At 39.0% G+C, this 576716-nt stretch overlaps 4 protein-coding genes and 1 long non-coding RNA gene across 12 annotated transcripts; 3 read left to right on the top strand and 2 right to left on the bottom strand.

The window, feature by feature from the left end:
• The first annotated feature begins 26717 nt into the window (after positions 1-26717).
• Positions 26718-32994, top strand: DLX6 (distal-less homeobox 6). Its single transcript, XM_037019904.2, has 3 exons — positions 26718-28437; positions 29677-29870; positions 31772-32994. The coding sequence occupies exons 1-3, from the start codon at positions 28050-28052 to the stop codon at positions 32021-32023; spliced, it is 834 nt and encodes a 277-aa protein (XP_036875799.1). The 5' UTR covers positions 26718-28049; the 3' UTR covers positions 32024-32994.
• A 9232-nt stretch (positions 32995-42226) lies between these two features.
• Positions 42227-46720, bottom strand: DLX5 (distal-less homeobox 5). The gene is made up of 3 exons (XM_017677467.3): positions 46156-46720; positions 43971-44155; positions 42227-42913 (listed from the first exon to the last, which is right to left on the bottom strand). Exons 1-3 carry the CDS (start codon positions 46505-46507, stop codon positions 42584-42586), a joined length of 867 nt encoding a protein of 288 aa, XP_017532956.1. The 5' UTR covers positions 46508-46720; the 3' UTR covers positions 42227-42583.
• A 61264-nt stretch (positions 46721-107984) lies between these two features.
• SDHAF3 (succinate dehydrogenase complex assembly factor 3) lies at positions 107985-185676 on the top strand. The gene is made up of 2 exons (XM_017668179.3): positions 107985-108289; positions 180575-185676. The coding sequence occupies exons 1-2, from the start codon at positions 108116-108118 to the stop codon at positions 180776-180778; spliced, it is 378 nt and encodes a 125-aa protein (XP_017523668.3). The 5' UTR covers positions 107985-108115; the 3' UTR covers positions 180779-185676.
• LOC118972647 (uncharacterized) lies at positions 146004-365381 on the bottom strand. 2 transcript variants are annotated; one of them, XR_012132286.1, is made up of 5 exons: positions 365297-365381; positions 355764-355834; positions 350766-350931; positions 185824-185885; positions 146004-147053 (listed from the first exon to the last, which is right to left on the bottom strand). It is a non-coding gene; the product is annotated as an uncharacterized lncRNA (long non-coding RNA). The 2 variants fall into 2 exon arrangements; XR_005061710.2 differs by lacking the exon at positions 146004-147053 and having other exon boundaries at positions 185681-185885.
• Positions 365382-567487: 202106 nt separating this feature from the next.
• Positions 567488-576376, top strand: TAC1 (tachykinin precursor 1). Of its 7 annotated transcripts, XM_017658511.3 has the most exons (8): positions 567488-568088; positions 568501-568632; positions 569594-569690; positions 570192-570236; positions 570929-570952; positions 572522-572575; positions 575107-575169; positions 575778-576376. In XM_017658511.3, the coding sequence occupies exons 2-7, from the start codon at positions 568510-568512 to the stop codon at positions 575139-575141; spliced, it is 378 nt and encodes a 125-aa protein (XP_017514000.1). In that variant the 5' UTR covers positions 567488-568088; positions 568501-568509; the 3' UTR covers positions 575142-575169; positions 575778-576376. The 7 variants fall into 7 exon arrangements, with proteins under 7 accessions (XP_017514000.1, XP_073094903.1, XP_017513982.1 ...); XM_073238802.1 differs by lacking the exon at positions 572522-572575 and having other exon boundaries at positions 567491-568088; XM_017658493.3 differs by lacking the exon at positions 575107-575169 and having other exon boundaries at positions 567493-568088.
• The last annotated feature ends 340 nt before the right edge of the window (positions 576377-576716 follow it).

The raw sequence follows: 576716 nt of genomic DNA, 5'->3' as shown, positions 1-576716 counted from the left end.
GAACATATGCTCTATCTCCTTCCTGTGCTCAGAGCCCTAAATAATTTCGAGGACAAGGCTCACTTCTCGCACTAAGCAAGTTCACAGTTTAGTGGGGGAGTTCTCCTTTTGCCAACATGTTGCAACTCGCATTCTCTTTAAATCTTTTCAGGACTGAGATGACAAGGGATCCTTGACAGTCTGTTGAGCATTTGGTAGTTGCCAGGTGACTCCTACAGGACTAAGGGGAGCTTGAGAGCTGAGACCAAATCTTATTCATCGTTATTGTCCCAGTGGTTAGCATAGTGCCTGGTATACAACCACAGGTTTAAAATAGTCATCAAATTCATGAAAGAATAAATACATGAATGAACAAACAAACAAGTCAAGTCTTGGAATAAAGCTTTAGAATCCAGGTCAGAATCTCAGCAGGAATCCTCCATCACTAAACAGATAAATGACTTGCTGACAAGTCCCAAGGGAAGAACCAGTCCATTAGACAGACACACCAAGCCAGACTATCAAGCCAGTGGAGTGCAGGGCAAGGAAAAAGAGAGGCAGAGTAGGATTTTAGATGATTTCCAGCACTGGTCCAGGTTTAGAGGGGAGACTCTGTGGGTGGGACAGTGACATCCAGGCAGAGTATTGAGATGGCTTCGCCTGGCCCCCTACAGTCCCAAACCTGCACCTGAGGCAGACCATACTCAGGAAGTAAGTAGAAAAATAGATCAATATAATGTGCACCCTACATTTTCACTAGCTAGTAAGAAAGCCCTTTAGTGACATTATTTAAAATGTATATTGGTAATCACCAATATGAGTAAATACCTAACTGAAACAAAGATGTTTGCTAGTTTCTATCCTTTTGAAGTTAATTTCTATAGTTTCAAAATTAGAACCGAAAATCGAAACAGAAACATTTATCTGAGCATCATCCTTTTCTCACACACACACACACACACACACACACACACACACACATTCCTGAAATCTTCCTGCTGCCAGCTTGGTAGTTATTTGAATAAACATTATTTCTGCCATATGCTTTAGCACCAAATAGTACCTTGTAGTCAGTTAAAAATCTTTGTCAAAGTTAGGGAACAGTATTATTTTGACACCAGACAGTCCTTTGCTTTTGTGTGGAATCACTGTGTTGCCTGAACAGCGTAGGATTTTGCTTTCGTGCAATCAGCAGGTCATTAGTGTGCAGTACAAATCGCCCTGGACTCTGGATGGAACCCTAGGGACCTGAAGCCGTAATAGACGGGAGGGAAGATATGGTGCTGCTGACAGTTACCTGTGATAGCAGTTGAAAAGGTATGATTGCAACCACATGACAGCGTAATTCAACAGATCCCTGAGCTGTTCACATGAAAAATTCTGATTAATGATATCAATAATCATTATGAATTTTTAAATTTTAGTGGAGCATTCCATTAAATCCCACTATTCCAGTATAGTCCTTTATGAAATTACCATGTTTTACCATTATTTAATTGTCACTTGTTTTACATATTGGTGAACATAATATAACCCATAATATATTCAGATGGGGCAGGGAGAAAGTCCTGCTGCATATTTAGAAGGATTGTGAAGAAATTTTTGCATAAGAAAGTGAGAGTGTGATAAACTATGAGAGTAAGATAAACTGAAACTTGGTGTATGAACCACACTTGCCACTTTTACACATGCACATATGCACATGTGCACACACACACACACACACATAGGATAAGGTCTAGTTCACTATATCCACATCTGGCAATGATGTAGGCATAGTGAAAAGATTTCAGATTCCCTCCAGAAAGCCCTTAGGCTATAAGAAAAATCATCTTACATCTAATAAACCCATCTGAGATCTCTCTCCCATATGGTAAAGCCCTGTTTTGCTTTATTCCAACAAATTGGTCCTTGGATTCCTCTCACAGCTGTTGCAGCTATTATTTGAGATGTGTTGAGCCCTAACAATAAGCAAGATGCTACATACAACAGTCTGTGTCCCCACAGCATTGGGCTGTGCTAGCTAGCATTAAGTGACATCACCTGTGATGAGTACTAAGCACCCAGGATATTTACAGACCTGAGACATAATAAGTGCTCAACAAATGGAGGCAAAAAAACCTTTTTTTAATTAGAATATTCTTGGTGTTTAGTCTCAGAAGAAAAAGGGGTGTAGATTTCTAAACCAGATTACCACCAAGACAATAAGAATGCTAAAATAAACAAACAATGACATGTTCTGTTCCTCAGAGCATGACTGCTCTTTAGAATTTCCCTTTCACTGTACTCCACCAGTCTGGTTTAGCTTGAGACACTGGTATGTGCCTAGCACTGTGCTAGCACCGGAGGCACAAAGATAAATGTGGCTACACCCAGGCTGTGGGTGGCTGCCCCTCTGCTGGGGAAATGAGATACTTAGAGTTCTTTCAAAGCAGGGTTTCTTTTACCATTGCTATAACATTTAGAAAGTTTGTTATGCAAATCCATATTAACAATAGAGTCCCGTGAAAGAAAAACACTCTTCTTAAATTTTTTTTAGCTTTTATTGAGGTTTAACTGGCAAAATTGTTAAGATATTTGAAGTGTACATCGTGATGATTTGATATATGTATACATTGTGAAAGGATTCCCAAGTTAATTAACACATCCATCACCTCATGTATTTATATATGTGCGTATGTGTGTGTGTGTGTGTGTGTGTGTGTGTGTGTATTTCCCCCACCTCCATCAAGATTAAGTTAGTTAGCTTTTTCATATTTTGGTGGCCTCCTTAATTTAAGGCTTACATAAGTGGAGGAATCATCTGTTTATTTTGCTCTGACTCTACCAGGACTGGTAGCTATTTTGAATATCCTAAAAATTAATTAAATACATGGCAACTAAATTTATGCTCAATAAAAAATAAAGCCTGTTCTAGCAAGCCTATAGTTGCAATTCTAACTGTATACATAAAATATATCACAGCTATCACCCCCCAGTAAAGCAAAAACAACATCAGGAGATAATACTAACCCTCTTGGTCTATCTAGATGGGTCATCACAGGCATATGTCCAGATTTCCTCAACAGTCTGAGCTGTTTAACATCATTGCTAGTCTTGTGGGGGGATTTTCTTCCCCACTGGATTTTCCTTTCCAGTTTTATCAAATTTCAGCAAGTTCCTTTCTGAAAGGACAAGAGGACTTGGCTGCTCCTTAGGAAATTTGGGACCATTTCCTGTGAACTTGGGATTGAGGGTCCCACCCTTCCTCTTCCTCCTCTCCATCTTCCTTACTTTACTAGCCTGCTTTCCCTCTACTTTGCTTTCTTCTGATGTTCTTCTGAAATGCTCCTTTTCATATGCTCTGAGAAGGAAAAACAGCAAAAAAAAAAAAAAGGATTAGAAGGGTGAACAAAGATGAAAAAACAAGAATTCTGAGGTTCCCTCAGCCCTTTAACTTCAGCTTCTATTTCGGTAGATGGCCAGAAATGGACATTCTTGAAAGACTAGAAGGGACAAAACACTAGGAGGAGAGAAAAGTTGGAGAGGTGCTCAAAGGGACACTGTTGAAGGGAGGAGCCCATTTCAACTTCCTTCTTCCTCCAGGCTTCTCTTCCCACAGTGGCCTTTACGCTCCTAGTGGGTTTGAAACCCTTTGAAATCTCAGAGTAGGGAGAAGGGACAAATGTCATGAAATAAAATTCCACTTACAAAAAAGAAAAACAAAAAAACAAAACGCGCCAGCTTTCCCAGGTCCTGTAGCTTCATTGCTCAAGTGTTTTCCACTGCACCCCACCCCCTGTCTCAGGCCAGCACACACCACCAGGCCACCCCACACCTGAACTTCTGGTTGAGCCAGAAGAGCATTGGGAGTTTGGGGGCAGGGCCAGAAACCCAGCACAGCCCCAGACAGTGGGCTCAGCCACCACCTCTACAGTACTGGAAATGCACTGTGCCCGAAAACAATCCCCAGAAAGTTGGGAAAGAGATGCAGCTGGGAATTTCAGAGGCAAACTGGACTGGTACCAGGGCTCACTCCCCTTCCCACAGGGCTCTAGTCTTGGCTATGTCAGAGGGTGCAGCAGTGTTCTGACCCTGCCTCCCAACTTCCAGTTAACCTAGAAGCTAGATATTCAGGGGATGGGCCAGGAATGTGGCCAGCCAGGTGAAGGGACATTACTGCCACAGTTTCCAGCATGGCCCACAGCGGAATCCTGGCTACACAGATGTGTTAGTTGAATAAAAACATTTTGACATTCTGCTTAGAAAATCTTCTGTTCCAAACTTTGAACAATAATGGCTGTCATTTGTTGATCACTTACTATATATGGGCTGGACTCTCCATTTAATTCTAACCACCCTATGCAGTAAGTACTATAATTATCACCACTTTATGTACTAGGAAACTAGTGTTTCAGAGAGTAAAGCAACTTGATTCAAGCTACTAAAGAGATAGTTCCAGGATTCCATTCTCAATAGATCTGACTCTGAAACCCACCTTTTTTAAACCATCGAGTATTAAAAAACCAAAATTCAACACCTTTAAGAGCATGCTTCCTGGATGGGACTTTAAGGCCTTTTGACCTTGTTTTGTTACAGGAACAGAATTCAGTAGCCAGGCGGCACATAGTTTTCCTCTATCTGTCAATGTGCCGGAGGCCAAAAGTAGATTCTAGAAATCAGATAAACAAGCATCAGAGATAATCCACTCAGAAACAGAATTTGAGGGAGCTTGTGGGTGGGAATGTGAATTCTGGGTTTAGGATGGCTCAGAATTGATTTATCTCAAGGTTAAAGTATCTCCCTTGTCTCTCAGGAGCAGCCAATTCTAGAAAATTAGTCTATTTTCAGTCACAGCTCTAACCAAGCCAGCAAAATGCTAATAGATGATGTATCCAGGAGGTCTATGAAGTATAAGCACCTTCACCAATTTCTTAACTTTCCAAGTCACATTTTTAGGAGAGATACTGACTAACCACAGCAAGTAGAATGTAAGAAATTACTGGGAAAGTTCTGGAGGCTTCCTGAGGAAAACAGTAGATGCAACAAATGAAGACAAAGTCAACACTGCCTTTATGTCCAAGGGCCCCTCAGTCTTTAGTAAGAGCATCCTTTTCATTTTACAGCAGTTTCAATAATAAATTTAATTGATAATTTACTATAAATTATAAAATAAACATGTTGAGATGGTTTTTCCCCTTCCACAGAGGTCGTGAAAGTTCTCATGATGATGACTTTAGGGGCATTTGAACTATTTATAAAAAATTGTAGTCAGTCCAAACTGCTATTACTTCCCCTTCCAGCACTGATGGACTCCAAGAAGTCTATTTCAATATTGGTGGTTATCAGGGGATCTCCTACTTCTGGTGGGGAAAGAATGACAGCAGGAAGTGATTAGGTAGCTTCCTCACTCTCTTAAGGCTTCCCAACCAAATTATCAGGACTGCTCTTCTCTTAGTGAACTATGACCCTACTGCAGATTCTCTCTTCTCATGCCCTTCTGTCCCACAGGCTCTTTAAAGGAAGAAGGATGCCCTTCTAGAACAATGGGCACAAAAAGAAAGCAGAATGAAGAAGGTCAAAACCATGCCTGCCCCAATCTCCATAAAAAATTCAGAGGTCTGGGATCATATGAAATAGGTCCAGGCCTACAGGGTAAGCCAGCTCCCTATGCAATACAATTTAGAGTGAATCAAAAGATTCCAAGATACATATCTCTCACTACTTTAATTTACTCATTCAGTCAACCAGTATCCCTTGAGCATCTGCTGTGTGGGGATTTCTAGAAGATGGAGATAAATGGACATGGAGTTGCCCATTTTGCAAAAAAAAATCTTGTATTTGATCTCACAAGTCTAAATAATTAGAAAAAGTCTGCCTTCCTACAACAAACTTATAATCTACCGCCCTACAAATTCTCTAAGGATTTAAAAATCCATTAACACCTTACCAAAAACTGATCTGATTTGCCTCAAAGTGCTCAGCCTGAGGGAATAATACACAGAAAAGGTAAGTTTTGAAGGGAAGAGAAAGGTCCAAGGCAAGGCAATCATCAGTAGAATGTCACAGAGGAAGTAGCAATGATTGACCCAGGACAATACAATGGCCCCATGTCCCTAATTGGGTGGCAGGCGTTCAAGTAAAGGGATGCAAATGAAGAAAACTAGTGCTAAGAACTCAGTTTGTTACACCTGCATTCCAGGTTAGTGACAAGTTAGCCAAAAATGTTGTCAAGGTTAGTAAACATTTCAGCTAGACCTGAGCAGAGCATCTAGTGGGATTCCATGCCCATTTATGGTTTGGGGTGGAAACCATACAAAATGTGGTGGTTTATAGGGTTTAAACCTGAAAGCAAGTAAAATGTGGTGGTTTGAGCTGTGTTTTTCTTGGACTACTTTAGGTACTCAGGCATTAAAAATTCACAGTCAGGCTTGGGAGGTCCGATCTGAAACAATAAAAAGTTTTCACACTATCTTTTACCAACCACAAGGAATAGGCAACCAAGAAACGCTGGAGACTCTGCTTTGAGTATCTTTTAAATATGGTTGATAGATGAACCAGTTAGACCATATTTATGTGGCAAAATTGATTTTGATATTTGGAGGGAGGAAAGAAGGCTGTCTTCTTCTGGACCAATATTATCTACATAGGAAAGAAAGCAAGGGTTTTTAATGCATGTCACTGTGTTAATCATCAAGCCAGTGAATGATTAGTTCCGTTGGCAGAAATTTCTTGGTCAGCCTGTTATGAACAACTCCAAGCTTGAATCTGGACTAAGAGTGTCAGGAGTAAAACATTTGTTTTGTTTTATGTATTAGTTATTAAAGCATTTCAAACCCTTCATGGAAAGATGTGTGACACAAATAAACAGGAAGTGCCACGAAGGAAGTGGCAGAAATGCAAAGACCTGTTCACACAGCAAACTTTACCATTTTCCTTAATAGTTATTTGCCATTTCCTAATTTTAGGATCTCATGCCCCATGTTGCCTTATGCCCAGTGCAAAATACAAATTCCTGTCTTTCCATTCCTTCCTTTTCTTTGATCTCCTTTGTCTGAGCAGGGAGCTGAAATGCCTCATGGGAATGTGTAACTGTTGGGTTCAGGCTCTCCCAGGTTTGGAGTAGCATTGACTCTATGATGGCGTAAGAATGCAAAAAAACAGACTGCATGACCTTTCCCAGCTTTCCTTGCAGCTTCTGTGAGGCCCATTTTCTGGACCTGCAACCAAATAAAAATATTTACTTCACTTTCAGGTTGAAGTGCCTAATACTCCTTCATCATCAGTGGAAATTCTATTTTCACAGTGGAGTGGAATTTCTTTTTTTCTTTTTAAATTTTGTATTGTCTCATTTTATTTTCAAGGGGGCTAGTGGAAAAATTATAAAAGCATTTATGGTTTATGTGATCGAACAGTAGGAATCACCATTATTATCACTTAACTTATATGTTTATTATGTTATTCCAGGAAAATCTAATTGATTTGGACTTTGTGCCTTTGAAACATTTGATAATTCCAAGATGGAGAATTGGCTTAACTTCACCTTTGGTGAAAGAGAGTTTAATCTAATTATATAAACTTCACAGGGGGTGATTAATCGTAAGAAAACAAACTGCTTCAACACACACTCCAGTAACAACTATTTCAGACAATTAATGAAATGATTAAAGCAGATCTAGTTATAAGGTCTTGGCCACAGAATATTCATCCCTGGCTTGTGTAAATATTTTCTGTACAGCAAGTTAGAATATTCTCTAATTCTGACATATCATAGTTTATACTGGTTTTCCCTCAAATTAGCTTGCCATAGTGAGGATTTCCCTGTAGTCTGTTTCAGAGTTGTATGAACCCAGAAACAAACCTAAATGGTCTTTTAAAGATGTTTATGATCCCTCTAGTCTCTATTAATGACTTTTACATACATATATGTTCTTTAAACCAAAGGCATAATTGGATTCATTGGAAGCCCACTTGGCCAGGATATGATGATAATTGAAACCTATTAACATGCATATAAATGTTCCAAATCACTATCCAAAGAATACACATAAGCTATATGCTGAATTGTACAGTCAAAGCCTAAGGACGAGACTATAACCCAACTTGTCCATGAGTTCTTCAATTAAAATGAGAAACTCACTAAAGATATTTTGTCCTGAAAATACCAACAATTCATTACAGAGACCACAATCAAAACTCTTCATGAAGTTACTTATAGGAATAATAGATTCCTTTGAGCACTGTCCTTGAGGAATAGTAAGTAGAGAAGACTAAATGTCTCCATTTACAACTTACTCCATTTCCAATTACAACTTACTTATAAATACAAGCAAAACAGAAAGATTAAATATTCATTCAACACATATATATTGAGTATTTACTATCCATTAAGTTTAGTTGTGGGCTCTGAGAAAGAAAACATTATATTGTGTTTGCCACAGTTTATAGTATAATTAGGGAGACAGATAAGTTAAGCAACAATGACAATAAAACCTACAAAATGCCTTAAAAGAAATAAGCAGTGGGTGCTATGGAGGCATAAAGACAAACAATTTCAAGCAGCACAGAAAACTTACCAGGGGTGGTATTACCTGAACCACTTGAGAGGTGAGAAGTTAAACCAGGTGGACAATGAGCCAGGGAGGACTTTCTAGAATAAGGGAGAACATATGCAGACGCAGAAACCAAAAGACCTTGTTAAGCGTTATATTAATGTTAATGTTAAGCATTAGCTAGTATTCTTTGAACATTTATTTTTCACAAAGCACCTTGCGAAGCACTTTACAGGCATTTATCTCATTTAATTTTATCATTACCAGATAAGTCAGCTCTATTATTATTCCAATTGTATGGGGAGGAAACTAAGACTCAGAGAAAAAAAATAGCTTGTTCAAGATTATCCAGCAGTCTGACTCCAGAACCCAAGGTCCTCACTCATAGGCAATAAATCTCCTCAGGTATGCCAAACTATGGAGCTTTTCTTTTCTCTGCAGGAAATGGGAGCCACTGAAAATTTTAGGTGAATCCCATAAAGGTAAGCATAACTTTTTTTTTTAAAGAGAAGAAGACCCCCATTCTTTGCCAAGTTGTTTTTTTCCCTTTCTAATCCTTTGGTTCAGTACCTTGATTACTTCCTGGATAAATTTTATTTCTGATTTGTTGAGAAAGAGAACAGTGACTTAAGAAGGTCCTTTTGTGCATTTGAATCATAACCACCAGAATCAGGAGGGAGAGAACTGTGATGATGTTTCCAACAAGCAGGGATGGCAACTTAGGTCTGTCACTCAGATATGCCGTAAAGAAAGCAACGTGAGTTATCACACCCTGCATCCATGCTGAAAACCCTCATCTATACCTACTCTCACAGAGGTGGGATCGGATTGCTAAACCCAAATACTTTAAATTCAGAATACTTTCAGTAGTCTTTGCCTTGTAATTGATGGCTTTTAAAGGGCAAGATTTGCTTAGAACTATGGTTAAGATAGAAGAGTAGAACTATAGTGATCTAAAATGATCTTAATTTTCTAGAAAATTACTACTTTCCACAAGCTGCAGAAACTTTAATTAGAAAGACAAGGAGGTCTGTTGTCCTAACACACATACCACGTGCTAGGCTCTTGGGATTCTGGTAAGAGGAAAAGAGCAGATTGAAGAGATTAGAATTTTAGTAAAACTCTCTCTATATATATAATTAGAATGTAATTCTTATTTCCACCCTTAAGGAACAAGTATCCAAAATGCATTGCTTTTCCAGAGAAAAAGTATTTTTGACTTGAAAATATGTGTAAAATTTGCTTATGAAATTAACTGTAGGCAGGTTAAGTTACTAAGACAATACACACATCACTGCCTATGAATACAACAATACAGTTTTCAGCTAAATATCATCAAAATGAGCACTACTGGGATGCTTAATGCAATGCTCTGAGTAATTGTATCAATAAAATAGTTCCAATATCCTATAAAAAATATTTTAGTAGCTCCCACCACAAATTCTCCACAAACTGATTTTAATGTTAGCAGACTTAAAGGAATGGATCAACGGAAAGAAAAGCCACTAAGGTGAGAACAGACACTGATCCTGAAAACAGCCTCAACAATTCACACGACACAATCTACAACTGCAAAAGGTTTCTCTCCCTAAATAATCACTTCCCTTCTCCCGCCTTCTCTCTTTGCCCTCTTCTTTCCTGAATTCTCTCTTTCCATTTTAGTCCTCCTTCCAAGCCGTGCTCTAAACCAGTTGCCTAAAATCACTTTCAAAGGATATATTTGATGCAAAGCAGCTTAATATGTTTTGTCCTATGCATAAAAGCATTTGGTAGCCTCAGTGTCAGCATGATTTGGGCTGACATGGAGGCTGGCCCATTGAGATTAAATGAAAATCAGCTTTAATAAGGGATGATTTGAAGCAGAATAGTGTTTTTAACAAATTCAGGTATCTGCATGTGTTCCTCCCATTCAAGTTCTGAAGGAAGCTGTGTGGCAGCCTTTTGCAATATAATGTTGATGCTCTGACAGAAAATTAAGAAATGAGGGGATGTGTATATAGCACAAATGTTTATGATTATGTACACATCACTTGTATTGAGTATGTAGTTCAGCTATACTAACTATACTGACTAACTGTATTTGTGAGAGGTGGTTTGAAAAGAACTGTAAAATTTATGTGTGTGTGTATATATGCAAGCAGAGTGAATTGCTGTATTGTGTGTATAAATATCAGGTAGCATAAAATAAAATACGCCTATAGTTGTTTGTTTAGGGACACATTTGGATTGAGTGAGCATTCTAACAATCATTTCTTTCAAAGGCACAAAAACATCACACTTTTTGGTTTTAATAAAGTCAGTTTTTGGCAGTTCTTTTATCACATCTGTCATCTCCTAAGCTTTGCTTAGCCAAAGCACTCAGAATTGAATTTGAAATTGTCAATATAGGCCTAATCTTTAAGTCTTAAATTATCTAAGCAGATTAACTACCATTATTCTTTGCCTACAGGAGGCAGAGGTGAAGAAAGCTGAGGAAATATAACTCTTTTTAGGCAATTAAGTTCCTCTGGAGGTTGCATCTGGGGCATGTATTTGGAAAATGGTCTGATGTATTTATGTAGATAATCAGGTACACAAGATGAGTACATGAGCTCCAGCATCTAGATCTATAAGAAAAAAACATGGCTCTAACTAAGAACTTTTATTACCCAGCTTTTAAGTAAAAAGTTTTTTATAGCTCATACTGACACTTTGTAGTTTACCAACTGGCAATGGATGTTCTGAAGCCAGGGGAAATATTATGAAGGAAAAAGAAAAGAAAAGAAAAAGGAAGAAAGGGGAGGGAGCTCATTTTCACAGTCCTGCCAATCTGTATGGTGACCTGATTTCTGCCATGATCTCCCTTGGGAGATCAAAGCAGGTTTAATGTGATTCTTTACTGTTTGCATTGCACATCTCAAAGCTCTGGAGACTTAAGAAATAAGTAAAATGCAGCCCTAGAACACAGGGGCAATGAAATTTGAATGGGGTGGGTTAGTAGCCCAAGGGCTAACTATGAAAAGTTATTTGGGCTTTGGGAGTCAATTCATAGTTTGAAGTACTTTGTATTTTTATGCACATTTGCTTTCTGTTTTCTCATTTTCTGGGGCAAGGCTTTGACTAGTTGATGAGGCCAGCACTGCATGTCAGATTAATAAGTCTCCACAATGACCTTCTAGCTCATTTGGAATGTTTTGCAGCTGCTAGTACACATGAAAAGGGAAGAGAAACCTGCAGCAGGTTTTCACAGGAAAGTACTTTCACGTTACATCCAGGCGTTTATGCAGAGAGATTTAAAAGAAAGGAAAATCTTTAAAAATAACGAAATGTTGAGCTTTTGTGTTTCCACCGCGTGTGACATTCCTGGACGCTGAAACCCCTTAAGAGTGTTTCTACAGTCTTTCAAAGGTGCTTGCTCTTTTGTTGAGGAAAAAGGCAAGTCCCACGTTCCTGGGATCTCAGGTGAAGGAAAAATGGCTTTCGGTTTTAATGCTTAGTGTATACACCTCTTGGTGAGGGAGAAAAAGCTCTCCTTCTCCAAACTTGACTGTGACTTTAGCTGCATTACCTAGAAGAGGGCGCGCCAGCGTGGAACTCAACCTGCAGTTTTGTATGGACTCAGTACTCCCTGGAAGAATCGGATTGTGGGGGTGCGGGAGGAGTTCTCGGTCGGGGATGTGACCCCACGATCTCACTCTTGGCTTATACAACTCCACCCAAAACTCACTTTTTCGCAACTCTGCACGCCCAGCCATATAGAGACACCCACACAAAAAGTCCCTACACCGACGGCCCATAGTCACCCAGCATAGCCCTGCTTTTTTGCCTTCGGGCAACTTGGTTGTGATCGCTCTTCGCAGTTCCTTGAAGACCTCGAAGACCGTTTCGTTTCTTTCACCACCTCCTCCCTCTTTCCCCTCCCGCCCCTGGCTGCTGGCCACTCTCCAAACCGGTCCACGCTGCGTAGCCAAAGCCCAGGAAGTGGCCCGAGATAAAAGACGACTCAAGATGGACCTGGTATAGAGGTCCGGATGCGACCCGTCCTCAGGGGCCGGTGGGCTGGGGTTCCGTCCCGCGCAGACCCCCGCCCTTGCACCCAAGGAGGTCCCACCTACTTTTGCGTAACGTCCATTGCGCAGGTCCCGCCGAATTGGCGGGGAGCTCGAGTCCCGTTCTTTTCAGGACGAAGGGTGAGGGGGGTCGCTCTGCTGCAGCCCCAGCAGCCCCTGCCGATGGCCCACACCTTAGCTTCTGCGTCCCGGCGGCGCCGGACTCCTGCTGCCCGCCCCGGGCTCGGAACTGGCGGGGGACTTCACCAAGAAGGAACCTAGTGAATTGTCTCAACCGGGAAAGCAGCCGGCCATTGAAGCCTTTTGCCTGGAACACAGTTTCCAGGGCCAAGGGTAAGGGAGGAGGAATCTCTTCCAGTGCCCAAACACGCTACACTCACCTTCACTTCTTTTAATGACCATAAACAAGGCAAATTGGACTTTATTAGGCCCTTGCCTTGCTTTATTTAGTTTCATCTCACAGTGTTGATAATTGTTTTCTCATTATCATGCTAATTTGTTAATAGGGAAATTTTCAGCTGAACAAGAATTGCTCTGGTATTGGTAACTAGGCATCCTGGCTGGCTGGAGAAAGTCGCCCAAAAATTCTATTAGAAAAGTTCGGAACATCAGTATTAACTCACCCTCTGATTTTACACTGTTACTCTCTAAGTAGCCCTCGTTTACCCAGCGGTGGCCTATCACTCAGAAACAGCCTTGTAGCTAAAAACATAATAGTTAGAGACCCATGATTCATTTTTTAAATGTTTTAAAATACTGTCGGGTGTTTTTGTTTGTTTAACAACTGAAATCTCACAATTAGTCGCTGTATTTTAAAGGCCTTTATATAACTGAAAAAATTTTAACCGCCAGTATCTGACTTGGAAACAAATAATTACAATTAGAATTTGTATAATTTATTTAATTATTAAAACACAGTGAGGACTCTGAAAGTTTTATGGTTTCGTCAAGACATGCTAATGTTGATATAGATACTAGTGGGTTGCGTCTTTTAAATTCTCATTTTTAAAATGTCTTATTTTGGACGTGATCCCTTAAGGTCCTATTAAAGATACGATCTTTTTAAACTAGCAGAGAATCGAAATTTTAATGGAAGCACAGGCTCCAGCCTCTCTTCCTTTTCATATCCTTTAGAGGCGCGACGCACCAACTCTTTTGACCTGTATTTGCTAACTTCGAAAACTTTAAAAGTACATTTAGAAAATTAATTTGAAAAAAATACATAACACAGGATGACTATTACCCTTTTTTCTTTTTTGGAAGTGACGGTGTTTAAATCAGCTAAGACCTACACGGTAACTACATTATGTAGCGAGCTATAACATGAGGGGAGGGCTTTTTAAGTAATCCCATCTAACAGTACTTACATACATACAACTAGTATTAAGTCCATTACCATCAACAGCTGGCATTGCTTGCAAATTATATTCAGTTGAAACTCTGCTGAAATAATTTATCTTTCATTGTAGTTTAGAATTGTGTGAAAGTATGTACGTATGGTATTCATGTATATATAATTCTTATACTTCATATATATTTAGACATGCATTCTCTTTAAATGTTTATGTGTTAGTCACTTTAAGAGCATCAAAATAAATTGTACGTTGGCTTACACTATCTTCCAGGTATTCCCAAACACTGATGAACAAAAATCTTTATATCTGAAATGAAGAACTACCCATTTAAAGGAAAGAATGGAAAGGGGAACTCGATTTATTCTCATTTGTTTATCGCTAGACGTCCCCCCCGCCTCCCGCCACCCCCGCCCGCAAATTCATTTGAATAGCTTTCAAGCCAGAAAATGGAAATGTGGCTCCTGCCCTCTATTTCAGCGGCAACGGCAGCGTCCTGGCAACAGCGCAATTTTCTATCATCAAGGATAAATGGCATCGAACAGAACATTCTGATAAAAAAAAAAAAAAAAAGAAAGAAAAAGAGGGGGGGGGAGCTTCAGCCCAAGGAGCCCATGATTGCTGGCCTTCCTGTCTGTCATCCCTTTACAAAATCCTCTCCGCCAACCTGAGCGGCATGCTGTCAGAGCTAATAACGTCTTCTGAAGGGGCTTGAGGGGGTGGGGGGATAGAGTCTTCCCTGCACAATGTTCCCATTTATTAAATCGAGTGCTTATTTTTAAATTGCAAATATCTTTGTTTGGTTCACTGCAAATTAAAACCAAGATGTAGAAAGTTACATGATGCAACAATTATTTGTGTCATATCAGTGAATCAAACCCCTGTCTCACCCTTCTCCTGGTTAAGGTCGGATGAGGGGGAAGGGGGAACCTGGGGGAATCCAGAGCAGGAGGCTTTTTGGAGGAAAAATACAAATCCGTGCGCCCTGCAGATAAGCTGAGAGCAACTCTTGAGAGCAACTGAAAGCCAGAGGCGCGATGCCTGTTTCTACCAGCTAGAGCAAGCCGACTGCGGTTCCGGGAGCGCGTGTGGGCGCGGTCCTCCAAGCGACGCCGCACGCGGGTCGGGCAGCGCTCCAAGCGCCACGAGCTTTCTCGCAGGAGGCTTTGAACGTAATGGTGGCTATTTCTCGTCTACTGAGATCCCTTTCTAGAAAAGGCCATTCTGCTCCAAGGATCTGGGTCACTGGAGACCCCGTCCCCTCATTGGGGGTCCTGGGGAGGTTTAGAAGACACTCCTGGAGCCGTTCCCTAAGTCGTGCGCTTCTCTCAGAGATGGGGACTCAGAGCCGAAGAGCAGGGCCCCACACACCCAGGCGGGCTTGCAGGTGCTGGCGTTGGGCTGCTTGGCAGCCTGTCGTCTGGCGGTAGGCGGTAGGGCTTGTCTGGTGCCCCGCGCTAGTGCCCAGAGTTCTCGGGCCATCCACACGCCTGCACTTTGGAGCGAAAGCCACCGGCCGTGGGGGCAGTGGGAGGTCGAGGCCGAGTGGAATGGGGGCAGCAGTCCTGGCACTTCTCCTCTTCGACCTACCGCTAGGAAATTTTTTCTCAGTGAGAGGGAAAGATGAGGAAGGGGACCTAAAATGAAGAGACAATCAGATCTTAATATCCTTCAAAGCAGGTCAAAAGAAAACAAAGGGAATAATGGAGAAGTATGTAAAGAACCCTGAAATGAGGAGACCCTAAGAAGTGGAAGCAGAAGTCCGAAGTCTGGATAGCAGATGGGGGGAGGGGAGGGGCGGGTAATCAGCTTGGTTTGGAAGGAACTCCGGCGGCCGAGAGCAGTAAGAGGGGAACGATGGGGAAACCTTTGTTTAATGAGGAAACTAATTATTGCGCATCTGGAAGTCTAGGTCCCAACTAAGAAACGAAGGCGGGCACCCAAACACCCCCGCCCCCCGGCACGCAGTGCGCATGCCCCAGCCGTGGTTTTGCCTGGTAAGATGCACACGTGAGCCGGCAGCCACGCGAGCCCGGCCCGGCCCCGGCGGCCAATGGAATCCTGCTCCTAACTGCGCCTCCGGGTCACACTGACATATCGGTTCACCAACAATAGGCCTTTAAAACGCGCTTTAAAAATAGAGTATTTTAGTGTTGCTTTCTCGCCTTGGCACGCTGCATTTCGGGGGGAAATAGACACATTTTGGAATTACAAATACATTTACTACAAGCAAGGGTTAAAGTATTCCAAATTTAAGTAAAGTTAGAAGGCAGGAGAGAGGAATCTGTTCAAAGAGCACTGGCGGGAAGTCAGGAAATCCTGGGACACTTGCCTTCAGAACCCTGAGACTTGCACTAGTGTTGAATCTCTGGAGCTTTATCTGTCACATGAAAATGACACCTACCTCACTGGCCAAATGAACCTCAGAAGCAGAAGGATTACGCCTACAGATCTGGCTTGGGAAAACAATCCCAAACCCGGTTCTCCCTCCACCCCCAGCCCCAGCTCCACCGTTGCCAGGGAGCTGGGAAGCCAGAAGGAACACCTGGGCTCTATCCCTCTCCCTTTCCCAGATAGCAAGGTGATGATCCGTGTGGTGAGGTCCAGGTGTCAGCACCCACATCTGTGAAATGGGCTAATTATAGAAGAGCAGAGGGAACTAGAAAGGTAGACAAGTGATGTCGATCTCCAGCCTATCTGGACTCCTCCCACCTCCACCCAAACATTGAGGTGGGAAAGATGAGGTTGATTCTCTGGGGGTGCAGAAGGGGTGGGTAGGTGGGCTGGGAAGTATTATCTATCATGCCCCTTCTGCACACCAACACTGCTGCCTGCCCTCCCGGCAGCTCCATCCTGACAGTTACCAACCACTCTGTTCTCTCCCCAACCAGAATTATTGCCCACCAATGGACCTCTAATGCCCTGAGAGGGCTGTGACAGGAAAACTGCTTGTTCATATCACTGAAATAAAACAGGTGGGGATTATTATTTGCAGTTCCTCTCCCCTTTTGTGTAATTCACTAGTCTTCTCTGTAGAATTAGGCTTCAAATGCATTTGGTCAGGTACATACTTTACAATGCTCAGCTCAAACAATGTGATGCTTACAACCATGCCAGCAATGCTTCTGTTTGTCTCTTTAGTCTTTCTTTCTTACTCTCCAGGTCTACAGTTATAATATGGCTTGCTTGCTTGCTTGCTTGCTTGCTTGCTTGCTTGCTTTTCTGAGAGCGTGAACCAGAGTCCCACCCTAACCCTCCAAAATTTAAAGCACTAAAGAGCAACTTCAAGGTCTTACCTGTTAATCTAAGATCAATATTATTTGACCAATAAGTATTAAGTTGATGTACTAGTAAGCATGTAGCTGCCAAAATGCATGTATATTTGTGAAGGAGATGCTCACTGAACCTTCAGAAATGCCAGCTGGTGGTCCCTATAGAGAGCAAAATTTTCCTAAACTGGCCTAATAATCTCAACAGAGGTTCAAGATGAGATGCCTGGTTCAAGATGAGATGCCTGTGTTGCTTAAAATCCTTCCTGATTTAGGCTTTAGGCTTTTTCTCATATAGGCTTTTTCTAATAATTGACCTCTCATTGTGCTTTACAGAAAATAATGGTGTATTTAAAAGAAAATAGAAACCTAAAAAAGAAATCCATCAGCCAATCAATAATTTTCACTGTCCCCAGATAAGTGAGGGGGGTTTCATACTGAGCATTTGGGGTCAAGTTGAACCAATATAAGCCTTAAATTCTTGAGGCAGGTTGAAGAGCACCCATGAGGCTAACTTTGATATGACTCACTGTCATCTCTGAGAGAAGTAAAGCCCAGCAGGCTAGGAGCCAAGACAGGAATACCGAGGTGCAGATCCAGGAGAGTGACCTGAACACAGTCTCCACCATAGCTTTAGCCTCTGGAGCTGCTGTACAGAGGCATTCTCAGTTCTAACCCAGACCACCCTGCAGTCTCTTTGTCTCCCATCTGTGTGGATCTTAGGGCAGCTACACGCCCCTGCCCATTCCAGCAGGCACTACTGGCCATTAGCTCCCTGAGCCAGCAGGGCTTTTAGTAAACCAGCTGAGCTGGGAGCATATTCTTCTTACATGGGGCTGTCTCCCTCTTACTTAAGTCAAAACTGGTGGGGTTTAGGGAAATGGTAAAGAGGACAAGGAGAAAGATTACTGGATGGCTTCAACAATGCAATGGACACTGCCTCCTTGGAGAAGACTGAGGGCTGGGCCCATAAATCAGCAAGGGCCAGACAAACCTCCTACCCTCTCATGTTCTGGGTCATCAGGAATGGAAGTAGTTGGAGAGAAGAGTCCCCTTTCCTCTAGCAGTATCAGCAGGGAACAAGGAGGAGAAAAGGAGGCTCCAGACTCTTGGTCCCACTGGCACTTCGTGAGGCACCTTGTGTGGGAGTCTGCACTTGTCAGCTCTTCCTGATTAGTCTCCAGTTCCCGGAGGCCCCTAGCCATACCGCAGGAGTTGTTCAAGGGCACTAAAAGTGCCCCAGGAAACCTTCCTCTATATTCTGAAGACCAGACAGCTAACCCAAGCCATTCCACAGGAGAGCAGCTGAACGTGAGGGGCTCTGGACCAAGCGCAGGGCTCTTTGGAGTCCCCGGGCCCTTGGGCGGGTAGCTAGCAGGGCCAGCACGCGTTGCCCAGGCTGGCGTTTTCAAACATGGATTACAGGCTGCATCTTGAATATGAATTAGCCTTCTGAGCTGGTGTGTGACTTCGCTTTGAAACTCAACTTGTCAAAGTATGGTTTTAATTAAACGTCTTTGGCCCCGAAAGATTACATGTTTTGTAAAATATATCCTAGCATGAAATTTACTTCCACGATCTGAAATTAGGTTCCTTGTAAATGTTTTCATAAAAAAGAAATAGGATGGGGGTGTGTGTGAGAATGGAAGTAGTTCATACTCGCTGCGTTCCTTTAAAACGTCCTGCCAAGCCGGCCCGGCGCCTAACAGGTCCCAGGCCAGCCTGCCAGCACCGGTCAGACAGGGAAGAGACCGCGCGCCCAGAACGCGCGAGTAACCCGAACCCGCCCGGGCAAGCACGGCCCGAGCAGCTTTTGCAGTTTGAGACAATTCAGCAGACCGACAAGTTAATCCCGCACTGATTTGTCTCGCATCCATCTGCAGGACGCCGGATACCCGCTTCGGCTGCTGCTACAGACACCTGCCTCCCTCCCCACCCCGGACGGCTGTGCTGGTCTCCTGAAAGACGCAGGGAAGAAACGATAAGGTGCAGATTGGCCCTCAGCATCACCCAAGACAACACTTCATTTCGAAATTTAAAAGTTCGCCTTTAAGAATTCTTGGTTAACATTAGAACAACAGCGATGTCGATAGGAAGCCCTCCTAACAGACTGTCCCAAACTGCTCCAAACCCATCTTAAAGCTTCCCTCGAGACAGAAGGATCCCTGGAGGCTCCCTATCTCCTACCGGCGGATGTCTATCACCCACATAGCCCTCGGAGAAAAAGGACCCTATTTCCCTGCACGGGGGTGGGGAAGGTGCCTGAACACGTTTCGTCTTTCTATTCAGTACAGAATTACCAGCTGTGACCCTGTGGAATTCTCTTTTCCTAACTACTCTCTGAGGTACCCGCCAATTCTGGCGGGATTTGCTGGATTCTAGTAAAAGTTGGCGCACATGGTTGTGGGGTGGGGGTGGGGGTGGGGATGCGATGAGGAGGATGAGGGAGGCGACGCATCTCCTTTCTTCCACATAATTGGGACCAAGGAAACAAGGAGGGGTGGTGCTGTAGAGTTATTTACCGCCCTCCACCTGAAATAAGCAAGACCAATAACGTGCCTCGCTTGTCGCCCTGTTTACTCCATCCCCATTCAGTGATTGGCAAAGCAGGCCCTGAAGGCAAAGGCAATAATTGCTCCACGCTCTCCTTACTAGGGAAGTGTGTAGGCATTTGAAGTGTACTAAAAATAAACGAAGGAGCGAGAAAATGAAAAGGGGACAGAGTGACAATTTGCGGCAATTAAAGCGTCTGCGCATGTTGCCGGAGGAGCAGGGACCCACAGCGGTTTTTGTTTTCCCAGGCCTGCTGATGTGACTAACTCGTTAGGGAATTTTTGTCCCAGGTTGCGCGCGCGCGCGCGTGTGTGTGTGTGTACGGTGCAGCCAGAGGCCGGGCCGTGGGGAAAGGGGGAGCCTCGGACCATTGCGGAGCCCCCTGAAAACCGGGTTGGCCTCCGGAAAGCCCGGGGGTCCAGCGCCCTCAGCCCTGCCGGTATCCCATAGCTGGTCTCAAGTGAGGGCCTCTCGGTTAGCGCCCAGCCGCCACCTCTTCCAGGAACTTTGAAGCTTTTCAAATCCAGGTTTTCAAATCTAAGGCGTCTAATCTTAAAGGGGGAAAACATAACACTAACGCTTGTTTCACAACCACCCGACGCAAAGGATCAGGGGTGGGGAGGGGGGAGGGGGCAATCAGCCAAATCAAAGCTTGGGAGGCATTTTGACGGCGAGCTTGAAATATTACTCCTAATTTTTGGAAGACTTTCAAGAATAGAAAGGGGAGCGGGGTGGGGGTGAGTAGAGAGAACCGCAACTTTCTCCTGTCCGTCTCTCCAGCGTCCGAACGGAGAGGGCTCCAACCTCAGCCACGCGCGAGAACACACGGTGGGAAATTGCTTCAACAGACGGTAGAGCTCTCCTTTCCCCAAACCCTACGTGAACTTGCCAATGGGTGGGAAGGGGGAGTCCTGGGTGTCAAAAACTGCAGAGCCTGGAACCCTGACGCCAGAAGGGTGACCTTGGCCGCGCGCTCCGCCCAGGCCTGGCTGGGGCGGCCCGCACGGCCGCGCGCCCAGCCGGGCGCCCCGGAAGACCGGCGCTGTCCCCACCTCCACCTTCCCCCAGCCCCTCCCTTCTCAAGGGGGAAGGGGCGTCACTGTGCGCCACCGCCAAAGTCCAGCTCGGGCTGGCTTCAATGAAAGCTGGCAAATCCGGCGAGTGTCGCAGAAATTTTCTTCGATCCTAATTCAATTTTAAAGCGGATTTTTATTATTAAAAACGCTGCCGAGCAACACATTGAATTAATCTGACTGTACGGTTTTAATTACGGTGAGGGTTTCTCTACAAATCTGTACAAGACAGTGGCTGGCTCTTGGAGGATCTCTGCCTCCTGAATTCCATTATCCGGCCCCAGTTCCCCGCAGACAGCGGCGCGTGGGAGCCAGCTGGGGCCTGTCACCGCCCCCCCAACCCCGCCCACCCTACCCCACTCCCGTCCCTTCTTTTTCACCCTAGCCCCAAGGCGAGCTCTGGACGCCTGCCTGTCTGTTTGGGACTGCAGCGCTGAAATCCCGAATCCTATGCTAGCTTTTAAATTCTTGGGCCCAAGACCTTGGAGTCTCCAGAGCCTCCTTCTTAAAAAGGCTCGCTTGCCCCGGGAGAGACCTCTTTTATAATTTTTAAAGGTCCCCCTGCTTTGACTTTGCAGCTGTTAGCGACATGATGCCCTGGGTGTGGGAGGGCAAAGCAGAGGTGGGATGGCGGGGTGTGGAGATTAGCAGGCAGGCTGCTAGGTATTAGGGTCCAGCCATCTCCCCTAGGTTCTGCAGTAAGTACTAGAGGGGCAGACCCGCTGGCCTACAGGGCTGCTTTTATCAGCCCTGGTTTTGTTCATTTGCAACTAACATTGTGGGGCAGTGGACCCTAGCAAACCGAATGGAGAAGAAAACTTGGAGGTTACTATAAAAAAGAAGCAGATTCACATATTTTTGTCTTGTTCACTCTCTTATATTCCTTGTGGCTCTTTCTATGCCCTCTGCTTCTCCATTCAATCTGCTTGCCTCTCCATAAAGCATGTGGGAAGAAAGAGAAAAAACTCAAATATAAACCCAAATATGTGTCCAAATGAACACATCTCTCAGTGACTATATGAAAAAGGAAAGGCTTTGAGCTCCATGTGGGGAAAGGGCCTCACTTGACAAATAGAGGGGCAGTATTTTGCTATCTGCATAAAATAAGTGAAACCTACAGAAAAATACTATTTTATCCCCCTGAGTAGGATGCGGGGTGGGCTTTCCTTCTCCTAGATTTGTGTAAAAAAGGATTTTGTTCTGAATGACAGAAAAGAAAAAAGGCAAAGTTGGGGGGAAATTTTTTGAAATAATCTCCACTTCTAAGGACTCTCAAATTGATTGCCCTGAAAAGAAAGCTTTGCTAAAAACCTAATAAATTAACCTTTTCAGTTATTGGAGTGTTACAGATAAGGAGTGCCTATGAACAGGTATGACTATGAAAAGCACCAAAGCATTTACCTGGTAAAGGTAGGTACAGCTCTCTCTTTCTAATGAAAAAACCATTGTCATTTCTTTTCCTTTTGTAAAAGAGAGCCATATAAGAGCTCCCATGATAGAAAGAGAATCTTTTCACCCCAGGTTTTCACAAAGAGCAGTCCCAAGCCTGGCTCTGCCTTAATGTTAAGGCATTTGCTGTGACTTTGTTATTGTTAATACTGATGAAGAGATGAAGGAATTAAAACGGAGGATGCTTCCAGGCATTTCAGAAGACACTTGGCCAGCTATATTAACTCCTTATTATCCTAAAAATAGTCTGCTGTTTCCTGTTGATGCTTGTTCCCTGCCACTCTAGGGCAGCATTTATCCTCCAGTGGTCAGGGGGTCTTAGTTTCCAAAGACTGGCTTGATTAAAGCTGATTTCCAGCTCCCTTTCCCTTCCCCCTTTGCCCTGCTACATTTCCCAGCAGGACAAATAGGGAAGGCTCACCCTTGGTTTAGCCAACAAATTGAAAAAACAAACGTCACTATTTATCTTGTTTTAATCTAAATGTTTAAACATTGTTGAGTTCCTTTTTTTTTTTTTTTAACTGAAAGAGGAGTATTTGTGTATTAGGGAGTAGAGTTCTATGCTTGGTAAAACAGAAAGAAAAGACAGACTTTCATGTACAATCCCAAAACTGGGAGAGGTAGAAAAATGTGTTATTTTCCTCCTGAATCCATTCTAGGCTCAGCTTACTGGCTCCCTCTGTTAGGAAAGCTCTGGATGTTCTCACAGCCTAGGAATGGGGTCAGGGAGAGGCAAAAGATATTGACTTGGAGAACTGGTTGGCTTCGTTTTCAGAACTCCACTGGACTCCAGGTTTGAAAAGACATAGAGCAAGAACCTCTAGCCTGGAACATAATTAATGTTCTCCAAACTGGGCAGTCTAGAAAAAGTCTGTGAAGTCCCCAGTAGGTATTACTGGCCCTACTGAGCCAGTGCCATCCAAGCTGAGGTTCCCTAGCTACCTATTCTTGGGACCCAGAACTGGAGAGATGAGGGGATGGTGCCCCCAGGCTTCAGTGAGCCTCTTCATGGGTGTGAGAAAACAGGGCCCACTTTCAAGCTAGATTTTGGGGAGCTTGGAGAGAAAGGTGGTAATGTGGCCATTATAATTTTATCAGTAGAGAAAACAATGTGGTAACCTCAGTGCTCTTTCGTAGCCGAATACTTTTGGCTGTTCCTGAAGGTACCGTCACTGACCTGGGCTAAGAAATGGAAAGAGGCAGCTCTCATGTTCCCCCCAAGCTTTCCCAGGTGTGTGTGGTGGGGAGAGGGGTGCCTGGGTATCCAGGATATCAAACACCCCTTCCCTACACACACACAAACAGAATTTTACATTGAATGGGAAAAGACTTGCAGGAATTTTTTTCTACCAGTGTCTCTGTTGAGAAGGGGGTTCTTAGCATGGCTATGTAAATCAATACCAAGTTATTTCTTTGAATTCAAAGGCTATTTATCCAGGTCTAATTTCCTTAGAATTAATGTGATAACTGAGCTCAACTTAGCAACCAGACCCAGCCAGGCCTAGCTCCTCTTGAATGTACTTCTTCAGCCCATAGAGGCTGCAGACCCCAGTCCAGCACCCAATCCATTCCCTAGGCTGAGCGTGGAGGAAACACAAATCCATATATGGCTAGAACCCAAAGAGCAAGCCCATTCCTCCCACAGTGGCCTTGGGCTCCAGGATACATGCACTCTTGTGTTGGCAATGGTTAAGTATTTCTCTCTAAATAGCATTGACAGTCGGAATACAAGCCCCAAACACCTCAACACCTTAAAAAGCAGAAAATAGTTGAGGCCTCAAATCACTACTAAAACTTCGTAGTGAATGCGACCCTCACCTACTACAGGCACTAAAGGAGCCTTAGGCCTCCGACTCCTGATGACTGCCAGCTTTACTTCTGTTTTAAATGATAAAGACTTGGCGGGCCTCACCAGCGCTCCTCCTCCTACCCCGAAGGGCTGGCTGGAGTTTCCCAGCTGTCAAGACAAAGAGGTAGAAGCCAGGGTGACCGCTAGCCGCGTGCCGCAGGGACCTGGAGCCCCTGAGATGTGCATCTTCGCAGAGAGACCCTGGAGAAACCGAGAGTTCTTTCCTCTTTCACAAGTTTTGGAGGTGCCGGCTGGACTAGAACAAACCAGGGGTTACTCGCCTCGGCTCGGCTCATTACCATCGCCCCTAACACTGGGCTAATGGCTCAGAAGCCGAGATGCCGAGGACCCCTGGAGAGAAATGACTGTGGTGGCGTCCCTCCTGCAGACAGCCCCACTGCACACCGAACTCCTCTTGCGGAGTCTGGTGGCAGAGGCCACACGTGGCAGCCACTCGCTGCAAGCCACCTTGGCGCACTGTGTGGGGCCAGACAGGATCTCTGGCCTACCGTTTCGGGGACAAGCAGGAAAGCCAGACGTCCACGCTTGCGATTTGGATTCTATCCCATAATCGCACACAGAGATCTCTATCAAGCCGGGAGGGACCCCTCGCGCTGCTCCGGAGCCCTTAACTCTCCGAACGCAATCTGAGTCGCTCAGTAGGTCTCAGCAGGACCTTTACCATAGGAAACAACTGCTACCTCGGTACAGCTGAACACTTCCTCCTCCGGAACACAGTTCTGGGATTTTTATTCTTTATCTAGGAGCGAGGGATGAGGGCCCTGCAGCTACAACCCGGCCAATTCCAGCCCTCCGGGCCTTGGGAATTAAGCAAACAAAAAAACACAAAACAAAACAACACCTCCCCCCACCAAAAGAAACTTTGCAAATAGAGGCTGCTGTGCCCCGAATCTGTTCTCAGCGCGGGGTCCACCACGGGTCCCACTACAAAGCGACTCGCTCCGCTCAGGGTGCTGCCAGAGTTTGGGGAGGCCGGCGAGGAAAGCAGTGCACCTGTGAGCATAGAGTGAGAAACATAGACATGCACAGTGGGGGAAACGCCTTCACCGTGTTAACAGCAAGCTGCAGGGTATAAAGCAATAAAACTGCCACGTCTACCTGCTGGCTTTGAGGACCTTACAAACAAGCTGGGCGCGCAGCCCGGGTGCGCCAAGAGCGCGCCAGGGGAGGGGGGACCTTCTCTTTTTCTGACCTCCCCTTCTGTCCTCCTCCTCATACACACATACACACCCGACACACATCTCCCCCTCACCCAGCCCCCCTTTCATTTTCCTTAAAGCTTTTTTGTTGTTGCTTTAATTCGCTGTCGATTTGTAAACGCGTGGATCGGGTTACTGGTTCGCGTGTAAAGTGCACCTCTTGTTAAAAGGAGGGGAACAGGGCACACCACTTAAAAATGAATTCAGAGTTACTGAACCGGCTCCCGAGGCTCAAGAAGTTAAGCGCAGAGGGCTGGAAAAGGGAAGGAGGGGGCGAGGACAGTAAACGCTGCTGCCCTGGGAACCGTGGCGAAAACCCACGGACGGCGAGCTTCAGGTCATCTGAAAAAATGGAGGAAGGAAGGAAAAAAAGAAAAAGAAAAGGGCAAAGTAGCCTGGCTGTGCCTGGAGACCCCGGGTTGGAAGCTGGATAAATGAATTAGCATAAGCGGCTGCCGCGGAGCTTCGCGCAATGTGTAAATGAGACTCCTAGAACTGCTGCTTCTGCAGCCACCTTTTCTGGAGTTACGGAGATAAACGGCACAACTGTATTGTCCATTCTGGGGTTCCCTGGGTCGCATGACTTATGGAATCCAAGCGAATAGGGTGTAAAGAAGCCCCCTGTAGTTTTCCCAAAGGGACACCCAGACTTATCCCCGCAACCATAGACACGGTGACCAGTTGTTATTAGATTGTACATTTCTCCGTGTGGCCAAAGGTTGGTGGCTTGGATCTACTGCACGCAGACTGAAAGCTGGTGCCGAGCCGGTGGGGGTCTGCACGTCTTCCCCATCCAGTATAGATCCATTGGCAATGAGGACCCGGCGCCTCCCCGCAGTCCCAGGGCCTGGCCCCACACAGCCCAGCCGGCCATTCTCCGCGACTGATCCCCAGTCCAGCTCTCCTACCTGGTGGCCGGGCCTGAGCTGGGCGCCGGCGCTCCGCTGGCTCTGCTGGGTTGCCTGGACCTGAGTGGGTCTGGGGACTAGACGAAGAAAGGCTAGATCCACAGCTCTGGGCTGCTCCGAACTTAGTCTTTCCCCAGTCCATCTTTGAAAGAGAAGTGGTTCTACCACCTGGATGTGCGGATATAAATCCCCTTGCAAATAATAAATGGATTAATAATAACAAGGTATGAAGTTCTTTTTATAGAAAAAAAGGAGAGAATTGAAACTAAATGCGGCAGTTAGACAACCATTTTGATAAGAGGATAATTGAGGCGACACTGGTGTATAATTAGAGGATAATTTATGCTATATCCACTTTTATTCCACCTCCCAAAATAAACCCAGTCCATAATCATTACAGGCAAATTGTTCTGAATTTTATAGCAGCAATTTGAACAAAGTACTGCAGTTAATCATGGGAGATTTTTGTGTATTCCTGATTAGAACTCTAATTGCCTCCTTCCAGAAAGTAAAAATAACTGTAAAACGACTCTATTTTTATCATTAACAATGTTGACAATAAAATAAAATCAATTGGAATTGTAATCGAGAGACAAATTTAGGACGAAGGCACTTTTACTTGGGTAGTTTATATTGTAATCAAGATTTGCCAAACCACTAACCGCATGTATCATTTGCATATATTTGAAAGCATTACAGTAGCTTCTGTTTTCAATAGGAAAAAATGCATTACTGTCAGTCCTCCAACGATTTGCTTTCAGAACAGGCTGCTGCGTTCTAGAAAAAAATATGTTTTCTCCCCCTTTTTTGTCCAATATATAGGAAATACAGCAGGAACCTCGCCAAAACAGGGTCTGATTTTTTTTATCCCCCTCCTTTTTTCTTTACCACCCCCCCCACGCACACACCCATGGGGTGGGGTCCAGGTGTGGGGGTTCTTCCCTGTGTGGTGTAGGTAAAGTACGTCTAAAAAATCAATGGTGACTGGGCGCTCCCGAGAGGACTGTGGTGGGACTGGGAGGACGGGGGTGTGGGAGGAGAGGAGGTCAAAGCAGGGGGCCTTGCTTTAAATGCAGAGGGCACTGCTTCTGATCACAGGAAGCCTGCCATAGTGTGAGGGGACTGCGAGGGAGCAGCCCCCGGCCAGGCTGTTGTAGGGTTGCGGTATCGGAACTGAGGCTTCGGGTGTGGGGGTGCGAGCGGCAGCTGGAGGCGTCGGCTGCCGGCCTAGCGGGGGCACCTCCCTCCCCGGCGGCCCCGAGCGCGGAGTCGCGCGGCCCCGGTCGCACAGCTCGCTGCTGGGATTGGCGTGGCGGAAGGTAGGCGAGGACCTCCGTGCGCCGCGCTCTCACCAGTAGAAGCCGTGCGCCTGTGACGTCAGGGGGCGACTGACCAATGGGGAGGCGCTGCCCTTTGGAGACAAACCATTCGACTCGTGGCGTCTGCATCAAGTCTGAAAGCAGACGCGCAACTTTCGCAGAATCCACCTTAAAATCTCTGCCTTAAACTGCACCAGCCCCCAAAAACTCCAAGGGGGGCAGGGGGGAGAGCTGATCCCCTCCCCCTCCTCTCCATCCCTCCCCTCCTCCCGTCGGGTTAGCGAGGCCCTGCTCACTGTATCTCTGTATTAAATATATGTGTATTAGAGACGAGCGAGGACAGGGGAGCCGCCTCCGCCCCCTCTTTTTAAATTTTTTTTATTTTTTTTGCAAGGATCCCAAGAGCTAAGGTGGCTGCAGAGGGGAGAGCGGCGTGAGCCGAGTGGGGGAGGGCGGAGGAACCCCGGGAGAAGGCTCTCTCCAGCCCCCAAAGTTTTGATGATGACCATGACTACGATGGCTGACGGCTCGGAAGGCCAGGACGCGTCCAAATCCGCCTTCATGGAGTTCGGGCAGCAGCCGCCGCAGCAGCAGCAGCCGCCACCGCCGCCGCCGCCGCAGCCACAGCCGCACTCGCAGCAGAGCTCCCCGGCCATGGCGGGCGCGCACTACCCATTGCACTGCCTGCACTCGGCGGCGGCCGGCTCGCACCACCACCACCACCAGCACCACCACCACGGCTCGCCCTACGCGTCGGGCGGCGGCAACTCCTACAACCACCGCTCGCTCGCCGCCTACCCCTACGTGAGCCACTCGCAGCACAGCCCTTACCTCCAGTCCTACCACAACAGCAGCGCGGCCGCCCAGACGCGAGGGGACGACACAGGTGAGAGGCCGCCTGGGCAGCTCGCTTCTCCCGCCTCCCGCCCGCCCCGCTCACTTCCTCAGCGCCCGGGCCTCCGCCGGCCCCCTCCCCCAGGCGGCCCGGCGCGCCCCCGGCCAGGCCTCGTGCGCGCCCGCTCTCCTGGCGCCCGCCTGCCGGCCTCGCCCAGCCGGGCCCCTTCCCGCCGCCGCGGACCCCCGGCTGCCTCGCGGGGCGGCCCGCCGTGTTCCCGTGTGTCGGCGCGTCTCTCGGGCTGCGCCTCCGGCTGGGCGCAGGCTTCGCTCTGCGAGAGGGTCCGCGCTGCGCTCTTCAGCTCGCTGGGTCTGTGCTCCCTGGGCCTCCCTCCTCCCCTCCCGGCTCCTACCAGCGTCCGGCAGCACTGGGGACATTTCTGGGCCGGAACTGGGGAGCGTGCCCTGCTCCTCAGACCAAACCGGGCAGCCAGTGGCCTACTTTCCGTGTGGTGCCCGGTGAGCTTCGGTGACCGCGAGAGAAACTGGCGTGGCCTCTGGCTCTGGTTAAGCTGGTGACAACTGAGCTCGTTCCCGCGGGCTTTTAGGTGTCCCCCACTCCCCACCCCTGACCAGGCCCTCTTCCTCTGGGTTTTCGATACAGTGTTGGCTGATCCTTTGTTCGTGGAGGAGAAGCAGAGGGCCTCGGGCGAATGGTTCTCAGCACCCAAGGGGGACAAAGTTGCCGTGCGAAGCTCAGCCTGCTCCGGAGCTGGTCTGAGCGTCTGGTTGTGTTTTTTGTTTGGGATTTTGGTTCCTCTCAGCAGAATCGTTTCCAACACGCCGAGAGGTCTTGATGCACCAGGCTTGGAGCTAGTGGCATCAGGACAACTGATCGCACAAACACCAGGGTGGCTCAACCACAGTTTAAGGGACTAGAAAGCCAGGCCGAGGGGCCCCGCTCTGCAGAGAGAGCAGCACCCCGCCGTGCTGCGCGTCCCAGTGAGAGGCCGGCGCCGACTCTGCTGCTGCAGAGCCAGGCTGGTTGCCGGAGGGCCGAGGGCGTCCCCACGGTCCAGCCCCCACGCATTATTAGAGCCAGAATCTAGGTCTGGGAAAAGCTTTCGCAGTCGCTGGGAACAGCCCGGCACCCAGAGAGGTCAGTGTGGCGTGGGGACGCTTCGAGAAAACCCTTATTGGGTTTTGGGGAGACCTGGAGCAGGCAGGCCCCGCTCAGGGAGACCAGCAGTAGTCTCACCGGTGACCGCTCCTCTGTATCCTTTGCTTGCAGATCAACAGAAAACCACAGTGATTGAAAACGGGGAAATCAGGTTCAATGGAAAAGGGAAAAAGATTCGGAAGCCTCGGACCATTTATTCCAGCCTGCAGCTCCAGGCTTTAAACCATCGCTTTCAGCAGACTCAGTACCTGGCCCTTCCCGAGAGAGCTGAACTGGCAGCTTCCTTAGGACTGACACAAACACAGGTAATTCTCGAGGAGCCTGAGTATCCCTGAAATGCTGATCCCGCTTGCAGATCGGGCTGGGAGCACATCAGGAGGAATTCTTGGCCTAGTCAACCAAGGATGGAAGGAGCTTAATGACAAATGCCTTTGGCTCCCCTTACGTATTTCCCGGGACACCACAGTTTGGAATAAATGACCTGGTATTGAATACTGGATTGGATTTGCACATCCTCCCAACCTTCAGCGACCCCACCCCCAGCCTAGTGTCCTTTGGTGACCAAATTTATAAATTTAATCGAGTCCTCTTCCAGAGCAAAACAACACAAAAGAGAACAAACATGTAGGAGAAAGAGAAAAAGATGTTCAGACCAGGAGGCAGAATATGACCCACATTTGTTAAGGATCCTTTTGTGGGCCCTACAACTTAACAAGGATTTCAAGTCATTGACATAGAAAGAAAGAATTATGAAGAGAAATGGGGTTGGGGGCAAGCAGATAGGCATAGACTCCCAACAAAATGTAGTAAAGGGACCAAGGTGCAAACTATTCTTCCTAGGATAGATGAAGTGGATTTTTCTGAAGATTGCCCTAAACTCAGTGGTTAAATCATCCTGGGTGACTGGCGCAGGCTGAGGTACCTCCCTGGAGCCCGGGACTTGGGAGCAATGGCAGAGTTGAAGATCAAAGAGAAATGCTCACCAAATTATAGCGGGGGGAAGCCTCAGTTAAGTACAGTGACTGAAGTCCTCCTGTCCTATTAATTTGAAAGACATATTGGGCATTTTTCCCAACTTCACAGGAAGGGGTTTAGGCAGGTATGTCAGAGCCCTGGTCATAAAGCCTGGCTGCAATCACTTGTGGATTTTGTCCTTGTCAATTAACTTAGCTGCATGGGGTGGTAGATCTTATCTGAGGTGGGTGATCTTCAGCAAGGGAACTTCAGGTTTCATGAAACTCTTGCTGGGGAATAACTGTGTGGTGCTTTGGAACAGATGCTCCTTAAGCTCTTCTTTTCAATTCAACCTACTTTCTCTTGCCATGTTTCCATGAAAAATATTTGGGGTTTGATATGAAGGGATTCCGGCTGCTTGGTAACTATATTCCTCTTGGAAAAGCAGATTCCTATGGCTGAAGAATTTTGAAGGTAAAGAGAGCTAACACCATAGAATTTCCTTCTTCAAACAAAGTAGATTTGGGATGAGAGTTTAGATATGCTCCCATCCCAGATTCCTAATTCACATTTAATTTTCAGGAGCCCTTTGACTTTTAGTGACTACACCAACAATCATGTGATGGTTGCTGGCCACAGTTGACTAAGCCACATACAAAGTGGGGAATGAGGGAGGTACAATTCCAAATCCCTGCAGGATTATGGGAATATAGTTATGTTAGGAGAAGATGCTCCATGCACAGCATATGACATGTGCAAAATATGATAGGTATATTCAAGGCATCTGTTTATAAATGTACAGGCTTTAATCTGTTCAGAGTCTTGCTTACAGTACATGCATAGAGATGGTTGGTTTAGGGGTTAGTAAATATGAAAACCGACTATCAGAGGAAGTGCTTCAATTGGGTTTGATCTGAAAAGTTCTTTTTAGAAATTTCCCTTAAGACTTGAAACCCAGCTATCTCATTTGTCTTCATTCTTATTTATGTTGTTGTTTGAAACCTAGGATTGCATCCAGCTTAAGAATTACAATGACTTTAGGTATCCAGACAAGATACACACCTAGAATGGGAGTTGCTAGGTGGAGGATAGAAAAAGGCGAAGGAAGGTAGGGGACTTGAGAGATTGGCAGCTGCGTCTTTTGTTTGCTGTTTGTTTGTTTGTTTGTTTGTTTTATTGCTTCAAAGCCTCCAATAGAGGCACCTGGTTCAATGTTGTTTGGACCTAATGATCGTTGTGCGCTTTGTTCTAGGTGAAGATATGGTTTCAAAACAAACGCTCTAAGTTTAAGAAACTGCTGAAGCAGGGCAGTAACCCCCACGAGAGCGACCCTCTCCCTGGCTCAGCGGCCCTGTCGCCACGCTCGCCGGCGCTGCCTCCGGTGTGGGACGTTTCTGCCTCTGCCAAGGGCGTCAGTATGCCCCCCAACAGCTACATGCCGGGCTATTCGCATTGGTACTCCTCTCCACACCAGGACACGATGCAGAGACCACAGATGATGTGAGTTGTCTGAGGGCAATCGATACCCTAGGGAAACGTCTGGACAAGGCAAGGAAGATCCGGGATCTGCTCGCATCTGCCAAACCCTGCCAACGGAGCAGGCTCGGGGAACTCTCATGCGTGGCCAGACCGTTTGGGCGCTTGCTGGCTCTCTCTCGCTCTCCCTCTCTTGTCTCACTCGTCCCTTCCTTTTCTTTCCACCTTGCTTCCTCACAACCTTTCTTTTTTCCTGTCCTCTCCTCATTTGCCTTTTCCCTTGAGCAGCCTCAGTATTTGATCTTGCATCTTAGGGAGAGAGAAAAAAAGAGAGAGAGAAACTGGTTTCTATGCCAGTGCTCCTGAAACCCCTCACTGTAAGGATATTTTTCCCTTATCCTTTGGGATCCAGGCTCTGAGCCTCTTCTTCTTTTTGGGAGTATCCATCAAAATGACTTTTTAAACAAAGATATTTTTCCCCCACCAGAAGAATATGTGCAAACATGGCAGCATTTTTACTTGTTTAATGAGCTTAAGACATTACATGATGGAAGAGAAGAATGTCGGAACTCCTGCGTTTTTATTTACCAATCTCAGACTGACAGAAAAAGAGAAATAAAAACCCCTCATCTAACAGCCCTTCTCTAAAGAAAAAGGAAGAATCGGCTGTAAGATTAGAACCTTGCTACAAAGGGAACGCTGCATGTTTTATCAAAATGCAATGAGCAAGAACGACGATTTAAAAAAACAAAACAAAACCACTCTTTCCCCCACTGCACCCCCAAACCCTGAAGTGGAAATCAGGAAAGACAGAGGAAACAACCAAAATCATCATTCTATTGCTTTGATACCTTTACTAGGTGAATTGGTGGCATTCACTAAGCTAATAGGGACGTTTATAACAAGAAACATTTCTGTATATATTGTTGAATTTTGGTTGTACATATACTTTGTATGTTTTTGTCTTCTTTCATATATGGAGTAAAAGCCACAAAATGCTGGGAGTGTCCTGTATATTTCTCTCTGTGTGTCTCTGTCTCACCACCCCCTTCACCCTCCCTCCCAGTATATTTTCTATCACTCTTAAAAGAATTCCTATTTCCTAATATGGGAAGCCCTATATATAAACATCGAGTGCCTGCAAAGATGTCAATTTGCGGCACTAACCTTCATCTTAACTACTTTAACGTTAACCATGCATGTTTTCTCAGCTTCCTTTATATATTTTATTGTAATTTTGACACATTTATCTTTCTTTTTAAACATTAGAATGATCTATTCTCAGGCTAACCTCTAGACATCCAGTAGTTCCCAGTGCTGAAACTGAGTGTTCTCCTTTCCCTTTCTTCAGCCAAAATAATGCAATTGTATTTGTCTTTGTTTAGAAGCAGGTTTTTTATAACAAAAAGGAAGAAATAATTTTTTTAAAAAAACAAGGTAAATGCATAATTATAACTACTTAATGTTTACAACCCTTTGCAAACTAACTAGGTAGGAAAATGCATAACCTTGGATGAAATACATCCTTCCGATCTTGTGGAAAGCACAGAAATAATGAAAATGAAGTCCTTTCGTCATACAAGCAGGAAGCCCCATACTGTGAGAATTAATGGCTACAGACCTGGGCATCCTTCAAATTATGAACCTTGAAACCACTGAGCCATTTATCAGAAGTCAATAGAGATACTCAGAGTGCTCCATATAATGACAGCGACATACAGTTGTGCAAAAGGACAGTCACTATAATTAGACACAAAGCAAAGACTACTTACCAATATACCCGTTCCTTTTTTTGTTGAGCAACTTCCACGCTCAGTCAGTCTCAGAATGGTTTAAAACCGATCAGTCTTGTCATTTTCTAGCATTCGCATTGTTACATTAGGAAAAATGTTTTCTTTTCTTTTTTCCCCCTTCCTACTGTGAAACTTTGGGTTCGTAGCTCCCCAGGATCAATTCTGAACAAAGCCTCCAGCTGCAGTGCCATCCAATTTGAAGCAGACATTGGGGACAATTTAAGGTTTTTATCCACAAGAAGGTTTTTTTCCATTCTCTTAAATGCAGCCATAATTAGAGTAATTTTTCATGTAGCCCGCTGATTACAGCGTTTTTACCGTCAAAGATAATTACCTGTAATTTTCTTCCACTTTTAATACTAAAAAGCCATCTTTATTTAGATTCAGGAACAGGAAAGGCGAAACAAAAGAGGGAAATTATTCTGTTATTCATACACAAATTGCAGAGATGTAGGACCTAAAATTGAAAATTAACCAAAATTATAATGCTGAAAAGAATGGAAGAGGCTGCAGAAGTACAGCTGGTAGAGGGGCTTTGCTGAATTATTCAAATTACGTTAGAGAGAAAGCTACCATACATCGAAACCAACACTAATTTATCTTTAAAAAAAAAATCCACCAGACACATGCCAAACCACTGTGAGCGCATGGAATTCTGAAACCCAGCAAGTGCATTTTAACACATTGGAGGTGGTGTCATGATGAGCCAATATCGATCTTTCTATCTCCTGATATGAGTTTAATTAAAGTCTGCCATGGGATTCTCCCCAGAATTGTCCTTGGGAACTAGTTTTCCTCTGGGTCTCTGAACCTCACGGGTTAGTATCTTCTCTCTTTGGAATGTATTGACCCCATAGTAAACTGATTCCCGAGAGTGGAATTTAGTAGGAGGGGCGTGGGCGACAGGCATCTCCCAGTCTTGGTGTCTACTACGCCTCCCCACGTTCGCACTTCCCCAGAACGGGAGTTCTAGAGCCTCCTTCTGACCATTTGTAGTTCCATGAGAAAAGAAAAAAAAAACAATAACTGCGGGGGGTGAGGGTGAAGGGGAAAATTTCTCCTCGACGCTAATAAGCATCTCATTATCTTTTGACCCAATTTAGCCCAAAGGTTCCCGCCGCTGAAGAAAGGCCGTATTGCACTGGGGTAAGGGAGCCAAAGATTTCTCAGGCTTCTGCACTTAACATCTCTAGCTGCTTCCAGTGTCTACAGGGTCAGGAAACAGCGTCATCTATAGATAGAACAGCACCGCTACTTGAAGAGTTTCTCCGCGCGTTCCTAAATCAGACTGGTTTTTTTGACTCCGCAAATCGGTTCTGCGTCTCAGCCAATCATGCCCCTCCAACCCCAAGGTCGCAACTTTTGGGCCCCGCGGGCAATAGCTCTCCCAGCAGCGGCCCGCCCCTCCCCCCTTCCCTCCCACCAGCTTGAGGCGAAGGTCTCGCAAAGCAGCCCGAAGGGTTTCAGAGGCCAGTTATTCTGGAAACTTTCTCCCCGAGTGGAGGAAGATGTCAAAGGCACTATACAGGCGAGAGATTCCGAGTACACCTGTTATTGCAAATGTCCGCAAACCTGTGATACTGAAAGAGCACCGTTCCGAGCTCCGTTTGCTCTCTTGACGCCCCAAATCTTAAAATCATCCCACATGTAAGCACCTCAAAGGATTCAACTAGGGCTAGCTTTGAGTAACAATTTTCAAATAGATTTTAGCTTGGAATCTCCAGCCGGCTCCCTCCGCACCTTACAGAAACCTGGTCCTTTTCGCAGTCTCCAGTCACAAATACATCAACAACATTGAAAGCAAGAAAGACAAATCCAGTTCTTAAGGATCCCATTCGAATCCGAATCCTTTTACTCACCAGAACGACAACGCTTTTACTGCTAAAGGGGGATAAAAGGTCAAAATTGAAAAACCTATAAAGCAAAGTTGCAGTCCATAGTGAATTACAAAAGCAACACATACAGCTTGGAAAGTGTGAGAAGAGAAACATGAACTGTTCCTTGAAGTATGCAAGAAATAAAAACTTACCCCCAGTGAATCTCTTAAGCAATGATCAGGGTCTAGAAATCTATACTGAACAGAAGCAGAAGAGAATATTTTTCTGAGTCTCAGGGCAGAAGCTCTTTCTCTATATTCTTGGTTGAGTGAGCACATCCAGGTGTGAAATTGTTTGCACACCCCAGCACCTCTTATATTGCCAGCAAAATTAGCTGTTATTACTGTCACTGTTTAGTGATGGTTAGCGTGATACAAAAAAAAAAAACTGCTGTAATCAAGACCTGGCGCATCTTTGCAAATTACAGATAATTGTAAACGTCCAGATTATGATAATAGCATCCTAATCCAGCCTGCAATATAATTATTACAGAGTGTTACATCTGAAACTGTCCAGTAGGGCTAATTCAGCCATTATTTAGACCCTATTTTTGCACTGCAAATGGGTTGCTGAGTTGAAAATGTACGATTGTAATTTCACAGGGCACTCAATGAGTAATGGTATAGGAAGAGGAAAATACAAAAGTGAAATGTGAACAGTAGCGATCAAATCAAACCCTGAAGGACAAAAGACTGTTTGATTCATATGGAAAAAGAAGAGCGGGAATTAAGAAAATAGCAAATCAGTGGTCTGAAGCATTACGTGTCCAAATCCTCAATATGTATAGGGCTGATGTATTTGTAAGGGCTGCTGCATCCGCTGCTGCCTGAAGTCTGAAATAATTTTTTTTAAACCTCCTCTTTCTTCTCTCTCTGAAAGCATTCCTTGCTCTAAAAAAAAAAAAAAGTGCTCCTCCCCCAAGCAAAGAACATTTGTCAGTTTCACCATTGTTTCCACCAAGGCATCCTCAGAGTGTGCCTGTCACTTGTTTATGAACATTTTCTTAAATGAATTTGCAATCTCTCTTGTCATCAGAACAAAATGCCCTGGGTGCTTTTACGTGTTCTGAGCTCCAACTCCACTCTTTTTCATAGCGAGCAACTCACTGAGACTCCTAAAGGATATTAGCAGAAAATGTTTTAATTGCTGCTAATTAAATAAAGCTGGCTGGGAAGCTATCTCTTCTACTGGGCTTGGCTGGCTATTGGCTTTAATCCTATCATTAACTTTTATTTATGAATCCCCTTCCCCCATATAAACCAGTCCAGCTGCTTCTTTAGCTACACGTCACTGATGTGCTTCTTTCCGGATTCCAGAAAGTCCAGTATTTTTGATAAAGGACTGTCCCTTTCCCCAGATACGTTTGTAAAAGAGCAAGGTCAGTCTTCTTAAAACATGGAATGACCAAAGAGAGGGAATTTGGAGAGTTAGAGCAAAAGGGTCTACAGAGGCTGGGGCACTGTGCTGGTCCCAGAGGGAAAGTGAACCTGGGGTTTCAGCTGTCATCTTTAGGAAGATGAATCCTGCCCTAGCTGAGATTTCTGAAGTCTACTTCTGGTTCCTGATGGGGACATCGTGGTCAGGGATACCTGAAACCCTTACACCCCCAGGAGCTCAATTTTCCCACTATGAGCACAGAGAATTTCCTGGGCATCTTTTTTAGCCTCTGGGACAATGTGTGATGATTCTTCCTCCTCCCATCACCTCACAGACTTGGGAGCTGCCCAGACAGGGCCTCCCTGCAGGGTGGCAAGCAGGCTTCCAAGCTCCTGTGAATCTAAGGGCAATAATGAAATGTCCCCTGTTTAGTGACCCCTGTTTATAGATGAAAGTTGAGTCCATATCCTGTCTCTTCCCCGCCCCTCTTATCCCACCTTGCAAATGGCAAATGGCAGAAATAGTCCTTGGATGACAATAAGCTTCCAGTAGCAGATTTCTGTCTTCTAGATTTTACGAGGGGAAAAAAATGTTTTAAAATAAATCATAGCTTGGGAATTGTTTACCGCCCTTCACCCCCAACCACGTCTTTAAAAAGAATATACTAGACTGTGTACGGTGGAGATTTGACAGAGAATCATTACTCAAACTCGGAGGGTGTGTGTGTGTGTGTAGAATGATGTTATGAAGCCATATTTTTCCCCTTCCTGTGGCGAAAGGTCGTAATGTGTGGTATTTCATGGTTTTATATAAATTTTGGTTTAGGATGTGGAACAGACTCAATAATACATGCACTTTTGGCAAAGAGCCTCCTTCGGATCCCCATATATTGGAAGTACATACGAAATCCCTACGAACAAAAGAGCAGAAATATTTAATTGCTACAGAACAGGACTCTCATTTGCTTTAAAGAGAGATTCATGTAAATTCCCCGTTCCTATATTCATGGTTAGAGCTCTACCTATAAAACAGGTATCATATTACAGCAAGCAACCCTGGATGATTGAAAAGGAAGCTCCCCCGTTACCCCCCGCCCCGGTAGATACAATGTACACTTTCTGCCCTTACCACAGGGGAATCTAAAGCTTGTCAGATGTAAAAGAAAATGCGGATTGCACCGGGGGTGTCTGACAGGGCTGCGTAGAACAGTATTTAGCCAATCCCACATGTGCTACCGCTATTTGGGCTGTTTTCTAGGCCCAAAGTTAGCTGTCATTCTGAAAAAACAAAACAAAAACTCCAAGTACAGTATGCAAGGACTGCGGGCAACCTGGGAACGCGAGAGGAGGGCAGGAGCAAGCTGCAGCGCCCTTCCCCAACCTCCTGGGAGGCAGGAGCCTCCATCCAGCACTGTGGGAGGGGGTGCCTAAGGGTGGAGGATAGGGGTGAACCGCAGGCGGATCCGCCGGCGTGGCGCGCTTCCCAGAGAGCCGGAGGGCGTCTGCCCTCAGGGCGTGACTCCAGAGAAGGCTGGAGAGCTCGCGGTTGGCGAGATCCCAGCGGCCAGTGGGAGGCGCGCAATCCCAGAGGTTGCGAGGATGGGGCGGGGAGAGGGGTGGTGGTTGGGTAGCCCTAAAGGTCCCTCTCGTCGAGTAAAAGGAAGCGCTGAGCGGGGTGGGCCAAGAGGCAGTGTTCCAGGAGGCATCCCTGGCTCTTCGGGCTGGGAGACCGAGTGGTGTCAAGGCTGGAGCAAAGATGTAGGGTGCACCGGGAGAAGGAGAGTGCGGCCTGGCCTTGGCACGGGTGGGAGACTCCCAGTACCGTGCGGCCAGGACGCCGCGAGCCGAGGGGCATCCGGTGGGATCAAAAGAGGCCAGCCGGCCCGTCTGGGACTGTGGGATAAAGGGCGGTAGAGAGAGGATTGGCGTGGGCGGGGAGATCCTGGCGTGGCCTGTCTCCAGGAGGGGTTATGAGCGTGTTTTGGTGTGCGGGTCACGCTCCTGCCCGAGGCCGAGACCTGGGTGGATCCGAGTGTGGGTGGACAGGCTCCCGGGTGGGTGTCCCAACGGTAGGGAGGGAGAGAGCGAGCGAGCAAGATCAAGGACAGCGAGGTCTGCGGGTTCCTGTGTGTGTGTCTCAGGCCCTGTGGCTCAGCACTGGAGCCGCCTGGCACCCACAGGAATGCGGCTTCACTCGGCTCCCCAGGCCATCCCCTGTTCCACAAGGAGGTGGCCGCCAGGAAAAAGGGGGGAAAAGGGTAGAAATCAGCCTAGCCCAACATGAGCTCAAACAAAGGCCAATTTATCTGATCTTTCACAGGAGGGCGCAGGAGGCGGGCAGAGCTCGGAGGAATCGCACTTGCCCTGCCAGCATGCCCCGTGTCTCCTGGGCTTTGAGAGGAGGTGGGAAGGTGGGAGTGGAGGCTTGGGAGTATGGAGTGGGGAGGAAGGTGACGAGGCCCACGGAAAAGAAAATCAAATCATGGGGTGGGGTTGACATATTAAAAGCACTAGACTGAGAGCTAGGCAAGTGGGGACCGGAAGGGGCAAGCAGAGGTCCTAGAGAGTGGGCAGATAAGGAATATGCTTGAAGTAGTACACATGTATATTAGACACAGGAATAAACAATGGAGAGAAGGAAGGCGGGTGGGAGGGAGAACAGTGGGGAGAAACATCACACAGATATTTTTAGACTTTGCTGAGGATCTGTTATTTTTACATCCTTGGGCGCAGGACTGCAGGGAGTTAAATTCCCCTGGGAGAAGCCCCACGGTGCCAGGGAAAACCCGCTGCAGACTGGTTTGTCAGAATATTTTTGTCCATGGCTCCCGGACGATATTTAAAAACAACAACAAAACCAACCGCGCAAGAGAAGAGACCATTGCGAGTGGAAGAAGTGAGCTTAGCACATGGGAAGGAATCCTCAAACCAAGTCTGCGGAGTTATGCTTATCGGTGTCTCAAGGAGACTTCAGAGTCCTTAACAACAAGCAGTGTCAAGGCTGGGGGAGGAAGGGCGGTCGTTACCAAAGAGCTTTCCTCCGTTTTCCCAGCAAGAGTTGAGTTCACCCTTACCGCGCCGGGTGATTGGGTGTGGTAGTGAGGGGATCCCCTTTTTGAAGTCAGGACTGTAGGTGGGGAGCTGACAGGAATGGCTGGAAAAATATCTGCCCTCTTCATGTGCAGAAAAGGAAAGAGCATGTTCCAAGCACACTCTTGCCACTCTCAGACAGACGGTGGGAAATGTGGGACCTGTAAAGTGGGTGTTCCCCCTCCAACATTCCCCCGCGGCCAGAGGTGCAGGGGAAAGCTGGCTCTGGCAAACACTGGCGTGGGGGTTCTCCCAGCCAGATCCACCAAATAGAAAGCTCTGGCTTTCCGTGTAATGGAAACTCCTGAAATCTTTACAAGCAAAGGAAGAAAAGCAGGAAATAAATCCGTACACCTCTTCCCCCCATCCTCCTATTCTCTGCCAACATGGAGAACAAGTGGAGCTTGATGTGGCTTTCCCCCAAGCGTGTCGCCACCCAGAACTTCTTCTGTGAAAGGAGAGCTGGAGAGGTATAAAGAGGGGGAAGCTGCGAGTAGAAGCGGCCTCTCCACCTTTGGGAGGGGAAGAGAAAGGGTCCACAGGCCCTGGCCGCCACCCGAATGCCGCCCCAGACCAGTGGGATGCTCATAAAGGCCCGCCAAACCAGAGTCCCCACAATGCCTAAGCCTTCCTTCACTGGTAGGGGAAAAGAAAAGAATCGTGAAGATGGGGAGGAGAGGAAAGGTGAGGGATCCAGAAAGAGGAGAGAAAGAAGAGAGAGAACACACAGGCAACTTCCCCTCCAAGCACACAGCGTGCCTTTTCAGGTCTTGTCTCCCAAATCTGGAGGAACCTTCTCAGAAATCCTCAGATGACAGGATGTAATTTTTTATGTCCTAATCTCCAACACTGCGAACCCATAAGAAAACTCTTGTCACATTTATTGCTGCCAACTTCCTAGCTGTGAAATATATCTCATGCATCTTTGCATTTTCCCACATAGAAGTTCCCTTGGTATCCCAAGGAGACAGTTGAACTAAATGACAGTCAAAAAGATACCTACAGTTCAGGCCTGGGAGCACAGCTCTAGACCCTGGGATGTAACTCTGGTCACACTGTTGATGTCTATTTGCAGGGGTGCCAGGAGAAGGACGGGACATAGGCCAAGGTTGCTGAAAGTCCTTCCTCTTTGCCCCAGAGAAGGCTTCACAAAGGAGAAATCCCTGCAAAGAGATTCAGTTTCCCATCGATCAGAACCTGCTTTGCCACTGTTTTATGTAAAAGGAAAGCAGAGAGAGCCCGTCTGAAAGAAACTGGAGAGTGGTAAAAAGACTGGAGGGAAAAAAATTAATATTTAGAATATTATCTCACATGAAATGAAATCAACAAAGGTCCACAATGATTTCCTTTCCTCTGCCCTACAATTCCCTCTCTTGGCAAAAGAATGCCCTCCATATGCCCTGCCTGGCCTACTGATTTAGGTCCATATTGTTCTCAAGTCCTGTGATCCTTTCCTGTCTCTGAATGAGCTCAGATAAATTGTTAGTCATACATCAAGGAGTCCAAGGCACTACCCTTTGCCATGCTGCAAACATTTTCAGATTTAAAAAAATGTAATAGGAGAGGACATTTCTTTTTCTTCTTCTTTTTTCGTTTTCTCATCTCTGGAAGCTCCCTTTGAAGGGAGTGTAATTTGTCTAATTGCTCTGGCAATACACAGAGGCTGATGTGTGTGTGTGTGTGTTGGGGGGTAGTGCTCCAGGATAATTGCTTTGAGCTTAGACTTCAGAGAAGTTATTGAGGGATTTCTGTTGCTTTCTTACTCACATACAGGGTGGAAGGACCATATTTAGACTCCAGCATTACTTTCTACCTGAAACAATTTGAAGTTAAACTTAAAATTATCTAAACGTTTTTGTGGTTAGGCCAAAAAAACACCTAAATATATATTATACACCACTACTATAAACAGGCCACGTATGTATATAGACATATAAAGCACAGCATCCAACATACACACATGTACAGTTCTGCATCCATGTGGACCCCAATTTCTGCTTTTCTTTTTGCCTTGTTGGATCTCTGCAGTTTGTCTTCCTTTAATCGCCTGCATAAAACACCACCAGCCCATTGTAAGGGGGGCAAAAGGAGGATTTTTTAGAAACATTTTGTTTTCGTGGTCGAAATAATTTTATTTATCCAGAATATACAGTTTAATTCCTCTATCTACACTTATTTACATGGTTAAAATAACATTGAAAAAAGTCTTGAAAAGTTGAGGTCATAGATTTCAAGGCACCATTGATAGTGTCCACAGTTGCGCAAAAAAGTTCGTCTGTAAAAAAAAAGGGGACGGGATCCTTTGAAATGCAATAACTTACATGCAAAAAAAGCTTTACACATAATCTTTTTTGTTTCCGTTTTCCAAACTTCCCCATGTGAATTCCTTTTATGATTTTCTAAAACAGCAAAACACAGTAGTCCCAAGAAGAGAGCAAGAGAAAGCGGCCGTCTAATAGAGTGTCCCGGAGGCCAGCGCTAGCGGGTGCTGCAAGGAGCCCGGCGGCGGCAGGTGGGAATTGATTGAGCTGGCTGCGCTCGGGTACCAGGAAGCCGAGTTCTCCAGGTAGCTGGACGCGGGGGACTGGTTGGAGTTCGGAGGGTGGGCATGAGGGTGGTGGCTGAGCGAGCGGGACGAGCCCTGGGGCTCCCACACCGCCGGAGACTGCGGCGAGTTACACGCCATAGGGTCGCTGGAGCTGGGGCTGTGCTCCGGGGGCATCTCCCCGTTTTTCATAATCTTCTTTATCTTGGATCTTTTGTTCTGAAACCAGATTTTCACCTGGGTGGGGGAACAAAGGCATACGTTACCGGGACACTCCGAGGCCGCCCGCGCCTTCCGCAGGCGGGCGACGGAAGGCATCTTCGGCCCCCAGGTGGCCCGGCCCTGGCGTCTCCGCGCTGCCCGAGGTCTGCGGCCAAGGGGCTGCGTCAGAGGCAAAGCCCGGCTCGCAGGCCCCAGAGGGCGCCCTGGACGGCTCAGCGCCCAGCGGCCGCGGCGAGGGCACGACCCTCGGCTTCTGTCTTTTGTCTGGGCTGGCGGCGGGGGGCGCGAGTGTCCGCGGCCGCGTGCGCCCAGGTGCAGGCGCGCGCGCGGCGCAGGGAAGGCAGTGCGGCGCGGGTGTCCGCAACAACGGCCGGAGTGCGCGCGCGCGACTGTGGAGGCAAAGGAGCGATCTATTTCCCGCCCGACTCCCTTCAGTCTCTCCTCGGCTCCGGGAGGTCAGAATGCGCCTGCAGCTCTGGGCGGCGACTCGCACATTTTTTTTCTCTCTATAGGCTCCAGCGGGGTTCGGGTGGGAGTGAAGGGAAGGGAAAGATCCAGGGAAGATTTCCCCATACAACAGCGCCCCCAGCTCGCGACCCTCCGGCTGCTGCGGCCTGAAGCTCCGCAGGAGCAGGGCGCGACCCTTCAGTTTTCCCCGCCCGAGGCGACGTTCCCGGCCTTCGCGCGGCGGGAGACCCCGTGAGGCCTCCCGGCCCAGCTCGCCCGAGAGACTCTGCATAGTGCGGAAAACCAGGCAATTTCTCCAGGCTGCGAGAGCGGCCTAAAGACAACCCTCCCCAGGTTTACAGTCTTGGAAATTGGTCCCTTACCCCGGATGCCCCAAGCTGGGCACATCTAAGGATGAGCGACGTTTCCAGCCCGTCCCCACCGTTGCACTGCGGCGCCCCGGGCCTGACTCGTGGAGGAATGTGCGCGGGGTAGGTGTCATTCTGCCTGTCTGAATTTCTCGCTGGTGCCATCCAGCCGGCTCCAGCCCGTCGGGACCGAACCGCGCAGCCCAGCCAGGCTGGCAGCCGAGGCGGGGCTCTGGCCTGGCCGCGGCCGGATTTACCTGTGTTTGCGTCAGTCCCAGCGAGGCGGCCAGCTCGGCGCGTTCGGGCAGGGCGAGGTACTGAGTCTTCTGAAACCTTCTCTGTAACGCGGCCAGCTGAAAGCTGGAATAAATAGTCCTGGGTTTACGAACTTTCTTTGGTTTGCCATTCACCATCCTCACCTCGGGCTCAGCCACTTCTTTCTCTAAATAATCAAAACAGAACTGGTTAGAGTTTGTCGGCAGATAACGGCCCTTTTGCAGAATCCTCAGATACAGTCCTTGAGTTTCTTACCCTGCAGTCTGCACGCTGTTTCCCCATATCACCACCTTTGCTTCACAAGACCCAGAGAAATATGCCCCTCCCTAAATCATGGCAAAGCCAGGTAGTCTCTGGTTAATTCCCTACTCTGTTCACTCAGCTTCTCTTGGGCTCGGGCAAAGCGCTTTGTAAAGTACAGCTCCCTTTTGGGCGTTCCAGATTTTGCCCCTGCAACGGTTCGTGCTTCACCCTGACTCGTTTCTACGCCCACCCCAGGCTTAACAGTATTCCTGGGGTGAGCATAGCTAGGCGGAGGCCCCGGCCGCCGTGACCCCCCTTCTGTCAGCGTCTGTTTGGGCGCCCGCAGAGGCCAGACGCTTGGGCAGGGAAGACGCTAACCGAGGTCTCCAAAGTTCAAAGACCCACAAGCAAACTATGCTCCTTCAATTCAGCAGCAAGCGGTCGGGACCTAGCAGACAGAGGGCCGATTATGCAGCCCCCATAATCTCCCTGCAGATCTGTGAGGGCACAGATGTGTCTGGTTTCTTTTATAAATAGACTTAATAAGTTGGCTAAAAGAAAAAAATCTTTCGCTTATGCACGAAATACAGAGACACTGAAAGGAACGAAGACACCCCACCCACCCTCGGGCTCTCTTTTAAAGTATAGCAAGAGTCACACACCGAAAAGGAATCCGTGGTGGGGTGTTTTCGTAGGAAAGGGGCGACAGGTCAGGACGAATTTCTCAAAGTCTTGAGTATAGACCACGGAAAAAGACTTTTCTGAACACATGTTTTACAAGAGTGCCCTGGGGCCACAAGTCCCCTTCCCAAAAGTACATCTTATCAAAAGTGCCCATCTCTGGAAGGGGTGGAGAACCTTCCCTGGTGTGTGTGTGTGTGTGTGTGTGTGTGTGTGTGTGTGTGTGTGTGTGTGTGTGTGTGTGTGTGTGTGTGTGTGTCGAGCTCCTTCCCTGGTGTGTGTGTGTGTGTGTGTGTGTGTGTGTGTGTGTGTGTGTGTGTGTGTGTGTGTGTGTGTGTCGAGCTCCTAACAGAGAAGGGTGGAGGATGAGGGCTGTGGTCTCCATTCTGCCACAGTAACAGTAGGGGATGCTAATATTAGCAGGATTATTAATGTGCTGGTGGGAAGAGATCAAACCGAACCAGCAAAACCTATCCAAGGAGACCTCATGACTCCCTCTTACTTCCCAAGCTCCAACTAAGTTTCAAGAGTGGGGGGTGGGGGAAGAGGAGGTGGGCAAGAGGAAGACAAATTTTAGGCGCCTATGGAGGAAGAAAGAAAAACATCGCTCTAATAACGTGACCCCTTAGCATCCCTGCTCCATCTTCACGTGGCTTTTTGTTTGGGGAGATGCCTTGGATAAACCTCAAGGCTCTCGGCGCTCTCCTCCTCTGGCGGGCTACATACAGCTTCCAACCCCCCACCCCAGCCTGCGCGCTCCGCGCCCTGACACCACACTGGCTCCTGCTGCTCTCAGACTGAAACCAACAGTCTTTGAGGCAGCCTTGCATTCCCACTCGCCCCAACCGAACACTCGCACGAAAAATCCCCAAACTAACCCCTCTTTGTTATGCAAACGCCACTTGGGCTGTTTGATTCTTCTTTCCACCCCCATGCCCTTTCCAGCCTAGTTGGCTTCCTGACCAGGCAAGCCAGGAATCCAGCGACTGAGGGGGTCCGCATCCCGAAGGTCCCGGAGCGAAGAGACGCTGGTTTAACCCGCAGGCTTCTTCTACTAAGAATTCCTAAAATTTTGGCCCGGGAACCTCTTTTGGTTGCAGAGTCCAGGCCCCCCACTCCCTTCTGCCGGGTGCGCCCCCACTGCAGCAGATGGGGTGGCTCCCAATCTCCCACACGAACTGGCCCCTCCGGAACCCGGGCTCCCCTGAATCTGCTCCCCCCTCTACACCCCCGCCCCTCTACCTGGCTGGCTGGTGGCGCTCGGGACGCGGTTGTAGGCGCCGCCGTACTGGTGGTAGGGGCTGGCGTAGCTGTAGTCGGCGTAAGCTTTGGCGGGGTAGCTGCCGGCGGAGCCATTCACGCCGTGGTACTGGTACTGGTAGGGGCTGAGCGCTTTGCCATAGGAAGCCGAGGTAGGAGAGCAGTAGCCGTGCGGGGCTCCCCCGCCGCTGTAGTAGTCGGAATCGGTGGCCGACGACTCGGGCAAAGTTGGCGATTCCTGAGACGGATGGTGCATGGCTGCAGACGTCTGGAACGCAGCTTGGAAGTCGCCGGATCGGATGCTGGGGACCCTTCTGTCAAACACTCCCGTCATCGCTCACCAGCGGTGGCGACTGTCCTTGCTGCTGTGGCGGCGGCTGCTGCCAGAGTTGGCTGTGGGGCCGCTCTGGTCTAAGCAGACATGGCTGTGGGAGCGAGGGAGGAGGAGGAAGAGGAGGAGGAGGAGAAAAGGAGGCGGCGGCGGCGGCGAGGAGGAGGCTGGGAGTCGTGGAGGCTCTGTCTCCGGCAGACTGACTGCTGGCTGAGGCGCAGCACAGCCGTGGTTAAATCCTTAATTGCGCGCTTACGCACAGCGGGGTGGATCGGGTTCCATTGGCCAGGGCCCCTGGAGCAGCGGCAACACCCTAACTCGTCCAACTAGTTTGAGCACAACAAAGCAACGCTTAAAAAAAGGGGAGGAAAAATGGAGGTGGGGGGGAGAGCGAGCGAGCGAGCGAGCGAGCTTGTTGGGGGTGGGGGACCCAGTCAATCTCTTTTCAGTGAGTACCAAAGACAACGCAGGAACCCCAACACTCAGCTCAGTAACATCTGGAGACACTGCGTTCCAATCAGCAGCCTTGGAACGTGTATGTGTTTGGGGGATGAGGTCGGGGATGATCTCTCCTTGCCCCTCACCTTCCTACTCCCTTGGGTTCACCAGGGGAAGTGTAGAAGTGAACACCGATATTGCAATAGGGAATCAAAGCGGGGATTGGGGGGTGGGAGGGAGGGAGCAGAGACGTGGAAGGAAGGCAAGAAGGAACTGAGAACAGTATTTTTAGTGGGGTGCTGGGAGCCACGTTATTACACGTGTTGAAAATTTGCAATTTGGGAAAAGATAAATTTGCAGAAAGTATTTCCTTTGCACAGATAAGTATTTCTCAGACAAGTGCTGGATAAAGATGCTTAAGAATGCATGCTGTCCATTCAGTGGTTAATGGTAGAGAAAGTTCCTGGGGCTGAAAATCCCTACAATGACTTTTAAAAAATCACTATCTTAAGTACACATAACAATGACACCCCATTTGCTGGTCTCCAAGAAGAGGGGCAGCGCAAAATTTTTTTCAATATTCTTATCTCTTTGGATGCCTTTGGACTAGAGGGTCTGTAACTCTGTTCAATGGCCAAAGACTCCTGCAAAAGTGAATGGTCCACTTATGACCTGTCATTCCATAGGAACTGAATGGGGACCCCAAGAGGACTGGGAAATAGAGATTAAAGCTCTTTGGGGAAGCTGGGAGAAGCACATGGCTTACCCCCTCCCAGGTCATGGACATGGCATCCGAGGGCCTTATCTTTCCATTCCCTAGGTCTGGGTTTCTCTACCATCCTTCCCTTTATATCCTGTAGCATCTTAGATCAAATGCAAAGGAAAAAAAGGAGCAGGAATCAAACACTTGGTACTTGAAGTCCAGAATTTTCTTCTCTTGACATGTCATTCTTACTCCAGTGGTGATCCTGTTGGAAGCTTTAAAAGCTTTAACATAAATTAATATACCACTCCTCTCAAAAGGCAACTCCAAAACTTGGATCCTGATTTGGGTCCTTCTTGCATCTTACTCCAGGTTGTGCCACTCCACCCCACCCCCTAGAAGAGTAAAGTGTCTACATTAGTTGTGTCTAGTGTTAATTTAGCCTTTGGCTGGGGAGCTACTCTGGCCCCAAATAGGAAGGCAAGAGGAGCCAGGGTCTGGAACTCTGAGCAGCTTGCCCCCCTAGCTCCAGAACTCCAAAGGCAAGCAGCCACACGTGCACCAGCTCACAGCTATTGTTGCACTGTCGCTCAAAGGGCAACTTCAGCACCAGTGTGCACCAGGCAGGGAAGGTTTGTGATGGGGTCCTGCAGTGCCCCACTTCCTCTCACTCCTCTTTCACTGACTTCAGACTGAATCTCCTGCTTGTGGCCTGTGCTGTCCTGAACTTCTCTCAGATAGACACTCGGGTAAACAGAGCTGATGCTGTCTGCCCATCCTCATCCCACAGTGTAGATTTTGGCACAACTGTTCACCCCTAGATGGAGGCTGTGAAGACTACACGGCGTTGGAGAAACACTGCCAATCCTGTCAGGCTTGCAGTCATCCCTGCTCTGGAGAAGTTCTCGGTGCCCATCCAGTCACCTACACACATCTTGCCATTTTAATTACATGAACTGCTTCCACCAAAGCAATGCTAGGGACGGTTCAAAGTGCCTCCCAGCAAAGGCAAGTGGCTACAGGGAGAGGGGCAGCTTTCACTGGTCCCCTGGCCCCTCATACTTTTTATTTACTACAGATTTAAAAGTTTAGCACATGGTCAAAATGCTTAACCTAAATAGGATGTTTCACCTTGTGAGGAGGCAGGTTCCGACAAGGATGGGATTGGAAGTTGCAGCATCTGAGCAAAATTTAAGAGTTTGGGATCCTGTGGAGAGCGTAATGTTACTATGCTAAGTTGCTACATTTCACTTCTTCCTCCATCAAAGAACAACAACATCTCCCCCATATTTCACAGAAGACAAAAAGGAGTGGAGTTGAGAGGGAAGGAATCAGCGTCTTTATTCCAATTTCTAACTGTTGGCCTTCAGGCCAGATTGGAGCCACTTTTGCGAAGGCTGCTGCTGGGCTGGACCTCCAAATCTGAGTGTGATTCTGAAAGTCCAGAACCTGAACTTTCCTGACTCAGTTCTGCTGCTTTTCGAGGTTGACCTCAGTCTCCCCTACACTTTCCTTAAAGGCAGTGGGAGCAAGAGGGAGGACTAATTAAAAGGAGCTTGGGTCTGATCACAATACAGTCCCATTTCATTTCACATTAGAGTCATTGTGGTTCACGCACGGTGGCGACCAGGCTGAGCGCCGCTTGGTACCCACACGCTCTGGGTATCCTGGCTCGCAGGGTAGCAACTTTTGCTAGAACTGTGGGTGGTTCTGACACCAAAGCTTGGAAATTTATCTTAAGGCCAGCTGGCACTACGCTGTTAGCTCTTTCAAATCCCACCGAGAGGCCCAGCCACAGAGAAACGGACCCACGTTATCAAACTTCCCAGGAAGTACGCTCGCTCCCCAATGCCACAGGTAGGAAGAATGTGAGTAACTTCGACTCCTGGTAGCCGAAATTTGCAAGGGGCGGAAGAGTGGGGCTGCGGGAGGGACAAGCACGCTAAAAGTGCAAGTCTTTATCACCAGCGCCACCAAGTGTCCCGAAGAGCACCTTGCAAATGGCAAACGTTTCCCAAGCTCAGAGTCACTGGGAGGACAATGCCGGTCGGTCCTCTGGGTTGGAGCCCACTGCCACGTGGCTTTCCTTATCTCTGCTTCCAGCAGATGTTCCTTTCCACTCCCATATCCTTTGGTTCCTTCCCTTTGCTCCTTACACGTTCATAGTCTTCTTCATCTTCCCACCTATCACCTTTTTGTGGTCAGCAAAAAATACGGGGATGTGGAGGAGTAACCCTCACCCTTTAGTCTCCTAAACTGTGGTGACTGGAAAGGGTTGAGGGTGACCCTTGTTTCTTAGGCAGTTCTGAAGAAGCAGGCCTTCCTCTAGATGAGGCCCTGGAGAGGCTCCTATAAACTGGAAAGATAGTGCCACTCTGAGTTTGTAAGAGAGTGCTGTAGAAAGAGGTGGCTCAGGTTATTTCAACAGCTGCATTAACTCAGTTTTCTGCCTCTGGACCATCTGGATATCTCTTTACTCACAGGCGTGCCAAAAGTAGAACATCCTTTCCTTTGGGCTTGAAGTTCAGACAAATCAGTGCACTTAAAAATCTTTAATTTATATACTCAAGATCTTTTTAGTATGAAAACTACTGCTTAATTTATTTAAAACATTGTATATACATCATTAGGATGCACGTAATTAAGGTAGACGAAGGACTCCATAGAGCCATACTACAATGTTTCTTGACTTTAGAACTTTCATCACTGGGCTACCTGTCTCTTAAAAGTCCTGGTCTGGTGCTGAAGTTTATTTTACTTTTATTTGGAATGCTATATCCATTTCTTTTCTTAATCTTTTTAGTGAAAAATTCTCTCAGATCAGTTCATTATTACTATGTCTTTATTGATCATGATCCATCTAAAGCACTTTTCATCCCAGAAATCTCAAACACAAACAAAGCTGGTCACATCATACATTTTTGTGAAGATAGATCTGAGTAATTTTTTTTAGAATGGAACTTCATTTTTCTTTGAGCTAAGATCATTTTGTAACTTAAGGTAACAACCTTGAAATACTCAATTTGATGTTTGTCTAGAAGAAACACATTTCCATAAATTGGGATGGGATGAAAAGACAGGAGTGATGGTTGCAAAATTGCTAAAGACTTTAAAAAATATCACCAGTTGTTGGCCACTGGTTTTGGCAACTCACCTGAAAGGACTGGGGTTTTCCAACAGTCAGCCAGACACACTGGCTTAGAACTGATATTCAGAGGTGGTTCATCTTCTGAGTTAGCAAAACTGTTTTAATTTACCATGTAGGCTTAAATTTCATTTAGATGCATTCCTATGCACTCAGGAGGCTGAACTAACTAGGCCCAAGCCAGAATTCCTTGAAGTCCATATGATTTGACAATGCCCTCACCCAGGGAGGGAGGTGGTGGAAAGGATAAATAGAAAGAAAGATTCTTCCCGTGCAGAAATTAATCACAGTACCCCCTTGCTCTCAAAAAAAAAAAAAATGTGTTTGGAGTTAAAGAGTGTCTCCAACAAAGTAATCTCAAAGGATTCACTAGCAGGCAATTATATAAATATTCTGAATAAATTAAAAATCCCCAAGGGGGAAACTATTTTCCACTTAATTCCAACCTAATAGGATTTTCCAGTTTATTTCCAAATGATAGTGCAGCTCATAGACTTCTGCATGTCTTGTTTTTATAATTAAGACATTAAAATGTGTTTATCTATTTAACTTAAACATAACTGGCTAGGCAAAGGCCTTAAGTATCCACTCAAATCTATTCTCTATTAGACGAATTTAACATACCACAGCTGAAAACACTTCAATTTCATCTAAGTAGGAAGTAAATGGGATTATATTATTATATTTCTTTGCAAACTGAAATTGAGTCATATTCTTCATCCTAAACTCAAGATTTCATTTTCTTGAAAGGGAGGTTTGGCTGTGATACTATTTATGAAATCTTTATTCTTCTGCAAGATGCATAAATATTCCAATTTAAAAAATACCCATTGTAGAGTTAAAAGAAAAGGAATAGGCAGGAATTCAGAGCAGTGTTCCAACTCTGGCAAGGAAATAGCAAGAGTGAAGCTTAACTCATCTTTAATAACATTCTTAATTCCAAGATCAACTTAGAATTTTAAAGTTTATTGACTCTAAGATACTGTATTTTTATGATTTGACAACACTGTATGCAAAGATGTAAAAAAAGCAACTATAGATTATTCAAATACTATGGTCAGATAAAACTTGGCTCACAACATATATGCACTTGAGCAGATAGTATAATTTTGTAGGCATTTTTGTTCTCTGCCTTCATTATATTATTTTAATAAATTAAAACAAACAGCAAGAAAATATAAAATATCTTTCTACAGCTGTGTTTACTACCTTTGACTTTGGTGAAGAAAAAGATTCTTAAACAGGCGAGCCCAGCCTGAGATAAGAGGTTTCCCTGCTGTGTTACAGAGCATAATCAGTCAAAGGCACAGTGCCCACCTGGACTTGCATCTCTCTGTGCTACTGCAGAAGAAAATTAAGGAGACAGAAAAGAGAAGTCAATAGCTTTCCAAGTGAAGCATAGCTGACACAGCAATGGAGTCACTTTTTAAAATTGTGGGCAGAAAAGATACATTATTCTGCTTGTACCCAGAATCTTAGCAATCATCAACTTGTATAGCCCTGTGGACAGTTAAGCCAAATTTTGCTTTGGCAACATTAAGTCTTCAGTTTTATTTCACTGTCTCAAACATACTGCATTTAGCAAAGTATTATAAACATATACATTGATATAATTTGTTGCTGCATCCTGGTTTATAATTTTGGGTATGTGACTTCATGTACCCAGTTGTGTGAGTGCATTTTCAGGTTTATCTTTAATCAATGTATGCAGTTCAATTGGTTCCTTAGGAAATCAGGGAACACTAAGGTTGCTGCTGTGACTTTTCAACAGTACCTCACTTTGTAGCCAACATATTATATGTAGGCACTATTATTAGTCTAAAATGGGGTTGGGGGTGGTTGAAATGGGTGAAGGGGATCAAAAGGTACAAACTTTCAGTTAAAAAATAAATAAGTCATGGGAAATGTAATGTACAGTATAATGCAACTACAGCTAATAATAGTCTACTGTGTATTTGAAAGTTGCTAAGAGAGTAGATCTTAAAAGTTCTCATCACAAGAAAAAATTTTGTAGCTGTGTAGCAATGGATGTTAACTAGACTTAGTGTGGTGATCACTTGCCCTATGTACAAATATTGAATCATTATGTTGCATACATGAAACTAATATAATGTTATATTCGATTATACTTCAATAGAAAAAAATAAAATGGGGGTTTATGGATATCTGGAATTCTTACAAGTTTCAGGAATCCTTGTAACTATAGAGAGAAGAGGTACTTCTTTTTATGAAACTTTGGACTTCAGCTAGCTACAGAATATATATGGCATTAAATCCTATCCTAGAAAAAAAAACCCTTAAAAGTGAAAACTAACAGATTAATAAACAAATAACAGATACAGGTGAGAGTAGCTCTATTCATCCATGGAACATACTATGGATGCACTATTCTTTCCTTACTCTTTTCCATTGCTTTTCCTTTGTTATTTGAGTCTCTCAATGCTTTAGGGATGTACTGTTTTACAGCTTTTTTCACACTTGCTGTTTAAGAGTTTTGTACACCTTCAGGGTCATGTTGTAGAGTAACCATGCTAGGTCTTGAGTGGTTAGCCTACACGTAAACTTGAAAAGGACAGGGAGAATATTTTAGCACTGAGAAAAAGAGATGAACCAAAAGATCATCTTTGCTACAATGACAATCCTTTTAGTAGAATGATTCCTGAAAGCAGTTAATTAGGTGTAAAGCTAGGGAAAAATGTTTTTAGTAATTAAAATCACCTGGTAAATTTTCCCTAATTTACACAGGAACAATGAAAAAGATTAGATGAGAAATAGGCACAAGAATAGAAAGCCAAAAGATAGAAACATCTCAGCATTAATAACCTCCCTGCTCTCTCTGAATTAGAAGGATAACTGGGATGGCATTGAGGAAAAAGCACCTGTCCACCCAGGGGCTGTCTTTTGGGAAATACTTGCCAGAGAACTTGGAGTGTATGGGGTAGAAGGTGCTAATGACAGGTGTCTTCTTTGTGACTTTCATTTACCAGGGTCATTAAAAATCCAACATGGTCTTAAGTATCACAGATTAGGAAATAATGTTCTCTAAGTTTTTCTGGTAGGTTATTGGGCTCCATTCCTCTTCATAGTCTTATAGTGAACATTTGGCATGTCTTTTGCACATTTTATAGACCTTTAAATGTTTTTTCTAAAGGGATTCCATACATAATTCATTTCTACTTTCACAGTAGCCTTGAGAAGTAGCTATGTCAGGCTATTATGGGTGGTCTTCTACTTTTATATATTTGCCTTTCATTTAATTTGAACTTGCCCATATTCCAAATTGGCACTCCTACCCCACCCTTTATTGGTGGGTGTGAACCATGATGTGGTGGCACTGCCTGCCAGCCACTACTGTTGGGGGTAAAGCACCTGGCCCTTGAGGGCTAGTGGGAACAGTGCCAAGTGAGTGTCCCTTTGATGCCACACTATGCCTAGGAATAGCCAGGCATGGAACTGCTGCCTCAGGTGGGGCTGCCTTCTCTCCCTGCTTGGCTTAATCCCTCTTTTCTTCCTGCTGCCATCCGTGCAATAGTCATTTTCCTCATGAGCAGGGGAGGCTGAACACTGGGGTTGTCTAATCTTCTTTCCAGGCCCCTGGAGGTTAGTGGACATCTGAGAAAGGAAGATGCCTGGCTCAGCTCTCCCATGCCCATGGGAGACAGGGTGCCACCTTCTCTGCACTCCAGGTGGCTGGGCCAGGGGGAGGTAGCACTGGGGGGAGCCATGCACAGTTAGGCACTCTGTATACATTGTTTGTCTCCTTAGAAAGGAATATCTACTTCTAAATACATTTATTTTGAATAAAAGGTGCTCCTTGAATGCCTCTTTGACAAATTAATAAACTGAGGATGCAAGAGTTCACTTTCATAATAATAATATCTTTAGAGTTTTAACCTCTAAAAAATCCCAACATGTACTCATATAATTTAATATTTGGCCTCATAATATTCTAGAGAGGATAGCAGGGCCATGAGAAACCTCACTTGCTAACTTCCTATTTGACATGCACTATATAAAACTATACTGTTACCTACAGTTAGTCAAAACTTCCCATGGTTAGATGTTATCTGTATACACACATACAAAAGGTTGGGCAGAGACTGAAGGAAGTTTGCTTCTTTCTTAATATAAAAAGTAACACCACTCATTTGGCTTTACTCTGTGCAGTTGGTTTGCATGTATTATTTCATTTCATCTTTGAAACAGCCTGTGAGGGGGTACCACCTTACCTCATTGACATTGAGGAATGTGAGGCAGAGAGGTTAAGATTCTTAATTACACTTCTGTGGCTAGTTAGTTTATAGCATGGAGAATCTCCCAAACCAGAAATCCCACACCCTGTAGAAAATAAAAGCAAAGAATTATGGCTTTAGATACCAGAATAACATTTCTGTTTTTCCTCTCCTTTATTTGTGTTCTTAGACTTAAAGACACAGACAATAAATCTTTTAGTTGTAATGGTTTGTTTATATCAACAATTGCCTTTTCCTTTAATGAATCTCACTCTTCTTTAGGATCCAACTGCTGAATATTGGTATCTATAACTTAGGAAATTGAATTGAGATATGATACATACCTGGAAGTTGGGGGAATCTTTAGCATTGGAGCCAGGAAAAATCAGGGAAAGTTGCTCAAATAGAAAGATTAATTTCATAATGGATGTGAAATGTCAATGAACAATTGGTCCCTGGAATTAAGTAATGGCAAGCCCAGATAAAACTGAGTTGGAGATCCTTCCATTTTCTCCACTCTTTCTTTTCTCTCCCCCACCTTTCACATTCACATATGTATCCCACACATCTATCTATAACTATTCTGGTAAAAATTTCAGTTTCTTATCAGATGTGGAGGGTGACCATATATGGTATCATTCAAACCAGAAAGCTTTTGAAAGTGAAAAGGGGATGCAGTAAGCACCCTAGGATGCCAGGAGTAAGCTAGAGTGCTCCCGGCCACACCTTGATTTTCTGGTACTTCCAACACTCCCCAAGTCTTTCGGGAGGCCTTGTTGGGAAGTTCTGTCCAATAGCCTGATACCACGTGAATTTGCATGGTAGGTGGAGCATAGTTTTCTTAGATGCCTTATGACTGAGCTACTTGGCTTATATCCAGGAGGTTAGGGATGGTCAAGACCACCACCTGTGGGGGGCAGGGTGTGCACTGCATGAGGGTGACACGATGAAGGGGATTGGGAGCTGAGATCCAGCCTGCACCATCCTTTCCCAGCCACGTGTCCAGGCGAGGCGCCGTATCTGCCACAAGAAAGGTATATTTGTTTCTAACTCGCACAAAGGCACCGCGAAGACTGGTAGAATCCCCAAGTACAACAAAGTTCAATCCTTTGTCTAACTTTTCCCAAATGTTGACTCTCTGGACCTTATTTCATTTGGATTATTATTTTTTTAATAGTCTTGGCAGAACTCACACCTCTATATTAAAAAAATCATTTTATCTGAATCCCCCACATAATAGAAAACTTCAGAGAACTGAAACCCGAGGCTCCCAAATGTGCAAAAGTATACTGAAAGGTTTTGTTTTCCTTTTCAGCTCTGAACTTCCTAAGACTTTTCAAAATCTGGTATATAGAGAGGATAAGTGCACTAAACTGACCATGCATTAAAGGGCTGTATTGCTTTTCTTCTTTGAGGTGTGCCATGTATAATAAAGATCTTTCTCTTATGAAGCTTTCTTCAAACAGTGAAACTTGGAGACTGTTACCTTTCACAAAACTTTTAAAATGTACTCTCTGCCCTTGCAGAAGAAATATCTATCTGGTGCAATTAATGTTGGACCATAGACCCAAAGAACAATGAATCTTTCAAACACAAATTGCTTTTGAGAATCATAGTCCTATTCTGGGCTTGAAGACATTCATGTAGGAAATTAACAGAGAATTTTAATAAAAACCCTTTGGATAAAGAAAATTAGATGAGGGATGCCAGTTTGTCTTTTAAGTTGCTTGAGCACATCTGTCATAACAGACATTGCCCCAGATTGTGGAACCCTTTCCTCCTAACATCTTTTAATGGTAGTAGAATTTACAATGCCATAATTTCCTTTCATTTTTGACAGTGTTATACTATCTTTATAGAGTTTCACTGACAGCATTTCATCTTGACATCATTAGATCATCTCACCTGACTTTTGCATGGTGCACATCATTACATTACAGTGATGGCCCTATACAATTACCACTGAAATGAATAGGGTATTAACATGATTACTGAAGAAAAAAAAAGTTAGCACATACAGATAGAGCATTCTGCATTTGAAAGCATTTTATAGCTATTAATTAGTCTGCCCAACGTTCCTGAGATCCAGTGAAACTTACTAGTCCTTTTTTTACCAAGTAGGATAATGAAAGAAAGTGACTTAGACAATATTACAGTACTGAGCAGCGGCTGAAGTTTCCATAACTTCTTTGACTTTTTTAAGCCAAAAAAATTGGATGTAAATACGTATAGTAACTAATGACTGTCTTGAAAGGCCATGTAAGTAAGAAAATTCCACTTCATTTGGAATTTCACTTTTCCTCTTTTCCATTCACATAATTATCAAGGAAATTAATGAGGATCAATTCTTCTAGGTTTTGAATGTTGGCTGATATATAATCTGGAATTATTTAAAGGTTCCATCTTAACAAAATGGGATTGATTTGATTTGAGAACAATTACTTAATTTTAAATCACTAATGAGGAAATCACGTGATCAAAGGATGATATGAACAATTTTAGGACTGTAGAAATCTTGGTAATTGAAAAGCCTTGATATTTCCTTCATATATTAAAAAAAAAAAATCTCATGAAGATGTTGCCTTATCAGTAACATCCCAGACTTGGGAGATTCTGTGTTGTCTGGGTAGGAGAGGATGGACTGATTGTCTTTTCCTAAATCCTAAGATTCACCCTGGTTTCCAGTTTTAAGATGACAAAATAAATTGGTTGTATGAATTGGTCAAAATTTTATAAACTTTCTGAGCTTGTTTTCTCACTGGTACAATTATGAAGAAAATATTTATTGTAAATATTATCAAGGTGCTAAAATGAAATGACAGATGTAAATCCCTTGTCTCAGTGCTTGGCTGCAGTAGACTCTCACCAAAGAGGAAGAAGTACTATAACTTGAAACATCTTGACTGGCCTGGGAACTAGGGCAGAAACGTTGGTGGCTTGGGAGCAGGACTTCTCAGGGGACATTTCTTCACTCTGGCCCTATTCTGCTAGGTTTACACTGCCAGGCAATATTCCAGAATCTCAGGGATTATTATTTTACTTGGCCACTCTCTGCAATGATTCAGCACTGCGAAGGAGCAGTGTCAGCAGATGGAGCCTGTAGATGGATCAGAACCAGACTGTCTAACTTTGACTAACATCGTTTTACCAACTCTTCCCCCGCCCATCTGCGAAAGAAAGAAACCAGAAGAGATGACTACAAATTTTCACTTAAATTGCATAGAGTAATAACTCCTGAGATTATACATGTATCCATACATATTGAACTATTTATATACATACCTATTTTGTGAAAGACCAGTATTTTTAATCAAATAAGCTTTTGAGGTTAGGAATATTGCCTCTTTATGTTTTACATATCTCATGCACAACTTTATTTTTCCTTAAATCTTTCAATTTGCTTTTTCTTTTTCATTTCCAGCCTCTGCCTTACCCTAGGCCCTCCTCCTCTTGAGCCCTGCTGTTACAATAGCCTTCAGCGGTCTTCCTGCTTCCAGTCTCTCCATGTTCCACTTGATGAACCTCACCGCTTTCTGCCTCACCAATGGTAGCCATTCCCAATGAGATCAAGTCTGAATTGCACATCATGGCACAAAAGGCTTCTGGATTCTGGCTTCAATCCCATCAGTCCAGTATATGTTTTTTCATTATTTCTAATTTTGATATCATTAATGCACAATTACATGAGAAACATTATGGTTACTAGACTCCCCCTATTATCAAGTCCTCACCACATACCCCATTACAGTCACTGTCCATTGGTGTAGTAAGATGCTGTAGAGTCACTACTTGTCTTCTCTGTGCTATACTGCCTTCCCTGTGACTCCCCCTACATTAAGTCTGCTAATCATAATGCCCCCTTTTCCCCCTTATCCCTCCCTTCCCACCCATCCTCCCCAGTCTCTTTCCCTTTGGTAACTGTTAGTCCATTCTTGGGTTCTGTGAGTCTGCTGCTGTTTTGTTACTTCAGTTTTTTCTTTGTTCTTATACTCCATCGATGAGTGAAATCATTTGGTACTTGTCTTTCTCCATCTGGCTTATTTCACTGAGCATAATACCCTCTAGCTCCACCCATGTTGTTGCAAATGGTAGGATTTTTTTTCTTCTTATGGCTGAATAATATTCCACTGTGTATATGTACCACATCTTCTTTATCCACTCATCTACTGAAGGACACTTAGGTTGCTTCCATTCCTTGGCTATTGTAAATAGTGCTGCAATAAACATAGGGGTGGATATGTCTTTTTCAAATTGGGCTGCTGCATTCTTAGGGTAAATTCCTAAGAGTGGAACTCCTGGGTCAAATGGTATTTCTATTTTTAGTTCTTTGAGGAACCTCCATACTGCTTTCCATAATGGTTGAACTAATTTACTTTCCTACCAGCAGTGTAGGAGGGTTCCCCTTTCTCTACATCCTTGCCAACATTTGTTGTTGTTTGTCTTTTGGATGGTGGCCCTCCTAACTGGTGTGAGGTGATATGTCATGGTTTTAGTTTTCATTTCTCTGATGATTAGCCACGTGGAGCATTTTTTCATGTGCCTGTTGGCCATCTGAACTGTCTGTTCAGCTCCTCTGCCCACTTTTTAATTGGCTTATTTGCTTTTTGTTTGTAGAGGTGCATGAGTTCTTTATATAATTTGGATGTCAACCCCTTATCAGATATGTCATTTATAAATATATTCTCCCATACTGTAGGATGCTTTTTTGTTCTATTGATGGTGTCCTTTGCTGTACAGAAGCTTTTTAATTTGATATGGTCCCATTTGTTCATTTTTGCTTTTGTTTCTCTTGCCTGGGGAGATATGTTCATGAAGAAGTTGCTCATGTTTAAGTCTAAGAGATTTTTGCCTATTTTTTTTCTAAGAGTTTTATGGTTTCATGACTTATTTTCAGGTCTTTGATCCATTTTGAGTTTACTTTTGTGTATGGGGTTAGACAATAATCCAGTTTTATTCTATTCCATGTAGCTGTCGTTTTGCCAATACCAGCTGTTGAAGAGGCTGTCATTTATCCCTTGTATATCCATGGCTCCTTTATTGTATATTAATTGACCACATATTCTTGGGTTTATATCTGGGCTCTCTATTCTGTTACACTGGTCTATGGGTCTGTTCTTGTGCCTTCATTACTGTGGCTTTGTAGTAGAGCTTGAAGTCAGGGAGCATAATTCTCCATGCTTTATTCTTCCTTCTCAGGATTGCTTAGGCTATTCGGGGTCTTTTCTGGTTCCATATGAATTTTAGAGTCCTGTATATGTTTATCTTCTTGAGCTCCTAACACAATCCCACTTCTTTAGCCAAGCTGATTTCCTCCTTGACACCTTATCATAGCATATACCTTTCCACTCTACATCTTTGACTATTCTGCCCTTATGCTGTGATAGAAAGCAGAAATCATTCTAGATATTTTAGGCACCAATGGATTTAATACAAGCAATAGGATGCTTACAGAAGTGTTGGAAGAGCTGGAGGCAGAATCTAGGCTGGGCCTCCGAGGACTCCTGGAGCACCACAGAGGCTGCCACTAGATAGATTTCATTCAAGAATACATTGCAACAATCTAGGGATCAGAAGCTCCTGCCATTACCATTGCTTCAATTTCCTTTCACCCAAAGAAGCTACAGAAAAAACACTAGAATGTAATTAAGAGGGAAAAAAAAACCTAATTTCGTTTCCAAAGCCTGTAGAGCCAAGGAGATGAAATGGCCTCTCCTTCACATCTACTTTCTGTATGGACTACAGTGCATGTTATTTTAGCTAGAATCTAGTTGCAAAGAAGTCTTGGTGTAGCTGAAGGCAGCTAGAAAGGTGAACAGAAGCTGAGAAAGCTAGTCCATGGTTTTAACTCTAGGTCTTGCTCACCTGCCCTATATATATGTGTGTGTGTGTGATATATGATATATATATATATGTGTGTGTGTGTGTGTGTGTGTGTGTGATATATGATATATATATATATAGTTCTATTTATATATCTTTATACTTCCTAATCATCCTTAAAATCCACATTGCAGATATATTAAATACATGTTTTGCACTGTCACACCTATCTCCTTATACCCTGTCAAACCACTTGTAATAAGATTAAAGCACAAGATTTACTCAGCCTGGAATTAGCCTCCAAATCCTTCCTATCACAGTACTCAAGTCAGTCTCAATCAACTGATAGACAATGATGCTTCAGATAAACCCTGTTTGCTATCCCTGACATCTAATGTGGACACATCTGGACAGCCTTTAGTTATGTCAGATTGCAGTTCTGACTTGATTGTCCCCTAATCTCAGAGTTTGATGGTCTGCAATAAGATGCCCATGGAAGTGTTGGAAAAGGTATGCAGTTACCAAATCATAGATTTTTGATATGGAAAGGGCTTCAAGAAATAACCTGGTGTATCTTTGTCTGTATACAAAAAAGTTACCCTATCTGGGTTTAAAAATGAATAAACTGAGGCCCAGAGAAGTTAAGTGAATTTCTGAGTTTATATAGATAAGTTACAGAATTTTATCTGGTAACAAAACATTCTACTTCAAGATGGTGTTATAAATGAAATCACTTCTCTGAATTTTTATACTTTTTAATTATTGATAATTAATCACCCTGTATAAAGTATAACTTTAGAAACTGAGTCTTTCTCTTTTTGCTATTTTTTTTTCTGCCAGGAAATAATCACAAATAGCAGAAAGAACACCTAGCATAAGATCAGAGGCTACAGAGTTTCTTTTTTTTTATCCTACCACATCCAACCTTCAGAAAAATTGCAAAATGTGTGGAATTTATCTAACTCAACTCCTGTCTTTAAGTGTCCCTTTCCCTTTCCCTTGCATTTCCAGGACTGTCTTATGGATACTTAAATTTTGCCACAAGCTTCTTTCCCTGGAAATTGCCCTACTCTAGAGCTTTTTCATTTACCATCTCTTCTATTCATCAGGGAACTAGTCACCTCTACAATGCTATTACCTCAAAACTGAAAAAGTGAGAGTTCTGTGTGCCCTTGCCTGATCATAATCTGTATCTTATTGACTTTTCCTTATTTACCTTAACCTTATATTACTGTTCTATTGCTGCCATAACAAATTCCACAAACCTAGTGGCATGAAATAATACAATTTATTGTTGTGTACTTCTGTAGGTTATAAGTCTGGTACAGGTTTCACTAGACTAAAATTAAGGTGTGAGCAGACTGCGGTCCTTTCCAGAGGCTCTTGCGAAGACTTTCCTACCTGTGGGGTTGTCGGTCAATTTCAGTTCCTTGCAGTTGTAGAGCCAAGGTCCCAGTTGTTCTGCTGGCTATCTGCTGAAAGCCGTTCTCAGCTTCTAGAGGCCGCTCCATTCCTTAGCTTGTTCCTTCTTTCCATCTGCAAAGCCAGCAACAGGGAATGAAGTCCTTCCTAGGTTCATCTCTCGGACCCACTCTTCTGCTTTAAAGAACTCATGTAATTAGACTGGGCTCACTCAGATAATCCAGGATATTCTTCCCATCTTCGGGTTATATAATCACACCTGCAAAGTGTCTTTTGCCATGTAAGGTAACATATTTACAGGTTCCAGGGACTAAGACACAGATATTTTTGGGTGGCCTTTATTCTGCCTGCCACACCCGACTTCCATGACATAACCCCACCAGATCCAGTCTTCCCTCTATTTACTGCCTTCTTTCCTTCTTTCCCTTTCTTAATCCCTTTCTTAATACACCTATTGCATCCACTACAATGGTAGGTACTTATACGTATTAGCAATACAAAGGTGATAGAGGCGTGGTTCCTGCACTCAAGTTACTATCTGGTGGTTCTCTTACCTTTCTGTTTGCTGTTTTATCATCTGTCTCGCTGAATTCCACCTCTCTGAATTTCGCTTATGAAGCCTGTCAGTGTCCTATTCCTAGGATAGCTCATTCTGTGCTGAGATTTTCAACATATGAGCCTATTAATTAGCATATGAGCCTTGATTCTACTTTTCTTTTGCAAACATCTTTCCTGAATTGCAGTTATACATTTTTAAGTGGATGTTTCAATTGATTCCATAATTACCTCCAACTCAGGCAGGAGGGACTTCATCATCAGGCTTCCGATTTTCCTCTTTTCTTTGATGTATCCAAATTCTACCAGTCACAAAGATGGAAAGCTTTCCAGTCAACCCTAATTATCTCTTCTCTCTTATTTCTGTGCAGGGATGATATTTGGGGGTTGGGAAGATATTAAATTGATGCACCTTATCCTTGGCAATCTCTAAGTCCTGGTTGGCACACTGCTCTCACAACCAAGTCTGGCCAACTTACACCATAGGGTTTTCTCCATAGTATAAGGAAGATTTACCTTCTGTCTCTGAAGGCCAAGCTGTGAAATTCTGCCCTAGGATGGAAGACAGGTATGACATAGAATAGTATGAACTGAGAGAAACAGGGAAGAGTTTTTAAAATGCTGAATAATGTTCCATTCATCTGTCAATGGGAATTTGGGTTGTTTCTGTATCCTGACTCCAAGTCCTTTCTACCCCATTGCCATGATGTCACATGAGCCTTGCTGACAATGAGATGCCATGCTAGGGAGGAACAGGTTGAGAGAGAGATCTGAAGGATTAAGAGTTACTTCAAAGTGACTTTGAAATGGAGAGACTAAGACTCTTGAAGTTTAACTTTCCTTGTCTCCAGATTCATACCTAAGGCATTGGGATAAAACTGGATATAAAAAAGCAAGAAACAAGATTTTTTTTTGCACATATAATTTATAAATTTGAAGCCCTGCTATGTTCCTCCTTCTTTGGAAAGATAGCTAGCGATAATGGCTCAAATTCTCCATCCCCTCCGTGTCCACAACACTTTGACTTATTTATTTTTATAACTGGAAGTTTGGACCTCTGATTTTCCATAGTTTAGTCATAAAAACTTACAAGAATAAGTCATTGTAGGAAATATGATGTTGCAGCTCCTCCCATCAAGAAGCGGAGTCTACTTTTTGAATCTGAGCTGGATTTGCAACTTTCTTCAAAGAACACAGTAGAAATTACAACATGCCAGTTTTAAACCTTGGCCTCAAGAGGCCTTTCATTGTTTCTGCTCACTCTCCTGGATCTTCATTGTCATCATGAGACTAAAACCTGGCTAGCTTTCTGGAGATGAAAACCACATGAAGACCTGTGTCATATCAGAAGATGCCATCCTAGACCCGCCAGCTCCCAGATGATGTAACAGATCACTCATGAGTGAACCCACTTGAGATCAGCCAAGCTTGGCCTACCTGAGCAGAATCATCTGGCCAACTCATAGATTCACAGGAAATGATACACAATTATTTTAAGCTCCTAAATTTTGGGGTGGTTTGTTATGCAACTGTAGCTAACTGATACACCTACAGAAGAAGTATGTTCTACTGTCCCTTTTCTTTCTGTCACTGTGTGACAGTAACCACCTTAGCTTCTTTTCAGTTCCTTCCTTCATTAGCCCATCTTGTAACTCTAAGCCAGATCAAGCCTTCCACACGCTTCTTCCTTTTCCTTCAAGTCCTGGGGATCAAAGTAACAATGGCTGCTCCCTCATTTTATTTCCAAGGATACAATTCCTTCCTTTTGCTGCAGCCCTCAGTATTTCTTGGCCCTCCATAGTCACTTGGTAGCAGCCACCTTGTAGCTCTTCAGGGAGCAGATCTCCCAGCTGAGGCCAGGATGCAGGCTGCTGGTCTGGTATACTTCGTGTGTTCTGCTCTGCATCACTTTCCCCCAAACCTGTCTCTAGAGAGGAGCTTTTCTGACAGTGTTTGTATCTGTCCTTGGTTAGAGGGTCCTTTAAGTGACTGCATCTCCAGTTGGAGTAATCTGGCTTACCGTAGCTGTAATACTCGAAGGTCTTTGAAGGCATGCCTGCACTTTCAGTCTTTCAGCTTCAATTCTCAATAAAGTTGGACCAAGAAGAAAGGGCTTGATACAATGGAATATTATTCAGCCTTAAAAAGGAATGAAATTCTGAGATAGGCTACACATGGATAAACCTTGAAGAATGAAATAAGCCAGACACAAAGGAATGATTCCACTTACATGAGGTACCTAGAAAAGTCAAATACATAGAGACAGAATGCAGAATAGTGGTTAGCAGGGGTTGGGAGAAGAGGCAGATGGATGGGCAGTTATTATTTAATGGACAGAGAGTTTCAGTATGGGATGGTGAAAACTCTTACATTCCAGCTCATTCCTTCTTTAACCTATTTTGTAATTCCAAGCCAGATTAAAAAAGAGCTGGAGACAGATAGTAGTGATGGTTGCACAACAATGTGAATACATGGAATGCCACTGTTCTGCTATACACTTAAAACGGTTAAAATGGTAAATTTTTTTTTGAGAGGGCATCTCTCATATTTATTGATCAAATGGTTGTTAACAACAATAAAATTCTGTATAGGGGACTCAATGCACAATCATTAATCAACCCCAAGCCTAATTCTCAACAGTCTCCAATCTTCTGAAGCATAACGAACAAGTTCTTACATGGTGAACAAATTCTTACATAGTGAATAAGTTCTTACATGGTGAACAGTGCAAGGGCAGTCATCACAGAAACTTTCGGTTTTGATCACTCATTATGAACTATAAACAATCAGGTCAAATATGAATATTCATTTGATTTTTATACTTGATTTATATATGAATCCCACATTTCTCCCTTATTATTATTATTATTATTTAAAATGGTAAATTTTATATGGATATTTTACTAAATAAGAATATGTAAAATTTAAAAAAACATAATAAGATACCACTTCACTCACATTAAGATTGCTGTCATAAGTAGTGACTCTGTGGCATCTTACTACACTGACAGACAGTGACTGCAATGGGGTGTGTGGGGGGACTTGATAATATGGGTGAATGTAGTAACCACTGTTTTTCATGTAAAACCTTCATAAGAGTGTATACCAATAATACCTTAATAAAAAAAATTGCTGTCAAAAAAAATTTTTTAATGGAAAAACAAAAAGAAGAAGGTCCCAGTGTGATTTGTAAACTGATCAAAACTTGGAGTTAGAGGTCTCTAAACTCTCTTCTAGATCCCCTGAGACTTTAGTTTCCTTCTGGGCTTGAAAGGCTTATTCTGTGTTCTGATGCAAGTCCTCAGTTCCAAAGCAACTCTCTTGTTTTGGTTCTTTCCCATCTCTTCTCTATTAAGTCTAATTCCTCCCATCTTTTAGGGTCTAGTTCAAATCCCATTTGCTATATGAAACCCTCCCTGATCACAACCCTCCTCTTTCTCTCCTTTGAGCTACCCTGGACCTTAATGTTTGTGCAATCATTTAGCTGTTTCATAAACTATTTTGCATTATTAAAATATTTTAGTAGTTCTTTATGTGTTCAGACGCTGATATCCATATCAGCACCTATTTATCCTGTGCTGGATTCTCACTGTCCAACTAATCTACACTTTACAAAAAGGAACCAAATTTTGTATCTCTTTGGTCCTCTTATAATAGATAATACAGAACATTGCATATACTGTTGCTCAATATTTGTTGGTCAGTCATTTGATTCTGTGTTATTCCTGCTCATGTAAGCTTGACAGAGCTTTTCTGAGGAAAATGCCTGAATCCAGGGTTTCTCAACCTGTTTTTCATCATTGCACCCTCCTTTCCCCAGGAGCCTTTGCAGACATCTTTTTCTAAACTCCTTCCCCATGAAATTTTAATACCACAGATAAACAGCATATCCCTTAATGGAATATCTGATACCCATACATAAAGAGTAAGATTTTTTTTTTCGGCCCCCAGGAACCAATTTTCACCCACTTGGGGGCAATATCACTTCCATTGAGAATGTATGTCTTAGCCCAAGGAGGAGACAGACTTTTAACGTTCTGCAGCAAGGCAGTGGGAAAGATGTTCAGGGGGTTATGCAGTCATTTCAGGTTCCTTGAAGCATCATGGAGAAGAAGGCTTACTTCACCCCCTGAACACCTAAAAACCCAGCTCTTGGTTTTATTTTTATTTTTTGCCTCTGTGATTATTGCCTTGGCGCTAGTCTCCTGCATTCACAGGTGAGGACAGAGCCTGAAAAGATCCTTTCTCGAATGTACCGATTTCTCTACATCTCATAGTTGTCAGTTATTAACTTATTCACTCATTTTTTGGGGGAAATAAGCTGTTGTAGTTGACACAAGGAAATGCACAACATTGCCTTCCCCTAACGTGCATGGGGCAAATTGGAAACAAAGGATACAGGACAATGCACAGGATGGAAGGCTGGTACACAGAGGGCCTTGTTTGAATTACAGCAACAAGCTCCTCCCTCCAGGTCCTACAGCTCTGGCCAGCATTCAGCCTGCTCACACCTGAGCACCCTTGTCTGCGTGTCTTTGTGGAGGGAGCCACCTGCATAGTCTCAGTTAACACCTGAAAGGATAAATGGATATAAATGTACAAATTAATATATTTAAAATACATCTTAAATGCTATGAAAGCATTTCTGAGATGTGCCTTGTGTTGCCACAAGCTCCTTCTCCCCTCTTACTGACTGTGCAGGGTTTGCATTGGGGGAAGCCAAGCCAAGCTCTCGATTTCACAGCCTTCCTCTTTGCTCGGATGTGGTGTGCAACTGGCACAGGTCCCACACTGGAGTGTGGGAGCATCCGGAGAGAGAGCATTTCCAAAGAGAACTCCAGACAAGTCATCATGTAGAACACATATCTCCTGGGACACTTTGCCCAGAGTTTTAATTGTGTTTTTCTTCTCTAATCTGGATTTTCCATCCGAACTATTAAATTTTAGTTCAGATTAAAACATTCCATCGACTTCACTACCAATAACAGATTGTCAATTTGCAAAGACATTTAATATAACTAAACACAAATATTTTTTTTCAAGTTACCAGTGATCAAAAAGTTCTGTTTCTTTAAGCTTAGACCTGGGATTTCTGCCAAATGTCTGATTTTTCTATTGTTACCACATTTTGACCTCAAGAGGAAATAGCATTACAAATATTGCATCATATAAATTAGGAAAAATTTGCATGGCCTCTGATAGAATAGGGGCATACTAGTAGTTTCTTTCTGGTTGCTCTGAAGTAGCCTACAAAGGAATTAACAACTCCCGAAAGTATTATTAACATTATTCCTAATGGAAAATATGGAAACTTTCTTTGTGGGTAAACATTTTGCCTTATAAAATATAGATTCCACAATATCAGTTGTTTCACACTGTTTAGACTTTCTGGCTGTTGCTACAGAAGAATTGATGAATACAACTGAATGCTTATGAGCTTAGTAGGAGATTTATAAGTCTCTGATTTATATATACTTCATGACAAACAGAACCATCCTATTTTCCTTTCAGGAAAAAGTTTTTTAAGAAGTTATCCATATTGTGTCAATGTTTCATTGTAATTTGCTAATATAAATATCTGTCTTATTTCCCCTTTTTTACTTAAAAAAAGAAGCGTTTTAATTCTTTGAAATTTAACCAATATATAAAAATCAACACAAGAACTCATCAGAGTGCATAGGATTTTGAAGAAGTAAGTTTCCAAAGGGTTTTAAAAGTAGGAATTGATAGACTTTTCACATCTTCTTGGTATATACAGAGAAGTCAACTTTTCTTGTCACTCAATTCCACATGGCATGGGTGCTGCTCAGGAATTTGTCAGCCTGAATCTGTCCCTTGTGTTGTGTTAGATTAGAAACAAAAGGAACATTTTCTTTGTAGGGGTTATGGGGAGGAGAATGAACCTCTTCCTCTCGTACATCCAAGTACCCTCAGAACTGGCTATTTGCACACTGCTGGACTCACACAGTATGTCTGGGATCTTAAAGATCTTGTCCTCAGAATCTTCTGAATTCTCTACATTGCCCTGAATCTGGGATGTCTGATGCACTGATATCACAGTGTGAGATGAATTAGAACAGGGTGTGAGGAGAGTCTCTTTGATTTTATGCTCTTACTAGTCTATCTGCAGAAGTGACCAGGCAGTTCTCCAGAGATGCAGATGCCTGGGAAAAAAAAGGTAATTTTGCCTATGAGGCATGGAGGCCTGTCTGCATATGCCTCACAAAGTTCCTGGAAAAAAAATTAAGAGAAAAACCTTTTAGAGAGAAAAATCTATATCCACTGCCATAAATTTGAAGAAAAAGTATGCATCTTTGTCTTTAATCACCTTAGTTCAATGAATGGCATTTTGTGATATCCCCATCTTTAGCTCCTTAATGGAATTACAATTAGAGAGAGAAACAGGAGCTGGAATCACATTTCTGGTACCCTCATGAAAACAGGAGATGGCAAAAAAAGATCCAGATGCTTAAGACAGCAGGCTTCTGATATCCTTGTTTCTACTTCAGTGTGTGGCTGTTTACACCATCTTAATTTCAACAGTATCATCAAAGAGTAGGAAAAATCCCCAAGAATTTGGGTTAGTATTCATTTACCATAGAGGATGGCCATTAAATATTTCATAAGGTATTTTATATAGTATTTATTTACAAAAGTTCATATATGCCCATAAGAGCCTTTATTAGGTACCTTAAAAACATTGTTATTCTAGGATGCTTTGTTCAGAACACAAGCTTTAACCTAAACATCTAGAATAATCAAAACATCCAAAATGTTTTCAATGGTTCAGTAATGAGGACTGTGTAAACATACAAGAAAGTATATCTTGAGCTTCTAAATTGCCCACTGTATTAAAAGCTACCTTATGAAACTGATACAGAGAACTCTGGGATTCCGTTGTAGCAATGGACCTGTGACACATGCAACTAAACTGAGCACGTGAGTCAGATATTAAGTGATCAATATTTAAAAAATTGCTTGAGAAAGAACTAACCCTGTAAGTCAGGATGGCTTGGTAAACTGCTTAAGAAGTGATAGCCCAGCCCTGCAAAAAGCACTGAAGAATGCCCTGTGCTAAGGAAGGAAGCCGTATTAAAAAGAAAAATGCCCCAACGGCAGCGGTTTATTTTAGGAATTATAATATGCCCTCAGATGGCTAGCCTGAATTTGCTTCTGGAGCAGACATTGCGTGTGGGGGAGAGCTGACTTAGGGAACATTTTGGCTGCAGGTATTGTGGATTTAAAATTTTTCTCTTGCATTGAAAACTCAAGTTTATTTTAAGGCCACTGAATACTATACTATCCTTCTAACCTGGAGGTAGGCTGGCAACAGTGACATCTAGTGGTTACACTGATCCCTCTTCTCTCTCTCTGTCCCCGCTGCCACTCTTTCCTCTCTCTCCAAAGAAGTGTTATCAGAGTTCAACACTTAAGGTTGAATTTCTTTATTAATAGCCACACTTAAATGGTCTTTCTAGGTCTCTAAGGTGCTTCAAACACATGTGTTGATGGATTAAGACTGAGATGTTTAACTCAGACTATTCCTTTGACTTGTATGAAAGTCACCTCGCAGTATAGCAAAGGGAGAATAATTAGGCTCAAATATTTAAAAGGACAAGTTTGACAGCCCAAAGCACTTGGTGATGGATAGAACACTCACAGGTGCTCTGTTTGCTTTAGTGCCGTCCCTGCCCCTTTCGTCCCATCCACACAGAGGCTGCCACCAGACTAATCTTCCTAAATAGAAACTCTTATCAATCCTTCAGTTGCCCCCAGTTGGCAGCCACATTGAATTCATATGTGCCTGCCTGGCTTTCAAACCACTTGTAAGAATATTCCACTTAGTTCTTATAGTTTCTCAGCTCATTTCTGGGCTCCAGTCAAGCTGGTGTCCTCTCTGTCATCTGCAGCCATCAGATTAATTTCCCCTTTCTTGCCTTTCTTTCTTCTCTGTCCTTTTCTTCTCTGCTGCTTATTTTTCAAGGCTCATTGTAAGCCCATCTCTCCTTATTCTTTAAGTCTACACTTATACAAAGTATAAAAAATACTATTTTATTTATACTTTGTACCACACTGTGAAGCATTCAACTGCTTTTCTAGTATTTCATGCGTCTTTGTCTTGTCTCATCTTGTAGAGTTTAAACCCTGCAAAATCAAGGTTGATGTCTTATGTATCTTTTTTGTATTTTCCTTAGTTTTTTTTGGGGGTGGTGGTGGTGGTGGGAGCATCAAATTACTGCATTTGAAGGAATGATGCAAATGGAAAAACTTTAGTAGATGTTTTGGTACAACCTGAGACTTTTGTAATGGTGTAAAATATATAAAATGTATCTTCTAAACCATGCCTTAATCCCTCCTAAATTTCAGTGGCAAAGCTCTATCTCCTTTTCTATAACCAGCTGATGGACGGTAGTTTTTGGTAACTACTAGTATACTGTTAAGATGTGATGCAAATCAATATAATAAGCCTAAAATCACCTTGAGTTGTGAAAATTTATTCCCAGGAGATCCTCAAGGCAACGTAAACATAGAATAAGTTCTTTTACAAACATTAGATTCCACGCAACAGAGCAGAATGACATACAATAGTGTGGAAATCTTTCTCAGCATTTGAAAAGCTCTATTTGTTTTTCATTAGGAAGATCATCTACTCTAAAAATGTTATCCTGTATCTCCAACTCAAGTTCTATTCACTATTGTTTGACACCTCACTGCTTTCAAATGCTGTGGTACACTATCATGTGTGCTATTTAAAGAACACTGAGTATCAAACTAAAATGCCTGATTTCTATTATTCTTTAAATAAGAGGAACTTCCATACCAGAATTTGGGTAAATAATATTTAAGATTCTATTACACATCCACTAAGCATTGGCCAGGTTAATACCATATTGGTTAAGATTCAGCTGAAGGATCGAATTCTCTCCTGGGCACCATGTTTTGAAAGAGACAGACAAATTGGAGAGAGTTCAGAGGGGAAGAACAAAAATGATCAAAGGTTTGGAAAATCAGCCCTGTGAGGAAAGGTTAAGAGAATCAGGTCTGGTCTGCCTAGAGAAGAGAGGGCTGGAAAGGGCCCTAATAACACTCCAAATGACATAAAAGGATGTTTTCAGGAGGAAAGGGACCAATTATCCTCATTAGTCAACAAGGACAGGGCCAGGAGTAATGGGACTTAAGCTCCAGCAAAGGAAGAAAAAAAGATTAAGTATTATGAAAACTTTCATTTCAAGGCTAAGCCTAGTGCTTTTTATGAGTTAGGGGTAAGGAAATCAGTCCTGCTGAGATGGTAGGGAGAGTAAAATTACCAGAGAAAACCGTGGCAACTCAATAATTGTAAGGGGAAGAAAAGGAGGGAATTTTGATATTACTTTTAAAATTTATATAATGTCTACTACCCCAGTCCAACGAGGAAGTTCTGTTCACCAAAAGTCGTACATGCATGTGTACACACATGAAAGATGCACAAAGACATAAATCACACAAGGAGACAATTAACTACCCATTCCGATGCCGTCTTGGCTCATTTATTCCACAGGATCAACTCATAAAAAATTGGTTTTATCTTAGAATAATATACTGTCAATGTCCTTGTCCCTGAGTTAATAATCATATTCAGTGGTGGTAGGACTGGCAGAGTAAGCACTGATAAGTCAAGCATGAATGCAATAAGGAGAAACTGAAAGAAAATATAATAGATCTGACAATAATCAGATTTTGTTTGCATGTGATCTTTTTTAACTGTTTGCCATATACTTACTGGTTTCTTCATCTCCTGCTTCACTGAGAAGGTCAGGGCTATCCAGATTGAATGGTTTATATACCTTCTGTTCCATTTCCATCTCCAGATATTTCCTTTCTGTACAACTCTGATTCTAAATCTCCATTTTTCCATTCCTTCCTTCTCTCAACATTCATGTATTGTATCTGCTGTTAGACCAGGAACTAGGATGGAACTGCTTCTACCCAGTTCCATTCAATCAATCATTCTGTTGTTTATTCATCAAATATTGACTGAATGCCTTCCATATCCTGGGCACTATGCTAAACACTGGCTACAGGTGAGGACAAGGCATATTTTGTTCCTGCCCTAGTGGAGCATACAATCTAGACCTAAGCACACCCAAGTAATGTGGGATAAGTTCTGAGAAAGGGAAGCAAAGAGGACTATGGGAGCACATAGCAGGAGAGCCTAATTTAGCCCAAGTCCCAAAGGACATGAGATCTGAAATACAAATAAAAGTTAGTACAGAAACTAAGGCAGGAGTTGAGGCATGTATTCCAGCTATAGGGAGTAGCATGTGCAAAGTTTCAGAAAGGAGCGAGAGTGAGCAGGGTATTTATGAATTTATGTATTTTATAGAACTACCTTAACAGCCTTTTTAAAAAGCTGGGATTAGGCAGTAACTGCTTTTACATTTTTTGCATGGGTGAGAGTCACCTATAGACACTTACAGACTTCCAAAAGAGAGATATCTATCTCTTCAGAAAAAAACAACTCATATCTACATCATCTTAAGTGTCAAATAGATAAGTGCTATCTGTGTCCTTTACAGACTTTAAATTATTATGTTATATCTATAATTGTAGAGAGATTGGTATGCATTCATCTCCTAGCTTCAATGATCATCAACGTATGTCCAATCTGTTTCATTTAGGTAGGCATCCCACTCCCCCAACGATGTCATCATTGTTTTAAAGTAAACAAATGGCTTTTTTTTTTTTTGGCGTGAAATAATATTTTGTGAGCCTGTTCTGGAGTGGGGGGGAAAGAGCGATTATGCTTCATAATATATATTAGAAATACTGAGTTCCTTCTAGGAACTGGGGAGGAAGGGTCTAAAGTGTCTTCCTAGGCCTGAAAGAGGAGGAAATTGGAAAAAGATGTAGGCATCAAGGAGAAAAAGATACCCCCCTGCAAAAAAGTATGGTGGAAAGTGGAGTCCAGGGAGAAACACTGATATTGAGAAATTGCCTAGGTCTGGGACGGGTGAGAATTTTTAAGATTAATAAAATTGTATTTAATATTATTTACTATTTGGTGCTGATCTGTCACATGTCTCTATTTTCCTCAAATTCTAGTACAAGTGTGAATATCCATGAAGGTTTGTGTTACAATGTTTGGGAAAAGATGATGGCTAACAGTATGGACAAGAAGGGTGAGATGATGAATATAGATACACAAATTTAGCTGTTGGAGCTATTTGGACCTAGAGATGATGATAGGGGTACTAAGGAATCCTGGACATTTTGGGGTAGATGCTAGATACTGTAGAGATTGAGTAGAAATTTGAGCCACATAATCTAAACATTAATAGAAAGGGATACTAAAGTAGGATGGAAGACTTGGGAACGTTTGGATTATCTATAATATTCTTCATTTCTCAGATGCCAATGATTACATGATGAACCATTATTTTAACAATAGCCCTGGGGATTGAAAAACACTCTACATTACATTTAAAAAGGGAAAGAAATGTGTCTTTAACATATCTGTAATTGTTTTACAAAATGAGATCTTACTATACACATTGTTCTGTAACACTGATTAGTTTTTGGAAAATGACCAGATTTTCTTTCTTTCGGGATGGACTTGATTTTTAGACACAAAAAGAAATTATTTGGCACTGCATCTTTTGATGGTCAAAAAGTAATGAGACCAGCTACAGAGGCTTACAAATATTTTTTTGCATTGTTCACAAAATGTATAGCATCTTAAAATGTCTATTTTAAACACTATTTTTTTGGATATATGCATCTGCTACTGCTTGCTTTTCAAATTCTCATTATTTTGTGGCTAAATTTTGATAATGCAAGTAAGGTGGGAAAAGAGATACATACCTGAAAGTCTCCAGTGCAGCTATAGGAATTTTATCTCTCAAAAGCTCATGAAAGGAGGATTGGTTGGGTTACAACTGGGCTGGATTTGGCCACTGCTTTATTAACCTCAAGTTCCCGTTGCCCTTCTCCATCTGAAGGCCCCATGGTGACTTCGCAGGAAGCATTCAGGCCCTTAGTTATGGGAAGAATTGCAAGAAGAAATGTCAGCACACTGGAAGTATGGGGGAGTGGCCAATCCTCAGTTGTAGATGCTCTTAACATCAGTGGGAAATGTGTGTTTGAGCTGCCTCATATTGGATTAATAGCAAGATCAATGGCTACCTAAATGGCATGTGTGCATGTACCATATACTGGATGGTGAAAAAAGACTTAGAATATTCTAAGCACCCATTTTCTATCTAAAAAGACACTAAAGATAAGGGTGACCAGAACTACATATGTTACAGATTTTCTCCTTTTTAATTATATTATTTTATAACTTTGCTGTGAAGTTAGGTTACAGTACTGTTTAGGTATAATTTAGGTAAATTAGTGTTTAAACTAAAAAGTTGTGATAGCTGTATTACGTAGAGTACTTTGGCTGCAAGCAGGAAACAAAAATCAGCTCTAGATAATGTAAACAAATAAGGAAATAACTAGAAGGAAATTGTTGACAGTACTCAAATAGCCTGGCCTCCAAAAGGGTGGGAATTAGGGTAGCTCCAGGAATGTAGGCAGCAAGAATCAGTGGACAGTTCTCGAGGCCATCGCCACCAGGATGGACAAACTTAAATTTACCTTTATGTTTGTTACTTGCTTGATATTCAGATTCCAGGAAGAGAGCTTCAGATGGGCCGAGCTGGGATCATATGGTCAATACCATGATTCAGGACCTCTGGAGGGCATCTCCAATGGGCGAGACTTGTTCTCCCAAAGATAGTTAGTGGATGCTGAGTAGGCAAAAACAACAGATGTGTGCTTCTCAAAAGCATTTTCTTTGGCAAAAATATGAAGTGTCGAGGGGCGGAACCAAGATGGCGGCGTGAGTAGAGCAGCAGAAATCTCACAAAACCACATATATCTATGAAAATATAACAAAGACAACTCTTCCTAGAATAAAGACCAGAGGACACAGGACGACATCCAGACCACATCCACACCTGCGAGAACCCAGCACCTCCCAAAGGGGGCAAGATACAAACCCCGGCCTGGCGTGTTCGAGCGCCCCTCCCCCCAGCTCCCGGCAGGAGGAGAGGAGACAGCAGGGAGGGAGAAGAAGCCCAGGACTGCTGAACACCCAGCCCTAGCCATCCAGACCAGACTGCAGACACAGTGTATGCGCGGGGACCTGGATACTAGGGAAACAGGGCAGCAAGAACAGTGAGCAGGTACCGGAGGCCGGCGCTGGAGGACAAAAGAAAAGCGAGCGGCCATCTTTTTTGTTGTTGTTGTTGTTGTTTTGTTGTGGTGAGTGCTTTTTGGAAGTCTTAAAGGGACAGGGACCCCAATACTAGGGAAACAGGGCAGCAAGACTGGAGAGCGGGTGCCTGAGGCTGGTGCCAGAGAATAAAGAAAAACGAACAGCCATTTTTTTTTTTTTTGTGGTCATTGTTTTGCTTTGGCGGGTGCTTTTTGGTAGTCTTAAAGGGGCAGGGCAGGACACTTAGTCCAGAGGTAGGGAATCCGGGGATCTCTGGGCACTCTAATCCCCTGGGCTGCAGGGAGCACGGAGGCCCCTTACGGAGATAAATAGCCTCCCGGCTGCACCCCCTCCAATGCAACTCCACCACTTTGGAGCAGCAGCCCGTGCCAGGTCATGCCCACAGCAACAGCGGAGATAAACTCCATAGCAGCCAGGCAGGAAGCAGAAGCCCTGTCTGTGCACAGCTACCCAGTACAAGCCACTAGAGGTTGCTATTCTCCCAGGAGAGGAGGGCCACAAACCAACAAGAAGGGAAGTTCTTCCAGTCACTAGTCCCAGCTCTGCAAATTATTCCTATCACCATGAAAAGACAAAATTACAGGCAAACCAAGATCACAGAGACACCAGAGAAGGAGACAGACCTAACCAGTCTTCCTGACAAAGAATTCAAAATAAAAATCATAAACATGCTGACAGAGATGCAGAGAAATATGCAAGAGAAATGGGATGAAGTCTGGAGGGAGATCACAGATGCCAGAAAGGAGATTACAGAAATGAAACAAACTCTGGAAGGATTTATAAGCAGAATGGATAAGATGCAAGAGGACATTGATGGAACTGAAACCAGAGAACAGGAACACATAAAAGGTGACATAGAGATAAAAGGATCTCCAGGAATGAAACAATATTAAGAGAACTGTGTGACCAATCCAAAAGGAACAATATCCGTATTATAGGGGTACCAGAAGAAGAAGAGAGAGGAAAAGGGATGGAAAGTATCTTGGCAGAAATAATTGCTTAAAAATTCCCCAAACTGGGGGAGGAAATAATCGAACAGACCATGGAAATACACAGAACCCCCAACAGAAAGGATCCAAGGAGGACAACACCAAGACACATAATAATTAAAATGGCAAAGATCAAGGACAAAGAAAGAGTTTTAAAGGCAGCTAGAGAGAAAAAGGTCACCTATAAAGGAAAACCCATCAGGCAAACATCAGACTTCTCGGCAGAAACCCTACAGGCCAGAAGAGAATGTCAATGATATATTTAATGCAATGAAACAGAAGGGCCTTGAACCAAGGATACTGTATCCAGCACGACTATCATTTAAATCTGATGGCGGGATTAAACAATTCCCAGACAAGCAAAAGCTGAGGGAATTTGCTTCCCACAAACCACCTCTACAGGGCATCTTACAGGGACTGCTCTAGATGGGAGCACTCCTAGAAAGAGCACAGAACAAAACACCCAACATATGAAGAATGGAGGAGGAGGAATAAGAAGGGAGAGAAGAAAAGAATCTCCAGACAGTATATATAACAGCTCAATAAGTGAGCTAAGTTAGGCAGTAAGATACTAAAGGGGCTAACCTTGAACCTTCGGTAGCCACGAATTTAAAGCCTGCAATGGCAATAAGTACATATCTTTCAATAGTCACCTTAAATGTCAATGCACTGAATGCACCAATCAAAAGACACAGAGTAATAGAATGGATAAAAAAGCAAGACCCATCTATATGCTGCTTACAAGAAACTCACCTCAAACCCAAAGACATATACAGACTAAAAGTCAAGGGATGGAAAAACATATTTCAGGCAAACAACAGCGAGAAGAAAGCAGGGGTTGCAGTACTAATATCAGACAAAATAGACTTCAAAACAAAGAAAGTAACAAGAGATAAAGAAGGATACTACATCATGATAAAGGACTCAGTCCAACAAGAGGATATAACCATTCTAAATATATATGCACCCAACACAGGTGCACCAGCATATGTGAAACAAATACTAACAGAACTAAAGGGGGAAATAGACTGCATTGCATTCATTTTAGGAGACTTCAACACACCAATCACCCCAAAGGATAGATCCACCGGGCAGAAAATAAGTAAGGACACGGAAGCACTGGACAACACAGTAGAGCAGATGGACCTAATAGACATCTATAGAACTCTACATCCAAAAGCAACAGGATATACATTCTTCTCAAGTGCACATGGAACATTCTCCAGAACAGACCACATACTAGCCCACAAAAAGAGCCTCAGCAAAATCCAAAATATTGAAATTCTACCAACCAATTTTTCAGACCACAAAGGTATAAAAGTAGAAATAAATTCTACAAAGAAAACAAAAAGGCTCACAAACACATGGAAGCTTAACATCATGCTCCTAAATAATCAATGGATTAATGAACAAATTAAAATAGAGATCAAGGAATATATAGAAACAAATGACAACAACAACACAAAGCCCCAACTTCTGTGGGACGCAGCAAAAGCAGTCCTAAGAGGAAAGTATATAGCGATCCAGGCACACCTGAAGAAGGAAGAACAATCCCAAATGAATAGTCTAACATTACAATTATCGAAATTGGAAAAAGAAGAACAAATGAGACCTAAAGTCAGCAGAAGGAGGGACATAATAAAGATCAGAGAAGAAATAAACAAAATTGAGAAGAATAAAACAATGGCAAAAATCAATGAAACCAAGAGCTGGTTCTTTGAGAAAATAAACAAAATAGATAAGCCTCTAGCCAAACTTATTAAGAGAAAAAGAGAATCAACACAAATCAACAGAATCAGAAATGAGAACGGAAAAATCACGACAGACTCCACAGAAATACAAAGAATTATTAAAGACTACTATGAAAACCTATATGCCAGCAAGCTGGAAAACCTAGAAGAAATGGACAACTTCCTAGAAAAATACAACCTTCCAAGGCTGACCAAGGAAGAAACACAAAAGTTAAACAAACCAATTACGAGCAAAGAAGTTGAAACGGTAATCAAAAAACTACCCAAGAACAAAGCACCCGGGCCGGACGGATTTACCTCAGAATTCTATCAGACACACAGAGAAGACATAATACCCATTCTCCTTAAGGTTTTCCAAAAAATAGAAGAGGAGGGAATACTCCCAAACTCATTCTATGGAGCCAACATCACCCTAATACCAAAACCAGGCAAAGACCCCACCAAAAAAGAAAATTACAGACCAATACCCCTGATGAATGTAGATGCAAAAATACTTAATAAAATATTAGCAAACTGAATTCAAAAGTATATCGAAAGGATCATACACCATGACCAAGTGGGATTCATCCCAGGGATGCAAGGATGGTACAACATTCGAGAATCCATCAACATCATCCACCACATCAACAAAAAGAAAGACAAAAACCAAAACCACATGATCATCTCCATAGATGCTGAAAAAGCATTTGACAAAATTCAACATCCATTCATGATAAAAACTCTCAGCTAAATGGGAATAGAGGGCAAGTACCTCAACATAATAAAGGCCATATATCATAAACCCACAGCCAACATTATACTGAACAGCAAGAAACTGAAAGCTTTTCCTTTGAGGTCCGGAACTAGACAAGGATGCCCACTCTCCCCACTGCTATTTAACATAGTACTGGAGGTCCTAGCCATGGAAATCAGACAAAACAAAAAAATACAAGGAATCCAGATTGGTAAAGAAGAAGTTAAACTGTCACTATTTGCAGATGACATGATATTGTACATAAAAATCCCTAAAGACTCCACCCCAAAACTACTAGAACTGATATCAAAATACAGCAACGTTGCAGGACACAAAATTAAGACACAGAAATCTGTAACTTTCCTATACACTAACAATGAACCAATAGAAAGAGAAATCAGGAAAATAATTCCATTCACGATTGCATCAAAAAGAATAAAATACCTAGGAATAAATCTAACCAAAGATGTGAATGACCTATACTCTGAAAACTACAAGTCACTCTTAAGAGAAATTAAAGGGGACACTAACAAATGGAAACTCATCCCATGCTCGTGGCTAGGAAGAATCAATATTGTCAAAATGGCCATCCTGCCCAAAGCAATATACAGGTTTGATGCAATCCCTCTCAAATTACCAGCAGCATTCTTCAATGAACTGAAACAAATAATTCAAAAATTCATATGGAAACACCAAAGACCCCGAATAGCCAAAGCAATCCTGAGAAAGAAGAATAAAGTAGGGGGGATCTCACTCCCCAACTTCAAGCTCTACTACAAAGCCATAGTAGTCAAGACAATTTGGTACTGGCACAAGAACAGAGCCACAGACCAGTGGAACAGACTCCAGACTCCAGACATTAACCCAAACATATATGGTCAATTAATATTTGATAAAGGAGCCATGGACATACAATGCTAAAATGACAGTCTCTTCAACAGATGGTGCTGGCAAAACTGGACAGCTACATGTGGGAGAATGAAACTGGACCATTTTCTAACCCCATATACAAAAGTAAATTCAAAATGGATCAAAGACCTGAATGTAAGTCATGAAACCATTAAACTCGTGGAAAAAAACATAGGCAAAAACCTCTTAGACATAAACATGAGTGACCTCTTCTTGAACATATCTCCCCGGGAAAGGAAAACAACAGCAAAAATGAACAAGTGGGACTATATTAAGCTGAAAAGCTTCTGTACAGCAAAAGACACCACCAATAGCAAAAAGGAACCCTACAGTATGGGAGAATATATTTGTAAATGATAGATACGATAAAGGCTTGACGTCCAAAATATATAAAGAGCTCACATGCCTCCACAAACAAAAATCAAATAATCCAATTAAAAAATGGGCAGAGGCACTGAACAGACAGCTCTCCAAAAAAGAAATTCAGATGGCCAACAGACATATGAAAAGATGCTCCACATCACTAATTATCAGAGAAATGCAAATTAAAACTACAATGAGGTATCACCTCACACCAGTAAGGATGGCTGCCATCCAAAAGACAAACAACAACAAATGTTGGCGAGGCTGTGGAGAAAGGGGAACCCTCCTACACTGCTGGTGGGAATGTAAATTAGTTCAACCATTGTGGAAAGCAGTATGGAGGTTCATCAAAATGCTCAAAACAGGCTTACCATTTGACCCAGGAATTCCACTCCTAGGAATTTACCCTAAGACCGCAGCAATCAAGTTTGAGAAAGACAGATGCACCCCTATGCTTATCGCAGCACTATTTACAGTAGCCAAGAATTGGAAGCAACCTAAATGTCCATCGGTAGATGAATGGATAAAGAAGATGTGGTACATATACACAATGGAATACTACTCAGCCATAAGAGGAGGGCAAATCCTACCATTTGCTGCAACATGGATGGACCTGGAGGGTATTATGCTCAGTGAAATAAGCCAAGCGGAGAAAGAGAAATACCTAATGATTTCACTCATGTGTGGAGTATAAGAACAAAGGAAAAACTGAAGGAACAAAACAGCAGCGGAATCACAGAACCCAAGAATGGACTAACAGGTACCAAAGGGAAAGGGACTGGGGAGGATGGGTAGGTAGGGAGGGATAAGGGGTGGGGAAGAAGAAGAGGGGTATTAAGATTAGCATGCATAGGGGAGGGTGGGAGAAAGGGGAGGGCTGAATAACACAGAGAAGACAAGTAGTGACTCTACAACATTTTGCTATGCTGATGGACAGTGACTGTAAAGGGGTTTATAGGGGGGACCTGGTATAGGGGAGAGCCTAGTAAACATAATTCTTCATGTAAGTGTAGATTAAAGATAACAAAAAAAAAAAAGAAAGAAAGAGAAGGGGGATTACTCCCTGATAGGATAAAACTAACTGAAAATTAACAATTAACGCATGCTTTAAATATCCTTAATTTTGATCACTTAAAGGGTGTCAGATGATTGGCTATGGAGGTACACTTTTCTGATAATATTCCTTTCTCTTAAAGAAAAAAAAAAGCAGTTCCTGTGTGGTGACCTCCAATGAGTTCTACATAATGGTATAAAGGGCATATCAAAATGTGGGCAAAGGGTCTGTTTGTGTTTATACAGAGGATCAAAGCCTAATTTGGCTGCCCAGAAAATGAACTAAGATACGATATGAAAAAGAACTTCCAACATCAGCACTCTCTGGAAGAGTCATACCAGAAGATGATCATCAAAAAACCTCAACAAAGATCCAGGCGATGCTGCAGTTGTAGCTGCATTCATCCCACTGGTTCCTGGACTTGCTATTGGAATGAAGAAGGAGATATCTAAGCTGGCCTGTGCATACAGTAAAACAACAAATTTGACTGGATCTATACTGTTGGAACTCAACCAAGAATTAGGAGAAGTACAAGTTGTAGCGCTCCAAAATCTTACAGCTACAGACTCTCTACTGTTAAAAGAACATATGGGATGTGAACAGTTCCCAGGAATGGGTTGTTTTAATTTGTCTGATTTCTCCCAGACTGTTCAAGTACAGTTGGACAATATCCATTATATCATAGACAAATTTTCACAAATGCCTAGGGTGCCTAACTGGTTTTCTTGGCTTCACTGGAGATGGCTGGTAATTATAGTTCTGCTCTGGTTATGTAACTGTATTCCTATTATGTTCATGTGTGTGTGCAATTTACTTAGTAGTTTAAAACCTATACATGCTTAAGTTACTCTACAAGAAGATGTGTCAAAGCAATAATCAATCTTCCCATGTTTTCTTCCATCTGCTACCTCTATAGCTTTTCTTCTTCCTTCCTAATTACAACCCTTAAATAGAATTCGTGCCTCATATCAAATTTACCGAGTATCATAATTCCTCCAAGTGGTAAAGATACCTCAAGACAAATGCTGGGCATAGAAGCCACAGGGCATAAATCTGCAAAGAAGTAAAAAGCTAACCTTTTCAAACAATATGGCTTCTCTCTCACTTACCAACTTTACATCTCCCTGTATGGCCCCGGAAGATGACTGGTTAGCCAGAGACGGGTAAGATTCCTCAAGGGAGGAACAACCTAAGACAGGCACAGTCGCAGGGGGGCCATCAGGTGAGAAATTGGGGATCAACAGAGGTGAGGCTTAGAACCTCACCCCCTCTGTTTTGAGAGAAATCTTCTGCATCCGTGGATGTTTTATTGCCCTTGTCTAGCTTGGATTAACACAGTCTACAGGCACACACCTGATCATCTACATTTGCTCTTTTACAACACTAAACTATGTTCTCTACCTTTATCTTGCATCTACCTACCACTTCAGCATTTTATTAAAAAAAATAATAATAATAAAGGGAGAAATGTGGGATTCACATATAAATCAAGTATAAAAATCAAACAAATATTCATATTTGATCTGATTGTTTATAGTTCATAATGAGTGATCAAAACTGAAAGTTTTTGTGATGACTGCCCTTGTACTGTTCACCATGTAAGAACTTATTCACTATGTAAGAATTGGTTCACCATGTAAGAACTTGTTCGTTATGCTTCAGAAGATTAGAGACTGATGAGAATTAGGCTGGGGGTCGATTAATGATTGTGCATTGAGCATTGACTCCCCTATACAGAATTTTATTGTTGTTAACAACCATTTGATCAATAAATATGACAGATGCCCTCTCAAAAATAAAAAAATGAAGTGTCACATAAGTATCATTTCTATTGTACTGTGCATAGTGATTCTTGAGCCCTTCCAATTTTGATTAAGGTTCATGACTCTGAAGCTATGCTCTTCATGGCTTTTTAAAAATCTGTCAGAACAGATTCTGCCCTGGAGTCTAATTAATATGGTCCAGAATGCAGACATCCAAACATATACTCTTTTGTATCATACAACAGTCTTATGTAAATATGAGTCACATGTTTACCTTAAAAGCCAGAAAAGATCGGTTTTCCAGAGTCATATGCTAAAATCTTAAAAAAAAAATAACTCAGTTTTAGTTAAATTGCATATGGAGTTGGGAAATGGAACCATAATCTCTTCAAGACTTTATAGAGTCAGCACTTAGCAAACAGGAGGTAGAGATAAGAGCTGGGAGAGGGTCGAAGCCATGGTGATATGATCATGTCATTTTAGATTAGGATAATGATGATGAAAATGAAGACAAATATGCATTCAAGAGATACTTGGAAGTGGGGTTACATGGCTCTACATTGTAAATGATTTAAGAAGTGAGAATCTGAAATGACTGTTTACTACTACTAAGTGTTTGCTTTTAAAATCCTCTTTCCTGGGAACCATAGCATATCCCTCTGAGTATCAGTAACATTTTTATTCCAACTCTGCAAATATATAAAGAAGACCTGCACATATTTAGTGATTTATCCAAGATGAAAAACGAATCCTGTCACTTTGTCGATCCCCACCTTGTTTTATAGCACATGGTGGCATTCTCATTTTTCTGCATTTTTGTTAACTATAGGCTTTCAAGGCACTTGCCAGTACCTTGATGTTTTCAAAATCAAGAGACATGTGTTCATCTATCTGTCTAGAAGCCCCCACTTTAAAAATGTTGTTCATTTTGGAATAGATGACAACTGTGTATGTGTTTTGAATGAGCATATGGACAGCATATCACAGAAATCAGGACCTTTTCAAAAACCTACTTGGAAATTCTACTCCTTTTATGTTTATTTTGTCATATTTTGTTCACTCTGACAGTAGTTAAGATGATGACAATTTTCATGAGAAATGTTTGTTAGGAAAGAAACCAATCATGATTTCTTTCTATCACATCTACTATATGGAGACTCTACAATTGCAAAAAAGACAGATGGCAAAAATCATGTCTGCTCTATTGAAAACATGAGGTTTCTTAGCATTTGTTTAATTAAATACGGCTGCTTCCACAGCTTCTGAGCTGATGTTTTGAAGAAATAAACTCTCTAAAAAGAAAAACTTATTCATTTCACTCTATTTGCACAGTTGATGCCAAGTAGTTACCCAACCAACTTTCTTTCCAGAGCTATAATAATATCCAGGAGAACTCAGGAAAATATGTGAAGAATGGATTGACTACAGAGTGTTTTGAGTAGGGATTTGGGTTCAGCTTTGGGTTCTCGCTCGTTCATATTTAGCACTTAGTGGTGGCATTTACAGTTTGCCTGATTGCTAGCCATTGGAATGCACACCCAGAAAAACCCAGTGGCTGAGCTTATGATGCTTGTTGGAGGGATTTAGTGGGTTAGACTAGAGGAAACAGGATTTTGGTTTCTGGCTCTGTTTGCGATTGTCTGTGTGACTGCAGACAAGTTAACTTCTTTGTGCACTCTTGCCCCCAGCCCCCACCTTTTTTTTTTTTTTTTTTTGTAGCGATGCAAGAAGCAATGAAAACTAGAGGGGAAGAAATATAATACTTAACATACACTTCAATTCATAAGGAAACCTGAATTGATGTTTCATGATACTTGGTCTCTTTGTAATCAAAATGTAAGTGGAAAAGAGTATGATTAAGAATACCATATAACTAGAGGTAATCTTTTTGTTTACACAAGGGTCCTTTTGCTTTTATCGTATACTTCCACGCATGTTGAACTTCACGATTTCAAAATTAATTTCAGTCGGCTTCTCATGGTTTATATCTATCTGAACCTGTAAGCTGAAAGTGTGTCTATTAAAAGAGATACTTTTCCATTATTATTTTTTTGAAAGGTTGTTTCAATTGTTCTATTTTGCTCCAGACAAGTTTCACTCAAAGGAAAAGAAGATAATGACCAATGTGTCAAGGGAAGGTTTGTTTTGACGTGCATTAGATACAACTTGATGTTTTCATAAAATACTGTGTGCAATAGAACTAGTCCAATACTTGCTTTTAGCAGAGTTCTAAAAGGGAGCTTCGTTTTTGTCTGTGGGAAGTTAAGTACTTGATAATTGATCACCTGAAAGTACCTTCTCTGCCTTTAAGCAATGATTGCTTTGTGATTATTTGTTCTGCAATTCCCTTTAGTCCAGGAACATTTTCACCAAATTGAAGGCATGGAGATGCACTTACACCATTGCCATGATATCTTAAGTTAGGGGCTGCATGGTTTTCCTTGGATGGCTCCGGGGCTTGCACTGGGCAATGGAATATATTTGCTCCTAGCTAAACCGGGCTGACTCCATCCCCTGGCATCGCTGCTGGTACATGACCTAGGCCCCCCATGCGAAGGTATTACTCTACCCCTTACCTATGGTGACTGGTTCAGGAATCAAAGTGATGTAAATTAAAACAAAGATGAAGTATGATTTACTTTTTGAATTTAAAATTGGCTGATTGGTTAGATTGTACATCTATGTGTTGGAAACAATGCTGTAAATGCTCAGGTTTGTAGGGGTAGAAAATTTCTGTAAGTTTTTTTGAAAGCAATTTGAATGTTGATCAGTATTCTTCATCAAAATCACATTCTTTGTTCCAATAACTAGGAATCTATTTTAAGGAAAAAATCCTTCATATAGAAGAGTTTGGGGAACAAAACCAGAAACAGCTAATATACAAAGGTAAGAAAATATTAAGTTAGTTATAGCAGATACATTTGGAGTGATACATTAAGGTCAACTGAAGAAAGCAGAATACAAAATTGTAATCATAGTCCCTCAATGCCAACTATAATATATTTAAAATTGATTTGTTGCTACAGCATTATCCTTTAAATATGTATATAAGCAATCACTACTGTGCACTTTTAATATCTTTTTTCCCATGCTCCAAGCACTATTGTACTCTCTTAGCCAGTGTTACCAAGTAGAGTATATATTAAGCCAAAGGCCGCTAGGCTCAGCTCTCCCAAACTGAGTGTATTGTGCCCGGATGCTGTTTCTTCTTCTAGGATCTTTCTTCTTGCTATTTCATTTGTACTTAGTGAATCGTTTTGAGTCAAAATGGTTGACAAAACATGTTCAAGTAGTAGTGGAGTAACTGTTTCCAAGCACCAGGTATTAAAACTCAAGTTTTCTGGGAGCTTGAGGAATCTTCAAGGAAATGGCAGAGGCAATACAAAATAACCAAAAATAAAACAAAACTAAAAAGGATCAGGAGATTAGGGATTGATGGAATCCTTCAGCCTTTTGAAAGCATATGCGCATCATTGCAAGTCAGGAAACTTTTTTAAGGATAGAATCTCTCTTTCTGTTTGTGGGGAAAACAACTCTTCCTGACCACCTAATGTGTAATACATAATAAAACCTTTTCATAATACATACATAGTACTCTATGTCATAAGAATTCTATCTGACTACATAATTTGTACGGTCTAGTGCAAAATAAAAATATGGGGTCCTTGTTTAAAAAGGAGGGAAAAACGTGCTAGGGAAGGTGAACATGAAGCTTTTTCCTTTTGCCATGGTCTCTCTCTTGACCTTGTCATGGTGTTTTTTTATTTTCTATTTAATGCCATTCTAAGTAAAGAAAAATACAGATATTAAATGTTTAGCATAAAATTTCCTCTTTAGTTTTATATTGTGCAATGCCAATTTTAGATGCAAATATAAGAACACAATATAAAAAGGAAGGGGAAATTTCCTGCCTCCAGGAGGCCAGAAGACACAGATGCAAGCCTTACTCAGGCAGGGTGGGAGAACAGAGGATTCCCCCGGACAGAGCAGAGAGTTACTTGTGGGGTGAATGGAGACCCTCACAGCTGCCTGGTGGCTTGCCAGCCTGCACCTCACGGTTACCAGCTGCTGCTCTGGCCAGCCACCCAACCCAGGGAAGAGGCTGCACCTGGATGGGGCCCAAGGAAGTTGAAGCTGCCACCCACATCCCCAGCAGATGGGGGACCTCCAAGGATCTGTAAGCCTCAGGGCTGGAATGTGCTCAGGATCTGGATGTGGGGTGAGAAAAGGCTCACCCTTTCTCTCGCTCAGATGCAGCGTCTGGTCGGCCGTCCAACAGATGAGCGGTGGTGCTAGTAGCCCAGGGCTGGGTGGTGCCCACAACTCATCTCTTCCCTCTCTGTGCTGTGCCCAAGCTCCTGCCAGCAGCAGAGGGTGGCAACCATTGTGGGGTAGGGGAGTGGGAGATTGGCTGGTGTGTGGGGTGCCTGGGAGTTGGGGAGAAGGCCCTTGAGAACCCATTTTAGGGAGATGGAAGGAGGTGGGGTCACTCAGGAGCTGAGGAACCAAGATCCTGGAGCATGCTCCATTGCTCCCCTGGACTTCACTCACAAAATGCAAATCCAAAGATAACATTATTAAGCATTTCATGGCAGCAGCCACAGAGCATTAAACCCCAATGGTGAAGCCCTTCTGGGCAGCTGGCCCTGTCTCTTTGAAGGAGGACGTGTGCTAGTTAACCTTGTTGCAGTCTATCATTTGCAGGACACGCAGCTCCAGTCTAGGTCACATTTCTCTCTCTTTGTATGCATATGAAGTTTAAGGTTATATAACTGAATTCAGTATACTTATTAAAAAACATTATGCAAGTAAAACCAACTGGACACCAATCAGATCTTTAGCATGGACAAGTAACATTACTTGTAGTCTTAGATGAGGGTTCTATCCCCCAGCTGGTTTGTTAAGGCCTTTGAGGGCAGACACCCAGAGATACTTCTTTAATGCTCTTGCTCCCCATCACCCCTCCTCAATGGCTAACACATGACTTGAGTCTTCTATTTATGATGATAATATGGTGTGTTAAGTGTGCTCTTTCCAAAAATGAGGTAATTACCTTCTTTAAAATGATAAACACATGCCTAGGCCTAGGTACTGTTCAATAAATATTTGTGAATTCAATAAGAAAGGCTATTGAATGATATGATTTTAAAGCTGGAAGGAGGATAGGGGATCACAGTGACTTTGCCCTACTGGTCTGAAGTCACACAGCTTATTACTGACAGGTGCAACCACACCTCTGATTCTCAGTTCAAATGCTCTTTATAATATTTGATACTTTGTTAAAATTTTAATTAGTAATCTGTTTTGAATTCTCACAAGCTCGGAGCTAGTTGTATTACACATAGAGGACTTAAGTTATATCCAAGATATAAGAACAAATTATGAGAGAGTTATACATGGTAGTATATGATTCATTGGCAAGTTAGAAGGATAATGGGAAAAGGGAATGGCTTATTCACGTAACACAAATAACACTGTTATTTGTGTTTTCCTGTTAAGTCTATACTGCCTCCTTGTGGTTTATTCTTTGTGGTGTAGAAATGTAAAATGTAAAATACAGACCAGATTCCCCCATCTTTCTCCACTTGGCTCGGCAGCCTTCCTTCACCATCCATCATGTTAATATTAACATTTATCTGCTGCTCCTCAAAAGATAGGTCAGTTGATTTCCCGCAATTATTCAGTGCATTTAGCTCAACACATTTTTGCTGAAAACTTCAGTTTGTGCTAGATACTGCAGAAAATACGAGGATAATTAAACAAATAACAAAACCAAACCACCCCATTCTCAAGGAGCCTAGGGGCAAGGAAAGAGGACACCAGGCCTATTTGCTATTTTTGTTTAATCCAGGTCTCTGCTGCCTCTTGTTATGACTAATCAAAAGCTGAGGTGTAATAGAAAAAACAAACACTAGATGAGGAAGCTGGAGACATGGAATCTAGTTTTTACTCGGCTTTTAACTTGCTGTATGACCTTGGGCAGGTCACTTAATCATACTGGATATCTTTTTTTTTTGTCATCTCTTAAATGAGAGGTTTTACATGGGAAATAATTTCAAAACTCCCTTCAAAATTAAAAATCCAAATTTATAATTACAATATATTTATGTGAATTAAGCAATCATCTAATTTATTCCAGATTATGCTAAAATTAACTTATAATCAACTGATGTTACCTTCACTTTAATTCAGAGCACTGAATAAAATCGAAAAGCAAATGAAACAAAGCTTTTAGTGCTGGCGATGTTGGCAAGAAAGTCAGTTGTTAAGGTTCAAATGATTACTATATATTCTTTTTTGTTTAGCTTTTGCCTAATCCACAGTTGCTGAGTGGCAAAGCCCTACTGTCTCAAGTCTTTTTATTCTGATTTAATGTACAAAGCACATGTGTGCACACATCCTATTTAAGGACTGAAGAAGGTAAAAGAAGGTATTTTGACTCAGGGCTCACAATCCACCTATTCTTTGCACCAAATGAGGGTTTCTTCTTTCAGCTGTGGTCAGTCTTGATTTCTGTGTGGAGCACTGCACAAACTGGTACACATGCATATACAGCTTTGCCTCAGATCATGCCCAGAAGACCTAACAGTTAAAAACTGTACATTGGTGGTCCTGTCCCTTAGGATCCCGGTTTGACAGAGTGCAGTATAGAAGAACTCACATTCTCGTATGTGTCCTCAAGGTTGTGTGTGTGCTTTTAATATTTAAGCATATCTTTGCTTTCCTTTGATTCTTCTGAGGGTTAAGGGTGGTCACTGGCAGAATTACACAAATAAAGTGTTCACAGCTCAGCAGTCCTTGGATCCACATTTGGAGTTCTACGTGGGTGGCAAGGGAGTAAATGCCAGTAAGAAGCCAGGACAGATCTGTTAACAAATTAAATGACTCAGGATACAGCTCTGAAGGCTTCCATTTGAAGGCCTGAAACACTTAAAAGTTATAATAGTAGAAAAAAAGTTGATTTAAAAATTGCTGGTAGTTTGAATCTTTTAATCTTTTCAGAAGTATATGCTGTTTCATATGTTCAAAAATTAGTACTTGTAATACTTTTAAATTAAGTGGCAAGATAGCCTTTAGAACTGAATTTTGCTTCACCTTAGATGTTAAAAAATTGAAGCCAGAAACAAACTTTCTTTGTGCTCCTGCTCCAGCAAAAACAGGGTTGTGGAAACAGATTGGAGTATAAGGAAAATATCACCCAAAACCTATGAAATACAACCAACTTTTCTAAATTTATATCTTTCTATTGTTATCAGTTATCTTGATGCAATCAAAATTTCACTGAATTCAACACAACTCTTAATTAAATTTCCAGAATCCTAATTAGTTGCAATATCAATGGTCTTTGCTCATCTTTCTTTTTAAAAAAATATTAAGCATGACTGGTCTTACTATTAATAAATAGCTTGCTCAAGGTTTTCACTCAGAAATTACAATGATTGAACAAGTCATTGTGTGTGTGTGTATATGTATATATATATATATATATATATATAAAAGTATAGACGTATTTTTTCAAAAATGGTCTCAATCTTAGCTTTTAGGATAACAGGTATTTCAGGTTCTGCTTCTGTCTGGTTAGAGGCAGGATACATATCTGAATATACAGGAGAATAATTAGTTTTCAATATTTTCCTTTAACTATTGAACATTAGAAGTAACTTAGGTTAAGATATGTCCCTATAGTTGTGCCCCACATGGTTGTTAGGCCACCCAGGCTGAGCAGCCACAGAGCCTGATTTCTATATCAAAGCAATATTTTCCTTCAGTAGTCACTGTACCGTGCTAGGATTGGCTTTAAATGATGGCCTCAGACAAGGCTTTCCTGGGACACAGTTATGTGTTCTTGCCTGCCTCATGCCAGGGTGATTATTCACAGGGAAAAGCTCTTTCTAGAGGGATTATAAGAGACTTGCTGGTTTGCCAAAGGTGCTTGGAGAAGCGATCCTCACCACATATGTTCCCTGAGAGTCACAGAGAGCAAAGCTCACAAAAAGAGGCCCTTTGGAGAGAAGAATTCTACTGTTTCTCCTATTGAACAGCAATGGGGCCTGCCGCTGTGGGGTTACAGAATAGAGATTTAGGCTGGGAAGGAGCATTCCTCTCTACAAATCATGAAAAGGCTAGTGCCATTCATCCTTAATTTAACAAGTCAGAAGGTAACTGACATTTGATTGGAGTCAGCTGACTCTATTGAGTCTGATGGAGTTATACTACAGGAAAGTCTATTCATTGGATTATTATCCATTTCATGCAGCTTTGGCTTCTTAAAAGACCTTCATGAAGATGGCAGGCATGAGGAACTCAAGCCACAGGGCAGGGGACATTTACTGAACACTTTCCTCAGGGTGGTTATTTCTACTGTGTCCTGTTGACTCTCACAGCCTTTCTAACAGCCACATAAAGATGTGGAATCTGAAAAGCTCAAGTGAATGCTTAAAGTCATCCTGTATAAGCAAGTTGGACCAATGGGTAAAGGTCAAGACTCTTGACTCCAGACCCTGTGGTCTGTATGCTAAAATTTTGAGGCCATAGGGCCTCTGGTCAGAAATACCCATTTTCCTTCATCCCCCTGGAAGATTGGGTAGTAAGCTCTGACTGTTCTAGTTATCTATGCTGTGTAACAAACTACCCCCAAATTTATTGGCTTAAAATAACAACATATTTAATAGTATTTCATGGTTTTTATGGGATAGCTATTCAAGAAGGGCTCTGCTAGGTAGTTCTGGCTCAAAATTTCTCATCTGATTATAGTCAGACAGTGGTAAGAGCAGGAACAGTAGATGGCTAGAATTTCTAGAAGCTGGCCAGCCCTCTCCTCTTTATATAGTGTATCAGAGGGCTCTTCCTATGGACTCTCTGTACAGGTTTAGTTTGGGCTTCCTCACAGCATGGAAGCTTCAGGGCAGAACTTCTTAACTTGACATCTCAAAAATCTATCACAAATGTTTCAGGTAGAACTGTATCTGAGATTGAGAGTTAAGAGATATGCAGCTTCTGGCTTCTCTGATTGGAATAATCCTTCTGGGCATTAGTTTTGATATAATGTGTTCCTGGAGAATGTGTCATATGGCAGAACTTTCATACAAAATTGGTACCTTGGACTATTGGGACATTGGTGAAAAACATCAAGTGTATACACTCATGTGGCAAAAAGTGACATTTACATCTGTGTTTGGCAAAAGAAAGACAAAAATGAGAAAAGGCTAGAATTTGGTGAAGCTTATCCTAGCAAAACCATACACTGTAACTCAAGTAAGGCAACAGTAGGTAAAGGTGAGGCACCATGTCTATATTGTTATTATAATAAGACCTATTTATCCATATTAATTAGGGTACAGGTCAAGTTACTCTTCGAGTAGTTCAAATATAGTAGTTGAAAATATGGTGGTCCAGATCGAGTTTTGTATTTCCCTCGTCTACCAGTCCGGTGCTAACTGACAATGCAGGGTGTGTAGGCTGCTCTGCTTCATGAAGTGATGGAGGGACTCAGGGGTCCTTCTTACTTGCTGCTATGCCATCCTTTAAGGTATTGTCACCTTCCAAACTGGCTCACTAGCTTTATGCTGTGCATTTAAGCTCGGACAAGAGGGAGAGAGACAGACTAGATAGAAAGGAATTCAAGTAAACTCCTTTTTAAAGGATTTGACTCAGAACTTGCACACATCACTTTTGTTCACACCGCACTGGCTGGAATTAGTCATAGGCCTCTGCCTAGATACCAGAAAGGCTGGACAGTATCATGTCAGCTTGGCAGCCATGCATTCAGTTAAAATGTGAGATTTTCTATTTCTAGAAGGGAGAATTGAGGATAGTATCAGGGGACAATAAACAGTCTCTGCAACAAAATTATCATGGAGTCACAGAGTCTACATAGAAATGCCAGTTGAAGGGATGATTATGCTGAAGACATTAGGCTCTCTTTGCTCTCACCTCTCTCTGATCCACTGCACCTATATTTACTTTGACTATCATTGAAGGATACCCAGACTATAAAAGGGTCCAAGAAGAATGGAGCCAGATCGTGGATCAGCTCCAGATTTACCAGGCAAATTTGTTACTTGTATTTCTGTGGAGGCACTTTGTCATTGATAGTGTCAAATAAGAAATACAGTATCTGTTGAGCATCTAATAACATATGCAAAGCATTGTCTTGGGAGCTCTGAGAGACAAAAGGAGTTAGAGATGATCCTTGCCTCCAAAGAGCACAAAGTTTATTGAGGTAGACTCAATCTTGAAAATTTAAAGAGCAATGAGGGCATAAAAGAATGATTTAATATTTCTTAGATACTCATTGTGTGCTCTATAACATAATAGGATCTGGTGGCCCACTGAAGATCCATCTAAGCTCTCTATTAGATGGGAGCCTTATGTGGACAGAAGAAAGCAAAGCCAAAACAGCAGTTCTGAATGGTGAGGAGACAGAGAGATGTAAGAGTATGGGGACTGGGGACTGACAGCCCCACCTAGTCCTAACCACCTACCCCTCACATACCCACTCACAACCTAGTGAGCCCTAACGAGAGAAGCCCTATGGAGTCCAAGGATGGAGGGCATCCTTTGGGTGGAAGTCCTCTTAGGGAATTTTCTGAAGAAGTAAGTGTCACCTATTATTGGAGAATAGAGAGATGTTATGCCCATAACATCAGGTGACAGTACTTTAAAGATCAAAACAAAGTGATAAAAAAGCTTGCTGAGAGTACTTCTACTCTCAGTGGCATTAAGGAAAGGTAGAGAAATTTTGTAGAGGAGCAGATGTAACTTGGAGCCTGCCTTTCTAGCACCTTTCCAGATAAAATGGGGAAAAGGAAGGAGGGCTTTTATGATAAAGAGACAAAACTGGGAAAGTGAGAGGCATGTTTTAGGACTAGCTAGTCACGCTAATTGTCTGGAATGAAAGGTTGTGCAGAAACAGTAGGAAGAACAAAGGCTGGGATCAGTGTATGAAGGACCTTGAATGCCCAGGCAAGAAATCTTTGTAATGTGCTTTCTATTATCGAAAACAACAGGGTGGGCTTGGCACCAGATGTTTCTAAATAACACGCTATACCTAGACAGTGAAGGAGCACCACTTAGCTACATTAGAATTTAAATGTTAACTGGAGGTTGCTAATCACAGTGGTTTCTTCTAGAACCTGGGGCATACAGAAAAGTTCCATTTTGAAGATCTATACTTAACTAGCCTAAGCATCTTTTTCAGACTTTGATCTTTGAGTGTTGGATCAGTTTTGTTTATTCTCTTTGATGAGCCTGGTCTCACAAAGCTTTCTCTGGGTTTTTCTAAATTTGAGTGTCTTCAGAAGGGAGAGTAGCCAGGGGTTGACTTATGCCTCCCCAGGCCTGCCCCTGCCTCAGAGGAGTGTGGGGGCTGCTGTACCATTACTAGTTCTTGGAACAGAGCCATGAAAACATGGACATGAGGCTTGTACATTTGCTTTCATGGCTGAACGCAGTTACGCCATAACATCAGGTGACATTAACAATCAAAACTAAGTAATAAGAAAGCTTGCTTAGTCAAAGTAATTCTACTGTCAGTGACATTAAGGAAAGGTATAGAACAACGAGTATAATTTTGTAGAGGAGCAGTTGGAACATGGAGCCTGCCTTTCTAGTACGTTCCAGAAACCAATGAAGAGCATTTGACTAGATATTTGTTTGATGTCTATGTATTAGTGCATTCCCAAGAGATTCTTAATATATTGTATTGAATGATTGAATTAAGTAATTATGTAAAAGAGGTGTGGAACAAATATCAACAAGAAAAATCATTAAGTATTCTTCTCCTTGTAGTATAGTCCTTTTTGTTTGTTTTTGTTTAAAAGCTCAGAAATTTGAAGGTGCCAGGAAAGGGGAAGAAAAGCATAAATATAAAATGAAAAATTACCCTTAATTTCACTTTTCAGAGATAATCACTTTTAACATTTATGTGTATTTCTTCCAGTCTTTTTTATATGTAAATTTTTGTTCATATATATACTCTAATTTATTGAAACCAAGTACATAACATGGAGAATGGAAGCATAAATTAAAGAATACTATGTGGACTTACTGAGTTTTCTTCCCTGCTGTAGTCTTCAGTCATAAAAAAATATGCAAATATATACTTATATTAGACATCATTAGCTTAATTACACATTTGGAGCCAGCTGTATCACACACACTTCATATTATGAATATGCTCCTATTTGCTCTCAGTTTGGGCAGTATTCAATTTAGGTCTAAGTAATATTAAACTAAAACAAAAAAGGCAGACAGAAACTCACAAGGTTTAGAGGCCATTTAGCTTTCTTATATTTAAATAACCCTTCAGCAGTGTATGCCCATTACTCACACCTTGCCCTCTTTGCTCAGGCTTTAACAAAAGGAGGAAAGTTAGAGGCCTGTATATTGATTGCCCCTATATTGGTTATTTTGCTAAGACATGATTATAGCCTCTGAAATGGGCTTTTAGAGGAGCCTCCAGTCCAGAGATCTGTGGTGAAGATAGCATTTGGGCCAGCAAGATATTTAATATGTTGACATTATATAACTGGACACTATCCTTGTTTTCCACCAGCCTGGGAAGGCTGTCCACATACTTGAAGTTAGGAATTTTGAGTAACCCCACTACTCCATCAACATGCTAGGAAAATAATGGGCTTTTAAATATGACACAAGGAGGGTTCTATGAAGGGCAGTTTTTGTACAGTTGGAATATTTTCCCCTCCTTTTCATTCTGCTTTTCTGTCTAGCTGCACAGGAGGTACGATTAAGTGCCCAGGCAAGGTAGGGGAGGCTGGTATGTGCTTTCCCAACCCTTCACCACAAAACCGCCTGCCTGAGCTGAAGCAGCCACACAGAGAGCTAAGGAAACTTTAAAAATTTAATTAAGGGAAAAAAGGTAAACAAAATAATACTATAGTGGATTTACTTAGGGCTGTAGCCTTGCCAGGGAAACCACAAAGTCTGCATTTCTGTTTCTTATATAAGACATATCTAATGAAAATGGGAGACGAGACAATAAGCTTTCTTCTAAGTTCATTTATATACATGTTTATGTTGTGTTTAGATTCCCTGTGGGGCAATGTAATGCTGATTCAAAGGCATAAAAGCAATTTGATTAAGCAACAATAAACCATCGTGAATACTTTTAGCCTTAAATACATAAGACTTAATCCCCCCATGCTCCAGACAAAAGCTATCTACTGAGGCTGTGCACACGTCAAACCTGAAGACAATACTTCCCCACTGAACTGATTCTCCTTCACCTTTGTTTTCTTTCTCTCCTACCTGGGCTTTTAAAATTTAAAGATTATTAAACTTCAGCCTTAATTTTGATCTTTGCTCTTGATGATTTATCTTATCCTTCCAAGGTTTTTGTTTTTTTTTTTACTAAAAAGAGTAATTCACTTTTCCTTCTACTTCCCATAGCATAGCACTTTTTTTGGAAGCAATGGAAATATTTTAAATTGTACTTCAATTTGGAGAAATTTAATGTTTACAAGTTCCCCAGAATATCCACATTATACTTATCTCAATCAGAAGATGAGGTTTGGAGAAGTAAAATGTCATTCTTTGTTAGTTTATGATACAGATTGTTTTAGGATCTCGCTTCTTAAAGTGTGGTCTCTGGTCTAGTAGCATCAGTATCTCCTGGGAACTTGTTAGAGATGCAGAATCTCAGGGCTCTCTCCTGACCAACTGAATCAGAATTTGCGTTTTAATAAGATACTCAGATGATTGTGAGCACATTACAGTTTGAAAAGCACTAGTTTAGAATAAATTTGCCTTCTGGACAAATCATTCTTCTCTCAGGCCCATCTTATTGAGACATACAGGTTCTCTGCTAGGAGGACTATGGAAAACATTGTGTGCTCAGGATATATTCTTGAGTACCTTGAGGGGTCCTTTATGGACTCATTAGAAGCCCGCCAAATGGAACAAAAATGAAGATCACTGCACAGATTTTTAAGGCCCCACTTTAATTATGTTTGAATTTATAATGTTTCTGGTCTATACCTAGATATCTTTAAAAATGATTTATTTTACATTTATGAGCATATTTAAACTGGGTACTTAGAACAAAAATTTTTATTTACTATCATACACTTATATGTGGCAAAGTAGCTTCTTTATAGAGTGTTTAATTTGTTCTCAAGAAAGGCTATAATTCACCCATAAACCCATAAAAGAAAACTAAACTTACATTCTTCCTTTCAAAAATTTTCTTAATAGAGATCTTATTTGACCTAACTTTGAAATGTATATTTTATTACTGGCTGCATATATTGTGGGATTCATGAAAAAGGTTATAATTCTATCACATATACACTTTTTTAATGATCTCCTGTGTTTGAGAACATTCTTGTACTATCCCAAAGGCATTGTGAAGTTCAATTCAATAAAGTAATTAAAATAAATTTATGATTTGTTCTCAGATTTGAGCCTAATTCTAAGGCCTCTGTGATATTTGCTGTTATAATTTTAAAGAACTAGTGTAGTCATTTATTGCCAGTCTTTGTGAAGGAAGAACATGTGCTTCTTTGCTTAAGCCTTTTTTTAATTAAAGATCATTGATACATGATGTTATATCAGTTTCCGGTATACAACATACTGACTCAATATCTATATACATTATGAAATGATCTCTGCTTAAACACTCTTGATGCTACCTTGAAAATAATTTTTAAGAAGTTACTGGTTCAAAGTAATGTAGTTTCCAGAATTAACCAGGTCCCACTCTTCATTCTGTACATAAATGATCCTCCTTCCTCATCATCATGACTGTAGAATGGTAGACAGAGACTAAACACCAATTTTCCCTTGGATTGTCAGTCATTCTTAACCAGCATGAGCAAGAGCAATTCAAGCGATTTCACAAGTCCAACACTAAAAAGTTCTGTTCCTGTCATTGATGGTGAGAGTCTATTAGGTATTGCAGGGTTTATCCTGATTCAGTAAACTGAGTCCAGATTTACAAGAGATTATCACTTTCAGATCAACTGTTTTTGTTGCTCATAGGAGAGTCATCCTGTCTGCATTTAGTAGGGGCTCAAGAAGGAACTCTGGCTTTAGAATTTAGGTGGTCACAGTGTAATTGCATTACATTGTTTCATCTCATATACGTTCAAACATCTTAGATTAATGTTATATTCTAAAGTGAGACAAAGTTAAAAAAAACTTCTTAAATTAAGAAGTGTAATTTCTACTGCCTACATCATTATCATTGCTAATCAGTACTTCCCATGTGCTATAGACTATTCTAAATCTTTTTTACATATTAAATCATTAAAATGCACAAAAGGCTTTTGGGGTACATAATATTATTCTCATTTTAAGAGGAAGAAACTGAGGTCTGGAGAGCTTAAAAAGCCAGTCCAAGATCACAGAGTTTAAAAATGGCAGAGCTGGAATCTAGCTGAATACAAACAAATATGATTTAATTTATAAATTAAATTGATGCTCACCTTAAGTTTGTGAGCATGAAGAACACATATTGTGAACTTGTTCTAATTTGAGGATGAAGAGGAATGACTTCCTTTGTTGTATAATTTAAGAAATATATTTACTTTTGCTTTTTGCATTATGAAGTTGAAATGTTTTATTAATTTATCATTTAGAATTTTCCCCCAACTTTAAGAAAATTATATAATATATAATTGCATATTATCATGAAAATATACTTTTATGCATGTATAATATCATGAAAAATTATATCACTAACAGCTCAGCTGTATGTCTTCCCTTTGGTTTCAGTGTAATTTTTTAAAATCCAAGTTTATCTCTTGGGGTCACAGCCTTTACCCTGAAGATAATGGGAAAGCTTTGGAGGCTTTGAAGAAAGGGAATCTGATTAGAAGACGGTTGTAATCACTTAAATGAGGGAAACAGTCTAGGCAGGTGGGTCACTGGCATGGGAAGAAAGTGGCTGATTTACAAAGTCCCAACCAGGATTCCTCAGTAACAAGATAGGTGAAGAGAGTGAAAGAGGTGACAGATGCCTCGCGAGTCTTGAGTCTAGGTAAATTGAAGAAGGGTGGAGAAAGAAAGGTTTCTGAAGAAAAATACGTTTAGTTTGGGACATAGACTATGAAGGGACATACAGTCTGAACTTACGCAGTTGTGAGGTTAGAGAGGAAGGCTGAAACTGCAGAGGTCAGGAGTGTGCGTGAGATTCGGTAAGATATCCTGGCACTTTCCCAGGTCAGGGTCCTGTGAGGGCCTACGAAGTGATTAGAACGGTCTGGGCCAGGTGGGGGCAGCAGAGCATCAGAGGATGGCAGTTTGAAGCAGAGGCCGAATAGATGTCTTTTGTTTTTTTATATGAAGTATTCTTGTGTTTACGAGCTAAATGGAATAATTTCATAAACAGAATAACTGGAGATGCCAGTGTGAGAAAGAACAAAGGGGCAATAATGAAGCCACCTCTCAGAAGTGTTGGGATATAACGAAGACTACTGGTAGAAGGCTGGATTAGAGGAGAGCAGGAAGGAAGAAGATTAGGATACTAGAGGTTTTGTGGATCTTTATTTAAGAGTGACGACTTTGTATAAGTAAGCTGTGTTCTGAATATTCAGTTATGTGGAAGGCTTAAACCATTTCCTCAGAGAGACACTGGTATTGTGGTTGTGGCACATGGGAAGTGGGATAGTTTTACTGTGAGCTCCTCAGACAGCTTTTCAGTTATTAATCACCTCCTGCTTTAACTGTGGCTCTAACCCAGTTATATCATTTCTCTTTTCACTCTTACATTCTCTTCCTCAACGGCAATTTTTACTTTTGTGGTTTAAAATATTGTTAGCTATATTAAATCTTTATCACCACTGTTGCAGGAACTCTTTAGTATTGAAGTACTAGATAGTAACCAGTTTTTAACCCAGTGTCTTAATATTGAGGGTACTTTTCCCAGAGCCCAGTGGTCTCCAAGTTGGAAATTTAGACCATTGGTTTTCAATACTGGCTACACATTAGAGTCACTTGGAGGAGCTTCTAAGCAATATCAATGCTGTGCCCCACTTGGAGATTCTGATTCAAGTGGTTTGGAGTGAGGCCTGATTATTATTTTTTTAGCCAGTTTCCCTGGTGATTGTAATATACAGCCAAAATTGAGAACCACTGACTTAAACCAATAGAGTCAAGGATAAAAATACGGAAAGTAGAGATGTTAGTGACTGATTTAAAGTTTCAGCATTCATCTAATATAAATTCCAGAAGGCAACTGTGGAGGGAAGGCTAATTTTAAAGAAATTAGAAAGTAAAATGTCTGTCACAGCAGAGGGTTTTAGCCTCTGGATTTGGTGAGACTGAATAACGACAATGGAGCATTGGGGGTGAAAAGTCTTATACCAAGCTTTATTCTTGCAGCGCAAGTCGAAAGCTAGAAGCACATCTGCATCCAGCAAGTCCACAATTCATAATTCGCCTGGGCACAGAGCGCTGGGTGGGGCTCTTTATATAGCAACACAGTCAATAATGGCTTATTTTCAACATGTGTGCAAGCATGTACCTGTGAACATTGCATATGCGCATTGGGCAAGTAGATAAGGGTCAGGTGGGCCTCCTGGCCGTGGGAAATTCCATTTTCCCTGAAATGTCCCAGACCTGAAGAAAGTCATATGCCCTTAGTTTGAAATGGTCAGAACCAAATAAACTCAAACTACTGAAAGCCTATTCTCAGATCCTAAAATGATCTGAGGAAGAAGAAATGGAATACAAAAGTAGCTGTCCAGCAAGAAATTAATAAAAATTAATGTTGAACTTAATTATGTATTGCTTGTTAAGAAAGAGCACTTTTAAGGAATCATCTGCTCCTACAACAACTGACACCAACACAGGATATTGCAGAGGGTAGGCAGGAGGGAAATAAGAGTCATGCTGATGTTCTTATCTTATTTGGAGGAGGATATAGGTACTGATCAACTTTAAATACTACTTGAACAATGTAACATTATGGATTCATATTAAAGTTGCAGGATTATAGCTAGAAGTGCAGAATAGAATGTAAATCCTTCTAATTAATTCAATAAAGGCAATAGAGTAGAAAAAAAATCTGAAAATCACAGTAAACAGAAAATGAAATGACAGCTGGGATTAGTCCAAAAGACCACATTTTCACTGTTCAAAAGATGAAACTATATAAAAATGTAAACTCAGAAACATCTCACTTTCATTCCTATCCTCTCCACCTTGCTGCCACTGTCACTCTTCCCCACAGATAACTTTAAAAAATAATCAGTTTTTGACTTTTTTGCACAATGAAAGAAATATTATATACATTCTTTTTCCATTCCCTTTTTACACAGAAGCTTGCCTACTTTGTCAGATGTTTTCCCATTGTGTTAAGGAATCCATTGATTTTTATTATTATTTTTAAAATCAGGAATGGGTGTTGAATTTGTCAAATGTTTTTCAGCTTCTGTAGCAATAGCAAGTTTTTTTTCTCCTTAGAAAAAAAACTAAGATCATTAGCACTTTAAATGACTAAACATGACAATTTATCTGGACTTGGGTTGATTTTCCATCCTCATTTATCAATAATTGTAAATATTTAAAACATCCCTTGCAATTGGATCTTTCTCTCTAGGTATAAACACATCTAGTCCCTCTTTGATATTTCTTTTGTAATGTTTCAGAAATTCAGAAATTTACTAAATGAAGTCTAATTTTTCTAAGCTGACTTTCAAAGAATAGTTTTTCCTTGAATTTATTTCATTTCTTGAACTGTTTTGGTTAAGCTTGAAATTTTGGCTCTCCAGACTACCTGCTTCGGTACCACTGCATTTCCATAATTGTAAATATTCTGATACCATGTAAAAGTCTTTAAAGAAGTCCTTCCTTCTTATATTTTTCACCTCCACATAATGACATTCCTATTTGCGACTTTCAGGTAAGATGGAAAATGAAAGACAATTTCTGGTGTTGTTTGGGGGGACTCTGGGTCGTTACCACCCAGAGTTTATGTCTCCCAGCCTCTAAGCATGTGAAGGTTGTTTGGGTGAACTGTATCTTGTCCAACGCTTTTTTAAAATAATATTTTTTGTTTTTATTAAGGTATCATTGATACACAATCTTATGAAGGTTTCACATAAGCAACATTGTGGTTACTACATTCACCCATATTATCAAGTCCCCCCCACATACCCCATTACAGTCACTGATTGTAAGATAGTAAGGTGCTACAGTTCACTACTTGTCTTCTCTGTGCTATACTGCCTTCCCCATGCCCCCACCCCACACACGTTGTGTGTGCTAATCATAAAACATTTTAATTCCCTTCTCCACCCTTCCTACCTGTCATTCCCATCTCCTTTTCCTTTGGTAACTGCTAGTCCCTTCTTGGAGTCTGTGAGTCTGCTGCTGTTTTATTCCTTCAGTTTTTGCTTTGTTCTTATAATCCACAGATGAGTGAAATCATTTGGTACTTGTCTTTCTCCACCTGGATTATTTCACTGAGCATAATACCCTCTAGCTTCATCCATGTTGTTGCAAATGGTAGGATTTGTTTTCTTCATATGGCTGAATAATATTCCATTGTGTATTTGTACCAAATCTTCTTTATCCATTCATCTACTGATGGACAGACACTTAGGTTAGCTGCTTCCAAGTCTTGGCTATTGTAAATAGTGCTGCAATAAACATAGGGGTGCATATGTCTTTTTAAATCTGAGAAGAAGTTTTCTTTGGGTAAATTCCTAGGAGTGGGATTCCTGGATCAAATGGTATTTCTATTTTGAGTTTTTTGAGGAACCTCCATATTGCTTTCCACAATGGTTGAACTAATTTACATTCCCACCAGTAGTGTGGTTTTCCCTTTTCTCTGCATCCTTGCCAGCATTCGTTGTTGTTTGTGTTTTGGATATTGGCCATCCTAACTGGTATGAGCTGATATCTCATTGTGGTTTTAATTTGCATTTCCCTGATGATTAGTGATGTGGAGTATCTTTTCGTGTGCCTGTTGGCTATCTGAATTTCTTCTTTGGAGAAGTGTCTGTTCAGATTGTCACCCATTTTTTTTTTTTTTTACCCATTTTTTAATAGGGTTATTTGTTTTTTGGGTGTTGAGGCATGTGAGTTTTTTATATATTTTGGATGTTAACCCCTTGTTGGATATGTCATTTATGAATATATTTTCCCATACTGTAGGATGCCTTTTTGTTCTACTGATGGTGTCCTTTGCTGTACAGAAGCCTTTCATTTGATGTAGTCCCATTTGTTCATTTTTGCTTTTGTTTCCCTTGCCTGAGGAGATGTGTTCAGGAAGAAGTTGCTCATGTTTATGTTCAAGAGATTTTTGCTAATGTTTTTTTCTAAGAGTCTTATGGTTTCATGACTTACATTCAGGTCTTTGATCCAGTTAGAGTTTACTTTTGTGTATGGCATTAGACAGTGATTCAGTTTCATTCTCTCACATGAAGCTGTTCAGTTTTGCCAACTCCAGCTGTTGAAGAGGCTATCATTTCCCCATTGTATATCCATGGCTTCTTTATTGTATATTAATTGGCCATATATGTGTGGGTTTGTATCTGGACTTTCTATTCCGTTCCACTGGTCTGTGGGTCTGTTCTTGTGTCAGTACCAAATTGTCTTGATTACTGTGGCTTTGTAGTAGAGCTTGAAGTTGGGGGGTGTAATCCCCCCAGCTTTGTTCTTTCTCAGGATTGCTTTGGCTATTCGGGGGTCTTTTTGTGGTTCCATATAAATTTTAGAACTATTTGTTCTAGTCCGTTGAAGAATGCTGTTGGTATTTTGATAGGGATTGCACTGAATCTGTAGATTGCTTTTGGCAGGATGGCTATTTTGACAATATTAATTATTCCTATTCATGAGCATGGGATGTATTTCCATTTATTGGTGTCTTTAATTTCTCTCAAGAGTGTCTTGTAGTTTTCAAAGTATAGGTCTTTCATCTCCTTGGTTAGGTTTATTCCTAGGTATTTTATTCTTTCTGATGCAATTGTGAATGGAGTTGTTTTCCTGATTTCTCTTTCTGCTAGTTCATCATTAGTATGTAGGAATGCAACAGATTTCTATAGATTAATACATAATGTATTAATTTTGTATCCTGCAACTTTGCTGAATTCAGTTATTAGATCTAGTAGTTTTGGAGTGGATTCTTTAGGGTTTTTTTAAATGTGCAATATCATGTCATCTGCAAACAGTTTGTCCCAGTCTTTTATTCTCAATGACTTAGGGTGTGGAATTTAGTAACAATAAACCCCAAACTGAGCCACTTTTGCAACCAGATCCAAGCCTGCACGTGTATTATTTCCATAGCTAATGACATAAGGCAGTTTCCAAATCTTTCACCACCAGCGTCTCCCATTCGGCAATCCCTTCTCACTCACTAGAGGAAAAGGCTTTACATTATTTGCAAGTAAGACTTATTTTCAACATATTAAGGTAAAGACTAGGGCATAATACTAAGTATTATGTGTAAATACAAAGTAACAAATTGAATGTGCTCCACAAAGGAGTTTCCTTTCTCCTTCTCTCAGTTTAGTTCTTATTCACTAATTTATTTCTTTTGACTTCAAAACTTCTCTGCTGTTCAGAAAGCTTCTCTAGCAGTTTCTTCCATCTCTATTTGTGTCGTTGTTAGTCTGCATAAGCAGCACACAGCATAGTGCAGTTGCTGCATTGATCTTCCCTCTGGGTGTGGGTACATTGTGGTTGTTACATTTTTGTGTGCCCTGAAAGGCTTAGATGATGTGTTCCACATAATGTTTTGAAGAGTTTCCCTTTGCTTCTTAAACAAAAATCTTTTCAAAGCAATTATTTCAGAGTGGTTATGTACCTACTTCTACAAAACATTTTGGAGGGCATCTGAGAGAAATCCTAACTAGACTAGTAGAGTTGGTATGTGCTGAGAAGTTCCTCACTGAGCTCATTTTACATGTGAGAAAATTGAGGCACAGAATGGTTGTGTGATTGCTGAATAACACACAGGAAGAAGAAACACATGGAGGAAGGATAAAGGAAAGGCCTGCATGAAGTGTACTGATCTGGATTCTTGGCCAAGAATATAACTCATCTTAATTTTAGTTTTTGGCTATTTTGACCACAAGAGGGAAGCTGGTCAGTCTAAATTAGAAGGCCAAGTAAACAGAGAAAGTTTTGTCCTCAAAACATAAGTCACTGTCCAGCCATTGCAAAAAAAAGAAGGGTCATTTATTATTATTCTCAACGTTTCTCCTTGATCCCTCTCCCCAAGGCCTAACTACACCACTACATCTTGGCTTTTCACTCATCATCATTTCCCATTGATTTCCCAATGTTCTATGAACATTATCTGCTCCCTTTAGACTGAATTAATTCTTTACTGTTATTTTTTATTAATTCATTGGCAGCATGTTTCTTCCACATTTTTATAAGAGCTTTGGCGCTGAAAGAAGTATTTATTGTACATGTACTTTAACCCCAAAGGAAACCAGAAAAGAAGTAAACTGAACAAGAAATTAATTTTCACTTTATTGGGATATTAACAGATGAAGTATGGTCAGAAGAAATTTCCTTAAGTAAAATAACCACACTGCCATTCAATCTTTGCCATTAATGTGGTTTGTCATAATACCAAATTAAATCCATTAAAAAATGTTCTGTGTTCTTTTAAATAAATATTTTTCCTAAGTTTAAGCAGAAGGAAAAAGTCCATTCAAGGTAATAAATATTAGAGTGTTTACTATTTGTAAGGCAGTGTGGTGGGTCCCGAAAAGGACACTAAAATGAGTAAGACCCTACGGTTGGTTGTGGGGTGTGTGTCTTCTTTATCTTTTAAAAAGTCTTTGCAAAGACATAAATCTGGGGTTTGTGAAGGAATCACAAATTCCCATACTCCTTCCCCTTCATTACCAGTGGCTCATATGGGTCACCTGACACCTGTAAAAATCACAAAATCCCTGCCTTTATGGAATTCTTATTTTAGGGTTGTGGGGGCAGACAATAAAAGGATAGGTAAAATATATAAGTGTTATAGAGAAAAATAAAGCAGAGAAGAGGTTTAGAAAGTTTCTGGCATGTGATGGTGCCATTTCAAATACAGTTCCCAGGGAGGGTCTCATCAGAAGGAGACCTGAAGTAATAAACTGGGTGAAATGAAAGTGTTAGCCAAGAAGACACATGTGGCAGAGCATTCCCATCAGAGGGAACAGCAAGTACCAAGACCCTCAGTTGGGAGAGTGCCTGGCCTGTTCAAAGATGAACTAGGAGGTAAAAGACCAGTGTAGTTGGAACTGGCCAACCAGGGCGAGAACAGTAGGAGAAAATATAGGGAGCTAAAAAGTGGAGAGACTTTGGGTTTTAATGGAGGATTTTGTTAAGCAGAGGAGTGACACGATTTGCTATGCAGTTTAGGAGGATCATGAGCAAAGCTGGTCATGGCTGGAAGCAGGACCTTGTTTTTTGGGTGTTGAGGCATGTGAGTTCTTTATATATTTTGGATGTTAACCCCTTGTCGGATATGTCATTTATGAATATATTCTCCCATACTGTAGGATGCCTTTTTGTTCTGCTGATGGTGTCCTTTGCTGTACAGAAGCCTTTTCATTTATGTAGTCCCATTTGTTCATTTTTGCTTTTGTTTCCTTGCCCGTAACAGTGAGTAAAGAGAGATGGTTGTGGTACAGCGCATGGCCAGAAATGATCAAAACCTGCATATACTTTCTTGGTGGAGCCATCAGGGTTTGCTGAAGGACCAAAGGTGTAATGAGAGAGAAAGAACCAGATCACTGCTGCCAGCTTTGGAAACAGGTCACACTCTTAATACCACCTTTGCAAAAGATGGAAATTTGTAAACATCCTAATTCTACATTTTCTTTTTAGACGGCTTATTCAGAGTTCCCAGGATCATGGCCCTGGAAACTGTACTTACAAAACGCCTCCCACGGACTCTGCTGCAGCCAATTTGACTTGAGCTAAGGAAACCTACTGGCTCAGGGCTCTAGTTACATGAAGGAGGCCACGCCTTCAGGGTACAGATGAGGAGCACAGCACTGTGCCAAGCATGTGGTTTGGTTGGCTTGCGGATGGAGAGATTAATCTCACTCTGATCGCCGTCGCAGAACGCAGGGAACACTTTAAGATGCCTGAAGTAGGTTCAGCTAATTATGGAAGGCTTCCTGGAGGAGACCGATTTTGACGAAGCTTTTTCAGTCCTTTAACAGGGGGGAAGAGGGTGGGAGGAATGGAAAAACTGCTGGTGAGGGGAGACAACTGGCCTGCGACAGACCTCTGGAGGGCGCCTCTCTGAGCAGCCTCGAGCAGGCCCCGCGCAGGCGCGACTCCATGAAAGCCAAGCCCCTCCAGGAGAGGGACCCGCCCCCGCCCCGCCCATTTCCCGCCCGCCGCCGCAGCCCGGGTTTCCGGAAGGTCCTGATTTTAGGGTCGGACCAAACCGGATGAAGATCGCACGGGCTCGCGGTCAGTAATAACCGGCTTCTAAGTGGGGCGGGCACGCTCGGATCCTTTGCGCAGGCGCAGCCTGGGGTCCCCGTGGCGGTATGCTGTTTCAGCACGTCTCGCGTGTCCGCTCCTTGTATCGGCGCATCTTGCTGCTGCACCGGGTCCTGCCCCCGGACCTCAAAGCTCTTGGTGATCAGTACGTGAAGGACGAATTTAGGAAACACAAGACCGTTGGTTCTGACGAGGCCCATCGTTTCTTGCAGGAGTGGGAGGCAAGTGACTGCCCAGTTTTCTTTGCTCCAGACCTTTGGTGTCCCTCAGATGTGTCCCGGTTTGTAGCTGTAGGAGACACGCATCCCCGGGCCCCACGCAGAGATACACGCCGCGGTAGCCTGTTCCGTCTGAGTTAAGCAGCGCAAAGCTGCTCAAGCCATACTTTGCAAAGTTACTTGCCGAACCTGTCTATTCCCATCGGTTCCCCGAGGAGAGCCGAACAAGTTACAGGAGCGTCTCCAGTTCACTTCAGCTTTTTGAGCTCCTGCCCATGCCGGGCGCTCGAGGGGCGAGGATGGGAGGTTACAGAATTGAATAAATCAGCGTCAGGTGCTCAAAGAGCTTACTGATTTAGCAGCTTTTTGTCCCGTCTAGTGCTTTGCAAGTAGCCCATTAATAAATTGATGTTTTTTTTTCATTACTTGGTTTTCAGCAAAGAGGCCGGTTTCCATAATTTATATTTATTTAATCTCATTGTTTTTAGTTGAGTCTTAATGTCCTCAGTTGACACAGAAATGACGTAAAACTGTGGCAGACGACCTGCGGTGAATGAGAAAAATGCCGGTCAATTAAGTCCAGTGAAAGTTGGTTTCTCTGGTGTCTCCAGTCTCCTTCCTTTTTGTTACATTGCTCAGCATCATTGCCCTAAATCTTAAGCAGACACATGTGTTAAGGCTTAGCCCTTTGACTTTTTCCCTTTTTTTTTTTTTTTGAGTGGAGGAAAAAGATATACAGAGTATTTCGTAGGGTTGGGGGCCCTGCGTGATTGCCCCTAGTTCTGATTTGCAAATACTGAGAAACGAATAGAATTGGAGATTAAAGCTAAGTCTCTAATATTTGAAAGCACCAAGGCAGTGTTGGTGTAAGAACAGAGGTAAGTAATTCTACAGCCTGCAAATTTGTTGGCTGAGGAGGAGATGACTGAAGTCTGTTTTTCAAAAAATCATAAAGGCCATGGTTAGGGTGAACAGAGAACTTTTTCACTGAATCTCAGAATTCTTGATTGTAGAATCACTGGAGAGTGACATTAGGACAATGGTAAAATTTTGAATTTCCTAGAAATTGTGTGTATTTATTGTAATTAGCCTGCAGGGAGCCTGGAAAGTTTAATTTTTTAAAATGCAGCCTGCATTCTTTTAATATGGTAACTTGGTGCTGGATCCAGAAGTGGATCCAAATTCAGATCCTAGCATTTATTAAATATCAGATCACTTAATTTGTCCTCATCTTACTTGCTTATCTGTAAAATAAAATAGTGCTTACCATATGCATCTCAAATTAGTGTATTTGTAAATGTATTTAAAAGCACTTTGTAAATTGTTAGCTGCAGTGAAACTAGCTCATTAGGGGAACAGAATGAACTCAGAGTAAATTGATAATGGGCTGGAGCCTACACAGAGGCATTAAAAAAAACCTGGGTAAATAAAAAAATGTGATGATCAGCCTAGAAAGCTTGATATTGGGAATTCATTTTTTAAAACTCTCTTGAAATTTAGACTTACAGAAGAATTACAGAGACAGTACAGAGTTCCCATACATCCTACACTCAGCTGTCCCAAGTGTTAACATTTTATATAAGCATGGTGCAATCAAAACTAAGAAATTAACATTGCTACAGTGCTATTAACTATAGACTTCAGTCACATTTTGCTAGTATTTCCATTCATGTTCTTATTTCCCAGGATCCAAGCCATAATTCCACATTGCATTTAGTCATCCCATCTATTTAATTTCCTCTTGTCTATGATAGTTCCTTAATCTTTTCTTATCACTCATGTCCTTGACATGTTAGTAAGTTATTTTGTGTTGGTAAGTTATTTTGTACACTGTCAGTTTGGGTTTGTCTGATGTCTTCTCATGATCAGATTGCTGCTGTGCATTATCAGGAAGGATACCACAGGGTGATGCACCGTTCTCACATCCTACAGAGGGCGTATGATACTGATGTGACTTATTACTGGTGCTTTTAGCTGTGATCACTTGGTTAAGGTGAAACCTGCCAGGTTTCTCCACTGTAAAGGTACTGTATCCCCTTTTGAAGTTATATTTTGGGGGAGTTGCAGTGAGGCTGTATAAATATCCTGTTCTCTATAAACTTGTGCCAGCTAATTTTCACACTCATTGATGCCTCTTGCCATTGTGTTCTGATGGTGATTTTCTATTTCCCTTATTCCTTCTGAATTTATTAGTTGGAGTATTTCTGTATAGAAGATTTGTCTCATCTCTCCCACTATTGATCTAGATTTTTACTCATTTCTTGGAATGAAGAAAAGGATATTTGGTGCGACGAGGACCCTGTAGTTAATGAGTGGGAGGCTGGGTAAAGAAGTTTAAACCTAGTGAGCTGACTATTTGGATAAAGTAAAACTTCTCATTGCAAGGAAGCTCAGTCTAAGTCTGGGAGTTAGAAGGAATAGGGTAGTTCTACCAAGAGAGCTAGTTTTCCCTATCCAAGAATGAGGGCAAGAGATTCTAATGGCTTGGAGGGGAGAAGAAGCTTGGCTAGCGCTGTGACAGTGGAGGGTGATGTCCTTCAGCCTTTGAAGTCTTTTTTCCCCCCATATGGTCTTCAGAACATCTAATTTATGGTTAGATAAATACTTGATGCTGCTAGTTATGGCATGGATTTCTATTTTTTGGTTAATGATGATTACATACTTGGCACATGGTATCTGAGTATTACTAGCTTGATGCTTATGTTTATACCAAGCTAATTGAGAGTAATACAATTGTGGACTTAACCATGTTATATGGAGTTTGGTCTCTGAGATTCTCACTTCTAAAATTACTTATGAACTTGAATGGAGTCTGAATTTGTTTTAATATAAAGGGCAAAGTTGAGTATGGGTACTACTGGAGAAAAAAAAGGGAACAAATGTCAGCGGCCCCAGTGAAAGGAGAGTGCTCTCTTCCCTCTGTGACCACCCAAAACTGTGGCAAATATTAGAGGGCATTCAGCTTGGGTAGTTTCTGTTGATTGATCATTTGGGGAAAGATAGGAGGAAAGTATTTCATTTTATCATGAGGATAAAAATGTGAAGGTGTATTTGCAGAGTAAATAGTGAATTTATGTAATTTCTTACCATTAGAGAAACTATGTAAGTTCAGGAAGAGATGTTGAGAATCTGTTAAGGGAGAATGTTCCATGACTGGTTGGTAAAATATCCATTGTAATCTTACTTCCAAGTCTTTTAGGAATCAACTGTTAGAAATGGAATTGAGGCTGGGTGTATCAGGGGTCTTACTTATTATGACATTTTTAAAAGTTCTAACTATGTTCAGTTTTGAGTTTCTTTAACAGTATAATTAGGGTAGGATGGTATTTTGTTGTTTTCATGATTGTAGTCTTATTTGGACTTCATTTTGTTGCTTTTGAACATCTGGTGTAGTTTGTATTTTAGCTTGCCGGAGAAAAGGACTGAGTTACTTCTGTGTTTAGCAAGTGATCGTATGTTCAGGGGATGCCTGAAGTAGGAGGAAGTCATTTGGGAACTTCTCAGTTGTACTGTTTATTCTGCATGTTACTCGATGTAGGTTTTCTTTTTTTTTTGATGGTTTGTTGAATGGCAGTGTATCCCACGAGTATGTTTTTTATATTAAGGTTTACCTTTTAGAAAATTTTAGCCATAGTGTGCTCCTTAATTAATGGCCGAAAAAGGGATAAAGGAAAGGATATGAAACTGTATTCTTGGAAAATAAAATGTTTCCTTTTTTCCATTTCTAAAGAATTTGGATATTTTTAGTGAAGCATTTTAATATTTTTATTTAGGAATATTTACATTTTATTGGCATCATGAGATGTGTTATAACAATACTTATGTTTTAAGGTAACTAAAGGTGCTTTAAAAAATCATAATTTGATCAGCATTTCATACTATATTATGGGAACATAGAGATATATTCCTTTTATTTAAATGATCTAAAATTTATTTGAATTTGTAGATTTAAAATAATGGTAATAGCATGACAATGTGCTAATGGTTATGGTTCTAAAACATCTGGATCTGTTTGTAGGGGTGTGTGTGTTGTATGTATACATGCACACCATCTTAAACATTTGAAGTTTTTGCAAAGAATTTAAGAAAAAGTGATTATATATGTGTAATATTAACTTACTGGTTTTACTTTTGTGAAATGCATTATCGTTGCTTAACAAGAACAAATGTCTAAAATGTTACACACAAAGGATTAGAAAGTGAGCTTCAAATTGCTTTAGTAATCTTAGTTAAGTAACTAAATGCATTTAAACTAAAAAATCAAAGTAATATATGCACATGGTTAAAAAATGAGATAGTGTATAAGAAGTTGCTCTTATAGAACAACACATAAATTCTTTTCCTTAATTTGTTCTTCTGGGACATTTTTCATTTTGTTTTGGTCTCTTCATGTTTCAAATGTCTTGTGAATTTTGGTTATCTGTGCATATTTACGAGTAAAGCAAGAAGGACCACCTGAGAATTCTGCATATAGGTAGGCTTGTTGATTGGAAAATTACTTTTAGGGTTACAGAATTTCAGTTTATCTCCCTTGGATTTGCTTCTCACTCTTGACTTGGTTACCTACCTGCTGCTTGTGTTGAGTTGGTCCTGGCAGTGTGGCTTTATCTACAGGTATATTCTCTGCCTTGTATTTGAGGTTGTGGCTCCCTCTGTCTATGCTGTTTTATAAGTTAACTCCTCTACTACCTGCTTTCCATCTTGAGAAATTTGTGGAAATCTCTCGGCAACTAATGGCTCCATTCGTGTTCTCTTAGTCACGATGGGTTACTCCTTTTTAGAATGCCTTGACTGTCAGTTCAGGGGAGTTTTAGAAGGGAGAGAAGTAAGAATAAATGCCTGTGATGTCTCCCATCTGTCATCTTGAACTGGAAATCCTCAGTTCTTTAATTTTAAAGAGGAAGAAACTCAGGCCTGCAGAAGTAAAATGACACACAGCTAGGTAGGATAAAAATCTTGTGCTCTTACCTCATGAAAGTCTAGTAAAGATTTTGGAAACTAAGGTTTGTAAAAAATGTTTAACTTTTGCAGTGTAAAATTACTATTGATTTTTTTTCTTTGAATTTTGCTTGTTTGCTTGCTACAATTTATTTGTATTATTTGCTTCCTACATTTTTTTTTCTTTACTTTCCCTAAGGGAAAGGGGAGCCTCTTAATTATGTTTTTATCATCTATACCTCTAGCACAAAAAACAAATATTTAAGTATGTTTAAGTAATGATTTATTGTTATGTTTATTAGCTAAAGATGCTAATCACCACACATTTCTCTCTGATTTTTTTCAGTAATGAAATGTACTAGTCAGGCACATGCATGTTTTCTGTGTAATTTTTGGAAGAGTTTTTTCGGCCTCAGTTGTTTATTAGGGAAGTAATGTTTTATCCTGGAAATTAGGGGTGGACCAAAAAGTTCTCTTTTACCTCTAAGATATGATAAGGAGATAAGCTTAAACTATATCAGATGGCTTAGTTTTTCATTGGCACCACTGATTTTTCTCTTTAGTCTTTTCTGTTATCTTTAGGGTTGTGTGTTACTGTAGTAACAGAATAGGTAATAGAAGTACAGTACATTTTATTTGTTATTGTAATAGTTACAATTAACATAAAATTAATAATTTCTGAATTAAAAAATAGTTAAAAAGGCCAATAGAATATATTTAGGATTAATATAATATGTGATTGGTTACATTAATATAAAAACTTATTTAGCTTGGATAAAAGTAAAAAGCATCCAGATTGGAAAGAAAGAAAACTATTCACATATATGATATGATTATCTATCTGATAGAATATAATAAAAAAAATTACTAAAATTAATGTCAGTTTAGCAAGGTTGTATGATACATGATCAATATACAGAAATTAACTTTTCCTTTTCTTTTAAGCTATCGTGGGTATACAATCATATTGATTTCAAATACACAACACAGTGGTTCAGCATCACCCGTATTATCACGTCTTCAGCCCCTCCAGTGTGCTCACTGTCCATCAATGTCATAAGATGTTACAGAATCATTAACTGTATTCTCTGTGCTGTATTATCGTCCTTGTGACCAGTCTATATTGTGATTGTGAATTATTGTGCCCCTTAGCCCCCTTCTTCCTTCCCCAAACCCTGCCCAACTTCCCCTTTGGGAACCACTAGTCCCTTCTTGGTGTCTATAAGTCTACTACTATTTTGTTCCTTCTGTTTTGTTTTGTTTTTTTATTCCATAAACAAGTGAAATCATTTGGTATTTATCTTTCTCCACCTGGCTTATTTCACTTAGCTTAATACTCTCTAGGTCCATCCATGTTGTCACAAATGGCAGGATTTCTTTTTTATGGCTGAATACTATTCCATGGCTTGTATGTATCACATCTTTATCCATTCATCTGTTGATAGACACCTTGGTTGCTTATATATCCTGGCTATTATAAATAATGTGGCAATAAATATAGGGGTGTATGTATCTTTTTTGAATCAGAGATTTTGTTTTCTTTGGGAAATTCCCAGAAGTGGAATTTTGGGACCATATGGTATTTCTATTTTTAGTTTTTTGAGGATTTAATATTTTTTTATTTTATTTTATTTCTGGCACCTTCTTTCTGTCAAAGCATTATTGTTGTACTCATTATTTTATTAATGTGTTAATAGATTAAGCTACCTAATTTGTCTTCTGGACCTTAGAGAATTCAGGTACTTCTCACTGTGTGTTGATTTAATTAGCTTAATTCCAAAGAGAGGATTATATTTATCTTATTTACAAGTTCTCCTAAATCACTAGAACTTGAAACATTTCTAAAATAAATTATATTTTGATTACTAAACTCTCGAACACTAAAACATTTGTGCTTTATTTCAGTAGATTTTAATTATATATATTATTTTCCTTCATAAAACATTTCATTCTTGTAAACACAAAAGAAATAGAATGTTGCCTATTATATGTTTAAGTAGCAAAAGTTTCTGGGCTTTGGTGCAGTGATTCTTCACTTTGCTGAAGATGAAGAGCTCTACAGTTTGTTTAAAAACTATCCTATTGAATAAAGAAAATCCATATACTTCCTCCCTTACAAACTAAGAATGGCAGCAGATGGTATGGCAGATACATAAGTCTATGCAGAAATAACTGCAACAATATAGGCATGCAGCATCAGTGAATCTAGCTGCATGGCACATACCCTAAACTATCTCCCTCCAAAAGGCATCTTATTCACTGCCTCACGCTTTCCAGCATGGGCCTCAATAGTTTACTTTATAAGCTACAGATATGTAAATTAATAACAGCATTCCTAGCCAATAACCATAGTTAACACCACTTTTTAAAAAATTCCATGGACATCTTAATGCCTTTACAAGGCTAAAAGCAAGATGCACAGAGTGAGAAAACCTCATTTAAAAATATTTGGAAATATGCACAATTTTGATACAGCTTCAGGGTGCTTATAATACCCTTGGATACTTGTAAATCACTTAAAATTTCTAGGGCATTTTTAGAGACTGCAGTATGATCATATTCCAATTTTGTGATTAGATCTGATGAGGACAGTGACTCCTCAGAGAGGTACATTATGGTGTTTTCCCTATTTGGGAGTTCACGTGGAGATAGAGATTCAGTTTATTTCTTCTTTCTCCTCTCTTCCTCAGACTACTTCTGTTCCTCCTTCTGTCTGCCATCCTCTTCGCCTTCCTCCTCTTCCTTTTCTTCAGGCAATAAGCTGTCTCCTTTGTTGCCTATTATATGTTTAAGAAGCATTTTGAGTAGCAATTTGAGCGTCAAAAAAAATGGTAATAAATTATATCACACTGAATTAAAAAAGCAATTTTTGAGCCTATGGGGATGAGAGAGCGGGGAAGAAGATGGAGGAGAAGGAGGAGGAAGATGAGGAGAAGCAGGAGGAGGCGGAGGCGGAGGAGACCAAATTTTCCTGAGTTGGCTAAATCCTTTCCCTATTTCTCCTTCAGCTTCACTACCTTACTGTAAATCCGCTTTTTTCCTGTCAGATTACTCCACACCTGTTTTGTCTTTAGGGGAGATACTGGGGTTTGATCTTAGGGTGGAACTCTGAGCAGAACAGGAAGTCAGCCAATAATAGCTATTTGAGGCTATTAGGATCCTTCCTACTTCCCTTAGTTGGTCCATAATGTTCCATTTCCAGATCATCAAATTTGGATTTCCTTTTCCCAGACATTGTCTTCTGCATTTCAGAACATTTCTTAGAAAACTGCATAAGAAAAACAAAACGAACTGTACGCCTATGGGGATCTCTGGATTTTTCTTCTTTCGTACTTCTGTCTTACTTGCACGCAACAGGCAAAGCAAACTCTGCCCTTTTGCTTATTGGATCACCTTTAGCCAAATTGATTTTACTGTTTGCTTGTCTCTGCGTATAATTTTAAAGAAGAATCTGGTGGTTTCATGACTATTATAGGATAGTTTTAAAAGTATATATTAGAGAACTATTAAGATATGCATTTCTGTGCCATATTCAGCTATTGTGTTTAATCTGTTAGTTTTACCTGCTAGATTTGTCAGTCTGTTGGGACAAAAATGGTAAGAATAGAAGTTTGTGAAGGTTTTTACATTTTTAACTACTTTTATACCATAGGTGTATTTCTGAAAAGTTTTTTTTCAAATTTTTATAAATTTGAAATTTCAAATTGATATAAAATTGGTATTTCAAATAAAATAAATTGCTTTTTTTTCAAAATTTTACTTTTAAGTACACTGGCAAATTTACTCTTAAAGGAATTCTTTTGTGAATCCTTTGCAAAGTGAATAGTCAGCCATAATCTGTTGCTTTGTGTGAACCTGTATTTGCATGCATCAGATTTTTTAAAAATAGGATATGTCTACAAATGTCAATACATGCATCTAAAAAGAAGAATTTAATTTCTATTTGATGCAAAGAACAAATTCAGATTTGGCATTTTTGGTAAGTAAGATGCACCAGATTATTTTAGTTCTATTATTTTCAACTAAATGCTATCAAAATATACTTGCTCTACATTTTAAATTAAGGGGGTGGCAAAAGGTTATGTATGAAGATTAAACTACAGTACATTTAAACTGTATTTTCTTAAATTACAGTATATATTTTAAAACTGTATTTTCTCAAATAGTTACAGGGCTAGTGTAAAGTTATACAAAGCTTTAAAGGTATTTATAGTTTTAACTTTTCTTTCTTAAAAGCATAACTAGAATTCCAAGTCTTAGTGATTTGTTTTTTTTTACAAATTTTGCTTTATCTAAGTCTGTTATAGAAGTTATAGAAGTAGATTTATTTGTTGCTTTTAATTATAATATATTTGTTAATTTTCTACATTAGTGTGATTATACTGAGCAGTTTATTGCTCTGCTTAATACTTTGAAGGTACTAATGATGATTCATTTTTCTTTTAGTTACTGCAGTGTTAACCAGAATTAACCATAAATATTTAGTCTATAATATAGCCTAAATACGGTAGGTTTATAGTGAAAAAATAGAATAAAATGTAATTGCCATTGTGTAATATTTTAACTATACTATGATTAAATAGACTTTTTCTGCAGGGCTGTTTGGGAGCCTAACTACTATTGTAACATTGTTTGTCTGGGAAAGTATATACAAATTAAAACTGAGAGCATTGGACACTTGGCCCCATGTCTCATATCCTCTGCACAGCTTACTAGATAGTCAAAGGAGAATTCTCATGATTCGACATGGGTACTCTAAGATCCCATGGAAAGTAAAGTCCTTCCTTGATAACTGAGGAAGAAATCAGTGGATTAGGGAACCTTGGAACATAATGTCCTAGGATCTAGAAGAAATACCTCTTCTAATATAAATAGAGCTAATAATTTGTTTTGTCCATGGCCTTAATAAGTTGAGTGTCAGGGATAATCCAGAGGACATAATTAAAGTCAAAAACTGGAAAGGAAGCTTAGTGTCAGGAGCAGAGGTTTCAGCAACAAGTTCCAGGTGGAACATGGAGAAATTGTTCCAAATGTAGGCCATGCACTGTGTGAGGATGCCAGGGACGATCCCAACTGAGTTCATTTGTTCACTCATTCATTCAGTGCCTACTATGTTTGAGGTGATACAGAAATTAATACATGGTCAGTGTTTTTAAAGAGTTTTAAGTTGCTGCAGGTGTCTGTTTAAGACAGTATGAGACTCATTGGGCCTAAAACAATAGTGGTTAAGTTTTTTGGTCTTTTTAGCAGTGGGGTAAATGATGAGCAATATGAACATAGTAGGACAACTTCTCTTTCCCTTAGCCATTAAATTTATGATTAGGCATTTCTCTTCCCAGTGTTGACTGTTCCTTCATAAGGCTCCATTCCATTGGGTTTTGAAGATCTTTCTATCTTTGAGGTTCTTTTTAAATTATAGTTACCCCTATGAGAGATTCTATTTTAAACTTGTCAGCTAACACTCTAATTATGACATTCATTAACCTGCAGCCACTTACTCTGTGACCTTTGATAATTTGATTAACAACTCCAAGCCTCAGATTCCTCATCAGTAAAATGGAGATTCCAACAGTACTTGTCTCTAAGGTTAAGGATTAAATAAGATATATATGCATAGTAGTTGTCTTGTACATAGTGAGTTCTCAATAAATGTTAGCTATTTTAGCTCTCTTTTGCTCTCTATTTTGGGTAAGAAGGGTATTGATAGGAAGGAGGCACGATTTCCAGGGAAGAGCCTTGGAGATGCTGAAAACAAATTTTGTTACTTCATTACTCTTAATTCTTCCATATCTGATTGGTTGCCAGATCCTCTTGATTCAGTTTCTTTTTTCCATATCAGAACTCTGACCGGTTGCCTCCATTTCCATTACCTCTGGATGTTTGTAGTAGTTTCATAAATAATCTTGCCTTATTCTCTTTTAACTGTCAGTTTATAAAACACAACTTTGATCATATCATTGCCCTTGTGAGAAACTATCACTGTTTTCCCACTGACCACCTCTCTTTAACCTGGAATTCAAAACTGCAAAATCTGGCTGGGCTATATTTCTCCTACCTTATGTCTCAATATTCTTTGCCTTGTATCCTATGTTCCAATCATATTCAGCTGAGCATTGTTCTCTGAATGTGGCCATAATTGTTTTAATTCTCACTATTCATTTGGATTGAATCTTTTTCTGTCTTTTTCTGCATGGCCAAATCCTAAAATATTTTCAAAACAGCTCCAGTCCTTTTCTGTCAACTCTCTTTTGATTAATTCTTCCAGTAAAAAGCAAAACTATGTCTTTTAATTTCCTAAAACATCATTTTGCGTTTTTGTTTTAGTACCTAGTGCTTTCTATATCATATTATAGTAATTGGTGTACATCCTTTTTGGCACTAGTAGATTAGTTCCTTGAGGACAAAAACTATTGTTTTACCTATCTTTATGTACTTTAAAGCCCTTATAACAGTATGTTACTTATAATAGATAGTAAATTTTGTGTATTATTTCCAAAAGAAAAATGTATGATTATTTTTTGGATGAAGACCAGACATGCTAATGTCCACAGCTGGATAGAAAGTTAACCAATAAAATGTGTAAATTGTAGCCTTTATAAGAATTAGTAATTTAAGCAAAGGCTTTTTTACTCTGATTATGGGAATTCTTACATTGTGTTTCATACATAGATGAGACTTCAGTGTTATATTTCATTGGGTGCTAGGCTTATTCCAATCACTTTAATTCACATTTTTATCTAAATATACTGTCAGGTCAATAGGCATGTGACTGTATGAATAGCTGGCTCGGTTTTTAATTACTATTATTATTGTTGCTAAAGCTTTTGGTCTTTATAAAACTTACATCAGGCAATTGTGGTTACTAATTATTCAGTATAAATTAAAGTAGCTTTATATTAGTTTCTTTTTCCATTTAATATAGTGCCTAAGTTTGGGGAGAGATAAGGAAAGAGTATTTAAGGAATTTATGATCACAAACCGGGAGAGACCTAGGATAGCCATAACTGCCAAGAGTTTTTACAAACAAAAAAGTTGAGTGTCTGTCATGTAGTTCCCTTAAGCTACAAGGAACAGCTTGGTTTTTCAGGAAGAAGAGGGAAGCTAAAAGCAACTGTGCATGATCATTTTTACTAGATTCTTAGAACATTTACCTTGTTTACAACTAGATTCATCCTTTGTAATATTAGGAAACAAAATACTCAAGATACTGCGATTTTTTGTGTGAGTGTAATTTCAGAAATTTCCACGTGATGGCAGAAGATCCTTATATCTGGAAAGACTAGACATTCAGAAAACTTCAATTTTATCTGAAAGAGTATTTGTCTTTTCCAATTTCAACTAGTAGTTTTCATGTTTGTATCATCTGATGCAGATATGTTGTTGCCATTTAAAAATTTTTAATGTTTTCACTAATTTTAAAATGGAATCAATATTTTTTCCTCTGTAATTTTAACCCATTTTAAAGGTTTTATGGGTTTCTCCTAAACAGTATTTTGAATAACTGTTTTGATAAGTGTCTTTTGTCTTAATAAATCAGTTTACAGGAAATTGAGTGCGGTTATTTGGTATTGATAAATGTATGAAAACCAGTAAGTATGCAGACTTTTTTTTGACACTCAGAAATTAAGAAATTGATTGAACATACATTCTTTATTTTTAAGTGAGTAATAGATATTGTTGACGTTTTGGGAAATCTAAAGGGACAAAATGAAATAAGATCATCCACAATTCTGATTACTACACATTCAGCTTACATTCTTTTGTGTTAATTTGCCTGGGATTTTGAGTGGCCATCTCATGCTCTCTTTACAGTTTTGTTTCTTGCCTCCTTTCTCTGTCACTGTGGAAATCCCAGAATTTCTCTGAAAATTTTCCTGTCTTAACTTAAGAAATTCATTCATTCTGTACATATTTATCAAATGCTTACCATGTTTCATATAACACCCTTGACACTGATAGTTCACAGTGGTAAAAAAAAAAAAAAATCACCAGCTATAATCTTTGTTTTCTGGAGTTCACCATCTTGCAGAGGAAATAGCTGCCAACTTACATTATTGTGTTTGTGATTCTAATTAAAACAGTATAGTTTTCATAACATTTTAAATAAGAGTATGTAACTTTTGTATTAAGTGGAGTAGATTCATTGTGCCAGTATGAATTATATTAATGAAAACCTAAAAAAGATCAAAGTAAAGGTTTGGAAATTTTGTGGAAACTTTAGTAGGCCAAGAATTTATTTTTTGAACACTAGATGGTAGAATATCTAGTTAAAAAAAGAGGGGAAATAACATGACATTTTTTACCTTTAGTTGGTAATATCTGGCCTTTTCCAATGTACAGATGTTTTCTCTTCCATTTTGTCAATTTGATTGTGTAATTTATTGTCGAAACTGGGACACTCGGGAGTAAAGCACTAAAATAAAATCAGACAACACACAAACATATATATTTGAAATGTATATCTATTGACTTATTATTCATTTGGTTTATTTATTGATAGAACTATAAAAGTTCTTTATGAAAAATTTTAAAAAATAAGTTTTCAAAATATACAAATTATAGATGTCTGTTTACTTCAAAGCAAAAAAAACCTTTTATAGTGATTATGTGAACATTACAAAACAAACAGAATAATTACTCTTGTGATATTTAATGTATTTTCTTTTTTTTGGTTGTTTCTCTCTGAATACTGTGCCACTTTTTTTCTGAAGAATATAGTTTTTGTAATACAGTTTTGTTATTTAAAGTTGTCTTAAAATTTTTTCAAAGTTCCATTTAATGATTAATAGATTTATTGACTTCTTTAATTGAGGAAACCATCTTTTGATAGATGTTGAGATATCAAAGGAGCTCAGGGTAAATTCTACTCAATGGAGGATATTCTCAAATTAGTATTTCTTGTACTGAAATATGTAAATAATATAAGCCTAAATATTCTAACTGGTACTATCTTTTAGTCTCCATCTAGAGTAACTTTCTTTGACAAATATTTTTATAAGATAAAGCTTGTGAGATAAATTGTCTTTTGAATGTTGTGCCAAATTCGAATGTTCTAAACTACTGGGCCTTTTCAATTATGTCTATGTTGGTATAAATATAAGTACATCCACTTATAAACAGGAGCTCCTTCAAAAGATTGTTCCCAAAAGTTTAGGTATGCAATGATAGAATTTCAGAATCAAATTTTATATACTATCTGTGCTCTTAAATTTTAATTTCTTGTTTCAGTAGCAGTAAATTTGTCTTGTTTATAAGCTTAGTTTTTAAAACATGCTATTTGTTGAGTTAAAAGCTTAAACTTTCTGTCTCTTTAATTAAGAATTCCTACTGATTTGAACAAAATGCAATCAAAATTTAAGGGATTCGTTTACAAGAGTTCAATATCATTGTTGGACACTCATATTGCTTTACAAGTTAGGTTTATTTTTTCTTTTTTTTATTAAGGTATCATTGATATACACTCTTATGAAAGTTTCACAAGAAAAACAATGTGGTTATTAGATTCACCCTTATTATCGAGTCCCCCCCCGCTGCATACCCCATTGCAGTCACTGTCCATCAGTGCAGTAAGATGCCACAGAGTCCCTCTTTGTCTTCTCTGAGCTACACTGTCTTCCTCGTGACCCCCCACACAACATGTGCACCAATCATGATACCCAACAATCCCCTTCTCCCTCCCTCCCCACCTGCCCTCCCTTACCCCTCCCCTTTGGTAAGCGCTAGTCCCTTCTTGGAGTCTGTGAGTCTGCTGCTATTTTGTTCCTTCAGTTTTGCTTCATTGTTATACTCCACAAATGAGGGAAATCATTTGGTATTTGTCTTTCCCCACCTGACTTATTTCACTGAGCATAATATCCTCCAGCTCCATCCATGTTGTTGCAAATGGTAGAATTTGTTTCTTTCTTATGGCTGAAGAGTAATCCATTGTGTACATGTACCACATCTTCTTTATTCATTCATCTATTGATGGACACTTAGGTTGCTTCCATATCTTGGCTATTGTAAATCATGCTGCAATAAACATAGGGGTGAATATGTCTTTGAATCTGAGAAGAAGTTTTCTTTGGGTAAATTCCTAGGAGTGGGATTCCCAGGTCAAATGGTATTTCTGTTTTTAGTTTTTTGAGGAACCTCCATATTGCTTTCCACAATGGTTAAACTAGTTTACATTCCCACCAGCAGTGTAGGAGGGTTCCTCTTTCTCCACATCCTCACCAGCATTTGTTGTTGTTTGTCTTTTCTATGTTGGCCATCCTAACTGGTGTGAGGTGCTATCTCATTGTGGTTTTAATTTGCATTTCCCTGATAATTAGTGATGTGGAGCATCTTTTCATATGCCTGTTGGCCATCTGAATGTCTTCTTTGGAAGAGTATCTGTTAAGATCCTCTGCCCATTTTTTAATTGGATTATTTGCATTTTGTTTGTTGAGATGTGTGAGCTCTTTATATATTTTGGATGTCAACCCCTTATCAGATATATCATTTATGAATATATTCTCCCATACTGTAAGTTGTCTTTTTGTTCTATTGATGGTATCCCTTGCTGTACAGAAACTTTTCGGCTTGATATAGTCCCACTTGTTCATTTTTGCTTTTGTTTCCCTTGCTGGGGAGATATGTTCATGAAGAAGTTGCTCATGTTTATGTCCAAGAGATTTTTGCCTATGTTTTTTTCTAAGAGTTCTTTGGTTTCACAACTTACATTCAGGTCTTTGATCCATTTTGAGTTTACTTTTGTATATGGGGTTAGATCCAGTTTCATTCTCTTACATGTATCTGTCCAGTTTTGTCAACACCAGCTGTTGAAGAGACTGTCATTTCCCCATTGTATATTCATGGCTCCTTTATCATATATTAATTGACCACGTATGTTTGGGTTAATATCTGGACTCTCTGTTCTGTTCCACTGGTCTGTGGGTCTGTTCTTGTGCCAGTACCAAATTGTCTTGATTACTGTGGCTTTGTAATAGAGCTTGAAGTTTGGAAATGAGGCCCCCCTGCTTTATTCTTCGTTCTCAGGATTGCTTTGGCTATTCAGGGTCTTTTATGGTTCCATATGAATTTTAGAACTATTTGTTCCAGTTGTAGAATGCTGTTCGTATTTTGATAGGGATTGCATTGAATCTGTAGATTGCTTTAGGCAGGATGGCCATTTTGACAATATTAATTCTTCCTATCCATGAACACAGGATGTGTTTCCATTTATTGGTATATTCTTTAATTTCTCTCATGAGTGTGTTGTAATTTTCAGAGTATATGTCTTTCACTTCCTTGGTTAGGTTTATTCCTAGGTATTTTATTCTTTTTGATGCAATTGTGAATGGAATTGTTTTCCTGATTTCTCTTTCTGCTAGTTCATCGTTAGTGTATAGGAATGCAACAGATTTCTGTCTATTAATTTTGTATCCTGCAACTTTGCTGAATTCAGATACTAGAGCTAGTAGTTTTGGAATGGATTCTTTAGGGCTTTTTATGTACAATATCATGTCATCTGCAAACAGGGACAGTTTAACTTCTTCCTTACCAATCTGGATGCCTTTTATTTCTTTGTGTTGTCTGCTTGCCATGCCTAGGACCTCCAGAATTATGTTGAACAAAAATGGGGAGAGTGGGCATCCTTGTCTTGTTCCCGATCTTAAAGGAAAAGCTTTCAGCTTCTTGCTGTTAAGTATAATGTTGGCTGTGGGTTTGTCATATATGGCCTTTATTATGTTGAGGTACTTGCCCTCTATACCCATTTTGTTGAGAGTTTTTATCATGAATGGATGTTGAATTTTGTTGAATGCTTTTTCAGCATCTATGGAGATGATCATGTGGTTTTTGTTCTTTTTGTTGATGTAGTGGATGATGTTGATGGATTTTCGAATATCGTACCATCCTTGCATCCCTAGAATAAGTCCTACTTGATCATGATGGATGATCTTTTGATGTATTTTTGAATTTTGTTTGCTAATATTTTGATGAGTATTTTTCCATCTATATTCATCAGGGATATTGGTCTGTAATTTTCTTTTTTTGTGGTGTCTTTGCTTTGTTTTGATATTAGAGTGATTGGCCTCACAGAATGAGTTTGGAAGTATTCCTTCTTTTTCAACTTTTTGGAAAACTTTTAGGAGGGTAGGTATTAGGTCCTCAGTAAATGTTTGATAAAATTCAGCAGTGAAACCATCTGGGACAGGAATTTTGTTTTTAGGTAGTATTTTGATTACCATTTCAATTTTGTTGCAGGTAATTGGTCTGTTCAGATTTTGTTTCTTCCTGGTTCAGCCTTGAAAGGTTGTATTTTTCTAGAAGGTTGTCCATTTCTTTTAGGTTATCCAGTTTGTTAGCATATAATTTTTCATAGTATTCTCTCATAATTCTTTGTATTTCTGTGGTGTCCATGGTGACTTTTCCTTTCTCACCTTTCTCATTTCTGATTCTGTTTATGTGTGTAGACTCCTTTTTTCTTGATAAGTCTAGCTTACAAGTTAGTTTTTAAAAAGCTCCAGTATTTCTAAAATCTGTAGATGATTGGTAGGACAGGGAAAGTTCATATACTCAAGTGGAAGTGTTGCATTCTGTGTCATCCTGGTCAAAAAAAATTTTTGGATTTTTCTTAATTGGGTAAACTTCAGATTTTTTAAAAAGTGTCAATCTTGACAATAGAGTCTGTTTTATTAGTAAACAGTCACAGTTTGGGCACAGTTATAAATTATGTACATACCACAACCAATTCCAATTACCTTTCTTCTCAGAAGAGTCTCTAAATTTAATACCTTGTTTCTTTGGCACTCAGTTTCACCAAAGTTTATAGTTGTTTTATTATAATAAAAACTTTTATCCCTAATGCTATATTTTTTAAAAAACAATTTATAGTGGCACTCACAATCATGTCACATGTTTCACTTTTAAGAGAGTATGAATTTCTAATAGCTTTACTTAGATTTTATCAGGAAGATACAGAAATCAAGCTATTGATTTTATGATTTCTATTTGAATTATCTGATATCACTGATAAAAAGCTAACATACTTAACTTTTTGCAAAGCTGGTCTTTTGCTAATAGTTTAACAACTATTGCTGTTTATATTGCATAAAATAATCTGGAGTAAAGAGGAGTAGAATTAATTCAGATGATTAATGATTTGATCTAATTGAAAAAAATGATTCTCAGTATAATGTAGAAACATTATCTGTAGCTATATATGTTAACTTGTCTCCATGTAAAGTCTTCTCAAAATGATTCAAAATAACTTTTAAAGTAGATATTGATGCTTAAGCAGTGAATTTGTGTCTTGCCATATGGCCAGTGATACTGATGATATAGTGTTGCTGTTAAATATTTATCAAATTTCTTTTAGAAATGGAAATTTTGTTTCATGTTTTATTCGAGATTTTCTTTCTTTTTTTTTTTTTTTAGCTTACTGGTGCCAAGAGAGTTTATGCCAAAATAAAAGAGCATTATCAAAAAATAAGTAGTTGTAGATTTATACCATATGTTAAATGACAAAACCCCTAGTAGGGTCAAACTCTATAACACTGTGTTTATTCTCTATATACTCTGTTTCTTTTATGTATTTTACATGTCTCTAACCTATAATTTTCCACATTTCCTACTGAGCTTGCTGAATGGCAGCTTTGTATATTTGGCTGAAGCACAGACCAAAGTACAACTGCCTGATAGACTAAGTTGCTGGTAAGAGAAGTAGAGTCAAGTACTTACTTGAGTGTTCTATTCTAGACTAGAAGGAATTGTACACCTGGAACCTCATGTCTGCTGCACTTGCTTTATCAGTCAGGCCTTGCATGCTGTCCTTAAAAGGAATTTGTTAGCTCTACTGTATCAGGAAGGTGGGTAGTAGAGACACAGGTTATTAATAGTCAACTTCCAGATTTAGCATCTGATTAAACTGAGAGCTTGTCTATGGTGCATCTCTCACACTACTAGGCCTAGACTATGGCAGAAGCTGGAAGTAAAAAATGGAGGTATGCCAGTACCATCCCAACTATCTTAATGCATCTTCTATTACTTTGGTATAAAGGGAAAAAATTCAGGACAAATTTTAAACTGGATGAAATGTCAAAACAGTAGTAATAAACCAAGGCAATTCTATACCAATCAGGATGTATGGTGGTTACACTTTTATACTTTTGTCCACTTTAAGTTTATCTTAAGCTTAAATATAAAAAAATATATATATATATTTGTGAATTTAAATACAAAATGTTCTGTAAATATAAAATGTAAACTTAAAAATATAGCAATAGTTTTGGTGGGGAAGTGGTGAATTATAGTTTTATGAATGAGATTGAATTTAGTCAAGATATTTAGTTCTTCAAAATAGCAGCAGACTCACAGACTCCAAGAAGGGACTAGTGGTTACCAAAGGGGAGGGGTGGGGGAGGGCACGGGGGGAGGGAAGGAGAAGGGGATTGTTGGGTATCATGATTGGTGCACATGGTGTGTGGGGGGTCATGGGGAAAACAGCGTAGCTCAGAGAAGACAGAGGGACTCTATGGCATCTTACTGCACTGATGGACAGTGACTGCAATGCGGTATGGGGAGGGACTCGATAATAAGGGTGAATGTAATAACCACATTGTTTTTCTTGTGAAACCTTCATAATAGTGTATATCAATGATACCTTAATAAAAAAAAAGACATTTAGTTCTTGACTCTATCCACTAATTTGCTTTATCACATTTGTCTTGTTTCATAGTTTATTTGTTCCTTAATTTTTCTTTCAAACAGAAATTTGCTTTGACCCATTTGGTAGGAAGTCCTAGATGAACGAATTAGACCTGGCAAGACATTTGGGTCTTACAGAAATAAATCTAAACCAAAAAGAATTATTGGCCATGTAAAGTAAAAACTTAGGACTGCCAACATAGCATTATTAAGATATACCAATGAAAATGTTCCACTGAGCTTAAGGGCACAACTGGCTTTGTGAAGGAACTTGTACCTGGGATGCTCAGTTTATATATATTTGTAGCTAATCTCGAAGTTCAAGTCTGTGCCAGGGTACAGACTCATGGGAGACTATATCTATATGGCCTGTAATTTGTGTTGACTGCAGTCGTCTTCTACCTAAAGACCTCTAGAAAATTGGCTCCCTTTATCCCTCTTCCCTTCATTTTTGAGTGTCTGTTCAAAGAAGTTCAATTTGGCCTTTGACAAAGATTCTCTCCTGGACCAAATTTTAGTCAAGTTCCCCTGAGCTCTACTGGACCCCATCCTTGGGCATGTCTTACAAAAACCCATGTTTAGCAAGAATCCTGGCAAGTTGGTTTAGCCAGAATCTCCACCATTGATATCTAGTCACCCTTGATAGGTGGATCAGGTTTCTATCCTCCACCGTCTCCCAGGTAGTATCTGATCACCCTGGCCTGCCTTTAGCAAGAATCCTATTAGGTCAATTTAGCAAAGAATTACCCTACTCTTAATAATTCTGTAGATTGACCTCTAGACCCTACTTCTTAGTTATAAATATCCACTTGTGTTCAGAATTGAGCCTTATCTTTTTTCCTACTGCAGAAATGTCCATTGTATTATCACAGAAGTTCTGAATATAGTCTACCTTACCACTTTAATGAGTGTCATGAATAATTTTTTCTTTAACACCTTGTTCTAACCCTTTACTTCTTGAAGGCATTTTGTGTTTCTGAGGCTGGCTATTTTGTTTTTTAGGATGGCTAGTTAACCTGGTTCACATCTAAATAGGTTGGATTTTCTGTGTGCGTGTGTGTGTTTAACTCGTCAATTAAAACTAAAATCACTATGAAAGTGCAAGGGGGAGAAAATACACTCATAATTGAAAGACATATCTTCAGCCACTATTTCCTTAGGGTATGTAGACTTGTATGTTTTAGGTTTTCTACCATACTATGGGTGCCAAATTCTAGTATTCTTTAATTTTGGTTTCTTTTGATTGCCTTACTAACTCCTATCTTGTTGAACTCTTCCAACAGCTTTTTGCATTTTAGTAGGCTTTAAATTTGCACATTTCCTGAAGTGTACCAGTTTTACTTAAATGAAGATCTCTTAACATGTCAATGTTTTTAAAATTCTGGTAACCCATTTATTCCTTTTCAACTGTAGTATCTTTTTGCATGATCAGTTTCTAATGATAATTTGTGTAAATGTTCATTTTAAAAGAGATATGTATGTATGTATGTATGTATGTATGTATGTATGTATGTATGGGGAGATTACTGGGAAGGAATTTCCTGCCGTCTTGTTATCCATTTTGACCCCCCTTTATGCCAGTGGACTATAATGGTTTATAGCTATCATTTATTAAAAAACATGTGTAATGGGTTTTAATAAAATTGATCATATGTTCTTTAACAAGTATTTATTTTATATGTATTAGGTTCATGGCTTTGTTTAATACATGATTTGGGTATCAGAAACGAGGATGTAGAATAGGTAAGAAAACTACAGCAATGATACAGGCACTTGTATTTGTTTAGTGTCAGGAGCTGTGTGGTCACAAGTCCAACCGCAGGCCCAGTGGGGTGATTTGCAGTGGGAAGGTGCTCAAGAGACCAAAGGAAAGACCTGGACAGGTCATATAACGCATGAGGGTTTACTGGGACTTACATACAGGGAGTCCAGAAGCAGCCAGCTGGACAAGGCTGTGAACTGTGACTGTGGACAGGCAGAGAACAGCTTATATGGAGGAGGAGACAAAGACTACGTGTGTGTGCCGGGGTGAGGGGACAATGACTACATGCTATGTTAGGAGGGATCTTTCTGGTGCCACTAGCTCCCCAAGGAACAAAACCTTGGTCAGGGGGGTCTGCCTACCGATAAGATGTTTCCGTAGATAAGGTGGGCCTGGATTTGGCCAGACGCAGGCCGTTAGCATACCCTATACTTAGCAAACTGCTGAAAGGAGGGGGCCCTGTGGACACATGGTTATTCTGGGACAAAAGGTTACAAGTAGGCAGTGCTTATCACCACCAGAGTATACATCTTAAGATCTGAAAGTGGAAGTTCAGAGTGATATGGTCAAAAATACGGTATTGTTAGGTCTTGTAGTTTATGGGCAGTTATTGGGTGACTTAATGTAAGATCTTTCACTTTTTGTAAAATATCTTTTTCCTCATACTTTTCTAACAAAATTTCCATAATAGAAATAATAATGTTTTCTGTCATCCCTCCATCTGAAAATGGTTTCTTTTTTTGTGCAAGAATCTAAGCTGTTTCATAGCTGGTTAAAGTTACAAGCTCAGATCCTGTTAAAAATTGTTTAAATTTTCTTTTATTAGGCATGTAATTCTGATTTTCAGAGACTAATCAGTTTTTTTAACTTCAGAGAAGAAATGTCTTGTCAAATGAACTAAAAATGTTTCTTAATATTGTCCATTTAATATTAACTTTAGAATATTTTTAAATGACTGGTACAATCAGGAGGGGAAACCACACAGTGAGTTGGAAAGTTTAACAAATAATTAGTAACTATAACAGGAAATTGGAACAGAACTCTGATGACCAGGAGTAACATAAAGGGAAGCAAAGGAGCAGCCACTGCCTGTGGCCCTGAGACAGGGTGCACAACATCAGGTCCCCATTGCCCAGACAAGCTCCAAGCTTTGTTCGGAGGGCATAGCCCTAGCTCATGGGATGGCAGGGAAGTTGCTGTGTGCCATGATGGTGGAACATGCCAGACATCTGCCATTTGGAACTTGCTAGAAATTAGCACCTAAGGGTGCTGAGGAAAGCTGTTTACAGGGAGGAATCTCACTGGAGACATCTGAGAGAGGGATGACTAGGGGAGCTGTTGGCCGATGGTTGTCACTGGCTACTGGGCAGTGCAGGAGCCAGGAGTGCTCCAGGTTTTGCTGTGTGGAGCAAAACCATCTCCTCCTGCAGTGTCTCTCCCCTATCCTCTACTGAAAAAACTTAACATTGTGCCAGCTGGCAAAGAAAAAATATTTAAAGGTCTCAGGTCCATTTCCTAGAGCAGGCTTTGGGTGAATTGGGAGCTGAAATTAACAGTCAGCTATAAATTAAAAGTCAGCCCCAAAACAGCCTTCTCATTTTGCTCTGCTCTAGTAAATTGCAATTGTCATTCATCATGAAATTTGTAATACCTTCTTCCAGTCATTTTTTTTTTTTTTTATGTTTTGGTCATAGGTTTTGCATCTACTCAATTCTACATCAATACTATGCCTTTCTTTTAAATTTAAAAAGTCTGTATTGTATTTTTGAGCTTAGAAAATAAATGTAGTTATAATTAAAAAAATAGGTATTTTGACCTAACTACTGGTTAATAGGTATTGCTGTAAGTCATGCTGTCTTGCATAATGTATTCTGATGCACATTACATAGTGCCTTGAAAACATCATTTGAGCTGAATCAATTTATTGACACTAGCAATATTGGTAATATGCTTGGTACAATACTAGAAGTAATGCTTGTACTCCCCTCTCCCTAGTACAGTACAGTAATGTCTTGCAAAATGCAGCAATTAAAGTGAAATGTTGCCTATTGAAACAGTTAAGTTGTATTTACTGGAAGATATTTTACCCTGGTTTAGTTTTTCTTTTTTAAACTTTGAATTCATTGTAGTTTCATAGGAAGTTGCAAAGAAATATACAGGGGGTCTTACTTTTTTCCCAATGTTACTGTCTTGTATAACTACAGTACAATATTAAAACCAAGTAATTGGCATTGTCTATAATCCAGAGAGCTTATTTGTATTTCACTAATTATAAATGCATGGGTAGTTTGTGTAAGCACAACCTCAGTAAAGATACAGATTTGTACCATCACTATCAGGCTTTCTTTTGTTACTCCTTTATAGCCACACTTACCTCACACTACCCCATCCCTAACCCCTAGTGGCCACTAATCTGATCTCTGTCCCTGAAATTTTGTTGTTCAAGGTGTTACATAAATGGACTCATATAGGATTTTTTTTTGAGATTTTTTTTTTTCCCCTTAGTATAATTCCCTTGAGATTCATCCAAATTGCTTTGGGTATCAGCAAAGCAATTTTTAAAACTCTGAGTAGTATTTCATGGTACAGATATACCACATTTGGTTTAGCCATTGTTAAACCACTGTCCATTGAAGGACATTTAGGTAGCTTTATTTTTTAATAAAACAGTTATGAACATTTGCATATAAGCTCCTATATGAAATGTCTTATTTTTTTCTGGAATCAATCTCTAAGAGTGCAGTTGCTGGGTTGTATGGTAAGTCCATTTGAAAAGAATTCCCAAACTATATTCCAGAATGACTGTGCCATTTTTACATAGCTACCTATATGTATAAAATAGACAGTTTTTCTACATCCTCACCAGCATTTTTGTCACTTTATTTTAGCCATTTTGATAGTTGTCCAGCAACATCTCATTGTGTCTTAATTTAGTGACTAATGATGGTGAAAGTATTTTCATGTGCTTACTTGCCATCTGCAAGTTGTCTTTGATGAAATGTCTGTTCATGCCTTTTGTCCTTTTCCTAATTGAATTTTTTCTATTGAGTTTTGAGAATTCTTTATATTTTCTAGATTAATCTTTTGTCAGATTTATGTGGTTTGCACATACTTCTTATGGTCTGTAGATTGTTTTTCTTCCTCTCCACAGGGTGTCTTTTTGAGCAACAGTGTTAAATTTTGATGAAATCCAATTTATCATTTTTTGCCTTCTATGGATCATGTATTTGGTGTCATGTCTTAAGAACTCTTTACCTACTCCTAGTTCCTGAAGATTTGCTCCTAGATTTTTTTTCTGGAGGTTTTATAGTTTTACATTTAACATTTCCAGTGATCCATTTTGAATTAACTTTTGCATATGGTGTGAGGTTTGGCTCACAGTTTATTTTTTCTTGGCCTATGGATATCTGTTGCTTAAGCACCATTTGTTGAAAAGCTATTTATCTTCTATTGAATTGCTTTTGCACCTTACTTAAAAAATCTGGTATGTTTATGTGAGTCTATTTCTGGGCTCTCTATTCTGTTCCACTGCTCTGTGTGTTCATAGACCCACCACACTATCTTGTTGGCTGTAGCTATATAGTTAAATCCTAACGTCAGTAAGAGTGATTCTTCTCACTTTATTGTTTTTTCCACATTGGCTGTTCTAGGGCTTTTCTTTTTCCATATACATTTTAGGATAAACTTGTCTATGTGTGTAAAAAAACTTCTGAGCTTTTGATAGGAATTGTTTTAAACTTGGGAAGATCAACTTGAAGATATTGATATCTTTATGCTGAACTGGTTCATTTTTTCAATTTAAATGAAATAAATTGAAGAATTCATATTCTCAGCTATCCTATTTCAAATGCTGAGTAGTCACCTTGGCTTGTGACTACTCCATTGGGCAGTGTAATTCTAGACTCCTATGCCTACTGGTCCCTTAGAACACCATCCTATTTAGCTCTACCAACTTCATGTTCTTTTAGACTCACTTGGATGGCACCTTTTCCTAGCTGCTGTCTCTGCCCTGTATGTCATTTCTCAGACCAGGTGCTCCCATTGAACTCTTGTGTTCATTTCTATTCATAGTAATTATTATGCACTCTTTCCTCTTCACATTACATTGTGTGAAGTACACAATTACCTTTTCACTTGTCTGCTTCATCACTAAATTACAAGCTGCTTTGAATCAGAAATTGTGTGATTATTCTTGTATGTCTAGCACCTGACATTTAGTGTGTGCTCAATAAATAACTGGTGATGTACGAACACTAGTGTCAAATCTAATTAATTATCTTATACAGTTGTGGTCACTAAACTCTTTGGGTATATATTGATTATGTGTGTGTACATATATATTTATATATATTTTATAAATTCTGAACAGGTCTTATCAGTAGCTAATATCTGGAGAATAACACATTTAGGGCAAAGCATTCATCATTAACAACAGTGGATATAAATTTGTATTTCAAGTGGACTTGATACTTTTACAAATTTTGGGCTGAGCATTTCTGGACCTGATTATATTGCCATTTTTTAAACATACAGTATGTTTGTTGCAGCTAGTGAACCAATATTGGCACACAGTTACTAACTAAAGTCCATTCTTTATCCATATTTGCTTAATTTTTGTCTAGAGACCTTTTTTTTGTTCTAGGATCCAATCTGGGAAACCACATTACATTTAGTTGTCTTCTTAACCTCTGCTATTTTCTTACATTTTCCTTGTTTTTGATGACCATATCAGTGTTAAGGAGTACAAGTCTGGTATATTGTAGAATGCACTCCAATTGGGATTTGTCTGATGTTTTCCTCATGAATAAACTGGGGTTATGGGTTTTGTGCAGGAAGACCACAGAAGTGAATGCTATTCCCATTGAATTACCTCAAGGGTACATTTTTGCCACTGTATTTACCTCATTAATGTGCTGGATGAACTTGTGCTAGTAATTGGAAAAGTGTCTATTCTCTATTATCGTTTTTGTGCTTGCATTATTGTATTCAACTGGAAGGTTGTTTGTTGGCTTTTAAAGCTCCCTGTCCATTTTGTAAGAGTGTAATTAAACCAGATAATATGTAAGTCCATTTAACTAGCCTGTCAAAATGTAGCACATCCAAGTACCCTACACCAGAAGCAGGTGTGGGGGAGTTAGGTGGCATGGGGGAACTGGGGAACTAACCTCATATTATTTACTGCCTGAATCCTGCATGACTTTGACTATGTCACACAGTTATGAGGACTAATATTTAATCTACAGTGACAACCTGTAGATTAAATATTAATAGAACAAAATTTCCCTCATTGTTTAAATAAAAAACTTAAGTACAAATTCTGACTTTTCATCCCTTACCCCAGTGGATTGCCTTACTGTAGTCCCTTATATCCCTGAGATGCTCACATCTGACCCTGGGGACTGATGGTCTAGGGAACTAAAAGAATTTCAAAGATCATTTTACAGCCACCCTAAATTGATTTTTTTCTATATTCTCCAGACTTCCTCAAGTTATTCCTTTGTGCATTATATCCTTGTTATGACAATTCCCTTCTGTTTTCTGATAACAAGACTGGATGTATACTGGTTCCTAAATTCCAGGTAGAACCCGGGAATCCTTATAGAAACCCCAGGCATTGCTAGATTATTTGTCTTAAAATTTTTCTTTTGGAAGGTAAGCTAATTAGGAGAGTACTTCTAAGAGGCTGATACTTATTCAAATTCTACATCCCTTCAGAATATGCTTTCACTCTTTTGCCTTTAAAAAAAAACTCCACTTCTTTTTCATTTTATAAACACTTTCCTACTTTCCTTATATTTATGAGTAATTCTTTGAATTGGAAAGTTACATGTGCTATAATGCTGGAAGAAAAAAATTAGAAAATAATATAGGCCAGGATCATTTTTTTTTTTGAGAGGGCATCTCTCATATTTATTGATCAAATGGTTGTTAAAAACAATAAAATTCAGTATAGGGGGGTCAATGCTCAATGTACAATCATTAATCCATCTCAAGCCTAATTCTCGTCAGTCTCCAATCTTCTGAAGCATAACGAACAAGTTCTTACATGGTGAACGAATTCTTACACAGTGAATAAATTCTTACAATGGTGAACAGTACAAGGGCATTCATCACAGAAACATTCGGTTTTGATCACGCATTATGAACTATAAACAATCAGGTCAAATATGAATATTCGTTTGATTTTTATACTTGATTTATATGTTGATCCCACATTTCTCCCTTTATTATTATTATTATTATTTTTATTTTTAATAAAATGCTGAAGTGGTAGGTAGATGCAAGATAAAGGTAGAAAACATAGTTTAGTGCTGTAAGAGGGCAAATGTAGATGATCAGGTGTGTGCCTATGGACTATGTATTAATCCAAGCTAGACAAGGGCAGCAAAACATCCACGGATGCAGAAGATTTCTCTCAAAGCAGGGGGGGTAAGGTTCTGAGCCTCACCTCTGTTGATCCCCAATTTCTCACCTGATGGCCCCCCTGCGGCTGTGCCTGTCTTAGGTTGTTCCTCCCTTGAGGAATCTTACCCGTCTCTGGCTAACCAGTCATCTTCCTGGGCCATACAGGGAAATGTAAAGTTGGTAAGTGAGAGAGAAGCCATATTGTTTGAAAAGGTTAGCTTTTTACTTCTTTGCAGATTTATGCCCTGTGGCTTCTATGCCCAGCACTTGTCTCGAGGTATCTTTACCACCTGGAGTAATTATGATACTTGGTAAATTCGATATGAGGCACGAATTCTACTTAAGGGTTGTAATTAGGAAGGAAGAAGAAAAGCTATAGAGGTAGCATATGGAAGGAAACATGGGAGGATTGATTATTTCTTTGACATATCTTCTTGTAGAGTACCTTAAGTATGTATAGGTTTTAAACTACTAATTTGCACACACATAATAACATAATAGGAATATGGCAACATAAACAAAGCAAATCTATAATTACCATCCATCTCCAGTGAAGCCAAGAAAACCATTTAGGCACCCTAGGCATTTGTGAAAATTTGTCTATGATATGATGGATATTGTCCTCCTGTATTTGAACAGTCTGAGAAAAATCAGACAAATTAAAGCAGCCCATTTCTGGGATCTGTTCACATCCCATATGTTCTTTTAACCGTAGATAGTCTATAGTCATAAGATTTTGGAGTGCTACAACTTGCACCCCTCCCAACTCCTGGTTGAGTTCCAACAGTACAGATCTGGTCAAATTCGTTGTCTCACTGTATGCACATGCCAGCCTAGACATCTCCCTCCTCATTCCAATGGCAAGTTCAGGAAACGGTGGGGTGGAAGCAGCCACAACCGCTGCATCGCCCGGATCCCTGTGGAGGCTTTTTGATGATCATCCCCCGGCACGAGTCCTCCAGAGAGTACTGATGCCGGAAGCTCCTCCTCATATGATATCTTAGTTCATTTTCTGGGTATCCAAGCTAGGCCTTGATCTTCTGCATAGAAACAAACAGAGCCTTTGCCCACACTTTGACATGCCCTCTATACCACTGTGCAGAACTCATTGGAGGTCAGCACACAGGGACTGCCTTTTTTTTTTTCTTTTTATTTAGAGAAAGGAATATTATCAGAAAAGAGTACCTCCATAGCTGATCATCTGACACCCTTTAAGTGATCAACATTAAGGATATTTAAAGCATGCGTTGATCCTTGATTTACCAATAGTTTTATCCTATCAAGGAGTAATCCCCCTTTTCTTTCTTTCTTCCCTTTTTTTTTTTTAATCTTTAATCTACACTTACATGAAGAGTACTATGTTTACTATGCTCTCCCCTATATCAGGTCCCCCCTAACAACCACATTACGGTTACTGTCCATCAGCTAAGCAAAGTGTTGTAGAATCCCTACTTGTCCTCTCTGTGTTTTGCAGCCCACCCTCCCCTTTCTCCCTCCCCCCCATGCATGCTAATCTTAATACCCCCTTCTTCTTCCCCCCCTTATCCCTCCCTGCCCACCCATCCTCCCCAGTTCCTTTCCCTTTGGTACCTGTTAGTCCATTTTTGGGTTCTGTAATTCTGCTGCTGTTTTGTTCCTTCAGTTTTTCCTTTGTTCTTATACTCCTCAGATGAGTGAAATCATTTGGTATTTCTCTTTCTCCGCTTGGCTTATTTCACTGAGCATAATACTCTCCAGCTCCATCTATGTTGCTGCAAATGGTTGGATTTTTCCACTTCTTATGGCTGAATAGTATTCCGTTGTGTATATGTACCACATCTTCTTTATCCATTCATCTACCGATGGACATTTAGGTTGCTTCCAATTCTTGGCTATTGTAAATAGTGCTGCGATAAACATAGGGGTGCATCTGTCTTTCTCAAACTTGATTGCTGTGTTCTTAGGGTAAATTCCTAGGAGTGGAATTCCTGGGTCAAATGGTAGGTCTGTTTTGAGCATTTTGATGTACCTCCAAACTGCTTTCCACAATGGTTGAACTAATTTACATTCCCACCAGCAGTGTAGGAGGGTTCCCCTTTCTCCACAGCCTCGCCAACATTTGTTGTTGTTTGTCTTTTGGATGGCAGCTATCCTTACTGGTGTGAGGTGATACCTCATTGTAGTTTTAATTTGCATTTCTCTGATAATTAGCGATGTGGAGCATCTTTTCATGTGTCTGTTGGCCATCTGTATTTCTTTTTTAGAGAACTGTCTGTTCAGTTCCTCTGCCCATTTTTTAATTGGGTTATTTGTTTTTTGTTTGTTGAGGCGTGTGAGCTCTTTATATATTCTGGACATCAAGATTTATCGGATCTGTCATTTTCAAATATATTCTCCCATACTGTAGGGTTCCTTTTTGTTCTATTGATGGTGTCTTTCGCTGTACAGAAGCTTTTCAGCTTAATGTATTCCCACTTGCTCATTTTTGCTGTTGTTTTCCTTGCCCGGGGAGATATGTTCAAGAAGAGGTCACTCATGTTTATGTCTAAGAGGTTTTTGCCTATGTTTTTTTCCAAGAGTTTAATGGTTTCATGACTTACATTCAGGTCTTTGATCCATTTTGAGTTTACCTTTGTATATGGGGTTAGAAAATGGTCCAGTTTCATTCTCCTACACGTAGCTGTCCAGTTTTGCCAGCACCATCTGTTGAAGAGACTGTCATTTCACCATTGTATGTCCATGACTCCTTTATCAAATATTAATTGACCATATTTGTTTGGGTTAATTTCTGGAGTCTCTAATCTGTTCCACTGGTCTGTGGCTCTGTTCTTGTGCCAGTACCAAATTGTCTTGATTACTATGGCTTTGTAGTAGAGCTTGAAGTTGGGGAGTGAGATCCCCCCTACTTTATTCTTCTTTCTCAGAATTGCTTTGGCTATTCGGGGTCTTTGGTGTTTCCATATGAATTTTTGAATTATTTGTTCCAATTCATTGAAGAATGTTGCTGGTAATTTGAGAGGGATTGCATCAAATCTGTATATTGCTTTGGGCAGGATGGCCATTTTGACTATATTGATTCTTCCTAGCCATGAGCATGGGATGACTTTCCATTTATTAGTGTCCCCTTTAATTTCTCTTAAGAGTGACTTGTAGTTTTCAGAGTATAAATCTTTCACTTCTTTGGTTAGGTTTATTCCTAGGTATTTTATTCTTTTTGATGCAATGGTGAATGGAATTGTTTTCCTGATTTCTCTTTCTATTGATTCATTGTTAGTGTATAGGAAAGCTACAGATTTCTGTGTGTTAATTTTGTATCCTGCAACTTTGCTGTATTCCGATATCAGTTCTAGTAGTTTTAGAGTGGAGTCTTCAGGGTTTTTTATGTACAGTATCATATCATCTGCAAATAGTGACAGTTTAACTTCTTCTTTACCAATCTGGATTCCTTGTATTTCTTTGTTTTGTCTGATTGCCGTGGCTAGGACCTGCAGTACTATGTTGAATAACAGTGGGGAGAGTGGGCATCCCTGTCTTGTTCCCGATCTCAGAGGAAATGCGTTCAGCTTCTCGCTGTTCAGTATAATGCTGGCTGTGGGTTTATCATATATTGGGCCAGGATCATTTTAAGGAAACCCAGTATACAGAATATGAAACTAAACTGTGATTAATTAGGAGTATTTTATTTCTAAAGGGATTTTTAAACATTAGCAATAATTTTACAAATAAACCTTTTCATTCTGTAGGTCATTTAATATAATTCAACTTACAAAACTTTGATAGTTACCTTTTCAAAATTGTCTGTTGTAAAGTGAGGCATATTATCTTTAGGCTTTTTGACTGATTCCTATTATGAGATTTCAGTTAACAGATTCTTTATAAAGCAAATCAGGACAATCTATGCTACTATATATTCTTACACTTCACAAATGTAATAGTTAATGATACATTTTTTGTTGTTTGGGGGTTTGGGTGGGTCACTATAATCTTTTTAAGGAAAACATGTACCTTACACATTTAGGCTATAGTATATTCTACTTTATCTGATATTTTATGTATATAATATTACTATGTTACTTTTACTTATTTTAGCATTTTTGGACTATAATAATCAGAAAATTGAATACATTAAGGAAGACTAAATGCTTTATCTCTTACTAGTAAGAGTGGTAAATTGCACAATTCAGTGACTGTAACTTTGATGCTGCCATAAGAAGAAATTCATGATACTTTTATGTGTGGCATATTACAATAAGCTCACAGAAGCTAATATTTTATGTCTATTTCACATTTTTTGAGATGCTGCTTTCTAGATTCTTTTTTTTCCTGCATATGTTTTAGACTATTTTGTGAAACTATTGTTAATCTTTTTGTTTAAGAGTAAAAATATGTATCCAAGATGAATGCAGGTTTAGGGCTTTGGTCATTCCAGGTAACCTATTAGCCAATTGCTTGCTTTTCAATTTGTTACATTGTCTTCCCATTGTTTCAAATTATTCTCTGTATGATTCAGAGTTATTGTCACATATCTCACATCTGAAGCATTACCATTCATGAGAATACTTGCATTAATTTGAATACAATTTGAATAGATTTGTATTGACTGGTTGCTCTTTGTTTTTAGGTTGAAACTAGTCCATAGGTGTTATTTTCAGTTACTGCTCCCAGATGTTATTGCTCCGGTGAAACTCACCTCATAAGACAGATGTATTCTAACCATGTTAAATTTGAATGTATGTAATTCTATTTACCTAATAATTTGCATTATGAAATTAAGATTTGGTGTGTGTGGCCAACCTGTACTGCTGTAAATAACTTATTGAGTATGTCTATATCCACATATGTAAACAGCCTATTTTTGTTTTTCTTTTTAATGTTTTTGTTAGTGACTCAACAATATAAAGAAAACATATTTGCTGAAAGCCTAATTGCACAGAACATAGTATAAAGAAGTCACTAATTTTTCTTTAAATAAGTTGTTCTTTATTTTATAGTGAAATAGCATGCCTGTCTTCTAGGTTCCTTAGATGCTAGGCTTGTATTATTCCTGTAATTAATGCCAATTTCTGTAACAAATAATCTCAAAGTCTCAGTGACTTATTGTAAAAATTTCTGTTTTGTTCTTGAAAAGTGTGTGATGTTCCTCTTCAAGCAGTTCTCCCAGAGGATCTCCTTCCTCTCCACAGTGCACTGGACTCTAGACTCATTCAACATTTTAGACCTGGGGCTGAGTGTGACCTTTTAAATCCCCAGAAATAACAACAAAGAAGCTCCATTCTTTGAGAAAAATGTCTGTCCTGTTTTCTCTCACACTGGGTACCTGTGCTGGAATGTGAGCTGTTGTCTCCAAGACCTCTGCCCATCTGGAGCACATGAGTGAGTTAAAGTACTGCAAAGCTCTCTGCCCAAGGTTCAGTTATTTTTCCTAACTGCATGTTTATGTGGCTGCTGCAAGCTTTCTGTTAGTTTTGAAAAAGTTACTGCCAGGGTATTTGTTGTTTTTGGGGGGGATGAGCCACTGGAGTTCCCTACACTGCTATTCTTGCTGACATCTGGTTCTGTGATTTTTAATGTTGCTGTGGTTCTATCCTGAGGACATTGGGAAAGAAGAGATGGTAATGACAAGGACATTGGATACTGATGGAAAAGTATACAAATGGAGATGCACTGTAGGCAACTGTAAATGGGACTGTAGTGAAAGACAGAGGTGTTAGTTTGAGATTAGACTTTGAGTTTCGTAGTGTTGAACTTCTGGAACTCAGAAGTGTATTTGCAGAAAGAATAGCGAAGGGCTGCTGGGGCCTAGTTTTGGAGAATACTCTACAGTTATTTTATAAAAGGAAACCTGTGAAATTGGTACAGTAGAACATTTTCTTTTTCAAATGGGAAAATTATTTTTAGAATTTGGTATAAACTAACACATTAATTTCTACTTGTGCTAGTTTCTTTGTCATCTCTTTTATTTTTTATTTTGTGAAGTATAACTGACATACAACAAGTTACTAGTTTAGGTTCAATATTTTTATACATTGTGAAATGATCCTCACAATAAGTACAATTGCCATCTGTCAACATAGTTACTACAATATTATTGACTGTATTCCTGTGCTGTACATTTTATCCCCATGAACTACTTATAAGTGGAAATTTGTATCTCTTAATCTCCTTCACCTACTTCTGCCTCCCTGCTGCTCCCACTCTGGTAACTAACATCCTCTGTCTATGAGGTTGTTTTTTACATTCCACATATAAGTGAAATCATACAGTATTTGTCTTTCTCTGTAAGATTTATTTCACTTAGCATAATGTAATAATACATTCTAGGTTGATGTTTCCATGAATGGCAAGATTTCATTCTTTTTTATTGCGAGTAGTTGGCACTGTAGAGGGGTGTGTGTGTGTGTGTGTGTGTGTGTGTGTACATCTTTATCCATTCATCTCCTTATGGAGACTTAGGTTGCTTCCATATCTTGGCTATTGTAAATAGTGCTGTAGTGAACATAGGGTATTTATCATCTAAAAAAACAATTGGTGTGTAATATTTTGACTCCACAACTAGCTGCTATTGGTTGAGATTGGAAGAAGGAATGACTATAATAGCAGTGTTTCTCTGCTTACATTTTATCAGAGAATCACTAATTTATACTAAAAGGAATAAGAAAGACCTGAATACTCTGTATGTGTTATTTATTTTTCTGTTACTTTTTCTCACTTGACCAGTTCCTTCCCCCTCCCTAAACTTACCTGGCTTATTTCTAGTTTACCACAGCTTTTTAATCTCTGCTGAATCTACATGAACAACCAATTTAAATACTATCTTCCTATTATGTTGCCTGTCCTTCAAGTAGTCAAACTGATCTTATCCCATACTCCATTACTTCTTATAATCCTTTCCCACCCAGTCTTCTCTCATATTTTTATTACATGTCTGTAGGCATTTCTGAAGTCGATAAAATGAAATTTATCAGAAATTCCAATATATGTTGCCAGTTTCCAGGGTGGAATACCAGAGGCTTTACTTATTTGGAACCAGCAAAAAAATCCCATTAAATTTCAAAAGTGTAGTTCATAATTACTATAGACTGAATCATAACCTCTTGGGAATTTAAAAATAGTTTCTCTCAAGTGATTTGTGAGTTGCCTTTTTAAAAAAAAACAATCCATAATTAGACTGGAAAAGAAAGGATATAATCATGAAAGTTTTAATTGTTCCCTAAGTGTAGTTTACCAAAGTAATAACTTTTTTTTTAATTGGAAAAGGAAGGTGGTATACTAAAACTGTGTTTACTGAAAGTAGAAATATCAAAAGCATTTCCCCTAGTCTGTTGGTTTAGATAATGTTAACAACCTGTGTGTCTACTAATTAGTATAGAGATTTTAAGAAAATTCTATTTAGAGGTGAATATTCAGTTACATGAATATGTATTCTTTAAAATTGTATTCAATTATTGTATGAGTATTGGTTAAACATACAGAACTTAAATTACCTATATTCAGTGGAGATTTTGTACGAGCCTTGGAAGTTGGTCTCATTGTAAGGTCCAGCCGGGCCCAACTCACTGAAATGGGGAAACTTGTTAAGGGATATAGGAGCATGAGGCTTAAGCAATGCAGCATTTCTGCTTCTCTGCATTTTCTTATTGTCTTAATATGACTTTACAAAACTGGGAAATGAGAAAGGTGAGAATTTGAACATGCTAGGAAGGTCTCCTTCACTCAGCAGGCAGTATGGAAAACAGGTGTCAGTCTATTCTATTCAGTCACCATCCCACTCTTTTTGAGACCTGTAGTGACTAAAGTTTTTAGTAGCTGCAGGGGTTCTGATTTGTAGTGTAGCAGGTTGCTGCCTTTGGAAAAGATCCTAAGATCCAGTTCAGCTGAGTGGCATCTAATCATGTGTGACCTGTATATCTGTCTCTACTTTGTTATGATAATTGAGAATTGTGTGTTATAGGAATGAATAATTTCTGTATTTTGTTGAGATTTTATAGTTTTATTTAAGAGACTTTTAAAGATAGATTCTTAATTGAGAAGTTATTTAAAAAGAATAGATAAGACTGTAGATGAAATGGTAAATTTATTTTATAAAATTATTCTTTGTTTTAGGCTGATTTTACTACAGTGTAATATGACATATATGAGAAATAAGCCAGAGCTTATAGTTGGGCTTGAGACCTGCTATGTACTTAGATGCATTTTAAATAACAATATGTACCTTTTGTTTCTAGTAAATCTAGGCTAACGTGTTTACATTAATGAATTTCCCAGAAACTTTACTCTGCTTAGTATGATATATATATATATATATATAAAACTATATGTTGTGGAAAATTTTTCTAAGTCAAGAATAAATTATAGGTTTATTATTTTCCTCCTGATATCGTATTGAATACATTGTTTCCATTTTAACATGTCATAATGAATAAACATTTTTTGAGGAATATAACCCTCCTCCTCCAAGCCCTTTATACCATCTAAATATGTTAATATTTTTGTGTTTATTTAAAAGTTTTTGATATTTAACATATATCAAAGTGGAATAAAATTACAAAAACTTCCTAGGTGAGACTCTGATCTTTATAGTCACTTTAATTTTATACTGGTAATTTTAGGAACTGAAACTATCACAAATTATAATTGCCTCTATTGAAATATTTACTTTGGTACTAAGCTAAGCTCCATTAAACTATATTACTTTCTTCTCCAACAGACATTCACTTGATTCCAGTAACGTTGCAGGCTCCATGTTAGCTTTTTATCTTTAGCATGGGAGTTGGTTTTTCCAAATATTTACTGGTGTGAAGTATTTAATATACATTATGATGTGACTTTTAAAAATATTAGTATTTTTATTTAAGTCCTTTATTAAATCTTAAGCTGGCTTCTTGGGCTATTAGTTATTTAAAATTTAGTTTGGTTTATTAGCAATTATTGACATGGGCTACAGAACACATTCTATGGTTCTATTTGATTGTAAGAATTAAAAGAGTTTAAGTGGTCCAAGGTATGTGATAAGTTCACCCAGTGGTTTTAATGTTTATAGTTGTTGTTGTATTGTTACTTACAGTTAGGAAAAATTACTTCTTTTGGTGAAAAGTCTATAGGTCATCCCTTCTGTACTATTTCTTTTCATTAAATACTTAAAACATTTCAACCACTAAACACCTATCAGTTCCTGGATATTAGAGGGCAAAATAAAGAGCAATATTTATGATAATTGGCCCCATCTCCCCAGGCATTTATGTTAAACAGAACCTATCTTCTGCATGAATTGTTCTTACATACATGTTTATGGAAATTGACAGGCTGAAACCTCTGTGCAGGAAGGAGTCAGGAAAAGAGAATGTTGAGCCATCATAGTAGTTAGTGATTCTCAACCTTTAGGGTACATGAGAATCTGGAGGGTTTCTTAAAGCAAAGAAAGCTGGATTCCACTTGATGTTTCTAGTTCTGAAGTTCTGGAATGAGACCTGAGAATTTTTTTTCTTTTTCTTTTAAATTGAAGTATAATAGATATACATTATATTAGTTTCAGGTATACAACATAATGATTCAATATTTGTATGTATTTCAAAATGATTACAATAGTAACATCCATTTACAGAATTGTTTTTCTTATAATGAGAAAGTTTTAAGATTTACTCTTTCATCAACTTTCAAATATGCAATATACTATTATTAAGTATAGTTGCCATCCCCTTGACTTATTTTATAACTGGAAGTTTGTACCTTCTGACTCCCTCTACTTCCACGAGTTCTTTTTCCCTCTGAATGCCCTTTAAAATTTTTTCTGCATTTGGCCTGTGTTTTGCTTTTTTTTTAATTGAAATATTGTTGATATGCAATCTTATATTGGTTTCAGATGTACAACACAGTGGTTCAACAGTTACCCATGTTAGTAGGTTCTCACCCCCTCTAGTGTGGTTACTATCTGTCACTGTAGAGCGATGTCACAGAATCATTGACTATATTCTCCATGATGGACTACTGTCCATGACCAACTTATATTGTGATTGTGAATTATTATGCCCCTTCATCTCCCTCCCAGCCCCTCCCCATTGGTAAACACTAGTTACTTCTCAGTATTTTTGAGTCTAATGCTATTTTGTTCCTTCTGTTTTGCTTTGTTTTATATTCCACAAATAAGTGAAATCATATGGTATATGTCTGTCTGCCTGGCTTATTTCACTGAACATAATATCCTCTAGATTCATCCATGTTGTTGCAAATGGTAGAATTTCTTTTCTTTTTTATGGCTGAATAATATTCCATTATGTATAGGTACCACATCTTCTTTATCCATTTATCTATTGATGGACACAGGTTGCTTCCATGTCTTGGCTATTGCAAATAGTATGGCAATAAACATAGGGGTGCATACATCTTTTTGAGTTAGGGATTTTGTTTTCTTCAGGTAGATTCCTAGAAGTGGAATTACTGGATCTAATAGTATTTCTATTTTTAGTTTTTGAAGAACCTCCATGCTGCATCCCATAGCAGTTGCACCAATTTGCATTCCCACCGACAGCATACGAGGGTTCCTCTTTCTCCTCATCCTTGCCAACATTTGTTATTCCCTGAGATCTGATAATTTGCATATTTAACAAATTCCTACATGATGCTGTATGTTTTCTGTCTTAGAAAAGACTGAAAAATCAGAAGGAGGGAAGGAACTCTTCACTTCAGGAAATGAAGGCAGACTGGAAATCTAAGAAGCAATTAGGGAATAGGGTCACTGGAAAATTGGATTTAGTTCAGGAAAACCTACATTACTTGCCAGAAAGATGTAATCATCAGACATTCTTTTTATTTTTTTCAAAGTTTTAAGTTTACATAATTTAAGAAGTCATGTAGTACCAAAACATTTATAATAGAAATCATCATTGCCCTCTCCCATCACTCCCATTTCTGCATTTTTGTATCCCAAAGACAGTCACTTTAATTCATAAGTCACATGATCAGATGATAGCTCTCACTCACAAACACAGGGTGCCTTTTTAGGAATATGCATGTTACCTATAACAAAGCAAAATAAATTTTTGTAATCATCTGATTGAAGTACAAAAAAGGGAAAGCATAAAAATCTCATATGCAAATCAGTAGAATTTAATAAATTGTTTTGGTTTAGTATATATAAAATATTGATAATGACCTTACTTAGTTTGCTAATATTGTTTTATTAAAATGTGAATCTCAAAATATAAAGGGCTTTTATAGCTGTTTCAATCTTGCTTTCATCTTCCCTGTAAGGTTTTAGACTGATTAACAAGAAAAAAGAGGAAATTTCAGGTGGGAGAGAACTGCTAGAGTAGAAGTTTAGAGGCAGGTTAAAGCAGATACAGAGATAGATGCAGTGAGAAAGGTGATTTGGTATTTATTTGGTTACCTACTTCATTCATTGATTGTTGTCTATTATGTGAACAGAATGTCTTTCCTGCCATGTAAGAGTTTTAGGTCTATTGATTGTGATAGATATTTAAAGAAAAAATTAGTAAAACTGGTAAATCTACTCCAGAGTAGAGGTGGAGATACTTACATATATACTCTATTATGTATGTGTATGTATTACTGTGGGAATTTAAATTTGATCTGGTGGGAAATAGGTCACCATTATAGTTGCTAACACATGAGAATGACTGTATTAATGTTATTTCCAAATGTATAGAAGAAACTGATGTGATAAATAGTTACTACAGAGACTCTTACTTTTAGTGATGCAGGTTTTACCGGTATGCAAAGGAAAGAAGAGAGGGAGGTATGGATATCCATAGAATGCTTATAGGTTGTATTTACATACTGGTAAAATACATTTCTTGACTTCAAACCAGGATGTGTGAATGAAATTTTCATTTTTGTTTGTTTTGTTGCTTGTTTCTGTTCATTTTGGTTACCATTTAGTGTTCCATTATGTTTTTTTATTGAAATATCATTGATAAACAATCATATCGGTTTTGAGTATACAACACAGTAGATCAACGGTATCCATATAATTGAATCCTTACCCCACTAGTGCAGTTACTGTCTGTCAACATAGAAAGATGTTACAGAATAATTGACTATCATTATTGTGTTTTAAAAAAGAATTTAATTTGAAAATTCACATTTGACTTTCAAATGTGGGATTAAAGAGATTTTGCTGTTTTTAAATAATTTTTTTGATTAAAAAGTTAAGATCTTCAGGGAGATTTATAAAACAGTCAAAAGAAAAAAACCACCTGCAAATAATTATGTTTATATTAATCTTCACTGAGTGTCCTCATTTTATTGGGATAAATAGGTCTGGATTCTGATATTTAGATTTATAAGCTCAGACATTCAGATTTGTCAAATTCTATATGTTCTTGTGAAATATGAAAGGTAATATACAGGACTGCAATGCTAAATTGGCAATTTCCCTTGTGAATCAAAATTTATCAGGTGAACTGAGATCATGGGTTTTGGTTGGCCAGCACATTGTACATTACACATTTTATTCTGTTTCCCATCCCATTTTCTCTTCAATAAGTATGTTGAAGCTCGATAATGCTAGACTCTGAAAGCATGTAAGTGTCTAGGCATGCTTCTTTGCCTGAAGGTCTTTGCCATCCAAGTCTACCATAAATAACCTAATTACATGAATAACCTGCTATAAGATGTCTGTTAAGAGAAATATGTACAGAGTGCTAGAGGAGCACCAGAGGCAAACTTGGGGTTGCGGGTACAGGTGTCATGGAGAAGAAAGTGACATTTGAGCTGAGATTAGAACTTTTAATACTGTGAAGTGAATAGGACATTTCAGATAGAGGGAATATATGCCTGTTGTTGATGAATGAATGAGAATGAGGTATATTTGGGAACTAGAGTATATGGACAGTTTGTAATGAGGCTGGTGACATAAGCCAGGTGTGAGATGATGAAGGATCTTAGAGAATAGTAGAAATAATTGTTACCACCCTTGCAATTAGAACCAAATGAGTGTCTGAAAGTTATTTATTAAGCATACTCAAGTGATATACAAGGGCTTTTATAACTAAGCTTTTATAGTAAATAACAGTCATTATAAGGTCATGCTTGGGAATCCGAATACTCAGTTGACTGATTCAGGCACTGTCTCCCTTGAAAAGGCTTGGTAACATTTTACAGTACTCACTGCCTTTTGGCACATTAAGGCAATTTAAGAGGAGTGTGTTGAGGGTGGCTTTGTTTTTGGCACTTTGGCTTTGTTTTCCTCATGCCTTTTTTTTTATTGTTTTGCTTTATGAACTAATTTTTGTTCTCCCTGTTACTTTTTGAAACCTATGAGTAAGTATTATAAGTTCATTTTTTATATGCTTAATCATATATTCTCCTTTAGTGATTGAGTTTTATTTTTTGTTTTTGGATTTGGTTATAGATAATGTCATTTCTAGATAACTGATGTAAATATCATTGTGTGAATGATAATGTACTTTATCACTTGGTTCATTAAAATAGTATTTAAATGCAGAAAGTAACTTAAGATAACATATTTTAATTTTTTGTTAAAATTTGTCTTTCTTAAACAGTAGTGTTTAGCTGAATACTACTATTTATGAAAGACAAATTAGATTATGGCACATGACCCCAAATTGAACTGTAACATTACTATCAATTTCATATGTGATTTTTAAAATACATTACTTAATTTGATATAGTAACAACTTGATCTTTTAATAGATTTCTTTGGAGAGTAAGAATTATATAGGTTGTTATGGATATTTTTTGATGCAAGACAATATGAATAGTGATTAGAAAACATACTGCTTAATTTATTTGCTTTATAATATCTTGATATAAAAATGGACTAACATTTTATCAGACTAAAAGTGGTAGAATAAGAAGGTAAGATGGAAACCTGCAAAAAATAAGAGGAAAATACAGCAAAATGCAACTAGACCTGAAAATGGCCTGAAGACTACAAAACAGACCCCCTACACCTGAGGAAAAAGAGAGGACCACACAGAATAAGGTAAGGGAGCAAAGCTGAGATTGAGTGGGACCCAAGTTCTCCTCCCACACCAGCCCACAGGTGGGAGAAAGAGGGAAGGAGCAGGGAGGGGACAGGAGCTGAGGAGTGCTCACACCTGGCCCTGGAGATCTGCTCTGGGAGCATGAGCCCACATTACATTGGGGTCTGGTGACTATTGGTTTTGGACATGAGAGGCAGGCAGAACACACTGGGAGCCTGAGACTCACGCCAGCCAGTGTGGATGGCAGGCATGTTCCACCAGTCCTGAGACCCAAAGCAGAGGCGGCAGTTGAAAGACTTGCCAGCATTGGGAGGGATACCAGACATAATGAGGGTTGGACTGGACTCCCTCCCCAGGAGCAAGGGCAGGTGGAAGGTACAGCCCCAGCCCTTCCTTGGCCCAACAGATTGAGAACTCTGAGGAGTTCCAGAAGCTCTATCTCCTTTGCTGGCTACACAGTCCCAAGACATCTCCCCTCCCTGTGCATTGCTGGAAAACAACCCACTTGGCCCAGCAGCAGCATCAGACTTTGCTGCCTGGCAGGCAAAGGGAGACTCTCTTGCTCAGCAACAGTTCAGCCAACTGGAGAGGTGCCTGGAGGAGTTGGCCCCAAGAGTGCCTTCCTCCCTGAAGGTGTCCAAATCTGGTCCTGTGCATCCATCTGGGGTATTAGTTCACCCACCCCATTAGCCTTGCAGCCTGGCCATTGCTGCAGGCCAGGCAGAGGACAGCGCTACCCACAGCAAGCTCAACAGAGATTCCTGAGCTGATCACAAAGGCAGCAGCTCAAACAAACTTCCCACTTAAACTTAGATGACTACAGAAGCCAAACAGAAAGGCACCCCACCCACAGCACCCAACAACGGTGGCCCTTGCAAAATAGAACTAGGCACCAGAGAGTAAAGAATCTTGAGCTTTTGGACACCATAGCACACTTTCTTCATAAAGCTATTACTTTTTAGACCAGAAGGCATAGCAGAGACATGTAATAGAAAGAAAGAGATACAGAATCCCAGACAAAAAGCAGGCAGAGGAATATGATCCAATCAAAACTATAAGTATAAGACAGAATCCAAGAAAGAGAGCTAAATGAAACAGAGATCACCAATCTTATTGATAGACATTTCAAAATAAAAGTCATAAGCATGCTCATGGATTTACAGAAAGATATTCAGTATCTCAGGAGGACTTCAACAAAGAGATAAAAAATCTGAAAAAGCCACTCAGAGCTGAAGAATACAGTATCTGAAATGAAACATATAGTGGAGGGATTTAAATGTAGATTAGATCATGTAAAGGAGAAGGTAAATGAAGTAGAAATTAGAGAACAGGAAAATAGGAGCTGAGGAAAAGAGAGAGAAAAGAATCTTTAGGAATGAAAGAATGATAAGAGAGCTATGTGACCAATCTAAATGAAACAATATTCACATAACAATGGTACCAGAAGGAGAAGAGAAAGACAAGGGGATAGAAAGTCTCTTTAATGAAATAATTGTTGAAAAAATTTCCCAATCTGGGGAAGGGAATAGGCAACCATATTGTAGAAGCACAGGGAGCCCCTAACAAAAGGATCCCCAGCATGACAACACCAAAACATATAATAATTAAAATGGAAAAGATTCAGGATAAGGAGAGAGTGTTGAAAGCAGCCAGAGAGAGAAAAAAGATTACTTATGAAGGAAATTCCATCAGGCTATCAGCAGACCTCTCAAAAGACGCTCTTTAGGCCAGAAGGGAGTGGTACAATATATTTAATGTACTGAAACAGAAGGACATTCAACCAAGAGTCCTACCTGGTGAGATTATCATTTAAATTTGAAACAGGGATTAAACAATTTCCAGATAAAAGTTGAAGGAGCTCACCATCACTAAGCCAGTCTTACATGATATGTTAAAGGAATTGCTATAGATGGAAATGACCCTAAGGCTAAATAGCTTTCATGAGTGAATATCAACCCACAGTAAATACTTACCAAGCAAGTATGAAATTAAAAGAAGCAAAATCAACTATACACACAATAAGTCAAGGGATACCCAAAAAAATGCAGGTTACAACATCTAATACAAAAAATATGGAGGATGAGGAGGAGGAATAAGTAAAAAGTACCTTCAGATTGTATTTGAAATAGATAATCAACAATTTAAGATAGACTGTTTTATAGTAAAGAAGCTATCCTTGAATCTTTGGTAACAACAACACTAAAGCTTACAATAATTACACACACAAATAAATTTTAGAAAAAGAAAAATCCAATTAAAACACTAAAGAAAACCATCAATAAAAAAAGAATATAAGAGAGGAAGAAAGGAACAGCAAGGAAATATAAAAACAGCAGAAAACAATAACATGGCAATAAGTGCATATTTATCAATAATCATCTTAAATGTAAATGGACAATGCATCTATCAAAAGACATAAGAGTGGCAGAATGTATAAGGAAACAAGATCCATCCATGTGCTACCTACAGGAGACTCATTTCAGACCCAAAGGCATACAGAGACAAAAAGTAAAGGCAAGGCATGGAAAAAGATATTGCATGCAAATAACGGGGAGAAAAAAGCAGGAGTAGCAGTACTTACATCATAAAAAAATTAATTTCAAAACAAAGAAAGTAATAAGAGACAAGGAAGAACATTACATAATGATAAAGGGATCAGTCCAACAAGAGGATATAACCATCATAAATATCTATGCACCCAAATAGGAGCACCTAAATATGTAAAACAAATGCTAACAGAATTAAAGGAGGAAACAGATTGCAACACATTCATTTTAGGAGACTTAAACACACCACTCACATCAATAGATCAACCATACAGAAAATAAATAATGAAGCAGAGTCATTGAACAATACATTAGATCAAATTGATTTAACAGATATCTACAGAACACTCCATCCAAAAAAGCAGCAGGATACATATTTTTCTCAAGTGTGCATGGAAAGTTCTCCAGAATAGATCACATACTAGGCCATAAGAGCCTCAATAAATTAAAAGAGATTGAAATTGTATCAGGCAGCTTCTCAGAGCACAATGGTATGAGACTAGAAATAAATTACCCAAAGAAAACAAAAAGACATGGTGGCTAAACAACATGTTTTTAAGTAATCAGTGGATCAATGAACAAATTAAAACAGAAATAAAGTAATACACGGAGACAAATGAAAAAAACACAGCAGCCCAAAATCTATGGGATGCAGCAAAGGCAGTTCTAAGAGGCAAGTACATAGCAATCAATATAGGTCACCTCAAGAAACAAGAACAATCCCAAATAAATAGTCTAAAATAACAATTAAAAAAACTAGAAAAAGAAGTAGAAATGAAACTCAAAGTCAGTAGAAGGAGGCGCATAATAAAGATCAGAGCAGAAATAAATAAAATGAAGAAACAATAGAAAAAATCAGTGAAACGGGGAGCTAGTTCTTTGAGAAAATAAACAAAATAGATAAACCCCTAGCCAGACTTACCAAGAAAAAGAGTGTACACACATAAACAAGAAATGAAGAAGGAATAATCACATTGGATTCTGCAGAAATACAAAGAATTATTAGAGAATACTATGAAAAATTATATGCTAATAAATTGGACAACTTAGAAGAAATGGACAACTTCGTAGAAAAATACAACCTTCCAGGACTGACCCAGGAAGAAACAGAAAATCTAAACAGACCAACTACGATCAAATAAATCAGAATGGTAATCAAAAAACTTCCCAAACACAAAACTTCAGGTCCAAACAGCTTCAAAGCCAAATTCCACCAAACATTTAAAGAAGAGCTAGCAACCGTAGTTCTTAAAGCAATCCAAAAATTAGAAAAGGAGGGACTACTTTCAAACTCATTTTGTGAGGCCAGCATCACTCTAATACCAAAACCAAAGACACCACAAAAAAATGAAAATTACAGACCAATCACCCTGATGCACATAGATACAAAACTTCTCAAAAAAAAACAATCAAACCAAATCCAAAAATACATGAAAAAGATCATCCATCATGACCAAGTGGGATTTATTCCAGGCATGCAAGGGTGGTACAGTATTCATAAATTGCCAATATCATACCCCATATTACCAAAAAGAAGGATAAAACCACATTATCATCTCAGTAGATGCTGAAAAAGCATTTGATAAAATTCAACATCCATTCATGATAAAAACTCAACAAAATGGGTATACAGGGCAAGTACCTCAACATAATAAAGGCCATATATGACAAACCCACAGCCAACATCATACTTAACAACAAGAAGCTGAAAGCCTTTCCTTTAAGATCAGGAACAAGACAAGGATGCCCACTCTCCCCACTTCTTTCAACATAGTACTGGAGGTCCTTGCCACAGCAATTAGACAGCACAAAGAAATAAAGCTCATCCAGATTGGCAAGGAAGAAGTTAGATTCTCACTATTTGCAGATGAGGTATTATACATAGAAAACCCTAAAGAATCTACCAGAAAAACTCTAAAACTAAGAACTGAATTCAGCAAAGTTGCAGGATACAAAGTTAATACACAGAAATCTGTTGTAATACAACTAGCAGAAAGAGAAATCAGAAAAACAACTCCATTTATAATTGCATCAAAAAGAATAAAATACCTAGGAATAAACCTAACCAAGGAGGTGAATGAATTATACTCTGACAACTATGAGACATTCATGAGAGAAAAGACACGAAAAAATGGAAATCTATCCCTGGCTCATGGATAGGAAGAATTAATATTGTCAAGATTGCTATCCTGCCCAAAGTAATTTACAGATTCAAAGCAATCCCTATCAAAATACCAACAGCAGTCTTCAGTGAATTAGAACAAATAGTCCTAAAATTTATATGGAACCACAAAAGACCCCAAATAGCCAAAGCAGTCCTGAGAAAGAACAAAGCTGGGGGATTATGCTCCCTGACTTCAAGCTATACTACAAAACCACAGTAATTAAATCAATGTGGTACTGGCATAAGAACAGACCCATAGATCAATGGAGCAGAATAAGAGCCCAGATATAACTCACACATGTATGGTCAATTGGTATATCATAAAGGGGCCATCAACAGACAATGGGGAAATGACAGCTTCTTCAACAGCTGGTGTTGGTGAAACTGGACAGCTACATGTAAGAGATTGAGACTGGATTATTGTCTAACTCCATATGCAAAAATAAACTCAAATGGATTAAAGATCTGAATGCAAGTCATGAAACACATCTCCTCAGGCAAGGGAAACAAAATCAAGTGGGACTATAAAAACTAAGAACTTTTGTACAGTAAGACACCATCAGCAGAACAAGAAGGCAGCCTACTGTTTGGGAGAATATATTCATAAATGAATCTGATAAAGGGTTAACATCCAAAATATATAAAGAACTCCTACACCTCAACACCCAAAAACCAAATAACCCAATCAAAAAAATGGGCAGAGGATGTGATGAGACAATTCTCCAAAGAAGAAATACAAATGGCCAACAGGCATATGAAAAGATGCTCTGCATTGCCCATTATCAGGGAAATACAAATTAAAACCACAATGAGCCATCACCTCACACCAGTTAGGATGGCCACTATCCAAAAGACAAGAAATAACAAGTGCTGGTGAGGGTGCGGAGAAATAGAAACCCTCCCACACTGTTGTTAGGACTGCAAATTGGTGCAACTGCACCAATTTGGAGAGCAGTATGGACGTTCTTCCAAAAACTAAAAATAGAATACCATTTGACTTGGTAATTCCACTCTTAGGAATTTACCTGAAGAAAACAAAATCCCTGATTGAAAAAGATAAATGCACCCCTATGTTAATCTCTGCACTGTTGGCAATAACCAAATATGAAAGCATGTAAGTGTGACCATTAGTAGCTGAATGGATAAAGAAGACATGTATGAATAATATTCCTTATACACAATGGAATATTATTCAACCACGAAAATAAATCCTGCCATTTGAAACAACATGGATAGAGTTTAGAGGGTATTATGCTCAGTGAAATAAGCCAGACGGAGAAAGACAAATGCCATAAGATTTCACTTATTTGTGGAATATAAAAACAAAGCAAAACAGAAGGAACAAAACAACATTAGTCTCATAGACACTGAGAAGTGACTACTGGTTACCATGGGAGAAAGGAGTTGGTGGGGGTAAGGGTAGGGGGAGAGAGACTATTGAACCACTGTGATGTACATTTGATAAAATTTAAAAAAAAATCTTTCATTAAAAAAAATATCACTTTATTTCTTGTATGTTGTGATTTTTTCCCCCATTGTATAAATAAGATAACTGGGAAAAAATGTATCAGTTTAAAAAAAAATCAAAGTATAATCGGGAATCCTGAACATTATTATCTTTCCAAAAGCCTGCTTTTTTTCTATTATGTTAATTATTAAACCAAAACCAGATTTTTTCCTAATGCTTAAAAGTTTTAATGGTAATGTATTTGGTGAAGAAAGGAGGATTTTTAATAGTGCTTTCTGAGTTTTGTCATCATGGTACCAGTGTATCAGCTACATATGCTGTTTCTGTTCCCTATGAATTATTACATCAGTTGTGTGCATGCATTTTTATTTCACTGTTTCCTTGCCATCTTTAGCTGTTACTTTTAATTTTGTTTCCTTGCTAATTTCTTGGACTCTCCTATGTCCAATGGCCAGGTTGTGAGTAGGGATTAGGTAAAGGAGAGGGTTTGCTAGTTCCTTTATTTATTTTTTAACTTAGTATCTTTACTGTGAAACAGTGAATTGCATGTAGTAAAGGGTACAGTAGATGAATTTTGATCTATGTGCATATACATGAAACAGTATTATCAAGGTAACAAAATATCCATCCTCCAAAAAGTTTCCTTGTGATTGCATTGTTCTCTTCATTGAACTCACCCTTCCTGCTTGGGCCCATGTCAACACTGATTTTTTTGTCACTCTAGATCAGTTTATATTTTCTAGAATTTTATATAGGTGATACCATACAGGAAGTACTTGTTTTTGTCTGGCTTCATTCATTCAGCTTAATTATTTTGGGGATTCATCAAGTTATAGTTAAGAGCTGGGTAGTAGTGCATTTTATAGCCATACTAGAATTTGTTTATCCATTCACTCCTTGTTGAACAATTAGGATCATTTCCAATTTTGGTTATTAGACACAATGCTGGTGTGAGCATATCTGTACAGGTGGACATAAGCTTTTATTTCTCTTGGGTAAATATATAAATAGAAATATCTGATTCATTTCTTTCATATTTTAAGAAACTTTTCCATAGTAGTTGTAGCATTTTATGTTGCCACTAACAGTGTTTGAGAGTTCTGGTTGCTCTATATCTTTGTCAATACTTACTGTAGTTAGTCTTTCTAATTTTAGCCATTTCGGTGAGTGTGTAGTTATAGCTCACTGTAGTTTTAATTTGTGTTTCCTTAAAAACTAATGATGTTGAGCATCTTTCCATGTGCTTATTGCAGTCTGAATATTTTTGGTGAAGTATCTGTTTAAATCCTTTGCCCTCCTCCAACCCCCCTTTTTAAATTGAGTTGTCTCTTTATTATTGAGTTACAGGAATTCTTTATGTATCCTAGATACAAGTCCTTTGTCAGACACATGTTTTGCAAATATATTTGCTGAGTCTATGGCTTGTCTTTTCATTTTTTTAAGTCCTTAGAAAAGCAAACATTAAAATTTTTGATGAAATCCAGTTTACCATTTTTTCTTACATGGATTTATTGTTGTATATAATAAATTTTTGTATATTGCAAGGTCGCCAAAATGTTTAATAATTTTACATGTAATTTGGATATATGATCCATTTTGAGTGAATTTTTATAATGATGTGAGGTATAGATTGAGTTTCATTTTTTTTGCTTGTGAATGTCCAGTTTTTCTAGCACAGGTTGCTGAACAAATGATCCTTTTTCCACTGAATTCCTTTTGCTTTTTGGTAAAAAATCATTTAGCTTTGACAGCTCTTTCTAGGTTCTCTATTCTATTCCCTTTTTCTCTGTGTCTTTTGTTAATACCACACTCTTTGGATTATTGCAGCTTTATAGAAAGACTTGAAATCAGGTCATGTAGGTTTTCCAGCTTTTTTCTTTCTCAGAACTGCTCAACATGTAAATTCCTACAAAAGCCCTGCTGGAATTTTGATTGGGATTGCACTGAATCTATGAATCAGTTTGGGGAGAATTGACATGGGTATATCTATTTAAGTCATCTTTGATTTTTTTTTTGCATGCATGGTGCTATTTGGTATTAACTCATTTTACTGAGTTCCCTTATTCTAATGTTTTTAGTAAATTTTTAAAGGTTTTCTTGATTATATTATATGCAAATAATTTTGCCTCTTTTCTAATAGTTTTATCTCATTTGCTTCATGTCTTATTGAATTAGCCACACATTTCTTTTCATATTTTGACATGTGTTTTCTCCCAAGAGAAAAATAAGGACTTTGTTAGTTTTTTTATAGATTTTTTTGTTGTTGTTAAATCCTTTTAGCAGTTGGTAACTAGAATAAGCATTTAATGAAAAAAAAAAAGGCAAAGTGAAAAAGAAGACTGGCTCTTCTATGAGGCAAGTTGGAATCTTTGTTTTAAAGATGAAGTTCTCTGGTTATGGAAATGTTTTCTCAAGAATATACTTTGAGATCTTTTTAATCTCATCACTATAAAGAGGTTCTATAGGCATGTTTTTGGAACATTGTGGTAAACAGTTTTATAAAGGTTTTTCACAGTTTTTACTTTCCTTTTTTTTTTAACTTTGGTACTTTTCAAACACACACTATATACCATTTTAGAGATTAACTCTATTCATAGTGTGTTACCAATTTCCCTAATACACCTAAGCATATAATTCTCTTTTCTAAGAGCATGTATTGGGATTAGAGATCCATGAAAGATACTTTGTGAAAGGCTGCACTCTGAAAGTGCAACTGATGGTATAAAACCAATGGTGGGTAAAACTACTGGCACCTGAGCACAAATTGAGGCCATGGCACAGGTAGTATAGTATTTATTACTGCCTGCACTTGCAGTTTGTTTTTAAGACAATTTCCTTTAAGGGTGTCCTTAATGAAACTGTTAACATAATTAATTTTATTAAATTTTGACCTTTGAGTACATGTATTTTTAATATTCTGGTGAAGAAATGGGAGGTATACTCATGAAACATTGGCTGTATATCAAAGTATGGTTCTTGTCTTCAGTAGAAGGACTTATGTATATATTTAAGTTGCAAGTTAGTCACTGTGATATGAGTTATAAGAAATATATATTTGATCATTCATATGCATTTCTCAGGTATGTCTGGTCTTCATCCACAGCTCCTGAAAACACTTCAGAGCCTTAGAGATGAAATGGGTGTTTTGTCAGGTTAGTGAAGACCTTTGGACCTCACTCAAGGTCCAGGCTGGAGGTTGAGTCAGCCAGAGGCCAGTGATTTAGTCAGTCATGACTATGCAATGAAGCCCTCACAAAATCCCATGAGAAGAGCACCTGTCTCTCTCTCTTTTACACCCTGCTTCTCTGTCAGAGCTTCCACACTTGGGGAACCAGAATGCTTCCATGTGATACTGAACCAGGCCACATGATCCATGATAGAAGCTCCTTTATTTGGGATCTCACCTTATTATATCTACATCTGGCTACTAATTTGTGCCCTTTATGTTGGTATCCTTTATTAAACTGGTTACTGTGTTTCCTGAGTTCTCTGAGCTGCTCTTCAATTAGCAAATTAATTGAACCTGAGGGAGAGGTTGTTGGAAGCTCCAGTATGTAGCTGGTTGGTCAGAAGCACAGGGAACAGCTTTGGGTATATGACTGGTGTCTGGAGTCATGGGTGGAGGGCAATCTTGTGAGACAGAGCCCTTAACCTGGAGAATCTGGTGCCATCTCTGGGCAGATAGAGTCAGAAATGACTTGAGTTTTTGGACACCCTGCTCGTGCTCGATAATTGCTTGGTGTTGTGTGTGGGAGAACCCCCTTCCTTTACCCTCCTCCCCAGTCTACGAACACACACACTGGAATCAGGTCCAGAACCTGAAAGGAGTTGGGGTGGACTTCAGTCATTTTTAAATTGTACACCATTTTTACCTAAAAGAACAGCTGACAAATGATAGTTATTTGGGCTTGAGTATTTGTAAACATTTTGTCAAAAATGAGTTGAGTAAGCCTGTCACTTCACAGAAAATAGCTGACATTTATTGTCAGAGATAAAATTTGAGCTTTCAAGCAGAAATGAGGATTTTGGACAACTTGCATCCACCACTGTAAGCTTGACAGTTCCCAAGACATAAAATTCTCATTTTATCAATGGTAGTTTTTTTTAATATTGTACAATAAAATGTCAGTATTTGGGAAATCAGCATAACCCAGTAAGTCTATATCTTTCAAATGACCAATGCATGATACTAAAAAATTATGTATGGATAAAAAATTCATTGAAAGGGTAAAATAGAGTAATGAATTTTAGTGTAATAGAATGGGAAAAGTTCATTGATATGGTACATTGTAGCCTTTCAGAAACTACCATTTGTCCAGTTTTGTTGTAGTGTCAAAAAATATCCACAGTTATCAGAAAAAGGTATTAAAATACTCATCCCTTTGCCAACTATTGTATCAGAGTGAGGCTAGGTTTTCTTCATTATACTTCAACCAAAATTACATGTGTATCTCCAACATATCCATATATGAGCATCCAGCTTCTTTTTTGGTAAGCCAGACATTAGATCTGCAGAACTGTAAGACAGTTCCACTCTTCTAAGAGTTTTTGTTTTTGAAAACATTATTTTTCATAAAATGTGCTGGTACCTTATGAGGTTATCAAGTTTATGAGGTCATGGATAATATATGATATTTGTAATGAATTAGTAGGTTAATAGTCTCTAATATAGCAAATTCTGAGAAAAATCTACATAAGTAAAAACTTTTTTCAAAGAACATAAAGGAGTTCTGACACCAAAAAGTTTTAGAACCCACTGAGCAGAGAAAATACCTGTAAGTAATAAGATATTAAGGGTAGTAGTGATGTTTCCATAAAGTCAAATTATCAAAATCTTACATTATGAATCCTTAAAAAAATCTAGATAGAAAGTAGGTGTATTTGAAGATTAGACAATTGACATTCCCTGGAAGAGTGGTTTCTGGTAGATGTTTGGACAATTTTCCTTTACTCATCATTAAGATGATAATTACTGAACATTTTCTTTGACCCAGACACCATGCTAAATGAGGGAATGTGGTAGTGAAAAAGACAGATGTGTTCCTATTTTTCATGGACTTTTCATTCAGTGGAAGAAATAAAATGATGTCAGATTAGGATGAGTACCGAAGCAGGGAATTTAGGGTACTAAGAAGGAGCTGGATAGGGCTGTATAGGAGAGAAAGGAAGGCCTTTCAAAAGAAGAGACATTTAAGCTGTGACCTGAGGGATAAGAAGCAGCCAGCCACAGAAAGAGCATTCCAGGCATGACATACAAAGACACATAATCAGCAAGAGAATTCTACAGTAGTTCACAGCCTGAGCACAAATACCTTTTTAAAATATTAACTTTATCACTTAATTCTCACAAAAATCTGTACTGTACACATTTGGTAGTTCTATAAAGACATCTTAATTAGAATGCTTGATAATAGTTTTTGTTATTTTTCAACATTCTGTGTTAATGGATCATGGCATTAAAAGATTTAATTCCATATCTATAACATAATGAAGTATTGTAAAACTTATCAAAGCCAAATATCACAAAATAATAAAGTTGCTATATAAAGCATATAATGTACATACAATCCATTTACCTCCATAGTTTTTGAAATGATGAGGAAAATGTATTTTTAAGATTACTTTTATGAATATATTTTTACATGCTGAAGAGTTGCCTTTAAGTTAAATAAGTTATGTAATAATAATAATACTTAGATTGTAAGTGTCTAATGACATACTTGCTTTGTAAGTATCGAATGTCAAGGACATAAAGAATTCATAGTAAACAAGTATAAAGCACATCTGTGAGCCAGATTTTCTACTTCCTTGCTACTTACTTCCCCAGTCAAGAACCTTCCATGTTCTTGTTTTCAGTCTGTTTTTGCCCTGTTGTAAGTGGCAACTACCACCATTTTTGCTTGTCCCTGGAGTCACCAGTGAGTCCTGAATCTGCTTTACAGCACTGGGCAGAGGAACCTGGGGAGTGTGATTCCAGAGAGGCTCAGCTTCATGGCCATCTGAGAAATAATACTCTCAGTGGTGACACTAGTACAACTTGCCATTCTTGTTTGTACTCTGAATCAGTGTGACATATAAGTGTTTGGGGGCTAAGAAATAGCATAGGTGATTATTTGATGATATCTTTTGATATCATGATGAATAAGAAATAAGATAATCATATTTTATATCATCTATTAATGGATAATCTATCATCAATGACTTGAAAATCAAAACCTGATCAAAAAGAGCCAAGAAATCAAATTTATCACTGCCAATGTAGATTGCTTTTTTCTGTAATATAAAATATTCTATAGTAATGACTGGGGGCAGCTGTGCTTCAAATCCCCAAGATACTTTTGAGTTACTGTAATTCAGGTAACTTTCAGGTTTCTTACAGAGGGGTCTGTTTTTGTTGTTTTTGTTCCTCAAGGAAGTATGGCATTTTTAAGCAGTTCTCTAGGGGAAGCTTGATTAATGCTCCAAACTTCAGTTTGTTGGTTCAATGATGCTAAACAAAATCTTACAGTAATTGAATAACTTTAGAAGGAAGGTAGTTTTTTCATTCTAGATTTAGCAGTTCTTTTCTTTGGGGGTTTACATTGAAGGAGTTCAAATCGTTTAATTTGGTAAAACCCTAAAAAATTACTGTCATTTTAGCTTTCCAGGAAATTGTGGGCATGGCAGCACTATGTCTGTCTGTCTTGTAAGGGGAATTACTAATATGATTTATGTAGCTCAAAAGAAAGGCTTCTTAAACATTTGGTTTTCACTGCTAAAGGGGGCCTATAATAAATGCTTTTCTTAATATGAATATCCTTTTGTGGAGCAATTATCTTTTTATTTACAGAGTTTAACAGTTTGGATGTTCATATGTTAGGATTTTTTACAGAATCAAAGATATTTGTGTGTTTTAGCTATTTAGTGGCAATTTTGTTTTAAAGAACAAAGAAGGGCAAATAGTATATATGTATTGTAATTAAACAAAATAATGAGAATTTGAGTTTTCTTTTGTTAATCTTTATGGCCAAGTTAATTACAATAGGCAAATTGGTCTCTGTTGGTAGGACAAATGAAAAACCAGCTATAACTTTGTCCATTCCAAAATTTCTCCTCTAAGCTGCTTTCCTCCTTTCTTTCCCTACCATTTATATTACTTAAATTATGTTAATTATTTAAATAATATTTATTATAAAAGATCAAAGCAGTACAGAGGTGAGATGTTCAGAACAAAATGTTCAGAACAGATGTTCAGAAAAAATTTACGTAATATTCTACAATTTGCTTTTTTCACTTGGGGAGCTTTTTATGTCAGTATGTTTTGACTTAATTCTTTTTAACTGTTGTGTACTATGCTCTAGTATATTTGTACCATAGTTAATTTGACCAGTTATTATCTCTCCCTACATACATGTATTTAAGATATGAATCAGTCCAGTAGCTTTTCTGCCCTAACATTTCTGCTATTTGTGCTTACATTCTCAACTCTCTGAAATCTGGATTTATTTTCTTGATTCTTGGATTGCTTTGACTCTTATCACCATCCATATTCAAATTCTATTTTCTTCTTGCTAGCTCTCTTCCTTATTGGCATCTTAAGAAATTGTGGCCCCAGATTTGTTCATAAGAAAGTTTCAATTATTGTATGCTAGTTGTATAAGGAACCTTATTCCAGTTTGATGCTAGTCCACAGGACAGGTAGCACAAATCCAGTCATTCACATTATAAATACAAGTGGTAATTTAATGGTAAACAAAGTGAATGTAATAAGGTTTCACAAACATATGCTAAAGTATTGACTTGAAATCCTTTTCTTTTGGGAAGGGTATTGTGAAATCTGTTTAAAGATGATTTCGATGTGTTTTACTTAGATTTAAAAAATGTATATGGCTTAAAAAAATAGTGTTAAGCTGTTTAAAAAATATTTTGAGAAAGAAGAAAAGCTTCTGTGAAATAAAGGCTTTTTTCATTAAATAACCTAGTGTGTTCTCTAATGAACTTAAAAGAGGAAGGAGAAATTTAAAGAAATGTTTAATTAGCAGCAGGCGAGAATGAGGATCAAATAAGATTAATTAACAGCAGGAACTAAAAGGGACAAAAGTTTGTTACCCATGTAATTATTATGAGCTCATTAGAAATAAAGATCTCAGGATTAAAAAAAGATACCTCAAAGCTAACTAGTTTGCTTCTTTGAACCCTGATAATTAGCAAGAAAAAAATTTGAAGGATTATTAGAAGTTGAGATGGCAAAAAGCAAATAATATTTGAATCTGAATAAAATGGTTAGCTTTTTTTTTTTGGCTGATTCACAAAAAATAACTTAAATTTAGCGTTGAAGACAATATCCCACACTCATTGAAACAAAAAGAGGCTGAGAGCTAGGATTTTCAGTTTGAGAAGTTAAAGCAATATGAAAGGACTCTGGAGTTACAGGCTTGTGGTTAGATTACACTGAAGGTAGCTTTTACTGCCTGGCAACTGTAGATAAGTTAAATTGTAAACCCATAGTTGAAATTTAGAAGTAATTAAAATAGCTTTAATTGAGTGACATTTATACATAGTTAATTCTGTGGCATTTATACATAGTTGATTCTGTTTACTTAAGTTAGCTTCCAATTTTGTTACATCTTATATGCATGTATGTGTGTATACACATACATATGTGTGTGAATATATATGTACATATGTACTTTTTTAGTTAATGGAAAAAATTTCAAACATACAAATATAGAGAGAATATAATGAACCACCACACACACATCACAGAGCTTCAGCATTTATCTACTATGGCCAATTTTGTTTCATCTGTACCCCCACCTACTTCTCCCTTCACCCCCAGATTATTTCAAAGCAAATCGCAAGCATATAATTTTATCCACAAATATTTCAACATTTATCTCTAAAGGAGACTCTTTAAAACCATGACCACAATATCATTATTATACCTCCAAAATTAGCATTAATTCTTAATGTTATCAAACACCCTATTTTTAAAATTTCCTGATTGTCTTTTTAACAGCATTTTTGTTTGAAGAAGCCAAATAAATTGACACACTGTAACTGATTGTCTAATCGCTTCTATTAAAAATTTTTTTAAGATTGAGTCACAGAAGAGTTAAAAATATAGCACAGCTTCCCTACATGTTAACATCTTATTTAATTATAGTAGAATTATCAGAACTAAGAAATTAACATTGTCTAATATTATCAACTACTTAATATATTCAGCTTCCCCAGTTTTAACTAATGTTCTTTTTCTGTGCTATGACCTAATCCAGTATTCCAGATTGCATGTGGTTGTCATGTTGCCTTATTTCCTCAAATCTGTAATAGTTCCTTAGTTTTATCTTTCATGGCATGAAGACTTTTTGAGGTTTGTCTGATCAATCAATGTAATATACCATATTCATGTATATGAGCATTCATATACATGAATGCTATGAACAAATTAGCACAGGTAGGTGGCTTTAAACAACAGAAATTTATTCCTTCACAGTTCTGGAGTCCAGATGTCCTAATCAAGCTGTTGAAGGCTCTAGGGGAGAATTTGTGGCTTGCTTCTTATAGCTTTTGGTGGATGCCAGCATTCCTTGACTTAAGGCCACAACACACCATCTCTATTCACATTACCTCCTCTTCTGGTGTGTCTAATTTATCTCTACCTTTCTCCTATATGAGCATTTGTGATGGTATGTAGAACTCACCAGGATAATCTCTTCATCTCTAGATTTTTTATTTAAATACATCTGCAAACCCTTAACCATGTAGGTTGACACTCACAGTTTACAACCTGACCTTTTAGGGGGATACCATTTAGCCCACTATGATCATGTATTCATGAGTTTAGTTCTGGGCTTTCTGTTCTCTTCCATAGGCCTGTGTTTGTTTTTAGGCCAATGCCATACTGTTTTTATTACTGGAGCTTTGCAATATAGTTTGAAATGAAGAGTGTTTTTTTCTGCTTTGTTCTTTACATTGTTTTGGTTATTTGGGGTGTTTTGTGGTTCCATACAAATTTTGGTATTATTATATTTCTGTGAAAAATGCCATTGAATTTTGATAGGGATTACATTGCATAAGTAGATTGCTTTGAATAGTATGGGAATTTTAGCAGCATTAATTATACTCCATGAGCAGAGAGTATCTTCCATTTATTTGCTTTTATCTTCTTCAGTGTCTTTCATCAATGTCTTACAGTTTTCAGAGTACAGGTCTTTCACCTTGGTTAAATTTATTCCTAAATATTCTTTTTGATGCAATTATAAATGCAATTATCTTAATTTCTCTTTCTGATAATTCCTTATTAGTGATAGAAATGCAACTCATTTTTGTATATAGATTTTATTCTGCAACTGTACTGAATTCATTTCCTAGTACCAACAGTTTTTATTAGAATATTTAGAGTTTTTATATATTATATCTTTAGGGTTTTCTATATATAGTATCATGTCACCTACAAGTAGAGACCATTTTTCTTTCTTTCCAATTTGGGAATTTCTTTTATTTCTTTTTCTTGCCTGATTACTCTGGCTAGAATTTCCCATAGATGTTGAGTAAAAGTGGTGAGAGTGGGAATTCTTCTCTTGTTCCTCTTAGAGGAAAAGCTTTTAGCTATTCACCATTGAGTATGGTTGTTAACTGGGCTTATCATATGTGGCCTTTATAGTGTTGAGGTATGTTTCCTCTATACACTATTTGTTGAGAGTTTTCATCATGAATGAGTATTGATCTTGCTTTTTTTGCATCTACTGAGATGATCATATGATTTTTATCCTTCACTTTGTTAATATGGTATATTACATTGATTGATATGTGGATATTGTACCATCTTTGCATCCCTGGAATAAATCCCACTTAATCATGGTATATTATCTTTTTAATGTATTTTTAAATTAGGCATGCTAATACTTTGTTGAAGATTTTTACAGCTTAGAGTTTAGAATTGTGCTTTCCTTTTCTGTTTTTTTGGAAAAATTTGAAGAAGACTGGCATTCATTCTTTAAATGTTTGTTTGAACTTACCAGTGAAACCATTTGATCCTGAAATTCTGTATGTAGGGAGTTGATGATTGATTACGTCTCCTTACTAGTAATTAGTCTCCTCAACTTTTCTATTTCTTCATGATTTAGTCTCTATAGGTTATATGTTTCTAGAAATTTATCCATTTATTCTAGATTGTCCAATTTGTTCCTAGTGGTCTCTTGTGGTCTTTGATTTCTGTGTTTTAGTTATAATGTCTTTATTCCTAATTTTATTTCTGTTTTTTCTTGATGATTCTAGGTAAAGGTTTGTCTCTTTGTCTTTTATCTTTAAAAATACCAACTCTTAGTTTCATCCAACTTTTCTCTTCCCTTTTCAGTGTCTATTTCATTTACTTTCATACCAATCTTTGTTATCTCCTTCCTTCTCCCAACTTTGGGCTTAATCTTTTTTCTTTTTTCCAGTTCCTTCTCATGTAACATTAGGTTTTTATTTGAGATGTAGTCATTTATCACTGTGACCTTCCCTCTTACAATTGTATCCCATAAGTTTTAGTGTGTTGTATTTCCATTTTCACTTGTCTCAAGATACTTTTTTATTTCTTCTTTGACCCATTGGTTCAGTTGCATGTTGTTTAATCACCACATACTTATCAGTGTTCCAGTTTTCTTCTTAGAATTTATTTCTGGTTTTATACCATTGTGGTTGGAAAAGATGTTTGATGTGACTTAAGTCTTCTTAAATTTATTAAGACTTGTTTAACATCTATTCTATCCTGAAGATTGTTCCATGTGTGCTTAAAAATGTATTCTGCTTTTGGATGGAATGTAAACATCTGATAAATTACACATTACATGTGATGGTCTAAGGACCAGTTTCCTTACTGATTTCTGTCTGGCTGATCTATCCATTGATGAAAGTGGGATATTGAAGTCCCCTGTTATTATTATATTCCTTACTGTCAATTTTTTCCCTCAGGTCTGTTAATATGTGCTTTATGTATTTAGGTCCTCCTATGTTGACTGCATAAATATTTACAAATGTCATATCCTCTTCTTGAATTGAGCTCTTTATAAAATAACTTTCTTTGTCTCATATTAGTCTTTGTCTTAAAATCTTTTTTATCTGATGTAAATATAGCTACTTCAGCTTTCTTTTGGTTTCCATTGCATGGAATATCTTTGTCCATCCCTTCACTTTCAGTTTGTGTCCTTAAAGCTGAAATGAGTCTCTTGTAGGAATATGTTGTTACTGTTTTTAAATCCATTCAGTGTGTGTCTTTTGATTGGACTTTTACATTTAAAGTAATTATTGATAGGTATGGTCTTACTATTACCAATTTGTCAATTGTTTTCTGGATGTTTTGTAATTCTTCTGTTGCTTTTTTCCTTTGTGACTTGATGATTTTCTGTAGTATGCTTAGATTCCTATCTTTTCTGAATCTGTTTTGAGTCTTTGCTTTGTGGTTACCATGTCTTTGTGGTTACCATGTGGTTATTCCAGTCTATTGTAAGCTGAATAACAAATTAATATCAAATACATACTAGAGCTCTAGATTTCTCCTCCCCTGTCCTGTTTTATATTTTGATTTCACAATTTGTACCTTTTACTTTTTGCACCCATAAACATGTTTTTACTATTTTTGTGTTTTAGCCTTCATGCTAGATTTATAAGTGATTGACTCATCACTATTAGAACATTAGTGTATTCTGAATTTAACTACATATTTACCTTTATCAGTGAGAATTGTACTTTTATATGCTTTCCTAGTAGTGTCCTTTTCTTTTTTGGGCTGAAAAAGTCCCTTTAACATTTCTTGTATGGCTTGTCTAGTAGCAATGAACTCCTTCAATTTTTGTGTCTCAGGAAACCTTTTTATCACTCCTTCAATTCTGAAGGATAGTTTTGCTGGGCAGAGTAGTTTTGGTTGGAGTTTGTTTTTTTTTCTTTTCAGCACTTTTGATAGGTCATGCTACTCAGTTCTTGCCTACAAAGTTGCTGTTGAAAAATCTGGTGATAATCATATGGGGTTCCCTTGTATATAACAAGTTGGTTTTCTCTTGCAGCTTTTAAGATACTCTCCTTATCTTTAACTCTTGACATACTTGACATTATAATATATCTTCATCTCTTTGGATTCATTTTATTTGGAACTTTTAGGGACTCCCGGATCTGAATGTCTATTTCCTTCTCCACATTGGGGAAGTTTTCAGCCATTATTTCTTCAAATAAGCCTTCTTTCTCTTTCTCTCTTCTCTGGGACCCCTGTAGTACAAACATTGATCTACTTGATGTTTTCCTGTAAATCCCTTAAGTTATCTTAACTCTTTTTTCATTCTTTTTTCTTTTTGCTCCTCTGGATAAATTTCACTGCTGTCTTGAGTTTGATGATCCTTTCTTCTACTTCATCTAGTGTTCTGTTGAATCCTTTTCTTGAATTTCCAGTTCAGTTACTGTATTCTTCAGCTCTGTGATTTTTCTTTGGTACTTTCTTATATTTTCTCTTTGTTTTAATTCTCACTTTGATCATACATTGTTCTCCTGACCTCAGTGAGTATTTTAATGACCATTATCTTAAATTTTTTATCAGGTAAATCACTTGTCTCCATTTCATTAAAGGTTTTTTTCTGGATTTTTGTCTTATGCCTTGTAGCATATTACTCTGCTTGCCTTTCCTTGGCTCCCTTTGTTTATTTTAATGCATTAGATTAAACAGTAACCTCCCCCATTCTTGAAGGGGTGACCTCATTTAGGAGACAAACCTTATTCAGCCTTGCCAAGTCTTGGTTGTCTCTTAAACCTGTGTGATTTTCTAAACAGCTGGCTTTGTCTTAGTGGCTTCTAGTAGTTGAGGGTATGCCTAGACATGTCACTGTTTCCAAGGGAAGGAATATACTCAGCACCTAGATATGGATTGATTGGAGCCAACCATTAGGCATCAGCTTTTGAATTATGCAAATATACCTCTTCAAGGGGATGACTGAGAGATGGCATTATTGTCTGCTCCCTCTGCACCAAGCCCTGGGGTGATAGACTGTTAAGAAATGTTTCCTTTTTTACTTCCATTAACCCATGAACACAAGCCCTACTGGCCACTGGAGTCCAGTTATCAAGGGATGTGTCTTTTTGGCAGCAGCTGCAAAATCCAGGGCACTAGACCTGTGCACAAGTTCCTTTCACAAAGACATGGCAATGTGTGGTAGGGCAATGTGAGAGTGACAGTGTGGCCCCATCCAGCTTCCTCAGTCTTTAGAGAGCATTGCAGTTGGCCCCTAGATATGTGTTAAATTAGAACCCTGCCCCTCAGACCACAGCTTTTAAGTTCTACAAGTAGGACTCTTATACGGAAGACTTGATGTTTTAGTCTTCTGTCTCTGTGCATGGCCCTGTGGGGGATAGCCATCATGAATCTTTTTAAGTCCATTAAGAACTTTTACCTCATTCACTATATTCTTGTGAGTCTCATGGTTGCAAGCCCTTTTGGTTTTCAGAGCTGGATGTTTTGGCACCTCATCTCAGGTGGAGGTCTTCAAAGTTGGGGCTTGAACTAGGGAGTTCAAACCATTTTCTTCTCAGGGAGAAGCTGGGAGTTGTGAGATCCTTCCTGGCTGTGTGTCATTGCACTGCATAGGGGTATATGGCAAGATTGTGTCTTAGCTCTTATCTGTTTCATGTGGGTTTGTTTAATATGTTTGAATTGCTCAGGAAATTTCTGTATTTCATTCAGAGTGAATTGTTTCATATATAGTTGTTCATTTGGTGTTTCCGTAGGCAGAGGGGAGTTTAGGAGCCTCCTACATTGCCATCTTAAACTGAACCTTCTCCTCACACATCTTTTTGAAATGTATTTCTGGTTTCTTCAAGAAATGTAAGAGTTTAAGGTTATCATTAGATTGTTACCTTAGTTATTATAAATTAGGTCCAAATAAGATTATGCATATTTAGATTTATAAGTGTAAAATTATGAAAATTTTCAAAACCAGGAAAGAGGAAAAAATGATGTAAAAACACATTTGACAGTATTTCCTTTATTTTTTATTGAAGTATAGTTGTCATACAATATATTAGCTTCAGATGTACAATATAGTGATTCAACATTTATATACATTACTAAATGCTTACCATGATGTTGAGTAACCATTTGTCACTGTACAAAGTTATTACAATATTATTGACTATATTCCCTATGCTGTACTTTTCATCCCTGTGACTTTTATAGCCAGAAATTCATACCTCTTAATCTCCTTCAACTTTTTTTTTACCATTCCCCACCCTTTCCCCTCTGGCAACCATTATTTTGTCTCTATATTTATGAGGGTTTTTTAGATTCCACATATGAACGAAATCATACAGAATTTATCTTTCTCTGAGCGACTAAGCATAATGTCTTCTAGGTCCCTCCATGTTGTGTCAGATGGCAAGATTTTATTCTTTTTTATGACTTGAGTAGTAGTCCATTGCATATGATTATCACATTCATTTATTAAGGAGCACTTATGTTGCTTCCATATGTTGGCTATTATATGCACTCTTATGTTCATTGCTGCATTGTTTATATCTTTTCAAATTGGTGTTTTTCTTCTTGTAAATACCCAGAAATGGAGTTGAATTGTATTATATTTCTATTTTTAATTTTTTTTAGGAACTTCCTGTTTTCCATAGTGGCTGCACCAGTTTACATTCCCAGCAGTGCATGATAGTTCCTTTTCTCCACATCTTTGTTTGCCAATACTTGTTATTTCTTGTCTTTTTAATACTAGCCAATCTGACAGGTGTGAGGTGATAGCTCATTGTGATTGTTATTTTCACTTCTTGATGACTAGTGATGTTGAGAATCTTCTCATGTTCCTATTGACCATTTGTATATCTTCTTGGAAAAAAATGTCTGTTCAGGTTGTCTGCCCATTTTAAAACTATATAGCTTTTTCTGGTGTTTGGTTGTATGAGTTCTTTACATAATTTGCAAATATCTTATCTCAGTCAAGTTTGCCTATTATTTTGTTGATGGTTTCTTATGCTGTGCAAAACTTTTTAGTTTAATATAGTCCCATTAGTGTATTTTTCCTTAGCCCTGGCCTGAGGAGACTCACCCAGAGTTTTACGGTTTAAGGTCTTAAATATAGGTCTTTTGTCCATTTTGAGTTTATTTTTGTATGTGGTATAAGAAAGTGGTCCAGTTTCATTCTTTCACATGTAGGTGTTCCATTTTTTCCACCATCATTTATTGAAAAGACTGTCTTTTCCCCAGTATATATATTCTTGCCTCTTTTGTGGAAGATTGATTGTTTAAATGTGTGTTTCTTTCTGGACTCTCTATTCTGTTGCATTGATCTATGTCTATTTTTTGTGATAGTACTATACTGTTTTGATTACTGTAGTTTTGTAATAGTTTGAAACCAGGAAGTGTGATGCCTTCAGCTTTATTCTTTCTCAAGATTACTTTGGATATTCAGGGTCTTTTGTGGTTCCATACAAATTTTAGGATTATTCTGAAAAATGCTGTTGGTTTTTGATTGGGATTGCATTGAATCCATTGATTGCATTGTACAGTATGGACATTTTAACAATATTAATTCTTCCAATCCAAGAGAGTGGAATATCTTTCCATTTACTTTTCATTTTCAGTTTTTTTCACTAGTGTCTTATTGTTTCCAGAATACAGGTCCTACAACTCCTTTGTTAAATTTATTTCTAGATATTTTATCCTTTTTGATGCAATTTTAAATGGGTTTTAATTTTTTTCTGCTAGTTTGTTATTAGTATATAGAAATTAATAATTTTTATATATTTGTATCCTGTAATTTTACTGAATTCATTTATTCAAGTTGTGTTTTGGTGGGGTCTTTAGGGTTTTCTATCTGTACTATTATGTCATCTGCAAAAGTGACTGTTTTACTTCTTCCTTACCAATTTGGATGCTTTTTCTTTTTCTTGTCTGATTGCTGTGGCTACGACTTCCAGTACCATGTTGAATAAGAGTGCTGAGAGTAGAGTGGACATCCTTTGTCTTGTTCCTGATCTTAGAGGAAAAGCTTTGAGCTCTTCACCACTGAGTGTGATGCTAGCTGCAAGTTTGTTCATATATGGTATTTATTATGTTGAGGTACATTCCCTCTATACCCGTATGTTGAGAGTTTTTGTCATGAATGGATGTTGAATTTTGTTGAATGGTTTTTGTACATCTATTGAGATGATATTTTTATTCATTTTTTAATGTGGTGTTTCACATTATTTTATTTGTGAATATTGCTCCATCCTTGTATCCTGGAATAAATCCCACTTTACCATGGTGTATGATCCTTTTTTTTAGGAGAGCAAGGTACAGGCTTTTATTTAGAGATAAAGTGAAAGGACAGAGCTCCCAGCTCATGCCAGGAGGGGACAGGAGAGTCCTGTATGATCCTTTTAATGTTTGCTAATATTTTTGTATCTGCATTCATCTGGGGTATTGTCTTGTAATTTTCTTTTTTTTTTGTGGTGTCTTTGGCCTTGTAGAATGAATTTGGAAATGTTCCTTCATCTTCAGTCTTTGGACTAGTTTGAGATGGGTATTTATCCTACTTTAAATCTTCGGTAGAATTCATCTGTGAAACCATCTGGTCCTGGAGTTTTGTTTGTTGGTAGGTTTTTGATTACTGATTCAATTTCATTACTAGTATTTGGTGTGTTCATTAGTTTCATTTCTTCCTGATTCAGTCTTGGAAGATTATATTTCTAGAAATTTATCCAATTTGGTGGCATATCATTTTTCATAGTAGTCTCTTATAATCCTTTGTATTTTGTGGAGTCAGTTGTAATTTCTCTTTCATTTCTGATTTATTTATTTGGGCGCTCTTTTCTCCTTGATGAGTCTGGCTAATTTTCATCTATTTTGTTTAGTCTTTTAGACAACCAGCTCTACTTCATTGATCTTTTCTATTGTGTTTGTAGTCTCTATTTCATTTACTTATGCTCTTTATTATTTCCCTCCTTCAGCTACCTTTGGATTTTATTCTTCTTTCTTTAGTCCCTTTAGGTGTGTTATTAGGTTGTTTGAGAATTTTCTTCTTGAGATAGACCTGTATTGCTGTAAAATTTCCCTCTTAGAACTGATTTTGCTATCCAAAAATCTTGAAAAATTGTTTTTTAATTTTAATTTATTTCAAGGTATGTTTTGATTTGTGCTTTGATTTCTTTATTAACCCATTAGTTGTTTAGCTTCCCCATGTTTTTTTTTTCAAGTTTTTTTTCTTGTTATTCATTTTAGTTTCATACTGTGTTTGGAAAAGGTAACTAATATGATTTCTTAATCTAGACTTGTTTTGTGGTCTAACATGCTGTATCCTGGAGAATGTTCCATGAACATATGAAAATATGTATTTTTCTGTTTCTGGTTGTAGTGTTCTATATGTAACTGTTAAGACCATCTGTTCTGATGTGCTTTTCAAAGCCACTGTTCCTTATTGGTTTTCTGTCTGGATGATCTACCCATTCAAGTAAGTGTGGTGTAAAGTCCCTTCTATTATTGTACTACTTGCCAATTTCTCCCTTTAAGTCTATAAATGTTTCCTTTATATATTTAGATGCTCCTTTGTTGGGTGCATAGATCTTTGCAGTCATTGCATCTTGTTGGATTGATCTCTTTATGTAATGCCCTTCATCTCATTATAGTTTTTGTTTTAAAGTCTGTTTTGTTGATATAATTATTGCTATACAAGCCTTTCTTTTTTGTTTCCATTTGCATGGAGTATTTTTTCCATCCCTTCACTTTCAATCTGTGTGTCTTTAGATCTGAAGTGAGTCTCTGTAGACCGCGTAGAATATAGATGGATCTTGGCTTTTTATCTGTTCAGTCACCCTATGTCTTTTGAGTGGAACATGTAGTCCATTTACATTTAAAAGTAATTATTGATAGGTATGTACTTGCCATTTTGTTATCTATTTTTGTAGTTCTCTGTTCCTTTCTTGCCTTGTGATTTTATGTTCTTTAATGTTGTGCTTGGATTCCTTTCTCTTTTTGCTTTGTGTATCTATTATAAAGATTTTTAGTTTGTGGTTCCATGAGGTTCATGTATAAGACCTTATATATTGCAGTCTGTTTTAAGTTGATAGTCACTTAAGTCTGAGCACATTCTGAAAGCACTCCAAGTTTATTCCATTTTAAAATCTTGTGATCTCTTTATTCTAGAGATAACTGATTGTACTACTTTTAACCTTCCTACTAGCATTATAAGTTATTGATCTACTGCCTTATTATATGCTGCTTTTACCAGTGAAATTTTTCCTTTCACACTTTTCTTCTAGTTATAGTCTTTTCCTCTTAAAGAAGTCCCTTTAACATTTCTTGTGAAATGGCTTTGTGGTGGTGAACAAAGTTTTTATCTAGGAAACCATCTGTACTTCAGTTCTGGGTGGTAACATTGCTGGGTGGAGTAATTTTTTTGTAGGTTTTTCCTTTTCAGCACTTTAAATATACCACACTATTCTCTTCTAGCCTGCAAAATTTCTGCTGAAATAAAATAAGCTGGTAGTTTCTGTAGCCCTTATGGATGTTCCCATGTATGGAAATAGTTGCTTTAGACTTCTACCTTTTAAGGTTTCCTCTTAACAAAAATGTCAAATATTAAAGAGAATGTGTCTTGGTATGGACCTCTTTGGGGGCTCTCTATGTTACCTGGATATTTGTTTCCTTCCCCAGATTTGGGAAATTTTCAGGTATTATTACTATAAAAAAGGTTGCCGCCCCCCCCCCCCCCCTTCCTTGTCTGGAATCCTGGTAGTACAAATGTTAGTATGCTTGATGTTGTTGAAGAGGTCCCTTAACCTAAGTTTTGAATTTTTTCCTTTTGGTGTTCTGGTTGATAATATTCACTACCCTGTCTTCCAAATTGCTGATCCATTCTGCATCCTGATGTGGATTCCTTCTAGTGTATTATTCATTTCAGTTAATGTGTCCTTCAGCTCTTATTGGTTTGTTAATATTTTCTCTCTCTTTGCTGGACTTCTGAGTTCATTCACTCTTCTCTCAGGTTTGATGAACATCCTTTATCAGGTAAATTGCTTATCTCCATTTTATTTGCTTCTTTTTTCTGAAGTTTGATCTTGTTCTTTCATTTGGAACATAACCCTCTGTCTCCTCATTTTGTCTAACTCTCTGTGTTTTTATGTATTATGTAGGTCAACTGTGTCTCCTGGTCTTGAAGATAGATAGTGGCCTTATGTAGAATGCGTCATGTGGGGCCCAGAAGCACAACCCCTTCTGGTTGATGGAACCAGGCACTGAAGGGGTTTCTCCTGTGTGGGCCCCGTGTGCCTTCCTACTCTGATGGCTGTGACTGCTGGTGGTGGGTGGGGCTGGGCTAGCTGCAACTGCTGTTGGTGCGCTGGTAGGCAGGGATGGCCCTCCCTTTCTGGGGCAGGTGCTGGTCCCTGTAGAGGCTGCCCATCAAGTGTGGTGATGCAGGCTGCAGGGGAGTACAGGGCAGATGAGCATTATTGACAAGGTAGAGGGAGAGAGTCAGAACTGGTGCCTGTCAGCTTCAGACTGGTTAGGTTGAAGGAGGGTAAGAAAAATGGTGTCTTGTCAGTACTTCATTCCTTGAGAAATTATCTACAGATTACTCACTCAGAGACCTAGCACAGGGGCAGCAAAGTTGTGAGCAGTCCCTTTAAAAGGGTATAGTCTCAGTTTCTGTAGCCCTTGGGCCTTTCCTGAGAGGAATTAGTCAATGCTGTTTTTCAAAGGCATATGTTACAGGGGCTCAACTTCCCATTGTAGGTCCCTGGGGCAGATCACTCCTTAGGGATGATCTCTATGATATCCCTCCAACTTGTGGGTCTCTACACAGGGTGTGTGTGTGGGGGAGTATTTGATTCCCTACCATCCCAAATCTTTATGTGACCTTTTCTTTACATCTTTAGCAGTGGAAGGGCTATTCTGCTAGCTTTCAGGTTGTTCTCAGAGTTACGCTACATGTAGTTGCAGCTTCATATATATAGATGAGCTCAGGATCTTCCTATTCCACCATCTTCCTCTTGCTTTAGACTGTTTTATTTAGACCAGTCTTTTAAAAAGCAAAGTATTAAATATACAGCTATAACTTTACCTCTGAGGACAAGGAAGAGGGGAAAGACTGGAGTAATTAGGGGCCTAGACATTGCATGTTGCTTACATGTTTTTGCACATATGTATATATATTTTAAGTAATAATTTTATATTTGTAAAATCTATACAAATGGTTATATTGTTTATAGATATTTGTTTTATCTGTCCTTTTCAAAAATTTGACTAGAATATGCCTAGGGATGGCTTCATTTGTATTTATCTTGCTTGGAATCTGCTAAACTTTTTGAACTTGTGTGTTTCTTCCTCATATTCTTCTGGGGTTCTTTGTTAGATGTTTCAACATTGTCCCACAGATAATTGATCTTAATAGTTTTCTTTCAGATTGGATAATTTCAATGAACTTGAAATTATATTAATAGACTCTTTCTTCTTTTACTCTAGTATGCTGTTAAAATTCCAGATACTGCATTTTAGAGTTCTAGAACTTTTCTGTGTTTTTTAACAGTATCTCAATCTTTGCTGAGATTTGAACATACTCATAATAACTGCTTCCAAATCCATTTTTTTTATCATTTCAGACATCACCTTTTCTCGATTATGAGTCATGTTTTTCAGTTTCTTGTTTCTAGTAATTTTGGATTTTTTCCTGGACACTGTGAATGATATATGGTAGAGACATTATTCCACTATGTTCTTCCAAAGCGTATTGATTTTGTTTTGTTGTATCATTAGTTAACTTGGCAGGACCAAGGTCCAAACTCTGTTCCGTTTGATAAGCAGCAGCTGAAATATTTGGCTTAGCTGGCCAGCTTGTACCTGTTCTAAGCATGCTTATTTAAAGGGCTAGCCAGAGAATTTGGAGTTCCCTTTTTAGCTCTTTTTTTCTGAGATTTCCTCCCACACTGTCCTCTGATTAGTCACCCTTCAGCACCAACTAGGATCTTCCCTCGGACAAAAAAGCCATAAAAGTGGGACTATAACTCAGTGTTCTCTGCGTTCTCCAAAGAGTCAACTCCTTTCTACTTTCTGTCTGACTTTGGTTGCTCTGAAGTGCCTTTGGACAACATATAATCAAACAATAATCCTGAGTTTATAATGTTATCTGCAGGAGGGTTGGTCCGCTAAAAGCTACTCCACCATTAATGAAAGCAGAACTTTCTTGCAAACTTTAATAAAAATATATAGAAGTTGCCATTTTAATCTTTTTTAAGTGTACAGGGGCATTAATTGTGTTCACAGTGTTGTATAGCAATCACCACTATCCATACCCAAAACTTTTTCTTACCAAAACAAAACTCTTTGCCTATTAAGTGATAAATTTTTATTCCCCCAACCTTTGGTAACCTCTGTTCTACATTCTCTCTGGCCTATTTCACTTGGCATAATGCTTTCAAGATTCATTCATGTTGTAGAATGTTTGAGAAGTCATTTCTTTATAAAGGTGAATAATACTCCACTGTATGCACATAACACATTTTTTAAAATCCATTGATGGACATTTGGGTTATTTCCACAGTGGTTCTACTATTTTATATTCCCACCAGCAATGAATGAGAGTTCTAGTTTCTTCAAATTGTTGCCAACTCTTATTTTCCTTTCGTTATCTCTATTATTATTTCAGCCATCCTAATGGGTATGAAGTATATATCTCACTGTGGTTTTAATATGCATTTCCCTGATGACTAATGATGTCTAGATCTTTTTGTTTGCTTGGTGACTGTTCATGTATCTTCTTCGGAGAAATGTCTTCTCAAGTCTTTTGTCCATTTTTTAATTGGGGTGTCTTGTTGAGCTGTAGGAGTAGTTACCCTTATGTAGTTTGTTCACTTCATAGCACAAAAGTATTTAGTTCTTGCATCCATTTTGTGTTAATTTTTGCATCTGGTTAGAGGTAGGGGTCCAACTTTACTCTTTTGTATGTGAAAGTCCAATTTTCTCAGCAGTACCTGTTGAAAAGACTGTTCTCTTTTTCGTTGAATTTACACTCTTGTTGAAAAATCAGTTGGCCATATACATAAGGGTTTATTTCTGGATTCTTGATTCTATTCCATTCATGTGTATGTCTATCCTAAAGCCAGCACTACACTGTTTTGATTACTTAATGTAGCTTTGTAATAAGTGTTTAAATTGGGAATTGTGAATTCTCCAACTTTGTTCTTCTTTTTTCAAGATAGCTTTGGCCCTTCAGGGCTTCTCACATTTCTGTAGGAATTTGCATACCAGTTACTCCATTTCTATAAATAACTTTTCTTAAATCTGCTTTTTGGGTTCTGTTTGTTTTGGAGATTGATACATAGCCTTTAATTCTTTTACTGTTAATGGATTATAAAGAAGTATCTGAAAAAACCTCAGTGTATTTGTCTTTTATTGTTTCTAATTTTTAGCCTTAACAAGCAATGCCACAATGAACATTCTTGTGTATGTACTTATTGACATGCTTGAAAGCTTCTTTAGGACAATAATTCTCAACTTGGGGTAGCTTTGCCTGTCACAGTTGAGAAACCCTTCTCTAGGAAATGTACTTAGTAATGGGACTAATAAAGCTTAGGCTGCACGCCCTTCTGTTGTTGTTACTTTGTGAAATGGATTGCTATAAAATGTGAAGAATACAGGTAAAGATTTGGAATGTCTGGAATTAAAGTTTCTTTGGTGATGCTGGCAACCTAGCAGTTACAAGCAATTTAATTATCTCAAACCAGGTAGAGTATAGCAGCATTATCAGAGTTAACTAATTCATTCCCTTACCCAGTGGGTGCATATACTCCTTTAACTTCATGAACTGAAATACTTTGGTACTTCCTGCCTGATTAAAAGATTCATTTTAGAATGAGAGTCTACTTCAAAAAGTATCACTCATGCAAGACAGTATTAGTTGAAATATGAGGCTGAAGATACTGAGAGAAAAAGCACAGCATGAAAAATGGTTGTCAAAGGTTTGAAAAGTTTCTTTCTCTGTAGTGTGATTTAGTTTAATTGAAGATGGAATGAATTTTGAGACATTTTTAAGCCTATAAAACCCACGGCTCCCCCTTTGTAAATGTCATATTACAAAAGCTGTGGTCACAGACCTTGTGCATGCTTGTATACATACAGTTTTACTTAGGATTTTTGGCTAGTTTATGGATGGTCCTGAAGCCCAATAATGGACCAGTTAAGTGGTTTCCAGGTTAAGGATTTTGCTAAAAGTCTATTAAAAATTTATATGTATTTGAAATTATCACGGAATAGTAAAGACACAGCTATATTGTTTGTCTCTTCTTTGTGAAATGCAGAAGATTCAGTGATGGGGAAAAACAAATTGGAATTAGAATTCTTCAAGTCCTTCCTTCAACATTAAATGAGTGAATACGTATTTTAGATCTGTAACCGTCATTTTTCTTTTTACTAGGTGTATGCTGCAGTGCTATGGCAACAAGCTAAGGAAAATAGACAAAATTCAACTGAAAAAGCATGTTTTGGAGCTGCCCTGCCAGAAGAAAAACTTAATGACTTTCGTGATGAACAAATCGGACAGTTGCAGGAGCTGATGCAAGAAGCCACTAAACCCAATAGACAATTTAGTATTACTGAGTCCAGGAAACCAAAATTTTAGTCTCTACAATGAAGCTTAACAAAGCATTTTAAGTTCAGAACCTCTTAACTATCATTGGTGTTTAAAATTTATTTCTTTAGCTTTTAGGCTTCGAGAGTGTCCAGTGTTAATGGAATATTCTTCTATTTGAAGATATTATGAATCTGTCTGCACTACATAGATCAGGAATACTAGTGGCTAAAAGTGGCTAAAAGTGTATCAAAGTAACACTCTTGCTGGATGACATCTGATTTTTGGACTAAAGAAAGAATGGCTCTAAAATGGACAAGCTTGTGGAATTTTGCTGAAGTTTTAAAAATATATGTTATTTTTAACACTTTCATTCAAACTCATGGCTTAGCTTCATCAGAAGAGTATGTCATGATACATAGGGAAATGCAAACAAGGTTATTATTTAAATATATCATCATCCTGAAAGTTTCATTATTTCTATTTTAAATGTTCCTTCTCTTTGAGTCATTATTTACAATGAAAGGTTAAAAAGAAGCTTTACGATTCAGCATTTTATGATCTATATTACAAATGATAGTATAATACATTTCTATAGTTACAGATGACCCCTTCAATTAAATAATTTATAGTTACCTTGAAAATCTCATTTATGTAAGAAAAGTTTATCAGTCTTTAAGTTGATGTATAAACCAAAAACAATGAAAAAAATGAAATGGTAATGCCATTAACAGCCTAAAATGATTTGTATCTTTAGTTATGTAGGTTTACTCTGAGATGATTATGAAGTGGTTCTCAGATGCAACTGGATTTATGTCAGCTCTTTAAAAAGTGATTCATATTTATTGTATTTTGCTGACTTAGGCATGCTCTTTGTATATGGCTGTTTGGCCCTTCAGTCCTTTTTTCCATCCCTCCTTTGAGTTAGTCAATCAATAATTAGTCTCTAGATTATCACAGGCTCCAGGAATACAATAATGAATAAGATAAAACTCTTGCCCTCAAGAAGTTGGAAGTCTAGCAGTGCATTCAGGGGCCCTGTTTCATCATGAACAAGTACAGTACTATTTTTGTCATCATCTTGACTAATAGAAACCTAGCACTGGTGGGGACACTGCTTCTTGTGGGTCTTGTGAAGTGGGAATTTTGGATCTTTTTACAAGTCCATGTAATTTAGAACCCCTTCCTATTGTCCCTTTCAACCCATCACTATGCCACCATCACTTAATTCTTTCATTTGGTTATATGTCTCTTTTTGTTCTTTGGCAGCTGGCTAACACCTCTCCATCTCAAATTTCACCATCCTTTTTGGTGGGCCTTAGTGCTAAACCATGTGGTTGGGTGACTTAGCCTGATGGTTCATTATTCACTTTCACTTACTCAACCAAGTGGAATCTGACACAATTTGGGGAAATATATGGGCAATGTGTATTAAAATTTATAAATTATTGTACTTTTGAACCCATTACTTCTATGTCTCGGATTCTACCCCAAGGAAAAAATTGAGAAATGTGGACAAAGTTTTTCATATAAACGTGTCATTAGAATTGGTCTTTAAGAGAGTGAAAATTTGAGAACAGTGAATTCTGCAGATGTGGAAATGGTTAAATGAGTTGTGATATCATGTATAATTAATTTAAATTTAGGTTTACAAAGAGTTTTTAATGACATAGGAAATTTCTTGACCTTGGTAAGTGAAAATAGGATGCTAGAAAATACATAACATTTTCACAAAGATGTTAGATTTTCTTTTCAGTATGTGGCAGACTATGTTAATCAGAGAAATTCTGCTGAAAATTAAACTTTTAGGTAAACATAAAAGCATTTTGAAAAGTATTCAGGAGTTGGCAATACCCTTAGGGATTAAGTAGTTACCAAGGGCATTATCTAAGCGAAACTGCTGAAGCCTCAATTGTCCTGAGGGTGAATTTCAGCTTTGGTGTGTGGGGCCTTCGGAGCACTGTGAGCAGAAGACAAAGCATAGAGCCTACCTGAGGTGGAGAAAACCAGCCCTGAATGATGTACCTTCAGGGTAAGAGTGAGCCAGAAACAAACCTGCTCCAGTATTTGTCCAAAATTGTAGGCCACCCCAAATTTGAGTTATCTGGGTGCTAAAAGAAGCAAAACTTAAGCTTTGGGTATAAATGAGCCAGAACCTGCACCTGGCAGATGTGAAGAACTCTTGGAGGATGCCAAATCTTCTATTGTGGCATCGAACAATTTTCCTAGGAAGTGAATGCCTCAAGTTTAAGCAAACACCACAGGTAACACTAACACCATGATTGAAAGGCAGCAAAGACCACCAGAAAACACCTTTGGAATTAGCGCATATGTATTATAAAACTTCTATTTAAATGTTTGAAAAAATATATACAAAATAAACCTTATAAGAACTGACCTAGCATGTTTGAAAAAGAACCAAATGGAAGTTCTAGAAATGGAAAGCAGAATAGCTAAAAAATGGAAAATATATAAACCAATAGGCAGGTTTTACCAAAAGATTAAATGGGTCTGAAAACCAAATTAATGACTGCAAAATAGGACATAAGAAATTATCCAGAATGTAGCATAGAAAAATAACTTGAATAAATGAAATGGAGGTTAAAACAAAAGGGTCTAATGTATAGCTAATGAGAGTTTCAAATAGATAATGGGGCAGAGGCAATATTTGAAGTGATGAGAATGTTTCAAATCAATGAAAAAATGCCAGTCTACAGATTTATTCCAAGCAGGATAAATATGAAATCCTTACTTAGATATACCATAGTGAAACAGTAAAATGCTAGAGTCAAACACAAAAGTAGCCAAAAGTCACAGGTAACCTTCAAATCAACATCAGCTAGAATTTTCTTTAGCTGACTGCTCAACAGCAATAATGAAGCCAGAAACCAGCTGAATGACCATTATAACTTCCAACTTAAAATTCTATATTCAGCAATATTTATCAAGAGTGATTGTGGAAAAGACAGTTTTAGACAACAAAACATGAGCAAGGTTGCCACCTGCAGGTTCTTATTAGAGGCAATTCTCAAGGATGCGCTTTATATAGTAGGAAGTATGAAAGGGAATAAGGGACTGAGATGACTGTAGATGTGGCTTAAACGTTCATTTTATGAGACAATGATGTTTCATGGGGATAAGAAATGAGACATTTAAAATATACAAAAATAACTATACAAATTGGTAGGGTAGTGATTGGAATAAAGAATAGAGACTGATTGATTAATTCAAGCATAAATGTGAATTCTAGCGTATTACTCATTTCTATATAAAAAGCACTAAAATGGCCTTATTTATACATAAATAAATGGAGCTTTTAACTTCCAAGCTAATAGAGGGGACAAATGAAACAGGGGGGAAAAAAATCACTGTTCTAAAATAAGAGTAAAGAGAAAAAGAAACATAGAAGGCAAAGAATAAATAGAAAAAAGTTGAGATGATACATAAAACCCAAATATGTCAGTAATTACATTAGACAAAATGGGCTAACTTAGCCAGTGGAAGTCAGATTGTTAAACTGATTGCAAAATGAAAACAATTATATGCTGTTTTAAGATACATACAGCACATGTAAAATTAAAGCGTAAAATACAGAAAGTTTGAAGGTAAACTGAAGGTAAAAGTTATACAAAAAAAGTATGCTGATGTAGATATATTAATATCCGAAAATTGTTAAAGCAGAAACATTGCTAAAGATAAAGTAACTTCATATAATGAAATGTTCAACTCACTAGGAGGACCATTTAAAATTGATAATTACCTGGGAAGTAAGTCATTAAGCAGTTCCATACTTTAGCAGGTTAACACAGTTCCAAATAACCCATGAATCAATCAAGAGATCTTAATGGATCCTAAAATATAAGTGGAACTGAAGATTAGTGAAATGCTTAAAGTTTTGGGTTGTAGCTGAAGAAGTAGTTGGAGGAAATGGATAGCCTTAAATGTGTCTAGCAGAAAGAAAGGCTGAATATCAGTGAGAAAAACTTATCTTAATAAGAAAACCAGCTCAAAATAATCTGAAAGGGAATGGAAGGAAATAAAGGTTAGAGCAGAAAGCAATAAAAAAAAATTGTGAAGTTTATTCTTTGAAAAGACTCTGAAGACAGAAACCAGCCTCTGGCAAAGTTAAGGAAAGGAGGCAGGCACATACAACATTAGGAGTGAAAACAGCAGACGTAACTTTCTGTTGTGGCATTAAACGGATATGATACTATGAAATTAAAGACAATGTTTATTTAATGTGTAGAAGAAATGGACATATTTTCAGAAACACATAGCTTACTAAAAGCTAGACAAAAGAATGTTTCTGTAGCCATTAAATTAATTAAAACAATATTCCTTAAAAGGAAATTTCAGACCCCAAAAGTGTTCTTTGGTGAATACTGCCACATATTTAGGAAATAATTCCAAACTTAAGCAAGCCCTTCCAGAGAAAACAAAATAAGGGATACTCTGTAACTCATTTTATTAAGACTGGCAAATACCTGATACCAAATGTGATATGAGAAAAAAAATTTCAGGCCCATTTCACTTAGGAACATAGATGCAAAATCCTAAACTAAATATTAGTAAGACAAATCCAGTAAAGATGATTCATCATGGCCTGCTCAGGTTTATGTCAGGAACCCAAAGTTGTTTTTACATTAGGAAGTCAATTACAGGCATACATTGTTTTTATTGTGCTTCCCAGGGCCTACATTTTTTACAGATTGAAGGTTTGTGGCAACTCTGCCTTAAGCAAGTCTATTGGTGTCATTTTTCTAAGATAATTTTCTCACTTTGTGCCTGTTTGTCACATTTTGGTAATTCTCAGTGTTTCAAACTGTTTCATTATTATTTGTGTTATAATGATCAGTGATCTTTGATGCTACTATTGTAATTGTTTTGGGACACCACGAACCATGCTCATACAAGACGGCAAACTTAATAAATACTGTGTGTGTTCTGACTATTCCACCAAAACCAGACATTCCCCTGTCTCTCTCCCTCCCCTTGGGCCTTCTTATTCCCTGAGACACAACAATATTGAAATCAGGCCAGTTAATAACTCAATGACCTCTCCGTGTTGAAGTGAAAGGAAGGGTCACGTCTCTTACTTCAAATCAAGTCGAAAGCTGAGATGGGCTGAAAGCCAGGCCTCTTGTGCCAAACAGCAAAGCTGTGAATGCAAAGAAAAAGTTATTGAAACTTTTGAAGAAAGTTTGAAAGAAGGAAACTTTTCCTTCTTGCAGAAGAAAATTTGGAGCTAGCAGAGGTTGGTTCATGAGGTTTAAGGAAAGATGTCATCTCCATAACATAAAAGTGCAAAATGAAGCAGCAAGTACTGATGCAGAAGCTGCAGCAAGTTAACCAGGAGATCTAGCTGAGATCATTGTGATGGTGGCTACACTAAGCTTCAGATTTTCAGTGTAGATCAAACAGCCTTCCATTGGAAGAAGATGCCACTGGGACTTTCCTAGCTAGAAAGAAGATGAATGCCAGGCTGACTCTCTTGTTAGGGGCTAATGCAGCTGGTGACTTTTTTAAGTTGAAGCCAGTGCTCATTTACCATTCCAAAACTCCCCGAGCCCTTAAGAATTACACTAAATCTACTGTGCCTGTACTCTGTGTCGGGAGCAACAAAGCCTGGATAACAGCATATTTGTTTACATCATGCTTTACTGAATATTATAAGCCCACTATTGAGACCTACTCCTCAGAAAAAAAGCACTGATTTTTTTTAGTAGCAAAATACTACTGCTCTTTGACATTGCACCTGGTCACCCAAGAATTCTAGTGAAGATGTACAATCAGGTGAATGTTTTCATGCCTGCTAACACAACATCTGTTCTGCAGCCCATGGATCAAGGAGTCATTTCTACTTTCATGTCTTATTAATTAAGAAACATTTCATAAGGCTGTAGTTACCAGAGATAGTGTTCCTCTGATGGATCTGGGCAAAGTAAATCAAAAAACTTCTGGAAAGATTACACCATTCTAGAGGCCTCTAAACCATTAGTAATTCATGGGAAGAGGTCAAAATATCAACATTACCAGGAGTTTGGAAGAAGTTAATTCCTGCCCTCATGGAGGACTTTGAGGACTTCAAGACTTCAGTGAAGGAAGTAACTGCAGATGTGGGAATAGCAAGAGAACTAGGATTAAAACTGAGGCCTTAAGTTGTGACTGAATTGCTGCAATCTCATGATAAAACTTTAATCGATAAGGAGTTACTTCTTATGGATGAGCAGAGAAAGTGGTTCTTGAGATGGAATCTACTCCCGGTGAAGAGCTGTGAAGATTGTTGAGCATTACACAAGAGTATTACGTAAACTTGGTTGGTAAAGCAGCAGCAGGGTGGCAGGGTTCAAAAGGCTTGACTCCAATTTTGAAAAAGTTCTATGGGTAAAATGCTCTCAGCATCTTTTGCTACAGAGAATTATCAAGAAAGGAAGAGTCAATTGAAACAGGAATTGCCTTGTCCTATTTCATGAAATGGCCACCACCACCCCAACCTTCAGCACCTGCTACCCAGTCAGCCAGCAGCCCTCACCACTGAGGCGAGACCCAGCACCAGCAAAAGGGTGACTGGCTGAAAGCTCAGGTGATGGTCAGCATTTTTTAGCAATAAAGTAATCTTCAATTAAGGCATGTACATTTATTTTAGACACAATGGTACTACACACTTAATAGACTGCACTATAGTGTAAATATAACTTTCATATGCACTAGGAAACCAAAAAATTAATTTAACTTCATTGTATGGTCTGGAACTGAACACACAGTTATCTCTGAGGTATGCCTATATTATGATCCACCACATATAAAAAAAATAAGGCAGATTTAATCACAATCTTCTCATTAGTTGTAGAGAAAGCATTTGCTAAGCATTCAATATCCACTCATGATAATGCTCTTAACAAACTGTGTAAAGGGCACTTCATCAATTTAATTAAAGGGTTTCTACCAGACGTCTGCAACAAACATAATAAAGAATCCTTGAAAGCTTTCTTTTTGAGACTGGGAAAAGTACAAGGATGTCTGTCATCACTGCTTTTCAAATCAAAACTCTTTAGTCTTGGATATTGCATATGTAGAAAATCTAAAAGAATCTAGAGTATTAGGATGAATAAGAATTTAGCAAGCTTGTTAGATGCAAAAATTGCTATTATAAAATAATTTGTTATATAAATTGCTATACAGCAGCAACAAATAGAACATGGAAATTTATGGAAGTATCATTAAAATAATAAATATTTTAGAAAGCAGTTTCACGAAAGATGGCAAACTTGTGGAAATTGTGAAATTTTACTGAAGGACATTAAAGAAGACAAAGTAATTTGTGCTCAAAGATTGGAAGATATAATATTGTAAATATCTTAATTATCCCCGAATGATTTATAGTTTCAATGCAATCTTCATCAAAATTCCAAATGGTTTTCTAAAAATTGACAAGAATATATTAAAATTTATGTGGAAGTACGAAGGACCAATAATCATCAAGACACTTACTAGGAAGAATGATGTAATACGACTTACCCTCCCTACCAGATATCAAAATATAACGAGTTACTATGCTAAGTGTGGTATTTCACTATATGGAGGCCTGCCTTATGGCCCTGGTGGTACTTGCAGTGGAGAAAGGACTGCTTTTCAGTGGTGCTGGAACAATTGTGTAGTTTTGTGGGAAAAAAACCTGGTGCTTAAAATTGTGTGTTTCTTGAAGACTGAAATGTTAAAGGAATACTTACCACACTATAAGAATACCACATGAAGAATATTTTCAAAATATTAGGATGGGAGAGGATTTTTCTAAAAGAAGACTCAATCAGCTCCAACTGAAAGGGAAAAAGTGAGTAAGTCTGGATACATTACTGTTACTTTTTTATCCAAAAGCAGTAAAGTGCAAATAAGAGTCAGTTTATGAAGAGATAGTAGCACTACATATAATGTCCAAAAAAATAATATACAGAACATCTAAAGAACTCCTATATGTCAATGAGAAAGATGTAAAATCCAGTAGAAAATGGGCAAAAAAATTGAACAAGAAAGTCACAAATCAAAGTCCACATGGATAGTAAACAAAAGAAAATCCTTTGCTTCATTTGTAATGGGGAAATACAAATATAAATCAAGAAAACTGCACAACTTTGAGATTGACTAATACAAGTATGTTGACAATAACAACCATAGAAAGTAATGGAAATGCTCTTATCCTGCTAGTGGGAGTATAAATTAGTATAATTTCTTTGGAAAACAGTTTGACATTCCCTAACAAATTTGGAGATTTTTATATTCTAGGAATACTATTGCATTTTTTTTTTTTTTTTTAGGAGAGCAAGGTACAGGCTTTTATTTAGAGATAAAGCGAAAGGACAGAGCTCCCGGCTCATGCCAGGAGGGGACAAGAAAGTCCTACTATTGCATTTTGATATGGTAGTTGAGTACCGACTCTACTGCCAACTACATGGATTTGAATCCCAATTTTCTAGTTCTTCAACTGTGAGCATGTGATTTTATGCATAAAAAGAGCAAGATTTTTGTGTCTCCTATCTACCTCACCACAAGAATCAATTTTTGTCCTCATAGGATTTTTATGAAAATTAAATGAGTTAATCTACAGGAAATTCTCTGAATAATACCTAGAATATAACAAACACTATAAAGTGCTATCATTGTTCTTGCTATTATTGTTACTACTTTGCAACCCACAAAGTCACTCCTATGTACACTAATCTTGTGCACTTGAGTTCTGTTAGCAGCTCCAAACCAGAAAGAATCCTAATATCCCTCCACAGAAGGGATAAAAAGTTACGGTATAGTCCAAGCAATGACACTGAAAGAACCACAGTTCCTCATAACTATAGTACTGGAAGAAAGAAAGCAAGTATGAACACATGCGGAGGAATCCATTTGTACAAAGTTCAAAATCAGGCCAACAAGACAATAGTTTAAGGGTTGCAGATATTAGTGATAATATAGAGAGAAGCAAGGAAATAAACTCACAATAAGTAGGATGGTTTCCTCCAGGGGAGTGAACAAAGTGTGATTGGGAATGTATACCTGGGGGTCTTCTGGAGCTTTAGGGTAATGTTTTATATTTTCACTGGGTGATGTTTATAGGAATGTTTATCATTATTCTTGATGGCATATTGGGCCTTATTAAAAAAGAGCATTTTACTATTGAATATGATATTGGATTGTTAAAAATACAAATTACTGGGTGCCCACCAGGAAGACCAATTAAGTAGGAAAATAATTATCTCATTCAATTAAGGATCAGACGCAGGTTTTCTTTCATTTAGCATAATTATCTCCCCCCCTTCTCTTAGCATAATCCAGCTCTCCACAATTGCGATTTATTCATAACATTTCATGAAATTGTTTATATGTAATGTAGAAACAAATCTGTTTGAGAGGTAAAATAAAGATAATGGTTAATTTTCTGTTTGTACCTGTTTATTTATTTTTTATAGTTTTTTTTTTTTTACTTTCCAGCCCTTGGTTTCATTTTATGTTGATGTGTGTCAAATAAACTTGGTTTTTTGCAGTGAACACTCAAGGGTTGTTTGCATTTTCTCTTTGGTCTCTAATTTATTCTTTTGGAAGGATACCTGATAGAGCAAAGACTATAGGACCTTTGTAATGTCAATTAGATTCATCAAAAACTACTGAATTTGAAGAGGCTGATAAGTTTATCTAGTCTAATCATATTTTTCACCCTTTAACTTTCAGAATTTCTGAGATCAAGAAATGCATCTAAACTCTCAAGGTTAGTGAATTTGAAACACAAATTCACTTACTCCAACAAGCTTTGTGTTCTGGATATCTCTAAATCTGACAGAGACAGGCAGAAATGCTGTGCTCGATTGGCAATTGTTATGGGTTTTAATAAATTGTTTTTTTGGTTAAATTGTTAGATTAACTTGTGCTATGCTAGCAAAGAAACAGAAGAGTCCAATGCTAGATACCTGAAATATACACCCTTTTCAGGGTTTTAAAGCATCTCAGTGCAAAAGCAGATAGGGGCTGAATGTTGAATAATTGTTGCTAAGCAACATTAAAAGAACAATCATCTGCATAGTAACCGCATATCTAGTGAATGTTGCCACTCACTTTAGGTGATAGAGCAGAGAACCAAGCACCAGGACACAAGAATTGTCAAATTTTAAGATGTATATATATCACAGTGAACTTGTAAGACAAATTCACTCTATAGCAATTTGATTTTAAAATACAATTCAACAAAAAGATTATGGTAAAAACATGTGAATGAACTGGATTTGAGTTAGTTGATATTTACACCAACTTTTCTGAAGTAAGGAGTTGTGAGTTTGGTCTCAAAGATCTCAAAAATCTGATTATGTCACTTTCCTGCCTTAAAAACCCTTATTGAGAAACATCTGAGGGGCATCTTCTTCTGCCTTCTGGAGCCAGAGACATCACACATCCTTGAACCCTGCTGCCCCAATCTGTCTTCCTATAGAGAATACAAGTTCCACAAAGGCCAGAGTTTTGCCTTGTTCACTGATATTTCATCACTGTTGAGAGCAGTGCTGGCCACATTACAAGAATCCAATAAATTATTTATTGAATATAATAATATCTAAAAATAGTGTGTCAGGGTCCATTCTGGAGACAGAAACCTCTATTAATTTGAATATAGGAAATTTAACATAAAAAAGTGTTAAGTATAATAGAGAAGTAAAAACGTGAAGAGCACTATGAAGGATACCATCGGCTGGAGGGAGTGTGTCCAAGGAAGGACAAACAGAATGAGGGGCCTTCCCCAAAGCTGGGGTGCAGAGCACAGTGCAGAAGGTGTGGCTGCCGCCCATGGCCGAGCTGGGGCATTTGCCCTGCTGCCCAGGTTGTAGTGGGTTCATGTTTGCTGGGCAAGCAGGCACCCACCTGGCAGGTGTGCTGTGGCCCGCAGAGGAAGGTGGGGTGTTGGCATCCTGTTTATCAGTAGGACAGCACGCAAGCTGGGGTATGCAGTGTACGTGAATGTTGGAGACTACATGTCTTGGGAAACAACTTAGGGAGTACAGGCAGGTGGACGCTGGCAGTAGGCACATGGAGCAAGTTGGCATCAGGAGGCTAGTCATGGGCAGGTTGCTGTGGGGCCTGGGAGGCTTAGTGTTCATGATGGGAGGGCCATGTGAAGGAATCACAGGTCCAGGTCTGGCTGTTGACAGGAGACTATACATCTGGGGACTGCAGCTGGAACAGAGGACACCAGGGCAGAGGACCACTGGGTATCCCAACAGCTGCAGCTAATGGACATGCGGTAGCGGCAAGAAGCTAAAATGACAGCACACTGGGCTCAGGGTGAGACGACTCTCCTGCAATGACCCTCCATGGACAAGCTTCATCTTGTGCTTACTACAAAGAGGAAATATTTAAGTCTCCATTATCAGAGAGCTGGTAACACAGAATGACTTTGCAGAGGAGAGACAATAAACTGATATCTAGAACACAGAATAAACATAGAATTCTTAGTACATGCCAGGCACTGGGATTTATATGGATCCTCTAATTTAAGTCTGATGATTTGGGGTGCTATCACTTTGTCTATTTTATAGATGAATAATCTGAAGCATACGTTAGTGAAATGACTCACCACAGGTCCAATAGCTGGTAAGTATAAGAGCTGGGATGGACTCTTAGCTTGTTGGCAGCTGGGCCTTTAACCACCATCCCATTCTTTCTCCCAAAGGAAATTGTAATTGAATTGGTAAGGAAGGTAGATGGGTCAGCACCCACTAGTCACGCCCTTATGAAGTGGCCCTTTAGACACCTTTCCAGCAGTCTTACCCTCTCAGAGGGCCTCACGTTGCCCACAGCATTCTCAGCATGCCTTCAGGTACTTTTACATCAATTCCTCCTAGATGGGTGCCTCACACTGACCACCTGGCAGTCATGCCAACACAGGGCAGTCCCCACCAGAGTCCCCTATGCAAGGAGACATTGCAGTGTGGTAGTGAACCAAAAGGAAGATAGTGTAGCAAATTTCCTGAGGTCCTGAAGTCACACAAATGGGCCCTATATCTGAACAGAGCTGATAGTACCTTTCAAGCTCAGAAATGGAGAGAAATGCTCCTGTTTCCTCTAGGCACCACACCAAACATCCTCACTGCGTTCTCAGAGTTTTGGCTGTAGACCTCTGCATTTCTCCCTCATGCTCCATCAGCCCCTGTGGGCTCTGAGCCATGTGTTTTGATGATTTCCAAATCTCTACCTCCAGGTCAAGTCTTTTTCTTGATCTCCTTACCTCTGACTCCAACCAGATGTCCTTAGAGTCAAATATCACAGGTAAAAACTGAATTTATTTGACTGCCCTAAACCTGATTACCCTTCAGTGTTTGGGTCTCTTTATGAATTGAATCCCCTGGCTGTCATTACCAGAGACTGTCATCCTCAATGACTTCTGCTTTCATACCTCCACATGAAATAAATTCCTGTCCCTTCTTCTGCACCTTCAGCCAGTCCATCACCAAGTCCTGTTGATTCTATTTGATAGCTCTGACATTCATTCAGTTTTTTTTCTATCAACCGTTACTTCAGTTTGAGCCACCCTCTTACCTAGATTTCTTCAGCCGTTTCCTCGCTGCCTCTAGCACTGTCCCTCCAACCTGTTCACCAGGGTAATTTTTGTCAAGTCCAAATCTGATTATGTCACTTGTCTGCTTTAAAACCCTTCAACGCTGCCTTATTGTGAGGATGAGTCCAAACTTCTCCATGGCTGTTGTAAGATGTTTTATGATCCAGCCTGTGCTTATCTTTTGCATCACTGGGGGCCCATCAGGGACAGAAGCCACATTAATTACTTTCATTGAGAATTTAATATAAAGTATGGTTAGCTAGTTACTAAAGAACTGATAAAAAGAGAACACTTAAGATCTCACAGACATAGCGATTGCAGGAAGCAGCCATCTATGTGACAGCTGGGAATAAGGGAAGAGGTTGAACCCATTAAACTTGAGAAGCTCAGAGGGTGTGTCCAGAGCAGCCACAGCTCAGACCTCTAAGGAGAGCGCAATGGACAGGTGGAGTGTGATGAGGCTTGTAGCAAATGTTGGAGAATGGGCTGCCCCTTCTTGAGTGAAGGAGTGAGGCCAGAATAGAGGAACAGAGCAAATGAGACGCAAACAGCATCACGGGAAGGCACAGATACTTCTGCCACTGTGCTTACTAGATGTTGCTGGCTTTGCGTGTGGCCGTATCACGTGGTGCTCACTTCGGCCTCCGAGTCACTGGAAAGTGGATCTGCTTGGCAGAACCTCAGTACAGGGCCACCAGAGTGGGTTTTTAGTTGGGACTGTGGTTCAGGATTTCAAGGCACAATACACTTACCCAGCACAATGTTTACCTAGAATTAAGAAAGGACTAGAAAAGAGCGCACATAGAGTGACACTGTCACGGAGGCCCTAGATGCAGCTTCTGATGGCCCCAGCCACAGGCACTGGGCATGTTCCACCCACGGAAAGTGAAAAGGCGCAGAAGTAAATGTGGATCATATCACCATAGGGACAACACAGGGTTTAGGATACTTGAGCTTAAACACTTTGCTAACCACCTAGTGCCCCAAAGGTCATGTGCCGAGCTCCCACTCTTTATTGCAGTTAAAGTCCATAAATCACATGCTATCTCGACAACTAGGTTCAGCATACTTAGGACCATTTTTGGATCCCTCATTTAACCACAATGGATATTTCAGGAAGTTGGACTAAAGACCAAAATAAGTTTAAGCATCCACAAGGCTTGAGTAAGATTTAGAGTAATTAACTCATTCCTTCCACCAGGTCACGTGTAGCATCCTCACTAAAAGGGAGCCTGGGAAATGCTGTTAGTGGCTGTAAGATAAATTCTAGCCGAAATAAGCAGGCGAAGAGAGGCAACAAAGGGCCAGGTAGTTTATTTGAACGAAATTCCCAGGCAAGGTTCCCTGGTCTGGCTATCACAGGCTGGGGAAGTCGTGCTCAGCAGGGCAGGCAGCAAGTTTTTAAAGAAGGCAGGGGGAGGGAGAGCAAAGGTGTACAGTGGTGCGAGGAGTGGCTCACCTAGGGTACGTGGAGGTCTCTCACTGGCCTTTAGACAGGTACTGGAAAGTTACCACTAATCTTCTAGCTTGGGGGAAGGGCTCTAGTTAGGAATGTTGTCTGATCAGACTCTGGAATGTTGTCAGACCGGAACCTGTTGGTCTCTTTGCCTTGTTTGGTGAGGCCTGAGCTTTTCCAGCAGGCTCACCCTTTCCCCTGGTGCCTCCAGCCTTACAGTGGCTTTTCTAGCATCTATGGTTCTGGAAGCCAAACAAGAAGAAAGCTGGAGCAGATGTTGTGCGGACCAGAGCACAGTAATACATCATCTAACCGACTAAAGGCTAACAGTCCCCAGCCTAGCAGGGTGGCGATGGGCCTCCAAACCCTCTGCCCTAAGGAGTAACTGCCACGAGGAGAACAATCACCTACTTCGGTTTTCAGCTTCCTCATCTGCCACAAGAGATTTGGACTGTGTTGCTTCAGCAATTCGCCTAGCTGTAACATTATCTAATCCCGTAATTTGGGGCAAATGGTTCCAAATTCACTGAGCTTCAGCACCACAGAGGACACATAAATAGACAGGCTCTGTGTAATTGGTGCCCATAAGTTAAAAATCCATCCCACGTCAGAACTTTAGCTCTTATGCATTGTCGTGCTATTTTCAGATTTGTGAAGTATTTTTCTGTTCTTATGCTAATGGGACTTATATATAATTCAGTTGACTGTAATTCACATTCATATAATTCAATTTTACAAGCTTCAAATCTCAAGACTTTTAAATTATTTTGGACACAATTTCTGGCGAAAATAATTTTTATAAAGAAAATAGCACTACCCACAAAAATATATTGTGTTAGGTGGCATTCATCAGTTTCTGAGGCAAAAGCCAAACTGCCCAATGGGACCTGAAGTCACTGTAAAGCAGAGCGTTGGGTCATTCCATCTAAGTCACAAATTCCTAATGGACTCTGCTCCACAGACAAAAACAGAACAAAGCAAGCAGTAGTTGAATATAACAATGTCTGCACATAACCATTTATTTACCACCTTGGGCCCTTTCTACTGGGCTTAGCTTCCCTCCAATGTGTCCCTTAAGTCCTCGCCCTTGGAGCAGCGAAGCCTCATCCATTTCATCATTCCCCTTGAGAATAATATAAATAGCAGAATGACATTGAAGATGCAATGATCACAGAAGCAGAACTGAGGGAGATGCCATGATTAAATTAATTAAGGAACTGAAAAACCCTCTCACTGACAAGTGACACCCACCTCACTGTAATGGTCACCAACCCGCCCCCCCAAATGGTTAAGCATCTTTTCATAACCATTATTAATGGACCAAAACCTAATTATGTCAAGTCATTTAGCCTAGATTAGAGGGAGAACTAAGAAAGAAATGAAAACATTGACATTAATGTTGGCAAATTTTAAAAAGTATTTCTCAGGGGCAGTTTATCTTCTGCCTTTGAGGGTGGGATTTATTCTGGAAAGTAGTCAAGTGTAGCAAACATGGTGGATGATGAATCTGACGGTACACATCGCTTATACAAAATGTTAATGACAAATAGACTGATTTCCTGCACAGCTGAAAACCAGTTCTGCTGCGGAGTGGGACTCAGTGCTGATAAAGCTCACACACTGAGACACTGTGTTCTGACCTTTGCTTTCACATTTCTTCAGGTGCCACTCTAGTTCCCAACCCTCTCAGTTTTGAAACTAGTAACTTAGGTTATAAGTCTTATTTACTTCTCAAAATGCCCTCCAGCTCTTTTGGCTTTTTCCTCCTAGTTTTATAACTATCTTTTGTGATGGGAGAGACTAGCACATGCCTTTGCCCGGAAAGGTCTGAGAGCGTTTATTGACTGGGGTGTGGGGAAAGGGTGGGGAGGTAGAAGAGCCATTCGAGACTTAGCAGCTTCCGGGGAAACATGAACAAAATGAGTCCCTTCCTTTGCCAACCTCGGTGACACAAAAACAAATCACCAGCCTTCTTGAGGTCCACAGGTCTACTCCTTTTATGCTCAGAAAGTGCTCAGAGACCCAGATCTGACGGCTTCGTCAAGTCTGGGCCTGAGAAAATACTTCATGTTATATATCTTCGGCTCTAAAAATATTATCACAAAAACTTTCCTAATACATAAAAGATGACAAGTTTGTAATCACACAGTGTCTTGTCCCTAATGAATTAAAGGAAAGACAGAAGGGGGGTGTTTCAAGATGGGATCAAATAAAAAGAATGCGGTGAGCCACAAATAAAAGTGGCAGAATAAAGTTGGGAGAGACTTCAAATTACAGCCTGAAAATGTGAGGCTGTGCTGGGAAGATGATGATGCCAAGGAAGAAGTCCTAAGGACATCTTTTACCAATTCATTTCTGTTTAGGGATTGTTCTGCTGTTTGCCTTGGTGACAGAGGAAAGGCAGGAAGGGGTGACAATTAGTAGAGAGGCTGTTATTACTATCATGTCAGAAAAAAAGTGACAGGACATTTCATTTTTCAACTCCGGAGTCAGAGTGAAAAGAGCAACACTAACTCATTTGGAAGGAGCATGAGCAGGTCCTAGCAAGAGATGAAATACATGGTCTCTGGGGTGTTATGTGAGCAGGTGGAAAGATTTAGAGGTAGGTTTGCCAGATGCAGTTACAAAAACAAGACACGTTACAGAACAACAAACAAAGTCAGGATGCTCAGTTAAATTTGAATTTCAAATGAAATAAAATCTGTGTGTAGTATTGTTAGTCAGTCCCAAACAACATACTAAGTGAATCCAATGAATACACACAATTCAAATTTCCCTAGGTATCCTGTGTTTTATACCAAAGAAAACCAAAACAGTGCCTGGGAGAACACGGAAGCAGGACTGGACTGAGCGGAAGGAAGCTGACACCGTGGTTCTATGTTAGGGGAGCTCAGCTGGGAGGCAGCGGAAGGAGGGGCCGCGGTTGGGTGGCCTTGGAGAATGCTAACTTCCCTGCGGTCCTGAAGCCTCCTGTCCTCCTTTATGGCAGCTGTCCTACCTGGCTGGAGGCATAAAGGACAAAGCCACAGAAGAAAGGAGGTCTATATAAAGCATCTCACACTCTAAAAATGGGACTGGGCAGTCTACAAATGCATGCTCTCATTCACTACTCTGGAAATGTGAAGCTTTTTCTGGTCATTTTCTCAGTTTCGATGGAAACATGAGTATGCGAATGTGTTTTTCTTTCACAGGAAAAACAAAGGCACACATGATAATGAATGGCAGATGCTGGGGATGCACGAGGCGATGGGGAGGACCACGGGCATCTGCAGCCTGTGGGTCCTGCACCAAGGGAGCAGCATGAAAACCCACAGAATGCAGGACAGGAAGAGGGAACCCCAACTATGGACTTCAGTTACTAATAATGTACCAGTGTTGGCTCGTCAATAGCAACAAGTGGACCACACGAATGCAAGGTGCTAATAACGGGGAAAACTATGTTGTGGGTGCAGGGTATATATGGGAACTGTACTTAGTGAAATTTTTCTGTAAACTAAACACTGTTCTATGAGATAGTGTTTGAATTTAAAAGAAAGGAGCTTTGCTTCCTGAAAAACAAATTCACTGGGCTTTTTAAATTTTAGAGAATAGAAAGGATCGGAAGATTTTAAATTGAACAGGTAATTTCATCATGTATTTTGACTTCAGCACTCAGAGGAATGGGATTCTTGCTTTCCTGAAAGAATGGATCATGGTGCCAGTAAGGAGCTTAGCCTTGCTGTTCAGAAGGTGGGCCTCTGACCAGCATCACCTGGAGCTTATTGGAAATGCAGACTCCCAGGCTCCAGACGAGGTGTGCTCGGTCAGGCACTGCGCTTGAGCCCAGCCCTGCAGTGGTTTACGTGCCCATTCAGGTTAAGGAGAAGCACTAGTATGGTGGTCAGAAACCTGGGTTACGATCTCAGATGGACTTTTTTTTCTGTCATACTTTTTTTCTAACTGGGCCCTTGCAGGCAAGTCACTTAATGTCTTTATGTTTCAGTTTTATTTCCCACACAAGTAGAGTGGGAATACCTATCAAAAAAGGTGATTAGGAGGATGAAATGATGTCTTGCTTGTAAAGCTCCTAGCATGGTGCTTGGCAGGTAAAAAGTAGTCAATAAAGGTTAAGGATCACTATCCCTAACAACGTCAAAGGCAGATGGCCTAGGAAGAATTTGAACTTAACATTAAAGTTTTAGCTTTTTAACGTCCTAAAGTTTTAGCTTTTTAACTTCCTAACTTTCTAAGGAAGGGAGGAAGAGGACTAAAGGAAAGGAGGGAGGAAGGTCCTGTTCCTGGAAGGGATAGGCATGCTAGTCATTCCTCAGCTGAACTGCTCCTCTCTGCTTGCAGGAATAATTGGCATTGTTCTCTCGGAGCTCTGCATGAACACCAGATGAATCAATCTGCAAGACTGACATCATACAAATGAACTCATTCAGTTCCACATTTAGTCCAAATGACTCCCTGTTATCTATTCAATCTTACTTGCATTTTGCCCAGGAAGAAATACAAGGGATCTCTCCTGCTCCTACTAGCAGCAAAAGTCTGTGTGTCTCAGCATCAGAACCTGCTACCCGGCACTGCTGTTTGTGTTGGATCCTATGTCAGTGGATATGGAATGTTAAAATAATATAAGGTGGGCAGTTTAGGAAGGAGAATGGCACCTTGTCTAAACTGGACTCAATTATAAGTAAGGTTTTGTATTAGTCATGCCTTTTTATTTTTGACATTTCTGATGCTTTGACATCTTGAGGCCTTGCTGACCTTGGAGAGTCTGTTCCTTTCAGGGTGTCAACAGGCAGCGACTCAGTTTGTAGACAGTAACATTAGCAACGTGCCTTCCACATGCAGACTAGCCACTCCAGAGCCCACTCAGGCCCTTAGCTCCCCTACGTGGCTCTCACAGAACCACTGCCCACCTGCCCTCGTCACCGCAGGGCCAGGTGGCAGACCACGAGGGACAGCCCCCACCCCAGAGCCCACTGAAATCATTCCAACTAGCCAAGCCTCAACCTGCTTACTTGCCTGGCCTGCTCCTTCCCACAGAAACCACGGCAAAGGGCTTCATGTTTTAACCCCTGCTCCCTCAGCCTTCCATGTGGCAGGGCATGTCCCTTCCTCTGAGGAAATGTGACGAATTATATATTTGGTGGCAATCATCTTCTGATCTGTGTGCTTCACTATACCTGAATAATTTTAAAACCTACATTTTAAAACAGTATTTTTAAAGGCATTTTACAGATGACTCGATCTGATAACAGTAATCTGTTCTAAGCAGTCAAATAAATGAATACTGGTATTATCAGAGGTCAGTGGGCATATGGTTTGTTTTAATGGATAGGAGGTCATCCCTGGATTTGAATGTAGACTATAATTCAACTGGCCCTGCCAGGAAAATATTATGGTGGGGTCCTTTCCTAATGCTATTCCTTCTGCTTTGGAAGCCCTTGTTCCTCTTATATCTATAGAATTCTTACATATTCCTTAGATCCTGCCCAAAAGCCACCTTCTCTCTGTGGCCTCGTCGGTTTACCTCAGGCACAGTCCATGTGCAGCTCCCAGGCATGGTGCTCATCTCTGTCTTACTCCATGTCTTCCTCTGGATGTGGTGTGCCTGCCTACCCTCGACCCTGGGACTGGGAGCTCCTAGGGGGCTGAGGTGATGTCCTTCATCTCTGCGTCCCCGGCACTCAGTGCAGAGAGACAGAGGCAGAGCCCTGACAAGCGGCCGCTGACAAGGTGAATTGGTAGCACAGCTGTTTCTCGGATGGTGCATTAGTTTACTAGGGCTGCTGTAAGGAAGTGCTGCAAACAACAGACATTGATTCCCTCTCAGTTCTGCAGGCTAGCAGTCTCAAATCAAGGTGTCAGCAGGCCCTGGCTCACACTAAAACCTCCAGGGGAGAATCCATTCTGCCTCTTCTCGTAGCCTGTGTGTTCCTTGACAGCAAAACTCAAGTCTCTGCGTCAGTCTCACCGGGTCATCTTCCTTCTGGGTCTGTCAAATGTCTCTCTTATAAGGACACTAGTCATGGTGCATTAAGGGTCACCTACTCCAGTATGAGTTCATCTTAACTAATGACATCTGCAACACCCCCATTCCCAAATTCATTCACACTCTGAGGTTGTCAGGGGTTAGGACTTCAACATACATTTTGGTAGGGATACAATTCAACCCATAACAGAATGTAAGGATCTCATGTGAAATCCCACAGAGGGCCTGGTCTGTGCCTCCGATGCCATCTCTCACAGGTGAATTCTGAATTAGAATTAGATCACAGGTAGGTTTAACAAATAGCAGCTGGACACTGAACCTTAGAGAAAATAAGGGGAAAACTATAGCAAGAAGTATATTAATTTCTCAAGTGGTATAAAAGTATCACTCAACTAGAGCTCCCTTTCTAACATTTGTTAAATGAATGGAAATTAAACCGTTGTCTTTATAATGTCAATGGAGTAAAATACCATTTACTCTTTGCATAGTCTGATCCAGGTATTAGAATCATAAATACTCACTGTTCTTTTGTGTGAACCAAACTTAATTTACCAAACTGTCGGCAGCTTGCATTCCAATAGCTTTAGTAAATAACAGGAGAAGAGCAGATTAATTAATTCTTGAGGACAGCATGAGAAAATATTGGAAAGGGCACTGAGAAGGTGAAAGCCTATGAAATTGGCAGCATGCATGTGGTGTCGTGTTGCTGGCAGATGATATCGCCTGTGCAGACATCTGCACCTTTGCCATTTAACCATCAGCGGCCTTGCCCCAGGTAGGAGCAATGTTGGGAAGGCCTTGCAGACCATGCCTGGGGCCCAGCAATGGTTGAAAACACCACCAGGCTAAGCTGGGACAGCAGAGGCAGAAGATGGTAGGTGTCAATGGGTAGCAAAGAGGCCTTCCCATAGCACCCATCAGATGCCCTGTGCAGGCCCAGAACCTGGGAGGGATTAGACGAAGCAGGCATTCTGCGGTTTTGGCAGAACACTATGAAGCAGAGCCAGACAGCTATGGAGTTGTGACATTCACGGGGACATTATTTTACCTCCAGACTTTTCTGGCTTTAAGTTGCATTTCTACAAAGAAAGCAAGTAACAAAGGTCAACTGGAAAGCCCGAGGGGGCGAACGAGTGAGCAGCAGGAGGACAAGGGAGGAAGGCGATGTGCAGGGATGATGACAGGATGAGGGAAGGGAAGAGAAGTCCCCAGGGAGGTCAGGAAGCTCTATGGCAAATCGGGGATGATCTCAGCGGCAGAGTCCGCGTGTCGTGGGGGTGGCTTGTGAAGTGCCAGGGCTGGGAAGACATCTTAAGAAGCATATCAGGGAGAGGCTGAAGGTGGGTGACTAAGCTTTTCATCTAGAAGATGAGAAGGGCTTGGGGATATCTAGGTGACTCTGAGAGGTTTGGAGTGGCGGGGGAGGGAGGGCAGCTGGCGGGTGGATGGGGCAGATGGCCAGGGGAGGATGCAAAGCCTTGGGCAATTGTACTTTCTCTGGGCATTTCTACTCCTGTGCCACAAATGCTGCTTCCTTCCTTACCTCCCCTCTCTGGAGACACACTGCTTCTGTGCCCACCCTCTCTGTAAAGACTGGGGCCTGTGCTGAGTTTCCCTAGATAGAAGGAATCTTCACAAACCTGAGAGAGCTTTATGCTGCATCTTCATCTCACCCCTGCCTATCAATTGCTCCTGAATATGTTTTCTGCCTTAACATGTGGGCCTGGTTTCCTCCACTGCCCAAAACATTCACAGAGCTTGCGTGTTCTGGGCGTGGGGACTGCTCATTCCCCACCAGCTCTTCCTAACGCCCACTCCAAACCAACTTCCAGGCTTCCCTGAGACCGAATGGCATTTGAAGTCTTTCTCTTGGTGTGTCTTAGGCTAAAGCTTTCTCTTTTGGGTCTTGAGCCCATTTGAATATTTGTGAAGCTATGAACTGTCTTGCCACAAAAGTGCACACAATTACTTATACCTTTTCAATAGTTTCCAGATTCCATAAAACTCATTCATTACCCTCTGAAGAAGGTAAGTCCTAGCTTTGGAGACCATTTGAGGTCATTGTAGATGCCTGTGTGTTGAATATTGTAGAGATTTTTCTTTTGCAAAACTCAAGTCTCAAATGCAAAGCAAACACCAAATGTCAGCTGTTACCTAGAGGCCTTTGCAGTTGCTGCCACTGCTGAGAGAGTGTCCTGCAATCTCCAACTCCCTTCCCTGAATACAGGCCTTAGTAATTTCTAACCTGTCATCACATGTGGCTTCCTCTTTTGTTATCCTGATTCTTACCTCCTTCAGTCCCTTCTCCACTGTGGCTTGCAGAGTGACCTTTGTGTAATAAAATTCAGATGTGTTTCCCTTGCTTGAACCATTCAAGGACTCCCTGCTGCTTATAGCTGGTATATGATTATACATTGTGGCCATTAATCCTTCGCAGATCGAATTGTAAAGCTTTGATCAATGTGTAAAATCTGTTTTTGCTTTGGTTGAGACTAGATGCTGATCAGAGAGAATGTGGGGCTGAGAGGGTCATGTAATTGAGCATAGGTTGGGGTGGCGCTGGCTGGGCCACTAACATCAAGCCAGGACAAAGGACAAGCCATATGTTTCCTGAAACTGCAGTACCCCTGCCTTGGGAGTGTGGAAGAAAGCTCAGGAGTGAGAATAGGGAACAATTCTATCCAAAGAGCAACACGGTACTGATGGATGACCAGAATTATGCTCTGATAATTCAACTACAGTTTTCACCCAAGTCTCTACAAATTGGGATTCTTAACTCTTATAATCTTTTAAGTTTTTAGTTTTTTCCTCCTAACATTTCTAAAATACATAAAATAGATGAACATCCCAGGTCCTGAGACAAGGAGTTATTTGGGAGGAGATTCAAAGAGTGGTGAGGGCTGGAGGAGTGAGATGGGAAAGGGAAGAGTCACTAACAGGTGCATGGATGGGGGGGTTACTGCTGTAGGCACCTGGGATCTATCTGCAGGGTGCTTCTGAAGAAAGGTGCCAAAAAAAGCTGAGGTCTGAGAGGTGAGGAAGCAGGAGTGTTTTCTCATTCCCACCATTCCTTCATTGTTTGCGGGGTGCCTCTGGGCACGCAAGGCTCTTTGGTCCTGTCTCTTGTGCAGGCTGGAGAACATATTTTTGCCACCAGAAAAAGCCCTCAGAGAGACTGAGGTGAGGAAACTGTTTGAAGGTGACTCCCAAATGGCCTGAGGGGGGAGGAGTCAACCACTTAGCTATAAATTTGTTCAAGACTCATTATGTTAAAATGTACATTAACTTAAAATTAGTTTTGAATAATTGTAGCATTTCATATTAGAATACACATACACATACACACACACACTAATGCATAACATGTATTTTTAAAACCTCATGGGTTGCCATACTGTTTTCCATCCAGATGTCTACCAAAGACTCAAAAATTGAAAACCATTGGCTTGAAGACTAGCCACCAAACCCCTACCATGCATTCGAGTCCCTCGTGATTCACTCCAGCTTTGTCATCCCCGTGTGTCCTGCGCCTCGTGCGTGTTATGGCCTCATGAGACAAATTGGTATCATGTTGTTTTATGCTCCCAAGCCTTACCATCTGGTTCATCTCCTGGATGTTTTTTCTGTTTTGTTGACTTCATCCTTTAAAGTTGTATCATCTTCTGTGCAGTATGCCCTGGCTGTCTACCTCCCAAAACTTATTCCCTTCTTGGGTCCACCACTCCATCTTGAATGCACTTATTTTTGCATGTATCTCATTGTTCTAGGACTACTGATTTATTTATCTTCCATAATAGACCGTAAGTGTCCATATTTAATATAAATTTATATTCCCACCATCCTACATAAACCTGACATGTGATAAGGACTTAATATTATTTAACTCAATTGACTGTTACCTGGATCTCTATAATAAGAAATATTGTCATAGAATTTGGTAGGTCAATGTTTAACTTCTTTATTTAGGCTTAAAAAGCCAAGGTCAAAATAAATAACAAAGGCTAGTAAATCTTTTTTTTTTTTTTTTTTTTCTGTTGTGGTAAAGAGTTTGAGTTTTATTCTAAAAGCCAAGGAAAGCCATTGAAGGGATTTAAGCAGAGGAGTCACATGATCCAATTTGCATATTAAACATTTCACTCTACACTTTCTTTTTGATACTAAAGAAAGCATTGTTCATAGGAACCATTTATGCCACACACATTATGCAAAAACAAGTCCACATTACTGAAATCTTTAAGGATGATTAGAAAGAGAAATTTAAATGTGGCAAGTGAGACAAAGGAATTATTCCACCACCGTCAGATTCTCCCACATTTGAATTTTCTAGTGGGAATTCATAACCTTTCCAAAATAATAGTTCAGGTAAAACACAGAAGTATATCTTTTAGGTCTTTGGCAGAAAACCTGAAGATAATTCACAAGATAAAAAGTAAACAACATCCTAATGAAAAAGTTTAAAAAACAGGCAGAGTTCTTTTCATTGTGCGTTATCATGATGGGCTCTGGCAGGCTTTACCAGAGGGGGAGCTGAGCAGATGGCCTGACCGCACCTTCTCTTCCTCAGGAAGGTGCACCTTTCAAGTATTCTGGAAGCCAGGCAGAACCTCTTGAGTCACCCGCCTTTCATTCCCAACCCTGGGAGTGGACACCTTCCTTGGCCTCTCTTCACTAGCACTTACCTGGTCATAGTCTATTTCTACCCTCTGAAAGGAGTGTCTGGGCACAGGTGGGGAGGCAGGCAGAGCTGCTTCTGCATGCTCTTGCTCATGTTTAACTTCTCTGCCTCCAGTTTTTTCTTTTATAACATAAGGATAATACTGCTTGCGGTATAGGGCTGTTAGGAAGGTTAGCGATGCTGCACATACAGTGCATGGCACATATAGATGCTAAGCTAATGATAGCCTTTATTGCTATTTGCCAATTCTGCCTTTCTATGGAGTTACTATCTAATTGTGAATAAGTTAGAATTGCCGTCTCTTTTCTCTCTTTGGCATTTTTTGTTTCTATCATTCACTTGTTTACCTTTTCCTACAGAATAAGTCATCCTTCCCCAAGGGAGATGTCAAAACTCAAGTTCCAAGCTTCCTTTGCAGCTAAGGTATATCTGATTGGGATGCTATAGCTGGGGCTTCCATTTTTGGCTGGTACAGGACATGGGAACATCAGTGGTAGTGATCTAGCATTTGCAAGGTTGAGTTTTTGAGTCAGGAGCAGCTTGGGAGATGGACTGCCAGTGGGTGCAGTTAAGTCAAATTCTTGATGTTAAGTGAAATTTGAGGGTGTAATTGGAAGCTTTGTTCCTTAAGAATCCCTCACCTAAGATCCTGCATCAAGCCTTCCTTTCTGCTTTAGCTGGAGCAGATTCTAGTGGATTCTGGTTTTTATGTTTTGTTTTCATTTGGAATACTTTTAGATTTACAGGGAAGTTGGTCACAGAGACTGACTGGATGTCTACATGGCTGACCTTAGTTTCTAGCTCCACAGGAGGCTGAGCTAATACAATGTGGCCCAGAGCCCCCACCCTAAGTCACATTGTTAGACTAGCTTTGTGGCCTGAAGCCTCCAGGTAAACAAAGGAACTTTTATTAGGCAGGACCTTCTCCAAGCCTCTTTGGGCAAGGTTGAATTCTTTACAACATATAAATATAAATCAAAGTATAAATATAACTCTCACCCCCCCTGACATACAGATGCTGCCTTTTGGTTCCATGTAAGCAGCTACCATGTAAGGTCTCTCCCAGGCCATTTACAAGCATTATATCCAAATATTGCAGCAATATCTTAAAGTAGCTGTTATGATATTTTATAAATGAAGTAACTGAGGATATTTTATAAAGAAGTATAAACATGCTTTAAGTTACCACAATAGTAAGTCACAGAGTCATACTCCAGAACAAGCTCTAACAACAAAGCCTATCCTCTTTCCATTTCATCACATTGATGCCTCTAAAGTGCTGGGCTTGCTGTGTGACAGAAGCATTTACTCTGAACCCTGAAAAATTAAGACAGGTGACTATTGCCTACTCCGACGAGTTCTGATTAGACACGCATGTTTTTTGGATCACTCTGAAAATCTGTATTATCCACATGCATATGAGAATTTTTTAAAAGAAAAAAGTAGTTAACATGTTAAAAGAAATAGCATTAGTATACTGAAATGTCCTAACCTGATAATTTTTGCTATCAATTTTCTTTGGCTTGTTTGAATCTCATTCCTTTCTCCCTTCACTAACTTCAGTTAAGTGCTTGCTGTTAGAATTTTAAGTAATTCATGTTCATCTCTTGCCAATAATTATATCTGACTTTCCACCCCTTTAGAGAAGACCACCAACTTCCCAATGTGCTTGTGTGGGATTTGTATGAATTCAGAGTTCAGTTTTAATTATCATTTTGTTCTAGAGCAAACAAAAGATTAGCTGTCCCTTTATTTCCCTCTGGCTCAGGAGCCTGTTCACACAAAGGTGTAGCAGACAGCTGCTGCTGAGACAGCTGAGCTCCAGGAGTGGTATTCCCAGTGCTAGGTGGGTTAATTAGTGAGTGCCAAGCACTGGGCGCTGCAGGGAGCTGGTGATGGGAGGAGACTAACACCAGGTCAGACAACAGGAACTGTACGCTCTCAACAATTAAAATAGATTTAAATAAACCCAACCAGGAAGGCTGACAGAAAATCTACATGTGCACATGTCCAAGGAGATAGCAATTAAATTTGCTCCCACCCACTGCATTTTAAGATGAGAAAACAGGAGCATGATACATTAGGTAGCAATATTAATACCAGCAACAGCAATGGCTACCACTTATTAAGAGGTTCCTGGGTGGCAGGTTCTGCATTACAGGCAGCGTGTTTTTTATTTACTCTTTACAATAACCCTGAGACTGGAATGATTATAGCCTTTTTCTGTAAATTGAGAACTGAAGTGTATAAAGGTTAAGTAACTTACCCAAAGTTGCATAATTGTAAGTGACTGAAACAGGTTCTGAGTCAAAGTCTATGTCCAAACTTATGCTGTGAACCACTAGGTCCTATGTCTGATCAGGAACCCATATGCAATAATGGAATTATAAGAAGAGTCCATTTTTTCACTATTACAACTTGACAGAAACCAATGTGCCTTTCTGTCTTGTTGATTGCCTTAACATTTCACTAGGAACAGTTTAGGACTAGTAATCTCCATGGAAACCTTTTTATGAGGGATCAATAGAGAGTTATTTCCCTGGCCCTTCCGCCAAAGCTTCCATCTTCTCCATACATCTCTATCAATCTCATGCCCCCAGGAATACTAAGTACCACAGCTCATGAATTTTCCTAAGGAAATAAATACCAGACTGCTTTTCCTCCTCTCCCCTTTCCTCTCTGCCTTCAGAACCTCAAATTGATTCTGGTTCAGGTTCAGCCAGTGTAACATTATTGGGAGTGAAAAGTGAGATTAGAGAACAATTTACCAAAAAAGGTATCTTCCTATATGACCCTGTCTCCAACCCCTTGAGGTATACATGGGAGAGAAATATACCCTCAAATATCTGAGTGCTTACTCAGATGAAAAGTCTCATGGTTTGGGTATGGATAAGCCTTCTTCATTATGATATTTTGGGGCCTCAGATTTACAATGGGCTCCCTAATTGGAGTGACTGCATTGGTATCAGAAAGAGTGAGACATTGTTGCATCTTGACAGGCACAGTTTATGAAAATGATTTAATGGCGATGAATCATATACACCAAATGACAAAGCAGCTGGGTATACAAGGCAGCTATTACTAGGCATGCACGGGAAACTCGATGAAAGCACACAACAGTGAGAGATTTTAACATATTTTTTTCAGAGCAAGAAAGAGCTAGATAAAAATAAGCAGGGATGGAGAAAAATCTGAAAGTTATATTTAATAGATTGGCATAGAATTTTTAATACTATTAATACAGCACAAAATTTTCTCTTCTTTACAATAAAATTTCAGTTGCCCACAGAGAAAACCTTTATAATTCTTTTTCATCAAACTGAAACTCTGATCCTTACATGAAATTAGAAATTAAAAAAAGGATGAACAAAAATCGTAATGGCCTAAAATTAAAGAAAAATCCTCCAAGTAATCCTTGAATCAGAGAGGAAATTAAAACAGAAATTGCAAGGTATACAGAAAGCAGTGAAAGGAGAACACCTTATATGCAAACCAATGGGACTAAGCTCCAACAGGTAAGAGGAAAACTTGTAGTTTTAAATGCCTTTAGTAGTAAAGATAAAATACCAAAATACCAAAATAAAGGAATTTTGTATCCATCTTAGGAAAACAGAAACATACCAATAAAATAATTCTAAGAATGGAAAAAGATGGGAAGCAGATATAAAAGTTGAAATTCACAAAAATAGAACAAAAAGTAGAATGGAAATAAATATGAAAAGCAGTTTTTGAAAAATAAAATAGATAATATCTCAAGAGCCTGATAGAGAAAAAATAACAGAGAACAAAATTATACAAAGTTATGAATACAAAAATAAGGAAATAAGCATAGAAATGAATGAGGTTAAAATAATTATAACATTGTATTACTTGAAAGTCAATGGCAACAGATTTGAAAACCTAGAGAAAAAGGATGATTTCCTAAAAAGTATAAATTAGCATAACTATTTCAAGAATAAATGAAAAATGTGAATGGACCAATCATAATAGAAGAAATTGAAAAGAGAGTTCTCATTACCAAAGGTACCAGAACTAGCTGGTTTCACAGTCAATTCCAATGTGATTTAAACTTTTCCAGATAAAGCATGAAAATTTCAACTGTTTATTTCATGAGGTCAGCATTTAAGTGTAACAGCAAAAGCTGATGAAAATAGTTCAGAAAAGCAAACTGTAGACCAATCTCATTCCTAAGTATAAATGCAAAAATTCTACATAAAATATTAGCATATTTAAATCTAGCAGTACAGCAAAATTATAATCAAAACTACCAAGTAGAATTTTATTCTAGCAATGCAAGTATGGCCCTAAAATTAGAGTATCTGTCAAAATGAATACCAGAGAGAATTATGTGATTATATCAACAGATGCCAAACACATTGAATAAGACTCAGATTTTTCACAAAAATAAAACTTTTTGAAAATTTATTATTTCACTGGAGGTTATAAGGAATACAATAAGGAAGATGAAATCATTGGTCTAAATTTTGAAAAAGATTAAATTAACTCTTTTGCTAATCATAAAACTATCTCTGTAAAGTTCTAGAGACTCTACCAAAGAACTATAAAAGTTAAAGGATATATATTAAGATGAATAAAAATCCATAACTCTTCTCTCTGGCAGCATGATCCAGAGAGAGAAATGGGAAATATTCCATTACATATAGCAACCACTTTGTCAAATGCTTTTTCTGCATCTATTGAGATGACTACATGAATTTCATCCTTCATTCTGTTAATGCACCGTGTGTTTATTGGTTGCATATGTTAAACCATTTTAGGATTCCAGGGATAAAACCCACTGGATCATTTTACAGGATACTCTTAGTATGTTGTTGGATTTGGTTTGCTAGTATTTTGTTGAGGATTTTTGCATCTATGTTCATGAAAGAACCAAATCACAGGAATTCTGCCCTGTTTTCTTTTCTTGAGGTTTCCTTATCTGGCTTTGGTTTGAGAGTAATGCTGGCCTTCTACAGTGAATTTGGAAGTGTTCCCTTCTCTTCAATTTTTAAGAGTTTGAAAGGGATTGCTGTCAATTCTTCTTTAAATGTTTGGTAGATTCTGCTGGAGAATTTGCCATAGCTTTACACAGGTTCTCTTGTATAGCAATGAGTCACTTTTCTCTTGCTGCTGTCAAAATTCTCTTTGACTTTGACTTTTGACAATTTGATTATAATGTGTCTCAAGGTAATCTTCTTTGGTTTGATCTTGGTTGGGGACATTCAGGCTTCATGAATATGCATGTCCATCTCCCTCTTGTCATTTGGAAGTTTTCAGTCATTATTTCTTTACATAAGCTTTCTGGCCCTTTCTCTCCATTTTTTCCTCCTGGGACTCCCATAATGCGCATGTTAGTTCTCTAGATCATCCCTTAGGCCTCAGAAACTTTCTTCACTCCTTTCCATTTTTTTTCTTAGTTCCTCTAATTTCAAATGACCTGTCGAGTTTGCTGGTTCTCCCCTCTACATGACTGAGTCTGCTGCTGAAGCTCTCTGCTGAATTTTACAGTTTTGTCATTATGTTCCTCAGTTTCAGGATTTCTGTTTTACTCTTTTTTATAGTTTCTATGTCTTTATTAAACTTCTCATTTTGTTCATGCATTGTTTTTCTGATTTTGCTTCGTTCTCTGTGTTCTCTTGCATCTCATTTAGCCTAAGATAATGATTTTGAATTCCTTGTCAGCCAATTTCTAGATCTCCATTTCCCTGCAGCTGCTTTCTGGAGCTTTGTTAGTTTCCTTTGGTGGCATCATGCTTGCCTGATTTATCAGGATCTGTGTAGCCTTGAACTCGTGTCTGTGCATTTGAAGAAGCAGACACCTCTTCCAGGTCTTTACCGAGGTCAGCAGGACTGTTACCCAAAGCACAGGCAGGTTTGGCTCCTCCCAGGTCCCTTGGCAAAGGCTTGGCATCTCCCAGGTCCCACAACCAAGGCCAAATGGGGCTGTAGCCAAGTTCACAGGGGAATGGGGCTGTTTCTGATTCTGTAGTCAGACTAGTCAGGGAGTCTGCCAATAGGCACAGTCCCACCTTCTCAAAAGGGCCCTCCTCTGCCTAGGCCCCTATTGGGGTTTTACAGCTTCCTGCCTAGATGCTAAAGCTCCCACAGAAGCACTTTTGTCTGAGGCTGGCTACCAAAATGTTGTTGCTGGGAAGGAATACAGAAGGATGGCCTCTTAGTCCGCTGTCATGCTGGTGTCATCCCCACCAAGTTAATTATTAGTGTCCTAGGGGAGACCTAAGGTTTTCCTTTCAAAATGATTATTTGAAACTTTTCTAACTATAGCATGGACTGTTTGTACTCTTAGAGGGAAAATCAATTTTCATCACAAAAATTACACAGTAACAAGTGTTAGAAATCAGAAGAAGAATTGAAAATAATATAACTACTAAAAATTGGGAGGGGCATTGGGAGGTTTTGGGGGTAATATAAGGACCTAAATTCTCATCTTTCATAGTTGAGAGTTAATAGATATTGCCCCAAAATGTAAAAACAAAAAAATAGGGGTTAAGCATGTAATTTATTGCTGCAGAAGTAATAATCAGAAAAGGTAAAATGAGATATAGTAAAGAAAAGTTTTATCTGTTGTGTAGAACTGAGGTAGGGACAGGTAGGATAGGGGTTTATTCTCTTATACCATAAGTTCCTCTGTACTATTACATTTTTTTAATAGTAAAAACGTTTGTGCTATCAGTTACCAGCCAGATAACCCTGAGCAAGAGGCTTACCTCTCAAAGTCCCACCCTCTCTTATAAAAATGGTAAAACAGCAGCAGCCCTTTCATAGGATTGATGTGAGAATGTTATATCAATTGCTGATGCTATAATGAAATTAAATTATGATATAATACATGCTCAGTACATTGGTGCTACTGTTTCTATGATTATACTTTACAAGTTGTAAGTTCTATTCCTCTTTCTAGGGCTCAGTGCTTCGTCCAGTCCACATTGTCTTCAGCTCTGCCCTAAGGGTGGCAAGAGCTCTGCTCCAGGGAGCCGTATTTCATCACCGTCACCAAAGGCAGAGAATTACACATGACTGAAAGTGTGGACCAGGAATGTGTGGATTTCTGGCAGGCACAGGGTGATCCTCAGATCACACCATCTGGAGCCCTGCTCCACACTTCCTTCTCTCAATGTGAGGGTTCCTCTCTGAGCTTTTTGTTTGGTTCTTTTTTTATTGAAAATAGAAATAGAAAGTCTCTCTCTCTCTCTCTATATATATATAGATACATGTGTTCACATGCACATATATACATATGTTTTTACATAAACAGAAAGTAATTAAGTCAATTTAAAATAGGGAAAGGAATTAAAGTCACGAAAAGGCTGTTATTTTATGTCATATCTTCATACAGCTAAACTTTTAAGGTAATTTTGGTAATATTTGGACAATATTTTTATTAAAAAGAAAACACAATAAACAGAATTCTTTTGAAAGGAAAAAATGTAGATAAATAGGTTTGGCATTCCAGTGGGAAGTGTGAGTCAGTGGCTAGTAGGTATGGAACTCAGAAATTTATTTCTTAGGAAATATAGTTTGAGTACCAATTAAGCACTAATGAAAGGCAATCTGTGAAAAGGAATTATTACTCATTTCAAGACTGAGCTCATTTTCAAGACTAAGTCCCTTGCTTCTGTATTTATACTTGGTAGCTCACCTGTTCATTCAATTCACAGAGCCAGGCAAAGATTATTTCCTACTGGAACTATTAACATGCACATTGCAATGAAAAGTCAGTTGAAACATTCATCATTATCTGAAACGCTGCCGCAGGGACCTCATAAGAACTTCACTCCTTTCTGAATTTATAGAAAACTTTTTCCAGACATCAAAGGGCTTTACAGTTATATTTCCACACAGAGACTCAGAGCTTCAGTAGCTCTGGGGCCATGAGAGGTGATGTTCAAATAAAGGGCGAGAGGAGAAGAGTGGATTAGAGCACCAAACCCATGTAGCAAGCTGAAGTCCAGAGGCTGAGGCCATGGAGCCCCTCTGAAGGCAGAGGGGTCCTGGCAGGGAGTCATGAGGGGAAGCTTGTCAAATCTAACAGGGCCACAAGAGAGAGAATCGAAGTCACCTCTTCCAGGCTGGGCTTACATTTTCATTAATAAGCCAGGACCTACTCCTGCCAGTAAGAATGCCAAGTGGGAATGCCTTGCTGTAAATCTGTGGCTTTTGGAAGATGGATGAGAATGAAACAGAAAGATAACCAATGGGGAGAAATCCATGGAAAAGAATAATTGAGGAAGATATCACTTTCTTAAGTATGGGGATTGTATAAACTATTTAAAGGCTCTGGATATAATCAGATTAGCAATTGCTTTGTCATTAGGTAGCCCTTTGGGAGGGTCTTTTTAACAAGCAAGGGAAAAAAGTACTAGTAAGGTAAATGGTTGGGGGCTGCTTCCTCAAGAAAGAAGGGGTGACCATTTCTGCTATTAAACTATATTTTAAAATAAGACCCTATTTACCAGGAGTATTGTAGTCCCTGGATTGCAACTGAAAGCCTTCTTCTGAAAGGCTAGTTTAAAAACTTTACTTTAAATGGCAGTGGTGTTACCTCCTGGAATCATCCTCAAAATACTCAAATTCCATGGTGAAGTTTGGAATACTTTCAAGATCCTTTTATGAAAGTTTTACCAATGTAATGAACAAAGTGGTCTGACTGCAAGAAGGCGAGGAATTTTTCATTTCTGGTCAGTAGTTTTCTTAGTGTAAATTTTTTTAAATTAAACTTTTTATTGTGAGATAATTATAGATTCACATGTAGGTGTAAGAAATAACACAGAGATTCCATGTACCCTTTACACCCTTTATATTTTACAAAACTGTGGAAGAGTATCACAACCAGGAGACTGATATTGATACAGTCAAGGAAGATAAAGAACAATCCCATCACTGCAAGGATCTCTCATGTTGCCCTTTTTCATACCATTTTTCTCTCAGCTCATCTCCTCCTTAACCTCTGGAAACCACTACTCTATTGTCATTTAACAATATTATATAAATGGAACCCTACACTATATTACCTTCTAGGATTGGCTTTTCCACTCAGTGTAACTCTCTGTAGGCTCCATTATTCCATGGATTGGATGTATCATATTTGTGTAACTAGCCATCCACTGAAGGTTATCTGGGTAGTTTCCAATTTGGGGCTATTACAAATAAAGTTGCTATAAACAGTTGTGTGCAGACTTTTATATGAACCTAAGTTTTGACTTCCCTGGGATTAATGCCCAAAGGTGCAATTGCTGGGTCATATGACAGTGGCGTGGTCAATTTTCAGAACATGCCAAACTCTTTTCCAGACTGGCTATGCCAATTTACTTTTCCCATAGCAGTGTATATATAAGTGCACCAGGTTTCTGCTTCCTTGTCAGCATTTGAGATTTTCACTGTTTTTTACTTAGCCATCTGATGGGTAATGATATCTCATTGTGGCTTTAATTTGCATCTGCCCACTGGCTAATGATGAGCATCTTGTCATATGCTTATTTGTCATCTGTATATCCTCTTCAGTACAATGTTTGTATCTTTTGATTATCTAGTTAGAGTTTTTATTTTACTATTGAATATGAGAGTTCTTTGGATAGTCCTTGACAGCTATGCAGTTTGTGACTATTTCCTCTCAGTCTGTAGTTTGTCTTTTTATTGTATTTCACAAAGCAAAGGTTTTAAATTTAGATGAAATCTGACTTACTCATTTTTCCTTTTATGGACTGTGCTTTTGGTGTCAAGTTTAAGAACTCTTTTCCTAAACATATCCCAAAGATTTTCTTAACTTTTTCTAAATGTTTTATAGCTCTACCTTTTACATATGAGTCCAAGATTCCTTCTGAGTCAATTTTTGTATAAGGAATGAGAGTTAGATCAAGGCACTTTTTTTTTCCTTATGGATATTTAATTGTTTCAGCAGTACATACTAAAAAGTTTTTACCTTTCACTAAATTGCTTTTGTTTCTGAATATGTCGTTTTGTATAATTTTTTTCATTGTTGCTTTAGGTATAATATATACATAACATCACAGACTACGAATGTTATCGTTTTACCAGAGCGAAAAATAGAAAATTTACCTCCTTTTGAGTTCTTTTTCCCTTCCCAATTTAATGTAATTGTTTTAAGTATTTCCTTTGCATACATTGAAAACCACCGCACATAGCAGTATACTTATTGATTCCATCATCAAACACAATTTAGAAAACTCAAGAGGAGTGGGAAGCCTATTGTATTTATGTATGTTACCATGTTCTTTCTTCTTTTCTGATATTTTAAGATTCCTGCCGACTTTTTCCTTAAGAGAACTTCCTTTAGCTACTCCCCACTCAGCCTTTGCTGGTGTGGATGGGGGTGGGCCACGGTTTTATCTGCAGTGTTGAGCTGAAATAGAGAGGTTATGATCTAAAAGTTTTCTGTCTTGATGGCTTTGTTCCTGTGGCTGGTTGAGAGCAGGCTCCTGCTGGGGCTTTTTCTTCTGTGTCCATTGGTGTTACCAGGTTGCTGGTTTCTTCAGCTTCAAGAATCAAATGTACAAGGCCAGGAGGAACCCAGGGAACTCATCCCCATCTCGTTCCTTGACTCTCATGTTCTCTCATGGTGTGCTCCACCTTTATATTTATTTTATACATAGTTTCTGGGAGGGGGTGTTGTTTTGTAATGTTGGAGAGGAATAAGAACAATTTCACTGTTTTGGAAGTGAAAAACGCTTGAATTTTGAAGTTAATCATTTGTTTCAGCCATTGAAGGAAATAACTCAGTTACTGACTGGGTAGAGAGATGCATCATCTGAGTAAAGACTCAACACAGGACCAAAAATTCTTCCTCTGATTTCACCTAAGAGGTTTGCTTGTCTTAGTCTAGAACCTCTCAACCAACCTAGGCTTGCTTTTTCTATTTTCAAATATAAGTCATGCTTTCCAGAAAGCTCCACATTTGTTCTGTAAACTGAAGGCTCTTTGAGATTAAGGACTACTTTTCTGCTTCCTCGGTTATTCCAAGCTTTCCTCTTTCAACAACTAGAAAGAGATCCCAGTACGGGAAGACCAGGCAGGCATCAGTGATGATAATAGTGTGGCTAAGTACTAGGCTAGATGATTTTCATGGAGCATCATGTAGTATCTCTAATTTTCACCAAATCCTATCAAAAATATCATTTTATAGATGAACAATTTCATATTTCAAGAGATTAAATGGTTTTTTTAATAGGGAAATATGGCTTGGGAGTGGTAGGGCCATCAACTGATCCCAGGATCCAGTTAATGCTCTTTCCTTTACACCCTGAAAGCCTGAAGGATGGATGAGAAAAGGAGTGAACGGATACAAGGGCAATTCTGGCAACAAGACTGGCAGGATTTGCTTTGATCTGGGGTATAATGAAGGAGGAGGAACTAAATAAGACTTTGGGGTTCACAGTAGAAAACAGTCACCATCTTGAGTTATTAAGCAGAAAAAGATTCAATGGCAGTAATCACTGCTTAGAAAATCAACGGAGAACCTAAAGAGTGGAACCTAGTCTACGTCTCCAGAAATAATTCCTAGATCCTACAACTGGCCTACTAGGGGACTACTCCAGTGGTCGTCACTGAAATTACTAAATTCAAAGACACCCACTGTATTGACTAGGTTCCTACCAACATTGCTGCCTCAGCGGTGGTTAGGACCAGAATCCAGAGGCCAGATGCTGCAATCACCATAATTTTTCATCAATACCTGAGAAGCTAGAGAACGGACACTGAAGTTTGGCTGCAGTACCTCATGTCTCCTAACATTGATTTGAATAATAAGTTAAAAAGGCAGCCCTCCCAAACTTGGACGTGTGCTTCCAATTGCAGAACCTAATCAGTATTCTGAGCCACAGCGGCAAAAGAATCTGAGAACTGTGGTTTTAATTTTCCAACCTTTCTAGTTAATATTTTTTAAAAAGCACACTAGAAGGAAGGTGGGAGGAAGATGAGCAAGTCAAACCATGATGCCCTTAGGATAATGGTGCCCTTTACTGACACTGGAAATATGGTAAGAATTTTGAAAGGGTTGATAGTGAATTCATTACATGAATTTTCAATGTGACATATAATGGAGATATTAACCAAGAAGTAGGAATTCAGGGGTGGAGATTTAGATTGGGAGGCATCATCATACAAATATAATCCAAAATCACACTTGTGGCTGAGAAGGACCAGGTTTAGGATATAGTCTAGGGGGAAACTACAGTACTGGCTGTTTTTGTTTTAATGTGAAAAATTAGTTCCTGGGAAAGGACTGGGTGATCAGTGCCTACTTTCTGTCCAGAAGCCAAAGACAATTCCTTTAGAAAAGTGAAACACCTTTTATTAGAGAATTGGTGAGGCATGAATACAATATAAGTTGGAAAAATACAAGAGCGCTTCGGAGTAAGTCTTTTGTGAAGATGGGATATTATATAACAATCCTAATAAAACTAATGTACAAAGGATATAGAAAGACTTAAATTTTCTAAGTGCTTACTTGTCTGAAAATGCTTCCCTTCAATCTTATCTTTGATTGCTATGAAGTCATTTTGTCCCCACGGAAAGCATTGCTCTGTTGCTTCATCATGGGAATTTATTCCTGTAGATAAATTCCTGAGAAGCTCCCATCCAGAGGGCTGATTGATATGCTATGTGTGTGTCTATAGTCAGATGTGTCTAGAGTTATAACTGTTTCCTGTTACATTATGTCTGGTTGGGCTTACTAATACCAAAAGTTATAAAGACCATCTGGGTATAAAAGTAGGAGGCTGTTCTTATAAATAAGCTGAACTCACCCCAAGAGGCCTCCTTCTGACACTTGCTTTGCCAGTGGTGAGTCTGAAGGCATCATGGGGGTGTGTATCAGGAAACAGCTTTTCTCAATGACTCTAAGCACATGTGCTTCCTCTTTTTGTAAACTCCCATGCCATTTGTTACAGAACTCTGCCAGGGCTCTTGTCACAGTCTACTTAATTTTGCATGGACTTGTCTTATTTTGACATTTAGTAAATGGCCGCACTTCCCCGTCTGACCATACAAATAGCTCACTATCTGCAGGCATATAATTTCTGCTCTGTATCATTCATTTTTCCATGTGCATAGTCCCATCTCACCAGGTCCATCCAACATCTTTTTCCCTTCATGTTCCTGAGCAGAATGCTATTTGAATAGCATACACCTTATATGTTGATTGCTTCATACCCTTCTGCTAAAGATGGATGATAATAATTAAAGAGTGAAAACCAAATCTTTATCTTTCTGAGTTGCTTTCCCTAAGGAAAAGAAGAACCAGAAAAATGATTGGCAATCATTTTCTCCAATAATTTATGTTTTAATTTAAAAAATATATAGAAGTGAATATAGAAAACAACTCTGTACTCCTTCCTACCTTGTTCCCTGGGATGTCAACAGCTCAATCATAATCTTAGAATCTGTTGATAGAGAGACAAACATCCTAAGTGTTCTCTGCAACATCTGGAAAAGTACTCAAGTATACCCCATTGCCAGAAACAGAAAGAAACCTGTCTCTCTTACCACCAGTTAATTAATACACACAGAATACAGAAGAAGTACAAAATAGTTCTTCATTTTCTCCAAGCTGTTGCCCACAGTGGACACTTGGAATGTCCTTCCCATCTCAGTTCCCTCCGCACTCGTCTCCTCCAGGTGCCCACTGTCTTCCCTGGCCCAAGGAATTCTCATCTGGGAAGGTCTGTGGGAATGAGGGGTAGGACTTTCCAGTTCGTCACAATGTATATAGCTATTATACACCTTTCTTTTACTGATATTAACCCTCTTTTGTAGCATAACTTTGAAGTGTCATTATCCTAACAAATTCATTTTTCTTGCCTTACAGCAAACCTTCTCTTTGCCAGGTAAGCAACAGGGAGAAAAAAGGAGACGAAGAGAAAGAAAAGCTCTATCATCTGTTGTAATATAAATATACGGTTCTAAACCTATTCATTATTATGCACTATAGCTCCATGTGGTCAAACTTTATACATACACATAAACATATGATGCCATAAATGGGATTGTTATAAATATACATACAAAACATATTGTTCTATAGCTTGCTTTTTTCTTTTAGTAAATATTCTTGAATAATTATTATAGATATTTTTCCATGCCAATATATACAGAACTACTTAAAATTTTTAAAAAGGTATCTGTACAATATCTTAATCAGTTAATTATATATGCTTAGCTTCTTTTTCACATTCACTTTTACATATAATCCTGCAATGCATTTTCTGGAAAACATTAATATATCATTGCACATTTGTGTAAATATTTTTAAGGATAAGTAGGAGAAGTGTCGAGTTTAATGGTACATACATTTACACTTTTAGTTGCTGCTACCCACTTGTCCTGAAAACATGGTTGTACTAATAAATATTATCAGTAGCTTGTGAGAATCCTGTGTCATGATGCTCTTGCCAATTTAGGATATTTTCAGTGTTTTGTGAAAATATTCACCAATATGACAGGTGAAAAATAGCAAATATAATTTCATGTATTTATTAACCATTTGCATTTCTAATTTTTTGCTTAGTGTCATTGTCAGTTTTTTCCTACTGTTCAGTCCATCTATTGTTGGAACTATTTTTCAGTTTTATACTGAGGATAATCCTTTATCAGCCATATTAATGAAATACACAGATTTATTTTCATTTGACATTGCTCATGATGATTCAAGTCTTTATTTACTTTAAAAAATTTCGGGGTAGTTAAGTTCAACAATATTTTCCTTTTGGATGGGAATGCTATATCATGGTAAGGCAAACTTATAGAACATATAAAAATGTTCATTTGTGTTTTCTTCCTCTTATCCCTGTGATATTTTTGATTTACTTGGAAATTATTTTGGAGAAAGATATGAGGTAGAAATCTTCTTTTTTCTGATTGCCATACCATTTAAAAAAAAAAGTCTGTCATTTCCTCACTGCATTAAAATGGATGTTTTTATTTATAATTTCTTGATAGAGATAACAGGTGCATTATTCATTTTCACAAGTTCACATTCCCATCCTAACCAGACCAGTTCTCTGTTCACCACTGCCTTCTGGAAAGTCTACGGTCCCTAAGCTTGGGGACAATCCACAGACTTAGTCTTTTGTAAACCAACACTTTTTTTTTTAGAAGCCTGACTCTATAAAGGCAATAGAGACACTCCATATCAGAAATTTGGACATCCAGGATCATTATAAAACTTGAAGTCAGCAATATTATCAGAAAAATTTACCTTTGTACAATAAGCAGTTTAGTCACATATATGATAATTAACTTTAATGCTATGAGAAAATGTTCCTGTGTAATCATTTTCTAGAAGTTGAATATATTCTTACTTGGCCAGATAGTTATACTCAATCTGAAATATTTGGAGTATGAAGCAGAATAACCATTTATTAAATTAACAATTACCAACAGTGTTATGGCTGCTATTTCAAGTACTTAGTCACAGAAACCAAAATTGTCTTTGTTTGTGAAATAGAAATGGAGTCATATTACAGGTTGCTCAGCCTAAGAAGTCACTTATTTTATTCATATATTCTGGAATATTATTCTGTGACTAGTACTTGGTCTGGAATATTCAGATTTTTAAGGGAAAATCTTTTTATTCTACATTACTTAATTTCTCTCATGCTTTTATCATTCTTAAACATTATGAAAGGCTGAATAATGTAATTTTCAAATTCTGATAACTTCCTGAGAAAATCTAAGGATAGAAGCAGCAAAATAAGAGCATAAAGAAATTGGAAGAGTTTGGGGGACAACAGTATATAATAATTGTATGTTCAGAATAGAGAGTTATTCTTTTGGCTGGGAAAAAACTGTAGCCTCTACCTTTATTTTACTGAAAAATGGCAACTATCTCTCACTGAAACACTAAGACAGCTTATTGAAACTCAACATGTGAAAACCCTTCCTAAATCTTTTATCTTCCTGGGTTTGTGGTCACCATTCATTCTCAGCTTCTCTAGTCGAGAACTGGTGTCAGATCCTACCAATTGCATTATTCAGTGTCTTTCCTGTTCCCCCACTTATTTCCCCTTCTGATTGCCTCCAAATTCACTGACAGCTTCATCCAATTTCAGTAATAGCTTCCCAGCATTTTCTTTGCCTCTTGCCTCTCTCTAGTCTTTCCCAAAGACAACAGATTTAGGCTTATTCTAAATTGCTAATTGATCACTACTCCATCCCTTCCCCTACTTAAAAATCCTTCTCTGGCTCTCTGAGGATATCAACATAAAAATCCAAAGCTGTTTGCAAGACAAATAAAGACCTTTATGACCTGCCCAGTCTCAATTCTTGCTGTTTCTTCCCCCCTACTCTGTGTTTCTGGCATTGTGAGCAGCTTGCATTTCCCCTTTCTCATGGGTCCATCAAGCCTTACAGTCACGCTCTAAAAACTCGTTTCATTCAGAAAGTCTTCTGATTTCACTTGTTCTGGATTTGGGAAGTTATCAATGCATCAAGACTCTTAAGGCTTATATTGTGATTGTTTAGTTGCCCATTCTATTCAGATCCTCAAGGGCAGGAACCATGCCCATTTCATCTCTGAATTCCTAGCATCCCAAGTAATGTTTGTATAAATCAGATGCACATTATATTGGTTGAAAGAACACCTTGAATTTGCTTAGAGAAGTACTCCACAGGAAAGTCTCAGTTCCAAAGCATGTCCCTATTCACGAACCATAATGGGAGTGGGTATTTGAATGCTTCAGTAAGAGACAGTTGTAAATTTTCAATGAGATAATAGTGGTGCTTTTTTCTGGTGAAAAGAATGATTTTCTCCTCTGTAACATATGTAAAAGTGTTATTCCAACTGAAACTAACAACATGAAAAATGGAACAGTTTCCGTTTTATCAGTTAAGTCAACTGTGTGTTATGGTAATATTAAGAAATAATGAACAGGTATGAGTATTTGAACTTCAAAGCTGAACACTCAGTTCATGTCTCATATCTGACATTTGCTCGATATGTGAACTTGGGCACATCATAGACTATGAGTCATTTAGTTTTATATATAAAACCCTCATATGATTGTTGAGAAAATGCAGAGAAAGTGTTAGGGTCTAGGACTCCGGGGTTTCCCAGAGAACAAGACACACGGACACGGAGATGAAAATCCAAGCAAAGTCTTTATTCAGCCAGCAAGCTGGGGTCCACAGCACCTCCCCTGACACGCAGGCCGAGTCCGAGCTGCCGACCCCGAAGCAACTTTGGGTACTGATTATATAGGATCTTCACAGCCGTTACACCAAAGCCCGCGCAGTTCTACAACTAATAGGTTTAAAACACACTCTATATTGTAACCAATGGGAAACATTGTAACCTTTTTAGGGAACCCGCCAGTTGCCTGCCCGCTTCAATTGTTATCTCTTGCTTACCCAAGCATGTCTATGTGACTTATCACGGGTTACATCCCCAGGAGTTCCCAGGCTGTTGCCCACTTGTAGTTATCTAACTTAGGGTAGGCGCATTTCTCAGAAGCCTCGGGTAATTTACACAAGAAAAGACTGGGTGGCTCTCGCTCTAGGCAGTCAGGTTAAGTGTTACTAGTTCTTTTTCCTGACTCTTGATGCTCTCTGCACTCCGTTACAAAAGTACATATAAAAACATTAACCCAATAACTGGCACATAGTCTTGGCTTAATAAATACGGGCTATCAAGACTCTGTTGGTTCTAAAGCTTGTGAGGTATGTTAGTTATCCAGGAACTGTAAAAGCCAGTTCTCATTCACTTAACAAACTATTAAAAACAGTTCTGAAACACTCTTTTGCCATGGCTGTATCTCCAGGAACAATCAGTACATTTGAACTATTAGAAAACAGTGAAAGATAGAAAACACAGTGAAAAGGTAGTCAGAAGAATGTGAGATTAAAAAAAAAAAAGCTAATTCAACCAAACAGTCTGGGAGGAGATGAGAGTTGAAGATATGATATTGACAGATAGAACTTTTGATAAAACGGTATACCTGATTTCCCTAAACATAATATTTTAGATAATAATGAATTGACTCTTTTCATTTTTGTTTTTCAGTTTTGTTACTCTTTTCCCTCATTTTCAAATTATTTTGATCTCCTCATTCTCTTTTGTATATTCCCCAACACAAATATATACCAGAGGAGACAGACAATAATTATGTTGTTATATATTTCCTGCTTTATTTCTGCTTCTTTGTATTGCTGTTCACGTATTCCAGCAATTACTTGGTTACAGTGGCAGAAAACATACATAGTACTTGATTATCATGTGCATGCTTATCTTACTTGCATTGCTATGAAAATCCAGGAAATTCTGGAAAAGAAATTTTGCTTCTCTCAAAAATCCAAAGTAAAGGTTTATATATAAAATAAGAGCTACTGAAATTAAGACTTAAAACTGATCTCTTTTTACAACTGTAAAAATGACCAGAGTTTCTTAATCCAGAAGAGCTGAAGGAATATTACTTAAATGATAGATAGGACTTCACATTTTCATCATCTTTACTTAAAAAGCACATTTTCCTATTGTTTTCCACAGATTTAGATTGCAAAAGTCACACTAACCAATCCATGTGTGATTTTTATACCTTTCTTCCAAAACATTACTTAGTAATTCCAATCAAAACTGAAATAGTTTGTCATGAAACTTGACAAGCTAATCTGAAAATGTATGAGAAAAAAGTAATGGCCCAAAATGTAGAACTGTCTGTCTGAGATGTTCTTTTGAAGAGGAAGGTTGGTGGTGGGTGATATTTGTCCTACTAGATATCAAGACTTAAATAATTATATTAATTAAGAGAGAGTGGCATTGATTTGGAGATTGATAGAGAGCAACGGAACAGAATGGATAGTCCAGATACAGACATATATGAAAACTTGATTTGACAGAGGTGGCTTTGTAGATAAGTGAGAAAGGATGAACTAGTCAGTAAATGGTGTCAAAACAATTAGCATATGGAAAAAAATAAAATAGAATCCTTACCTTACACTGTACATAAAAGATATAGGAAAAGAGTTTATGACCATAAGACAGGGAAAGTATAGGAAGCACAAACCATCATTCAAAAAAACTGAGAAACTTTTCTACATGAAAAGTAAAACTTCTATTTAGTAAAAGATAGAAATATAATAAGAAGACAATTCACAGACTGTGAGAAGTGATTTGCAACATTTAAGTTTAGTACCTAAGATATATAAAGAACTACAAATTAAAAAATAGGCATACAACCAAATAAAAAAGGGGTAGAAAATACCAGCAACAACTCATAGAAGAGGAAACAAGGGGAAATACACACACACACAAAGTCACAAAGATACTCTTAGTAATTTTAATGAAAATTAAAACTACCTCAGACTAGTAAGATTTAAAATGCCTGAAGGAGGATGTGAAGCAATTGTAATTTCATAATTCCTGTGGGAGTATAAATTGATCCAACCATAGTGGAAAATATTTGGTAATCAGTGGTAAATTGAAGAAGCCAGTAATCCCTAAAAGCTTCAGGATTATATTGATCATAATAGAAAAAAAGGGAAACAAATTATCAGGCCTTCAATGAACCATATTTATTAACTATATTTATTAACATATTGCTGAGCAAACAATGTAAGTTATAAAAGAAAACTATATTACCACTTAAATTTGTAATAAAAACATTGCTTAAATGTACATACATATGTGGGAGAAATATAAAGAAAGCACAGAAATGATAAACATGTATTTCAGGATAGTGGCCCAGTGATAGAGGAGGAAGGGGAATGAGACAGACTTAAACTATCACAATATTCTAATTCTACACTGAATGGTAGACATATAGGTGTTTATAACTACTAACTTTATACCTTATCAAAGGTCTTAAATATTTTATAGGAAATTTAAAAATAAATAAGCACTTTAAATAAATAAAGTCAACATCATGGTGGTATAAGATGTTCCTCTTGTTTGTCTCCCCTTTTCAACAGTGAATAAGACATCCATCCATGAACAAAAGTGCCTTTGTGGGAGTACTGGGCTCCAGCACCATACTCCAAAAGATCCAGGACAAATCTTGCCCATCTGTGCATACAGAATAGGCAGACAGGCCTTATGGGCTATGGAACCAGTGGATCCAGTGAACCTACCCCCACTCCTCTCACCATGGTTAAAAAAAACCTGTAGAATGCTGGCCTGTGCAGATACCATGGTTAAGGGATAATTGGCAGAAGTCCAGCCCCCCAGCACACCATTGGAGAAAATAAATAAATAAATAAATAAATAAATAAATAAATAAATAAATAAATAAATAAATAAATAAATAAATAAATAAATAAATAAATGTATATATCAACACTGCATGGGGCTGAAATATCAGACAGAGGCAGCCTCTCTCACATGGAAAAGTAGAGCAATGAATGAGTGGCTGGCTATCCCAGTGGTGTGAGACACAGCTGGAAAAACTCAGTTCTCTCCAATAGCATGAGAATACTGAAGTGGGACCTCCATGGCTTGGAGGAGATGGGATATTAGAAAGAGGTAAGTAAGAATCTCAAAGGGTATCAGAGGGATGCAATTCTTGCTGACTGTGCCCAGAACTTCAGCAGAAAGTCTGGCCACAAGCCTCTAGGAGTACCTCACTGGAAGATCGCCCTAGTAGGTTCACAGGTACCCCCAATGCCCTGAGTGCTAACCTCATGCCTACCCCCACTCTGTGACTGGCTCCTTGTGTGAGCTACTGAGTGTGGCTATAGGAATGATGTCTAGTAGATAGGAAGTAAGCTCATGAAACAGGCCAGGGTGTGTGGGCAAGGGAAAACCACAAACTTGAGCAAACAAAGACAGGTTCTGGCAGCCATGTGGTGAGTTGTAAGGACTAGAGAAGACATAAAGGCATAAAAATTCTGCTACCAGAGGGAGCAAGAATTGTGGAGCAGGCATACACATACAAAGGTGGAGAAAACCCCAGATAATAACAGCATCAATGAACAGTATACCCCAAATGAAGGCAACTAGCGAATATTTAAGGTGTCTGTTATTTTAATGCAAAAGCTAAGACACAAAACTATTAGAACATGAAAAATAAAGGAAATATGCCATCACCGAAAGATAATAATATGTTCCAACAACTGAACTCAAATGCACAGAATTTTGTGGTCTAGCTGATAAAGAACTCAAAACAGCTGTTTTGAAGAAACTCAATGAGCTACAAAAACTCAGAAAGAAAATTCAATGAAATCATAAAAAATACATGATAGAATAGAGATATTTACCAAAGAGATAGAAACTATAAAAGCCAAACAGAAACTCTGGAGCTGGATAATTCAGTGAATGAAATGAAAATTTAATAGAGCATCTGCAGAAGAGTAAAGCAAATGAAAGAATGAGTGAGTTGAAGAAGTTTAAGAGATCAAAGAAAAAAATGATAAAAAAAGAATAAAGGAAGCCTATGTGACCTATGGAAAAATCACCTAAAGAACAAATTCTAGAATCGTCAGGATTCCAGAAGAGAGGAAGAGAGGGCAGAAAGTTTATTTAAAGAAATAATAGCTGAGAACCTCCCATACTTGGGGCGAGATTTGGACATCCAAGTTCATGAGCTATCAGATCACCCCTCTATTTCATACAAAAAACCTTCTTCAAGACACATTATAATAAAATTAGCAAAAGTTAGACATAAAGAGAAACCTAAAAGCAGCCAGGGGAAAAAGACTGTAATCTACAAAGGGATTCCCAAGTGGGGCTATCAGCAGATTTCTTAGCAGAAACCCTACAGGCCAGAAGAGAGTGGAATGACATTTCAACTACTGAAAGAAAAAAATTGCTAGGTAATAATGCACTGTTTGGCAAAGTTATTTTCAGATAGGAAGGAAAAATAAAGATTTTCCAGATGAACAAAATCTGAGGGAGTTTATTGTCACTAGACTTGCCTTGTTAGAAATGCTGAAAGGGGTATCTTCAACTGAAATGAAAAGACACTAATCAGTGACATGAAAATATATGAAAGTATAATAACACACTGGGAAAGGTAAATATACAATGAGAAAACTCTAACTCCATAATAGGATGGTGTGTTAACCATTAAACTTCAGTTTAAAAGTTAAAGGAAGAACGTATTTAAAATAATTATAGCTACTATTAATTTGTTAATGAATACACAATATAAAGAAAGGTAAGTGATGACAAAAATAATATAAAAGGAGGGAATGAAAGAGTGATGTTTTTGTTAAAAATGGATTGTTTTATCTTTAAGAAGTCTTATGCAAGCCTCACGGTAATCATAAAGCAAAAACTCAGATTCACAAAGGTAAAGAAAAAGGAAAGAGCATAACACCAGAGAAAACCACCAATTTACAATGGTATTTAGAAACAGAAGGAAAGAAAAACAATGGAAGTACAAAAACAGCAAGGAAGTAATTAAGATGGCATTAGTAAATTCTTACATAATAATAACAATGCAAATATAAATGGACTGAATTCTTTAATCAAAAGATATAGACTGAAATGTGTGATATCTTGATCTGTGTGATGTTTACATGAATTTATACATGAACACATGAATGTCAAAATCCATTTAGCTGTACACTAAGATTTGTGCATTTTATTGTATGTACCTAAAAAATTATTAAGCATTAAAAAAGAAAGATGAAATAAAGTGGCTGGATGGAAAAACAAAACAGAAACAAAACAAACAAGACCCAACTATATGCTGGCTACAAGTGACTCATTTCAGTTTTAAGGACATACATTGACTCAAATTGAAGGGATGGAAACACTATTCTATGCAAGTGGAAATGTAAAGAAAGCAGAGCAGCTATATGTTTATCAGACAAAATACACTTTAAGCCAAAATAATAACTGGAAACAAAGAAGATTATATAATGATAAATGGGTCAATTCATCAAGAATATATATAACAATCATAATATACATGCCCAACATTGGAGTGTGAAATATATTAAGCAAACACTAGCAAATCAGCAGAGAGATAACAATACAACAATAGTGGGGTACTTCAATACCCTGCTTTCAGCCATGGACAGATCATCCAGATAGAAATTCCACAAGGGAATAGACTGGAACTATACATTAGACCAAATAGACCTAACAGACCTTTATTGAAAGATCCGTACAACAGCAGAAGAATACACATTCTTCTCAGGTGCACGTGGAACATTCTCTAGGAAAGACTATGATAGGATACAAAACAAATATCAGCAAATTAAAAAATGTTGGAATTAGACCAAGTGTCTTTTCTGACCACAATGGTATAAAAATAGAAATCAAACAATATGAAGAGGGATAGAAAAATCTGTAAGTATGTGGAAATTCCTGAGCAACCAATAGATCAAAGAAGAAATCAAAAGGGGAATTTAAAAAAATCTCAAAACAAATGAAAATGGAAACACAACATATGAAAAGCTATGGGATGCTTCAAAAGCAATTCTGAGAGGGAAGTTATAAAAATAAATGCCGTTTTAAGAAAACAGAAATATCTCAAATAAATAGCCTAGCTTTATGCCTCAAGTAACTAGAAAAAGAACAAACTAAGCCCAAAGTTAGCAGCAATAAGGAAATAACAAAGATGAGAGAAAATAAATGAAATGGAGTCCAGAAAATCAATAGAAAAAAAATCAATGAAATTAAGAGATGGTTTTTCAAAAAGACAAAGTCGATAAACTTTTAGCTAGACTAAGAAAAAAAGGATTCAGAAAAATCAGAAATTAAAGAGGAGACATTAAAACACACTACAGAAATACTGAAGATCATAAAAGACTACTATTAAATAGTCATAGTTCAACAAATTGCTATAAACAGACAATCTACTAAGATTGAATCAAGGAGAAACAGAAAATCTGAACAGACCAATTACTAGAAAGGAGATTAAATCAATAATTAAAACCTCCCAATACTGAAAATCCAGGACCAGATGGCTCCACTGGTAAATTCTACCAAAACATTTAAAGAATTAATGCCAACCCTTCTCAAATTCTTCCACAAAAAAATGGAAGAAAAGGGAGCACTTCCAAAATAATTTGATTAGGCCAGCATTATCCTGATAACAAAGCCAGATAAGGATACTACAAGCAAAGAATATTAGACCAATATCCTTTATGGATAAAGGGGTAAAAATCTCTACAAAATACTAGCAAAACAAATTGAACAACATATTAAAAAACTATACAACACAACAAAGTAGGATTTCTCAGATGCAAAGATAGTTCAACATCCATAAATCAATAAATGTGATATGCCACATTAACAGAATGAAAAGTAAAAACCACACGATCATCTCAATAGCTGCAGAAAAAGCATTTGACAAAACATGGCATCTTTTAATGATAAAAACCCTCAATGAACTGGGTATAGAGGGAACATAACACAACATAATAAAGGCCATATATGACAAACCCACAGCTAACATTATACTCAACAGTGAAAAATTTAAAGATTTTCCTCTAGGATCAGGAATAAGACAAGGGTGACCATTCTGAGCCACTCTCATTCATCATGGTAGTGGAAGTCCTAGCTAGAACATTAGATAAGACAAAGAAATAAAAGTCATCTAAATCAGAAATGAAAAAGTAAAATTGTCTCTTTTGCAGATGACACGTACATAGAAAATGCTACCAAATGAACCAAAAAGCTATTGCAACTAATAAAAAAATTCAGTAAAATTGCAGATATAAAATCAACATATAGACATAAGTTGCATTTTTATATCCTAACAGCAAAACACCTGAAACAGAAAAATGAAAACATTCACAGTAGTGCTGAAAACAGTAATATTTAAGAATAAATTTAAAACCAAGGAAATGAAAGTTCTGTACAATACTTGATAAAAGAAACTGAAGACACACAAAAAAGGAACAATATTCCATGTTCATGGATCTGGATATTGTTAAAGTGTTCATACTACCCAAACCCATTTACAGATTCAATGTAATCCCTACCAGAATTCCAGTGGCATTATTTACAGGAAAGAAATAAAATACTAAAATTTGTATGGAATCACAAAAGACCTCAAACAGTCAAAGCAATCATGAGAAAGAACAAAGCTGGAGGCATCACACTTCTTGACTTTAAACTATACCACAAAACTGTAATAATAAAAACAGCATGGAACTGGCATTAAAACAGACACACAGACCAATAGGACATAACAGAAAATCCCAAAATGCATTTATAGTCAAGTCACATTTGACAAGGGAGCCAAAGACACTTAAAGGGGAAAGGACAGTTTCCTCAACAAATACTACTTGGAAAAGTGGACAACCACACTTACAAAAATTAACAGGAAATGGATTCAAGATTAAACAAAAGACCTGATAGCATAAATCTCTTAGAGGAAAACTTAGGGAAGAAGCTCCTTGACATTGGTCTTTGGCAATTAATTTTTAGATGTGACACCAAAAGCACAAGCAACAAGAGCAAGAATCCATGAATGGGACAACATCAAAATAAAAAGCTTTTGCACAGCAGAAGAAACAATAAAAAAATGAAAAGCAAACCTATGGAATGGGAGAAATATTTGCAAACCATATATCAGATAAGGTATTCATGTCCAAAATATATAGAGATCTCATACAATTCAATAACAAAACCCAACAATCCTTTTTAAAAATGGGTAGAGCAACTAAATAAAAGTTTTTCCAAAGAAAACATCCAAATGGCTAACAGGTACACAAAAAGATGCTTAACATCACAAATCATCAGGGAAACACAAATCAAAACCACAATGAGATATTACTCCACATCTGTTAGAATAGCTATCATCAAGAAGAGATAACAAATGGTAGCAAGGATGTGTACCTTGGAAAAGCAGTGTACACTGTTGGTGGGAATGTAAATTGGTGTAGCTGCTCTAGAAAACAGTAGAGTTTCCTAAAAAATCAGAAGTAGAATTACCATATGATATAGCAATTCCCCTTCTGGGTATATATATTTCCAAGGAAATGAAAACAGGATCTCAAAGAGGTATCTGCACCCATGTATACTGCAGCATTATTCACAATAGCTAAGACATGGAAACAACTTATATGTCTATCAACAGATGAATGGATAAAGAAGATGTGATTTTATATATATATATAAACACACACACAAATATATATATATATATATAATAGAATATTATTCAGCCATGTGAAAGAAGGAAATGCTGCCATGTACACCAACATGGACAGACCCTGAGAGCATTATGCTGTCAGATAAATCATAACGAGAAAGACAAATACTATATGATATCACTTGTATGTGGAATCTAAAAAATCCAAATTCATAAAAACAGAGTAGGATGGTGCTTACCAATGGCTGGGGGTGGGGGAATTGGGGAAATGTTACTTAATGTACAAACTTGCAACCAGTAGATAAATAAGTCCTGTAGGTCTAATGCACAACTTAGTGATTATAATTAATAATACTGTATTATAAGCTTCAAAGTTACTAAGAGACTATAACTTTATTTTTCCCATCAGAAAAGAGAAATTATAATTATGATGTGACAGAGGTATTAACAGATGCAATCATGTTGTAATGTATGTATGTATCAAATGAACACACTGTATACCTTACACTTAAAAAATGTGATATGTCAATTAATCTCAATTAAAATAAATTTAAAAAAAGCAAAAACAGGTCAGAGTACATTTTTATCAAAGGTGGAAATAAAAGCTAAGCTGGATCTATACTGTTGGAACTCAACCAAGAATTAGGAGAAGTGCAAGTTGTAGCGCTCCAAAATCTTATGACTACAGACTATCTACTGTTAAAAGAACATATGGGATGTGAACAGTTCCCAGGAATGGGTTGTTTTAATTTGTCTGATTTCTCTCAGACTGTTCAAGTTCAGTTGGACAATATCCACCATATCATAGATAAGTTTTCACAAATGCCTAGGGTGCCTAACTGGTTTTCTTGGTTTCACTGGAGATGGCTGGTAATTATAGGTCTGCTTTGGTTATGTAACTGTATTCTTATGTTAATGTTTGTATGCAATTTAAATAGTAGTTTAAAACCTATACATGCTTAAGTTACTCTACAAGAAGATATGTCAAAGAAATAATCAATCTTCCCATGTTATCTTCCATCTGCTACTCCTATAGCTTTTCTTTTCCTTCCTAATTAAAACCCTTAAATAGAATTCGTGCCTCATATCGAATTTACCGAGTATCATAATTCCTCCAGGTGGTAAAGATACCTCGAGACAAATACTGGGCATAGAAGCCACAGGGCATAAATCTGCAAAGAAGTAAAAAGCTAACCTTTTCAAACAATATTGCCTCTCTCTCACCAACTTTACATCTCCCTGTATGGCCCCGGAAGATGACTGGTTAGCCAGAGACGGGTAAGATTCCTCAAGGGAGGAACAACCTCTAAGGCAGGCACAGTCGCAGGGGGGCCATCAGGTGAGAAATTGGGGATCAACAGAGGTGAAGCTTAGAACCTCACCCCCACTGTTTTGAGAGAAATCTTCTGCATCCGTGGATGTTTTATTGCCCTTGTCTAGCTTGGATTAACACTTAGTCTACAGGCACACACCTGATCATCTAAATTTGCTCTCTTACAGCACTGAACTATGTTTTCTACCTTTATCTTGCATCTACCTACCACTTCAGCATTTTATTAAAAAAAAAAATAATAATAAGGGAGAAATGTGGGATTCACATATAAATCAAGTATAAAAATCAAACGAATATTCACATTTGACCTGATTGTTTATAGTTCATAATGTGTGATCAAAACTGAAAGTTTCTGTGCTGACTGCCCTTGTACTGTTCACCATGTAAGAACTTGTTCATCATGAAAGAACTTGTTCGTTATGCTTCAGAAGATTGGAGACTCACAAGAATTAGGCTTGGGGTGGATTAATGATTGTACATTGAACATTGAGTCCCCTATACAGAATTTTATTGTTGTTAACAACCATTTGATCAATAAATATGAGAGATACCCTCTCAAAAAAAAAAAAAGCTAAGCTGAAATATTAGAAAAAGAGCATTTTTTCTCACACGAATAGTAACTTGGAATGAAGGAAGGCAGGGATTTTTTTCTCAATATTAGCCGTCCCCCACCAAAAAAATAATACTAACATATTATACTGCACATCTTTGCAAAAGAGTAGAAAGAGTCAGAAATACATAATATTGACAGTAAATATGTCTCACAATACAACTTCTTCAGAATTTTGCAGGCTTTGCTCTACTGACATTCAGTTTCCATTTCCTGCTTGTTGAGAGGTTTGAGACTACTGTGATTTCTGATCTTTGTATTGATGATCATGATGTTTAAAAGCAACTGATATAGATTCTAAAGGTAATTTACAAAGAGGAGTTTCAAGCATTTATTGAATGATGGTAGCATAATTGACCTAAATATCTTTCACAGTGACTCCTTTGAAAGTAGCAAAACTCATTGCATGGATAAACCATGATGCATTGTTATCTCCTCCTCTACCTACAATACCTTTAGGCTCATTGATGATTTCCTGAGTTGTAATGGCAGGAAAATGTAGAGAGAGAAGTTTGGAACTATACTGTGCCATTTATCACAAGCTAGAAAAGAACTGAATTAATAAAATAAGACCCACATATAATTGTGAATTTTAAAAATGTGCTTTCTTCATCATCTCTTGCACATATCATTACATCTTTCAAGCCCAGGTCAAATACTACCTATTTGCTTATTTTCAGAGAACTATTAAGTGCCAAGGTACCCTCCTGGTGCAGAATATTCAACAGAAAATAAGGCATAACTGGTCTATGTCATCACAGTACTTTTCTTCCTTTATCTGTATTTCTCTGATGGCACTCACTACATTTTTGTCAATTGTGAACGTTTTATCCTCCTAACAGATGGTGAGTGGCTTGGTGCAGGCCTCATTTTACAATTTACCAGTACTTCCTCATGGCACTTATCTCAGTGCTTAACATCCACACATGGTCAATCAATGTGTGTTGAATAAATGAATGAGTGACTTTACCCAGCATGTTTCGTTGGAGTAATCCAACAAGCTTCTCTCCAACAGAGCTGGTAGAAACAAACTTTATTATTATGTCCTGGAGTTGTATTAGGAATTTGGAACCACAGAAACCATTTTTGGGGGATGAAATGGACAAAAATCGGCATTAAAAAGTTGTTTCTTGGAATTATAGAATATATTTTATGGCTTAATATTAGTGATTCATGTAGCACAAACAGATTATAAATGCAGAATAATGTATTTATTCAAAAAGTTTATTATCTATTTAGAATACATTATCATGTACTAGGAAAGAAAAGCACTTAATAATATCATTATTAAGTTTAAAAAATGCTCTAAATATATCTTTAAAATTGATAATGCCTTGATGAAGGAGTTTTGAGATGATCTCTTATTTTAATTTGCTTTATAAAGTGTTTCATCTGCTGTGGAAACAAACTCCAAAGGTAAGTATTCTGAAGGATCAAAACTTATATCCTCAAACTTAGGGCACTAAGGAAAAGTACAGAAAATCTGCTATTATCTTCTATGCAACTATATCCTCTTTTGCAGAGTTACTAACTTAGAAAGGGTCATTGCTCTCTTTAGTTTTCTTTTCTATATATCTTACCCAGTAACTATATTTTCACCTTCTCTTTGATAACTACATCTTTGCATAAGTTATTTTAATTAATGGATAATGAGTGAGATCTTGAAAATAAGCTTTAAATCACTTGGCAGGCCCACTTAACAGGGTTCCTACAAGAGCTATTTCACTGAACTCTTAATTCTGCCAAATGTTACTCTGCTTCTAAAGAATACAGCCAGGAGAAGAGGCACTATTTCAGTTTTATTATTTTCTAGAATTTGAAGGCAGTATCAGCTTGTAACCTCTAAAAAAGACACAGCTCTTCACATACTTAAGTACATCACTCTTTCTGGAAATGGGTGTTTATGTTAGAACAAAACAGTTATTATGTCCTAGATACCACTTAGCTGTCAATTTGCTGGACTGCTTGCTATCTGAAGGGAAAGCCAAGGATCATGGAGCTACAATGGGCTTTTTCTTGAATAGTAACTTTAAAATTATTTTTCTTTTGCAAAATGGACCAAATACAGGAAAATACATAAAATTCCTCCATATTGCCTGATTTTCTTTGCAGCCAGATATAGCCCAGGAATGATAAGCCCTATCATTACTCACTCATGCCTGCCCATTATGTCCTGCAAACTCTCAGGAAAGCTGAAGCTAGACCACAATAAATCACGACTCTTGGTTCCTGGGAGCCTTCATTTAGAAAGGTCAACAGTTCCTCACTTTTCCCAGCTAAGCTTGAACTTGCTACTCAGTTTTACAAAACAAAACCAGTGTTTTTTTTTGCTCTGTATTTAAACCACAGTTTTAAACCTGCTCTGTATTTCCTGCTTCTATACTCAGTATGGGTGACTTCTGGCTCTCCATGGAAGATCAAAGCTGAAGAAATGAGAGAACTGTGAAGGGTCTAAGACTTCACCCTACTTGCAAGATAACAAGCTAGCCTGGTGCAATTTCATGGATGTTGCAGAAGACACGAGACTCTTGGATCAAAGACAAGGGACATGTGTTACTCACAGCAATAGCAGTAGCCATCAGCTATTAGGTATTTTTTAAATATATGTGCTGGTTTCCAGTTATTTAGATCCACCAAGGGATGTGTTACAGGAGAACTATGAGATTAGGGGAACTGAATCTTTATTAATAGACAGTAAGCATGTCTGTCTGCCCTTTACTCCTGGGGAAGACACTGTCTTTACATTTCAAGGCTTTACGCTACAGAAATATCCTTAAATAAATAAGTCTACAACAAAGAACAGTGTGTTGCTGGGAAGATGTGTAGAAACCTGAGTGACCTAGAGAATATGGTCTTTCAACTCCCTGTAGCTGATCCAATCTGATTTAAATGTTCCCTCCCCACCACTACCAACTGCATCAGGTTTTTATTTCATGGGTACAAAATCTTTTCTTATCCTTCTAATGATAAGAGGTTTTCTTTTCTATATTACTCTATGGCTGAACGCTAAGCAGAGATTTTTCTTTCTCCAAACTGGTTTATTTTCATTTTATTACTTTGTGTTATTTGTAGTCTTTATCTTCTACTCTGGGAACTTTTCTTGGCTGTATATTCATGATTAAGGAAAGAAGAATAATAGCTTACTGGAAGCTCTGGAAACATATGCAGGATGTGTTGACAGTGGGTTTAACTGTTGGGTGATCTCTGAGCCATCTGGAAAAAAGCACTTGATGTCAATATATTTAGGTCTTTCCTCTAGGCTGATCAGTTTCTCTAGCTAAATTTACTCCAATATTCTGCATGGGTGGTCAAGAACTGGCTTTCAGGGTTCTGAGAATCCAGAGGTGAAATTCATGGGATTCTTAGCATTCAGCCATAGAGTAACAGTCTCCTCATGTAAGTGACATACTCCCCAAATCATACTTCTCTAATTCCAAAAAAGATTGAGAGTATTTTCTTGTATTTGGTGGTGTGTTTTCTTATCTGTGAGATTCCTGTTTGTGAGTCTTCCCCATTTCACTTTGAGTTGTTTGTCTTTTTCGTCTTAGCAGTTATTTGCCTGCTCCTAATCCAAATCCTGTGTCAATTACGTGTGTGTAATGAGTGCCTTCCTCTAGTGTGCGGGTTTTCTTGTCCTTGCTTTCTACTTCTGCTGAGCATTTCCCTCCATTTATAGCCTTTCCTGATCCCTAGCTTTTTGTGGTGCGGTTTTTGGTCTAACACTCTACCAATGCGGGATTAAGGTCTCATCCCCAGCACCACTCCCATCCCTACTGCTCCCCCTAGACCCCATGTTTTTAGAGGTCAAGATGGTGTCTTTCTGGCATTTAAAAGAATATTTAAAAGAATTCATTTAAAAGAACAGGTTATTCATTTTTTCTTGCGTTTTTTGGTGTTTTATAGCCAGAGTGTACAGTGATCTCTGCTTTACCTTGTTGCCAGAAACAGAAGTCTAGAGTGAATTTATTTTTTTCTTTTCCAAACATACAACCCATTCTGGTTAGAGTTTTATAGAAATATATTTCTTCTAGCCAGGATTTTGAAATGGAGAATTGAGTTTCTGCACGGGGTTTTAAAGATTTTTTTTATTTGTAGAAAGAGGAATGCCTGATTTTAAGGTAATCTCCACATCCTTTTTAGCACAGTTGAGTTAATTAGAGCTAGATCCTTAATATTATAGCTAATGGGTAATCTTGGTAAAGTCGATGGGTAAAGTTAATTTTAAGTGAACATACTTTTTTTTTCCAATAACATTTTAACCAGTGTTCCCTATGATAAACCTTAGCTTCAAGATAACAAATGGCAGTCTTTGGGAAAATTCAAACAAAACTTCCCATATTGCAGAGAAGTACTTTGTCTTTCCAAGAAAACAGTCTAAGACAGAAACTCAAATTTAATTATTTTTATGTTTATGGCAAATTGTGTATGCACGTTTCTAACCTTCTCCTTATCTAAAAGGGTGCAAATAACTGTCTGCTTTGTCTTCTCAAAGCCAATGTGTCTCAAATGTATCAAGTTTCTCATTCTTACAAGAGGCTCCCCGCTAAAGTTCCTTGTAGAGCAGTTATATTCTCTAGTCAAGGCTGAGTTAAAGACTATTAGGCTTATAGTTACCTGTTTCCATAGGAGAAATAGATACATTACAAAAAAGAAACTCCTTCCTGAGAGAAAAAAAGCCTAACACAGGTTAAGGCAGCTCTAGAGGTCAAAATGCTAAACTAGCAATAAGCCTGAATATAAAAGCACTATGATATTACAAGATAATTTAACAAATTGTTTAAACAAATCTTATCTTCATTTCTTTCAGAAATTCATCTCAGTGAATTATTAAAACAAAGGAGAATGACATATTTTAAAATCTTATTTATATTCCTTACATTTGACAAATGGTATGACATTTTCATTTCACAAATAATTTCTCTCTAAAACTGGAAAATGAATCCTCAGCAATGGTCCCCAAGTTCCTTCCATTGCCTTTGGGCCACCTGATGCATAAGGTTAGCATGCATCCTGCTATTGCTATTCACTTAGCACAGTATTTGGCACTGATGTTAGAAATAAACTGTTGTGGGGCTGAAAGCTACAAAAGACCAATTTTTAGCGATACAGAAATTTGCATCCTGTTAAGGCAACAACATACACAAATGAAATAAAATAGATGAGTGGGTGATTCTTAAATATTAATGTGCATAGAAACCATATACTTGCATAAAAAATGCAGATGCCTAGGCCCCTAGTGCCAGAGACTCGGATTCAGTTTGAAAATGCTGCAGGTAATTCATTTTGAGGAACCTACAATTGGAGCTTATAATAAAGAACTCAGTAAAGGCTATTTTAGGTCAAATACCTGTTAGGGAAGAATTTGAGGAAGAGCTGAGGAGGGTCTAAAGGCATGATGTGGGTTTTTCTGTCTGGAAAGGAGAGATGAGTCATTCACATGAAGAAAGAGTCACAAGCCAGGGCCTGGAGGGGGAATGGGCCTATGCGAAGCGGCAGCGAGGAGAGACTGTCCTAAGCACAGAGGTTGTGCCTTAGAGGTTGTGACTGAGAAGACTGGGAACATCTGTTGTATAGAACTGCTGGCTTCTAGGTACTATTACCGGCCAGCACAGAAAGAGCAGATGTGAAATGGGAAGGGAATTTTACCCAAATAGCCTTAGTTCTGGAAGCTCATCATCTGGAGATTCAAAGCATTAAGTGAAATTTTTTTCTTCTCCATCCCATTCTCTATTAAAAGCCATTATCTCTCTGTCCTTGTTTCTATGCCTCTTTTATAGAAGTGTGTACTTCCTATCTTACTTGAATTCATGGGTTCATCCTGTCTTCCTTATTAGATTACAGCCTTTTTGAAGGCAGGTCCTTAATATATTCCTCTGTATGTTTTGTTTTTGTTTTTGTAGTTCATCATACAATGCTATGCACATGGATGGTGCTTAAAATATTTCAAGAATCAGTTGATGACATTAACAATTACACTCAGTGACATCAGTTGGTGAGTATGTCATGTACCAAACACTTTGCTAGGTATTCTGTATAGAACATCTTTGTTTTAATAAATCTAGTACAAGTTAGGCATTGTTATTCACATATTACAGGAAAGGACTAAGAGGCTTGGAAAGTCAAGCACTTGTCTATAGTCACACAGCTGCTGAAGGGCAGAGGTAGAAATAGATGTAGGACTAGAAACTATCTGACTCAAAAGATGTTCCCTTTCATTGCTGGATGGAATGAAGAAATGAAAGAATGAATGAGTGAATGGGAATGTAAAGGTGAGGAATTAATCTTATATGAGTGAGAATAAATGAAATTTTAGTTATGTATAAATTACAATCTGCTTATTCTAGAAGTGGGAAAGAAGGTAGGTAAGGAGGGCCTCTACTATACAGTTCTGAGCTCTTTAGAAAAAAGTGTGGAGGCGGAGCCAGGATGGCGGCGTGAGTAGAGCAGTGGAAATCTCCTCCCCAAAACACATAGAGCTATGAAAATATAACAAAGAAAAATCTTCCAAAAATAGAGACCACAGGACACAGGACAACATCCAGACCACATCCACGCCTGCAAGAACCCAGTGCCTTGCGAAGGGGGTAAGATACAAGTCCCCGGCCCGGCGGGACCCAAGCGCCCCTCCCCCCGGCTCCCGGCGGGTGGAAAGAAACCGCAGCGGTTTTTTTTTTTGGCGAGTGCTTTTTGGAAGCCTTAAAGAGACAGGGCCCCCATTGCTAGGGAGGCAGGGTGGTGGGACCGGTGAGCGGGTGCCTGGGACCGGCGCCTGAGGACAAAGAATATCCCGCGTCTTTCCCTGCAGGACTGGTGGGCAGGTACCTGAGACCGGCACCTGAGGACGGAGGAAATCGCGCGTTTTTCCCCTTTTTTTCCTCTTTTTGGCGAGCACTTTTTGGAAGCCTTAAAGGGACAGGGACCCCGGTGCTAGGGAGGCAGGGCGATGGGACTGGTGAGCGGGTGCCTGGGACTGGCGCCTGAGGACAAAGAATATCCAGCGTTTTTCCCTGCGGGACCGGTGAGAGGGTGCCTGAGACTGGCACCTGAGGACGGAGGAAATTGTGCGTTTTTCCCCTTTTTTTTTCTCTTTTTGGTGAGCGCTTTTTGGAAGCCTTAAAGGGACAGGGACCCCGGTGCTAGGGAGGCAGGGCGGCGGGACTGGTGAGTGGGTGCCTGGGACCGGCGCCTGAGGACAAAGAATATCCCGCGTTTTTCCCTGCAGGACCGGTGGGCAGGTACCTGAGACCGGCACCTGAGGATGGAGGAAATCGCATGTTTTTCCCCTTTTTTTTCTCTTTTTGGCAAGTGCTTTTTGGAAGCCTTAAAGGGACAGGGACCCCGGTGCTAGGGAGGCAGGGCGGTGGGACTGGTGAGTGGGTGCCTGGGACCGGCGCCTGAGGACAAAGAATATCGCGCATTTTTCCCTGCGGGACCAGTGGATGGGTGCTTTTTGGAAGTCTTGAAGGGACAGGGACCCTGGTGCTAGGGAGACAGGGCAGCAGGACCACTGAGTGGGTGCCTGGGACTGGCGCCTGAGGACAAAAAAAAAAAAAAATAGTGTGTTTTTTCTTTTTTTTTTTTTTCTGTTCCCTCTCTCATTGTTGCTGTTGTTGTTTTGGTTTGGAGAGTGCTTTTTGGAGTTCTTAAAGGGGCAGGACAGGTCACTTAGACCAGAGGCAGGGAATCTGGGGATCTCTGGGCACTCTAACCCCCTGGGCAGCAGGGAGCACAGAGGCCCCTTACGGAGATAAATAGCCTCCCGGCCGCTCCCCCTCCAACGGGGCTCCACCATTTTGGAGGAACAGCCCCAGCCAGGCCAAGCCCACAGCAACAGCGGAGATAAACCCCAAAGCAACTGGGCAGGAAACAGAAGCCCTGTCTGCGCACAGCTGCCCAGCACAAGCCACTAGAGGTCGCTATTCTCCCAGGAAAAGGCCACAAACCAACAAGAAGGGAAGCTCTTCCAGCGGTCACTTGTACAGCTCTGCAAACTATCTCTATCACCATGAAAAGGCAAAACTACAGGCAGACAAAGATCACAGAGACAACACCTGAGAGGTAGACAGACCTAACTAGTCCTCCTGAAAAAGAATTCAAAATAAAAATCATGAACATGCTGACAGAGATGCAGAGAAAAATGCAAGAGCAGTGGGATGAGATGCAGAGAAAAATGCAAGAGCAGTGGGATGAGATGCAGAGAAAAATGCAAGAGCAGTGGGATAAAGTCCGGAAGGAGATCACAGAGGTCAGGAAGGAGATCACAGAAGTGAAACAATCCCTGGAAGGATTTATAAGCAGAATGGATAAGATGAAAGAGGCCATTGAAGGAATAGAAGCCAGAGAACAGGAACGTATAGAAGCTGACAAAGAGAGAGATAAAAGGATCTCCAGGAATGAAACAAAACTAAGAGAAATATGTGACCAATACAAAAGGAATAATATTCGTATTATAGGGATACCAGAAGAAGAAGAAAGAGGAAAAGGGATAGAAAGTCTCTTTGAAGAAATAATTGCTGAAAACTTCCCCAAACTGGGGGAGGAAATAATCGAACAGACCATGGAATTACACAGAACCCCCAACCGAAAGGATCCAAGGAGGACAACACCAAGACACATAGTAATTAAAATGGCAAGGATCAAGGACAAGGAAAGAGTTTTAAAGGCAGCTAGAGAGAAAAAGGTCACCTATAAAGGAAAACCCATCAGGCTAACATCAGACTTCTCGACAGAAACCCTACAGGCCAGAAGAGAATGGCATGATATACTTAATGCAATGAAACAGAAGGGCCTTGAACCAAGGATACTGTATCCAGCACGACTATCACTTAAATATGATGGTGGGATTAAACAATTCCCAGACAAGCAAAAGCTGAGGGAATTTGCTTCCCACAAACCACCTCTACAGGGCATCTTACAGGGACTGCTCTAGATGGGAGCACCCCTAAAAAGAGCACAGAACAAAACACCCAACATATGAAGAAGGGAGGAGGAGGAATAAGAAGGGAGAGAAGAAAAGAATCTCCAGACAGTGTATATAACAGCTCAATAAGTGAGCTAAGTTAGGCAGTAAGATACTAAAGAAGCTAACCTTCAACCTTTGGTAAACATGAATCTAAAGCCTGCAATGGCAATAAGTACATATCTCTCAATAGTCACCCTAAATGTAAATGGACTTAATGCACCAATCAAAAGACACAGAGTAATAGAATGGAAAAAAAGCAAGACCCATCTATATGCTGCTTACAAGAAACTCACCTTAAACCCAAAGATAAGCATAGACTAAAAGTCAAGGGATGGAAAAACATATTTCAGGCAAACAACAGTGAGAAGAAAGCAGGGGTTGCAGTACTAATATCAGACAAAATAGACTTCAAAACACAGAAAGTAACAAGAGATAAAGAAGGATACTACATAATGATAAAAGGCTCAGTCCAACAAGAGGATATAACCATTCTAAATATATATGCACCCAATACAGGAGCACCAGCATATGTGAAGCAAATACTAACAGAACTAAAGAGGGAAATAGACTGCAATGCATTCATTGTAGGAGACTTCAACACACCAATCACCCCGAAGGATAGATTCACCGGGCAGAAAGTAAGTAAGGACACTGAACAACACACTAGAACAGATGGACCTAATAGACATCTATAGAACTTTACATCCAAAAGCAACAGGATATACATTCTTCTCAAGTGCACATGGAACATTCTCCAGAATAGACCACATACTAGCTCACAAAAAGAGCCTCAGTAAACTCCAAAATATTGAAATTCTACCAACCAATTTTTCAGACCACAAAGGTATAAAAGTAGAAATAAATTCTACAAAGAAAACAAAAAGGCTCACAAACACATGGAGGCTTAACAACATGCTACTAAATAATCAATGGATCAATGAACAAATCAAAATAGAGATCAAGGAATATATAGAAACAAATGACAACAACAACACTAAGCCCCAACTTCTGTGGGATGCAGTGAAAGCAGTCTTAAGAGGAAAGTATATAGCAATCCAGGCACACTTGAAGAAGGAAGAACAATCCCAAATGAACAGTCTAACATCACAATTATCAAAACTGGAAAAAGAAGAACAAATGAGGCCTAAAGTCAGCAGAAGGAGGGATATAATAAAGATCAGAGAAGAAATAAACAAAATTGAGAAGAATAAAACAATAGCAAAAATCAACAAAACCAAGAGCTGGTTCTTTGAGAAAATAAACAAAATAGATAAGCCTCTAGCCCAACTTATTAAGAGAAAAAGAGAGTCAACACAAATCAACATAATCAGAAATGAGAATGGAAAAATCACGACAGACTCTACAGAAATACAAAGAATTATTAAAGACTACTATGAAAACCTATATGCCAACAAGCTGGAAAACCTAGAAGAAATGGACAACTTCCTAGAAAAATACAACCTCCCAAGACTGACCAAGGAAGAAACACAAAAGTTAAACAAACCAATTACAAGCAAAGAAATTGAAACAGTAATCAAAAAACTACCCAAGAACAAAACCCCAGGGCCGGACGGATTTACCTCGGAATTTTATCAGACACACAGAGAAGACATAATACCCATTCTCCTTAAAGTGTTCCACAAAATAGAAGAAGAGGGAATACTCCCAAACTCATTCTATGAAGCCAACATCACCCTAATACCAAAACCAGGCAAAGACCCCACCAAAAAAGAAAATTACAGACCAATATCCCTGATGAATGTAGATGCAAAAATACTCAATAAAATATTAGCAAACAGAATTCAACGGTATATCAAAAGGATCATACACCATGACCAAGTGGGGTTCATCCCAGGGATGCAAGGATGGTACAACATTTGAAAATCCATCAACATCATACACCACATCAACAAAAAGAAAGACAAAAACCACATGATCATCTCCATAGATGCTGAAAAAGCATTTGACAAAATTCAACATCCATTCATGATAAAAACTCTCATCAAAATGGGAATAGAGGGCACGTACCTCAACATAATAAAGGCCATCTATGATAAACCCACAGCCAGCATTATACTGAACAGCGAGAAGCTGAATGCATTTCCTCTGAGATCGGGAACCAGACAGGGATGCCCACTCTCCCCACTGTTATTTAACATAGTACTGGAGGTCCTAGCCACAGCAATCAGACAAAACAAAGAAATACAAGGAATCCAGATTGGTAAAGAAGAAGGTAAACTGTCACTATTTGCAGATGATATGATACTGTACATAAAAAACCCTAAAGACTCCACTCCAAAACTACTAGAACTGATATTGGAATACAGCAAAGTTGCAGGATACAAAATTAACACACAGAAATCTGTAGCTTTCCTATACACTAACAATGAATCAATAGAAAGAGAAATCAGGAAAACAATTCCATTCACCATTGCATCAAAAAGAATAAAATACCTAGGAATAAACCTAACCAAAGAAGTGAAAGACTTATACTCTGAAAACTACAAGTCACTCTTAAGAGAAATTAAAGGGGACCCTAATAAATGGAAACTCATCCCATGCTCATGGCTAGGAAGAATTAATATCGTCAAAATGGCCATCCTGCCCAAAGCAATATACAGATTTGATGCAATCCCTCTCAAATTACCAGCAACATTCTTTAATGAATTGGAACAAATAATTCAAAAATTCATATGGAAACATCAAAGACCCCGAATAGCCAAAGCAATCCTGAAAAAGAAGAATAAAGTAGGGGGGATCTCACTCCTCAACTTCAAGCTCTACTACAAAGCTATAGTAATCAAGACAATTTGGTACTGGCACAAGAACAGAGCCACAGACCAGTAGAACAGACTCCAGACTCCAGACATTAACCCAAACATATATGGTCAATTAATATTTGATAAAGGAGCCATGGACATACAATGCTAAAATGACAGTCTCTTCAACAGATGGTGCTGGCAAAACTGGACAGCTACATGTAGGAGAATGAAACTGGACCATTGTCTAACCCCATATACAAAGGTAAACTCAAAATGGATCAAAGACCTGAATGTAAGTCATGAAACCATTAAACTCTTGGAAAAAAACATAGGCAAAAACCTCTTAGGCATAAACATGAGTGGCCTCTTCTTGAACATATCTCCCTGGGCAAGGAAAACAACAGCAAAAATGAGCAAGTGGGACTACATTAAGCTGAAAAGCTTCTGTACTGCGAAAGACACCATCAATAGAACAAAAAGGAGCCCTACAGTATGGGAGAATATATTTGAAAATGACAGATCCGATAAAGGCTTGACGTCCAGAATATATAAAGAGCTCACACGCCTCAACAAACAAAAAACAAATAACCCAATTAAAAAATGGGCAGAGGAACTGAACAGACAGTTCTCTAAAAAAGAAATACAGATGGCCAACAGACACATGAAAAGATGCTCCACATCGCTAATTATCAGAGAAATGCAAATTAAAACTACAATGAGGTATCACCTCACACCAGTAAGGATAGCTGCCATCCAAAAGACAAACAACAACAAATGTTGGCGAGGCTGTGGAGAAAGGGGAACCCTCCTACACTGCTGGTGGGAATGTAAATTAGTTCAACCATTGTGGAAAGCAGTATGGAGGTTCATCAAAATGCTCAAAACAGACCTACCATATGACCCAGGAATTCCACTCCTAGGAATTTACCCTAAGAACGCAGCAATCAAGTTTGAGAAAGACAGATGCACCCCTATGTTTATCACAGCACTATTTACAATAGCCAAAAATTGGAAGCAACCTAAATGTCCATCGGTAGATGAATGGATAAAGAAGATGTGGTACATATACACAATGGAATACTACTCAGCCATAAGAAGTGGAAAAATCCAACCATTTGCAGCAACATGGATGGAGCTGGAGAGTATTATGCTCAGTGAAATAAGCCAAGCAGAGAAAGAGAAATACCAAATGATTTCACTCATCTGAGGAGTATAGGAACAAAGGAAAAACTGAAGGAACAAAACAGCAGCGGAATTACAGAACCCAAAAATGGACTAACAGGTACCAAAGGGAAAGGAACTGGGGAGGATGGGTGGGCAGGGAGGGATAAGGGGGGGGAAGAAGGTGGGTATTAAGATTAGCATGCATGGGGGGAGGGAGAAAGGGGAGGGTGGGCTGCACAACACAGAGAGGACAAGTAGTCCTACAACATTTTGCTAAGCTGATGGACAGTAACCGTAATGTGGTTGTTAGGGGGGACCTGATATAGGGGAGAGCATAGTAAACATAGTATTCTTCATGTAAGTGTAGATTAAAAATTAAAAAAAAAAAAAAAAAAAAGAAAGAAAGAAAGAAAGAAAAGGGGGATTACTCCTTGATAGGATAAAACTATTGGTAAATCAAAGATCAATGCATGCTTTAAATATCCTTAATGTTGATCACTTAAAGGGTGTCAGATGATCAGCTATAGAGGTACTCTTTTCTGATAATATTCCTTTCTCTTAATTAAAAAAAAAAAAAAAAAGAGGCAGTTACTGTGTGCTGACCTCCAATGAGTTCTGCACAGTGTATAGAGAGCATGTCAAAGTGTGGGCAAAGGGTCTGTTTGTTTCTATGCAGAAGATCAAGACCTAGCTTGGATACCCAGAAAATGAACTAAGATACGATATGAGGAGGAGCTTCCGGCATCAGCACTCTCTGGAGGACTTGTGCCAGGGGGATGATCATCAAAAAGCCTCCACAGGGATCCGGACGATGCTGCGGTTGTGGCTGCATCCAGCCCACCGTCTCCTGGACTTCCCATTGGAATGAGGAGGGAGATGTCTAGGCTGGCATGTGCATACAGTGAGACAATGAATTTGACTGGATCTGTACTGTTGGAACTCAACCAGGAGTTGGGAGGGGTGCAAGTTGTAGCACTCCAAAATCTCATGACTATAGACTATCTACGGTTAAAAGAACATATGGGATGTGAACAGATCCCAGAAATGGGCTGCTTTTATTTGTCTGATTGTTCATGGACAGTTGGACAATATCCATCATATCATAGATAAATTTTCGCAAATGCCTAGGGTGTCTAAATGGTTTTCTTGGCTTCACTGGAGATGGATGGTAATTATAGATTTGCTTTGTTTATGTCACCATATTCCTATTATGTTAATATGTGTGTGCAAATTAGTTAGTAGTTTAAAACCTATACATACTTAAGGTACTCTACAAGAAGATATGTCAAAGAAATAATCAATCCTCCCATGTTTCCTTCCATATGCTACCTCTATAGCTTTTCTTCTTCCTTCCTAATTACAACCCTTAAATCGAATTCGTGCCTCATATCGAATTTACCGAGTATCATAATTCCTCCAGGTGGTAAAGATACCTCGAGACAAGTGCTGGGCATAGAAGCCACAGGGCATAAATCTGCGAAGAAGTAAAAAGCTAACCTTTTCAAACAATATGGCTTCTCTCTCACTTACCAACTTTACATTTCCCTGTATGGCCCCGGAAGACGGCTGGTTAGCCAGAGACGGGTAAGATTCCTCAAGGGAGGAACAACCTAAGACAGGCACAGTCGCAGGGGGGCCATCAGGTGAGAAATTGGGGATCAACAGAGGTGAGGCTCAGAACCTCATCCCCCCTGCTTTGAGAGAAATCTTATGCATCTGACTATGTTTTGCTGCCCTTGTCTAGCCTGGGTTAATACTTAGTCCATAGGCACACACCTGATCATCTGATCATCTACATTTGCCCTCTTACAGCACTAAACTATGTTTTCTACCTTTATCTTGCATTTACCTACCACTTCAGCATTTTATTAAAAATAAAAATAATAATAATAATAGAGGGAGAAATGTGGGATCAACATATAAATCAAGTACAAAAATCAAATGAATATTCATATTTGACCTGATTGTTTATGGGTCATAATGCGTGATCAAAACCGAAAGTGTCTGTGATGAATGCCCTTGTACTGTTCACCATGTAAGAATTTATTCACTATGTAAGAATTCGTTCACCATGTAAGAACTTGTTCGTTATACTTCAGAAGATTGGAGACTGATGAGAATTAGGCTTGAGATGGATTAATGATTGTACATTGAGCATTGACCCCCCCTATACTGAATTTTATTGTTGTTAACAACCATTTCATCAATAAATATGAGAGATGCCCTCTCAAAAAAAAAAAAAAAAGAAAAAGAAAAAAGTGTGGTCTTCCTGGCAGTGGATGGCAGAGCACAGAATGTGCAGTCAGAAGGTGCCTGGAGTGCAGAGTGGGGCCTTCTGCATATTCTGTACCTGAGTTGATAGGGAGGGAGACCAAACTGTTGACTCAACAGTATTGTGTGACAGTGTGAAAGAAGAAGAAAACAATTCCTTTGACAGAGCTGTTCGTGGGTGAATAATCACACAAGTGATTGATAAAAATACCCAATCCAGGCCTCATCTCCTAAGATTCTGATTACATTTGCCTGGGGTGAGTCTCAGATATTTTAAAATGTACTGTGCAGCCCGGGTGGCAAAATTACTATTTCTGGATTTTATTTCCTGAACTAGTATTTGGTATCACTGCTTTTACAGTTCTGCCTTCTACGGATGTCCTTCATGGTAATAAGCCATTACTCTGAGGTTACTTGTCTCCTGATATTGCATGAAGCAATATGATTATTACCAGGGAAGTGCTTTGTTCTCATTAGATGGGAGCCATCTTTTTCTGAGCAAGTCTTGCATTCCAAGTGATTTTGCTTCTGGGACCAAATTATGTAGTCAATGGCATCAGACTGGCTTAGTAAAATTAATGGAAACATAATTAAAACAAGTTTCTCTCAGCTGTGCCATTTGAAGAGTCCTTATAATTTTTAAGAAATAATAGAGTAGTAAGATGACAAATTAAGGAAATGATCATTTAAATTGCACGTTAGGCTTTTCAAATTAAACTCAAATTATATCCCTAATGAAGTGGATCATTAGTGATGAATTTCAAATTATAAAACAAGGCTTCAGGAATAAAGTATCTCCTTTGAAGTTGGAGATCTAGATCTGAAACCTGACTGTGCAGTGGCAGATGGATAACTCTAGAAAGGACACATAACTTGCATAAGGCTGAGTTTCCTTATTTGTAAGATAAAGGTAAATCCGTGCAATGGTATGCTGCAAATGCATCAGCTCCATGAAGGGAAGGTTGATTTGCGCCATTTGCCAATTTCTGGTTTGTAAAACTCCCACCATGGCAGATTTTAAGTCATCAACAGAAGTGGCTCACGAGTAACTTGGTAGTTGGGCCAGACTTGCCCAATTGATAAAGTGTTCCCAAATTCTGCAGTTTTCAAAATCGCAAATATTACTGTATTAAAGATAGCTGCTAGCCAAGTTAGAGGTTTTACACATTACTTCATTTTATTGTTATATCTCCTTTTATCATTGTATCTCAGTGCTACAAGAGCCCATTATTAGATTTACAGGAAATGTGTGAGCCACTTCTGTTGATGACTTAAAATCTGCCATGGTGGGAGTTTTACAAACCAGAAATTGGCAAATGGCGCAAATCAACCTTCCCTTCATGGAGCTGATGGTTATGCATCTGCCAGCATACCATTGCATGGATTTACCTTTATCTTACAAATAAGGAAACTCAGCCTTATGCAAGATAGCTGCTAGCCATTTGAAAAACAAAATAAATTACCCATAGCAAAAAAGGACAATACTATTTTGTTAATCTGAGCTTGAAATATATTTATGCTCTTCCAAGTTGGGTTAGTCCTAAATTCACTGTGCTTCCGAGTTCTGGACAGAATCTGCATTTACATATTTGAGAATTATTAGTTGTGTGTGGAGGTTTGATTTACATGTAGTTATTAAACACATTTTGAGGGCTCAGTCCTAGGCTATATACTATACACTATGGCAGCAAGTTCTCTGAAAGGCAAGATTTGCATGTGCGAGAGTCTCAGTGTCTTTCCTTGCCTCTTCCCTACTCTTCATACAGTCACACCCTTCTACAGGCTGTTTTTGGTTTTTCCCCACTAAGGGACACCACTAGGAAAATACTGGTTAAACCCAGGACAAGAGGATGAGGCTGGGGGAGCTTTGGGGGAAACCAGATAATTGGCAGTATCACAGGTGGGGCTAAAGCCATACATTATCCTGATTTTGGCAAGGGGTGTGGTGCCACCAGATGGCATCAGTGCAGGTCATTCAAAGCTCTTCCCCATCCAAGTACCGAAGTTCTTCCCTGTTTCTTGAGTCCCATACAGAGGAGAGGCACAGTTCACAGCCATCACCTATGCTTTCTTCCTTGTGTAGGCCTCTTTCTCTGGGCTGATTCCCACAGTTCTTGCCACATGCTCTGTATAAAACCAGACTGTTACCAAGGCCTGAATGACTCTGCATGATGTAACCCTGCCCACTGCTTCAGTAATACCACCAACTTGCATTTACTGAGTGCACACAATGAACCAGGCAGGCATGCTCCATGCCCCGAGTGGAATTCAGTTAAATAATTCTTGATTGTTAATCCTGCTTTCCCGATGAGGAAAAGTTTAAATCCCTTGTCTGAGTTCACACCCATCCAGAGTGGCAGTGGTGGGATTTAAATAGAGGCGGTTTAGTGAGGACACCTTTTTTAAAGCACAAGCTGTTCTTTAAAACTGTTCTGTAAAGGGCAGTTCTGAGCACGGCCAGGCCTGCTGTCTAATGGGGCAGCAAGGGCAGTCCTTCCAGAGGGAGGGGTGCCAGGGAAGGGCCAGGAGACAGAGGCAGAGACGGACTTTGTGTATGTCACGGTATGGAAGATATGTAACAACAGCGAATGAAACCACTTGCAGTTGTCTCTCTTTCCACTGCTCTCCATTTAAAAATTAATGTTTAAATGGAAATATGTACAGAAAACCACCCAAGTCATATGTGTACAGCTTAATGAACTTCCACAACAGAGACACAGGTAACCAGCACCCAGATCGAAGAGTGGATAATCACCAGCACCCAAAAAGGCCCCTTACACCATTTCTCATTCATTTACACTATCTTCTTCAGAGACAACCACAATCCTGACTTTTCTCACTATAGCTGTCTTTAAATTTTACACAAGTGGAGCCATATATATATGTACTCTTCCTGATCTGGCTGATGTTTGTCAGTTTTGTTGCTAAGATTCATCCATGTTGTTTTATATAGCAGTAATTGATTTGTTCTAACTGCTGTGTGTAGGACTCCATGATCAAACACATTATGACTTTCTTATCTGCACTATTGCTGATGGACGTTAGGGTTGTGTCTAGTTTTTGGCTACTATGAATTGTGCTTCTATGAACAGTTCTATACATACCTTTTGGTGCCCATACATACATATTCTGTTGGGTACATCCAGAGGAGTAGAATTGCTGGGCCATAGGATATGCATATGTCCAGCTTGAGCAGATAATGCCAAATGATTTTCCAAAAGTGGCTGCACCAAGTTACACTGCCACCAGCACTATATGACAGCTCCAGCTGATGCTTCCTGGTGTCCTTATTCATTCTGGTGAATGGGTTTGGTTTCATGGTGGTTTTAATGAGCAGTTTCTTCATAAGCAATGATGTGGAGTACCATTGTGTACTGGCCACTCCCATAACCATTTTTGTGAAGCAACTGTTAAGCTTCCCACCCATTTAATTGGATTGTCTTTTCCCTATTGATTTGTAGTTTTGAAAATGCATCTCATCAGTCTATTTTGCAAGGATTTAAAAAATCTTTATATAATTAGCCAAATACAGTTTCTTTGTTTTCAAAGTTAAGAATAGTATTTAATACTTTGTTAATTGTTGAAATACTAACTACTTATTTATTTAGCAGTATGCTCCCAGATTTGCCTCTTTTACATATTGGCATTCCTGTACTAATGATGGTAAGATAGGTATTCTAGGAGAGAGCTTGCTTTCCCTCTTTAATCCCCCCCACTCTCCCCTCTCTTGTATCCCCTCCCTCTCTCATCTTCTTTTTTATTCCCACTCTTTCTTCTTTCCTACAACAGTTTATATTATGTAAAAATTTTACATTAAGTTTCTTTTAGAGAGTTTGTTCTCAGTCCATAGCGTCCCCCCTTTTCTGAGAACATTGTATAAACAGCTGGAACTCAAGTATATGTAAATAACCATATCAGAATTACCTTACAATATTGCTTTGTGAGTACGATATTTCATGACAGTCAGTTAAAAATGCTTTAAAAACTCTTTTGAAAGAGAGAGACCCAAACATATGCTCATTACAGAATTTCAAATGAATCATGTAATACACATGGAACACCTATAAAACATAGAGTAACAAATCACGCTGTCCTTCCTATGCAGGTGCTCGGGTAAAGCACACGTGATACATGAACACTTAGAGCTGCACAGAAGATTAATGCTTTTGTTACAAAAGCATTCCACAATAATTCATATAATGCTTTTTTGTGCCTCTATGTTCCTTTTGTTCATTCTGTTTCATCTGTTTTTTTTCAATAGCAAGCTCCCCAACTATGCTTAAAACAATTTTATTTACAGAAAATGATTTATACATAAACTTTACAGCAAAATATTGCATCAAATAGGATCTGTCTGTAGAAAAAGAACACTTCTCAGACATTCCTGGGAGGAGCTTCCTTTAAGTGCTTTCTCTCAGTTGTGGTAAGTAGATATCCACCGACTGCTCCATACCCTCAACTCTGGTGTCATGAAACATTGGCAAAATGGCAGAGGGTGGCCAAGGAATCAGCAGAGTCTACTCTTCCTTCCAAGGATGAATTCATGTACTTTTCTGGTAAATTATAACTTAATAGGGGGAAAAAACAAACAAAGAAAAACCAGCCACATCTGAAAACTACAATCTTAAGCTTGGTCTGCTCAAAGAAATAGCCTGAGGTTAACAGGTATTAAGATTGTCTCCATACTTTTAAACCTCAGTTCTGGTAGAGAATATGGAAGGGATAAAAAGCCACCTAAATTACCAAATGTCAGGGATAATACATGATTCATCTGCTGTGTTTTGCTCTAAAGAGAAACAGAACTGGTGTGGTAGGTGGAGGGGGCATGGAGTCAAGAAATGATTGTTCTTAAGATGGAAGAAGTGAGGCATATTTGTGTGCTTCTGGGGATGGGGGAGAGGAAAAAGCTGATGATGCTGGAGAGAGAGGAGATGACTGCCGGAGTGACATCCTTAAGCACTGAGAGGAGATGGGATCCTCTGTGTAGGGGAGGATCTGGCTTTACAAAAGGGAGCAGAGCCCAGGCTCAAAACATGCTAAGGAATGACTGATAACATGTAAGGATTTATTTCCGTTTTTATACTTAGTATTAAACGAGACCACAATATGGTATAGTGATTTAAAACAGGGACTTGGAATCTAAGAGACCCTATGATACCTTGGGCAAATTACTTAGAATCTCTCTAACACAGTTTATGCATCTGTAAAATAGACATAATAGCCCCTGCTCATAGGTTGTTGGCTCTATTAATTGTGACAAAGTATGTGACTCACCCAGCAAAGTGCTTGGCACATAGGCAGGGCCCAGATGGTAGCTTTACTGTTTCATGCCTTCGCCTTGGTCCCTGGAGCGACAAGCCTGGAGGGAATGTCACACTCAGCCTCGTGTTCCCTGGCAAGAGCAGAGTTCCCTCTTCCTTCTCTGTCATTTCATGCTGCAATAGTGCAGAACATGTCTTTGTTTTAGCATAGAGCAAAGATCCTGGATGCTATTCTGAGGGAAGGGCTCAGGACAGTGATTTCACCTTCCTCTGGAACCTTCCCTTGAGTAGTGCAGATGGCAGGACTAGGGGAACCGCCAGACAGCAGGAATGGGCAAGCGGGGAGAGGGGAGATGTATTCTTTATAGAGGTAACCAAGACTGGCCTGAAGAGGTGCTCAAAAACATTTTTACTGCATCCCAAGGAATCTGAAAGCCCATGCAAGGGATGAGGAAAATCTGAAAATTAATGAACAATATCAACAAAGATGGGCTAGATTTTAGTGCCTTAGTATGACTGAACAGAGATTTACAATTTGCCAAAGTGTATCTCCTAGCCTGTCAACCAAGATTCCTTGTCAAGGGTTGTTAGAGATGTTGACAGACTGTGTAGTAACACTGAAAACACTAATTTAGCTCTGACTAACCCGTCATGGATGATAACTCTGGTTGCTTTGGGGGCAGTATGAGGGGAAAAAGAAGTTATGGTCATTCGGAGCCCATGTTGAACAAGTTTATTAAGTATAAGTAAGGTTCACATTCTGGGGAAGAATCAGTGAGAAAAGTATACCTGGGGTAGGAAACCTAGAGGAAAGAGAAAATTATGGCCTATGTTTCTTGATTTATTAAAAAAAACAGCTTAAACAAGAGTCACTGAGAATAAAATGACATAAAATTTTCATGACAACATCCCAAGGGCTAAAGTCCAGTAATACAATTAATTAAGAGTATTCACCATTTCTGATTCTCGTATGACTATTGTGCCTGCCAGTCAATGAGTATCTCTCCATTCAGTAACTATGAACAGTGCCCTGCAACAGTATTTCATTTGTCAAATCTACCTGAAGGCTTATTTTTAGTTAATATGTTCACACAGTTAATGTCATAATTAAGTCATAGGATCTTTCTTTTATTATTATTTTTTGCACTTATGCTTATGAATTTTTTGTTACTTTTTTCTGGGTTTGGTCTTTAGCTATGATATAATTGTCTAGATCATTTTCTTTCATCTATATCACATCATAATACCATGGAAAGATAATATCTAAAGATTATTTTCAAGGCTGATGGTCTTTTACTCATTACTAAGTTGTACATGTTTTGCCAAAATATCATGGTTGGACAGTTCTTGAAGGGTCAAGGAAATAGCTACAACTGGAATGCGGCATTGCTGATGGGTTTATTATGTCCCCCAAACCTGGCTCCTGGACTGCCTTCAGCATAATACCAATGGCGGCTTGGCATTGGTCAGATTCCCCTCTGGTCAACTGAACAAACATGTGCAGGGGTAGGGTCTTTCATGTATGTTATTTATTTCTATCAACCATCCCATAACATCAGTATGATTAACTCCATTTTAATGAGCTAAAAATGAGGAAACAAGCTCAGAGAATTTAAGTAAATAGTTTGTCCACGAAAGGGGCAAATTTGGGATACAAACCACTGTTTTCTTACTCCAGATCCAGCACTCACAGTCTCTGTTGTTAGCCACAGAACTCACTCTTTATCCCTGAATAAGAGCACCCCCTAGTGCCTCATATTTCCCATCCTGCTCTTGCCTTTTGGTTGATTTGCTCGTTCACTCAATCATTCAACAAATGTACACTGAGCACCTACTAAGTTCTAGGCATTCTGCTATTCACTGGTGATACAGCAATGAATATGAGCTACATGGTTCTTGCTCTCATTGTGCTCATGTTCTAGTGGGGATCAGACACCAAAGAAGTGTCCCATGACATGAGTGTTGCCAGGACACTGGGGGAGAGGGTGAGATTCTGTAATGGGGGATCTGGTCCAGGTCATCTCTAAGATGCATTTGGAAGGCTCGCATCATGACTGTCTTGTCATGGTGTCATGTTTGCGGAAATATCAGTCTGGCTTCCAAAAATCACTGAAAATTAATTAAAATTTTAGTGTAGTTTCTTGACAAAATGCTAAAGAAGGATTCCTACAGAACATAATAGGAGTAACTTGCTAAGCCCATATCATGTGTGAAGTATAGCAACCTTAAGAGGTAGAAACTGTTCATGCCTATTTTACAGATAAAGCCACTGAGCCACAGGGAGATTAAATAACCGCCTGAGCTCACATAGCCAGTAAGTAATGGAAATTGGATTTAAACCTAAATATTCTGAGTCTTAACCACTGTGTTGTATTACCACTTAGAAAGCAACATTTCTTAAAAATCCGTTTTTCCCCCTCTACCTTGTACATATAAAGATAACCCCCCAAAATTATTCCCTAAACTAAATCACCCAGTTTTCCTGACTCCTCCTATCTACCTTCTCTAGTTTAGACTTTGTGAAGTAGAACATGTTATTCCCATTGGCTTTTTTTAACCTATTGTCAACTGACCCATTGCTCCAGTTGCTATGAGAAATGGAGGGCAGAGGACCAACCCAGTTAGAGAAAGCCCCCCTTGAGGAGGTGTGTGTGACCTGTGTGGGCAGGTTCTCCCTCAGACAGAAAGAGTGGGTGTCAGTCTCACCACTGGCAAATGCTTTATGGCCTCATCCATTTTGTCATGGTAGGAGAGGAGCTGGAGTTACTAGGCCAGGAGTGAGGAGATGCATGATGTAGCAGAGGGAGAAGCATAGGCCAAGACACTGAGGCAGAGAGAGTGTGGAGTCTGTGAGGAACTGAAATCTGCCCAGTGTACCCAGGCCTAGGGGAGACAGTAAGATGAGCAACAGCCAGATCGTGAAGAGCTTTACACACTTTGGAAATGATTTCAGACTATCATTTTTGCATTTGTTATGGAGAATCCAGCTATGAGGCTATTGTGGAAATTAAACCCAAAATGGTGACTTGGCCCTCGTGGTAGTGGGTAGCAAGGGAATCAGCATTCAAGAGGCATACCTGAAAGGGCTTATGACAGATTTGATGTGGATGATGTGGGTGAGGAAAGAGTTGAAGATAACTCCCCAGTATTTATGTCTTCAAGGCCTGGGTAGAGGGTGGGCCTATTTAAACATGGGAACCCTCAAATGTACAGCCAAGTTTGTCAGAAGTGTGGGTGGCCTGGGGACACCTAGAACGTGCAGCTGGCATCTGAAGTAAGAGCCACCTTGAGGAGGACCATGCCATTAAACTTGTGGAGTCAAACTCTGGGTAGTTAGTGACATAAGTGAACTGCAATAAACCCAGGTGGGGTGGAAATGGTGCAGAGGCCCAGGGAAAGGACTGCAGAAATAAGGCAATATTCAGGAAGGCTGTTGAAAACCAAAGGACTTGTAGACCTTCTCTGGGAAAAGCCACGGTCCTCTTTTGCTAACTCTGACGCTCACCAGAAAGGGGCTGAGTTGGAGGCAATGGCACCACCGGGAGGGGAGTGACCCTGCTCTCTTGATGGGCTTCCTGGGACTACAGGCCTCCATGCTGTGACACACACACCGGGCTCCCTTCAGTCCCTGCATCTCAGGTACTTTGTTTCTGTGCAGATGCCTAAGCTGCAAGCTGTTGGCTTTCATTTTGTTCTTGCAGCATCTAGTTTGCTCCTGGCATCGACAGCCTGTCCTGCCCTGCACGCTTGGGAGATGGAGTGGATGGTAGTGGTTGTGGAAGGTGGTGGCTGGCCCAACAGTCAGTGTGGGACTATGAATTGTATTACTTAGTGAACTTCTGCCTCACAAAATAGCTTTTCTGAACAAATGTAGAATGCATTCACTAAACAAAATGCATAGTGACCAATTTGTGGGCTTCCCTGGAGTCATCTGGTGCTCACACTCAGTCCTTGAATCTGGGGAAGTTGTGAATAATTTAGAATCTTAGAATGTTAACCTGAAAACTAAGACTCTGGACTGCTAATTAGTCACCCAGAGCCAAGAAGCTTTTTGTGTCATTTTTGCTATTTTCATAAAAGCATAATTAGGCAAGACAATTTCCCTGTAGAATGAATAACTTGAGCCATATTTTATGATATTCTGTGTGGGCTTTTGCATGTAAGTTTCTGAGAGGCAAGAGGTATTTAGATGTGAAATTGACTACAAAAAAGGGAAGATTAGAGAAGGAATGTCTGTATGTGGGCTGCTAGGCATCCTGAAAGATTCTGCAGTCAGAAGAGAAACAGTCCCTTAAAGGACAGTCACCTGCATGAGTCCTAATCTCCTACTTGTCCACGTAAACCACTGGAAGTTCCGAACAGTAAGTTCTCCCCACCCAAACCAGGTTGCTGCCCTGTGTCCCTAACTGCCTGCTTTCTCTGCCTGGTCATTGTGAGGAATTCAGGCATCTTGCTACTAAATATTGGCTGCCAGCAGGTGGAACTGGTGCCCCAGTTCCTCACTAGCTCTATGTCCGTAAGATCCTTCAGCCCAGACAATTGTTCATTCATTGACCCTTGACCCTGCCCTCCCACCACCAGCATCAGTGTTCCTCTGGAGTTCTGATGTGAGTGGGGGAATAGGGAAGCCACCAGGCTGTTACCACTCACTAGCTGTGTGCCTCTAGCAGCTTACCAGCTTCCCTAAGCTGCAAGTCTCTCCTCTGTAAAAGTGGATAAAATGGCTTCCTAGTTTTGTTGTGAGGATTAATTATAAAAATGGACATAAAGTTCTTAGCACAGGGCCTGAAAAATACTAAGAACTGGTAAATAGTAGCTAATAACCTTATTTCTTATGTCATGTTTATAAACAAGCCATCAACAAACAATTTTACTCACAAGGTTATATGGTTCATGAAAAAGATAATTTACAGAGTGTAGTTTAATTGCTTACAGTGCTATGAGGACAAGAAAGATTGAGTTACCTTTTTTTATGCTCCATAGTGGCCATAGAATTCTTGTTTTGGCCAGACACTGGGACAGGCTCTGTGTGCATAAGAACTGGTGTCTATGAAGCAGCCCACATCTCTTCTAGAAAAAACATTCCTGATACACAGTTCATTGGCTAGTAAGTTTTAAAGACGAAGCTTTTTTTTTTTCTTTCTTGAAGTAGCTTAGTATCCCAAATCAGAAATAGGTCTCAGTTAGTACTTTCTTTCAGCCTCAGTAGAGGGACTTTTAGTTGCAAAGAGCCAACCCATTCAGGATACCTCAAGCAAGGATTCCTAAAGACAAAAAAAGGAGAGGACTCTGAAAATGGGAACTGAAATACAGCAGCTTCACTGGGCTGGGCCCTGGCCTTCTTGTTGTTCATCAGACACAATAGGAATACACCTGCCCCAGGGCTCTTGCACTTGTGTTCATGTTTCTTGGGCTGCCCAGATATCTGTATGTCTCCCTTCCTCCCCTCTTCAGGTCTTTACTCAAAAGCCGCCTTCTCAGCACGACCTTTCCTTGGCCATTTAAATGTAATGCCCTCCCCATCATCGAGACACAAATCTTTTTATCCTCTTACCCTGCTTTATTTTTCTTCATAGCAATGATCATCACTAATGTCTACATATTTTGCTTGTTTATTTTGTTATCATCTGTGTCCCCATTAGATGGGATTCCATTAGAACTGGGATAGTTTTCTTACTAGCCCCTGCTCTGTACTGCTGAATTCCTAGCCTAAGAACAATTCCCAACATATCGTAGGCTCTCAATAAATATTTATTTAATGAATAGAAAAATAAATGCAAAAACAAAAACCTCAAGTTTTTTCTTAATAGGGTTACTGGCCTTCCTAGTTTGCTTGCTTTTCTGTTGGGTGGCCTGCAAGGTCTGTGATGGGACAGTTTATCTACCAGAATGTGGTGGCACCAACATGGATTGAAGGGCCCAATTTGTTTGGCCAAAGATACAGTTTACATAGTGATTAAGTCAAAGTCATGGGAAAATTATACTTCTCAGGGAGACAGATAATGTTGGAATTCCCTTGAGAAGTGTGAGAGCATCCAGGGTCCCTCAAGGAGATGGAATTAGGGGCACCTTTTGGTCTTACAGAAGGCCACTGCTGATAACAAGCTGGGCCACTAAGACAGGACCTGGGTCAACTCAGACTCATTCCCTCCCCTGGAAAAATGGCTTAAGGCACTTCTGATTCCCAGTCTGAAGCAGCCTGCCCTGGCTTGTTGGCAGACCCAGAAGTTTCCAGAGAGGAATGCTTTGAGGGAGGATAAGGAAATCTCTTGCTCAAAATACACACCTTCCATCCCAACTTTCATAGTATCTAGAATTCCACCATTAGGAATCTATCCCTATTAGACCTGGAAAGTTTTTGTTGTTCTAAAGACTAATTTCTTGAGATGCTCTATGCCCAGAGCAGACATATGTAAATTAATACTTTCTGGGAAATGTCCATCCTTAAAAGCTAGCTTTTAGAAAAATGGCAGAAATTCATCATTGACTAAGTGCCTAGGAGGAGGAAGGGAAGAAAAGGGGTAGATGAAGAAAATCATCCTGAGACAATATGATAGAAAACTTAACTTCCAAAGAAGTATTTCCGTAGCTCATCTTAAGTCATTTAAACCAAGGTACTCCACTGGAAGGCAGGCCTTTTCTGCTGGAATTATTTTTTGATAAACAAGTGACACTGAGACCTTTTGTCAAATATGCTTTGGGAAGCATCTTCAAATCTTAATCCCTAGATCAGGAAGGCACAGGTATAGTCGGTCATCTGGAGTGAGTCTCAGGCAGGTGTTGTGTCCGTGAACAGAGAGGCCTGGCCAGTAAGAGGACAAGGCAGTGCTAGGCAGGAAGGCGGAAATGAAGCAGGTTTGGTGTCTGGGGAGGTTTATGTCTTGCACAATAGCTGTTTACCTCTAAGAGGCACACGTAAACCCCAGGGACCTCTGTATGTATTTGCTTTGTTTTCCCTGCAGATACATATTTTTATCTCTAAACTAAAAGAGACTGTTCCCTGTGGGGTCTGAGACTAAGAGGTACAACTGGAAATTGGGCCCTTGGGGCATGGATGGGCCAACCCTGCTAGAGAGTTCTTTGAAGGGCACGGCTGCTGTCCCTCCCCCACTTGCAGATGGGGAGGGACAGGGAAACGGGAAGCACTGGGGGATAGCAGAGAATTCTCTGCAGGTTGATGGTTTTACCTGAAGAAAAAGGCACAGATATTTTGTAATTTGACTCCTTCTACCTCAGTCAATAGTCACTTCATTTTTTTTTCTACATCAAATGTGAGTTTCAAAAACAGTATTTTTTTAAGGTTACTGGTATTTGAATAGGCTGTAGAAAAGCTCTCCCCTAACCTCCATTTTTAAAATGAATTTTAACCTAATTACTTTAAAAGCGATGCATACTCATGCTTGAAAACTTGGAAAATACAGAGAAGTATAAAGGAAATAAAAATCACTCATAGTCTCATTACATAATAGTTTGATGCTTATATTTTAAGCTTTTTCTATTCATATCATACTCTAAAAAGTAATGCAATCAATACTATATATCCTATTTTGTGATTTGCTTCCTTCACTTAATTTATCATGTACTGTAGATTTTTCCACACCATTAAATGTTTTCCTAAATAATTTTTAACAGCTACCTAGCATTTTAACATATGAGGGCATTGATATTTATTTAACTATTCCCTTGTTGGACATTTAGATTTTATTTTTTTGCAATGTGAACATTTGCTTTAATTTTAAATAAGTACAAAAAACTGCATATGCATTTTTAAACAAAGTTTTAATTTCTTCTAAGACCTTAACTATTAAAAATTCAAAAGGTATCCTGGCTGTTGCCTGAAGGCAGAAACCTTCCTTGGCGGTCTTAGGAACTGGAAAGGGCTGCCTAGAAAGTTTTCAGAAGGGAGATAGAGGGAGCAGGGTGGGGTGGTTCTCTAAGCAGTTGGTCATGGAGTGAAATCTTAAAGCTGGAAATACTCAGAAAGCAAAGTTATGCATACATAGATTGTAATGTGTGTGTGAATGTGCATGTATTTGGCAAGTGGGACAGGGTTAGTTGGTGGTAAATATGAATTATTCAGAACAGAAATGAACATGCTGGGGTTTAAGGTGAGTTGGATAAATCCTGTTTTTTTGCCCAGTTTTATGGAGATATAAATGACCTATAACACATGTAAGTTTAAGATATACAATTGGGGATTTGATACATGTACATATTGTAAAGGAGTGCAGAGAGCATTAAGAGTCAGGCAAAAGAACTAATAAAACTTAGCTAAACCTTAACAGCAGACCATTCCGGAATAGTAAGAGATTCAATGTCTAAACTTAGAGAGAGACCAGATCAAAGGAAGAGAGAGCGAGAGACCAGCCAAGGGCTATTTGAATCCTAGTTTACTAAATCCCCATGGTTTACAACCCTGATATCCACCCTGGCAGGGCCCTTGCTTATTTTTATACTGCTTCTCACTTTAGGTCCCTGTATCTTAAACCGGCTAATAGCCTTTGTTAGGGAAAGAGTGAGTGCTGTTCAGGTGCTAATGCTGAGACCGCAGTATCATTCACTCACACAGCAGGAAGAAACAAACATTCCATGATTGGAATGGTCAAAGGAAAGTGGGGAAATGTAGAATCTAAGCATTAGTAAGATTAGTAAATTAGCATAAGCATAGCCATCTTAGAAACCTAGAAACCATTTTCTGAGAGTGTGACTCAGAGGGAAAAAAAAAAAAAAAACAAAAAAAAACCCTGGGCCTGGGTAAGGCCTTGAAAAACAAGTTAATCATGAGCACGGGGTGGTGGGCAGCTGTGACCCTTGGTCAGCTAACCTTGGTCAGTTAATCTTACATACCAAGCTTATCATGCAGAACCTCCCTAACCATTGAGGAGTAGTCTTACCCTGCCCTCGCTTAACCCCAGGTATATGTCTTGCAAGAATAATGTATAGTTATAGAAAATTGCTATGAGTTAAGTGCTTTGAAATTGCTATATAAACCCTTGGCTCTGAGTGCTCGGGGTCCTTGTTGAGACCCGCTGCATCGGGCTGACTTGGATCCCAGCTAGCTGGCTGAATAAAGACTTTGCTTGAATTTACATCTCTATGCCTGTGTAGTTTGTTCTCTGGGGAAGCCTCGGAAGCCTGGACCCTAACAATATATTATGAAATGTTTATCAAAGTTAACACATTCCTCCCTCACGTAATTTCCACGCTGCTGCTGTTAACGGAGAGAGTATTAAAGCCCTGCTCTCCGAGCGCTTCAAGCACACAGCGCCACACCTTTAATGATGGTCGCTGTGCTGTGCATCACATCCTGGAACACACTCATCTCACATGGGAATTTGTACCCTTTGACCAATCTCTCCCCATTTCCCCCAACTCTCAGCCCCTGGCAACCACCTTTCTACTCTCTGTTTCTATGGATTTGAAGCTTTTAATTATTTGTGTCCCCAGGGGTTGAGGGTGCAAGCCTTGTCTTATTAATTGTTGTGATGCTTATGCCTGGCACGGAGTTGGCCATGGGTGTTGGGCAAATGTCTGCAGCAACATCAAATAGGATAAATAAGAGCCCAGGAGATAAGATAAAGCACCTGGACTACATATAGTTCCTCCTCTTTTAATTCTCTTCCGTTTGTTGTTTCCATTTTCTATACCAATTAGTCAGTCAGGGGTAGGATATTTAAATATTTATTCAAGTCCTTACACTCCTAGAAGAAAAAAAGCTATAAGAACAAAGACCAATTAAATATATTTCATAAAGTGGATGAATCATGTTAAACATCAACTATAGACAATAATAAAATAATATAAACATCCCTTGATTTAAATCTCAGCAGATCAAAGGCTGGCCATTTTCTGTAGGTTATTCTTTTCTCTGGACACATCCACATGTCTAGGTTCATAGAAGAATTGAAGGCAGGAAGAGCTAGCATGCATAGGATTAATTCTTGTGTTAGGTGAAAAGCATTTCTTAGTGGGTATAAGTGCTTTTATGTCTATGAGGAATTTTGCTGCTAGATTTAATTGAATTTGTTACTTTGTACAGTACTTGAAGCTCATGGGAAATCTTGGCTAATAAATCAGAGAAACAGAAATTTATGTAAATCCCAAGTGATCTGTTGAACACATAGTACAAAACATATCAAACTCTTATGCTTAATTCAATAAACGTTCATGGGACACTTATATGTGAGGCACACACAAGACAGTCGGGGTTCTGAAGAAAGGAAGGATGGCTAAGAAGCTTTAAGAGTTTAGTTATACTCTTACATGTAAATTACTATTTAAAATACACACTGTGATGAAATAAGGACTAGGTATGTTTTCCGGACCCAAACATACACTTTACAAATGGAGAACATGAAGCACTGAGTGGAGATATGTCCTGGAGAGGCCCAGGGTGGCTCAGATGGCCAGGGCCCCTGCAGTGGGCTGAGCATCCTCACAGCACTGCACACCCCTTTTTATTCACAGCCAACATTCCGATCCTGGCCTTTCTCCTAGCCTCCACCACCCTCCCACAGGAGGAGAAAGATGGGGAACAAAGATACCACTTCCTTGAAGGGCAGCTGTGCCCTCGAGAATTCAGAGAAGGAACAGAGACCACAGTTTTAAACCTATTTTGGGTCACAGACACCTTTGAAAATCTAATGAAAACTTTTGGTGCCTCTCTTCAGGGAACTGAGATATGTTCATAGAGAAAATGCCATGAGCACTTTCCAGATGCCCGAAGCCCACTGGGGGTACGAGCTGAATCCATCTATTTCCTAGCATGGGCTAGCTCCTCAACTCCTGAAAGCAAGTAAAGGGACTCAGGAAACATAAATCGAAGGCTCATACTCAGTTATTTAGAAATGAAACAAAATAAGACATAGTAATGTCTTTGGGCTCCCTTTCTCTTGCTCCATGCTGAAATAACTATTTAATACAAAGTTGAGAATTTTAATTATTATGACATTTAAAATTTGAAAAGAGTGGCAAAACCTCTGAGAATAATCTAATACAAAGTACCTATTCCAGTGCTGATAGGAGGCTTTTGTTTGAAATATAACTTTTCATATGGTAGACAGATTCAAGAATTTGTAAAGGTGATGCAGTGCAGTGCATGATGATCTGTATTTCGAAAATGAAGACTTATTGTGATGCAGGAGAAGAAACTCGGTTGTTCTATTATCCTTTACCCTCATGCTATTCCTTCTTACCTTTTTTAATCATCCTTCCAGAGCAACATTTGAGCTCAGGTTATTGATGTAGGAAAGCCTAAAGATTTGTTAAGTTTTTTCCTATCAAAAGGAAATAGCTTTTTCAAATGCCAAGCAAAATTTATGGGAAAAACCACCCTCAAGCTAAGCAGTAGTTTGGAAATGTGATCTTTTAGAAAAGTTTGAAGGCCTTTAAGAAAATAAGCTGATTGTTTTGGTTCCAATCTGATTTGTTATTAAATGTATGTATTTACTATCTCAAACATTGTCCATGTAAACTTTTCTTCCATAGCCCGAGTCAAGCAGGCAGAAATGGCCTTCATCAGAAATGCATTAATGCAGAGTTTTGTTTTATTTTTTATATGATGAATTTTGACCTCACATTGATTTTCTAATTCTCCTTTCCCTAGGTCCCCCAAACCAAGTTTCTGAATATGGGGGATCACAGAGGGACAAGTTTGAACATCCTCAACATTCAAGACCCTATATAGAGATATCTCTGAAGAAAACCACTACGAATATGGTTTAGTTTGTTACAAAGAGTTGATGTATCTGGTGGAGTTATATCCCTTGGCAGTACTTTCATAGAGTTCCAGTTTCCACATACAATTCATCCAGAAAGATGCAATCACCTAGGAAATTTGTACTGAGGCCAGGGCTCTCCATCAGAATCTATGTGCTCAAGGCTCCCATAATAATTATAGAAGAAGTCCTAGACCTCAACGGGCTGCTAAGAAAAGTAAGGTTGGGAGGAACAGCTGTTGGCCTAACTTATCAGAGACAAGACAGATGTGGCAGACACTGCTAATTTCCCCTTAGTGCCTAGTCTTCTCATTCTTCCTTTCAAAAACAGACTCTATGCTCATGTTTAGTTGGTCACACAGTCACGTATGTTGAGACTATATTTCCCAAGTCTCCTTGCACTGGGCATGGCCCCTAAGCTATGAATGGAAGTATTGTGTGTAAGGTAATTAAATATGTTAAATTTATAAATGTAGGTTTCTAAAGGACCTAATTAAAGTAGTTTCTAATTGGGACCAATCATTAATCAAAAACATCTTAAAATTATTTTTAAACTTTGCCAGATCAGTAATATAAGTTTGTAAGGAACTTAAAATTGTAAGAAAGAACTAGGTTTTGAATATATTAATTTTATTATTGAGTAAATTTAGTGTCAAATGACTGATTAAAATGTAATTTGGATTAAGGGATTCAAGCCTATTTTGGATATTCTACACTATTAACACTTCAGATTTTTAGCTAGGCATGAGAAATGAGATATGACCTCCCAAAAGGTCTGAATCACTGGCTAATTCACTGATGCCCACACTTTTACATACTCTATTTATCAAATCCCCAGGTGGATGACAGTGACCCAAGACAGATAATAATAAATTGTTCCCCACAAAAACCATTGAAGCTGTATACAGTGTCAATTGACTCATCTTTTCTTTGTTCCTAGAAAACAAGTGGGGGCTTTTCAATTCAGAGATCACAGCAGCATATTTCTGAGGTCTTTAATAATTTCAGACTGATCATGGATACCACATTCTTTGATTAACTTTGACCTTTAGCAAAGAGAGAGAACAAATGAACGAAAATGAATATGGTTGGCAGTTACATTAACTTAGGCATTGCATTTCTCATTTACATTATACACAATATTGATCAGAATGGGCAAATTAAATCATATAGGGATGAAAGAATTTCTTAGTGCCCTGCTGTCTTCTTTGGGTTTTGAGCCATGGCTTAGTTCACTGTAATATTGAACATTCAGGTACATTCTTGGGAGTTTCCATTTTCCCTGACACCCCACCATTAAGGGTGAGTTTCCATCAGCCTTTCAGAATACTGAAGCTGTCGGAGTACACAGTCTGATTTGGGAGCCTGATGAGGTGGTGACAGGGTAGTGACAAGTGACAGGGTGCTGGTCTAGCAGTCAGAAGTGAACTCGAGGCCCAGATCTTCCATTTACCAATTGGGTCTGTTTGGTTAAGCTATCTCAGCAATTTGCACCTTTGTTTGCTCATCTGGAAGAGCTTTTGTAAGAATCAGATGAGTTGATATATAAGAAAGGGTTCTGTAAACTGGAGAGTGCCATCTAAGTATAAGGGATTCTAATGGTTGTGGTTTACCGAATCAAGTCAAGAAATGCATGATCTTTAAGTGGAAATTTTTAATGGATGACAGTATGTATGTTTAGACGTGCCCTTCACACTTCTAGAGGGGACTTGTAATAGGATAAAAAGAAACTGTGGTTGAATTAAAAATAAATTTTTTTTAACAATTTCAGACTGAAGCCTACATGATCAGGTCGCTAGGATTGGAAAAGTTGTAAAATTTCCAGCCACCTGCTTGTGCAAATGGAGATCATTCTGGAACATCATAATTTACATTGACAAGATGGGTGACTACATGTTAATGATTATTTACTTTCAGGTTAGACTTTTAACTTACACTCAAGTTGTTTTTTTCAGCTATCCATCAGTTACCTCCTCTAGAGGCTGCACAGGCACCAGCGTCTCCCTCTTCTTCCATGAGTTCCTCTGATCTTCCCCTTGACCAAATGTGTCCCCACCTCCAAGCAAAACAGCCAAAGTTGTTCCTCTAGCCCATATGTACACTGGCTGTTGGGAGCTCCATTAGCACTTAGGAAACTTAAGATAAATCCATGGACGATGTGCAAGGATGAGAACCCTGGGAGCCATCCTGCAGCACTACTTTCCCACCTCATGCACATCCCCGTGATTACCACATCCTGTTGACATTCCCTCCTTCTCATTACCTGCTGTTTTTTGGTGATTCTCACCCAAACCCTTACATCCCTTGGTAGAACTTTTGCAAGTGCCTTCTCATAGGCCTTCCTACCTTTGGTAAATGCTCCCCTAGGTTTCATTCACCACATTCCAGCCAGAACTAGGGTTTACTCTTTCTAAAGCACAAATATGATAACTTCTTTTCACTGGTTAGAACCCTTTGACTTTGGTCTGACTGGACTTGGAGAAAGGCAGTGGCTCTCAAAGTTGGCTGCCCTTCGAATCAACTAGGAGCCTTTGAAAAAAATACTGAGGCCTTGGATCCAGTTCAAAGGCTGATTTAATTGGTCTGAGGTACAACTAGGCATCAGTAGTTTTGTTTGTGCATCCAGGATGGAGAATCTACAGAGAGTTGACAGCAGAGAGCTGAACAGCAAGAAAGTAAATTCTGGAGTCAGACCAAATTAGGCCCTACCTTTTGCTTCACCATTTACTAGCTTTGTGATTTAGGGCAAGTTATTTGGCCTCTAAGTTTCATCATCTGTGATATGAGAATAAGAACAGTAGGTATCTCATCAGTTTTGTAAAGCTAAAGTGACAGAAACTGCTAGGGCTCTGCAGGGTGTGACATGCAGTACAGGTATTATCACTGCAGTTGCTATTATCGTCAGTACAATCATTACCAAAATTATTACAAACACCACTCTTCACCATTTCACCCAGTTTCTCCACAGGGTACCACTGACATTTTGAGTAAGATAATTGTTCATTGTATGCCACTGTGCCCCAGACAGCTGGATGTTTAGGATCTTCGATCCCCTGACTGCTGTCTGCCAGCAACAATCACCTCCCGAAAGGTCCAACCCCTGTGGGGTGAGCAAGGATCACCCTTAGTTCCACTGGAGTCTGGTTGCATCTCTGGCTTTATCTCCCCACTCTCTCCATTCTCTCTCACTTCGTCTAAGTAAAACTGAACTAGTTGTAGGTTTAGTTGTAGTGCCCATGCTATTGCTTCTGCCTGAACCACCCATGGACACCTCTCCATTTGGCCACCTAGTGTCCACTCCTCTTCAGAGTTTTTTCTCACATCTTTTGTCACCAGCAAGTAAATACTAACTGTTCATTCCACATCACCACTTGTGAACTTGGCACATTCCTTTACTGAAACATATGTACTATAAATTTATATTTCATAGAGAGTATTTATACTTGCTATCTATGAAAGATTCTCTATTTTCACTTAATACTCATAAAAAACCTGTAAGTTATATTAATATTTCTTTTTAACACTAAGGCTTATAGATATTAAGTAATTTGCCCAAGTTCACACAACTAGTAAGTGTCACACAACTACACCTTAAATTTTATGCTTTTCCCACTGCATCATCATGGTATTGTGTTGTGGATATTTCTTACATGTCTCTCTCCCTCTTCCATGACAATAAGCTTCTTGGGGAGGGTCATCTTTGCATTCTCATCTATAAAGCCTGGTACACAGTTGGTGCTCAATAAATACTTATTGAATTTGAGGAAACAGCCATTTTATAGTTAAGTGCCATTTGGGGATGAGCTTCCATACTGTTCTGGCACCACCTACTTGGCTTGATTTTGAGCTTTTTGGAAGCAAGGGCCTGGCCTTATTCACCTTTATTTTCCCTGAGTCTAGAAATTGATTAGCTCATAAAACATTTGTTAGAGTTACTTAAAAAAATAGAACATTATCTTTATAGTCTATGGCTTCTTCTGGCTGTTTTCTTCTGGCTTTTTCTAAGATCCTAGACAAGATTAGAATTGCTTTAGAGTTTCTTAAAAGATTACCTTTGGAGGAAAAAGATGGTGGCATGAGAAGTGAGGCAGAAATCTCCTTCCAAAACCACATATAATATGAAAATACAGCATATACAACTATTTCTGAAAGAGTGACCAGAGATAAGATTGCACCAATCAGTCTACATTTGGGAAAAGAGAATGGAAAATATACATCATGGAAAATCTACATCACAGAAAAGGGTAAAGTAACAAAGCTGTTACCCAGCAGGGACCCTCCCCCTCCCCCTACCCCACCTCACTAGCGGGAGGAAGAGAAACAGAGCATGGAGGGAGTAGAAGCCCAGGAATGCTAAATACACAGCCCTAGAAACTCCAGGAACAGAAACCCACATTGCATAGTGCTCTGGAAATTAGAGGGGTTGAAAAATAAAGTCAGACTGAGATTCCAGCCACTTTATAGAGAACAGGTTCCCAAAACAGGCTGCTCTGGGAAAAAATAAAGGTGGACACTTTGAAAGACTTCCCAACAGGGAGAAGATTGCTAGGGGGGCAAGGATTACACAGAACTTGCTGCTTAGGAGAAGGAAGAGGTAGACAAAATAGTCCTGGCACACTCAGCCCAGCAGGTTGGGAAATTTCAGGAGCTTCAGGCACTTGATGCCCCTGGCTGGCAATGCAGCACTGAGGCCCCCCACCATGATAAGCAGCCTGCCACTCCTTCCTTACCACCAGCACCTGCATGCAAACCTATTACTCCCACCATTGTGCCAGACCAACTGGAGGGCAGCCCCACCTATGGCAACTATACAACCTTAATGCAGAGGCTGCTCTTTGTGAGAACAGCTAACTAGCCCTGACAGCAGAAGCAGGCACTATGGCTGGGAAGCAGGAAAGAGCTCTCTTTTTAGGGTAGGCAACTGGCACTGCTAGCCTGGGACCACTAATTTGTTCCAGGTGCTGGGCATCAATGAAGATCAGAACTTCTGGGCACTAGAGGGCACTGCCTACACAAACTGAATTTTTCTCATTAGTCAATAGGATTTATGAAAAGGCAGAAGAGCCTTGTTCAATTCCAAATCTCACAAACACCAGAAGAGGGCTCAGTGAAAATGGAATCACCAATCTTCCTGAAAAAGAATTCAAAATAAAAGTCATAAGCATGCTAATGGAGCCACAGAAAAATATTCAAGAGCTAAGGGATGAATGCAGGAGGGAGATAGACACCTTGAAAATATGGTAGCTGAAATGAAACATACAATCGAGGGATTTAAGGCAGATTACATGAGGTAGAGGAGATAGTAAAATAGAATATAAATTAGAGAACAGGAATACGAAGAAGCTGAGGCAGAGAAAAAATGATTTCTAGGAATGAAAGGATATTAGGAGAAGTGTGTGACCAATCCAAACAGAACAATATTTGCATTATATGGGTACCATAAGAAGAAAAAGAGAGAGAAAGTGTTTTGAAGAAAAAATTGCTGAAAACTTCCCCAATCTGGGGAAGGAAATAGTCTCTCGGGCCATGGAAGTGCACAGATCTCCCAACACAAGGGACCCAAGGAAGACAACACCAAGACATATAATAATTAAAATGGCAAAGATCAAGGACAAGGACAGAGTATTAAAAGCAGCCAGAAAGAGAAAAACGATCACCTACAAAGGAAAACCCATCAGGCTATCATCAGATTTCTCAGCAGAAACCTTTCAGGCCAGAAGAAAGTGGCATGATATATTCAATGCAATGAAACAGAAGGGCCTCAAACCAAGAAAACTCTACCCAGCAAGATTATCATTTAAATCTGAAGCAAGGATTACACTATTTCTAGATAAGCAAAAGTTGAAGGAATTTATCTCCCACAAACCAACCCTACAGTATATTTTAAAGGGACTGCTCTAAATGGAAGTGCTTCTAAGGCTAAATAGCTGTCACCAGAGAAAATAAAATGAAAGTAAAGAAAGTAGACCAATAATTACTAACCAAATACAAAATTAAATCAACTACCCACAAAGTGAGTCAAGGAATACACAGAGTACAGAATACAACAACTAACATATAAAGAGTGAAGGAGGAAGAAAAAGAAGGGGGGGAGAAAGAATCTTCAGACTGTGTTTATAATAGCATAATAAGCAAGTTAAGTTAGACTGTTAGATAGTAAAGAAGCTGCCCTTGAACCTTTGGTAACCATGAATCCAAAGCCTGCAATGGCAATTAGTTCATATCTATTGATAATTACCCTAAATGTAAATGGATTGAATGCATCAATCAAAAGACAAAGAGTTACAAAGTGGATAAAAAAGCAGGAGCCATCTATATGCTGCCTACAAGAGACTCACTTCAAACCCAGAGACATACATAGACTAAAAGTGAATGGATCGAAAAAGATATTTCATTCAAACAATAGGGAGAAAAAAGCAGGTCTTGCAGTACTTGTATCAGACAAAACACACTTGAAAACAAAGAAATTAACAAGAGACGAAAAAGGACATTACATACTGATACAGGGGTCAGTCCAACAAGAGATATAACCATTATAAATATCTATGCATCCAATGCAGGATCACCTACATATGTGAAACAAATACTTACATAATTAAAGGGGGAAATAGAACGCAATGCATTCAATTTAGGAAACTCCTACATACCACTCACTCCAAAGGACAGATCACCCAGATAGAAAATTAGTAAAGGGACAGAAGCACTCAACAACACATTAAGAGATGGACCTAACAGACATGTACAAAACACTCCACCCAAAAGCAGCAAGATACACATTCTTCTCAAGTACACATGGATCATTTTCCAGAATAGATCACATATTAGGCCACAAAAGAACCTCAGCAAATTCAAAAAGACTGAAATTGTACCAACCAACTTCTCAGATCACAAAGGTATGAAACTAGAAATAAATTGTGCAAAGAAAACAAAAAGGCCCACAAACATAGAGCCTTAACAACATGCTCCTAAATAAACAATGGATCAGTGAACAAATTAAAACAGAGATTAAACAATATATGGAGACAAATGAAAACAACAGCTTAATGCTCTAACTTTTGTGGGGCACAGGAAAGGCAGTTCTAAAAGGAACATATAGAGCAATTCAGGCCTATGAAAGAAGGAAGAACAATCCCAAATGAACAGTCTAAATTAATGAAACTGGAAAAAGAAGAACAAATGAGGTCCAAAGTCAGTAGAAGAAGGAGGTACATAATAAAGATCAGAGAAGAAATAAATAAAATTGGGATGAACAAAACAATAGAAAGAATTAATGAAACCAAGAGCTGGTTCTTTGAGAAAATAAACAAAACAGACATACCCCTAGACAGACTTATTAAGAGAAAAAGAAAATCTACACACATAAACAGAATCAGAAATGAGAAAAGAAACATCACTATGGACACCACAGAAATACAAAGAATTACTAGATAATACTATGAAAAATTACATGCTGACAAATTGGATAATCTAGATGAAATGGACAACTTTGTAGAAAAATACAACCTTCCAAGACTGACCCAGGAAGAAACAGAAAATATGAACAGACCAATTACCAGCAATGAAATTGAATTGGTAATCAAAAAACCACCCAAGAACAAAAGTACTGTACCAGATGGCTCACCATTGAATTTCATCAGACATTTAGAGAAGACTTAATACCCATTCTCCTTAAAGCTTTCCAAGAAGTAGAAGAGGAGGGAATACTTGCAAACCCATTCTATGAGGCCAGCATCACTCTAATACCAAAATCAGGCAAAGACACCACAAAAAAAGAAATTTATAGACCAATATCCCTGATTAACTTAGATGCAAAAATACTCAACAAAATATTAGAAAACCAAATTCAAAAGTACATAAAAAAGATCATCCATCATGATCAAGTAGGATTTATTCCAGGGATGCAAGGATGGTATAATATTTGAAAATCCATCATCATCTACTACATCAACAAAAAGAAGCACAAAAATCATGTGATCATCTCCACAGATGCTGAAAAAGCATTTGACAAAATTCAATATCCATTCATTATAAAAACTCTCAAAAAAATGGATATAGAGGGCAAGTAACTCAAAATAATAAAGGCCATATATGACAAACCTACAGCCAGCATCATACTTAACAGCAAAAAAATGAAAGCTTTTCCTCTAAGATCAGGAACAAGACAAGGATGCCCACTCTCCCCACTTCTATTTAACATAGTACTGGAGGTCCTAGCCCTAGCAATTAGACAACACAAACAAATAAAAGGCATTCAGATCAGCAAGGAACAAGTTAAATTATCACTGTTTGAAGATGACATAATACTGTACATAAAAACCCTAAAGAATTGACTTTAAAACTACTAGAACTAATAATTGAATTCAGAAAAGTTGCAGGATACAAAAACATAGGGATCTTTTGCATTCCTATATACTAATGAAGAACGAGCAGAAAGAGAAATCAGGGAAACAATTCCATTCACAATTGCATCACAAAGAATAAAATACCTAGGAATAAACCTAATCAAGGAAGTGAAAGACCTATACCTTGAAAACTATAAGTCACTCTTGAGAGAAATCAATGAAGACACCAACAAGTGAAAATACATCCCATGCTCATGGGTAGGAAGAATTAATATTGTCAGAATATCCATCCTGGCTAATGGAATCCCTATCAAAATACTGACAGCATTCTTCAATGAACTAGAAAAAATAGTTTTAAAATTCATATGGAACCACAATAGACCCCAAATAGCCAAAACAATCCTTAGAAGGAAGAATAAAGTGGTGAGGAATTGCACTCCCCGACTTCAAGCTCTACTACAAAGCCACAGTAATCAAGACAATTTGGTACTGGCACAAGAACAGTGCCATAGACCAATGGAATAGAATAGAGAGTCCAGAAATAAACCCTCACATACATAGCCAATTAATATGTGATAAAGGAGTCATGCACATACAATGGAGAAACGACAGCCTCTTCAACAACTGGTGCTGGCAAAACTGGAGAGCTACATGTCAGAGAATGAAACTGGATTCTTGTGTATCTCCATACACAAAAGTAAACTTGAAATGGATCAAAGACCTGAATGTAAGTCATGCAACAATAACACACTCAGAAGAAAACAGAGGCAAAACTCTTTTGAATATAAACATGAGCAACTTTTTCATGAACATATCTCCTTGGCAAGGGAAACAAAAATAAAAACTAATAAATGGGACTACATCAAACTAAAAAGCTTCTGTACAGCAAAGGACACCATCAGTAGAACAAAAAGGAAGGCATCCTACAGTATGGGAGAATATATTCATAAATGAAACATCTGATAATGGGTTATCCTCCAAATTATATGAAGAGCTCACATGCCTCAACACCCAAATAGCAAATAACCCTATTAAAAAAATGGGTGGAGGATCTGAACAGACACTTCTCCAAAGAAGAAATTCAGATGGCCAACAGGTACATGAAAAGATGCTCCACATCACTAATCATCAGGGAAATGCAAATTGAAACCACAGTGAGATACCACCTCACACCAGTTAGGATGGCCAACATCCAAAAGACAAACAACAACAAATGCCGGTGAGGATGTGGAGAAAGGGGAATCCTGCACTGCTGGTGGGAATGTCAATTAGTTCAACCATTATGGAAAGCAATATGGAGGTTCCTCAAAAAACTAAAAATAGAAATACCGTTTGACCCAGGAATTCCATTCCTAGGAATTTACCCAAAGAAAACAAGATTCCAGATTCAAAAAGACCGATGCACCCCTATGTTTATCGCAGCACTATTTACAATAGCCTAGAAATGGAAGCAACCTAAGTGTCCATCAGTAGATGAAAGGATAAGGAAGATGTGGCACATATACACAGTGGAATATTATTCAACTACAAGAAGAAAACAAATCCTACCATTTGCAACAACATGGATGGAGCTAGAGGGTATTATGCTCAGTGAAATAAGCCAGGCAGAGAAAGACAGGTATCAAATAATTTCATTCATCTGTGGAATATAACAACAAAGCAAAAATTGAAGGAACAAAACAGCAGCAGACTCACAGAACACAAGAATGGACTAGCGGTTATCAAAGGGAAAGTGGTTAGGGAGAGTGTGTGGGAAGAGAGGGATCAGGGGATTAAAGGGTATTATGTTTAGCACACATAATATAAGGGGTACACCGGGAAGGCAGTATAGCACAGAGAAGATGACTAGTGACTCGATAGCATCTTACTACACTGATGGACAGTGACTCTAATGGGGTATGTGGTGGGGACTTGATAATGGGGGGAGCATAGTAACCACAAAGTTGCTCATACAAAACCTGAGCCTGAGACTGTATGTAAATGATACTTAAGAAAAAGATTACCTTTGACCTAAGAGAGCTTCTGAGAAGGATAGAACAACATTCACATAAAGAAGCTGTTAGGATGTGATGGACACCTGGACAGCTCTTTTTTTTGTTTGTTTGAAAGATACTTGTAAAACATAAGAGAAAATATTTAGGGTCTACAAGTAGGCAAAAAATTCTTAGAGTTGACATCCAATGCAAAATCCATCAAAGGAAAATTGATAAATTAGACTTCATCAAAATTTAAACTTTTTCTCAGCAAAAGACCCTGTGAAAATGATGAAAAGACAGGCTATTGATTGGATAAAAATATTTTTAACCCCATATTTGACAAAGGACTTATATACAGAAGATACAGAAGATTCTTAAAATTTAATGGTAGAAAACCCAAACAAGCCAATTAGAAAATGGGCAAAAGAGACTCTTAAATGAAGATTTACAGTTGGCAAATGAAATATTGTTCAACATTATTAGGCATTAGGAAAATGCAAGTTAAAAACCACAGTGAAAGTCCACATATCAGAATAGCTATAATAAAATATAGTCCTAACATGAATTGCTGGTGAAGATACAGAGAAATTGTAGCACTCATACATTGCTGATAGGAATGTAAAAGGGTACAGCTCCTTTGGAAAAGAGAATGGAAGTTTCTTCTAAAACTAAACGTGCTCAACATATGACCCAGCAATTACACTCTTGGGCATTTATTCCAGGGCAATGAAGACTAGTTTTTATACAAAAACCTATGCATGAATGTTTATAGCAGCTTTATCCATAATTGCTGAATACTGGAAACAACCAAATGTCCTTCAATTAGTGAGTGGTTAAACAGTAGTATATCCACAGTGTGGAATACTACTCTGCAATAATAAGGAACTACTAATGCACACAAGTTAGATCTCAAGGGAATTATGTGAATGAAAGCAGTCAATCTCAAAAGGTTACATACTGTAAAATTTCATTTATAAAGTATTCTTGTAATGGCAAACTTGTTCAGATGGAGAACAGATCAGTGGTTGTGAGGGGAGGGGAAGGGACAGGAGGTAGGGAACTGTGACACTGAAAGGGTAGCACAAAAGATCCTTGTAATGGAAATGTTCTACATCTTGATAGTGCTGCTAGTCACAAATTTACACATGAAATAAATTGCATAGGCTCAAATACACTAGTGCATGAAAAACTGGTGAAATCTGACTAAAGCAGTAGATCGTGTATGTCAGTTTCTTGGTTGTGATACTGTTCTGGGGGTTATTGAAAATAGTACCATTGGAGAAAACTCGGTGAAGGGTATATGGAATCTCAGTGTATTACATCTTACTTCTGCATGTAAATCCACAATTATCTTCAAATAAAAGCTTATAAAAAAGGATGTTCACATAAATTGTCTTAACTGAGATAGGTTGGTATTATTTCCTGTTTTATAGAGAAAGACTCAATTTAGTTATCTTGTTAAGATCACCTAAATACCAAGTGTAGGAATCCAATCTGAACACAAGTTTCTCTGCCTCCAAATTTGTGTCTTCTTCATTATCTTACACTTCCAGGAATGACACCAGAAATACTACCAAGACTTTCTGTGGATGGTCACATAAAACAGGCATACTGCATAGATGGTTAGTTCTTCACAGAGAGATTTATTTAGTTCTCTAAGGAGAGGGGATGGAACTCAAAGTAGGAAGAGGTGAGACAGACCTGGAAAGATGCTGGTAATGGAAGGGGGACAACACCAAAGATCATCTTTGCTTACCTATCAGGCTCATGACCAGCCCTGTCGAGTGCCAGTTTGTGACCCAGAACCTTCAGAAGGGTTAAAGATGATGTATCTTGAGGCCTTTAGCCTCCCGGACAGCAGTTAGAACAAGAAGTTAAGTGATAGCTTCTTTTGCAATTGTTAGGTACATTGCATGTGACTGGCCAAAGAATTCTGGGGTTCTTTTGGATAAAAACCCAGGGCCATTTTTGGTGTACCCTGGACAGATATGCTTTCCTCAGGGCTCTGGCAACATGTGTACTTTTTCTGAGTTGATTCTCCACCTAGTCAGTCATGATAACTGGGAAGAGCCTTCTCTGATGTGTGTCATATTTCCAGGCTGATAGTGTCATGCGCAATGCACTTCCTATAAATATTTGTTGACTGATTTACAAAGTCATTTTAATATAACCTGAATATTAAGTAGAAGTCAGGTTAGAGTCATTCTTTACCATATAAATATTTCTGCAAACTTCTCCTCAAGATCTAGGGCTGGCTTTCCTCCTGGAGCCATGGAGGAAAGCCATAGCTGTTTTTTATATCAGAATACATCTTACCTCTGGAACATTCAGGTATAATATAATGAATCTTCAATCTTGTAATTTTTTCTTTGACAGTTGCTGTAAATTTTGCATAGTGAAGAATATAGAAAAAAGTGTTTTTGTGATTTACAGTATAAAACATTGGCTAATGTTCAACTCACATAATTATCAACTATGATCTCCTGTTCCCCACCATACAGACATTCACTACCTACACTATGATGACTCAGGTGGACACAATTGCTTTTGGACAGGAATATTATAAAAATCCTGGTGTATCCAGAAAAGATGAAATTTGTTTTAATTAGTAAATAAGGATTTGCTAAGCAATGTTAATGTCAGTGACTGAACAGTTCTGTGATATTGCATACATCAAGAAGTTTAGTTTGCTTTTTGAACAACACTGACTAGAGTTCTACTGGCACTAACCCATCTGGAATTGTGGATGGATATTGGTAGAGTGAATGAAAAGAATATGCCGACTTAGTTATGTGCGATAGAAGCTTCTGGAAATTCTAGTAAAGAAATGTAGCCTTTCCTTACACCTTCATAACATTTAATGAGTTAACAGTTCCATTTGTTTGGGAGAAAATTTATAAATGCTTGTAGGATGACACTGAGCTACAGTAGATAAAGAGACAGAAATGATTTTATTTTTCCTTTCTCAAGTGGTATAAATCATTCAATTTGGAGGTAATGGGGAAAAAAAACCCACCCACACTTAAGGGAACAGAACTGAGAGCTAGTGTGGGTGCAAGCAGCAGCTTCTTGTGCCAAGTGCTGGAAAGCTGCAGCCTTTTGCTTTCTGAAGGGTGCTAAACGCAGCTTTATTAAGCTTTCTTAGTAGGAACTTGGGTGAGATGGGATCAGGGTCTTTGTGGAGTCCCAAGGTGGGATTTCCCCAAACACTGCTTAACAAGGTCTACAGAAAAGCAAAGGCTCTCATCCAAAGCTAGGCAGGGCCTGAGGGTCTGTGAGCAAAATGCCAGGACAGAGAACAACATGGATTTGGGAAGCTGACAAATGGCCAACCTGCCATGAAGTCTTTCTCTCATTGAAGAAAACTTTGTTATTTTGCCTCATCTCAACTTACAAAAAAATGCGTGCTCTTTTTTGCAAATAAACACTCATCATTTTTACTTTTTAGAGTTTGTTTTCTTCATCTCAGTGCACTATGTATCTCCTTTGGATCAATAGGACAATATGTTCCAGATGGGACTCCTTTCCTTTTAATTGCATTATTATTAATGCCAGCATTTAAGACAAATATACATCTTTTTCAGACAAATAATTCAAATATTTTTGTTCTGAATAAATTATGAGGTTTCAGTTTCTGGTGCTTTCTATCTTTAAGAGGTTGCAATCCATAAGTGTTTACCTTTTTAGAGATGAAGTAGTTTACATACCAATGTACTAGGTAGGGAGTGAAGAGAAACCATCCTAAAATTTAAAATTTGATGGAAATAAATCTCACAGGATATTACCTTCTTCAATCAAATTCTGACATGTGATTGGAGTACTTATAGCTAGTGTACCCAGTAAGCATCCTTACTTTTCCTATGTGAATATTTCATAGACCTATGAAAGTCTGTAAAATACATCAAATCTCTGAGTTGCAAGGGTCAGAATGCCACTTTGAACTTGAAGCATTATTCCATTGGACTTCAATTACAAATTCAGAGGTAAAAATATTAAGAATTTCAAGATGATGACTATAGTACATTCAACCCCACATGCAGGGGCCTTATTAGCTGGGAGGTGATGGCTGGTGGTGGTTGAGAGGAAAGTGCCTTAGCCTGAGAGGTAGAAATTTAGGGGCCTGTTTCAGTTCGGAGAGAGATTACCAGTATGACTGACCTTGGAGAAGCCTTCTCAAGAAACCATTTTTACTTACTACTGAGAAAGCATTTGAATCCTTCCAACTTTCTCCATTATCCAACAAGAGACTTTCTAGAAATAATATGAATTTTTTGCACCAAAGAATGCAGAAGGTTTGATGTAACTTTACAATGACAGTTTCCAATCTCATCAAATGGCATACTTCAAAAAAATTTTTTCTCAATATTTGGCCTCATTCACCATGTTAAACACACAATAGTAATGTGTTAGATTTCAAAGCAATCCTAAATTAAACATTTCATGTTCAGATGGTTCCATCAGCTCTGAAGCTCAGTTAGATACAACCAAACTCAATACAATACAACTCCCTATTTATCAGATATGAGACCAGAAGATTCGATAAATCGCCCACAGGGTTTAATCCTCCCTTTCAAAAACTTAAACATGTCTGAAGAGTGAGGAGCAAATGCAAACTTAAAAACTTTGTGCTTGTGAAATTCTATCTTTGCAACATGTAATAAGGCTCAACAATAAAATGTCAAACAGTGAAATTAACCCTTCCTCCTTCCTCCTTTCCTGATGTAGTGCCTTCTGAACACCACCCCTCTATCTGGCAGGGCCCTAGAAGGAGCTTCGGGCAGCAGAAGGATGCCAGTCAAGTCACTGGCAGTATCTTCTATTCAGATCCTAGGTCGGCCAGGCCAGTGCTATGTTGTGAAAGGTATGTTTTGTTGTGACACTGAAGTGACAAATCAGTTCATGATATAGAGATGATGATGAAAGGGGAGAGCAGAGGGGAACGATAATTAAAATAGAATAACACTTGTTTCCAACTCTTTTCAATGGAGTATTACAAGTGGGGAGAATGAGAGTGGAATGAAAGACCTGTAGAGGAAATAGCAGTGGGGACTTGAAAGAGAAGACAAGAGAAAAAGTGTCTTCATTATCACGTCTCCCACTAGGTGGCCTTCATGGAAATCTAATCCAGGCTCTTATATCAGGTATGGTTTGTAAGAGAAGAACATGCAAGTTCTTTAGCCTATCACAATAAAATCCAATGAGCAAGCATTACTAAAGCAAATACACAAAACAAAGAAAAAAGTACATGACATATCATTTTAAAACATATGAGGAATGTATAATGTGAAGTACTTAAGGAGCACAGATTCTGCTGGTTTCTAGTTCTTCCTATTTTTTTTTTGATATGTTATTTACATTCTCTAAGCTTATTTCCTCAACTGTAAATTGGAGCTGATAATAACACCTACCTCATAAAGTGTGTTCTTAAGATGTTTCATACAAAGTGCTTGGCCAAATGCATAGTATATGTTTAGTAAAGACTATTATTATTATTGTTGTTATTTCCAATCAACCATGGTAGCAGAAGTTTATGTTTGCCTCTTCAATATCTATTACCCTCTTCTTATAAAATGAACTTCAGTTTTATATAGGTGTTTATTTCTCAGGGAGGGGATACTCTCCCCAGCTCAGCCAACTCCTGACAAATCTAAGAAAATTCTAATAATCTCATTCCCCCTGCCAGTGACTATGTTAGATAAGGGCAAGAAAACACCACCTGGTCAACCAGCCATGAGAGAAGTCTGACAAGGGTGGTTTCTGGGAAATGTTTTTTTGGTAAGAGATGCACATGGGACAAAATGGCCTCTCATACACTGTATGTTGTGTCCAGAGGTGGTTTGGAACTGTGGTAGCATTTTGTGACCATGAGGGGAGCTACTGATGAGGAGAACGCCAACAGGCTAAAGGTATCAGGAGCTCCTGCTCCCAATGAGGCCACTGAAACCACTGGATTGGAACTGTCCTACCTGTGGAAGGTAAGTGGAAGAACCATTTTACCTCTGGGTTTGCTATGACCGAAAATAAGTTTCCTTGTTTAAGCCAGTTGAGTCAATATTTTCCATGCAGATGAAAGTATTCTGATAGAACCAAAGCAGAAAATAAACAGAAAACAGTCTCCTAGTCTCAGTGTGGCTTCCAGTTGCTCCAAAAGCCAACAAAATTACCTGTGCCATGAGATTAATTGTTCTCCCATTTTCTGCCTTCCCATCTCCCCACATAAAAGATCCTCCATTATCCATTAAGGACACAATAAAAGAATGAAGGGAAGTCTCTCTAATTCTGAGCACTGTGTAAAAGCTGCCCCTGTGGTGCATCATGTATCTCACCCTCTCTTCTACACAGACAGCCATCATGTCCCTCCTAACTCCTTACCAGATTCTGGAAAGCTATTGTTATGGAAAAACCTGAAAAACTTGGACTGGATCGCTGATGGAAGAACTAACTGGCACTCAGAGGTCTTGGAGTATTGAGGTTTTATTTTTATACTGGCGGGCTCAGAGGGAAGTAATCTCTCAAGGTCTGAGCCCTCAACAAAGGCAAAGGGAGCAATATATATCTTTCTACTTCCGTATCTGCAACATTTCTATGTGCACAGCAAATGAGCAAGCAAGGGGGAGTAAGTTTAGGGAGTGAGTGCCTGGCAGAGTGGGGAGTTAAGGGGCAGGGGAGTTTCTGCAGTCTTTGCTAAGAAGAGCAGCAGAAGGGAGCCACCTGGACTAGACTGCTGTCCTTGTGAATTTTCCCGATCACTATGAGAGCAAACACCAACTTCAGAGCGAGTGAGTGGGAAGAAGAGACCTGGAGCAGACGTTCCCACAGACAGGGAAGGGGAGGTAGAGGAACAAGTACTGGGTGATCCTATGAAAGGGGCTCCTTGCCTGCTGATGGGATTCTCTGGGGGATTCTCTCTTAGGCAGAAAGTAGAGGAAAGATTTGGAGCCATTAAGAGCAAAGGACACTAGCTTATTTCACCAGTTGGAAAGGACTCCATGATGAAACACATGTCAATATAGGCTGGCTTGAAAATGAACTTTCAGTCTGTACCTTTGTGTAGAAGTTTATTGACCTTTTCTATTTGAATTCATATAACCTTGGCTATATCTATAACTGTCTGCCTGAAATATCTAGTCACAAAAAGTGTATATTCCCCACAGGTTGAATTCTTAAGAGTAATTTCCTCAATTTATTTTTGGCTTTAAGGTGGTATTCCAACAAAGGTGATAAAAGACTTGTGCTCTGACAACTATTAAGACACTGATGAAAAAACTTGAAGACACAAATAAATGGAAAGATATGCCATGTTCATGGATTGGAAGAATCAGTATTATTAAAATGTTCATACTTTCCAAAGCAATTCAGTGTAATCCTTATCAAAATTCCAATGGTATTTCTCACAGAAATAGACTAATCCTTAAATTTGTATGGAACCACAAAAGACTCCAAATAGCCAAAGCAATCTTGAGAAAGAACAAGCTGGAGGCAGCTTGTTTCCTGATTTCACACTATACTATAAAGTGATAATAATTGGCATAAAAACTGACAAATAGATCAGTGAAATAGCCCAGAAGTAAACCTATGCATATATGGTCAATTAATTTATGACAAAGGAACCAAGAATATAAAATGGGGAAAGGACAGTATCTTCAATAAACAGTGTTGAGAAAACTGGACAGCTACAAGTAAAATAATGAAACTGGATCACCAACTTACACCATCTACAAAAATTATCTCAAAATGGATTAAAGTCTTGAATGTAAGATCTGAAACCACAAAACTCCTAGAAGAAAACATAGGTGGTAGGTTCCTTGACATTGGTCTTGGTGATGATGTTTTGGATCTGAAATGAAAAGCAAAGGCAACAAAAGCAAAGAGTGGGACTAATCAAGTTAAAAAGTGTCTGCACAGCAAAGGAAACCATCAACAAAATGAAAAGGCTACTTACCAAATGGCAGAAAACATTTCCAAATCATATTTCCAATCATCTGGTAAGGGGTTAATATAAAAATATATAAAGAACTCATGCAACTCAATAGTGAAAACACAATCTAATTAAAAAATGGGAAGAGGCTCTGAATAAACATTTTCCCCAAAGAAGACATACAGATGGCTTAACAGACACATAAAAAGGTGCTCAACATCACTAATCATCAGGTAAATGCAAATCAAAACCACAATGGGCTATCATCTCACATGTGCTAGAATGGCTATTATCAAAATGATAAGTGTTGGTGAGGATTGGAGAAAAGGGAACTCTTGTGCACTGTTGGTGGGAATGCAAACTGGCACAGCCACTATGGAAAAATACTATGGAGTTTCCTCAAAAAATTAAAAATAGAATTATCGTAGGATTCAGCAATTCCACTTCTCAGTATTTGCCTGAAGGAAATTAAAACACCTACTTGAAAAGATATATGCATCCCAATTTTCACTGCAGCATTATTTACAGTAACCAAGACATGGAGGCAACCTAAGTGTCCATTGATGAATGAATGGATAAAGAAAGTTTTATACAGAATTACACACACACACACACAGGATTATTATTTAGCTATAAGAAAGAATGATATCTTGCCATTTGTGACAGCATGGATGGACCTTGAGGGCATTATGCTTAGTCAGTCAGATAGTGAAAGTCAAACATTACATGATCTCACTTATATATGGAATCTAAAAACACAACCAACCAAAAGAAAACCCCTAAAATAAATCCAAAAAACCCACAAACTCATTAAGAGAACAGACTGGTGGTTGCCAGGATAAGGGGGTAGGGAGTGGGCAAAATGGGTGACAATGGTCAAAAGATAAAGCTTCAAGTTATAAAATATGTCATGGGGATGTAATTTGCAGCATGGTGTCTATAGTTGATAATCCTGAATTGTATATTTGAAAGTTGATGAGAGTAAATATTAATAGACTCATCACAAGAAAATAATTTTTGTAACTATGTAGTGATGGATGTATATTTATATACAAATATAAAATGATTTGATGTTACTATGTCAGCTAAATCTCAATAAAGAATTAACCTTTAAGAAAAAAGAGTATATTGGGTAAACTGAATGTTCTTCACCAATGTGCTCCATTTCCCAATCTTACTCTTTTCTTCAGAAGTTATCACTATTGAGAGTTGTATGCATATCTTTCCAGATCTTTCTCTTTGCATTTGCATAGACATATTATAAGTGAAAAATAAACGTTTATCAGAAGGAGAAATCAGGGGGAATTTCAGAAATAATCTTTGTATGGAGGGTGTAAAGCATCCAGTTTATTTAGTACAGATAAAATCAACAAGACCTCTAAACAGATGGCCAAACGGGGAAAACACTCTAGGAATGGTTTGTATTTTTTTAATACTACATACAAGACGGACAAAATCAAAGAAAGGATTTGTCCAAATAGAATTAAAACCCTTGGTAAGAGCAGCAGTCTGTGAAATCCGTGCTCCAGTGCTCCAGTTGTGAGAGACCCCATTTAGTTAATGGCATTCTAATGAGATAAACCACAGACGAACGTACGAATGGTACCTGCAATAGTGGGGTTGTACAGACTCCAAGATGTCGAGGGCGTGGTGTGGCAGTGGTTTGTGCCATACACACAGAAAGTAATATCAGGATAGAAAAGACACAGTGAATCTAATAACCACAGGTCTCAGGTTTGCCAGCTCTGGTAAGCTTCTGGGCACTGCTGACTTGTTTCTTCCTGTCTTGGGTTAGAGTTAGTGTTAAATCACTAACTCTGGGAAAATCCCAGGGCAAAATACCTTTGAAATCGAAATCAGTCAAAGGGAGAAAAAAAGTGGGAGAAACCCATTTATTGTTTACATGCAGAGTCGTCCACTTCTGCTTCCCTGTGCCTCTCGTGACCTGCTGCAGAGGAAGGAGACCCACCCAACCTCTCCAATCCAGATAAGCTCTCCCTCCCCCCTGTAATTACCTATTGATATGGAGATGACCTACTTCTCTCCACCCCTTGGAAATATCTATTGATATGGAGATGTACTAAGGCCAGGCAGAGATTCTGGAAATACTGCAATTTTACCCATGATCACACATCAGGTAGTTGCTTATTTCCAGCTTAAGAACTCACCTATCTGATAGACTTGTTTCTTAGAAACCTAGATGTTGGGAAATGAGGTTGGGGAAACAGCAGTTGTTCATTCTCCTGCTAGCCTGGGTAAATGGTTCAGGGCGCACAAGGGGTGGGTGGGTATTAGGTATGTCCCTCTTTATTTCCCTTATTTTTTGGAAAAGCTGCTTATAGGAAGTTTGATTGACTGAAAAGTGTATACTTTTTCATTTCCTGTCTTTTCTTCTTCACTTAGTCTGCAACAAAGATGTGATGTTTGAGCTTTATAAGTTATCTTATATCATGAAGTGGCCTTAAAGAAAGAAGCCACATGGCTAGAGTACACTATCAAGAGATAAAAGGAGCTGTGTTCCTGAGAGTTTTGAAGCACCCATATCTATTTCAGAGTGACTACCTCTACTGTTACTCTGTTGTTCTTTAATGAATTTCTTAAATGTTTAACTCATTGTTATTTCAGGTTTTCTGTTATATGAAGCTAAATATCATCAAATAAGATGCTGTCTTCTTTTCTTTTTTTTGCATTTTGTTGGATTAAGGTTCATTGTTATTTTAATTTTGTTGTGTTCCATTTTTTTTTCTTTTTTTCCCCCTCTATATTTCATTTATTTATTTATTTATATTTTGCTATCATTAATCTAAAATTACATGAAGGACATTATGTTTACCAGGCTTCCCCCTTCACCAAGTCCCCGCCACCACCACATACCCCTTCACAGTCACTGTCCATCAGCATAGTAAGATGCTGTAAAATCACTACTTATCTTCTCTGTGTTGCACAGCCCTCCCCGTGCACCCCCTACATTATACATGCTAATCGTTATGCCCCCTTTCTTTTTTCCCCTCCCTTCTCCCTCCCTTCCCACCTATCCTCCCCAGTCCCTTTCCCCTTGGTAACTGTTAGTCCATTCTTGGGTTCTGTGCTTCTGCTGCTGTTTTGTTCCTTCAGTTTTCCTTTGTTCTTATACTCCACATATGAGTGGAATCATTTGGTACTTGTCTTTCTCCACCTGGCTTATTTCACTGAGCATAATACCCTCTAGCTCCATCCATGTTGTTGCAAATGGTAGGATCTGTTTTTTTCTTATAGCTGAGTAATATTCCATTGTGTATATGTACCACATCTTCTTTATCCATTGGACATTTAGGTTGGTTCCACATCTTGGCTACTGTAAATAGTACTGCAATAAACATAGGGGTGCATCTGTCTTTTTCAAACTGGAGTGCTGCATTCTTAGGGTAAATTCCTAGAAGTGGAATTCCTGGGTCAAATGGTAAGTCTATTTTGAGCATTTTGAGGAATCTCCACACTGCTTTCCACAATGGTTGAACTAATTTACATTCCCACCAGCAGTGTAGGAGGGTTCCCCTTTCTCTACAACCTCGCCAACATTTATTATTGTTTGTCTTTTGGATGGTGGCCATCCTTACTGATATCTCATTGTGGTTTTAATTTGCATTTCTCTGACAACAAGTGATGTGGAGTATCTTTTCATGTGTCTGTTGGCCATCTTTAGAGAACTGCCTATTCAGCTCCTCTGCCCATTTTTTTAATTGGATTATTTGCTTTTTGTTTGTTGAGGTGTGTGAGCTCTTTATATATTTTGGATGTCAATCCTTTATCGGATCTGTCATTTATGAATATGTTCTCCCATAGTGTAGGATACCTTTTTGTTCTATTGATGGTGTCCTTTGCTGTACAGAAGCCTTTCAGCTTGATATAATCCCACTTGTTCATTTTTGCCTTTGTTTCCCTTGCCTGGGGAGATATGTTCATGAAGAAGTCATTCATGTTTATGTCCATGAGATTTTTGCCTCTGTTTTTTTCTAAGAGTTTTATGGTTTCATGACTTACATTCAGGTCTTTGATAAATTTGGAGTTTACTTTGTGTATGGGGTTAGACAGTGATCCAGTTTCATTCTCTTATATGTAGCTGTCTAGTTTTGCCAGCACCATCTGTTGAAGAGACTGTCATTTCCCCATTGTATGTCCATGGCTCCTTTATCAAATATTAATTGGCCATATATGTTTGGGTTAATGTCTGGAGTCTCTATTCTGTTCCATTGGTCTGTGGCTCTGTTCTTGTGCCAGTACCAAATTGTCTTGATTACTGTGGCTTTGTAGTAGAGCTTGAAGTTGGGGAGTGAGATCCCCCTCACTTTATTCTTCCTTCTCAGGATTGCTTTAGCTATTTGGGGTCTTTGGTGTTTCCATATGAATTTTTGAACTATTTGTTCCAGTTCATTGAAGAATGCTGTTGGTAATTTGATAGGGATTGCATCGAATCTGTATATTGTTTTGGGCAGGATGGCCATTTTGACAATATTAATTCTTCCTAGCCAGGAGCATGGGATGAGTTTCCATTTTTTAGTGTCCTCTTTAATTTATCTTAAGAGTGTCTTATAGTTTTCAGGGTATAGGTCTTTCACTTCCTTGGTTAGGTTTATTCCTAGGTATTTTATTCTTTTTGATGCTACTGTGAATGGAATTGTTTTCCTGATTTCTCTTTCTATTAGTTCATTGTTAGTGTATAGGAAGGCCACAGATTTTTGTGCATTAATTTTGTATCCTGCAACTTTGCTGAATTCTGGTATTAGTTCTAGTAGTTTTGGAGTGGATTCTTTAGGGTTTTTTAGGTACAATATCATGTCATCTGCAAATAGTGATGGTTTACCTTCTTCTTTACCAATCTGGATTCCTTGTATTTCTTTGTTTTGTCTAATTGCCATGGCTAGGACCTCCAGTACTATGTTGAATAACAGTGGGAGAGTGGGCATCCCTGTCTCATTCCCGATCTCAAAGGAAAAGCTTTCAGCTTCTCGCTGTTCAGTATGATATTGGCTGTGGGTTTATCACATATGGCCTTCATTATGTTGAGGTACTTGCCCTCTATGCCCATTTTGTTGAGAGTTTTTATCATGAATGGATGTTGAATTTTGTCAAATGCTTTTTCAGCATTTATGGAGATGATCCATTTTTTTTCCTAATCATTTAAAAATTATAAATTCTATAGCTATCCTTAAGTGTTCCCCATTAATATCTTGAAGCATGTATTGAAGCTATGTTTTTATCTTCTTGTCTTGAATGAATTTTTGTCTTTATTCTTTCACTGAACAGGTCAAGAACCTAATCATTTACTTACTTGCCTCCTCACTAATTTCCCCATGTTAACATCAGTTATCGCTTTAATTTCTTTTTGTTTTCATTAATTTACTGAGGTATGACTGGCATGTAAAAAGCTGGACATAATTACTGTATACTATATGGAGTTTGGGAATAAGTATATACTGATGTCATTTTAAATTCTTCACTATCATTAAGACTGTTCCAGTATTATTGTGAAATTTTATTTTTAAACATACATATGATATTTTTAGAGACATATAATGGGAAGATTGGTAAACACATATGTGGAACCTATCCTCTTTATCTAATCACATACTAAAGTATTCATTAAAAAATGCATTGAGGAAATAGGGACTACAGTTGAGATCATATCTCAATTTAAAAACTTGCTCCCAATGCTTTTTTAATCCAACTCATAAAAATATCTCCAGCAGTTGTGTAAATGTACGTATCTTGAGCCCATTCACTACCACAAGAGCACCACGGCCAAGAGATGTTTCTTCCACTTCTGAAAACATGGGCTGGGTTATGGTAATTGTCAGATATAACATTTATTTTAATGTCACACATACTATAAACACAATGAATAAGGGAAAGTGCTACTTAATAAAATGCTACAACCAATTTCCATTTAAAATGAAAAATTGAATTCTACCTTATCCCTTTGTTGTTACACATCTCTATTCCATGATTTGTGTTCCCTTTAAATATACATGTATCAAATAAAATTTTAAAATCAAATCAAATCAAATGTATTTTGTTTGGAAAGACTCTGCATCTGTAGTTTACTACACAGATGAAATAATTCAGAGTAAGGGAGTCAGGCAAAAATTTGCCCACTCACTCACCACACCCAGCCCATGTTCACAGAGCCCAGCAGTGCAAATATCATATAAGGTATGCAATTCACAAACATTGCCATTTTTAAACCACTATTATATGTATGTGATATGGAAACTACTGCAGTTGTTAAGATACACTCTCAAAGGGAACAAATTAAACATAATTACAGATATGTCACCTTCAAAAAAAAAAAAACTGGTAGTATGCTATAAAAACAGAACCAAACATTGTGACAGAAAAAGTTTCAGAGTTTACATATCTAAGGAATGATTCTTTCAGATATAAAAATTGACAGTAGGAGCACTCTACAAAACTTGTGTGAAGTGGGGACTCTGAAATGGAGACAATTTGGGAGTAATGAGTGTACAGATGAGTGGAGAGGCAACCAAAACACCAAAGACCTAAGGGCAGAGGACACATCTAAGCCTGCCCATACATGTACAGTAAGGTACAGTTTGCTTTTCTATGTAATCAGTGCCAGCCATGTGCCAGGCACAGGGCTTAAGTAGAGGCTGGCATGTCATAATTAATCATGAGCATTTGAGGGCAGGAATTATGCTTATGCACATCTGCACACAGTAGATGCCAAATGTTTGATATTCAAGAGAGGAAATTTCAAGAAGCCCAACACACTGACTGCTTCATGCTTTATTATTTGTTTGGTCTGGTATGATTTAATTGTCTGAAATACTAATAAATGTTAGCCATCTTCTTGTTAGACTGTATTTTCCATCCAGGCAGGAATGTTGAAGTGTCCTAGTGACCAAAAATGGGGTCTAGCACATAGGAGACACTGAATATTTGGTGAATATGAAGTGGAATGAATGTATGAAGGCACAGTCTACCTGTGTTATGGCAGAAAACCTCAGCATGCCTTGTGACAAATGACCATGGGACATGTGCTCAGATGACAGCACCCATGTCAGTCAGTACAGTAATGTGTCTGGGTAATTTCTTTCTTGTTTAGATTAAAAGGCAGTGTAAATGGAAATTCTAGTGCTTTTTCCCTACATCCCAAAGGATCATCTTACATGTCATTCATTTGATGATTTTTGACTCCAGGGAAAAATTATCATTTGTTGAATTAACTTCATTTTTCTCAACTTCTTTCTAAGTGTTTCAGGGAAATGTTGACTTAGCTTAGTCTCTGTTATGAGGTACAAATTCTGTGAAATCCAACCACTTATTTATTCATGACTTTAATGAAGGTAGAGTATCTCATTAAACATGACTGAATGATTATCTTTGACAACAGAGAGCAGCCAATAAATTAATTGTTTGTCTCTGCTGGTATTAAAAGAGAAAAAAATCATTATCTCTATTTAAGCTAGAGATACTTACAGGCCTGTGGAGGAGGATGGGATTAGCATACCAAAACCTCTGCCTAAACTGGGAGGCACTGGCTAATGACCACTGCTGGAGGGTGGCTGCTGGCATTTTCTTCTGTGTTCTCTAAGCTGCTGCTGCTTTTATTTGACTATGGCAGACAATGTAGGACCTTCCAGAATCTACTATAGCCACAGCCTCCATTACAGCCCAGGGATTATCTGCAGCGGGAAAGGGCATATGCAAACGAGGTTCCATCAAAACTGTGTGCATTGCAATACAAGCTTTCTAGAGAGATTCTTCCTTGATTCAAAGAGACAGTTATAAAGCTTCAAACTCTTGGGACTGCCTATCATAAATATAAATTCCCTGTTTTCCCCTTTGCTAAATCATATATATTCAGTTTGAATATTCAAGGGATTCTGTTCTGGAAAAACAGGTAGACTATTTGTGTTAGCACATTACTGCTTGGTTTATTTCTACACACACAAAATACAAAGGCCTCCTCAATCTGTGGTTGGTGAACAGAAAAGCATCAGGCTTGGTTTCTAGAATTAGAAGCCACTATGTTATCCTGCCATATGAAATCAGGGCAAGGTAGAGTGCTTCTGAGTTCTAGTTTCCTCATGTATATCAACATAAACCTGCTATATTATTTGAAGAACAAACTGAGATCGTCGATTCCATGAGAAAGGATCCCTCCAAAGCAAGCTGTGACAACAGTTGTTTATGTCCTGGCAATGTTTCAAACCAGAGACTGTTAAGAGAGAAGCAACAAATCTGAGGTACTTAGAGGTAGGATTCCATAATTAAAATTTGCTTTGTGCTTTCCAAAAATGTTCCAGGCATACAATACCATTTGACCTTCACAAAAATGTTAGTCAAGAGGAGCAGAGGCTATTAGTCACGTCTTATAAAGACATTGAAACTCAGAAGATAACAAAAGATAAATACAATTGTGCCCACTTTATTAAGGTAGTCCTAGACTCTGGGCTGCGATTATCCAACTGCTAGTTGGGTATTTCCTTACAAAAATATCTGCTGTTTTAGGCCAGATGACTTAAGTCAAACCTCATCTATCTCAATTCTGAAAAATGAGACCACATTTTCTTTGTCAGGCACAAGAATGTTGTGAAACTAAAGCCGCATTGCCTGAGGTTCTGAGAATGTCTCTGGGATATAAACTAGTAAATAAGTTTGTGATATGACAGCATCCTGCTTTATCATCTATAAAGAAAGGATTTGGTGAGCCGGGGATGAAGGCAATGTAGAGAGACCTTGTGAGCAGTCAGGCCAACTAAATGTACATCTAGAGTTACTTGGACTCAAGAAACGTTTGTGTCAATTATAGCCCCTTGATTTTGGGGGTAATTCCATTTCATGTAACTGTTCGACAGACAATGCACCAGATATACAAGGCTTTTTATTATTACATCAGCTTTTCAGGGAATTTCATAGCTTGAAAATTAAACATTTAAACTAAATATATATGAGTATAAAGTAAATAAATATATGTATGCATATGTATATGCATATGTGTGTGTGTGTATATATATATATATATATATATATATATATATATATATATATATATAGAGAGAGAGAGAGAGAGAGAGAGAGAGAGAGAGAGAGAGAGAGAGAGAAGAATTAGTATTATAACCTTTACTACAAAATTTGCTAACATTTAAGTGAGATCTTATCCATGCCAGGTACTGTGCCAAGGTGTTTGTTGCATGTGTTTCCTGGTTAATCTATAACTAACCCCATTTTACAGGTGAAAAGACTGAAACAGAGATGTAATTTGTCTCAGCTTACCCAGCTCATACGTGGTGAAGCTGGGGTTCAAACCCAGGTCTATTTGCCATCAGAGTCTTGGCTCCTCCTCCTTCTAAGTCCCAGTCAGGTGTTGTGCCAGGTCCTGGGAATACAGGGACAATGGAAAACAAGTGCATGCTCTGGGTACAGCCATATTTATTTCTGTCCTTGAGTGTCCATTCACCTGGCATGTATTAACAACTACTGTGCAGACCTTGTCCAGGTGCAGGAGAGACAACAAGGACCATCAATCTGGTCCCTTAGGAAACCCAGGGGTTGCTGGGAAAGGTGAGCAAGTGAACCAGCAATAACAGTGTCAGCTGTCCTCCACTTGAGGTATGAACAAAATCCTATGGGAGCAGAAAGGAGGCAGTGGGTAACACTGGGGAATGTTTGTGACATATGCGTTGGCTGACAAACGAAGATAGGAGGTTCCATTTTAAAAGGCTCACCTCTCACCTGTTTGTTCTTTTCCTAAGATTCCTCTCCTTTCCTGCTTTTGTTCTCCTAATAAGGCCAGAGAGCATAGGAACGGAACGTTCACCACCAGCTGAGTTAAGATGCGAGCAGGCAGCTAGAGCAGCAGTGTCGCCGGCAACAGCAGACCTGCCACCCACACTGAACAAGAGGGTCTCATCCATGCCCTTCTCTTCATCAGGACAAGACTTCAGCCCAGCCAAACTGGGCTGAAGTTCCACATAACAAAGATGCCACAGCCCCAAGGGAAAGAGAAAATAGGACCTTTCATTGCATCTCGCTTGAAACTTCTGACCATTTCTCCTTGGGTTTCTCTTCATCCACCTAGCTCCCCCTTTCTCTAGTCACTACTTCTCCTTTGGCATCTGTCCCTGGCAGCACACTCAGTGTGGGGGCTTCTCTAGACTTACATGCATTCTAAAGAAATCCTATTTCACAAACCAGTGGAAGCTTTAGCATTACCCAGTCAGTTCCCTCTCACATAGTAGCAGTCAGTTCCCTCTCACATACTAGCAGTCAGTTCCCTCTCACATACTAGATGTACATTTTGAACAAACTAAAGGAAATTTCTTCTCTCAGATGTATAATCCTCAAGTTTGGCCTTTAATGGAATGAGGTGATAATGTATTTGCTCCAGTGAAAATTAAACTCTGTTTTCATTTTTTTGGCTGTTAGGGGAAAAAATGATGTTGATTGTTACAATGGAATGTATAATGTTTCCTCCCAATGGATACATTGTGCAAATGAGATAAATATCTCAATGTCTGATAGGATTGATAAGTGATAGCCTAGGTTTACTTTGTGAAAATTTTATGGGCTACATTATGTTTTAGGAAAAAAAAAGCCTCTGTGGTATAACACTGTGGTAGAAACACTGTTTGTTTCACAGAACCCAGATAAAATTTCATATTTATGCTTTCTCATTATGTATTCTTTAAATCTGTATGTATTGAGAACAAGATATCAGGAAGAAAAGTTAAGAATTATTCATCTATTTACCTAAGAAATTTACCTAAGACTGGTGAAGATGAACACAAATACATTTCAAGTAATTAACCCTGACAATGAACTAAGTTTTGGGTTTAGTTGTTCTGAGAAGAACGTGATGCTGGCTCAACTAAGAGAGGCTGCAGCAAGAACTTGAAATCCAAATTTGACAGATTAGCTCCAACATCTCTGGGCTATTGGCTTTCCCATGCATAGTACTACATCTTTTTACAATGCCCCATGAATTAAAATAAATGACAGAGAAGGTGCTAGTATGCTGAGGCTGTATATAATTAAGCATTGCTGCAATGGAAAAAAATAAACTACTTCTCTAGAACCAAATACCTGTAATAAAACACTAATGCCCATTGGATAAATACATAGGCAAGTTATGTTGCACTATATCCAAAATAGTATCTCTGTGCTCTGCGCTGGACCCCATCTCCCATTGGACTTGGAATCATCTGGCCATTTTCCTTCCTTAGACTGAAAACTTTTTATTTCAAAGTAAATATGAAATTCTCTATGGGAAAAAGAACCCACGGTAAGCCTATTTTTCTATTTATCTCAAATTCCTAACTGTAAATAGGCTTAGGGGAACCACATTAAAATGATGGATACGTGGGAGGGAGGAGGGAAGGACTCATACTGGAAATAGCACAAGACAGAGAACTCTCCTCCTAGTTCTTTTTATGTACCCGTCCTACGTGCTTATTAGAAATCTTACAAATCTTCAATCTCCAGATGACTGGATTCAATTCTGGCAAAAGAATGTGTTTTGGGCATCCTGACAAAGACAACAGGGACACAGGGAGATGAGAAAAATACCTCTGCATTGCCCATGCTAAAATACAAGTTTTGTTTCCTTTGGAGAAAATGGATCCTCTTGCTCATTTTATCTAGTACAAACTTTCCTGAAGTAAGGTAGAAGTTTCAGCATTTGGCAGCTGACAAATGCATTTACCACTGACTGGTGATAACATATTTTAGCTGCACAATTGATAAAATTACAGCTACCTGAAAACTGTGAATTGTTTTATTTGAAGCAAAAGTGGTATATGATTAATGGCCATATTTGGACCAGTTTGGAATAGTGGAGCCCATGGCCTTTCAAGGTGGCAGAAAGCAAGAAGCAGAGGCTTTCCAGCCCTCCTCCTCCCCACTGTTCACTGAGAGTATATTTGGGAGGAGCGTGGCGCTCAGCTGAAATGCTCACATTCTTGCTCTATAAAATTAATGTCTTTCAAGTGATCTCCAAGTCCCCTCCTTCTCTACGAAATTCACCCTGTAATCCATGGTGAACACACACCCCTTTTCACATTATGGGCTGGAAGGAAGCCTTTAAAAATTTTCTGGCATGGCCAGGAGCTGGGAGTTACTTACTGAGATTGACTATATTCAGAGTACATTTGGATACGGGATTCCTGCACACTGGTTAGAATCCGGTGCTGTTCTGGCCAACTCTGGATACCTTGCTCTAATATGTTCTTCTTCTTCAAGTCATTTCCTACATATCTTCAAGTAACATTCTTTACTCTTAAAAATGAATTGTAATTTTATTCTTTAAACCAAAATGTTTGGAGATTCAAGATGGCAACATGAGAGGTGAGATGGAGAATTCCTCCTAAAACCACAAATAGTATGAAATTATAGTTAATTGCTACAACTATCCCTAAAACAGCAACAAGAAAGAAGGCTGAACCAGACTGCATGCAGACCTCACGAACAGAACGGACCTCACGAAAACAGGGTAATGTATGAAAGCCTTTATCAGGCAGGACCCAAGCCCTTCCTGACCCAAGCTCATTGGCAGGAGGAAGAGAAACGGAGAGGGGGAGGGGGTGGAAGCCTGGAACTGCTGAACACCGAGCTCTGGAGGTCTGCTTTGGGAGCAGAAACCTACACTGTGTGGTGCTCTGGATGTTGGGGAGCTCAGAGAGGTGGAGTGCTTGAGAGACAGATTCCAGCCGTTTGTGGAGGAGGGGATCCACACACAGCAGCTCTGGAAGAAGGGAAAGGCAGGCAGTCTGAGAGGCTTCCTAGCAGTGAGAGGGCTGCTGAAGGAGCGGGGTTTGCATGGAGCTTGCTGCACAGGGGAGGGGAGAGCTGGACAAGGTTGTTTGGGTGAGCTCTGCCCAGCTGGTTGGAAACTCTGAGGACCTTCAGGCGCCCTATACCCCTGGCTGCCTGCTCAGCTCCAAGGCCCCCTACTGTGACATGCAGCCTGCAGTGTCTTCCTCCTGGCCTGCTGGCACTGGTTTGCAAACCGGCAATCACTGTGCTTGTGTCAGGCCAGCCAGAGGGGGTCCCTGCCTACAACAGCTATAGACGCAAAGCACAGAGGCTTACACCTGAGTGCTTGGCCCACTGGCTCTGACATTTGAGACAGGCACTGCAGACGGGAATCAGGAAGCAGATCTTTCCTCCCCCAGGCACAGCTCCACTCCCCTATGACCCCCAGCCTCACTCAAGAAGCTGAGCAGAAGCTCCAGAGACTGGAGCTTCTGGGCACTAGTGGGCACCACACAGAATTATGAAACGTCAAAAAACATGGTTCAGACCAAAATCTCACAAACCCCAGAAAAAGAGCCTAATGAAACTGAACTCACCAATCTGCCTGAAAGAGAGTTCAAAATAAAAATCATAAACATGCTTATGGAGGTACAGAAAAATATTCAAGAGCTCAGAAATGCATTTAAGTCAGAGATTTAATCACTAATAAATTCCATATATGAAATGAAACATACAATGGAGGGATTTAAAAGCAGATTAGATGTAGTAGAAAAGATGGTAAATGGAATAGAAATTAGAGAAGAATACAAAGAAGCTGAGGCACAAAGAGAAAAAAGAATCTCTAAGAATGAAAGAATATTGAGAGAACTGTGTGACCACTTTAAATGGAAGAATATTTGTATTATGGGGTACCAAAGAAGAAGAGAGAGAGAAAGGGATAGAAAGTGTCATTGAGGTGGTAATTACTGAAAACTTCTCCAATCTGGGGAAGTAGATAGTCTCTCAGGTCATGGAGATGCACAGATCTCCCGAGACAAGGGATCCAAGTAAGACAACATCAAGACATATAATAATTAAAATGGCAAAGATCAAGGATAAAGACAGACTTTTAAAAGCAGCTAGAGAGAGAAAAAGATCACATAAAAAGGAAAATCCATGAGGCTATCATCAGACTTCTCAACAGAAACCTGACAGGCCATAAGGGAGTGGCATAATATATTTAATGCAATGAAGCAGAAGGGCCTTGGACCAAGACTACTATACCAGCAAAGTTATCATTTAAATTTTAAGGAGGGATTAAACAATTTTCAGATAAGAAAAAGTTGAGAGAATTTACCTCCCATAGACCACCTCTACAGTGCATTTTGGAGGGACTCCTATAGATGGAAGTATTCCTAAGGCTAAACAGATGTCACCCAAGGGACAGACAAAGAGCACAGAATATGATTCATAACATGCAAAGAATGGAGGAGGAAGAAAAAGGAGGGAAAAAAAAGAAGAACCTTTAGGTTGTGTTTGTAATAGCACATGAAGTGAGTTAAATTAGGCTGTTAGATAGTAAGGGAATTACCCTTGAACCTTTGGTAACCAAGAATCTAAAGCCTGCAATGGCAATAAGTACATACCTGTCCATAATCACCCTAAATGTAAATGGTCTGAATGCACCAATCAAAAGACATAGAGTCACTGAATAGATTAAAAAACAAGGTCTGTTTTTGTGCTGCTTACAAGAGACTCACTTTAAACCCAAAGACATACACAGACTGAAAATAAAGGGATGGAAAAAGATATTTCATGCAACTAACAGGGAGAAAAAAGAAGAAGTTGCAGTATTTGTATCAGACAAAATAGACTTCAAAACAAAGAAAGTAACAGGAGACCAAGAAGGACATTACATAATGATAAAGGGGTCAGTCCAACAAGAGGATATAACCATTATAAATATATATGCACCCAACACAGGATCACCTATATATGTGAAACAAATACTAACAGAATTAAAGGGGAAATAGAATGCAATGCATTCATTTTAGGAGACTTCAACACACCACTCATTCCAAAGGACAGACCAGCCAGACAGAAAATAAGTAAAGAGACAGAGGCACTGAACAATGTATTAGAAGAGATGGACCTAAAGGGCATCTACAGAACACTCCATCCAAAAACAACAGGATACACATTCTTCTCAAGTGCACATGGAACCTTTTCAAGAATAGATCATATACTAAGCCACAAAAAGAGCCTCAGTACATTAAAAAAGATTGAAATTGAACCAACCAGCTTTTCAGATCACAAAGATATGAAACTAGAAATGAATTACACAAAGAAAATGAAAAAGCCCACAAACACATGGAGGCTTAATAACATGCTCCTAAATAATCAATAGATCAATGATCAAATCAAAACAGAGATCAAGCAATATATGGAGACAAATAACAACAATAATTCAACAACACAAAATCTGTGGGATGCAGTGAAGGTCGTGTTAAGGGAAATATATTGCAATACAGGTGTACCTCAGGAAAGAAGAACAATCTCAAATGAACACTCTAAACTCACAATTAATGAAACTACAAAAGGAAGAACAAATGAGGTCCAAAGTCAGTAGAAGGAGGGACATAATAAAGATTAAAGCAGAAATAAATAAAATTGAGAAGAATAAAATGATAGAAAGAATCAGTGAAAGTAGGAGCTGGTTCTTTGAGAAAATAAACAAAATAGATAAACCCCTAGCCAGACTAATCAAGCAAAAAAAAGAGAGTCTACACACATAAGCAGAATCAGAAATGAGAAAGGAAAAGTCACCACAGACACCACAGAAATACAAAGAATTATTAGAGAAAACTATGAAAAATTATATGCTAACAAATTGGATAACCTAGAAGAAATGGACAACTTTCTAGAAAAATACAACCTTCGTAGAAAAGCTGACCCAGGAAGAAACAGAAAATCTGAATAGACCAATTACCAGCAAAGAAATTGAATTGGTAATCAAAAAACTACCTAAGAACAAAACACCCGTACCAGATGGTTTCACTGCTGAATTTTATCAAACATTTAGTGAAGACCTAATACCCATCCTCCTTAAAGTTGTCCAAAAAGTAGAAGAGGAGGGAATACTCCCAAACTCATTCTACGAGGCCAACATCACTCTAATACCAAAGGCAGGCAAAGACACCACACAAAAAAATTACAGACTAATATCCCCGATGAACATAGATGCAAAAATACTCAACAAAACATTAGCAAACCAAATTCAAAAATACATAAAAAAGTTCATCCATCATGATTAAGTGGGATTCATCACAGGGATGCAAAGATGGTACAACTTTCATAAATCCATCAACATAATCCACTTCATCAACAAAAAGAAGGACAAACCCCACATTATCATCTCCAGAGATGCTGAAAAAGCATTTGACAAAATTCAACATCCATTCATGATAAAAACTCTCAACAAAATGGGTATAGAGGGCAAGTAACTCAACATAATAAAGGCCATATATGACAGACCCACAGACAACATTATACTTAACAGTGAGAAGCTGAAAGCTTTTCCTTTAAGATCGGAACAAGAAAAGGAAGCCCACTCTTCCCACTTTTATTCAACACAGTTCTGGAGGTCCTAGCCACTGCTATCAGACAACACAAAGAAATAAAAGGCATCTAGATTGGCAAGGACGAAGTCAAACTGTCCCTGTTTGCAGATGACATGCTATTGTACATAAAAAAACCCCTAAAGAATCCACTCCAAAACTACTAGATCTACTATCTGAATTCAGCAAAGTTGCAGGATACAAAATTAATACACAGAAATCTGTTGCATTCTTACACACTAACAATGAACTAACAGAAAGAGAAATCAGGAAAACAATTACTTTCACAATTGCATTAAAAAGAATAAAATACCTAGGAATAAACCTAACCAAGGAAGTGAAAGACCTATACCCTGAAAACTATTGGACACACTTAAAAGAAATTGAAGAGGACACTAATAAATGGAAATTCATCCCATGCTCTTGGCTAGGAATAATTAGTATTGTCAAAATGTTCATCCTGCCTAAAGCAATCTATAGATTCAATGCAATCCCTATGAAAGTACCTATAGCATTCTTCAATGAACTAGAGCAAATAGTTTTAAAATTCATATGGAACCACAAAAAACCCTGAATAGCCAAACAATCCTGAGAAGGAAGAATAAAGCAGAGGGAATTTTGCTCCCCTACTTCAAGCTCTACTACAAAGACACAGTAATCAAGACAATTTAGTACTGGCCTAAGAACAGACCCATAGACCAGTGGAACAGAATAGAGAGTCCAGATATAAATCCAAGCATATATGGTCAATTAATATATATGATAAAGGAGCCATGGATACAATGGGGTAATGACAGCCTCTTCAACAGCAGTGTTGGCAAAACTGGATAGCTACATATAGGAGAATGAAACTGGATTATTGTCTAACTCCATACACAAAAGTAAACTCAAAATGGATCAAAGACCTGAATGTAAGTCACTAGTTTCATGTAAGTCAAAACTTTCTACTACTGAAACCATAAAACTCTTAGAAAAAAACATAGGCAAAAATCTCTTGGATATAAACATGAGCAACTTCTTCATGAACATATCTCCCTGGGCAAAGGAAACAGAAGCAAAAATGAACAAGTGGGACTATATCAAATTGAAAAGCTTCTGTACAACAAAGGACACCATCAATAGAACAAAAATACATCCTACAGTATGGGAGAATATATTCATAAATGACAGATCCGATAAAGGGTTGACATCCAAAATATAGAAAGAGCTCAGACACCTCAACAAACAAAAGGAAAATAATCCAATAAAAAAATGGGTACAGGATCTGAACAGACACTTCTCCAAAGAAGAAATTCAGATGGTCAACAGACACATGAAAAGATGCTCCACATCACTAATCATCAGGGAAATGCAAATTAAATCCACAATGAGATTATCACCTCACACCAGTTAGGATGGACAGCATCCAAAAGACAAACAACAACAAATGTTGATGAGGATGTGGAGAAAGGGGAACCCTCCTACACTGCTGGTGGGAATGTAAACTAGTTCTACCATTGTGGAAAGCAGTATGGAGGTTCCTCAAAAAGCTCAAAATACAAATACCATTTGACCCAGGAATTCTACTCATAGGAATTTACCCTAAAAATGTAGCAGCCCAGTTTGAAAAAGACATATGCACTCCTATGTTTACTGCAGCACTATTTACAATAGCCAAGAAATGGAAGCAACCTAAGTGTCCATCAGTAGATAAAGAATCAGAAAGGATAAAGAAGATGTGGTACATATACATGATGGAATATTATTCAGCCATAAGAAGAAAACAAATCCTACCATTTGCAACAACATGGATGGAGCTAGAGGGTATTATGCTCAGTGAAATAAGCCAGGCAGAGAAAGACAAGTATCAAATGATTTCACTCATCTGTGGAGTATAAGAACAAAGAAAAAACTGAAGGAACAAAACAGCAGCAGACTCACAGAACCCAAGAATGGACTAACAGTTACCAAAGGGAAAGGGACTGGGGAGGATAGGTGGGGACGGATAAGGGCAAAAACGGGGCATTACGATTAGCACACATAATGTAGGGGGTTGGGGGCATGGGGATGGCAGTATATACAGAGAAGACAAGTCATGATTCTATAGCATCTTACTATGCTGATGGACAGTGACTGTAATGGGGTATGTGGGGGGGACTTGATAACAGGTGGAGTCTGGTAATCATAATGTTGTTCAAGTAATTGCACATTAACACTATCAAAAAACAAAAACAAAACAAACCCAAAATGTTCTCTACTCCCTGAATATAGTTCTTTACAGGTGAATAACATCAGAAACCAGCAGTTTTTCTACTTTCTTCCCCTCCACATATATGCTTTACATGTCATAGAGAGCACAGGATGGAGGCTTTGCCTCCCTCCCCTATGATAAAGGTACCATCATGAACTACGAAGAAAACCTACCTGGGCTGTACAGTCTTAGTTTAACAGACTTCTCTGTGAATCCGAAGAGAAGTTTTCCTCTAATATAATGATGTTTTATATAATGGCAAAACTAATGGTCTACTGAAATTCATTACATATTCATGAAACCTGACTTAGGCTAAAAGCAAATCTTAATTGGAAAATCTTGGAACTCAAACTTTAAAAATGAGAGCTGGCATATAATCATTCCCAAACAATTGCTTCATTTCAGACATTTTATTTTGATCTCTAAACTTGTTACTCCCTTATTTGTGGTTACCCTTTCTTGGAAAATGAAAATTTCCAGGTTACTGAAAACTTTCTACTATAATCAATCCAATGCCCCTAATTTATTGATGTTGGACATTTATGTATTGACAGCGGGCAGAAAAATTGCTATGAATGTGATTCTTTCTGAAGGTTAAAGACTGAAATTTCTCGAGGAAATGGATACGTTTCCTTTGTTGGATTAGTATAAAATGAAATACATAAACATGAAAAGTTTTCTCATGTGAAAAACAAATGGGTTTAGCAATTGTGGCTATCACCTATTTAGAAAGTCACACACAAAAATATTTGGCATCGTTCCTGGAAGGAAATGTTTGCATCAGTCAAGAAATGAGCATGTAATACTGGCAAAATTTCTGGGAGAGTCACTTCTGTCTGAGATTATGTTGTCTGCCTGTGCATGGCAGACACTTTCCCAGTGAGTCTGGTGGAATGAGGTATTACGGTGGACTATACCCACAGCTTCACATTTCCACCCAGTGGAGTATTATAGTGCCTCTTCCTCCCTCCCATTCCAAGCCTTCAAGTCCAGAGCTGCACAGGTATTTGAAAGAAAAAACCTTATAAAGAGAACTAAAATCAAATTGGGATACTGAAAAGTTGTTCAATGTTACTTTGAACAAAGAATAAAGGGGCAGTAAAATCTCTTTGGTCTCTGTCTCATTTTCTACCACTCTGTGACTCATTGACTATTTTCAAAGGACTATTCCTTCCAGAGAAGCAAGTCAACCAGGATATGGTCAAATGCCTCAAGTATCTACTTCCACTCCTTAGAGAATCAAGTTCACCTGCATCTCCACGGTGCCTTGAGCATTGTCTTGCTCAGTAAGCACTTGGAAGGAAGACAAGGGACAGGGTTGAGGGGTGAAACACTATTTCTACTTCATTCAGCTGCACCGTAAAAATCCTCTATTTATGGCACCATCTGGAGTCCAAAGAACAAGGCAGAAAGGCTTGTCTACCCTAAGAGGGTGATAGGAAGACCAATTCTTGCCCAGAATCAAGGGGAAACACTGAGAGGTATTTATGATTTCCAGGTGACTGGCCTAGGTTCTTTGTTGGTTTTGAAACAACCAGATGTTTCTGAGATTTCATAACTGAAGTGAATGTCAGAACTGTGCCAGCAGGTTTCAAAGAATTCAGATTTAACTTTCTAGTCTCTGAGGAAACAAGAATAAATAGCAAGTAGAAGTCTTTCGCTGCAAATTCTGTAAAGCAATAATTTGACAACAAAGAAAAATTGTCCTCAAGCCTGCCTCACCTTGCTGGAGGAATGGGGGAATTTATTTGTGCAGTTATCTTGTAGTAATCAATACATGTGACAACAGGCATCTTAATGAAGGGAAAGGGCCTGGCAGCTATTTAAATGCTTCTAAGGACAGAAGGTGAACCCCCTTCTCTGCTCGCCCTGGAGAAATCAACAGCCTTGCCTGTAGATCTCACCTAATTGTCTTTCCTTTTTATTTCAATGGGTACCACGGGTTGTTAGAATTAATACTTCTTCAGTTACCTGGTATCTAAAAGAACTGGAAAAGAGCTCAATAGAGAGAGCTCAAAGAAGAAAATCTGTGGAGTAATATCAGTCTACTGGTATTTGCTATTGCTAAAATAGATGTATAATTATGACATTTTAAAAATGGAGCACAGCTTTAAATGACACACTTGTCAAAGAGGAAAATGTATTAAGTGGATGGTGGAAAAGGGCTATTGACATTGTACCTAATTATTATTTTTTGTGTGTGTGATTTTATTTTTGTTTTTATTTATTTATTTATTTATTTATATTTGCTCTTTTGACCTTTTGATTTTTTTTTTGGTATCATTAATCTACAATTACATGAGGAACATTATGTTTACTAGACTCCCCCCATCGCCAAGTCCCCACCCACAGCTCCATTACAGTCACTGTCCATCAGTGTAGTAAGATGCTGTAAAATCACTACTTGTCTTCTCTGTGTTGCACAGCCCTCCCCATGTGCCCCCACTTTATACATGCTAATCCTAATGCCCCCTTTCTTCTCCCCCCACCCTTATCCCTCCCTTCCCACCCATTCTCCCCAGTCCCTTTCCCTTTGGTAACTGTTAGTCCATTCTTGGGTTCTGTGAGTCTGCTGCTGTTTTGTTCCTTCAGTTTTTGCTTTGTTCTTATAATCCACAGATGAGTGAAATCATTTGATACTTGTCTTTATCTGCCTGGCTTATTTCACTGAGCATAATACCCTCTAGCTCCATCTATGTTGTTGCAAATGGTAGGATTTGTTTTCTTCTTATGGCTGAATAATATTCCATTGTGTATATGTATCACATCTTCTTTATTCATTCATCTACTGAGGGACACTTAGGTTGCTTCTATTTCTTGGCTATTGTAAATAGTGCTGTGATAAACATAGGGGTGCCTCTGTCTTTTTCAAAGCGGGTTTGTGCATTCTTAGGGTAAATTCCTAGGAGTGGAATTCCTGGGTCAAATGATAATTGTATTTTGAGCTTTTTGAGGAACCTCCATACTGCTTTCCACAATGGTTGAACTAGTTTACATTCCCACCAGCAGTGTAGGTGGGTTCCCCTTTCTCCACAACCTTGCCAACATTTGCTGTTGTTTGTCTTTTGGATGGTGGTGATCCTTACTGGTGTGAGGTGATATCTCATTGTGGTTTTAATTTGGCTTTCTCTGATGACTAGCAAAGTGGAGTATCTTTTCATGTGTCTGTTGGCCATCTGAATTTCTTCTTTGGAGAACTGTCTGTTCAGCTCCTCTGACCATTTTGTAATTGGATTATTTGCTTTTTGATTGTTGAGGTGCTTGAGCTCTTTATATATTTTGGATGTGACATTGTACCTAATTTTAATTTTTGGCCCAGTCCCTGAGTTGTCTTTTAATTCTAAAGTGCAAATGACTGGGTTTGTTCAGTATAGATGTCAGATCCCAACTTGGTTGCTTCCCTTAGTGGTCTGCCACTGAGTCCTGGTTGAGACTCAGGATGAAGTTCACAATAAAGCTTCAGAATCTCCCCTACACTCCCAGAAATCTGTACATGGTCACTGGCCCACTTGCCCCCTTCCACTGCAGAAGAGTGTGGGACCCCATCCTAGGACTGGCTCCTGGTCTCGTGCCAGAGCTGGACCTGGAAGATGCTTCCTCTCGGGATCCTGTGCTTCCTGACAGGGATGCTCAGTTCTCTGCCTCCACCACCCACTACCTCCAGACTAGTTATCTAATTTCTAGATTTTGCTCATACTGATCTAGCTCTAGTCCTGATTTTACCTTTCCCATGAAGCATATTCTCCCTCAGTGATGATCTTAGAAGCATCCACATTTCCAGAACATATCTGCAATTCTCAAGGCATTTCTCACTGCCTCACATCACAGGGGCCTATACATGTCTTAGCTTTAAACCCACTGAAGATGGGCCTTTGTTTTCTTAAAACTCCTTTTTCCTTACCACCTAGAAAATTTCCTAAACAGCAATAGCTGCTTGAAATAACAAAATCAATGTTGGATTAGTTATGAACAGTAACTGGATTTCACTTTACAAAATAGATATATTTCAATGTAATTTAGATTTCATTTAAAATACACTATGAGCACTAGACTTTTTCATGACATCCTATGTTCACTACTTTTATAAAAAGGATAATTATCCTTTAATGTTTTTCTTGATAAGTTTCAATTGCTGTATACAGAGTTTCAAAGCAACCCACGGAGGATTTGGAACCCTCTGGAAGACATCCAAATGCTATAACAATGATTCATGCTATAACAAAAACTGCCAAAGGACACATTGCTTTCCATGTACAAAAAACCATTAGTCTTCTGTTTGGAAATAGAAATCACAACGTTTTACAACCTGTATGTATATCAAAGCCATTCTATAGCTCACTTTCAAAGGTGATACTATTTCAAGAGTTATGGATATTTGCACCAAATCTGTCTTTAAATTCTCTAGTTATAATGACCTAAACAAGGTTTCTCACCCTTGGCACTATTGACATTTGGGACCTGATGACTGGTTGGTGGGGGCTCACCCATGTACTCTAGGATATTCAGCCGCACCCTGGCCTCTGCCCACCAAAAACCAATAGCTCTCTTCATGACCTCTACTGGGACAATAGAAAATGCCTCCATGTTGACCAGTGTCTTTGGGGAGAACCTTCCATTTTCCTTGTGATTCCTGGATCAGCGACAATGGTATCAACTGTGAGCTTATTAAAAAATGCAAATTTTTGAGCCACCCTGTCCTAATGAATCAGAATATTTGGGAGCAGTACCCAGGAAACTGTCACTTTATAAGCTCTCCAGGTTTTGATGCTCATTAAAGTTTGAGATTCACAGAGGTCCAGGCCCAGTGGAATAGGATAGGGCCTGGGCTTTTGTATTCTTATCAAGTTTTTCAGATGATTCTGATACTGACCAGAGTTTAAGAGCCCCTAGAGCAGAGGTTCTTAAACTTGCCTGCATATTAGAATCACCTGGAGGGCATGTGGTGGAGGAGAGATCTTTTAAATATCCCAAAGCCCAGCTCACATCCCAGAACAATTAAATTACAATTTCAGGGGTAGGACACACACAGCAGTATAGCTGAAGCTCAAGTATTGGCTGCACGTTAGATTCTCCTGGGAAGCTTTTGGAAACACTTGTGACCAGTTCCATTTTCCAGCAATTAAATAAGAACCCTTCAGGTGGGATTCAAGTTTCAAGGTGCTCACCACCCACCCCTATAATGTTGCAGACGATTTTCATGTGCATCCAGGATTAAGAACTCTTGTTTCAAGGTTGCACAAACATTGAGAGGTGGGATGGTGTAAGTACGGATGCAGGCCCTGGTTTCCAATTGCCTCAGTTTGAATCCTGGCTTTACCACTACCTGACTGCTTCGCCATGGATGAGTCCCTTAACAACACTAAGCTCCCATGTTCCCATCTGTCAAATGGAGAGGATGGTAACAGCACTGATCCATGGGGCGGCTGTCAGGATTAAATTCCATGAGCCATTTAAAGCCCTCTGTGTTTGGCATCCCTGGAACAAAACAAGCACACAGGGAAATTTATAATAATTTTTAAAGCAAAAGCTTATGAGGAGATTAAACATTAAGAAATAATTCTCTTCAAAGATAAATGTTTATAGACAAATGCAGAATTTTTATTCCAAGCAAGACAAACCTGCTGGTATCTAGAGTTGTGTTTCTAGGTAATGGAGGTTGGCTATGAATTCTGGAAGCTGTCAGTTTCAAATAAGCCATTTTAATATTGCCAATTACGCAGGTGTCCATACTCAGGAGCATGAGATGAATCCCCTGCTGGTTTGCTGGAGCCTACAGAGACTTGACCTTGACACCATCTCACAGAGACCCCTGAGGCTGCCTCATTGATGTTTTGTACCCCTGCTAGCCTCCCTAAAGAGCATTCCCTCTGCCTCCCTCTATCCTACCCCCAGCTGCCCTGCCTCTTTGGAGCTTTTCCCATTTTCACGAACTTTTGGATACAGAGGATAAAGCTGACATTTGGGAAGAGAATCATGACATTCGCAGAAGTATTTCTCTGTGGCAAATGTAGCTCAGTAGGATAGCATGTTCTGAGACATTTCTGTAGATCTTGGTGATTTTCCTCACTGCCTGCACAGGAAGGTTTACATGTCCTAACTAACTGAAAATCAGAATTTATTTATAAAATATCTGTAAAAATAAATATGTTGGTATATGTGTGCAGGTCCTAGCAATCAAGGAAACTCAAATAAAATGAAGGCAAGTTATGATAAGAAACTAAGATTTTTGTGTCCCTTTTAATTCTGTTTTGGCTTGTTGTTATTTTCAACAGATTCTGTGTCTGAGAACTTTAGTCTATGTGCCAGCAAGGCCTGGAGGACTCTGACGGAACTGGGTATGAATCCTGATCCAGAACTTGATGTTCAGGGTCCTTGGGAGAGTCAATCTGAGCCTTAATTTCCTTGCCATTTTCCTCAGTGTTGTGGTAGGTGATAAATGAGGTAGAGTAGGTAACCCACATGTCACTGTCCTCTCATCCTCTAGCCCCTACTGTCAACAAATCTCCAGTGTTTGAGACACGAACAGTAGCAGGTAGAGACAAGTAGCCATCATGGTGTCTCAAATTCTGGAGACTGTTTTCAACTTTTCAGTCAAGCTCTGAGTGGGAGAGAATCTTAATGATCCCAATGAATCAAAAGGAAATAAAAAGAATGGCCCATATTGAGACATATTCTTTAATGGAATGATTTTGTGTCATTTTGATCTTACAGCTCTACACAGAAATTAAATCAAGTCTAACATGCCACCATCATTTGATTCTGACAAACCCCAAGGTCCTCTACAGGAAATGACAGAATGTCCCAAACAAGAGCAAAAGCCTGTGGACACAGTTCAACTCCAGAGTCTGCTGATCAGATTGGCCTGAGGGTCATTTACATGGAGTCATGGCACTTTCCTAAGTATATTTTCTATTAATTGAATGTTTAACCAACCAAGGACCAGCTTTTAGTGTTTATGTAAAGGAACTATATGGTGGGTTGGATATTTCATGTAAGCCTTCATATATTTATGACTACAGTTCAAACTTTTAAGAAGTAATTCAAAATTTGAACCTGCCTAAGGAAAACTGGCCCACTAAAGATACCAGGAGTCTTGGTCATATGGCCTAAGTCAGGTCACAATAAGTGTGTGGTCTTCAGACTAGCAGCGCCAGTATTTGGGAATTTGTGTAGAAATGCATATTCTTAGGCCCCACTGCAGACCCACAGGAGTGAAGCCCAGTAATCCGTGTTTTACTAAATTGTTTAGATAATTCTATGTTTTGACTTTGAGAACCACTGTCCTAATGCAATGCTTCCTAAATCATGGGGTCCATCTCCACGAATTACTTGAGAACTTGTAAAAAAAACAAAAACAAAAACAAAATAACAGGTGATCTCATGCCTCCTCTCCAGATTCTGATTCAGTTGGCTTGGGAATAAGGAATTCATATTTTTAAAAGATGCCTCTCAGTGATTTTGTTGATTATCTGGGTTTCGAAACCACTTTATAAATGATCAGGTGTCAGTAGCTCACACTGAGGCGGGGGAGAGAAGGAAAAAGCAGGGAGGAAAGGAGAGAAGGAGAAAGGGGGAGGGGGAAAGGATGAAATAGCTTTTCCTTTTTAAGTCAAAAAGAAATATTTTATTGATACACCTATTGAATACCATTTTCAGAAGTATGCTTAAAATTTACACTAATAGCAAGCTTTTAAACAAGATCTAGGGGTAAAATATTGTTTTCTTTCCCCCTAAATTTTTACTGCTATTAATATTAATTTAGCCCTAGTTAATGACAAGATTTCACTAGCACATTTCTTTCTAATATTTTAAAAATATTTGTCTTAGACCTTTTCAGGACTTGTCCTAGAAGCTCTGGAATCTTAGGCTTGAAATGAAAAACAAAACAAAAAATTCTGGTAACAGTCTCCAGTATTTTGGCCACTGCCAAACTTCCTGCATCTTAAACACTGGGAGCTCTACTTCTATGGAGCTAATTGAAGGCAAATGCCTTCTAGATCCTTCCTCAGCTGGAATCATATGTCATTTTCTTGGACTCTCTCACATGTGTTTTTCTGGTGCCTGAATAAGAAAACTTCTATTGTATAAAATGCAAGAGACAGCATCAAAACCTTCAGGCAAAGATTTCAAATATCAAAGTAATTCTAATCCTAACACCTGGCTATGAAATAAAGGCTCCTTTCCAACTCCCTAGACCAGGGAAATAGAAAACTCTGACACAACACATTTTATTTTTTTTCCAATCTGTGAATTTTATATTTTTAATTGGTTGAAAAAAGTCAAAAGAAATCATATTTTATGACAAGTGAAAGTGATATGACATTGAAATTTCAGTGTCCAAGATAAAATGTCATCAGAACCCAGAGACACCCTTATTTCTTACTGACAGCAGCTTTTGTTCTACAAAGTGCCAAGGCAATACTGAGTTCTATGACGGTACTGAATATTCCTGTTACAGATCACAGAGATTGCATAACCTTCAGAGCTGCAAGTATTTTCCAGTGGTCATTTGCAGAAAAAAAAATGCTGACCCCAGTTCTTGACTCTGAGCTCCTGGAAGGAATAGACCCACTAGTACTCCCCCCACCTTATACCTAACTTCCTGTTTTTCAGTTTATAGGCACAGTTTTTACAATCTACTTCCCTTCTGAAAAAACTTACTGTTATATTTTTGAACAAGACTTAGAATAGGAGCTTTAATGAGGCTATAACATAGAGACTTCCAAAGTTTGACCCACCTGGGACATGAGAGAAAATTATAGTGAAGGAAAATGATGCTTATGGCTTAATGAGAAGCAGAATTCACTTTTCTCCAGTGCCATGTTCTGCCCTAAAACAAGGACACTGGCATCCCTAGCAACTTTATTTCCCTGTCATGAATAAATATGTGAATAACAACAACCCTCTCTGTACAAAGCCAAAAACATTTTTTAAAATTCCACTTTCACCTATTTTTAACTCATTTATTTCATAGTAAATTCCTATTGTTTCCTGCAAAGGATCCAACAAGAACAAATGTATCAATCATCTGTTTCAAAGATAGAGTATTGACATGTGAGCTACATTTGAAATAGAGGGAGAGATGGTGAAGGGGAAGAGTATGAATCAGTCTTAGAAAAACAGTAATTCCTGAGACCTAAAATTGCATGAGAAATTACAGCATAGAGATGAAAGTGCAGCATAGAGAATATAGTCAATAATTCTGTAGCATCTGTGTTGTCAGTCAAATTTTTTTTATAAAAACAAAACAGTAAAACTGTATGAGAAATAAGATCAAGAAATACATGAAAGCCCAGAGCAACCACTTTTCATGATGGTGGCCAAGCAGAGTCTAAAACAAACAGATACTCCTAAGAACTTCAGGCACCAGTGAGCAATATTTTTCCTCCCTTGTTTTATGAATGTTACAGAAAATTAATAAGAAGTACAGAGTTCATTATAACCACTATAATGGTTATAGAGAGTTCAGATCACCTCTCATAAACACCTATTTTTCATCGCCAATGTTATTGGTATCTTCACACAGTTACATGACAAAAAAAAATCACAAGTACCTAGTAATGATAGTTCTTTTGTATACAAAATTATCAAAGAATGTACTACTTTATAGGCAGATCACATTTTTTGCTCCATGTTTTGTGTAAGTGGCCAATGTTTTATGAGAATGACAGAAAGCCTCTGCTACCATCTCAAATTACATGTCACAATCCCAAGAATTAGATGCCAGAGAAAACTGCTACTCAGGAATGCCATTTACATTTTACTAACAGTTTGTATTTCTTTGAATGTAGGCATTCACACAGATATTGATCTCATTTTAGTGGCTGGGCAAATGGTCATCTGTAAAAACATGGCAGGAGCCTGTGGCAGGTGAAATGTCCACATTTGTGGATTTTGGATGAATGCTTCGTGGTCTGCCTGTGAACAACTTTCAGCTGGAGGTGGTTAAACAGCAGCATGGTTAAAGGAAAATCCTATGCTCATCATTGAAAATAACAAAACAGCTAAAGTCATTGAGTGCTTAATAGGTAAGGCATTGTGCTCATTGCCTTTCATGCTTTACTTGTTTATCTAGCTGATGCCTTTATTTTTAAGAATTTGGCACTTTTGAGCCAGTGTTCCACCAAGCAGCATCTGGTGTCAGATGGAAACAGATCACACATCAGGAAGAGGCAGAGAGGACACAGCATGCCTTACCACAGCACCCATTTCTCTGGGGAAGATGATCTCTAGAACAAGCCTCTTGTGTCTCTAATGTGTAGGTTCTCACAGCAAAGACTAACAGCACTGCACAAACAGGGGGCGACATCGTCCTGTGTTCTGTGCATTGTTCCCTTCTGAGGCATGTGGCATCTCATGATAAACTGGGTAACATTGTGGAGGGAGGGGTGGCAGTGTATGAAGTCTTGGGGAAGACTGGGAAGCCAGAAGACATACACTACAGATGCTCATGGACTTTATATACCTTGTGGCCTACCCCTCTACACACACACAGTTATAACTTGAAAGCAATGATAAAAAGGAAAATTCCAAATTGGGTCTTTAGCAATCACTAAAATAGAGAAAGCTGGTTTCAGGGGCGAGTGAAGCTGAGGAGCCTTAACCATATTTCTGTGTAGGGCCAAGCTCCTGAGAGGTAAAAAATATGACGATCCCTACCTCTATCTACTGCTTTAACAGCCAATGAAGAAAAGCTAAACTTATCTTTTGGTATACCCCTTGATGACTGATATAAGGCAAAATATTAGATTAAAGTATTTTTTATAATAGAGGATTGAAATAATGCTGAAGGATTTTTTAAAAGTAAGTTTCCCCATCTTTGCCTATGTTGCTAGAAATTTGCCAAGAGAAGCAAATCATTACAGTCAGAACCCATGTTGAATACCTTTAGACATCAGTTTCCAAGTGACATTCCTTGATTAGACTAAAGCCCAAGGGGAGAATAAATCAACATTTAAAGTCCTTGGTTTGTCTATTATCCATAAATTTAAGGCTTAAGCTGTCTTCCTTTAACTACTGTCTGTTTTATTTTAAAATATTCAATATGTGAGCAATTACCCTACTATTAAATGTCATATATTCATGACAGATATTTGAATAAAAGAGTGCATAAATATAATTTATGCCCAGTTTTCTTGAGAATTAAATAAGTGGTATCTGAACTGTGAACCAATACTGATTAGTTGCTTTCTTTATGAAGCAGAGAGAGATCCAGCCACTGCAGAGTAAAACTGTAATATACAGACAAAATCTCTCTGGAAAACCAAACAAATCTACAAAATAAAGACAATTAAAAAAACACACATTCCAAAATGTAAAAACTAAAAAATGTTCAAAATATTTGTGAAATTGCATTTGTAAATATTAATGCAACTCTTTGAAGATTAGAGACTTTGGCATTTTGTGTTTTTATGCAGTCTCATTAAACATGGGATAGTTACAGCTTTAATGTACAATGTGTATTCAAGAACATGTGGGTCCCAATGTTTCTGCCGTTTATGTAGTCTGCAGTGCTTACAGCTTTTAAAAACCATTCATATTCATGAATCCTTTTAGTCTTCATCACAGCACTATGCAGCAGGTAAACGTTTCATTCATTAGATGGAAGCTTTCAATAAAGGTAAAGGATTTCATCAAGATCTTGAGGGCTGTAAATGTTGCAGCTGTTATAAGTCAAATTGCAACTCTTTTTACTCCCAAACACCTCTTTTCTAAGAGTAAGATAAACATTGGAACCTCTCAAAAGTCTCTAAAGCTAAAATTTTATGATTCTGTCCCTTGGTTTGTCTCTATAATGGTGCTATTACTATATGTACTCGAGTGTGTTTTAGATAAGATTATTCATGTTTTTTTATTTTAAAAGGCTCACCTATGTAGCCAGAGTTGCAAACATGAAGAGAGGACCCCTCTGGGCCTGAGGGACTTCAGCGTGAAGGACAGCAAGATAAGACTCAGGGGATTGGAGGGCTGGTGGGAAGTTTCCAGAACTAAAATATATAAGACACAGGGAAAAAGTGGAGCCCTCATCTCCCAAAGGTTAGAATTGTGTTAGGAGTGATAAGAATTTGCAATAAGTCAGCAGGTGAAAAAGGATATTCAATGGGAGCTTCTGTTAAGTTTGGAGGTCGGGGTAGAAATGAAAAATGTCCTAACTAAAAATGTCTAGTCTGATGAAAGTTGTAACATACAACATTTGATATTAACATTTATATGTCCATAATAAACTCAGAAGGTCTAGACCCATAGTTTGGGTGCTAAAAAATTACTGTTCCTTCTTTCCATTTCTCTTTTCCTTTCAATTAACCTTCTCTTCCTCTTCCAATAGTGAATGAAGGACAGTCCTTCCCCAACTCACCTTAGCAACTATTGGAGTAAAAAAGGGTTAGAACCATACCTTTTGGGGACATGTCTTGAGACAGTTATGGGAATAGCAGTGACCACCTTTCAAATCAGAGAGTTGTCACATCAGAGGAAGATTGTACTCAGAGCTGAGGAAGCAACTTGGACCACAGCCACCTTTCTACAAGTAAGGATTGCTTTGAAGTCCATGCCACAGAAAACTTGAGAAATGAGATAGCTAAAGTGTATAGGAGATTATCTCATTCAATAAAAAAACAGAATAGGCAGCCCAGAGCTGGAGTACCAGCTCTAAGTGCCTTCAGGGAACTAGGACCCTCTATTTGCTCCTTCATGCCTGGTATATTCGTTATTTACTGCTGTGTAACACTGTTACCACAAACTTAACAGCTTAAAACCACCCCCTTTATTATCCTGCAGTTTCTGTGGGCCAGGAGTCTGGGAATCTTTTAGCTGGGTCCTCTGCAGGACTGCAATCAAGATGTTGGCCAGGGCTGAATTCTCATCTGAAAGTCCAACCAGGGAAAGGACTGCTCCCAAGTTTACATAGTAGTTGGCAGCATTCACTTCCCTCCCCCCTCCCTTTTTTTTTTTTTTTTTTACCATACAACCATGTCTTGATTTTATTTAGTAACTGAGCAAGTTTGAACTCAAATGGGTGTGAAACCTGATAAATATCATTTATGATGTCTATCTTAACTGTACCAAAAATAAAACATTTAAAAACAACAATTTGAATGTCAAATTCTCTTCCCGTAAAGGGTTTGCCACACTGAGTGCCCCCATGTGCCTGAGACAAGCCCACATCAAGGGAGGTGAAGCTGTGCATGGCCTACCTGATGTCAGAAAACCTGAGAAATGAAAAAGGGTCTTGGGTTTTTGGTAGCTGTTGGCTGGGCACCACTATAATTTTTAGCTAGTTATTACTCAGAAGCTCCCTCTAGATCCTTGCCACATATAACTCTCCAACAAGGCCATTTGCTTCATCAAAGCTAGCAAGAGAATGTCTTTCAGAACAATGTAACAATTTTATGTAACATAGTCACAGGAGCAACATCTCATCACCTTTGCTGTATTCTATTGGTAAGAAACAAGTCACAGATCCCTCCCACACTCAATGGGAGGGGAAGGCTCAAGGATATGAACATCAGAAAGTGGGGATCATGGGAGCCAAATCTGTCTGCCATACTTAGCATGGGCACAAGATGGCTATTATACCTCTTATAGTATACACAGACATCATCTCTGTGTTCCAGGAAGGAAGAAGAAAGGGGAAATGTGGCATCAGGAGACTGGCCCATACATATCATTGGCCAGACTATGTTGCACAGCCACACCAGCTCAAAGGCAAGCTAGGAACTCTAGTGTTTAGCTTCTTCATCTTCTTTTTATAATAGGCAGCCAAAGGTTTGCATTATGTTAACTAACTTCAGGGTCAACCACTTACTCCGAGTTGGCAAAGGAAAGCTAGAATGACTTACAATGGTTTGGAAGATGATTTTTGGTTTTTGAACAGAAGAGAAAGATTGGTGTGACTGGAAACTGGTATGATTTCCCAAGTGAGGGCTATTAGATATGAGATGACCATAGTTGGAATATGGTTTATTTTTCCTATCTCTCAAGCAGGTGAGAGGTATATGTATATGTATATATTCTGTACATATATATGTACAGAATGAGGTTATAAAACAATGAGATAGGTTTCCAAAGCACATAAAGGAAGCAGTCTCTAATTTTCTACTCAAAGCTTCAAAAATAGTAGTACAAATGGATCTTCATTGTGTGTTATTTGCACTGCTTCCTGTTGCTTTTTGCAAATATGGCAAGAGCAGATTCTAGTCAACTTCTGACATTCAGAAAAACCTTAAGATTCATGTTCAAGAGAGGTCATGAAAATAGAAAAGTTAAATAATTATTTTCCAAACTGTTTTTAATAATTATTACTTATGTGAAATCTGTTTTCATAGGCATGCCCTTAACATTTCACTTTAAAAGGCCTTACCATAAGCTTTGGAATAAATAGCTGTCAATTTAAGTGGACCACATTGAAAAAAAATCAACTCTCACTCTGCTTTATGCCAGAAAGAAATTAACTTGGCTGGAACTTCTCACCAATGTGGTGGCTCAGCCTTAAAGTTTCCTGGGTGCTAAATATTTTATAATCATGAAAGAAAACCACAATCATCTTCTCATGCTCCCTGGATGTGAAAATTGTCATACAAAAACTAGGTTCAGCCTTGCCTGTGGTTTTTTTCTCTTGAGCATACAGTTTATTATTTCTTAATGCAATCAAGTCAGACCCTAGTCCTATCAAGGTACTTTATGAAAAACCAAGATACTCTGTCAGTTTGCGAAATGAGTGGCAACATAAAAGACCTGTAATTCAGGTCTCTGGTTTCTTTTTATTAACTTTCCAAAAACAGCTGAACAATTTTAAATGGACTTCTTTGACTTTTCACTCTATTGAAGTATTTCTAATTCATCATATTTGGGCCATTAGACTGGAATATGCTTATATGTTCTCTGCCTCTATTCATCTAACACCTTTCTTCTGAAAGTTCAGCACTGATTAAACCCCATATTGCTAAAGTTCTGGTCAGCATCCAGACAGCATCAGCCTGGAGCACTAGGTCTGGTAAACCTGCTGACAGGGTAGCCCATGTGGAAGCAATGGGCCGCTTTGAAATAAAGACTAAGACTGCCCCGCAGGGAGAAGAGGAAATGGATTGTAAAACAAGAAAAGCGCTTGTTCCTGATGGTCTTGGGGGTGGGGGGGCAGTAAAGTGGAAGATTTTGGAGTTGGAGGCACAGATGTTCTTATTCACTTAAGAGTTCATGTTTTGAATACAGGAAGAGTCTTAGCTGATGATACATTTCAATTTCACACCTTGATGGCTTTTCTCAACTCCTAATTTTTTTTTTTTTTGAGAGGGCATCTCTCATATTTATTGATCAAATGGTTGTTAACAACAATAAAATTCTGTATGGGGGGGTTCAATGCTCAATGCACAATCATTAATCCATCTCAAGCCTAATTCTCGTCAGTCTCCAATCTTCTGAAGCATAATGAACAAGTTCTTACATGGTGAACGAATTCTTACATAGTGAATAAGTTCTTACATGGTGAACAGTACAAGGGCAGTCATCACAGAAACTTTCGGTTTTGATCACGCATTATGAACTATAAACAATCAGGTCAAATATGAATATTCGTTTGATTTTTATACTTGATTTATATGTGGATCCCACATTTCTCCCTTTATTATTATTATTATTTTTATTTTTAATAAAATGCTGAAGTGGTAGGTAGATGCAAGATAAAGGTAGAAAACAGTTTAGTGCTGTAAGAGGGCAAATGTAGATGATCAGATGATCAGGTGTGTGCCTATGGACTAAGTATTAATCCAGGCTAGACAAGGGCAGCAAGACATCCACGGATGCAGAAGATTTCTCTCAAAGCAGGGGGGGTGAGGTTCTGAGCCTCACCTCTGTTGATCCCTAATTTGAGATAAACATTTTTTTTTTTTTTTGAGAGGGCATCTCTCATATTTATTGATCAAATGGTTGTTAACAACAATAAAATTCAGTATAGGGGGGACAACGCTCAATGTACAATCATTAATCCATCTCAAGTCTAATTCTCATCAGTCTCCAATCTTCTGAAGCATAACAAACAAGTTCTTACATGGTGAACGAATTCTTACATAGTGAATAAATTCTTACATGGTGAACCGTACAAGGGCATTCATCACAGAAACTTTCGGTTTTGATCATGCATTATGACCTATAAACAATCAGGTCAAATATGAATATTCGTTTGATTTTTGTACTTGATTTATATGTTGATCCCACATTTCTCCTATTATTATTATTATTTTTATTTTTAATAAAATGCTGAAGTGGTAGGTGGATGCAAGATAAAGGTAGAAAACATAGTTTAGTGCTGTAAGAAGGCAAATGTAGATGATCTGATGATCAGGTGTGTGCCTATGGACTAAGTATTAATTCAGGCTAGACAAGGGCAGCAAGACATCCACGGATGCAGAAGATTTTCTCTCAAAGCAGGGGGGGTGAGGTTCTGAGCCTCACCTCTGTTGATCCCCAAATTCTCACCTGATGGCCCCCCTGTGACTGTGCCTGTCTTAGGTTGTTCCTCCCTTGAGGAATCTTACCCGTCTCTGGCTAACCAGTCATCTTCCGGGGCCATACAGGGAAATGTAAAGTTGGTAAGTGAGAGAGAAGCCATATTGTTTGCAAAGGTTAGCTTTTTACTTCTTTGCAGATTTATGTCCTGTGGCTTCTATGCCCAGCACTTGTCTCGAGGTATCTTTACCACCTGGTCAACTCCTAATTTTTGACATAAGTCAAAAGGATTCAGGGTAAACTGAGTGTATCCCAATGCTACCTAACATTAGTTTTCAGCTGGATCCTCAAGGAACTTTGTTTCTCTAGCTGCTGTGAAGCTCCTTGTTTAAAAAGAATAGAAATAACATCTCAGGCAAAAGATGATGCAGTGATAGCAAGTTTAGGAACATCTTTCAGGTCCATTTTTCTGCCTACCATTGTTCCTAGATAGTGTTTGAAAACAAAAGTGGTTTTGATCAGCCAGGCACACTGAAGAGCAAAGTCATAGACAAAGTGACGGTGTGTGAAGTTAGCTTTGTCAACCCTACACAGACATGTCAGCATACAGAGGTCAGCCACCTGTCTTCTCTTCTTAACCTCTTTGAATCAATACAGCAGAGAGCTCCCTCTGCATTTATTCTCTTCTACACTGTTGCTAAGAACTCCTAAAGTCCACGGGATGTGGACTGTGGGCTTTTAATCAAAATCTGTCCTTTTCTTTCTTGGTCCTCAGACCGATGACATTTCCTCCCCTCTTTTGAAGTTAGCTGTGGTTACGTGACTTGGTTCTAACACGTGAAAGTGATGTATGTTCTCCCAGTTCCTGACGTGGTAAAATCCTCTGTTTAGTCTTCCATGACCTTTTCCCCTTCTTTTACATTGGGTTGGACATAATCATGTGACCTTAACATCCAGTTCGGCTGCTGCACGCTCCTGTATAAAGTGTGAAACTACATGCTGTGCCTGACCTGGAAGCCCCATCTAGGACTGTTATGTGAGAAACAAAGGAAGTCATTCTACAAGCCACCGTATTTGAGTGTCTCTGTTTCTGCCACTCAGTCTACACAAGCTGTCTTTTCCTGCACTGTTGTTCTGCAGTCTTTTTTTTTTTTTCTTTAATCTTATAACTTCTGCGGTGAGATACTCTCTGCGCTGTGTTCTATGGGCTGCTTCTGCCTCCCAGGCTGTTCTCATTTACTGCTTAGGGTTCAGGGCCCCTCACTAGCCTATGTGATGCCTTTATATAATAAAGCGCCCCTTTGGACTGATGCATTCTGTGAGAGCCCAGCTTGACAAAGGGTCCAGTGTTTTGTCAACTCAAAAGGTCTCCCTGCCTCCAGGCAGAGGCACTCATTGCCAGAGGGCAGGGCTTGATGAGCTCCAGGCAGGCTAGATTTTGGCTCCTGCTTGCCTGTTCATCTGGGCACTTTTATGCATGCCACACACCACATAACTGCAGTTTAATGACTTTCAGCCTCACTCCAAAATGTAGCTGATTCAGATCACTTCAGAAAAAATGACATCCATGGGGCAGCCCTTCCCGCTGCTGGTGCCGCATCTACCCTCAGTGCTGCCACCCCCACAGTAAGGCTGTGTAAGCAAGGCCCTGGGACCTCTGGTGACTCAAGACATTTATGGTATTGAAATCATCACCTTGTTCACCCTTCTTTCTAGAGAAGAATCATTTGAAAGGAAAAGGAAAAGGAAAAGGAAAGGATGGGCTTCCGACAACATGAGCATCCCCTCACTTATTAGAATCCCCATACATGCTGTCTGCAGGTGTTGAGGAATGCCTGAACAGAAACATTCATTTGGGAAAGCGCTAAAGGCTTCCTGCTTAGAGGGTGTGGGGGCAGCAGTGCAGAGTAAACTTGGGCTGTTTGTCTTGCCTTTATTCCTCAGGGGCACACATTGGTACCCCCCTTATCTATTACATTTCTTTCTCTAGTTATTAAGGCCCTTGGTAACTGCACTTGAGTTTGGAGCTGAATCATATTTCTGAATTGCGGCAAGCACTAGGCTTCCAACTCAGAACTCCCCACAAACAGGACAATTGCCGCATGTATTTACTGACCCTTAAAGTTACCAAGGAAGACAACATTTTCCAGGCTGTCTTGCAGGTAGGGACAGCCAGCCGTGCCACGGAGTCCTGTCCCCGGTGATGTGGGTTAGAGTGATGTATGCGCTCCCAAGCAAAGATAAAGAACTGCCTTTAAAGAAACCTGCTTCCAAGGTAAAGAAATCTCATCTTTCTGAAGTAAACAAATCCTTCATGGAGAAAGGAAATGATTTGTTTATATCAGAAAGATAAATTTCTCTTCTTTCAAAAAGGTGGAGGGGTAGGTGTCCAGCTCCTATATAAGCCCTCAGTTTCATGATTTCAGAATTTCTCTTCTAGAGTCAAAGAAAACAAAAGATCCCTTTTTCATCTGCAGATTCTGCCTTCCCTCACTGTATAGTTCTCCAGGGGTGGGGGATGGAGGGGGTGAAATGGAGCATGAGGAAACCAGCTCACTTTTTGTGTAAGCAGTAAGTCTGATCTCTGATCCAGAAACTTATGTTGCTTGCAGGATAAAAAAGTATATAAATATTTAAAACTATTCTGTATTCCTTTATGTTCTGTCTCTGCCTGTCTTCTGGCCAGAAGGCATGTCCAGTGGAGGGCTCTGAGGCCTTCCGGTAAAGCCAAGCTACTAGGTGGAAGGAGCCTGTGCCTCTGAGCGTCTGCATGGAGAAGACACCTGTCGGCCCGTGTTTGGACTGTGATGTGAGCAAGAAATTTTCCTTTAACATTTTAAGTCTTTGGGATTTTCTTGGTTGTTTAAACAGCTGACCTAACTAATACAAATGGATCTTGGTTCTCATAATAATTTGACATCAAAAGCACTGAGTTAGTAGAACACCAAATTCATAATAAATATAACAAATCAATGAATACAATGCTTTTCATATTTAATTATTTCCATATATTTTACAAAAATTTGAGATGATCTTTAAAATGTTTTTCAAAATACTTCATTAGCATAATGAATATAAACAGTAGAAGACATGTTATATACTAATAATGCTGTTATCATTTAGGACCTTGATATATTATAGGTCTATTCATACTTCGTTTAAATTTAAATATGCAAATGTTCCTTTCAAAGGAGAGCTTTAGTGTATTATTGAAATGACTTTCAGCCTCACTCCAAAATGTAGCTAATTCAGATCACTTCAGAAAAAATGACAACTGTTCCGTTGTTACAAAGAGCATAAACGAGGTGATTTATAATTTTTACTTACTAAAGTTAATCACTGATGTTAATAATACTTTATACTTGCATAACACTTTACTTCAGTATATTTAATAACTGGTTTACAGATGCCCAAACATCTCAGGGAGCCAGGCAGCAGACAAGGTTTAGAGGACGCCCAGGATTTGCAAAGGGCTGAAAGGCAAGTTCCTTCTGGGCAGATGCTTCCCCACAAACTTTGTGGAGACCGTGGTGCAGGCGTGGCAGGGATACAAAGGTATAAAGATGGGGATTATTCCATTGATGTGGCTCACATGGGAGTCAAACTTGAACTTGTATGGCTCTGAAGTTATGGCACAATTAGATTATTACACACATCAGAATCCTTCCTAAGACAGCAATGTGTAAAAGCCACTGGGGCTTTTCTGCCCTCCACTTACCAAGTCCTGTAGTTGCCTGGTTGAATCCTATTTTTCTCAGCAATATGCTCCCTCTCTAGTCCTTTTCAGCAAGTTCTCCAAACTAGCTTAAAACTCACCCTCTTTTGGAAGCTTTCCTGGATTACCATTCAGGCTTCTACTACATTCCTGCACATTCCATACATGTTAGAGGGAACATTTTGATGCATAGACTCTATCCTTGTGCCTTCAGGTAACATTCTGTGCAAAGCATCTCAGAAAAAATAGTTACCATCATTTATCTTAAAAATCTCCAGTGAAAGTGTCTCCTTAAATTATCCTAAAGCCTTAACTACTATGGGCAACAGGTTATAATTCAGAATTGGAAGTAATCATGGGGGTCACAGTCTATTCTAAGCCTTGTACATATGAGGAAACAGATCTGCAAACATTAAGATGACTTGTATAGAATCGGTATTATACCTATATTTAGTGAGTAGTTGAATTGGTTCAGGCTCATTTCCTCCTCCTATCTTCAGTGGAAATGGGAAAAACTTATTAATTGTCAGTCCTCATTGTCAGAAATATTCCTTCATAGGAACAAGGGCAAATAAATCTTTCAACTTTTTCTTCTTTAGGCCAAATAGATTTTGCCTTCCTCTTACTGTCTTTTCCTCTGCTCCCACCCCTCTTCCTACTTCCAGCCGTGCCTTATTCCCTAAAGGGTTAAGCAGCTGCCAAATAGTCACTGTTTCTCCAGGTTTCCCCCAAGGCCGATATTGCTACAAGGATATCTTTTGACCCCGTTTTGGGGTTTTGGACAAAAGCCCTAGTTAGTAGTGAAAATATGGACATCTGCCCAGAGTGCCCTCTGGGATATGAATATCCCTCAAAATCCTGACCATGACAGGACGCTGCTTAAAGGTTCATTTTCTTCCCCAAATTCCACCTGGCATTTACAGAATTTCTTGTTCTCTTTTGGATTGTCTTAGAGTCATTGTGAGGGGAATTTAGAGAGAGTCTCAGGCAGTCTGCTCTAAGGTTCCTACATATATTGTTCTAGGTATGGACACAAAAAAGTTCAGAGCTTTTTATAATGTCAAAAATCAATCAGATGAGCTATCCTTTCATGGTTTCTAAAAATCACAACTATGAATTCCCAATCACTTTCCATTCTTCAAAATGCAGAGGTGGCAGATAACCTGTAAGTATTCCCACATAAATGGGATGGTTAGTAAGTTCTTCAATGTTAGGGCCCCTGGGAATGGGCAACTAAAGACACAAATCATTTAGCCTCTGTATGAAGTTGATGTCATTCTGATTTCAAAAATACAGAAACCCAAGTTTGCCAAAGTTACATAACGTGTCCAAGGTCACAGAACTGGTAAGTCTGGGATGTGAACTGAGGGGCACCTGATTTTTTGCACCCATGCTCTTTTGCACTCCACCATCTGCCACTGCTGTTGAACCTATCAGGGCTGCCAATATGTGGTCAAACATTGGATGGGGCAGCCCTGGATGTCAGACTGACACACACAGGCTAAGTAACTGTACTTTTCCTTTTCTTCCCTGAGTGATACAACAGCTTGAGGCCTGCATGATATAGAGAGACACTCCCAAGTTCTTGTAAAAACAAGGACCCCCACATTAAAAAATATTTAATTTAGGGATCTTATAGTTTGGGGGACCTATTTCTTTAGAGGAGTGTGTCCTTAATCTATCATGACAAGGACATCCTAGATTTGGCATTTTCTTCTTTTCAGAAGTTTGTAAGGTCCTGACATGGGATGAAAGGAGATGGGTAGTTGGGAGGGGAGGCACTGTTCTGGGTAACCAACTGTTACTTAAATCCTAACATCATTTTGCTATTTTTGCCAGGATAAAATGGATCCAGAAGATCATCTTTGCTCTTTCCCAAGCTAGCCCATCTTCCAAAAAAGGGAAATAACATATAAAAATGGAGGGAGGGAAGTTCCCATTTTCTAATTTTTTAATCACCTCAGATCTCAAGAAGAGTTGCCTCTGGGTACACTTTTGCTAGGAACAGTTATGTAGTCCTGATAGAAAGATGACTATTCCTTTTGCCAAAGCAGTTTCTGTACAACATACTAACGGTAGAGAACAAAAAAATTTGGCAAAGCTCCCATGGCAGCTCAGACAGCAGTTCATGAGCAGAGGAGCGACAAGAGGCAGTAACAGGAGATCTCTGCAGAGGCAGGTTAGCAGCAGAAGACCGTTCTACGCACACAAGGCCAGCATGAAGGAACTGGGCGACTCTGTTGAGACTGATTTCCTCTGTCCTTATAAGCAAGATTACTGTCAGAGTCCAGGTGATTGCCCAAATGAGAGATCTCTTAATCCCCAGTTAAGAAAAATAAAAATCCCATGAGAGGGTAGTCCATATAGAATTGTGGCTAAGATGTATATAAAATATAATACAAAGAATTTACTAAACCAAGTAAAGATTTTCTTTCAGTCTTCCCCAATCTTTCTATGAAATTCTTCTGTGCTTTAATGTAAGATTTAAATTCTTTGTGGCTATTGCTGTTCTTTTTTAGTATACTTGTAACTCATTTTTGCCACAGACTCATGTATTATTCGGTGCATTGAGTCATGGCAGGCTCAATGCAAGGAATACCAACAGCAATTAAGCTTCAGGAGAATAAAATGAGGAAAAGTCGGTAAAGTTAGAAAAATAAGTTGCTTCTTTAAATTCTGTTGGTGATCCGTACAATGACTCTTGAATCCAATTAAGAGGATGGTTTCCTTCTAAGTGCACCAGGATTTAGCAATGATAGAAAGTGCTTGTATTTAAAAAGTGTCCTTTTCAGTTTTGTAAGGATCCTGGACAAACAGCAGCAACTGTGGTCTTGCAAAAGCACAGCCAGAAGAATCCTGAGTTGGGGGTAATAGTGTATTCCAGGCCACTCCATTCCAGAAGGGAATGTGCTAACTCAGGCCCCCCACCCAGTGTTCCCCTACATACATAATCAACTAGGAGAAAATGCCCCTTAGTGGGCAGCTTGCCAGTAGCACAGTGACAACTTCATTTGGGACTCTGTAAGGGCCCTGCAATGATGTTATATACAAACGATAACTATCAGAGCAGGCAGATTTTTTTTTCACCTGTCACTTTCCATTCTCTTACAGACTTAACATGAAAGTTTCCTATGTAAAGAATAATCAGTGACATGACACCCACAATGGTAAGATAATAATATAGCTGAAATATGGGGAAAATGTTCTAGTAAAATGTGAAATGAAGCCATTATGTCTCAATATGACAAATTTGTATAAACCTCTAGTTTAAATTCTTGTTTCCTACTACCATGGAAATATTTTGATGAGTCCAAATAAGAAACTAAAGGTACAGAAATTCTGTGACATGGTTCCTTCTGTCCAGAAACCTATCCAGAGAGAGGGGCACAATTATGAAGGACATAAACATTGTAATCAGAGTGTCTAAAGTCCTATTTGATGTTAAATTTAATAACAATGACACTTGAATGCCACAGACACATGTATAAGTAATTAACACTGTCTTGATATTTTTAGTTTAGGAAACTGGTTTCTAAGGTTCAAGATATAAGCTACTACCCCTGTCATCCTGAAAATAAATATATACTACATGATGTGGAATATGGAGGAAAAACTTTTAAGATCATTAATGGCAGCATCAAAGAACATTCATAATGAAGAGAGGTAATGGTAACCACTTAGATTTGATCCTAGAAGCTAATGGGTTTTGCTGTGGTCTCCTTGCCAAAATACCCAGAGCCACAGAGCCATACAGGTGATCAAAGAAAATGAAAATTTTTTTACTGTTTGAATTAATTTCTTAGCCATAAAAAATTGAATGAGAGCCACTTGTACAAATGGGCTTTGCAATCCATATTCCCTCCTAATTTCATGCATTAGTTTGTGATGAATATTTCTCATAACTTAAAAATTACATACTAATGTCTAGTAGTTGACCATTCTATAGGATCAAAGAATGACAACAGCGAGCTAGGAGACAGTTTGAGCTCCAAAGTGTTTACAGGCTTCAGGTATTCTATGTTTGTTGGATGCTGTCAAAGTTTCTCTTTTTGCAACAGCTGCTACCTACAGATTCCACATCTGTTTCTCCGATATGGCCTTTTAAAAGGTTACTTCTTCCTTCAACTGATACGGGATTTTAATGAACATTACAAGAACAAATCACATGCCTAATGAGAGGGCTGCTTCTCCCAAGTAAACTGAAAACACAACTTTTAATGAACCTAATCAGAAAAAAGATGCCAATCCTACCTTTAGAAAGGCAGATCACTGGGAATGACAATTGTTATCTAGACATTTTCCTAACAAAGTGACAAGGAAGCCATCTGCACCTGGAGATATCTTGAAGAGAGGCTGCTAATTGCCACCCACCATTCACCCAAGGACGTATGACTAACAGACTCAAATGACAATCAGCAAGACAGTTGGTGAGGAGGAAATTTCCAAAGACGGCTTGCCCACTAGATGAGACTGACGGGTGAACAAAGACATTGACTCTAAGCAGAAGCAAAACAAGCACATTCAGATGACTTAAAGGGATTTTATTAAATTTAAAGTTTGGAGGTGAAAAAGTCTTGTAGGCTAGTTGAATACACCAGCACCATGCAGATATACTGCATGTGTCTGCAAAGTGAAGCATTAACTTTATTTTTCAAAAATAGAATTCTGTAAAACACACACAAACTGAATGGGACATCAAATAGCTCTGAGCTCATATTATATAATATTAAGATATTTTGCTTGACTCTTGACTCCTTCACTTTTCTATCCCTCCCTTGTATGTACACTTGTCTGACTTTGTTTTATTTATTCTTGAATATCTTATGGTTCATAGCAGAATATCTTGTTGAAATGCTCCTTAACCCACTGGGAGACCCCATCAAGCCACTGTGAGTACTTATCTGTAATGGCCCAAATTAGATGAGACCATCCTGATGTTCCATCTGCATCCATCACTCAGTGATCCCTAGCAAGGAAGGCTTCTCTGCTGGCTGTTCCTCCTCCTCCTCCCCATCTTAGGGTCTCAGGGTGAGGCCAGGGGTGGGAACACCTGACAAGTGTGAAATATGTTGAGAGGGAAAGTTGGGGATGCCTCTCATCCATTCTCTACACTCAGAAAATGGACAGCAGGTGTGTGCCTCTCTTCCCAGCACCACCAGACCTACATCCCCACTATAATCAGGCTTATCTTACATTTCCACAAAATGTAAGATAACATTTTTTAATGTTTTTTAATGTCTCACTTCAGACTTGGAGTCAGAGCCACAGAGAAGTACAAAAGCTTAGAAGTGTTCCTTATGGCAGATGCAAAATGTAATTCAAAGACATGAAGAAGATCCTTTCACCTTGACAAAACTGAAACATGTGTAAGCAGAAGTCATAATCAAGATTAGACTGGCAAATCTTATTCTTCAAGAGGATTTTTAAAAAATGAAATGAGTTCATTATTTAAATCCATGAGTAGTATAAAGTCATTAGAAATAGGAAACAGTAAAAATTAAAACAAATAAGGCTGTTACAAGCTCAGGCTCTGGATTATAAAACACTTTAGGCCAGGAAATCATCACCAATGCCGTGTGGTTTTGGTTAAGTTAATATCTTTAAATATCCCTTTCTTCACCTGTGAAGAGGATAGAAAATCTGTATTAGAGGAGGATTGTGAGGACTACATTTAATAATGTAATTAAGGCAATCATACAGTTTCTGGCAAAGACATAGTGCACCATAGAAGGTAGTTGTTCTTGTTATTATTTTTATTATTAGTCCCTATACCTCACTGATAACTTTTCCTTAGCCATCTTTGCCAATATAATCATAAAAGTATTTCAAAGTTCTCAAGGTTCTGGCATTTATAAGACTTTGTACACATGGGTTATTTTCCATTCTCCTAGCCATTGAACTAACAAGGGAGATTGATTTTTTTGCCCCCAATTCCTTGGAAGGCAAAATTAAATGCTACAGTGTTTGGCAAGATACTATCTCAAATATACTACCGCCGGGAACACCAGACTGGTACTGCCAACTGGTACCTTGATATCATAAGTGGACATGCAATCCATGAATAGGATGTAAGAATTTATTGATCACCTTCTATACCATAACCTCACTTGTTTTAACACTGCTTTCACATATAACATCTTATGTGATCTGATAACATCTCTTTCTAAACTTTTCCAAAAGCTCTGCACTGTATGGTGATAAAACATCTAACTTTGAGGTCAGATGGTCAAGGCCATCCATGACCTAATATGAACCTTCTCTTCGCCTCATGATCCTTAGGTTCTAGTCAAAATGATCTTTTGGGTTTTTGAAATGTTGTAGACTCTCCCATATTCCTGCAAATGTTATTTCCATTCCTTGGCATATGTTTTCTTGACCCTCCACCTTTCTGATAAAGCCCAGCCAATGCTCCTCTCTTACACTGTCTTCCCTGCTGTGAATTTATTAACCTGCCTGAACTCTCTTATTGGAATTTATTATTTCCCATGTTTTTTATAGTTTTTTATTGCCTGTACTTATCTCAGTTCTTTTGTAGATTATAAAGCCTTGGGGCAGAGACCCTGTCTGGGAATGCCTGCATCTCTCAGGTTGTACCATTTATAAAAGGAAACACTCTTCAACATAGGTACTGAACTAATTCCATTTGACACTCACAGTTAATTTGCTAACTCAGCCAGGAAGGCATAACTAAGGTTGCTTTAGTAGATGAGGAAACTACGGCTTGCAGAGGGTGAAAGGAGGTGTGCTCTCAGCTCCATTAGCTGGCGAGACAGACTAAACATGATCTTCAGATTCCTAGTCTAGTTGTCTTTCCTCTCCATGATCCCACCTCTCTTATAAGCTCTGCACTATGATAGGACAGGTGAGGCACTGAAAAGTAGAAGGACTGATCCCTGGTTATTTACTACCTGAGAACAAAGGATTAAGACACTCAAAGTAGTGCCTGGGAAGGGGCTGGCCTCAACTTTTCCCAGCAAATCATAACTGAGAAAATAGAATTGGACAAAGTCAATGAAACATCACCACTTCTACATGCCACACAGTGGTTCTTTATAAGAGATTTTAAAGTAATGTTTATTTAGGTCTTCATTTATTTTTGCCTTGCCTCAAGCTAGAGGGTCTTGAGGGCAAGGACTGTATTCTACACATATTTGCACCTAAAAGCCTTGTTTGTAATAGAGAATCTACATATATTCCATGCATTCTCTTTGTGCAACTCTGCATATTTCTAGGAAAGAACAATATTTCACAAGAAAAAAAAGAAATTCAGGGAAAGTAAATTCATATTGGTATACAGGGAGAGGAGAAGCATTTCCTTACTGGCTATGGTAAGGAGAGAGGGAACCACACATTGAAATGAATTTTCAAAGAAATACTCAAATTTCTCACATATTGGAAGAATCCATTTTACTATCCTAATGATGAGGATGTAGGTCACTCACTCATCCTGCACAAGTCAGTTTTGTATAGAGAAGCAGGAAGAGACACAGTACAACACACCTGTTCCTTCCCTAGAGTTCGTTACTACCAGGACTAGCTTCATGAGCATATGGTCTGTGTAGTTGCCTGTGCTTAGAAGGACCCAATGGTTGGTTTACTACTCTGCTGCCATCATCTTAATATTCTTAATATTTGAACAAGGATCCCCACATTTTCACTTTGCACTGGGTCCTGAAAATTATGTAGCCAGTCTTGTTTACTACCCTTCCAGCCTATGGGTGCCTTGAAATTTGGGTTTCCTTCCAAACTGGACTGGGGGGTGTGGGGGCTTTGTTGTTCTCTTTCTGGCCCAGTCACAGGAAGTCTAAGGAAAAAAAGACATTGAGATCATACATAGGCCAATAGTCTTTCTGGAATTGGATGTCTAGGGAGTCCGGAAAGAATCATGAGTAGGAGTACTGGAAATCACAAATCTGGGTTTCCTGTAATATTTTTTTAAAACATTCATGACAGAATACAGTAAAAGATAAACGTTTAAGTGTTGTGGGAACCTTCTCATTATACCACATTGGCCAGAATCTTAATAGTGTGATGTGTCTGGCTCTAGCTCTTTATCTGAAAAATAAGAAGCCTTAAAGGAAACAAACAAAGATAATTAAAAGAGTAGGAAATGGAATCCATTAAAAATGTTTAAGACCTTGTACTAAATTATCAGGGAAAGTCTGCTGGTCATAACTTCCATCAAATGTATGAAGACCTTGCATTTGGACAATTATTTTTCTAGTTATGCAAAGGAGGTTCTTCTTGAATAGGATGGGACAAAGATTATGAGAGCTTTCAGAGCATTGTGTGGCAGGAAACATGTCTATCTTCAATGTGGAAGAAGCAAAGCCATCAGAAAGAAAGCCCAGTATTAGCTTCCGGGCTGCAAAGGAATGGTGAGGAGTATGTCATGATTGAAAAATAAGATAGAAGCCAGGAAGGCAACTTAGAATGTACATATCAAAATGATTATTATTAGTATTGTTATAAGTTGGTGAGAAGAAAATCAACAGGACCAGTGAGGTTAAACAAGGGAGAAAAAAAGTGACTAATGTAAGACAAAAGGAAGGAGAAGCAATGGAGATTAGTTACTATCATTCAATGAATTCTATGAAAATACACTGAAATCTCTTAATACTGAGACAGATGTTAGCATAAGTGCTTGAAAATCCTGAACATCCCTTTCCCCTTGTTATGCCCCCTGCTCTGGAACCCTCCTTAATTTCTCTCTGTAATTTTCCTCAAAGACTGCCTCCACTTTCTTTTTTTTTTAATTTATTTTTAATTTTTTTTATTTTGGTATCATTAAAATACAATCACAGAAAGAACATTATGTTTACTAGGTTCCCCCCTTCACCAAGTCCCCCCCCACATACCCCTTTCACAGTCCCTGTCCATCTGCATAGTAAGATGCTATAAAATCACTACTTATCTTCTCTGTGTTGCACAGCCCGTCCCGTGCCCCCCATGAACTATACATGCTAATCGTAATGCCCTCTTTCTTTTCCCCGCCCTTATCCCTCCCTTCCCACCCATCGTCCCCAGTTCCTTTCCCTTTGGTAACTATTAGTCCATTCTTGGGTTCTGTGATTTGGCTGCTGTTTTGTTCCTTCACTTTTCCTTTGTTCTTATACTCCACATATGAGTGAAATCATTTGGTACTTCTCCTTCTCCGCCTGGCTTATTTCACTGAGCATAATGCCCTCAAGCTCCATCCATGTTGTGGCGAATAGTAGGATCTGTTTTTTCCTTATGGCTGTGTAATATTCCATTGTGTATATGTACCACATCTTCTTTATCCATTCATCTACCGATGGACATTTAGGTTGCTTCCATATCTTGGCTATTGCAAATAGTGCAGTGATAAACATAGGGGTGCATCTGTCTTTTTCAAACTGGAGTGCTGCATTCTTAGGGTGAATTCCTAGAAGTGGAATTTCTGGGTCAAATGGTAAGTCTATTTTGAGCATTTTGAGGAACCTCCATACTGCTTTCCACAATGGTTGAACTAGTTTACATTCCCACCAGCAGTGTAGGAGAGTTCCCCTTTCTCCACAACCTCGCCAACATTTGTTGTTGTTTGTCTTTTTGATGATGGCGATCCTTACTGGTGTGAGGTGATAACTCATTGTGGTTTTAATTTGCATTTCTCTGATGATTAGCGATGTGGAGCATCTTTTCATATGCCTGCTGGCCATCTGGATTTCTTCTTTAGAGACTGTCTACTCAGCTCTTCTGCCCATTTTTTAATAGGATTATTTGCTTTTTGTTTGTTGAGGTGTGTGAGCTCTTTATATATTTTGGATGTCAATCCTTTATCAGATCTGTCATTTATGAATATGTTCTCCCATAGTGTAGGATACCTTTTTGTTCTATTGATGGTGTCCTTTGCTGTACAGAAGCCTTTCAGCTTGATATAATCCCACTTGTTCATTTTTGCCTTTGTTTCCCTTGCCTGGGGAGATATGTTCATGAAGTCATTCATGTTTATGTCCATGAGATTTTTGCCTCTGTTTTTTTCTAAGAGTTTTATGGTTTCATGACTTACATTCAGGTCTTTGATAAATTTGGAGTTTACTTTGTGTATGGGGTTAGACAGTGATCCAGTTTCATTCTCTTATATGTAGCTGTCTAGTTTTGCCAGCACCATCTGTTGAAGAGACTGTCATTTCCCCATTGTATGTCCATGGCTCCTTTATCAAATATTAATTGGCCATATATGTTTGGGTTAATGTCTGGAGTCTCTATTCTGTTCCATTGGTCTGTGGCTGTGTTCTTGTGCCAGTACCAAATTGTCTTGATTACTGTGGCTTTGTAGTAGAGCTTGAAGTTAGGGAAGGAGATCCACCCCACTTTATTCTTCCTTCTCAGGATTGCTTGGGCTATTCGGGGTCTTTGACGGTTCCATATGAATTTTTGAACTATTTGTTCCAGTTCATTGAAGAATGCTGTTGGCAATTTGATAGGGATTGCATCAAATCTGTATATTGCTTTGGGCAGGCTGGCCATTTTGACGATATTAATTCTTCCTAGCCAGGAGCATGGGATGAGTTTCCATTTGTTAGTGACCTCTTTAATTTATCTTAAGAGTGTCTTATAGTTTTCAGGGTATAGGTCTTTCACTTCCTTGGTTAGGTTAATTCCTAGGTATTTTATTCTTTTTGATGCTCCTGTGAATGGAATTGTTTTCCTTATTTCTCTTTCTATTAGTTCATTGTTAGTGTACAGGAAAGCTACAGATTTCTGTGTGTTAATTTTGTATCCTGCAACTTTGCTGAATTCTGATATCAGTTCTAGTAGTTTTGCAGTGGAGTCTTTGGGGTTTTTATGTACAATATCATGTCATCTGCAAAGAGTGACAGTTTGACTTCTTCTTTATCAATCTGGATTCCTTGTATTTCTTTGTTTCCTCTCATTGCCATGGCTAGGACCTCCAGTACCACATTGAATAACAGTGGGGAGAGTGGGCATCCCTGTCTTGTTCCTGATCTCAGAGGAAAAGGTTTCAGCCTCTTGCTGTTCAGTATGATGTTAGCTGTGGGTTTATCATATATGGCCTTTATTATGTTGAGGTATTTGCCCTCTATGCCCATTTTGTTGAGAGTTTTTATCATGAATGGATGTTGAGTTTTGTTGAATGTTTTTTCAGCATCTATGGAGATGATCATGTGGTTTTTGTCCTTCTTTTTGTTGATGTGGTGGATGATGTTGATGGATTTTCGAATGTTGTACCATCCTTGCATCCCTGGGATGAATCTCACTTGGTCATGGTGTATGATCCTCTTGATGTATTTTTGAATTCGGTTTGCTAATAAATATTGTGTTGAGTATTTTTGCATCTGCGTTCATCAGGGATATTGGTCTGTAGTTTTCTTTTATGGTGGGGTCTTTGCCTGGTTTTGGTATTAGGGTGATGTTGGCTTCATAGAATGAGTTTGGGAGTATTCCCTCCTCTTCTATTTTTTGGAAAACTTTAAGGAGAAAGGGTGTTATGTCTTCTCTGTATGGTTGATAAAATTCCAAAGTAAATCCATCTGGCCTGGGGGTTTTGTTCTTGGGTAGTTTTTTGATTACTGATTCAATTTTGTTTCTGTAATTGGTCTGTTTAGATTTTCTGTCTCTTTCTGGGTCAGTCTTGGAAGGTTGTATTTTTTCTAGGAAGTTGTCCATTTCTCCTAGGTTTTCCAGCTTGTTAGCATATACATTTTCATAGTATTCTCTAATAATTCTTTGTATTTCTGTGGGGTCCGTCGTGATTTTTCCTTTCTCATTTCTGATTCTGTTGATGTGTGTTGACTTTCTTTTTCTCATAATAAGTCTAGCTAGAGGCTTATCTATTTTGTTTATTTTCTCAACGAACCAGCTCTTGGTTTCATTGATTTTTTCTATTGTTTTATTCTTCTCAATTTTATTTATTTCTTCTCTGATCTTTATTATGTCCCTCCTTCTGCTGACCTTAGGCCTCATTTGTTCTTCTTTTTCAAATTGCTATAATTGTGACATTAGACTATTCATTTGGGATTGTTCTTCCTTCTTTAAATATGCCTGGATTGCTCTATACTTTCCTCTTAACACTGTTTTTGCTGCGTCCCACAGAAGTTGGGGCTTTGTGTTGTTGTTGTTATTTGTTTCCATATATTGCTGGATCTCCATTTCAATTTGGTCATTGATCCATTGATTATTTAGGAGCATGTTGTTAAGCCTCCATGTGTTTGTGAGTCTTTTTGCTTTCTTTGTACAATTTATTTCTACTTTTATACCTTTGTGGTCTGAAAAGTTGGCTGGTAGGATTTCAATCTTTTGGAATTTACTGAGGTTCTTTTTGTGACCTAGTATGTGGTCTGTTCTGGAGAATGTTCCATGTGCACTTGAGAAGAATGTGTATCCTTTTGCTTTTGGATGTAGAGTTCTATAGATGTCTATTATGTCCATCTGTTCTAGCTTGTTGTTCAGTGCCTCTGTGTCCTTACTTATTTTCTGTCTGGTGGATCTGTCCTTTGGAGTGAGTGGTGTGTTAAAGTCTCCCAAAATGAATGCACTGCATTCTATTTCCTCCTTTAATTCTGTCAGCATTTGTTTCATAAATATTGGTGTTCCTGTATTGGATGCATATATGTTTATAATGGTTATATCCTCTTGTTGGACTGAGCCCTTTATCATTATGTAATGTCCTTCTTTATCTCTTGTTACTTTATTTTGAAGTCTATTTTGTCTGATACTAGTATTGCAACACCTGCTTTTTTCTCTCTGTTGTTTGCATGAAATATCTTTCTCCATCCCTTAAGTTTTTTTTTTTTTTTAACTAAGACACAATTCTTTATTTGGCTAAATAAAAAACTGATGCCATCTAAAACAGTTGTAAAACTTCCTTATCAAGTTAATCTCTAAATCAGAGGCTTTCAGTGGGGATGGTACAACTCTAGGAGGTATTCTGGAAATCTGTGAGAGCATTTTTTTTACTACTTTTATTTTGGTATCATTAATCTACAATTACATGAAGGACATTATGTTTACAAGGCTCCCCCCTTCACCAAGTTCTCCCCACATACCCGTTCACAGTCACTGTCCATCAACACAGTATGATGCTGTAAAATCCCTACTTGTCTTCTCTGTGTTGCACAGCCCTCCCGTGCCCCCTCCCACACTATACATGTTAATCGTAATCGCCCCTTTCTTTTTTTCCACCCTTATCCCTCCCTTCCCACCCGTCCTCCCCAGTCCTTTTCCCTTTGGTAACTGTTAGTCCATTCTTGGGTTCTGTGCTTCTGCTGCTGTTTTGTTCCTTCAGTTTTCTTCTGTTCTTACACTACACATATGAGTGAAATCATTTGGTACTTGTCTTTCTCTGCCTGGCTTATTTCACTGAGCATAATATCCTCTAGCTCCATCCATGTTGTTGCAAATGAAAGGATCTGTTTTTTTCTTATACCTGAGTAATATTCCATTGTGTATATGTACCACATCTTCTTTATCCATTCATCTACTGATGGACATTTAGGTTGCTTCCATATCTTGGCTATTGTAAACAGTGCAGCGATAAACATAGGGGTGCATCTGTCTTTTTCAAACTGGAGTGCTGCATTCTTAGGGTAAATTCCTAGAAGTGGAATTCCTGGGTCAAATGGTATTTCTATTTTGAGGATTTTGAGGAACCTCCGTACTGCTTTCCACAATGGTTGAACTAATTTACATTCCCACCAGCAGTGTAGGAGGGTTCCCCTTTCTCCACAACCTCGCCAACATTTGTTGTTGTTTGTCTTTTGGATGGTAGCCATCCTTATTGGTGTGAGGTGATATCTCATTGTGGTTTTAATTTGCATTTCTCTAATGATTAGTGATGTGGAGCATCTTTTTCATGTGTCTGTTGGTCATCTGAATTTCTTCTTTGGAGAACTGTCTCTTCAGCTTCTCTGCCCATTTTTTAATTGGATTATTTGCTTTTTCTTTGTTGAGGTGTGTGAGCTCTTTATATATTTTGGATGTCAACCCTTTATTGGATCTGTCATTTATGAATATATTCTCCCATACTGTAGGACACCTTTTTGTTCTATTGATGGTGTCCTTTGCTGCACAGGAGATTTTCAGCTTGATATAGTCCCATTTGTTCATTTTTGCTTTTGTTTCCCTTGCCTGGGAAGATATGTTCAAGAAGAGGTCACTCATGTTTATGTCTAAGAGATTTTTGCCTATGCTTTTTTCTAAGAGTTTTATGGTTTCATGACTTATGTTCAAGTCTTTGATCCATTTTGAATTTACTTTTGTGTATGGGGTTAGACAGTGATCCAGTTTCATTCTCTTACATGTAGCTGTCCAGTTTTGCCAGCACCATCTGTTGAAGAGACTGTCATTTCCCCATTGTATGTCCATGGCTCCTTTATTGAATATTAGTTGACCATATATGTTTGGGTTAATGTCTGGAGTCTCTATTCTGTTCCATTGGTCTGTGGCTGTGTTCTTGTGCCAGTACTAAATTGTCTTGATTACTGTGGTTTTGTAGTAGAGCTTGAAGCTGGGGAGTGAGATCCCCCCCACTTTATTCTTCCTTCTCAGGATTGCTTTAGCTATTTGGGGTCTTTGGTGTTTCCATATGAATTTTTTAACTTTTTGTTCCAGTTCATTGAAGAATGCTGTTGGTAGTTTGATAGGGATTGCATCAAATCTGTATATTGCTTTGGGCAGGATGGCCATTTTGATAATATTAATTCTTCCTAGCCAAGAGCATGGGATGAGTTTCCATTTGTTGGTGACCTCTTTAATTCCTCTTGAGTGTCTTATAGTTTTCAGGGTATAGGTCTTTAACTTTTCATCCCTTGACTTTTAATCTGTGCATGTCTTTGGGTTTGAGGTGAGTCTCTTGTAAGCAGCATATAGATGGGTCTTGCTTTTTTATCCATTCTATTACTCTGTGTCTTTTGATTGGTGCATTCAGTCCATTTACATTTAGGGTGATTATTCAAAGATATGTACTTATTGCCATTGCAGGCTTTAGATTTGTGGTTACCAAAGGTTCAAGGTTAGCTTGTTTACTACCTTACTGTCTGACCTCACTTGCTTATTGAGCTGTTATAAACAGTCTGATGATTATTTCTTTCCCTTCTTTTTCCTGCTCCTCCATTCTTCATATGTTGGGTGTTTTGTTCTGTGCTCTTTTTAGGAGTGCTCCCATCTAGAGCAGTCCCTATAAGATGCCCTGTAGAGGTGGTTTGTGGGAGGCAAATTCCCTCAACTTTTGCTTGTCTGGGAATTGTTTAGTCCCTCCTTCATATTTAAATGATAATTGTGCTAGATACAGTATCCTTGGTTCAAGGCCATTCTGTTTCATTGCATTAAATATATCATGCCATTCTCTTCTGGCCTGTAAAGTTTCTGTTGAAAAGTCTGATGATAGCCTGATGGGTTTTCCTTTGTAGGTGACCTTTTTTCTCTCTCTGGCTGCCTTTAATACTCTGTCCTTGTCCTTGATCTTTGTCATTTTAACTATTATGTGTCTTGGTGTTGTCCTCTTTGGATCCTATCTCTTGGGGGTTCTGTGTGCCTCTGTAGTCTGAGCAACTATTTCCTCCCCCAGTTTGGGGTAGTTCTCAGCAATTACTTCTTCAAAGACACTTTCTGTCCCTTTTTCTCTCTCTTCTTCCTCTGGTGCCCCTATAATGTGGATATTGTTCCTTTTGGATTGGTCACACAGTTCTCTTAATATTGTTTCATTCCTGGAGATCCTTTTATCTCTCTCTGCATCAGCTTCTATGCATTCCTGTTCTCTGGTTTCTATTCCATCAATGGCCTCTTGCATCTTATCCTTTCTGCTTATAAATCCTTCCAGAGTTTGTTTCACCTCTGTAATCTCCCTCCGGATGTCTGTAATCTCCCTCCAGACGTCTGTAACGTCCCTCCGGACTTCATCCCTTAGCTCTTGCATATTTCTTTGCAGCTCTGTCAGCATGTTTATGATTTTTATTTTGAATTCTTTTTCAGGGAGACTGGTTAGGTCTGCCTCTGCAGATCCTCTCTCAGGTGTAACTATCTTGGACTGGACCAGATTTTTTTTGCCTTTTCATGGTGATAGCAGTGGCTGTAAGTAGGTTGCGGGTGTGTCAGCTGGGAGAAGAAAGTCCTTTCCTGCTTGATGGATGCCCTCCCCTTCTCTGCTGCCTGTGTCAGTTACCTGCACTGCTGGAGCAGCCACCGGGTTAGTCCCCTAAGCTGCTGCGTGCAGGTGTCTGTCAGAGCAGCGTGGAGCCCTGCAGGGAGTGGCATGCATGCCAGGTGTGCTCCTCCATGCTAGCGGCGATCGTGCCGGGCAGCTGTGTGGCAGCAGCGGCCTTTGGGTCTGGCCTGGGAGGCTGTGAGTTGGGCTGGGATTCCAGTCAGCTGCTGGGAGCTTGCGTGCTCCCTCTGGCTCCACTGCAGGTGTGCGCGGGGCTCTTCCGCACAGGCTTCTACTGGGCTCCTTTGGCTTCATTGCCACCGGTGCATGTGAGCCGTGCCCGAGCTGTTCAGAAGCGCTGCTGTGGGCTAGCACAAGCCTCTCCTGTGGTGCACGGATCTGCTCTCAGTGTCTTCTGGGGCTGCTGTCTCCAGCATGCACTGCTACTCTTCCGCTTCTGGGCCGGTGTGTCGGGGTGTGCACCAGTTGGAGGAATGACTGGCAGGCTGCTTAGTGCCATGAGGGGCTTCAGAGCTGCACTGCCTCCCTGGGGTTTAGGGCGCCTAAGTTTCCCCAGTATTCCCAGCTGCTGGGACAACTTCATCCAGCTATGGGGTCCCTGTCTCTTTAAGACTTGCAGAAAGCACTTGCTTTTCTTTTGTCTCAGGGGCGCTGGTTGCGGGGATCTGCCCACAGGTTTTGCTTTTCCGTTTCTCTAATATCCAGCACCCCATGCACCTTGTGTCTGCGTTCTGGGTGTGGATTTCTAGAGCTGGTTGTTTAGCAGTCCTGGGCTTTCACTCCCTCCCCATTCTGACTCCTTTCTTACCACCAGGTTCTGGGGTGAGGGGGCGTTTGGGTCCCACCTGGCTGCGGCTTGTATCTCACCCCCTTCGTGTGATGTTGAGTTCTCACAGATGTGGATGTATCCTGGCTGTTGTACTGCATCCACTGGTGTCTCTTTTAGGAATAGTTGTATTTATTGTATTTTCATAAATATATGTTTTGGGGAGGAGATTTCCTCTGAACTACTCATGCCACCATCTTCCCATGATCCCTGCCTCCACTTTCTATAGGAAAGTTGGTGGGTAAGACTTGTCATTTCCAAGCCAAATCCAGGGCAACAAAACTACATACTCTTTCCAGATAAAACTCCAAGAGTAAAAACAGAATCGATCAATTCTGCCTTTGGTGTCTGCTTGTTTAAATTGAAGAGACTTAGATAATCACCTTAAAAAGATAAATTTTCTTTTTTTTTAAGAAAATCTATGTATTTGCATTTGGGAGAGAGGTGAAGAGGAAGATAGTAGGGAAGGAGGGAGAGAGCTGGAGATGGAAGAAGAGAGCGAGGCCATAATATATAAAATATTAATTAAATTGTGTAAGTCAGTTTATAACGAGATCAGTATTGTTTTACAAGGAAATGAATAGTCATTACCAATTTGGGTCTCTTTGCTTTCCTTCCCTGAACTATAATAACTTCCTCTTCCCTTTACGAAAGGTAGTAATCAAGCATGACAGTAATTCCTGTGACCAAGATATCCTTTTGAACATGATGCTTCTTGATTATGTGGTCGTAACTGAGATACACAGGGAATGACCTTTGAAAGTAATAAAAGATATGAAATGAATGAGGATGAAATGGAAGCCTAAAATGGAAGCAGTCCTTAAAGCAGGCAATGCAAGATGCAGAATGAATCAAAAAATGAACAATAGGAAATTGTGTAATCATATGAGGAGATAATTATTATTTGGGATGAAATACTAAAGAATAATAGGTATCTTCTTGGGTTTGTATTATATGCTTAGAGAAGATGTATAAATATAAAAGAGAAGTTTTAAAAGCATAATAAACCTCATGAATCCTGAAATCAGATCAATAGTTTACAGAATTTGATTTGCTGGAACTGAATAAATCACACCAACTCTTAGCTTTGTGTTTCAAACCCAGTAGAGAAATTGTTTGTAACACAATTTTCTGTGGATATTTACAGGTACTTTCCATCTACTTGACATAATTTGAATCCAAGGTACAGCTAAGAGCAGGAATGAAGCAAGTAGATTAAAATCAAGGTAAGAAGCCTTTATTCTCTGCTCTTCTAACAGTTTGGAAATGTGTCAGTGATGACTCTAAAACTGAAAAATAAGCTTATACTGGAAGCAAAGATTCTTTAAAATGCATCCTTCAAATATTTATCTATATGAAATTATTTTCACAAGCTTTTTCCATGAAAAATGCCACTGTACATGTTAAACAAATGTTCAAAGGGATTTCCTATACACGGTTTCATGCAATATCCTAAACTGTCTCATTCAAAAGATTTTTTCTTTGTTGTGTGTGTACACACCTACCTTGACTGACTATAGTAAGTACAAAGCATAGCAACAAATTAAGTTATTTTGATGTTAAGCCACAGATTTGGGATGGCTTAGCTCACAAGATCTTCTCCAGTTTCTACATCCAGGCTACCTCTTCCCCTTCTTTGTGGGAACTGTACTCCTCTCCTCCCAGATTTGAACAGATGTCCCAATTGGCACTGTCCTTTTCTTACATGATCCCACTTCTCCAGGCAAAGGGTGGGAATCTGATTCTATCTCATCCAGTCATCAGAATATCCAATAATCCACCTCCACTCCAACTCTGCCCTTCAACAGTGACTGTTTCTGATAAAGGTGTAATACCCAAGTTAGCCAATTAGGTTCCCTTTTTAGGTTTTTGGATCTTGAGTTAGGGTAAAATACTCTCTCCTCTCTGGTTGGAACATTGTATGTGAACCTGAATCTGCTGGAAGGCATGGTTTATATGCTTGTAGAGATGTTATTCTGAGAGAACGAAACTAACACGAAAGAGAAAGAATCCCTCAAGAAGATAAACAATTACCATTTGACCCAGCAATTCCACTTTTAGATATACATACACCTCCAAAATTTGAAAGCAGGGACTCAAACATACACTTGTATACCAATGGTCATAGCAGCATTATTCATAGGAGCCAAAAGACGGAAACAACCCAAATGGCCATAAGTAGATGAATGGATAAACAAAATGTGGCATATACACATGATGGACTATTACTCAGTCATAAAAGGGAATGAAGCTCCAACACATGCTACAACATGGATTAACATTGGAAATATTATGCTACATTAAATTAACTAGACACAAAAGGACAAATATTTCATAAATCTGCTTATATGAGGTACCTAGAATAGACAAATTTATAGAGACAGAAAATAGAATAGTGGTAACCAGGTAGTGGGGAGGGGAAGAGGACGCATTGCTGTTGGTGGGGACAGGGTTTCTGTTTGAGATGAAAACTGGCCAGAAGTGGTTAATTGTGATGACTGAACAATGTGCGTGTATCTAATGCCATTGAACTTATATTTTACTACACCAAAAAAACAACCAGAGAGAAATTATGAGTCACTGAGAGTCAGACAGGAATGTCTGACAGAGCCCCCCACCCAGGTTCAGTTGTCCTCAGGTCAGCTCCACCCTCTGCCTTCTCTGTGTCTCAGACCTTGCCAACTATGTTCTACCCAGACTTGTATGGATTGGGTTTCTGGCACTTGAAATCTAGAGTTCTAACACAACCCTAAAGAAAATCTTCCCATAATTTATATGGACCCAAATCTAAAGACAACCTCATATGTGTGCTTCTTTCAAACTGAGGGTTTCACCCTTTCAAAACTCATTTGCCTACTTGTAGAATAATTTGAAGGCAGGGAATATACCCCTTTTTTTGACATAGTACAATGCTCTGATGTGTCACATAAAGTGAGTCCTCAGTGCAATACAAAGGACTGACTGGATATGTTTCCTAACTCCACATACTCACTAAATGAGTGTCTAGATAAATTCCTCAAAGAATGAGGCCCATGATCTCCCAACATCTGCCTTGGTTTTCTATACTTTTGCACTGAAAATACCATTCCACTCTGTTGGCCACAGATCTGCCAAGGCTCACCTATGGTCTCTTGGATACTCTCAGCAATTATTAAGACTAGACTCAATCTATTTTTAAACCCACTAAATCACTGAGTAAAAGGCCAACATTTTCTTCATCAATCCCTTCCATCTACTGTGCCACATCCTTCAGAGAGCTCTAAATACTAGAAGCTGGAGTCACTCATAATTTCTGATGCATTGTTATGTCCTTAAAATTAGCACTTCCATCTCTCGTGTAATAGAGTATAAATTAAGGTACTTGACAGAAAATAAAACAGTTACTCAAAAACATTTTACTCTGCCTGCTCTGGGATGATGAACATCAGTTTTCAAACTTGCCAACCTTTCAAGCTGTTAAACATTTAGAAGCTAAATGTTTAAAATGATATATAATGGATGCCTGGAATTCTATTTTTAACAGCAGGTAGTGTTTATTTGGTTCAGGTACACATTCCCAAAGCCTTTCTATGCTCACAAACTAACCAAGATACTTTACTGGGGATTCTGCTGCCAGTGGTGCTTTACAGTTAGGTTAAGTTTCAGCTTCTAGTTCAATAGTGTGCACCAGCTCTGAACACACCTGTCAAGGCTTTCTGGGGAAGCTATTTTTTGTACCAATCTCTGACAAAAAAAAAAAAAAAAAAAAAGACTTGTATACCAAGCCAAAATTATAGTTCTCCGTTGCAGTAAGAAAGTTTTTCCAAAAACCGGACACATTGCATTGTTTTCCAACCAACATGGTATTGGTATATTGCCCAAGGCCATGTAAATTTTTTTATTTTTCTAAAAACATTTTTAATTATGGAAGATTTCAAGCATACACAAAAGTAGAACGAGCAGTACAATGAACCCCCTCTACAGTCTCCACTTTACTATCAGCACTGTCTACTGAAGGCTCTGAAGAGGGTTTGTGTAAGGTGCAGGTATTTCTAGGAGCTTTAACTCAAAGAGTTCATTGGTTCTTTTGATTCAACTAAGTTTTTAGTTCCTACAAAAATTGATTAGGATCCAGTATATTAGAAAGATACAATCTCTGAAATACCAAAATACACAACATTCTTCAGGTGAAAACATGTTTTCTCTAATTTAGTCATACATCATCAATAATGTTTTCTTGATCAGGCTGTTTTCCTAATTCCTTACAGTTTGGTTTACTTCGGTTAAATAGCTTTTAAAAAAGATCATTTTAGGTGCCAATTTGTAGTAATTGACTTGCCTCCACTGTAGACTTAGGTAAGTGATGTACCTTGATGATTCTTTTAACTTCATCTGCATGAAGCAGGCTGTGACAAAACACAAGACTGAAGAAACTGGATGTTGCCTATCAGCTCAGTGGGCCTGTACTGACTTAAGAGTGGCTGCTCAATGACCCAGATGTCCATCAACAGATGAATGGATAAACAAAATGTGACATATTCATACAGTGGAATATTGTTTGGCCTTAAAAAGTAATGAAGCTCTGACACATGCAACAAAATGGATGAACCTTCTAAACAAGTGAAATAAGCTAGACATAAAAGGAAATATATTGCATGATTCCACCTATATAAAATGCCTAGAAGAGGCACATTTAGAGAGATACAAAGTAGATAAAAGTTATTAGGGGCTAAGGGGAGTGGTAAAGGGGGAGTTATTCTTTAATGAGTTTCTCTTTGGGATGATCAAAAGTCCTAGAGATGGATGGTGGTGAAGGTTGCACAAAAATATGATTATACTTAATGCCACTGAACTTACCTTAAAAATGGTTAAAATGGTAAATTTTGTTACATGCATCTTTCCACAATAAAAAAGTGGCTAATAACAACTAATACCTCAACTTTAAAATATGTGAATTTTAGACTCAGCAATTCTACTTTGAAGAATTTAGATTAAGGAAATATTTAAGGCTGCTAGGGAAGATAATAAAAGCTGCTAAACTAACCAAGGGTCTTCTTTGATATGACATAGTGGTGGCATTAGGTAATCTTCATTATTGGCGATTCCAAATTATAGTTTATATATTCAAAGAACTATTGAACTAGCCATTACAATTATAATTTCAAATAATATAGTAAGATATTCAGAATATGTTGTCAAGGGAAAATTAAGATGAAAAAACAACAACAACAACACATATTTGTTGCCCAAAATTAGCCCTTTCGTAGCCCATAAGAAATTTAAAGATAATTTTTATGTGTCTGTGTGCACACACATAAAAATTTACAGAATAATATCAAGGTGTGATCCATGGTGACCTCTAGAAAAAGATTAATAGGTATTTTTGCTTGTCTTTTGTTTTAAAATTTCTACTGTAATCATGTAGTACCACAGGAAAGAAAAAACCATAAATACTTGTATTTAACCAACTTCTCCACTGGACCTAATCTCCCATTTTCAAGCCCAACAATGACCACCACCAATGGATGGACTAACAGGGGCCCCTCTGAGAAGACTGAGATGCCAGCCTCAGGCTCACCCTCCCCATCAGCACCCCCAGTCCCTCCACCCAACTACCTCTGTTGGAGTGTTTTTATGTAGTTTGTGTCCTTGTTTGTCTCCTTCAGCAAACCACGAGCTCCTCTAAGGGCAAGGACTAAATCTTAGTCGTCTTCCTATTTTTTTAGGTGACCAGCAGCACTGGACTTGGTATGTGGCAGGCAATTAACAAGTGAGTGTCAAAATACAGCACTTGTGCCTTCTCTAAAAAGGCTTGGGTGACAGGGAGGAAAATATAGTAACATTTATTGTTTTCTCTTAGACATTTCTTCCCCTTGCCCTCCACATACCATCCGTTTATATCTGCACTGGAAGGCGTACACAAGGTAAGGAAGGATGAGCACCTACATGGTGAATTAGCAAAGCTTTGGTTTTAGAAACTGCTAAGTGGTGGACAGAGGAGCAGGAGGATGTGGGTGCAGACTGTGATGGGGACACTCATCCACCTGTCAGTGTTTAAGGCCTGCTCAAATATTCTTGCTTTTATTTACATTATCAGGGCTCATTAGGAGAATTTAACAGGGCATGTTGATATGTCAGGGATACAACATTCTCCTCCTTCTGTATTATTGTGTGTTAAAAACCCAAGCAATGTATCACATCATTAAATAAAGTAGATAACATCTACTGACCCCAATGCACCAGGCATGGATCGAAGCACTTTAGAAGTGTGATCACTTTTAATTCCCACAATAACTAAGAGGTAAGTACTATTATTATCTTCATTTTACAGTTGATGAAATAGATATAAAGAACTGAGGAACCTTTCCTAGGGCAAGAACAGCTAGTAAATAAGAGAGCCAGATCACAAACCGAGACAATCTGTCCCTAGAGCCCAAGCTTTTAACCACTAAGCTTCACATATATGATGAGATATATATTATTTACACACACACACACACACACACACACACACACACACACACACACACAGAGGAATGGCAGAGATAACAATCTGCAATTGCCAATTGGATTCAACAGGACAACACATGAGATACAATAAAATTTTACCTACCTAGCTGCCTTCTACTGGTCTCTCCCAACTGGAGTGAGACTCTTAAAGATGTCCTTAGCATGCTAGTCTTAAAGTTGCCATCTTCAAAATGTCCTTTCTGGATATAAAACTGGTATAGCTAATCATATTGTTTTCTTTCAGTTCCACCTGCCTTGACCATAAATCCCAGAAGAATCTGAAACCTCTAGAGATTTTTCTGTTTATCTACACCTAATATAAGTACAAAATGCTCCAGACTTCCAGTTTGTTGGCATTATTTTGGGATAGATATGGAAAGCCTAGAGGGAGACCAGCTGGTATGCTTGGGTGAACCAAGAAAACTCTTCTTTCAAGCGGGTTCAAGGATTAATGCAAGTTGATCTGTTCCCTCTCAGACCTTTGTATAATACGTTTGGTGGTGAATGGTTCATTCTCAGAGGACCTACCTACAGGCTGCACAGAAGCTCAGTAGAAAGGAAAACAATATTCCAACAAATGCTCAATAGCATTAAAAAATCAAGAAAAGTCAACAATAGGTTTTTTTTACAATCATATAATTGTTGCACTTTAGTAAGACTAATAATACACACTCTCCTATATTGCTGTTAAGATTGTATGTTGTCACAAACTCTTTGGAGGCTAATTTTGCAATGTCAGTCAGAATTTACAATGTGAAGTTACCTTGGTCTGGCAATTTTACTTCTAGACATTTGTTCTTAAACAAGCAAAAGCTTATGTAAGAAAGATGTGCTCTCTCACACACATACACAAAGATTTTTATTATACAATCATTTCTAATAGTGCAAAATTATAAGCCATTTAACTGGCTATCAATAGAAACATTAAATGAATTATGGTATATTTATACAATCAAACCTAATACTGCCTTCAAAAAGATAAGGTAATTGATTTATGTATTGAAACGGGATGATGTGCAAACATGCAGTATCCTAAGTGTACTGTAAATATGCACCAATAAGTATAATTTATATATACTAATATGGTTCATATAAAACCACATATATGTACAAATTATAGAAAAGTTGAACCCTATAAAATTGAGTTTTGTAGGTCAAAAAGAATCAAATATTAGCAATTTTATAAAGTTCAAACTATCACATTTAGCAAGAAAACTTTAAAAAATAATACCTATTTTGCCTTCTAAGAATAACTATCTTATCTTTTTGCACTCTGAGTTTATTTTGTCAGGATGGCTTTAATGGGCCTTGTTTTACATTCATCCAATGATAAACATTGCTTGAAATCCTACTACTTACTTGCTAGGTACCATTCTGGAGTCTGAAGATTCAGTAGTGGGAAAAAAAGCAGGAAGATAATTCTTTCCCTTACAGAGGTTACTTTCTTTAAAAAAATGTATTTTTAGCACCCTGGGCATAATCTGGGAATAGAAAGTTGACAAAAGAAGAATTGAAACCTCTGTGTATTTGGGCAAGAGAAATCTTTGCAGATTATGCTGCCTTCTGGAAGATGCTTCTTGTCCATCTTAATATGTATGGCCGTTTGCTACACCACTTCCTCTTCCTGGACACACAGAAAGACTTCATTTTCCAGGCTGCTTTCACAGTTTAACTGGGGACATGTGTCTGGTTAGTGCCAATGAAATGGGATGGAATGAGGAAACAGTCCCTTCTGGGCACAGGCCAGTAAGAGAGTGTCAGTCAGTGTGTGTGTGTCTGTCTGTCTCTCCCCTTCCTGTTATTGAGCGTTTGCAGACATGTGTTCCAGATGGCATAGCTATGAGATGAAAGAGGACTGCTTGAGCTGAGTGAGACTTGGACATGGGAAACAAGTACTAGGAGGGAGAGTCTGCCAGTTACCACGATAGAGTACTCACTACCCCTAAGATGTATACTACGCCCTAAGAGTGTGTGTGAGGGACACACACACACACAGATGGACACACACACAGACAGAGAATATGAATCGAGATAGGAAGGCCAATCTGTGGTGCCTATGAGATGACCCTTCTACAAAGTTTGCCTCTTCTCAGACTCTGGGAGCAATTGTGTTTAGAATCCAGTTTAAGGGTTTTTTCCTCCCTATAATAGAATCCCCTAGAGTTGTCCCAAAACTTTCAAAAGCTCTGTATACACAACAATTGTGTGCCACTGGTGGAGTGGGGCATTAAAGGCTGGAGCCGAGCAGAGAAGTGTGTTGTCTCCTGCCCTACTTCTGAGACCAGAATGGCAACACCACCTCATACAAGAAGGTGGAAGTCCTCAGTCCCAGACAGTCCTGTGAGCAAAGTGAATGGAGGGCCATGGCAAAGTAAAGGGTGAACTTTAGGGGCTAGTGTAAGTAGAAAAGTAGGTCTCAGTGGAGAAGTGAGTTATATGCCCAAATATACTAGAGGAATGCAACCTTTAGACAGGCACAGAATAGGGGCTAACTTCCCCCATAAGTAGAGGATATCCAGGTGGTAGGGATTATACATTGTCAGGAAAAATCCCTACTGGTCTGAGAAATGAGATTATACAGCCAGATAACTTTAATATTTTTGCCTTTTATACTTCCATAATTTTAACAATGAGAATAATTATACAGTAAAAGTTTTATTAAATGTAAATAGGAAAATATTGAGGCATGTACAGTACAACTTACTAAGTTGTTACGTAGATAGCTGTTAACTTGGAATGAACCTGCAATTAAGATTTGCCACCATAAATGTATCACTCAGTTATGATGTATCCTTTGTACATAGTATGAACACACTGCAGAGGTTAATTTGGAAAACCATGAGTAATTCCAGAGACGACTGCAGGTTGCTTCACTTTATAAGCTGGCACTTGCCATTATTAAAAGGATAGGTTTTTGATTCAACATTTTGAAAGTTCTGCAGTAAAATGTATTTTTTAAGTGCTTATTAAAATATTGAAGTTGAGATAGCACCAGATGGAGACCATAGCTTTTTCTTTATGAGGATGATTGATTTGGAGCATTCTAACTCTCTATGCTCTCCTATCAAGCTCTCTGCCATTTGTTCTTTCCTTTGTGGCTCCACACATTCTATCTGGTAAAGAGTGTTGCCTAGTGAGCCCTGGAATGAATGCCACACTGGTACTAAGAAGACCTGGGTTTGGGCTCTAAATCCAGACCTATTATTTTCAAGCCAATTCACTTTTCTTTACTTAAGACTCCACATCTGTAAAGTGGCAGGTGGTGGGGTGGCTACTTGGTGGTTTTTATCTAAGGCCTCTGCTAGCTCAGAATTTTGTATTTCTATGAACCAAGGAAAAAAATGTGGAATATAATACAGAGATAAGCTGGGTAAGAATCACAAGACAAAGACTACATGATTATCTTGTTAAATCTATGAAAGAATGGATTTCTTTTTATCTCCCATGGAGTTCCACTGGTAAAAACTACACAAGCTGAAGCAGCCCTCAGTCAGCCAAGACAACTTACGTTGCGCTGTGAAGACACCATACAGCCACTCTCAAGTGTGTCAGCACAATTGCTGCAGCCCCTCAGCCATGGCTAAGAGGAGAAACAATCTTGAATATTCAATGAAGACAAGCTGGTTTTTGAAGGGGAGCTGGTTTTTATGTCCTTAATACAATTCTTTAGAAGACTGAGTAACAGTTCTAAACCTTGCCTCCTGTCATACATAGATAGCACCAAAATGTGAATAGTCTGTTTTTTAAAGACATTAACCAAATGTATCCTTGACACACTGCTTTGGTATATCGATTAATGTAACCTCTTTCCTACATGTATCCTCTGCTAGAAACTGCACATAAACCATCTCTGTCAAAGAGCTAAGAAACAGTCTGATCGGAACTCTTTCTCTTATTAACTGTCCCAGGGCATGGCCCTCAGTATTACTATGAATAAACTATCTTTCTTAATGTGATAGTCATATTGATTTCAGCTGACAATTCAATTGTGATTCTTGGTTGCAAACAACAAAATTTACACTGGCTAGCTTAAGCCAAACAAGATTTATCAAAGGATATTAGGTAGCCTGATGAATCTCTAAGAGAGCCTGGAAAGCAGGTGTAGAAGCTACTTGACAAGGAACCACATGGCCAGAAACAACATCCAGCTGGTTACAGTGTGAAGACCCCTCTACCACCACCCACCACTAGATGCTGGTCATGGTTGGCACCAGACACAAGCCCCAGAAGAGCAGATGCTTCCACACTTGCTAAATCATAGGTCTTCCTGGGCACAGACATTTCCTCTCTCTGCATCCAAGCCTTGCAAGTACATCTGATGACTGGAACCTGGGGTGCGTATCACAGCCCTCAGTACAAGACATCCTGGGAAATGTGTGTTTTGAAATTTTCCTTGGCAAGATTTATATCCATGAGCACACATCTTTCTCCCAATAGATTTCTGCAGAAGTTAGTACTCTCCACTGACACTTAAAGTTCCAAATCATTAAGGAAGTTGCCCAAGTTTATACAGGAAAAGGGAGAATTGAGATTTGAACCTAAGTTTCCCATCTCCAAGAACAGCACCCTTTCAGCTCCTCACTGTCCAGGTAGCGGCACAATTGGGATAACCGGCCTCATTACTCACTCACTCACTCTCCCACCCCTTGTTCATTTACATGAACACTGAGGGAATGCAACCTTGTAAAGGGATATGAGGAGAGAATCAAACCAGGCTCAGTGGGGCAGCGGACTGCAATGAACAGTCGTAATTCCCTTTCACATCCAGGGCCTCTCTTCCCCCGAGAGAAGAAAGTAAAAGCCCAGCATTTTACCTGTCTTCAGAAGCTTTCACATCCTTCTTGGAAGCATGCAGATTGAGCTCAGTTGGTCATTTCCTCCTTAGACATCCCTTCCCAGATGCAGCAGAGATCCTTTAGGTAGCAAGATGCCCTCAGTCAGTGATCCTCCAGCTGCTTCAGTACCTAGGAGGCTTCAGAGCTGAAAAATGAAACCCCACTGAGGAGAGACCACAAAAAAGCAACCAACGTTTCCTCTGCCTGTGGTAACAGAGCCCAGAGATGGGAGCCTCACTTCCCCTTTCTGTTTCCAGAGAGGAGTAGAGTTCTGGGCTTAGTGACTGAGAAAACTTGAAAGCATTACACTCTTTGCTACAGATATTTTTAAGATGCCATTCAATGTTTGGGGGGAGTCATAGATTAGCTCAGGTTTTCAGATCTTCTCAAGTAAATAGTTCCCATGTAGTGGAAAAAAGTTTCAGGATCAGATGTTTCAAACGTGTGTATGTGAAGAGCTTCTAATGAACACAAACAGCTAAGAGTACTCCTTAAGTCTGCTGAAGAATTCTAACCCAGGAGAAGCTAGACTCATGAGCAAATCCAAAACATAACCTGCCAGATGGTCACCAATGGTTACGCGATGTGTAAAAAGGTCAGCTGTCTCTGGCAGCAAGACCTTGTGCAAAGAGTTTTGTCATTTTTCCACTTCTGTTCACATTAGGGCTGGATTAACATACCACAGGGTACATCTTTACCTGTAATACAAGATCAACAGTGGCAGAAAGGTATTTACAGAGCCCTATGTAACTGAAATAAAACCGGGCTCTCTTCCCATTTTGCATCTGGTTTTAAAGTCAGCAGCGAGTCATGTTTATACTTCTATTACATATTCTTCTGCTCAGGAAGGGAAGCACAGGAAAGAAATACACCAAGAACAATTCACAGTGGAAATCAATATCAAATTTATCTTGCTTATGGATTTCCTCCCACAATTCTGATTTCACTTGTCAATGCTTATTAAATTACTAAGTGTTCAAAAATTGAAGCAGATATTTTATTATTTTCTTGGGGGGAGTCGATATCCACAAACACAAAGAAATTCTTATGAATAGGTAAGAGGGAAAATGAGAATGGAAATATTTCAAGTGGAGAAGAGGAAGATATTCTGAGTAGACATGAAACAATACTGGTAATTGTAACCAGGCAGCAATAAGCAAGGGAGCAGAAGGTCAGATAAAAGATTAGTAGGGCTGTAATTACACAACAATAGCTGCAGGGGCTCTTGGGTGATGCACATGTCCAGGCCCTCCCTGGGGATGCTGATTCAGAGGGTCTGGGCACCTGATTTTAAAAACCTTCCAAGGAATTTGATTCACCCTTCTATTGGACATCACAGCTCAAGGTCCCTAGAACATGATACTTCTTAGTTTGAAAGATATGGAGGGTAATGATAACCACTTGTTCAGTCTTCCACACAGCCTGAGCAGTGGCCTGCAGACCCATGCTGGCTGTTGGAATCTGGATTGAAAGTGCATTCAAGTTATTCTACAGCCTTTCTTCTATAGGCTTCATTCAACACACTGCCCACATTTATTTGGTGTCTTGTCATTTCAAAAGGTAGAATGGGTAATGATGTCCAAATGGTTTCCCTTTGGAAAATTATTTCTATTATAAATGGAATATAGAGACAGAAATGGAATAGGAAAACCCTGTATAACCTATAATAGTCAATGGACCTACCTTCCCACTTGCCACTAATATCTTCCTGAACTCCTCATCTTCTATCTCGTCACTAAGTCCTGTTGCTTTTAACTAACAGCTCTATTGTGTCTCCTTTTTAGCCCCAATTTTTGCCTTAGTTCAGGTTCCCATGAATTCCTGTCTGGATGACTGTAGTATTCTCCTCAGTTGGTTTTCCTACCTCCTGTTTTACTTTCCTCTATTCTCTATGAATTTTATCTTTCCAATTAAATGCTTTCATAACTCCCTTTGCTCCAGAATCAAATCCAGGTTTAGCACACAAACTCTTAATTGATCCCAAGTGTTTAATTTAAAACCCAGGTAACTTAACGAGAAATGCAGGCTGGATGGAAGTAAATTTTGACACACTTGAGTTCCCCAGCTCCCTTCACTCATGGCCACATCAGTTCTCCCAGGTTGGTCATTTTGTACCTTCTGTTTTAGACACGGACTCCATCTGAATATGCTGATACCCAGGAATTTCACTATCCTCTAAATCATATTATGAATACATATTGCTAAGACCTAACACTAAACTTGCCATATAAGGGCAGAAAGTTAACTTTCACTATCTGCCTTCCTGTTCAAAAGTCATTTTCTCTCAATTACATGACAGAAATCATCTTGATCACAAAATCATTGCCTTTGTTATAGCCTTTTTCATCTCTGTTTCTTGTCCACCTATTCCCTGGTAGTAGGAGGGCAATGAATGGTCTCTTTCAAGAAGAGTGCAGACTCCTTTCACATACAAACAAATGAGCCAAATGTTCATAAACAACTTAAGATAGCAGATTCAGAGACCACGTGGGAGGCTGGAAGGAAGGATCTAGGGACGGAGTCCATGTCAGTGAGCAGGATTCGAATACTTAATTCCCAGTAGTAATGCTTTATAGGTCACATCAAAATTTACCTCTCCATGCAAAGCTTTGCAGACAAGCTCTGAGACTAATGTCTACATAGATCTTGATTGGGGGTGAATATAGATGCATTGATTCTCCCCATATTTTCTAGGATCTCTACTATCTACCCCTCTACTATCCAAACCTCATTTGATATATCATTGACCTAAGAACATCTGAAACTTCTATGTTCTTAGTCTTTTTTGATCATAGGACCCCTTGAAAATCTGAGGAAATCATTGCTTTTCTCCAGAAAAATAGGCAAATTATAAAAAATTATTGGCATGTATTTCAGTTTCAGTATAATCAGGATTGACCGCCCCCACCAGAATATCCTGATTTATCCTTAGTGATTCCCTATGATATAGAAAAACCCACAGTGAAAATGTGTTTATTTCTTAAATTCCCTTATTTAGTCCAGCACCTAAATACATCCAGCACCACGAGTTTCACAGATAGCCTATCCTATTTACAGAAGTTTTCAGAAACAAAGACCTCTTGTTTATAGATTCTTGTCAAAAGTCTCTGGTTTAGGAAAACTGGTACTGATATTTAATTTAGATGCCTCCAGCCCATTTCCAGACAGAAAACATGTTGTCTTTCATCAGATGGCTCCTGAATTGAAACTCCATCCATCACTCTTCCAGTGAAGATGTAAAAAAGACTGATTGACTTTCTGGAAGAAAACTTGACTTTTTGGCAGCTTATTGCAGAACAACCAGATCAGTCTAGAGCTCAGAGTTCAGAAAATTGCTTTAATCAGTTCACCCAAGGATGCCAGACCATAAGAAATTAGTCATATATTACCCAAGATAGCCTATACATCACAAAATGCTAGAAACATATTTGTCAAGTGGATGAGAATGCTGGTTTTTTTCCACTTTTTTTTGAGATCGCCAATTCAAAAAATAAAATGAAGACCAGAAAGCTGTATGGGAAACACGGGGCAGGTGAGGGGGCTGGATGGTCTGATGGGGTGGGTCAGGATGCCCCACCTGCCTGTGCACTCTCCCTCCACGGCAGTATGGCTGCCAGGGAGGAGAAAGCCAGGGAAACTTCTTCTTTAAGTATGACAACTTTTATTGGTTCTTTAATGTTTCCACTATAAACTGTAGCCAGATAAAACTACACTATTGATGATACACCCATTTCTTCACTTTCACACAACACCAGTGTTAACATTTTGATGCGTATCTTCAATTTTTTCTTATATACATGGTATCCTGATTATCAGCTGTTTACATCACTTTGAGTTCCCTCCAAGTAAAAGATCTACTTACCTTCTTGTTCTAACTCACAGTCTGCATGAAATCTAGATATAAACATGTTCAATACCATGGAGGAAATCAGCAAATTTCAGCATATAAAAAAATTTTATGAGATATCTGTTTCAACAAATGACAAATTTAAAAAGAAAAGAGGGCAAACACAAATCAAAAGCAATTTGAGAGTTATATCAACCAAGTGCAATGCACAGATCTTGTTTCAAATCTCCCTTGAGATATTTTTTATGTAAACCTCATGATAGCTACAAAACCCTAAAGCAGATGCACAAAAGATAATGTGGAAACACAGCACATCACCATGAAAAAATAAAAAATCACCAATTTCCCAAAGTAGGCAGAAACAAACTGGGGGGGTGGAGGGGGGAGCAGTAGAAATAAAAAACAACTAGAAAACAATCAGTAAGATGGCATTAGTAAGTCCTCACTATCAATAATAACTGTAAATGTAAATAGATTGACTGTACCAATCAAAAGACAGAGCGACTGAGTAGCTAAAACAAAACAAGACCCAACTATATGCCATTTACAAGAGACTTCAGCTCTAAAGATGCACGTAAGCTCAAAGTGAAGGGATGGTAACAGCCATCCCATGAGGGTAGAAACTAAAAGAAAGCAGGGGTAGCTATACTACATCACACACAAGAGCCTTTAACACCAAAACAGTAACAAATGACAAAGAAGATCATATAATGATAAAGGAGTCAATACATCAAGAAGATATAATAATCAAATATATATACCCAACATTGGAGCACCTAAATATGTCAAGCAAATACTAACAGATCTGAAGGGAGCAGTGGACACCAGTAATGGTAGAATACCCTACTTTCAACAACTGATAGATCATTCAGAACCTACTTGCCACCAAAACAAAACAAAAACAACCAATAAGGAAACAATGGATCTGAACCGTACATTAGACCAAATGGACCTAAAAGACATTTATAGAATTTTCCATCCATCAGAAGCCAAATAACATGCTCATCTTAAATCACAGAGAACATTTTCAAATATACTAAACAATTTAGTCTTACAAAGTTGAACCAAACACAGAGAATACATACGCTGATTCTACTTACAAAAAGTTCAAAAATCAGGATAGTGCTTACTTTTGGGTGGGACGGTCACTGGAAGGGCTGGGGCTTCTCAAGTGCCAGTAATCTGCTTTTTCGTCAGGGTCCTAGATACATAGATACGTTCATTTGTAAGAATTCTAGTTATAAACTTATGATTTTTTATCTGTGTTATACAATAAAATAGTTACATTTACAAGACAGTCTGAACATTCATATTTGATACTAGGAATTGCTGGCATTTTTTGTTAATATTGGGATTTTGTAAAAAAAAAAGTCTTATATTTTAGTGATATGTACTAAAATATTTATGAAGTGTGATTCTTTAAAAAGTGAGGCAGAAGGGAAGGGAGAGGTAGGAGTTTAGAAAGGCCATTCATTGATAATTGTTGAAGCCAGGTAACGGTTACATGTAGGTACCTTAAACTATCTTCTCATATATATTTGAAAGCTTCCTTATAAAAGGTCATTGTAGAATCTCTTTGGAGACTTCTCTTCACCCAGTTCCCTTTCTGCACTGCCCAGGGGCTTTCATCCCTCTCCCTTCTCTCATAATTCCCCACCTTATAGAATAAACCTCTTATCAGTTCCCTTCTCATGCAATGCAGCTCCCCTGGGCTCTCAGTCTGAGCATGAGGTCATCCTGCAGGCCCCTTCAGGGCTCAGCCTCCAGCAGTTTCTTTAGACACACACTCATGCCCATGCCGAAAGAGATGATATTCTCCAGAAAGGAGGATCCTATTCTAACTGTTAAGAACAAATGCTTACCATACTCATTCATTAATTCCTTCCTTTATTCATCTCTCTCCCTCCCTCTGTAAATTGGCATGTACAGGTAGGATTTGGAAGATACTTTACTCTTTTCCTAAATTTGAGAGTATTATTAATGATATCAAGGAGACAGGTGTTAACATTTCCCAGGGTGGGCTACATCTACTGGCCGCTAACCTAAGCCATTTCATGACGATTCTCACAAGCTTTGATGTCAGAAGGTGATCTCTGAAAGTGTTCCCAGTTCTGAGAGTGAATGTTTTTGGAATCCTCAGTCCCCTCTACTCTGGCTAGGGCTGAATTTTCCTCTGAGGAATTTTGGATTTGTGGGTGGAATGAAGAAGAGAAAACACTTAAAAAGAACCTGTGGACCGACTGGGAATTTCTATAGGGTTGGCCACATAAGAACATCAATTAGCAGCTCTAAGACCAAGTGGAATGCAGGCAAAACATACATCCAAATGAGATTCTGTTTGTCTTCCAGGAATGGGGGTGTTACAGGATAATTTACTCAAACTGGTCTCAGAGCATACATACGTTTCAGCAGAGAAACAAAGCACACAAATCGGAGTTTGATTTAGGAATTCATAAACAGATGTGATTTGGAAAATTAAAACATTTTATCAAGCTCAGTGAAAGTCAGGGCTCTGGCTGTGTGAACCTAAACCACAATGCATTTTGATCACATCCTACCAGCCTAGGAGTTTCTGCCCCAGTGCCACACCAACAGCTACTCCTCAGCAGGGAGCCCCGAGTGCTGTCCCAGTCCATGTAACCCCTGCTGCCCACCTCTGCCGTGTATCCTTCTGCTGTATCTCCCACCCACTAGATCACCTTCATTTACGGAGCCTCTCCACCTTCCTGAGCAAACATCCCCACAGCCGCCTGCTCCCGCTGCCCTAAGGCCTCCCTCCTGCTGAAACGGTGTCTGAAGATGAAAAGCACACCACCACACAAAGAGACACCAAAAATACCCTTTTTAATGCCTGAGCAAAGGACCAGTTTAGGTGATGGCAGAACTCTATGGAGAAATTCATTTGCCTCTAGAAAATGTGGATAGACATGGCTGTAAAACAGATAAATTTTCCCAAGAGGTCAATGGACTGGAAAGACATTCTGCAGATTCTCGAACTTTTTTGCCCTTTTGTAGGACTTATGATAAGAAAGCTTTCACACAAAGGCACTAGCATCTGAGTGGGAATAATCCAACTGTTTTAGACAAGTTTACAGCAGCACAGGGATTTGGAAGACATCTGACCACTCATTCATGTCACTTTGAATCAACAAAGGTACTCCCTCCCCAAGATGAAGGAGTTCTAATCTGGTGGTCATTAGCAACTGTGCTTTGGAAAAATCTGAGTTTCCATGTACAAGCAAGAGGTGACAGGCTCAGAGCAGCACTTTTAATGGCCCTAGAAAAGAATAAGGGCTTAGTGGATGGCCACACAATGGGTAGGATTAGTCCACATAATTCTGTGTCACTCCTGATGAGGTAGATGCACATACTGCAGTTTCATATGACAGACAGTGTGGGTATAGAGGTCAGAGAAGGGTTCTGGTCAGATGGCCAGCCCACCAAAACTTATTTAATAAGGCAGAAAAAAGCCAACGCTACAGGCACTGTTTGTGAACATTCCATGAGCTTGTGGTCATAAACTCTTAGGTCAGGGCCTCCTGCCACATGGAGAGCCCTCAGGAAATGCCAGCTATTTTGGATGGAGGGTATAGACCCCAAGAATGATGATCATCCCAGTGTGGTGTTTCACGAACGTTGAAAGGAAGAGTCCAGTCAGGCATAGGGCAATACCTCCAGTTTGTGGATCTGAACTCCTTTTAATGGACACAAGGTCTCAAAGGGCTGGGGAGGAGTATGGCATAGTAGAAAGAACACTGGACTTGGAGGAGAGGGGTCTGGGTTTAAGTCCTGGGTCATTGCCTGCTTGGTGACCTGGAATCTAGCAATTTACCCATCTGGGCTTGAGAGGAGGGCTGGCCTTTACGGTCACTTCTAGCTTAAAACTATGATTTGATGCTGAGCAGTACTTACATCAAGGTTTCTTTGATGAGGTGAACACTAGTTTTCAAAAGGAAGTGTTACTTCAGCTCCTATGTTTCTATTTTCCTTTTATTTAAATCCTCTATACTGATTCACCCATAAGCTTATGATAGTTGACCCAAATCAGAAGTCCAGGAATTCCCCAAAAGATCAAGTGACACTATGACAGAGTTTGACAAATATTTCTCTTAAGATACCAGATCTTGGTCTTCCATTTTCCTTAACATTTGTATTGATAATTTTGTCCTGAGAAAGGGTTTTTTTCACCCCTCTAAAAATGGTAATTTATAGAGACCCAGACACATTGCTGACAAGTGTCTCTTGTTCCAGACTATCCATGTTTCCAGACAGCTGGTGAGGGTTTTGGCTGCAGGCTGTTGCCATGAGACAAAGCCACGCTGACCTCTATGGGGACTGGAGTCATGAGCTTGCCTTTCTGAGCGCTACCTGCTAGGCTAAAACCCTACCATTAAGGATTAAATTACTAACCCCAACAGCAGGGGTGGCAGATCTGAGAAAAGATTTAAGCTGATGAGCTACATTTCATACAAAATATGTCTTCAAGAATAACCCCTAAAGGGCATTTATAACCATTTTTCTGATATCTTAAAAAAAAAAAACACAACCAAAAGCCTGACATGCGTTGATATTTTTTCTAGCTAATTTCCTTGAAAAGACAGTGCTCATTATCAATTCAGAACTTAAATTGATGCACTCACCAGGAAGGATAAATGAAATTCCAGACATTATCATGCAAATGCAGTCTTAAAACTCTGCTGTTGTAAAAAATGTTCAGTAGTATATAACCATCTTGACATTTCCACATAAGACAGAGATTTATAGAAAAACAGGAGTGACTTATGAAAAAAGTCAAGCAGGGCTATCATATTTTACAGATACCCTAACTGGATACTAAAATTGATAAAAGCTAACATAATATTCAAAAGGCAAAACCTGAGGTATGCATGGCATCTATTCTTCAGGTTTTCATATCTATTTCTTCAGGGAAAATGGTTTAGGAAACCCCAAATCCTGTTCACAAAGGTTTCACATTCCTAGTAAAGGTAACCCCAACTTAGGTTGGGTTTTAGTGCATAGATAGTATATATATCGTATCTAAATAACACTGGATATTATAAAGACAAACATAAGGCAAAGATTTTGCCACTGCAGTGAGAAAAGGGAGTAAAAATAATAGACAAGTGAAATGCAAAGTAGAATGTGATAAATGTCATATAACAGGTATCAACAAAATGTTTGGAGGTAGTTGTGTTAGAAGAGTGAGATTAGATTTGGGGAGGAAAAACCTGCATGGAAAAAGGTGCTATTTCAACTCAATTTTGAAAGCTAGGTAGGATTAGACAGAAAGTGAATGGGGAAGAGGCCCTTTCAGGTGACTGGCCTGAGCAAAGCATGGAGACGTTGGGAGATGACCCACTTGGCTTGGGGGGTGGAACAAGGTGGCCGAGTGCCTGCGTGGGTGGAAGGTGCCCTGTGGAGCACTGGCTTGTAGCCACAGCCTGAAGTTAGTCTCCACCCTGCAGACCCTGTTCCTCCAAGAATTTTTATGTCACTCTTAGGAACTGAAATAGCTGTTATTAAAGGAACCCAAGTTGAACACTGGATGAACAATGACAAAAAAAAGGAGAAACTGAAGATACGAAGAGAGGGGATTGATGGAGACAGATAAGTGAGGAGTCAGGAGGTGATAGGCTCCACGGATTGAGATGGAGGGTCCTGTGGAAGACCATCACCCTTTCCTCAGTGCACGGGTTGGCAAACTTTCTGTCAAGGGCCAGAGGATAAATAATTCAGGCTTTTCAGGCCACATATTCCTCATCCCAACTATTCAATTGTGCCATTGCACTGCAAAAACAGACACAGACATGAACAAAAGTGACCATGTTCCAATGAAAACCTTATTTACGAAAGTGGGTGGCACACCTGACTCGACCCATGGGTCATCATTTGCTCACCCTTTCCTTTCAGAAGATCAGTAAAGAAGAAGAGTAAGCATATGATGATATTGAAATGAAAGGTTTTGACTTTTCAATCAAGTAGGAGGCAAGGGTATCTGTTAAGAAATGCAGGTGCAGAACAGAAGGAATTGGAGGTATCTGGGAGCAGTCTTCAGCGAGCTAGCTAGGGATGAACACATCCAAAGCAGCAGTTGGAATTCTTAACGGAGCCAATCAACAGTTCTGGGACCAGAATAGAGAAAGTAAGTCTATAAAAGCATCAACCAGTATGGGACTTGGCCAGTTCTCAAATGCTTTCTGTGTGTTGCAAAACCCAAATGCAAAGATTAAGCCATCGTTTCTGCAAATCATTTACTATTGTCAAGTGCAAAAAGAAAGGTTTCTTCTTGTTTCTACTCATAAATCTTATTCCACAACCCACATCAGTGTCACCCACAGAAATCCAAGCACTATTCATGAGACAAGCAATCAGGCACTGGCTGGGACCCAAAGAGGAAATGATGAGGTAATGAATAAATTAATGACTATTTTTCAGCCAGCAAGTTACCAGCAATAAAAGCCAAGGTTGACATAAAGAAATTTAATCTCTATTTTCTTTCCATCTCTCAGATGCAGAGGTGTCCAAGGCAGAAAAAGCATGAGATGCTATTTCCCCAAAAGTAACTCAAGTGTTCCAGGAACACGATGAAATTGAGAAGAGCAAGTAGCTGGCTTTCCCTTTCAGAGAAATGACTTCCTTAGAAATGGCTCAGGCTCTTCACATTTCCTATAAGGACCAGCAGCTAGTTCTGGGCTTCCCACATACTGTGAAGGAGAGTGTCACATGCCAGTCAAACACAGCCTATGATGGGGAAGATGGGCAGACCCCAGTGGACACACTTCCATTTCCTTTTAATGATACTCTGGAGGAATGGACATGGCTTTTAGGCATTTTGATCAGGCAAGCTGTTAAAAGTATCACACTGAGCCTGAGAATCACCACAGCTGGAAAGACAGGAATAGTTGCCACCTATTTGAACTTGCTAATTCGCCTAAAACTGACAGAGCAAGACTTGTCAAAGAGGTTTCTTTGGAGCTGTCAGTCCTCCCCAGGATCTCCATCGTTCGGCCTTCTGTCCTGTTGATTAAGAGCAGTGTAGAGCACAGCTCTTCTGCATTTGTTATTAAAACCATTTCTTTGTTTCACTGAGTAATAATTCTCATCTCAACACCACTGTCACAAAGCGGGGCGGTGGGGATCCAGCTCTCTATGGTAATGGCAGTGGTAGGCATGGCTTAAGCTTCTCAGAGAGGTGGAAAATCCCAGCTCACAACCCCAGAACTGTTCAGTGCCAAAGTACCAGGAATTGGATCTTTCCCACTTCATCAAGAGGGTACCTTAAGCCTTATCAAGCCCTTGGAATGCCCATCTCAAGGGATGACAGGAAACCATGATAAACAGCCCAGGACAGAAAGGGATCAGGAGCTTAAACACGAGCTTGAAATATTTTCTGACTGATCAAACAAGGTTTGCTGCAAGCAGTGCTTCCTGCCTGCCCTCTGAGCCTTATTACTGCCTCACTTCTGTTTGCTTGTTATTGTGTACGTGGCCACACTGTTATTATTTGTTAAGTGTTATGACTATGGGACACTTATTAGGAGTTGGACACACTGTCCCTCAAAAACCCCAAGGGAACAATTGCCCCCCCCCCATTTTTTAGAGGAAGAACTGGAAACTGGAGAAGTTGGGCCACCTGCCCAAGATCACACAGCTGTGGCATATTACAGTGCAAGCCCAAGTGTGTCTGGCCCCGAAGCCTATGCTGTTCTCTAGACAGGGGCCAGTGGACCTTGAGAAGTCTGCTCAAAGACCTTGGATTTTCCTCCCAGGAAAGGAGAAACCACATTTGGTGTATACACTTCTCCTGCTAATGGGTTTCAGCCCCAGACAAGTTCACTATGGATCCAATGTGACCAAAGAAATGACAGTATAACATTCTTGGGGTGAAAGTGTTTATACCTAACTTCATTCCTATGGTGACAGGTCCACTATAGGATTTGCTAGAATCCGGTCCACTCAAAGTGAGTCTGCATGCAGCTAGCTGGTCTCTGCCTCTGGGCCTCTCCATCTCTGCAGCCATCTCAGTCTCTGTCCTCAGCACTGCCACCACTCCAGTCTCTGCTCTTCTGCAGCCATGCCACACTGCAGCTGTGCCACCATGTCACCCAGAGCACTGGGCAGAGCTGTTTATATAGAGTCAATAACAATACACTGCCCACACCTGTGTAGTGAGCTAGCCAACCAGGGCCAGGTGAGAATCCTGGCCATAGGAACCCTCACTTTATCCACAACATGGGAACCCAGGCAGTGTCCTGGTGCCAGTGCAGTAGAGAAGGCAGGCATCTGGAACAAGTGTTACAGCACTTAAAATCAAATACATACTAACTAGCTCCTGGTTATAAGGGAAAGTTTCCATCCATACAGTTTACACAGATACAAGCATTTGCAGCTTCTAAGTTTTACATACTACATCTCATTTGAGCAATATTACTACCTTAGGAGAGCAGGCCAAGCACTATTTCCGCTTTTTCAGATTTAAAAAAATGATAAAGTTTCTAAAAGATTAGGGAGTACACTTAATGTTACATGGCTAATAATGGATTAGGATTAATAAGCAGACTAGGCTTAGAAAACTTTTTGGTTCTGAGCCCAGATTTTCCCTCTAACATCAGGTTGCTTCTATTCTGTATGTAGCTCACTTAATAGATTTGCAAAGAAATTTCTTAAATTTTCTCCTTTAGTTCCTGAGAGATGGCACTTACCAGTGACACAGTTTTATTTCTAGGACAATTAGTAAAACTTTAAAAAACAAAGGTGAGTTTAAACTTGTAAGCAGTAGCTGGATTTATTTGCTAAAGTTAAAAGTGGAAATCTGACTATACTCTATGGTGTAATGTCAGTAACTCTAATGCTGTATTAAAAAAAAAAAAAAAGGAACCGTAGCACAAGTAGAAGAAAAAGGGGATGGGGAAGAAGGGTAAGGCAGAGTCCCAGAACAGTACTATACTGATATATTTATAGTGACCAGGGTCAGAGAAAACCAATGGGGAGCCAGAAAGCACAAAATAAGGGTAGTAGGCATACACAGTCCTACATGAAATTAGAAAAGGACAACAGAGAGCAGAAGGAACCAAAACTAGACACATAACAAAAATTGAATTTGGATCACTAATCATGGCAACAAAGTAAAGAATGAAAAGAAAGTAAGTCTCTAAATGCATACCATTATATAACCCTATTATTCTCCTGGTTTAGGGATATGGCTCCAAAGAGGAAAAGAAGCAAAGCAGAGCAAAGAGGAGCCAGAGAAATGAAAAGGAGAGTTGAACCCTGAAGCTCAGGAAAAGACAGAGTATTCAGTAGGAGGAAGCAACTCTGCTGAAAGATGGGGCCTTTTTCTCTGTTGCCTTCTGTACTGTTATGAAGTAAACTTGGTATGAAGGTCTGGGGGAGGACTTTTGACAATCTGAGCTGTCAGTCCCTCTTGTTGAGAGTTGCTATTTTTTCCTATCACCATTCCATTCCTACCCAGCGTCACTTTATCTCGTAGGTGAATGAGCAGAGTGCTTCCGCCCCTGCAGCCTGGCTGCGCCTGCCTCACACTGAGCAGCTGCTCCTGGGAATCAGGCAGCAGCTCTGGTGCAGGAAACCTCAAGTCCTGCTGAAAGGGGGGCCGGGGCCAGGAGCAGCAAGGACAGGCTGCATCTACAGCAACACAATGTGTGAAGGCAGAAAATTGGTGACAAATCCTGGAATCAAGGAGGGTGGGCATGCTTTACCCTGGGTTTTTAGAGGAAGGCCTAGCCCTTGCCTTGTGGGCCTAAACCTTTCTTCAGTTAAAATTTTTCTAGATGAGTGTAATAAACGGTGACATACTAGTTTCTAGTCATAAGAATTCAAGTCACTTAATTCCAAAACATTTTAGTTAAGGATCAAAAATGGAGTGATACTGTGTACACACAAAACCTTACCGACCTGTCTGAGGTTTTCAGGGAGCCCACGTCATTAAACCCACTGTATTTTGAAATGTCATGAACCCAGTTTTTTTTCCCAGTTAATCTGAAATTACCTTTTTAAACTATCTCTACACAACTACATAATCCACTTCAATAAATGAAATGGATGTTGTTTTTCCCTGTTGAGTCTTTGAGTAAATAACTCTGGAAGATTCTTCAAATCAGGGCAAGGACAGCTTCATGCCAGCTCTCTTAGGCTATCTTTTGCAGGTACTCATCCCGACCCCCACACAAGCCAAATCACCAAGACAAATCCAGGTCTTTGCTGTGACCCTTCCAACAGCTGTCAAACAGATAAGTCCTCTCCTACTCCTCTGAGTTCATCCCAAAAGACAGAAACAGCAAGCAAAATCTTTCAAGCATGGGCTCAGCATCGGTTCCCACCCATCTTTCCAGCCTAAGGGCATGTATTCTGCAGGTGAGAAATTCCAAGACAAATCCCCTGTTCGCTTAATTATTTCATTGCATTCTTGGAGACTTGCAGGTAACGCTGTACTTCATTTGAAAGTCCCCATTTGGCTGTCGTAAATAACTCTTTCAAAAATCATGCTAGATACTAACAATGGCACTTACGGATTACCAAAAAATGTGCACAGGATAATAAAACAAATCAGCTGGAATTAGGCTAAAACTATTATATGCAAGGTCTTGTAGCATCAACTCCTTGAGTACCACAGGAGGGAAACAGTCAAATAAAGCCCCCTTACCTTGTTTGCTGACGACAAGACGGTCGAAAAGCGTGAGCATGGGTTCCGTGCCTGACTGCAATGTAGCAGTGAGTTTGGTCTGCGGACCAGCAACACAAGCTTCACCCGGAACTTGTTAGAAATGCAAATGTTCAAGCCCCAGCTCAGGCCTACAGAGTCAGGAACTCTGGAGGTAGGGTGGAGCCCAGCACCGTTAACAAGCCCTCCTCGTGCTTGTGCTGCCCCCCTCAGATTGGAAACCACTGGTATAACAGCCTCAGCTTGAAACTCAAGTTAAGTAGAAACAGCTGCCACTTAAAAATTGTACCATTCCATGACTTTGAAAACTGCACCAGACTTTCAGTGAACTTGTTTTAGAACAGCATTGTATTGACAAAATGTTGCAAAGAAGGTACAGAGTTCTCCTACACCCTACCTCAGTTTTCCCTATGGTTAACATCTTGCATTAGTTTAGTACAATCGTCACACTTAATGAATCTACACTGACACTAATTAATAAAGCCTATACTTTTCCAGATTTCCTGAGATTTTGCTTAATGTCCCTTTTCTGATCTACCATCCTATCCTGGATACGTATCACACTTAGTCATTGTGTCTCCTTAGGCTGCTTTTGGCTATAATAACTTCTCTGACTTGTTTTTAATGGACTTGACTGTTTGGAAGGGTTCTGGTTTGGTGTTTGTAGAATTTCCCTCAGGATCTGTCTGATATTTTTTTATGATTAGACAGGGGTCATGGATTTGGGGAGGAAGAACACAGAGGTAAACTGACATTTTCACCATAACATAGCAAGGGTACAAACTACCAACACAACTTATGACTGAAAATTGTTAAGTGATCACCTGGAGGAGGTAGTGTTTACCATGTTTCTCCACCATATTTTTGGCTCCATTTTCATATTATAGTCCTTAGAAGTGAAAAACTATGGGCAGCCTACTCTTCAGGAGTCGGGGGTTTTGTACCACCTCCTCAGGGTGGAGTATATATGTAAATCAGCATCAGAATTTTGCACTTGAAAAATGAGTAAAACAAATTTTGGTATTAGATGTTTCTAAAAAGAATTAGGGGCATGAACTGGGTGGATAATTTGCTTGCCAGTGGGTTTCAGCCCTGGGCAAGCTCACTGTAGATTCAATATGACCAAAGAAATGACAGTGGAATATTCTTGGGGTAAAAGGGTTATACCCAACTTTATTTCCATGGTGGCAAGTCAATCACTAGAATCCCTTCCACTCAGAGTGAGCCAGTGTCTGCCTCTGGGCCTCTCTACCTGCACAACTGTCTCAGTCTCTGTCCTTGGCATTGCTACCACTCCAGCCTCTGCTCTGTTCTCCTGCAGCCTTGCAGCCATGCCACCACGTCTCCCAGAGCACTGGGCAGGGCTCTTTATATAGAGTTAATAATGACCTATTGCCCACACATGTGTAGTGAGCCAGCCAGCCAAGGCCAGGTAGAATCCTGGCCACAGGAACCTTCACTTTATCCACAATAATCAACATAAAAAAAATAGCACGTACTGACATGGGAGCTGAGGCTGCCAACAGAGGTAAAAATGTCTGTGCAATGGCAGACCAATGCAGAGAATCACAACATGTCCTCACCATGTGGCACTAGGAGTGGGAACTAGAAATGATTGCCACTGTGTCTTCTTTTACAGACATACACCCAGGATGTCTTTCAGTCTAAAAGTCCCTACCCTCTTCCTTCAGTAGTTCTCAGCCTTGGCTGCTTGCTGATAATACTTGGGAAACTTTCTGGGTGAGGTGTTGGCATTGGCATTTTAAAAGCTCCCCATGTAATCTGAGTGTGCCACCAGAGTTGGAAAGCCATTGCCGTCAGCATGGTCATCATCCTCGGTGATAGCTTTCTACTAATGAGCAGAGTGGGAGCCAGGGCATCTAGGAACAGGGCAGAGCATACCTCCCCATGTGGGAACAGGGAAGAGTATGAAATACTCAAGAAAGAGACCACATGGACGAAGGGAAGTGAGAAAAAACACAGATGTTCAAAGATTTATAAGGTATGGCTCTGCCCTCAAAGGTCTCCCCAGAAATTAAAGATGAGAGATGGAATAGAGAAGCTCCTGGTGGTAGCAGCTGGGGCAGAGTACTTGCACTAGCAGCAGCTGACAGAAAGTTCTTACTTTAGGCCAGGCCTGAATTCCAGTCTATTCTGTTTGCAACCAAGTCAAGTGGATACTATTATTGTTTCCATTTTGCAGATGAGGAAACTTGCCCAGAGTAATGGAGCTAAGAACTGGCCAAACACGGGCCTCAAAACCTGGCCATCCAACTCCAGCGCCTTTGTCCTATGTCATTTTCTCCTCCCTATCTTGATTGCATCCCAGATCTGTGGGAGCACATGGGAAGAAGGGATTTAGTCCTGGAAGTTAAGGCTCTCAAGAGATGTGTTTTAGAAACTGAATGAAAGAGAGAAAGTTTAATCTGGAGTTGCTGTGAAGCACAATTTGGTTGGTAACAGTTGAGACAAAGACCACGTAACTGAATTGTGCATTACTGGGATCAAGGACTGTGGTAGGATAGATTTACTGGAAAGTGAGCACTTCTTCATATACAGAACACTTGATGACAACAGTAATGATTTATTGAACTATAAACAGCATAAAAAGGTTCAGAAAAAAATTGGTAAAGTTCCACTGTCCCTAACCCAGAGGGTTCCTTATCCACACCCTGAAAGTAATTTCTTTGTAAATAAACCTCAGAGATTTTTAATTGTGCCACCTGCTTCCTGTTGCAATCCTGATTAACACACAAAACTAGATGTGAATTCTCTTTCATTTTGCCTGACCCATTTGTCAGCAGTGGGGCCCAGAGGGGCTCTTCACAGCCCAGGTGGCAATGACCACTTTCTATAGTGTTAGTCTGGCCACATGGTTTCCATGGGAACAGGGTGTAACTGGTCCTGAAAGTGAATTCCTATGCAATCTCCTCATTCTAGCTCTAATTCCTGCCCACCTAGAAATAAATAGGAATAATAATAAGTGAACCACTGTGGTGGGCAAAACAGTTGACCCTTGACCAACATGGGCTTGAACTGTAAGTGTCCACTTATATATGTTTTTTTTCAATAAATATATTGGAAAATTTTTTGAAAATTTGCAATGACTTGAAAAATAGTTTTCTCTAGTTTATTTTAATGTAAGAATACAGTATATTATACATATAACATACAAAATTTGGGTTAATCAACTGTTTAGTGGTAAGGCTTCTGGTTAACAGTAGGCTATTAGCAGTTAAGGTTTGGGGGAATCAAAAGCTATACTGATTTTTGACTGTGCTGGGGGTCAGCTCCCTTAACGCCCATGTTGTTTAAAGGTCAACTGTGTTCTTCCCCCCTCTGTTTAAATACATTTCTTCTCTTTTGAGATAATATTCTACCTTAGTCTTCTCCAACATTCATCAACTTCCTTCTGTTCCTATACTTTTATGGTAAATCTTTCCCCCAAATCCTTAAAATACAGACATGTTTAGCAATATGATTAACAATACCATTAGTTTATAAAGAATCAAAATAATAAAAAAAACCCTAGCATTAATTGAATGTGATAAGCTGGGCACCATGATTTTGTGACTTATTTAATCCTTACAGGAGTCTACCATGTAGGCAATGTCATTATCTCCATTTACAGATAGAGGAAAGAGGCTAATGAGAACAGATGATGCTATGGCTCACATAAGAAGTAGTGGTGTTAAGTCTACACTGGGCTCTGGTGAGCAGATTGCATGTCTGTCCACATATTGGCCTCTTCCTTGTTCTTATTTTCTTCTTTCTCCTCCTCTTCTCCTCCCATCTGTGTCTTCCCTCTCCTCTTCCTTCTAATCAATAAACACATCTTTCTGAGTGCTTGCCATGCCCAGGGCCATGCTCTGTTAGCTGGGGAAAAAGAAACATTAAAGGTATGGCTCTTGATGTCAGTGGGCTTATATTCTAGCTGGCTATAGATCACTCATATTTTATTATTTATAATGATCTTTTTAAAAAGAAAGCATTGGTAGCACACACCATGTTTACCATAAAAGAGGTATAAACAATGAGTGACATAGGAGTTCAGAAGACAGGTCAATGCCCTTGTTGGGGTGTTGAGAAATGCTTCTTGTAGGAAGTAGAGTTTCAGGTAAGCTATGAAATTCTGGTAGGGTTTCCAGAAAGAAACTATGATGGTATCCTTCACACTTAGGGTTTATGCTTGGAGTGAAGTTTCTTAAGAAACTTCAGTAAAATATCTTCGGCTTCCTCCTTTTCTTCTTATTCTCTGGAGAGAATAAGTAAGGTTAAGGGATACTGCTAATACTTAGAAGTAAGAGTCTGGGAATTGGTGGCCATAGAAGAATTTGGCCTTAAATCTCCAGGAATCTTTAGAATAAGAATGAACTCATAGTGAAAATGAAGACTCTACCTACTACCACAGATTTTTTTTAAAAATATGGAATATCCTAATGATTTAGTTTGGACTATAACACAATTACTTTTCTCCTAGAATTCAGGAGGTCCTTCTGATGACATGTGCATGAGTCTGACACTGTCTAAATAACAACTCTTGTGACATACAGAGAAAAAGAGAAGCAGTACCAACAAAAAGTGACAGATCAGGCTGCCCAGAGCTAACCAAATGGCTTTTGACAAAGGTCCCTTTGGTAATACATACAAACACTTAACATAAAAGAAACTTGTAGGTAGGAAAAGAAGATCTCTCTATAACTGCTCTGTATGTGCAATGAAATGGCTGGCAGCACTGAGTATATCCTATCCTATCCTTTTACACCTGATTAGATGTTAATTAGAATGTGGTACATATCACTAGTTAATGGATCTGAAATCTTGGGCAAAGGTCACTTTACTAAACATTTCCCTGTGCTGTTTCTAAAGCTGATGAATTTTCCCTGTTATGCCAAATTTCCTTTGCAATTAAAAAATTTAGAGGGGAAAAAACCCTCAGTGACATCACATGGATACCCAAAGCCACATAAGACCTGAGGCTTATCAAATGTGTCCTATTACTGATATAAATTGATATATTATAAAATCCCTGTTTCTTTCATTGTTGTCTTTAATGTTTAACACATTGTTTTAGCATGATAATGTAATTTTAAATACAAATGAGTAATTCCAAGGTTAATATCTTTTTCTCCCACTAAAAATGTAAGCACCACAAGAATAGGGTTCTACTTAGTTTGCCTGCCACTGTATCACCAGAGTTTAGCACAGTACCCTACACAAAGTAGGCATTCAATAACTATTAGGTGAATAATGAGGACCACCTGATAGGCAGGAGATCCCCCTATGCAGTGAATATTAAAGCTATTTCAATATTACATGAGTATGGACGAATAACCTATAACAAATCACTGCTGTGAGGGAACTCACAGCAATGTGCAATGTTCATCACTTTGATTACCTACTTTCCCCTCCCCTCTCCCCTTCCTCCCCCTTCATGGACATTGACACAAACAAAACACCTTTTGTTGGGTCTTTCTGGAAAAAGAGAAGTATTGTCATAATTTGGTTGTTTGAATTGTGAATTCTAAGTGAATACAGTAACTTTTCTTTGAAAGGTCAATGGCTAAGATTCTGGTTACCAGTTCCAACATGGTGGAGGTTTTTATCCTACACATCCCTAGGATTCTTTGACATCAGCTGGGTGTCCTACGATTCAGTAAGTTCCGACACTATCCGGACAGAGTATCAGGTCCCACAGGTTAAGGGCTCTGCTGCACAAGACTATTCCCCTTCAGATGCCAACCACAAGTCCAGGCTTTTATCTGTGCCAGAAAGACTCTGGAGGAGGTTCCCACAACCCTCACTGGGTTTGATTAATTTGTTAAAGAAGCTCACAGAACTCAAGAAACTTCTTCATGCACTAGATTACCAGTTTATTACAAAGGATATGAAAGGATACAAATTGACAGCCAGTTGAAGAGACGCATAAGGTGAAATCCTGCATGAAGGAGTTTTTGCCCTGGTGGATTTTGGGACACGTGGAAGCATTTTGGTTCACCAACCTCGAAGCTCTCTGAAACCTTTCCTTTTGGATTTTTCTGGAGGCTTTGCTACATAGGCATCATTGATTAAGTCATTGGCCACTGGCAGCTGACTCCATCATCATCCCCTTGTCCCTCCCCGGAGGTTGAAGATGGGACTGATCATTCCAACCCTCTGTCACCAGGTCGGTTCTCTTGGTGACCAGCCCCACCTTTCAGTGAGATACAAAAGTCACCTCATTTACACAACAAAAGATAACTTTGTGCCTTTCATTACTTAAGTAGTGTCAAATGTTTTAGGAGCTCTGTGCCAGGAAAAGTGGACAAAGACCAAATACATATTTCTTATTATAAATCATTGTGATATCACAATGGCCCATGGCTGCCAAGAGGTAGTAACATGAATGAGAAAGAAAAAGGTGTCATAGACTACTATTATCTTCACACTGTACAGTGCTAAGGGCAATTGTTTAAATTTATGACCAGACTTCTCATGTATCATATTATGAGATCATGTTAGACAAATTCCAAGTAAAATTAAGTTGAGAAGACTGCACAACAAAACCAAAAGAATAGATTTAGTGGATGCAATTAATTCTGATGTCTACTTACCAGTTTTAAACTAACACCTTGAGATTTCAAATAGCAAATATCCTACAATGGTATTTTTCCCCACTGGAGTCCGTTGCCCAGTAAGAAGAAAAGTTTGTCTCCTTCAGTGTTTTATTTTAAATAACATCCAGGAAGTGTAAGATACTGAGCATTCTCTTGAAACTTAGTATTTCCAAAAAAATATGACATTATGGAAAACAGGAAAGCATTACAACATTTTGGGTGATGATTCATACCCTTAGGATTCATGCAAATATAGCATCTCTTAGTACCTACCATAAGTGATAGGCACTACAGTATTTGCTCTGAAAATAACCCCAGAGAGCTATTGTTTATTAGGTCAGTTACAAAAGCTGTGTCAATTATTTATGAGCATATACAGGTAAAACTGAGTTTTGCATAGCTTTTCTAGTGCCTAGTGACAAACTCCACTAGACTGCTTTAGGCACACAGAACAGAGCAAAAACCAGTTCAAAAACTGTGTCTGGCTTTTGCTGCTCTAGGGAGAAACCCAAACTGCTGGTTTTTAAAATATAATCCTGAATGTAAAGTAGCAAACAGAAGAGTATAGATAAGATTCTAGCTGAGTGGAACTTCGGAAATGGCTCATTCAACTCCCTTGGTTTACACATGAGGAAACTGAGGCTCTGAGAGGTCTGACCTCTTCAGGGTCACACAACATAATTACTGTAAAAATAAAGGGAAAAGAGTCAGCTGCTGTAAGTCAAATGCCAACATAATAAATATTGATGAAATTAAAGGTTTAGTTCTCAAACAACAAGTCCTAGAAAGTGGCTCATTTACTTCAAGCCAAATTGACACAATTTATTTTAATACAATACAAAATGTACATGCTTTCATATAGGTCATTCAAATAAGATTTTACCTGTGTAGGTTGGTGTGGTAGACAGAATAATAGCACCGTAAAGCTGGAGACCAGAATCTGTGATATTACCTCACATGGTAAAAGGGACTTTGCAAATGTTAAGAATCTTGAGATGGGGAGGTTATCCTAGTAATAATGTGTGCAGGCCCAGGGTAATCACAGGAGTTTTTATAAGAGGGAAGCAAGAGGGTAAAAGTCAGAAGAAAAGACAGAACAATAGTCACAGAGGAGGGAGAGAATATCAAAGAATGAGAGAGAGATTTGAGAGTCTAAGCTTCTGGCCACAAGCCAAGGATTCTGGTGGCCTCTAGAGGCTGGAAAAAGCAAGGAAGTGGGTGCTCCCCTAGGATGTGCGAGTCTAGGTGAGAGCACTGGCTCAGGATGGCCACTCCTCGGACACACCCACTACCTCTTCAGCAGCAGCAGGCCCAGCGGCTCTGCTGAGCATTTGGAAAGAGCAGGGTCTGGGTGCTCTACCTGCGGGCTCTCAACTCCATTCAGGTCCCTCCACAGTCTCAGGGGAAGCCATAAACTTTTTTCTTTCAATGGGCCCCTTTTTTCCCTCTCTCAACCTTTGGAGACCAAGTATGTCAATCATTAGAGGGCAACTTGACCTTTTCTTCTCCCTGACCCATGTATTTTGAAGAGAACAAAACATGGTATTAACCAACCCAGGAGAGATTTAACATGGAGCAATATTTTATCCATATCCAATCAATCCATTCAACACTGATTTCTTATATCAACTGTGTTGGTCATTGAGTCAGGAAGTGGGGGTGCAAGGCTCTCTCTCAAGGTGCACCATCATTTACTTTTCAGCAGACACTCCCCTTCTCCAGCCTTTAATAGTTCAGCTTCCTATATTTTCAAAACAACCTCCTTTAGGGCTTTTTCTATGTAGGTTATATCTGCACTCTACCTTGTACGGCTAAGTGTATCTTTCAGACACTGCACCCCCTGACACCACAGCCCCCAGCCACAGGGGATATGTGCACATACATTTGATTATTATTTTCTTCACTCTCATTAGGTGACATTAAAAGTACTCAGTAGTCACATGTGGCTAGTGGCCACCCTACTGGACAGTGCAAATGTAGAACAATTTCCATCATCACAGAAAGTGTTATTGGACAGCCCTGTTCTTAAATGGAAATTCGTCTATGTCTCTGCTTCTCAGTTTAATGTTCCTATTTGCCTAACAGAACGAACACCTACATGCTTTTGTACATAGTATAAACCCTTTGTGTGCTGGCCCTTACCACTTTGTTTAGTGTTGCTCTTCCTCAAACACACATCATTGTTCTATTTCTGGACACTATCCTCCTTCACGGCCCCTTATCATTCCAGTGTCAGCTCACATTGTGTGAAGCCTTTCACGTAGCATGAAGATGCTAAAAAGGCAGTGTCAGCTCTGTGAAGCCTCTGCTGAAGTTGGCTCTTATCATCTACTCTTTCCACTTACTGGCTGTTATGTTGATGGACTTTAAATAACATTTTTTTACTCTACTTGTTTGTTTGAGCATTTGTCTCTCAGTAGTTTGTAAGCTCCTTGATGAGAGAAACATGTCTTATTTGTGTGCATATACTATATGTGTATATCTGAATACATATACATACGTATTTGAAAATATATATACACATACATATGTATACTACACATTTTTTAATTGAATATGAATGAGTTGACTAGTCAAGTACCTTAAGGTGTTGGGAAATATTCTAAATCTCTTTCTTTACAATTATATTAAGATGGATTGCTCTATCTTTGAAATTGGTAATGTGCAATTTTTCCAATAGGCATCCCATTCATGTATGGAATATAAGATTGGATTCTGAAGAAAGGGTGGAATTAAATATGCTGTTAAGTTGTAATCATTTTCAGCAAGGCTACAATGACATAAAGCCACTGACTAAATAACTAGGTTTCTAACAACACAAAGACAAGTTTTGTGCTACAGAGAGAACTTCATGCAGCAGTAATGCAAAAGAACCTATCAAGGAAGTTTGCCAGAAAAACTATTTATGGGGTTCAATTCTCTGTGTTACTTTATTCAAATGGTTTTCCTATCTATAGAGAACATTGGAGTTTAACTTAACATAAATATCAGCTTTACTCATTGACAAATCTTGGTTAAAAAGCCTTAGTCTCTAAGGAATGATATTTTTGTGACTTATTTTTATAAGAAACAGGATGTGTTACACACTGGGAAAAGTAGAGAAGTTGACACTGGATTTTTTACCTCCAAGGAATTTAACTTGAATGTATCTGGAATTCAGAACTAAGCTCTGAATGACTGAACCATGTGAATAGCACACATAATGCTGGGTTTTCTTGTTATCTTAATATGAAGTGAATGAACTTTTATAAAAATATACCTGCCTCTTATCAGAGGCCTCCTCATGTGTTCAGCACTCTACAAATTAAAGAATTGTTGGGTTAATCTAAATTATGCCTTATTTTTTTTTTCTAGAAAAAAAGTGACTAATGATTCTACCTTACTGGATTTTAAAGAAGGTCAGATTTCCAGGGACTCCAAGGAAGGCTTTGGAGTACAATGCTTTTTGAGAGGGAGGGCAAGGATCAAAGCTAAGGAGAGAGAGAACTGGGGAAAGTTAGCAAGTATTGGAAAATAAGGAGAAAGACTGGGACCCTCTGCAGCAAAGGGACAGAAAATAAACAGCTTGGAATGTCATTTGAAGGAGTAATGATGATACACATAAGCATATAGTATAGCCCATGACATGAATTGCTCCCCAAACGGAAGCCATTGTTGAACACTACTGATGCTCCAGGCAGTGTATAGAATGATGAGATGCAAGTACCACTAAACAAAAGGCCAAACTGAGTCCAAAAACTCAGACATCTATCCTGGCCAACTATCCCAAACAATGGATAGAGTCCATGAATTTGCATAAAGCCTATGGGTCCGGTAGTGGGACTTCTCACTGACACGGAGAAGGTGAAGCTCATGAGAGAAAGCCTGTTTCCTGAGGGACTGCAGTGCCATTCAGAGCAGGGAAGTTGATGTGATGGTCAGGAGAAAGGTTGACATGATGCTCGTCTGATAAACAACTGAACAAACTCCTGTAATTGTGTCTTACTAAGACCTAAGAGCTAAGGCTGGGTTAGAATTCTGAAGGGCATTTAAGTGTCTTGAGCTGCCAAAATTAGAGGAAGTCTTAAGCTGGGAGTCAAGAAGTCAAATGCGTACCAGTGAAACACTCACCCAGGTAAACAGCTATAAATTATAATGCTGCTGGTTATTGCTTCTAAAGTTTAGATCAACCCTGTTTACGCTTCTGGTCTGACTTGTTCCAAGGCTAGTGCATACTGCCCCCACCCAAGGCCTGTTTCTCAAGCGACAGGTCCTGTGTAAATTCTCTTTGCAGAACATGGATACTGGAGTCTTTGGAACGTGCTGCAAATGCTCCATCTCTCATAGAGGGCTTCCTCTTGCCGCCTTCCCGCCAATCCCAAACCACTAACATGATTATTAGAAAAAATACAAAACTGATTCTAAATTTAAACTTTTGCTGACACAAATGACCAGGACAAAAAAATTATTTCTTTTTAATTATTACCAAATCAACTCCCATTGGTACAGTGCTTTTGTATATAAACCACTTGTTATGCATTCATTCAACAAATACTGAAGTCCTCCAGGACCATTCTGGGCTCAGGAAGGGATGCTATTGAACAGTCCTGACTGGACTGCTGTTCTCACAGAGCACCATCTACTCAGGGTGCAGATAATGAGTAATGGAATAAATAAACGATGAATTTGGATTCTAAGAAATGCCGTGGTACAAATAAAGCAAGTCAAATTATAATTCTGTGCTTCAGACAGCACAGTCAGGGCAGGCTTCTCTTACAAGACAGTATGTGAGCTGCGGTTGGAATCATGCAGGGACATGGCAGGTCTGAGCAGTCGCTACATATTGAATGTTTCTATCCCGCCCAGATTTACATGTTGAAACCTAATCCCTAATGTGATGGTATTTGGAGGTGGGGCTTTGGAGGGTGATTAGGTCGTAAGGGTGGATCCCTCATGGATGGGATCAGTGCTCTTATAAAAGAGGCCCCGTGATGATCCTCCATCGTGAAGATGCTGTGAGAAGGTGGCATCTGTGAACCAGGAAGTGAGCTCTCAATCAACTCGGAATTTACCAGCACCTTGATCTTGGACTTGCCAACCTCCAGAACTGCGAGAAATAAGCATCTGTTGTTTATAAGCCACCCAGTCTATGGTATTTCTGTTACAGCAGCCTGAATGGATTAAGGCAGGGACCAAAGTTCAAGGCAAAGGGAAATATTGTTAGGAAGGCCCTAAGAAGGGAACACCTCTGAGCGCTCCAGGAATAGGCAGAGGGACAATGTGAGCATGGAAAGGTTACAGGGGATGCAAAGGGCATGGCGAAGAGCTTGGCATGGATTTTCAGTGTAGCAGGAATCACTGGCAGTCTCTAAGTAAGGCAGTGATATGCCCACCGTCTCCAAACTATCGCTGAGGCTACTTTATGGCAACTAGCTAACAGGAGGAAGAGCAGAAGCAGGGAGACAGGTGAAGGTGGATCCTGCAAGGAGCAGGCCAGAGGGAACAGAGCCTACATTAGGACAGTGGTAGAGGAGCTGGAGAGAAGCTAGAGGGATAAAATGCCTATTGCAATGGCTGAGATGCAAGAGCCATGGGGAGATGATGGATTGTTACGGAGGTAGAATTGACAGACAGAATCACAAGTTGGCTAGGGAGTGTGAATGATAGAATGACTAAGGGTGGCTTCTCAGCTTCTCGCTTAAACAACTTAATGGATGGGGGGCCATTTGCTAAGATGGAAAAGAATGTGGGAGCCAGGGATCTTTGGAGGAAAAACTAATCTGCACAATAACCCAGTGAGAGAGGCACTTCATTTCCTCCATGACACAGATAAGAAAAGAGAGCCTTAAAGAGACTGTTCACAGTCACACAGAAGACAGAAAACAGTACAGGGAGATTAAGTCCAGAGAGGTGGGCTCCAGAGCCCGCGCCCCCTGCCGCTGCTACACAGGCTTACCACTGCCACCACTGCGTCCCACCCAGAGCCTCGGTCACAGCTCAGAACCTAAGGACTTAAATACTCCAGCAGTGAAAATTCTTAGTGCTTGTAAAAAGCACTGAAAAGGAAAAGGAAAGATGATCTGGGAATTCTCATACAGGGGATATGAGTGCTTTCCTTGAGAATACTTTTCCAGCAGTTTTGGACTACAACACTGGTGATCTTCATGGCCACCATCTCTTCTAAGAGAGATTCCACTGGCCAAATGTGCTGGGTTCCCCGATTCTCTATCAAAGAATTCCAGGAAGATACAACCAAAGGGGGATGAAAAAGACAAACATCTGCTTTGTTATTAAGTTCAGAGGCTGGTTTTCCTTTAGGACTATCTTTTTTCCACAGGGGCCAATGTTTTTTTCCAATGTGATTCTTGCCCCAGATCTTTTCCCTTACTGAATATTACACATGACAATGACACCTGTCGTTCTGCAGTAAGAGGAGCAGGTGAGAGCCTCAATCAGTCATGCTTTCCCAGCACTGTGCTCAGGGCAAGTCCCACTTTGGGGATCCTGGGTAAGCTGCTCTGAAGGTTACCAACATTCACGCTGGGCAGGAAGAGACTGTTCGCTTTTCTCACTGAGCCCCTGTGCCCTGGCTTGCAGCTTGGAAGGGATTTCTTGCAACCTCACGGGCTTCCACAAGCAGTTACTTTCACCTGGGTGTGGGGGTGGCATTTTGCATAAGAATACTTTGCAGAACAAGAGAAAGTTAATGGTACAATTAATAAATTGCATCACCTTTTTAAAATAGGGTCTATTTTTATATTCATTCCTGAGTTGCGAGATGTTCCCCATTGGAGATATTGCTGTTTTTACTGATGAAAGACTAAAATTAAATTGCCTGCTTCTCCTGGGGATACATTTCCTGTATTCTTTTTGGTGATTTAACCTATCTCTGAGAGGCAAGTCTATTAAGCAGGGCTATGATGAAGAGCGATGCTTACATGTTCTTGGTGTGCTGCAAACTCTAGGAATTAGAGGGAGTTAGTAGTTTGCTCATTAGCCTCACTTTCAGCAAATTCTGAGGATGCTGAACTTCAGCTCTTTTCCCAGTTCATAAAAATTCACAATGAAAGTGGAGAGTTTGGCGAGGATCACCTGTAAGTGAGTTTTGTACCTGATTTATACCCTAACAATTTCAAATTTACTTTGTATGCTTTTCAGAGTGGTGGATGCCAATATTTTTGCAAAGAAATTAAGCCCAAATATCGGCGGGAGTTTTCTGGTTCTAGAAAGATTGTATTTCCATCCTGTCCTGGAGCTATTTAAGGGACAAAAATGCTGAAATAGGACTTAGTATAAATGTAGATTTGGTCATTTTTGTCTGAAATAGGTTTTTAAAATTTCCTTCCCTTATTTTGTCTGTAATTTTTAGAGAATCTATGGTGAAAGATAATTACATTTCTTAATTTTTATCATTTTAAATTCATATTGGAGCCATCAAAGAGATTGATGTCCCTAAAATGTGTCCTGCCAGACTGTTCTGCGAGGATGAGGCAGAGCACTGGGAAAGCCACATGGAGCTGACATTACGGCAGCTTGTCGGCACCAGGCAAGGAGCAAACAGAAGTGGCTGGGATCTTGCAGTTTCTCTCAAGAGGCAGTAAGTGTGCAGTAACAGCTTGGTATGGAGGAGAACAAACACAGGGACTCAGATGAGATACACAGGCAGGGCGGTGAGGGAAAACCACACTGAAGACTCCAGACAGACTCCGTGACTGCCAAGAAAGGGGTTGAGAGAGTGTAAAGATAAATATCTCGTGAACGGATCATCTGTCCTGGAAATCCTTCCAACGTGGTTGAGAAGGCTATGTTTTGAACACAGGATATTTTCCTCTTGGCTCTCTCTCTGTAAGGTCTTGGCAGATATCCCCACAGATACAGTGACAGAAATGTCACAGCCGTCTGCAGTACAGTGCCAGCCAGGAGGAAGGCCCCATGGCAGGAGGGGCTCTGGTGAAGGAGGAGCAGCCTGGGTCCCCCTGGGGGGCAGTGGGGGAGATGGTTAAGTGCAGCTGGGTTCACAGGTGGCATGAGCACAGAATTTCCAATGTTAGAAAACAGAAGATGAAATCTGTTCTTTGAAAAATAGTTAGTTTTGGGTAATGGCTTTCAGAAGTCTAAAATCTGAAAGGTGATACCTGGCCTCACCCCCTAAGCTGGGCATGTGGGAAACATCTCTGTGACAAATGGTGTCCAGTAGGGGTGCCTTGTGTAAAAGGCTTCAAGGTCATCTGTCCAGAGTCAGAATGCTGAAGATACCACTTACCATCTAAAAAAGTCAACTAGAATGTGGGTTTAGCTTGAATAAGGCTTGGCCTTCAAACTGTGCAATATTTTGCTGATACCAATTGTCAAGTCTTTTCTGATGACCTCATTGACAGCAATTCATAGAAAGAAAAAAAAGATACAATCTATGTAGGCTTTGATTTACACTGAGCTACAAGCCACATAAATCTGTCTCACAACATTTATCATTACTGTTCATCTGCAAACTTGGCAAAAATGAGGCCAAGTTTCTCATGATCAAACATTCAAGCAATTTTCTCGCATGCATGGAGCAGTCCCAGAACAACAGGTATGATGGCAGCCTCAAGAGGGGCGGCCACAAGCACTCCCTCCAGGGACCCACTTGGCTCTGGGCTTGTGGGGCGCTTTCCTTTATTTTGACCCTCAGTCATCACATCAGCTTATAGAAAAATCTGATTTCTTAGGAAGACTCATCATCTAATCAGAACGTTTTGTGTGCTAATGAGTGAATAATCAGCATGAAGTCAGTAGGAATAAACATGCATCCATTCCCATATATTTATGCAACAGGCACTGTACTAAACTCTGGGGATCCAGTGGTGACCAGAACACAGTCCCTGCTCTCAGGGAGCCTGGGTTTGTTGAAGAAACAGTGTAAATGGGCCAGAATGATACATTGATCTAAGTACTACATAGAAGAGGTGGTTCTCAATGATTTTTACCTGAAAGCCTGAGAAATCTGACACGCTGCTATTACTGTTTTAGAACATATGCAATGCTGGTGGGGGGACAGTAAGCAGGTGTTCTAGTGGTGACAGTGGGACTTAGCAGGTATCTAGCATTGTCTTAGATGGTCAGGAAAAGCTCTTAAAAGAAGTGATCTCTAAACAGAAACCTAAAGGAGATAGCCAGAACTGATAATCCCAAGAATATTTGGGAGTATGCATAAAGGTAACTCTAAAATAAAGAAGATTAGGGCAGAAGATTTGAACTTTATTCTCTGGTGAGAATAAGAGCAGAAGGTCTCTGCACTTGAAAATACCAAGCATACTTCACAGCAAGGATATGACAAGTAAACAAAGATTAAGTGAAAGATTCCCTCTCCCACTATATTTTGATCTCTTGCCAATGCCTCCATTGGTTGAATCTAACAGGAAGCTAACAAGGAGCTCAGGATCCCAGATGATATATATGGCAAAACAAATACACTGATCCCCAAAAGAGCTATATCCCTTGAAGTCTACTGAATATCTAGGATGCAGGTTTGCTCTGCTGTGTAATCTTGAAAAAGTCTGTGAATAGAGGGGGACTCATTTTTCCATACTTTTAGCATGGGAATCATTGACATGAACAGGAGAGGAGCCATGGCTGCCACAGCAGGAGACAGCAGGAGGAGTTTCACAGGGCCAGGCCCCACCACGGGTGGTCCACATGCCTACTACAGAGCGCCTACTGGTGCCTCAGGCTGAAAGCACAGGCAATCGGCCGCTGGCGATGCATGCACAGAGACATCCAGCCAAGGGAATCAGAGCAGGTGAGACCCAGCTCCAGTTTCACTCTTCATTTGCCTGGAGAAAGGGTACCCTTTCCTGATTTGCACAAAGATCCTGAACAGGATAAGGGCATTGGTAATCTCATGATCCGTCATGACCACCTTTCAAACATAAGGAAAGGATCTGGGGGCTGGTACTACAGCAATTTCACTGGTGGGGAGAGACCAAACCCAAAGGCAGAGATTTGGGGTGTGATGACTGTTCCTATGACTCTAGTGTAAGCTCTGATTGAGGAGTTCTGGGTTTAGGTTACATACATTTTAATTTAGTTAGAGGTCTTTATTTATACTTTCATAAAAGGACTTTAATATGTACAAAACCTAGGCTTTTCTTTTCAGTGTAAAGTTAACTTAAGGTGACTTAAGACAGGAATGTAGATTTTTATTTCCCATCTATGCCCCCTCCCCAACCTTTTATTTAAGAATACCATGACATTAACTTTATGTGGGAAGTTATTTAATCTGTCTTCAAAAAGCTTTTATAATTTGGTTTTGAAGTGTAGAACAGCACACTTTGTTTGAAACATTCAGGACATTATGTAGCTCTAGAAGGGAAAAGAAATTTTTTTTTTTTAGAAATGCAAAGGTGCTAAATACAGCAGTTCACTTCCAATGACATTCCATGCTGTCTATTCAGATTGTTTTTTAAAAAAACACACACATTAAATGTTATGTGTTAATCAGTCCCCTGCTCAATATGAAAATGATTAAAGCATAAACATTTCATAATAGGAAGTTATGATTGAATGATATCTCCTGACTTGCTCCGTGGAACAGATAATCAAGTTGTCTTTCAAAGACTGAACCTGCAGTGAATGTTTTACTTGGGAAATAAATGAAATTGATTATATATTCTAGGCAAAAAAAAAAAAAAACCCACACTGTAATTACTTTCAATCTCCTCGTAAAATATTTTTCCACTAGCAGATATTTAAAAAATTGTTAGAAGATAGAAGAGGATGGAAGCAAGAACAGTTAATCGCAGGTATGAGTAGTGGAAGAGACGCCATGGGTTGCCCACCTCTCCTCTTGCCAAGGTGTCCCTCACCCTCACTGTGTAGTCCAAGTTCAAGGGACCCAAGTGAAGGTCTCCACCAGTCCCCTCAGGGTTATCCTGCGCTGATTTCTTCACTGGGTTTCAGAAGACAATGAGTGCTTTAAGTAACACTTGCAAATAATCATTTCCTAAAACTGTTAGTTTTCAAAACATCTCTTAGGTCTGAAAATCATTTGATTCAATTCTTTTTGCAATGCTGACCTGTCTTTTATTCACCTTCTTTTATTTTCCTCTCTGTCACTAGACTAAAATGCAAATATCTGCTTCTATCGAGCACTTCTCATAGGCGGGGGCAAACCTGGGCAGCCCTGTGGCAGGACTGAAGCCCTATATACTTGATGCTGCTCTCCTCACTCCGCACTGCCGAAACTGCCTGTTCTTTCAAGCGACGACCTACACCGTGGACCAGACAGACCACCCATCTTCTCTATGCCCCTCACTGCTCTGCCATTCTGCATCTCATTGTCAGCATCCCCATATCCTTCCCACTGAATGCTTGGGGAACAAATTCTCAGACCCCTCCATGGTCTCCTAAAAAGTTTCCTCTTTCTCATTAAATGATTAAATGTTTCTTAAGCTTTAGTCATTTGTATCCCATATCCAAAATTTTTGGTCTATCAGTCTGAGCTGAGGCAGAAATAGCCCTGTTTTGACAAGGAATAAAGCAATAGGTTTATTTTTTTATTATTTCCACATCTCAAAGTAAGGAGCCGCCTAAGACATAATAGGCTATTTTGAAACTAGTTCATCCATCCTTAGTCCTCACCCTTTACAAAAGGTAAACAAATGGGTTGCAAACAGAGACAAATCAACATTTTCCCTTCTGTCCCTTAACCTCCCCGGGAGGGGTGGAAGGAAAGAGATGGAAGATGTATCACTCGAAACACAAACGGGGGTTTGGACGGGGGCAGCGTAAGAGGAACTCATCCCTGATTAAGGAAACGGCAATCACATCTTCCTTTCTGAGGCTATTTCCAAGAAGTCCTTGAAAATGCCTCCCAGTGAAAACCCCTCTCCCTGGGTACTGCGGTCAGGTACAACCTTTCCTCCCTGTTCCTCTCCTCTGTTCCCTGCTCCCTTCCCACAAAATCCGAGAGAAATCGAAAGCAGCTGGGTCTGTCGGAAGCGGAGAAGGAACTGAGCCAGGACTGGGGAGAGGACGGGAAGGTGGGGCTCAGGTGCCGGCCGCTGAGGACTCTCAGGTCTGTGCCACTCTAGGATGACACGGGGAGAAGCTGCCGCTCTGAAGATTTGGTGGTTAGACTGTGTTAGTCTCTTTAATTACCGAACTGCTGCTGTTCTTCGGACTATGAGGGACAGAGAGTCTTTGTATTATGTAATATATCCAGAAAGAGTTACGGGTTTGCCCAAGGACATAAAGATTACAGATCAGGTATAAAAGAACTATTGGTTTGGGAGCAGGGAGGAAAAACATTCTTCTCCTTCCGCTGTATGAGGAGGAGGTATAAGAACACCCTGTCCATTGGCGTATTTAGAGACTCAGAGCTCTGGGTAGAATCTTACCCATGAATATAAACTTATCTATTTTTCTTAAACCAATTTATCTTTTTTAAATCAGGGTTTTTGGGAAATAAGATTTACATAAAGTAAAATTCACCCTTTTTAGTGACACAGTTTTATGTATTTTTATAAATATACATATCCCTGTAACTATTGCCACAGTCAAGATATAGCCTATTTCTACAACCCTCAAACTTTGCACATGCCCCTCTGTAGTCGGTGGCTCCTCCTACCCAAATTCCTGGCAAGCACTGGTGTGATTTCCATCCAGATAATTTTGCCTTTTCCATGATATCATACAAATGGGATCGTACTGCATGTAGTCTTTCCTACTTGGCTTCTTTGACCTAGTATCAAGATTTGAAATGCACCACGTTATGTGTGTCAAAAGTTCCTTTGTTGTTACCACGAAGTAGAGTTCCAATGGATGACTATCCCACAGCTTTTTATACATTCATCAGTGGGTGGACATTTGGATTGTTCCCAGTTTCAGGCAATTATAAATAAAGGGTTTCACTTTAAAATTAAAAAAATTTCTTTAGCATTGTCTTAAGCAGTAGGTTTGAGGTACTAGATATATATTAATTGTATATATTTACATATTTAGATATCAATACAAGTATTAACTATTAATACGAACCTGTTTGTATATCCTTTAATGACATTCATCTTGGAATGACTAGTGTAATGCACAGCTTGTCTTTCTTAGGAAATAATGATCTAACTGAATTCTTTCTTCTCTTTCCACTGTGCCCCCAGTTTCTACTGCAGGTTTCTTGAAGGTGGTGGTTCCTTCTGCCATATATTAGAGGCCATATTAGAAGGACTCCCCCACCTCAGTGCCACTTCCAGTGAGCTGCTTTTCCAACTTCCTCTAATAAACCCACAGGCTTGGAAGCTTGTTCCTTTGAGCAACAGATACTGAAATAAAGGAAATCACATTCTCATTGGAGGAGATGGGGATCTTCATGTAAAAATAAGTCTGACATGTTTGTTAAAAGTTTTATTTTTGAAAAAGAGAAACTATATTTGAAATAATGAACCAATATCATTGCCTCTAGCAACTATTGGTGACTATCAAAAAACTATGGTGTAAGAAGTATGTGAGGAAAATTTTTTACTTAGAGTTTGATGAGCAAAATCTCAAATACAAGCTGCTTGTGTTAAATTTCTAGATTATTAAGAGCTTGTTCCCTTATCATCAGAATGAAAGAAATTATCATTCCACTTGAGTGGAAACTTCTCATATTTCTGAGAATCAACATTTATCTTTGAGATGAAAAGCACACCTTTTTAAATTTTGCTTTACCGAGAACACTATTAAGTGTTCCGAGCTATCTTTTATTTCATCCTCAGTAGTATCTTTCATCACATCTTTCTTCAAAAGGTGAGACTAAGCCCAGCTTTTTTTTTTTTTTTTTTGAGAGGGCATCTCTCATATTTATTGATCAAATGGTTGTTAACAACAATAAAATTCAGTATAGGGGGGTCAACGCTCAATGTACAATCATTAATCCATCTCAAGCCTAATTCTCGTCAGTCTCCAATCTTCTGAAGCATAACGAACAAGTTCTTACATGGTGAACGAATTCTTACATAGTGAATAAATTCTTACATGGTGAACAGTACAAGGGCATTCATCACAGAAACTTTCGGTTTTGATCATGCATTATGACCTATAAACAATCAGGTCAAATATGAATATTCGTTTGATTTTTGTACTTGATTTATATGTTGATCCCACATTTCTCCTATTATTATTATTATTTTTATTTCTAATAAAATGCTGAAGTGGTAGGTAGATGCAAGATAAAGGTAGAAAACATAGTTTAGTGCTGTAAGAAGGCAAATGTAGATGATCAGATGATCAGGTGTGTGCCTATGGACTAAGTATTAATCCAGGCTAGACAAGGGCAGCAAGACATCCACGGATGCAGAAGATTTCTCTCAAAGCAGGGGGGGTGAGGTTCTGAGCCTCACCTCTGTTGATCCCCAAATTCTCACCTGATGGCCCCCATGCGACTGTGCCTGTCTTAGGTTGTTCCTCCCTTGAGGAATCTTACCAGTCTCTGGCTAACCAGTCATCTTCCGGGGCCATACAGGGAAATGTAAAGTTGGTAAGTGAGAGAGAAGCCATATTGTTTGCAAAGGTTAGCTTTTTACTTCTTTGCAGATTTATGCCCTGTGGCTTCTATGCCCAGCACTTGTCTCGAGGTATCTTTACCACCTGGAGGAATTATGATACTCGGTAAATTCGATATGAGGCACGAATTCTACTTAAGGGTTGTAATTAGGAAGGAAGAAGAAAAGCTATAGATGTAGCATATGAAGGAAACATGGGAGGATTGATTATTTCTTTGACATATCTTCTTGTAGAGTACCTTAAGTATGTATAGGTTTTAAACTACTAACTAATTTGCACACACATATTAACATAATAGGAATACGGTGACATAAACAAAGCAAATCTATAATTACCATCCATCTCCAGTGAAGCCAAGAAAACCATTTAGGCACCCTAGGCATTTGTGAAAATTTATCTATGATATGATGGATATTGTCCAACTGTACTTGAACCATCAGACAAATTAAAGCAGCCCATTTCTGGGATCTGTTCACATCCCATATGTTCTTTTAACAATAGATAGTCTATAGTCATGAGATTTTGGAGTGTTACAACTTGCACCCCTCCCAACTCCTGGTTGAGTTCCAACAGTACAGATCCGGTCAAATTCGTTGTCTCACTGAATGCACACGCCAGCCTAGACATCTCCCTCCTCATTCCTATGGCAAGTCCAGGAGACGGTGGGCTGGATGCAGCCACAACCGCAGCATCGTCCGGATCCCTATGGAGGCTTTTTGATGATCATACCCCGGCACAAGTCCTCCAGAGAGTGCTGATGCCGGAAGCTCCTCCTCATATCGTATCTTAGTTCATTTTCTGGGTATCCAAGCTAGGCCTTGATCTTCTGCATAGAAACAAACAGACCCTTTGCCCACACTTTGACATGCCCTCTATACCACTGTATAGAACTCATTGGAGGTCAGCACACAGTAACTGCTTTTTTTTTTTTTTTTTATTAAGAGAAAGGAATATTATCAGAAAAGAGTACCTCCATAGCTGATCATCTGACACCCTTTAAGTGATCAACATTAAGGATATTTAAAGCATGCGTTGATCTTTGATTTACCAATAGTTTTATCCTGTTAAGGAGTAATCCCCCTTTTCATTCTTTCTTTCTTTTTTTTTTTTTTAATTTTTAATCTACACTTACATGAAGAATACTATGTTTACTATGCTCTCCCCTATATCAGGTCCCCCCTAACAACCACATTACGGTTACTGTCCATCAGCTTAGCAAAATGTAGAGTCACTACTTGCCCCCTCTCTGTTATGCAGCCCACCCTCCCCTTTCTCCCTCCCCCCATGCATGCTAATCTTACTACCCCCCTTCTTCTCCACCCCCCCCTTATCCCTCCCTCCCCACCCATCCTCCCCAGTTCCTTTCCCTTTGGTACCTGTTAGTCCATTTTTGGGTTCTGTAATTCCACTGCTGTTTTGTTCCTTCAGTTTTTCCTTTGTTCCTATACTCCTCAGATGAGTGAAATCATTTGGTATTTCTCTTTCTCCGCTTGGCTGATTTCACTGAGCATAATACTCTCCAGCGCCATCCATGTTGCTGCAAATGGTTGGATTTTTCCACTTCTTACGGCTGAGTAGTATTCCATTGTGTATATGTACCACATCTTCTTTATCCATTCATCTACCGATGGACATTTAGGTTGCTTCCAATTCTTGGCTATTGTAAATAGTGCTGCGATAAACATAGGAGTGCATCTGTCTTTCTCAAACTTGATTGCTGCGTTCTTAGGGTAAATTCCTAGGAGTGGAATTCCTGGGTCAAAAGGTAGGTCTGTTTTGAGCATTTTGATGCACCTCCATACTGCTTTCCACAATGGTTGAACTAATTTACATTCCCACCAGCAGTGTAGGAGGGTTCCCCTTTCTCCACAGCCTCGCCAACATCTGTTGTTGTTTGTCTTTTGGATGGCAGCTATCCTTACTGGTGTGAGGTGATACCTCATTGTAGTTTTAATTTGCATTTCTCTGATAATTAGCGATGTGGAGCATCTTTTCATGTGTCTCTTGGCCATCTGTATTTCTTTTTTGGAGAACTGTCTGTTCAGTTCCTCTGCCCATTTTTTAATTGGGTTATTTGTTTTTTGTTTGTTGAGGCGTGTGACCTCTTTATATATTCTGGACGTCAAGCCTTTATCGGATGTGTCATTTTCAAATATATTCTCCCATACTGTAGGATTCCTTTTTGTTCTATTGATGGTGTCTTTCGCTGTACAGAAGCTTTTCAGCTTAATGTAGTCCCACTTGCTCATTTTTGCTGTTGTTTTCCTTGCCCGGGGAGATATGTTCAAGAAGAGATCACTCATGTTTATGTCTAAGAGGTTTTTGCCTATGTTTTTTTCCAAGAGTTTAATGGTTTCATGACTTACATTCAGGTCTTTGATTCATTTTGAGTTTACCTTTGTATATGGGGTTAGACAATGGTCCAGTTTCATTCTCCTACACGTAGCTGTCCAGTTTTGCCAGCACCATCTGTTGAAGAGACTGTCATTTTGCCATTGTATGTCCATGGCTCCTTTATCAAATATTAATTGACCATATATATTTGGGTTAATTTCTGGAGTCTCTAATCTGTTCCACTGGTCTGTGGCTCTGTTCTTGTGCCAGTACCAAATTGTCTTGATTACTATGGCTTTGTAGTAGAGCTTGAAGTTGGGGAGTGAGATCCCCCCTACTTTATTCCTCTTTTTCAGGATTGCTTTGGCTATTCGGGGTCTTTGGTGTTTCCATATGAATTTTTGAATTATTTGTTCCAATTCATTGAAGAATGTTGCTGGTAATTTGAGAGGGATTGCATCAAATCTGTATATTGCTTTGGGCAGGATGGCCATTTTGACTATATTGATTCTTCCTAGCCATGAGCATGGGATGACTTTCCATTTATTAGTGTCCCCTTTAATTTCTCTTAAGAGTGACTTGTAGTTTTCAGAGTATAAGTCTTTCACTTCTTTGGTTAGGTTTATTCCTAGGTATTTTATTCTTTTTGATGCAATGGTGAATGGAATTGTTTTCCTGATTTCTCTTTCTATTGATTCATTGTTAGTGTATAGGAAAGCTACAGATTTCTGTGTGTTAATTTTGTATCCTGCAACTTTGCTGTATTCCGATATCAGTTCTAGTAGTTTTGGAGTGGAGTCTTTAGGGTTTTTTATGTACAGTATCATATCATCTGCAAATAGTGACAGTTTAACTTCTTCTTTACCAATCTGGATTCCTTGTATTTCTTTGTTTTGTCTGATTGCCATGGCTAGGACCTCCAGTACTATGTTAAATAACAGTGGGGAGAGTGGGCATCCCTGTCTGGTTCCCTATCTCAGAGGAAATGCTTTCAGCTTCTCGCTGTTCAGTATAATGCTGGCTGTGGGTTTATCATATATGGCCTTTATTATGTTGAGGTACTTGCCCTCTGTTCCCATTTTGCTGAGAGTTTTTATCATGAATGGATGTTGAATTTTGTCAAATGCTTTTTCAGCATCTATGGAGATGATCATGTGGTTTTTGTCTTTCTTTTTGTTGATGTGGTGGATGATGTTGATGGATTTTCGAATGTTGTACCATCCTTGCATCCCTGGAATGAACCCCACTTGGTCATGGTGTATGATCCTTTTGATATACTGTTGAATTCTGTTTGCTAATATTTTATTGAGTATTTTTGCATCTACATTCATCAGGGATATTGGTCTATAATTTTCTTTTTTGGTGGGGTCTTTGCCTGGTTTTGGTGATGTTGGCCTCATAGAATGGTTTGCCTGATTAGGGTGATGTTGGCCTCATAGAATGAGTTTGGGAGTATTCCCTCTTCTTCTATTTTGTGGAACACTTTAAGGAGAATGGGTATTATGTCTTCTCTGTGTGTCTGATAGAATTCCGAGGTAAATCCGTCCAGCCCCGGGGTTGTGTTCTTGGGTAGTTTTTTGATTACTGTTTCAATTTCTTTGCTCGTAATTGGTTTGTTTAACTTTTGTGTTTCTTCCTTGGTCAGTCTTGGGAGGTTGTATTTTTCTAGGAAGTTGTCCATTTCTTCTAGGTTTTCCAGCTTGTTGGCATATAGGTTTTCATAGTAGTCTTTAATAATTCTTTGTATTTCTGTGGAGTCTGTCATGATTTTTCCATTCTCATTTCTGATTATGTTGATTTGTGTTGACTCTCTTTTTCTCTTAATAAGTTGGGCTAGAGGCTTATCTATTTTGTTTATTTTCTCAAAGAACCAGCTCTTGGTTTCGTTGATTTTTGCTGTTGTTTTATTCTTCTCAATTTTGTTTATTTCTTCTCTGATCTTTATTATGTCCCTCCTTCTGCTGACTTTAGGCCTCATTTGTTCTTCTTTTTCCAGTTTTAATAATTGTGATGTTAGACTATTCATTTGGGATTGTTCTTCCTTCTTCAAGTGTGCCTGGATTGCTATATACTTTCCTCTTAAGACTGCTTTCGCTGCATCCCACAGAAGTTGGAGCTTAGTGTTGTTGTTGTCATTTGTTTCTATATATTCCTTGATCTCTATTTTGATTTCTTCATTGATCCATTGATTATTTAGTAGCATGTTGTTAAGCCTCCATGTGTTTGTGAGCCTTTTTGTTTTCTTTGTAGAATTTATTTCTACTTTCATACCTTTGTGGTCTGAAAAATTGGTTGGTAGAATTTCAATATTTTGGAATTTACTGAGGCTCTTTTTGTGAGCTAGTATGTGGTCTATTCTGGAGAATGTTCCATGTGCACTTGAGAAGAATGTATATCCTGTTGCTTTTGGATGTAGAGTTTTATAGATGTCTATTAGGTCCATCTGTTCTAGTGTGTTGTTCAGTGCCTGTGTGTCTTTACTTATTTTCTGCCCGGTGGATCTATCCTTTGGGGTGAGTGGTGTGTTGAAGTCTCCTACAATGAATGCATTGCAGTCTATTTCCCTCTTTAGTTCTGTTAGTATTTGCTTCACATATACTGGTGCTCCTGTATTGGGTGCATATATATTTAGAATGGTTATATCCTCTTGTTGGACTGAGCCCTTTATCATTATGTAGTGTCCTTCTTTATCTCTTGTTACTTTCTTTGTTTTGAAGTCTATTTTGTCTGATATTAGTACTGCAACCCCTGCTTTCTTCTCACTGTTGTTTGCCTGAAATATGTTTTTCCATCCCTTGACTTTTAGTCTATGCTTATCTTTGGGTTTAAGGTGAGTTTCTTGTAAGCAGCATATAGATGGGTACTGCTTTATTATCCATTCTATTACTCTATGTCTTTTGATTGGTGCATTAAGTCCATTTACATTTAGGGTGACTGTTGAGAGATATGTACTTATTGCCATTGCAGGCTTTAGATTCGTGGTTACCAAAGGTTCAAGGTTAGCTTCTTTAGTATCTTACTGCCTAACTTAGCTCGCTTATTGAGCTGTTATATACACTGTCTGGAGATTCTTTTCTTCTCTCCCTTCTTATTCCTCCTCCTCCATTCTTCATATGTTGTGTGTTTTGTTCTGTGCTCTTTTTAGGGGTGCTCCTATCTAGAGCAGTCCCTGTAGGATGCCCTGTAGAGGTGGTTTGTGGGAAGCAAATTCCCTCAGCTTTTGCTTGTCTGGGAATTGTTTAATCCCGCCATCATATTTAAATGATAGTCGTGCTGGATGCAGTATCCTTGGTTCAAGGCCCTTCTGTTTCATTGCATTAAGTATATCATGCCATTCTCTTCTGGCCTGTAGGGTTTCTGTCGAGAAGTCTGATGTTAGCCTGATGGGTTTTCCTTTATAGGTGACCTTTTTCTCTCTAGCTGCCTTTAAAACTCTTTCCTTGTCCTTGATCCTTGCCATTTTAATTACTATGTGTCTTGGTGTTGTCCTCCTTGGATCCTTTCTGTTGGGGGTTCTGTGTAATTCCATGGTCTGTTCGATTATTTCCTCCCCCAGTTTGGGGAAGTTTTCAGCAATTATTTCTTCAAAGAGACTTTCTATCCCTTTTCCTCTTTCTTCTTCTTCTGGTATCCCTAATACGAATATTATTCCTTTTGTATTGGTCACATATTTCTCTTAGTTTTGTTTCATTCCTGGAGATCCTTTTATCTCTCTCTTTGTCAGCTTCTATACGTTCCTGTTCTCTGGCTTCTATTTCTTCAATGGCCTCTTTCATCTTATCCATTCTGCTTATAAATCCTTCCAGGGATTGTTTCACTTCTGTGATATCCTTCCTGACCTCTGTGATCTCCTTCCGGACTTTATCCCACTGCTCTTGCATTTTTCTCTGCATCTCATCCCACTGCTCTTGCATTTTTCTCTGCATCTCATCCCACTGCTCTTGCATTTTTCTCTGCATCTCTGTCAGCATGTTCATGATTTTTATTTTGAATTCTTTTTCAGGAGGACTAGTTAGGTCTGTCTACCTCTCAGGTGTTGTCTCTGTGATCTTTGTCTGCCTGTAGTTTTGCCTTTTCATGGTGATAGAGATAGTTTGCAGAGCTGTACAAGTGACCGCTGGAAGAGCTTCCCTTCTTGTTGGTTTGTGGCCTTTTCCTGGGAGAATAGCGACCTCTAGTGGCTTGTGCTGGGCAGCTGTGCGCAGACAGGGCTTCTGCTTCCTGCCCAGTTGCTTTGGGGTTTATCTCCGCTGTTGCTGTGGGCTTGGCCTGGCTGGGGCTGTTCCTCCAAAATGGTGGAGCCCCGTTGGAGGGGGAGCAGCCGGGGGGCTATTTATCTCCGTAAGGGGCCTCTGTGCTCTCTGCTGCCCAGGGGGTTAGAGTGCCCAGAGATCCCCAGATTCCCTGCCTCTGGTCTAAGTGACCTGTCCTGCCCCTTTAAGACTTCCAAAAAGCACTCTCCAAACCAAAACAACAACAGTAACAATGAGAGAGGGAACAGAAAGAAAAAAAAAGGGAAAAACACGCGATTTTTTTTTTTTTTTGTCCTCAGGTGCCAGTCCCAGGCACCCACTCACTCGTCCTGCTGCCCTGTCTCCCTAGCACCAGGGTCCCTGTCCTTTCAAGGCTTCCAAAAAGCACCCACCCACCAGTCCCGCAGGGAAGGAACGCTCGATATTCTTTGTCCTCAGGCACTGGTCCCAGGCACCCGCTCACCAGTCCCGCCACCCTGACTCCCTAGCACTGGGGTCCCTGTCCCTTTAAGGCTTCCAAAAACACTTGCCAAAAAGAGAGAAAAAAAGGGGAAAAACGCGCGATTTCCTCCTTCCTCAGGTGCCGGTCTCAGGCACCCACCCACCGGTCCCACAGGGAAAAACGCGCGATATTCTTTGTCCTCAGGCGCCGGTCCCAGGCACCCGCTCACCAGTCCCGCCGCCCTGCCTCCCTAGCACCGGGGTCCCTGTCCCTTTTAGGCTTCCAAAAAGCACTCGCAAAAAAGAGGAAAAAAAAGGGGAAAAACGCGTGATTTCCTCTGTCCTCAAGTGCCAGTCTCAGGCACCCGCCCCCCGTCCCGCAGGGAAAAACGTGGGATATTCTTTGTCCTCAGGTGCCGGTCCCAGGCACCCGCTCACCAGTCCCGCCACCCTGCCTCCCTAGCACCGGGGTCCCTGTCCCTTTAAGGCTTCCAAAAAGCGCTCACCAAAAAGAGAAAAAAAAAAGGGGAAAAATGCGCGATTTCCTCCGTCCTCAGGCGCCGTCTCAGGCACTTGCCCTCTGGTCCCGCAGGGAGAAACGCGGGATATTCTTTGTCCTCAGGCGCCGGTCCCAGGCACCTGCTCACCGGTCCCACCACCCTGCCTCCCTAGCAACGGGGGCCCGTCCCTTTAAGGCTTCCAAAAAGCAGTCGCCAAAAAAAAACCACTCTGGTTTCTTTCCACCCGCCGGGAGCCGGGAGGAGGGGCGCTTGGGTCCCGCCGGGCCGGGGCTTGTATCTTACCCCCTTCGCAAGGCGCTGGGTTCTTGCAGGTGTGGATGTGGTCTGGATGTTGTCCTGTGTCCTGTGGTCTCTATTTTAGGAAGATTTTTCTTTGTTATATTTTCATAGCTCTATGTGTTTTTGGGAGGAGATTTCCACTGCTCTACTCATGCCGCCATCCTGGCTCTGCCTAAGCCCAGCTTTTTAAAAATTTATTTCTTGTTGAAGTATAGTTGACATAAAATATTACACTGGTTTCAAGTATACAACATAGTGATTCAACAGTTACATACATTATTAAATGCTCACCCCAACTAGTGTAATTACTATCTGTCAACATAGAAAAAGTTACACAACTATTGAATATATCCTTTATGTTGTACTTTCATCCTGTGACTAATTTATACTATGATTGAGATTTTGTGCCTCTTTATCCCTTTCACCTATTTCATACAACCACCCCCAAACCCTCCCCCACGGTAACTGCCAGTCACTCCTCAGTGTCTATGAATCTATTGCTGTATTGTTCATTTTGTTTTTAGATTCCACATATAAGTGAAATCAGATGGTATTTGTCTTTCTCCACCTGTCTTATTTCACTTAGCAAAGTACCCTCTAGGTCCATCTATGTTGTCACAAATGGCAGGATTTTTTTATTATTGCTGAATAATATTCCATTGTATATATGTACCATATCTTCTTTATCCATTCACTTGCTAATGGACACTTTGATTGCTTCCATATCTTGGCTTCCATAAATATTGTGGCAATAAACATAGGGATACATGCACCCTTTCAAATCAGAGATTATTTTCTTTGGGTAAATTCCTATAAGTAGAAATACTGGGTCAAATGGAATTACTATTTTTAGTTTTTTGAGGAATCTCTATACTGCTTTCCATAGTAGCTGAGCTGGTTTGTATTCCCACCAACAGTATAGGCAGAATCCCTTTTCTCAACATCCTCACCAACACTTGCTTTTTTTTAATCTTTTGGATAGTGGCCATTCTGACTGGTGTGAGGGGATATCTCATTGTGGTTTTGACTTACATTTCCTTGATGATTAGCAATGTGGAGAATCTTTTCATGTGCTTGGTTGGCCATTTGTAGATCTTCTTTGGAAGAATGTCTCTTCAGGTCCTTTGCCCATTCTGTAATTGGGTTATTTGTGTTTTTGGTGCTGAGTCATAGGAGTTCTTTGCATTTTGGATGTTAACCCCTTATCAGATATATCACTTATGAATATATTCTCCCATACTTCAGGTTGCCTTTTTGTGTTGTTGACGGTATCCTTTGCTGTACAGAAGCTTTTTAGTTTGATATAGTCCCACTTGTTATATTTTGCTTTTGTTTTCCTTCCCAGGGAAATGTGTCCAGAAAAAAATTACTCATGCTTATATTCAAGACATTTTTGCCTATATTTTCTTCTAAGATTTTCGTGGTTTCATCTCTTATATTTAGGTCTTTAATCCATATTGAGTTTACTTTTGTATGTGGTGTTAAGGAGTACTCCAGTTTCATTCTCTTGCATGTAACTGCCCAGTTTTCCCAACACCAGCTACTGAAGAGACTGTCTTTAAGTCCAGCTTTCTAGGTGAAGTTTTATAGACCAAAGCTTTGATGCATACAAAAATAATTCATAACTTATTTGCTTTTTTTTACTTTGGGTCCATCCTAGCTGCTGGATACTTTTATAACATTTTAATTTTGTCTGTGGCTGATGTCTCACAAATGAAACACTTTTGCTTTTAACTGTTCAGCTATTAATGTTTGTTTTCAATTTTGAGATTGTTGTCTGTGCTCCAGAATATCAAATCAGATCTGACTGTCTCACCTTCCATAAGATAAAAAAATCAACAGTAAAGCTGGTGCGATAATTTAATCTTAAACCTGACCATTATGCCATGAGATAAACACACACCCACACCCATGAATTCATATATACACACTATACAAACAAGTGTACATATTTTGTCTTCTTGCTCCATTAGATTCCTCCAATCAACAGTTTTCTATAGCACATATAAAGTTTATTTTATAATTGGTAATATTGATGCTTTATTCTTTTTTTCTTCAATAAATTGCCATCCTTCCTTTGAATCAGAGATTTTTGGAAACTTAAAAGATAAACTGTGCTTGTTGGTGTTTCAATGCCTTGGGGACAGAGACGCATTGAAAAGTCTAATGAATAAAACAAAGACAACAGCCACATAATCACATAGACTTAGTCCCATTTCTTTCTGTCTTTACTTGGCTTACTGAATGAAAAAGCCAACTAGAGGAGCTTACTTCCCTAGGACTCCTTCCACAAAGTGTCAGCAGCAGCGCTATTAAAGTTAACCACAGCAATAGATTTCAGTTGTACATCACAAACTTGGGCCTTTTCAGAGTTTGTTCTTCTACAAATATCCCAGTTATTCCCACCTCTCTCAGGCTAGAACAGAAGCTGGATCTTCTTTCTACAAATGAAGAAGATGGGAGAAGTGATATTCCTTGAGTAGTGAATTGAATTCTATGTAATGTTTGAGGAGCTGCATTAGTGTTTATTGTTGGAAGAACCTAGATTGCAAGCAGAAGTTCAAGGCCCTGTTGAGTCAATAGGGAAACATGAGGCATCAGACCAAGGAGGGCTGGGACTTCAGTCTCAAGGCTGGACCTAACAAGGAGCTAAGGAGAAGAGAGAAGACCACAGAAGGTATGTAAAGCAGAGGCTGTAAAGATGAACCTGGGTTCCAATGCGGATTCCAAATGCAAAGTCAGAGATGGGCAAGAGTGAGGAGGTTCATGTTAGGAAGGGTGCACACAAGAGCATGAGCAACGTGCAGCCGAAGGCTGAGGAGAATTCTACATGTTGAGGGGAACTAATAAGATTCACTGGACATGGTGGTTTGACCAGCTCTCCTTTCTCATAACTCCTCATCGGGCCATTCTGCTATCACTCTTAGAGTCACTGTTATGGGCTGAATTGTGTCTCCTCCCAAAAATTCATTTGTGGAAGCCCTAAGTCCCAGAAACTCAGAAAATGTCTATATTTGGAGATATGACTTTTGGAGAAGTAGTTAAAATGAGGCTGTTAGGGTGGGTCTTATCCAATATGACTGATGTCCTTATAAGAAGAGGGAATTTGGACATACAAAGTGACACCAGGGGTGCACACACGCAGAGGAGAGGCTGTAAGAAGACACAGTTAAACAATGGCCATCTGCAAGCCGCAGGAGAAACCAAACCTGCCCACACCTTGACTTGAACTCCCAGCCTCCACAGGTAGAAGAGAGAAGAAGTGAGAAAACAAGTTGCTGCTGCTGAAGCCACCCAGTCCGTGGCACTGTTAGGGCAAACCTCGCCGCTAACCCAGTCATCGTGGGGATTCCTACGCATTTTATACAGAATTAGAAAAGAGTCATAGAAACCAGTTAATGGAAGATTTCTGTTAGCTTTAGATTATCCCCTTATCTCTTGTAAGAAGAAATAGATCAGGCTGCCTGAGGACACCACTGAATGTTTACAGAGCAATCTGTGTGCAGACCTTCCCTAATATGCAGGACACTGCGTTCCAAAGCTTGCTTCCTCTGTGTACAGAAACTCACTAAAGTCAACAGTTCAATTACTACTCAGTATGTCTAATTCATGTGGAATTAACAAAGTCTGAGGATCTTTAAATATATCTATAAAGTCTTTGGCTTTGTCTATATGAAGCTGAAAGACAAAGTAGCAGAAGTATTTCATTTGCAGATTACAACTGAGTGTAATTACCCTTTACCATATTATCTACGTCCTGAGGCTTTAGCCTCTTCTTTCAGATAGGATTGGAAATGAAAACCTAGGTACTGTGCTGGTATTGAAGAGGCAGAGGTGACGTCCTAGACTTCGGTCATATAAAACAAAAACAAAAACAACAGACTTCTAGCAAAAGGCAGAGATAACTGAATGAGAAAAAATGTGCTTGTTTATAAACTCTGAAACTTAATAGACTTTTTAAATGAATTTATCATTAACAAGCTCTGAATAATTTATGGGAAATGAAAGAATAATATCCAGAAAAATAGGTATCAAGAGAAAAGCAATAATACAGAGAAGAAGGGGCCTTCATAATTATCAGTTGAAAACAGTTGAACAAATAATTTTTAGCTTTGAGAGAACAAACATCTAAATTCTACATGATCAATTTAAAATTGAAATCTTGGAAAACAGCTTATATTTAAGTGGGGGAATGTCTATATTTATTTTTACTTATTTTATCTCTCCCCTTTTCTTCTTGCCCATATACCAAACACCAGGCCTTCCTCTACCTAATTTATTGATTTACTGAAGTAAGTATAACTAAAAAAAGCAGAGCATTTTATTAAATATCTATTTGACTTAAGACATCACTTTTCAGAAGGTGAACAGTAGTGGTAACTGTTGATATGGATATAGTGCTGAAAAACTATTTAGTTATATGGAATTTATAGAAACTTGGGAGGAGGGAGTGGGGGAACGGCCAAGCTATCATGAAGTGTGCAATAATGAAGGAAGAGAATACGGGGCAGTCAAACTTCAGGATGGCAGATTGCAAAACATTCAAAGAAATGAAGTTCTAAAAAGTGAAATTTTAACTGTGCAATGGTAAAAATTAATAAGATGACAAAGAAGAACATTTTTAAAAAGTTGACATGAATGCATGTAAGGGGAGACTTCAACATGTAACACTCATAAATCAAGTAGACAAAAATCATTAAGCATAGGAATGAATTGAATAACATGTTTCATATTATACATACATACATTGAACTCTACAGCTAAACAATAAGAGATGCACATAATTTTCAGGCATATGAAACAGCTACAAAAATTGATCTCAAAAGGAAGTCTTGACACATTTCAAAGCACTAATATATAGAATATTTTCTCTAACCTTAATGTAGCAGAAAAACTAGAAACTAGAGATCTTTAAAATTACCCTTATTAAGACCCAAAAATTTAAAACAAACAAATGAAAAACGAAAAAGAGAGAAAGGGAGGAAGATCCTTATGGAGATCGCTTCACTGAAGAAAATGAGAGAATACCTTAGTGTTATAAAGATGTTGAGTTTCTTCCCATCGGGAACATGTACAACTGGCTAGAGTTTGGAATCCAGAGTATGCAAAGAATGCCTATTAACAAGAAAGCCCAATAGAAGAATGAGCAGAAAATATTAGAAGACAAGTCAAAGAAGGTGAAATGTAAATGGCCTGTTGACTTTAAAAGAAAATCAATTTCAGAAAATTAGAAAATTTCAAACTACAACAACTAAATTTTTTTAATCCTGTTAAACAACAAAAAAATAAAAAATACGACAGTATCAAACATTGCAAATGTTGTAAAGAAGTGGATAATATATTGCTGCAGTCCCTCTCATGGGCAATTTGGTAGCACTGATAAACCCGAGTATGTATCTTCCTTAACCCAGACAAACAATAATGGCAGTGACAATATTAGTAGTGATAGCTCACAGGCCTGGAATGCCACTAGGGAGAGTCCTTCTGAGTCCATTCTAAATCCTTTTCATAGATAAGTTCATCTGATTTCAACAACAACCATATGAGGCAGAAGCACCATTATTCTCATTTATGGATGGGGAAACTGAGATGAGGAGAGAGGGAAATCTCAGCCAAGGTCACACAGCTGACAAGTTTCAGAACCAGGGCTTGATTTGCAAATGCCTGGATCCCAATCTCTTGCTTCTGATCACTACAACGCTAGCTTGCATACACAAAATATTTTTGCAGCAGTATTTAGAATGAGAAAAGTTGGAAGCAAAATAAATGCCCACCAATGGTATTAGATAAACTAAGTAGGTTGGAATAAAGTTTTTGCTTAAAGGATGAATGAGTATTTTTAACAATGTGGAGAGACCTAAAAAAAACTATGGCAAGAAAAAAATAAGTTTCAGTATGACACTATTTATATGTAAAATTTAATAATATAATTTTCAATGGAATAATAGATATGTGAATCTATCAATAAAAGAATGGAAAAGATTAAAACCAAATTGGATTAGAAGTGAAGTTGAAAGGTAACATGGTTTTAATTGTGATTTTTTTCTTTGAGGAAAAAATAAAACAAGGAAGATTCATGATCACATGTATAATTTTAAAAGCTAGTACCATAAAAAGGTGAAAATTAAATAGTTCAAATGTTTATAATAATTCATTCAATGGGATTGAACTATAGGTGATATATCCACCTTTCTTTTATCCTGTGATACTCAAATTTCCAAATATAAAAAAAGCAATACAAACCAATAAGTAGGGAGAAGAAGAAATAAAAGCAAGCATGCAAGAGAAGGGCAGTGCAAAAAATGGAGAGGTTTCTGATGAGTTTCTACTTTCAAAGCTCACACATACCAAGTTTCAGGAGATGCATATGCCAAACAGATACAAGGCCAATGACAAACTTTCTAGCGCTAGAAAAACTGATACCAGGAGTAAACATGGGATGGTAATAAACACATGTTTAAGATAATAAATTAGTCTGATTACTTTGCTTTTTAAATTTTGTTTGTGTGTATGTGAGAGAGAGTGTGAGAGCGTGTGAGAATTTGCTACTTTGTAGAAAGAAGCACAAAGAAGGAATGCACTCTGTGGGTAGCATATAGTATAAGGTTCACAGAAAGCAGAAATAAAGTCAAGCTTTTGAAATCCTATTAAAGTTATGTAAGAAAACAAATCTGGAAGGCATAATTAATGTGTTATATATAGGCCAGGATCAGAATTGACAAAGATCTTAATAAAATTTACTAAGATTTTATTGAAAACCAATAAGATACTATATATCAAGAATTCATTCACTTTGTTATGTGGGTGTGTAGGTGGGGGTGGGGACCCATTCTTGTGTTCTTTGGGGGATACAATGATAAATGAGTAGCCAGTACTAGGGATGATATTAGAAATATTTAACCATTGCTATGGCACTAGTACCCAATCAGAATGGAAGTAAACCACCCACGTGTCCATGAACAACACCACAGTCCTCACCCTTGTGGTGAAGATTAAGAACCAAATACCATCTGTGATGCAAGCCAGAGTGTGATGGGTCATAGAACACCACAAAAGGCTGGGAATGTGTGTGTGTGTGTGTGTGTGTGTGTGTGTGTGTGCGCGTGGGTGGGTGAAATAGACTGGATAAGAGATCACAAGATGGACATGGAGAGAAGAGAAGGACACTGCGGAGAGCAATCGCAGCCTGGAAAAAAAGTGTGAGGCAAGAAATCATGAGGTTTTGCTACAGAATTCTGAATAAATGGTCCAAGGTGACTGGAAAATAGGTGTATGAAAGAAAGTATACCAGGATTTTGCCTGGAGCATGAAAAGTCTACATGACAAGCAAGTGTGTTTGAATTCAATTCTTTAGGTAATAGTGAGTCATTGAAGGAAAGGAAGCAGTCTGACTGCAGCTGTCAGGCAGGTGAAGCATCCTGTCCTGAGCTATTCTCGTCTCTAAAGGAGCAAAGCGTGGCTCCCAAAGATGCCCTGTCCTCATCCCTGAAACTCCTGAATATGTTACCTTACATGGAAAAAGGAATTTGCAGACGTGAGTAAGGTTACAGCCCTTCAGATGAGGAGACGATCCTGGATTATCTGAGTGAGCCTAATTAATCACAGAGTCCTTGAAAGTGGAGCACCTTTCTTTCCTAGATGTGCTCAGAGAAAGGCATGACTTGAGAAGGATAAGAGAGATGTGGCTTACAAAGCACTCCACCTTTGTTCCTAGTTTTGAAAAGAGGAGAAGCTGGGCTATGAGCCAAGGAATGTGGTGACCTGTAAACTGGGCACAGTCTTCTGCTGACAACCAGCATGAAAATGGGGATCTGACCTAGAACTGCAAGGAACTAAATTCTGCCAGCTCCAATGAGCAGGACACAGATTCTCCCCTAGAGCTTCCAAGAAGGAAGGCAGCCCCTAGGCAAACTGGTTTTAGCCTGGGTGAACCTGTACTGGACTTCTGCCCTATAAAACTTTCAGGTAATAATTTGTGTGTAAGCCACAGAGTGCAGTAATTTGTTAGAATGGCGATAGAGAAACAACTGGTTCCCTTCCCAATTATTCTAGTGAGCCAGGCACCCTCCAGCCTTAGGGCCTTCGCGTGTGCTCTTGTGTCTAACTAGTCTGCCTTGTTCCCACTCACCCAACACCAGAGCCTTTGCACAGAAGACTCCTTTAGCACTCTGCTTTGAAAGGCCACATTCTCAGAAAGCCCTCCATTCAATCTAAATTAATTCCCTCCATGTCTGCACTCACTATCATATCCCAGTGTCCCAGAGAGTATTTGGATAATAGCAGATGTTCAATAAAGTAGAATTCATCAGTAATGGCACACCTCCCCCTACTGATCTCACCACATAAGGTAGTGTCCACCAACTCTCTCCTTTGTAAAGGAACTTTTTGCATTTGTAATGAATACATTTGTAATTTAATTTGTAATTGTGAGGGAATAATCTGAGACCCCCTGAAGGTCCTCTCTCTAACAACCTTTGACCCAGTTGTTTTGAAAGTCATTAATGATCCTTGTTTATATCTAGTATTCTATTGTTGGATGCAAAATTGTAATATTTTAATTCTGTCCTTACTTCTATTCTTATTAACTGATAGTCTATGGTTAAGAAGAGTTTTGTTTCCTCTGCCTCCTCTTTTAGTATTACTATGGGTACTTATAGACATGGTACCATGGATATATATGTTTTTCCCTGAATGAGATATAATCCTTTATTGTCATTATTCTTTCCAATGCTTAGTTGTTTTGAATTTGGTGAAAGTGGTCCCCTTCAAGCTAGTGTTCTTTCCATAAGGCCCCCTTAGATTTTCTTGCTTCCTGGCAAACTTTCCTAAACTCATCTTGCACTATCTCTGTCCCAGACCTAGAATCAGGGAAGTAAAAAGTGCAAAAAATGACAATTAGCTCATAGAAAGAAATTTGCTACAAAACACAGTTTTTGCCTTATAGTGAGTTTAGTTATCAAATATAAGCTTGAGGAACATGAACTTAAAACTGCTGAGTCAAATATTTTTTCTGAAACACTAGAAAATTGACTAAAAAAGCAGATGAACAGTTTGATGAAATTCTTGCTCCCCAATGTATGACAAAACTTAGTTTGCCTCAAATACTTACTTGAAATCAGTAGAGACTGGTGCTTCCCAAACTTGAGTGTGCATTGAAATCACCTGGAGAACTTGTCAAAACACAGGTTGCTGGTCCCCATCCCTAGGGTTTCTGATCCAATAAGGACAGTGGGTGGGGCCTGACCATTTGCATTTCTAACAAATTCTTAGGTGGTGCTGAGTTGGCTGGTTTGGGAATCTCACTTTGAGAACCCTATACAAGCTATCCAATTTGATTCTACTGCCCATCCCTGGTATGTTTCTAAATCTACAGAATGTATCACTCTGAATGGAATTCAGGGATATACACATTGTTAAAATAGTCACCATGATAGTATCTGGTGCCTATTTACCTGTCTGGATTATTACATATGGGTGAGAAGGGAAACAGAGTTGGGAATGGGGATGGACTTGGGTGAGAAGCCTGCCCTTACCTATCGCTTGGCCATGATGGGAAATGCTGGTCAAGTTTGTGCTAGAATCCTGAGAGCTGTGCACTGGCTTTCTCGGACTGTAAACTTGTCTTGTTGAATGGTCCTTTACCACCAGAAAAATAAATATGTTATAAAATCTTCTATATTTAAAAACAGTCCTCTCTGGCCCCACATCCACTCTGTTTCTCCATTCCCCTTTATAGCTAAATGGCAGGAAAGATTTGACTTTTCATTTCCACTACCATGACTTCCTTCTCCTTCCCCACTGGATCACCTCCACATCACCAAATCTGTAGTCTGATTTTGGTTCTCTTTTTACTCAGTCTCCTAGGGGTGTTTGATGTGATTTCTACCTTTGCCTTTTTTCCTCTCTGTTTGGTCCCTCCCCCACTCTCTTCTCCACTGGATCCTCCTCTCCCAGTGCTCCCAAATACCCCATTTTCTTCTCCATGCATTTGAGTTCCCAGGCTTTCCATACCATACCATAGCTTACCACACGTACCATTTGATAGTGTCTGCCCCTTCCCACCCATGCTCTGTACTTGGCCTCATGTGCCTGATAGATTTTTTGTAATCTGGTATACCTATCTTCTCTGCAGAATGCACCTTAATTATTGTCTAAACTTCTACAATCTGTATTTCTCTATTTACATGATTGTAAAATCTTGGATTTCTCTCTCCTGACTTCTCTTTAAAACTCAATACCAAAATAACTTTTTACTTACATCTCTTCATTTCCTTTATTCACAAGTGGCCCTGTGACTGAATACTTAAATTATCCACGTGCTGAAAAACATTTTCTATAATTACTTCCAGTGCTTATTTTGATCTCTGAATCTCATTGAGATGAACTGTATATAAAAGATGATATCATTTTTTATGAAGTGAAGGTAATATTGAAAAATGAAGCAAATGGCAATAAACTTTTCAGCAATAAAAGGAAAAGAATATATGTGTGTATACATACATGAGTGTATATATAAATATATATGTGTATATATAATATTTGAAAGCCAGAAAAATGTAATCTTCATTTAGAAAGATTTTTATTATTTATTTATTTTTATTTTCCATGCTGTACTACTATCCTGTGACCAACCAGAATTTTTGTGCCCCTTTATTCCCCACATCCTCCCCACCCACCCTTCCCAAATCCTTCCCCATGGTAATCACTAGTCACTTGTCAGTATCTAGGAGTCTACTGCTGTTTTGTTCATGCTGAAATATTTTTATCCTGAAATTTGAGACCCAGGTTTGATTATTTAAAATGCAATTCAATGTGCCTCCTTAAAAAGATTTATCTTTTTACATAAAACTGAGATTGCATATATGTGTATGATGATGGATGAACATCAAAGTCTGTTTGAATGTTCACCAATGTACCAGTTATTTCAGACCAAATTTCATAATAGTTCCTAGGCCTTATAATTCAATTAAGGCACTAAATTTTAAAAATTTAATCCAAGCTTGTAGTGCTGCCCCACAAACTGATCTGTGACACTGGTCAAATTTACATTTGAGTCCACTACTATCTTCAGAATTTCCTAAGCAAATCCAGTTTAGAAATATTTACCAAATATACTATGGTCAGTGCACCACAGCAGTGATCAAGGGTCTCCCTCCTTTTCTTTCTTACCTTAGATGCCAAGACCAGTCCCTGGTTTTTGAGAAGCAAGGCAAGTTGTAGAGCAAAGTGGGTATCAAATGTATGGCCAGGTGGATTCCAAGAATGACAAGGGAAAGGCCGGGGGGGAAATGGAGAAAGAACACTGGATTTTACAGTAGAGGAGGCCTAGATTTCAATCTCATCTCTGTCACTTACCAGTTGGGTTAAATTAAATTGGAGATTTAACTTTGAACTTCACCTGAAAAATTACATTTATCTCATAAGGTGTGTAAAAATAGAATGAGAAATCACATAAAATTATTTGTAAAGGGCTATGTATATACCTGTATCTATACTGAGCCATCTATCTACTTACCTAGCCTTCTAGAATCACCCTGTTTCTGCCCACTTCTGATAGTACAGAGTGAACTAAGTTTTGTGCAAACTGAGTACATACACTGTAAAATGTAACAATAAACTAACAGGTAAGCAGAGCTCTACTTAAGTAGTAACAGCTACTCTAGACTTTTGTAGCATTTTCCATGTACACTTTATCACCGTGTTTTTCCAAGTGATCCTGTGGGGTTCCACAGGGGGAAGCTGACACTTAGAGGAGTCAAGGGATTAATGTCCACACCCTGTGGCAGAGCCAGGGACTCCAACACAGCTCCTCTTTCAACACTTTAGTTGCATTTTTGCTGAACTGCATGGTTGTCAGCTAGTGTTTAGTTTTTCAAGTTTTTTCTGTTCCTATCCTACGTTCAGAAAGACCTTGTCAAACATTTCATCACTAAACAGGACTTTCAGGGGCAGAATGCTGACCCTGAGACAAGATAGCATGATTCTAATCAATTTATTCATAAAAAATGTGAAATAGATTCATCAAATGTGTAAATGAAATAATCATTCTGCCAAGACATTTAATTTAGGGAGAAAATATTTGCTTTGCTGGATGGCTGATTAATCAAGTAAATTAATTACAACATAAAAATAATGATTTGTCAAAAAAGGGCGATAGCCCTCAAACAGAAATAATCCATTGCTTCTCATTAAACTACACATGAATACAACTCATTTTACTGAATGAGTGAGGTGAAATGTGCCATTTATGCTAATTTATGGATGTCTGAACTTATAGTCAGTTTAGCATTCATTTTAAATATCTAATAAATCCTGTATATTGCTGGCCTTCTAGGCTATGGCAATGAAATGAGGTTAGATTTCCTTTTTATACGTAAAGTATTATGGCATGAACCCTCATTGTCTTCCTGGCAGAAATTAGCCTCCTTAAATGGTCATCTCCTCACCCACTGATTTCTAGAAGTTTCCCTGGGCAATGCCATGTAAGTTCCTCATTTTTCCACTCCTCTGGTGTCTCCTCTTGCTGCCACACCACTTTCTCTGAGGCAGATGAAACCCTGTGTTATCAACTCACTTCTTGGCCTATCTGTCTTCCGCTGATCACCGCTGATAATATCAATTCCCCTGAGTTCCACATACAACTGAGACTAAACCATAGTATTAATAAAGTTTACAGAAAGCCTGGAGACAGAGAAACACAACTTAGACTGCTGCTGCGGTCTTTTCCTCAAAAGACCAGGAGCCTCCCTGCTGGTTTCTTGGCAGGCCTCTGTGCGGGCGGAGCTGTCAGGAGCACTGTTTCCAGCAGGAGGCTCTAGGTACTTCTACACCCAGAAACGTCAGTCTAGGCCTAACTGCCTCAGGTGCAAGGATAAGTAGAGTATCTTTTGTTCCTAAGGCTCAGTTTATTTCCTGTCCTAGGGTGATTGACACTGGGAATATCCATTCCCTTCATGGGAACATATTCCAAACCCTTGAGTAAGGTGTAGTGTGGCTCCATATCTAGTGCAAAGTGTCATGGCCCACAGCACATTTCCCAAATTGTGACTCATTCATCCTTTACATGAGAAGGAACACTAACAGTCCAGTGGTGGTGCTGCTGTGGCAACTCAGTCCCATTCCTTCCCCTAGCTTTCTGTACCATTAGGTAAAGAGAGGATAGGAATCATCTATTCTGTCTGCTGGAGAAGAGTTCTCAGCTCCTGGGGGAAAACACTTGCACAAAAATCACTCCTCTTCCAGGACACACAATGCACTTCAGGCTCAGGGCAATTTCTCATTCTGTACAGGCTCATTTTTACTATTAACTCAGCTTCATTACTAAACAGAAAACTGAATGCCAGCATTTACTTTTTAGGTTGATACCTAAGAACACTGGATAGGTACTTCTTTATTTCTGCATGACTAGAAGGGCCTAACAATGAAGGATTTCTCCAAGGATGAATTCTAATACCTACTCTAGAATATTAAATAGCCTGTGCTCTCTTAAAGGGCAGTTTTCCATCTTCAAATATTTTTAGATATGACATTTATGTAGGTAGATATGTTATTTTAGTCATAGTTTCAACATTGCTCCTATTGCCTAATTTATTCAACAGCTATTTAAAATGAGATAGAAACCCTTTTATTCTATCAAGAAAGAAATTAATGAAGGCCACATGGCTTTTTAAATAGAAATATCAACTATTCTTTCCATAGGTTAAAGAATGGAGAACACATACCTTTATCAGATATAAATAAAATGGACTCAAGTTATACTGTGGTCAAAGAAGAGAAAACAATGAGCAATAAAGTGAAAGTGAGGAGAGAGAAAAAGGTAAAAGGTAGTGATGTTATTAAATAGAGATTGAGGCACAAGGCAGGAGAAAGTAACACATACCCCCAACCCCCTCACACACACACACACACACCTACACATTAAAACACATCACACGTCCAAGACTCCCACTTGAGTAAAATTAAATGGTGAGGACGACACGTTGAGACCAAGAAATACACACAGGGGATCAATGTAATACAACAGGGATTTTTTGTTCCAGTATATTTTAAGACAGCATAGATTTCCTTTTTTTTAAGTATATGCACAAATAAGAACAGTAAGCTGTATGAATATGTCACAATTGCTATGATTCCACAACCCCAAACCAGTGCTCATTCTACTTGTAAAACTTTCTTTAAAACCAAAATTGTATTTCTAAATCTATATTTTAGGTATCTACCTACCTCAATAAAAGTTGAGATAAGATTTTACAATGTCTTACAAAGGAAATTACTCTTTTCTCCAGAGAGATAATCTGCTTATTTTGGGAAACTAAATTAGATATTCTACAGCCACTTCAACATTTTCAGAACAGAATCCTATAGCTGAGCATTTTCTAAACTTCAACTTTCTTTCTCTAAGTAGTTCTGTACTTAGATCATTCAAACAAAACAGTGTTAGAATTTGACTCTGTCATTTAGTAGGAGTGGGAACTTAACTCACCTATTTAACCTAAAATTGCTTCTCTTGTCTTGTTTTGGTTTGGTTTGGTTCTTGTCTTGTAAATGGATACGATGTGAAGATAATGTATATAAAATATTCAGCCTAGCACTGGCATGTCTTTATTAAGGTCCTTTGTCCACTACCTCCCACAGCTGTGGGAGGGCCTGTTAACTACACTAGGCCCTTTAAGATGCATATTCTCACTGAATGCTAAGCAAAGGAGCCCTCATTCTATTACAGTAACAGTAACCGACACTTGCGTTGCTCTCCCACATGTCAAACTCTGCTCTAAGTGTTTTTGTAGGTAGCTCAGTTAATTCTCCCAGCGCACTGGGAGGCAGGCATATCATGATCCCTATTTTACAGGTGCTGAGACCCGATGAGAGATAGGAAATGACCCGGCAAGACCCTGGAAAGCAGCAGGTAAGGGAGCTGGAGTTCTGACTCGGCTGTCTGGATGCAGGATTCGCTCTCTGATTTTACAAGCAAAATGCCCAAATCTAGTCCAAAGGACTTAGCAGCTGCTGGTGATCTTAATGCATTCTTGAAAAGCAAAACTAGAAAAAACAGAATTTATTTTCTAAAAACTTGATGCAATTCAATACAAAAGATATTATTTGGCCTCTGTTTGTATGTGGTGACACGTCTGAAGAAACAGTTTTAATTATAGGAAGCCTGATGTTTCACAAACTTACCTTCATGCTTTCAAGTGTTTAGAAAAGTATAAGGAGGTTCTGTGGTGGGATAGTATTCTATTATCCAAGGAGTTAAAATTATTAAATTATTATAATAAAGAGTTCTTTAGGTCTCTGTGTCTATGATTTTGAGCAAATATACAAATGAAAGTAGACCAGGAAGTTATCAAGTCCACAGCAAATGACTACCAGACAGAATTAACATCTCCATTCCTTCACCTGCTCAAACGTTCACATACCTCATTCATTCCTCAACAAATATGTATTGGTTGCCTATTCTAGTGCTGATGTCATGAACCTGGGAGAGGTGTCTGCTCTGATGGAACTTACATTCTACTTGGAAGAGACAGGCAGTGTCAAGGATCTGTTGCTGGATTATATGTTTAAGTTTTGATCTTTTTTGTTTTTAAATACTATGCATTTACACCTCTCTCCTCTCTCTTCTCCCATGGTACCACAAATGCTGATTTTCTTCCTCCCAGCCAAGACGAAGCAGAAACCAAGATGGAAAGAAACTGCTGCCTGCCAGCTAGATGGAGATCCTGAGGCGGTCCTCCCAGAAATCATTGTCAAACCTTGGGACGGAGAATAAGAAGGCTCAGTGGCTACTCACATGAGAGAGGATAGAGAAGACCCTCTAATGAGTAGTTCCCATTCCCTTGCAAATGGAAACCTTTGGTTATGAGACCCACATAAGATGCAAGAGAGATCATAGAGGATATGTAAATCCTTGTGAAGTCCTCAGAGGACATGTGCATATGGCCCCATATGCCTGGGACACGGTAGGTGTGTATAATCATTAGCTAGTATAAGTATTTTCCTCTTAATTGTGTTGCTATTTCAGTTATGACTAGTTCCTCTAACACCAAAAGTCCTGTACCAAAAGCCCTTTACCATGGTTAACTCTAGCCTGCTGCCTACATGCCCCTAGACCTCTCCCACCTGCCTTACTCTTCCTGTCCTTTCTGCTATGGTCCTGGCGCTCCCTCCTCTAAGCTTTTAGGATAGCCTCCAAGTCCTAGCCAGTTGATCTCCTCTCCTGGAGGACAGTAATGTCCTCACTGGTCTCTTTGGTCCTGCTGTCAAGAGCTCTGGGTCTCTTCTCATCATATAGGTGATCTGTGTTCATTCCTATATGAAAGTAGGCAGTGCATCTTCAGTCGAGAAGAAGAAGCCCCCATTTCAATATTGTGTCTACATGAATTTCAAACTACTTGTATTGATTCGACTTACAGAAGACACAAAACTCACCATCAGGGTAAGGACTGCTTGAGTCACAGCTCGGGATTGTATGTTATAAGTAAACCACAATAAGAACTGGCCTGGCAAGCATTGCATTATGGTTTGTTGAAGCACTTGGGACTCTTCACTGGGTGTGTGGGGAGGACCATGTAAAGCCCATGGGAAAATGGTCTCATGCTTTTTTATGTTTGTCTAAGTGGATGTAATGGCCTGAACTGTGTCCCCACCACCCAACTCATCTGTTGAAGCCCTAACTCCTAGCACCTCAGAATATGACTGCACTTAGAGATTGGACCTATAAAGAGGTGGTTAAGTAAAAATGAGGCCATTAGGGTGGGCCCTAAGCCAACCTTACTGGCATCTTTAAAAGAAATTTTGGACACACAGAGACACACCAGGGATGCACACGCACAAATACACCATGTGAGGATGCAGCAAGGAGGTGGGCCATCTGCAAGCCAAGGAGGGAAACCTCAGAAGAAACACACCCACTAATACCTGATGTTGGACTTCTAACTAAGTCTGACAAGATTTTAACAAGATCCATCATTACGAAGTGGATGTCTATGAGAGTTTTTGGAAAAATCCATCAAAAAGGAAGCATAGTAGAGTAAAACTAAAGTGAATTTGGCAGACCATAACTCAACGGATGGGTCTTCTAATTTTCAGTTATGGGACAAAGGACAATTTACTTAAAGTTCATAAACTTCCCTTCCCACATCTTAAATAGGCCTCAAATCTCCAGAGAGGATATGAGCATTAAGTCAAATATGAAAGTGCCCAGAACATTGTTCTACATTTATTAGGCATTCAATTAATGATGTTTCCTACTTTTTTCTTAGGAGAAGAGGCTCAGATACAGCTGGATGCCAACTAGACAATATCTAAGCCATGGTAGACAAGGTTCACATGGATCTTGTGGCTGTAACCAACTACACACTTAAAGTCAGTTCAGTGTATTCTACTTCAACAGCTTGGAAGCTACTGGAGTCAAAAAAGTTTTTTCCTCCAAGACTTATAAAAGACAAAATATTCAAAGTTGGGAAGATGTGTAATGTATCAAAGATGGTTCTGGTTTCTCTGAGTCACTGAAGGGACAGATGCACATCTTTTATTTGTGCTGGGAATTCTTCCAAACTGCATTAGCACTCACTCTCAAGCACTCAGAAGCCAGTGCACACCCCCACTGCATTGTTTTTTGAGTCAATCATACAGCTCTCTACCATGAACCAACCAACTGGCTCATCTTTATTATTTAACTTCTGTCATGGTCTATGGTGGGAAATAAATTATATGTCAACCAATTATTGCAGTCTCTACTTAAAGCACAAATTTCTTTTTCTTCCAATTCATAGAAAAATACTTCAAGTATAATGGCTCTTTGCATTTAAACTTGATGTACTTTGGGTTTGGAGAGAGTAACTGTCAGGAAATGATTGCCGTGTTGAGGTTTGACTCACACATCTATTTCTGTACTAATCTCCCATCAAGGAACAAAATAGTCTTATCCTTATAGTGCCAATCAGCCTACCCCCAAATCCATCACTCAGGTATCATTTTCCACTTATATCTTTACCTGGGACTTACTGTCACTGCTGTGTGATGGAACTGCAAATTATTGTCTAGAAGTACACATCTATATATCATTGCTTTACGTCACTTTGATCATTGATGGAAAATTGATCTTCAAGGAAAAAGAATTCAACCACCAACAGCTGAATAAATGAAAACTATTTTAACCACATATTAAAGGATACTTTTTAAAGGAAGTTTTGTGTTTCACTTTCTCAGTTTATCCCAAGCCATGAAAAAGCTTTAATAATAAATTTAATTAAGCAAACCAATGGAAAGCAATAAATAGAATATCCCTTGTTCATCCAAGTTCTTTGATCAATGGTCAAAATGATGATCATTCAAACAACTGAAATGTTGCATGTATAAATGGCTGTGGATTTAAGAAATCTTCTTAGGGTCCTTAATTGAACGTGCCAGGGAAGCAGTAATTCAGTAGCAAGGGCAAATATAGAGCTCACACTGGAGCTTTGTCAAAAGTTCAAAAGTAGCTCTTCTCTCTAGGATGCTGGTAAGAAGTAAAAACATAATATGACAGACTTCTTTAAGAGATGGTCACCAGGATGTTCACAGACTCAGAAGACTGAAGTATATATGCAGTATTCTGGAAGAACAAAATAGAGCTCTAACTGAAGGATACTTTGACAAATTAAATTATTCTTTCACCATTGCAGAGAACCAATTAGTCACACAGTATCACAGTTGGGTAAATCTCTCTTAATGGACACACTTTACAAAGAAAGACTAGCAAGTAAAACAAATGAAGTTTGGACAAGCTGAGAAAGAGCACCCAATCTTAGAAGCTAGGGAAAACATCCTGAAACTGTGAACTCTATGTCACTGTGTGTTCATTTCAAACACGAGTGGTGTTTGTCCACACCTTTGACACGTGACTCCAGGAGCAAGGTTCATACATTATGAAACTGTGTGTTAGTGCACAGAATACAAGCATATGTGCACAGGCAAATGGACAATCCCATTCACAGGCAGGGATGATAGCTTTGTGAATATAATCTCATTCATTTTCATTCTTCCTATAAATTTTTGTCCATTTTCAGCTTTCTGTCTCTAAAGTTTATGTCCTCCAGGAAAGAGACAATTTGGGGAATGAGAGAGAGAATGGCTTTGCTAAGTTCTCTTATAACTTCCTTTAGCATATCAAGGTCCAATATTTAGCTTATAGAATTTGTAAAGCCTGGAGTATGGACTGTATACCCATACTCAGCACTAGGCCACACAACTTGCTTCTTTTTTTTATTTAAAATTTTTTTTCTTTTATTTTGATATCATTAATATACAATCACATGTGCAACACTGTAGTTACTAGATTCCCCCCATTATCAAGTCTCAACCACCTACCCCATTACAGTCACTGTCCATCAGCATAGTAAGGTGCTACAGAGTCACTACTTGTCTTCTCTGTGCTATACTGCCTTCCCTGTGACACCCCTACATTATGTGTGCTAATCATAATGCCCCTTATTCACCTTATTCCTCTCTTCCCACACATCCTCCCCAGTCCCTTTCCCTTTGGTAACTGTTAGTCCATTCTTGGGTTCTTTGAGTCTGCTGCTGTTCTGTTCCTTCAGTTTTTGCTTTGTTCTTATACTCCACAGATGAGTGAAATCACTTGGTACTTGTCTTTCTCTGCCTGGTTTATTTCACTGAGCATAATACCCTCTAGCTCCATCCATGTTGTTGCAAATGGTAGGATTTGTTTTCTTCTTATGGCTGAATAATATTCCATTGTGTATATGTACCACATCTTCTTTACCCATTCATCTACTCAAGGACACTTCGGTTGTTTCCATTTCTTGGCTATTGTAAATAGTGCTGTGATAAATATAGGGGACATATGTCTTTTTGAATCTGTGATCCTGTTTTCTTAGGGTAAATTCCTAGGAGTGGAATTCTTGGGTCAAGTACTATTTCTATTTTGAGTTTTTTGAGGAACCTCCATACTGCTTTCCACAATGGTTGAACTAAATTACATTCCCCCCAGCAGTGTAGGAGAGTTCCTCTTTCTCCACATCCTTACCAGCATTTGTTGTTGTTTGCCTTTTGGGTGTTGGCCATCCTAACTGGCATGATGTGAAGTCTCACTGTGGTTTTAATCTGCATTTCTCTGATGATTAGTGATGTGGAGCATCTTTACGTGTGCCTGTTGGTCATCTGAATTTCTTCTTTGGAGACATGTCTGTTCAGATCCTCTGTCCATTTTTTAATTGGATTGTTTGCTTTTTGTTTGTTTAGACGTGTGAGCTCTTTATATATTTTGGATGTCAGTCCCTTATCAGATATGTCATTTATGAATATATTCTCCCATACTGTAGGATGCCTTTTTGTTCTACTGATGGTGTCCTTTGCTGTACAGAAGCTTTTCAGTTTGATATAGTCCCACTTGTTGATTTTTGCTTTTGTTTCCCTTGCCTGGGGAGATATGTTCATGAAGAACTTGCTCACGTGTTTATTCAAGAGAGTTTTGCCAATGTTTTCTTCTAAGGGTTTTATGGTTTCATGACTTACATTCAGGTCTTTGATCCATTTCAAATTTACTTTTGTGTATGGGGTTAGTGATTCAATTTCTTTCCCTTACTAGTAGCTGTCCAGTTTTGCCAACACCAGCTGTTGAAGAGGCTGTCATTTCCCCATCATATATCCATGGCTCCTTTATCATATATTAATTGACCATATATGCTTGGGTTAATATCTGGACTCTCTATTCTGTTCCACTGGTCTATGGGTCTGTTCTTGTGCCAGCACCAAATTGTCTTGATTACTGTGGCTTTGTAGTAGAGCTTGAAGTTGGGAAGCAAGATCCCCCCTGCTTTATTCTTCCTTCTCAGGCTTGCTTTGGCTATTCGGGGTCTTTTGTGGTTCCATATAAATTTTAAAACTATTTGTTGCCGTTCCTTGAAGAATGCTTTCTGTATTTTAATAGGGATTGCATTGAATCTGTATATTGCTTTAGGCAGGATGGCCATTTTGACAATATTAGTTCTTCCTACCCAAGAGCATGGGATGAATTTCCATTTATTATTGTCCACTTTAATTTCTCTTAAGAATGTCTTGTAGTTTTTAGGGTATACGTCTTCCATTTCCTTGGTTAGGTTTATTCCTAGGTATTTTATTCTTTTTGATACAACTTGCTTCTTATTGATAAAAGGAAACATGACTTTGAGTAAGAGAGCAGAACTACTTTTTACAATGTCTAGGAGACTGTGGGAAATTAGAACAAGGGTATCCGTAGAGATGGGATGAAATAAAATACAAAAAGATAAGAAGAGATAAATGAGGAAATGGCTGGACACCGTCCTCAGAAGTAAGGACACACTGAAGTGTGGACCCCTTGTCCTGGCTCCCCCTGTGGGATTGAAGGATGAGTATGCCACCCAGGGGCAAATTGCAGCAAAGTAAACCAGGTGGTACAGTGTGGTTGGCATAAAAAAGGATGCCCTGATATTTGCTTTCCTACTTCACTCATAGTTTGTGTGTGACAGGGATTGGAGCCAGAAATTTCTGCAGCCCCACATGTGCCACACTGTGGGAACACAGGGAAGCAGGAGGCAGTGGAGTTAAGAGTTGTGGGCCTGAAATGGAGTCCACCACAGTGAAGATGTAGCAGAGTGAAGGGGAATCCATAACACCAGTGAGAGCTGAGGTAGGGCTGGGTCAGCAAGGAAGGGCCAGAAAGATCAGATATTGAATTATAACAGCCACAGATGAATATGAGCAGAACCAACCTTGGCCAGGTGGACAGAGAACATTGTACCAGAGCCCCAAGATGCCAGAAGACACTACCCCCAAGGACCTAAACTCTTTCCCTCCACCATGAGGTTGCAATGCCTCACATTTAACCAAATATTACACGGAAAGAAGCTGGTGATGGGGACAGAGAAAACAAAAATTTGAATCTACTTTTTTCTTAATGGAACTGAACATACCCTAAATTAATAGTTTAAGTTATTTAAACTTATAGGACTGCATTAGCCTTCTCAGGATGTCATATCAAAATACAAGAAATTGGGTGGCTTTAACAATACAAATTAGCTTCTCACAGTTGCAGAGGCTCAAGATCAGGGTGCGGACCTGTTTGGTTCCTGATGAGAGCTCTCTTTCTGGTCTGCAGATGGCTGCCTTCTCAGTGGGGGATTTGCATGGCCTAGAGAAAGGAGTCTGGTGTCTCTGGCTTCTTAGACAGTCACCTGCACTATGGGATTAGGACCCACTCTTATGACCTCATTTTATCACCACCTCACAAGCCCTATCTCCAAATACAGCATAGTAAGATGCTATGGAGTTACTAGTTGTCTTCTCTGTGCCATACTGCCTTCCCCATCCCCCCCTATATTATGTGCACTAATTGTAATACCCCTTAATCCCCTTATCCCTCCCTTCTGACCCACTCTCCCCAATCCCTTTCCCTTGGGTAATGGCTAATCCATTCTTGGATTCTGTAAGTCTACTGCTGTTTCGTTTCTTCAGTATTTTGCTTTGTTGTTACACTCCACAGATGAGTGAAATCATTTGGTACTTGTCTTTCTCCTCCTGGCTGTTTCACTGAGCATAATACCCTCTAGCTCCATCCATGTTGTTGCAAATGGTAGGATTTGTTTTCTTCTTATGGCTGAATAATATTCCATTGTGTATATGTACCACATCTTCTTTATCCATTCATCTACTCATGGACACTTCAATTGTTTCCATTTCTTGGCTCCTCTAAATAGTGCTGTGATAAACATAGGGGTGCATATGTCTTTTTGAATCTGTGATCCTGTTTTCTTAGGGTAAATTCCTAGGAGTGGAATAACTGAGTCAAACTGTATTTCTAATTTTAGTTTTTGAGGAACTTCCATATTGCTTTCCACAATTGTTTAACTAATTTACATTCCCACCAGCAGTCTAGGAGAGTTCCACTTTCTCCACATTCTTGCCAGCATTTATTGTTGTTTTTCTTTTGGATATTGGCCATCCTAACTGGTGTGAGATGAAGTTTCATTGTGGTTTTAACTTGCATTTCTCTGATAATTAGCAATGTGGAGCATCTTTTCATGTGCCTGTTAGTCATCTGAATTTCTTCTTTGGAGAAGTGTCTGTTCAGATCCTCTGCCTATTTTTTAATTGGGTTATTTGCTTTTTTGGGTATTGAGGCACATGAGCTCTTTATACATTTTGGATGTTAACCACTTATCGGATATGTCATTTATGAATACATTCTCCCATAGTGTAGATGCATTTTTGTTCTTTTGATGGTGTCCTTTGCTGTATAGAAGCTTTTTGGTTTGATGTAGTCTCACTTGTTCATTTTTGCTTTTGTTTCCCTTGCCCAGGGAGATATGTTCAAGAAAAAGTTGCTCATGTTTACATTCATGACAGTTTTGCCTATGTTTTTTTCTAAGAGTTTTATGGTTTCATGACTTACATTCAGGTCTTTGATCCATTTCAAGTTTACATGTATAGAGTTAGATGATAATCCAGTTTCATTCTCTTACATGTAGCTGTCCAGTTTGGCCAACACTGGTTGTTGAAGAGGCTGCCACTTCCCCACTGTATGTCCATGGCTCCTTTATCATATATTAATTGGCCATAAATGTGTAGGTATATATCTGAACTCTCTAGTCTGTTCCATTGGTCTATGGTTCTGTTCTTGTGCCAGTATCAATTGTCTTGATTACTGTAGCTTTGTAGTAGAGCTTGAAGTCAGGGAGCATAATCCCCTCAACTCTATTTTTCCTTCTCAGGATTGCTTTGGCTATTCAGGGTCATTTGTGGTTCCATATGAATTTTATAACTATTTGTTCTACTCCATTGAAGAATGCTGTTGATATTTTGATAGGGATTACATTAAATCTGTAAATTGCTTTAGGCAGGATGGCCATTTTCACAATATTAATTCTTCCTACCAATGAGCATGGGATAAGTTTCCATTTATTAGTTTCCTCTTCAGTTTCTCTCATGAGTGTCTTGTAGTTCTTAGGGTATAGGTCCTTCACTTCCTTGGTTCAGTTTATTACTAGGTCTAGGTATTTTGTTCTTTTTGATGCAATTGTGAATGGAGTTACTTTCCTGATTTCTCTTTCTGCTAGTTCATTGTTAGTGTATAGGAATGCAATAGATTTCTGTGTGTTTATTTTGTATCCTGCAACTTTGTTGAATTCAGATATTAGTTCTAGTAGTTTTGGGGTGGATTCTTTAGGGTTTTTTTTACATGCAATATCATGTCATCTGCAAACACTGACAGTTTAACTTCTTCCTTACGAGTCTGGATGTTTTATTTCTTTGTGTTGTCTGATTGTCATGGCTAGGACCTCCAGTAATATGTTGAATAAAAGCAGGGAGAGTGGGCATCCTTGTCTGGTTCCCAGTCTTAGAGGAAAAGCTTTCAGCTTCTCACTGTTAAGTATTATATTGGCTGTGGGTTTGTTATACATGGTCTTTATTATACTGAGGTTCTTGCCCTTTATACCCATATTGTTGAGAGTTTTTATCATGAATGGATGTTGAATTTTGTCAAATGATTTTCAGCATCTATGGAGATGATTATGTGATTTTTGTATTTCTTTTTGTTGATGTAGTGGATGATGTTGATGGATTTTCAAATGTTGTAACATCCTTGCATTCCTGAATGAATCCCACTTGACCATGATGTATGATCTTTTTGATGTATTTTTGAATTCGGTTTGCTAATATTTTGTTGAATATTTTTGCATGTATGTTCGTCAGGGATATTGGTCTGTAATTTTCTTTTTTTGTAGTGTCTTTGCCTGGTTTTGATATTAGAGTGATGCTGGATTCATAGAATGAGTTTGGAAGTATTCCTTCCTCTCCTATTTTTTGGAAAACTCTAAGGAGAATGTATTATGTCTTCTCTAAATGTCTAATGAAATTCAGCAGTGAAGCTATCTGGTATGGGATTTTGTTCTTGGGTAGTTTTTTGATTAACAATTCAATTTTATTGCTGGTAATTAGTCTGTTCAGATTTTCTGTTTCTTCCTGGTCAGTCTTGGAAGGTTATGTTTTTCTAGAAAGTTGTCCATTTCTTCTAGGTTATCCAATTTGTTAGCCTATAGTTTTTCATAGTATTCTCTAATAATTCTTTGTATTTTGGTGGTGTCCATAGTGATTTTTCCTTTTTCATTTCTGATTCTGTTTATGTGTGTAGACTCTGTTTTTTTCTTGCTAAGTCTGGCTAGGGGTGTATCTATTTTGTTTATTTTCTCAAAGAACCATCTCTTGGTTTCATTAATTCTTTCTATTGTTTTATTTTTTCAATTTTATTTATTTCTGCTCTGATGTTTATTATGTCCATCCTTCTACTGAATTTGGGCCTCATTTGTTCTTCTTTTTCCAGTTTCATTTATTGCAAATTTAGACTATTCATTTGGGACTCTTCTTTAAATATACCTGAATTGCTATATACTTTCCTCTTAGAACTGCCTTCACTGCATCCCACAGAAGTTGGGGCATTGCACTGTTGTTTTCATTTGTCTCCATATATTGCTTGATCTCTCTTTTAATTTGGTCATTGATCCACTGATGATTTAGGAGCATGTTGTTAAGCCTCCATTTGTTTGTGAGCCTTTTTGTTTTCTTTGTACAATTTATTTCTAGTTTAATACCTTTGTGATCTGAGAAGTTAGTTGGTAGAATTTCCATCTTTTTGAATTTGCTGAGGCTCTTTTTGTGGCCTAGTGTGTGATCTATTCTTTAAATTGTTCCATGTGCAGTTGAGAAGAATGTATATCCTGCTGCTTTGGGGTGAAGTGTTCTGTACATGTCTGTTAGGTCCATCTGTTCTAGTGTGCTGTTCAGTGCCTGTGTCTTCTTACTTATTTTCTGTCTGCTTGATCTGCCCTTTGGAGTAAGTGGTGTGTTGAAGTCTCCTAAAATGAAAGTATTGCATTCTATTTCCCCCTTTCATTCTGTTAGTATTTGTTGTACATATTTGGTTGCTCCTATGTTGGGTGCATAGATATTTACAATGGTTTATTCCTCTTGTTGGACTGGCCCCTTTTTCATTATGTAATGACCTTCTTTGTCTCTTGTTACATTCTTTGTTTTGAAGTCTATTTTGTATGATACAAGTATTGAAACTCCTGTTTTTTTCTTCTTATTCTTTGAATGAAATATCTTTTTCCATCCTTTTACTTTTATTTTGTGTATGTCTTTGGATTTGAAGTGAGTTTCTTGAAGGAAGCATATAGATGGGTCTTGTTCTTTTTATCCATTCAGTAACTCTGTGTCTTTCGATTGGTGTGTTCAGTCTATTTACATTTGCGGTGATTATCAATAGATATGTACTTACTGCCATTGCAGGCTTTGGATTTGTGGTTACCAAAGTTTCAAGGGCAGCTTCCTTACTATCTAACAGTCTAACGTAACTTGCTTATTATGCTATTATAGACACAATCTAAAAATTCTTTTTTTTTCTCCCTTCTTTTCCTTCCTCCTCCACTCTATATGTTAGGTGTACTATGCTGTACTCTTTGTGTATCCCTTGTCTGACTATGTCAGTAGCTGATTTAATTTTGCATTTGGTTACTAATGAATTGGTCTACTTCCTTTACTGTGGTTTTATTTTTTCTGGTAACAGCTATTTAGCTTTAGGAGCACTTGCATCTAGAGGAGTCCATTTAAAATACACTGTAGAGATGGTTTGTGGGAGGTGAATTCTCTCAACTTTTGCTTATCTAGGAATAGTTTAATCCTTCCTTCAAATTTAAATGTTAATCTTTCTGGGTAGCATATTCTTGGTTCAAGGCCCTTCTGTTTCATTGCATTGAATATATCATGCCACTCCCTTCTGGCCTGTAAGTTTTTTGCTGAGAAGTCTGATGATAGCCTAATGGGTTTTCCTTTTTAGCTGATCATTTTTCTCTCTCTTGCTGCTTTTAATACTCTGTCCTTGTCCCTGATCTTTGCCATTCTAATTATCATATGTTTTAGTGTTGTCTGCCTTGTGTCCTTGTGTTGGGAGATCTGTGCATTTCCGTGGCCTGAGAGACTCTTTTCTTCCCCAGATTGGGGAAGTTTTCAGCAACTATTTCTTCAGGGACACTTTATATCCCTTTTTCTCTCTTCTTCTTCTTCTGGTACCCGTATAATGTGAATATTGTTCCATTTTTATTGGTCACACACAGCTGTCTTAATATTCTTTCATTCCTAGAGATCCTTTTTCCCTCTCTGCCTCAGCTTCTTTGTATTCTCTAATTTCTATTACATTTACCATCTCTTCTACTTCATCTAATCTGCTTTTATGTCCCTCCATTGTATGTTTCATTTCAGCTACTCTATTTTTAAGGTGTCTGTCTTCCTCCTGAAATTTTCCCTTAGCTCTTGAATATTTTTCTGTAGCTCCATTAGCATGCTTATGACTTTTATTTTGGCTTCTTTTTCAGGAAGATTGATGGTTTCAGTCTCACTGTACCCTCTTTCTGTTGTTTGAGAGATTTTCAATTGAACAAGGTTCTTCTGCCTTTTCATAATCCTACTGGATAGTGAGAAATATTTGGTTTTGTGTAGGCAGTGCCCTCTAGTACCCAGTAGCTCTGTTCTTTGGAGCTACCCAATACCTGGAGCGATGGCAGTGGTTGCAGGGGAGTAGTGCCAGTGCCTACCCTAAAGAGGCAGCCTTTTCCTGCTTCCTGACCACAGTGCCTGTCTCCATTGTTAGAGCCAGCAAGCCATGCACAGGAAGCAGCCTCTGTGTTAAGGCCCTAAACTGCCATGGATGGGGCTCCCCTCTGTCTGGGCTGGAGTGATGGCAGGGGTCACAGGTGCGTGGCAGGTGTGTCTACTGGGAGGATAAAGCCCTTCCTGCTTCCTGGCCACAGTGCCTGCCTCTGCTGTCAGCACCAGTGAGCCCTGTGCAAGGCAAAGCCTCTGAGTTAAGCTGTGTAGTTTCTGCAGGTGTGGCTGCCCTCTGGCTGGTCTGGAGTGATGGCAGGGGAAGTGGGTTCACTGGTGTATAAATAAGTGGCAGTCTGCTTATTGCAGTAGGGAGCTTCAGGGCTGCTTTGCTAGCCAGAGGGATGGAGGTCTGTAGCTCCTGAAAGTTCCTAAAATGCTGGGCTGAGTGTACCAGGATGATTTTGTCCACCTGGTCCTTCTTCTGAACCCTTGCCCCTTTAGCAGCTCTCTCACTGTTGGGAAGTCTTTCAAAGCACCCACTTTTCTTTTGTCCCAGGGCAGCTGGTTGTGGGCCCCTGTTTGCAGTCTCAGTCTCTGACTTTGGTTTTAACCCCCTCTAATCTCCAGAGCATGATGCAATGTGGTTTTGTGCTCCTGGAGTAGATTTCCAGGGCTGGGTATTTAGCAGTCCTGGGCTTCTACTCCTTCCCCACTCTGATTCTCTTCCTTCTGCCAGTGAGCTGGGGTAGGGGGAGTGCTCAGGTGCCACCGGATCACAGCTTTATTACTTTATCCTCTTCTGTGAGATTTTCTCTTCTTCCAGATGTAGACTGGCTGGTGCAATCTTTTTTCTGGTCAATCTTTTAGGAATAGTTGTATTTGCTGTATTTTTGTATTATATGTGGTCTTCTCATGCCATCTTTTTTCCTCTTATCAGTTATATGTTTTCTTAAAGATACTTTTAAAATTGATATTAAAATATTTTTTAAATTAAAGTAAAGTTAATACATGACAAAGGAGGCAAGAATATAAAATGGGAAAAAGACAGTTTCTTCAATAAATGGTGTTGGGAAAACAGTAGCCACATGCGAAAGAATGAAACTAGACTGCCATCTTATACCATACACAAAAAAGAAACTCTAGATGGATAGAAGACTTAAATATAAGACACAAAACCATAAAACTCCTAAAAGAAAAGAGGCAATAAATCTTGAACATTGGCATTAGCAATTTTTTCTGGAATATGCCTCCCCAGGCAAGGGATACAACCTCAAAAATAAATTAGTGTGATTACATCAAACTAAAAGGTTTCTGCACAGCCAAATAAATCAACAACAATATGAAAATGTGAAATGAAAATATATATGGGGGAATATATTTGAAAATGATATATCTGATATGGAGTTCATATCCAAAATATATAAAAAGAAAAAAAGTCATCTTTTTAGTAGAACATGAATAGATTGAATATGTTCAAGCTTTTCTCCATCCCCACATCAACAAACTTCAAAAAGATCAATCTTTTTAGTAGCATCTGTATTTATACATCAAAGTGTAGAATAAAGTGTAGACAGGAAAATGTGAGCAAATGGGGCTAGCTTGGAAGTAAGACAGGGGAAAATAAATGCTCTATTCAGTGGCAATGGCACCTTTAGGATGCTCTCCTTATCCCTGACACTGCCTCAAGTATTTTGAGAAGCTTGATTAGAGTTAACAGTCTTACTTAATTGAGTTTTATTTGGTTCAGTCAGTTTGCCATTTTGGTAGACTTATTGTTCAACAGCTGCTCATTTAGTCTAGAAAAAAAAAAGCCAGAACTCAATGAAGAGCCATTTCCTTGATTCTTTTCATTCCTGTACCACTGACAATAGAAATACATTTTCAAAATATATCATGCACAGGAAAATTGAGAGCATCCAATAAAGCCAGCTGCAGAAGACTGAAAGTTAGCTCAAAGCCATATCAAAGCACAACAGATTTATTTTGCCTGGAATAGTCACATACGGCAACAACATTTTTAAACTGATTTGTTACTCATTGTTCCTTCTGTGAGTAAATGTGACACTGAGCAAAGCCATTGAATTTCTCCTACAGTCTGTGGTACCTGGAAATACTACCACTTTGACTTAGACAGGCTTCATGTGACTACCTTTCTACTAGATAAGAACAGAATCTTAATTTCCAACTCAGTTATGGTAATGATCTCAGTGGGAAGCAAGCACAGGAGGTTCCTAATCTGGAACTGGTAGGTTAGGAAATATGATGCGTATGTCAGCATTGCACAGCTCCAGAGGGCACCAATCATATTCTTGTATTCATATAGTATTCTTATGGTAGTCCTATGATTGTACATTTTTTTAAGGAAAAGAGTTCATAGCTTCCACCAGACATCTAAAACTGTCCCTAATCCCCCACATTAAGGGGGTTTCAAAAATAGGATTGAAGGTATCTTGTCTTTAGATATGACTTCTAGTTCTTTCCATTATGCAAAAGAAACAGCCCTGCAAAGTATTTTCCTTGCATTTAGTTTAAAAGCTTTGATTTATAGTTAATTGATGGTTATTAAGAGGAAAATTGTTCATGTACTGTAATCATCACTCTTCTCTACATATTACATTTCTGGCTATCTTTACTAATTTATTAGAAGTGTGTCCACCAGAGAATATACAAAAGGCCAATTAGGTGAATTTATTAATTATTCATTCTGCTAAAAAAGTTGGATGAAGACATATTAATGTAATCTATTGATTTTTCGGTGGGAAACTGTTCTATCACTTGACATTTTAAAATCTTCTTGGTATTCACATCTCCTTCACCACTGATAATTGGAAGACAGACATTTAATACCCTATGTAAGGCATGTGGTCTTTCTCTGCTTATCCAACAATGTGGTCTTTCAAAAAATTTTTGGAAAGGAAATACTAGCTAGCAATTGTATAGAAATGGTAGCATACCATGAATCAAGGACTAAAGCAAATAAGCTGTGTGTGTGTGTGTGTGTGTGTGTGTGTGTGTGTTTGGAGCAAGGAGTCAGAAGACATCAAACATTTAGCCAAGAGATCAAGTGGCCAATAGTAATTCCATAATAACCATCTTCCTAATCATTACCAAATGGTCTCTTTTCCACATTTTTATACACAGGAAATAGAGAACTTGCCCACGCACACCACATAAATGCAGCCTGGAACCTACATGCAGTGCCAGTTTCTGCTGCAGCAATTTCAAAGAGAAGCTTACTGCTCAGGCAAAAGGAATTCAATCACCTAGAGGAGATAATGAAAGAGCTTCATGCTTTTAATCAGATACTGACTGATTACTGTAATATTTTCCTATAGGAATAGCTGTGGGCATGAGAAATAGGGGAAGCATGGCAGAGATTTTCAAAAGGATATGCAGTAAATAAGTGTTCGAGACTTGAAACTGCAAAACAACAACAACTGATACTTGAAAAGCTTCGTTTCACTTCTAAAGTCTACAATAAAGTCCACTTTTGTTGATTGTTGGGTAGCCGGCAGAGTATGAGCATTTGTGGATAGTTCTCCAGCATTAATAATTGTCCTTGTCTACTGGATTTCCTGCTGGCTATTCCAACAGGTTAGTATTATCTGTGGCTCAAACAATAAAACCCTAATACTGCAGGTTCTATTTTATTTTATATTCTAGGCTGTGTGTAAGTGTCATATAATTGTGCTGCTGGACTCAAGGGGCAATCTGTATTTCTTGCTTTGTAGAACACACAGAGTAATGTGTCCACACATAATGGCTAATCTGAATGAAGAAAAAGACCAGAATGGCCTTTCACGCCTCAGGATTCTGAGTTTTTGCTAGTTGGTAAGGCTGCTTTGCAGGTCCCTGAGGAAAAATGAACCAGCATGGATGAGTTCATAAGGGAATAATTTCACTTTGAAATATTTATAGAACTCCCACTTTCTGCACAACATTGTGCCAGGTGCTGGGAGAGATGATAGATGCATCACTATTCTTAAAAAGACTACTGTAAGCAAAGAAAGAAGAAAAACATTTTTAAAAAGAGTTAAATATGGGCACAGGACATTCAGTCCTAAGGGATTAATTCAACAAATAGACAAAAACATGATTCTGTTAAGGAATTTTAAATTGGAGTAAAAATAGAGTGTAACAGGGCTAGTACAAAGGAGAAGCCAATTGAAGAGCTAGAATTTGTAGCTTTACAAGAGAGAATGTTATGTGAGCCATAGGGATATATGCAAGCAGCCCCTAAGCATGAATTACTGCCGCAACTACAGTCTGGAGTATTTCTCCGACAGCCCAGTGTGCCAATGGATATAGGCTAAGTGCAAGGTGGAAATTTAGTATGTGTCGTCCCCCAATATCTAAATGGAATAAAGAATTACATTATTGGGCTCACCGCAGAAGGCTTTCCCAAAAGTGAATAATTACTATAAATATGAAATAGTTAGAACTCCATCTATTATGCTAACATTACTCTCAATTTTGAAGGTCTCCCTCCTTTCATTACTGAAAGATATTTTACTTTCTCTATAATAACTTTAGTGTGTGCTTCTGAGAAGATACACATTGTAATGGCTTTTAAAAAAATTAGAAGCTAGTCTGAGGATCACTAAATTTAAGTCTCAGGTGAACATATACAACATCCATTCCTTCCCATAAATATTTTAGAATCTGGATGTCACCCAGAGATGCTCAGCAAGCTGTCCTCAGAGGCTAAACAGAATAACCTGTACAGTGTGGCTAGAGGGGTTACAACTGTCCTAAGTATCTCCCCACAAGTCTCACATACAGGTTACCACAGGATTCACTCATTCTCTTTTGGAAATTTATAAAATCATAAATAGCACAAAAATATTTTGATAAAAAGTAGGACTAGGTAGTGATATCAGCAAGATGGCAGAATAGAAAGTGCTAGAAGTCCTACCCTGAACAATCAGGCAAGAAAAGTGCATAAAGGCATCCGAATTGGAAATAAAGAAATAAAATGATCTCTGCTCATACATGACATAATCTTATGTAGAAAACTCTAAAGATTCCATTAAAAACCTATTAGAATAAATAAATTCAGTGAAAGATGGTGGATGAGAGGTGAGACAGAGACTTCCTCCTAAAACTGCATATAATGCAAAAATATAATTAATACAAATAATCCTGAAAGAGCAACAGGAAAGAGGACTGAGCCAGACTGCATACACCTGGAGAAAAGAGCAGACCTCACAGACAGGGTAATGTACCAAAGCTGTGACCTGGCAGGGCCCAAGCCCTTACTCCACCCCAGCTCACTGGTGGGAGGAAGAGAAATGGAGGGGAAAGGGAGTGGAGGCCTAGGACTGCTGAATGAATACCTAACTCCAGAGATCTTCTCTGGGTGCACAAATGTATATTTCATGGTGCTTTCATGATACTCACATGATTAGGGTATTGGAAAGCTAAAACAGGCAGAATTCCTGGAGAGACTGAGATTCCAGCTGCTTGTGGAACACAGGGACCCATATCCGGTTGCTCTGGGACAAAAGAAAGGCAGGAAGTCCGAGAGATTTTCTAACAAGGAAGCCCTTAGCAAGAGGGCAGTTAAAGGTGCAAGGATTGCACAGAGCTTACTGCTCAGGAGAAAGGATGGGTAGAAAAAATTGTCCGGGTACACTCTGCCCAGTAGGCTGAGAGCTTTCATAATTTTCAGGTGCTCCAGCTCCCTGGCTGGCTACACAGCTCCCAAGACCCTCTCCAAAGTATGCAGCCTATTGCGCCTTTCTCCTGGCCAGCCCCACCTGGCTCGCAAACTGGCAAAACCTACCCAGGTGTTAGGCCAGCCAGAGGGAAGATCTGACTACAACAACTACAAATGCAAAGCATAGAGGCTTATACCTGTGTGCTTGGCCCAGTGGTTCAGGCAGTGGAGACAGGCATAGCAGCCAGGAAGCAGGAAACAGCTCTGCCCCTTGCCCGCCCCAGGCATCAACACCACTCCCCTGCAACCCCTGACATTGCTTCAGGGGCTCAGCAGCTCCAGAGAGTAGAGCTTCTGGACACTAGAGGGTGCCATACACAAATATGAAATGCCAAAGGAACCTGGCTCAGGGTTAAGTTAATAAAACTCTTGAGAAAGATGACATGGACCTCATGACGCTCCCTGAAAGGGAGTTCAAAATAAATATCATTAACATGCTCATGGAGGTATGGAAAGATATTCAAGAACTTAGGAGTGAATTCCGGTTGGAGATCCAATTGTTGAAGAGCACAATGGAGGGTATTAAAAGCAGATTAGATAAAGTGGAGGAGACGATAAATGAAATAGAAACTAGAAAAGAAGAATACAAAGAAGCTGAGGCACAGAGAGAAAAAAGGGTATCTGAAAGAATACTGAGAGAATGGTGCAATGATTCCAAATGGAACAACATTCACATTATAGGGGCACTAGAAGAAGAAGAGTGAGAGAAAGGGATACAAAGAGTCTTTGAGGAGGTAATTGCTGAAAACTTACCCAATCTGGGGAACGAGATAGTCTCTCAGACCATGGAGATCCATAGATCTCCCAACACAAGGGACCCAAGGAAGATAACACCAAGACATACAGTAATTAAAATGGAAAAGATCAAGGATAAGGACAGACTATTAAAAGCAGCCAGAGAGAGAAATAAGATCACATTCAAAGGGAAGTCCATAAGGCTAATATTAGACTTCTCAGCAGAAACCTTACAGGCCAGAAGGGAGTGGCATGATGTATTTAATGCAATGAAGCAGAAGGGCCTGGAACCAAGAATACTTTATACGGAAAGATTATCATTTAAATTTGAAGGAGGGATTAAACAATTTCCACATAAGTAAAGCTGAGAGAATTTACCTCCCCCAAACCATCTCTACAGTCTATCTTTGAGGAACTGCTATAGATGGAAGGGTTTCTAAGGTTTAATAGCAGTCACCAGAGGTAATAAAATCACAGTAAAGAAAGTAGAACAGATAATTACAAAGCAAATGCAAAATTAAAATAACGATCCCCAAAGTCAATCAAGGGATAGACAAAGAGTACAGAATATGATACCTAACATATAAAGAATGGAGGAGGAAGAAAAACGAGGAGAAAAAGAAAAGAACCTTTAGACTGTGTTTGTAATAGCATATTAAGTGAGTTAAGTTAGACTCTTAGATAGTAAGGAAGTTAACCTGGAAGCTTTGGTAACCACAAATCTAAAGTCTGCAATGGTAATAAGTACATACCTATCGATAATTACCCTAAATGTAAATGGATTGAATGTACCAATCAAAAGACAGAGTTACTGAATGGATAAAAAAACAAGACCCATCTATATGCTACCTACAAGAGACTCACTGTAAACCCAAAGACATACACAGACTAAAAGTGAAGGGATGGAAAAAGGTATTTCATGCAACTAATAGAAAGGAAAAAGCAGGAGTTGCAGTACTTGTATCAGACAAAATAGACTTCAAAACAAAGAAAGTCATGAGACAAAGAAGGACATTATGTAATGATAAAGGGGTCAATCCAACAGGAAGATATAACCACTATAAATATCTGTGTACCCAACACAGGAGCACCTACATATGTGAAACAAATACTAACAGAATTAAAAGGGGGAACAGAATGCAAAACATTCTTTCTAGGAGACTTCAACACTCCACTCTCTCTTAAGGACAGATCAACCAGACAGAAAATAAGTAAGGAGACAGAGGCACTGAACAGCACATTAGAATAGATGGACTAACAGACATCTACAGAACTCTGCACCAAAAAGCAGAATACACATTCTTCTCAAGTGCACATGGAACATTTTCAAGAATATATCATATACTAGGCCACAATAAGAGCCTCAGTAAATTCAAAATGATTAAAATTGTACCAACCACTTTCCAAGACCAGAAAGGTATGAAACTAGAATTAAATTATGCAAAGAAAATGAAAAAAATCCCACAAACACATGGAGGCTTCACAACATGCTCCTAAATAACCAATGGATCAATGACCAAATAAAAACAGAGATCAAGCAATATATGTAAACAAATGACAGCAATAATTCAACACTTCAAAATCTGTGGGATGCAGCAAAGGCTGTGCTAAGAGGAGTACACTGCAATACAGGCCTACCTCAGGAAAGAAGAACAATCCCATATAAGCAGTCTAAACTCACAATTAATGAAACTAGAAAAAGAAGAACAAATGAGGCCCAAAGTCAGTAGAAGGAGGGACATAATAAAGATTAGAGCAGAAATAAATAAAATTGAGAAGAATAAAACAGTAGAAAGAATCAATGAAAGCAAGAGCTGGTTCTTCAAGGAAATAAACAAAATATATAAACCCCTAGCCAGACTCAGCCAGAAAAAAAGAGAGTCTATACACAAACAGAATCAGAAATAAGAAAGGAAAAATCACTATGGACACCACAGAAATACAAAGAATTATTACAGAATACTATGAAAAATTATATGCTAACAAACTGGATAATCTAGAAGAAATGGACAACTTTCTAGAAAAATACAACCTTCCAAGGCTGACCAAGGAAGAAACAGAAAACCTGACCAGACCAATTACCAGCAATGAAATTGAACTGGTAATCAAAACCCACCTAAGAACAAAACTCCTGGACCAGATGTCTTCACCGCTGAATTTTATCAAATATTTAGTGAAGACCTAATTCCCATCCTCCTTAAAGTTTTCCAAAGAGTAGAAGGAGAGGGCGTACTTCCACATTCATTCTATGAGGCTAGCATCAGTCTAATACCAAAACCAGGCAAAGACACCACAAAAAAAAGAAAATTATATACCAGTATCCCTGATGAACATAGATGCAAAAATACTCAGCAAAATATTAGCAAACCGAATTCAAAAATACATGAAAAAGATCATCCATCATGATCAAGTAAGATTTATTGTGGGGATTCAAGGATGGTACAACATTAGAAAATCCATCAACATCATCTAACACAACAACAAAAAGAAGGACAAAAACCATGTGACCATCCCTTAGATGCTGAAAAAGCATTTGACAAAATTCAAAATCCATTCATGATAAAAACTCTCAACAAAATGGGTACATAGGACAAGTACTTCAACATAATAAAGGCCATATATGACAAACCACAGACAACATCATACTTAACAGTGAGAAGCTGAAAGCTTTTCCTTTAAGATGGGAACAAGACAAGGATGGCAACTTACCCCACTTCTATTCAACATAGTACTGGAGGTCCTAGCCATGGAAGTCAGACAATAAAAAGAAATACAAGGCATCCAGAGTGGCAAGAAAGATGTTAATCTGTCCCTGTTTGCCGATGACATGATATCGTACATAAAAAACCCTAAAGAATCCACTCTAAAACTACTATATCTAATATCTGAATTCAGCAAAGTTGCTGGATACAAAATTAATACACAAAATCTGTGACATTCCTATACACTAACAATGAACTTGCAGAGAGAGAAAACAGGAAAACAATTCCATTCAAAATTGCATCAAAAGGAATAAAATACCTAGGAATAAACCTAACCAGGGAAGTGAAAGACCTATACTCTGAAAACTACAAGACACTCATGTGAGAAATTAAAGAAGATACCAATAAATGGAAAGATATCCCGTGCTCATGGACAGGAAGAATTAATATTGTCAAAATGGTCATCCTGCCTAAAGCAATCTATAGATTCAATGCAATTCCTATCAAAATACTGATAGCACTCTTCAATGAACTAGAGAAAATCATTCTAAAAGTCATATGGAACCATAAAAGACCTCAAATAGTTAAAGCAATTCTGAGAAGGAAGAATAAAGCTGGGGGGAATATGCTCCCCAACTTCAAGCTCTACTACAAAGCCCCAGTAATCAAGACAATTTGGTACTGGCACAAGAACAGACCCATAGACTAGTGGAACAGACTAGAGAGCCCTGATATAACCCAACCATATATGGTCAATTAATATGTGATGAAGGAGCCATGGACATACAATGGGGAAATGACAGCCTCTTCAACAGCTGATGTTGGCAAAACTGTACAGCTACATGCAAGAGAATGAAACTGGGTTATTGTTTAACCCCATACACTAAAGTAAACTCAAAATGGATCAAACACCTGAATGTAAGTCATGAAACCATAAAAGTCTTAGAAGACAACATAGGCAAAAATCTCCTGAATATAAGCATGAGCAACTTCTCACTTAATGCATCTCCTCAAGCAAGGGGAACAAAAGCAAAAATGAACACATGGGACTACATCAAACTAAAAATTTTCTGTACGGCAAAGGGTACCATCAACAGAACAAAAAGGAATCCTACAGTATGGGAGGATATATTTGTAAATGACATATCTGACAAGGGGTTTACATCCAAAATAAATAAAGAACTAACATTCCTCAACACACAAAAAGCAAATAACCCCATTAACAAATGGGCAGAGGATATAAGAGATTGTTCTCCAAAGAAATTCAGATGGCCAACAGACACATGAAAAAATGCTCCACATCATTAATCACCAGGGAAATACAAATTAAAACCACAATGAGATATCACCTCACACCAGTAAGGATGGCCAGCATCGGAAAGACTAAGGACAACAAATGCTGGCAAGGATGCAGACAAAGGGGAACCCTTCTACACTGCTGATGGGAATGTAAGCTAGTTTAACCATTGTGGAAAGCAATATGGAGGTTCCTCAAAAAACTAAAAACAGAAGTACCAATTGACCTGGGAATCTCACTCCTTGGAATTTACCCAAAGAATACAACTTCTCAGATTAAAAAAGACATATGCACCCCTATGTTTATCACAGCACTTTTTACAATAGCCAAGATATCGAAGCAACAAAAGTGTCCATCAGTAGATGAATGGATAAAGAAGATGTGGTACATATATACAATGGAATATTATTTTCAGCCATAAGAAGAAAACAAATCATATCATTTGCAACAACATGGATGGAGCTGGAGGACATTATGTTCAGTGAAATATGCCAAGTGGAGAAAGACAAGTGCCAAATGATTTCCCTTATATGTGGAGTATAACAATGAAACTAAACTGAAGGAACAAAATAGCAGGAGACTCAGAGACTCCAAGAATGAACTAGCGGTTACCAAAGAGGAGGGGTGTGGAAGGATGGATGGGGACTGAGGGGTATTATGTTTAGTACACATGGTGTGGGGGATCTTCGGGAGAACAGTGTAGCACAGAGAAGGCACATAGTGGATCTGTGGCATCTTGCTGCACTGATGGACAGTGACTGTGTTGGGGTATGGGTGGGGACTTGATAATATGGGTAAATGTAGTAACCACATTGTTTTTTCATGTGAAACCTTCATAAGAGTGTATATCAATCATACCTCAACAAAAATTTGTAAATAAATAAATAAATAGATTCAGTGAAGTTGTAGGATACAATATCAAAATGTGAAAGTCAGTTGTGTTGCTATATGCTAGCAACACCCAGTCCTAGAAGGAAATTAAGTAAATAATACTATAACAAGAGTATCAGAAAGAACAAAATACTTAGGAATAAATCTAACCAAGGAGGCAAAAGACTTGCATACTGAAAACTACACAATATTTCTGAAGGAAATTAAACACACAAATTAATGAGGAAAAAATCCCAGGTTTATAGATTGGAAGTCTTAATATTGTTAAAATGTGCATTCTATCCAAATTTATCTAATGATTCAATACTATCCCCATAAAAAACCCAACTGCATTTTTTATAAGAACAGATAAACCATCCAAAAAATTCATATAGAACCACAAAGGAAACTAAATAACAAAAACAATATTTAGAAAAGCTGGAGGCATCACACTTCCTGATTTTAAACTATATTACAAAGCCACAGTAATCAAAACTGTGGTACTAGCATAAAAACAGACATATTAATCAGTGGAACAGAATAGAGAGCCCAGAAATAAACCCACATTATACAGTCAACTGATCTTCCATAAGGATGCCAAGAACACACAATAGGGAAAAGATCATCTCTTCAATAAATAGTGTTGGGAAAACTGGATTTTCACAAGCAAAAGAATGAAAGTGAACTCTTATTTTACACCATACACAAAAATCAACTCAAAATAGATTCAAGACTTAAATATAATGCTTGAAACTGTATAACTCTTAGAAGAAAACACAGGGGAAAACTTTATGATGTTGATCCTGACAATAATTTCATGGATATGACACCAAAAACACAGGCAACGAAAGCAAATATAGACAAATGGTATTTCTTGCTCAGCAAAGGAAACAACAGAATGAAAAATCAATAAACAGAATGGTTGGAAATATTTGCAAACCATAAATAACTGAAAGGGGTTAATATCAAAACATATAAGCAATTCAATAGTCAAAAAAAAGCAATTAAATAATGGGCAAAGACTTTAGTTATTTCTCCAAAGAAGACATACAAATGGCCAAGGTATATGAAAAGTTGCTCAACATCATTAATCAAAAAAGAAAGACAAATCAAAATCACACTGAGATCATCACCTCATATCTGTTAAGATGACCATTATCAACAAAACAAAACAAAAGCTGGAAATAACAGTTGGTATGGGTGTGAAAAAACTGAAACCCTCATGCACTGTTGGTTGAAATATAAAATGCAGCAGCCACTATGTAAAACCATCTGGAGTTTTCTCAAGAAATTAAAACTTGAACTAGCATATGTTCCAGCAATCTTACTTCTGAGTACTATACAAAAAGAAATGAAATCAAGATCTTAAAGAGATATTTGGATTCCATGTTCATTACTCACAAGACAAAAAGAAGGAAAAAAATCTAAATATCCACAGACAGATAAATAAAGAAAATGTGATATGTACATATGAAGGAATATTATTCAGCCATAAAAAGATAATCCTATCTTCAGATACATGTATGAGCCTTGAAAATATTAATCTAAGTGAACTATGCCAGTCACAGGACAAATACTGCATAATTCCACTTAAATGAGGAATCTGAAATAGTCAAACTCATTAAAGCAGAGAGTAGAATGGTGCTGCTAGGAGCTGGGAGGAGGGAGAAATGAGGAGTTGCTATTCAATGGGTATAAAGTTTGTCGCCCAACATGAAAAAGTTTTAGAGTTATGCTGCATAACATTGTGCTTATAGGTAACAGAGCTGTACTGCACAATTAAAATTTTGTTAAAAGGGTACATTTCATGTTATGTGGTTTAAGTATGATCAAAATAAAGTGAGGGCTAGGATTGTACTCCAAACTAAGCACCTGGAGAGAAAAGAATAGAATAGGATAGGATGATCTGGAAAGAGAAATGTATGTATATGCATGCATGCTTGTCTGTGTGGAGGGCAAAGGGGCCTCAGGGAATAGGAACCTCCCTATAATCAAGTATCTTCTATAATTTCATAATGCCTTGTGAGTCCTAGGTACCCACAACCTCCTGAACCAGAACTTTTTGCTTCTCCCTATAGCACCTTGAAAATACTAGACTTTGATTTTGGTTTGCTTTTTTACTTTTTATTTTACCGTCCTGAATCCCAGTGCTTCTAAGGGTGAATGATGGAGAGGAAAGAGCAGGGAACTTTGCAACAAAAAAAAAAGGGCAGGGACAGTTCAAGTCTTGTCTCTAGCAATTTCCAGTGGTGTGGACTTGGATAAATTATTTAACTTGTCTGAGATACAGGATTCTTCATTCATGAGATAGATTAGTACAAACTGTACACAGAACTTTATATCAGTTGTGTGGGATAAGTTAGATAAAATACCGAAGTTTTCGAGTTGGAAATAATCTCAAAATCATCTTGCCCAATGGTTTTTAAATATTTCTTTGCTTGCTATTCCTTAAAATAATGTTTTTTAAATCTGCATTCTCCCACATTTGAAGTTATCATTAATATTTAAGTTTAACTAAACTTTGCAGTTAAACAGTAGCCAAGATATGCTCTTTGTCATAATGTAAATATTGACATTTAAAAACAAAAGTATTAAATCACCCATCTAGGAATCTAAATGCTAAATCATTCTGATACATACCATTCTTTATTTAAATATATAAACAAATGACATGAAAAATAAAACCAGAAAAAAAGGTACTGGCAGGGCAACAATTGTAAATTAAAAGAGACTAAAGAAATGTAACAAGAAAATGTAATAATGCCTTAAATGCTAGATTAAACCAGAAAAAAAATCCATTGCTATAAAAGAGATTTATCAGACAGCTAGTGGATATTCAAATATAAATTATGTTAGATAATATGGAAAAACTGTTACTTCTCCAATTTTATTATATATGACTATTTTCCATGCTGAAGTAATTAAATGTAAAGTGTCTGCAACTTACTTTTCAATAGTACAGAAACAAAAATGAGCACATGTCACATGTGCACACACACACACACACACACACACACACACACACACAAAGAAAGCAAAAAAAGCAAGTGTGGCAAGATTTTAACAGTTGGTCAATTTATTTAATGGGCTTTTTGCACTATTTTAAAAATCCTTCCAGACGTTTGTAAATTGGGAGTTTGTTAAAAATGCATGAACAAGCTTTTCATCAATTAGTTCCTGTCAACATTGGCTCCAGCTACCTGTAAACTGCGATTCTATATGTCTCCCTATCTGTGCAGTTTGGGAGACAACAATTTGTCCTAGACCTCAGTTCTCTGATATATCTAAGAAGAGTTGTTGGTTTTTATTTTGTTCAGCTTTTTTCTTATTGTAAGAACTTCTACGCTCTTTACATGTTGTACTAGAAACAAGAAGTCCTTGAAATAATATTCTTAATGTTTCATTTAATTCATTTCAATGCAGGTACTGTGTAGCTAAAATTATGTCATTATGAAGCAAGGAGTGTAACAAAGGCACGGCTTTTCTTCAGTAAATGTGTACATGAGTTCAGCTTTTGGAAATAATTCAGAAACCATTCCACTAATTTTTTAGACACAAATGATAGAATATTACTTACATAGTTATTAACAAAACAAGATAGATATTACTAAAAATTAATCAGTTTTACACATATTTTATGTTAACAGGAAACAAAATATTAAACATTTTATAAGGTAATATGAGATGATTGTAATTGGTATAAATTTTCATGATATGGTTTGATAATATAGGTTTTAAATACCTCATTGAATAACCCACATTATGATGAAAAGAAATCACCTATAATTTATATCTGTTGTTTTATCCAGTGTAATTTGAAAAATCTAATAATCCATTAAACATTACAGTTGCAATTAAAGGAATAGCATCATCAATCTGTACCATTCTGACTGAAGTTGCTTTTCTTTCCAGATAACAAAATAATAGGTAAGTGTAGCAAAAGCTGAAATCAAACTGTTTGCGTTTAAATACAAGATATAAAATGAAGTGAGATAAGAAAAATTCAGAAGTTCATCTTTAGAATTGAATTTGCTTTAGCGATGCTTTTCTTCATTCGCTCACACCAGATATTGCCCAAGGAACTGTATTCTCTGACAGTGGTCAGGAAATGGCAGATGTAGGGTTATTAAAAGAGTTTTCCATCACCTTCTCTGCCCATATTCTACAATATATTTGACTTCAGAACCTCCCCACAAGGACTAGAACACCCCAATTCTAATGTCATTTTTAACCATTACCAGAAAAACCATAAGGTCATCAAAACCATGATACCCTATAAGTCAATAAAGGAGGCTTCACCAAAATAAAAATATTCCAAAATGACCCTTTGTTTGGGACCCTGGATGTCTTTCCAGGGCAATATACTACAGTAAGATTTAGGATAGGTGAAGAGTATGCCTTTTTTATATAAAGAGAGAAAGCTAATTGTGCAATGGAGGATAGGATAGTATGATCCACATGAAGCTGGGAAAAATGTGCAAACAAAAGTTGAGGAAAGGCTTCCTTAACTTTTAAGTTGGGTTTCCTTAAAACTACAGAGCCCATACAACCCTTAAAAAGTCTTTACATACAAGCAGAAATGTGCGTACATCAATTCAGTGACCACTAACCTAGGCCAACTTCCACATTTTTTTAAATGGAGAAGTAGAGGCTCAGAGAAATTAACTGACTTGTCCAGCAGTATACTACTTTGTGGAAGAATTAGAATTAGAACTTGGGTTTCCTATCTCCCAACCTGTGTGCTCTCCAACACCCTATGTTATTCTCATTTTATGTATGACAGACTCCATCTGAAGTCCAAAAAGGAGTTCTTTATAGATAATACGAGAGGATCAACTGTAATTGGTCAAAATATTTCTGTAATCTTGGGCAGAATCAGGGTTAGGTAAAACTTCATATACATGTGGATTCTTCATTCAATGAATTTTCTTAAGTATACATTTAACCTACTCTCAGTACTTCTGGAAGGAGTAATATCCTACCGACAGTGGCCATGGGCACTTTGGGATCCTGCTGTGGGGAAGTCAAGCTGGGGATACCTGTTGTTTTGGTAGTATTGGTCAGCTTTTAAAATATTGGATCTTGTTTCTGATTTCTTTCCCCATTCCAAATATTCATGCATATGTCTAATTTTGTAGTATTTTCCTTAAAGAGGATAACTCAAATTGTATAAGCTTCAGGTCCATAAAGCCTAAGTTAGCCCCTGAATAAGAGGCAAAGACATAATTAAAAGGCTTGCTTTCATTTCTCCAATTACAGTTTGAGCCTGTTTCCTATTCTTTGCCTGGTGGAAATGGATGCCTTTTTTTTCTTTTGAATGTGTTACTGTTGAAGAAAATGAAATTAATAAAATTAAATCAAAAGAAGAGTCTAAGAGTCCTGTTTGAATTAGGAACTAATTAGTGATCATGAGATAGAATCACAAGAAATTTTGTGGGTATGTGTGTTATTTAGTGCAGAGGGTAATTTTTAAGAACACAAATCATGCATAGATGTAAATAGATAAATGTGATTTGTGATTACTTGTGGTTCTGTTTTGAAACCAATAATTAGTTTTAATTTCATATTCAAAATAATGAATGTCAATGTGTTTGAAATGTGATTGGCCTCTTCCTGAAATACACACTGGAAGGACAGGCAATGCATTCTGTTGGTTTTGAGCAGCCATATTTGCTATTTTTATCATTTTACTCTTTAGTTATCTGCAAATGAGTGACTTTTTAAAAATATAAAAAGAAGAAGAAACCTCCATGTTGTAGCTAGAGTAACCAAATCATTAATCCTAATTTTCACTCTAGGAAATACAAGTCATTATCATTTCCTTGATAATAATACCTGAGCTGCAAGAGGTAATAGTTTCACACCAAGCTGACACCATTTCAAACCAGAATAGACTTTTAATACCTTATTTAGATTATTACTACATAGGCACCATCTGTTCAGAATATCACAAAAATAGAAAGGGTTTTTTGAAACCCCAGGGATGAAGCAATGGTCAAGTCATTCATTCAAGATACATTTGATGTTTTTGCTCACTGTTGTATTCCTGAACAGTGTGTGGCACACTCTAGATGCTCAATAAATAGACCTCAAAATGTGGTTCTACAACAGCACTGAAGTACATTATAGTTTATGTGAATGGCACTCCCTAGAATTGTGTTATGTTCAACCTATGTGACCAAAGTAGGTGACCCGGAAAATTATTTGTTGAATGAATAAATAAATGAGTAAAATATGGTAAGAGACTTCCATTTGTTATACCAGGCCTTGAGGATAGGCAGAGAAATAAGACAGTCCCACAATTTAAAGTACTCCCCAATTAGTAGGGACAGACTGATCAATTTAGACTGTAATGAAACCTGCTAATATAGAGATATGAGAAAATCCATGGTAGTGACTAAATCTGCCTAACGTGGTTGAGGAATCTTCCAGAGGTAGTGACATTTGAGTTAGGTAAAGGATTTTGCTGGGCACAAAAGGAAAGGAAAGGCATTCTTAAAGAGAGAACAGCCTAAGCCAAAACCTATAGCTGTAAAGAGATGGATAGATTGGGAAACAGTGTGCAGTGAACAACTTTATGATCATAAATTTGACTGGTTAGAGGAAGTAGAACAATTTGTCGAAAATCACAGATTGGCAAAAGTCAAGCAAGAAGAAACAGATAATCTGAATAGTCTCATAACAAATTTAATTTGTAATTAAAAATATCCTCCAAATAAATTTCCAGGTCCAGATCCTTTCAGTGGTGAATTTTATGAAACATTTAAATGATTAACATGAATTTTACACAATGTCTTCCAGAAAATAGAAGAGGTGATATTTCCCAAATAATTTTATGAAGTTATTATTACCCTGCTACCAAAACCAAGGACAATGCAAAAAAGAAAACTAAGAAACCAATAACTCAGAAGCCAAATCTCCACAAAATATTAACAAATCAAATCAATTCAGTGTGTCAGAAGACATATACACCATGATCAAGTGTGATTTATTCCAGGTTATGCAAGATTAGATCATTTAAAAATCAATCAGTGTAAACTATTATATCAACCAGATAGAGAAGAAAAGCAATATAGTCATATCAACTGACACAGGGAAAACACTTCAAACCCACTTGTGATACAAACTCTCAGTAAGTTAGAAATAGAGGGAAACATTTTAACTTGATGTAGAGGCACTACAAAAGTCCTACAGCCAATTTAATAGTAAAGAGCTGAATGTTTCTCCTCTAAAATTAGAAACAAGGCAAGGATATTCATTCTCACCACTCTTATTCAACAGAATATCAAATGTTCTGGCAGAAATAAGGTAAGAAAATAAAATAAAAGGCATGTATGTTAGGAAGAAAGAAATGAAACTGCCCCTATTTGCAGACAACATGACTCCCTATGTAGAAAATCTCAAGAAATCTACCAGAAAACTCCTAGAGTTAATAGGTGAGGTCAGTAAAGTCTCAAGATACAAGATCAACACATAAAAACACAGCATTTCCATATTTTCAGTTGAATGTTGAACAACATGGATTTGAACTGTATGTATCCACTTACATGCAGATATTTTTTTCAATATGTTGGAATTATTTTAGAGATTTGTGACAAATTAAAGAAACATTTTCTTTTCTGCAGCTAACTTCATTGTAAGAATATAGTATATAATATATATAATATACAAATACTCTAATCAACTGTTAACTTTTTCAGCAAGACATCAGTCAGCAGGCTTTTAGTACTTAAATTTTTGAGGAGTCAAAAATTATACATAGATTTTTGGATGCACAGGGGTTTGGAACCCTTAACTCCTGCATTGTTTAAGGGTCAACTGTACAACAAGGAACATGTAGAAACCAAAATGAAAAATATACTTCCATTTATAATCACTTCCAAGAAAGTGAAATGTTACATTAGATATGAACTTAACACATGTTCAGGATGTCTATGCTGAAAACTATAAAATGCTGATTCAAAAAAATTAAAGAACACTTAGTTAAACAAACAAGTTTACATGTTCATAGATTGGAAGACTTGACCTAGTAATGCTGTTTATTCTTCCCAAACTGATCTATGGATTTAACTCAGTTCTCATCAAAATCCCATCAAGATTTTTTGTAGATTTAAGGCAAGCCTTTTAAAAATGTATTTGGAAAGCATGGGTCCTATAATAGTTAAAACACTATTTGAAAAAATAATAAACTGAGAAGAATCATTGTACCTGATTTCAAGAATCATGATATAGTTACAGATATCAAGAGTGTGTAAGTTGGCACAGAAATAGACATATAAATCAATGGAACAAAATAGGAACCCAGACATAAATCCACATAAATATGTCCAACTGATTTTTGACAAAGATACAAAAGCAATTCAATGGATGAAGAATATCTTTTTCACCAAATGATGGTGAAGCAATCAGATACCAGAGGAGGCTGGCGGGAGGGGATAGCAGGAAGAATGTTGATCTAAACCCCATACTTTACACAAAAGTTAACTCAAAATGGATCATGGTCTTAACTGTAAGCATAAAACTGTAAAACTTTTAGAAAAAAACATAGAATGGATTTTTGGGACATAAGACTAGAAAAGACTAAAACAAGAAAAGGTTATTGAGTCTGACACCAAAACCATGAGGCTCAAAAGGAAAACAACAATAAGTTGTACCTCATCCAAATTCAAAACTTTTTTTCTGCAGAAGACTGTGAGCATGATATAAAGACAAACTAGAGGTTTGCAGAAACTATTTGTCAATCATATATCTGACAAAGGACTAGTGTCTAGAACATATAAAGAACTCTCAAAGCACAGCAGAAAAAAGAAATCCAAAAAAATAAGAAGGCAAAATATATGAATAGACATTTCTCCCCAAAGGATATACAGATGGCAAATATGCACACGCATGAAAAGATGTTCTACATCATTAGCCTTAGGGAAACACAAATTAAAACCATGATGAAATATTAATACACACCTATTGGAATGCTTAAAATAAAAATCAGCAACAACATCAAATGTGAAGTTGCAAAGAAACTGGATCAGTCATACATTGCTTGTGTAAAATACACACTCACTCTGAAAAAGAGTTTGGCAGTCTCTTATAAAACTAAACATATCACTACTATACAACCCAGCAATTATATTCCTGGATATTTATCCCAAAGCGATGAAGACATGTTCACACAAAACATTGTTCACAAAAGTTCATTAGGAGCTTTATTCATAAGAGCCAGAAACTGGAAACAACCCAGATATCCTTTGATGGGTGAACAGTTACCCAAACCATGCTGTGTTTAAACTTTGGAATGCTATTCAGCAATAAAAAGAAACAAACCATTGATTTGGAGTGGATTTTGGGGGAATAATGCTTAATAAAAAAAGTGAATCTTCAAAGATTGACACTTCATGATTGTATTTATATACTTTATGACTCCATGCAATTTTCTTGAAGTGACAAAGTTGTACAGAGAGGAACAAATTTGTGATTACCAAGGGTTAGTGGCAGAGATGGAGTTGAGAGGAGGGAGGGAGGTGTATGGCTGTAAGAGGGCAGGAGGAAGGATCCTCCTGGTGATGGAACCGATCTTTATCTTCACTATACGAATGTCAATATCCTGATTTCAATATTGTTCTGTAGTTTTGCAAGATGCTACTACTGGGGAAAACTAGGCAAAGGATACACAGAATCTTGCTGTAATACTTCCTACAGCTGCATATGAATCTATAATTATCTCAAGATAAAAAGTTTAATTAAACAATTAGAGAAAATGATAAACCTTTTGGGAGTGGTAAGGGTAGAAATTGAACTAAATGACCTCTTAGGATCTTTTCAATTTTTACAAATCATTCCTCACTTTTCGTGATGCCTGAAGTGGTCACCTTGTATCTTCTCCAAGGAGTGATTCAGTCCTCATTTCCTTCGTAACCTGTTACCTGTGATCTGTACTGGGCAGAAGCTACTGTAGCCACTGGGTAGCTCTATGGTCTTGGGCCCCTCACTTTTTCTTTTGGTCTCTGTGATTCAACTGCAATATAAGAGGGCTTAGAGATCTCTAGAGACCTTTTTGACTTCAAAACGTTACAAGTTCTTTTATTTTGCACTTAGGCTCTACAACTAAGAGAAGTGAAAAAATGTCAAACTCCTAGGCTTTTAATGCCCTTCCTACATCAATTTCATTACTGCCCACTTGTTTAATTACCAGCTATCTCTTACACCACTCAACTACAGGAAATGCCAAAGCCCTTTTCCACATACTGTCTCCCTAAAGGGTAATAATAGCATCACTGTGGATTTTGAAAACTGAAGCATGAGTTCTGAAGGGGAAGGTAAAATCAAACCATGATCTTCACACAACTTTAAGCTATCCTTCTTGGATCACTTCCTACTTGATTTTCATTGTGATGACAGAATAGTCTCAGCTCAGATCAGAGTTGGTTGACAACCACCTACATTAAGCTGGATGGAAAAAAATACAGTTGCTTTACTAGCTGTGCTTCTTGTCCCCACGATGAGCATGGCTGCCTTCTACATTTTTGACCTGTTTTTAAAAATATACTAAATTATTCCAGAAGACCATCAAGCAGATGCTCCATGTCAGCAGGGAGTGAATGAGAGCAAGCTGGCCTCTGGTTAGATTCTGTTACTACCTCTGATTAAACTCCTTATGATGTAAGTGGACTGGGCACAGCTCCAGAAGGTCAGTGAAGGAGGCTGTTATGGGGCAGAGAACTTAGAAGAAAAAAGAAGTAGAGAAAAGGAAAAAAGGAGATGAGATACAGGAACTTCAACCCCTGAATTATTCACATTGACTGATGATATACTGATGATAAATACACTCAGATATCAACATAATTTCATGTTTCATTGGTATGATGCATCCAAAACTTCTTACTGCCACTCTGTCTTTATAATTTTCCTCAGGAGTATCAAGTTTAAAATACTGTCTTTTTCAACTAAATAAATTGATTACATAGTACCCTCTCTCCATTTAAAAATAGACCAGCCATTTCTCATCAGCCCCAGTGTTAAGAGATAAAACTAATCAAAAGGAAAGAAATGTGTTACTTTATTCATCTCTGTAGCTTTATTACAGGTAAATATAAAATTTCCATGTTTTATAAAAAATAATGAATATGAGGATCACAGGTTAAGAAGCCTGGGATTCTTCTAGAAATGTTCCTTTAGCATTGGACACTCACAATAGTGAAGTCACAGCTCTCAAGCAGTCTAAAACGCCCAGTTCAGAGGTTTGGGCATGAAGCACTTATTAATGTAAGTACTTTTGGAGTGTTTGACATAGTTCAGATGTTAGTTCAAATCCCAGACTCATTATATTTACTCTTCTTTAAAAAGGGATTTATCTTCTGTAAATATTAATTTTCCAATCTACAAAACAGGAACAGTTATACTTGTGTTTTATCATCAATGCTCAATAAATAATAACTAAGCCTACTGTTGGGTGATCAAAAAGTATAAATGACAAATGAGATGCAAAAACAGATACAGCTAGGTGGGGTTAGTCAAGCATCTTTTAGAAAGTTATTTTTACATGTATTTGCCCTTCATTTCTGTCTAATTCTTGTTTTCCTTTCTAGAACTAGGGGTAGAATTTGAGGTTTAAAGGGAAGAACAGAAGCAAGACAGGTAAGAGGAGCTTATGAAGAAAAGCTGTCTATGAAAGAATGAATTGCTCATGGTACTTCGAAATGTCATGTTCTCTTCTCTTTTTAGGTTAAATTTCTCAGTTTTCCACTGGTTTCTCACTGAGGCCCTTAAGGGAAGTTGCCAGCTCAGTTAGCTCTCTTCCCCTTTTCTTTATTACCAGAACCCTGATTCTGTATGGGACAACAATGAGCCCAGTTAAAGGTACTTCTCTCCTCTTACTTCCTTGCAGATAGAACCAGAGCTAGTAGTAAAGCCTTGAGGCTAACCAGTCTTTCCTGTGGTCCTCAGTTTTGGCCATTGAGATTTAAGCAAATACCTATTGGGTGAGCATAAGAGAAAAGCTAATTTTTCCTGTTTAAAACAGTACAGATTGGGGCGGAGCCAAGATGGCGGCGTGAGTAGAGCAGTGGAAATCTCCTCCCAAAAACACATAGAGCTATGAAAATATAACAAAGAAAAATCTTCCTAAAATAGAGACCACAGGACACAGGACAACATCCAGACCACATCCACACCTGCAAGAACCCAGCGCCTTGTGAAGGGGGTAAGATACAAGCCCCAGCCCGGCGGGACCCGAGCGCCCCTCCCCCCGGCTCCCGGCGGGTGGAGAGAAACCGGAGCGGTTTTTTTTTTTTTTTTTTTTTGGCGAGCGCTTTTTGGAAGCCTTAGAGGGACGGGCCCCCGTTGCTGGGGAGGCAGGGTGGCGGGACCGGTGAGGAGGTGCCTGGGAACGGCGCCGGAGGACAAAGAATATCCCGCGTTTCTCCCTGCGAGACCTGGGGGCGGGTGCCTGAGACCGGTGCCTGAGGACGGAGGAGGTCGCGCGTTTTTCCCCTTTTTTTTTTTCTCTTTTTGGCGAGCGCTTTTTGGAAGCCTTGAAGGGACGGGGACCCCAGTGCTAGGGAGGCACGGTGGCGGGACTGGTGAGCGGGTGGCTGGGACCGGCGCCTGAGGACAAAGAATATCCCCCGTTTTTCCCTGCGGGACCGGTGGGCGGGTGCCTGAGACCGGCACTTGAGGACAGAGGAAATCGCGCGTTTTTCCCCTTTTTTTTTTTCTCTTTTCTGCGAGTGCTTATTGGAAGCCTAAAAGGGACAGGGACCCCGGTGCTAGGGAGGCAGGGTGGCGGGACTGGTGAGCGGGTGCCTGGGACCGGCACCTGAGGACAAAGAATATCCCGCATTTTTCCCTGTGGGACCGGTGGGTGGGTGCCTGAGACCAGCACCTGAGGATGGAAGAAATCGCGTGTTTTTCCCCTTTTTTTTCTCTCTTTTTGCCGAGTGCTTTTTGGAAGCCTTGAAGGGACAGGGACCCCGGTGCTAGGGAGGCAGGGCGGCGGGACTGGTGAGCGGGTGCGTGGGACCAGTGCCTGAGGACAAAGAATATTGAGCGTTCCTTCCCTGCGGGACCGGTGGGTGGGTGCTTTTTGGAAGCCTTGAAAGGACAGGGACCCTGGTGCTAGGGAGACAGGGCAGCAGGACGAGTGAGCGGGTGCCTGGGACCGGCACCTGAGGACAAAAAAAAAAAAAAAAAATCGCTTGTTTTTTCCTTTTTTTTCCTTTTTTTTTTCTCTTTCTTTCTGTTCCCTCTCTCATTGTTGCTGCTGTTGTTTTGGTTTGGAGAGTGCTTTTTGGAAATCTTAAAGGGGCAGGACAGGTCACTTAGACCAGAAGCAGGGAATCTGGGGATCTCTGGGCACTCTAACCCCCTGGGCAGCAGGGAGCACAGAGGCCCCTTACGGAGATAAATAGTCTCCTGGCTGCTCCCCCTCCAACGGGGCTCCACCATTTTGGAGGAACAGTCCCAGCCAGGCCAAGCCCACAGCAACAGTGGAGATAAACCCCAAAGCAACTGGGCAGGAAGCAGAAGCCCTGTCTGCGCACAGCTGCCCAGCACAAGCCACTAGAGGTCGCTATTCTCCCAGGAAAAGGCTACAAACCAACAAGAAGGGAAGCTCTTCCAGCGGTCACTTGTACCAGCTCTGCAAACTATCTCTATCACCATGAAAAGGCAAAACTACAGGCAGACAAAGATCACAGAGACAACACCTGAGAAGGAGACAGACCTAACTAGTCCTCCTGAAAAAGAATTCAAAATAAAAATCATGAACATGCTGACAGAGATGCAGAGAAAAATGCAAGAGCAATGGGATGAGATGCAGAGAAAAATGCAAGAGCAGTGGGATGAAGTCCGGAAGGAGATCACAGATGTCAGGAAGGAGATCACAGAAGTGAAACAATCCCTGGAAGGATTTATAAGCAGAATGGATAGGATGCAAGAGGCCATTGAAGGAATAGAAGCCAGAGAACAGGAACGTATAGAAGCTGACATAGAGAGAGATAAAAGGATCTCCAGGAATGAAACAACACTAAGAGAAATATGTGACCAATACAAAAGGAAAAACATTCGTATTATAGGGATACCAGAAGAGGAAGAAAGAGGAAAAGGGATAGAAAGTGTCTTTGAAGAAATAATTGCTGAAAACTTCCCCAAACTGGGGGAGGAAATAATCGAACAGACCATGGAATTATACAGAACCCCCAACAGAAAGGATCCAAGGAGGACAACACCAAGACACATAATAATTAAAATGGCAAGGATCAAGGACAAGGAAAGAGTTTTAAAGGCAGCTAGAGAGAAAAAGGTCACCTATAAAGGAAAACCAATCAGGCTAACATCAGACTTCTCAACAGAAACCCTACAGGCCAGAAGAGAATGGCATGATATACTTAATGCAATGAAACAGAAGGGCCTTGAACCAAGGATACTGTATCCAGCACGACTATCATTTAAATATGATGGTGGGATCAAACAATTCCCAGACAAGCAAAAGCTGAGGGAATTTGCTTCCCACAAACCACCTCTACAGGGCATCCTACAGGGACTGCTCTAGATGGGAGCACCCCTAAAAAGAGCACAGAACAAAACACACAACATATGAAGAATGGAGGAGGAGGAATAAGAAGGGAGAGAAGAAAAGACTCTCCAGACAGTGTATATAACAGCTCAATAAGCGAGCTAAGTTAGGCAGTAAGATACTAAAGAAGCTAACCTTGAACCTTTGGTAACCATGAATCTAAAGCCTGCAATGGCAATAAGTACATATCTTTCAATAGTCACCCTAAATGTAAATGGACTTAATGCACCAATCAAAAGACATAGAGTAATAGAATGGATAAAAAAGCAAGACCCATCTATATGCTGCTTACAAGAAACTCACCTTAAACCCAAAGATAAGCATAGACTAAAAGTCAAGGGATGGAAAAACATATTTCAGGCAAACAACAGTGAGAAGAAAGCAGGGGTTGCAGTACTAATATCAGACAAAATAGACTTCAAAACAAAGAAAGTAACAAGAGATAAAGAAGGCCACTACATAATGATAAAGGGCTTAGTCCAACAAGAGGATATAACCATTCTAAATATATATGCACCCAATACAGGAGCACCAGCATATGTGAAGCAAATACTAACAGAACTAAAGAGGGAAATAGACTGCAATGCATTCATTGTAGGAGACTTCAACACACCACTCACCCCAAAGGATAGATCTCCGGGAAGAAAATAAGTAAAGACACACAGGCACTGAACAACACACTAGAACAGATGGACCTAATAGACATCTATAGAACTTTACATCCAAAAGCAACAGGATATACATTCTTCTCAAGTGCACATGGAACATTCTCCAGAATAGACCACATACTAGCTCACAAAAAGAGCCTCAGTAAATTCCACAATATTGAAATTCTACCAACCAATTTTTCAGACCACAAAGGTATGAAAGTAGAAATAAATTCTACAAAGAAAACAAAAAGGCTCACAAACACATGGAGGCTTAACAACATGCTACTAAATAATCAATGGATCAATGAACAAATCAAAATAGAGATCAAGGAATATATAGAAACAAATGACAACAACACTAAGCCCCAACTTCTGTGGGATGCAGCGAAAGCAGTCTTAAGAGGAAAGTATATAGCAATCCAGGCACACTTGAAGAAGGAAGAACAATCCCAAATGAATAGTCTAACATCACAATTATTAAAACTGGAAAAAGAAGAACAAATGAGGCCTAAAGTCAGCAGAAGGAGGGACATAATAAAGATCAGAGAAGAAATAAACAAAATTGAGAAGAATAAAACAATAGCAAAAATCAACGAAACCAAGAGCTGGTTCTTTGAGAAAATAAACAAAATAGATAAGCCTCTAGCCCAACTTATTAAGAGAAAAAGAGAGTCAACACAAATCAACATAATCAGAAATGAGAATGGAAAAATCATGACAGACTCCACAGAAATACAAAGAATTATTAAAGACTACTATGAAAACCTATATGCCAACAAGCTGGAAAACCTAGAAGAAATGGACAACTTCCTAGAAAAATACAACCTCCCAAGACTGACCAAGGAAGAAACACAAAAGTTAAACAAACCAATTACAAGCAAAGAAATTGAAACAGTAATAAAAAAACTACCCAAGAACAAAACCCCGGGGCCGGACGGATTTACCTCGGAATTTTATCAGACACACAGAGAAGACATAATACCCATTCTCCTTAAAGTGTTCCACAAAATAGAAGAAGAGGGAATACTCCCAAACTCATTCTATGAAGCCAACATCACCCTAATACCAAAACCAGGAAAAGACCCCACCAAAAAAGAAAATTACAGACCAATATCCCTGATGAATGTAGATGCAAAAATACTCAATAAAATATTAGCAAACAGAATTCAACAGTATATCAAAAGGATCATACACCATGACCAAGTGGGGTTCATCCCAGGGATGCAAGGATGGTACAACATTCGAAAATCCATCAACATCATCCACCATATCAACAAAAAGAAAGACAAAAACCACATGATCATCTCCATAGATGCTGAAAAAGCATTTGACAAAATTCAACATCCATTCATGATAAAAACTCTCAGCAAAATGGGAATAGAGGGCAAGTACCTCAACATAATAAAGGCCATATATGATAAACCCACAGCCAGCATTATACTGAACAGTGAGAAGCTGAAAGCATTTCCACTGAGATCGGGAACCAGACAGGGATGCCCACTCTCCCCACTGTTATTTAACATAGTACTGGAGGTCCTAGCCACGGCAATCAGACAAAACAAAGAAATACAAGGAATCCAGATTGGTAAAGAAGAAGTTAAACTGTCACTATTTGCAGATGATATGATACTGTACATAAAAAACCCTAAAGACTCCACTCCAAAACTACTAGAACTGATATCGGAATACAGCAAAGTTGCAGGATACAAAATCAACACACAGAAATCTGTAGCTTTCCTATACACTAACAACGAATCAATAGAAAGAGAAATCAGGAAAACAATTCCATTCACCATTGCATCAAAAAGAATAAAATACCTAGGAATAAACCTAACCAAAGAAGTGAAAGACTTATACTCTGAAAACTACAAGTCACTCTTAAGAGAAATTAAAGGGGACACTAATAAATGGAAACTCATCCCATGCTCATGGCTAGGAAGAATTAATATCGTCAAAATGGCCATCCTGCCGAAAGCAATATACAAATTTGATGCAATCCCTCTCAAATTACCAGCAACATTCTTCAATGAATTGGAACAAATAATTCAAAAATTCATATGGAAACACCAAAGACCCCGAATAGCCAAAGCAATCCTGAAAAAGAAGAATAAAGTAGGGGGGATCTCACTCCCCAACTTCAAGCTCTACTACAAAGCCATAGTAATCAAGACAATTTGGTACTGGCACAAGAACAGAGCCACAGACCAGTGGAACAGATTAGAGACCCCAGAAATTAACCCAAACATATATGGTCAATTAATATTTGATAAAGGAGCCATGGACATACAATGGCAAAATGACAGTCTCTTCAACAGATGGTGCTGGCAAAACTGGACAGCTACATGTAGGAGAATGAAACTGGACCATTGTCTAACCCCATATACAAAGGTAAACTCAAAATGGATCAAAGACCTGAATGTAAGTCACGAAAACATTAAACTCTTGGAAAAAAACATAGGCAAAAACCTCTTAGACATAAACATGAGTGATCTCTTCTTGAACATATCTCCCCGGGCAAGGAAAACAACAGCAAAAATGAGCAAGTGGGACTACATTAAGCTGAAAAGCTTCTGTACAGCGAAAGACACCATCAATAGAACAAAAAGGAACCCTACAGTATGGGAGAATATATTTGAAAATGACAGATCTGATAAAGGCTTGACGTCCAGAATATATAAAGAGCTCACACGCCTCAACAAACAAAAAACAAATAACCCAATTAAAAAATGGGCAGAGGAACTGAACAGACAGTTCTCCAAAAAAGAAATACAGATGGCCAAGAGACACATGAAAAGATGCTCCACATCGCTAATTATCAGAGAAATGCAAATTAAAACTACAATGAGGTATCACCTCACACCAGTAAGGATAGCTGCCATCCAAAAGACAAACAACAACAAATGTTGGCGAGGCTGTGGAGAAAGGGGAACCCTCCTACACTGCTGGTGGGAATGTAAATTAGTTCAACCATTGTGGAAAGCAGTATGGAGGTGCATCAAAATGCTCAAAACAGACCTACCATTTGACCCAGGAATTCCACTCCTAGGAATTTACCCTAAGAACGCAGCAATCAAGTTTGAGAAAGACAGATGCACTCCTATGTTTATCGCAGCACTATTTACAATAGCCAAGAATTGGAAGCAACCTAAATGTCCATCTGTAGATGAATGGATAAAGAAGATGTGGTACATATACACAATGGAATACTACTCAGCCATAAGAAGTGGAAAAATCCAACCATTTGCAGCAACATGGATGGAGCTGGAGAGTATTATGCTCAGTGAAATAAGCCAAGCGGAGAAAGAGAAATACCAAATGATTTCACTCATCTGAGGAGTATAGGAACAAAGGAAAAACTGAAGGAACAAAACAGCAGCAGAATTACAGAACCCAAAAATGGACTAACAGGTACCAAAGGGAAAGGAACTGGGGAGGATGGGTGGGCAGGGAGGGATAAGGGGGGGGGGGAAGAAGAAGGGGAGTAGTAAGATTAGCATGCATGGGGGGGAGGGAGAAAGGGGAGGGTGGGCTGCACAACACAGAGAGGACAAGTAGGGACTCTACCACATTTTGCTAAGCTGATGGACAGTAACCGTAATGTGGTTGTTAGGGGGGACCTGATATAGGGGAGAGCATAGTAAACATAGTATTCTTCAGGTAAGTGTAGATTAAAAATTTAAAAAAAAAAAGAAAGAAAAGGGGGATTACTCCTTAACAGGATAAAACTATTGGTAAATCAAAGATCAACGCATGCTTTAAATATCCTTAATGTTGATCACTTAAAGGGTGTCAGATGATCAGCTATGGAGGTACTCTTTTCTGATAATATTCCTGTCTCTTAATTAAAAAAAAAAAAAAAAGCAGTTACTGTGTGCTGACCTCCAATGAGTTCTGCACAGTGGTATAGAGGGCATGTCAAAGTGTGGGCAAAGGGTCTGTTTGTTTCTACGCAGAAGATCAAGGCCTAGCTTGGATACCCAGAAAATGAACTAAGATACGATATGAGGACTAGCTTCCGGCATCAGCACTCTCTGGAGGACTCGTGCCGGGGGATGATCATCAAAAAGCCTCCACAGGGATCCGGACGATGCTGCGGTTGTGGCTGCATCCAGCCCACCGTCTCCTGGACTTGCCATAAGAAGGAGGAGGGAGATGTCTAGGCTGGCATGTGCATACAGTGAGACAACGAATTTGACTGGATCTGTACTGTTGGAACTCAACCAGGAGTTGGGAGGGGTGCAAGTTGTAGCACCCCAAAATCTCATGACTATAGACTATCTATGGTTAAAAGAACATATGGGATGTGAACAGATCCCAGAAATGGGCTGCTTTAATTTGTCTGATGGTTCAAGTACAGTTGGAAAATATCCATCATATCATAGATAAATTTTCACAAATGCCTAGGGTGCCTAAATGGTTTTCTTGGCTTCACTGGAGATGGCTGGTAATTATAGATTTGCTTTGTTTATGTCACCGTATTTCTATTATGTTAATATGTGTGTGCAAATTAGTTAGTAGTTTAAAACCTATACATACTTAAGGTACTATACAAGAAGATATGTCAAAGAAATAATCAATCCTCCCAAGTTTCCTTCATATGCTACATCTATAGCTTTTCTTCTTCCTTCCTAATTACAAACCTTAAATAGAATTCGTGCCTCATATCGAATTTACCGAGTATCATAATTCCTCCAGGTGGTAAAGATACCTCGAGACAAGTGCTGGGCATAGAAGCCACAGGGCATAAATCTGCAAAGAAGTAAAAAGCTAACCTTTGCAAACAATATGGCTTCTCTCTCACTTACCAACTTTACATTTCCCTGTATGGCCCCGGAAGATGACTGGTTAGCCAGAGACGGGTAAGATTCCTCAAGGGAGGAACAACCTAAGACAGGCACAGTCGCAGGGGGGCCATCAGGTGAGAATTTGGGGATCAACAGAGGTGAGGCTCAGAACCTCACCGCCCCTGCTTTGAGAGAAATCTTCTGCATCCGTGGATGTCTTGCTGCCCTTGTCTAGCCTGGATTAATACTTAGTCCATAGGCACACACCTGATCATCTGATCATCTACATTTGCCTTCTTACAGCACTAAACTATGTTTTCTACCTTTATCTTGCATCTACCTACCACTTCAGCATTTTATTAAAAATAAAAATAATAATAATAATAGGAGAAATGTGGGATCAACATATAAATCAAGTACAAAAATCAAATGAATATTCATATTTGACCTGATGGTTTATAGGTCATATTGCATGATCAAAACTGAAAGTTTCTGTGATGAATGCCCTTGTACTGTTCACCATGTAAGAATTTATTCACTCTGTAAGAATTCATTCACCATGTAAGAACTTGTTCGTTATGCTTCAGAAGATTGGAGACTGACGAGAATTAGGCTTGAGATGGATTAATGATTGTACATTGAGCATTGACCCCCCTATACTGAATTTTATTGTTGTTAACAACCATTTGATCAATAAATATGAGAGATGCCCTCTCAAAAAAAAAAAAAATGGGAGGCAAAGTAAAAAAAAAAACAAAAAAAAAAAAAACAGTACAGATTGAGCTGGTATGTAGCCTTTTCCCTTCACCACTGGGGGGTAAATGGCAGAATTTCCAGAATCTCTCACCTAGCCTTAGTCCATTTACATACTAATGACTTACATCCTGGGTTGACCAGAGGATGTTTCAGAACCTCTGGTCAACCTGGGGCAAGGGGTTGAGAGAAAAATGGCCATTCTCTTCTCCCCTCCATTCCTGGTACCTAATTGGTCTGGTGCCAGTCATTCACCACAGCCCACCCATGGAGTTCCTCCTGAAAGGGGCAGGCGGGGAAGGAGAGTGGGTGCCACAGCTGGAGGGGACGGATGGATGGGAGCCTGGCTAACAACTATAAGAAATAAAAGCTTTTCTTCCAAACTGCTCTTTTCCCTTGACTTGAGTTTCACCAGACTCATGGGGAACTCACCCAAAGCTGGGAACACCCTTCCCCCAAAAGCTACAACCACTCCCACATTTTTTTACTTCCTGAAAGCAGTCACAATTCCTAGAGTGGGAGCAGCCACCTATGTCCAGGGAAATAACACCCATTCACCAAGGATGGAAGAGTAGGGTTTGGATCACATGTAGCTGAATCTAGTCCTATTTGATATTTTTATAGCCTGATTGCAGGTCACCTTACCATGTAGATGGCTACTATCTTAGAGGCTTTATATATCCCAGAAGCACCCAGAACCATGAATGATGTTCCAAGCATGGCTGGCTAAGCTTAGAGGACCAAAGAAATCCCCAGACCTACCTTATAAAGTTCTTATTTATAGTGTCATTGTTAATGCTTAAATTGCATGTATCAGTTTCTCTGCAGAACTCATACTTTACCATTCACTTAGTCACCCACCCTGACCTCTTTCTTCTGTATGCAAGCAGTTTAATCTACATAAATAGTGACTAAATTACTTTCTTCTTATCTTGGCTATAACCTACAAAGCTGTAAGCACATAACAGTGATCCAACCCTGGCAATGCAGCTATTTGTTCTAAGAAAGAGAAATTTCTTTGAGCACCATTGGGAAAGACTTGCTTAAACAGAATAACTGATACAGACCTTTGAAACCTCACTATCATTTTTCTAGTTCAACCCAATCAGTGGAGTCTAAGAATTTTTCAGACCACCCCACTAATGAGAAACTACTACCTAGATCCCCAACAGCAACTTTTCTATTTTTTTAGGTTCTTAATTTTTAGTTAAAACTCAAACAGCCTTAACGTAAAACTTCAGGAAATTGCTAATCTCTCTTCTCATATGTCTAAGTTCAGGTTCTCACATAAGCAGAGCTTGAGGCAGGGAAATGAGTAGAGGTATTTTGGTGGGGGTGGGATGATATCAGAAAGCAGCTCTGAGGGGACAAGGAGACTGAGACTGAGACAGAGAAGGCAGAAAGCCAATAGTGGGTGTTTGATTAAACTCGTTACCACCCAACCCTCTGAGGAACCATCCCCCTGAAGCACAGGGTGCTGGGCATTTATCCACAGTGTTGGGGTTAATTCTAGATGCACAAACTTTCCCAATGCCCAGGCCATGTCTACCTGTGGGCTCAGGGAGCCTCCAGAGAGAACAATGAGGCACCCAAGAGAAAAGGAGCTGTGAGATTCTACTGTATAGGAACTGTCTGCTGTAGCTGCAGCCAGAACCCCAGCTAACACAGCCTGTGGCACCAAAAGTCTCTGTTTCTGTATTTGCCAAACATAATCCCAAAATAGAAAGTGCTTTCAATGGTGATGTTGTCCAGAAATTATTGGTGGGAAATGATCAATAAAAACTTCAAAAGTCCCAAGACATCTGAAAAAAAGTTAATTTCAATGAAAGAAATTCTACCTTATGGAAAAACTTACATTGCTATTGAACCTGCTTTATATTACTGAAGTGAATTAAAAACTGAAACTATCTTTAAGCTATATCTAATTCAGCTTGAGGTAAATTTTCCCTTTCTTTTTACACAAAGTTTTTGTTTTTCCTTCTTATCTGTGTTACTGACTCATTTGTATATACATTTTTAAGGGCTCTTCATGGCCGGTATTTCATTTTGAATCATAACCTTCCTCAGAATGAACTCTTGCCTGGCCAAGCTTAGACAAGGCTATCCAAAATAGGTTGGCTGACTTAGGTCTCTTAGCAGATGTATGGCAGGGGGAAAGATGTGGAGTCCTCTCGGACAGAGTTTATCTCCATAAAATAGGGAAATACGGAGCCAGAGACAAGGACCTGACTGTCTTAGCCTGAATTCTCTGGGGAGCAGAGCCTAGGCACAGGTCAGGGCAGGAAATAAGGGGAAGCAAAGGAGAAAGCCGGGAATCGACAGGGTGATGCGATGTGTTACAGGCTGGCCATTGCTTTTCAACACGACTCCTCAACAAGGAGACCCAGAGGGTTGCTCACCCACTAGTTGGCTTGGCATGCCAGTCTTCAAATGGGTAAGCATTGTTACTTGTCCCTGAAGGGGGGCGTCATACAGTCGTCCTGTTGATGGCAGCGTCCATGTGCAGCCCACAGTGGCTGTGGGGCAGGAGACCCAGGAAGGAAAGCAGAAAGCCGAGCAGGGTGCAGCCAGAGTCAGGCCTTACATGGCCATGTGCTACATTAGAAGCTCAGAGCCCCTGCTCCTAACAATCCCAGAGCTGTTCGTCCCTTCCCTTCCCAATGCCAGGGTCTTCAGCTTTTCCAAATTCTGTGATGTGCCCAGTCGCTGCCAAATATATTTCCTAATACCACTCTCCTTTTTTCTTCTTAAGATAGCCAGTCTTTTCTTTCTCCTTTGTGAGCAGAAACAGGTTGGGAAGGAATAAAGAAGAAACAGAAAAGAAAGGGATAAAAATTAAAATAAAAACTTCTAGAATTCTGCCTTAGGTGACTGAATCTAATTATCCTTAAAGATAAAAGAAAAAAGCTTAGAATTCCTATAAATGTCAGTGGATTATGAAAATTAGCTTAACTGAACAGCTGATCTATTATGACTACCATTATTCAGTTGACTCTTTTTCACCCTCTAGATCCCTCTCCTCACTTTTAATTCTCTTCTTCTGGGTGCAATACCTCTAATTTCCTCTCATTGGTACCTGTCATGGGAATATTGAAGTTTTTAAATTACTTTCCTTTACAGACTCATCTGATGCTTCTGCTTCCATTCCAGATAAGCCCAGCTTTGCATAAACAGTCATTAAAGTGTTTTCCTGAACCAGAAAATCTGTAACAGATACACTCAGTCTTAATAACACAAAGAACAAAAGAAGCTTTGTCTTAAGAGATTTTTTTGTTAACTAGTCCCAGATAAATACATTTGGTAGAGTTTCCATACCAAGGATTTCTACAAGAAAGAGGGCTCACAGGAACTTATCCTCTTCCTTCTCAGAATAAGGTTTGTTTTAGTTTGGAAATGTATGTCCGTTAAAACAACCAGAGTAGGCCCCAAATGGAGTCACTCATGCTAAGCTGCATGTCAGCAAACCAAAACTTCAGTTTCTATGTTCGGCTCACCCAGAAAAGAAAGGCCTAGCTCAAACTCAGCCCTGGCCTCCTCTGCAAGACTTACCTAACCCAGCTCTGAGACGTCCCTTTGCTCCACGTAAGGAAAGTGACCCAGTTTAGCCAGTCAGCAAATGTCCAGTATGGCTTCCTTGTTCCTGTACAGTTTGCTGGAGATTTTGGGTGAAATTTTATAAAATCTCACACCTTGTAAAGCTCTTGTAAATCTATTTTCTAGATTGGATGCTGCCCAATTTATTCACTTATAAATATATAATATATAATATATATAATTTATGATATATATTTCTTAGAATTGAAACTATCTTATAATTATGACTAATTATATTTATCCTATATATCTTATAACCTATGATACATGTATCTTAAATTTTATATATACTATTTCACAGTAATACCTTATATATCATGATTACACATATAGTTATATTTATATTTGCATATGTATATTTTAAAAATATTTCTATCTAACTTTATTTTTGGCCCTAACATCTCTTTGGCCTAACATGGAAAATTTAATGTACTTGTTCCTAAATGAGCTCTGTCAGTTTCTGTTTTCTTGGGCAATGGAGTTTCAAGATTCAGTCTTTCCAGATTGCCCTCACATTCTTTTCCACTGTTCAGCTCAGGTTTATCAAATGCCCCTGCACACCTTCTGCCCCTCTTTTCGCTGGCCACCTCCTCCTCCAGAGAATGGCCTTTCTGTGGCCCCTTCTGAGTTGCCCATCTGCTTTGGTGAGGCCAGCTGAGGGGTCTGCCCCACCTCAGTCACTTCTCCAAAGTACCCTGACACTAGTGAGTTCCCTCTGCCCTGGTTACATCCATGGTTACATCCTTTACCCTCAAATTTGGGGGCATATGGAAGACTGACTGTTTTTCTGCCATCCTCTGGAAGGCCCTGAAGGACAGCAGGATGGCACTCCATTCCACAAAGAACCTTCAAACTAGATATGATCCACTCTTTATTGTTTGTGTGCAGAAAGATTGATAAGAGGAGCCTCAGCCAGGACAGAAACCGGTCACAGAGGGAGCAACAGTGGCTGAGAGGAGTTGGGTGTCCCACGAAGAGTCGCAAGAAGGTGGGCAATGGGCACTGGCCACCTGTCCACCCACATGCCTTTCACACCTTTGCTCATATTGTTTCTGGAAAATATTTTAGAGAGAATAGAAGCTCTTGCATTTAAAAGAGAAATTGTCTGGTAGGCTGCAGCTTAAAAACAAAACAGAACAAAACAGCAGCATGGTAGTGTTGCATCATGTGGCAAGAGCTTGGGATAAGCATTTGTATTGACTCTAGGAAGCATGTCTCTGTGTCCAAAGGACTGATTAACAGCCAGTGACTAGGAGGGAATGGACCCAGTTTAGTCCAGGGTCTCCAAAGACCTTCTGGCAGGTGAAGAATGAGGAGTTTATATCCTATTGCAGACCAGGTTTCTGATAGGGCTCCTGGCTGTAGAAGAAAGACTTCCTTTCAGGCTTTATTGCTGATCTTGGTCCATGAAACTTACGACATTCTGGGTGACAAAATACCTAGTGAAGCTCTTTCCCCAGCACTCTGTGCTGTCTTGGCCATTCAGGCTGCTGTAATAGGACACCACAGACTGGGTAGCTTAGAAACACCAGGAGGTTACTTGTCACAGTTCTGGAGGCTGGAGGCCGAGGTCACAGCACTGGGGATGGCGTGTCTGGTGAGGGACTGCTTCCTCAGGGATCTCTGCCCTCTGACTGTAACCTCACATGGCAGAGGGGCAAGTGACTCTCTGGGGTCTCCTTTAGAAGGGCATTCATTCCACGCAGAGGGCTCTACCCTCACAATATAATCATGTCCCTCATACATCACTTGAGGAGTTAGGATTTCAACACATGAATTTTGAGGGGACACAAGCATTCAGACCACAGCCCATGGCAAGTTAAGATGAGAAAGTGACCAAGGTAGTAGCTGGATCATCTTTAGCCTCTGTTGGCTTTGAATTCTCTTTAAAGCAGAGAATATGGATCACCCTTTTGAAGGTTTTTACATTATTTTCATCATACAGACAGATAAACATGACATGGGATATTTCTCACATCAGGAGCTGGCGCGTAAGCCTAATCAGGTCCACAGTTAAGGTGTTACTGAGTTTTCTCTTTAGATTTCGACACAGAGGCAAAGGAAGTGATTACTTAGTTATTTTCCAGGGCATATAAGGTTAAAATGCTCTAAAGAGAATCAACAGCTGATTTAGAAACTGTGGCAATAGAGGGGAGATGAAACCCTGCCCATACTTATTTTTATTTCACTAGAGCTGCTTGAATTTTATATATTTGTTTCAGAACTACTAAACTGCCTTAATATAGTGTGATGTGATATTTGGAAAGAGGATGGAAGAAGATGGCGATCAGTAAATGTGTGATGTATCCATCTGAAGCACCTTCTGTAGAGCTGGCCTAAGAAATGATACATTAAAGTATGTTTGGGGTGGCTTTCCAACTTCCCTTTAAGTAGGCCTATAAGGGTGAGATGACAGAGGCTGTCATCACTGGTTTGGTTGATAGAAGTCTATCAGTTGAGACAGTAAATTGATTTCTGTGAAACACTATATTCACCTCAACACAAGATTCTGAGGGCTACTTGTGGTAATTCCCTGAGTAATTTGAGTTTCAAGCTTTCAGGTTTACTAATTTCACATGCAAAGCAGTAATATATATCCATATTGACATCAGATTTGGAGGATACATTCAACAAACTTAAAACACTGATTATGTAACTATTATGTTTGGAGCCCTTTGTGCTAAAAAAACAAACAAGCAATCTACCAGAATTACAATTAATCCTTAATAGAAAGTGGAAGAAAAGAGAAGGATATAACTCAAAGAAGAACAAATACAGGCATTATCAAAAAAGTAACCCTGATTTAAATGTGTATTTCTCCACTTTCCTGAACCTAACATGTAGGTATAATTTTGGCTTATTCTATGAACAGCTGATCATCATTTGTTCTCCCCCTTCCAGAGCTATGTAATCAACTAATCAGAATTTCAGAGCAGCAGGGAGCAGGCTTCTATACATAAAAAAACTCTACAAGTGATTAGGGTATGTGGTGGGTGTTGAGAATCACTGGCCCTGCCAAGCAACTGGAAAAGGAATCTTTATTTCCCTTCTGCCCCTCCCATCATCTGAGACTTCACTACCATGCTCATGTAAGCATGGTGGGAGAACTACCTGTCAAATCATCCTTCTCACTTTGAAGACTGAGCACCTTCCCCAAATCCAAGTCTCCCTCAAATGCTAATGATCATGGCAGTCAAGAAGAACAGAGGACAAGATCTGGACTGCACAATAAGCTTCCCAGAGAAATCTGATTAAAGGACAAATGTTGGAACACCAGATCATACTTTACTTTTGCTGTCTCTCAAGGTGATAGTAGGATTTCCAACTATTCCCATGGCATTCATTGCAGTAGACACCATATTTTCTGAGTTACATTCAAATCCTGTATAGCATCATTTCTTCTATAGTTCATTCCCAGACTGGGAATTTTTGCAATTTATGCTTTTTGAAACCCATTGATACTTTGTGTTTTATTGCTGTTATTTTTAATTTAAAAGTTTTTAATTTAAAATGTTGGCCAGGGGATTAAAGATGGTGGTGTAAGAGGTGACACAGAGGCTTCCTCCTAAAACCACATATAATATGAAAATATAATACAATGAAACCTGAAAGAGCAACAGGAAAGAGGGCTGTACCAGACTGCATACACCTGGAGAAAAGAGCAGACCTCATGGAACAGGGTAATGTACCAAAGCCATGGCCCAGCTGAACCCAAGCCCTTCCCCGACCCCAGCACACTGGAGGGAGGAAGAGAAACAGAGCAGGGAGGGAGTGGAAGCCTGGGACTGCTGAATACCTAACTACAGAGATCTCCTCTGGGAGCACAAACGTACATTTCATGGTGCTTACATGAAACTCTTGTGAGTAGGGGGTTGGAAAGCTAAGATAGGCAGAACACCTGGAGAGACTTAGATTTCAGCTGCTTGTGGAAAGCAGGGATCCATAACTGGTTGCTCTGGGACAAAAGAAAGGCAGGCAGTCTAGGAGACTTCCTAACAGTGAGAGGGCTGCCAAGGGGCAAGGATTGCACAGAGCTTACTGCTTAGGAGAAAGGACAGGCAGACAAAATTTTCCAGGTGCACACTGCCCAGCAGGTTGGCAACTTTCTTGATCTTCAGGTGCTCCAGCTCCCTGGCTGGCCACACAGCTCGAAGGACCTCCTCTGTGATATGCAGTCTACTGTGACTTTTTCCCGGCCAGCCCCACCTGGCTTGCAAACCAGCAAACCCTACCCTGGTGTTAGGCCAGCCAGAGGGAAGCTCCATCTACAGCAACTACAAACTCAAAGCATAGAGGTTTATACCTGCATGCTTGGCCCATTGGTTATGGCAGTGGAGGCAGGCAAAGCAGCTGGGAAGCAGGAAACAGGTTTTTCCTCCCCACCCCAGGCACCAATACAACTCCCCTGCAACCCTCAACATTGCTTCAGGGGCTGAGCAGCTCCAGAGAGTAGAGCTTCTGGACTCTAGAGTGTGCCATATACAAATATGAAACACCAAAGAAACCTGGTTGAAAGTAAAATTATGAATGCAACACCAGAGAAAGATTCAAATGAAATCAACCTCATGAATCTTCCTGAAAGTGATTTCAAAATAAAAATCATTAACATGATCATAGAGGTAGAGAAAAATATACAAGAACTCAGGAATGAATTCCAGTTTGGGACCCAATCATTAAAGAGCACAATGGAGGGTATTAAAAGCAGATTAGATATGGTAGAGGAGATGATAAATGAAATAGAAATTAGGGAAGAGGAATACAAAGAAGCTGAGGCACAGAAAGAAAAAAGGATCTCTAAGAATGAAAGAATATTGAGAGAACTTTCCAACCAATGCAAACGGAACAAAATTCATATTATAGGGGTACCAGAAGAAGAGAGAGAAAAAGGGATAGAAAGTGTCTTTAGATCTCCCAACACAAGGGACCCAAGGAAGACAACATCAAGACATATGTTAATTAAAATGGCAAAGAACAAGGATAAGGACAGACTATTACAAGCAGCCAAAGAGAGAAATAAGATCACATACGAAGTAAAGCCCATCAGGCTATCATCAGACTTCTCAGCAGAAACCTGACAGGCCAGAAGGGAGAGGCATGATTAATGCAGTAAAGCATAAGGGCCTGGAACCAAGAATACCTTATCTGGCAAGATTATCATTTAAATTTGAAGGAGGGATTAAACAATTTCCAGATAAGCAAAAGTTAAGAGAATTTACTTCCCACAAACCATCTCTACAGTGTATTTTGGAGGGACTGCTATAGAAGGAAGTGTTCCTAAGGCTAAACAGTTATCACCAGGGGTAATAAAAAATCACAGTAAAGAAAGTAAAAGAATTAACTACTAAGCAAACACAAAAACTAAATCAACTACAACCAAAGTCAGTCATGGGATACACAAAGAGTACAGAATATGATATCTAATACATAAAGAAAGGAGGAGGAAGAAAACGGAGGAGAAAAAAGTAAAAAGAACATTTAGATTGTATTTGTAACAGCATACTAAGTCATTTAAGTTAGACTCTTAGATAATAAGGAAGTTAACCTTAAACCTTTGGTAACCATGAATCTAAAGCCTGCAATGGCAATAAGTACATACTTATCAGTAATCACCCTAAATGTAAATGGACTGAATGCACCAATCAAAAGACACAGAGTCACTGAATGGATAAAAAAACAAGACCCATTTATATGCTGACTACAAGAGACTCACTTCAAACCCAAAGACATACACACAATGAAAGTACAGGGATGGAAAATGATATTTTGTGCAACTAATAGAGAGAAAAAAGCAGGGGTAACTGTTGCAGTACTTGCATCAGACAAAATAGATTTCAAAACAAAGCCACAAGAGACAAAAAAGGACATTAAATAATGACAAAGGGGTTAATCCAACAAGAAGATATAACCACTATAAATATTTATTCAACCAACACAGGAGTACCTACATATGTGAAACAAATATTAAAAGAATTAAAAGGGGAAACAGAATGAAATGCATTCATTCTAGGAGACTTCAACACTCCACTCACTCTGAAGGACAGATCAACCAGACAGAAAATAAGTAAGGAGACAGAGGCACTGAACAACACATTAAAACAGATGGACCTAACAGACATCTACAGAACTCTACACCCAAAAAGCAGAATACACATTCTCCTCAAGTGCACATGGAACATTTTCAAGAATACATCATATACTAGGCCACAAAAAGAGTCTCAGTAAATTCAAAAAGACTGAAATTGTACCAACCAGTTTCTCAGAACACAAAGGTATGAAACTAGAAATACATTATGCAAAGAAAATGAATAATCCCACAAACACATGGAGGCTTCACAACATGCTCCTAAATAACCAATGGATCAATGACCAAACAAAAACAGAGATCAAGCAACATATGGAGACAAATGACAATAATACTACACTGCAAAAATCTGTGGATGCAGCGAGGCTGTGCTAAAAGGATATTGCAATACAGGCCTACATCAGGAAAGAAAAACAATCCTATATGAGCAGTCTAAACTCACAATTAATAAAACTAGAATAATAATAATAAATGGAACCAGCAGAAGGAAGGACATAAAAAAGATTAGAGCACAAATAAATAAAATCAAGATGAAAAGAACAGTAGCAAGGATCAATGAAAGCAGGAGCTGGATCTTCAAGAAAATTAATGAAATAGGTAAACCCATAGCTAGACTTATCAAGAAAAAAAGAATTTACACACATAAACAGAATCAGAAATGAGAAAGGAAAAATCACAACATACACCACTGAAATACAAAGAATTATTAGAGAATACTATGAAAAATTATATGCAACAAACTGGATAATCTAGAAGAAATGGACAATTTTCTAGAAAAATACAACCTTCCAAGGCTGACCCAGGAAGAAACAGAAAATCTGAATTTTATCAAATATTTAGTGAAGATCTAATACCCATCCTCCTTAACGTTTTCCAAAGAGTAGAAGGAGAGGGCGTACTTCCACATTCATTCTGTGAGGCCAGCATCACTCTAATACCAAAACCAGGCAAAGACACCACGAAAAAAGAAAATTACAGACCAATATCCCTGATGAACATAGATGCAAAAGTACTCAACAAAACATTAGCAAACTGAATTCAAAAATACACCAGAAAGATCACCCATTATGATCAAGTAGGTTATTCCAGAGATGCATGGATGGCACAAAATTCAAAAATCCATCAACATCATACACCACATCAACAAAAAGAAGAACAAAAACCACATGATCAACTCCATAGATGCTGAAAAAGCATTTGACAAAATTCAACATCCCTTCATGATAAAAACTCAACAAAATGGGTATACAGGGCAAGTACCTCAACATAATAAAGGCCATATATGCAAACCCACAGCCAACATCATACTTAACAGTGAGAAGCTGAAAGCTTTTCCTTTAAGATTGGGTACAAGACAAGGATGCCCACTCTCCCCACTGTTATTCAACATAGTACTGGGGGTCCTAGCCACGGCAATCAGACAAAACAAAGAAATACAAGGCATCCAGACTGGCAAGGAGGAAGAGAAACTGTCCCATTTTGCAGATGACATGATATTGTACATATAAAACCCTAAGGATTACACTCCAAAACTACTAGATCTAATATCTGAATTCAGCAAAGTTTTAGGATACAAAATCAATACACAGAAATCTGTGGCATTCCTATACACTAACGATGAACTAGCAGAAAGAGAAATCAGGAAAACAATTCCATTCACAGTTGCATCAAAAAGAATAAAATACCTAGGAATAAACCTAAACAAGGAAGTGAAAGACCTATACTCTGAAAACTACAAGACACTCATGAGAGAAATTAAAGAAGATACCAATAAATGGAAACATCCTGTGCTCATGGGTAGGAAGATTTAATATTGTCAAAATGGCCATCCTGCCTAAAGCAATCTACAGATTCAATGCAATTCCTATCAAAATACCAACAGCATTCTTCAATGAACTGGAGCAAATTGTTCTAAAATTCATATGGAACCACAAAAGACCCCGAATAGCCAAAGCAATCCTGAGAAGGAAGAATAAAGGTGGTGGGATTACACTCCCCAACTTCAAGCTCTACTACAAAGCCCCAGTAATCAAGACAATTTGGTACTGGCACAAGAACAGAACCATAGACCAATGGAACACACTAGAGAGCCCTGATATAAACCCAAGCATATAGGGCCAATTAATAAATGATAAAGGAGCCATGGACATACAATGGGAAAATGACAGCCTCTTCAACAACTGGGGTTTGCAAAACTGTACAGCTACATGCAAGAGAATGAAACTGGATTATTGTCTAACCCCAAACACAAACGTAAACTCAAAATGGATCAAACACCTGAATGTAAGTCATGAAACCATAAAACTCTTAGAAGACAACACAGGCAAAAATCTTCTGAATATAAGCATGAGCAACTTCTTCCTGAATGCATCTCCTCAAGCAAGGGAAACAAAAGCAAAAATGAACACATGGGCCTACATCAAACTAAAAAGCTTCTGTATGGCGAAGAACACCATCATCAGAACAAAAAGGCATCCTATAGTATGGGAGAACATATTTGTAAATGACATATCCAACAAGGGGTCAACACCCAAAATATATAAAGAACTCACAAGCCTCAACACCCAAAAAGCAAATAACCTGATTAAAAAATGGGCAGAAGATATGAAGAGACAATACTCCAAAGAAGAAATTCAGATGGCCAACAGATACACGAAAAGATGCTCCACATCACTTGTCATCAGAGAAATGCAAATTAAAACCACAATGAGATATCACCTCATGCCAGTTAGGATGGCCAGCATCAAAAAGACTAAGAACAACAAATGCTGCCGAGGATGCAGAGAATGGGGAACCCTTCTACACTGCTGGTGGGATGTAAGTTAGTTCACCCATTGTGGAAAGCAATATGGAGGTTCCTCAAAAAACTACAAAGAGAAATACCATTTGACCTGGGAATCCCACTGCTTGGAATTTACCCAAAGAATACAACTTCTCAGACTCCAAAAGACAGATGCACCCCTATGTTTATCGCAGCACTATTTAGAATAGCCAAGATATGGAAGCAACCTAAGTATCCATCAGTAGATGAATGGAAAAAGAAGAGGTGGTACATATACACAATGGAATACTATTTATAAGAAAGAAACAAATGATTTCCCTCATTTGTGGAGTATAACAATGAAGCTAAACTGAAGGAACAAAATAGCAGCAGACTCACAGACTTCAAGAAGGGACTAGTGGTTACCAAAGGGGAGGGGTGTGGGAGGATGGGTCAGGAGGGACAGAGAAGGGGATTGAGGGTTACATTTAGTACACATGGTGTGGGGGATCACGGGGAAAACAGTGTAGCACAGAGAAGGCAAACAGTGAATCTGTGGCTTCTTACTACCCTGATGGACAGTTACTGCATTGGGGCATGGGTGGGGACTTGATAATATGGGTAAATGTAGTAACCACATTGTTTCTTCATGTGAAACCTTTGTAAGAGTGTATATCAATAATACCTTAATAAAAACTTTTTTTAAAAAAGAAGTGGTTAAAGTGTTTACTTACATACCTCTGGAGGTAAACATATCTGGCCTAATTCCTACTTCCCTTTACCACAGGTCATTTTTTCCTTGGAAAGCTTCCAGGTTCCAAAGGTTATCTTCCCCCAACCAGAGCTCCTAAAAGCACAAAACTTTGAGTATTTTTCAAGGCATTAAAAGTTGCTGCATGTGTGGTATCATTTCCAAGAAGCATGTTTTAAAAAGTACAGCTGACTTATTCTGTATCCATTTAAAATAAAATGGAATCTCCCAATACTGTGCTATTTTTTTTTAGTACATTTCTACAAGTCATAGGAAAAGTCAGCTTTAGAGAGCTCTCTAAAATCTCTAAGTGGGACATTTTGAAAAGTGCTCTTTCAAGAAAATGATGCCATTATGGACTCTGTCTTAGGTCATTGTGTGGGTTAATCACAAACAATGTCACATGAATAAAGGACCAGATAGATTTATAATGCTTCTTTTCCTTTAGAGTTTTCCTTGAGAGGAATTTTACTGCCTCACTGGGGGCCTCTGTCTGAAAGTTTACCTTAGGGAAAATATCACATAGTAGCATATGTCTGGAATGGATTTTCTGAAACCCAAAGAGTTGCTGACTCAACCGTTTTGCTTTAATTGTCCCTCAAGTATTTACTTATTCATTAAGGACTCTAGCCTTCTGTGGTATAGGAACTTTTAAAATGGTTCTCTCTGTCCTGTAATTCTAAGCACCTTAAATCTCAAATAAATTCAAACTGGGGACCAAAAAAAAACCCACAAAAGATGTAATAAACTGCCAGCTGTTTATTTAGAGATAAAAATAAACTAAAGGACGAAAAAGAAATTTCATGAAATGATTTCATCTTGGTGACAAATTATTGAAATTACAAGGAACAGAACCCACCACACTAACCTTTTCCAAAAAAGAAAAAAAAGCAGGAAAGGAGGGATTCAATGGAAGGATTAAATAATATCTCACAATGTCTTGTGCAGTCAAATGTCACAGTTAATAAAAACAAGCTCAGAAAGTGAAGAGGAGCTCCACCTTAGGCATGGCACGGCCTCTCTTCTTTGCTTATCTCATGGTATCTGTCCCATTTTTCCTACTCCTTCTCTGCAGATTGTCTTTTTTATGTCTACTATAGACATGGCTACTTCAGTACTTTTGTGCCATTTTTCAATTGTACTGCTTAAAAAATGGGCTAGAATCAAATTCTTAACTCTGGAGAGAGTATCCGACTGACCCAGTTTGTTCCCTGGGTCCTCAGGTGTCCTCAGGTCCAATGAACAACAGCCATTGCTCAAGAAGGGACAAGACGCTGGGCTTTCCAGCTCTGCCAGAAGCACGGGAGGGGACAAAGCAGGCAAACTGACCAATATAAATGACTCACCAAGTAAAGACACCAGAAAGATGTGGCAAGGTCAAAGGAAAGAGAGGAAGGGGGCCACAGTGTACAAAACACCTAATATTAAGGATTTAAAAATAAAATTTTAAAAGCAATAATAAAAGTAACAGTGATAGTCACAAGAGAGCATTATTTTCTTAAACCAAATTAACCTCTACCATAATGATTTATTTCAAATAAGAATAAAACCAATTTCTTCCTATGTTATTGACTCTGAACTTTATAATATCAAGCTAGCAAGTATATAATTGTTTATATTTGCATTTCAGCTCCCAGAATTTGAGGTATGGGGTGAGTGGTGCTACAGGTACTTACATGGGAAAATATGTAAAATGGCCCTGCTTGCAAAAAGCTTAATTTCATCGGGGAAATATAAGTTGCCAATGTGAAATAAGTGTAAAAAACACAACTGTATGTTATCTATATATTATACTATCTATATTAGATGATATGAATTATAAGACCTAGAGAAGAATAAAAAAGATAATGAAACTTTCCATTCCACTAATGGAAAGCCAGGTAATTCAGAACACTCACTCAGATGACATGTAAAACAGATGAACACAGTTTAAGACATACGTATTTGCCGGCATCATATAGATAAAAATATATTGAAGAATTACAGGCCAAGATTCAGGAGAAGAGGGAAAAGCAGAGACAGGGGCATTCAGAACTGCTTTCCATTGAGAGATCTGTGGACTCCTAAAGAGGCTGCTCAGTCACCGAATAGCACACCAGGAGGAATCTGGAAAATACCGTGCTTGGGCGGGGACCCAACATGACTTAACCACAGATAGAAGGATGAGCCAGAAGTGATCTGTTCCTTACCTGGAAGGGAGGACGGCCCAAAGTCAAGTCATCAAGTTTGAAAAATTCTGAAATTCGGTCAAGGTAATTCCAGACTAGAGATTAAAGCGCCACAGGTACATGACAGAAGAAAACAAAAATATTTTTTGAGAGGAAAATAGCATTAACTGGACCTCAAATTATTTTAACAAGCAATTTTTCAAGTAAAATGTCTGGAACAAAATCAATGCTAACCAGATGATGATAATGTAATCAATGATAACACAAAAGACAGGAAAATATGCATATAAGCCAGCAGAAAAGATGGACAGTCCCACTGAGGCTTGTCCATATATTTGAACAGAATGACACAGACTTTAAATAGATTTTAAGATAACTATATTTTCTTAAATACAGTTTATGTTCAATAAGAACAATATGGTTGAAAAACTCAACAGAAAACTGGAATGCAAAAAAGAAATTTTATAGCATTTTTGAAAAAGAGCAAAATAGAAATGTTAGGGGTAAAAATTCCAACAATTAAAAATGAGAATTCAATGGACAAGTATAATAGATAAGGCAGCTAAAACAAAGAATCAGTTAATGGGAAGGCAGGTCAGAAGAAGCCTGCAGAGTAAAGAACACAGAGACAAATGAACAAAATGTGCCAAAGATGGAGTAAAAGACACAGACAACAGAGTGAAAAGGGAAAACATGCGCCCATTTCCTTCCTCAGAAGAAGAAATAATGTGGCAGAAGCAATATTTAAAAGGACAATGGCTGTTCATTTTCCAAACCTGATGAAAGACATCATCCCTAGATTTAAGAAGTCCAAGCATGAGAAACACAAAGAAATCCATATTACACATAGTATAGCAAAACCTCAGAAAACCATATATAAAGAGACAATCTTCAAAGCAGCCAGAGAAAAAGAGGTACTATTTTCAAATGAGCAATAATTAGAATGAGATGACTTATTAGAAATATATATAGTGCTATCATCAGTGGACTGAACTAAAATAACTGATTTCTATCCTAGTGAAATTATCACTCAGAATTAAGCTAAAGTAAAGATATCTTCAAGCTAAAAAAGCAAAATTAGAATTTATCACTGCAAAAGAACATTAAAGGAAATACTAAAAAATGATCTCTAAGCAGAAGGACATGATCCTAGATAAATCTTAGGGATGCAGGATGGAATGAAAAATAATGAAACTTGTAAGTAGATAGGTAAATTAAATGAATATTAACCTCATAAACCTGTTCTTTTGATAATGTTTTATGGGGATTAATACATTCACACATACACCCCTGTTCTGCAGTGACCTGGAAGTCAAAACCAGGCTCACTGGTTATCCTTACAAACAGCCTGTTAAAGAGAGATGGCAGAAGTGTTTTATTTTGAAGCTTTGGAAGCTTGAGGATAAGATGTCCCCTTCCCCACCCTACTGCACCCACCCCTTCATGAGAAATAAAAGGAAGTTGCCCAAAGCAGTCAAGACTGTGACTGGCATGTCTCACTATTCTAAATACATGTATAAACATAAAATCGAGGGAAATGGGGCTATGACTGCCAGCCTTTGTTCCCCTGGACCAGCAGGCCATTAACCACAGTGGGAAAGCTAGCTGGCAGTGAGGTGTTCTGGGTAACCCCTAAAATCACCCTGAATTATATAGTGACTGCTCAGGTTGGTCAGGCTGTATCTCACACAAATAAAGTGTCTGAAAGTACCAGAAAAGGAGACTATAGCTTTGTCTTTAAAAATTAAACATGGAGGTATAAATGAATATCTCAAAGTGTTTACCAGTTTTAAAAGAGGAAATACAGGTATCCACATTTAAGTTTAGAAGATTTTATCAGACCACCAAAACAATATTGTTTTTCAAACTATATTTTATGTGGCTCAAGCAAAAATATAAATTATTCATGTTGTAATATGCTTATAATAAAACAGCCATAAAGCCCATTTGCAAAGGAACAATGGTTATAATTTGGCTTATATTACTTTCTCCTCTCAGAAATTTCATTTTTCAAAATAAAATACTACAATCAGTGAAAACGTAAACAGAAAAATACAAGCACATATTTGAACCTGTAACTTTCTACCATCTTTCTGATTCTTGCTCTTCTAAAATTGGGTTTATGGTCATTTGCAAAGAGCATGATGGAAAATATTCAACATTAGAAAGAATATTGTGATTGTTTAATAGAAGTTTATAAATGCTCAGTACTAAGTCTTATGTGCTGCAGTAGGCATAAATTTCAGAAATACTTCAATATAATCGGGGCAATTGCCTGCTTTCAAATGAGTTAATTCAAAAGTTTTCACCTCAACAGAAATATAATTGGACTAATCATATCAAAATTGAGTATATTTTTTAATGGTTAAACACTCCATGTAAATAACCTTAATTGAATTCCAGATAATAAGTAAAGACAGCACCTGTTACCTAAGAAATACTTTTATAAAAAAAGGAAGGGAAAATTTAGTTAACAGTTCACAGAATGCACTATTTCAGTGAATGCTACACTTTTGTAAAGAATATTAGGTTTAAAATAATGATTGGGTATTAACTGAGCTCCCTAAGAGAAAGATTTGCTGAAATATTTACCAGTTTCTGAAGAATAACACAAAAATGTGTTACTTGCCGAAAGGAACCAATAAAGACAATTTCATTCTTGAACTATTGAATTATTTTACCTCTCTTGAACATCCAATGAAATTATTTTAAGAAAACTGGATTAGGCACTTTGAAATAGATACAGGCTTTCTTCTGTACTTACATCAATGACAAGAACAATGTTAGACAGAGATTGCAGAAAAACTCTCATCAACATCAACTATGTGCATCTCAATTTAAAATTTAAGCACTGACATATTTAACCATGACAGCAAAGAAGCCCTCCTCCAGTTGTGCAATAAAAAGATAGGACCTTTTAGCATGATATCCATTGAAAAGATTACATAATGAAATAGGACACATTTCTGTCACTTCTACATCTGTCTGTTGTGCAAGTACACAAAGAGAGAAAGCCATCAGTCTGAGCAGCATTTTCCAATCTGGAAGCTTTTAGGAAAATCACAGAGTACTAAAGAATTATAGTTCACATTAGAACTGATTGGTGTCACCGTCAAAAAAGGGAAAGATTTCTTGTCCTTCACAATAGGGATTTGCCTTCCATGAGCAAAGATCGTCACCTCCTGTATTCACAAAACTAGCATTATAGCTAATCAAAAGAATCATCCATTGAGGTAAAGCCTTCATGGGCTCTTGATTTACTACTAAATTGATTTTGAGTTTCATAAATGCCAGGCAGCTTAGGAAGCTTTGACTCTGTTGTCAATATCTGCACAAGTAATAATGTTGCTAGATCCAGGTTGTTCCAAAGATCTGTCACAGAAAGATATCTGGCCCTTATTGGTATTGGTAGACGTTCTGATTCTAAATGAAGTATAATTTGTCATTATCCAGGGTAGCATCTTTAGGTTGCTCATATTAAACATGACTGACTTCACATCTTTCCCAGTCAAGAAAGAAACATTTGACAAAGCAACCTCTTCACTTGGAATCACAAATCACAGTTCTTAGCATGGCTTCCTTCTCAATTTTAGCTTAGAGCTAACAAAGAACAACAAACATAACTGTTAATCAGTAAAGGAAAGAGTAGAGAGAGTGACTGAGCAATTTAATATTTTAACAATATCTAAATCAATTGTTTACTGAGTATAAAAGATTTTAGCAGCACAAAATCGTTCAAGAAGGGCTTGAGGAAATCTGACCAAGCTAGATAAAGTAGATTTATACCTAAGAAACACATTTAAGAAAGTCAAGTGTCACCTGTTTTTGAAATAAATAAAAATACTGATGTACTTGTCAAGCAAGATATCCAACCTAAAATTTATGAAAGTGCTAAATAGTAAGTACATAAACCTGCAGGGATTCTTGGATCACAAAGCTGAATTCTCTATTACACTTGTTAAAGAGAAAGAAATGATAGAAAAGTCAAAGTTGCAATTAAAACAGGTCAAAAGCTGAACAAAACGTTTGAGTGATTAAGTCAGGTTCTGTTCAGTATTAGAAATGCATTTAAGGTAAAACTGTTGTATGCAACTGGTAATATTGCAGAGAGACCAGGGTGGATCTGTCTTGTCAAGAAACAGAATTTCATAAATATGGAACAAGTCAAAAACCTTAATAAAGGGTCTATTTACAGAGGTGTGGGCAAATTTAATTAAAATAGTAAGAGATGCTGAATTACCCAGAGACAGCAGAGCAGGAAGCTGTTACCACCCTAAGTTGTAAAGAAGGAAGGGAGTAAATAAAGTAAGAGCTGGACTCATGGAGGAGGGTTTGCCCAAAAAAGGAAAATGTAGTGTTGAGTACCCAGGGCCACTGTCAGAACCCTGTAACAAAGCAGGGAAGAAATACCCCTACTTTTCTTCCTTTCCCGTTGCAATGTTCTGTTGATGGCGTTCATCAGTAAATTCAACCTTATCCACCTCACAAGGCACTTTGGGCAATGCTGACCTAAGGGGCCAACCATGAAGGGCAACAACTGGGGAATGGAAGGATAGAGAATGAGAGTCACAGAAGCAAATGTGGAATGATCAGCATACCTTGTATGTCTCCTGTTGTTAAGGTTCACAATACTAGGTGCAGAGGAGTATTTTTGCTGCTTTGTAATAAATTCAACTATTCTTGCCTCCAATCTTTTTAGTGTCTTCAGGGTTTTCTAGTTGCCATTTATGCTATCTGTGAATAGTTTTGTTTCTTGCCTTCTAAATTATATACCTTTTATTTTTTTCTCTTGCTTATTCCAGTGGCTAGAATAGCCAGTAAAATATGGAATGAAAATAGTGAGAGAGGGCAGAATTCAGAATATCACCATTACATATGAAGTTAGCTGTGGAATTTTCACCAGCGCCTTTTATCAACATAAGGCAATTTCCTTGCACTCCTGTTTTACTGAGAATTTTTACCAAACATGGGTTTTAAATTTTGTCAAAGGTCTTTTTTGCATCTATTGAGATGATAACATGTTTCTTTTATTTTCTTAATGTGGTGAATTATATTAAGTGAGTTTTGAATGATGAACCAATCACAGATTCCTGGGCTAAACCTGACTTAGTCACATGGTATTATCTTTGTTTATATTGCTGGATATTATTCAATAATATTGTTGAGGATGGTCTATGCTTATGAAAGTTATCTGTAACTTTATTTTTGGTATTGTCTTTGTAAATATTGTTATCGGTGTTAGCCTGGCCTCATAAAAGTAATTGAGAAATGTTTTCTCTTCTTGTATTTTCTGAAAGAATTGTGTATTTGTATTCATTCTTTCTTGAACGCTGAATAATATTCACTGGTGAAACCATCTGGGCACAGAGCTTTCTTTGTGGGAAATTTTTAAGATTAAAATTTCAATTTTCCTAATAGATATAAAGCTTTCCAGATTTTCAATTTCTTCTTGAATTCATTTTGATAATTTGTTTTTCCAGGTATTTGAATGTTTTTTAAAGCTGTATTAATTGGCATAAATGTGATAATACTGCCTTGTAATTCTTTTAAGGTCTGTATGACCTGTAATGATAATCCCATTTCCATTTTTGGTTTTGGTAATTTGTATTCCTCTCATATTCGTTATTGGTTATTTTTGCTGGGGGATTTATCAGTTTGATTAATCTACTCAAGTAGCTACCTTTTGGCTTTGTAAATAATATTGCCTATTTTCTATTTTAAGTATTTCTTACACCAATGAATTTTCTATCTTCATTTATCTGAAAATGTTTTTATTTTAGCTTTGTTACTAAGCTATGTTATTACTTATGGGATTCTAGGTAAACAATGTCTTTCTTTCAACCCTTCAATGAATGTCCATTTTCCTTTCAGCTATATTGTTTCAGAAAACAGGTTGACATAATTACTATCCTGTTCTCTTTCTGTGTCTTTTTTCTCTATGCGCTCATGATTTTCTCTTCGTATTCAGTTTTTGGCAGTTGATTATGATGTGCATAGGTATGGTTTTCCTTATATTTACGCTGCTTGGTGTTTGGTTACTTGGATCTATAAGTCAGGATTTTTCCCCATGTAATTTATAGTTTTCAGCCATTGTTTCAAAAGTCCTCCCCCCCACCAGCTCAATCTTACTATCTTCTGATTCTGATATTCCATTTGCAAATGTGTTAGACCTTTGGTATTATTCTACAAATCCCTGAGTCTCTGTTTATTTTTCTTCAATTTTTTATTATTTTCTCTTCAGATTGGATAATTCTTACTTATCTGGTGGAAGAATCAACATCTTTACTATTGGATATCTTCATTCAGTGATATGGTATCTCTTCCCACTCATTCAGATACTTCTTATACCCTTACACATTCTTATGACTTTTTCTCTAAAAAATCATGATCTGGTGGGACCCAACCCTTTCCCCAACCCCAGCTCACTGGTGGGAGGAAGAGAAATGCATCAGGGAGGGAGTGGAGGCCTTGGACTGCTGAACACCTAGTCCTGGAGATCTGCTGTGGGGGCACAAACCTACATTTCATGGTGCTCTGGTGATTCGGAGGGTTGGAAAGCTAAGACAGGCAGAATATCTGGAGAGAGTGAGATTCCAGTCACTTGTGGAAAGCAGGGGTCCATAACCAGCTGCTCTGGGACAAAAGAAAGGAAGGCAGTCTGAGAGAATTCCTAACAGCAAGACAGCTGCTAAAGGGGTAAGGATTGCACAGAGCTTCCTGCTCAGGAGAAAGGACAGGTAGACAAAATTATCCAGGCACACTCTGCCCAGCAGGTTGGGAACATTCAGGGGCTTCAGGCACTTCATCACCCCTGACAGACATGCAGCTTCAAGGCCCCCATACCGTGATACACAGCCTGCTGCGCCTTCCTCCCGGACAACCCACCACTGGCTCACAAACAGGCAGCCACTGCCCTGGTGACAGTCCAGCCAGAAAGAAGCCCCGCATATAGCAACTACAATCTCAAAGCATAGAGGCTTACACCTGTGTGTTCACCCCAATGGTTCTGGCAGTGGAGACAGGCATAACAGCTGGGAAGCCGGAAACAGCTCTTTCCTCCCGCCAGGCACCAACACTGCTCCCCTGTAACCCTTGACATTGCTCCAGGGGCTGGACACCTCCAGAGAGTAGAGATTTGGGGCACCAGGGGGCGCCACATACAAATATGAAATGTCAAAGGAAACAGGTTCAAAGCAAAATCATACATACAGCAACAAAGAGTCAAATGAAACTTATCTCATAAATCTTCCTGAAAGTGATTTCAAAATAAAAATCATAAACACGCTCATGGAGGTACAGAAAAATATTCTAGGACTTAGGAACAAATTCTGATCAGAGATCCCATCATTAAGGAAAACAATGGAGGATATTAAAAGAAAATTAGATATGGTGGAGGAGATGATAAATGAAACAGAAATTAGAGAAGAGGAATACAAAGAAGCTGAGGCACAGAAAGGAAAAAGTATCTCTAAGAATGAAAGAATATTGAGAGAACTGTGTGACCAATCCAAATGGAACAATATTCATACTACAGGGGTACCAGAAAAAGAGAGAGAAAAAGGGATAGAAAGTGTCTTTGAGGAATTAATTGCTGAAAACATCCCCCAATCTGGGGAAGGAGATAATCTTTCAGGTCATGGAACTGCAGAGATCTCCCAACGCAAGGAACCCAAGGAAGACAACACCAAGACATATAGTAATTAAAATGGCAAAGATCAAGGATAAGGACAGACTATTAAAACACCCACAGAGAGAAATAAGATCACGTACAAAGTAAAACCCCTCAGACTATCCTCAGACTTCCCAGCAGAAACCTTCTAGGCCAGAAGGGAGTGGAATGATACATTTAATGCAATGAAGCAGAAAGGCCTAGAAACAAGAATACTCTATCTGGCAAGATTATTATTTAAATTTGAAGGAGGGATTAAACAATTTCCAGATAAGCAAATGCTGAGGGAATTTACCTCCCACAAACCATCTCTACAGTGTATTTTGGAGGGATTGCTATAGAAGGAAGTGTTCCTAAGGCTAAACAGCTATCAGCAGGGGTAATAAAACCACAGTAAAGACAGCAGAATGCTTAACTACTAAGGAAATGCAAAATTAAATAAACTATCCCCAAAGTCTATCAAGGGATAGACAAAGAGTACAGAATCTGATACCAAATATATAAAGAATGGAGGAGAAAGAAAAAGGAGGAGAAAGAAAAAGGAGGAGAAAAAAAGAACCTTTAGATTGTGTTTGTAATAACATATTAAGTGAGTTAAGTTAGACTCTTAGATAGTAAGGAAGTTAAATTTGAACCTTTGATAACCACAAATCTAAAGCCTACAATGGTATTAAGTACATACCTATTGATAATCACCCTAAATGTAAATGCACCAATCAAAAAATACAAAGTCACTGAATGGATAAAAAAACAAGACCCATATGTATGCTGCCTACAAGAGACTCACTTTAAACCCAAAGACATACACACACTAAAAGTGAAGGGATGGAAAAAGACATTTCATGCAACTAATAGAGAGAAAAGAGCAGGAGTGGCAGTACTTGTATCAGACAAGATAGACTTCAAAACAAAGAAAGCCACAAGAGACAAAAAAGGACATTAAATAATGATAAAGGGGGCAGTCCAATAAGATGATATAACCATTATAATATTTGTTCAACCAACATAGGAGCACTTACATATGTGAAACAAATACTAACAGATTAAAAACGGGAAATAGAATGCTATGCATTCATTCTAGGAGATTTCAACACTTCACTCATTCCGAAGGATAGATCAACCAGACAGAAAATAAGAAAACAGAGTCACTGAACAACACATTAAAACAGAAGGACCTAACAGACATCTACAGAACTTTACACCCAAAAGCAGCAGGATACACATTCTTCTCAAGTGCACATGGTACATTTTTAAGAATAGATCACATACTAGGCCACAAAAAGAGCCTCAGTAAATTCAGAAAAATTGAAATTGAACCAACCAGCTTCTCAGACTACATAGGTATGAAACTAAAAATAAATTATGCAAAGAAAATGAAAAAGTCAACAAACACATGGAGGCTTCACAACATGCTCCTAAATAACCAATGGATCAATGACCAAATCTGTGGGACACAACCGAGGTCATGCTAAGAGGGAAGTATATTGCAGTACAGGCATACCTCAGGAAAGAAGAACAATCCCATGTGAATAATCTAAACTCACAACTAACAAAACTAGAAAAAGAAGAACAAATGAGGCCCCAAGTAAGTAGAAGGATGTACATAATAAAGATTAGAGGAGAAATAAATAAAATTGAGAAGGAAAAAAACAGTAGAAAAAAATCAGTGAAATCAAGAGCTAGTTCTTCAAGAAAATAAACAAAATAGATAAACCCCTAGCCAGACTTAGCAAGAAAAAAAGAGAGCCTACACACGTAAACAGAATCATAATGAAAAAGGAAAAATCACTACAGACACCACCAAAATACAAAGAATTATTAGAGAATACTATGAAAAATTATATGCTAGCAAACTGGATAACCTAGAAGAAATGGACAACTTGCTAGAAAAATACAACCTTCCAAGGCTGACCCAGAAAGAAATAGAAAATCTGAACAGACCAATTACCAGCAATGAAATTGAACTGGTAATCAAAAACTACCTAAGAACAAAACCACTGGATCAGATGACTTCACCACTGAATTTTTTCAAACATTTAGTGAAGACCTAATACTCATCCTCCTGAAAGTTTTCCAAAAAGTAGAAGAGGGAATACTTCCAAACTCATTCTATGAGGCCAGCATCACTCAAATAACAAAAACAGGTAAAGACATCACAAAAAAAGAAAATTACAGACCAATATCCCTGATGAATGTAGATGCAAAACTATTCAACAAAACATTAGCAAACTGAATTCAAAAATACATCAAAAAGATCATCCACCATGATCAAGTCAGATTTATTCCAGAGATTCAAGGATGGTACAAGATAAGAAAATCCATCAACATCATCCTTCCTAGCAACAAAAGGAAGGATAGGAATCACATGATCATCTCCATAGACGCCAAAAAATCATGTGACAAAATTCAACATCCATTCATAAAAACTCTCAACAAAATGGGTATAGAGGGCAGTACCTCAACATAATTAAGACCATGTATGCAAGTCCACTGCCAACATTATACTTAACAGTGAGAAGCTGGAAGCTATTCCTTTAAGATGGGGAACAAAACAAGGATGCCCACTCTCCCCACTTCTATTCAACATAGTACTGGAGGTCCTAGCCACAGCAATCGACAACACAAAGAAACAAAAGGCATCCAGATTGGCAAGGAAGAAATTAAACTGTCCCTATTTGCAGATGACATGATATTGTACATAAAAAACCCTAAAGAATCCACTCCAAAACTACTAGATCTAATATCTGAACTCACAGAAGTTGTGGGATACAAAATTAACACACAGAAATCTGTTGCATTCCTATACACTAACGATTAACTAGCAGAAAGAGAAATCAGAAAAACAATTCCAATCACATCTGCATCAAAAAGAATGAAATACATAGGAATAAACCTAACCAAGGAAGTGTAAGACATATACTCTGAAAACTACAAGACACTCATGAGAGAAATTAAAGAAGATACCAATAAATGGAAACACATCCATGCTCTTGGCTAGGAAGAATTAATATGGTCAAAATGGCCATCCTGCCTAAAGCAATCTACAGATTCAATGCAATTCCTATTAAAATACCAACAGCATTCTTCAACGAACTGGAGCAAATCATTCTAAAATTCATATGGAACCACAAAAGAACCCAAATAGCCAAAGCAATCCTGAGCAGGAAGAATTAAGCTGGGGGGATTACACTCCACAACTTATAGCTCTACTACAAAGCCACAGTAATCAAGACAATTTGGTGCTGGCACAAGAACAGAACCATAGACCAATGGAATAGACTAGAGAGCCCAGATATAAACCCAGCCATATAGGTCAAATAATATATGATAAAGGAGCTATGGACACACAGTGGGAAAATGACAGCCACTTCAACAACTGATGTTGGCAAAACTGGACAGCTACATGCAAGAGAATGAAACTGGATTATTGTTTAACCCCATACATAAAGGTAAACTCGAAGTGGATCAAAGACCTGTATGTAAGTCATGAAACCATAAAACTCTTAGAAGACAACACAGGCAAAAATCTTCTGAATATAAACATGAGCAACTTCTTCCTGAATCCATCCCCTTGAGCAAGGAAACAAAAGCAAAAATGAACACATGGGCCTACATCAAACTAAAAAGCTTCTGTATGGCAAAGGACACCATCAACAGAACAAAAAGGAATCCCACAGTATGGGAGAATATATTTGTAAATGACATATCCGACAAGGGGTTAACATCCAAAACATATAAAGAACTCACAAGCCTCAACACCCAAAAAGCAAATAACCTGACTAAAAACTGGGTGGGAGATATGAAGAGACAATACTTCAAAGAAGAAATTCAGATAACCAACAGACATATGAAAAGATGCTCCACATCACTAATCATCAGGTAAATGCAAATTAAAACTAAGAACAACAAATACTGGTGAGGATGCAGAGAAAGCGGAACCCTCCTACACTGCTGGTGGGAAGTAAGCTAGTTCAACCATTGTGGCAAGCAATATAGAGGTCCCTCATAAAACTAAAAATAGAAATACCATTTGACCCAGGAATTCCACTCCTAGGAATTTACTCAAAGAATACAAGTTCTCAGATTCAAAAAGACATGTACCCCTATGTTTTTGCAGCACTATTTAAAATAGCCAAGATATGGAAGCAACCTTAGTGTCCATCAGTAGATGAATGGATAAAGAAGATGTGGTATATATACACAATGGAATACTATTCAGCCATAAGAAACAAACAAATCCTACCATTTGCAACAACATGGATGGAGCTGAAGGGTATTATGCTCAGTGAAATAAGCCAGGCAGAGAAAGACAAGTGCCAAATGAATTCCCTCATTTGCGGAGTATAACAATGGAGCAAAACTGAAGAACTAAACAGCAGCAGACTCACAGACTCCAACGAGGGACAAGTGGTTAACAAAGGAGGAGGGGTGTGGGATGGAGGGAGAAGGGGATTGAGAGGTATTATGTTTAGTACATATGGGGTGGGGGGTCATGGGGAACACAGTGTAGCACAGAGAAGGCAAAAAGTGTATCTGTGGCATCTTACTGCACTGATGGACAGTGATTGCAATGGGGTATGCCAGGGACTCAATAGTATGGGTGAATGTAATAACCACATTGTGAAACCTTCATAAGAGTGTATATCAATTTTATTATTAATTTTTATAATGATTAATTATTATTAATTATTAATTAAAAGTATTAATAAAAAGTATTTTATTAATACTTTAATAAAAATAAATGAACAAACAAACATAAATAAATAAGTGAAAGATTTTCCTCTAAGATTAGGAACAAGACAAGTATGTCCACTTTCAGTACTTTCATTCAACATAGTACTGGAAGTCCTATCCATGGCAATCAGACAACACAAATAAAAGGCATCCAAACTGGTAAGGGAGTTAAAATGTCACTATTTGCAGATGACATAATATTATACATAGAAAACCCTAAAAACTCCACAGAAAAACTGTTAAAACTAATAACTGGGTTCAGCAAAGTTACAGGATACAAAATTAATACACAGAAATCTGTTGCATTCCTGTATAATAATGATGAACTAGCAGAAAGAGAAATCAGGAAAACAATTCCATTTACAATTACATCAAAAAGAATAAAATACCTAGAAACCTAACCAAGGAGGTGAAAGACCTGTACTCTGAAAATTATTAGACTCTCATGAGAGAAATTAAAGAAGACACCAGTAAATGGAATGTATCCCATGCTCATAGATAGGAAGAATTTATATTGCCAAATTGGCCATCCTACACCAAGCAATTTACATATTCAGTGCGATCCCTATCAAAATACCAATGGCATTTTTCAATGAACGAGAGAAAATGGTTCTAAAATTCATATGGAACCACAGAAGATCCCAAATAGCAAAAGCAATCCAGAGAAAGAAGAACAAAGCTGGGGCTACTATACTCCCTGGCTTCAGGCTATACAGTAGCAACAGTAATTAAAACAATATGGTACTGGCACAAGAGCAGATCCATAGATTAATGGAACCAAATAGAGAGCCCAGATATAAACTCACATGTGTCGTCAATTAATATATGATAAAGAAGCCATGAATATACAATGGGAAAAAGACAGCTTCTTCAACAACTGGTGTTAGGGAAATTGGGCAGCTACATGCAAGAGAATGAAACAGGATTACTGCCTAACTCCATACACAAAAGTAAACTCGAAATTGATCAAAGACCTGAATGTAAGACATGAAACCATAAAACTCTTAGAAGAAAACACAAGTAAAAATCTCTTGAACATAAGTATAAGCAATTTTTTTTCCTGGACACATCTCCTTGGGCAAGGGAAAAAAATAAAAAATGAGCAAGTGGGACTACATCAAACTAAAAACCTCTGTACAGCAAAGGATACCATCAGCAGAACACAAAGGGAACCTATGGTATGAGGACAATAAATTTATAAATGATTTATCTGATAAGGAGTTAAAATTCAAAATTCATAAGGAACCCATGTGCCTCAACACTAAAAAAACAAATAACCTGATTAAAAAATGGATGGAGGACCTGAAAAAACATTTCTCTAAAGAAGAAATACAGATGGCCAAGAGACACAGGAAAAGATGCTCCACATCACTAATCATCAGGCAAATGCAAATCAATACCACAATGAGATATCATCTCACCAGTTAGAATGCTACTATCCAAAAGACAAGAAATAACAAGTGTTGGTGAGGATGTGGGGAAAAGGGAACACTCCTACCCTGTTGGCTGGAATCTCAATTGGTGCATCCACTGGGAAAAGCAGTATGGAGGTTTCTAAAAAAACTTAAAATAGAAATACCATTTGATCCAGTAATTCCACTTATAGGAATTTACCCAAAGAAAATGAAATCCATGATTTGAAAAGGTATATGCACCCCTATGTTTATTGCCCCATTAAGCCAAGATATGGAGCAACCTAAGTGTCCATCAGCAGATGAATGGGTAAAGAAGATGTGGTACATATACAGAATGGAATACTATTCAGTCATAAAAAGGAAACAAATCCTACCATTTGCAGCATGGATGGAGCTAGAGGGTGTTATGCTCAGTGAAATAAGCCAGGCAGAGAAAGACAAATACCATATGATTTCACTTATTTCTGGAATATAAAAACAAAATGAACAAAAGACACTGACTCAAAGACACTGAGAAGTAACTGATGGTTACCATGGGAAGGGTTGGGGTGGGTGGGGAGGATTAGAGGGATAAAGAGGCACAAAAATTCTCAATCATAACATGAGTTGGTCATGGGGATGGTAGTACAGCATGAAGAATATAGTCAATGATTCTGTAACATCTTTCTATGTTGACAGATGGTAGCTGTACCTAGTTGAGGTGAGGATTTAATAATGTTGGTAAGTGGTAAAGCATTGTGTAGTATACCTGAAAGTAATAAAAGATTGTATAGCAGTGATATTTCAATTAAAAAAAGAAACATAGGCCAAAGAACTCCAGAGAAAATTAACAACATTTCATGTAGCTTAATCTCTTCAAGATTCAGTTCAAATGTATCTACGCTGATTCTCAAACGACTAGTATATTCTGTCCTCTATGGAGGAGGCAGCTACAGCGGGAGTTGGCCAAAACATAATCCACACTGGCCCAGGAGCTGGGGAGCACCTCAGGACACAGGCTGAAGAAGGTCTTGAAAGATGCTCTCCACCCTTGGGGCAGGGGGTCTCTATCCATACCAATCACCCCAAACTTGACAGCTCCTCATGCTTCTAATATGATTCCACTCAATCCTAGAGTTGTACTTTCCAAGCAAATCACTGGAAACTTAGTTACATGGTAACTTGTATATCATTGTCTTTGGAATACCTCCTTCGATTTTACAAAGCAAATCTTTTTTATATTGTCTCATTTTTAAGACTTACAGTGTCACAGAGAACACATAATTTGTGGATTAAGCATATTAAATGTACTTTATAGGTTTTCTGTGATAAAACAAATATTTTACTTATATGATCTCCTGACTTAAAAGTGCTTATAATCCCCCTGCCCAGAGATAATAAATTTTGAGATTTTGGTGTATTTCTTACTGTAATTGCCTTTCATTTTACAAGGCTTCACATTCTTTATAGCAGTCATGGTCTCTAAAACTTTCCTTGTCAGCTCTCAAATTTACATCAGGAGACCAGTACATTTTTCCTTGGTTGAAGTGGACTGAGGAATGAAGCATGAAGAATGAGAGGAGAGAGAAAAAATAGAGCTCAGAATCTCTTTTTCAGATATGAACTAATGCAGTAAGGAATTAAGTGGCCCCCTTCCCAGAAGCCTCTGCTTATGGCTTCATTATTGCCTGAGTCTTTTCTTGAAGAAGAGAAGAATTATGAGATTTCAACCGTTAATACCATTGTCAAAGTCAGCAGTTCTTTATTATCTTGCATTTGGAGAAAATGTCTCCTCCCATTTTATTTTGTGGTACCCAGGCTGACCGTTCATTACTTTCTGTGAATCTAAGGAAGCAAACTAAATCCTTGCCACTCAAATCTCTTCCTATACTTGTGTTTAGTTATGTCAGCCTTAGGCAGCCCAGAAGAGATGGCGTAATATGTACTAATGCTTGTGAGAAGAATAATTGAATACAAAATGTGCTCAAGTGGGAGACTAATTTCAACTATGGGAAATCTACAGATTTTTAAAGAGTAACTGTAACATAGTTACACACAAAGCATAATATGATCTGTGAGATTCTGCTAAAACCACTTGAATAACAGAATGATGTATTTGGTATAATTATAGTTATACATAAATAAAAATTATATCAATGGAACACGTCTTCAAGAACTAAAAACCAAGCTTTATAAGAAATACCATGGTAAACTTTACTATATTTAGCAAAGTTATCCTTTATTTTTAAACTTAATGAGTCACTCAGTGATTTGTCCTTGATTAGCTTCCTATCGTTTGAGAAATTTGAGCACTGGATGAATTTTCACCTGCCAATGGTCATAAATATCAACAATTGCCACCAGGATCATGACAAATATTTATTTCTACCAAAAAACAGAAACCATGAACAATGCAGTAAGGTTTTTATAAGTAAAGGTTTAGAATAAAAATGTGTTTTATTTTAAGAACTACATTTAATAGTAGAGGGTAGAAGTTATTTGCTGTTTTTAATCTTCTAATATGAAAAAACAAAAAGTTGCCAATCCTATGTCAGTTTCTCATTTTTATTATATTTTTTTCTGAAAATTTACTGGCCTGTGAAATGCCAAAGTCACAGCCACTGGACTGGCTGACTTCTATGATTTCAATGAATTCTCAGAGTACTACACACTATATATATATCTGGATATTAAATGTAATAGGGACATAACTTTAAATTTTCTGAGACACCCCCATACACTATTGAAGTAGTCTTAACATTCCTTAAAAGTTGTTTGCTAAATGGCCAACGGGTACATGAAAGATGCTCAACATCTCTAATTATGGGGAATGTAAAATAAAACCACAATGAGATACCACTCATACTTGTTAGGATGGCTTTTGTCAAAATGATAAGCGATAACAAGTATTGGCAAGGATATGGAGAAAAGGGAACCCTTGTGCACCATCACTAAAAATGTAATTGGCACAACCATTATGAACAGTATGGAGGTTCCTCAAGAAATTAAAAACAGCCCTACTGTATGACCCAGCAATCCCGTTTCTGGGTGTACATCCAAAGGAAATGAAGTCTGTCTTCAAGAGACATCTGCACTCCTAGCCATGTGCATTACTACATTATTTGTAATAGCCAAGATTACAGAAACAAACCAGGTGTCTGTCAATGAATGGATGGATAAAGAAGATACATGCAATAGAATGCTATTCAGCCATGAGGAAGAAGGATATCCTGCCATTTGCAACAACATGGATGAACATGGAGGACATTATACTATAATTCAGATGGGAAAGATACATGCTGTATGATGTCACTTATATTTGGAATTTAAAAAAAAGCCAATCTCATAGAAACAGGGAATGAATGTTAAAGTTACCGGGGCTGGGGTGTGGAGTAAATGGAGAAATCCTGATCAAAGTGTACATGCCTTTAGTTATAAGATGACTTAAGTTTTGGGGATTTAATATACAGTATGGTGACTATAGTTACTAATACTGCATGGTATACTTAAAATTTGCTAAGAGGGTAAATCTTAAGTGTTCTCACCAAACACACACACACAAACGAGGTAACTATGTGAGATGATAGATATATTAACCAAAGCATCATATTGAATACTTTATATACAATCTTACTTGTCAATTATACCTCAATAAAGATAGAAAAAAAAAGTTGTTTGCTTTCATAGGTAGTCAAAATTTTTACCTGCTAGTGGGAAAAATCTTGTTTTTCCCACTAATGCATTTAAAAATCTAATTGGCCTTCTAACTAGTTTGTTTAACTTTTTTGGACCACATCACTGAAAAGCAATACTTCCATTTATATAATAGATCATGGAATTTGTTTTATATATTATTTCATTTAATTTTACACTGTGAGCTGGGTTTTACTACATTTTTGGAATCAGGGACTTAGAGAAATGAAATAATTTCTGAAGCTCATTGCAAGCCATTTCCAGGTGATTCTCATGGTTCCCTCACATACAAGATTCTATTAACTTAAACACTTTCTTCACTCCATTGTGCTGAATTATTATATAGTGGATTCAAATTACAGTAATACAGAGGAATTATTTCAGTATTTCATGAAATATCCATTAAAATTGTCTTCTGTTTCTATTTATATATTTTGTTTTTTTTAGCACTATTCATATTCAAAATTGGGCTTTCCCTTGTGGCTTATTTAGCTACAAAAGATTTTCAATAAAATATATTGCAGAAAAATTAAAATTGTTATAACAATGCATCTTCTAATTCATAAACAATATGAACCGAAAGAACTTAGTTCTCCTTTAATAGCTTTTAAATAGCAAAATATTCAAATAGCTACAGTTGAGGCCTGCATAAATTTGATCCCACTAATTTTGGTATATTTTTATAGTCTAAAAATCTAAATTAAGTTCTCTTTGAGTTAGTGAAACAACATCATTTTTATTTTCTTTATAAAATGATCCATATTTCAAATTGCATGATCTTCTCTCACATGAACACCACCAGGGCTTCAGATCATCCTTGGTACTTGTTCCCACAATCCCAACATCCATTCCTGCTACTCTCCACCCAAAATACATTCTGGATGCATCTTTACTTCCCATCTCCAGGGCTGCCACTCTGACCTACGAAGTGCAGTGCGCACCTGCATTAACACACGGGCTTCCGTCTGGTCTTCACACTGACCTAGGGTGATCTTACTGTGATATGTGTTCCATCCTGTCTGTGTGAATATCTGCAGGAGTTTCCCATGTGCCGCCCACAGAGTTGAATGCGCATAGATGGCGCTCTGCTTTCTCCCCTGCTGCTCTCTTCCTCTCCTTTCCCTCCACGTGCCAAACCCACTGGACATTTGGCTCCCCCACTCCCAGCTCATTCCTGACTCACCACCTTGGTCCATGCTGTTTCTTACATCTGGGAAGCTCTTCCCGCAGATCTTCATACTGGACTGGACTTTTCTCATCATTCAGGGCTCAACTTCCTCAGAAATGCCTTTGGGGGAACATCCCACCCAATCACTATCAAACTACATTTATTTTCTTATCGTCTCCCCTTTATCACTCTCTGAAATTATCTTGCTTATTGATCTGCTAATTGGCTTATTAATGGCCTCTTCTGCTAAGAGAATAGAAGCTCCACAGAATCAGGGCCTTGTCTGCCTTATTTACCATTTCTATTTCCCCCGTGCCTAGAACACTCATAGCCTTACTGCAACTTTCATGGGCCAGAGGTATGGTTGCTTTCCTGTGCCTATTCCTCCATAAAAAATACATGAAATTATACTGATACAAAAACAAACATATTAACATCATATATTAAAACTTTTCTTGGCCTAAAATTCCTTTTTTTTTTTGCCCTTTTGATTTAAAAGAAATCGTAATTGTTTGTGAACCTCAGCACTGTACCTCCCGATGGAGATGTCACTCTGAGAACAGGGCCTCAGGCACGAGATGCTCGGTGAGCGAGTGGACCAAGAGCCTGGCCTGGGAGTTAGGACAGCTGGACCCTGCCTCACTTCCACTCTACTGGTTAATAATTACGTGGCTTAACCATCACTGGGAGTCCTGTGTTTGTAAACCTAGAGGGTAAAATTAGATGGCTTCCCTTCTATTTTCTCAATTCCTATGAAATTCAGTGACAGTCACGGCCTGTGCCAAATCACTGTCTTTTATTACACACATCGACTATCTTCTGTTGCTTTTGCTATTGTTAGAAGTGTTTGTCTTACCTCTGTAAGTGGACTGTAGATTCCTTTAGGACTGGAATTTTATCATATACTTCCTTTAGATGTTCCCATGATATGTAATTAATACTTGCTGGTTATTTGTCTGATTATACTTTTAGATTACTATATATATTAAAAATATAGAAAAAGATAAGCTTTAGCCTATACTGGACATTAGATCAAGAGAGAACTGGCTTGAAGGGAGGTGGTGGGTGTTCTAGAGAAGTGCTGCTCGGTCTCTTTCATGTCACGTCGTGGTGCACAGGAAATGTCCCATTTGTGCAGCAGACAAATGAACAGGCCTGCTTGAAACTAGAGGTGACAGATTGAGAGCTCTGGATGTCACAGGCTCTACCACATCATGTAGGAGATCAAATCTCAGTGCAACTGTGTCATATGTGTGGTGTTGGAGAGGTACACTGCCAATAACCGCTGGTGAAAATGGGACTTGGACAATTATGCATAAAATTTCTTTTTAACAGATATGGGGTCAAAATAATTTAAAGACATGCAAAGATGATCATTGTGGCTTTGATTTTAATACATTACTTACTGGAAACATTCCATACATGTCTTAATAAGGATCTGGTTTAAAATTATGATATATCCATGTGATGGAATGATACATATCATTTAAAAAGAAAAAAGTAGAAAAAACTTCCAAGTACTAATGGAAATTTATCCAAGATATGTTGTTAAATGAAAAAGCAAGCTGCCAACAGAATATGCATGATTGAGTTTGTGTGTTTGTGTGTATAGTGTGTTTAAGAATATATATGATGGCATATGCATGGGATAGATATTTCCAGAAAACACACAAAACCTGGCAATGGGGGTGATTTTGTGGGGTGGAATAAGAATAAAGGATGTGCAGAAAGGAAGAGTTTTTTTTACTTTGATTCTTCATCCTTTGTATTGCATGATTTTTTAAAAACTTGTAAGCATGCATTACTTTTGAAATGAAAATAAGTTAAATTGTTTCTTAAAAGCTACTTAGCAGAGAGGAGACATGAAAAAGAGCCCAGGATGGCAAAAGATAGTTAAGAAATTAAAATACCCCGGAGGATTTTATGCTCAGGGTTTGCAACAGAGGTTTCTTAGGACATGATTAGCATTTGTGGTGAGCAGACACAGGAAATAGGATAATGAAAATCTTGTAAATGATACAGGGAAGCCCACAGGTTCTTACCTGTTTAGAGAAAATGTCTGGATATTTGTTCATACTTATTTTAGTGGTTCAGTACTTGCTGCCCATTAGAATCATCAAGAACCTGGCAGAGATACTGAGTTAATAGGTCTGGGAAAGGGCCAGGTATGAATGTTTTAAAGACTCCCAGGTAATTCTTTTGTAGCCAGAATAGAAAACCATGACGTCTAACACTGCTTATAACCCTCAGGATAATCAACATTCAATTCTTAACCATCTACTATATGCCAGGTATTGTGCTAGGTGTGAGCTATACAAATATGAAGGAACTAAAAACATTTAGCAATGGGCAAAGGAACCAAATAGATATTTTCCCAAAGAAGACATACAAATGGCCAAGGGGTAAATGACACGATGCTCAATATCACTAATTCATAGGGAAATGTAAGTAAAAACTACAAGATATCCTTCACATCTGTTAAAATGGCTATCATCAAAAAGACAAGAGATAAACAAGTGTTGACAGAATGTGGAGAAAAGGGAACCCTTGTTGGTAGGAATGTAAACTGGTGCAACCACTATGGAAAACATGGAGGTTCCAAAAAAAAAAAAGAACTACCACATGATCCAGCAATCCCACATCTGGGTAAATATTCAAAGGAAATGAAATCGCTCAAGTAGATATCTGTACTCCCACATTTATTTGCAGCATGATTCACAAAAGTCAAGATACGGAAACAACCTAAATGGATGAATGGGTAAAGAAAATGTGAAATAAATACATAGTGGAATATTATTCAGCCATGAGAAAGGAGGAGATTTTTGCCATTTGTGACAACATGGATAGAGTTTGGGGGCATTATGCTAAGTGAAATAAGTCAAACAGAGGAAGACAAATACTGTATGATCTCACTTAAACTGAACTCATAGAGGCAGAGAGTAGAATGATGGTTACAAGGGCTAGGGTTTGGGGAAAACAGGGAAATATTGGTTGAAGGGTACAGTTATGAGTAAGTTCTGGGGATCTAATGTTTAGCATGACGATTATATTTAATAACACTGTATTACATAACAAAGAGTAAATATTAAATTTCTTACCACAATAAAGAAATAGTAATTATGTGACATGATTGAAGGTGTTAATGCTACAGTGGTAATCATTTTGCAATATATAAGTCTACCAAATCGACATGATGTACACCTTAAACTTACACAGTATTATGTGTCAAATATATCTTGATAAAGCTGGATAAATAAATCTAAGACACCTGCCCCCACCCCTAAAAAATTAAGGCCAACTGAAAACAATATTTGGATTCTGTATACTTTCATCTTTCTATAACTGTGTGACATATGGAAAAATAATTTTAAAATAAGGAGTGGTGTATAAAAATAATATACTCCATTTTTAATAGCAGATAAATGAATAAAGGTAGGCTCAGTGGTAAAGTAGGTTCTTGATAAGAACCTAGATTTCATATAACAAGTGTCCCAAGAGTTTGTCTAGTACCTAAATCATTTTAGTCCAAGTGTGGTTCATGGGCCAGTAACAGAATCATTATCACTGGCAACTTGTTTGCAGTGCAGAATCTCCAGCTCCAGGCAAACCTACACTAAGTCAGAATCAGCATCAAACAAAATCTCCCGGTTATTTTAATAGGCACATTAAGTTTAAGGACTGTGTTAATTCTTAGAAGGATTGCAATTCTTTTAGACCTCCTTGGCCAAATTCTATTTTACTGACATTAACTACAGATCTGGCTACCCTGAAGTTTGATGGCCTGCTTTACAGAGAATCATAAGTGGCTTACATTTCTACTACTTTTGTAACAACATTAATAGATCCCACTTTTTTAAGCAGTTGCTATATGCTAGGCATAATAGATACTTTATTAATATGATTTTCACAAAAACTCTATAGAAGTATATATTATTGTTTTTCCCATTTATTGATAAGTTAATTGAGATTCAGAGAGATTAAAGTCTAACAGTTAATAAATGACAAAAGCAAAATTTAAATTCACATCTGATCAAAAACTCAACTGTTTCAGTATACTTGACTGGCTTTTGAACACTTATAATTGTGAAGCTATGAGAGAGTATTTGTTAAACGTTGAAAAAATTACAAAAAAGCAGATTTAAATAATCTCTAATTAATTTAAAGTTACAGTAGTTGCAGACTGTGTAACCCAATAATAAAAAGGGAGAAAGTTAGATCATAATTCATGAGTCAGCCAAACACATATTTTATTTCAAACACACACACACACACACACACACACACACACACACACACACACACGTAGTTCCCATTTGCAGAGTAATTTGACCTATAAGTGAAATGCAGCCAAAAGAAACACTTTGTTCAAATTATAATTAAACATTAATAAAATTTGGTTTATATAAAAAAAGTGTTGAGCTTTTCAATATAGAAAATGTGCAAATGTATGTCGACTAGCTTCTAAGTGGATCTTTCTTTCCCAAAAAAATGCCAATGTAGAAAGTCAGTCTGAGATGGCAAAATATCTTTTCATCTTTCATAAAAAGATGACATTTAATCCATTCCCTTTCTTTGAAGACTGATTAAACTTTGGGTGGAATTCAGTTAAGAAATGCATGTTAGCACGATACATTCCCAAGGCATATCTCTCCCAATTACAGAGCTTTTCCCACCGATTTATGTTAGTTCCTAACCATGGACTTTGGACTTGATTTCAAATACTTCTTGTTCAAAACAATTATTGTTCTGATCAGGTAAAATCAGTCTATTGCTGCTAAAAGAAGCAAAAGAAGACTGCCCACTGACAATAGAAGTTAGGTATTTTTAGCATCGATAGATATATATATGTGAAGTCATGTTGAAATTATTAAAACAGAACTATACTAGGGTGAAAATGAAGGATTTAATTTAGTATTGGGTTTCTAAAGCCTATCTCAAACTATGCTTCTATGGTTCATGGTATGTGTTGAAGAGGTGACTGAATCTAGCAATTGTGTTCAACCAGTCACCATGTCTTTTCAGTTCTGTGTGTGGCTGAAGAATAAGAAAAATAAAAATAATAAATAGATCTGACAAGGAAGGTTTAAAAAAAGAGCCAAATGTGTGACAATTACCATGACTAGTAAAAACATTACTCATCTTAAGTGTATAAGCTGTCAAAATTTGATCCAATATTAACACTCCCACTCAAATAAACAGTTAACTTAAATTTCACATATCTCAGAAATACCTTATTTTCCATTTTAAAAAAATAAGGGTGAAAATAGCTTTACATACTTGTACTTCCAATAAAGAGCTAACAAACCACCAGGGAGGGGCTACTCTGCCTAGGGAGAAGTCCGCTTCCCTTTATTGTATAATACAGACCTTCTACCTCTTAATAAATCTGCCTCACACTGTACCTGGCTTGAGTTTGATTTCTATCCTGTGCAAAGCCAGGAATGCTCCACTGCTATGGAAGTGCAAGGGCTAGGGCCTCCACCTTCTCCTGCAGCAGTAATAGCTCTCTCCTCCTGGGGCAGGGCCTCCATCAGGACTCTTTCCTGGGTCAGACAAAGTCAAAGTGTCTTCCTGAGTCTTTGGGCCTTGACTCTTTTCAGCTCTGATGGAACCTATATGCCAAAGAGGCACATCTTGAGGTGGCCTGCCCTTGGCCCCTATGACTTCAAAAGGATTTATACAGATTTTTTCTTTTTTTTAAAAATTGAAATATTATATTGGTTTCAGGTACACAACATTATGATTTGACCATTATCTACATTACTAAATTCTCACCATGATATATTTATATTTCAAAAAGAGGAGAAAGTATGTGTCATCACAAGTTCCCTAAAGCATTTGTAAAGTAAGTGCTCTGACATTAGAAACACTGAGAAGAGACTGGTGGCTACCATGGGGGAGGGGTTGGGGAGGCTGGGTGGGTGGGGAAGGTAAGGGTATAAAAGGGCACAAAAATTCTCTATTATAACTTAAGTTGGTCACAGCATGGTAGTACAGCACGGAGAATATAGCCAATGATTCTGTAGTATCTTCCTATGTTGACAGATAGTAACTGCACTAGTGGGTGTGAGGATTTAACAATACAGGTAACTGGTGAACCACTGTTTTGTCTACTTGAAACCAATATAACATTGTATATCAATGATAGTTCAATTAAAAATTAACTAAATAAAGTAAGTGCTCTGAGAAAAAGAAGAGGAAAACCTCTTCCCTCATTTTGAACAGGGAGAATTAGGCTCTTATTTTAAATTTGTATCTGTCCTTGTAGGTAGAATAACTTAGACAGAAACTCTGCTTTTCCCATCTGCTCAAAGAACACCTGAGTAGAAGATGAACTGTCTCTACGGCTTTGTAACTTGGATTAAGCCACTTAAATTTTCTGGGCCTCGATTTCCTCATCCATAAAGTGAGGGTATTAATACTTACCTCAGAGGATTGTTTCAGAGGTTAAATGAAATATAAGAAATTAAATGCCGTTGAAGGGCTTCCTAACCCAGGAAACCCTTCCTAACCCAGATAAACCCCGGTTATCTTCTCTTGTGCGAAATTCCACTACCACAGGCTGATCCTTTACCTTCTGAAGATGCAGATGCTGTCCAACAGCTAACCCATTAGCATCATGTCCAAGTCAATGAGAATACGTTTACTGGTCTGTGAGCTCCAAAGAGCTGGCTATGTTAGAGAGCAGCACGGGGTTCAAAGTCATAACTTTAGACTCTTCAGTTGGAGAGGGGAAGAGAAAGGAGGAGTTGTGCCAAAACCATGCAAGGACCACAGCCCTGCCCCAGGGTCATGCAGAAAAGGAGCAGTGGGGTTCTCATCACCCCACCACTCGGACAGCAGACTGCCTCCTCTTTTTAGGACACAGGACATACATTTCAAGACATTCCTCTTGTTCAAATTTTCTCTACCTAAATGATAAAGTTTTCTATTTACATCATTTCCAAATTCTGAAACTGGAGTTCAGTAAGGAGGGGCACAATGATAATGTCACATATGGAAGGGCATAACCGAAAGACTGTCCAGTGTTCAGGAGAGGATGTGGTGCCGGTTCATTCCGCTCAAGAAGAATGCATACCCTTTTCACAGACATGTGGCTTATCAACAGTCTGTTTTCCAGAAAGGCTAAGAAACTCAGTTTAAGTTTCCTTCTAAAATCTTGAATATACCCATGAAAGTGAAACCCAAGCCTGAAGATGACCAGCTCAAGATAGAAAGTAAATTTAGAACTGGGGGTTCTGGCCTAGAACTCTGCCCACACGGGGGAAACCTGCTGTCATAGGAAACAGGTAAAGACTCAATGGCATCTTAATCTGGTTTCTGTACGTTCAGTTACACAGGGGGCTGTCAGAATCAGGCTCTGCTAATATGGCTCACCAGACTAACATGAAGTGTACTGTACACACACACATGCTCACACATACTAATCCCCAAAGTGGAAAAGAGAAAACTATAAACAATCCTGGTTGTTAAAGAGATTCATACACTTGAACTTAATAATAAGTCAAAAATAACAGCTGGCATGTACAGACACCTAAGGGATCAGGCACTATTCCATGGGCTTTGCAGATATTAATTCACTCGATCCTCACAGCACTACTGTAAGGTAGGCACTACTATCAATTCATTTTAGAGAGAAGGAACAAATCTCGTACTTATTTTCCAATTTGCTTCTTCATTTTCTGCTCCAGGTGGTTCAGAGCACAAGCCTTTCCTGTTCCACAATATCTAAAGATCAGTATTTCACAGCTCAGCTTCAGGGGCACTGGTGTCCATACGTCGCCTATTAACACAGGTAAAAGTATATACACAATCAATAAGTTATTTTATCTGCATAGTGGAAAACAAGACAATTTGATTTTTTGTTACCTAACAGAAGTTATTCATTTATCCAATGATACAGTTTTTGTAACTTTGTCTTACTGCGATTTAGATATTGCCAAAATATCACCACACTGATTTAAGCAAATTAACGAGATTAACAAATTAGGCTCAAGGCAATAATTTCTCTCCTATCAAATTAACTCTGTCCTAAATGATGCTAAGAACAAATAATAATTAAAATATATACACAATCAATAAGTGGCATCATTAATGCTGTACCTTTTAAAAATGTTTACATTAAATAGTATAATTTAAAGTTACACATGAACATTAAAATTTATTCCATCTTGACTCTCAATCCCCTTATCCATTCCTGGGCCAATACAATACAGCTTCAAGAGTTTAAAAGATAAGTAACCAAGTGATTTTTAATGGAGATTTGCAAATCTCCATTTTGTAAAATACACCACTCATTCATGATAAAAAAAATATAAAGTCTGGAATATAAGGAGTCATCTTTAGCCAGACAACAAGTATCTACTAATCTACTATTCAAGTCTGGAGCTAAACAGGAAAGCCAGATATTATTACCACTCTTCATTATTGTACTAGAAGCCCAAGGCAACTGGATAAGAAGAAAAACTAATAAAAGAAATAATTCATAGAAAGAAAAAGACAAAATTCATCCCTCTCAAATGATATTACTTTCTTCCTACACAATCCGAGACTGCCAATTGTCCTATTTTTCATCACTTTGTTGGTGGTGTTACTATTTCCATTTTCTTGGAGATTTCCTCAATTTCATCTCCCATCAGAGTTTTAATTTCCAGGAGCTTTCCTTCATCTCTGAATGTTCCCCTTTTCATCTTACCCTGCTGCTCTTTAATAAATGCAATCTCTTCTTATCCCTTTGGCAATATTAGGGTTTTTTTTTTCTTAATGTTTCTTATTCCCCTTGCATTTTTCTATTTCCTAGGAATTTCTCTGTCCCCCACCCCTCCTACTTTGTTTTGGACCTGTTTTTTATGCTAGAGGCTTCCTCAAATGTCTGGTGATCCTTTGGTGGATCCATTTATATTTAAAGATCATGACTGGAAGCTCCCTGGGTGGGGGCAGAGTTTGTTGATTTGTGGGCTTACAGGTGGGCCAAGCAAGAAACTGACCATTTCTCTGAAAAACTGTCTCTTTGACTTATTTTTTTCCTACATCTTCTCTTTTAGTATTAATCTGACTTCTGGAGATATTCATATAAAGCAGGAGAGGGACTAACATATTCCTCATTCTACATACAGACCTCACTCAATCATCTGTTTTCTGGATGTACCATGTACCCTCTACCCGCTGTGCCAGGTCTCCCTGAAGCCCTATCCTGCCCGGTTCAAGAGAACAGGAGGAGCTATCTGGCTGCACAGGGTGGGAGAGATTCTCTACATACTTTTTCTATCTTCCCAAAATCTGTCAACATCTCTAATTTGCAATTTTCTCCTCTATATTTTAATCATGTCTGGGTTGAAGGGGCAGTGGAGATAAATGCCTTTGGCAATCTGCCATGTTTAGTCAACAGCCCATGTTTGAATATTAGTCCAAGGAAAAATTTCCAGCTCTCCCCTTGAAGCTGTTGTTCAGTATGTATGGATTATTAGTTCAGGAATATCAGAAGCTCATAACCACAATATTGTGAAGTAACTATGAACAAAAGATGCAACACTAAAAAGTATTAAATTCTGTGGAGCCACTTAGCCATTCCAAAAGTTCTGGCAAGCTCTCAACTGGAGCAGTAACAAGCCTGCTCAAAGCCCTGGGAAACAGGCAAAGAAAGGGAATTTTGAGGTTACATGTTCTTGAATCGTTGCACCTAAACGGCAAAGGGCCACTTTTAAGAAATCTCCTTAATTTATCCCTATTTCATTACATTGTGGATCCTTGCCCTAAAGATTAGCAATTAGACAGGGTCATTTTATAGAGAAAGAAAGAGTCCAATGCTTTTCTGTAAATCCATTAAAATGTCAGATTTGTTAGATGACCCAAGGCCCTATGCCTAGCCTATGCATTTTGGACAAAAGTGAGTATCTTAAAACTTTGAAGATTTAAAAGCAGAGGCCCAGAAATGACTGTAATTCCAGGCAATCACAACTGGATGAGAGGAGCCGCTTTAATTATGGGAGAACATAGGGGAGGAGGAAGTAGCTGAGGCTGCCTAGTGGTGCAAAACTTTCATGTCAGACACACAGAATCAGAGACATTCCCTGAGGTCATTTTCACCCTCCCTGAGTGTGTTGTTGGATTTGATGTATGGCCCTCAGCTTTTACAGCAGAAGTGGCTAGAACCCCAGCCAATTATCCCTAGATCTCTAGAGGTAAAAGGGGAAGGATTCAGATAATATATGGTTTGCACAAAATCGGTTATTTGTTTGCAGTACCTCAAGTTCCCTGGTTGATGAAATTCAGACTGTGCAAAAAAGAAACCTCACTGCAGGGTTTGTTTAAATATCAAAATACTCTAGAATAAATAAGAAAGAATTCAAATTATAAACCTGAAACAAATATGCTTTACAGCAATCATCTATTTCACAAGAGTGCATAAGGTACTCCTAGAGTGCATTCTCCAGGGAGTTTGGAAAGAAAAAGGAAACAGTTCTCTAGTCGATAACATAGAACAAAATGAAACACAACAGCAACAGAAACTCACCATTGACAGAAACATACATCTTAAAGAAACACTAATCAATAACTGCCTATCACTCCTACATGTAAGAAGAAGTGTTAAGAAAAGATAAGGGCTTCTAGAAAAATGAAATGTGTGTGTGTTAGCTGCCCCCACATGCACTGTTGAGAGCTTTCCTCTCTTGTATCCCCATCCCCTATAGGTGATCAATCTAGATGTGATTACTTAAGATTAATTCAGTCTCAACCATGACATTTTGGCGTCCCGAACCACTTTTTTCTTCTCCCTGTTGCTGACAGTGAGCTGGGGCTTACCTAGTATTCCCACGGCTACATGATTGCTCCATAAGCCTCCAAAGCAATGGAAGCAATGTCAGTTAACTGTGCAGGTTGCTTCCTAGGTTGTGTGAGCAAAGCAGCAGCCACACAGGCCAATTTTAAGTGGATTAATGGCAGGATATGTAGTGATTATCCTGTCAAAAATCAACATAAATGACATTAATGATATTTATCCAAGGAAAAAGGCCCTCTTTTTATTTCCTTGAGCTCTTTTGTTTTCTACCTAATATTACCTGGAAAAATCTAACAACATGCTTCATCAATAAGATGGAAAGTAGGACTTTCATTGAAAAAAAAATTGGAAATAGGGTATATCTGTTCCCTGAAATCCTGCTTGAAAAACACTGTAGCCAATGCCTACTATTCTTTAAGATCTACTCAGTGATATTGTTATCATTCTTCTGGTTTATTTTCAAAGAGTAGAAGATACAAACAGAATTATAATTTTGACTTTTGTAACAGCTCATCTCACTAACAAATGAAACATCTTACTTCTCTTTCTTGCAAACACAGTGGGTAAGGGGGGGTTTCTTCCCATTTTATGCGTAATGAGTAATGACAGCTCCAATCAGGTTCTCCCTTAAGTAGACTCCGAGTCAAGGATTTAGATACAAATGATTTATTAAGGACGTGCTAGCCGAAGAGACCACCAGCACAGGGTGGACTGGGAAGCCGGCGGAGTCAGGCAAGACTGTGTTTCAGGGAGGAAGTTCTAGGCCCAGCCTGACCCAGAGGGGAGCTCGAGAGCAGGGATTACCACCTCACAGTTTCTCTATCTGGAGGCAAAGAAGCTGAGCTGCTGTCCTCCCACACCACTCGGCTGTTGGTTGCTGGGTGCCCTGAAGGGAGGCGGAGGGGCTCTCCAGGCTCCGCCGGCTTCCCATTCAAGCTCATGAGCAGCCTCCCAAAGGTCACAGGACTGCTTTGTCAGCAGTGACAAACTGAGAAGCTGGAGGATAGATTCAGAAGAATCTAGGCAAGGTCCCATTTTATCTGCTAGAAAAGGTATTCATGCTGTGTTATTTTAACCTGGGTCAGAAAGTTTCCCTTCTTATGACATCACCACCTATGATCCATATCCTATTTATAATCTCTTTTTGAGGATACTCCCTCACTTTTGAGATCAGTTGTGCAGTAGTTTCTAAACTCCAAGTCTTTCCCCCACACTGCACCATCTCTGATCCAATAGTATGCAAAGCATAAAGCATTTTTATTATCAGCCTGTGTCAAGGGACACCAGCAAAGGCATTGTCCAAGCCAATAGTGAAGGACTAGTTGGGCAACATGAGGACAAAAGCTCTGTAGGTGTTTCACTGAAAGAAGGACTGAGGAAAAGAGGAAAGGAGAAGAATGAGTTCTTGAAGACATGTCCATGGTCTTCAAAATGACCTTGGGCCAGATGCAGCAAACCTTTGTACTGCTGAGTTTGGAGAGCTTTCAGATATCTCACTGAAGCCCTCAAAGGGACTTCTCTGCATGACTCCAGAATCCCAGCTTAGGGTCTGTGTTGGCAGACAGGACAGACGCTTCTTCCTTCACCACTAAGAACCATAATTACATCATGAATGGAAAAGATGCAGGGATGCTGGATTCCATTTACCACATTTGACATTTCGTGTCCACATGGCACTCTTTGTTTTCTTAAATACTGAGATAAATTTTAAGAACCAAATTATATATTTTTTCACTCATAGTAAACAGAAATATCATTCCAACCTGTCTTATTTCCCTTATGAAAACATTTAAAAGAAGGCAATGGTTATTGTTCCATTACATTTTTATAAAATCTAGGAAAAACTTAGAGATGATTAGGAATAATGAATTATTTATTCAGTCTGCTTGAACTCTGAAATCTGATCAAAGAGAAACATCTGACACTTAGTCTATCAATTATGAATGGCAAAACTTCGTGTTTTCTGTTAAGAGTATTATTGTTATAAATCAGCCCAATTCCTCTAGATCCTCCTCTGCAGAGTGGCGGGCAGGAAAGCTCTCCCTCCTTTGAGTTTGGATCATGCATCTCATGACATTACCCTTGCACCTCTACCAGCTTCAAGGTCACCTCCCATCCTTCAAGGTCAGTTGGAATGCATCTCCTTGAAGAACACCTACCAGGTTTTTTCCACTGAAATTAATATTTCCCTCCAGTGATTCTTCAGCATCTCCATGATCTCACTTTTGTACTCTGATCTGTGTAGTTAGTTGTTGCCCAACATCTCAAAATAGATTTTAAGTTCTTACTCACTTTGGCATTTCCAATGCACCTAGAAGCAAGCTTTACATACAGATGTTAACAAATACTGTTGAATTGCATTTACTTATTTAGAAGAATGTTTTGAGTCTCTATAATGAGCTTGCACTATACTAGGCACTGGAAAATGTATAGAAACACAAAAACAACAGTTTTTCAACTTCTAGTCAAGGTTTAAAGACAACCATATTAAAAAATTTACAATAGATTTCACTGAATACTATAAAAGAGATGAGTACAAAGCCCCCTGGGGGGACCACAACTGCCAGTGAGCACAGGTGTCATCTCTATTAAACAGACGAGGAAGGGGATGCTGGTGGATGTCACCTGGTAGCCACTGTGGGTCAGAACTTGAATGGTGCTAATGAGGCTCCCAGAACAGCCCTCCTCCCACTCTCCGTGAGAGTTCCACCTCAGGCCAGGGTTAGAGAGCTTGTCCCTGGGAGAGAGGATACAATATGGCCAAAGACTCATGGGGTTTGCCTAGGAAGTGTGTAAGAAAACAGGAACTTGGTCTCTGGATGTAAACCATTTAACCCTGAATGTGGGCAGGACATTCAGTCCTGAAAGATCTCATGAAACCAATTTAAGGACCAAAATACATGCAATTCCACCCATACTGGTTGCTTTTTCATGCAGTTCTCTTTAAAAAGGCAAATACTTACAATATTTTAATTCCTTAAGCTAATTCATACTCAGGTGTGCTGAGATGCTTTTCTTCCTATGGACAGATCATGACTTTGATGAAATACTGATAGAAGTTTGAGTGTTTCAAGACCTATGAGCAGTAAAAGGAGTGAAAAGGACTGAGTGCAGGAAGGAAGGAGGTGAGCCCAGGGAGAACAAAACAGCCCTGGAGACAGTAAGGGAAGCAAATGCTGCTTTTTTTTGGAAAACTGACAGACATGATGTTTACCTTTTAGGATGCCACTGTGAAAAAAAAATCAAAGGAAATTGTAACAGAGGAAGGTAAATAACACAAAAATGTAGATGCTCCCTCCTAACATTAGGTCGGAGAAAAGTGAATAGGGGAAGACAAAAAATATCTGTGTAGGGGAAGACAGGGTTGTTCATCATCCTTGAGTAGCTGTGGACGGATTCACCTTCAATAAATGAAGTCCTGCTATTTCTCTTCAGAACTGCTGCAGAGCTCACACCAAAAGACCATGTGGTTCCTCTCAGAACCCCTCTATGGCATTTCATTCTACAAACCTTAAGAGAGCTTCTCCTCATGATGAAATGGCAGCTTGTGATTCTGCACCGCTCCAGTGGCTGCATGAGAGGAGAAAGCTGCTCCACACTACGCCTTATGCTGGCACGGACATCGCTCAGCCTCCTGTGAGCCTCAAGATTTAGTCACTGCAGAATCTTCATGATGAGTAGCTAATGGGTAAATAAAATCAAGAGGGAAAAAGATAATTTGGTTAAATATGCACTAGGGATGGAAAAACAGATAGGGACATTAATCCTACTTACAGGGTTTGGCTTCAAATCAAATCACATCATGACTAGTTAGGAGCAGCCATTCAACATACCATCAAAGGTTTCACTCTAAAACTCTTCAGCTTGATAAGAAGCTGAAAGAACCAAACCATAAGGCATTGACATGCCATTGGCACCAGTTCACTGTAGACTTCAGTCTATAGCCTTAGTGCTGAACGGTCCCGGGAGGAGCTGGCAGCTCTCTGGGAGAAGGCAAAAGGGGAGTGTTGGCATGTGTCTGCAAAGCACTGTGTGTCCATCCCCTGTTCTGTCCTAATTTCATCTTCCTTACTCTCAGCAGATGACCGAGCCTCTGACTTCACAGAGAAACTAGAAAATGAAAAACCCTTAACTTCCAACAAAGGAGAAAAGTCCCTGTAACTCCAACTACATTTGCATTTGCCCTCCCCTCTTTTCTCTCATATTGGCAAAAGTGTCCTTCTCTCAGAGGCCAGTGCCTCACAGTGTTCTCCAGATTTCTCCTTCTGAGCAACGTATCTAGTGGCTCTCCCATCTCTACTCACTTTTAAGATCAGTCCACCCAATTCCATGACTTCAGTAATGTGTATCTCTGCATGACTCCTTTCTGGAGCCCTAGATTACTTACTTGACAGCTCTACTTGGATGATCCCCTCTCAACAAAAGCTGAACGTGAGAACTCTGCCTGAACACTATTCCCCATTGGTGTTTCCAACTCCACAGCCCTCCACTCAGTTGCTCGAGGCAGTAGCTTGGAGAACTTTGTCACACTTCCCTGGCTCTTGCATCCAGGTCTAACAAATTACCATGTTCCAAATTATGTCTCAGATCTACTCTGCCTGATTCCATTATCGTCATCACAGAACCATCCACACCCACTGCTCACCTGTGCTACTGCAATGGCTTCCTGATTCATCTCCTGCATTCACATCTGCTGCTCTTCCCCTGACACTGTGTTCTGCTTACCCAGCTTATCTGTCCAGCTTGAAAAGAAACCTCCACCCATCATTCCTCTCCATAAACCTGCTCGGCAGTGTCTCCCTGAGCATGAGTTGTGGCATAATGCATACGGTTCTTGTGAGCTGTCCCCAGATACCACTCAACCCCTTCTCTTTACTGCTCCCCAGTTCTCTTAGCGGCCTTGGTCTCCCTCATCCTTGAACAGTCCTGGCCTCTTCTCACATCAAAGACTCAGGGAAGCTTTCACCTTCACTGTTAGCCTAACTCCTATTCATCCTCAAGTTCAAAGTTCAAATGTCTCTTAATCAAGAAATCCTTCCAACATACTCCCTAGTCTTCATTTCTCCACTCTACTCCCACCTTCTAAGTGAGATCCTACTCTTGGAATATTTTCAAATTTTTATTCCTTCTGGTCATCAAAATTACCTTCTCATTTTTGTTCATTGCTCTTTTTCCCATGTTTACTACTATATTGTTTGGCAAAAAGTAGATGCTTGAATAAATATTTGAATGATGAATGCATGAATGGATGGATGAAAAACATTATGTTCCTTAGTACCATTTTTGTTGTCAATAAGTTGGAATACACTCAAAAAACCTCAAATAGTAATTTAAAGTTGGAACTAAAGTAAAAAAAAATATCATTCTTAAGAACATTTCCTTTTATTAAGCACCAAGCCAAGTTCCACCAGGAATGAGTGATATGAATAGGAAAGTAGTCTGTGTTTCCTGCTAAGAACAATGAGATTGTGGCATCCCATTAGGTGATAAACACACAGGGAGCTTCCCTTACTTAATAACTAAGTACCGGCTTTGTGAGTCTAGTCCATATACTGCAGTCCCTATAATATACCAAACTATGCCTTGTTTGGCTTTGGAGGAAGCTGCTTTTTCCTCCCTAGATTAGCCTTTCGATCAATCAAAAATGGAAATAGTCTCAATTATGAAGTTTCTACCTTAAACACCAAAAAGAACTTCGGTGGATTGCTCTAATTCATCACAGCAATTTATTTCATTGTGTGGACCCCAGATGACCTGCATCAAAATAACAAGAAAAGCTTATATAAAAGAAAAACCTCACATCCTACCTAAGACCTACAGTTGTCTGTGGAGAAAATATGGGATTTTATCAAATTCTCAGGGCATCCTTATACCCTGAGAAATCTGAGAGCAATTGACCTAGACATTGTCAATCCCTGCAAAAGGGGATATAAACATTTTAGTTTCAGTTGAGCAGCTTCTCAATTCAATTTCTTTTGAACCACAAAGAGAAAAATCAGTTAAGAACCATATGGTTACAAAAGGCGACTTAATTTAGGTTATATTTTGAATTTTTTAGAAAAAAAGTACATATAACATTTTTCACCTGTCATGATTAGACCTAATCCCATTTATTACAGAGTTGTGATGAAAGACTAAGAGTAGCTGGGACATGGGGTTGAACACACACATGTAGGAGGAGGTCCAGCATCAGGGCAAGAAGGAAGTACAGTTTTCAGACAGGACACAGAACCCTTGAGGAAGGCATAATACAGAAAGCAACAGGAAGTGATTAGAAAGAACTTACAGTCCCAATAGGTAGTAAAGCCCAGTGTTAGGAAATGATAAGCAGGAATTATTTGGAGATGTAAATAGACAAACGGGCAGGGAGTTAACTCCGAAGGGCATGGTGGCACATTATATTAACAAGATCCTCTGCTACAGGCTCTTTATCTCAAGCAGCCCTTAAGATTTGACCAGAAGTATTTAAAAACTCTGCATAACAAACTAGCCTATGTGATCTTTATAGAGTAATAGGCTAATTTACTTACACAGAACAGGTGAGATCATCAATAGTATTATGGATTAATTAGCACAGGGTTATTTATTTACAGCATCAGCAAACCAATTTATTTACCTTAATAAACAGTCTATAGATCGTGCAAGTATATACCACGTTATATAACAAATATGTTTACAATAATTTATAAGAAACCTCATGGTTAAAGGTTCCATTTCTGTGGATTAAATATTAATGAATTAACATTCAAGGGAAGAAATAATTCAGAACAAGAATCAAACAATGAATAGACTTAAGCCTGAATAAGTCTTAAGTCCTGAATAACCCCCCTCTCTCCTAAGATTGTCTTTGTTGATGTGATTTAGAGGCTGCTAGGACAGACATGTCATACCTGTCTGTTCCTTATTTTACTATAAGTGGTAATAACCAGATTCTTTTCCTCTGAGGGTCTCTCATAAAATACTATTGTGATCCATACTTGTTTCTTTGTTTGTTTGTAGCCAAAACTTAAACCTAAGTTTTAGGCTCAAAAGCCTTATTTCTATGTCAGTTAGTAGCTTGCACTTAGCTTTTAAGGGGACTTACAAGAGCAAGGCAAAGCCCCACTTCTAGAAGACCAGAGAATTACATACGCTAAGTAAGCAAGAGGCCGAGCACAGGGGCAAGATATGAAATGCAGCTACCACAGCAGGGATGTAAAAGGCAGAACCACAACCCAGGAAAAATGAAAAGGTCCGCTCACCAGAGCCAGAACTGCTGGTCACAGCTGGGTTATGAAAGGACTCTAATGCCAATACCAGTGTTGAGCTAAAACTTAACAGAATCTGTCCTGCCTAATGTCAAGACTAGTACTAGAAATTGAGACAGGGATTGACTAACAGAAACAGGCAGACCCTAATACGCTTCATCTGCCTTTTAACATTTTAAACCAAAGGTTGGAAATAAAACACCTCCCTTAATTAAGTACGCACAGCACACACACACGTGAATCTGGGCCCACAATTCAGGTCATCAGCACCAGAAGAGACAGACGCCCACCATACCAAGCTCCTCTAAGCCAGCACAGTTCACCCATTACCCACACACACAGAGACCAGTGAGGCAAGGCCCGGACACTGAAGACAACTGCCTCGGTCCTTCACTTCCCATCCCATTCTCCTTTCCTAGTTCCTGGAACCTTTTAAGTAATATTTCAGCACTGAAACTGACTTCTGGATTTGTTGGTTGACTGATTCCCTGAGTTTGAACTATCATTTTCCCCTGTTTCCTGACACTTTCTTCAGGTAAGACATTTGACCCTTTGAAATATAACTGTTCAGTTAGGCCAACTTGAGCCTACCACCAAAAAGCAGCATAGAAAAAAGAGAAAGTATGCAGAAAGAACAGATAAAAATAGTGGACAAGTGGAACCCAAGGCCGAGCAGGGGAAAAAAGCCAGAGAGAGAATACTGTCATGTACGGGGAGTCCCAGCAAAGCGATGGGTCTGCATCAGGGCTGGGGGTCCATGGCAGTGGAATTCATGGGCACCAGTGTCTTGGTAAAACAGAGGACCAGGAATCACACTGTCAGCTAGAAGAACAGGTATAAGAAAAGGAAGTAAAAAAATATGAAACGGGTGCTGTTCCTGCATTAGCCATATAACAATCTGCTCTCTTGGCTGCCAAGAAGCATTGCATGGAATTTGCTTTGGGGAAGCCTCCCTCTCCCATCCTCAATCTTGTGCCTTGGTGGGGGTTAGCCTTACCCCAATTTCCGTGGATGAATCCAGACTGGTTTAATCCAGTTGCCTCTCTAATCTTCCTATTACACTGATTTACAGATGTGTGTTTGACAAAATCAAAGCCAATTAGAGTCAAACATCTACATTTTGGGGCTTCTTAGAAACAAATACCATCTGGAAGAAAACCTCTTCTGGACCCCAGACAACCTGGATCACAAGTGTGAGGATGTGTCATCTGAAGCGGCTAAGGCCATCCCCCCACCCCTTTAGATAGAGTGAGAGCCTGGGAGAGCAAGGGGGCAATCATCTGGAGCTGGTGGGTGGAGACAAGACCACAGAGAGCAGAGAAGACAGAGACAGAGTCTTGGTGATGTCATCTGAGTCTCTGGCTCAAAGTGCTCAAAGCCAACATCACATCTGAACTTCCCAGTCATGTCAGTCAGTGAATTCCTTTATTGGCTAAGCCGGTACAAATTGGTTTGTCTTTCGTGAATAAAGCATGAGTAACCGACACAACCAGAATCTGCTTATTGCACACTTTCTATGTGATGGCTCTGTAACAAACGTGGTGGGTTCTGTGATGGGTGAGGCAGGCTTGGCCATGCCCTCGTGGATTTGTCTTGAATAGTGAAGGAAATAGCACCCAGGTAAACACCCCAATCAACATGTAAGTATCATTTGTGATAAACCCTAGGAAAGGAACTGTGTGACATCACTAAGAACAACGGGTGGATGAAAACCTATCTGGGAGAGGACCAGGTGGTGCTGTAGCTAGCGCTTCACTTGAGCGGCTGGATGAAATGGAGAGAAAGAACATACCAGCTGAAAGGCATGTGTTCCCTCCTCCTACCTATCCCACTCCTTCAGTTACAATGACAAACTTGTCACAGGGCTAGGAATCCAATCTCATTAACAAAAGCTACCACATTAGACTAGCAAATTCTACTATTTTCCAGACCTAACTCACCACCTACCGGCAACGCCACCATTAGGACCAGTGAGGCAATGTGGATACCCCAGGAACTGGTTTATGCATCTTGATGACCATCACATAAAAGATCCTACAGTTTTGAAGTTGTATCTCAGGCTCCTAAGTTTGTTGTTCAATTGCTGGTTTCCTCATTTTCATAAGGCTTTCCTAATTATAATATCACTAACATAAGGAGAGGGCAGTAACCTGGGAAAGCAGAAGAGGTATCTGAGTTATTCTAACCAACTCTGCTGCATTGGGTTGAATACTGGCTCTAGCCCCGTCTCATCTCACTCTGGTAATTGGCAAAACATTAATATTCTGCAGTCTCCTCTTTCTCATTTTAATGATTTTTTCCCCAGCATATTCCCTCAGTTTAGTGAACATAGTCTATATTTCCCTTTTCTAATAGGACAGGTGACCTTCTGGTCTGTATTTCTCAAAGGATAACATATGTGACATCCCCAAGATAGTTTGGGTTTCCAGCACCCAGAAAGGTCAGTGTGTTCAGCGGCTGGTGAGATGGGAGAGAGTGGCAGGTGGCAGGTACTGTCCTGTCTTAGAGGTCACATTTAGAATTTCACAGCTTATCCTAATGCCAATAGGAAGCCATGATGGGTGCTAAACAGGGGACAAGATGAACAAACTTGCAGTTTAAAAATCACTGATTCTGCTAAATCAAAAACCAATCAGGGTATTTGTTCCTGGGAGCTCCTTTGAGAGGTTGTACAAGCTGATGTGAAGAATAAAGGGGCCAGAAACAGGAAGATATTCCTCATAGCTCTAAAAAGTTGAAAAGAGTAAATTTTATTTTATAGGGGAAAAAAAGCATTGTCTTAAAGCTTTGGGGAAAACAGTGCCACAAAAGACTGAAATTTCATTTGTAGATTTACAATTATAGACATCAGTCGTTCCATTCCTGGTACTTGTTATGTTGAATGAAAATAAGTTGAGTATAAGAACAAGTGTACAAATCAGAACCTGCCACACATGTCTCTAAGAAAACATCAGGTAGATATCATTTTCCATGGGTAAGATACTTCTGGACCTTAGAAGTTAAATTTCATCCAAGTATTATTTTCTTAATGTCCTTCTCATTGTCAGGTCCATTTTATTGCTACAAGCACAAACTATTTTTAATAATGAGTAATATGCAGAGTAAAGGACAATTATAGTCCAGAGGTCTTACAAGTCAAAGGAATTATACAGATAAAGTCCCTAAAGCAAGTCCATGAATCCATAAGTTATGAAATTCAATTTAATTAAAATATCACCAAGTCACTATCTTCAGTTTTCTGAGCTAAGAACAGCTCTAGAGAGCAGATTTATCACCCAGGCATCACTTCATCCATAACTCTTTCCTCCAAATCTAGGTTTGACTGTATTTTTTAAAGTTCCCAAGGTGCTGTGTAAATGCATTAGTAACGAGCCAACAATTCCCCCCAAACAAAGCCTTGTTTGAAGTGCAACAGACTTAGTTGCTTCAAAGTGTTAAACCAATTTTATTTAATTTCTGGGCATTAAATAGAAGAAAGCAAACTCTGAGGCACTTTTTACTGACTAGCAGCCCTTTTCAAGGAGGCTAATGTACCTGACCACAGCCCTTTAGTGCCACATATTTCCATTACAGTACTTTCAAAATAACATTGTGATGGCCCTCAGAACCATTAAAACATCCCTTTTTGACGAAGTGAAATCCATTATTGTAATGTGTTTTTCCCTACCATCCTCCAGGTATAGTTGCTATCCCTTGGGCCAGGATTAAAGATTATTGCATACAGACACAAATAAACCATTAAAAATTCTGAGTTAATGAATTAATCTTCCCTTTTAAAGGAAAAGCATTAATGATATATATGTTTCAAAAAGACATAAAATAAGTTTATGTCTTACAAAATATAACCAATTGTTATACATGAGGTTTTAGGTGTGTTTTCCTATTTCCTAGAATAAGGATATCCAAAAAAACTGTCCAGGACCAGAGCCAATTTTTGCTGATTATTTTTCATTAATACATAGCCTAATAGGATGCCAAGGATACTCTGCTAAGAGTCACATCAGTTCAGAGAAAACATACTCCTATTTCTTATCCTGATAGTTATTCTCCCATTTTAGGGATATGGACCTCATTCATTACTTGATTTACTTGATGTAAATTTAGAGAGTACATCCCAGGATCTGTGTTTCTTAAGCATGTGCTGAAAGAATAAAATTACTTTATTCTAATCACATATTGCCTCCGATATAAGATAACAGATCATCTCTAGAGATACCAGGGACTCTTACAGTCACCATGAAGCTACAGGATGAATCCTTTAAAAATCCCTTGAATTGTTTCTCTCAGAATACACAATTATGATGAACTTAATCATAAACCATAATCATAAATCAACTTCTAATTGACTTGGCCAAGAATGTTCATAAGTGTTAGGGGTGTTTTGATTTAGTTTTTACTTTAGCTTTTTAATTAAATGACAGTGTGATTCAGGATACTGAGTCCCTTGTAGAAAAAGGGGAATAGAATTGTGGAGAGGCACACAGCAGGTTTCAAAGACAATGATAATGTACTATTTCTTAAACTGGGTACTAGGTACACAGATGTTCACTGTATCATTAATCTTTATCTATGAAGATTACTTTGTATCTACTCAACATTTCATAAAACCGGTTTTGAAAGCAAAGAACATGGAAATAGATCCTGTCTCCAATATCCACATCTTAGTTATGACAATCTAACTGAAGCAAATTAGAGACATCTGTGAAATCTGACAAGTTTAGGATCCTTTCAGGAAAACCCTTTAGGAATAATGTTGCCTCTGAAAAGACTTCTATCCAAAGTCGCTGTATTTAAAAAGTTGCTGTTCTAATAATACCATGATATAATACCATCAACATTAGATGGAAATAAATATTATGCTTCATTTCAAAAATATAACTTAAAAAATACCAGGCACTATCCACCCCATACAGCAAACATTTGTTTACTGCACACCTTCCAAGTAGTGGACCTCATACATGTGCTATTGCACATACAGAGACAAACATAGCATTTCTGTCTTCTGCAAGTTTATAGTCTAACAGAAAAGGGAGACAGAAATATAAAAAAATTGATCTATTGCAAGATAACATGAAATAAGTGCTAAACAGGAATGTAAACATCAAGTTACAGACTCGAGTTAAAGAAAGAAACTGGGACCTCTACTGGCAAACAGCCTTTACTATGACTAATTCACACTAGTCTAGGGTCCCCTCATCCATGCAGCTCTAGAATATGATTTTATTAATGTCCCAGAGTTGATCAGATGCAGAGACAATGACTTACACTCACCAACTCCCAAAAGTCTGAAGAATATAAATCAAACTGCCAATTTATAAAGTTACAATAAGAATTACAACTGCTGGGAAGAGCAGATATTCACATTGCCCAACTAGCATACATGTCTCCCAGTGGACAAGCAAACAGGAAACCCATATACTGAGAAAGGTGCTTAGGGTACAAGAAGTCAGGACAAGATCAGGTAGTGATATGGTTACAATGTTTTTAAGAAGTGTCATTTTAACATCTTATGTGTCCAGCTGCACAACAGTGACATGTTTCAGAATGATGTATATTCCCACAGCCCTAACAGTATACCTTCTCCTCTAGATTTGTTCAGACAGGTAGACAGCCAGATATGAACAGAGAGGGGAGTGGAGACTTCAGCAGATACTGTTTACATCTACACATTCCCCGTAAACTGCTCTCCTGGGATGTGAGGAGTGAGAACAGCCACTGGCCAAAACCAACTGGTTCCAGTAGGGAGGAGAAGTTGACCCAAACCTCATCCCCAAATGCATTATACACTCTTTAACATAACAAAAATCATACCCCTTCTTGCCTTAACAGTTCCAGTGAGAACCAAATATAGCCTGTAACTCCTGGGGGAGAATGTGCTCCCAGCCTGGGGCAAATAAACCTTTGAAGACAAAATCAGTCAAAGGGAGAAATAAAGTGGGAGAAACCCATTTATTGCCTGCAAGCAGTTGTCCACTTCTGCTCGCCTGTGTCTCTCATGATCCAGCTGAGAAGCAAAACCAAAAATATCTCTCAGGTCCAGGTGCCTGCTCACTCTTCCCCTGCCCCTTGTAATCACCTGTTGATATGGAGATGCACTAAGGCCAGGTGAGAGATTATGGAAATATTGCCATTTTACCAACAAGCCAAAAACTCCCACACAGGTGTGAGGGTGGAGTGAGCCCAAACTCAGAGAAGACTCCACCTGTTCCCTTTGATACCTACTCCCACTCAGTAAATAATCATCTCCCTTTACATAAAAAAGCTCCCTATTTTAGCCTCAGTGCGACTCACCCTTGAGTCTGCTGACACTCAGCTTTCAAGTGTCTATGTTCTGTTTTCTTTAAACTCTTATTTTCCAATAAACTCCTAAAACTCAGCCGCTTTTGTGTCGGTGTCCTTGAATTCTTTCTCAAGATGAGGCCAAGGACCAAGCTCTGGTAACAGACTGTTACCAGAATGAGCACAAAGTCTGCCTTCCTGCTCCTCTTTTTTATATGCTCCTAAGGCTGGCTGCATATTCCTAGGTCATGTTCTAAAGCTGTGTCCTTTTTTGGATTATGTTAAAAAATGTTAACTAGGTTAGAGCCAAGTCTTTGAGTGGGAGACTATTTAGTCATCTTTGCATAGCTGAACCCTCTTCCAAAACTCAGTCTGTGACCTACTTCTCAGGGTGCTCTCATACAGGGCATTTGAGAATGCCTGGGTCTAGAGTTCATGCAGAGTTGTGACAGAAGAGACCAGCCATGGAAATCTGAGATCACAGAGTTTCTCCAGTACTTTGGATACTATTTTAAAGAATGGTAAACCATTGAAGACTTTCAATTAGAGGAATGATTTCACCTTAGAATGCAACAATCTTTACAAACTCCTTTAAAAAACCATTTTGGGAGAAAAATATTTTGTAATACCTGTGACATTTCAGGTGCACTGCATCCATGGTGTATATCCTTTAATAACAGGAACAAGCGCCAATGGGTATCATTTATAGTTTCTTTTCAAAGAGGAGCTAAATGTACAAAGAAAAAAAGCAAATTATGTATAAAAGCTTAAATCTTTTCCACAGATATTTCAGTTATTTTAGACAATTGGATTACATGTATATCTTCATCTACCTCCATTTGGTAGCACCATTTGTTTCCATCTGCAGAGAAAATTACCTTTCCAGGTAGTTCTACCCTCTAAGGAGAGAACATGAGAGAGAAAGGTAACTCACCTTACTGTTCTCTACCTGGATCGTCATCTGTGAGTAGACAGTCCATGCCCACCAGCAAGGGGGCTGCCAGCATCTTGCCTGCCTTTATGCAAGAAATTTAGGTAACTGTTCTGAAGTCATACAGGACATACAAATTGGGATAGGGATGGGGAGAAAGGAGGGGAAGGATGGAGAATCTATTTTTTTCCTTATTCCTTGACTCTGTAGAGGAGGAAAAATAATTTTCCTTCTACCCTTCTAGGTTCTTGGTTGAGATCCCTCTGTAATAAAAAGATCAACGGGAGAAAACCCAACAGAATTTTAATAACACGTGTACCTCCTGTACACATGGGACAGACCCAGGAAAACTGAGCAACTCCTGCAAATGGTCCAAGCCATCACCTTAAATATCATCACCAGCTAAAAACAAAAGAAAGGTGTTTGGGGTTAGAAGGACAGTTACGGGAAATTACAGACAAAGCACAGTAATCGAGGGGGAGATTATCGTGCAGATTGAAGTCACCACCTTCTCCATTGATCAACCTTTCTAGAAATACAATCATCCTTCTCTTCCAGTTATAAAGAGGGAGATACCCTCACAAATAGAGATTTTCCTTATAAATGTAAATGTCTCTTACAAAATGGTAACAAGGACTCAGTTTTAAGAGCTTTTTCTGTCTGCTGCTTTTTAAAAAATAACCATCTCAAGATAATCCTTATGCCAAGCAGGCATATTTTTGGGGTAGCAAATTCTGTTGACCTTCACCTCATTGTCTCTTATTCCGTAAAATGCTCTTCCTTGGTTCTTTCCCTTTCATGCATTCTGACCACATTTTAAGTCCTCTAATGTTTCCTCCTTCCTATTGAATTAATTCTGTCTCAGAGTTATTTTAAGGCTTGAAGACTTCACAACCTTAGGAGTCCCCCATGTCACTGGCTTTTCTCTTCTACTTGGTCACCACTGCTTTTTCTCAAAGTCCACTGCTCTCCTTGGTAGGGAGAAAAGAGAACTCTGGCCTCACAGTTGTGATGAGTGGGGTGGAGGGTGCTTAGACCCCAGACTGGGGCTAGTTTAATGCTAAAAGAGCATTAAAGTAAACAGGATTTTACCAACAGGAGGGTGAATTATCTCTCTCATATCTTCAGATGGTATGTATGAGAAATGTATCTTCTTCCTATGAACATATTTGACTCTAGTTCTTGCTAAGTGAAATAGTGCTCTTACTGTGCTAAGAGTATTCACCTTTTCTCCTGCGCTGAATTATGTAACACACCTGTTCACTTTTTTTTAAATCCATATTGCAAAATGACTTTTCTCTTACTGCTAGATTTCTCCCTTTATATTGGTGTGTAAGCTTAGGGATTTTCAGCTCACTCTACTACAATACAAAAAGAAAAAAATCCTTTTTCCTTAGGATAATTATAGTATAGGTCCATTTTCTGTAACTAAAAGAGGCCTGATTAGAATAATCTATATTAAAATACATTTGTTTTTCTTCCTTGTGAGAAATGCAGGAAATACCATTTCAACCAAAACACTGACTTAAAGAGTTATATAATAAAATAGCAGAAGAATAAATTAGGGTCTTTTGAAATTTTCAGAGGTACAGAGTTGTGGCTATAAAAATAACAAAGGGAAAAAGCCTCAAACACATGGCCTCAGGAGGCCAGCAGGAGAAGCTCTCACACCTACCATTCGTGGTGAATCTCAGACCTCACTGGAAGAGATAGGATGCCTTACAAGTCTATACTGTTTAAACTACTTTCTTTCCCAGAAGGTGTGGCTTCCCCACACCAGTCCCACCAATGACAAGCACAATACACCCAGTTTGCTCCAATGGGTTTATTACTTAGAACAGCCCTTCCTTCTCTAAGACAGCCTTTCTCTTCTTTGTTCTCTGGACATGACTATGGTTGTGATGTAGTTTGTTTGTGCTAGATGGCAATCCTCTGCTTTTCCTGACTACACCCAGTTTTGCTGGTAAAATAACCTTTATTTTTAAGGTTAACATGCTCAAATGAAGTACAGTAATAGTTGGCTTATCCAACATTATTGTGGAAATAGTTAATTTTCCAGGTAGCTGGCATGTAGCCTTAACCACTGAAACTTCACTCTTTAAACAGAACTTCCATCTCAAGCTCTAATCCATATGCCCCAGGAGGTGGGAAAGTAAGTGGGTTCCATATTTCTGCAGTCTTGAGTCTGATTTTTTGAAGTCCTCCTGTCTCCTGCTCTACTGTCAGGCCATCAGCCATCTTGTGCCTATCAGAGCTCTTGCTCTTAAAAATGCATCCTTTTCCCACCCTGCCTGTATCTTGTAGCCTCTACTTTGTGCTAGATGGAAGCAAATTGGTTAGAATTCTGTATAAGTTAACAGACCAAGTAATTGAAATTGAGGGCTCACCTGTGAATAAGCAGCCTGAGCTTAGGGAGTGTGAAGTTTTTGTGTTATCAGAACTATTTGGCACCTATTTTGACCTTTAAGGATTTTTTACTTTATTTTTAATTTTTTCTAGATAGTACAAATTACTACATAGAAGATCTTAAATAAGATGTTGCTATTAGTATTCAGCAAAGTGACCTTTGTCATTTTATCCTGTCTTAAGATGCGAAGCCTGCCACCCATTTTAAACTGCCAGAAATACTTTGGGGATGTATATTAATGAGAATTAGTCACATACACTTTTCTGAAAGATTTTTCCTAATAAGCAAAAAGGAAGTTTTTAAAAACGATATACTCACGAAGTGGCTTGTTCTAGTTAATTTAATTTACATAATGTGCTAGGCATTTTCTTACCATAAAATATAGAGCAGACTGAAGATAACAACCTTTGATGACCAAAGATGTTTTATTGGAAACATCTGTTTTCATGACGCAGGTCAGTTGCCATAGAAAAAGATGAGGAGGTGGCACTGGATGTATGTTAGCATCATATCTCCCGGAGGCTGTAAAGAAATGTTAAAATAAGTAAGTCCCTTCCAACAGCTGACTTACTAATTTTATCTTCTTCATAGAGGAATTTACTCATTCTGTGTTTTGTTTCCTGTTATGTTGATTCAGGCAAATCAGGATTTTAGTGTAACAGAAAACAAGCAGGTACATTTTCTAGGTACCATGAAAGGTAGAGTGAATCCTGTTGCTAGGTACAAACTAAAGTTAAACATAGTCTACTTTTATGTACTAATTTGAGGAAGAAAAGAGTTGTGAGGAAGGGGAGTTAATCACACCACCAATAAGCTCTATTACACAGTGGGTTGGCAAAATTGAATTACATAAGTCTCCCCAGAATTTGTCAACTAAAGGAACATAGTCAAAAAAAAATTTTTTAATAAAAATACCTTCTCTTCTACAAAAATAAAACATGATTACAAAAAGAATCACAGAAGACAAAATGTTAGGAAGAAAAGGTAAAACCACCTACCTCTCAGAGAAACAATGCTAGCATTAATATTAGCAAATGTTAACTGTTAACATTTAATGTAAATAGAAATAAGGTGTGTGTATTTATACACAAACATTATATTTTCTTAACAATGTCACTTCTACAATATGGACAACATTCTATTTCAGTAAAGACATACATCTCATGGGATTCATCGTGACTGTAGAGAAACTACGATAGATCTCTAATCTCTTATTGATTCACATCCTGGGTATTTCCAATATTTTGTCTAATAACTCTGTAACAAACATCCTTATGCATACCTATTGATCACAGCTCAAATTATTTCTTAGGGAAGATGGAAATAGAAATGGGGTGAAAATACATATACCTTTACTTTTATTTCAGTTTTTTACTTCTTGTAGAAAGATGAAATGACCCATTTCCTGTTTTTGAGGTACAGAATTTGATACACACCTACTAGGCATTTGATTATTCCCAATCCATTTTATAATCCATTTTACACTCTAGTTCCTATGTTTAGGACTTAGCATTACAACACCATTTCTAATTTCCCTCCTGCCATGCTTACGTGCTGACTCCTTATATCTTTATACTTGGCTGAAATTGCACTGTTTTTAATATATGTTCCTCAAATTTTGTGTCTGCTCTTGGACATTTTCTTAGTTTCAGCACTGACAGAGTTTTCTTTCCTGCACATGCTTTTTTTCATTATTTTATTTGTCATATTAGGGGAGCACTTATGCTGCTGTCCCTTCTAGAAGTCTTGAGCTATCTTGTCTTGTTCAACTATAAAAATCAAGGGGAATTTATGATTAGATGAAAAAAAATATTGCATGAATTTTAAAGTTAATACCATATAAATATTGATATTTTATACAGAAAAGGCTTGACTTAATTACTGCCCTCAGTCAATAGAGGGCTTTAAGGAAGACCAGATCCTCACAATAAAATAGCAATTAATGCCTTTTCTAAATAAGTCCCAATTATTTTAAAGCTTTTGTTGACTAACGTAGAAAAATCAAATGTTTATATATGTATTAGATCAGTAATCCAAAGTGTATGCATTGTTATAAAATTGAAGACACCAAATTGAATTTTATAATAAACAACACAATGATTAGGAGATGAATGGAGTTTTCTGTTCAGTTATTTTTTATTTTACATTTTGCAAAGAAAACCAGGTATCCCTCCCTCCTGTTAAGTTTCAATTAAAATATTATAGACTCTTTGAAGTATGTCCTATCTTCAAGCTCTACTGACAGAATGAAATCAGGTTCTAAAATAATATTATGACAATTTTGTGTATCTTATTTACTTTATTTTCCAAGACAAAAGTCCTTTGAATCTAAACACTTAACTCCAGTAAGGTTTAGAAATAAATAGCTATCTTAGAGCAGGTAAGTGAAATTATTGCCTTAAAAAGACATTTCATAAATTCAGTGGAGTAATAGCACCAAAAGTAAATCATGCCCAGATAGGGATGCATTGTCTAGATGGTTCCTGGGGCATAGTGATGTGACCAGTGTCTCAGAGGAAGATGACACATATAGGAACACTGTTGAGGCATTTCTTTTGTAGTCTTTTGTAGTCATCACAGCTTGGGAAGTTTTACAGCACCAAATAATCTGTTTCCTTGTGTAGAATTCTACAAAGTTTATCAAATATTTGACAAAGTGCTAAAGCACATTCAAAGATATTTCTTAATAAAAACTCCTATTTCTATCTGCTTGGTCCTCTGCAGCCCAATTCTGGAGAATGGATTGTTCTTTTAGATGGTAAAAACACTGGCAGTTTCCTTAACTTCTGCAACAGTGTCCACTGATCTTTTGATGTGTATCATGTTGCCAAAAGAAAAGTGGGGGTAAGAGTCCTTCTCAAGGATCAGCAGGCTACAAGCTGTAGATATTCATCAGCTTTATAGTCTTAAATGTTTGAGTCCTAACCGAAAATACTTGGCTAAGGAAAGTCATTTTGGTGCTATACATTCTTTCTAATGTATATACTTGGATAAATTTATGCTGCCAATGAAGTATATAAATTGGCATTTCATATATATATATATATATATATATATATATATATATATATATATATATATATATATATATATATATATATATATATATATATATATATATATATATATATAATTGGCCACTTGGAGTGAATTGAAGGAATAGGAAGTTCTCAGTAAAATTTATGTAATATAACCATAGTGTCATCTAGTCATGGTATACAAGTCCATGACTGGAACATAGAAGGAGGTAGAGTTCTCCCCAAGAATAGGGGTCTTCATCTACCATGATGTCTCCCATTAACTAAATAAGTAGAAGTCAAACACTATTTCAGTTAATATAATTGGTTATCAACTAGGAAATCAAAAAGTAAACAGTCCAGTTGGCACATGACAGAGACAAGCTATTCAACAGTCTGCATTAAAAATAGAAGAAAGAGCCAAGCCATGGCAATCAGATGACACAAAGAAATAAAAGGCATCCAAATTGGTAAGGAAAAAGTTAAACTGTCACTGTTTGCAGATGACATGATATTATATATAGAAAACCCTAATGACTGTACCAAAAAACTTTTAGAACTAATAACTGAATTTAGCAAAGTTGCAGGGTACAAAATTAATACACAGAAATCTGTTGCATTCCCATATATATACTAACAATGAATTAACAGAAAGAAAAATCAGGAAAACAACTCCATTTAAAATTGCATCAAAAAGAATAAAATACCTAGGAGTAAACTTAACCAAGGAGGTGAAAGACCTGTACCCTGAAAACTACAAGACAGTCTTAAGAGAAATTAAAGAAGACACCAATAAATGGAAATACATCCCATGCTCATGAATAGGAAGAATTAATATTGTCAAAATGGCCATCTTGCCTAAAGCAATCTACAGATTCAATGCAATCCCTATCAAAATACTAATAGCAATCTTCAATGAACTAGAAAAAATAGTTCTAAAATTCATATGGAACCAGAAATGACCCTGAATAGCCAAAGTAATCCTGAAAAGGAAGCACAAAGCTGGGGGTATTCTGCTCCCTAACTTCAAACTCTACTATAAAGTGACAGTAATCAAAACAATTTGATACTAGCACAAGAACAGACCCATAGATCAATGGAACAGAGAGCCCAGATATAAACCCACACATATACAGCCAATTAATACATGATAAAGGAACTATGTATTTACAATGGAGAAATGACAGCCTCTTCAACAAATGGTGTTGGCAAAACTGGACAGCTACATGAAGAGAATGAAACTGATTATTGTCTAACCCCATACATAAAAGTAAACTCAAAATGGTTCAAAGATCTGAATGTCAGTGATGAAACCATAAAACTCATAGAAGAAACATAGGCAAAAATCTCTTGAATATAAACATGAGCAACTTCTTCCTGAACATATCTCCTTGGGCAAGGGAAACAAAATAAAAAATGAACAAGTGGAACTACATCAAACTAAAAAGCTGTTGTACAGCAAAGGACACCTTCAGCAGAACAAAAAGGCATCCTTATGGGAGAATATATTTGTAAATGATTTATCTGATAAGAGGTTAACATCCAAAACATATAAAGAACTCACATTCCTCAACACCCAAAAAACAAATAATCTGATTAAAAATTGGGCAGAGGATCTGAACAGACACTTCTCCAAAGAAGAAATTCAGATGGCCAACATACACATGAAAAGATGTGCCACATTGCTAATTATCAGAGAAATGCAAATTAAAATCACAATGAGGTATCACCTCACACCATTTAGGACGGCCAACATCCAAAAGACAAGAAATAACAAATGCTGGTGAGGATGTGGAAAAAGGGGAACCCTCCTACACTCCTGATGGGAATGTAAATAGGTTAAACCATTGTTGAAAGCAATATGGAGGTTCCTCAAAACACTAAAAATAGAAATACCATTTGACTCAGTAATTCCACTCCTAGGAATTTATCCGAAGAAAACAAGATCTCTGATTCAAAAAGAAATATACAACCTTTTGTTTATTGCTGCACTATTTACAATAGCCAAGACATGGAAGCAACCTAAGTGTCCCTCAGTAGATGAATGGATAAAGAAGTGGTACATGCACACAATGTAATATTATTCAGCCATAAGAAGAAAACAAATCCTACCATTTGCAACAACATGGATGGAGCTAGAGGGTATTATGCTCAGTGAAATAAGCCAGGCAGAGAAAGACAAGTACCAAATGACCTCACTCATTTATGGAGCATGAAAACAAAGCAAAACTGGAGGAGTCAAACGGCAGCAGCCTCACAGATTCTGAGAAGGGACTAGTGGTTACCAAAGGGGAGCAGTGGGGATGGTGGGTGGGGAGGGAGGGAGAAGGGAATTCAGGGGCACTATAATCACAATCACAATAGGTTATGGGGAAGGCAGTATAGCATGGAGAAGAAAAGTAATGACTCTATAGCATCTTACTAAGCTGACAGACAGTGACTGCAATAGAGGGGGTGAGGACTTGATAATATGGGTGAATGTTGAAACCACAATGTTGTTCATGTGAAACCTTCATAAGATTGTATATCAATGATACTTTAATTAAAAAAATAGAAGAGCTACATTTTTCAAGTGCAACTCAGTATTCTATAATTATCAGCAAATGAAAATAAAAATATAAAAATCATATCATACCACAGAGTCCAACCTTAAAAATAGGATAAATCATGGCTTTTCTTCAGCATTTTCCTTTCTTATTTGGAAGTTGGGATAATATCAGAAATGTACACAAAAATAAGGTCCTAGGCAAGCATATGGCTAAAAAAGAAGTGGTCTGTTTCAAACAACGAAATACCAGGAGTAACTAAAAAATGTCTTTCTTTTAGTTCTATTTAGCCCTAACACCCAATAAATTAATTTTTTTTTAAATGCAAGCCTCTGCACATCCCTGACTCTACTTAGCTTCTGGTCTCCTGACAACAGCCAGTAGACTTTCTTCTGCTACCTCAAATTCAGCTTGAGGTAAAAATAGACTGTTTTAAAATAAGCTTCCCATCTCCATTATCATCACACCATATCGAACCTAAACTTTTCAAGTAACTTATAAGTGATTTTTTGAGTACTGCAATCTAAATATAGTTGTGTTCCTACCTTTATTTTTTTCCCATATGTTCAAGTGTCATATTCTTAAACATTTAATAACATGGGTCACCGTTTATTTTCTGGTTTGCATTTCAGTCCAGTAAATGTCTTGAGTACACTCTTTGTGTCAGATGTGATGTTAATGCAAGAGTAGAGGGACAAATTAGTCTGGAGAAGCTGGCCATCAAGAGAGAGAAGCAGATATACACCTGGATAATTTTAATATAATGTGGGAAGTGCTGTGAATAATTGAGTGCCTTGAAGGAATATAGAAGAGACCTTTGGCCCACTCCAGTATCAAGAGAAGGCTGTCTGTGTTAGGTAAATATTAAATTGAATCTTGAAGGAAGAGTAGAAGTCAATCAGGAAAAGGAAGTTTCAAAGCACATTCTGAGCAGTAGGAACAAATGCATGGATTTATAATGATAATTATTGGAACCCACTGTCTGCTAAACATGGTAATATCACTTTTAAGATGAGAACAATATAAAGGATCATAAGATATAAGCAGACAGAATGTTCTCATTACTTTATAAACATTTTTTCTAATCCTTCCAACCACCCTGCAAGACAAGAACTGTTTATCCCCAAGCAAAGCTCAGAGAGGCTAAGAGACTCATTCATGGTCATTCAGCCAGACTTTGAAATGGAGTCTGTTGGGAGAGAAAAAGCCCTCTGGTAACCCCTCTGTGAAGCAACACGGGGAGAGGGACTCCACGGTGCTTTGCTTTTCCTAAGCATGGCCTGAGTGCTCGGAGTAGTAAAAGCAGGTGACAGGGTCTTAAATGTTATTCTAAGGAATTTAGATTTCATTTAAAGCTTTTTTTGTTTTTAAGCAGGAGAGCAAACGGTGAGATGCTTGTTTACAAAAATAATTCTCATAGCAGGGTGGAAGATTTTCATCTATTATCAGCTATGTCTACAGTCACTACACAGCAGGTTGTGCTGGACACTGGACATCATTCTGAGGCTACAGGCATTTAGGCGTAAGAAGACCCATCAGGGAACTGCAACTTTATGGCAACTCCGATCCGCAAGGCTGCATGATTTACTCTAGCAACTGATTCATCTGCCCAGATTTGGCAGTGGGTAGAGGTAATTAATAGGGTAGATCCATATTTAGGTTTTATTTGGTTGGATAATGGAAAGAGGAACTAAGGGAGCTGCAAGGTTTTTTCGCAGGTGGGCATGGGATTGAGGGATTGAATTTCTGGGCTTGGATCTGACAAGGTTGGTAGAGCAGGAGAGTACTGATAGATCAGAAGAAAATTGAAGCATGAGAGGACTCGAAGGCACTCTGAAGTCCGAGACGGTACAGTGAGAGCACGGGTGTGAGGACCCTGATGGACAGGAGGTTGACTGGAGAGTGTTACACTGGAGTTAAAGATTGTGAAATAGAGAGGGGCTGGTATTAACCAGTTTCAGGAGGTCTGTGGCTGTGCGAACTGGAAAAGAGCGGCCACAGAAGTCACGGGGGTGAGGAAGCCAAGGAACCATGAGGTTTTCAGCAAATACTGCCCACAATTTTTCATGGGGGAGAGACTCATTTTACAAATAGAGAAAAGGACTTTCCAGAATCTGTTTATATCCTCTCATTCATATTCTCTCTCTTTCTGCCTTTACCCCACCATTTCTGTTTTCCTCATCTACACTTTTCTCATGACATTGACATTGAAATATATAACTCCTAAATACTGGTAAGCCATTAGGTAATTTTGAAGGATTTGGTGAGTAATGCTGGAGAAGAAAAATTTTCCTCTACCCTTCAGGGTTCTTTTAAATGGCCTAAGAATCAAATTGACATGAGATAGATTAACAGAAGAAAAAAGCCCAGAGTTTAATTATATATGCACAGAAGCCCAACAGTGAAATTGAGACCCAAAGAAACGACCAAGACAGGCAGCTTTCATACATTTTAGACAGAGAGAGAACAGATCTGAGAGGGATTGACAGAACAAGAAAGCTGTTGGCATGAAGTTTCCCATAGTATTCTTTTATTATTAGCTGGTCTCTGCTGTATTTGTTATTTTTTTACCCTTTTCATTTCTAATAATGTTTACTTGAGTCTTCTTTGTTTTGATTAATTCTGCCAGTTTTGGTTATTTATTCTTTCAGTGAACCAGCTTTGGCTACGTTATTTCTTGACTCTTATGCTATTCTCAATTTCCTTTTTGTTGTCTTTATCTTTATTAAATCTTTATTTTTTATTTTTTCAGATTAATATACCTACATCAATCTCTTCTGATTATTATGTACCTGGTTTATCCTGTCTCATTCTTTGAAAAATACTTTGTGTTTTATATTTTGGGATTTTTCTATAGTTTTTTGTTTGATTGATTTCATTTTATCATGATTTTCCTTTACTATTTTTTTAACCTTTCTAAAGTTACTCTAGATTGAGCAAGTCTTTTTTTTTCAAGTTTCCACTGTTTCTTTTTTTTATAGATTGATAAGTCTTTATCCCTTCCATCCCTCTTGCTGGTTAATATTATAGATTTTGTATTTTTGTGATTATTCTTAAAATTTCCCATGTATAATTGCTTAGAGTCTAAATTTTATCAATATATTTACTCTCCTTCATGAACATAAGGACCCTAGAACTTTAACTTAGGTCCTCTCCTTGCCTGTCATATGGTTACTGTTTGGTGTGTAGTTCTACCCTGTCTATATTCCTATAATTAGCTATTATTTTATAAGTAATTTGATCAATGTTTTACTCATAGTTATACCTACTTATATTCTGAACATTCCTTCTTGCATTTTAATCTTTCTTTTGAGGATTTTTTAATCTAATTTTGTTCTGAGTAAATAAACACAGTTGATAAAAGCTTTTCTTTTGTTTTATTTTGACTGGAAATTTTTTTGGCCTGTATTCTATAGTATTTTAGCTATACATAGAGTCTTCTTTTCTAATTGCAATTTTTGTGATCAATCTACTATAAAGGTAAAACATTAGAAATATTCCTTTTAAAATAGGGGAGGGGGAGGATACTTACTGTACAACTTGAAAGAAAGAGCCAAAATTTTATTACTCATAAATGATATGCTTATTTATGTAGGATATCTAAGAGAATTTATAGGAAAAAAATATTAGAAAATATTTTAAAATTCTGGGCAATTCAGGGACCTAAGTGTAAAGATCAAACTTTAATACTTTTAGAAGATAACACTGGAGAATGTATCAATGACCTCAAGATAGAAAAGATTTTCTAGAACAAAACACAGAAAGCACAAACCATAAGGGGAAAGATTGATAGGTATGTAGACTGCAGTAAAATTTTAAACTTTTTTACAAAAAAACATTGAAACATAGTGAAAAGATAAGCCACATACTGAAAGATTTTTGTAATCTTATAATTGATAAAATTAGAATCCTCATTATATAAAGAATATCTACCAAACAATAAGTAAAATGCAAGCAACCCAAAACAAAATGAGCAAAGAGGAGGCGGAGCCAAGATGGCGGCGTGAGTAGAGCAGTGGAAATCTCCTCCCAAAAACACATAGAGCTATGAAAATATAACAAAGAAAAATCTTCCTAAAATAGAGACCACAGGACACAGGACAACATCCAGACCACATCCACACCTGCAAGAACCCAGCGCCTTGTGAAGGGGGTAAGATACAAGCCCCAGCCCGGCGGGACCTGAGCGCCCCTCCCCCCGGCTCCCGGCGGGTGGAGAGAAACCGGAGCAGTTTTTTTTTTTGGCGAGCGCTTTTTGGAAGCCTTAGAGGGACGGGCCCCCGTTGCTGGGGAGGCAGGGTGGCGGGACCGGTGAGGAGGTGCCTGGGAACGGCGCCGGAGGACAAACAATATCCCACGTTTCTCCCTGCGAGACCTGGGGGCGGGTGCCTGAGACCGGTGCCTGAGGACGGAGGAGGTCGCGCGTTTTTCCCCTTTTTTTTTTTTTTTTTTTCTCTTTTGGGCGAGCGCTTTTTGGAAGCCTTGAAGGGACGGGGACCCCAGTGCTAGGGAGGCACGGTGGTGGGACTGGTGAGCGGGTGGCTGGGACCGGCGCCTGAGGACAAAGATTATCCCCCGTTTTTCCCTGCGGGACCGGTGGGCGGGTGCCTGAGACCGGCACTTGAGGACAGAGGAAATCGCGCGTTTTTCCCCTTTTTTTTTTCTCTTTTCTGCGAGTGCTTTTTGGAAGCCTAAAAGGGACAGGGACCCCGGTGCTAGGGAGGCAGGGCGGCGGGACTGGTGAGCGGGTGCCTGGGACCGGCACCTGAGGACAAAGAATATCCCACATTTTTCCCTGTGGGACCGGTGGGTGGGTGCCTGAGACCAGCACCTGAGGACGGAAGAAATCGCGCGTTTTTTCCCCTTTTTTTTCTCTCATTTTGCCGAGTGCTTTTTGGAAGCCTTGAAGGGACAGGGACCCCGGTGCTAGGGAGGCAGGGCAGCGGGACTGGTGAGCGGGTGCGTGGGACCAGTGCCTGAGGACAAAGAATATTGAGCGTTCCTTCCCTGCCGGACCGGTGGGTGGGTGCTTTTTGGAAGCCTTGAAAGGACAGGGACCCTGGTGCTAGGGAGACAGGGCAGCAGGACCAGTGAGCGGGTGCCTGGGACCGGCACCTGAGGACAAAAAAAAAAAAAAAAAAAAAAATCGCTTGTTTTTTCCTTTTTTTTCCTTTTTTTTTTTCTCTTTCTTTCTGTTCCCTCTCTCATTGTTGCTGTTGTTGTTTTGGTTTGGAGAGTGCTTTTTGGAAATCTTAAAGGGGCAGGACAGGTCACTTAGACCAGAAGCAGGGAATCTGGGGATCTCTGGGCACTCTAACCCCCTGGGCAGCAGGGAGCACAGAGGCCCCTTACGGAGATAAATAGTCTCCTGGCTGCTCCCCCTCCAACGGGGCTCCACCATTTTGGAGGAACAGCCCCAGCCAGGCCAAGCCCACAGCAACAGCGGAGATAAACCCCAAAGCAACTGGGCAGGAAGCAGAAGCCCTGTCTGCACACAGCTGCCCATCACAAGCCACTAGAGGTCGCTATTCTCCCAGGAAAAGGCTACAAACCAACAAGAAGGGAAGCTCTTCCAGCGGTCACTTGTACCAGCTCTGCAAACTATCTCTATCACCATGAAAAGGCAAAACTACAGGCAGACAAAGATCACAGAGACAACACCTGAGAAGGAGACAGACCTAACTAGTCCTCCTGAAAAAGAATTCAAAATAAAAATCATGAACATGCTGACAGAGATGCAGAAAAAAATGCAAGAGCAATGGGATGAGATGCAGAGAAAAATGCAAGAGCAGTGGGATGAGATGCAGAGAAAAATGCAAGAGCAGTGGGATGAAGTCCGGAAGGAGATCACAGATGTCAGGAAAGAGATCACAGAAGTGAAACAATCCCTGGAAGGATTTATAAGCAGAATGGATAAGATGCAAGAGGCCATTGAAGGAATAGAAGCCAGAGAACAGGAACGTATAGAAGCTGACAGAGAGAGAGATAAAAGGATCTCCAGGAATGAAACAACACTAAGAGAAATATGTGACCAATACAAAAGGAAAAACATTCGTATTATAGGGATACCAGAAGAGGAAGAAAGAGGAAAAGGGATAGAAAGTGTCTTTGAAGAAATAATTGCTGAAAACTTCCCCAAACTGGGGGAGGAAATAATCGAACAGACCATGGAATTATACAGAACCCCCAACAGAAAGGATCCAAGGAGGACAACACCAAGACACATAATAATTAAAATGGCAAGGATCAAGGACAAGGAAAGAGTTTTAAAGGCAGCTAGAGAGAAAAAGGTCACCTATAAAGGAAAACCAATCAGGCTAACATCAGACTTCTCAACAGAAACCCTACAGGCCAGAAGAGAATGGCATGATATACTTAATGCAATGAAACAGAAGGGCCTTGAACCAAGGATACTGTATCCAGCACGACTATCATTTAAATATGATGGTGGGATCAAACAATTCCCAGACAAGCAAAAGCTGAGGGAATTTGCTTCCCACAAACCACCTCTACAGGGCATCCTACAGGGACTGCTCTAGATGGGAGCACCCCTAAAAAGAGCACAGAACAAAACACACAACATATGAAGAATGGAGGAGGAGGAATAAGAAGGGAGAGAAGAAAAGACTCTCCAGACAGTGTATATAACAGCTTAATAAGCGAGCTAAGTTAGGCAGTAAGATACTAAAGAAGCTAACCTTGAACCTTTGGTAACCACGAATCTAAAGCCTGCAATGGCAATAAATACATATCTTTCAATAGTCACCCTAAATGTAAATGGACTTAATGCACCAATCAAAAGACATAGAGTAATAGAATGGATAAAAAAGCAAGACCCATCTATATGCTGCTTACAAGAAACTCACCTTAAACCCAAAGATAAGCATAGACTAAAAGTCAAGGGATGGAAAAACATATTTCAGGCAAACAACAGTGAGAAGAAAGCAGGGGTTGCAGTACTAATATCAGACAAAATAGACTTCAAAACAAAGAAAGTAACAAGAGATAAAGAAGGCCACTACATAATGATAAAGGGCTTAGTCCAACAAGAGGATATAACCATTCTAAATATATATGCACCCAATACAGGAGCACCAGCATATGTGAAGCAAATACTAACAGAACTAAAGAGGGAAATAGACTGCAATGCATTCATTGTAGGAGACTTCAACACACCACTCACCCCAAAGGATAGATCCACCGGGCAGAAAATAAGTAAAGACACACAGGCACTGAACAACACACTAGAACAGATGGACCTAATAGACATCTATAGAACTTTACATCCAAAAGCAACAGGATATACATTCTTCTCAAGTGCACATGGAACATTCTCCAGAATAGACCACATACTAGCTCACAAAAAGAGCCTCAGTAAATTCCACAATATTGAAATTCTACCAACCAATTTTTCAGACCACAAAGGTATGAAAGTAGAAATAAATTCTACAAAGAAAACAAAAAGGCTCACAAACACATGGAGGCTTAACAACATGCTACTAAATAATCAATGGATCAATGAACAAATCAAAATAGAGATCAAGGAATATATAGAAACAAATGACAACAACAACACTAAGCCCCAACTTCTGTGGGATGCAGCGAAAGCAGTCTTAAGAGGAAAGTATATAGCAATCCAGGCACACTTGAAGAAGGAAGAACAATCCCAAATGAATAGTCTAACATCACAATTATTAAAACTGGAAAAAGAAGAACAAATGAGGCCTAAAGTCAGCAGAAGGAGGGACATAATAAAGATCAGAGAAGAAATAAACAAAATTGAGAAGAATAAAACAATAGCAAAAATCAACGAAACCAAGAGCTGGTTCTTTGAGAAAATAAACAAAATAGATAAGCCTCTAGCCCAACTTATTAAGAGAAAAAGAGAGTCAACACAAATCAACATAATCAGAAATGAGAATGGAAAAATCACGACAGACTCCACAGAAATACAAAGAATTATTAAAGACTACTATGAAAACCTATATGCCAACAAGCTGGAAAACCTAGAAGAAATGGACAACTTCCTAGAAAAATACAACCTCCCAAGACTGACCAAGGAAGAAACACAAAAGTTAAACAAACCAATTACAAGCAAAGAAATTGAAACAGTAATCAAAAAACTACCCAAGAACAAAACCCCGGGGCCGGACGGATTTACCTCGGAATTTTATCAGACACACAGAGAAGACATAATACCCATTCTCCTTAAAGTGTTCCACAAAATAGAAGAAGAGGGAATACTCCCAAACTCATTCTATGAAGCCAACATCACCCTAATACCAAAACCAGGAAAAGACCCCACCAAAAAAGAAAATTACAGACCAATATCCCTGATGAATGTAGATGCAAAAATACTCAATAAAATATTAGCAAACAGAATTCAACAGTATATCAAAAGGATCATACACCATGACCAAGTGGGGTTCATCCCAGGGATGCAAGGATGGTACAACATTCGAAAATCCATCAACATCATCCACCACATCAACAAAAAGAAAGACAAAAACCACATGATCATCTCCATAGATGCTGAAAAAGCATTTGACAAAATTCAACATCCATTCATGATAAAAACTCTCAGCAAAATGGGAATAGAGGGCAAGTACCTCAACATAATAAAGGCCATCTATGATAAACCCACAGCCAGCATTATACTGAACAGCGAGAAGCTGAAAGCATTTCCACTGAGATCGGGAACCAGACAGGGATGCCCACTCTCCCCACTGTTATTTAACATAGTACTGGAGGTCCTAGCCACGGCAATCAGACAAAACAAAGAAATACAAGGAATCCAGATTGGTAAAGAAGAAGTTAAACTGTCACTATTTGCAGATGATATGATACTGTACATAAAAAACCCTAAAGACTCCACTCCAAAACTACTAGAACTGATATCGGAATACAGCAAAGTTGCAGGATACAAAATCAACACACAGAAATCTGTAGCTTTCCTATACACTAACAACGAATCAATAGAAAGAGAAATCAGGAAAACAATTCCATTCACCATTGCATCAAAAAGAATAAAATACCTAGGAATAAACCTAACCAAGGAAGTGAAAGACTTATACTCTGAAAACTACAAGTCACTCTTAAGAGAAATTAAAGGGGACACTAATAAATGGAAACTCATCCCATGCTCATGGCTAGGAAGAATTAATATCGTCAAAATGGCCATCCTGCCGAAAGCAATATACAAATTTGATGCAATCCCTCTCAAATTACCAGCAACATTCTTCAATGAATTGGAACAAATAATTCAAAAATTCATATGGAAACACCAAAGACCCCGAATAGCCAAAGCAATCCTGAAAAAGAAGAATAAAGTAGGGGGGATCTCACTCCCCAACTTCAAGCTCTACTACAAAGCCATAGTAATCAAGACAATTTGGTACTGGCACAAGAACAGAGCCACAGACCAGTGGAACAGATTAGAGACCCCAGAAATTAACCCAAACATATATGGTCAATTAATATTTGATAAAGGAGCCATGGACATACAATGGCAAAATGACAGTCTCTTCAACAGATGGTGCTGGCAAAACTGGACAGCTACATGTAGGAGAATGAAACTGGACCATTGTCTAACCCCATATACAAAGGTAAACTCAAAATGGATCAAAGACCTGAATGTAAGTCACGAAACCATTAAACTCTTGGAAAAAAACATAGGCAAAAACCTCTTAGACATAAACATGAGTGATCTCTTCTTGAACATATCTCCCCGGGCAAGGAAAACAACAGCAAAAATGAGCAAGTGGGACTACATTAAGCTGAAAAGCTTCTGTACAGCGAAAGACACCATCAATAGAACAAAAAGGAACCCTACAGTATGGGAGAATATATTTGAAAATGACAGATCTGATAAAGGCTTGACGTCCAGAATATATAAAGAGCTCACATGCCTCAACAAACAAAAAACAAATAACCCAATTAAAAAATGGGCAGAGGAACTGAACAGACAGTTCTCCAAAAAAGAAATACAGATGGCCAAGAGACACATGAAAAGATGCTCCACATCGCTAATTATCAGAGAAATGCAAATTAAAACTACAATGAGGTATCACCTCACACCAGTAAGGATAGCTGCCATCCAAAAGACAAACAACAACAAATGTTGGCGAGGCTGTGGAGAAAGGGGAACCCTCCTACACTGCTGGTGGGAATGTAAATTAGTTCAACCATTGTGGAAAGCAGTATGGAGGTGCATCAAAATGCTCAAAACAGACCTACCATTTGACCCAGGAATTCCACTCCTAGGAATTTACCCTAAGAACGCAGCAATCAAGTTTGAGAAAGACAGATGCACTCCTATGTTTATCGCAGCACTATTTACAATAGCCAAGAATTGGAAGCAACCTAAATGTCCATCTGTAGATGAATGGATAAAGAAGATGTGGTACATATACACAATGGAATACTACTCAGCCATAAGAAGTGGAAAAATCCAACCATTTGCAGCAACATGGATGGAGCTGGAGAGTATTATGCTCAGTGAAATAAGCCAAGCGGAGAAAGAGAAATACCAAATGATTTCACTCATCTGAGGAGTATAGGAACAAAGGAAAAACTGAAGGAACAAAGCAGCAGCAGAATTACAGAACCCAAAAATGGACTAACAGGTACCAAAGGGAAAGGAACTGGGGAGGATGGGTGGGCAGGGAGGGATAAGGGGGGGGAAGAAGAAGGGGGGTATTAAGATTAGCATGCATGGGGGGGAGGGAGAAAGAGGAGGGTGGGCTGCACAACACAGAGAGGACAAGTAGTGACTCTACCACATTTTGCTAAGCTGATGGACAGTAACCGTAATGGGGTTGTTAGGGGGGACCTGATATAGGGGAGAGCATAGTAAACATAGTATTCTTCATGTAAGGGTAGATTAAAAATTAAAAAAAAAAAAAAAAAAAGAAAGAAAGAAAGAAAAGGGGGATTACTCGTTAACAGGATAAAACTATTGGTAAATCAAAGATCAACGCATGCTTTAAATATCCTTAATGTTGATCACTTAAAGGGTGTCAGATGATCAGCTATGGAGGTACTCTTTTCTGATAATATTCCTTTCTCTTAATTAAAAAAAAAAAAAAAAAAAAAAAAAAAAGCAGTTACTGTGTGCTGACCTCCAATGAGTTCTGCACAGTGGTATAGAGGGCATGTCAAAGTGTGGGCAAAGGGTCTGTTTGTTTCTACGCAGAAGATCAAGGCCTAGCTTGGATACCCAGAAAATGAACTAAGATACGATATGAGGACTAGCTTCCGGCATCAGCACTCTCTGGAGGACTCGTGCCGGGGGATGATCATCAAAAAGCCTCCACAGGGATCCGGACGATGCTGCGGTTGTGGCTGCATCCAGCCCACCGTCTCCTGGACTTGCCATAAGAAGGAGGAGGGAGATGTCTAGGCTGGCATGTGCATACAGTGAGACAACGAATTTGACTGGATCTGTACTGTTGGAACTCAACCAGGAGTTGGGAGGGGTGCAAGTTGTAGCACCCCAAAATCTCATGACTATAGACTATCTATGGTTAAAAGAACATATGGGATGTGAACAGATCCCAGAAATGGGCTGCTTTAATTTGTCTGATGGTTCAAGTACAGTTGGAAAATATCCATCATATTATAGATAAATTTTCACAAATGCCTAGGGTGCCTAAATGGTTTTCTTGGCTTCACTGGAGATGGCTGGTAATTATAGATTTGCTTTGTTTATGTCACCGTATTCCTATTATGTTAATATGTGTGTGCAAATTAGTTAGTAGTTTAAAACCTATACATACTTAAGGTACTATACAAGAAGATATGTCAAAGAAATAATCAATCCTCCCAAGTTTCCTTCATATGCTACATCTATAGCTTTTCTTCTTCCTTCCTAATTACAAACCTTAAATAGAATTCGTGCCTCATATCGAATTTACCGAGTATCATAATTCCTCCAGGTGGTAAAGATACCTCGAGACAAGTGCTGGGCATAGAAGCCACAGGGCATAAATCTGCAAAGAAATAAAAAGCTAACCTTTGCAAACAATATGGCTTCTCTCTCACTTACCAACTTTACATTTCCCTGTATGGCCCCGGAAGATGACTGGTTAGCCAGAGACGGGTAAGATTCCTCAAGGGAGGAACAACCTAAGACAGGCACAGTCGCAGGGGGGCCATCAGGTGAGAATCTGGGGATCAACAGAGGTGAGGCTCAGAACCTCACCCCCCCTGCTTTGAGAGAAATCTTCTGCATCCGTGGATGTCTTGCTGCCCTTGTCTAGCCTGGATTAATACTTAGTCCATAGGCACACACCTGATCATCTGATCATCTACATTTGCCTTCTTACAGCACTAAACTATGTTTTCTACCTTTATCTTGCATCTACCTACCACTTCAGCATTTTATTAAAAATAAAAATAATAATAATAATAGGAGAAATGTGGGATCAACATATAAATCAAGTACAAAAATTAAATGAATATTCATATTTGACCTGATGGTTTATAGGTCATATTGCATGATCAAAACCGAAAGTTTCTGTGATGAATGCCCTTGTACTGTTCACCATGTAAGAATTTATTCACTCTATAAGAATTCGTTCACCATGTAAGAACTTGTTCGTTATGCTTCAGAAGATTGGAGACTGACGAGAATTAGGCTTGAGATGGATTAATGATTGTACATTGAGCATTGACCCCCCTATACTGAATTTTATTGTTGTTAACAACCATTTGATCAATAAATATGAGAGATGCCCTCTCAAAAAAAAAAAAAAAAAAAAAAAAATGAGCAAAGACAATGATTTCATCTTCTGTGAATTGCTGGTCCAAACTGCCAATAAATGCACCATGGTAGATTAAGTTATTGGTAACAATTTTTCCCATATAGTAGTAATTATATGCCTTCATGCCTATGCCATTGTCTCATAGGGGTGGAGTATTTCCCCACTTTGTGTGGATGTTGGACTCAGTGAAGTGCCTTGTTTTGGTCAATGGGACAAAAACAGAGATGTCATAAGCAATATCTGAAATGTCCCTGAGTAATGCATCTTGCACTCTATACTCCTGAATTTGCTGCAAGAGGATTACTAGCTGGCCCATTGGCCTAAGAAATATAAGAGACCCATGGAACAGACATACATCCACAGACCTGCATCCAGAAGCAGAGCCACACCAGGTGCCCTGCAGACCCATAAAAATAAATGATTGCCTCTAGAAATAGTTTGGGGTGGTTGGTTACCCAATATTACAACAGCAATAGCTAATGGATACACATTAGATAATCAACTTTACTATTAATAAGGGAAATACATATGATGCTACAGTGATGAACCATTTCCTCTGCACTGAATCAGTACATTGGCATTATATAACATTGCTGTATAATTTACTGTATAAAAAATTTGCTGTATAATAACATTGCTGTGTAATGTACAAGAAATTCTTGTGCTTGTGCACAAGGAGTTACATGCAAAGAATGTTACAGCATTGTTTGTAATAGCAGTTTAAAAAAATCCAAATATCAACAGGAAAATGGATAAATACATTGTAATTTAATGTGTTCACAATATGGAAAGCAGTAAAAATGAATGATCCATAGCTATGCACTTTGGCATTAAAACAAAAACAATGCTGAGCAATAAAAAATGAGTTTCAGAAGAATACGTAAAATATGATTCCACTTTTATACTGTTGTCAACCATGTAAACCAATCATATATTATACAGATAGAAACTACTTATGCATCTGTTTATTGCTGTAACAATAGCCAAGTGATAAGACAGTATGAGAAGTGCTTTCAGTGAAAATTACACAATTTTATTTCTCCAAAAAAATAATAAAGGAAACATACAGAACAATAAGATTTGAAAAAACTGGGTGGTTGGGTACACAGTTGTTAGTCATGTTATTCTCTGGACTATTCATTATGCCTTAACAATTCATAATTTAAAAAAGAAAAATATTTAAATAATAAGGTAAAAGACCTTTTTCTGAAACCAGCTCTGCCATTAACTGGCTATTCAACCCTTAGCAAAACCTAAGGGCTCTCTGGACCTTTCTTCTCTCATCTGCAAACTAAATTTGTTGAACTAAGAGACCTTAAAATTTCCTTGCATCATTAACATTGCAGATCATATTAATTTTTAAATCTTGAATTAACTGCCTATTTTGATCCATTATTCTGTGCAGAATTCAGAATATCAGCTTGTACATGCAAAGCCATCCTGTGGCCTCAGACAATTAGCTCAGCTTAAGGAATGAAAACTACACTGTGGGTGGAATAGTGCCTCATTCCAAGATCATGAAAGCACTGAAAGTAAAAATGTTCGTGAAGGTCTTTACAACTAGAAACCTTCATTTTGTTCTAAAAGTTAAAGATCCACAAAAAAACAAGAGAGTCATCATCTTATGGAAAAGAATGAGAGTAATATCCTTATGAATGTTTTATAGAAATCTGCATACATCCTTAACAGGACCCAACCCACAGCCCAATTTTCTATTCTGCCTTGACACAATTGATGGACAACTGTGATAATTCGAAAAATGTGACAAGCGGGGGTTGGCAAAGTACAGAACTAAATTGGTGTCATATTTCTACTGTAGAAACAAAGGAAAGTCTCACTCTTGATAAAAAGGACATATTAAGCCTAAAGATTAAAATGAGTCTCCCTGATAGATTCATGAATTCAGCAGCAATAAAGTCTCATTCTATTTTCCCTCTAAGTGCATTTTGTGTCCTTAACTTCTTTGTTTCAAATCACTGGGAGAGAACAGAGTTCTTTGGCTACAGAATATATTATGTCTAACTTTTTCTGTATACTGTATGTGAATAACAAAGCTATTTATACTAATCTCTTGGCTTTTCAGGCCTTCTGACATATAGGACTGTTCTAAAATGTGTTTTATGTTCCAGATTTCGTATAAATTAGGCTACAAAGCCAAGGAACTAGGTTCTTTGAAATCAACTTTTATTGTTTTCTTTATACATGGGCACTGATGAACACAGCATAGCGTGCTGCATTCACGTAATAAAATCTTTTCATAATTAGTATGTTTTGAAGAGGTGCAAGACTTAAAACATTGTTCAATTAGAGGATAATTTATGTTCATCTCAGTCATAGAGGCTAAAAATTTTGTATTTGATGAGTGGACCCTTCCCTGTGCGTTTAAGGGTTTAAGTCCCTTCTGCTCTGAGAGAAGATCTCATTCATGATGCAGAACTTGGGATGTGCTGTGAGAGAGACCCACTGTGCCCTTCCCCTCCTGGTAGTACCATCTTATTGCATTAAATGCTTACTCAATGGGCAATGCAAATACACATCACCTAGCACCTGGTAAGAATGTAAAGGAAAAAAAAAACAGAGCAAAGAGCTGCCATGCCCACTTCCTCCAGTTGGAAATGATCATTTGTAATTATCTGCCCAACATTCTGTATATTCAGAGTGAAGCAGTTACAGTGCAGTAGCTAAAAGCACGGGTCATGCAGTTGGCTCCCTGGGCATTAGGCCTGCTTCATCACTTTCTAGCCCTGTGGTTGATCTTGGACAGCTCACCCAAACTCTGCAAGCCTCAGTTTCCTCAATAGTTTACCAATCCTATGTTCTCACTACGCAGTTATTATCAGGTGCTTCCATAGCTGATGATATGTATTAAGTATACTCATTCCTATTTTTTTCATTTCTATAATTGTACTCTAAAACTGGCCATGCCCATTTGGTATTGGCACCCAATAAATAACCCGTACATTCTCTTCAAGATTCTGATTCCTTCCCAGGCCAAACACCTCACACTTCCCTCTGGGAAGGGACAAGGGGGGAAAGTTTCCATCAACACACTGCTATGATTAGTAGCATAAATGAAAATAGAATTTTAAGGAAGAAAAATGCTTAAAGTGAATTGAAGATTTTATCTGAAGGTGTAACATAAACACTTTGTTTCATCTATAGAAGTCTTAGCAAATGCTTTGTAATTAATTTTTTATTGTAGTGAAAAACAAAATTTCCCATATTAACCATTTCTAAGTATGAAGTTCAGTAGTGTTAAGTATATTTACATTGTTGTGAAACAGATCTCCAAAACTTTTTCATTGTACAGAACTGAAACTCTACACCCATTAAACAACAGCTTCCAAATTCTCCTCCCCCCAGCCCCTGGTAACCATCATTCTACTTTTTATTTTTAGAAATTTGACTACTTTAGGTACCTCATATAAGTGGAATCATGGATTCATATATATATATGAGACAATTGTCCTTTTGTGACTCAATTTTCTTATTTTAAACTGTCAAGAGCTTTAATAGCTAAGCTCTTTTAAAAAAAAAGAGGCATAAGTTTATTCAGAATTGAAATAAATCAACTTGAATTATCAAGATTATCATTAACACATGAACAATTAAAATATATGATTTGGAATTTATCCATATAGAAAAATATATACACACAATGTAGCCTTTTTGTTAGGTTGGATGGCACAGAAATAACCCATAGTACACATTGAAGATTAAACTGTTTCTTTAACCTTGGCAAATTCTGTACTGCTCTCCTATACTTTGTATAAGAGGCTTCTCGGGGGAGCACGAGGAAGATGGAGCTCAAGTAGGAGAATGAATAGATGAATGGGCACCTGATATTTATGCTATAGAATTAAAGGAAAAGTACACACCTTATACCTTTTTTAGAGCCCCTTCCCCCATTGTACCTATCACAATGTCTATCGTCACAAATAATTGTCAAATAAAAGGACAAAGATCATAAGAGAAAGAACAGAAAAGAAGTGTGACGGTAGTAGTAGAAATAATGATATCAGAAGACAAGGGGATAAGGCGGTAGTAGAGTACAGAGGAGCCCATGACCAACACTTTACTATAAATCAAAGGAAAGCAGATGTCCACATAGAGAAGTTCTTTACACCTGTGGTTATATTAAGGGCAGGCTTTGATTTAGCTCAAGTTACAAGGTGACCAAATATATTGTTTGGCTGCCTTAGGATGCCTCTTTTCTTTCCAGAAGCCCCTCTACATTCAGTTTGGCTCCACTCCCATGCCTGCCCTCCTGGATCTTGTACCTTGTTCAACAGCACTTTTGACTCCTCACCGCTTTCTGAAGCCTCTCATCCTCTGTCCCATCTCTTAACACAGTGGAGGACTGCAGACCTTCAAACCACAGCCAAAGACGTAACCTCTCTAATTCACAAGTTTGCTCCAAATATAAAGGAATGCCTTGGTCCCATATTTGTCACCAAAACATTTTATTTTCTTCTAATGAGTAACTACTCACTGAGCATCTGAACAGTGTTGAGGAGATGAAGTTAATCCTTATGAAAGGTAGTGCAATTAATCTTTCCTTCTGTTGCCACCTCTCCTTCCTGCCAGACATTGAACCTATATTCCCCCCACATAAAATAGTTTACTGAAGAAAGTAAAAAACAGCTCCACAAAGAGATTTCTACTCTGTTGAAGTGTGGATAAGAAACTCAGGAGAGAGACCCAAGATCAAAACATAAATCTATGAGTCATCTATCTACCTGGAGACAATAGCTGAAACTCAGAAAGGAGAAAAGCACCCTTTCCTTCATACTTCAGTAACAGATTGATTATCAGGGGCTGTGTTGGTTCACAGGACTGAAGGATGCACCAGCTGGTGATTCACTGTTCAGGTCAGTGCAAATTCTATCAAAGGAAAAAAATATGAGTGATGTCTGCCTTAAAATGGATCATAACACATTGCTAAATTTCTTCAACCAAATATACATCAGAAATAAAAGCTAAATCTGAGCAAATGTTTTGGGAACTTTTGGCCAAGAAGGGGCACTTCTATGTTGTCTGGTTTCTTTGAGCTTGGGTTGGCAGAGGGAAAGTCCTGCTCATGCTAACACTTATTCAGGGACCAGATTCCTGCCACTGGGACTGCAGTGAGTCATCTTTACCTTAATTTACTGAGAGTAGGGTTGACCTGATGCCTTGCATAGAGAAAGTTCTAAATGAATAGTGAATCTAAAGCATTTTAGATGTGTGCAGTCATCTAATTAATTTTAAAAATGCATTTGAAGGTAAATGAGATGGCAGTTTAATTAATCTTTATAGCTTTATTCTCAAACACGATTTTATCCTTGGTAAGATAAACAGCAATAATAGAATGTGTTAGAAAGAGGCCTTTTATACCAAACATAGTCTTCATCCCTCACCACTTGAATATTTGATAGCTTTACATGATCATAAAAAAGGTTGTTGAAGTGAATAATAATACTTCTGCTATCTTGGGCTCTTTAAAGAACATTCTAATTCCTTCAAGCCCTCATCATAAGTGTACCTTTATGCACAATATGTCAAATTGTATTTATGTATGCTTTAAATATTCATCACAATACTAGGTATATAAACAAATATTAATGAAGTAATACAGAAACAATTTTATTGATTAAAAATTATCTTCCTTTCCAAGGATATATCCATTACCATCATTATGCCTATTTAAATGACTGCTGTCATTACTGAAAAATTTCAAATTTTAGAAACATATCTATATCCTAAACAACTGACTGTGAATGAAGTTACTCACTTCTGATTTAGTATGAGCATATCTGTGGACTTATTTTGTCATTCTATTTGACTTTAGCTTATTTTTAATACTTCCCTATTGCCTTATGCTATTCAAAGGTAACTGTGTTCCCACACATGCCAATTTCAAACTGATGTTGTATTTCTAAAAATAAAAAATAGATATAAATAAAACATAGGTAAAATATATCCTGGTAAAAATCTGAATGGCATGAGATGTTGCTCAATTAAATATTTACATGAGGATGCTATTAAGATTTTTTAGTACATTTCAAGCCCTAGAGAACAAAAATACATCAAATATAATGGAACCAACACAATTATCTTCCATGACTCATAACTAGGTATAAGTTGAATACATAATAAAACCTAGAAAACTAAACCAAGATATAAATGCTATTAAGATACTGACATACTATCATCTATAATTGAACAATTGTATAAATGTATATAATATTTATATGTGTAATTTATATATAAAATAAATTATAAGTGAAAATTAATAAATATAAAAACTAAGTGTAAGTCCAAGTCCTTAGTCTTATTAATGAGCACTGTGATCTGGAGGAAGTTATTTAGTATCTGTTTTATCACCTGTGGAATGGGGATAATGATGTCTCCTCACACAGTAGTTGTAAAGATTAAAAATGACACATGAAAACTACTTGCATCATAGGAGTCTTAGTTGTAAAATAAAAACCCAAAAATAAACACAAACCAACTCTAACTGGTTTAAGCAGAAAAGTAACTTATTAAATATTTTCAAGTATCTACAGGAGCTATAAGAAGCTTAGAACATAAACCATATAGGCTGCATAGCCAGACTCAGGCTCTACCTTAGACTGTAGGATGCCATTTTGGAGACACTGCCATTGCCACCGAGCACGGACACAGTGGTTTGCACTGATAGCATCAGTACTGCTGGGCACAGGATGTTGCATTAGAACCTCTGTCCTGCTGCCTCTGGGAAACTGGATGAATCTTCTGTTGGCCAAATCAGAATAGACTTTGTACATCACCCTTCCATAGCAGACAGTCAGCTTCAAAGACTGGCATAGGTCACATATTTGTACTTAGCCATAAGGAAGATAGAGAAATGGGTTTCTGGTTTCCATAACAGGATGCCATCTGGTTGGGTGGAAATTCCCTCCAATTTAAAAAGGATTAAAAAAGGAGACACCAAAAAGAAAGGAAAATAATCATTACAGTCTACTCTTTCAGCATCTCAACTTCCTCATACCCTCTTCTTCCTTATACATACTTTAAAGCAAATACATCCATTATTGTATCCAACTCTAAGTCCAGGATCTCTGGGGAAAGCTTAATCCTCCTGCATTTTACAGTTGCATCTTGAATAACATGTAACCTGTGGATCATAAAAATCACCATCTGCATACTCTATATAAAATTATAGGGGACAAGGGGAGAGTAAAAAGAGAACACGTGTACTTAAGTACATATGTTGGTCACATCCATTCATTCTTAAGTCACAAAGCTATAGTTCATATTTACGATTTTTCTCTTATAATGTACATTGCATATTTTTGTCCTTAAACCAGCAACACAGCCAGTTGTTATCCTCAGCAAACTTTATCCCCGAGGGATCTGAGTCTATGGCTCCCCTGCCTGCCTGAAGCTGCTCCAGTCCACCACTAACGTTCACCACTGCACATGGAAGGACTTGAAGGCGCCTAAGGATCCTTGGTTACATCCATACTCTGTCCTTCCCTTCTGAGTTCACTGAATAACAGAAACCTTATTTTCCTTAGGTACTCCAGAACAATCCCCCTATTAAAATACAATATGTAGTTTGCCTGTTTATTCCACTAGCAGGAAAAGCTGGAGCTGTGTAGGTTTTCTCCAAATAATGAAACCACATCTGGAGCAGCAGCTAAAAGGGCAGCCATTATCTGATTAAACGTATTATAATCTACTCACATTTCTAAAGTCCATCAGCCTTTTGTATAGGCCAAATAAGTGAGCCAAATGGGAATGTGGTAGACTAATTGCTTGATTAGCTGCAAGCTATTGATGAGGGCACTCATCTCTGCCATCTTCCCAGAAATGCGAAATTGCTTTGGTTTACTACTGTGGTACGGAGAGACAATTCTAGGAACTTCTGCTTGCTTTTTCCTATAATGATAACCCTCACTCTACAGGTCAGTAAACCAATAAGGGGATTCTGCTAATTGCTGAACATGTCTATCTCTGGATTCTGAAACTGGGAAATTAACCAAGAGGTGGGTTTATGGCTCACTGGCCCCACTGTGAGATGGACCTGAGACAAGACTTCATTAACCATCTGAATTCTACAAGCCACTATTCTCATTGGTGGGTGAACCACAGTAGTAGAGAAGAGCCCCTACAAAGTCTTTCAAGGATCCTGGTTTTCCCCACACTGGTGTGTTTTCCAAGCTGTGAAGAGTGTATTTCCGGGGCCAATTTAGGAATCTTAGTTAAGGGAGAGCCCAGCAATTTATACATAATAATCCCATCTCTTTAAACTTTTGCATCTCTGAAAGCTTTTTCTCTACAGTCCACCAAGGATAGTCTGGCAACTTAACTTCATTTAATGTTTGAAATTTGAGGGTCTAGATTTCAATCAAACAATCAAGCAGATTGTTAGATCTACTCCTCAGCTGCTTAACACACTGGTACCAGAATCTCTGGTTGGCATATTCACATCAATAAATTCAGACTAATCCAGCATGATATCCTTTTTTCCCTGGTTTAACACACTTAGATTCATTACCATTTCTATTCTCTATATTCCTGCCAACACAAATTGGGAAAATCTCGCAATTTTTCATATTTATGGTGCTTCTCTCAGATTATCTTTTGAACCTACCTCCTTTGAACCTGTCTGTATTACATCCTGTTACAAATCAAGAAACTGGAAGATAGGAAAGGTGCATTAGAAGGATCAGCATTTCTCTATAAGACCTCAGGAGAGTTTATTACAGATTTTTCAATTAAGGGAAAGCTAATTTCCTCGGACTAGAGAAGAAGGATGTTTGTACTGGGAAGAGAGGTTCTGAAGAATTTGAAATAAGCCCAGATGTCCCCATTTCAATCTTCAGAGTTCCACTCTTTCCCATTAATGGCCCAACTCTAAATGCTGTATCTTGTTAAGACCAAATTCCATTTACATTGTTATTCAGCCACCTGTAGACCTTGTAGTACATGAGATAAACACTTCTTTCGAGGAAGTCATGAGGACTTTGTGGGTATTTACCTAAGCCCCAACCTGTAAATATAAACCATAGATTCCATCATTTTCTTTGTCTTAGTTTTCCAGAACACTTAGAGGCAACAGACTCAATCTCAAATCTTAACACCCTTTATTCCACTATAATTCAACTACTGCAGCAACTACCTGTCACCCTCATCTCCTACCAACAGTTGACTCTGGGTGATCACAGGTTGACTGTTTAGATATTTATCTGGCCATTGCATGTCATGGACTACCAAACCCCCATTTATCACTGACAATGGGGTTATTAATGCCTTTATATCTACTCAGACCAGTGAACCAATTCTAAATTTCTGTGAAATTCTATTTATCTGTAAAGCACAGCCATAATTAGTATTACTGGCATAACAATTTTAAAATAGGAATTATGCATTGCAAAAATGCAGGAAGTGCTAGGAAAATCAAGTTCTGTAAGGAGGAATTAAAAGGATGAGAGAAATTGTCAATATTCACTTTAGCCATAGGGACTAGCATGGGAGAAAAAACCAAAGGAGGCAGCAGGTGGGATTGGAGCAGTCCAAGAACGCTCATTGCACTCAGACCTAAAAGGAATTGCAAGACAAAACTTATGTAGAGGTGTGTGAGGTGCACAAGCCCTGGCATGTCAGAGCTTGGGATGATATCTGTGTGATGCCCCCAACTGAGATTCGTGCAGAGCTCTGTGGAAGCAGGAGTGTCTGTGGAAACCCGCACACTGATCGATGCCCCTCATCATCTCACAGACTCCAAGTAAGAGCAACACCTCATCTTCCACCTCATCTCCTCACCCAAACCTCTCTTTGCTATTCTCCTTGGCAAACTTTAACTCGAAATTGAGAGGGGATTGGTGAGAGTGGTGCCGAGCTGACAACAGCCTGTCCAGCACAGCAAGGAAACTTTCCTGTCTCAACAGCAGCACTGGGAGAATTTATAACCTCCAGCCAAGCCTCACAGGGAACTTTGTCTGAATTTATGCTACTTGTATTGACCAAAAATCTTCTAGTTGAAAATCGATTTAATGTAATCTTGAGGTGGTAACACTCACAGAGATCGGCAGAAGTAGACACAAATCCTCTCCAAACTCAAACCATTATTCTTCACAATCTGTCAGCTACCTGTCCTGGCCAAATAAGCGAGATAAATGAAGATACTATGAGCACCTCTATCCCTCTATCTTTCAAGGCTTTATGGTAGCAACAATGTTTGCAATTCTCCCTAGAGATGTGTGATTGCTTTTAGGTTTCTGTTTCTGTAGGAAGCGGGAACTCTAATGATTTCCACTCAGCCCTTAATATTTCCCTTGCTCCATACAGTACCATGCAGTCTGGGACTTCTGCTTGTGGCTTAAAATGTAACTCAGAGGTTCCCAAACTTTTTTGGTGTACAGTGTCCTGGCTGTCATGGTAATTTTTACACAGCATCTGTAGAAATACTTAATAGTTCTGTTAATTAAATAGTTAAGTTTAAACAAGTTAATAAATATTTATGCCCTCACAAATAAATAGCTGTTTGAAAATAGAATATACCTCATTGAAAGAAAAAATAGTTTTATTTTATTCTTTAATATAAAACCATTTATTAATGAGATGTATGCATCTAGAGGGCACTACACAACTTCTCAGATATTGGAATCAGATTAGAAAATGTTACTGTCATTTCCTGCTCCACATTAATTTTTCAGGTAATACTTTTTATCACAGTAGCTACCAGAAATCCAGCTTTTGCAAAGCTAGTGCATTATTTAAAAAAATAGCACAAACTAAAGAAACTTGGAACTACCTTGAGCTAGTAGGTCACATGAGGTCTAACAGATATCAAGAATCACTGTGCTTCCCTCAAAAATTTAAGATATCCTGCCACACCCCTGTGACTCAGGATACAAAGCACACAGTTTAGGAACTATGGCTATAACTAGCACATAGAATAGGCTACTCTCAGAAGTACAAACATGAATCAATCTTATTTTCTCTCCCTGACTCTTTGAAATATACTTGTAGACATTTTCTGTTTCTGGAGTATTTACTCTGATTCAAACACTATTCTAAGCATGTTACAAATGTTAACTGATTTAATCAGCAGACTCCAAGGTAGTAGCTACTCTTATTTTTCCGTTTACAGATGATGAAACTCAAGCACAGAGAGGTCAAGTCATTGGCCTAAGATCAACACCACTGCTAAGTGCTCAAGCTCGGATTCTATCCCAGTCAGTCATTTGGTTGGGAAGTCCACCACTTACACACCACATCATGCTGCCCCTTTGATGTGAAGTCACTGCTCCTACCCCATGGAGCAGGGATAACCCCACCTCCACCAAAACTGGGCACCAGGCTTACCCCTGGAGCCCCTGGCACCACTTCCTCAGGAAATAGCTGAGGCAGTGGTGTGAGCAGGATGGATTTTGTTTGGCACCTTTTCTTCCATCACTAGCTTCTGACTGGCAGAGGCTGAGTCAAATGCTCAAATACCTGCATTCTAATGAACCAGAAGATGGGAAAGCGATTTATATTTCTACACTGAAAGAGGATCATTGGAGTTGGAAATCTCCAAATATAAGAAGGGCAGAAAGAGTGGTAAATGTCTCCTATATAGGAGGTAACACTGTTGTGCACATATGCAGAGATACACATGAAATACTGGCAGTAACAATTATTGCCATAATTACATTAAACAGGGAATTGTGTTCTTATAGTTGTCTTATATGTCTAGATCTTATTGTGATGAATCTACATTTATTTATGCCCTTAACTTCACAAATACATCTTCCATCCATAATTTCCATTTACCCATAGGAATGTGTGCGTGTTGTTTCTTTACCATTCACCAACCCTACACTGTCAGAGACTTAAAAAAAAAAAAAAGATAAAAATACATCAACCCACATGCTTTTGAAAGAGAAAAAGAAAGTTCTCTCTCCTCCCCATGGTGATTCCCTCTCCTCCACACTTTTCAAAATGTTGGTCTAAATATAGGCTTAAATGACTTCTCAGCGCATAATGTATTACATTTCAAGATATTATCAACATGTTCATGTTCTCCTCACATCTATATTAATGGAAACTGGGCCCAAATTAAGGTTATTGAACATAGGGTATAATTTTAAGTTTTAACGTATCTTTGCAATTGTTGACTCAAGTTTTGAAGAAAAATCACACTCTGTCAGAAATAGTAAAACCATTTGGGTGTGTTTAGGTGTAAATATATGTACACTAAGTAAAGAAATACAAAAATGGGAAAATGCATATTGTGTTGTAAGGCTAAATTAAATACATCACTGAATCGGACCAAAAATTCAACTAACTCAGTATTCTCTCAAAAGGAACTGATAATTCCCTCTACGACACGGTCAGTTTGCCAGACCCACTTGAATTTTATAGATCTTATCTTAAAAAGCAGGTAGGATATTATCTACAGGAAACTGTTTCACATCCATTCAAATGCCATTAATTAACTTAGAAAGCAACGGATTATCAAGACAAAAAAATGCCTCCAAAGTCACTAAGAGCATATGTGCCTCCTGAGAAACAACACTAGCATGCCCAGAAAAATGTCTCAATTGCTGCTTATGGTAGTCTACTTCCTGTAGGAGGGATGAGGGGGCAGCCCCAATAATTTCAAGAGATTATATAAGAGGTAAGATGTACATTCATTTTCTTTTCTCCCAGCAGGAGCAGCTCTAGCCGGAGCTACCGAACCGCTCACCATCACACTGCTTGTGCAGTAATGACGAATTCGGCTGAGCCGAGCTACCCCACAATTCTTTCTTCACATCTGGCTTCTCACCATACTCTCTCTCATCTCTCACCTTCCCTTCTTCTCCTGACTCCACACAGTCCCCTTGCCCTCCCCAGATCCCTCCCCCACAGTGCCACCTAGGAGCTCACGTGCCTGCTGCCAGGCCAGTCCCTCCAGCAACGCTCTTCCCTTCCCTACCCCACCTTCAGAACTTCTCTGTCTTTAGAACCACTCCCTCAGGGATTACGCTCTGCTCTTCTAGAAGAGTTCAGTAACTATTCATAGGAGATAAGTCATCAAAGGCAATAATCCTCTGATAAATTATTCCTCTAGAATATCTACATCCTAACAAGGAGTGCCTGGATCCCCTTAAGGTCCTCCTGGGTGAGAGAACCCTGTGTGAGTTCTCTGCATACATTATCTCTGTTATATCACTTAGATGTCACATTTTTCTACCTTAATGATAAAACATATGAGCATGTCAACCTCCACTCTTAGAATGTAAAATACCAGAGGACAGCCACACAGATTTTATATCCCCAAAACATCCATCAAGGCCTCCACCAAATCGCCTTCACCCTATGGGTGAGGCCTGATGGAGAAAGCAGTGCTCCAGAGCACCTTGAGTCACAATACATGGGATGCCTCTTCTTCCTGCTCTGCAGAAAACCCACTCTGGGATCGGGCAGTGGGTAGAACTGGCAGCTGGAGCTCCTTGCCTCTCTCTTTCCTCCACAAGTAGTATTTGTATCTATGGATGTGAAGCTTCTCTTATCCATCCAGTAGACAGCCTCCTGAATGTTGGAGGGATGTGGGGGAAGACAGGGAGAGAGGGTGTCGAGGGCAATGAGACTGTCTACAAGAGGACAGTTCAGAGAAAAGAAGAGAGAGTGAGGCTGGATGATATTCCACAACTTGCTGAAATGACAAGGTATGTTGATTAAATCTGAGAAAATATGTTTTTTTCCATTCAGACATGTTTTTGGAGGAACTATTCACATTCTAAAATCAAAGCTACAAGATCCAATGCCAAGATATAGGTCGCTCATTGGACAAGGAAGGGAGAGAATGAGGCAGAAGGAGAGGGGGAGAGAAGAGGAGGAAGACCCTAAATATCTTTAAACATTTAAAATATTGCTAGGAGAAGCATACTTATGTCTTATATACATGTCTGTCAAATTAATAATTATTTTGAACTTCTTTCTAGAAAATGCTATCAACTTAAAAAATATAATCTGCACCTGTGATGAAGACAAACCTTTGAAAATGCTGAAAAGGTCGTCAGACTTTCTACTTGACCTCTGAGTGCATCAAGGAAACACTGAAAAGATACCACTCTGCCCACAGAGACCTAACATTTCAGACAACTTGGAAACAGGAGGTGGAAAACAAGAAAAGATGTTAGGAAAGCTATGTGGTCGAAAGGCAATGAATATGACTTGGTATTATAAATAAACTATCTCTCTAGAGGTGGGGGAGAGCCAATTATCAAGGAATTCATTCATTCACCCTTTTATTCATTCATCCACCATCCATGGTTCCTTCTATATCCACTCATTCAACAAGTATTTGTTGAAAGCCCTCTGCATGCCAGACCTGGAAATAATGTACTGAATAAAGCAAATACAGTCAAATAGTATATATTTTTTCACTGGATAGTAGGATTTTGCTTTTACTCCAAGAGATTATGGAGAAATGATATATTTGAGTCTTGTATTAAATAGCAGATTATAGCAGACACTTGATGAACTCCTCAGGGATGTTAATTGGACTTCATGTCCCTGGGAATGTGATAAATTAATGTAACAGAACAGAGTACACTGCCATTAATTATAACTGGCCTCGTAAATATTTCAGAAACCATGTTTAGCAGCAAATGGAAAAAGGAACAGAATTTTAGAAAACAAAATCTTAGACTAAAAGATATATAAAGGGATTAATTTCTTATTTAATTTCAACCAGAGAATGTCAATGGTGACTAAGAATTACCAAACCTTGTTCTCTGTCTCTAAGGATTTCACATCTTAAATACTGGGTTTCAAAATAAGTGGGAACCCAAGAAAGTCTTTTAAAACCCATAAATAAGCCAAAACAAGAATATGTCCTCCAAACATTCAGGCTGTCATGATACCCTTCAGTGTGCTGTCCAGCCACACTGCCTCTCAAACTGATTTTAAATACCTTACATCTCTGAATTTTGTTGAGAGTTTGTCATAAGATTCAACAGACTTAGCCCTCAGATCATGTCTGTCTACTAAGTGAGCCTTATAATCTAAGGCTAGAAAGTGCTCACTCGTGATTCTTTTATCTGAAATTCTAGCAGTGGGAACGAGCATGCTATTTCTGTAAACACCTCCCCTCCTAGTTTTAGCTGGTTTCCAGTCATCTTTCCAACCATACTTTTCATGGCCCTTACATGGTGCCATATCACCTCCCCTAGTCCTACCTCTCCATCTTTTCGTGCGCTCCTCTCAACATACAGAGTGCGAGATCCTCTCCACACATCCACATTCACCTCATCCTTCAAGGTCAAACTCAAATACCAATCGCCATAGACTCAAGGGTAAGGCCTGATCACATTAACAATGGTTCCTTTATATGTTTGATTTCCTGCAACGTTTTTGTCAAATGCTCAGCCAAATATGGACAGCCTCTGTTCTTTGAAAAGGAGGAACTGTTTTAACCAGTTAATGAAATAAAATAGCAGGGAAACATTTGACACAACACTTATGCCTATATTTAGAAGGAAAGTGAAAGTCCTCAAACTTGCAATAAATGCCTGACTTTATCCACCCTCCTCCCCCTTTTTAAAAATATGACTTTCGAACACAACAGAAAATACTGAGCCTCAAAGGTGAAAGGTCCTCTATCCTTCCTTGTTCCAAGTAGTTTGTTCTTTTCCCAAGTGTGACCTAATTATTGAATTATTCAAATAAGCTAGTCCAAGGAAATTTTGAAATAAGCAAAGTTTGCCCACATTGCATCTCACCTGTCTTTTTTAAGCTAGTCTCTAGGTTCCTCTTTTCAGGGATCTCAAAGTAGAACAAATACCTGCTGTCAAAATCAGGTAAACGAATCCACTCTATTCAATATGACCTTCAGCCCAGGTTCAGAGAGCTTCCTCTCTTTGCCAGGCCCCAAGTTAATTAGGGATTTGCCCTGGATAACAGTGAGTAAATGAGATCTCACTGGAGTGACATTAGGGAGAGAGTGTTTTCAATCTCTTTGCGATTGAAGGTAGCATTAAAATTGTTTGAACATCTGCATATGATAGCTCATTTAATCCTCTCAACCCTTTAACACAGATCCTCCTTTCAATGTCTTTCCACCCATGTCCCCCACAACCACAGTCTATTTACAACACAACAGTCAGAGTGACCTTTTAATACTCCAAGACAGATAATATCACTTTTCTATTAAAAAAATTCAGTGGTGCCCAGAGTCTCCGAGCAAGCATAAAAGTCAAAGCCTTTACAATGGCTACTAGACCCTCCAGGGCCTGGGCCTCCTTCTCTCAGCCCTCACTTCCTCCTGCTTTTCCTTCCCTGCCCCCCTCCAAGCACCCTGGCCTTTCGCTGCTCCTCCAGCACTCCTGCTCTGGTGACTTCTTCCCAGAGACCATCCTTTTGAAAATTGCAACTCCCATCCCCACCCCCACATTTCCTGTTCCCTTTATCCTGTTCTATTTTCTTCCCTAAAGGTCATCATCTTATTAGATACTATATTACTTATGTGTTTGTTTATGGGCTTATTTCTTTATCAGGTTTTGTTCATTGTTTCCCCCCACCCCAGAATGTAAGCTCCACCAGGATCAGGGTTTTTGGGTTTTGTTCATTTGAATTCCTAGTGTTGGAACAGTGCCAGGGACACAGTAAGCACTCAGTAATAGTCATTGAATGATTGTTTTGAATGATGGTATGAAAGAAAATGAGGTACGGAGAGGTTAAGAAATGTGTTCAAGGACACACAGCTGATAAGAGACTGGAGTGGGATTTAAACCATTTTTGCTTAATCCAACCTCTAAATAACAGCCCACTGATTAAGGCTGAATTCCTCAGAGGCAGACTCTGATGACAGAATTCATGTCCAGGTGGTTTATTAAGTAAATATTCGAGGAGGAACCTGTAAGGGAGTGGGAAGGGAAAAGGAGGGAGTCAAAGGGAGCGAGATCTCAGGCAAAGTCCTGAAAAGTATAGCTTCTGCCTGATCCTACAGAGGATTTCTGGAGCATAAAGCACACCTCAACTCTAAGCAGTCCTAGCCAGACCCAAAGCCCTGGAGTTGGGCTTTAGTGAACCCTCAGTTGGCAGTCATTGGCCAAGGGGTGGAGGATGGAGAAGGCATATGTTCTCAGGCACTCCCTTCCGACTCCATGCTTAAGGGAAAAGTTGTCCCAGTAGTCTGACAGTAGCTAAAGGTTAGAAGCCAGGTGTTAGAAGTGAAGGCACACCACAGGGTATAAAGTTTGGGGGCGGGGAGTGGGGACCTGCAGAGGACTAATGTGCACTATAGTGGTTTTTCAATGTCTCTCATAATGCCTAAAATCATGTCCCAACTCCATATCATGGCCTAAAACACTACATAATTTCTCCTGTATTAGTCATTCAAGCTACATCTTGCACCATTATTCCCTCCATCATTGTGAACTAGCAGCTAGCTCACTGACCACAGGGCCTTTGCACCTGCTATCCTCTCCTTCTAGAACACTCTTCATTTACCTCTTTACATGGCCGTCTGTTTTTGAAATGTCACAGGCCAGCCTAAATATCCCCAAAGAAACCTTCCTTAAGCCCTGTGGATAAAGTGAAAGTTCCTGTGGCCAGGATTCTCACCTGGCCCTGGTTGGCTAGCTCACTACACACATGTGGGCAATACATTATTATTGACTCTATATAAAGAGCTCTGCCCGGTAGCAGGGCTGCAAGGCTGCAGGAGAGCAGAGACGAGACTGGAGTGGTGGTAGCGCCAAGGACAGAGACTGAGACGGTTGTGTGGGCAGAGGCCCAGGGGCAAAGACTGGTTTGCTGCATGCAGACTTGCTCTGAGAGGACGGGATTGTAGTGATTGACCTGCTACCGTGGAAATAAAGTTCGGTATAACCCTTTCACCCCAAAAACATTCCACTGTCATTTCTTTGGTCACACTGAATCCATAGTGAACTTACCCAGAGCTGAAACCCATTGGCGAGACAAGCACTGAACCGTCACAGCACTTTGGTTTCCTAAGAAGTCCTGATCACAACCTGTAATCATCTTTGTTTTACCCATCTGTTTTTGCTTGTTCGTTTGCTTTCTGTCTTCTCACTAAAACATAAGCTCCATCAAGGTAAGGGCAATGTCTGTTTGCCCACTGGCAATATCCCTAGTGTCTAGAACATTAAAGGGACTCAAATACCCCTTGAATGAAAATAAACGCTGGGAGAGTAATCAACCATACAAGATCACAATTGCATCTACTTGCCCAATCCTGTTTAAGTGATTCTTCAAAAAGTTAGATATATCCAAATAACAAATGAGGCTGGAAAGATGAGTTTGGTCCGTATTGCCACTTTTAACCTGGTCATTTTAGTATCAGATAAACTCAGCCTCTCTTCACCTTTGGAGAAGACATCACTTTAAATATACTGAGATTCCAGTCTGAGAGTGAGAGCTAACAATTGGAAGACTTCACTCACCCCCCCATTTTTCCAGATTAGTTAAAACTACCCAGGGACTTCAAGCAGAGGCAGCCCAGAAGGAAGTACAGAAAACTCCCCAGCATCCATTAACTTCCCCATTTCTCTCTTTTGTAAATTGGAAGGTAGTACACCAAATGGAATATGGATGCAGCATTTTTATCTTTTCTTGTCTCAGCAGTAAAATAAAAGCAACTTTTCTCTCTGAAATAAAGAAATCCTCATTTTTTTCTCTTTAAATAATTGGCTGCTTTGACAAACACAAATTTTACAACAGATACAAAAAGTAACATAGAACATGAATTTTATTTTAACAACTCTTTGAAGTTAATATTTCTGTTAAGGAAATGTTGGTAATTTCTTTGGAAGGAACATATATCATCTAACAACATATGTAGGAATTCTTACTTGCACTTATATTAAAATTTTTCTTTTTAATCCCAATAATGGGATATATAAGCACACATCACCTGGGCTCCCATCCTTATATTAAATATATACTGCATAGTAAAACCTAGAATAGGTTTAAATCCTACCCTTCTCTCTTGCCAATGGGATTCAGCCCTGGACAAGTTCACTACGGATTCAATGAGACCAAAGAAATGACAGTAGAACATTCTTGGGGTGAAAGGGTTATACCCAACTTTATTCCCACAGTGGCAGGTCAGTCACTAGAATCCCATCCACTCAGAGCAAGTCTGCATGCAACAAACCAGTCTCTGCCACCACAGATGTCTCATTCTCTGTCCTTGGCGCTGCCACCACTCCAGTCTCATCTCTGCTCTCCTGCAGCCTTGCAGCCACTGAGAGCACTGGGTGGAGATCTTTATATAGTCAATAATGACATATTGCCCACACGTGTGCAGTGAACGAGCCGACCAGGGCAGGGTGAGAATCCTGGCCACAGGAACCTTCACTTTAACCACACTTTCTTCAAGGCTAAGCTCAACTGGTCTGTCTTCTAGGTAAATCTTTCCATTCCCACAGTTCTAAGCTGTCCATGATACCCCTCTTAAAATTCCCAAAACACTCCTCTGTCTTCTGGTACTTACCTCTTCCTGCTATGAGTGTCAGTGATTCTTTAAGCAAATCAGCTCTGTCCTCCCCAGCACAGCACTGTGGTGTTGGTTATGAGTCATGATCTGGGGCCACACTGCTTGGCCCCAGCTTCTACCTCCCCAGCTAACCAGCATCACATCATAGCCTCTTTCCCTCAGCAGTATAAGAAGAGCAATTTTCTTTAACTCAATCTCTATTCCAATTCCTCATTCCACCTAAGGGCAGAAGTTATTTAATCAAGTTCAGGTTTTCTCAATTAATTCAGGGTTCTCTGCCTCCATCAGGAGAAAATCTGCTTGCTGGGGTTGCACCAATGCTGGGGAGGCTGGGTGGAAAGGGCTGCCTGCAGTTGTCCTCGCCCAGGGGCAGCATTATCTGAGGAGTAGCTCCTCTCCTCTGGCTCTGCTCCTGGTGCTTAGGCCCCAGACCCTGGCCCCCAGGGAGCTGCCTGCAGCCCCGTGCAGCTGCCAGCTGCTCCCATCACCACACCTCCGGATAAGCAGCCCGCAGTCTTGCTGCAGTTCCTGTTGCCTATCTATAGTCGGAGTGGTATTTTCCTGGGCACTTGGGTATCATAATTTTAAAAGTTGACAGCATTGCTCTTTGTACACCTTCTTAGACAAACTCTTTCCATGCCCATATACATATGTAAGAAACTGAATAAGCCAATGCACCATTATAAACCCTCCCTCCAAAAAAAGGTGTGAGGGAGTGTATTGCCAATGGGTTTCAGCCCCAGAGAAGTTCACTATGGATTCAATGAGACTAAAAAAATGACAGTGGAACATTCTTGGGGTGAAAGCATTTATACCTAACTTTACTCCCATGGCAGCAGGTCAAGTGCTAGAATCTCATTCACTCAGACTGAGTCCGCACGCAGCAAGCCAGTCTCTGCCTCTGGGACTCTCTGCCCCCGCAGCTGTCTCTGTCCTCAGTATTGCCCCCACTCCAGCCTCTCTGCCCTCCTGCGCCCGTGCAGCCCAGAACACTGGGTGGGGCTCTTTATAAAGAGTCAGTAACAACGTATTGCCCACACATGGGCAACCAGGGTCAGGTGAGAATCCTAGCCACAGGAACCTTCACTTTCTCCACAGGGGGACTTAAAGGAATATAACTAGAATATGTTTTCTTTAACATTTCTTTCTCAATGCTCACTTTTAATGCTTGTTTTTCCAGGTCCCACATGTAGGCATGCTGGTAGCAGCAGCAGTCCCCAATGCTGTTCTGTTCTGCACCAGACTGAGCTTCAAGCTGTTTGTAACCATGCACCTGATACCTCTCTAAACAATATGCTTTGTGAGCAACTTTACCAATTCTGGTATTTCCCATTAACTCCTTGCTTTGATAAATGAAACATGCAGATGTTTTGTGTCACTCTACAGTCACCCACTTTCCTCTCTCATCGTCCCAATTTGCATGGCTTTCTGTTTTCTTTACTGGCTAGTGGTACTACATGGATTCCTTGTTCTGTACACTAGGAGGGCATTGCCTACTTCCTTCTGGTATGATATGTGTCTGGCCAATGGGTTTCAGCCTTGGGCAAGTTCGCTATGGATTCAATGTGACCAAAGAAATTGACAGCAAAATGTTCTTGGGGTGTTACAGATGGCAAGTCAGTCACTAGAATCCCATTCACTCAGAGCGAATCTGCATGCAGCAAGCTGGTCTCTGCCTCTGGGCCCCTCTGTCCACACAGCTGTCCTCTGGGCCTCTCTGCCTGCATAGCCGTACCACACAGCTTTCCTCTGGGCCTCTCTGCACAGTCACCCCACACAGCCATCCTCTGGGCCTCTGTTCTCAGCGCTGCCACCACTCCAGCCTCTGCTCTGCTCTCCTGCAGCCTTGCAGCCCTGCCACCGTGTTGTGCTCAGAGCACTGGGCAGAGCTCTTTTTATAGAGTCAACAGCCATGTATTGCCCACAGGTGTGCAGTGAGCTAGTCAGCCAGGGCCAGGTGAGAATCCTAGCCACAGGAACTCTCATTTTATCCACAATAAGCTATTGTCTTTCCTAGTCCTCTCTCTGCTTCCCTCCACCTCTTAACTTCTGACCTCCTTACTCTTAGATCTATATATTTCCCAATGCAAATGGGTCATTAAGATAACATTTCTTATTCTGTTTTGGTTTATCCTAGAGCTAAACTGATTTATTTCTTGCTTTCTTTTTAAGACAAATATAGTCATTCATCATGTAAGATTTCCAATGCCCTTGATGTTTTCTGTTTCTTTCACAGGAAAGACTATTCACAGGCTTATTTTGGTTTTAAAAGCTACAAACTTTGCAAAGTTTTAGCAAAGAGTGTTGCTTTTTCTTCTCATTTTTTTTGTTTTGCTTTTTTTCCCTTCTGTTTTAATGATATATACTCAACACTGTACACATTTAAGGTGTATCACATAATGACTTACTGCTTGTGACTGTTACTTTTTAATCATAGCCAAACCCCAGGAAGTTAGACTCTAAAAAGGGAAAAAACAGGTAATATACATCTATACATACATGCTTTGCCATAAATGCTTCAGCAAGTCAGTGCTGAACAGGAAGGCAGGCAGTACATAGAGCTCATCCACTTAAACTGCCAAAGATGCTTTATGTCTGTTCACTACAGTTTCTCAGCTGAAAGCAAATGCTTGAAAGACAAGTAAGACTCACAAGCTGGCCTGGGCTTGCTCACCTGCCTTGTTCTGCTCTCTCTGCAAACACATTTGACAAACCTGATGTGGCTGAGGTTGAGAAATTTGGTAAGCCAGCCTTGAAGAATCCAAAATGCAGCCCGTGTGCACTGTACATTCCACAGCATTGCCTTATTTTACTTCTGTCAGCTGTTTAAGTTTGTTAAGGTACAAAGAGGTTGGATCAGATTCAAACGGACCTTGATGCTCTTTTCCACATCAATCAAAAACTACTGACACAGAAGGTCTCTTTCTCCCAAGAGGGTCTGGCAAGGAAGGAAAAGTACTTGCATGGTGGTAAAGAGGCTGAGCTGTAGGACCACAGTGAATTGGAAGTAAAAACCAAGCTGATCCAAGGTGCCTTGCAGACTGTAACATGGAGTTTAACCAGAGTGCTATCTTTTGTTGTTCAAATGATTTCAATTACTGGAATGCACAATTAAAAAAATATACAGAAATAAGTTTTAAAACATGAAGAAAAAAAATTTCCAATGACCTGGTTCCCCATCTATATCACTAAACCATGCTTCAGCAGTCCTCCAAGATAAGAACTGATGTCAATGCAGAGAACTCATTATTGACAATATAATAGGACAGGTGTCACTATAGTTCCAGAGTCTGGGAAGCTGGTGCTCTGTAGAGCATGAAATGATCCTAAAAGGAACCCATCTCCTTCATCTGCTTTTTCTGTGATCTTAGGTCAAATTAATCTCCCAAAGCCTCAGGTGCTTTGTCAATAAGACACAAATAATAACAATATTTACATTATAGGGCACTGCAATAATTAAATGAAATAAGGCACTTAGCACAAATCTGGCACTTGGAAGGCCCTCAATAAAAAAATAACAATCATTATTCTCAGCCCCTTTGGGCAGTTGCTATTGTTACTTTTTAAATCCCAGTTTGTTTAAAGCAAGCTATGTATTCATAAACTGCAGGCTAGTGCTACAAGCTTAGAAATAAGAAAAGTAAAGGTACATTGGATATGGTTTCCTTTACATTGAGTAAGCTAATGCTATTTACCTATGCAGGGCTAACTGCCCCCTAAAAATATTCTTCATACCAAGATATGTCTCTCAGTGAAGTATTACATTTCCCCTGAAACACTTGAATACTACGTTTAGAGTGAATAATAATGATATAATCATAATTGCAATTTACTGTCTAGTGTTTCTCAGGCATGCTGGTATGTGTTTTATGATACAAGTTCATGTTATCATCACAAAAACCTTATTATGTAGGCATATTGAGCACACACATGCATGCATACACACACACACACACACACACACACACAGACTCAGATGTTAAATTATATACCCAAGGCCAAACAGCTAACAAATGATAAAAACCAGACTATAAACTAGGTCCATTTTACTGCAACAGCTGAGTTTCACTCTATTATCTGTGATCTTAAAACCTCTATTTGATTCTAAGTACATGTGTATTAGTCACCTGTGAATCTCAGTTTTAAAACAGCTATGCATTGTATGGTTTAAAGTAGCAAAATCCCATTAAATTAGACTGAGTGGAGTAATTAAAATGATTTTTATTTTATATACCTAGCATGTACTTCAGAAATGTTGTCAGAACAAAATTGAAGTGAATCTCTCACTTTAAGTAACAACTTTTAAAAATAAGAAGTAACTGGACTTCCTTTCCCTCAATGAAGTCTTCTTCTATTTAATCACTTACCCTAGAAAAATGGTAGGAGAAGCCAAAATAAAGAAATGGAAGAGATTGGCAATAAACTTTTAAACTTTCTCTGACTTCTTAGTTACTGGTAATGCCATTTGCTAATTTTGGAAGAATTAATCCCAAATCTCCTGAATTCAGTTGGCTAGAAGACAGGAAGAGAAATCACTGGACCTCCATTTTAATTGCTTCCTTATAAATAAAAATCCATTCACCCATAATTATTTTGATTCTTCTTGTGACTAACAAAGATGTAGAATTATAGATTATTATTACGTATATAATTGTTAATACAGGTAATTGCATCCAGCATAACTCTATTACTAGGATACCTCTATGACTGATTTTTACATGTCACTAACAATGATTCATGGCCTGTGTGAAACAAGCAGAGTGGGTGGCTGCTGGCCTGTTTATTTCCTGTTTATAGACTAAGCATCTAGGCTAAATATCAGACTTCTCCATGGTTTGTGCATTAGTGGCTTCAGGTTTCTCTTGAACTTCAAAAAATGATCACAATATAGATATTTCCCAAGGCAAGAGCTTACGGTTTCTTTTAAATCCTGTTATGGGCTATGAAAATCATTGTCAAAGTTTAGTGAAGTCTCCTAGGATTTCTCTCAACTTCTGACCAGATCCTCTCATAGCCAAAGTCTTGGGCAAAACTCCTTCCCACGAATAGCTCTAACCATGAGTCCCTGTCTCGCAAGTCCTCTTTTTACTGAAGTTTTCACCAGTTACTTTACCAGTTTATCTTGGAATATTGTCCTTCATGTATTCCTGCTCATCCTTCCTCTGAGACAAATCTACTAAAAACATCATGGAGCTTGACTCTAAGATTTCATGACTAATCAATTAATTATTTAGCCTCCCATGGTTCTTAACACATCAAAACTATCAGTGTAAATATGGACATATGATTATAGCACAATTAAACATCTCTAGAGTCTTCCTATGAAATTGTTCTGATCAAATCTGTAATCCTTACTGGTATAGTTCATGTTTCCTTTTCTATCTTAATGCTATGATGAGAATAGAAGCTCAAGAATTAATGATGGCATTTCATTCCTAAGGACATACTATATCATGTCCTTATACATCGGGAGTTTACACATGTATTTTTTATTGTCTTAAAGATTTTATGTTTCTGTACATTTTACAAAGAAAACTACCTCTAAGCAAATATGGTTTGATCTTATTCTATGGCTTTGACTGAAGATTCTTCATAGTTTTCCTTTTTCTATCAGTTATTCTTCTTTAATTTTGGTGAAACTATTCATTAAGGACAGTTTTTCTCTGGACCTCCACTTTATTCTCCTTAGGTAAATGCACTAGAACAACTTAAGACAAAATAAAGACATAAGGACTGTTATCTGATCCCACCCATGGCACTAGATTTAACCATAAAGTGGGCCCTACAAAGGCAGCATACAGCAAGGGGCATTCTCAGTGAAAGACAAATGGAGAAAGGGGCTGCTTAAAAGATTTCAAAATTTTCACAAAACCCTTGGCATATTAGTGACATCCACTCTACAACAGTACAGACAACATAGTGGGTCACAACTAGTGGCCTAGACTCTGGAACCCGATAGCCTGCAAGCCCATTTACTAGAGACGTTAGTGGAATCAGTGTCCACAGAGAGGCTATTGACACCAAAAGGCAAGTGTTTGTGGAAGTCGGGTATTTCAGGAAGGAAATGTTTCAGTGTAGACTGTTCAGCTGGTAAAGAGTTTGAAGCCAATTGTCTAATACATGAATTATTAAGCTACTGCCTAGAGGAAGAAATGAATAAGGTATGGCTCCACAATAAGGTATGGGTTCTTCTATTTGACTTTGAAAAATATACCTCCCTGTTTTAGGATATCTGATGAATCTTAATGTGAGTTTTTTCATTATTAATGTAGGCCAAAATGATATTTCCTGATTTTTAACTAGTGTTTCTATGATGTGTTACAAACTTGCCATTTTGCTAAGATAACTGGGCTGTCTGTACCTAATTTTAATTGTATTTTTGACCTTTAAGGATCCAGTCTAGCCTAACTGATATCTGATTAGGAGTATTTTCACTAAACTTATTATTTTAAGATTGCAGAGTCATGTTGAATAAAGAGATTATCTTCAGTTTTTTTGACAAGTATATACAATGTGGATTTCTTAATTGTACCCAGAAGTAATGGAAGGAAAAGACATTTATTAAATATTTTTAAAGACTATTATCATGATTTCATGTAATTCAAAAAAACCACCAAACTCCTAATTCTCTGATTAAATAACAACCAGTGACTAGGAATTTGTAAGGTGAAAAATAACAGCTGTGAACTTTGCTCTTCTTCTAGATAAATTATCTGTGTGCTAACAGAGAATTGGTGCCAGTTGACTTCACCGTCTTTTGTCTTTTATCCCTCCCAACCTCTCCCCGCTGCCAACATTCGCCACCTTGATTCTGGCTTCTCCAATAGCCATCTGATGCATTTCCTTTCTGCCTTTGCATACAGCATTCTCTCTCTCTGGAAGGCCTTCTACCCCACTCCCTCCCCTCTAGGGAAATTCCCTCCCCTAATACAATTCTTATGTCTCTGTTATAGCATCTTTATATATCCTGCCTCCCCGACTTTCTTGAGCCCTGCTGGGGCAAAAACTGTGACTCATTCATCTCTGTATTCCCAGTACCACATTTGTTTGGCAAATAGCAAATATGAAGTGAATGTTTATTGGATTAATTCTCTCTATGGCATGTGAGAGAGGGTAGAGAGTTGGAATAGTGTGTCCTTTTTCCAGTCAAGTGCTCACTTCTGACTTTACTATACTAGGAACTAAAATTAATTTCTCATAAGAAGTGATTCCTGAACAAAGGGATCACATCAAAAAGACTCAACTCTTGAAGCAGCAGCAGCATGAAACAGGGTAGCAACTGGATTCAGGTACAGGGGAACAGTATTCCCTGATGAAACCATGATTACCTTACCTGGTTTTAAGTAGAATTACTTAAAATCCCCTCTGGCTGACCTCAGATGGTGCAGAACCTGGTAGCCCTACCTTTGCCTCTATAATGGTGTTTCTTCTCATGCATGGCAAATGCTTGATAACTCAGGGCCTGGTAACAATGTAGACTGGAAGGGTTGCAAAGAGTGATTGACAGGAATGTGATCAAATAAAAATACAGGGCCCAAACTGATAAAGCAAGGTAGAATTCCCATGAGGCAACAAGAAAAAAGTGATCATAGCACCAAGATTTCCCAAGTAAATACATGTAGTGTAAGTCAATGTATTAGGGAGGAGAAAAAAGACTTCACCCTGCAGACAACATATTCTTCTAATGTAATATTTGTAGCAACAGCTGTATTCCAGAGGATTTTCTAGAGTTCTGGAGTCTAGGATGACAAAACGGTTAAATAACTGATCCATTTACTCGGTATAGATGATACCCAACAATTCCACAAACATTTACTAGTCAGATGACATGAATATAGTACTAAAGGCCTTCTCCCAACATCTATAAAGTAAAGAAAAATTTTAATTCCAGGAAAAAAATAAAATCCACAATCAGCATCCAAACAAATCAGGAGTCACAATCTAATTAATGCAATAATCTTCAAGAACCTGTAGCCAATGAAACAAACAAAAGTCTGGAGCAAAGCAGAGAGGTCCCTCACTGCCTGACTCCACAGAGCCCTGCCCTCCTCAGCTTGCCATCGCCTTCCAAAAGCTTTATTGGTAAATTGACAAAATTCTCAGTGGTGCTAGACATGGATAGAAGGAAACTGAATGGGCAGATCATTATTTTCTTTGTAATGCAAGAGATACAAGTGGGTGGGCGAAACTAGTGGCACCAGGGAAGAGAACACCAGTGCTGACTCCTTAAGGGGAGTGAAGGGACGCTCTCAGGCCACATGGGGATCCAAGACTAAGGGGTTCCCTCACATGAAAAGAGCAGACCCTGCAGCCAGGGAATTGATGTGGAACAAGACACTGTACAAAATCTCAGGGGAAAGAGCAGAGTCCAGGTGCTCAGACTGCATCCTATCTCATCCAAGTTCCCCTTCCCTCTGTCATTCCCTCGTGCTAAGAAAAGGGGAGGAATACAAAATTCTTAGCCTTCAGGGATTACAAAAATGTCCAATATTGTAAGACAAATAGTCACTTCCACTCTGTCTTCCCCTGAGCCACCCAAGTGACATCAAGATGGAGAGAATGGCTCAGAAACTATGCAAATATTTTAGACATTGTATTAGGATTCTCTAGAGAAACAGAAACAACAGGATGTGTGTGTGTGTATGAGTGTGTGTGTCTGTGTGTGCTTGTGTGTGAAGAAGACAGAAAGAAATTGATTTTAAGGAATCAGTTGAGAATTTTAAGGAGTTACCTTACACAATTGTAGGGCTGGCAAACCTGAAAATTCGCAGGGCAGCCTCATAGGCTAGAAGTTCAGGAACAAGTTGATGTGTTGAACAAAAAAGCAGTCTGAAGGCAGAATTTCTTCTTCCTTGAGGGACCTTGGTGTTTTTCTCTTAAAACCCTCAACTGATTGGGTGAAGTCCACCCATATAAATGGATAATTAATTTAAATACTAATTGCATCTAAACAAATACCTTTATAGCAACATCTAGAGTAATGTTTGACCAAACAATGGGGCAATATAGCCAAGTTGACACATAAAATTAACCATTCATACACACACACATATACACATAAACACACATACACACACACACACAGCCACTAAGAATAATAATAATTAACATTCATTGCATATGCTAGGCACTGTTCTATACACTTCACATGTATTTACTCATTTAATCCCACAGGAAGCTTACTGGGTAGGTACTATTTATTATCCTATTTGACAGATTAGAAAATTGAGGCAGAGAGTACTTAAGTAACTTGTCCAAGGACACATGACTAGCAAGTGTCTACACCAGTATTAAAATTAGTAGCATTTGCTCAAGCTCATGCATTTGACCAATGAACTATAAGAAAATATAACTCATGAAACAGAAGGAATTTCCTTCAATAATTTCACACTAAGAACATCTTAAAAATTACATAAATATAATAAAATATCAATAAAATAATTAAATGAGATGAAAAAAGAAATCATAGTCTATGAGAACAAATTGGGGACTATGCCAATTAGAAGTAATATAAATTAGAAACCAGAAGGTACAGAATAGACAAGAGTGAATTACTGACACAAAGAGAGTTAAAATAATCTAAATGAATGTAGATGAAAAGGGCAAAGAATTAAAGCAACTTGGAAGAACATTAGAGACATTAATGAAGTATTATAGATATAATAGTTTACATATGTATTATAAAATATATTATCCAAAGAAAAAACCATAATATTCTTAAAGTGTAATTTCTACTTCAAAGATATATTCAAACACATAACATATTAGAATTTCCCTAAAATGAAGAAAAGGAATAATTTGCAAAGCAAATATAGTTCATGACACGCCAAGAAAATTTTATGTAGGATGATCAACAAGATGTATCCTAACCGAGCTATTGAATATCAAAGATAAAGAAAGAATTCCTCACACATTCAAGGAAAAAAAAAGGAAATTACATACAAGCAGGGGGAAAGCTGTTCCATCTCAGAATTTTCCATAACACTCAATTCCACACACAATGGAGCAATGTCCACAGAGTCCTGGGGAAAATGAAATTTAATTTTAAAACATTACAATTAACCAAGATGTCATTTGAGCTTAGAAGCCACCGACAGACATTTGCTAGCATGAAAGAACTTAGGGAATGCAAGATGCATGATTTCTTCTTGAGGATAAAAAGTTGCTGACAATGACATCCAGCCAAATAAGAGAATGGTTAAAAATAAGCTCAAGAATGGCAAAGCTGGGTTAAAATGCTGGTAGTGAACAATGAATCTGTTAAAATACGGAATGAACAGTTGACAAGTAAAGGAAGTATGGTAGCAAAATGAAATGTCAGTTATAAACTTGAATAATGTTAAAATAATTTTTGTATAACTACAAAAATTGGGTGGTGGCAGAGAGGGAAGGTAGGAGGAAGTTTAAGAATGCTAATGTCCTCACCTTTCAAAACAGGGAATAAACAGATACTGTCTAAATATTTATTTTTTCTAATCTTACATGCTAGTCTCTTAATGTTTGTTCCTAACTCTTGTTTTTTAACATTAATGGGTTCTTTCATGGAAGAAATATCCTGTGGTAAAGAAACATTTTTCACATTTGTTTTACTTCTTGTAACATCAAATAAAATATCAATAACTATTTTTCATTAAAATATTATTGAGGGTCTCATCCTATTTTCATAACTTTTCTTTATCCATCTATTGCTATATTCTTCTAACCATATATATGCATACAAAGATATTCACAATGATGTTCTCTTAATGCTAAGGGTGGCAACTTCTGAGTTCAGGGTAATTTTTTAAAAAAGACAATATTGTACTTTCCTGCATTACTTTGTGTTTTATAAAGAATATGTCTTGTTTTACAAAAACAGTCAGGTGACTTTTTTGCCCCTTAAAAATTGTGAGCAGTATATCAAGATGTTAATAGTGGTTTATTCTGGATTATGAGAAAATAGATGACAGCAATTTTCTCTCTGCACTTTTCTGTAGGTTTTTAATTTATACACATAAAAATGATTTATTAACTACTTACTCTTCCACTATGCTACTTCTCATACATATGTATTTTATTAATGTGTATATTTTCATAAATTTTATGTTCTAGGAAAAAACACAAATATACCAAATAAAATACAAATAAAGAGTGTGAAAATTGATAAAGGGAAATCTCATTGACACCACATCAGGAGGCCTGCAGGGGAAGCTCTCACACCTACCTACCACTCCTCCTAAATCTCAGACCCCCTTAGAAAAGATGGAAGCCATACTGTTTTAGCTACTTTATTCCCCAACAGAAAGAAGGTCTCCTTCCATCCCAATAGACATTTTGTTTGGAACAGCCCTCCTAACTCAGTCCTTTCCTCTATAAGAGAGTGTTTTCTCTCCTTTACTGTATGGACATGCCTATGGTTTTGCCATAGCTTACTTGTCCCAGACTGCAATTCTTTGCTGCTCTCAAACAAACCTGTCTTTTCTATTAAAATAACTGTTTTATTTTTAAGGTTAACAAGAGCATAAGTATCACTCCCCCAACCAAAAATAAATAAATAAAAATACCTCAAGCCCTGTAATGCTTAATGAGTGTCAGTAGGTACATGCTCTTACTAGGAGCACTAAATTAGCAATTAATAAAATGACATGGAAAAAGCAAGAAGTATAGTCTTTGATCAATTTTTAATCTCATGATTGTTTTTTACTCAATTTTATGAAAGAGCCTTTATTTTATGTACTATGGCACGTTTACAACATATGACATCTGAACAGTTTTATGCCTGGTTACACTGAACTAACAGGGAAGAAATGTGAAATAGCTGTCTTTATGGTTCCTTATAAACCACATCAGCAACTGAAAAAGAACAACAAAAAATTAATCTAAGACAGCCCACTTTAGGTATGGACTTTTACATAGGAGAGGAAGATGAAAATATACTTGCTTATATTAAAATAATGATAACAATAATAATGGATAAACTAGAAACTTAAAAAGAAATGATAACCAGAGGGAAGCACACAGACACGTATTTTTAGCACTACTCATTGAAAAGGTCTTGAAACAATGGAGAACTCAGTAGCAATGTGCACCCATAATGCCCAGATTATGATGTCTAATTATCATTTCTAATTCAAAGGAAACAAGAACTTCTTAAAGGCAAATTGTAGGATGAAACAAGAAATACACAATTTAACTTAAACCTTGAATATCTTGTCATGCCGAAACACAAGAAAGCCATTAAAGTCTATTTCAAGCACATCAAAAGTCTCTGAAGTCAATTTGAAAAGTCACCTGCTGGCCAAGAAATGGGATAATTTGAGCACAAATTACAAGGCCTTCTATCCTTCTTAAGCATTGAAATACTTCAAATGTGCTTAAATCCACAAGGTCACAATAATCTTAAATTGGGGAAGAAGGACAGCCAATATTTGAATGTGCTAATCTACCAGTTTATTATTTTTTAAATTGATGAAGGGAATTAATCAAGCACTTACACCACCTTTCCTATTTAATCATATCTTGGAGTAACTAAATAGTTGCTGAGAAAAAAAGCTTCTCTTTATATGGAAGAAATAGTCCAGCTATTAAATAATTAATGACAAAATCAGAATAACACTATATTGAAAGTACTGATGAATTATGGATCTAGAAAATGATCAATGGTTGCTAACATCTCAAAAGTGGAAACAACCTGATATGGGCTCCCTAACAACATATGTAAAGTAGGCTTGTCAGAAAACCTAAACATACAAAATCAAGCTTCTAGATACAATTACCAATTAACAGGAAGTAGGGATGAGAAAAAAAGGTAAAAGAAACCATTAGAAGGCAATCAGCAAACTCCAGAATGTAGTACTCTTTTACTGACCAGTTTTTATCCATAAACTGTGTGTGTCTGGGGTTGTGGGGGTGGGGGAGTTGGAGGGGAAGAACCACAGATTGGTTGAAGAGAGAGATAAACCAACTGCAATGTGTAAACTTCATGACAATTCTGATTTCAACTAGTAAATTGTATGGTGGAGGCGTTTATGAAACAATGAAAAAATTTGAACACTGACTGGATATTTAATGTTTAATAATTTTTATGTTGTTTTTAGGCAGAATAATGGCATGGATCTGTTTTTATTTTTTAAATCCTTACCATTTATGTAGACATGGTAAAATATTTACAGTTGAAATGATGTCTAGGATCTGTGTTGAAATAATCTGAGTGGAGGGCAAAAGTGTCGATGAAACTCGCAAATTGTTTCAAATAGATAATTCGCTCTACTTTTGTTTATGTTTATAGTTTTTCATATAAAAAGTTACAAAGACAAAAAATAGAATGCTTAACATTGTGAGGCTAGACCTAAAAAAATGAGATGCATGGGAATTCAAAAATTCAGGGTTATTTAAGAAAGAAAACAAATATTAGAAGAAAAAAATTACTGGCTTAAGTGAGTGAAAAATTATCTCCTTTATGCACTATACTAAAAACATCAGAATTAATTGAAAAGTTTAATACTTACTCAGTAAAGAGAAGGAAATAATTCCACCCAAGACATGTCATTTAATTCACTTAGAGATGAAAGAAATGTGTCTGCAAGATAAACCATGCACTCATGGAAAGCTGTGATTTCTGTAGGGATGTTATCTGCCTAATAGTTTCGTTATTGTCAATGACCATCCAATTAGAATCTTCACTACACTCATTTCATATGCAGGAGTAATATATGAATGGTAAAGAGTTCTTTAGTGACACCTGGTAAGGATTCTGTACACCGTTTTGCCCTTTTCTTAGTCTTCAGTAAAAAAGGGTAGGAGAGAAGGGAAAACGTCCTCTTCGAACTCCTGCTCGTGGGTGAGGTAAGGAAGACTTAGCAAGCTTGGAACAGAAGATGTCCTAGAATGGCACTGATACAGAAGTTCTAGTACAGTACCACGTTCAAATTCCTTTTTCTCCAAAATGTAAAATAAATCTGCATCCATTATCTAAAATACTATGGGACTGAAAATCCTTTTGTAATGCTGAAGAAACGCCAGTATTTTAGCTGATTTGGGAGAAGAATGGTCTGCTCAAAGAAAAATGCTTCATCTGCTGATGAAATAGAAGGGAAGAAAACGCTTTCGTGGTCCCCCCAGCCCCAACACACACACACACACACACACACACACACTTTGAAGAGTTCCTTTCTGAGCATGATTTCCGATGACAATATCTTAATACCTTAATTGGCCATCCTTAAAAGCACAACGTATCCTGCCGTCTCAAGGGATGGAAAAGTTGCCGAAGTCCGAGGAGTGAGTCATTTTATTCAGTTCTGATGAGTAATTTCAGATGTCATGGAACCCTGATCGGTAGGAGAGGGGAGGGGGCGTCACATCTGCAGACGGAAGAAGACTGGCTGCGCGGGATTGGATGGTGAGATCTCGATTTTCCTGTAATTGCGTCAGTTTGAACCCACTTGGGTCCAGATGTCACGGGCACCGACGGGTTACCGTCTCGGAAACTCAATCAGAAGCAAGATAAGGGAGAAGAGGCGACTAATTAAATATTGAGCAGAAAGTAGCGTGGGGAGCGTATCACGTGGCCTCGAGGCTCTTTGAGCCTCGGATAAATACCGCGCGGCGCCCAGCAAGCAAAAGGGCGCGCTGCGACCTCCTGCACCGCTCGGAGACCGAGAGCGCGGGGCGACGGGCGTGCGCTCAGACCGGCGGGAGGAAACCAGCGGGCCTGTCCGCCGCAGTAAGTGCCTGCGCCGGGCCAGAAGCGCTTTCCGCGCCGCGCGTCGCGCCGCGGTGGCTGCTGGCAGCGCTGGATGGGCCGCTGGGGCGAGAGACAGAGGGGAACAGTGGGAAGACGGGTATCCCAAATGCCAGTGTCCCTCTTTGTCTTCCACTTGTAGCCTCCTGGTTGAAGGTGTGGATCGGCGGGTAGGAGGTTGGGCTAATTGGGAACCCCGGCGAAGGGAATTTGAGAAGCTTTGGAGCACGATTCTCTTCCCTAAAGAGTACCCGCGGGACTTTAGCCCTTGGGATTTTTATCTTGGTTCAATCGGCCCTGAGTTCCGCTGTGGGATCGAAAATTCAGCTGCCTTGATTCTTGGATAGCCACCTGCAATATTTTTCTCTACTTGGTTTCTCCCCCCTATTTCCAGAAATCCAACATGAAAATCCTCGTGGCCTTGGCCGTCTTTTTTCTCGTCTCCACTCAGCTGTTTGCAGAAGAAATCGGAACCAACGATGATCTGAATTATTGGTCCGATTGGTCCGACAGCGACCAGATCAAGGTGAGACGCGGTCCCAAGCCCGCCTGTGCCGTTCCTCCTGGGCTTGGAGAGCTGGCACTCTCCCCCGCGACAACATCTAATTAGCCAGGCAGGCACCGCGAGCGCGACTGGGGCGTTGGAGACACGGAGGGGAGTGTAAGGGAATGACCTTCCGTGGGTCCCGCAAGAAATTTTGTGCCCATGATCCAAGCTTCCTCCCGAGGACTGCACCGTCGGGTATCGGGAACTCCCGGGAATAATGCCCTCCCTGATGAGCCCGGGGTCCTCACGTTTCATCCCGGGTAACGGAGGTTTCGGGGCTTTTGGAAACGCTGGGGAGGGGCCGAGGAGGGCGCGCTGGACGCGGCCCGAAGCGGGGACAAGGGAGGAGCTGCTCAGGGATTCAAAAGGGCCAAGGCAGTTGGGAAGCTAATTCCCTGCCTTGACATTTATTTTACGGATCTGAGGACGTAGCCGCAAATTTTCCTTTACATGGTTCGCAGGCTACAGGTGCAATTGGAGCGCGCCTAGCGGCAACGGTGAAAGCCGCTCCCCCACGGCCGGCACACACCTGTGTGTATTTAGGGCGGTGAGGCGTCTCCAGTGCCGGCACCAGAGTCCAGACAAAGTCACGTGGCCGCTTGGCAGATGAGTGAGGGTCTCTAGGCTGGGAGGAAAGAGCGGAAAGCACGTTGGGCCGGGAGACGCTGGGCTGCCTGCTAACTAGCAAAGACTGAGCCTGGGGCGGCGGCGCTGGCCCCGAGGTCCGCGGGGAGCGGAGGAGAAAGCGAGCGCCCCAGCGTGGGAGAGGCCTCCTCTCCCCTCCCTGCGGAGCAGGCTGACCTGCCCAGGCCCGGTGGGGCCCCGCCGCTGTCAGCCGGGATTCGCCCAGGGCTAGAGCGCACGACGGGAATGACTCCGGGTTCCCGGCGCCTGGAGCTGGTTGCCTACACCCCCGTTTTCCCGTGCGTCTGTTCCCCAGGAGGAGCTACCAGAGCCCTTTGAGCATCTTCTGCAGAGAATCGCCCGGAGACCTAAGCCTCAGCAGTTCTTCGGACTGATGGGCAAACGGGATGCTGGTGAGAGGGGCAGCCATCCCTCTGTCTCTGGGCAACCCGCCCGCTCTCCTCGCGCGTTCTCATAACACCCAGTCTCTCTTGCTCTTTGAGTAGAAATTTCCACCCCGCAAGGGGTGTATTTCCCCGGGACACCACTCCAGCTCCTCACCTCACTAACATACGCACATGCCCCAGAGGGAGGGAGAGATGCGTTGCCCCAGAGGGAGGGAGAGATGCGTTTTGCATGGCTCACAGTACAGAGTAACCCAATCCAAGAACAGGAACCAACCTTAGCAAAGTGTGCCGTTGACTTAAGATCCGAACTGACAAGCAAGGGGGAGGCCCGGGGCTCTCGGGGGTAGTGCTGGAATGGTCTAAGTGCATGTGGAAACTGATTTTAGTCTACGGGGACAGATAAGATTTAGCTGCGCGGTGTTTCATAATAGAAATATTCAATTTCCTTGAATTCATCACACCATCAGTAGAATGTGCAAATAGTTAATGCCAGTTGTTTCTTGTCAGATTCCTCAATTGAAAAACAAGTGGCTCTGTTAAAGGCTCTTTATGGTAAACATTTCCATAAATCTTTATTTTACCATTGTGAATGCACATGTAGGAAAGTGAAGAAAGTCTTTCATGGGCTGAAATACAGATTCTTGATAAATGTCTGATTATTCTAGAGATGGATTTGCATCTCTCCCTCTCTTGAGTGTCAAATGGTAGCCTGCCCCGAAGGTGTGTTTTTTACAAGAAAGCGGAAAGCTAGCTCAAACAGCAACAATGTTTAAAATGTTTTATACATATATATAATACATAATACTTATATAAAATATGTATATATAACATATATATACAGATAAAATATAATATGAAGCACATGTACTTGCTAATATTTCAAAGATAAAGAATTAAGAAAAGTACTTTCACTGTATTGTCTTAGTGTCACTTAAAAGACTTATTAAGAATCTTCATTTCTAAAGGCTTACCAAACATGAAACAGTAACAGGCCTCTGAATCCTCATAGTCCTGGGTTTGAATCTGTGGCCCATAGAGAGTGCTTAAAAAATATTGCTTTTGTTTAAGATATTTTGGTCTTATTGTTAATAATTTGTTGTTCTGCTATATTCCTTAGGATAGTATGTGAACAGGAAATGTTACATATTTTAAAAATTTATTTTATTATTTTCTCTAAAAAATATAATGTAGCTCCTGTAAAATAAATCTATTACATTTGCTAATTTTATCCTTTTTTCTTCTAGGACGTGGACAGATCTCTCATAAAAGTAAGTTCCAAATTATTTTTACATTTCTCAAACTCAAATGTAAATTAGATTGGATTCCACTTTATATAATGTTTTCTATTGTAATTCAGGACTTAATATTTTTAATTAAGACAATATAAGAATGGAAGAGACTCATATTACATTTAGATCATGATTGTTTAAAGCTCTGTTGTGTAGATGTATCTATTTACCTAAATGATGCATTGTTAAAAATTCTTCCACTCGCAGCTAAACTGTTGGTGAATTCCTGACCAACAAAAAGTGTGAGATATTTGTTGTTATTTTAAGCTGCTTAAAAAAAAAATAAAGACATCCTTTAACTCCTATAAATTGTTAGTTTTAGATAAAAATTTCAATCCTGGGGTAAGAAAGACCACACATTCCCATCCCTTTACAGCCCTCTTCCCACCACTTCACTGCAAAAAACAAACAAACAAAAAAAAAAAAAAGCATTTATGGGCATCCCAACCTCTTTGCAGTATGTTGGATCCATTATGATATCATTTATTAGGATAATCCAGCAGGCAATTAAGAGGATCAAGTTAATGTATGTAAAGAATCCATATTAAAGGTCAATATAGGTAGAAATGCAGTTTTGTGATCCCATAATTGAATGGAAAACTTTAATCTATCAAAGCGCCGGGAAACATTTCTTAGCACAGTGAAGATGGCAGAATTGTGGCACTTGATGGTCATCAGATCCCAGTTTCCCAGTGAATGGAACCAGAGCTGACAGGAAGCTAGGGTCCTCTCATTGACCCCAACTTGGGTTTTGGTTTACTGGATGAGCATAGGTCACATTAAGACAGCAGCCCTATTCTCAACTAACACCATGTGAACAAGGAGACTCTCCCACTGGGGTTGAAATAATAACCTTTTTCAAAGACTTCATCTTTAAAAAGTAAATCTTACTCATATTTACTTTCTAAGGATTTGACTTTCAAGAGAATTATACAGCATGTATATGAAAATGTAATGAAAATAAGTGTACTACATTAGTGTCAAAGCTAACATACTTTTCCAAAAGGATTATTTTTAAAAATCCAATAAAACAGAAATAGTGACCTTTTAGAAGTTTATAATTATCAGGTGTAGGGATCTGAATTAACAAAGGCTCAGTTCCTGAGAAATACAACATATTTAGTAATATGAGGGAATAGGCTTGGATATTTCTGTTACAACAAATGTGAAACTGACACCCTAAAAAAATCAAAGCTAGCTCAAACAGCAACAATGTTTAAAATGTTTTATACATATATATAAAATACATAAAATGTATATAAAATATGTATATATAACATATATATACAGATAAAATATGAAGCACATGTACTTGCTAATATTTCAAAGATAAAGAATTAAGAAAAGTGCTTTCACTGTATTGTGTTAGTGTGACTTAAAAGACTTATTAAGAATCTTCTTTTCTTATGGCTTACCAAAACATGAAATAGTTATATATTTATTATATAAGCATACATTTGGCAGCTTGCTTTTTTGGGGGCACTAGTTATAATAGTTTATTTCCTCAAAGATATACATATTAAAATACCCCTAAATGTATTTTTCCAGGGCATAAAACAGATTCCTTTGTTGGACTAATGGGCAAAAGAGCTTTAAATTCTGGTATGTATAAAACAATGACTAAAAGTAGACACTATCTTGGATTTACTTCTATTGTTTTCTTTAAAAGCATAGTTTTCAAAGCATTAAAAAGGAATAACAAATTAAAATAAGGATGGTGAAAAAACTCTAATTGCAATAAATTAAGAACAGATTTATAGTTGATTTAGCTAATATCAATACACTATCCATTTATCTTCCTCAAACCACTGGCCTTACTGGTATCTGCCCCCATTTAATCATTACCTAGCCTAAAACTTTGGGCTAGTATAATACTGTTTCCCTTGTATCTGTTAAATAAGTTACATTTAACCTTACTGAAGTAAGGGTGGTGGCGGATGTGAGAAATACGACCAGTTTTCACTTATTACCAAGCTAATTGGAAGTCTTACAAGACATTACCATCTTCCAACGTAATAATGAATAAATGAAAACAAACAAATCCACTTACACAAATCACTTACTCTTCATGAAGTTATAGAAGCTCAAATTCCAAACATCCTGATGGATGTTTGAGAGTCCGAGAATAATATAGTCCATTTCAGTACCTTCAAAAGGAACACTATCAAATCATCCTAGAGGGTTAAAACCCATTCTTGCTATAAAGCCTTTAGAAAGAATGCCACAATTCTCATAACCCATTTAAATTCTGAACAACTCTTTCCTTTGGCATAAAGGTTGCATATTTCTTTTTTTCTCTTTAGTTTCTATCTACTATGTAAATGCCACATATATATATCTGAAAACTCTTTTATCTCATTCATCACATTATTTTCAAGGTTAAATACCTCTATATCATTTTCATAGAGACTAATTTTATTAAGCACATTCAAGCCTTTAGTCCTTAGTTTAGGTTCCTTGGGAAAACCATTCAAATTCTCTTTATTTCATTTTCAGTGAAAATAGAATTATAATACTAATCATGTGATTAATCAGAAAATAATCAGCAGCTATCTTATCCATTTCAAATATTTCAAGTTTCTAAAAAATCTGTAACTAAAATATGCTGGCTTAATTATCTAGAAAAGCTATGCAAAAATGATGTATCCTCATATTTATATTGGTTCTCTACATATTTAGACACTGCATTTGTATTTCTTCATTAGTAATTTTGAGGCTGCTCAAGTTTAATTTTAAAGAAGTTACCAGTGTGCCTAATGAAAAACTTTAAGTGTTGTATGAATATGTATGATTGTCCAGCTTTTGGAAATGGAATATAAATTCAAACCACTTGTACCATAAGTGTCCACCACCCTTATATAACTGTAGTTTTCGTGATAATCATATTGGTCATCACCTTTCCATTTCTGGAATTTATATAGATTTCAGAACATGCTTAACTTTACAAATAATATAGATATGGTACAATTTAGAACAGATTAAATGCTATTAAATGAACTTAAAGTACTAATATAATTATAGGTAATAATAAATAGAATCACCATAATGAATCAGAATCAGTTTATGACAAAATCTTTGCTCCTCCATTTTAGTTAAGAAAATATAAAAGAAAAAATGGGCAAAAATATAATCTATACTCAATCAGAGATCTTTTCATATAATCTGTGAGACAAGGTTATCATCATCTACAGCCATCGGGCCCTTTTGTGGTTACAGACCCCTTTGACAATCTGAGAAATTGGGAAGCCCTCTTCCCCGAGAAACCCTCATCAGTTCATATACCCACAAATTTACGTGTGGTTTTAGATGGTTCAAGAGTAAGTTAGGAAACTCTGCTTCTAGTTAAGAGGACATTGTGTTCTAGTTAAATCACAAATCTGTCGTTGCTTGTTTACATTAGCATTTACCTCACTTTTCTGAGGGAAAGAATCATGTTACCTAAAACTTGTCAGGAACTGAACCTGTGCTAGTCATCCTCCTCCTAGTATAAACAAACCAGGATGAGAAGTGGACTTTTCTGTGCTTCAGAACTGCCCAGTTTGGGCTCACACTGTTCCACCTGAGAAGTACATACATGATTGACATAAAAACATTCAAGTTGTTATTAATCTCACTTAGGGGAGTGTTGGATACTAAAGATTATCTGGTGAGTGGTAAAAGGGGAAGTGCTAGCAGTGGAACCTTTACTACCTTCTTGCTGAGAAGATTTAGACTGGCACCTGTGATTCCTGAATATCTTTGACAGTCCTTTCTACTGTTTCTGTTTTAACTCAGTACTTTATAAAGAACATACTGAACTTTAAAATACACAGTTTTACTATGATATAAATTTAAGTGTATAAATTATCAGCTAAAATTATGAAAAATATATTTTAGTATATTAATCACAGCTGTGTGATTCTTTCCCTTTTGTGATTCCAGACCTCTTGAAATCATACATAATATAATATAATACAGTAAATTTTGGATATTTTTTTGTCTAGTCAAAGTACTTAAGTTACTTCCTAGCTATATATTAAGTACCTTTGGAAGCAGTGATTAATCTTTCACAGGCCATTAGGGCACTAGGAAGTAAGTTACACTGTGTTGTGTTTAGATGTTGCCCTCCCTGTAGACAATGAGGTTGTTTTTAGTCTCAAGGACAATTCACCAGTGGGAGGTATCCTGAAGACAGGAAGAGACCCTCACTCTATAAGGTAATGCTATGACAGTAATCACCGAACTTCTTCTGTAAAGAGCCAGATATTAAGTATTGTAGACTTTCTGAGACATGCCATCTCTGTAGCCATTCCTCAGATCTGCCATTTTAATGCTAAATTAGCCATAGACAGTATAAAAATGAATGGGTAGCATGTTCCAATAAAATGTTATTTATAAGAAAAGGTGATGGGCTGGATTTGACCCATGGCCTGTAGTTTGTTAACTCTGTCCTAGAACAAAAATTCCTCATTTTGTTTTCATCCTACTACTATTCCTGGTTACTGTAGGCATTTCCCTTTCTATAATTCACCATCAGTATCTGCCACTGCTTGTGAAAGTTGTTGAGAATCAACATTTCAACATATTGTGGAAATACACTTTGGGGGCACCAGATATATGATGGCGGACCAAAGTAACCAAGCATTCTGTGGTTAGATCACTTCCAATCAGGATAGAGACTGAGGCAAGATTGGAAGATGTGCAATAAAACTCACAGAAATACTTAAATGAAGGGAGAAAGTCATTATCAGTTTAAAATTGTCTTGAGCTTTAATGCCTTTAGCAAATCCTCTTTAAAAACCCTTTATCTTCTCTTTGTTCCCAGTGGCTTATGAAAGGAGTGCAATGCAGAATTATGAAAGAAGACGTAAATAAACTACATAACATGTTATTTATTGAGCTTCAATTGTGTCAGTGGCCAATAAAAGGTAAAATGAGACATGCACTATAAGGAATAATTATTTATTTAGTGATAATTGTTGTTTTGAGTTGAAAACTCAACACGTGTTTATTTTTCATATTGTACCAATATGTGTCATACAAGCGTGTTGTAATTCTAACTTGGTACTCCTTCAGAAGTAGAAATCAGTGGTAATTTCTCAACAAAGTGCAGTGTTCAATGAAATTGTAAAAACGTGTCAATGATATAGTGTCCAAAAAAGGAATCATTTTTGGTTCATGGAAGCAGTCATGTCAGCTACTGCCCAAGGAAAGAAAGCTCACAGGCAGGCTTGTGCTTCTCAATTTGTTTTTATGGTGGAAATGGAATGAGACTGGTATCAGACTGTATTTGTACCCCTACAGCATGTTTCACATTTTGCGATTATATAGAGATGTTTTAAAAGTTTTAATGTGACTCCAAGGTCTTCATTCCATTGTATAATGTGTTGTGGTAGTTAACATTTTAAATAAAAGAAAAAATATCTTGAGAATTGGGTCTTACTCTTTCATTAACATTTATGTCAAATTAGCAACCTTTCTTTCAGTAGAGGAAATGTGTTCAAAGCTATTTTGGCTGCTAAATAATGAAACAAAGCTACCAAATTTCTCTTTCTTAAGGAAAATGACTAAAATGTAATCTCTGTTGTCTCTAATACAAACATGCATTATTTTTTTTTTGGTTCAGTTATTTGGCATGAGATCATTTATGGAGAAAGCAATTACATTTTGGAATACAAAGAGTTGTTCATATATGGCTATGATTCCCTTTTACAATAGGATAATCATCTATTTTAAAGATGCATTTCACTGTTATTTCTGTGTT

This window comes from Manis javanica, chromosome 6 (genome assembly GCF_040802235.1).
Source record: "Manis javanica isolate MJ-LG chromosome 6, MJ_LKY, whole genome shotgun sequence".
In the NCBI taxonomy this organism is placed as follows: domain Eukaryota; kingdom Metazoa; phylum Chordata; class Mammalia; order Pholidota; family Manidae; genus Manis; species Manis javanica.
Note: the sequence above shows the minus strand (reverse complement) of the source record. Positions and strands in the feature narration are given on the sequence as shown.

Bases quoted from the DNA above. Each gene is read 5' to 3' on its own strand.
- DLX5 (XM_017677467.3), bottom strand. From the start codon at position 46,507: ATGACGGGAGTGTTTGACAGAAGGGTCCCCAGCATCCGATCCGGCGAC. The intron at 44,156-46,155 runs GTAGAGGGGCGG...TTGATTATTTAG, and splicing joins GAGCGCCACCAGCCAGCCAG to AGAAAGAAGTGGCTGAGCCC. The intron at 42,914-43,970 runs GTAAATCCGGCC...TCCCCCACCCAG, and splicing joins TGGGACTGACGCAAACACAG to GTGAAAATCTGGTTTCAGAA.
- DLX6 (XM_037019904.2), top strand. From the start codon at position 28,050: ATGATGACCATGACTACGATGGCTGACGGCTCGGAAGGCCAGGACGCG. The intron at 28,438-29,676 runs GTGAGAGGCCGC...CTTTGCTTGCAG, and splicing joins GACGCGAGGGGACGACACAG to ATCAACAGAAAACCACAGTG. The intron at 29,871-31,771 runs GTAATTCTCGAG...GCTTTGTTCTAG, and splicing joins TAGGACTGACACAAACACAG to GTGAAGATATGGTTTCAAAA.
- TAC1 (XM_017658493.3), top strand. From the start codon at position 568,510: ATGAAAATCCTCGTGGCCTTGGCCGTCTTTTTTCTCGTCTCCACTCAG. The intron at 570,237-570,928 runs GTAAACATTTCC...TTTTTCTTCTAG, and splicing joins TCTGTTAAAGGCTCTTTATG to GACGTGGACAGATCTCTCAT. The intron at 570,953-572,521 runs GTAAGTTCCAAA...GTATTTTTCCAG, and splicing joins TGGACAGATCTCTCATAAAA to GGCATAAAACAGATTCCTTT.
- SDHAF3 (XM_017668179.3), top strand. From the start codon at position 108,116: ATGCTGTTTCAGCACGTCTCGCGTGTCCGCTCCTTGTATCGGCGCATC. The intron at 108,290-180,574 runs GCAAGTGACTGC...TCTTTTTACTAG, and splicing joins GTTTCTTGCAGGAGTGGGAG to GTGTATGCTGCAGTGCTATG.